Raw genomic sequence first — 576,716 nt, 5'->3', positions numbered from 1 at the left:
CCGGATAATCCGGATTTCAATAATATCTAATTGACCTTCGTTCATAATAAATTCTGCTTTTCCATTGAAAAAAATTAGCGAAAGGAAAAGGCGAGAAAGTGTAGAGAGGATAAAGGTTGTTGGTTTCGTATATGTTACGAAAGTCACGGATCAAACGTATGCTGGCTAAAAAATTGACTCGCGCAGTTACTTCGAGAAAGAATTAAACGCCGAGGTAGGCGCTGGAGAATAATGGATAAAAGATTAATTTTTAATATTTGCAATATAATAATCGGTGGGAGTGAATATAAAGAAATTTTTAGAATGGATGTAATGTCGAGAAATAATTTTTCTTTAAAATAAATCTATATCTCCTACCTTATCACGTGTTCGTGATTATATGTCATCGCAGATTATTTGTTGTACGGGCAATTTGAATAAATATATTATATCACTGCACCATTAGATTCCTATTTCGTTACGTTATACGATCTATAAAATGATAAAAATCTCGCGTGCAATGTTTTTTGTATCGATCGATAAAAAAATCCTTGAAAAAGGTGGCATATCGAGTGAGAAACAATAATCGCGTTTGTTGCAACACTCGCGTGAATATCGTTGAAAAAGGAACTGAGCTACTTGTTACAAAAAAGAACAATGAAGAAAAAATCGGTGACAAAAACACTCGAAACGACATTGGAAAAAAGCGAATATTTCTGCGAGAATGAAATACTGCCGGATCTTCGAGCACGCCAAAGAATTACATCGAGGGAAGAGAAGTCGGCGTATCCAACTATGATTGGCCTGCCATCTATCAATCCAAAATCCGTAATAGGAAAATACTTTGTGGAATACGCGAGTTCCGGAACGTTACACGGTTTGAATCATTTTGTCGCGCCAAATAAACATCCTATTGAGAGGTAAGTAGACATGGACGATATATATATTAACGATCATAATGATTTTTAACAAATGAAATATTCGTTCACAAGATTCTTAATATTGTTGTGCGTTGTTGGAGCTCTGGTGTGCTTGATCGTTTTGTCGAATATTTTCTGGGATCGTTATCAGAATAACGCCACGGTTATCGTAATGGATAATAATCAAGATTCGTTTAAAATTCCACGATGGTCTCTATTCATTTGCATGACTCAGACTATAGATCCAATGAAAATGACGGAAGTGTTTAAAAAGTAAGATCTGTCCTCGTGTATAAGATAAAATCTTTTTTAACATGTTGAATACGTTAGATACGATATTAAAGACACACCAGAGGCAAGAGAGTTCTTCACCTTTCTCGGTACCGTCACTTACGAAAATATGATGGAAACGCCTATTTTCGACAAAGTTCCAGCGAACAAGTGGTTAGAGATCCTTTACGATTTAAAGCAAGATATAGGCTCGAACCTGTTGTCAGAGAAACCTTTTGATCCTTACGAGACTTGGATGGTGACAGAAAAAGGATTGTGTCTCGTGTCAAGAAACGTGTTTGCAGTTTATGCTACGTTGAAGTTGGTATTCCTTTTTTTTTCTTACTAGTAGTAACAACAAATAATTGTTCGATCAAATGATTATGTATAATCTTTTATGCAAGCTATTGGAAAAACGATAATTGGACCGCGATTCCTGTACCAGATAATCTCCTGTATTACAATACGTCCATGGACAGTTTAACAGAAAATTTTAATACACCTTACAATGCTACGGTGGGAATACAAATGAATGTTTCTATTCCATCTTGAAAATTATAATATAATTAATAATAATTAATAATTAATAATTATTTATATAATAGAAAAATTTAATAAATTAATTTTTTTCTCTTCTCAGTTCACTGTGTCCGATCCTTTCGAATTGATAACGTACGACATTTCTATGATAAAGACACAACCGAAGAAAATTTACAGAAATACAATATTGGCGTCACAGATTCAGACGAAACCTAATGTCCAAGAACTTTCTATTCATCAAAGAAAATGTAAATTTTTCAGCGATGGCGGTTTAAAAACGTGGCCAGTTTATACAAAAAATATGTGCATCATAGAATGCAGAATGAAAGTGATACAAGATAATTGCAATTGCCGTCCCCATTTTGCCAGGCCCATTGGTAAGCCACGTTAAAATCGGCATGACGTTATTAAATATAAATGAAAAATTTTTTAATTTTTGCAGATGGTGTAAACACGTGCAATGCAACGCAACTTCGTTGCATCGGTAATATAAGAAAGAAGCTTTTTCTATACGAATATCCTTTTTTTTGCAAGTGTTTCCCAAACTGTAATGTCGTTTCCTATCAAATCAGAAATATCGGAGAGACTAACATGTATTTATTAAATTTAATTTATATTAGGGTAAAAAGAAAAAAATAAGAAATAAAATAAATAAAATTTGTCAAAATTAAAATTATTTCAGAGATCAAATGGATATAAAAATGAACGCAATAATTATGATTATTGAACTTCCACGAATCATTTATTACCGGTCATTGTTATATGGCTTTACTGATTTACTAAGTATGTATGGAAATATCTTTATTTATTTATTTGTATTTTTTATTTCCTGAAAATATAATAATTCAAAGAAATAAATACAAAATAGGTATGTCAAATTCTATAATTAAAATTAAGTAAAATAATAAAAAAATGATTCCAAATTATAATTCAATCTTATACCAGAAATATAAGGATATATATGTGTGTATATATTAAATTAAAAAGTAAAAAAAGAAAAAATGGTTAATATAAAAAAATCTTTTAAGTCTTTTTCAAAACTTACTTAAATTTACTAATTATTAAACTAATAAAAGTTTTTATTAATGTGTATCTTACATTACAGCTAGTATTGGAGGAGCAGCAGGATTATTTCTGGGAGCTAGTGTATTATCCTTTGTTGAAGTATTCTATTATGGTACCATTCATTTGTGCTTCTATATGAAACGAAATAGAAAATCCAAAAAGACAACCAAAATGTCTAAATTAATATAGAGAGCTTATTTCATTTTTTTCTACTTTATAAGGAAAGGTATCATTGAAAACACACAGGCATGAAATATTTAAAAAATATTGTTTATCATAAACATGTTATCTCTTTTCAATAGGACACGATGTAAAATAAATATCATCACATACATATATAACTGTACACGCGATAAGTCTATGTCGCGTAATGATTGTACATCAATTTACAAAGAGAATTAAGAACAGAATTACAACTTCTGAATGAAAACTTCTTGTTTTGATTGATTTTAACTTTCTTATATCAATCAATGATAAAACAATCAATAATAAGACTAGCTAAAAAGACGCTAAAATATCACTAAACGGAGTTCCAGGTTCTTTTGCTGCTGCTTCAAAAGTTTCCACGAAAGCCTTCTTTTGAGTTTCCTTAGATAACTATTGAAAAGAATATCATTGTTATTAATATCGTAGAATTTATTTATATTTTTATTATAGAATTATATGCACCTTGCGATAAAAATCAGAAGCAGCAATGCATAATATCTTTTTATCCTCGTATTCGTGTTTTCCTATTCTGGATTGAATATAAGGAAATCTGAATAAAAATGCTAAGGAAATTTACGACAAATGAACGGGTTAATGAAAAATTATAAAAAATACGGAAGGATACAATGCTCTTAACCAATGATTCGTAGATGCACTAATAAAAAAACAAGATAAGCACCACGTCGACATTGTAATTGGCAAACTCTGAATAAAGTTTGGTAAGCTAAATACAACCCAGTCTTGGAGAAGTTCCATTTGCGCGCAAGTGCATGCTCTTTCGCAAACCTGTAAAGAATTATTTTATTATTTTAAATTGTTCACAATTATAAACTTATGTTTTCATGATTATTAATTTATTTTATTACGTCGATACGTATTATTGATCATTAATGATACAAACCTTAAATACAACAGCGGAAAGTAATCGTGGATGAGGTTGTTGCGGCGATAAAAATTCCCCTATAACTTTAGTTAAAATTTCTAAAGGTGGAAAGAAATCAGCAAGCACGCCGGATAAGACTGTACATAAAAGTTCCACTTCCATAGAATGTCCCCTTCTAATTTTATCGAAAATTGCGGAAGTACGTTCTATAGATCGAACTAGTGTTTCCGGTTCAATATCTGGTAATGGTTCCTCTGTTTTTAATTGATTCAATCTATCGGATGATTCCGTATACATGCAAGTCAATAATAATTGCAAGGCGGGTAACGATAACATAGGACTAGGCTGTTTTAAACGATCGATCGCAACTTTTACTATTTGCTCGGCAACCTTTCCAATCACACTTTTCGTTGCTACGAGTCGTTCGAGTCCCTATATCGATTATGTGAAAACAAAATTATATAAAAAATTAACGTATAAGCGATACATGCGTTTTAAAAAATTAGTATTTACACGAGCACACATTAATATACCTGCAAAAGGGTTTGATGCAAACTATAAGAAATATTTTGCGATGTAAGTAAAGTGAGAACTAATTCTAACACGGCTGGTGCTTCCGTATCTGGTGGAGTATCTTCTGCGTGCTCTAATAAAAAGAACACCAGAGCCCACATCACACCTTGATGCTCTTCGCTTTGACTCAACACACTGAATTAAATAAGCAATTAATTTCGGCAAAAAAAAAAAGGAAAAAAAAATACATATAAATCAGAATAGAAAGGGATAAAAATTATTTGTCTTACCCGCTCAAATCTTGCGCGTCAAGATGTTTCTGTATATATTCTATCGCTAACGGATGTATAATATTCATCGTCTCCTCGCAATTTGCAAGCACAGCGCTTTGTAACAGGTACAACGAGCCATGAAGGGCGGATACTTTTGCAGGTAAGAAGTTCGATTTGAGATTTGCATCTACTAAACGCTTCACTTTATCCAACGTTTCAAAATCCTTAAAAGCATATAATACATACAACAAATGAAAAAGAAATAAAATAGTGAAAAATTATTATCGTATCAGTAATTATATTATGGCCAAAAAAAAAAAATAAAGAAATTTGGAATACATACCAATGGTGTTAATACTGCAGCAGCTTTACAAACGGAAATTACTAAGTATTGATGTAAAATATCATTCTCTGCAGGATGGATTCTAGAGATTTCCAAACACATGTCCAACATCCATTGATACTGAGCTCTTTCGACGAACAACTCCGAAATTGCTAGAATAGACTTGACAGTCTCCGTAAGCAATTGTATAGGTGTATTAGCTTGCGGAGACATCCAAGATGTATAAAGTTCTATTAAGAAACGAAGACAGGAATCTAAATCGAGCGACGCTGACATTAACGCATCGTTCCTCCTATTCTTTAAGTTAAGAACAGAGGCGTTCAATTTGTCTTCATACAAGTTACATAAGGACCACAAGTAAGAAACGGAAAGTTGACTGTACGTATACTTGCTCAAATTCGCAACCCTTTCCACGTTTCCCCGATGGAAGATGTGGTCCATGTTTAAGCCATAGTTAACCTCCAAATCGTTCATACACTCGTATTTCCACGTGAGTAAATCTTGAATCGCGTACAACTTTTGTGAGCTAATTTTATGAACCGAAAGCTGAGGATCCCTCGGATGATGAATCACGGAACTGGCCTTTGGATTGCCTGGATAAGGAAGAAGCAAAGTATGCAACAGCAATTTCGTTATCGCTTGTACGGCCAAGGTACTCGCTTGAATTAACGTAGGAATTTCTTCTCTTGATACATTTTCATTTTGTGACAGATTGAGCACACCCAGCAGAGCCATCCATATTTCCTCGAATTGTAATCGGGAAATCCAGCCCAACAGATTTATCCTGTAAATAAATTGCTCCAAGATTTCCACCTCCTGGAGAAGATTCGACTCCGAGGGTAATAACGGGAAGTGACATTTAGTTGGACCGGAACCGACAACGTTCCAATTTTGCTTCCAAACCAATGGCGGAGTTAGAATATAAGAATTTACCAGCGGTTGGCGGCTAATGCTTACGATTAAATCTTGTATCGTGTCGAACATATAACGTGGAATATTTGTCGATGATTGCTCGTTTTGGCATCGTTCCAACCAAGCGATGAGATTAGCCATCCGTGTGCAAGCATGGGCGAAATCTTTAGTATCCTCATCTTCCAGCGCTGGATCTAAAGCACGTGTATCTATAACTGGTAAGGCGTCGAGTGTCGTTAGCAAATATTCTACTATCCTTGTTAATGAAGCAGCACCGCTACAAACCCACGAATACCTTGTGTTTTCCCCAAAAACTTTATTAGGGCCAGGATGTTTTAAAATCTCAGATGCGCAACTCAACGCGAGCTCCATATTCCTTGGTTTCAATTTTTTCACCTTTTTCTCGTCACAATGTACCATCCAGTACGTTAATTCTAGGCAGAGAACTGCAAATTTGGCTAAATCTTCTTCAGATTTTTTATCGATTTTCGCTAAATTATATTTGGCTAATTTTGACAACGTTTTCATATATATCTTTACAGCTGGTATTAACATAAAAAGTACATCCCAATATACCGACTCGTTTAGAAGTTCGTTCAATCGAATCGCATACTTCAACTCCCTTGAATTGTTATTCGATTGTGTTGGATTGTAAATATAATGCGGTTTAGGCATTAAATCGATGACGTAATGAATATGTTCCAATAAGCATTGTTTGGCGGCACTATACAATGGACTAGTTTCAAAATTAAAATCTTTCTCGTTTTGTGCTACACCAAATTCTAATTTTTGGCACTTCTCTACGCTCGTTCGTACGCCTAATATTATGCATGGCTTCAATATCGCGATATTGAACTCTTTGGAAGACAAAATACCAAGACAATCTTCAAAATCCAAAACTTTTAATAATTGCGCTGCTTCTGACAGGTTATAATTAATATTTGAATTGCAACATCGTAATTTTACCTGTGACAAAAACCAATTACGATCCAATTGAATACTTTTCACGGTGGATGGATTAAACGGTCTACATTGATCAAGTTCTAGAGGGGACAAATCGTAGTATTGTACTCCTAATTTGTTTAATAAACTAACTAGTCCGCCATGTTTCTTCGCAAGCTTGGTCATTTGAAGTGTCTCCATAATTTTGGTAAAATCATCTTTCGACAATTGTTTCATCACATCCGCTGCAGGCATAGTCAATAAAATTTCTACTCTTCGACTAGCTATTTTCGCTGCCATCCTTGACAATGCAAGATATTTAGTCGATAATAATCTCGGTATCAATGTCATTAAAACAGCTCCGCTCTGCGAATGATGAGCACCTTCTATACATTGTAAAAGTCGTTTGACGAAACTAGGTGGTGACAAATCTGTGCATTTGGTTGCAATTGCTTGTACTAATAATCCACTAGCTGCAGGATTTCTATGTATAGCTGTTGTCAACAGATCTCTGACAGGTGATTCAATAGCGTTATTTACTGTCTCCTCTGTATGATTAACTAATAACCATGTCAGAGGTTCTGCATCGCACAAAGTTTCGCACACGTAATCGCAAAACAATATAATACCACCTTTTCTAATGATTTGAATATTAATGCTACTGTCATAGTTTATATTTTTCTCTTCACTCGGAGGGCAGTGTACGACAGTGTATTCCGCTCTGCGGGTGCCCAATATCTTTGACCAAAAGGTCATTTCATTATAGCCTAATAAAGTCATTAAATAAGCCCATTGGCAAGTTAATGTTGGACACTTGTTTCCAATGTTTAACATCAAGAAATTTAGATCAGTAATTGGTAGCTTTTCTTCTTCAAGAACGTTTCGACCTTGAATCATTTGTATTACAGCATTTGCAACTTTACAATGACTTCCAGACTCGAACATATGAATACATAATTGCAGGAAGAATGCGAATTGATGGATTAAATAGTAATCATTTTCTATTGATTCCGAAAATGCAACGTATGGATCACTAAGATTAGGATTTAATAATCCAAGAAGATTATAAACTTTACAACCTACTAAGTTAATAACGTTAAAAATAAATCTAGCTAATATCCTTTCAGGTGGTACTTTGACAAGTTGGCTGTCTAAAACATTTAGAGGATCTGTAGTTCGAGAAGTTTTTGTGTGAAGAAAGGATTGTGATAACTCTGAAAAATTTATACTCAAATCGGAAAGCCGCGCAAGCATTGCTTCTTCCTTTGAGCATGCTATCAAAGATAATAAAACAACGTTTACTACCCCTAACCATCGTTTTAATCTCAAACTTGAAGTATCTAAAGAATCGGGTCTAGCAAAAAGTACTTTTAAAAGAGGATCAACTGGTCTAAAAACCGTGGGAGAAATAGCTGCAAACAATTTAACCATAGCTACATGTGCTTTCTCCGATTCTATTCGAATTTTTCCGGCTGCTAACATAGGAAGAACAGAATCCATTGTCAATCTAGACCATCTTCTCCATTTTTCTTCTCCATTACCATCTCCACTGAATCTAGATTCCGTTAAACATAATGCTAAAAGTTCGATAATTTGGTAATACTCCACAAGACGTAAAAGCATTGAAATTAAAACTTCTCTTGTGGTCTCAAGCTCTCTTTGCTCTACTGGATTCAAACTTGCATTTCTAATTAAAAACACATCTTCTACAACCGGAGCGAGAGCCGGTATACAATATGTAAGAGCTGGTTGTCCACTTGCCATAAGTCCATCGCATAATTGAATTATCTTTGGAATTCCTATTATGGCTTTTGAATGATTTTTCTCATACGATAAATGAACTAAGAAATTGAAAATCTTTGGTAATAGATCCTCCGTTTGTTTCACATGACCTTCTTCGATGAATTCAAACTGTTTTAATACAAATCCAATGAATATTCTCTCAGAATCCAGCAAACAATAATTAACTCTTAATTGCACTAACTGACTAAGTAACATTAATACTTGACACTGTAACGACACGTTACTTGTTACAGTATATTGTTTCAAGGATTTTATAACCATTGGCTCAAAGAGACGAATAAACGAAGCTACCGAGGTTTTTTGATCAGATGATCTCGATAAATTTTTAAAAATAGAAGAAAATTTTCTATCGCCTTTTCTATGTAACAAACCTATCCACCTGAAATAAATTATGAAATAATTTATATAAAAAAAATATATTTATATACGTATATATTACTACAATATAATAATATAAACTCACCCGGTATCTGGTTCGTTTTCACCCCTGCAATTGTTTCCTATGGATTTTATAGTATCTGCCATTTGTCTTGCAGGACTTTGAAAACAATAATTATAAAATCCCTTAATATCATCCCATAACATAGTTATTCTGTCTGAATTTTTCTGAATATCGAATTCATTCCACTGTGCACACACATTAGTACTAAATAAACACTTCAATAGTTGTTGAACACATTGAACGGTTGCGGTTGGAGATAACACAACAGTATTTTGTAAATAATATAGAATTTCTTCCGCAATTTGAGCTGCTTCATTAACAGATATAATTTCAAGAATTTGTGATAGAACATCTAAAATCGCATTTAGCAGAGACAAATACATTTCACTAGCATATGGTTCAAGTGTGGCTAAGTAATTCAAATGTGCTGCTTTAAGAATTTCATACATTTTCATGTAATGCGATGTAGAAACAAACGCACCCATTTGTTCTTTTCCAAATTTTGAGCTTCCAATTTTTTCTCCTTTTTCTTTCATCTTCGGTTCAGACATTATTTTTTTCTTTGGAGATAACGTTTGCGTAGATGATAAAGATGGTAACGTTGTTTTTGTACTAGTTTGTGTCAATTGTACATCATCAATTATATGAACAAATATATTTAACACTCTCATAATATGTATTAATAACAATTCTATTTGTTTATCTTTAAATGTACCCCACCAAGTTTTGGTTGGATCATTAGGTTTAAAATTACAAAAAGCTAAACCTGATGCAAGATTGCCAGCAAGAAGTACCAAATGTTTATGTGTTAATAGATCTAAGCTTATAGGAGATGATGATAATAAAGGTAGAGCTAAAGATAAAAGACCATTGCTCACGGACGATGGCATCATATCGTTTGTAAAATTTGAATCACTAATATCTAATCGACTACCGCTTTTTTTATGGGATTTTTTCAACAATGTTTTCGGTGAAATACAATCCCATCCTCTAATATATACTGTAGTGCTGTATACTTCGCTTAAACGAAAAAGAGCTTCACAACAGCCATATACTAAATATTTTGATGACTGTACTCCAAGAATTTCTGCCAACATATTAATTATAATTGACAATGAATATTCTATATTTGGACGATAGTTCATGGCATCATGAAAATTTAAAGCTGTAAATGGCTGTATAGAGGTATTTATAAAGAACTTCTGTTTCTGTTGACAAGAAGATAATTCTACAGAACTTCTGGTTACTGCACTTAAAAATTTTTCTGTGTATTGCACAGCTTTTCGCGTAATAACATCATCGTGTGGCTGTTGATAATGTAACAAAGGAATACTTCTAAAAAAAAATATATATTATATTAATAAAAAAATTTTAAACTATTAATGTAATAATATAAATACACAAATAAACAATATAAATTTAAGAAATAAATAATATAAATTTCGACAATTACTTTACAATAGCATCAGATGCTGCATGTCTAATTCTTTGATCTTGATCACCTAATAGCGTTACAATAACATCGATAAAATGTTTTTGGAACATTGATCCACCACTTATATGTTCTATAGTAACATACGATATCTCACTCAATAATTCCACTAATTTAATTTTCACCAGAAAATATGGATTCTTTACTAGTTGAGGTAATGCAGTTAATATAGTAATTCCATGTTTATTGTCAACAGACTCTAACAATTCTGGTAGACATAAACTAAGTGCTGTTAATGTTTGTCGACATGTAGTAGCAGAATCATCTTCTAAACCCTATTTTAAACATGTCATAGATCAAAAATTTCGAACATTCATTAATATTAAAATTAATAAGTTTTAATATAAGAATTTACCTTTAAAAGTAATTTAATCAAATTTTCTAAAGATATAATGCCACGAATTTTATTTGCGATTTCTTCTTCAAATTTTTTAAAAGATCCTCCATATTGAATATATATAGATTTTAAAAATGTACCAATAATAATTGATACATTACCCCTAATTTGAGGATCTGGATGATTTGCAAATAATAAAATATCTGTTATCATTTGTTCATTTTCATTAGAATTTGATTCTTTTGCAACAGGAATTAAAAATAAATTCGGGCAAAGTCTTAAAATATAAGCCACGCAAGTTAAAGCAAGAGATTTTACACTAACACGAAAATATTTGTCTGGTATCACATAACCAACATTGCCAGTTAAGAGGAAAGATGATACTAAATAACGACAACAAAATTTTAAAGATATATCAGAATCTGTAAAAGTTCCAATGTCTATTTCCCGTAATGAAAAATCTAGAGAAAGTTTTTTAGGAGAAGCGATAGATGATGCAATTTCCTCAGTACCGTCTATATCTCTTGCTTCGTTTTGTATATTTGAATAAAATTTTTCCGATTTTTCTATTTCATTTCCAATGTCACTACCTTCTTCAACTGTTTCATCTAGAATAAAATAATTTAAATGATCATTTAAACATAATTATTTTTTAATTAATACAAATCACATTTATATTATAGATTTGATCTTACTATCAGTTACTCCAAATTTCAAACTACTATAATTTTCTAAAATCTTTCCTTTCATTTCTATAATATTATTTGTACATTCCTTGGAAATTTGTAAATTTTGTACCAAAGGAGTTTCAGAATCTAATATCCACTTTTCTACCTTTGGATTTATTTCAGGTAAATCAGAATCAAGTAAATTTAGAGTATAATCTTCACAAGCAGTTGCAGTACTAGAAGTACTTGCTTGACTTAATGATAATGTCATTTCATTTTGATTTAATACTATTCTGCTATGTGTTATACCTTGATTTGATAATAATAATGATACTAAAACTTTTGAAGGTGACTTTAAAAATTGTGTCAATGTTTCCAAAATAGCATTTATAACATTATGATCAGAATGCCATTTTGTATAATGTAAACATAGTTCATAAATTTGTAATAAAGTATCTGTCTGAACTATGTCATCATCTTGAATTTCTGAAGAGTTGCATATATGTGGTAAAATTATTCTTATACAACCAAATATACCAATAATGGTTGCTATACGACTTTCATCTTCATTTATAGGCACTACAATAGCTGAAAAATGTTTAATTTATAAAAAAATATATTATTTAAATATAATATTTATAAATTTACCTAAAAGATATTTCAATACATAATTTAAAAAAAATTGTGGTTTTCGACAATTTAAACATGTTGCTAAAATCATATTTGCTGCAGCTCTACGAAATGCTGCTTGTACAGAAGATATATTTTCAAAGAATGCTTTCAATAATGTCTAGAAAAAGAAATCATAGACATATATTTATTAATATCATGCATATTGAATTATATGGTAAACATAAGAAATTACCTTGACATCATTGTCTGTCATAAAAGGCCCTAATGCTTTCATAATTAATGGTAATGATTGTGACAGTGTTTCAATTACAGATTCCTCAGATCGATGTGCAATAGTTACTATGCATGGTATCAAATTAAATACATATGCTTTTCCTCTTGTAGGGCGAATCATATGACTGAGGAGTCCAAATCTCCAAAGAGCAGCTCTTAATGTTCTAGCAGGTCCATTTCTTTTTATTTCATTATAAAGTTCTATTTGAACTTTAACAATATTACTGTCAGCCATTGCCTTTCAAATAAAATAGTTATTAAAAAATATATAGCTCTATTACAATTATTATTAAAGGTTATAAAACTTAAATATTACCCTTATAATTTTATTTAATGTTTCATCTGCTACCATTCTGACATCAGATTCATCATCATTACACAATATCAATAATGTTTCAATTGAAAGACTAAGTACCTGAGGAAACTTGGGTGCTACTTTAACAGTTGGTGAACATATTCCTTCTGTTATTATCATGCAACATGTTAATTTATCTTTCCTTTTTGTAAAATAAAACCATATATATATATATATATATGTATATATTTAAAATATAAAGTATGTTAAATATTTTTATTAAGTTATATAATTTTTACTAATTTTTTTTATAGTAATAATTTATTATAACAATTTTATAAATATATTGAATTAAGTGTACAATGTTTTATCATAAGTATTTAAATATAAATTAAATATAAATAAAAATAATCTATTTAATTTATTAATTTTTTTTGTTATTGTATTCATAAAATCATTTTCATTATTAAATGACAAAAATTTATTCTTGTACCTTGCATTCGAATCTGACAGAAGAGTGTTTGACTCTTGAGCTGATTTTAAAGCTTCTATAGCTTTTAATACGTTATTTAATGTTGTCATTTTGCCAAATATAATTTAAAAAATTATTTTCCACTTTTTACAAATCAATGAGTTTTAATAAATTACATTTTGATAATGTAGGCCGAATTTATGACAGACACATCGTACACATATATAAAACTACATGCTGCTCAGTACCATATTTATTTGTGATTCAAACGTCAGACTAAAAACAATTCTCCACAGTCTTTAATTATACAATAGAACGAGGCATAAGAAAATTGGTGAATTCGACGTTTAATGCGTATTTGCCGTTATTCGTAAGAGTAAGAGCCACCGTTTAAATACTAACCCTATTGTATACAGGATAAAATGAATACAATGTACGTATAATCTTTATTTTTATTTAAAAACTTGGTAATAATCTAGATTATATTGATATAAAACAAGATAAAAAATATTAATGTTATTTAAGTAATGAAAAAAAAATGAAAAGATAGATATAATACATCATGTATAATGAATATAAAAATATGTGTTTGTAAATAATTCATCTGATTAATTTTTGAAAAATGTAATATAATTAATAATTTATATATTGTATAAGTTATTATAGAATTTATATATTTTTAGATTTTTTAATAAAGATAATATATGTGAGTGAGTTAAAAATAATATTTAAGAGGCATATACAATAAGATTAATTAATATAGATGTTATTATTAATAATGTAGATAGAGGTATATTTAATTTATTTCGATAATAGAAGATAATAATTAACCTATTTATTATTCAATTCTTTGGGTAGCCATATTACGTTGGAACATTTCGATTGCGTAGCGAGCTCGAAATTTATCTCAAAATGAATTTACTATTGTCAGTGCAATATAAATTCATGGTTTGAGGATTTAGTTCTTAAATTTTTTTTTTAATTTATATTTATTGAATAAAATATATAAATTTTTATTAATATCAGTCTTTCATAATTTGTAACTAATATATTAGTAAATTTATAAATTGTAAGTTATAACTTGTAACAATGAACTGCGAATAGAGTTGGTGAATAAGGAGAACAAGTTTCGCCTTCTTTTCCATCGTATATTACCGGCAAAAGAATTATAGTGTGCAAAAAAATATTTATTTCCATTTAATTAACTAAATATAACTATTTTCGAGATATTTCGAGATAATTTAACAAAAGCTACATAATAATATATATAAATATAAATATATATATATATATATATATATATTAGTAATTTTTAAACATATTTCTTAATAAAACGTAATGTAACGCATTGTTAAATAGAATATTTACAATGTTTTGTATACGATCCATTACACTCTTTCAAATATTATTTGACATAAAAACGCTAGTTACGACTCAAGAACAAAGGTTTGATTTACATAAAGGAGTATTTCTAATTACATTTTCGTTGTTTTTTTATCCAAAAATTAAATTATAAATATTTTTAGCATCTGTTATATATTTTTATCTTCAAAGTTTTCTTTAATGCAATATAAAATTATTTATTAAATTATTAATACATATTGTTTATAAAAATAAATATTAATTTTAATTATTTTAATTATTTTCATATATAAAATGTATATTCTGAATTAGGTTAGATTGATGAAAATGAATTATTCAATTTACTCTTATATTATAAATTCATTGTTTATAATTTACAGAATCTTTAACAATTTTTGGATGTCTAAATATGCCAGGATGTGCAGCAGTTGGCTGCAACAATCGTAGTGAAAAAGGTTATATTATGAAATGTTTTCCACGTGATCCAAAATTAAGGAAAGTTTGGCAAGAACGTGTTGCTAGAGCTGATTGGGAACCATCAAATAACTCATTTCTTTGCCACGTACACTTTGAACCTCAAGAGTGGTCTATAACACAAAGTGGAAGAATTAGATTGAAAAAAAATGCAGTTCCTTCCATATTTACTGTGACATCTACTAGGAAATCTCCTAAAAAAAGAACTAAATTTGATAATATAGGTAAAAACATATTACAAGGTGAATATAATATAGAATACATGGAAAACGATATTGAACATTCGTCTATTGAACATTTAGAAGAGAAAGAATTGGATTTTCAGGAAACTGCTGAACCATCTATAGAACAATCTATTAAAAGTAATTTTAAATCTACCTATAAATCTATAGGAACTAAAAAAGAAGAGAATATTAATGTTGATCATCAAAAACAAAATATTGTAATGATTGCTGAAGATAATCTTACTGATATTAATAGTTTAATGGAGCAATATAATTTTGAAGTACAATCAAATGATAATAAAAAAGAAGTTGGATTGTCCTTAATTATGGAAAATTCAGAAACTACCCAGATACCAGCCATTACTGTGAAAAATGAAATTAAAATAGAAGTTATGGATCATAATACATTTGAAGATAGCTATGATGAAATTGAAGAAAAATTAAAACAGATTTGTGATGGTGGAATTACTGAAGATGATAATTATAAAAATGAAAATGAGAAAAAATTAAAGATTAAAAATCAAAAGGAAGATGAAATTGAAGAAAAAATGGATACAAATAGTGAATATACTAATGATAATCATAAAGTTGTTTCATCAAAAAAAAATGAAGTTGGACATATACTTACAGAGAAAGAAGAAAATGTAGAAATAATTTTTGGTACTGAAAGTGGGGATGAAAAATCATCTATGTCTCAAAATATACCAAAAATAAATAAAATGGATAATAATACTTTGAAACATGATGAAATAAGTATTAAAGATGAAAAAAAGATTTTTAATGAGGATATAGAAGAAAATTTCACTAAAGATGAAGTACATGTTATACCAAATATAAGAGCAGCTATGAAACGTAAAAGAAGAACTAGGGAAGAAATAATGAAATCAATAAAAAAATCAATTAGAAGTACTTCAGATCAAGATGTTAATTCTTCAAGCAATAGTGAATTATCTGAGCAAGACACAGAAATCAGAAATGAATTATCATTACTTTCACAGGATATAAATGATGTTTCTAAAAATGATATAGAAGTAGAAACTGCTAAATTTGTTATCAAAGTAACTGGTGACCCTGATGATGTGACTGAAATTATTGAAGAATTATCATCTAATACAATAGGAACACAAATATCAAAAGAATTTAATTCAGTTTCTAAAAATGAAGATGATGATACAGTTATCACATCTGTTATAACAGTATTATCACCTAAAAATCTTCAAGGAATTATTAATGGAGATTTTAATAATCCATTATTAAAGGATGATTATATAACTTCTAAAAAAGCATCAATAATATATATGAATCAATCTCCCTGTGAAGAAGTTATAAATTTAAATTCAATCCATAGTTCTAAAACATATTCTTCCTGTTTTAAACATATATATTCTGATGAAGAAGAAAGACATAAGATGAGGATTAATTCACCATTACAAAATTGTAATGTACAAACTTCCATGGAAAATAATACTGGTTGTGTTTCTTCAGATTATGAAGATCTCTTAGAAAGAATACAAATTCAAGAAGATGTGATTACAAAATTAACTGATCAATTAATTATTTATAAAGAATTAGAAAACAATATGAGAAATAAAAATAATGAACATGAAATGTTAACCAGAGAAATGGAATCTTCTAGAATTAATACAAGATCAAGTAATACACAATCTTTAATTATTAATAAGAAAAATTTGGAATCTAAACAAAGATTGATAGAAGATTTATCAAATAGAGTGAATTATTTTGAAGAAATGAATAAGAAATTAATGAAAACTGTAACATTGGAATCTCAACAAAAAAGAAAGCTTGAAGGACAAATTAAGCAAAAAGATAATCGAATAAAGGAACTTAATTGGAAATTAGAGAAAGCCTCAAAATATCTTGAAAGAGCAGAGAAAAATACAAATACTTATAGAAGAAAAATGTTAAACATGCAAACTATTATGAGAAGAAGAAAACTTTTAGATGAGAAGATGAGCAAATTTAATGAAATGTTAATAGAAACTTCTAAACAAGAATTTTCAGAAAAGGTTTTATCTATGGCAACAGAAATTAGAAAAGTTTGTGGAAGAAGTGGATATGATAAATTGCTTTCTTATGGATTTCCATTACCACCACTATCAGTTTTGAGGAAAGGAATTCTTAATGAAGATTTCACAGATCTCAACAAAAGTGATATAGATGAAGCACAAAATTCTATAAATATAAATGTTAAAACAGAAAAAACACATGATATAAATAATGAATCTGAAATAGATGAAAAAGACACAGAACTTTTAGATTCTGTTAATAAAGTGACTGAATATGAAAGTGCAGAAACTGTAACAGGAACTGTGCAAGATATTTTTGACGAAAACAACGATGGTGATGATTTTAGTACAAATGAACTAAGAGAACATTTCATTTTACAACTAAATGCAGTTATGTAGCCATAATTTTGTATTTTAAATCATCTTTCTTTTTATATCTTAAGAACTGTAATATTAAGTCATACTTAGATAAAAATTCTTCTATCATTGTACTATATGTACCATTGTGCTCTTAATAATTATATTTATTGTACAGTATCATCTGATGTTCTTACTTCAAATGTAAATATATATAAAAATATTATTATACATGTATAATATAAAAGACCATTTTAATTAATGAATTGCAGTATTAAATCATTGCTCATGATTAATTTTTGGCATAATGGTCTATCTTAAAGTTATATATATTTTACTTATTGAAATTAAGATTTATATTTTAACCTTTTCACAGTGAATTCTACAGAAATACAGATAAATTGTTAAAAATAATTATATAATTATATTTCATATTTTAAATTTAATTTTATTATGCACAATGAAATTATTAAAATTTATTGGTTTTGAATAATTAAAATTATGCTTTCTGTAATATTAGAATTAATAAAAGAATAATTATTTTTAAATTTATATATTTTGAATTCCTTGTAATTTTTTTATACTGTTAAAAGGTTAATAGTAAAATAGAAACAAATCTATTACAAACTCTCTCTTTTCATATTTATCATTGTCAATAAGATATCACAATATTTATACATCAATAAAGTATTAAAAATGTAGACAAATTATATTATTAAAAAACAATAAGAATAGAAAAATTGAAATAACTATCTCATATGATCATTATAAATAATAGTTTTACATAATTAAGTTTTATGCTTATTTTATGCTAATTACTTAATATGTGATCATTGAAACTATTTATATTATATAAGATATGTAACGTATAAGTAAATAGTAATATTACTAATGTATTTAAAGTATAACTATAAATTGTAAAAAAAAATATATTTGCCTCATTTGGATACATATAGAAAAAAATGTATAATAATAAATACACTTGATTACATGTGTGATTATATATATATATATATATTTTCTTTTTTTTTTTTTTTAATACAAGTTTTATCAGAATAATTATAATCCAGTAGCAGATTTATTACTTATAACTTTCTTTTTTTCCTTTGATTTTCCATCCTTGGATCCAGCTACTTTATCACATTCACACCAAGGTGTAATCATTTTATCACACATTAGGGAAATATTAAGAACAGTTAATGGAGTATTCTCAATAGTCATTGTAATTGTACCTAATATTTTATAAGAAACGTTATTTAAACCAGTTTGACGATCTCGTTTTCTAGTAACTTCGCGTTGATTATAACATTTTATCATATCTCGTTTCCTATGATTTCTATCATGTATATGTCTAAAATAAATAATAATTATATAATAGTTAATTTAAATATTCATATTAATATTTAATGCATATATAAATTGTATATAGATATGCATCTTACTTGAATGTATTATGTGTTCCAGTAGATATATTTTGTGGTCTTATAACACTTAGACCAGCTTCTTTTAATCTAACATAGAATTCATCATCTTCAAGACCCCATCCCCAGTATTTATTAGACATTCCATTTACTTGTATAAAATGCTCTCTGTAAAAATATTTTTCTTGTTTACAGTAATTTATATATATATTTTAGTATTTTATAAAAATAATTGTTATAATAAGTACCTTTTAATAAGTAATATTCCACCAACAAAAGTTGAATAATGATATCTAGGATGTAATTCTGGAGATGATACATGGAAAGGACCCTTATTTGGGAAAGAGTATAATAATTCATCATTTATTGGCAACAAATCTACATCATGTATAGCTATGTAATCAAATTCCTTATTAATTTCAAGAAAACCTACATTTATAAGAGAGGCTCGATTAAATCTAAATCTATCAATCTATAAAATTAAAAAGAATGTTATTATTATATTTAAATAATAATTAAATTTATCAATAATTATATCAAAATATACCTGATTAAGTACAAATATATGATAATCTATATTTTGTTTATCTAAAAATTGTTTTATATGAGGAGCAAATATTAATAATTCTTCAAAGCGATCTCGAAATGGCACAAGTATAGCTAAACGATGTAATGATTTTTTATAAACTTTCACAGCATTATTATGCTGTTTATGATTATATTGATTTGATTGAGTAACTATTTCACATTTGCATTCATCTAAAATTATAAAATTTTAAAATATTATTTTATATTAAAATATTGTTAAATATTTCATAATTCATTTTTAAAATTATAAACTTACCAATACTCATAGGTGCAATACTTATCAGACATGAAATAATGAATGTGATTAAAATACAAGCAAATATATATTTAAATTTTATATTCTTCCAAACTATTTCCATACCGAATAATAAATTAAGTAAAATATCTTAAATTTCAAAACACATAAGATATTCATTGAACAGTCTTAAAAAAGATTTATTATTATAGTAATTAATAAAATATTAATTTTTTTATTCTTTATCTTATTTACAATAGAGTATAAATAAAATTAATATAAATTGAATTGCAATTTACATATTTGAAAATTATCGTTGCATCGATTTATTAAATGTGATTTTTGATATCACACTCAGTTATTGAACAATTGTAACTTATAAAAGTTTGTTCTTACATACTTTTTTATAGATTATTAAATAAATTTGACAGTCAATCTTTATTTAATACCATTTTTCTTTGTTTGCAGTAGATTCATTAGTTATTAAATCGAAGAGATATTTTTTATATAAAATATATATATTTTTTATTTGATCACATTCATAATTATGACACGTATTTAAATTTGTTTCGTACATCATTGTATATTCAATGTTGCTCTATTGAATGAACAAATAAGATTTATGCTGACACTAATAATAATTACGTATATTATAAAACAAATTATATCATTTATATAGATACACACAAGACACGATATCGTTGCGAGTTTGCAACGACATGACAGTCGGAACGATCGTGTGCATTGTATCATTAGAAATATAAATCTCTCGAATCACAATAGCAGGATCGTAATATTACATCATTAATTTTATGTATCAGATTTAACTTTTAATTATGTAGTGTTTAGTACATACTTTGATATATATGTTTAATATTTAATATTTAAAATGAAAAAAAAAAAATATTATCTATTACATGGTTTAGAAAAAAAATGAAAAGTTTTATTATTGAAAATCTTAAATAACAGATTTATTTTTGTTTTTGAATTCTTTTGAATTTCAAACAAATAATCTTTTTAAACTTGTAATAACTTAATTTATTTAAAAATAATTAAAATAATGATAATTATTATTATTATTTAAAATTAATTTATAACTTTAAGAAATATTATAATAAATTAAATTATGATTTATACAACATATAAACAACCAAATTTATTAAATTTTAGTAAACTTTTTAATATGTTATATTTATTCTATTGTTTTGAAGAATTAATATATATAAAAAAAATATTTTTACATTAAATATTAGTTAATTAACATTTTATTTCTAAATCATCAAATAACAATATTTTAATATTGTTTTTAATTAATAAATAAAATGTTTTATAAAAAACGAATAAATTACAAGTAAAATTTAAAATATTCAAAAAATTTATGATAAATTTATTATTAGTTTTATGACATTATATTACATACATTACAATGATATATATTAAAATAAATATAGAAATATAAATATATTAATTTCTATAATCAATATATTTTTCTAATTATATTAATATAATTATATTATCATTAATAATTGTTTTTTAAACAATATAAATAAATATATGAAGAATGAGAATAAAAATAAAGAAAGAAAATATAAAAATTTATATATATGAATCATTGATTTTTAACTTAATTTAAAATGAATGATAGTTACAATTACATATTTTACAATATATTTATTTAGCGGTATCAATGAATAATATATATATAGGATAGTATGATACTATAGTATGTTTTTAAAGTGCAGAGTGATGTTGATGGGTGATGGGAGTGGTCTTTGTAACAATTAATTTTTAGATGAAAAAATAATTAAAATGCTATCCAAAAATTGTATAAATCTAACTTTAATATTTTTCAGTTTATTTTATCGATTTATATATGGTATAAAAGTTATTTTTGTTTTTAAATACTTTAATTGTGTTAAACTAACTATTATTTTCTTTATTAACCTTTTATATTCGAGTGTGTTTTAAAATTATATATATATTCTAATAACTAATATAATTAAAGAAAATTGATTGTAACTGAATAATAATCTAGTTTAAATCTACTTATAGGACAGAATCTTAACAATACTATTACATGGTGTACAATATCCCAAGCTGAACAAGATAAGTGCAATGCATTTTCAAAGGCTGTTGATCGTGAAAAAATATATTTTCATTATAATTATAGAAACATTTCTGTGCAATGCAAACAAGCATCAAATAAAGAAGAATGCATGACTATATTGGATCAAGAAAAAGCACAAATAACAACTTTAGATCCTGGTGAAACTTTTATAGCAGGACGCTATCATAGTTTAATCCCATTTATGCAAGAAATATATGAAAATGGTCTGAATTATCATTATGCAGTAGCAGTTATTAAAAAAGGATCTTTATCAGATGTTCAGAGTTTACATGACTTAAGGGGTAAAAAAGCTTGTTTTGCTGGTCTTGGAATGCTTGCTGGTTGGGTTATTCCAATTTATACTGTAAATATAACTTGTTTTATTATATTTTTATATAATATATATTTGATTAAATAAATAATTCTTTTTATATAGCTTATGAAACAAGGTGGATTAGAAGTTGTTGATTGTAATAATCATGTTAAATCTGCAATTAAATACTTTGGACCCAGTTGTGCTGTAAATTCATTAATAGATAAATATAATCCATTAGGTATGATAAAAAGTAATATAATAATTATTTAGATATAAGAAAAAATAGATTTTGAGTTTGAATTATATTTTTAAAATTAATATTTTAACAACTTTTTATAAATAATTGCATTTGGCCTTAGTTTCCAAGATATTCATAATATTATTTCATTAAATTCTATCTATATGTGTGCATTCAAATATGTAACTGTTTCTTATTTTATTTTATTGCATTGTAGATTCTTTATTGTTTATACAATATACAAAAGATGAGGCTGAAATTTTTAATATTTAAAAATAAAATTTGCATGTATTTATATGAAACATAATAAAATACATATGTGTAGAAGAAATTTTTTTTAAACAAATTTTTAAGGAAATAAAATCAATCCTTAAAATTTCAATATTTTTTTATGTTTTGAATATGATTTTACCTGAAAATTTGTTATAATTAAATTCTGAATATTTTATAATTTAAAATTTTTATCCAATTTTATTAATATTATTTTAAAGTTATCATATTTAAGAAAATAAAAACATATTTTTCTTAAAATATATAATATTTTATCAGAAGAAGAATTACTTTACATATAATTTATTACTATATATTCTCTATATTTTCAATATTCACTAAAATTTTTATTAAATTTAGGAAATTATTCAAAATTTTGATGATATACTTTAAATTTATTAAAATTGGTAAAGTGTATTTTAATTAAGATTATTATTAATAATATATTGTGTTATTAATATTATTTTATAAACCTTCTATATATGTATTTTATTATAGCAGTTCTAAATTTTAGGTGATAATTCGGATCAGTTATGTAAATTATGTATTGGAAAAATACCTGGAGGAAGATGTACAATGTTGGATCCTTATGCAGGATATGAAGGAGCATTTAGATGTTTAGTAGAAGTAGGAGAAATTGCATTTTTACAACATACAACTGTAGATGAAATGACATCAACATCATTTGATTTTAGTATGTCTTTAATTAAAATAATTTATTCTATTATCATCATTAAAATAAATTAGAATATTAAAAAATAATGTTAATTTTTTTTAAGATTCTGTAAAGAAAGAACAGTTTGAATTGCTTTGTCGAGATGGTACTCGTAAAGCAATTGATGAATATGAATATTGTAATTGGGGTATAGTTCCATCGCGTGCTATAGTTACATCATCTGCTACAAAAGTTCAAACCCGTCGATTATATCAAAAGTTTTTAGAAGAAGCAGTCAAAGTATTGGGGAAAAATAATACAAATACAATTGATTTTTATAATAATCATTTCGAAAACCGATCTAATTTTAATAATAGATTTGGTGAAAAAAATTTTAACAGAAGTGAATATGTTAATACAAATGAATATACTACAGAGAATTTTGAAAATCGTAATGGATATGAAAAAAGTTATGATGAAAATAACTTGTATGCATGGGAAAGAACAGAACCAACAAACATACAGCCAATAGAAACTTTCAATTTATTTGAATCAGCACCTACATTTGGAATGCATCATAATTTAATGTTTTCTGTAAATATATTTTTTAAATATTATTATTTTTTTTTAATTTTTCATTTTATATAAATTGTGTAATTTTAGGATGTAGCACGGGATTTTGTTTCATTACCTGAAAAAGATCAAATGTATACTGGTTACTTAGGCAAATCTTTAGATCCAATATTAGAAATGCGCCGTTGTTCTGTTAACAAAATGACATTATGTATTACATCTGATCAAGAAATGGAGAAATGTATAAAAATGAAGGTAATTTAATAAATAATATATATATATATATATATATATTATTTATTTACAACATATTAATGTATTTGTGTATCTTTGATCGATTTTATAAGTTAAAATAAATATAGAAATATAAAAAATTGATATATAAAAATATCAATTAAGACTTATTTATTATATATAACTTATAAACAATTTAAATTTCTGTTAGATGAAATAAAATAGAAATAAAACGAGCCACTTTATTTTTGTTATATTATCGCACTTTGTTATCTCATTTTATTTAACGCAATTTTTAATTGCTTATAACTTAATAAATTAATAATGCTTGAAAACTTAATAAGCTTTAATTGATATTTTCATTTTACATTATCTTTTTTATTTGTTTATTTATTATCTATATATTATATATTATAAATTATATATATAATATAATTATTAATATATAATATAATATAATTATTTTTATATTAGATAGCATTAAAAGCACAATTATTGAAGCCAGAATTAAATTGTCATAAAGGTCATAGTCAAATTCATTGTATGCAGGCTATTCAAAGTGGGTATGTATATATATTTCAAACATTGAAAAAAAATTTATCAAAAATATTCAACATTAATCGATTATTTTATAAAAAAGAAATTTATTTTATTATAAATTATTTTTCTTTTCTAGAATCGCCGATGTAGCAGTATTAGATACTAGTGACGTATATACTGCTGGTTTACGCTTTGATTTAATTCCGTTTATATCTGAAGTTTACAATTTACCTACCCCAGAATATTATGTAGTTGCAGTGGCAAAAGAAGAGGACGATAATACGGATTTAACTTATCTTAAAAATAAATATACTTGTCATACAGGAATAAATACAGCAGCAGGTTGGGTATATCCATTAGCATATCTTATTTCTAATACTTGGATCAGAGGCTACGGATGTGATTCAGTTCGTGCTGCTGCAGAATATTTTAGTAAATCTTGTGTTCCGGGTGCACTTAGTACTGAATACAATACAGGTAATTATAATTTTTAAATTATTTTTTTTAATTAGTTTTGATTACAAATTCATCGAAATTATATGTTACAGGAGTACCATATGATAATATGTGTGACTTGTGCCATGGTGCAAGTTTCCGCTACTGTCGCAGAGATGCGTCTGAAGATTATTTTGGATATACCGGTGCCTTTAGATGTTTAGTTGAAGGCGGTGGAGATGTAGCGTTTGTAAAACATACGACAGTTGCGGAAAATACTGATGGAAAACGACGAGAAATGTGGGCACGTAATACTTTTACAAAAGATTTTGAACTACTTTGTCCAGATGGTACTCGTCGACCGACAACCGATTATAAACATTGCAATTTAGGGAAAGTCGCAGCCAATGCAATAGTTACTCGTGGTGGATATTATGGTTATAATGAAACACAAATAAATGCTTATATAAATTTATTTATTTATGCCCAACAATTTTATGGTAGAAAAGAACAAGACGAATTTAGTTTTAGTATGTTTTACAGTCCGCCACCTTACAGTGATTTGATTTTCCAAGATGCTACGCAGCAATTGGTGGTAATACCACCAGAAAAAAGAGAATTTAGTGCGTATTTAGGTCCAGATTTTATGAGAGCTAGAAGAATCGTAGATTGTAGAGCTGGTGCATCAGCTATAAGACATTCAATATTATTTACGATAGTTATGATTATACTTACTTATATATTTAGTAGATAAAAGATTCGATAATTTTTTTTGAACAAATGAATCTTTGTTGAATATAATATAAATATGTGCATTTGATGAAAAAGAAAAAATTTTAGAAGATTTAGCTATATTTAGTGCCTTAATCTTTGTATGAAATACGTTCACAAATTAATTATATTTTTTGTACTTTATATACAGATACATTGTTAACTAAGTAAATATAGTAATGTAGTAAATAGTTTTCCATAATATTTATATTATCATTTTGCGAATTCAAGACTAAGATATAATATTCCGTCCTTTTTCGATATTTTATAAGATAAGATTTTACTGCATGTAATAAATGTCGTTCATTAATGTTATCGTCATTATGCCGTCCATTAATATTTTTATACTTATTGAAGAATAAAGTAAATTTATAATGTCTTACTTATCTTACTTACTATCTTTTCATTTTATCCAAAATTATATGAATTTTATATTTCGTAATTCTTTATACAGATGTGTAATTTTTAATCCTTCATTTTCGATATGTTTTTTCTTATTTCATATTTTTGCAATTTGTCAGTTCTCTAAGTCTCTTTTTTACTATTATAATTAATAAATATTATAATTAATCTGAAACTTACTAGTTAATAAAAGTAATATATAAAAGTTAAAAATAAGGACCTAAAGAAAATAATCGAACACCTATTTTCTTCGGTAATATAATTGGAGATGAATCTTTTAATGTTAAATTTATCATAGAATTTCCTGATTTGTGTGCTCCTTTAAATTTCTTCGTTTTTAAAGTTTTATGTGGATAAGTGATAATTTTCTGATTTGATGAAATAGATTTTTTTATAGCATTATATTTCCTGATAGAACAGTTTGCCTTAATGTTGCCAAACAATTAAATTAATAAATTGTAGAATAGTTTTTAAAACTAAAAGTAATAAAAACGAAAAATAATAAAGCTTACATTGGAGAGATGTCTCTTATGTTGCAGTTCATGTTTCATGGATTTAGGTTGTGCTAAGATATCGATACGTCTCATATTTCTTACAGATTTCCGTTTTTTTTTATGTCTCTAAAAATAAATATAATATCTTATGTATTATTAATTTTCAAGTTTTTCTTACTTTAGGAAAGATAAATATTTTAGAAAAATACTTTAAGAAAATAAAAGAAGATTTATTGATTAAAATAATACGAGTAATAAAAATAAAGCGTTTCATTTTACTTTTTTTATCTTTTTGTCTTGTAAGGAATTGTCGATATTTTCTAGAATATTTGTACTTTTTACTTTTCTAGGAGCACACCAATAAGTTTTTCGTTTATTACGAGGCTTTTTGATGACAGATTTTTCCGTTATTTTATCTCTATTATATAAAGAAATTTTATCAATAAAAATGACAAAAATAGAAAAATAGAAAAAATGAAAAATATATTTACTCCGTTTTGAACATCTTACAACAATAATTTAAAAGATTAATTTCACAATAAAATAGATTTTGTTCACAGTTACTGATCTATTACCGAAAAGAATTGAAGTTTGCAATTATCTTATTTTACGATCACTTCACTGTCACATATCATATTTAAAATAAAGTTTTCAAAATCTTCTGTCTTATCATTAATCTAATTTACTTTAAAATTTTCTATTGTCATATTTCAAGCATTGCAAATCTTGAATTAAATAATAATTTAACGATCAAATGAACGATATGAACACGGATGCCTGTCAAGACAATGTACCAAGATATGAAAAATTAGCAAAGCCTAAAAAAAGAATAGATAAAGTCAATAATTACAACGCTTTCAATGTAAGTAATTAAAAATTATACTATCTAAAGGGATTTAGATAGAGCGCAAGTCTTTTAATTCGATCAATATTTTAGGTAAAACGTGGTGCTTTGTCGTATCAAATTACAGATTCGTTAAACAAATTAGCTCAACCTAAACGAAAACCAAATGTGTCCAATACGTCTAATTTCAGCGCGAAAAGTTCTCCAACTACAGGTAATGTAACGGGGAGAGCTCTCCAAGCTATCACTTTCACTTTTTATGGAATTTTTATATAAGAATTATCGCGTAAGAAAGATTTGTTAAAAAAAAAAAGTGAGCGTAATTTTTGGAGAGCTGGTCCGTAAGCATGAAACCATTTCAATATATCGGGTGGAAAATAACGAACGTCAACATCTTTCGTTATGCAATCATTCAATTATGGAATTATTCGTAGTGAAGCAAGGACATCACAAATTGATAAATAGCAGCGAACAATCGAAGGATGCACAAGAGTCAAAGAAGAAAAAATTTTTATTAGACACTTATGCCCGTATTACCGCAGCCAGAAATAAAGGATGCTCGAAACGTTTGCACGAACTTGCAAAACCAAAAAATTATATAAATATAAATCACAATGGGACTTACGAAGATTTTGAAAATTACTTTCAAACGATTAACAAATATAACACGAAATTGCCATTTTTAAAGAAAAAATAAATAGAATTATAAATTTGATCATGTAATGTAAAATAAATAAATATCAATAAACACTTTGACACTTCTAATTTCTAGTTTTTATTCAACATGAATATTTACATCGATGGAAAACAAACGAACGCTTATTTCTTTTTTTTTTAAATCTTGTAAACTTAATTCACATACAACACAAATATAAATAAATAAATAAATAAATAAATAAATAAAAAAATGAACAAAATGAAATAGTGATATTGAAAATGGATAATTTAACATAACAGTGAATACAATAAAAAATACAATAAAAAATGTTACCGTAACATATCTTGATTAATATTCATAATCTTCATCCGATAAATCGAAAAAACTATTTAACCTGCAATCAAATAACAATAGAAATATTTGTTAGCAGTAGAAATGTTTGTCTCTTATCCTCTTTTTGAATTTAATCTTGTGAAGATAATTAATCAAATTTACTATTTATATATATATATATTTATATACATATATACAGATCGGAAAATAACTCTGAAAAATGCCTCCAAGAATGAAACCTCCAAAACCTGCAAGAGAAGCAGCACCCCCAAAAAGACCAAGGGAAACGGCTCCTAGACCAGTTAGTAGAGCTAGAAAAGTAAATAAAACAAAACATAAAGTAAAGTAAGGAAATTTCTTCTATATCAATGTTTATTAAAAATTATTTTAATTAGATATACAAATGAATATATAATAGGATGTTCAATATATTATTACAAGCTACATCTTTATCTTTTCAATATATATTTTACGGAAAATAAATATAAAAAATTGTCACAAATAATTTAATATGCTTCGATAGATCTTTCTTGAATTTTTTCGTTTTGGTCTCTAGAATTGAAGCAAAAGTATTATATCAACATCCTATATACGATTTAAAAAATATATATATATATATATATATATATATAAATCCTGTATATATAAATGATTTTTAGAAAAGTTAGGACTAAATTAAAATTGAAAGGATGGCTAGCGACACCGGCTGATTGGACACGTTTCGATGCCTGGGCAAAGATCAAAGCGAAACCGAAGAAGTTGCCGGAACTCGAACCTATAGTTTAGTACACTTGAACTGTATTATTTTAACTGTATTATTACACTTCCAACATTATTTTCATGCACTTCAAACGTGAAACCGTTAAAAACCGTTTTTCAGGTTAGAGTGTCGAAACCGTTATCCCAGTTGAAAAAACGGATCAAAACGTTGGCCAAACCTCGCGAGACGGTCGATATGAGCGTTCACTGTAAATTGGATCTTACCATCTCGAAAGCTGCGTTGCAAGCCGTTCCATCTAAGAGGACGATATTATTGGCGCTGCCCAATATAAAATTATGCGATTTCGGTCGGATTTATTATCAAGTTTCGCCGGCAGCGTTAAAATACGAGGCGACCGAGAGAATCCTTCAGCTCAGTAAACCTCGTCTCTATCTACCCGAGGAGTGTAAGCCTTCGAAATTGTCGTTGTGCGAGAAACGAGTACTCGACGAGGAAAGATTGAGGAAGTTGGCTTTGGCGAAAAAATTGATCGATTGTCCCCAACAGTTGACCAAAGAGGAGATGGAAGAGCTTTTCACACCTCATGGTATAATGAGAAGCGCGCTCACTTATAAAGTTTGTTTTTCCTCCGATTAAAATTCCTTTTTTCTCCCCCCTCCCTCCAATTCGAACGAGGAACCATGAATTTTGTTTTGATTTCTTTCGAATACGTATAGATCACACCTTGGATGAGCTTTCTAGCTTTGCCGTCGTACAAGATGATAAAGGGGAGGAAGGACCCGTTGGCGAAAACTTGGAAGAAATTGTTGATCAACAAGAAAGAGGAGAGAGGTAAAGAGGCCTTGGCCGAGTACAAAAAGAAGAAGCAGGAGGAAAGGAGGAAAGAGAGGAAACGGAAGCCCGAGGAACCCGAGGAGATAAAGAAGCCACCGGATGTCAAAAAGAGGAAGAGAGAGGATAAGATTGAGCCGAAGAAAGTAGAGAAGGAGAAAGTAGAGGAGAAAGAGGTTAGAGAAAAAAAGAAGAGAGAGAAGATTAAGGCGAAAGAGGAGAGGAAAGACATTAAAAAGAGGAAGAAAGAAGAAAAGGCTAAGATGAAGAGGGAAAAGAAGGAAAAGAAGGAAAAAGAAAAGAAGGAAAAGGAAAAGAAGGAAAAGGAAAAGAAGGAAAAGGAAAAGAAGGAAAAGGAAAAGAAGAAAAAGGAAGAGAAGAAAGATAAAAGGGAAAAAAAGAAAAAAGAAAAGGAAAAAGAAAAAGAGGAAACCGAGGAAGAGAAGGCTAAAAGAAGAAAAATCGAGAAAAATGCTTGGAGATATTCGCCTCATCCGTGCAAAGATGATCCATTTCGTATCAAGAAAACAGCTTTGAAAGGCAAATGTATGCTATAAAATTATATAACGTAAACTGTAACATATATATATATATATATATATACTTTTTAATTCGTTTCAGCATCTCCACGTACGGATACTTTGTCGAAGCCAAGAATTCGTAAATGTACGTCTCTTAAAGCTAAACCTTTCGCTGTAAAAAAGGCTGCTTTATCCGCCACACCTTCTGGAAGAGTCGAATCTTTGGCTAAACCAAGGGAACCCTTAAGTCCTGTCGAGAAAAAACCACCGCGAGAGAAAGACAAATATGGAAGACCAATATTTGAAATGCCTGTACGATAATTTATGATACAAACTCGAATCTAAATTTTTCTTTTAACTTGTTAAATGCATTTGTCGACTTTTGTTTGCAGGTTTACGGAAAAGTGTTACCGAAAACGAAACCGTACAAGATGGGCGAATGTCCAGACGACAAAGAAAAGAAGAAACCCGTTATCAAAAAACGTCCGATTGATCCAATTGCTTACGCATCAAGCATCGATCCTTGTATCGAGCCGGAATTGGCGAAAAAGCAAAAGATTGAAAGGAAAAGAGCCGAGAAAATAGCGAAAAAGAAGAAGATAATAAGAAAGGAAAAACCGAAGAAAAAATTAAAAAAGCCTCCCGAAAAGGTAGAAGATAAAAAAGATAAAAAGGACGAACCAAAAGTAAAAGAAATAGAGCCGATAAAGGAGGAGGAGAAAGAGACGGTGGAAAAGGAGGAAGAGGAGGAGGAGAAAGAGACGGTGGAAAAGGAGGAAGAGAAGGAGGAGGAGGAATAAGAAATGAAAATAAGAAATTTAAATAATTTAGAATATAAATCATTCGAATCCATGTCCAATCATTGATATGAAAAAAAGAAATTATAAGTATTTATAATAGAAAAAGAAAAAAAAAAAAGAAAAAAAGAAATAAAAAGAAAATAAAGAAGAAAAGCATTTAATGGTATATAAAATTTTTGCAGTTTCTTTTTGCATATATATTTGTTTTACAAATGCAATGATGTGTGATTTCAAATTGTAAATACAACAAAAATATGTTTATCATAGAATTCTTAAAAATATTGACGTTACTATTCTTACATATCTTCTTCTGATATATATACGAATGTACGTAACTTTATAACAACACGATATGTATATATAGAAAAATAAAGTTTACAATAAATAAGGAAAATTGGTTTGTAACTATAGTTATTATCGTACTAATTAGAAATATTTAACGATTACACATTGTTGCAATTTGCAATATTTTTTTTTCTTTTGTTACATTACAATTTGTTAACATTATCTATCTAAAAATTTTACTTGTATCGATTTAATTACGAAATATACATAAATGAATTCGTTATTTCGAATATTGCCATTGTTTAGTTTATTGTGAAAGCATCAAATATATTAACATAATTATGTATGTATATACTTATTTATTTTTCAATTTTTTTCGGTTTTGAAAAAACATTCTATTTTACATTTTTATCACCTTCATTTTTCCATTATATACTTATATTTATACTGATGATGAATTACCGAGTAGAATTTTACACGAAAAAATAAATCGAAAATAGAGTAAAATTCTTTCTCGAGTTTTCGAGTAAATTAAGTTTGAAGTACAAGTAAAAAATGTAGAATAAAGTTTTATTCTTCTTTTTTTTTTAAATTAATGAATTTAGTTCTTTCTCTATGTATAGCTAAATAAATTTTTCTTTTTCTATCATTTTTTATTCCTTATTCTTTTTCTCATTATTTGATTTTTCTACTACTCTTTTTATCTCATATTCTGTCTGTTTCTATGCAATCTTCCAATAAGTGCTTCAAGATATCCTATTTTCATCCAATATTATTATTATTTTCTTTCATATTATTGAATAAGATGATTAATGTATCGTTTTTTTTTTCCTCGAATCAATATAATATTTCTTTCCTCATTACGATATTCAGTGTTTGTTGAACATTTGCTACGTAAACAACTTAGCTTATTGATTTAAAAAAAAAAGATAAAAAAAATTAATTTTTATCGATGAATCGATGAATAAATACTCGTGAAAAAGAAAACAATTGTCGCGTGACGAAATGAGGATATCGTGCGTAATCGCGTTTTATATCATTAGCATCGGTAACATTCTATATTGTTCTATATCCGCATATCCGGAAGCGACACCGCCAATTGGAAAAATCCGCGGCTCCATTTTGACTTCAAGGCTTGGAAAAAAGATTTATTCCTTCCGCGGTGTGAGATATGCCGAACCTCCCACAGAACGACGTCGTTTTCAGGTGAATTTTTCTCATTTTTCCTCCTCGATTATAATTCTATTAATTCTGGAAAGATACTCGGCGCATGGACATTTGTCAAACTTATCGTCAACCTTCAACCATGGGAACTTCTTATGTTTCCTTTTATTACACGAATATTTATGGGTGGAAGATTCATTTGGTTGGGAATAATTCTAGCAATTTTCCCACAGATTGCTACGCCACTGGCAGATTGGAACGATGTTTACGATGCTTCGAACGAAGGTCCAGGATGTCCAAATTTGGATCGAACGAATTTCAAATTCGAGGATTGTTTGCGTTTAAATGTGTATACTGGAAAAGTTATGTTTTTGTTATCTTCATATCTAAATTATTACATATTAATTAAGCAAGATATATATACGCGCAATTATAAGCTTTTATTTTTCAACATTATCGTCTTCATTATTAGTATTTGAATTATGTAAATTTTATACACGTGTTCTATTTTTTTGAAACATTAATTATAATAATAGAACATCATAGTCTGAATAACAAGATATTCAAAACAAAATAACACGTATGCTAAATAATTTTCCATGTGATACTATACTATTTACTCTATACAGATTATATTTAATTCTTTAATTAAATATAATTCGAAAAAAAAATTGTAGATGTCGCCATCTGTCACGTTTCTAAAATATATGATCGTTACAGCTTCCATCAAAAGACGAGAATGTGACAAGGCCGGTATTAGTATTTTTTCATCCGGGCGGATTTTATTTCTTCTCCGGTCAAAGTTACCTGTTTGGTCCTCAATATTTATTAGATCATGATATCGTTTTGGTCACCGTGAATTTTCGTCTCGGTTCATTAGGTATAATCTCAACATCTAGAAAATACAAATGGAAAATTAAACTTTAAACTTTAAACTTACTCGTTTCAAATATAATATTCACTCAGGTTTCATAAGTACGGGGGACTCACACGCTCCAGGGAATCTAGGTTTGAAAGATCAGGTGTTGGCGTTACGTTGGGTTCGAAGGAACATCGCTGCTTTCGGAGGGAATCCAAACTCCGTCACCATTAGCGGTTGCAGCGTTGGAGGTTTGAGCGTCTGGCTGCACATGGTGTCGCCCATGTCGAAGGATCTGTTCCACAGAGCCATTGTGATGAGTGGATCGCTTTTAAACGCGGAACCTTTCCCGACTCAGCAAATCGATCTCGCGAGGAAACAAGCGAAACTTTTAAATTGTCCCAGCGACAATTCCGAAGATATGTTGACGTGTCTGAGATCGAGACCAGTTGCCAACTTTACCGACACCATGAGCGAATTTTTCGTTGGTTTACGAACGAACTTTTTTTTGTCTCTTTATTCAGCTTTGATTCAAATTTGGAAATAGAAAATTCTGTTCGTCCTTCTAGGAATGGAACAAAGATCCAATTCTGATCTGGAAACCTGTCGTGGAACCGAATATTCCCGGGGTAGAAAGATTTCTACCGGCTCAACCGGTCGAGCTTATAAGGCGAGGAAAGTTCCACAAAGTTCCAGCCATATTTGGAATAACGAGGGACGAATTCGGGGGAGTGGTTGTCGGTAGATCGAGCGATTTTTTAATATAATTTGATAAAAAAGATTTATTTACATTGTGATATTGTCTTGCATCGTTCTTTCCAGCGTTTGAGAATAACACAAGGGCGGGGAACGATATGTATCGCGATATGAACGAGAATTGGTATCGAATTGCACCGATTAGTTTTATGTACGAGCGTAATACGTCACGATCGCAACGAATCAGCGAGGAACTGCGAAAATTTTACTTCGAAGAGGAGGCAATCGATTCTGCTCGCAGAGATGGTCTTGCGCGTGTAAATGAATTAATTAAAAATAATAATAATAATAATAATAATCTATTCATCACATCATCTATTGATCATCGATAACCGATTATTGATTTGTAGATCTACGAGGACAGTATAATCAAATTTCCTCAATATCGTGGGGCAAAATTGATAGCTGAAAACTCTCCAGCTCCCGTGTATTTCTACATGTTTACTTATCAAGGACGTTTCAGCTTCTCCATGTGGAATTCTACGACGCCGTATGGTAAGCTCGCTTAGACCAGTTTTCTGATCGTCTTTCTATCTATTGTTTCTAATTCTAGGTGTCGAGCATCAAGACGATTTGCAATATCTGTTTTACATGGAAAAGATCTTTCCATATTTCCACGAATTCACGCCTGAAAAGCGGATGGTGGAATTGTACACGTCTATGTGGGCGAGCTTCATGGAAAATGGTGAACCTGTTCCAAATAATAACGAGGCGTTTAAAGGCGTAACGTGGGACAGGTTCGTGCAGAACAATTATCTGGAGATCAACTTGAATTCTAGTATGAAAACTGGTTTATACTCCGATAGAATGAAGAAATGGGAAAACCTATTCCCATTATCTTTAATGTCAGAGGTTTCGAGGAAATAAATCCGTATTCGCGGATTTTTTTTCTTTTTGCATCTTATACTGTTAATACTATTCTGTTAGCATTGAACATTGAAAGATATACAGAATATCATATCGAAATCATGGTACAAGGAATAAGAACGATCATTTGTTCGTTTAAAGTTTCGTTTTCGAGTAAATCAAGTTTGAAAATAAATTGAATCAGTGAAAATTAATTTTTAAACGAAAAAAAAATTATTCTATGAATCTTGTTCATTTTCAAACTTGAACTTTTATTTTAAACTTATTTTAAACTTTGGAAGCTTTTAATGAAAAAAAAACTTTTTCTTTTCTTCCCAATCAAAATCTATTGCTAACTTTACCAAGTTAATGAGTTTTTTTATAAATTTATGATTAAATAAAATTATTCCTTTTCATCGATTCGAAAGATTGAAATGTTCATCATTATTTAGCTACGTTTGATCCTTGCAACTGGATATTTCTCTGTATATTTTTGTTTTATAATTTTTTATACGTTTCCAAGTATGTAAAGATATCCAAAGAATGGACGTATAAATTGAAAAATGAGAAATAGATGAAAGTAGTTGATCGATTGTTTGCATAACGATTAATAAACATTACAATTCTTTCATAGCACGGTATTTTAAATACACGATACAAAAATTAACGATAATCTATAACACGATATTTTTGTTTAATAAACATCGTTGATAAATTTGGAGAATCTTCGCATGGAATGGATATTTCCATTAAATTTTTGTCGATATATCCGATTTTTGATTATATTCACATTAATTTGTATTAATTATAAATTTCGATACTAGTTAATCGTGTTTTAGAAGAGTTGACTATACAAATATTTATCAGTATACTTCAAAATATTTTCTTTTGTTTAAAAATGTTAAAGATTTGAATCACAAAAGAAAAAAAAATACTTTAATATGATAATTTCACGTGTATATCAACAATTTTTTATCGGAATATGTTTATAGATATTAATATATTTATAGATTTTCTTAATATTTTTTATACCACTTAAATTATCATTATTATATTTGTAATACGCTGATAAAATGAAATAACAAACGAGTGTTTATGTTATTCTTACATAAATTAATCAATATATACATTAATCGATCGACTTTTATTTCCCAATGAAAAATATATGTATCTTTATGATTTTGAACGTGATCTTCTTTAAACGGCAAATAAAGAACGTTCTTGTGCAAGAATATAAGAGATAATATTCCTTCCTTAAAGGTAATTGGATTTCCCCACTTATTTTCCTCGTAGCGCTCTTATAAATTCCTCGATTTTGCCATTACGTCCGCTATTATTCGCGTGAACACGGTTTATACCGGTTCATCAGATCGACTCAAACTACATATCAAGGTTCTCTTCACTTGAAAAGAAGAGATATAACAGGATCAGGCCTCCTTTCTTTCAAAATGAGCAATAACATTCTGATATTATTTCTTTGCATCGTTGGCGCTGTTATCGCGTGCGAATGTTCGACGGATATTGAACAGCCATTGGTCACAGCCCCGATCGGGAAAATTCGCGGTTCAGTTTTCACCTCGAGGCATGGAAGGAAGATTTATTCGTTCCGTGGAGTGAGATATGGCGAACCACCTGTTGGAAAGCAACGTTTTCAAGTACGTATTTTGAATTCTAAACAACATTTTCTTCTTTTTTTTTTTTTTTACGTATCGTTAATTTGTGCGCGAAATATGTATAACGAAAACGTGTAAACATACTTAGAGATACAATATTTACAATATTTTACGACAGAATAATACAAAAGAATACAGATCGAAGAATATAAAAATAGAATAAAAACGTTGAAGATATTTTTATCCGGATAATATTATGAGCTTATAAATATTATTTTAAATATTAAAAACGTACAATTTTTTCAAAATACCAAAAAAGTTTGAGCTTCTTAAAAGAAAGTTTCGTTTAATCTTAAAAATCCTTGCTTATTTTTCCTTTCTAATTTTTTGGTTTCGCATTAAAGCCTCCAATCCCAGCGGCGGATTGGCAAAACGTGTTCGATGCCACCGAGGAAGGACCTAGTTGCCCTCATTCCGATGGCGTGTTGCAAGCGGAGGATTGCCTACGTTTAAACGTGTACACCACCAAGGTAAACATCACTATAACGATCGATATCTAAACAAAATTTCAAATTTGCGATCAATCTTTCGTTAAATTTCATTATTATTCTTTTTTCTAGCTACCATGCGAGAACAAAAATACAAAGAGACCGGTTATGATATTCATACATCCCGGTGGCTTTACCAGTTTTTCGGGCCAAAGTTCAATTTTCGGGCCGCAATATCTGCTCGACAAAGACATCGTGTTGGTTACGATCAACTATCGTCTCGGTGCATTGGGTGAATAATCATCGTTTTACAATCATTGCACGAGCGAAATTAATTAAATTTAACCCTTTGCATTCGTATGTTTTAGTCGCCCATCCTTCACTAATGTAAATATACGTATGATGAGATTCTAGGGACTTTTGTCGCTCGATCGGTAACTTCTTAGAAACTTTTCGCTTCTACGGCGGCTATAGTCTATATAACTATAGTTATATGACTATAACTATAACTAGGAGACTATAGCTCTGCATAAGATGCCGCGTATCATCGATATTTTCATCATCAATTTTTATTTTTCAATAAACACTGTCAAAGCAATTCGAAAGGATTAAATATAAATACGAGCTCAAAGAGTTAAATTATTATTACTTAAACTACCACCGTTTATTAAAATTTGTTCGAAATTTCGTTTCAGGTTTCTTGAACACCGGGGACAGTTGGGCGCCGGGCAACATGGGGTTGAAGGATCAGGTGGAGGCGTTCAGATGGGTCCGACGGAACATCGCCGCGTTCGGCGGCGATCCGAATTCCGTCACGCTGTGCGGTTACAGCGCGGGAAGCTACAGCATAATGTTGCACATGGTCTCTCCCATGTCGAAGAATTTGTTCCACAGAGCCATCTCGATGAGCGCCTCGGCCATCAAACCGGAAGTTTACACGGGTGTCGCGCAGCACGGGCAGAAGGAGCTGGTGCAGAGGCAGGCCCGGCTGTTGAATTGTCCCACCGATTCCACGCCCTCCATGTTGAACTGTTTGCTCGAGAAGCCCGTGGAAAACTTCACGAACACGTTGGCCAACTTGACGGTACGTTTCGTTTCACAAACGAAAAAAAAAATAAAAAGCACTTAGAGCTATCTCCTTTTTTCCTTTTCATGGATAGGATTGGTACGGAAATCCGATTCTACTTTGGACGCCGGCCGTGGAGCCCGAGGTCGCAGGCGTCGAAAGATTCCTGGCCGAGCAACCGTACGACTCGATCGTGCAGGGGAAATTCCACCAAGTTCCTTACATCCTTGGAGTCACGGAGCACGAGTTTGCCGGTGTAGCCGCGCGTAAGTGATACTCTCGCCTATTTGTTGCGTCAGGCACGCGTTTTATCGGATGATGTTACAGTGTACGAGAGGAACGACAAGGTGGACAACGGATCTTTGTATCGAGAGGTGAACAGCAATTGGAGCACCGTCGCCCCCATATTTTGCATGTACGAACGCGACACGCCACGATCGAATTACATAAGCAGGCAATTGCGACAATTTTATTTCAAAGACGAGGCGATCGGCCAGCAGACTCTCCTCCAACTTGGCAAAGTTCGTATCCTTTTTTTTTTCATTTTATTAAATTATTAATCCTTTCGCTACGAGCCAAAAATGTGCTCGAGAAAGATCGTGAGCCGATGTTATGTTTACGCCTCGCAATTCGAGTTGCTTTGACGGTGTTTATTGGAAAAAGGAAAATTGATGATGAAAACAAAGATAGAGCGACTATAGTACCTGGCATCTTATGCAGACTATATCGACCATAGTATCTTGGTGACATCTTATGCAGAGCGACTATATTAAGCAGAGCGTAGTACCTCAGTGGCATCTTATGCAGAGCAATTATAATTGCCTATAGTATCTCATTAGTATTTTATGTGAGCGACTATATTAAACAGAGTGACTATATCGACCATAGTATCTTGGTGGCATCTTATGCAGAGTGACTATAGTCGCTCATAGTGTCCCAGTGGCATTTTGTGCAGAACGATTATAGTCGCTCAGTGGCTTCTTATGTAGAGTGACTATAGTTGCCAATAGTACCTCAGTGGCTTCTTATGTACGACTATAGGTGCCCATAGTACCTCAGTGGTACCTTATGTAGAGCGACTATAATCGTCCATAGTAGTTCAATGACTGACATCTTATGCAGAGTGACTATAGTCACCCATAGTACCTCAATAGTATTTTATGTAAGCGATTATATTAAGCAGAGCGACTATAATCGCTCATAGTACCTCAATGAGTGGCATCTTATGCAGAACTATTATAGTCGCCCATAGTACCTCAGTGGTACCTTATGTAGAGCGACTATAATATAGTAACTCAATGGCTGACATCTTATGCAGAGTGACTATAGTCACCCATAGTACCTCAATAGTATTTTATGTAAGCGATTATATTAAGCAGAGCGACTATAATCGCTCATAGTACCTCAATGAGTGGCATCTTATGCAGAACTATTATAGTCGCCCATAGTACCTCAGTGGTACCTTATGCAGAGCGATTATAGTCGCCTATAATATCTGAGTGGCTGGCATCTTATGCAGAGCGACGTAGTGGCGAAAGGAGAAGACAGGTTAAGGAAAAATATATATATATATATATATAAAATATTTGGCAGGTATACGGCGATTGCATAACCATATTCCCCATGTATCGAGCGGTTAAACTGTTCGCCTCGAACTCGAGAGAGCCGGTTTACTTTTATAAATTCACGTACGAGGGACGATTCGGTTTCTACAGATGGAGCAACGAAACTGCATACAGTAAGTTTTCATCTGAAAGGCTAAAATTTTATTCACGTTGGAAATTTTTAAAATTGTTTTCATCTCCTTTCAGATCCGTCGCATCACGACGATTTGCAGTACCTGTTTCACGCGAAACAATTCCCGTTCCTCCCGTATCTGGGGGACGACGCGCCGGAATCTCCTATGGTGGAGCTTTACACGAGCATGTGGTCCAATTTCGTGATAAACGGCGAGCCGATCCCGAGGAACGATAACAGATTCAGCAACGTGTCGTGGGACACGTTCGTCCCCTCGAAAACGAATTACCTGCAGATCGATCTTCGCCCGAGCATGAAGACCGAATTCTTCCCTGAAAGGATGCGGGTGTGGGAAAGATTATTCCCACTGCCATCCCGAACCACGAAAGGAGCGAAGCATTGAACGCACTCTTTTTCCTTCTTTTTTGTATTTACATATCAACCTCGAATTCGACAAGATTTATTATTATTAATTATCATATTAATTCGTTGGAAAAATTATTGAACGATAAACGATTATAACATGATGAAACATCTTTATTGTTACAAACAAACACTTTTTCTTCGTCCGATTGATTAATTTCTCTACCAAATGATTATTAGATAGTCGTCGAATCACAAGGAGTTCTTTCTCGCATGAGTACGTGTATTGCGTGTATAAAAAGAAAAAAAAAAAAAAAAAAAAAAAATTGCTCGCGGTCGATCTAAATTTTCGGATCCGTCGATTGGAGTTTCACCATGGCCTCGTTCAGCTCCCAAAATTTCTTAGCCTGTGCCGGATCCTTGACGCCGCAATACAGTTCGCGCTCCTGAAGGGTTCATCAAGGGTTTTTTTAATGGAAGATCGAAAGACAAGAGAAGAACTTTTCCTTACTTTGCAATCCATAAAGTATTTGCCCGATATCCCGTCAACCTCGTCCGAGACGGCAAGGTGTATGGTCGTTTGAGCCCCTTGCTCGACCGTTTTCGACAAAACGTTGAGCAGATTGTTCAGCATCCACGAAAACGGAGGCGGAACCGCTTTCCATATACCTGTGCTTATCAAACCGGGATGGAGGCAATTGACAGTGACCCCGGAACCTTCGAGCCGTCTTGCCAACTCCAAACTGAACACGATGTTGGCGTATTTGGAAACGTAGTACAAGTAGCCGGGCATGGTCGTGGTTGGATTCACGTTGTCCAGGTTCAATCTTGCGAAAACGTACAGCTCGGACGCGACGATGATTATTCGACTTGGCTTCGATCGTTTCAACAAATCTGCAATCGTTGCAAATCGAATCGTGCTGGGTTACATTGTCGAAGATGCGCCACAAATTGAGAGAAAGAAAGGGATTCACCGATCAAAAGATGCGTGAGCAAAAACGGGCCGTATTGATTGGTCGCCATGGTCATCTCCACTCCGTCCTCGGTGACCATCTTCTTGAACAGTTGCGCGGTACCAGCGTTGTGGATCAGCACGTCCAATCTGTTCTCCTCGTGATTTATCTGCCGGGCGAACTCCCTCACCGAGGAGAACGAGGACAGGTCGAGTTTTCGAGCGACGATATTCTCGTTTCCGGACTCTTTTGTTAGCTCCTCTGTGGATTAAGAGAAACGTTTATTTAGAAGAGTATTAGGAAATGTGGGAAATTGATTGGTGATTGTGGGAACGACTTAAGGATTTTATTTTGTCGGTGAAAGGAAATGCAATTATCTTGTGCAAATTTTCTATTGAATTCATGCAAATTTGTAAAATTAATAAATGCGAGCGAATAATCCCGCTTGTTGCAGTCTCGATGATTGTATAATTTGCTTTAATTTGATTTCGATTGATGGGATGCATCGATTGTGTTGATGAACTCGAAATAAATAAATCTACAACTTTAAATTTAGAGTTAAAAATTGCTCTTCCACCATACTCATTTCATTTCTAATTCTCTAATTTTAATTCTTCTATATAATTAAAAAATTATTCGACTCGAAGGAAAATAAGATTTTTTCGAAACGGGGATAGAGATAAAATCGTGTTCGTATTTAAAAACCACTTGATAAAAAATTTTTATTATAAAAAATTATGAATTCTATTACGTATAGAGTAGAATGGAATTCTTGTTGAAGTTCTCAAATTTGCATCAACTCGTGTATTACATTACTCGACTTACAAACGGACGATGTCTCATATATTTTTTTTAAGACCTATTTCAAAATTAATATCACGCGTTACGCGTATAACGCAATTCTTGCTTGGAGAAACAATGATATATATATATATATATATGCATAGTTTTACCCTACTTTCTCTACTTCATTATTAATGAATCGTAACAGTTTTTTTTTCTCTCCAAACAATTCGATCGAAACGATATGTAAATATGTGGTGATTCATTATGAGAGTGAAATTTTCATAAGGACGAAACCTTTCAATTTGTCCGCCATTTCCAAATTTCGGCACGCCATGATTAGTCTCGCGCCTCTTTTCGCTATATCTCTCGCAGTCTCCCTTCCAATACCAGACGTGCATCCAGTAATTATTACAGTCTTCCCGTCCATTCTTTTCTTGCTTTTGCAGATTCCCATCGTGTGTCGGGCGTAAAGGTACACCGCCAGTAAAACCAGAAGCACGACGAGTGATCCAGCTGCGGCTAGGTAACACAACGTTGGGCAGGACACGATCTTGAGTAACATGATCTAAACGAAAGGTGTACGTTATATACGTTAAATTACAATAGAAAATTTTTTTCCTTTTCAAAAGAATCAACAAAAGGGGATTAATTGATAAAAGGAACGGAAACATATTCGAAATACACGCAGTGAATCGAGAATAAATAAATTTAGAAATTTTTTCGAAAATTATTGAGTAATTAGTTTTATGTACCATCTATGTATACATGTGGATAATATTATCTTGTATAGTACGTAAAATAATAAATTTTAATATATCCCAAAAATTTTGTCTGATATATGTAGTTTTTTTTTCTTGCAGATTTTTTTGTAGAAAAATGTGTATATCAAGAGTATATTTTATTGTTATCAAATAGGATATGGAAATGAGAAGAATGTGTAACAGGGAAAAAATTTTATGCTTGGAACAAATGTATGAATCATCCAAATAGCGATATAAAAAAATGTGTTCGACTGTAGATGTTATGTAAGGAAATGTAATAAAAATCTTTAATTTTATTTGGGAAAAATCTTTTGTCCTAACTCGTATTTTATTTTTAACAATGAGAAGAAAATTTGTACCATTTTTTTTTTTTTTTTTCCTAGAATGAATTTAATAAATGTACGATAAGATATGTGTACGCGCATTTCATCTTCTTGAAAAATTCAAAATTTTATTGCGATACAGGCATTGAAATCTCTCGTTCGAAGAAATGTTACGCAGCAAAGGTCGATGACCGAGAACATGGATCGTTTGAGATATCGGACACTGACGTTCCACCTAACTCGTCGTAGAAATGACATATAGACTCGAAATAACGAATACAAAATACTATACTTACGTTTAACATTTATAGTTCTTTTTTTTTTTTTTATCAAAAATATACATTTCATTCCTACGATATAATACAAATTTTCTATAAAATTTATATTAGATTAATTTTGTTATTTCATATATACATGAATTTTTCTCTGTTCATAACAAGTGTACGTATAATGATAAAAAGATATTTATGATATTTTTCTTATCCCATATTTTTATATAATGATCACAAATAACGTAAAAAGTGAATATAAGAACGAGTATTTTAAAATAATATATAAGTAATATCTACTTGTCGTATTATATGTCCAATACTTATTATAATTAATATTTCTCCAACATTCTACGAAATCTATCATTTTCAAATAAGAAGAAATAAGTTTTAATGACATTCAATTAATATTAACGAACGTAGAAAATTTTCCATTAATCTAATATTTATTATAATTGATACTTCTCATTCTACGAAATCTATTATTTTCCGAATAAGAAGAAATAAATTTTAACGACGTTTAATTTATAATACAACGAAAATTTTCCACTATTTTATTTATAACCTATAAGTATAATAATTCATAGAATAACGAATATATTAATTCCATTGTAATCTATCCATAAGGATCTATGGATAGATCAAATTTGAAAGAGTAAAAAGGGAGGCAAGTAGTAAGCAGTGGGAAACTTAGGTAAGAAAAAAATATTAATTTAATGTTGAATTATACTCACACCACGGTTAAATTTTCATTCAAACCGGCTTAAGAGTCCAGGCGCTAGGCGTCCTTTCTGTTTGAGTGTTGCCTCTATACTAACATTGCAATCCGTGACGCGTGACCCTGCAGTAAGTATAGTCCCACTCTCTTCGTGGAGAACAGTGATGAGAGAGTGGCTTTTATAAAACCTTAATGTCAAGTTCTCCGTAGCCTCATCCTGAAAAAGAACTCGTTATATTTTTCAATCCCAGATATCTCGAATATACGAATTGACATAGTGAACGTCGAGTGTGTTTCTTTTTTTTTTTTCTCTCTCTGTTTACAAGAGTTGAGTGTAGTCGTATATTTTTATTATCTTTTTTTTTTTTTCTTCTTCTTCTTCTTAATCATTATGGTAATATCTGAAAAATAAAAATTTTTAACGCGGATAGTTAAGAGTGGAGGATTAGCATAAAGCGTTTTTAATTTTTATTTTAATATCAATGTGTGTGTATGTTTGTTTAACACATAATTACTTGTGTGACACAACAATTTTTCTTGATTATTAATTTTTCAATGTTGATGAACGTTTAGACGTGCATCCATTCAATTATCGCGGCAATATCTAAAAAGGATCTGTTAAAACTCTTAAAACATAACACGATGAATTTTAATTAACGAGCATTCATTAGAATCGAATTAAAATTATGATAAAAGAGATAAAAATTTGCATAAATTTACGTTAGCGTTATATTCATTGCTTGAATTTATGTATTTTTAAAGATTCTCGTGTTTTTAAAATGTTATAAATAGCTCTGTATTAAGTAAATGTAAAGAATTTATTTATAAAAATTCAAATAAGTATAATTAAAACTAGATAGATAAGTATTGTGTTTAGTTCTATGATATTTATTTACTATGGGATTTATTGGACATTATTTTTCTATTTTTACTTTCTCCTCGATATTTTGCACTCGAATTTTAGATGACGTTTCGTTCGTTTCAACTTTTGTAAATTGTGGCTTAGATTCTTCATTGTGCAGCAAGATCTGCGATGTTAGATTTGATATTCTCATGTCTTTCAGCTTCATCGTACTCTCTAGATATGCAACCTTGTGATTTAACGTGTAGATAATGTCGTCAATCTCTTGAAGTTTTTGTCTTAATTGCATGCAGACGTGACGTGGAACACCATCTTCCCCGTTGATATCCTCTGACGTTCTTTGCGTCTCGGCATCTTCTTTCACTTCAACAGACACGAAGAAAATATTTGTCGAAATTTGTTCCTTAAAAGAATTCATCATACTTGACATATTTTAAAAATTAAAATTTTAATTTTATTTTTTAATGTGTTCCATTCATTTTATAATTGTACACATTTTTTAAAAGATATTTTCTTAAATATATGTTCAACTTACACGAACTTTGGAAAGGATTCTTTAATCGGAATATAATATTTTGAAGATAATTCCAAAAGCATAACCAATTTATAAACCATTTCAAGATAAAATAGGATTTTTCTTTTATTTGATAAAATATCGATGTTTTACGATCAATACGTTCCAAGGTTAATTGATCAACATTTGGCAATGATTTGTTTGATATCGTTTTTATTCCATCTGTGTCCACTTTTTCTAAATAAAGTATCACGCTTTGAAAATATTATGATGGAATTCTTATCAATCGCCTTGTTCTTTCTTATTTCATTTAATTTTTACCTTCTTCGATAAAATCATTTTCTTTGAACGACAGATTCTCAAAATCTTTTAGAACTTTCTTTTTCAATTCCAATAAGACATATTCAGCGGTTCCAGGATGACAATTTGCTAATTGATTGATAATATTTTTATTTAATTTCATATGAATTTTACTTAGTACTTTTCGATTTAATATTTTCCAATTTTCTTTCTTCATTGTTATACTATTGGCAGGCACATAATTATGAAGATCAACATAACGGGGATAATATATTTTAAGGATTTCCGCTATTATTACTAAGGGATATTTTTCTTAGTTATTTTTTAAATTATAAGAAATTGAAAAAATAGAAGTCTAAATAGAAAGAATCAAGAGTTTTTAACAAAATCGTTTTGTAACTACCAGCATCGGAAAGGTCTCTAGATAAATTCTTTGTTGGTTTTGAAAGTGGAATCGTAGAGATCCACGCATACAATTCTTCTATTTGATTTTTATCATTTTTCTTATCTTCATCAGCCATTTCTCTATATTTGTATTATTTGTATTGGTTCTGAAATTAATTTAATGGATACTACGAAAGAAGTATGTGTTTGTATTGAACATATTTCTCTTTTATATCGTATAAAATTTTGCATCACACATTTAATAAATTATAAAAAAAAAATCTATTAAATAGATCGATTAACAATAGATCTTTTTTAAATGTTTGTTCGAAATATTTGGTTGCAAAAATAAAATTGACATCCTCCTTCCTTGAAGTTAGATCTTACATTTTTATAAGATATCAAGGGATCAATTTTTAATTTTGTAATATCGTTTATTTAATGAAACGTACTTCGTATCACTGAAATAATGTATTGCGATTCTTGATGCAAATTCTTAATTTTATTTAATAATATATAATAATAATAATAATAATAATAATAATTTATCTATAACTTAAATTTTTAAAGATATAGATGTAGATTTCATAGATAAAAATATATAAAAACCACTATTTAATAATTTAAAAATATAACCATAGTTTCATATAGTAACAGAAAATATCCCTAGCGTAAAAATCCCTGTTTTCTTTCAATCGTACAAGTTGTCAAACCTTGTACCGAAAGTTCACTCTATTTAGTAACTGATATTATTGCAAAGTAATTGTCATGGCTTCGGAACGTTATAGTTTTTCATTAACAACTTTCAGGTAAATTTAATTATTTCTCGTAAGAATTCAAATTTAAAAATTTTAATTTTAACGTAATATTACTCTAACTAATTAATAGAAGTTTTCATGAACATAACCTGTAAGTAAATTACAGGTTACATCGATTTATAAAATTTATCGATTTATTAAATTTACATTAACAAGAAAGTGAAAATTATCTTTAAATAATCTCTTTTTTTATTATTTATAAAAATCAGTTGAAAAAATTAATGTTATAAATTTTTCTTTTATCATAAATGAATTGATTTCAATTGTGTGTACAATGACTCGTCAAATACCTGAACGTCATAAAATATAAAAGTTAATTTATTTTTTTACACAGTCCATCTGGAAAATTGGTTCAGATAGAATATGCTTTAGCTGCTGTCGCTGCTGGAGCAGCAAGTGTTGGCATTAAAGCTTCGAATGGAGTTGTTCTTGCCACAGAAAACAAACACAAATCTATATTGTACGATGAACACAGTGTAAAGAAAGTAGAAATAATTACAAAACATATTGGTATGGTATATAGTGGCATGGGTCCAGATTATAGATTATTAGTAAAGCAAGCACGTAAAATTGCACAACAATATCAGCTTATTTATCAAGAACCAATACCTACTGCACAATTGGTACAAAGAGTTGCAATGCTTATGCAAGAATATACACAGTCTGGGTATTTATCTTTCAAATAATTTTTCAATTTATCAAAGATTTGATTAATACAATTATAATGTATTTTGAAATTAAAATTATAGAGGAGTCAGACCTTTTGGAGTCTCTTTGTTAATTTGTGGCTGGGATAATGGAAAGCCATGTTTATATCAATGCGATCCTTCTGGTGCATATTTTGCATGGAAGGCCACGGCAATGGGTAAAAATTTTGTCAATGGAAAAGTATTTCTTGAGAAAAGATATAGCGAAGATTTGGAATTGGACGATGCTGTTCATACTGCCATTTTAACTTTAAAGGAAGGATTCGAGGGACAGATGACAGCTGATAATATAGAAATTGGTATTTGTGATGCAAATGGTTTTAGAAGATTGGAACCTTCCAATGTAAAAGATTATCTTGCTAATATTCCTTAAATTTTTATTATTTTTATATTACATTATTACAGTAATCTTTACACAATCAAGAATAAACTAGATTCTTATAATAAAATGTTTTGTTGAAAGTAACATTATTATTCCTTTACTTGCAATATATAATATAATAAGAAAGTTTATCTTTAAAATACGGATTTATCTTTATTCAAACTTTATTTATAAAAATTTATTCAGACTTTAATGGAAGATTATTATGAAATAATGAAATAATATTAAAAATATTACAAAAATTATATTTATCTTTAAATTAATGTTTTTCATCGTGATACATAAATTTTTCACTTTAAACTTGATTTTTCAATAAATGTATAGGAGATACTATTTTTTCCCGATAGAGTGCGTTATAAGCATTCATGTTGGTTGGGCGCGATCGTGCGCGAATGCGAACGAGTTTTCGTAGTTGGTGCGCGGCCGGTCGGTTGGTTTGTCTCGTGTGTTGCGTTGTCCTGTCAGTTCTCGGTGATACTGTTGACAAAAAATCGGCCAGAACACGTGTTGAATACGTCAAGTTATTTCTCAACGGATGTGCGTAGGTAAGCTTACAATTGTTAGATATTAAGGTGTGTTTGCTTTTGCGATACTTACCTTGTCCTTTACAATTGCTATTCATCATGATATCGATGTGTCGTTTGTAATTGTTTTTGATGTCGAACATATCTATATTGCGATCAAAATTTTATGTTTTCATGTGTTAATCTAAGTATTGTTACATTTTGAATATATAACGAAGCATATTTTTAATAACGGTCGCATATTTGTCGCGTTGCCGGTTGTTTGTTTATGTCAGCCATTAGTCACGACCGGTCGCGAAACTATTTATTTACCAAGTATGTGTGCTCATATTTTCTCAAGGTCGCATTATTTTATAAAAAGTTTGAAATTATTTACTTCTAATATTTTCATATGAAATATCAATGATATCGCGAATTTACAAATAGTTTATTTGGGAAAGAAATCGTTGTAAATTTTCTTTAATACTTCTATTCAATTAAATGTTATTATATATTGATGAAAGTAAATAATTAGAAAAATAGACGTAACTGAAATTATATTCGATACACGTTGTTTCTTTTTTCTATAATTAATTTCAATTGTTATGCAAACCTAAAAGAAAATAAAAGGTATAGAAATAAAGAAATATACGGTTATTTTTATTTAGTTTTTTCGCGATTATAGAAGACACTATGATAAAACAAGAGATTAAATTAACAATGAGTTTTCGATACGTTTACTCGAAGTTGTTTTTTATTTTTTATTTATAATTTAATCGTAATTATCATCGATTTATAGAATATGTGATATGTGATGAATTATGAACGTATAAATCACAATTCGCCGTATGTAAGGGCACATTGCGCGTCTATAATAATTTGAAATCGTGAATCCCGGCTAATCCCCGATTATCCCTTGCTTTCTCTCTATTCTTGTTTCCCGACAATCGTGCATTTTCTCTCTTTTTCTTACTAACTCATTTTCCCGGCATCGTCTGCATTGGAGACGAACAATGCCAGACTTTAATATGACGCATCCGCAGACGCGTTTCCATGACAAACGGCGGCTTTCATTTACTACTGCTCGAACAGTGTTTCCACGTTGGTACTTGAAGATTTCCGCGGACAATCATACTCGACCAGGGAGAGAAAGAGAGATAGCACGAAGAAAGAAGAAACAGGAGAGAAGGAAAGACGAAGAGAGATAGAGAGTCTCGCGAAGACGAAGGCATCGGTTGTGCTGGTTGCACGGTTTGCAATTTTAATGTCGATATTACAAGAGGCCAGTCAGTTCTTCTCTTCCGGCTGGCGAAAGCGCTGAATTTACATTTCCGCTTTTGCGGGGAATCGCAAGCGTGCCGATGTCGCTTATTAAAAATTCTAAAAAGCCATCGAGTTCCCCTCTGGTATTTTATATTCTTTGGCTTTATCTCGGTCTATTGGTCTCTCAATGTCGACACTTCTTGTCTTTTTGTTTCTTCTCTTCGATCGAGTGTCTTCAAGATTTGACACTTTTGAGACCAATTCGTATTCATTTACGTTTCTGATTTTAATCGAAAGAAGAATTTTATCTAAGATTAGATAAAAATGAAAAGATAAATTCTGTTTTTGACGATTTCAATTATATTATATAATAATGGTAATTAACGACCGCCAATATAATACCGCGTAATGCAGCAAAAAGTAATGAGAATAAAAAAAATATATATATAAAAAATAATTAATAGAATGCAAATTTTTTATTTTATTCCAAAGTAATTTTTCTAGAATTCAATATAATTTATATCATTTAATTTAAAACAATTTAAAATTATTGAATATCTTAGGATTAGAACGGTTTATCTTTCAATTTTAATTATTAAATCTTTTAATGTTAAATCAGGAAAGCAAAGAGGATGATTAAATACAATAATTATCATTTCAAATTTGTAAATAACTCTAATAATAGTTTTTAGTTAAAAAAGAATTCCTATATTTCTATCTTCATTACTTTTTTCATTTAGTAAACTTTCTTTGATTTCATAGTTAACTTTTGACAATAAAATTTTACACAATATATTACAAAAATTATTGTATATTGTATACATACATTGTTTCTTGTGTATTATTCGTGACATAGATAAAATCAAGAATCTTTGACACAAAGACATAATAGAATAATATATAAATTATATTTCTTTATAGTTTTTTTATATAATTTATATCAAAACTTATATTTAATAATTTCTAATTAGAATGTTTAATATTTCTTATTATAATCTTTATTCCTTTCAAGAATTCTTTGAAAAAATTGCATCGTCGGGAAAAATTTTGTCCGTGTGTGAATAAACTTGGTAAACAGTTTTAGTGAATGTGGACGTATTATAATATTTTCTTGACGTACACAATTCTATAATTGCCTGTGAACATTTCTGTGAACATCAATGTGGACGCGGCATAACCATTTCCCAACCTCTCTACTTCCGAAACTTGGGATACATCTGTCGCGTCACTTTGGGTTCTACAACGGTCTAATTATGGGCATTTTCTTAGCCATTTTGCTCCCTTCATTCCATTCCTCCTTTATCAGTGTCGAGCTGGGTGGACACGAAACAACATAATACGAGAGTGAAATTACACTCGGGTTAATTGCGCATTAGGTATGCAAGATGCTATCCTCTTGCTCGAAAAAACGCGACGATCGTTGACAATTTTGCACACGTTAGCATAATATAAATATAATTCAATCGTGTCTGCGCTTGTAACATTTAGAATATTTGTCATATGGGCAATTAGTAGTATTAGGTAATTTTCATGGTTACATTTTATGTTTTCGAAGAGTGTATATAACTAGTTTGTCCCTATTTGTCCCTTTTTTGTCATTAATCTTATTTTTCGATTTATGTTTATCTTACTTAGGCTAGGTTGAAATCAAGTGTATATATTCTTGGTTAAAAATTTTATTCCGCATTTTCAATTTGTTTCATTCTTTCTAGGACGCTTGTATACGTTGAAAATTTCATCGATATTATTTTCCTGTAGAATTATAATTAAATTGTCTGAAATTATAATAAATTAAATATCTATCCGAACGATCTACAAACGGTTGAAAATTTCGTTTTCAATTCAACAAATCTATCAATTAATTTTATTGATATTGTTGATATAATTATTATGTTAATATTAACAACGTAATTAATATCAATAATCCTTCACGAGTTATTGCTCTCTTCTCCTTATTTCGAACATTATTCCTTGATCACTTCGTCACTATTATTTATGTTATAGTTTAGAAAGTATTCACAAGTTTTTGCTCTTTATTGTTTGTATTTATAGGATATTACTATGTGCCAACCGTGTGTCTAAAATGACTTGTAATGTATATAGAGAAATATAATAAATGTATGTATATACACAGAGTGTTAATACATTCTTGAGGTCAAAACAAATGCAAGTGTTGGTGTGGAAAAATACCGGTTAGATGAAGCGAGACAACAACAATGTAACAAAGATAATTTTCCATCTTGCTTTGTTTAAAATTTCAATTCTATCAGGCTTCTAGAATCGATTCTCCAAAGATGTCCCACGAATATATTAACACACCTTGTACATACATATAATGTGAACGCAGAAACGTAACGCTGGTCGTTGCCCCGAGATTTTAAACGATTTAGTTACATGTTCTGAAATTTTATCCCGCTTCAAATTATATGTTTCTCCAGGCAACATCTTTTCTTATGCACAAGAAAATCATCGGATTTCATATGGACATTATAATTACATTAATCACATTTGTCGTACACATCATCCTAGTCTATTTCGTTCTAAACATTCTTCTATTTTCAGGCTTATATCAATAATAATTTTGCACGTTATTCTCTACTACGCACAATTTCTTAATTAAAATAAAATGAAATATTAAATTTATTCAAGCAACTCATTCATCTTTCTTTCATTAGACTTTTAAGTAAGGATTCAGCGAGAGCCAGAGCCAAAAAAGAATCGTTCTTTCAAACGAATACGAACGTTCGATATTCCCCCTCCCTTCTCTCGGTTGATGTTACTGTTCGAAGTTCGTGAGGGCGCGCAAACTTGCCGAGACTTATCCGCATCTCGGCAGTTGAGCAAGTTCTTGAATTACGTCAGCGTGGTTCGTGTCTGAGAAGCCCCGGTTTAAATAAATCGTTCGGTTACCTCGATAACGATCCCTTTCGAACTCCTCTCGTTACGGTTATATATATATATATATATATATATGTAACTCGTGATATTAGGTATTCGCTGTTTATTTGACACGCGGCCTCCGTCGCGGCTGCCATCGATATCGAATAAACGTACAAATAGGCGGTTGTTATCCACACGTGTATGACACGTATCGAATACTCATAACGTTTCACGCCGCGAAGTGGAATATTAGGCCACGTTAAATAGGGGATTCGTCGTTTGCTCGTTCGAGCGGTCGTTGAAAATCGATGGCCATATCATGATGGTAATTGAATATTTGAATATTTTTGCCAATATTTTTGTGAGTTTGGAAGCGGGGGAAGGGCGATTCGTCTTTGCTCGATCTTCTCTCTCTCTTCGCCCTCTCAATAATCGTTTGTCCCTGCGGCAAAAAAGAGTTGCGAAGTCACGGCCAACCATCTGTCGCGTCTCGTAGGTTTTTCACCGGGGAAAAGGAGGGGGGACGCGAAACGAAGCAATTTACTTGGACATTTTCGTCCTTGCGTCGTCCTGTTGGGCATCGGGCCTGTTATCTTTCCTCTTCTCTCGAAGACACGGTGAAGATGGATGGTGAATTGCGCACAGGGAAAATGATAGAAGAAACCCTTGTTCAGGCCGTATTTTTTCGGCCAGGAAAATAGCGTTTCATTCGATCGATTTGCTGTTCGGATTTCTTCGTCTATATTATTACGTTATTTTGTATGTGTCTTCTGTATGTAACTTTATATCTTGACTTTGTACAATGATTTACATTAGTACATATGAAATATGTCGTTTCTTTTTTTAGTAAATAGTAATAAAAATAAATCTTGAGTTATGTGGAACTTTTTTGCAGGTGAATAATAAGGATGAAGTGTGTTTTCTTGGATGGAATAATATCATTTTTAATGTATGTTGATTTAAGAGATACTTTAATTTGAATTTCATAAAAGTGATCGTGTGGAAATCAAGAAAGACGTAAGATGATTTCTTTGCTTATACCTTTCTTGCAATAAAATTCAAATTAAAGTAAACTTTAAAACAATTCTATCTTCATATATCATATTTTATATGCTTATCTGCGAAAAGAATCATTAACACAGAATTATCCAAAATATTTATTCCTATTTTTTTTTCCATTATCGAAATTACATATTCATCAATTAGTTTTTCTTGCACATCTAAATGCTTTTTGAATTTAGGATAAAATAGAGGATACGAAATTTGAATTTAATTCGTTATACGAGTTATAAGAATCAAGGTATATACGATTCAGATGCAAAATTCTTTGAGGTAATGATTAAAAGTTGAGGAAACAATTTTATTTTAAACGTTAATGATAACATTTTCATGATATAAAATAATTCACAAATGAGTTAATCTTTTATATAATAATATATCAGATTTATGAATATTCTAATATTTAAAACTGTGCCTGGATGATGATTCTACATGCAAAAAATAAATCGGGATAACATTTTTCTCGTTTCATTTTCAAACGAAATTAATTTTGAAAAATTTTCAAATATAATCGATTAATTTCCAATTAGATATCCTCGATATCCAGGAAATAATTCTACACGTGAAAATAAGAAAAAAAAAATATATATATAGAATAAATTTTTTTCATCTAAAAAAAAAAGTGTTTTCGAGAAAATTGAGTTTGAAAATTTGCTCGATGTCGTGCGTAAAACGCAATTCAATCTCAATTTTCTGGAAAATTGAAGAGCATAAGCTTTTATTCTACATTTTTTCTTTTATACGGAACTAAACTGTCCTGATAAACTAAAATTTTCCCATCGTCAATTTTCGAATCATCATCCAACATCATTTGCATCGTCGTTTCGAGGACACCCCGTATAACAGCACGCTGATCGCTTAAGAAATTAATCGAAAGGGATTGTCGGTGGTGGCCGACAAGAGATCGTTTGGCATCCAGCAGCAAACAGGCCAAACGATTCCTGAAACGTTTCATTAGGTCGCCGGTAAACCGATGGTCCATATATTTTCGACGTAGCTTGTGCGAGCAAAATATAATGGGCAGGGACGTGTGTGTCCTTCTCCGTTGCAAGCGTGACCCGCAGCCGGTGTCTTTGTCTCTTGTTTGACGAGAAACGGCATTCGGCCGAGCGATCAAAGCTTCCAAGAGCTGACAAGCCCCGGATGACGTCGATCGCCTCGGTTTCCCGTCGTCGCAAGCTCCGATGAGCAGCTTTTTTCATCCCGGCACAAGCACAAGCCGCCCTGCAAAAGCTCGTTTTCCCTTTTCACTGTGTGGGAGCGCCGCGTGCCCTCCCTCTCTCACGGCCCACAGGATAAAATTAGATCGTTGCCTGATCTATCTTCTCGCGCCATTTTTCTAGCTCTAGCGCCTCTGCGCCTCCCACCACTCGCATTCCCCCTCCACTGGCTTTCTGCTGGCCGCAGAATCATCAACCGTTTCGCGGACGCACGATTGGATTTGTCATATGGGCGAAACTCTCGGTTCGATCGACAACGTTTAAGCAATCCTCCAAGGGACTCCAAAGAGTTCTAATCAAAACGAACTTCTCTCCGTTTGTTTGCTGCAAACAACACGTTTATATGTATATATGTACGTATATATGTACATACATATATATATACGCGCGAAGCGAAAACGAGGTAATTTCCGGCGAATGAGCACATCTCGATGCAGATCGCTCGGTCGGCCGCTCGGTTGCCAGGAAATTCCTTTTAACGTTCAAGAAACGTGTCTTTGTCTTTGTCTTCGGTGAACATCATGACTTGGTCCAAGAATACAATGAACGGGGAACATCGTGGAATGTAATTAAGCCTGAGTTACCGACGGAGCACGGCTGATGTCAAATTATGGGGTTGCTCCCCCTCCTCTCTCGCCCATAGTTCGTCATACTGATTTATATCCTGCCAACCAATAGTTTCTGACGTTTTGCGGCCTGCGTTCCATCCTTTCGTTCCTAATATTCTACGGGGAAATATCTACGGGGAGATCTGTTCAAGATCTTTTCCTTTGATTGAAAGATGTTTTTTTTTAACTTTTTTTTTCTTTTTTTTTTTTTTGTGTTCTTTGGACAAACAAACGGTATTAAAAGTATTCGAAGCGAGCGAGAGGGAACGAGAAGGCGAACTTTTTATACAGGTTGGAGAGTTGAATTTCTCTGCTCGAGTTTAGACGAGTTTGTTAGCGCAGGAGAATGACTAATACTGAAACCATACCGTAACCGACGTGCAATCAATACTATCGTCGCTCGAACGTTATTCCATACCACCTCAATAATCACTGTGGTACCCGAGTCGAGTTATTCTCGAGAATATGCTGTTTTAATCGAGATACAAGAATTTGGAAAATTTTCCACCAAGCTTTCATTTTGATTTTTTTCAAATTACGAACCTATGCTTGACGTGAGAATTCGAGAAGATTCTTTTTTAACGTCGAATGATTGAAATTATAGAAAGATGATAAAAATCACTGGCCATGATTTCACTTCGATATAATTCGATTTAAATTAAATTCAGAATTTTTGTTTTTTTTTTTTTCTTTTTTTCCTAATTAGAGAATTTATGGTAGAAATTACTTTTGTAAATCTGTTTTTCCTTTCCTTTAGAGAAAAATATTCTAACATTTTTATTTCACGTTTTATTTCATTTTTTACGTAGAATTTTCTCGAATAAAATACTCACGGTATATTCTTACACAGTTGTCATTATATTTCGAAAGAATTTCAAAATCAAATCATATTTGCAAGGCAAATGTGTTGTTATAAATTCCTCTTTTAGTTACAAAAAAAATATGTGCTTTTTATAAAGTTAATATTGTCTTTTTTTCATATTTTAAACAAAATTAACATTTTCAAGATATTAAAATAAAAATTTTTTACTTATACGTATGATACAGTCACATTATTACATTATCACATTACATAAATATGTTTTGAAACGGGAATTTAGTGAAATAGGGGAAAGTTGCTAATATTGCGCCATTTAAGGTATTTCGAGTTCTTGGAACTTTCTGATAATGTTTTTTAAATGAAAATTAATAAAATAACAGAGCAAGTATGTATTTTCATAATTTTATACAATTAACTTTTTTATAATTCAATTTTAAAAACGTTAAAAGAGTAGGATTTTAAAAAATCAATATCTTAAATCGTACTTTATTGTATTTCAAGATTTTACTTTCATAATTAATATTTCGATTGAAAATAACGAGAGATATGTATTTTAGAAACGAAATTATTTACTGCTATTTATTTACTTATTTTTTAATTACATTTAAGGTATATATATAAATTTTTTTTGATACACAAACTTTACGAATCTATAATTTATGTGAAACACTTGTTACATAACCTCAACGCGAATATTAACGAACAATATTATGTGCATAAATAATAGTATGAAATATACAAATTTAATTTTTACAATGTTATATTAATCGTTATACAATAAAAACTTCGTCATCAATCTTACCTTTTTTTTTTTATTAATATATCAATTATATAATAAACATTATACTGGTTTAGCAATTATAATTCCTTGTTACACATAGCATTCAAAGTAAATATATATATATATATATATATTCTTCTCCACTTCTAATAAAAAAATGTTTTTAATTTTAATTTTGTCATTTTAAAAAATGAAAATTGCTTCAAATTCTTATGCGTACAAATCTAGTTTTAATATCGAATTAATCGTAACATTTTCTTCGTAACAAATTTATCATTTCTCATTTGATATTTCTCCGTATTGGAAAACGTATTAACATTCGAGGAAAACAATTTTTCTTAGAAGCAGAAAAAATTGCATATTTTTTAACATTCGCGACTCCCATATATTATTGTAATTATTCCCTCTTCTCCGCGTCGTGAATCACGTAATAATGAATCAACACTCGGTATCAAAAAAATATTTTTACAACCGTCATTCTTCCACGCCATCTTGCACTTGGGATATCGATTCGTCTTCCAATTCGAACGGCTTCTACGGGGTTTTCGTCTACGGGGGAAATTTTCAATTATATTTATATTTTTAAACCGTGGCCGATTATTCGGCCCACGTTGGATATAAATGGCGTGCAAAAAGTCATGCTTTTAACTGCACGCCATCGGCCCCTGAATTATAGCAGTTTCGCTGGAAAGTTCTCAAACAACACATTCGCCCGTTCGAGTATGCGTTCATATATGAACGAATAGGCAGGAACAACTGCGGATTTCGGTGTGGGGGGGGGCGAGTAGGAGGAGGGAGGGGCGATTTAACCGACACTGGGAGAGGACTATTGTCGAAGTTTTGAGATATAGGAATACTTGTTTTTGCAAAAGCGAGCCAAATCTCCGCTTAAACCCACGCCTAAGGCCTACGATTTCTCAGGGGAAAATCGCGAGCAACGAATCGGTAATTGGTTTGTGAATAACAGAGATTTTCCCTCCCCGAACTTGGACAATTGGATCGTGAAAAGTACGAGTTTCTTGTTTTTTTTAGGGGCGGAGACGCGCGTGTTGTTGTTCCATTTAAGTTGCTCGATTTATTTACAGCGAAATGTAAAATTTGGTATGAAATTTTTTTCGACAATAAAAGTAGATAATAATACACGCGTATTTAAGAGATAAAACCAGGCTTTCCAGATTTATATTCCTTCTTAAAATCTAGCTCCCGATTTGAATTAAATTTTTCCCTTAAAGTTCTAAAGTTCTTTCTTGTTTGTTTGGTTAAACTAATAGGTTGAATGTATACAAAAATTTACAGCGTGTAAAAAAAAAACGTTCCATTTAAACTCCAAACTTTTATTTAAATTGTATTTATAGAAAATTGATCTTGCACGAAATGATAAAAGAATTACGAAATATGAGAAATGCGAGAAAGAAAAGAAATCCTTTAACAATATTTTTATTATTTATAAAAAAATAACATACAATCTTTTTCATTCTAACAATGTAATATCTATAAATTTAATCCCATTTCACCAATTCAGAATAATCATATAACAAGGCACATTTCATCAGCGTATCCAGAAGAATCTCTTTAAGCAATCTCCATGTCTGAAAATATGTTTTTAATCGTTTCATAGAATTTCCTTTTATTATATCATAATTTCACCAACAACGGTTGAATGAAACGGTTTAATTAGGGAGCGTTTACATGATCGATACAACCTAAAACCGGATTCAATTGTGTTGGCCACGAATTACGAGAGTGACGCGATGAACATAGTTGTTGCGCGAATTATGCGAGCGTTCGCCAATTAGCAATACTTATCTACACAGGAACAACCTAATTCGTGATCCAACTCGGATGCAGCGCCGCTTTTTAAAACGAGTAACCGCAATTTAACCAGAAATCGGTAACTATGCTTCGATGAAATTCGTCGAGAGAGAATTTTTTTACTTTATTTTCATTACATTGATACCAAGAGAGGATTACTTACGAGCGTTGCGTTTCGAAAAAAATAATACAAATATCGAAACGTCAATTTTGTTATACGAAATATTGATGATCGCACGAAAAAGTTTTCTCGAAACGATTCTCTCTTCGGTCAAGAATCCGCGTTACATTTGCCCCACGCAATATGCTCCACAAGTTAGATACATCGTGGATACAAGTGAGTTACGACACTTGGTTTGTGTGCATCGAAAAAGTTTCAGGGGTTGATAAATTTATTAAAAGGCGGTTGGTCACGGTTATTACTTTTTCATGTAAATATTGTGGCAACCGCAATTTGTTAAAAAAAAAAAAAAAAAAAAAAGGAGGAAAGTTGATAAATATTTTTTTTTTAATTGCTCCGTGTAAATAGAATGCACACACGTGTCGCGCGGACATTTTGATACATACGCGCGAAAAGTTTACTTTTCTCGGCTTTTAACGAACGTTTCGCGTGAAATACGAAGTATTTTGCAAGGATGGAAAGAATAGTTCGTCTGTTTGGTTAAGATAAGAGCGATTAATGACCAGTAATAAAAAAGGATCCTTTGTTACTTTTTATATTCTGCAGAAAGAAAACAAAATTTACTTTAAGTGCAATACTTAAATTTTGTTCAACGAAGTATCGCATTCACTTGTAAGTAACATTGTTAAAATCATGAATTTCAAAACGATTTTTACTATTTGTAATTATTAAAATAAAATTATAGCAATATTTAATATTTGATTCAATTAAGGATAATTTTCATCGTGATTCCTTCTAGCTATTCCAACTCGTTCTTTCCCATTGTCGAATCTGTGAGAATCTGGAAAGAAAAGCGATACAAGTTATTAATACACCTGTAAAATAGGATAATTCACGAGATTGATTTTATCGGTAGATGTCGGTGACAGACGAGTTTGTCTGGGGTTGTACACGGGATGCTAGGTTGCGGTTAGCCTCGTGCATCCTGTGGTATCGGTCCATTATCTCCTATCCGCACGTATCGCGGCACAGTCGCGTAGCAACGATTAGTTTGCCACTTTATCGTTTAAACCCGAGTTCATTGCGAGAGGCTCCCTTCGGGTGAAAGGTTGACTACGGTAAGGCGAGCCCTTCAGTAACTTGAGATGTCATTCGAGCCACCGGTTACCGCTCGTCAACCTTGCTCCATCTACCGCGAGATCACTCTTTGAACGCTTTCGAGCCTTTAATGCGGCCCGGATCATCGTTCGTATGAAGAGCACGCTCGTATATGGGCTCTTGGATGGCCCACGTGACCCACGCAGCGTTCTCTCGTCCAACGAATTAATTGTATCGGCAGAGAAGTGGTTCCTCTCGATCGATAATGCAGTTTCGAAGTATATTTTATTCGATTCGTCTCGTCTCTACGTTTCGTGCGAGCGATCCATTTTTCGTGTAAAGGAAAATTCATTTCACGTAAGAACGATCTTACGCTTTCGACGCGGCAAACACACGATGGTTAGACTGTTGCTAGACAACGGATATCTCAATTCAGACTTGCGTCTGAAGGGGCTTCAAGCTTGGATAAAACAATGGAGATTTGAGACGAAGACAATGCGGGCTGCTTCGTTGTTACACTGAGAAGGTGCTCGGCCTGAATTCTGTTCATACACGCGTGTGTACCTAAACTAACTGTAGCCTCTTCTAACTAAGCCTCTCTGCATTTTCATCTTGTCACTGGTGTGTCATAGTGCGGAAATTCATTTCAAAAACGAAACATTTATTAGTGAATCCGATTACAGCTCTTGGAATTAGGATTTAAAATTTCCACATTTTTTTAAAAATAAAATTGACTAAGGAATCTATTTCTTTTTTTTATATTTGATGAAAATTTTGCAAATTTGATATACATCTGTAAAGAATGGAAAAATATTCTGCATATATGGATAAAATATTTCATTTTTATTCTATTTATTATTAAATATCGTAAAATAATATTATTTAATAAAATTGTTAAGAAGAATTGAAAACGAATGGTTCAATTCCAATTTGGATGAGATTTTGCAAATTTGAAGAATCAAAAATGATATAAATTTTTTCTTAATGTGTTTGATAATTTAATTTCTTTTTTTATCCTTTCTTCACAAAAATAATACATCAACGATATTTTTTTCGATTCGTCTTTCTCTATTAATTGGCTTAATAATACTTATCGACGGATATTAGGAATTCAGTGGGTAAAAAGGATCGTTTTAAAGACAATTCTTCCAATTTTGGTATCGATCACTGGTGCGAAATTGGGAATGTTTTCCAGACGGGTGCAAAGGATGGCGAAGAAAGAGATTCAATCGGGAGGAAACAATTTGCAGGCGGGCCCGATCGACATCCACTGTTCGATCATCCCTTATGGGGCTGCTCAGCCACGACCCTCGTAATTGTCCAAAGTTCCTATTTCCCCTCCACACCATGTGTATCACCACAAGATTAATTCTTCTAGATCTTTCAAGGTCTTTCTCCATATTGGTAGACATTTTTAATTAAGTTTATCGCATCTTATTTTACTCGAGGATCTTTATTCAACGAACGAAAAATATATTTATTTTTGCTGCTAGGGATTTATGATTTTGGAACTAAAAATATACGCGTGATAAATATATTTACGATTCAACTTTGTTATTTTTTAATACATAGATATACATATAGATATTGAAATAAATATTATAGATTGGTACATATTATCGTAAAATATTCATGTTTTATTTTCTCTAATAATTAATGTGTACAAAAATATTTGAATATTTTGAATATATCGATGGAAACAATTAACAATGAAAAATATAACTTATATTTTCTTCGCAGTATGCATAGTATCATTGAAAAAATAGATACAATTTGTTTATTCACATCGAAACAGGCGATTGTTTAAATAATTTTTATTAATTAATTCGTTTCTTATAATTACTTACAATCTAGAATCCTACAAACTATTATAAACTAGAGAAGTTTCTATTGAAAATTATTTAATATATTTTGCATTATATTCTGACAATACGTCATCAATTTCAGATTTACTATTTGATTTAATTTTTTTATTTACCAATTTTTGTTTTTTTTTTTTTGGCTGTTGTTCTAAATTTGAAATAGATACTGATATTAATACAAATATCTTGGTTTTATAAGTTTATATGGTTGTACCTTAGAACATGAATATTTTTTTATTTAACTAAATGTGAAGATGAAAATGAATGGTAAAAATTTTCAAAGTATAATATCAATAAATATTGCTATACAATTGATCAAAATATTGATACAATTTCAAAAAATACCCGAATATAAGATTAAATAATTCTTTAGAATGCTTGTTTTGTTATAATAAAATATTTTTGAAAGCACTTCATTAGGATTTTTTAATATTACGAAAGTAAGTATAGTACGGTTTTTACCTAGATATACACGGTTTTGTACAGGTTTCCCTATAATAAGATAATAATAGATATGTATTCACTAGTATAACATACAGTTAGATTTCTATTGTAAATGTTGTTATTATATAACTCTATGAATTTCTCTTTTTTTTATTTAGTGTAACTAATTACTATTTTTTAATATAATTACTAGTTATTAATATCTATTTTATTATTTCATTTGATAAAATTATGAAATTATGAAATTTTAAATTGAGAAGATTTCACGTAAGATAAATGAGAAGTCTATAATAATAATAATAATAATCCAGTTAACATCCATATAACATCCATAATCCATAACAAGTTGCTGACAATTAATTAACGATCTAGTAACAACTAATCTAATGAAAATACATAACACGATTAGTAACTTTTCAATAGTAACTTTTCAATTCAACAAATATTAATATAGTAACATTATTAATTGATAAATTATCCGTAAGAGGGTTCTGCTAATCGGTTTAAGATTTCTTTAAATATAAATATAAATATAAATAATACATTTAATTCGATCAATAAATCAATCTGAAAAAACAAATTGAAAATATCTATGACGATATATATAATCGTAGTTTTTTCAGGTGAAAAATGATCGTAGTAAAAAGTAAGAGCGAAAATTTAGCATTAATAGAAAGAAATGGTTTCGAAATAAATCAACGAGGTGGAGCGAGAAATTCTTCTTCGGTTTTGCGCATGCTCCCCATTTCTCGCGTTCGTATTTTCATTTTTGCATCGGATTCTCGAGGCTGCCGTGAAAGGATCTACCAGGATCGATAACCTGATCCCCGTGGAATCGTGAGTTACGATCGGCGGCCTTCCCGGTCTTGGATATTTCGTCGTTATTTTGCTCTTCCAAATGGAAACATTCGTGGACATTCGGTAAGGCGGTTTCTCGGCGAGTTTACAACTTCGATGAATAGAAATCGTGAATAGGAAAGGTTAATTCGTTCGAGTGGGTTTTTAATTAAAGTCTACCGTAATTGCTCGGCACTCGAGGATATTCTGAAGCAGCTTCTTGGCGGTCTTGGAACCGCTTAAAAAGTCAAGATCGAAATGGGAATGAAATTTTAATGGGTTCTTACCGCGTTTTCTCTATAAATCCAAATTAGCTAATTTGAAATACATACATATACATACATATATATATTTTTAACAAGTTTCTTTTTTCCTAATTTAACGAAATTTTCAACATGTTTTATATTTTTTTAATAAAATACGAGTTGCAGCAAAGTTTATTGGAAAGTAGTAAAATTTTATATACTATATATGATAAATAAAAATGTTCTGATACATTTAATACTGAAATAATCACTTAATCATTTAGAGAAAACGAAAAAGTATTTATAATCAAAATTTAATCAAAATTTGCGCAACTTGCAATTATCTTTGCAATTCAAAAGCAAGCATAAATTTATAGTATCTCGATTAAAAAGTTGAAATTTTTGTACGTTTTGAATTCGATTTAAAGTGCCTGTTATACATGCAATCTTCTTTTTTTTTAACGCACACCAGGCCAGTTAATCACGATTCCAAAAAGTTCACCACTCTGTAATTCCATGGACACTTTTCGTACACTTACTTGCGGGAAATTATGCTGCTCGATTATTTCTCGAGAAAGTGAAACGAAGTTTCCAACGCGGGTACCCAGGTGTCTCCTTCAACCAACTTCCACACAGTCCCTTCAAGCTTCGTAAATTACAAATTGCCAAGTTTTTTTACCTATACTATTTACTCACTACTCTACCCCAGTCTGGTCTCCATTTTTAATCCCGAGAAATGTTTATGCTTGAAAAGCATATCTAACGTAACCTAACCTAACTTTTCACATACAGCTTTCTTGAACGAAACTGATGCAATTTCATAATTGTTGGAAACTTGATGCCTCGAACCCTTTCTCGAGTAAATTTATTAAATTTATCCTTTCGTAAAAATACAGAAATTGACGTAAAATTGCACTCGTATTTTAATCGACTCCTTTCAAAGATCCTTGCCTCGAGAATTTCGCATCAATTTCGGCTTCAGTTTCGTTATCGGCATTGGTGCGCTATCAATGCTCTCGAACAACAACGCTGGGGGAACACACCTTTCCCGCGTTTCGAAAATTTGTTGCACGAGTAACGACAGTTTGGACAAACACGTCCCCGCTCATAACGTAGTTAGTTAACCTAGTTGTCCCCGTAATTGTTTGTACGTAAGCGATACGTACGCGCATGCGCGTACGCAAATACAGAGGGCGTTTGTCAAGGGAGAAATTATTATTGTATCATCGTTAACAAGTCTTGACACGCGATGGCAAGTAATCAGATTATTTTCTATACAATCACTTAACTCGATTATTTTAACGCGATACAACCCGAGGTATTGTATTATAGCCACTGCTAACGACGGTATCCGATCCCCGAAAATATTCGGACGTTAACGTTAACTTTAACCTTGTGTATCTTTTTTTTAATTATGGAGAGAAGCGAGTTTAAATCTGTTTCTGTTTCGTTGTGTTGTCGCGTTTTGTGCATAATTATTTAATTGATTAAAAATTGAGACTGAAATTAGAGAAGATTGTTAAAAATATTTTAAGAGTTTATAGTAAAATAGTTAAAACGGCAACTTAAAGAAAATATTTATTTTCTTTTTTCAATTGCGCGAAGAATCGGACGATTTATTTATTTATTGAAAATAAGTTAGAAATAGGATTTTTGTATCAAAAAATAATTATTATAGAATCAAGAAGATGTCGATATTTAAAGTTTTATATGAAAAAATTGCTATTTTATTTTATTATCAATTTTTCATCGACGTGTCCATTATATTTTTTTTTTACGATGCGACGAGAAACAATTAGTTAAACAAATTAGTTTGGAGTTTGTTTCTTTCATAATTAAAAAAATACACGTATCGTTAAAATTGTATTAACGTTGGAACATTTTTGGCAGTCGTTGTCACATCGAAATACGAAAAAAAGTCGTCGAAAGAATTAAAATAACGCGAATTCAAAATGGAAATGTAACGTTTCGATGCTTTTATTTTATTATCACCGTCATTTATTAAATTTATTATGTTGCATCAAATGTTCGAATGAAGTTAATTACAATGAATTCAAAAAAAAAGAAAAAAAAAAAAACCATATATTATATCGAATTCCTTTCATCGAAGGGTAAAGAATCGCCGATATTTAGATATTTTTCATTAAATTTACTTTAAATGACGTGACGCCGTTAAAATTCATTATCCTCGTGTTTGAAACACCTTTAAAGAGCCTTTAAAACCTTTAAACGGGGAAGCAAAAGCGTATGGTGAAGGGCGGATATTTTATAATTAACGTAATAATTTATCTCTCTCTCTCTCTCTCTCTCTATCTCGAGTGGCCGAGTACAAGAGATACGACTTACTTTCATAAAAATTCCGGGGCCAATGGAAAAATAAATAAAAAAGGGGAGAACGGGTGGGCTGTGCGGGGAAACCGTGGAAAATGATGTTATTAAAAGTAGCGCGATGGCACGCGCGCGCACTCGCATTTTTTTTATACTTCTACTTCTACGTGCGAATTCCTTTCATAAATCGTGTGTGTCTGCGTTTCGAGAAGACACTCGTGAAGAAAAAGAGCAAATATCGCGCAATTAGAATTCTATACGAATTAATAATAAAATTGATACACGTTAAACGTCGTGTGAAATTACGAAAGGTTGCAAGTGATAATATCGTCAGTCGGTAACAAGTATTTTCATTCATTTAACTTAAGAGGAATAATGCATATCCCTCGCGCAAATATCTCGAAAGCGAAAAGAGGTATTTAAGAAAATCAAGACGAAAAGAAACGAAGTTTATTAGGTTTTAGAATTTTATGTCTTTTAAAATAATGTAAAATGTAAAGAAGTGTAAGGAAGCACAGTTCGCGTTGATACGTTCTTTCAAATATTCCAGTGATTTTAAATTCGAAATTATTCGAAACAATGAATATTAAAAAATACGGATAGAACTGATTCAATTTTAATTTCTTTAGAGCATACAATGGGTGATAATGAATGACATATATTTGTTTACCAATGTGAAACGAGTAACAAATAAATAATGTTATATTTATAAAAGAAGCTAGCTAGGAAGGTAGCTACGTGTTTGATTGAAATTTTGTGAGCACGTGACATTTGTCCATCGAAAATATGCAAATATACGCAATACGTGGAAAATTTTTTTAATATGCAATATAAAATTAAACATATTAATTTACATATTGTATTAATGTATATATTAAGTATTAACAATATCAAATGTTAATTGCATATCATATTAATCCTCAATCTAAGTCCATTTTATATCCACAATAAATTTTATTCTTTTTGATAAAACTTTTAAACATTTCACTTTTTTAAATTCAACGATATTGATTAATTAGTTTATCGACAAAAAATGCGTACTAAATTCTTCACGATATACTTATATTATTGGCGCACTACTTTAATTTTCCTTCGAATTTTATTTTTATTTTTACGTTGGAAATTTTAGAATTAAATGTTCCCTTCGTTGCTCATTATTTAATTCTTAAAATTTTTTTCGTGTTTTTTCAAAATTATAACTTTATACATAATACGAGATGGTGTAAATTTTCGATGCATGAAAAAAAAAAAGAGAGAAAAAAAATTCCATTCAAAATATGAAAAAATATCGAAGTTTTAAGGATTGATCTCCTCCTCGAAAAAGATTTTCCATTGATAAAAAAATTGTTTTAAATATAATTCATGCTCCATTCTGCTCTGTATATACAACTAAACTTTCATTAAAATGAGAATTTTCGAATTGTATATCAAGAAGAAACAGCGTATGAAAACTTAACCATATTAATTATATATATATCTTCGTTATATTATACGAATGTTCAATAACTTATATTTAATAATTGCAATACGATATAAAAAGGACAATTATTCACTTCAATTTGACTAATTTTAAAACGTTGTTTCATCATTGTGGAACTAAAGTTAAGTATAAAAAAAAAAAAACACTCAAAATTTACACATTTGCTTCTAAACACAATATATCCTCGTATTATTCCATTAGAATGCTCGTTAACATCCCTTTTACGAATTTTCGTATCTCGATTCAATTTTTAATCTGGAATTTCAATCATTCCGCAATTTTACCTCCTTTCAAGAGTTAAGAGAGGGGGGGTAAAGCCGCGATATGGTCGATTTTAATCTCGATAGCTTAATCGAGGGGGAGGGGAAGAGAGAGAGAGAGAGAGAGAGGAAAAAAAAGAGGGTCAGGTCGTGGTAAATCGAAAAACAATATTGATCGCGTTCAAACTTATTTAACTCAGGCTCGGCCAAGATGGTGGGCATTTGTTTATGTAACGCCCCCTTTACGATCCTCGTTGATGACAACGATAATGGATGGAATCGCCGGTGGAACTTTACGACGTTCGCGGCAGCCGCATTCTGAATAGATATTTATTACACGAACGAGGCAGCTAAAGAACCTTTTTCGCGAGTATCGTCGCATTTTTAAGGTCAATCGATCGTGTTAACTCGATACGAAACGATAGTTTTTATCGAATTTGCGAGACACAGACATTCGAGTTGAGGGAAGACTTCGTTTTGCTGGGATGATTACGAATGAATTTTCGTATTCGTAATTCAGAAATTGAATCGTTTATATTAATTTGTGGTTTTGTTTGAAATGTTCGAGTTCGAAAAAAATTCGAAGAAATAAATACGTGAATTTTGTTTGAAATGTTTGTATGATGTCGATATTTTTAATCAAATGCGAAAAACGAATTTATCAAAGTATTGATAAAAGAACATAATTTATTGTTGCTCGTTATGTGTCTATCTGATGATTTATTTTTTAAACTCGACGAGAATTCTCGAGATCCAGAAAAGGAGATTTAAGGAATCGAGGAATGATTTCAATAATTCCGAACTTCTTGAAGATAATCGATTTTGCCATGCATGAAAATTGAACTCGTAATAAAATAATCGAATCGACCAAAATATAAATTCGTGTATACCACGATCAATTCTCGTAAAATGTCATTCATCGTTTGAAAAAGATAGCATTCCATTTTGCAAGTTTCAGAGTTAACTTAGGAAGATTGGCAGAATAATCGTGAGAGAATTTCAAGGGCAGGCGAAGAAAATTAGCGAAGAAGGTTGCTTAGGAAGGAAAATGCAAAGGAATGGGGCGCGTTAATAATTCCAACGTTATAACGCGCCCATCTGAGATATATGACGAGCGATTTCTGCGTGCGACCTGCACGTGAAGTTTATCGCTGCCCCTTCCGTGTCGGACGCCCCTCGATGACAGAAAAACTGGTAGAAAGAGAATTTATACGATCCGTTTCGTCCACCCTCTCTCCATACCCAAGCATTTGCCCTGCACACCAAACTCCTCGTTCTTCGTCGTGATTTATCTTGACCGAGGCTTTCGATCGCGTCGAAAAAGAAATAAGATTAAATAATACAATCTGCCCACTCATAATTGCACCAAGTGATGAGATTTCTGGAATTTTACGTTATTTTGCGAAAGAATAAAACCGCGTTTAATAAATTGTCAAAATATTCAAACGGTTTGAAATTTGTATCTCTTCGTCATATCGAAAAGTAATTTTCCAAAAGAAAATCAGATGATTGTAATCTAAAATGTAATTAGAATCGAAAACGTTGCAAGTTGCTCGCAATGGAATGTTGGGTTAGAAACATTTATATTTAATAATAATGTATTTCTGCTATAATTTGAATAGCAAAAGGGAGGGGAAAAAGACGAGGAATGTGATTTTTAATTTAACGAAATTCAACGAATCGATGTATCGATTAATTTAAACTATTTTATAATATCCCACCTTTTTTCCCTTCCTACCCTTCATTTATATTTTTTCGATCAAATTCCAACGCATACGTAACCTGAATACAAGGTTTATCAAACAAATTCTCTGCATTCATGATCGATGCCCATTTTCACTCTCACTGTATATATATATTTATCACGGATGATTAGAATTACGTATATAAATAAAGAAAATAAAAGTTGATCTTTCAAGTTAAACATCTCTTCCTGAACGCAAAATTTGGATTATATACCACAAAAATTTTAAATCGATCGAAAATCTCGATAATGTTGATGAAAAAAACAATGGAATTTTCTTTCGACGTTTGATCGAGCGAATTTTCGCTTTACGAAACTTTTGGTTATCCGAAGTTTAGCAACAATAGGCCGTGCAGCTTAATCCAACTCAATGACTAATCCAAACTTGCTCCTCCCTCCCTCCTCCAAAACTTCATCTCCTCGGTCGAAAAGAAGGTAGCCATCCGTGTTCAAACTTGCGAGCCGTTTCTTCCGCTCGAGACGTCATCACTCCTTTCGAGTCGAGGTTTGTTTCAATTCGAAAAAAGGGGGAGATGTTTCTTGGAAATGCAAATTTCCAATCCTCGAACGCGTGGAGGGGAGGGAAGGAAGAGGAGGAGCGCGTTGGACTTAATCGCGTCTGTTATGTGGCGCCATTTTCTCCTGGCGGAATTTTTTCATCCGCCAACGCATCCCAGCAATTTGAGCAATTAGGTAATTGGCACTTCTGGTAATTGTGCCTCGAAGGGAGCATAACTAAAATTGCGACTGGCCGCGTTTCGAAACTATTTGTGTACCAGCGAAAATCGCATAGTTCAAGTCTCTCCATATCGATTAAGCTCAAAGCCGTTTTATTTTATCTCGCCTTGATAAAATTAATTATGGTGGTGGTGTATGTTGGAACAGGGTTAGGAATTTTAGAATTGGAGAACGAGTGGGTTTTTATTTTTAACAGAGGATGAGTTAATGTTGAGTTAAGTAGTATTAGATTATTTTCAATTCTAGAGTGGAAAAAGTAAATGAAAAAGTTGAACGTACGAATAATCGTCGATTAAGTTTGAAACGAATTCAATCGAGCCTGGAATAACTGTTAATCTGATATTTTTGTATACAAACTTTTTTTTTTAACTTTAGAATTGATTGAACAAAGTAAATTAAATTTCTCCATGTATTAATATTTTCTTTGCTCGAGATTAGACCTTTTAAACAATTTTCATAAACGACTAGTCGGGAAACGAATAATTATTTTCTAAGTTACATCCTCTCGTTTTAATTATATTATATTATATATTGTCAAATGCGAAGTAGATTAATAACACTGATATTTGAGTGAAAATTAAATTCTTTACAGAGTTATAGTTTGACGTCAATTGACGTTATGTTACATTGATTAAATTAACTTAATAAAGTTGATTCAACTTCCACAACGATTTGCGTTGAATTAACATATTCAACGATATTGTTGTATAATATAAGAAATAAATGCTCAAGTTACATTTTTATAATTCTAATTGTTGATCGTTAGATTCTCCATTGTATACATTCAACTCGGAGAAATCTTTGTACATTATTTTATAAGAAAAATCAATTTCTATTTTACAGAGAATTTTCAATCAAACTTCAAGACGTTTTATCAAATTTTCTCCTAAATTTTATGATTTTTAATGAAAATTTGCACGTATTTGAAACAAAACGAAGCGATTAATTTCGACGAAAAATCGTTTATCTAATGCTATTCCAAAAAAAAAAAACATTGCCCTTCGTACAAAGTTTCATTAAAAATAAAATTTTCCCTAGTTTCGGTAATACAATATTTACGTAGGTCGAGCTTATGCGAGATTTACTTTCTTACAGCTTATGGCATCGCTTATATCGAGTTGCGTTCTGAAAGATATAATCCCGGTACCTTGCAAGAAGATTGTCGCGTGAATAATAAATGAAAAAATACGTTTTAAATAAGGGGCGGGAGGGGCGATGCTAAAACGATGGCAAAATCACGGCGCAGTAACTTCATGGTTAAGCTGACGCGCACACATCCTTCCTCCATCCTTAACGCTCAAGAGCCCTCTACCTCCCGTGAAAATAACGCGATAGTGGCAGAAATGCTGAGCCCTAGTTCCTTTGAGTGCCGAGCGCATTTTAGGGGGGCGTGAGGGGGGAGGAGTGTCTAAAGTGCTCGAGCATCCCGAAGGGTTCTTTCACACCCTTGTTCCCTTCCATACCACGCGAAGAATGGAATCGTCGCGAAGAACAGATTGCGAAAAACTCTGGATAATGAAATCTTCCACGGTTCGTGACCGTGTCCAGATAACGTTTCGAATAATTTCTCTCGTTTCGATCATCGCGTTCGTGCACGAATCAGAAACGAAAAGAAAGAAGAAGAGAATCGGGGAGAGAGAGAGAGAGAGAGAGAGAGAGACTTATCTAGAAATAGTTCGAGAACGTTTATTGGTTAGGAGGAAGAGGTGACTATGGAACGATGACAGCGCCCTCTCGGACACTCGGTTCTAGTTTTTTTTTGTTACGGTCACCGGCTCGTCAGCTTTTTCCACGCAGCTCGAACGAATTTTACGGTTTCGTTATTATCGAGAGCGCCTCACATTGTTGGCTTCTGCTTTCAGCGACATACAACGTAACGATCGAACGTTCCTAATCATCGAGCACTTTGGAAAGCTCTCGTTCCGCTGAGTGCAAGCACTAGACGATGCACTAGGCAAACCTTTGCATAGAGGAGAGAAAGATAGAAGAGGATGGAAAGGCGAGAAAGAGAGAGAGAGAAGGAAAGGGAGGAGGATAAAAGGAGAGAGAGAGAGAGAGAGAGAAGGGTCGGAACTAAATGCGCCAGTATGTGCAAACTACCATTCAATCAAACAATTCTGCACAATGGACGCAGACACTTGTCCTACGTATCTGGTGGGATACTACAACTCGGCCGCAATTCCTTTGGTAGTCGCCCCTATTTGCTGACTTTGTTAGACGGCCCTCGAGCTGACTGAAGTCTTTTTGATCCATGAAATTCGTTAATTCTTGTGTCGTCGTGAATCTTGTTCGTCCGCTCCGCGGATTTTAAAAAATTTTTCACGATTCGTGAAAAAAAAATTGTATCCGTTTCGCGCACCAACGAACCTTATCGAATCTGTCCTCCTCTGATTGTATCTGGAAATATTTCTCGGTTAGTTGGATCTATTCACCGGTTGATTAAGGAGCGGAAAGGCGGGGATAAAGTTTCAATTAAAGTTAAGATATGCCGTAATTCCCCAACAACTTTACGACCAATTTCAGTCACGGAATCTTGACATCTGAAATTTTAATGGATTCCGTGTTTCCCTGGAAAATTTAAGGCGATTTCTCATGTTACAATGTTCCTCGGCAAGTCTCTGAAGACTCTTGTATAAAGCTTCTTGTGTCATGTAAAACTCGTGCACAATAGGCACGAATGAAATTTCCACGATATTGTTGAACTATTTCATTTGATATATTATGAAAAGGCTTTTTGTTTTAAACGATCGTGTTCGTTAATCTTGGATTTGAATTTTAATTCGAAACGATTATATTATTTTAGAATCTTTGTAAATAGAAATTGAAAAATTTTATACGATTTCTTAAAATTATTCTAATTGAGGATAATTTTATTGAGTTAAATCTTTTTGGATAAATTTTCTAGTTTTTTTTTAATACGTGAAAATTAAACAATTTTCAAATATTTTCAAATAAATTTGATTTATTATGCAAAAGAAAACATATTTCTATTTTTTGTTTTTTTACTGTATTTTTACATAAGATATAATTATTTCTCTATAATATATATAATCATTTTTAGATATTACCATAGGATTTCTCTACAATGTAACTTTTTTTTTTTTTTTTAGATATGTTAATTTAAATATATATGTAAGTATATATTTAATTTTTCACACATATTTATTTTTTCAAATTTATTCATATTTGTTCGGTTTTATTCATATTTTACTTTCATTTACATGATTTTTTTCATTCACGTTTTATTTATATTCATAATCGTAAAATAAATGAATAAAATATGAATTTTTTTAAAATATTTTTTTTTTATTTTCTTCAATATATTAACTTTGTTTTTTTATATCTATATTTTATCTATATTATATCTATATTTTAGATTTCTTCAGTCTTTAACTCAAATTTTGTATTTTATTGCAAATTAATTGCTATATGATTTTTTACAGTGTGTATATATCATATAAAAAGATGTTTTTTTATGCCAAATTATAGAATACATTTATATATATTTGTTTGTAATAAAATATACCATTGTATAAAAAAAAAATCATTCAAAATTTAATAATTAAATTCAACGTAGTTGAATAAATATTTGTTGCATGTTAATTTAAAATTGCTGAATGCAATATTGTTCTATCATAAAAAAATAAACACTATAATAATTTTGTATTGTAGCAAAGTGTGCTTCAACATGTACTTTTAAGTTTAAAATTTAATATAATTACTAAGAAATGTAGTGGTAAGAGGATAAAAAATAAATCAAACGGTTATTTATTTAATTTTACTCTTCAATGAACAAGATATATTGAATTAGTTGAATCAAACATTAATTAATACACATTATTTTCAATAAAATTGTAATAAAAATTTTACAAAGAATTCCATTTTCAATAATCCATTTCTAATATTAATTCCCTATTAAAACCGCTCCCCTTTAATACAAAATAATATTAAGAATTAAGAATATCCTTAATATTTTTCTAAAAGAATAAATAAATAAATATATAATAAGCAAATATGAATTATTTATAAAATTTCATGGAACATTCTCACCATCCAATCCAACAGTTCCCAACCCGATTTCCCCGTTAATTCTCGAATTAATCCACAGATGGCTGCATCCACCATCGGTCCCGATTATTTATCAATGATGGCGAAACGGCGGCCCATAAATTCGAATATAATGCCGATGGGCGCAAAAGAAAACGGCACCGCGTTATCTTTCCGCGTGGACGAGTCGAAGGAGAAGGCTGTATCCGAGGAGAAGGGAGTTGCCACTTAGGCTAACGAGTATATAATCGATGATATACTGCCGCGTGGCTTAATCACGCGCGAAGATAAAACCGTTCTCTTTATCTCCGCGCCGAGTTAAATCTAACCCCTCGTGTCATCTGCCCACCCCCGAGCTTTCTTCCCGGGCGCTCATTATACGCCGTTGGACAGAGGAAGATTTTATTACGACGACGTGGAAGACTGTTTTTTACTGCTCGCAGGAAAGATATTTCGCGCGCAGAATTTCCCAACGATCCTTGAGCAACTTGATTCTTCGGGTTAATGTTGAAGCTTCTTATTTCTTTCTCGACGTTCATCGCCTGTTTTTTTTTCTTTTGCATCCGGTTCTAAGGATAGAAAAGCTTAGAGTATTATTATTATTATTTTTTTTTTTCTTTTACCTTTGTATTGCGCGCGGATCAACCAATAAACTTTCTCGAGTCGTAAAAACACACTGCGCTCGAAGTGTAAATTTTGTAAACGATTTTTACGACTGATTTTACGAACCATTCCCGATGCGAGGATAGTCTCGCGATCCTTTTCCCTTTTTTCTCGTTTCCTTTCATCCTCTTCGTTGTCTCGTGAGGTAATACTTGCAACAGAGCTTGTTTGCAGTTCGTGAGCTTCAACCAATGTAGTTTCTTGGCTTGTGCACCTTGGCGAAAGATTAGGCACGATCGCTACGTCTCACCTTTCGAGTAACGAGGATCGAGTTTTTAGCCGGGGAGCCAAGGTTCTCTTTACGCGTTCCTTCGAATCTCGATCCAATTAACGATTAGCCACACACTTGGTTTTCCACTTTTGAACCGTTGGTAACAGGATGTTTAAAATTGTTTGGTTAATCTTTCGGTCGTGGGCAGAGTGTTATCAGAGTAATTTTTTTCTAGAGATTCGTGAGAGATTTGAAGCAGCTGTTTCTGAAAAAGGAAGTTAATAAGAAATAGAAGGAGGAAGAGAAAGGAATTGAAAGAGAAAATAGATGATAGAGGGAAAATTGATATGATATCCACAATTTAAAAAAAATAAATATGAAACTTTGATATAAAAGTATTTCAATTATTGATGTCGTTTTAACTTTGGTTATAAATAATAAAATTTATCATATCTTCTATTTTTTTGAATTTTAAATTTTGAATTTGAAAAATTTAAAATAATTAATAAAATAAATATCCTTTGATAAAAAAAATTGTCTTCAGAAAAATTTGAAAGAAATTAAAAAGAAAAAAAATGATAACAAAAAAATAAAAAATCTCATTAGAAAAAAAAGATTTGATAAAAAAACAGTTTCTACAGTTTCTCTTCTTTAATTCTGACGCCTTCTGAAACATTTGAAATATCAATAAAAACTCGACACGATTATCCTTAAATTTTTAGCAACACGTAGACTCCGAAGGTTATATACAGTTTATTTCCATCAGGTGAATCTGACTCGAAGATTGCCGGATAGTTCCACTTGATTCCTAGTTTTACCCGACGAAACACACGGGTGACGTGCACATGTCTCCACATACTCATTCTGCCGGTAATTCACAGCCTATCTACTTCGAGCGGGATCTATTAGGTATTAGGTAGCCAAGTGGATATAGGCATTGCCTGATTATGGATTACCTTCCTGTCGGATGACATTCACTGGCATAGATAACTGCAAGTAGATACGTGCACATGTAATATCTATGGGGAAGTGAAGTGTATTCGGCGCTCTGTGCACTCTGATAGGTTGATAGTAACAGCTTTGAACTACTCCTGTTATTATTTCTCTTGGAAAGCCAAACTCTTCTCCTATCTTTTTCTTAATTACGAGATTATAGCTTAATCCTGGAACTGAAATGATTATTAATCGATAAAAGATGTAAGGGGACTTTTGATTAGGAATAATTTCATTTTTTTTTTTATTACATCACGTTAATTTATCGCGTAATCGATACGAGTGAAATTGATTAACAAGGAACCGAGTTGCACGCACAATAGAGGTTCACACAGGTTATCACATCAGATTTTGGTTGTTAAGGTTTATCTGATCGAGTCGCAATGAAAAGCGGCACATATATTTCCCTGGTCGGCATTATGCTCGACAGATTGGCTTTGATTTTGTACATGACGCGCTAGTGATTGTTTTATGTGATAATAATATTGATGCATTAGCCCAGTTCGTGTATCGATTATTTTAGAACAATGATTATACGTATGTATACATACATAAATCGCAAACTTCGGTATTCAATTCGAAATATTATTATTTTTATTTATCTTGGATAACAGGTATGAATGATTCGTTTTCCTTCACAATATTTAATTATTAACTTATTTCCTATATCAAAAACCGCGATAACGATTATCGTTTATTCGGCGTGATCGAATATTTATCGTTTGAAAGAAATTCTGATTTTAATGGCGCACCGTGACATATTTTTTTATTCGAGTAATTTTTCTACCGCGTCGCGATAAAAGGTTCGGTTTTAAAAGCCGACCGAAAACTGCATAAAAAACGGTCCAGACGAATTTAAAACGCTCCTCTCGTGTACAAATCTCGCATACGTTCTTAATTAAACTGTGCAAGTGAAATCGATACGAGTTTAAAAGGACTTTCGTACATATATTTTTTCCGCGTTGAATAATCGGCGGTATTCTTTTTCGATTCAATTACTTACTGGCTCGTGCGCGCGATAACGAACTGTATTAAAAAACAGGGGAAAAAGTAATGAAGCAAAATATATACCGCAAATTATTCAGAAGCTACAGTGCAAGTCTTTTAATATCGTCACGTTGAAATTGCTAGGAGAATTTTATCGATTATTCGAGTTCGTCTTTTGCTCGAGATATCGTATTTTTTCTCGCCTTACGCGAGAAAATCGATCATATTGTCGATACGAACGAGCGCATCCGATTCTCCTTCGGTAAAATTTGTAATGTGGATTTTTCCCAAGAATGCATCAGATGGTTAATAATAATATTTTATTACCAATGGACGCGAATTCGATACACAACACAAATGTTAAATCAAATTAATTCGATCGAATTTATACGCGATGAATGAATACATGGATAAAAAACATGTTCTTAAAATATTTTTACTAAAATATTTACTTTAGAATGAAAAATTTTCATCTTAGATTCTTTTCAAGTTTTTCATAATTTGTAAATTTTGTTTGCACATCTTTCTATTATCAAAATCGTTATGCAGAACACATTTATTCATATTTATATTTGCAACTTTTCATTTTTAAAATTTTCTTATCCATTGCTATTAAAATTTCACATCTTAAATATTATAGTCACAATATCCAAGTTTATAATAATTTATTCTCAAAATTCTATTTCTAATTTTAATTCCACGTGTATAGTTATTTTAAACAACATGAGATTTGTCGAGCAAAATTTAATGATGTATAAAATAATCGAATAAAATATTTTTCGTACAATGGAAATTGAAATTTGTCTTCACAAGTAACGATTTATTCATTTGTATATTAAACACACAGAACACAGATATTTCAATCTTTCTTACAACAACAAAAATGATTATTTTAACGAAAACTCTGAAAGAAATATTGAAAGGCACAAAACGACAAATACTCTAGATAATGTCACGTTATAATAATATGAATCAACAATAAAATGCACGAAATCATACATAATAATATAAATATCGATTGCACAATCAGAGGAAAAAAAACACGAATTCTTAAACACATCACGACATATCACGCAATGCATACTTCTTTGCACAAAGATATAAGGAAACAAAAGGATAAAAGAAAGGAAACTCATTAGCCTAATTTCTATATAATTCGATCGCCACGCCATCAGTTGTTAATTTGACGGAACTATTCCTCTTAATAAGTAACGAATAAAAAAGAAATTAAACGAAAGTGTATTCGAATCATGTCTGATATCAGTTTAAACAAAGGAATTCAAGCATATCCTGTATCTATTTTTTCATTTTCAAATTTTCCGAGGCTGAATCAACTAGTTAGCCGATAAACGTTCTCTTAGGGTTTAGTGACACGTAAAGAGGCTAGTATTTCGTGGATCGACAACGATTTTCATGTTACGGATTCGATACTCGTTCGGATATCGAGTTAATCAGCCATGCGAGACTGGCCGTCCCGAGCAGTCGCGCTTTTTTTCGAGATTATCGAGCGACCTGTGTGGCTGAGAAGAAAACCGCTGCCAAGAAATTCTAGTATCGACGAAAGGAAAGCTGTTCTGCCGTTGACTTCGCGAATAGGAATACGGGTCAACGGGTATCCCGAACAGAAATAATGCTTCGGTCATTTCTATCGGTCAGCACAAGTTGAAAACTCGTCTCTAGCAGAATTTTTTATCGCGTTTTTCCTTTTCGTTAGTTTTTTTTTTCAGCTTGTTTCACGATACTTTCGTGAAAATGTGTTGTTTTGTTTCTTACGATCTATAAGTCTTTGAACAGTTGATAGATGAGAACACTTTTGTCTATTTCTATTTTCCATAGAAAAAATGGTTATGTGTTTAATGTGGAATGTGGAATTTTTTTCGAAAACTAGTGCATAAAGTGATTTTAATTCTTGATCCTACATTTTTCTTCTATATCTAATAATTTCAAATGAAAAAGAAAATTTAATTTAATTAGAAAATTTTATCTTTATTTGAAAAATCATAGAATAGTTGAAGAAACAAAAAAAAAGAAAAAAGGAAAATGAAAGTTAAAAAAAACTTCTTGATTTCGTGGAAATGTTCAAACTATGATAAAAGAAAAAAAGAATAAAAGGTTACGTTTGAAATTTTGTTCATCTATATTCTCATGTCATTTTTTCGTTCTGCTGCAAACATGTTCCATTGTAAAATCATAGGTATGACTTTAATATTGATTGCATTGAGAGATTTTACATTTATCTCAATTTTACATTATTATCTTTTCTTCTATAATTAATATAAATTTATAAAATTTATCGTTTAACTTTTCATTACAGATAAAAAATTGTAAAAAAATCTTTTGTTATTTACTATTTTCTTTATGATTCCAACTAATTGCAATTTTTTAAAAATTGTTTTTACACATCATCTAATAAATTAATCCTTTTTTTCAGAAAAACTCAAGTTGTTTGGTCTATTTTTAAAAAAATTATCCTATTGTAAAGAATGATCGAACTTTTTGCGAGAGATTGTACTTGTAAGAAAGTTTTAAAAGAGTTTCATCGTGAATTCTGTTGTGGTACGAAATATACAATTTATGATAAAAAAAATTTTGAATGCGTCTTTCATTTCATTTCGAAATTGTTTTCATGGAAAATATGTTTAATTGATATTCTATGGGAGCCGCAGGTGGCTCTTCCCTACGAAATGGACCGCAGTTCACGACTTACATTAACTTATGGAAACATACTATTCTCAAACTGCTGGATCTTTTCCCTAGATTAATTTCAGACACTAGTCAATATGCATATTGTAAGCATATTCTTATTCATATTACAATTTATTATTATTCAGCAAAATGAAAAATCTAAATCTAAATTTATCTAGCATTATATTGTTTCTCAATCTTAGATTATATTTTATTTCAATACTTCAAAGATTTTTTTAATATAATAATAAAGTAAATTTCTAAAAATATATAAAATAAATAAAAGTTTTACTTCTTTAAATATAATATATTAAATATAGAATTTATATTAAATTTTGTATACTTAAATGTAATATATGTAAAATATAATTTTAAAAGATTAAGATATTAAACATATTTGTATGAATTTTAGGGACATTAAAGATTGATATAATTATTATTTTTTAAAAAGAAAAAATTTAGAAAATAAATACATATTTTCAAACAATACTTAATAGTTGTCTACTTATATAAATATTTTTGACATAATCAACATTTATTTTACAGCATTTATGATGTAAAATCTTTTTTTAATTATCTATTTTCTATTTGTTGCCAATTAAATGTTTCAATCAAAGGCCTTGTAACGAGGAGAGCAACTTTATTGTAAAGTTTTAAATTACTTTGTATAATATTATGTAAAATATAAATGTATATATATATATTTTTGCATTGTTTTGATGCAAATTTTATAAAGATCAGAGGAATACAGAATAACAGAATAGATAATTAATATCTATCTACATGTATTTTCTTTTTATTTTTCATTCAACAAAAGATGCCAATCATTTTCTGCACACATTTTTTTATAAATCTTCAAAATTCATCAAAAATTTAAATATTGACTTACCAATTAAATAAATAGTATCTAAAAAAAGAAAAAAAATATTTCTTTAATTAATATTTTCCTCTCAAGTCTAAGTAATAATTTTAAAAGGTTTTTTTTAATTTTCTTAAAATACAACTGTCCTTCCCTTAACTGCAACATAGTCTTGCAACATAATTTTCTAATGTCTTTCGAAACATTCTTTCGAATGTTCTGTCTCGCTTCATACTCTGGTAAGCTACCTACCATGTTACAGGATCGCATTTCCGCGAGCATCGATACGTAGACCTTTTTATGACTCCGTGAAACAACGAAAATAGAATCCCCGGGAAACGAAACTTTTCCCTCTTGTTCCTTCGTTTTTCCGGGCCGGGGGAGCCACGACATTTTTTCCACCGAGATGATTTTTCGAGGTAGGCGAATTACACGGTTGTCGGACGCAGCGTCGACTCGCCACCGACTTGTCGCTTAATACAGAAACGGCGAAATCGAGCGTGATAATCCGTTTCTATCGTTCCGTAATAATTGAACCAGAGCCACCCTTTTCCCTGACATTCATTCCATTTTGCACAGCCATGAACCTACCTACGGGAAAATTAACTCTCAGGTTTTCAGTCGATGATTCTTCTTGGTAATGGCAATTCTGCCGACAAACTTTATCCAAAGAGAGAGATGGCTTTTTCTACGGTTTGTTTCGACATTTGTTGGCTATCGAGTTTTACCTTCTTTTTTTTTTATTTTTGTCTTCTGTGATATTGATATCGAATCTGTGAATGATTCCTCGGATATTCAACCGTGGAGGGCAAGGCATTTGGAAAGAAAAAGTATAAATTATTTGTTTAAATATCTTTGTTCTTGTACGAAGATACTAAAAATATTTTTTGGTTATGTTCATGAATAATGAAAATTTTGCTATTATTGTTGCTATTATTATTACTGATACTGACTGTTGATGATTTAGACAGAACATAATGAAGTAGTATAAATGTAAATTTATTTTTATACAAGAATTGAGGTATTTTATAAATAAAAGTAAATAATTGTCACGTACCATATATTGCTGATGTGAATGAAATTAAATCTTGATTTTTCCTTGTTGCAATTGTGAAAATTAATAAAATAAAATTGTGATAATGGTATATTTGTAATATTTATAAAGAATACATATACATATTCTAAAAAATAAAAAATAAAGTGAAAAAAATTAATACTTAATACTATCATTAATTTAATTTCTAAACAAAAGTATTTCGTTCATTTATCTTATATTTCAAGTTATATTCGCAGATCCGGTTTAAATAAATTTAATCTCAAGCGTGTCTCTCTGATTTAACACCAAACAAGACGAACGTCTTCCTCCATGTTTCGAACACAGCATATCACACAGATTAAAGACGTCTGGAGACGTCTGGTGGTAGTCTTTTAAAATAATCGCGCGTAATTCATGTATAAATACAGAGAAGAGAGGCCATGTATTCTGGCTCGCGCATCGCTTTAAGATTGAAACGGCAACAATGCTTTGGTCCAAGCGAGATCCTCCTCGAGCATAGAAAGAAAAGAACCAGACGGCGAATAAATATGGAGTTTGGAGCTTTGTCCATTGCCATCAATGAAATGCGACGCAGAGATGTTTCGGAATTGCAATTTTCTCGTCGCTCCGCGGGAATACTACTTTATTTTCGCTTTTATTTTAATATTGAAACATTGGAACGTTTCGAAAGTGATCAAACGAGAAAAAGATGCGGGAAAATATTAAAAGAAGAAAAAGTATACCAAGACTTATTGGAAACTCGAGTTCGATTGAAATGTGTATACGCAGTGCGTGTGTTAATATATTTGTGGCTTTGTAGAAGAGTTTATAGTGCAGAATAATATCGCAAGTGTGATGCTATAATATAAGTGTTCTGATAAATAGAGTATATGGAAATATGCAATAGCTGAACGTAGAAGATAGAAAGAGAATGTTCATTATTTTAGAGAACATGTTTATATATGAATAAACAATTTTGATTGATTGACAAGCGATTGATATATCCAATTATTAATATATTCGAAATTCAAATTTTAGAGGTTATGATTTAGAATCCGTATGATAGAAATTATTCCTTTCGTGTGACAGATAAATTATTCAAATTTTTTCAATTTTCAATATCGTATCGTGATCAGAAAATTTTATTTAGAATATGGTTTATAAATTTGTTTATAATATTCAATTATTATAAATTGTAAAAAGGTAAATTAATCAAAAGAAAAATGTGTATAAAAATTTATAATCTACGATTAAATTTTCAAAAATGTTTCACGAATATATTAATATCTTGTATATAATTTTTCTCGATACATTGGTGGTTTGGATATCGAATTGGGGTATCGAGAGATAGCTTTGACTTTTGTTGAGATTGAAATTCAATGTTGGATAGGAAAACAAGAAGACGCGGTGCTCAAACGATCTGCTGATTATTACTTATTTCTGACGTTGCAGAATTTTTTCGATAATGAAAAATTTAATCGCTCGTTATAATCAACCGTTCCTCGTTCGATTCTTTTGTTCCAAAAAAAGCTGAAAACCCATCATCGACGGGATAATACTTCGAAACTTCGGTGAAGAGTGTCTCGAGATCACTGTTGATATTGGAATAAGCATTTATTCATTGGCTTGAAAATGTTTCACCTCCTTTTCTCCCGTTCGAAAAATTTGTATCTTTGTTTGCAATGGCGTATAGAGTCTTCTAGAGATTAAATGAAATTACGTAAGAAATGAAATTAAATTAGAAAGTTAAAAACTTTTGAGAAGAGTACTTTTCGTAATAATTCTAGAATTTTATAATACGCGTGTACATTTGTTTTAATTTGAATTTTAAGAGATGAAATTATGAAGTATGTATGTGTGAATTTTAATACAAATATTTAAAATAAAAAGTATTCTATTAAATATATTTATTAAATATATTTATCGAGTTTAAATCATTTTTACACGAATTCTTTTTTTTTTTGGAATTAATCTACCATGTAAATAAACAATTAAGCGTATTTCATAAAATTGATCGTTTTTAAAAATAAAATAACTTTTTTAAAATCGCAATTAAAGAAAAAAAAATTGAAAAAGATCCAAAATTATAAAATCTAATGAATAAAAATCCAAAATTTTTTCGTCTCCAAATAATCCTGAAATATTAAATCTAAAGAGTTGAAGGATTTGAACAATCGACAAGTTAATTAGAAAATCTTAAAAAAGTAAAGTTTCTCGAAAATTTAATTCGAAATTCTATTTTATCTACGAATAAAATATCCGTCGAAGACGCAACGAGGCGAAGATCGGAGGAGAAAAGGAAAGAGACGAAGGAAAGCGAGATGCGCGTTTGTTAAAGCCTTAAAAAAAAATTCGAAATTAAAAAAAATATATATATATATATCCAAGGTTCAAAAAATTCCCGCGGCAGAGTAGCAGCAACAGTAGTAAAATATTTCAAAACAGGCCCTTCACGGCGCAACCTATTTTTTCTCCCCCAGCGACGTTATGTCTTTTCTCTCCTTTTGTTGAGCGGCTGGCTATTCAAAAAATCGAAATGGGAGCGAGGAGTAATTAACTTCCTTTCCGTATTGTGCGCCACGTACGCGTGCTACCAGTCGGAATAAAAATACTGTCGGGTAACTTATTTTCGTTATTACTACAAAAATAGAGTGTCTTTTAATGAATGAACCGGGAATCTATTATACTCAATGACCTAAATAAGAGTAGCATCGTTCATTGGGGGTGTTGTATTAACGTTTCTATTTTATATATATATAAAAACATCAAGTTTCACGATTAAAGGAGCATCTCGATTTTTTAAAAATCTCTATCGGTTATATTAGATTAGTTAGTTAACAAGAAATAACTCTCGATGGTAATTCCTAAGGATTTTATCAAATATTTGCACATTGAGGATACAGTAGCAAGTAATTTGATATGAGAAATTATCTCGTGGGAGTATTTGAGGTTATGATGGGTGAATCGTTATTGTTGCAGACAGTTGGAGAAAAATAATAATCTAGCGTATAAATAAACATTTATTCTCTTTTAAACAATGAACTTGTGAACGAACAGAGCACAAAATATTTGTTGAGAGTTAAGTAAGAGAGTCATCACATTTTTTTTTTTTTTTTTTAAGTTTACAATGCGATTTTAAGAGCCTTCTTTTCATTTATATCGATTTATTTTTAATGTTTTTTTTTTAAATTTGTCAAATTATCGAATCGCGAAAACTTTTATAAATATCGAATTCTCGCATTTCTTTAATATCCAGTTTTTTGTCTGTTTCTTTTTCTTTTTTAAAATAAGTGATTATGCTATATGTAACTTGATCTAACCTGATGACTTTACACCAATGATTTTTATTCTGCAATGTTAGTTTTTTTTTTTTCTATTAAATTTCTCTCCACCACTTTTTGAAATTGATAATTATTAGGATTATTATAATGATTATAGCTGATATAATTTTTAAAAATGAATTGTAAAGAAAGTGCTATTTCTAATTATTTCTTTCTGGAACTCGATTATCTAATGGGTCTTGATTTATCCAAGCCATATTTTAAATCGATTAATCAACATTCTATTTTACTATGTTTTTTTATAAATCGATTTGATTCGTTGTTTACTTTGTATTCTTATTCATTGATCAGCAAATACGAATCTCTAATCTCGTATATATGTTTCCATCTTTTTTGGAGACAGGATAAAATTAAAATTTTAATTAAACAAAATAAATTAATTAATTGAATGATAATATTTTCATAAGATAAGTTTTGTGAGCGTAAATTTGTGATTAGTTTTATATGTTTTATTTTTAAATAAATCGGTGAATTGATTTTATTAATATTTTTGTTTTATTAATTCAAATTTTCCGAGATTAATATTATATGATTATACAAGCTTTATGATTCGGAAATAATATCCGTCGACGTAGATTGTATTTCCATTTTTCTCATTTAAATTTTCGAAATGTTTATCTCTTCGATACATCGATTTATTCGGACCAACGAGTTGCGTTATCTCGCAATACGCGATTTCTACGTGAAATATGAGACGTACTTTTTAATAAGATTTCAAAATTCCCGCCAATAAAAATAGGAAAATCAAACTAATATAGTAATTTTTCTATAACTAACTAATTCCTTAGTTGATCGATTATTTAATCTTAGATAAATTCGTTTATTGTCAATAACGTAATAAATTTTGTATAAAATAATGTCTGTAAAAAACGCAATTATTTATTTTTAGTAAAAAAAAAAAAGTTAGGTTAAGAATAGATTAAGAGATAAATTTTGTGTTGTGAAAATGCAATTATTTACCTTTGGTGAAAAGTTAGGTTATGTTAGATCAAACTATTGCAGAAATTTTTAGACAATTTGTGGCGATAGTAAAATAAGACAATGGTTTCGACAAGCGCGAACAAATATTCATAAAGAAGAACAAAATAATGATTGGTAAAGATGATATTTATGAATAGTGAAATTTAATGAAGAGAGTTGATGCGATATCATCTATCGAACGTTCTAATATCGCATGTATTATCTCTGAATTAAAGTTACTAAAGAATAATTCACAATATGCATAGTTTTGACAGATTTCTCTGATATTAGAATGAAAAAAATAGTGATACGATATCAAGATTCTTGTAGAAAGATCATTTGATCATGTCTTATCTGACTCTAAAGCAATTAGATTTTGTACAAAATTATTGAAATGTTACTCTGACTCATGATAAACTCACTTATATCGTATATTTGTATTTTATAATTCAAAAATTTTTGTTTTACGTGTAAAAATTCGTAAATAATTCCTAATTGTTAAAAAATATAATTTATCAATTATTATAACAAATATGCGATAATAATTCCACTTTATAAAATAACATTATAAAACAACATTATTTATTTACATCGATAGATCGAAATTATTAGGTTTCAAGTTCTTGTAAAACAAATTAAATTTCCTTTATTGTTGTTTTACAAACAAAATTTTAAGCAATATTCACATGCGAATAATACTTCATAAAACTTTTCCGAAAGAAAAGTTTCGAACGTTGCTATTTCTCTTGAGACAATTTATTGATTAAAAATATTATCGAAGTTACGACTATCAATTCATATATTTCCAACTTTCGTAAAACTCATTCTCTTCCTTCTTTCGTTTCACCTGTTCAAAAATATAGATCAACGTAGCGCTGGTGTATGTAATCCGACGAAGAATTTTAAATAACTCGCTTATTCCTGTCTAAATAATTGTATTACAAACTTCGACTATATTTACATTTCAACTTTTGAAAAAGTTTCGCCTCCACTTCTTCCTCTTCCTCCTTCACGTTGACGCGTATTATTCTTCTTGTTCTCTCTCGTCTGGCGCGATTCCGCTTCGAATAGATGCATGTTTATTGCTGCATTAGCGCGGCACCGTTCCAGGATAAAGCGAGCAGCCGGTAGGATTCCTTTGGTTTAGGAGGATCTCGTACTTTTCCGCAAAATATCCTGGCCCTGGAAGATCTCCGCTCATCCGCGCAACAGAAGAAATTTCCAATCTGGTAAACCTGGATGATTTATCGTGATTATTGAATTTAATCTCATAGGCGGATAATGGAAAATCAAGTAGAAATAATTCTGATCCACGATAATTATTTATATTTATATTTTCGAAAAAGAGTAAAAGTTTCGACTTTAGAGGATCGAAGCATTCGTTTTTATAATTAACGTATTACATCAATTTTATTCGATAATGGAGGAAGAAAGTGACAAATTATATAACCTTACTTTCAACTCTATTAATCTCGTGTTTCTCGTGCCTATGCTTCTCAATCTAAATTACAGAATAACGATGGCTACAAAAGTGCTAACAAATATATAACAATTATAAAAGAATAAAGCTTTCTGAATATCGTATAATTCGCGGTCGAAATCGCGCAAAACAAACTGGCAAGTCTGGTGTAACGTCTGAACTATAGAAACACAGAAGCAAAACGAGACTCTCGACTGCCATAGGTATATTATTCCACAATGGCGGAACGATTAGTCAGACTCCCCACGCACCGCTGACACTCGCACGCGCAACCTGCACATGATTAATAATCATAGCTGACCGTCGTTATTGGCGTGGACGTTATCGTTATCTTCCGCCTATTTGCTCGCACTTTTCAGCGACGATGAATCGCGACGTTGCTGTCAGAAATTAATCCGTCCATCACGAGGAGGCGCGATCGAGTATCTTACGTGTAAATATACGATCAAATTTAAAAAGAAAGATTTTATTTGGTTCGAATTGAGCGGCAAGCTAGGGGAAAGTAGCGGGGAAATTTGTCAATTGTTAAGTTTTATGAAAGTTTTTGAAGGAATTTTATTGGAAGAGACGGTTATTGGAAAATGTCTATCGTGAATTTAACACGATTGGTGGAAATTGGTGGAGCTAGGGGAAAAGATGGTATTACGGTTGAGATTCCTTGCTGGTAAATTGGCGCCCTAGAGATTTTCATATTTTATAACTAGACCGTGGATGTTTACGCATTTATGGAAAGTTTCAATGTACGATTTATATCGTGCGCGTGAGTGACACGAAATATTCAAGATAAAATAAATGTAAATAACTTAAGTTGCAACGAAACGAAAGTTTTCGTTCTTGACAAAAGAAATAAGTATAAGCTAAAAGTTTTTAGAATTATTAATGGATTGACTGTCCATTCATTAAAGAATTACATGAGAAAATTAGAAGATTGTAAGTAATTATAATTTCTTTTTTGTGATATCATAATATTAATTAACTCTTAATTAAATACGATTTTCTTATATTATAGTTTTTGTTATTTTATTAATTAAACGTAAAAAAAAAATCTTTATCAACTGTATCAAAATAATTAACACCGTTTTAACCTGTATTAATTTGATGCATATAAATTGATAATTTAATCCAATGAATAAATTAAATATTCATTACGTTAAATAATAAACAGGGAATTAAACAAAATTGCAACGATTAAATTGAATTATCTATTTCTAACAAGACTAACCGTTTCTTTATCAACAAAACAAGGTAAGAAGCTAATTTCAATAATCAAACGACGAATCCTAACCTTGAATACCTAATGAAACTGAAATGAATCGCTACGTTAATTTTTTCACGCGCTTAAAAATTTATAAATTCGTTCATAACATCGCTCATTTGTGAAACGTTTCAAATCCGTCCAGGCAACTGGCTCCCCCCAGTGATTCGACTCGAAAATAAGGTCTCGCGCGACGACGTTGAACGAGTTGACCACGCAACACGAAAGATTATATTTCGCGAGGCGGGTGCAACGCACAAAGCGTGATGCTCGGGCGACGACATGTGCGGCGCATCTCTGCACAGAGGGATGAATTATTCGTTGTCTCCTGCACTCTGCATCCCGGACACTGACATCACGTTGCCCTGTCCGCCGCGTCGACCTTCTGTCGGTGACACTGTCATCTATAACGTTCCACCGACACACGCGCCTCCCTCTCTTCTTTCTCTCCTTTTTTTTTTTCTTTCTCTCGCCAAGAAACATTCGACGTTCTTACCCTCCTAAAGGCAAAGTCGAATATTCGAGGGATTACAGAGAAAGATCGTGGGGATTTGCAAAACAAATTTTATATATATATATATATCGTTTGCGATTTAATATGGGAAATTAATCGTGTAAGAGTTTAAAATTATTTTTTCATTTGAGATTTCACGCTCTCGTACAAAAATTTGACAGAAACTTTGTTATATAATTTATAAATAAATTTAATTTAAAGCGCTCTAATTTTTTGTACAATTACGTTTCGTGGTTGGGTGATGATGCTTATTTGTTTAGCATAAATAAATAAAACAGAATGATTGTATAGAATGAAATCTTGATTATTTTGTTCTTCCAGTTCGACAATTATTTTTCTCGAATTATTTTTTTCGTAGAAATATCAAATTCAATTGCGAAGAGAGTCAGTTATGAAACGCTATTGAATAACACGCAATAAAGAGAGAGAGAGGCTCTAACTTAGCAACTTAGAAGGATCGTAATACCATTTTCTTCTTCTTTGTTTTTCAATTCAAAAAACTTCAAAAACTTCGATGAACAGGAATATAGAATAATTTCGAGGAGACCACAACCCGCGAGAATAAGAAGTGAATTTGTCCACGAGCATCGAAGGAGAGCAAACGTTCGAAGCTGATAACAACGTGTAGCCTGAGGAGGAATCAGAAAAGGAGGGAGGGCAATTCGAGCGGCGGGGAGCCAGGAATATCTGAGCTCCGTGGCGCTAATTAATTGGTCCGTAAATTAGCAGGCAACAATGCCATCGCGCGACCAACGAATTGCCGGCACGCGTGCGAACGTAAGAATACGCGTGATCTATGCGGTATTCGACCCCTAGCGTCTCGTCGTTGAATTTCCTCCCCTCAAACTGGGGAGCAGCATCCCCTTTCGATCGTCCCTTTCCTCGAATCGAGAACAATCACGTTTCGATAAATTAATATCGCGTGTAAAAACGAAAATTTTCGACCTTCTACGCGAATCTTATTGTATCGATCAATTAATTTTCAGAAAATGTGAAAAAGTGAATCTTACAACATTGCTCAATAAAGTAGTTTTCTGGTAGTTTTCTTTAAGTAATAAACACATCGACAATGATTTCGACGCGAAGTCTTTCTTTCGTATAAATTTTATTGTTTATAATTTTTTTTTATCGATCAATTAATTTTCAGAAAACGTGAAAAGTGAATCTTACAAGATTGTTCAATAAAGTAGTTTTCGATAAATTAATATCGCGTATAAGCGATGTTGGGAAAAGTATTCTGGAAGTTTTTCGTATGAATTTTATTGTTTATAGTTTTTTTTTATCGATCAATTAATTTTCGAACAATGGACAAAAAGTCGAAGGAAATGTTTTGAGCGGTGAATCCACCAGTGAATCTTGTATAACATTGTTCGATAAAGTAGTTTTCTGGTATGTCTTTAAGTAGCAACGCTGTTCCGTTCGATCTGTTATTTACAGACACGCTCTTGGTTGTTTGCCGAGGGCAAAACTACGGACAGTGGAACTAGCTGAGTGGGGACTTGAGATTTTAGGCCCTATTGGGCTTAAGTACTAAGTACTTACACTGTCCGCCACTCTTCCCCTGCACGGGCTGAACTGCTGAACGCCGCTGTTTTGTAAGCTCTTTAGCGAAAAAGCTATTCATAAATCGAGTACTTGCTAAGTAAAATCGGGGCATGATATTATTTTTTGCAAAATGGTTTTGGTGCGATGAAAAGTTTAAAACAATTAATCTCGATTATATATTTAAATAGATTGAGAAATTAAATTTTTATCGCCGATAAAAATATTTTACGACGATTATGTATCAATTACTTTTGATTCTAAGGAGTGCGTTGGTACAAAATTTGGTACACGAAAATGTATGGTTTATTTATTGATTATTAAAAAGAACTGAAGTACTCTTTTTATCTTTTTATCTTTAGTAATGGCGCGGATACTAAGCGATCTTTGTACAGTGTTGCCATTGCAAGAGTTTCAATTCAACTTTAAGAAAGTCCAGAATTTTCGATAGGCTTCGTAAATATTTCTTGATACGAGAGAATATTTATTTTATTAAATTGTAGACTGATTTGAAAGCAATAAATAAATAGTAAAATGAATAATAATAATGGCAATAACGAAGATATTTGTGTGCCAATAAATCTTTTAATACATTTGTTCTAAATCGATTCACAAAGACTGTGTTGGAATCTAAGAAATTGAATTTATTTAACGGATAAAATATTACGAAACATATCAAATTATTATCTTTTTTTTTTTCCCCTATTGCTCAACGAAGAAGAGTTTTCTCCAACAAAAAACAATTTTAATTTTCCTTTGTTCCAGACGAGTCGAAAGCGTCTCAAGTATTAGTCTCTGCTTCCAATTCGATCGTCGATGTGATTTTCCCCGGTAAGTTTCCCCCTCTTTAATTTTGATAAATAATCCTTAGAGTAATAATACACGATGAAACACAATTTTTATAATCCGATCGATCACCCGATCGAAACTTATCCTAAACCAAAACTCGCGAAGATCCAACAAAAACGATCCGCCAACCGAACGAGAAAAACCGTTTCATTCGGAGGAGGATGAAAAAAAAAAAAAGAAATTCACGGACCACCGGGAATCGTGCTTTTCGAAAGTTGAGCGATCCAGAAAATCGCAACGTTGAAAAATTAAATGAAAGGGGAGAAGCGGAACAAAACGTGCCACCGTAAATGAATCGTAGCGACTTTCCATTTCGCTTAGTTAGAAAGAGAGAGAGAGAGAGAGAGAGAGAGAGAGAGAGAGAGAGAGAGAGAGAGAGAGAGAGAATACAGCGAGCACAACGATAGGAAAAAAAAAAGAAATAAAGATAAAAATCGTGGAAAGGACAGGCTTGGAAAGAGGACGCTCGTAGGCACGCGCATCAACCGACGGTCAGAGAGAGAGAGAGAGAGAGAGAGAGAGAGAAATAGAGAGATAGAGAAAGAGAGAAGAAAAACACCCATGTGCCTTTTACGAGATCTTCCATAGTAGTTTTCGGTTCTTTCCAGCAACCGTCCTTTGTGTATACCTGCGGTAGCAGTCAGGTCGTAAAGGTCGTCGCGAATTGAGTGCACCTGTTGCGGAGACTCGTTGCAACTTATACATCCGCCGTGTACAATGCGAGACACGGTTGCAAAGTCGTTTAGAATCATAATCTCGTTTCTTCTTTTCTTTTTTTTTTTTAATGCTACAATCAGATTGTATGGATTTTGATCAAAATAAGATGTTCGTGTTACGTATACAAGAAATTCACGAGCATTTTGCGACTTTAATAACAACGAAATATTAATCAAGATATACATAAAGTAAAGAAATGTGAAATATCTCGCTTTATTTTTAAATGTAACGACTTGTTTGACATTTGGACGAGTCTTATATAAACAAAAGTCACACGATCCAGTGATTAAACGCGATCACAACTGCGTTACGCGACTCTCGCGTTTTTCTGATCGTATCACGTTCGATAAATAATTGGAAATTTATGCGTAGGAGAAACCTGTGTTCAAAAGCGTGTGTTTAAGCGTATTTTTGGAAGTTTGTGAACAACGAAATATAATCTTAATATTTATTGAATTTATTTTCACAGAAGAAGCAAAAAGAAACAGTATTAAAAAAAATTATATAACATCTGAATACAGAATAATCGCCCCGATTTTCAATTGTTTTCGACGTATATTTATTTTTAATCAAAAGATCAAGTAACTTTTTACTAATTCATTTTCTAATGTTTCCTCTGTTATTTACATCCACGTGCGCATTTTTGAAGAAGAATTATCCTAAAAAAAACTCAACAACGACGATCGAATTAATTGGCAGGAGGGTGATAAACTAAGAATCGAATCCCTGTGTGGCGCGAACGAAAAAGCATTCCGTCCAAAACGAGGGGACGACATATAAAATTCTCATACAGCTTTTTTCATAGAGTTTTATAAGTGCGTTTAGCCGTCGGGCGTTTAGCAGATAAGCCGTGTGCAGGCGAACGTTTCGAGCGCAACCAGTAGAAACGTTTTGTTGGGGAATCGAACGCGGCGTTATTGGCTGGAAGGTTGATAAGAGAGGTGTCCTTCTCCCTTCCGCCCTCCTATCCATCGTTGATAAAAAGTTAATCGCAAATGATCGTAAATTCAATTTCAACGGCGGAAGGGGAGGAATGCTCGGTGCAAATTGTTTGATCGAGCTTGCGCACGCTCCACTCGAACGAACTTTTATTCGTTTTAAACGAACGGGCTAATCTTGTTTTCCATTTTCACATTTACACATATTTACGATTCCTTCTTTTTTCCTCTCCCCTCCCTTCTATGAAGAATTAGAAAGTTTTATTATCTCGCGTGTATATCGTATATCGATCGAGAATTATATCATTCTTGAGATCATCGTTGTGCAATGTTACGATCGTTCGTTCGATATATTGAAGCTTCCAGTTTGTAAATTCCATTCTATTCTTCCAGTGCAATAAAGAGCTGTATTTTCAATGTTACAATTATTACGACAAAATGGACACCTGTTACTAAATTTGAAAATGTTATATTGTCTCGATCTCTGAATGGCGCGCGTATTTTTCACAGATGTCAAAAATGGGTCGGAACGGGGAGGAGGGGGGGAGCGATATCGATATACGAGAGAGGAAATTGCGGAATCTCCGTTCCTTGACTCGATTTTGTGTACAAGCACGGCTCGTTGTCGAGCCATTAGCGGGCTACTCCGCTTTTCCCCCCTTTTTTTCTCGTCGCTTCTGTTTTCACGCCGACACCGCCAGCCACCACGGAAGCTCATAAGGTTTCTTGTTCGCGTCTGTCGACATTTCATGTCGGCCAGGTAACGATTTCTCCCTGGATGAAAATCGACGATCCTCTAAAAACGAGTACAAAGCAATCAGAGCTTTTTTTCCCCCTCCCCCGAATCGACCCACTTTTTTGCAACCATTTTGCATCAGAGATGGAAGGTCGCCCCATCTATAATCGTTATTTCCTTTCGACAAAGTGTTCCTGCTCGATCAATCGAAACAATCAAACACTGGATACTCGATTCTTTTTATGTAATTACATAATTACATACTGCTCATTTTTATTTTCAGCCGAGTATGCAATGGTTGATATTTGGGAAGTGAAAATCTATTCTTTGGTTAATTTCGAGAAAATTAAAGGTTAACTAGATTATTCAAAAATATAAATTAATCGTGATGTTTCCAATTATAAATCTCTTTTGGACGAGTTTAATTAAAATAATATGTATTTTACACCATTTTTCATAATTCATAAAAATAATTTCAATTACGAAAGATATTAAATATTATAATTTAAAGTATATATTTGTTTATAAATAATAGCAAGAAACAAAATTGTATTAACGTAAGATATTGCTCTTTATATGATCATGGCCCATATCCTTATATTTTTCGTACGTAATAGATGTGGCCAGGGCGATTCTTTCAAATTTTATCGCCCGACACGTAGGCGATAAATCTAAATCTGTCTTAAATTCTGTGCCCGCCATCCAATATCTATATGAAAAATTCGACTTACCCAATCAATCGCAATAAATTCTTTTATTTGGCCCTATTTTTTAAATCGAACAAACCGTTGCAAGCATTTTTTAAGATGTTAAATATCGATATTAGTTACAAATAAAAAGCTTGATCTCTCTCTTTTTTTTTTTTTTTTTTACCAAAATGGCCCATTTAATTTCCTATTTCCTTGCTCGATTTTTTCTATATTTTCAAAAAAAGAAAAGTGGATCGACGACAGATCGATGGATGGCTCTACAAACATGTGTGTACACTATCACACACCGTGTGAAAGAGGAGGTGTGATGATCCACTGTGCCTACAACATTGTCACCGCTTGTCGTCCACCCCTTTGTACAGCCGAGTAGATGCGGGCAACAATGTCGTGTTGCAAGCTTAGCAGACCTCTTTTTTTTTCTCTCTCTCTCTCTCTCTCTCTCCTCCCAGCGAAAATCCACGCTTCAGATACACCGTCTCAGGATGGATGAGAGACTTCCATCCAGCTGAGATACATAAGTCTTTCGCGTGGAAATCGGTCAAAGGATCTTCGAACCGCAGATATCAAAACGTGGGTCATCACTCGATTCGAGGCATGGCCATGCTCTTCTTCGGTTCTTAACCCTTTCCACTCGTATGTCGCCATTTTATTATACATTAATAAATATATGTATGATATTAATTATTTACATTAGTAAACACATATATGATATTAATTATTTATATTATTTACATTAGTAAAGTTACTTGATTGGTGATCTTTTTAAATATGAGCGCAAGGATGTTCCCTTCAACAGGAATTTCGAATGTCAACTTGGAAAAAAAAAAAAAAATCAACACCTTCATTCTGCAACCAATCCTTTCGATTTTTATTCTTTCGTTAATTACACGTTTCTTCCATTCGTTGGCGATGGCTGATTACTTATTAAAAGATCTAGGGATTTTATGGCAACGATAGTTGTCGCTATTATTATCACCCGGTTGTGCGTGCAACAATGGGATCAAAATCATTTTGCGGTTTAGAGTCAGGGAGGACATGGTGTCTGATGATACTCGATGACCTCAACGAAATTTGGCACGTTAATTCAGGTGTTGTAACGATTGTAATTACAATTATTCAAATGATAGGATATTTGCAAAGATTGGAAGAAAGTGTTTGTACGTATTTTTTAAAATATAGTTTCTTCGTATATATAAATTATTGATGTGAATTTCGTTCGTTTTTAATTTTACCAAAACCGAGAAAAAAGAGAAAAAAAAAAAAAATGTTGAAAATTGTGAGTGCTTCTAATTTTTTTGGGTTGTTTTCGAAGCCAGGTTTTCCTTGAATTTTTTGCTCGAGTTTGTTGAAACTTCAGTAAATTTCATGATCCATTATTTCTCGATCAATTTGCAATAATAATAATAATAATAATAATATCGAGAATGAATATACGTTTTCATTTTTCGTTCGTCAGATATATTATATTATGTACAATGCTATAATTTCTATTTTCTATTCCAGTAGAGTAATCATTTCCAAATAGCAATAGTTTTCACGAAATTGCTATCAAAATATAATATTTGAAGTATTATTCCTTCGACAAGATCGAACACATATTTTTCTTCGATCTTATAAATTTAACATCCACGTATATTCGAAACAACGTCTTAAACAACGATATATTCATTCCGTAAAATATCAATTCAAGTAAATTCCTTTCTACTCTTTCGATCCAATTTTCAAATAAGCCCAATAGATTTTAAAAAAGACTTATCGTTCTCTTTTATACTTGTTGTTACCTCGATATATACAAAATCGAAATCGAATCTTATTTTTATAAACTTTTTAAATAAAAGGGAAGTGCAAAGAAAGGAAGAATAATATAGTATTATATCCGTTTGTACTGACATTCGAAATCATTCACAGAATCTCTAAACTGTAAAACCGACGTGTAATGAAATTAGATTAAAGGCGTGACCGCGAAATCGAATTCGAGCCGTGACAAATTATTTTCCGTCGGTGTTGGAAGAACTTTTGGTTGATCGATGGGAACAAGCGTGCACACCACGCCTGCGATGTCGATTTAGCTACACGTTCATACATAATAATTTATTTATCTTGCTTTATTTCTTCTGTCCTCCTGTTCTTCCTGTTGTAGAATTTCTAATTTATTTATTTTTAGAGATTTATTTTTATAGGCGTAATAAGCAGAGGATAATAATACTTATTATTACTTTCTATTATTTCTCTCTCTCTCTCTCTCTCTCTAAAATCTAATTCATAATTTAAATTGTATGTAAAATGCAAACACTAATTGGCAAGAATTACGCGCGACGAAAGGTGAAAGCAAAAGAGAAACAATTGAATTGAATTTTATGATAATGATTTACAAAAGGTAATATAATCTTTTTTTAAACAATAATAATTGTAAGAGATGATTCTTGGATAAACTTTTTTTTATTTCTCATTATAAAAATCACACGTTTTATTACGTTTATTATTATCCCACTTTTTCTCACTCATTCTGTATAATTCTTTAATTCATAAATTGGATTTATTAATCCAGCCACAATTTTAATGTTAAAATTGTATCGTGATAAATATGAAATAATTTATACTAAATAATTCGTTTTAGAAAAAAAAAAAAGAATATATACGTTTCTATCCATCGAAACATATTCTCTTTTTTATTATTAACGTTTAATTATTGTACGTCTGATAAATTCACATATAAATTATTCGTCTATTATTTATTGCGATAAATGTTAAACAGATTTGTCAGTCTTAGATTCTTCTAACTCTCATCGAAGCTTTTAAAATTATCTAAAAAAAAAAAAAAGAATATAAAAAATCGAATTTAAAAGAGATATTTATTTCTCAGTAAGACGAAAAAAGTTTTGTTTTATAGATCAAGTTATTTATTAAATATATAATTAGCGACATTTCATCTAAAATAAATTATTTCTTTGTTTAAATTATTAACGTATCTCGAAATTAATTCTTTAAGAATTTCGTTATTATATTTTCAATTCGTGGATTATTAAATTTATAGATCATATTTTAGATTATATTTTGTGAAATAAGATTCGTTTCGCACGATTATCTCCACTAATTTTATTTTCATTTTCATTTTACAGAATATCGCCTACATGATAAGAATTTTTTAACAAATTGAAGCCGAACGATAGCAATATAATTATTTTCAAAATTAAAATTCGCCAAGAAATATAATTTTTTAATTTCTATTTAAATTATTTAAATAATGATCCTCCATTTGAACACTTTATACACAAATATATTTATCTATTTTGATTATTTTAATAATTTCTTTCAATTTCCTTTAATTACGAAACATCTATCGAATATCTTTCGATAGATTGCTTGGTTATTATTTAACCCTTTACTTTCAAACCGACTTCACTTATCGATATTTAATTGTCTGTTCTTGTTTGTATTACGCGCGCAGGTATGCGAAATATCTTTTAACCGGTGCGTTTATTCCGTTCCTAGGCACCCGTTTGCGTAACTGCTTTATCGATCTGTTTTACCGAATGTCAATAAGTAGAGTGATTTATACACGTGTATCACACAACATTTGCAATTGGGACGGCAATCATCAATAGGACGAAAATAGGGGAAGCATTATCTGCCAATTTCATTAATGCGGCCGATCAAGTAATTACTATTTGTCGTAGCCGACCTATTTTTTATTTAATTTCGTACAAAAGTTTATAGTCGAATAAATGCACAAAGAAAGCCGATACACCATTCTCCTCCTCCTCCTCCTCCTCCTCCTTCTCCTCCTTCGTTTCACGGATGAGGAGGATCCTTTTGAAACGACAGGCCGGGTACAACATTGTACTTGTACGCTTTTATGGTCGATAATAATTTTCCAACGGAACGTATCGTTACCTCGTACATTTTCCATACTAGTTTCCTAGTTTCCCGAGATGTTCTGGAATCATAGCGAATCAATACCAACGGAATGTTCCACCCACGTTCAGGCAGCGCGCGTTGGAATGCAATATCTCACTATTGCGTTATATTAAATAAGTTAGATTACACCGGTTAACGAGCCTATTCCCCGCAAATTTAACGTCACTGCTTCGTCCAATTTTTGCCCCCTCCCCTTGAAATTAAAGATTAAAAATCCTTTTCACCACACCTTCGTTCGATATCTCTCCTTTTAAACATGGATTTATAAATCTACGATTATATATCTACACTTTTTCACTCTCAAATATATAATAAGTATATCCTCTTCCATTCGACCAGCCGGTTCAATTAAAAAAAACCGTAAAGATCGCTCACGTACACGGAACGATCTCTAATTTTTCACAACGATATTCCATATATATATATATATCGATTGATTTATCGATCGCGGAGCACTGAAAAAAAGACTCGTGAGAGCACGAGCCGCAGTCAGCTCATTACTCGACGAGCAAAGACTGGGTGCGCTGTTGCCGCTGTGTATCGGCTCGCGGTTCGATTAACGTGACGATGCATCCTTCCCATAAATACACACCGACACCGGGTATAGTTAAGCGTAGACGGCGATGCGGTCGCCTTAAATTTGCGGGCTAACGTTACCTTAAATTTTCCCCGCTCTCTCGGGAGCTTAGAGTGCTGTTCTACATCGTGTTTCTTGTTTATCGAATGGCCCGTTTGCTACGACGATTAATTCGTTGGCTCGTGTCGCGGTTTTGTACCTCGGGACGTGCCGATATACGTGTGCCCGTCCTTTTCCCTGAGCTTTGGCGCGAGCTTTTCTCCACCAGCGGTTAGCAGACTCTCTAGATTTTCTTAAAGTGATCTTTTAAAACGGGGGAGGGGGGATGGGTTGTGAAATGTTGGTTGGATAGGGGAGAAAGGGGGATAGGAAAAGAGTGCAATTATGTATAAAAGGTGAGATTTCTTCTCAAAATTTGGAAATTTTGAAGATTTGTGGATTTTACGCGCATCTTTGAAGAATATAAGAATATAAAAATTGGACAGTTAAGTTAGATGGAAAGAAAGTGGGACTGTTTTCGTTGTATCATTGTTTCTTAAATAAATTGCTTGTAAATTTAATAAAATAAGCCTCAATTGATAATTTTGTACATCAGTAGTTGTATTTGTTGTATTTGAGCCTTAAATATATTAACACCGTGTATATGCCTGGTACGTGACATTGTTTTTGAGTTATTTTATATTGCAATAATTTATTTCATGTATAGATAAATGCTGGCTTTTTATTGTATAATTTGAGAAGATGAAATAAATAAATGAATTTATGAAAACTATTGTTTATGGAGCTGTTATTACAGTATCTAAGCTATATGTAATGAAGCAAGATTATTATACGAGTATAGTTATATGATAGTCGTAAAAATGAATTGTTTCAACAGCGAAGTGACTTAATCTTGCGGAATATGACTGGACTTTGTGAGTTAAACTCTTAAGAATAATTTCAGAATTATTATATTGATGTGAAATAAATAACTATTATAATATAATAGAGAAAATTTATTAGACAATGTTTATACGGTTCATTTTCGAATTTCAATCTATTAAATCTCTTGTTGTACATTGTACATATTATGTGTATAAGATTCGAATTATATTTTTAAAATAAGAAGAGTGTTATAAGAATGTTAAGACAATTCAAAATTAATTGGTTTAAAAGATTATTATAATTTAAATTTTGCTAAAGTACAAGAAAAACATAGATATAAACTGTATTGTTTTATATTCTTCATACTAAAAATTCAAATTAAGTTTTGAAACGTTATAGCTATTTCTAAAAGTTTCTAAAAGTTTCACAGCGATAGGATTTTTTCGTCGTTATTATTATGTTATATCACTATTATACTCGAATAATTATAAATATTCATGTATTCAATTAAAATATTATTATATTCAATTTATACTTTTATTATATTATAAAATATTATCCTGATATTATACACTGTACACATTCAAGCATATATTAATATTTTACCTGTGTTATGTTATTATATTAATATTTTATTCTTATCTCTTATATTTTATTCAGAATCAAAATTATTCAAAATTTTATTCAGATTCGTATATTAAATATAATTTTTATAACGATTGAAATATCTTATAAACAGTTATAATATATTAAGCAGTCCTATAAATATATATCTTTAAGAAGAATAATGATGATCTTGGTTTATATTTTATTTTATAAAAATAATTTCTATTCTTAGTCGTTTTAAAATACGAAAAATAGTGTATAATTTTAATTCTTTTTTTCTTTTTTTCAATATGTATATTTTTTTAATATAATATAACAAAAATGCCAATGAATAAAAATAATCAAAAAATCTGACAATTATAAATATATAATTATGAATACGTAAGCAAATAAATTCCATTTTATTATAATGCTCGATTCGTTACGAGCACTAAATGATTCCAAGTTTAACACAATTAAATTTTATTTCGATCGCGTTATCCAAATACTACCTTAGTCGTTATCTTCTTAATGATACAAAAAAAAATATTATAAATATTAATGCGCGACTCATAAAGCATCATACGTAAAAAAAAAGAAAAGAAAAATTTCTAAAAAATTCATTTTATCAAAAGAAGAAATCTTATTTAATCCAAACGTAAGAAAATATATACGTACTTGATATCGTTTCGAACGAAACGAAGCCCAGTCGGTAAAGTGTGAATCGATTTATGAAATGAACGGTAGAGAAGAAGAAGAAAAGAGAACAAAAAAGGAATATATACCGAAGCACGATGAAGAATGGAGCGTCGGTCGTTAACGAGGGGGGTTGCTCGTCCTCGAGGATGATGCGGCGTGGTGTGTGCAAGTGGTTCGTTCCCGGCCGGTCCGATCAGCGTGTGACACGGTGCGTCGTCAACGTAAATAGACGTGGAGGTGGCCGGTGGCACCGGTGCCACCGGTTGCCACTTTGCGGGTAAAGCGTGCACACGATCATTGGACGCATGCGCACTACCGTTATGTCAGTTTATAGAGAGGCCGAGTACACCCCCTCTTTCACCCGTGCACCCTTCGCCTGTCCATCGATGCGTTCTCCTAACCAACCCGAGTGGGGGTAGAGCTCTCCTCTCCGCGGGCTATCCTCTAGGAGGATATCAAACTCAGTCGCAAAGCGTACGTTCGCGCGTGTGTTCGTTTGCTCGTTTCCCTTATTCAAAGACAAAACTTGCTCGCTTGCTTGCTCGTCGCGTGACTTTCGACATACTTCAACGCGCTCTTCGCCGGATTCGATTTGTGCTTTCGTTTCCAGTTGGAACGGTTCGTTTATCCATGTGAGTGGTGAAACATCGAACAATCTCCCTAGATAGTGACTTGTTGAACTTATTGCTACGAAATGAGGTGATTATTCGTGATGGAGTCAGACGTGTGAAGGGCGAAATGAATTATTGAAAGATATTTTAAGAGTTTTTTTTGGGAGGGGGGAACGTTTCTTGAGAAGATAAGATCGGTTTATTCGTGATAGATTTGAAGGTTAGGTTACTCGATGATATAGTTCATTTCAAATTTGAGACTGCTCGATATATTTGTCATGTGTCACATTTGTCAATATCGTTGGAAATTTTCTTACCGATATGGTTCCATTCTTCCTAGCGAAACGTTGAAATGTTGTGAATTTTCATTTATCATCTCGAGATTGAAATAAAGAAATATCGACTTCGCATAGACGTCACCGTGTCTACTTATGCCTGCCAATGGATCTCTAAGTTTCGTCCTTCACCCGGAAAAGGAAATTGAAGACCATCGAGGTTCGGTTTAGTGCCAGAATCAATAATTCCAACGGCAGGCGAAGGCGGGACACGCGAAATATTCTGGCAAAGGAGACGATTACGCGGATAATACCGGTCCATTACTCTGTTGATCAGAAGAATTACGAATCAATCGATAGGCGGCGACCTAAATCGACGTAAATTAGTCTTTTTCTGTTGCTCTCTCGAAAGTCGCAAATAAACGTCGAGTCGAATCGATAATCCAAAACGAGAGTCGAGGAAAAACTTTTCCCGCGGTCGAGGAAAACCGATACTACTTTGCTTCTTATTCTCACACAAAGTATTTCGAAAGTTTTTTTTTTCTTTTTTTTCCTTGTTTTGTTGCTACCGCAAGCAAAATCGTCGACTTTTAAATTGATCGAGCAGATTCGTATATTCGATAATGGATTTCGAACCAACGATCGATTATACTGTTCCATTTTCCTTTATTATATTTTCCCGAATGAAGAGAGCTATTATAAAAACTTGGATGCACATTTGTGTGGTTTGATCGATAATTTGCGTTATACGATTTTCTTGAAAATGAATAATTGCCTTAAAACGAGATACTCTATTAAAATTCATTCGATAAGAAATCGTTTTTTTTTAATCGCGAGTGTCACAATACTCCTCCACAGATTTCTACGTAATGCGTCTCGTTGGTCTTCGATTTTTTTTCTTGTTTTTGCTTATTTATCTGCTCGTTCTCTATTCTCCGCTCTTCCTGTCTCTCGTCCGTGAGAGGGAAATAAAAAGCCAACAGGGAGAAACGCAAAACAAGATAGGATTTCCGAACAATAGGCAAATTTTATCTCTAAATCGTTACGAAAAGTTGGCGGATTTTGCTCCTCTATTTTTCCAACCTACATTATCCGATCGGTTAATTTGCGAATAATTTGTCGATTTTCGTCAATATTTGAAAGCATTTAGAAACATGGAACGAGTTATCGAGAGATAGTTTTATCCGAGCAAATTGGGTCACTGGTATCGTGTTGCCGAAAATTGATCGACAAGCGATTGATCGAATCCTCCTTCCGTTCAGTGTTTCTTTTTCCCCTTCCCTGAATATGATGTTTTCCCAACGATAATTCATCATATCGTTTTAAATCCATAACGGTTTTTCTCTCTCTCTCTCTCTCTCTCTCTCTTTCTCGAAAGAGCATCGAGGTTAATTCATCGTTAGATAAGAGTGATCGATTATTCGTATTGACACGATCGATTGTTAAAAAGCAAGAAGAGCGGAGAGAATTAAATCTGAATCAAGTGTATAACATGGGGAAGTATGCCTGTAATTTCCCAGAAACACGTGGATTTCCGGTGACATAGCCGAGGATCACGATGAGTGTACTGCACGAGAGAAACCTTGAACTTGAATCGCTGAAGATCGTCGAGGCCTCGCTGTCTTAACGACTTGTTCTCATGTAAGCTGAAAATGAAATTGCATTAATTGTCAAATTAATTTAATTTAATTTAATTTATTTGTATGTATAGAATGATTCATTATAACGTGAAATATTGGTTTGGAAATATATATATATAGCAAATAATTTTTTTTAAAATTAATTAAAATTTACACATAATTCTTTAAATTCAATATAACATAAGTGGTTGAAAATATGAATTATCTTACATCTAATTATCATAGTGCTGAATAAAATGATAGGATACTTGTTGCACTTGAATATATTTCGTATTATAATTAAAAGAAGGAATTATACATTCTACATTTCCATATTTATCGCATACTTGATATATCTTCTGGAATAAGACTAATAATAAATTGTGCACAAAATAAACGTATACATCTTATACGTTCGTGTATTTATTTATATCTTTATGATATTAAAGATATTAAAAAAAAAAAAAAATATAAGATTTTGATTCAGACAAAAAAATTGCTTTAGAAAAATATTTTATCGAATAAAATAGATATTAATATTTGAAATTATTTTATATCGCGTTTCATTCATTTCCATTTTATTAATAGAAATCAATTTTTAATAACCTTTATTTTTTTAAAAATAAAAAAATCATCGAATCGATTTTATTGTGTACAACATTATTCACACTGAAAAATATTTATTTATTTATTTATTAATAATATTTTTATTTCTCTACAAATTTCTGTACAACTTGTCAAATCGTGTTTCTATTAATTCGATATATCCGCGGTTATTTTTCATATAATTTTCATTTTAATTTTCATTCAATACCGTTACAATATCGTCTAAATTTTTCTCTCTTTTTCTCGCGTCGTAGAAATAATAATTCTACTTACCCATCTTCATCGTTGAAAATTATATTTCTTCAGGAAACATAATCATGTGCAAACTTTGAGCAGGTTTCCCTCCAGCTTTTCTTTTTTTTTTTTTATATAAGACATCGTTTAATATTATTGTTAAATATATATCTATCATTCTATACATACTTTTTTCAATAAAATAATAATAGCAAACTCTTGTTGTCCAATGTTTAATCCAATTATAAAGCTTTTCCATAAATTTTCAACGATTTTTTAAACGATCATAATTATTTTTTAAAAAATGTAATATATTTTTTTAGAAGATTTTACGAAGGTTGTACACTAAGCTTCTAAATTAATAATAATTTTAATAATTCTCTCTAATTTTTTAATTGCAATGATAAGAATCGAATTTGGTTTTTCTTTCAATTATTGGCAGAAAATGGAAGGATCAAAAATATGACAATCTTCAAAACTTCAAAACTCAAAATTCATTGTATTTATAGTAGAATCTTTATTCAATGTGCAGGATATGTTCTGTTACTCGTCGTTTAATCAGAATAATGAAAAAAATAAAATTTGTTCATTTGAATACTAATTTCAAATCCAATTTTGAAAGATTTTCAAATATGAAAGGTATTTTTCTCTTCCTCACTGAATTGGAAATCGATTAAGTTCATCTTAATGCATTTTTCGAACGCGCCTCTTTAATTCTGTCTATAAATTGTATTATCGACATCCTCTAAACTCTTCCTTTCCAACTTTGATTTGTTTGGTTTGGATATTCCCTGTAATATCCATGATGAAATATTAAGAAAAATAATTCCGCGGGGAGAATAATAATTTTAACAATAAATCGAAAATATAGAGTAAAATTTTGAGACTTCATCCTCGAATAAATTAAAAAATTTTAAAAAAAAAAAATTATCAAGTACACGAGCGAAAGTAAGTAAGCCCTGATTAAACACGAATGAATTATCGGTAAAATTCTATGAAAATATAAAATAAATTTTTTTCAAAAGAAATTGCTATTATTTGTATTTAATTCTAATCAAGAATTACTTATAAATTTTGTATTTGAAAATTTTTTAAATTCAATTTAAAAACAAAAATTTAAATAATAAAATTCTGTTCTTCCCCTTTTTCGATTTAATTTCCCACGAAGAATTGTACTCTTTTCCCTTATAAAACAATTTTCTTTTAACAATGCGAAATATTCGAATATATCAAGTTCATTTTATCGTTCATATTTAACAGTTTGATCTAAAATAATATTCTCATAAAATGAATTTATGTATGGTTCACGAGGCTCACTTGAAATTATTTATATTCCAAGATCAAAAACTTCCCAGTTATTAATTTTTGTTATTGCTAAACCGATAGAAAATTTTCTTGTTGTAGATAATAAGATTTTAAAGAGGATTAAAGTGATGATATTTTTTTTCCTAAAATAAATCCTCTTCTTTAACAAGTTTTATATGATCTTGCAATTTTTAAAAATTATTCAGAAATCAAATAGTGAACTAGCATTGATAAAAAACCGAAGTTTCGATAATCCCATTTATTATTTTAAGTTAGATACAAATAAGTTATTCTAACCACTTACGATATTAAAATCAATGAATAATAAATATACAGGATCATAAGAGTTTATACTTTACACTAAATTTACAACGAGCACTTCGTTTATTTCTCAAGTTACAAACAATTTATTTAACTTTATACCAGATAAAAATGGCAATTATTTCCATTTCGTTTTATCCAAACGCAAACTTCATAACTTAATAATTCGCTTATACCACAATTTTTATGTCCATTTTGAGAAATTGATTCTTCAAATTGATCCACGAACATATTAACATCCTCTGAAAACACTTTATAAAATTAAAGGATACCAGTTTTTACTTCCATCAAATATTGACAGCTTTCTTTTAATATATAACGCAGAATAACACGTTGTATTCATTCGTTATTAATACGCAACGAGAAAAGTTGGCCGATATTAAACTCGTCGACTTAACCGGACGACAAAAAAAAGTCGTGAAAAGTTATGACCATTTTGCTCGTCGCGTTATGATTCCATTAAAATTTACACCGGTTTTAACTTAAGCCACATAATAGCCGAAACCGTTGAGGCAATTTCCTACGGTAAATTCACGTTGCTCGAGCATATGCTTTCATTCCCCTTCGCGTTTGTATCACTGTTTTCACGTCGCGTGGATTATTCCCAATTCAAACAATTTCTCAAATTCTAATCCGCTCGATTAGCGGAAGGCGCAGTGATGGAACACTCGGATGTGCTTAGATATATTTCCAAAACGGAGTGCATTTCACACGTTCTGCGTTTTCGATTAAATTTGATATGAGAGAGAGAGGAATGAAATTGGAAAATAAAATTTGAGACACGAGTTGATTGACGAGCGCCATATTCTTTCTATTTCCGCGCCACAATAATTGTTCAGGGAATTGATGTAAAAGTAAACGTGACAATTCTTCAGTCGTTTACAAAACTTTTGCAGATATAATATAATTGGACGGAGGAAGTCGAAAACAAACAAGTCACTCGATTCTTGTTATTGCTATTTAAAAATTGTGAATCCCATGAAAATCGTAATGTAAGATCATTTGAAAAAAGAAAAAATTTAGGAGGGAAAGAGAAGAAGAAGTGGAAAGCCTGAGAAAACGTGACAAACGAGTTATAATAAATATCGTTAATTCAATAACTGCTAATGAATAATAATTTTATTTATTATATTATTACTCGATACAAATATAATATACAAAAATTAATATACAATTAATAAAAATCTTTATTATTAAATTAAAATTTGGATTTACATAATTGCATGTGCCCAATATTTATAAATTGTAATATCAAAAAGTAAAAGTTGGCATTTTTGAATGTCAAAAATTTGAATGAAGAACAACAGTTGATATCTTCTATTATAAAGAATTGTTAAAATGTACGAGAATAATCTTAAAATTCTCAATCGATAAAATAAATGACACTTAATAAATTAAGTTCATTTGGATTCAAATTTATTTTCTATTTCATTTACATTTAATTCAAAATTCCAAAAGATATCCAAATTATTTCAAATTATTTATATATAATTTATTTCATAACATCAAACATATTAAACTCGTCTATAAATTTTCTACAATTTGAAATCCATGATTGTCAATTTATTCGAGCCAATAATCGATTGCCAATAATCTAACCTCTAATTTAATACAATTTCTACTTTGGCAGGAATGAGAAGAATATCGCGATTTATTGTTAAGAGAGCCTATTTAGAATTTCATTTTGATCGTTTAATATTGCACGCTATGCGCAGTGTGTCGCCACTGTTTGCGTCATCGTTGTGCGCCACGGGCTGTTTCCCGCCCAATCTCGCCATTTTGGCCTAACCTCATCCTTCGACTTCGCAAAACTTTCATTGCCAACCGTGCGTGGTTTCTCTCGTTCCTTCGTTTGGCGTTCGCATGTGACACACAATGGCGGAGATATTTCGTTACTCTTTCCTTAATTCTTTTTTTTCATCTTAATTTATTTACAAAAAAGAGGATCTTGTTAAAATGTTAATATATATTCGACCAATTTATTTACAATTTTTCAATGTATCGATATATTTTAAAACATTGATGAAGAATAGACGAATGTCGTTTCTTTTCTTCTTCCTTTGACCTTGTGTTCTTTTACGAGCAAAAAATAAAATGAGTCTTCCATCCAAGTCTATCTCACCAATAATTTTTCTCTAAATTTTGTACACCCTTCGAATATTTTCCTTCGTGGCATGTTCATTGAATAAAACGAACGAGTTCGCAATGGAAGTATTTCCGGGAAAATAAATTTCTCCACCATTTCTCATATTAATTTTAATTAATAATTAATTGATATAATAACTTAACCAACAAGAGTTTAAAATTGTGTAAAATGGCGAAATACAACGAATTCGATCTTTACTCATTATGTATTAAAAAAAGTATTTGAAAGGAAAAGGAAATTAGATTTAAACGTTTTTCTAAATTATTTTTTTAAAAATTACAATGTATAACGTCGACATAGGAGTCTTGAGCGTTCGATCTGCTAAGTGAAAATTACGACACGCGTCACGGTTTCAACAGCGTTTTGAGGAATAATTCGTTTTTCGCTCGAGCGAACGGTCAACCGTTTCTTCAAGCGATGAAAGTTTCGTTCGCTTGGCTGGAATTAAGTTTTTCTTCTCTTTTGCATTCGATCGAGTCTTACAGAAGGAAAAAGATAAATCTAATTTTGATATTCCATGATCGATTTTTCACGTCGACGGGGGAAAAATAATGCTGTGAATAATTTCATATATATATATATATATATATCATTTCATTTATTTTTCGTATTTTACACAAGGAAAATGAGGAAACAAGAGATAGAAAATTTCTTCCGAAAGGAAATCCGAAGAAAATTAAATTTTCCGTCAAAATTGCAATTTAATAAGTAAATGTAAATATAAAATCGATAAATGTGGCGATTTATATTGGTTTCCTTTCATTTGATGGATATTTATAATAGACTTTTTCTTTTTATTTTTTTTTTATTATTCTCGAAGAATTTAAGTTTTTGTAAAATTTTTGCTTATTATTTTCTACGAATTTTTGAAACGGATTTTAATTACAAATTTCGTTCTAAATTGCTCAGCAAAATTATTAATTTTCCAGTTCTCGATTATAAATGTTTACATCGTGATTTTTCTCTTTTTTTTTTTTTTTTTTTAAGTAATGTTAATAATTATTATCACATCTGTGCTGATTAAATTTTTTCCTCGTTTCCTCTTTTTTTTTCAACATTTTCCTCCTACAAATTTTAATCTCGTTAATTATTCCTGATATTTAAACTTTTCAGAGGATGTTCAACTTTCTCACAAAGTTGCGAGATTGCATTTTACTTGTCGAATCGACTCGATGATCGTTAAACAACTGTTTGTTGCCATTTCTTAAGATTGAAAATAATAAGGGTATTTTATAACAGAATCTATGCAACATCCTCGATAAAAAAAAGAAAAGAAGTGGTTTAGAACGAATTTAAAATCGATTTATTGTATTAGTATTAATAATAAGTTTCGACCTCGATCCTTGTTAAAGATTCTTACAGCATATTCTGGCTAGAAAAATTTATCAAGATCAAGACAAGTTGAAAATTAATAGTGTTGCCGAAAGAATGAATAAAATCTTCTTAGGTGGAGATTTTAAATAAAATAAAAAATGATTATTTAATTGATAGTGTTTTTAAATATTCGTTATAAGTCAATAAAAAAATAAAAGAAAGTATTCACCAAGTATTCTTCTTGAGTGAAAAGATAGTGAAATTATATATGCAAATAGATTCAATTTATCGTTGCAATTGCGTTCGATTTGAAATTATTTTCCCTTTCTCTCGTTTCCTCACTTGTTTGCCACGTATCGTATTTTAATTTTTTTCAATTCTTATTCATCATTACCTTGAAAATTGTTGAAATATGGATGAGATCAATATAGGTCAAGTGTACAAATATTCTAGCATTATATATCTATCTATATCCATATGTATATTATAATAATTTCTGTGTTATTTTGAATATATTATTATAATTAATCATTGTTTCCACTCTCAATGACGCAAAACCATTTTTCCTATACAAAAATAATCGATCTATAATAATATAAACTCGCACAAAAAATATTCATTATATTTTATTATTTGAGAGAAAAACAATTTACTCTTTCAATGGCTCATTCACATCGATATTACGATTAACGTGTTAAATATTAAATATTTAAAACTAATGATAAAAATTATTGTTATTTATAACAGAAGTTCATCTTCCCTCCTTTTAATTAACGAAAATTTTCCAGAACAGAATTTGATTTGCACGAAGAGAAGACAACCACTTACTTTCTCTCTCAATAACACCAAGTTCTCCAATGTTTCCACAATTTTTATTTATCAATTATTATTTATTCACTTATCTCGTATTAAACATATTCTCGATAACAAATTCAAATTCGACTCACTTTCGCGCCTATGTTTCGGCCGACCGAGGCGAGATGTCGCCCTCGCAGAGGAGTCACGTGGTGTCATCCTTCCATTAATTTCACGCGGATCATCGAGCGCCTGTGAGATTTGCAGGAAACGGTTTTGCCGATCATTCCTTAAGACGCGTCGCAATGATTCAATCAAGCCGCCGGGGCTTAACAACGCGCCGATCCGACAGTTTTATTGTTTCGAGGGCGGAGGAGGAGGCGAGGCTGTGAAACTCGAGCGTTGCGATTCCCTTTCCGCCAAGATTCGCGTTGATTAATGATCGAACGCCGTCGTAAACGTTCCGACTGATCTCGCTCGAGAAAAAGGGAAGGAGAATTTCGTTCTTTTTCGAGCAATCTTCTCCTGTAATATTTCAGAAATCGTAGAGTCGATCTTCGCGATTACGGTTGTTGCTCTTTCTGTTTTTTTTTGGAAATAATTCATATGTTATGTAACTTGGTTTTAATATATTTAATATATATTTCTTTTTAATAGCATTTTTGATAAATTAATGATAAGAGATAGAATTCTAAATTCGAAATTAGAGGGTAAGATAGTAATTGGTTGCATGTGTCTTTTTATATTTCGTTCGTATTTTGCAACAGTTTTAGAACAGAATAAATTTTGTTCACAATTTTCGTCACTGAACGAAACACAGTATTTGAACACGTGGCAATCCGAGGAGCGATAGCGTTGTGAAAATATATATTATTATCCTCATCGAAATAGTTCCTTTTGAGAAACTTTTACAATCGTTCCCATTTCTGGTGAAAAAGCTTTCACTGAAATTTCAGTCGGTCGATGTTGTATCATCAGTGTTGTCAAAATACAAACAGCTAGTCGAGCCACGTGGATTATTAAATAAATCATCAATGTTCAATACACGTGATGCTTGTTGCCAAATCGTTTGTGTTATTGGAGATAGCGGTGTACAGTATTGCCAAATCTTTCTTAAACACGCCTCGTGTGAATTGTGAAAAATGCAACAGTTAACACAACATTCTTATAGCTTATGATTTATTTAATCGCACTTTAGAAAATTATATTGGAATAGTTTCAATGGCAAACGTGTAAACAATGACACGTGAATTTCGATGATAATGCAAAGAAAGTTTATACGCATCTATAATCTTTATATAATACGATTTAATACACGTGGATAGATAATTTTCTTCTATTAATTCTGAATCTCGATCAATATGATTTAAATACAATAATGGAATGAACGAACCATGTCGTACGAGAAATATCGTAATATTCAATCGTTGTATGTAGTTATATGTTGGAATTTGAAATAAATTAAAAAATAAACTCGTAAAAATACTGAATCAGTGTTATTGTGTTATATCATTGCACGATTATTAACATACAAGCATTCATTTTATTTATTTTTGCTTCGATTTTTCTTCGTGTAAAAATCTTTTTTCTTCGAACTTTATCTATACAGTTGGCGTCTTATATTGCCTGTATGATTTTTGTGACACTGTTTCATATAAATATAAAACAACCGTTTCTTTTTAGCCGTAATAAAAAATTATTGATTATTGATTCACATTCGAAAAATTTTTTTTTAAACGGTTGAAAAATTAAGAGATTGTTTTCACAACAAACAGTGTTCCAAACTTCTTAAGTCTCGCGATTTAACGGCGTGAAAGCACTTTGGAAAAAATTCGAAATGTTTGTATATTCGCAGCTATACAAATTGATGATTTATAGGCATTAACTGTTTATACTTTAACGTTTATACGACGCTGCAACAATGAAATCTTTTTAACGCTTTTAAAGCTTTGTGCCGTGATATTTACACGTTCCTCTTTCCACAATTCTGTTTAACTGTTTCCTTGCTTGTTTGTTTCGACTATTATTCCGTTTGCTTCCGCGTCATTTTTACAATTGATTCCTTTTTAGATTTTTTTCCAACTCGTGCCAATGGCTATAAAAAGAGCACGTTCGAATGTTATATTGTTTACGACAGCGTGTAAATTAATTACCTACAGGCGTAGAAGCCTTCGTTTACACTTTACATTCAATTAATAAGTTGTCAATCAACTTGTCGTTTGTTTATCAAGACCGACGATAATTCCGTCCCCTATGAGACACCGTGAAATTATGGATTATGCGTGGAACAATTTTTTTTTTTTTTTTTTTTTTCTCCATTAATGGAATATCATTTCGTAGAAGTGAAATCGATCTTTTGAACTTTTGAACGTTTTTTCATTTTCAGATTAACAAAAATAGATTTCAGATTTCCTCCTCGTGTTAATAATAAAAATTGTTATAGAAAAAAATTTTTTCCATAATCATAGGTAGCAGGTGTTAAATTTGTAACAGCGTGTGAAAACATCTTCGAGTATAATTGTATAAATGCAAAAAATTTGAACGTGTGACTCCGTTCAAAAAAATAAGAGGATAACACTGTGTTCGGTATTCAGATTGAATTCGTACTTCACCTTGTAAAAAAATTTTGCCCATCATCTTTCCATCGAGAAATCCCCAAATTATTTTCATGCTTCGAGCATGCTCGTTGATTTTTTCAATAGAACATTAAAACACTCGTCAAATGCTACATACCGAATCATTTCAATCGTTCATTAAATAATTCGAAGAACACGTAAGGAATTCAGAGGGTCTCCCGTCTTCAATGTGTTGAAAAACGATAGATAGAATAAAAAGAAATAAATATATAACCTGCTTTTAACGAATTTCTGCGAATATTTTCGCGAAGAGGATCAAACATAGGCCACGTGAAATTTGTATTTTTTCTTATCTGCGCGGGACACTTTACAGAGACGATGCTGTTCAGAGCAGCCGAGCGTTCAAACGAGTGTTCCTGACGTTTGAAGAAGCGGCGATAACTTGGATCTATCCATCTATATATATATATATACGAGTGCAACTTTTTCGTTACTTTTTCATAAACTGGCGAGTTGGAGGAGAAGGTATCGATTTTTCGCGGAAAGAAGAGAAATTTTCCTTAAAGAAACGAGAATCCCCTCCCCCTCCACGCTATGTTTAGTTGTTATATAGAAACGGGCATACCAGACGAAACGGACCTGTGTCTCCTTGCTAAAACCGCGCGTCATGTGGCTAAACTTGGAAGCTTAGGCTATCGTCTGGCTTCCGTTGAGCGCCGCTCAATGTATTCCACCATCTTTCTTTGAAACTGTTTTATATAATCCTTGCCGCGCGAAAACTCGCTGCCCATACCGTATTATATTTAGATCGTCGCTCTTATTTTAACCCTTTAGCGCCTCGTTGATCCTTTCATTTTTCATTTTCTTTTTCTTTTCGATCTACTCGAAAAGAAGAAAATTCGCCCGAGCGATCTTTGTAATTCCGTACTTCGGAATTAATTTCGCAAAGGTACAAATGTAAATGTTACCTGTCAATATGAACGAAGAATATTGTGTTGAAATATTAAAATTATCTCGAATATTAAGTTGTATTTATACATGTTTTTTGGAAATGAATTATATTCCGATGAGAGAAAAATCTTTTTTACCTTCTTCTTCATCTTATTTTGATTAGTTTCGTTTTAAAACGGTCAGTAAAATTTTGCACGTAAATCAAATAAAGGGAAAAGATGATTTAATGCGTGTATCAATTTTCTCACTCGAGAGTATCTTTTGTTAAGTTAAACATTCTTCGGCCATCCAAATTGTATGCTAATTGTATTTGCGATGCCTTAATGTAAATGCAGATACCTTTTATTACCGATAAAATAATAGAAATAAATTTGAAAGTATTCGCTGAATATATTCAATATACAGCATGTATGTTGAAACATGCATGCATTTATTAAAACGAAATCGAAAATAATTAAGAAATTAGAAAGCGGTTAGAGTGCTACAAAATGAGCAAAAATATCTGTAATTACATTGGCAATTCCACAATATGATAATAAAAAAAAAAAAAATAGAGAAATTGCGAGAATTGAAATTGAAAATTAATTTTTTAATTACAAATTGCACATTCGTTCGTAATAATTTTAACAATCAGAAAAGTAATATAGGATTCTTAATTTTCATAAATAAAAATCATTTTATCCGTTCGTTTTAAAAAAAATTATTTGAATTATATGAGGAGCTTAGCCTGACATATTTTTTTCTATCAGAGTAACAAATTATACATTCCTTTATCCAAAGGAATTTTTTCTTTTTCCATTATTCGTTCGAATAAATTCAATTTTTCCTTAGACTTTCTCTTATCCACCATTAGATCAACGAGTAATCAACGTTTCACCGCATTTAATTCTTTTAATTCTATTTTTCAAGTTTTTAGAACATGCTATATTCGCTCTTGCAATCGATTCCCGAAGCAAAATTCCGAACGAAATTATTTCAACATCGAGTTGGAATAACTCGAACGAAACATTATGTATACGTGATGTACGTACAGGTTTTGCGTGTTGTTGTTGACTTTTCAAACATGTGGTACCTATAAGGGAGTGACGGAGCAGTAACTTGGCCAAGTCGTCTATTATTTGACCAAGATTCGCTCTACAGTGTGCTGCATCTTGAAATATTCTATACTCGCTGTCCTTGCCCACCTTCATATATTTCAAAATGTCTGACATTGTCGCTATGGAAGAGTAATGGAACGACAAATAATGTGAAATAATTACTTTTCCAGAGATGAAAATTGAACGAATTTTATACGATCGTATATATAATGTGAGCAATAAAAATTCTTGATCATTGATAAAATAATCTGCCGCAGGCACAAAGGGATCAAAATTATATCAAAAATTATTAATATTTTTACGATTTCGAACGAATGCATTATACAAAAATATATTAAATTCTTAGAAATTAAATATTAATAATTTATATTAATGCGTAATAAGATTGATAAAAATTTTAATTAACATAATACGTAAGATTTCAAATTTTTTTTTTTTAAAAAGTGTATTATAAAAATTGTGAAAAAAATTTTGAATTGTATCCAGTTGTCATAGTGGAATATTGACTCGAATTAGAATTTTTTTTTTTTTAGAATCTTTCAATTTCAATTTTAAGATCAAAGAAAGTTTGCTGGTGCAAATCAAGAGGATGGAAAACGCAGGAATTTTACTTTCGTTTACTTAAATACTATTATTACCATTATTATTATGTGTTTACAGATTCGAAATGGCGACTGTTGCATCGACAATTGTTAATGACGCTTCTAGATAAAAAAGAAATTTCTCTGTTTAACCACTTTCTCTACTCTTCTGATTTAACGTTAGAAGGCTTTCTTTAATCCTTAAAATAAAAACTGAAATTGAAAAATAAACCAAGATTCTAATCCAAATCTTAATGATAATGATTTTATTGGATTACTTTGATAAAGTAAAGATATTAAAAATTCGCAGTCTTCTGTTTTTATTAATTTTTGCTGCATCATATTATCAAACTTGATATCAAGATTTTTTTTTTTATAAATTAACTTATCGCCAGAACAAATTGTAATTCTAATAGTACGAAATAAATCAATAAATTTGTAAAAAAAAAAAAAAAAAAAAAAAAAAGAATTAAAGAAAAATTAGACGATTTAATTATTCAAAATTCATTCAAATGAATCACATTACACATACTTAATATCATCGTATTCTTTTAATAAACATCCACAATTGAAAATTTTCACTCGCTTCGCGTTTCTCGTTCTTTCCGATCGATTATTATCATCCAATGACTCTCTCTGCATGCACGCCATGATCGAAAAGAATTTGGACGAATTCGAAGAATTCACAATCCACACACCACGTTCTCCACATTTTCGTCGAAAAAGAACGAAAGAAAAATCATCACGTTCGATCGACGAGGGAGGAAAGTCTCTTTCAAGCCCCGTTCGATTTTTCGAGTATAAAGTAAATCGGTGCCAAAGTCGACGACGATGAAAATCACAGGCCAAGAAGACAAAAGGAAGCCCAGCAATTCCGTGGGGGGAGGGGGTGAGAGGTTGGAGGATATGAAGAACGAAAAAAATGCGGAGGGAGGCTGTTACACAGCGAAAAGAGAGAGAGAGAGAGAGAGAGAAAAGAGCGAAACTCTTCGGCTGCGTAGCTTTCTCATTATCGCGATTGTTCCACGATGGGTTCCACCGGTCGACAATGGACGACACAGTTTTTTCGTCGTGGAAGAAAGAACCTTATATACCGTCCTGTCCCCTCCTTTTCTTTCTTCTCTTGCCGCTCTGTCTCTATTTCCCTCCCCCCTCCCCCCCTCCTTCCCCCTCCCGTGTCTTTTTTTTTCTTTCTTTCTTTTTTCTTACCTCCTTTCAGCCAAGTCTTGAGTTGCTATACTTTCCATTGTGCAGGGACATAGGCTTGAAAACAGAGCCCACAAAGCGTCAATAGTAGGTCATCGGCTGGTACACGCGCTTATTTGCTTCCCCTCTCTCTCGCTCTTTCCTTATCTCTCGCCTCTCCGTTTTCTCGCATTTTCTCCTCGAGGCTTGAGAAAGGCGACGAACCGTCGATCGTGGATAGAAGAAGAGGGAAAAAGGCCGCGAGTCCGTTGATCGGTTAAAAAGACGGTTTTGGATTTCGAGAAATATTTGGAATTTCGCGAGTCTTCGATCGATTTTTCTGGACAATTCTTCGTAGAATTTTTATTTATATTTTAGAATGGATAATAATAATAATGCGTATCGAGCTCGACGTATCATCAATTTTTGAACAACAAGGTTCTTGAAATTGTTGCGCTTGTAAGTTGTGGCGTTTATTCGCTCGTATATTTTGGATATTAGCGATGCGTTTGTAGAAATGCATAGTAGATAAATCATAGTGAGATGTATATGCTGATATTTTGCCAGGTCGAAATCGTGGTTTCTATCTCAACGTATTTGAAATGTCAAGGAAATCAAAGGATTTTCTGCGATTTCGTTTGAAAATTTTAATTTCAAAAATCTTAATTTCTTTTGCGGTTTTTTAATTTCGTTATTATTATTCGAAACATCGCGTATACGTAATGCAGATACGTGAGAAACTTCTTACATACTCTTTTCCTTTGGTGCACAATTTTTAATTTAAGATTTCATTAAGTGAACTTTTCTCTTTAAAATGAAAATTATTCGATGCATTATTTCGAGCTATAAAATTATTTCAGTTAACAAAGTAATATTTAATTTTTCTATTCATTGTGAAATTATATTGTAACATATTCTATAGAGAAAAATATAGAAATCAGATTTAATTTTTATAAAAGGGAAGTATATCGCCAATTCTGATTTCTGACTTCGTTATAACGAATTAAATCGAACGAGGCAATCTTAAATTGCAGATCCTTTACTCTCGAAATTTCGAATCTTTTCCCCTCAGTTAAAATCGATCTCCACCGGGATTCCCACAGTCGCGCACACCCGACTCTGTTTCCTCGACTCTTGTTACCGAAATAATTCGCAATTAAGTCACTTGGTGCGTGGCGGCGCAATCAACTTTCCTCGTTTCTCACGAAACGAAAACTCCTTTTCACGCTCTCTTTCCCTGCCTCCGGATTAACCTTCACATTTGGCCAGGGAATTCCAGAAGGATTCCAGAACAAAAAGAGGAAGAGGGCGTATAATTTCATCCCGGTGATAAAACTATCACGCTCTTGCAATTGGATAAAAGCGGCCGTCGGGTTTCGCCACGTCTCTCGTTCCACCTTTTATTCCCGTTGGCGCGACCGGCAACAGCGCAGGCGCGTGAAGAGCGTAATAGGCGGCCGCGAATTTCGGATTGAACGATTATTGTTCAACGAAAAAAAGTTTGGGATTCGAGCCGCGAGCAAGCAAATTATTTCTGTGGTTTTTATGCGAGTAACAGAGAGGGAAAATACTTATTCCTTATCGACAAAAGGTGTATCTCTCTATTTTATTTTCAGTCATGGCGTATAAGAACGTGCTAAAATGCTCGGTGTGTCTAAATTCGGTGAGAAACCAAGTTGCAAAGAAAGAATCAGATTTTTTTTGTGCGAAATGTAACGTTCGTTTATCGTTTATCGTCTTCAAAAGTTCAATAACATTACTTTTGTAATGTGCACTTATAATATATTTTGGCGAAATAAAATCTTTTTGAATAGTTTGAATTTTCAACTTATGCTACACCTTCGGGGATTTAATTCATAAAGAAATGCTTGGCAAAGCCATGATTTTTTGTTCCTAGGATTACAACAATTCGTAACCGAAAGGGTTGCTATAATTCGTCTCAGAAGGTGAGAAATATTAGGTGTGCAAACAAGTTCGTTCAAGAACTTTTATTACATAAATCAGACACGAGATTATCCGATTTTTCTGCCGATTCTTCTGGATCGAGCGATTCCTCTAACTGTCATCAAACTTTCTACACTTCATCTTCCAGATTAAAATTTCTGGCTATGAATCTTTAGTATCACTTTTTGCACGTTCCATAAGACACAGCGCATTTCGGTACCTTCGACGGCCGATCTTCTACGCAAAAAATGAGCGAATGATGCACGTTTGAAATTGTTGTACAAGAAACTCTTTTTTAAAAACGCTCTTTTAGATGGTGCCACGAACAATAAAATAATTCGAATTCAGCCAAAAATTATGAATCGTAGGAAAAAAGGGGAAGGAACTTATTTGCTGCACACTTAATACAAATATATTCTTAATATAAACGATCGATTCGTTTTAACTTCTTAACGCAGTTAACTCGTGAAATAATTTTGGTTTTCTATATAAATATAATCAAATATACTCGTTAACTTTTTTTTGATGAACAATTGATACAAGGTGCAACATTTTTTTTTCCAAGATTTGTTCTTTTGTATTTTAAGAAAATAGAAAATAAAAAAATTGGTGGAAAACCGCTTTTGAATTTTTAATCAAAGGTGCGTTAAGGAGTTAACATTGATTTGATATACGTTTCGATGAATATATCGAGAAAAATTCTTAGGAATTTTAGACAAAGTGGCAAATTTGTCGCGTATTCTTCGAGAGTTAAAAATAAAATGTGGATCGTCGATGGATGGATAAAAAAGGATATTTCATTAAGCAAGGAATACGAGAAAAGCGATGCCGTTATCCGCAATTTTTATCCTCGATTATTTTTATTTAGAATAAAAATTTGGAGACAAAAATACAAGAGATAAAAAAAAAAGAAAGAAAGAAAAATTGATGTTGTTATAAGTATAATGGATATATATACATATATATAATAAAAGTAAGGAAGAAATTTATTGGAAATAATTCGTTCGAGGAAAGGAAAACTCGATGAAGAAATACTTTCTTATTTTTAAAGCAGGATAAAATAATTATAATTTGCGATTTCTGAAATATCGATGCATTTTTTTTTCCTTTTTTATTTACTAAGCAAATGACGTAAAATATAAAAATAGAATAAAAGTAGAATTAAGTTTTGCTCCTATGATCTTTATTTTTACGTCAATAGACAAAGGAAAATGATAGTACTTAATATTTTAATTCTTCTATTATTAGTATATACACTTAATGCGTATTCCTTGTTGGATCTATTTCTATATCACGTGTATCTTATACTGGGAATAAAAATAAAATCTTTTAAACTTCTTCTTATAACAAATGTATTCAATTAATTTTATTTGTACACAAAATGATTCGTACAATTAATTGTATTAATTATAATCGAAAATAGATTTATATAAAAAGCAAAAATAACGTGATTTTTTATTTTCGAATTTGTAACTATTAAAATATCGATACAATCTCGAGATAATGCAATCTGAAAAAATGCGAAACTGAAACTGAAACGACGGGATTGAATATTCGAATAAACGTTTACCTTTTTTTTTTTTTTTTATTAATGTCTGGCACTGTCCATTCGTCTTTTCGAATTGAAAAAAAAAAAAAAAAATGTCAAATCGTATCGCTTGTCCTTTGCACCATTTTCGAATAATAGATTTGTCGAACGACAACGCTATCAATTGACGTGTGCAACAGGCCGAAAAGCCGACCGACCTACATGCGGATTAAAAATATCGAGAAAGAAAGAAAGAAAAAAAAAAAGGAAAAAAAATGAAGAGACTGTTATGGTGGAAGAGAAATACGCGGCGCGGATGTAAGGTGTGTATGGAAGGGAAAATTATGCCGCGGAAATGTCGAGAATCTGTCGTGCTTAGTTCCCGCCTGTGAACCTGAAAAACCAGCTGTCGAGGAGGCCGAGAGAAGACTCGTCCAGACACAACGACGTCAACGAACGTAGAGTCAAGATGAAAGGGACGAAATGGTTCTCGTGACGCAATCAGTGGCGTAACCGAACGAGAAAAGAGCTCTTTCACCCCGTGAAAAACCCATTCTCCCTTCTTCGTAAAAATTCTTCGTTGAGAAACGTATCGCGTTCATGATACACGTGTTCGTTCGATACACGACCATTTCTCCAGCACTTTATATCCTTTTTGCGTTTAGAAAACTTTATTTCGAACCACACTCGCTCGTCGTGACGTTCGTAGTTTAGGTTAGCTTTTCACGAAATTTTCCTTCCCAGATTTCTCGGACAGACGCAATATTTTAAAAACGAAGACACTTCTTCCGTAAAAAAAAAAGAATACTTTTTTTAACTAACTTTACAAACACACTCAACGTAAACGTTTCGTAATAATAAAAATCCGTCGTAACGAACGACACGATCGAGGCACACAAGCGATCGCGGTGATCAGAGGGCGCCACTGATGTATCCTCCAATGATGGAGGACAACGTGAAACAACGCTTTGTTTTGGATTAAAGAGAAAAGAATAGAACAGTGATTCTCATCCTTCTCTTCGTCACGTTACACTTTTGATAATTTAAAAATTTAACGGCACACCAACAATAAGATAAATTAAAGAATTTTATTTGGTTTATTGATCTATGTGTCCATAATATATTTTGTAAATTAACATATATATATATATATATAGGTATTCGCAGTAGCCAGGGCCGTAGCTATTCTTTTCTTCGATTCAAATGATCAAATAAATATTTGGACCGAATGTAGCGCCGATTGATAAAGTAATGTAAAAGAAATATATAATTTTGATCGATGTGCCCATAATATATTTTATAAAATTAGCATATATAGATATTCGGGCTAATTTCTGCATCCTTCAAACGATCACATAAATATTTGGACTGAATGTAGTGTCGATTGATGAAAAGAAACGTAAAAGAAATGAATAATTTTCATTTCGAAAGGGGCCACTGTCCGGCAGTGAGAATCTGAAATGAAAGGATACAGTTTTTTCAAGAATTTCAACAAGATATCATCGATACTGGCGACATCGGCGACCACAGCATTAAAAACATATTCCAGATATATCAAGAAGACTCGCGTTTTCCACCATTTTCGATCCCCTTGAAGGCTGGGAAGGGCTCGCGGCTCGTGCAACACGATCCCTTTGTCGGGGAAGAATGAAAAAGTCTGGCGTGTATTGCTTCGCTGAGCGGTTCGCGACTACACAAGATGCATTAAAAGATTTTCATCGGGGATTTCTGTGTTGCCGTGCGGCGACGACGAACAAAAAAGAGATTTCTCTGAAATTCCTGCGTGCTCGTCTGCGGCGAAGTAAATTGCGTCTCGTTTCCTTTCCTCGCGCGACTATGATCGATCGAAACTCGCGGAACGAGATCGTTCCTCGAAACGAAAGGAAGGCTTTTTTTTTTTTTTTTTTTTTTTTTTTACTTTCCATCGATTAATTAATATTTGGCCGAGGTTCAAATTGCCGAGAATTGTAATTTTGGCCGAGACTTTCTTCCGGACATTCCTTACAAACATTTTCGACATTTTCGATAAATTGCTCAAGGAATGTTGGCTTTCAAGAGGCGCTGTGCCCGAGTGGTACGCATTGCGGAAGATTACAAAAATCCAGAAGTATCGCATTTTCTCGATTGTACTGATTTTATGGATCAAAATTGCACGTTAATTATATAAAAATTGGGATATTGCATCGAAGGGAAAAGAAGATGGTGTAACTTGATAAATGAGCGTCAAACAACAAGTTTTGGCGTTCTCGACGTTTTACAAAGCATTTTAACACTAAACCTACCAGAACGATCAAATTGATTTCAAACTTTTTTTTTTTATGTATTTAAACATATTTAAAGTTATCATATCGTTATCAAACTTTACGATTTTTCCTAAAATATGCGTCAACAATATATTTTTCAGTATTTTAGTTTTAGTATACAAGAAGTGTCGGTACCAATGCAATTCGTGCATATCATCATTTTCGCCTTGCGAACATCTTTGACATCTCGTCTTCTTTTTCCTCGTCGAAGTGAAACGAAACTAAGCGGGAATTATAATTAAAAATAATAAAGTACAATAAGATAGCATTTAATGAGACACGTGTCTCGCAAAAATCACGTAGCTTTTACATTTTGTTTAAAATTTTTTTCAAAACGAAGAAATTGTTCGGATAAATAAGAATAATTCGAAAACGTTTTAAGCAAAAAACTGTACAAATGTTGTGTTACAAATTGAAAGAAAGTTTTAAAAAGGAATAACTAATTGAAAATAATCAAAGACTGATATGATATGTGACGAAAATTTATCATTCGTTTGAAACTAGCCTTTACGACTTTTTAATTCAAGTGTTTTAAAACCTGTATTTTCGATAACTTTTTAATGGAACTCGTGTTGAAGACTTGTGCCTTTCACTCGCCCAAGTCAAGAAGATCGTCCAACTAAGAAAGAAAGAAAGAAAGAAAGAAAGAAAGAAAGAAAGTAAGGAATATCTCTTTGACTCGAAGTAAGAGAAGATATCTGCTTTGACCTTTCTTCCCTTTTTTTTTTTTTCATTTCCTCCCCAAAAAGGAGGGGGAGGACTCATTGACACAATTCAAAGTCTCGGCGTGTACGAAATTAAGTGGCACGTGAAAGCATTCCAACGCTAGTTGGATGTCGGGGTCAAGAGGTTAAAGCTCTGAGTACTTGCCGCGTATGGTAGAATTAAGCTCTCGGCCACGTTGAAGCATTTACGAACCTGTTCGAACATCCTCCCTCTTTTTCGGTTTTATCTCTATCAACGAATATTATCCAGAATTTAATTAGGTATCAAATGTTTTCGAGAGAATATACATGAGAGAGAGAGAGAGAGAGAGAGAGAGAGAGAGAGAGAGAGAGAGAGAGAGAGAGAGAGAGAGAGAAAGTTCTTCAGATGTTTCACACAGGAATTAGCAACGCTTCATTCTCCGAGAGATAATTATCCTAGTTTTCGAACAAATCTGACTCCAATGTTTTTCTGTCAGTCACTCGTTCCTCGATTATAAATAACAATTGAATTTCTCGATTTCGAATCTGCGTTATGGACGAGAATTATGATGTTAAAAAAAGTGATGTTAAATATCGATATGATATAAATTCGTGAGAATGATAAGACAATATTTAAAACGAGTTCAAATACACGCTTATAAAATATTTATTGATACATATTTTAAGAAGGTAAGAAAGTTGATGCACAAGTTGATATGCCGTTGTATATTCAATTCTCATCTCGCTCCATTTAACGTGAATTTAAATTGTTTGTAACTTAATAAGTCTTAACTTGTTAACTTGTAGTTTAAAGCCAGAAGTAAACAACTCGTAAATAAGCTTTAGCTCAAACGTCACGTCAAACTTTACTCGACCGCGATGAAATTTACATATCAGTTACAACGAAAATTTCGAATATCACGTTGCAAATATATTAAATTCCGAATTTACGCAAAATTTAAATGTGTAGAAGAGAAGTCTGTAGAAGTTATCCAATTCCACTTTTCTTAAATTATTTTCTTCCCGAACGAACAATTTCCCTTGCGCCGCCATTTCTTCCGAATCGAGTGTACAGTTCCCTATCGTATCGACCGATAAGCGTCACCGTTTATTTATCCCCGCCAAAACCGAACACGTTAAAAGCGCCACGGCTGTGTAATTATTAACCAAACTCGTGGCGAGGCGAATTGTCGGAGGTGAAAACGTGGCAACACGTTGGAGGAAGGAAAAATCGACACGTTCGATCCGGGTGAATCGTCGATAATGTTCTTAGCCTCGACGTAAACGCCATGCCAATTACCGGCGGGCTCGAACGGGATAATAGATCCGACGAAAGTCGGCCGGGATGTTATTCCGTTCCCCAACGTTTATCCGACATCCGCGTAACGATCCCGCACTTTACCCGCTCACCTTTAATACGCCTCTACCTGAAACTTCGGGATGGAGATTTTCCTTTTACAAAAAGAATCCTTTCTCTCCTTATTATCCCAACCTTTTCCCTCCCTCTCTCTCTCTCTCTCTCTCTCTTTCTCGTCAAGATGGTACTTCTTCTTCCTCGAAAGATCAGAGAGATTCTTTCCAATTATCATTTATTATCGAGGTAATAATTCAGGAAGAGAGTTATTATCTTTTTTGAAATTTCTTTTAATTTATGATGCGTCGAATGGATTTACAAAAAGTTGTAAAAATTTTAATTCTTATTAATATTATACGCGAAAAATGTAACATTTTAATTGATTCGTATATTATCACGTGTAAGATAGATAGTGTAAGAAAATGATCGAAGAGTTTGTCACTCGAAGTAGTAATTTTGCTTGTTCTTGAAATTGAATGATTTTAGAAGGAGACGATTGTAATTGTTCCAATTGAATTTAATTTAGTTTTTTTTTTTTTTAATTCATTGTAGCAAAAAACTATCTTTTGCATATTTAAATTTCTGAACGATTGGGAAGAGTTTCTTATTATTTATTAAGTGCGACGAATAGTTCAATTTTTTTTTTTCAATCGTTCTAAAATTATGAATATGGCTGATTCATGAATGGTGAATGTGTATATATATATATATTACATAATGACAAATAAAACAGATTTACATAATGTTTCTATGCCTTAGAACTGTAATTACACTATTGGAGCAGAATTTCCATTAATTGTATTGATATTGACCGTAGGTGGGGATAACATGGCGCTCCAATACTACAATAATCGAGATTGTACCATGCTGCTCTAATGATTTCTATCGATTGATGTTTGTTAGGTTACAACACAGCAATTAATAAACTTTCATCAACGTTGTGTTAAAGAACTCGAATTTTAAGAGTTGTTACAGAGAGTGGGAATTTTTGTACTTGAGAATTCGATGCACAAAAGTATTATTTGAGAGAAAAGAAACACGTCGTTGAAAACGTCGACTCTTTTTCCTGGAGAAGAATTCGAGATAGTTGTTAACACAAAGTTATTTGTACAAACACCAAGAATAAAGATTATTCTCTAATTCGAGTTGTAAATGGAATATTGGTAAACAGGTGGAGAATATTTGCTACAATATATCGATAAACTGGCGAATTAAATTGTACGTATATCTTTCGAAAAGTAATTTTTAAATGAAAATTTATCCTATATTCCTTGCTTATTTTATAAAAAAAATCATTTATAATTCTATATTTGATATTTGAATAAATTACTTTCGCTATGTAATTTTTTAAACTCGATTTATTCGAAATTGAAGTTTCAAAAAAAAAAAAAATGAAAAAATTTTACGTTTTCGATTTATTATCTCACGAAGAAATTCCACCCGCAATTCCACAATTTCGTGAGACGTTCTGTACGATATTTCACGTCTTCGAATATTTCAATAAACCTACGTCAAAGAAACAAAGAAAAGAGAAGATGAATTCGATCGATTTCGAGGGTTGAGAAAAACATATTCACATTCATTCTTACGAACGATACGCCACTCACGGCCAACGAGAGAACCGTGCCCATTCTGGTTTGCCCACGTGCTCGATTGTCGCGATAATGATGGATCGTTCTTTTTTTTTTTTTTTTTATCAGAATCGAACGACCTACGATTTTCATTATACGATGTATCTATTAAACTCCGTATGACGCGACAAAACGTTTGGCTATAAAGGAAAAACAGTATTAATTTTAATCAATTTTCAATTTTTTACTTTATAACCAGCCATTTGGAAATCATGTACCCTTATACTTTTTATATTTTATTATGATTTGGAATCGTGTATTGGATCGTATGTAAGGATTCGTTTCTTTAATATTTTGTTCTGTTGGGGGGAATAAAGAATGAGCAAGAGACTAAATTAAAATTCTATCTGATTTTATTATACGAACAGAAGCAAGGATAAAAAGTAATTGAACTGGGAAAAAAGGAAAAATCTTATTTCAACTTCTTGTTGTAGAATGTATTAATGAGGAGAAAGAAAATAAAAGAATTGGAGAGTGTAAGAAAAAGATTGAATTCGATATTTGATATTTTGCAAATAATATTACTTTTAATAATTTTTACTGTGTTCAATACAGATTCATCTTTCAAAATTATATAAAACAAAATTCTATTAATTTAAGATAATTATTACAATTATATTAATATTATATATTTAATTTGCGAATAAAAGAATAATTTTTTTTTAAAAGTAAAAATGGAAATTATAATAATTATATTAATTTTAATTTTAAATTTATTAAATTATAATTATAATTGAATTGAGTGAATTATATATTTTTTGAATATATTGTTTGTTTATTAATTTTTGTATCAATAATTTCATTGATATTGATAATTTTTATATCAATAAATTTATTAATATTTTATTTATTTTATGAATTAGGATTATTATTGATTTTTTTATATAGTAGAAATGAAGGTAGGAATAAAAGAAATTTGTGAATAGAAAGGATAAAACATTGTATTTTTTCATCTAAGAGAAACTCTTAAAATATTTCAAAATTATTAAAACGTATTATTAAAACATATTTCTTTATTTTTCTATATTTCTATCTAACTCGTTAAATCCAGAAAAACAAAAATTGTATTATATTCGAACTTACGAATTATATTTCTCATTTTATTCACTTTAATTTCCTTATTCATCAATTATAACGACTCTCAATTGGACAATTCTGTATTTTCATTAAAAAGTCGCGTGGCTTGGAAAACTCCCTTTTCACTCTTTGTGCGTACACAAATCCATCTTCGATTCAACTCGTATTCGATTGATACAAAATGAAATTTGATCAACCAATTATCCCCAACAATGAGTTTCACAATTCACAATTTTTTTCTTACAATACGATTATGAACCAGCTCAACGCCCACTTTCGAAAATAGAATAAAATTAAAAATCGCGAAATCCTGCGATTTGGGATTCGTTACGTCGGGAGAACGGTTCACTTCACGCGCATGCGCGTTGCGTAAAACGTGCCACACGGTTGCTTCGTTTCGAGCCAGATATATTGATGCAAATAGTAAAGGGGGATTTACAACTTCCTATTCGATAGAGAAAGTGAACGTGATTCGCGACCCGGCCATTTATGGCCACCACCGCTCTCGATTCGTCTTAATGATCGCGTGTAATACCGTATTTGCTCATCTCGTAAATCGATATTAAAAACTCGATTTTACTGCGATTAAGCAAATTGATGATAGATTCGGTGAGAGTTATTTGCTTGTTGCGTTGAGTCGAATCGAATTTTCGATCATATATGCAATAAAATTCGTATTCAAGAAGATTACTCGCAATTTTTTTTCACGTATTTTCACGTCAAAATGAAAATATTTCGCCGGGGATGTATTACGAGTTTTTTCCTTCCGAGTTTTAGTAAAAAAGAATACGAAAGATACGGAAATTACATCGTTAGGCAACTCGAACTGTTGAAAATAATTTCAAAGAAGATTTTTTTATAAACAAAATCAATCAGCTTTTCTTAACAAGAGGGGAAAAAGATCTTTTATTAACTTTTATTTATTTATTTATTTTTTTTATACATGCACACATATTTAAGCCAAAAGAAAATATTGTAACAAGAGTAATAAGAGAATGTAAATATATATATATATATATACAATAAAATGCAGGATAACGAGTGCAAAGGGTTAATACATATATTTTTGTACAATATACAAAATGAATTAAATCTTTAACGCGAGAAGAAAACATACAAAAGATCTTTCGATAATGTAAAATCAATTATACATCCAATTATATAGTAACGAGATTGATAAGATGCTCTTACAATTTGTACTTGTATATCGTTCCTGTCCAAATAAATTGTATAAAATTAGATCTAATTTATATCACGCTCAACGAAATCAGAAATAATCAACTCCTTCTTCTTCATCTTTTTTCGAAGTTTTGATCATCAATTTCATTTTGTGACAACAGTGTCAGTGATTAAGTCGAGCTTACCAATGTGATATAATTAGATAAAATGATAGAAAAAATGAATAAAAAAAATTAATTCGTTAAGCAACAATTATTATTATTATTAAAATTCTCTTTAAATTCATGATGTATGAGTGGAAACGTTGTGTTCATTAGTCGAAAAAAAATCGCAGCTTGTGGAAGAATTGAACGGACTCTTGTTACAGCGAAACCCCATTTATTCGAATATGTCGCGAGGACAAGCATAACGTAACGACCGATGATGCTTCTAATCTAATTAATAGGAATTCGTGTTTATGTAAAAAAAAGGATTTGAAGGAAGCATTTTCTCTAAAGTGCACGTCAAATATAAATATAATAAATTTACAAAACACAGCACAGCAACTGTTTAATAAATTAATTTTTTACAGGCACGTATTGCAATAATTCTCACAAATTCAAATAATAGAAAGGGCTCGGTTAATGTTCAATCAGACGTGTGATAAAATTTCATACAGACGGAGTCTCCATTTGTACGTGAACAACGTGATATGAATTGTTGTGCATATTATTGAGCACTGCTCGTCATACTTTTCGATCGTCTTCAGACGAGAATCGGATGAAATTATTAGAGGTGACCTTGATCGTTGGATTTGGTTCGCTTTCGATTTTCAACTTCAATAGATTCGAGAAGGATTGTCCAGAAAATTTTCAACGAGCCAAAAATTAATTAAATTGCATCAATAAATTAATATGATACACGAGTTATTAAACTGAATTCAATATTTCGTGGTTACACGCATAAATGCTAATAAAAATTTATATAACTCCGTTTCACCGAATATTTTCCCTGATTTCAGCTTTCGCTTTATTATCCGATTTCGCACGAACCTATCTATGCCTGCGTTGAGCAATGAACAAAATTTATTAACCGTACAGCGCGTACAATTTTTCTGCGTTAAAAATAATTCACAATAATTTCTCGACTGTTGATAACAGCGATTTCGTGATTAATCCGGTAAATTAACAAACTCGAAACGATTAAATCCGAGCGAAACTCTAATTTCTCGGGATGGAGAGGGTTCTAGTTTCTTTCTATTATGAGCCGTTCAATTTATTCCCTCGTGTGGTTTCGTCGAGCGATGAAACACCGTCACAGACACGCGAGCCCTCTACTTTCCGTCACGTCTGCGATTAGATCGATTTGAATTAAAAAAAAAGCGAGGAAAATATTATGTTTCCATGTTAATATATTTGTGAGAAAGAATTTTGGGAATAGGATTCGTTGAAAAAAAAAAAAAAAAAAAGGATCGAATCAATGAATTATACAAATTGCTCGATTCCATTTATTTTTGCAAATCGTTTTCGATGTTGTTGTTTTTTTTTTTTTTTAAGTTCATATATTCTTGGATAAACATTTCATTTTTTCAATTATTCAAGCGTTGGATTGCATACGGAGCTGCATACGTTACAACTGAACGGCTTCTGTCCACATATTTTTCTTTCGTTTCTTGTTTTCGCTTTGCCTCGATTCATCAATCATTCGTCGTATTTTTCGCTGGTAAACAGTGTAATAAAATGGTTTCGCGCTAATTGTTTGTTTGCTTTTCTGCAAATTAAGTAAGAAGAAAAATCTGAGTTGATCGAATTGAGTAAATCTGAATTAAAATTTGATTATCTTTGCGAAACGCTTCCAATGTTTCTTTATAAATATACAAAAAGATATTAGCAAGGTGACGAGACAGTATCACTTTTTCTCAAATCCCTCGTGATATTTCATATCACGAGTGCATCAAGAAGATGGCGGTTTGAATATTAAATGCTAAACAACGAGTATGATTTAATTAAATCCATCGATCACTTTCTCATATCGATCGAACCATTCCAGACTTTTGAGATCGAGTTGCAGTAGTGGCAATTTATAATGGACAAACTCTCAAATATTATGCCTGTTACACTACTTTCCAATTTCCTAAATATAATAAAATTCTTTTATCTTCTTATTTTTCCCAAAATTTACGAGAAAATCATGTGCCATGATGAATTATAAAAAATGGATCCACTCTATACGTTCAAGCATAAAAATTGATGTGTTCTTCTAACAAACTCGAATCAATCAAATAAACAAATAATGGACAATCTTCCAAATACGAATGTATTATTATAACAATGTGATAAATCGAGTCAGGTAACTCAATTTCCATCACTGAATTTTCAATAAACTCGATATCATCGAGGAAAATGAAATAGATAAAGGCTCGACAGGATTGATTTAGCCGAAGAAGAAGAAGAAGAGAAACAAGCCACTCGACGGTGCAGCCTAGATTTAGAGCGCGGCATACGAACCGGAAGACAAGCACTCGCGAGATCACCCCGCGTGGATACGATCCTTTCCGCCTTTTCCGGCCCGCTTTTGACCTTTTTCGTTAGCGCACGCTTCAACTTCTGCTTCGAAATTGCGGGACCCACGAAATTATGAGATCGAATTCGAAAAATCGCGTCGAAACTATTCCAATTGATTCCCTTCGCCTGGATTTTCTTCGTTTAAATTTGATTACTGTTAAAAGGGGGGGGGAATTTTTTAAAAATCTCGATTTCGCAGAAATGCGAGGGACGATTTTTTCTTGGTTTTCTTCAATGGAATTGGGCATGTGTTAATTTTTATTCTGTAACAAATTTTTTCCTGTAAGATACAATAAAATATCATGTCAAGTGTTCAATATTCTCCGAATAAATTTTCTATGCAGAAAGTAGTTTGATTGTCAACTTTTTCGAACACGTTAAAAAATATTAAAGCGGAGTTTAAAGTCAGTGAATAATGAAAATACACGTTTAAAGAAAATAAATATTCGATTTAATTTCAAGTCTCTTTCCAATTAATATAATTTATATAATAAAAAGAAAGGGATGAAAATCGTAACAGCACTCTATGGACTTTGCTAATTCTCACTCCTAATTGGTGTTGCCAAATCGTCGATGAAACGAAACTCGTCCCTCGTTTAAACCCGTTTCTTCCCGTCCATTCTTATAAATGGAAGCTTCGTCCTGATTCCTTTTTTACACGAACAATTAACTTGAACTTTTTTTATACGAAACACGAAAGTTATAAACTATAGTGAAAAAAAATAAATTAATTATAATCCGACATCAAATAATTCCTTTTGTCGTAATTAAACGTACGTATTCGGTCAAAGAATTTATTTGCATCTAGAAGAAAATTTTATCGAAATCATCGATAATCTTGCGATTATTCTTGTTATACGAAGTTAGAAAGAAGAACGAAAGAGTGACCACAATCGCCGATTTCATTTTTACAACGCGTTGTTATTAGAGATAAGAAAAAAATTGTTGCAAAAATAAAGGAAGGGTTTAACAACTTTTTCTACTGTGCACACATAAGCGTGTATTAGATAAGAGATTAAATATATCGCGTTACAATGTAAATTTACATTTTTAGAAAATGTTCCACGTACATTTCTCTCTTCCTTTTCTCTTTTCCTCTTCCATTTTCCATTCCCTTTATTATCTAGCTCGAAAGATGAATACACACATATACTTCGAGTCCAATCGAGATTGAATAATGTGCGTGGGTAATAGAGCAGAGAAACTGTATTTCAAATTTATTCTCGAAATTTATAAAGAGAGGAGAATAGAACGTTGCAATCGACAATAGAAGATACTAGTTGGAATCCATTACCAACCATTCCAACATGGGATGGACAAAGCGAGACAGTGTTTGGTTTTGCCATTAGAGGCTAACGTCAATTCCAATGTATACACGTAAGAAGTGGTGGTAATAGCACGGATCAATTTGCAAGGCAAATTTTCAGTAATCATTAGCGCCTTTTCTAGTGTTGTCATCAAATCATTTTTTTTATCTCTTATAAGATTTAACTTCGATACATTTTCGATTACAATTTATATGGACAAACGGCCGGAAGAGGAAAATTCGAATTTTAATCGCTCGATCTTTTTTATCGATCGAGTCGAGGAAAAAATGGCGGCTGGTTATCGTCACCGCTAAATTTCTATTAAACGGAGAGAGAGAGAGAGAGAGGAAAAAATGGCGAAATTGCTCTTTACTTATCTCTTATTGTCGAAAAATCTCCACCCCAGCAAAGAGGAGACACGTAACTTGAATTTTGGCCAAGGGGCCGGAAGTTCGGTTGGAAGATTACCAAGAAGATAGCGCGGGCGGGTTGCAGGGAGAGGAGGCGGTCGTCCTGGCGCCGTCGTCGTGACGATGACGAGGGAGTAAAAACAAAGAGGAGGCGAGTCGACAAGATTTTCCTCCAAACTACTTTCCCCCGAATCACGCGAAAAGGAATTGGAATATTTAATATTAAATATTAATTGCGATATATCGTGCGATATAAGCGAAAAATCGACGAGAGGCTTGTTTGTTGAGAATTCAAATTTCGACGAGGCAAAGAGAACGGAATGGAATAACGATGTTAAACAGAGAAACAAATATTTGATAACATTTTTCGCTTTACCAACTTTTTAACATTTTTTTTTTTCTTTCTCTCGATTCCGTAAGAGACTGGATTAATAACTCGTGTTCAATTATATATAAATACGTAATCTCTCTTCTCAAAGTTTCTTTCCTCTCCTTTCGATTTAATTATATCCCGCGGTTGTAGAAGAAAAATTGCATCGAAACAAAAGGAACGTTCCAATTTTTCCTTGGGGGAAAGACGATGTTCGAATACTTCGATGAATTATTCCCGTTGTTCCATCTTTCTCGCCCGACGAATATCCACGTTTCAACCTTAACTCGCCTCGTAAACGAATGTTCAACTGCATCGGGAAGCGGCTTTTCGGGGCCGTCGATAAATTAATATGGCGCGCCATAATAAGGAAGTTAATCGTAATTAACGGTTGGTTTTATTCGTTCGTGCCTCGAACTTGTACATCACGCGTCGAATTTTCTGAAATTTTCCTCTCCTCCCCCTCCTCCCTGGCGGAATCACTTAGGATATTATACGTAAGGATAGCGCGAGTTAATCGCGAACGTTCCAGAGAGAGGTTGCCGTATATGCGTTTATATGCGACGATAACCGGTCTGTAAACTTACACTTGGAAAAGAATACGTTGGAAAAATCCTACTATTGGTGAAAGGTTGCTGAACCAGCGGTGGAAGTACCGGTTCAATTCCTCTCCTCCAAGTCGTGCATAGCTCTTGATATTCCCCCCTTTCGTCGAATCAATTGTCTTATCCCTCGAATATTCTGGCTTGTTATTATTACATTTATATAAATATAAAAAGTGCAAGTTTTTATTAATTTGGTGTAGGTAGTTTGCTTTTACATTTTGATTTATAAATTTAAACAATCGTATCCTTATTCATTATATATTTTTATATTTGATTTTGAGTTTTAGAGAGAAATCGAGGAAGTGAGAAATCAACGTGCGAAAGACGTTGATAAAATTATTTATTTGCATTTTCCATTTTTATTCAAAGTATCGTAGAATTTTTTTTTTTTTTTTTTTTTTTTAAGTAAGATTAACGAGCGAATGAAAAATAAGAAAAATTAATGTCAAAATTATCGTATTATAGTGTCTCTTGTTAACAGTTTCTTTTTTGTCTTTTCAACCGTGGAAAATTTTGCACAAAGGATCGTGCAAAACAATTGAAAGAAGAAAAAATAAATATGTCATAATTTACAACAATGCAACGAGCAATATAATCTTGCAACAATATATGATAACAGTATGGTAAAATGGCGATATAAAACGCTTTGCCATAAATTTCACGATAAAATATTGTCGAGAGATATTTAAACAATTGTATTTTGTAGTTTTCAGATATGCATATATGCATTGATTTCTTTACATTGATACAATCTGATTAAAAAATAGCAAAGCGTTATTTAGTTTGTTATTTATTATCAAGTACGCATATATGTTTGTTATTCAACTTGTCCTTGTTCTCTCGAAGAAATGAACGGAAAACAGGTAGAGCCAACTAGGAGCTCAAGATGGCGGCAAATTACAAGTTGCTCGCTCGAGGAAACAAAGTTGTTCCTTCGAAGAAAAGAATGGAATGGCACGTCGTGTTTTTAAGCGGCTTATAAATGTTGAAACGCATGCGTGCACAAGATGACGGGTTTAAATCAATGGAAACGCATCATTTCCAACATTATGAGCCATTTACTTAAAAACCCATTTACTTCGAATCGATATGTAACACGCTTGAACGTGTGCACAGGCTTTTGTCCCGTCACCAACGATTCATCTGTCAAACGATTCTGGACGGATGTATAAATATTTATGGCTTCTCGCTCGTTCTCGCGATCTCCCATTTCGCGATTTCAAACAAAGAATATGGATATAATAATGCGCCTATTTTAAGCCAGCCTGTTGCTTATTTCGAAATAATCTATGTGAGTAGCAATCATCTCTAATCGAATCTTAGTTATATTAAATTCATTCAGAATTCTTTTCTCTTAAAATTCTGCAACGATCGTATATGTCGAAAGTTTGAAAATAAATTTTTTCGATTCCTTCTCTCGAATGCTCTCCCTTTGACAAACGGTTTTATCCCATAAAAATCCCTATAACGGTCGACTAATAGCTATAAAAGTTCCTTTAAATTTGCTAATTCGAGTCCACTCAAAACTCGATCAAAATTGTCGAAAGGATATAAGTGTCTCTACGTTTCTACAAGTGATGTAAAAAAGAAGAAACTCGGAGTATCCAATACGTATAATTCGCTTGTTAATCGATTTTTCTCTCTCTCTTTCTCCACGAAAATATAAAACAATGTAAAATATCGACGATTCCTCATCACGAGCGTAACTTCACTCGCGCTTTTCGATGCACGCGTCCGCGTATCGCGTGGATAAAATTTAACTGGTGATTGGTTGGGCGCAGTCACGTGGCCAAGGTTTGTTCGAAGTCGCGTGACGAGGGTAAGTAGACGGGGAACGCGATGGTCAGACATCGCGGCGCTGATGGGAACGAAAATTTTCGTTCGCTTTAATTCGACGATCTGTGATCGAGCGAATCGTCGTTTCGTCAAGTTTTTTTTTTTTTTTTTTTTTTTTTTCCTCTCATATATTGCCGCGAATCGAGCAATTTAGAAATTCGAACACTTTCGTTCGGCTATTTTCACCAGCCTGGTAGGATCGTCTATTTCGAACTGGGCCGATCAGACGTTTCATTTGGACAGTTGCCAGTTTCGCTACGCCACTATGTCTATAATAAGAATAGAATTATCAAGATGTTACGATACATTAATTCCCAGATATATATATAACGGAATATTAGTGGGAATCGATCTTCGTTGTTCTCGCGTTGTTTGGCCAATTTTTATATTGCGCAAAGGACACTCTGTTTCTCGAGTTATATATTCTATAATTATTTATCTTATAATAGTTTTTACCGCTTCATGCCACCAATTGTATTTTTTTTAACGGCTCGAGGATGTGCTTAGACGATGTGTTTTTAGAAAGCGATGTAAATCACCGGATGGGATTTATTATTAGAATTCATTGTGTTTACCATTCGCATTTCATCTCGTTGTTACGTTTTTCTTTTTAATCTAATGCGGAAGAAATTTTTTGTAAGTAGTGAATAAATGTAGGTGTAGAGAACATTCATTAGCTTGCTGAATTATTGATGTATACTATAACTAAATTATATGATTTAAAGTGGATAGATTAATCATTTAACTATACAGTAATAGCGTTTTGCTTTTCGTGCAGGTTCACAATTCCGCTTGTTAAAGGAATTTACAAATTTTCGAATGAATTATCCAAATTGATTTTATTCAAACGAGTATTTCAATATTGACGTTTTTGTTTAGTTAAAGTTATTGATTTTATTTTTAGAACAAGAAGAAGATCTTTTCCGTTCTTTTGACGGATTACGGATCCGTTTGTATCGATTTTGCCCGTCTCTCCTCCGACAGACAGACAGTTCGATTTACGTGTTTGTACGCGTGCATGTCGCTCGATCAAAGTTCGTTTCGAAAGTTGTGGTTGTGGCCCGGCGAGGATTCGAGCAAATGAGTTTCGAACCAAGTTATGAAGAATTTGAATTATCGCCCCCTGATCGAGGCGAATCGGTGTGAATCCATCACGAATAGACCTCCGTCGAAAAACTTTCCCCCGCTTTCTTACCGACTTTCTCTCTTGTTGTAAGTTACTCAAACTTATGCTCTCTTTTATTTGTGCGAAAAGAAAGAAAGAAAAAAAAAGAGGAAGAGGAAGAAACGCGACGAGAAAAGATTCGAGGAAAAATTCACCAATTTACCAATCTCTACCGATTTATTTAATTATTCGAATTATTCATGAAACTTATCGAATAGAAAAAAATTCGTAAAATTCTTGTTACGATCTTCTCGATTTTCGTTTATTTGTACGAATTTTTCATAATTCGACGGGTGAAACTTATCGAGTCGAAAAAAAATTGATGAAGAATTGTTGGACAGATGATAAGACTTATTGAATCCAAAAGAAATATTCAAAGAAGAATTCGTAATCTTGTTTAAATCTTCTCACTTTCTATATTTCAATGGATGAAACTTATCTAAAAAAATATTCGCAATTTTGTTACAATCTCTTCAATTTTCTATAATTCACACGGATAAAACTTCGAATCCGAAAAATATTCATTGAGGAAGAACAATTTATAATTGGACAGATGATAAAACAAACTTATCGAATCCAAAGAAATTCTTGTGTAATCTTGTTACAATCTCTTCAATTTTCATTTATTTGTACGAATTTTTTTTATAATTCAACGAACGAAACTTATCGAACCCAAAAAATTCCCAATTTTCATTTCTGAATTTATTTCCACGAATTTTCCATGATTTTCCAACGGATGAAACTTACCTTAATTCCAAAAAAAAAAAAAATATTCATCCAGAATGAATTACCCATAATTGATGACAAAATGACTAATCGAATGCAAAAAATTTATTCGACGAAGAAAAATTCGGGAAAGAAAATATAAAAATTCTTCGATTCGATAAATATCCGCGCAAATCGAGTCAAATCGAAGAAACCACGTCCTCCAATTAACATCGTCTCTCTCTCTCTCTCTCTCTCTCTCTCTGACAGAATAAACGCGCGCGTTTCGAAACGAACGATCGATGAACCGTGACGAAAACAAAGAATCCATCCCCCCCCTCCTCTCCCATGCACCCCCGTTTTGCCGACTATCCTTCAAAGATAATGCCGTGAAACGCGAATCGCAACCCTTATCAACGACGCGCGAGCCGACAAACAATGGCGGCGGACAATGGCGGCGATCGATGCCGAATTTCGCGGCTGTCGCTTTTCTACATCCCCGTTTCTCGCATTTCCGCGATGCTCCCGCTAATTAGCCCCCTCCCCCAACCCTCGATCGATCGGGTTTTTGAGATTTTCGAATTTCGTCGAAGCATTCCATCCGTGTGTTTCGTAATCCAGAGAGATAGAAAAATACGAGGGGAAAATTGTCTCGAAAGGATGGAATCTCGCTTTCGAGCATATATATCGCGCTTCCTAATTTTTTAATCCATGTCTTTCTACGTTTTTTTTTTTAAAATGATTTAAGAGCGAACAGGAAATTGGGAGTTTTGATTTCTCAGTCGAGTGGAAGAGTCGGTTCGAAAAATTAGGAACACTAACGATAATTTTTACCGATTATCGTCGTTTATCTATTATCTTTTCTTGTCAGAATTTGTCCAGAATTCGTTTCGTTCGTTTGAATCGACGCGCGTTTTTAACAAATTAAAAAGATATTGCGTGTCCTAGATACATTTTTATTAAAATCTCTCTCTGGTTATACATGAAATTTTTAAGCGTGAAGAAGGAACAGGGAATTTTAGACTTCATCGAAATATATAGTTTCGAGATCTAATCCGTTTCGAAGGATGGATTCACTCCGTTCAAAGTGTCCAACTTTAACACGCCAACTTTAAAGCGCATCCCTTACGTTTTATTTTAATCTCGCGAAAATGAGCAGAAATTCGAAAGGATGAGGAGCTCAAAAGGATGAAGAAAACTCATCCTCGGTCAGTTACACTTGTTCCACGGTGATCCCGCGGATGGATTAATCCTATTTCTGAGGAGAGACGGGGAGAGACGGGGAGAGACGGGGAGAGACAATCCGGAGGCAAAACCAGAAACGAAATCCTCAGGATGAAATTCAGAGAGAGAGAGAGAGAGAGAGATGATCCATTTATTATGACGTGGAATAGAGCAGTCTGTCAAATAATTCCTCCATTAAATAGTTAATTCGGAAGCACACCGGCTTCCAGGAATTTGCATGCTGCGCTATCAAATCTCTCGAATTACGTCGAAATCGATGTGATGCTAGAAATACGCGATGCGTGTAACGAACAGTTCAACAACAGTTTAACCCTTCGACCATGGAGTGCTTTTTAACTCTAAACGCAAAAAAAAAATATTTTATCAAAGTCGAATCGTGATATCAGACGATATTTTTTTTTCTTTGCAAAAAGTATGCGTATAAAAGTTGTTATTAAAAAAACTCTAAAAATTTATACCAATATTCGTCAACGTTTTCGTTCAACGTGCCTTTTTCTCGAGGAACTGGAATAAGTAGTAGAAGGCTTATCCACATTAAGGGAAGTTCACAGAGATATACTTTGAAAGAGAATAGCGGTGAAAATGAAACTAAACTTTTATCTCGTACCAGGACAAAGATAGGATAGGAAATAAAAGCATGTCGACCGACAAAGTATGCATTTTATAATCAACGATAAGAAAAATAAAATGAAAATACGTTTTAATTTCAGATTATATTAGTGATTTTAAATGATTTTTATTTTATTTTAAGAATCTAATCGTGTGTTGTAATCGTTGCGATTTCTTTCTTATTTTTGCATTCTCTTTGTATTTTCAATTCCTCGTTCTTTACTCACTTCGTGCTGTTCCTCCGAGTTTCGAGGAATTGATCATCCAAATAACAGAAGAATAAAATTTTTCTAATATCACAATGTTTTCAAGTTTAACGTGCGTGATTCGAAAGCTGTAAAACGTAGAAAATAACTCGAGATAAATTTCATCGAGGATCGCTTTAAAATAAACTTGGAGAGACTCGTATCTTTTATTTTTAACAATGTTCGAATTATTGTTAAATTTAAAATCAATTTATTTTCTTCATCCGACGCAAATAATATTACAGCCTTCCAAACTTCCCGTTCAAATTAACGTCTTACCGATAAATAATACAATTTGTCTCGTTCGTATTTCGTCGAAAACACGAAATCCAAAAAAAAAAAGAAAAGATAAAAGATCGTACGCACGACTACCACGAGCAGAAGTGGCGCGTGGCGCCACGCGCAAACCGCTATTGGACGGCGGAATCGAGTTTATTCAAAGATAGACATCGATTCGAGTCGTTCGAAAATGGAATCTCGTTACAATTTTAACGCGGTATCGATTCCCCGGCTCGGGGAAACAATGGACGAGAACGCGCGCGAGAAGCAGCCCCAAGCATTGCCTAGATGCACGGTTCCTCTTGGTAACAATCTCCTCCTCCTCCCCCTCCATCATCATCATCATCATCATCGCTTTTTCTACCTACGTTCGTTCCATTTTTCCACATCAATCTTTCCTCTCCTTCTCGCCTTCCTTCCTTCCTCCTCGATACCTCAACAACCTCCTGACCAATTCTTCCCCGCCATTTTCCATCCGTGTCATACGTAATTCCTCTCCACGATGGACCCGGTAACCGAGCACAATAAAACGATCCACCCAACCTCCTCCTCGTATTTATTTTATTCCTCGTTTTATTTCTCCTTACCACGTGTATTGCGCGGAGACATGTAGAGAGATAATGAACAACCGAGAAACAACCGGGGTGCGACGGTGCAACAACAACAATAACAACAACAACAACTTAGCCGGTAGGCTGGTTTGGCTGGTTAAAAGCCAGCAGCTTCTCTGCAGAGAAGAAGAGGGAGGGGAAGGAGGAGGAGAAACAAGAAGCGGGTTTGTAAAGCGAGAAAAAGCGGGGTGGCAGGAGGGGGGGGGAGGGGACGCGTACGGCTGAGATAAAAACGACGGTTGTTGGGGAGGAGGGAAAAAAAAATAAAGGAGGGAAGGAAGAAAGAAAGAAAGAGCGAGAGAGAGAGAGGAGGAGGAGGAGGGAAAAAAATGAAAGTAGGTGAGAGAGAACGAAAAGAAAGAGGGAGGGAAGGAGGGAGGGTGGGTGAGAGGAACAACCGATACGGAGGGAAAGGGAGAGAAACGGGTGAAAGAGTCTGGTAGGAATCCATTAACGAGTGCCGTTTTCATACCTCTTCTATGCCGTCCGTCCCCCTCTCTCACTCTCTTTCTCTCTCTCTCTTTCTCGTTCTCCGGTTGCACACACCCCTCCCCCGTCCCCTTACCTCGCCTCTTTTGCCGTCTGAAAGAGCACCTACCGGCACAATAGATCGTTCATTACCGATACCGGTGCGCGACGCGGACCCAGCCCGAAAGTAGAGAGATAATAATGCGAGAAAGGAAGAGAGCGTGGAAGAGGTGAGAGAAGGTTCTACCTCGGTTGTGGTGGATAGTGGGATACGCGTCTAAACGTTAACGACGCGCTTCGAGTGTTAAAATGGGGAAAATGTGTATGTGTACGCTGCTGACAACCCCATCCCAACCGTGTATCCGTCAATTTTCTTCTCGCCTTCTCGTAACGAGCAGCTCCTCTTATTTACCGAGATCGGTCGGTAAATTCGGGAAACTGTTTTATCATAACAGTTCTTCTCGATCTTCGCGAAGCGTGATAATTTTTACGAGTGTAAAATTACGTCAAATTACGTTTTTTTTTTTTTAGGTCGTTTTAGTTAGTTCTAGTTTTGGTTAGGACCGATCTTTTTGCTTGAGCTAAACCTCGAATTTCTATCTTCCTTTCGAATCTGTATTGTAATCTATATATCGGATCGAGTTAGGTTAAGTTAAATAAAAAGTTTTATCCTTCTATTTTTTTTTTTCCATAATTTATTAATATATTCCGTGCTATTATCGTTTTACATCAGTTTAATTTACTTTTGAATATTGCTCATCTCATATATGAAATTTATATATTGGATTAAGTTAGGTTAGGTTTGTTTCCCATTACATTCGCCATTTCTTGAATACGGATAATTTTTATAATTTAAAACATTTATAAATACTTTTATAAACCCAAAATTTTAAATAAGCGTTATTATCTTATAAATACATGGATCTTTTTTATATAATTAAATTCAAACTGGTAGATAATTAATTACGAACGAGATAAGATAGAAATAGAAAAAAAAGTATTTAACTGTATTTAATTATCTCAATCTTGAAGAAAAGATTGGCCTTGTCTCTTCCCAATCGTTTGGAATTAAATATATTATATGCTGAAAAAGGGAGAGAGAAAGAGAGAGCTTTCTGCCTCTTTGAATGCTAAATTTTTCTCAGGAGGATTTTTTTTTTTTTTTTTTTTCAATTACGTTCTTAAGGATCACTCAAGAAGCTGAAAAGAGATTCTTGGAAGACTAATGAGCCGATCTTCTCTCGTTCCAGCGGCGTGTCAAAATCGTGAACAGCCCCGGAAGTGACAGGACAGAGAGGGTATAGCCGCGACCACCGATGGCGGCCGCGAGCTTTCCGCCAAACTTCTCGAACGTCGGCATATTGGAGAACTGGTAAGTGATTGTGCCACAGCTTGTCACGCTTACGAATTATTACTAGAAGCCTCTTAAGAGTCTCGAAAGCTTCGTTAAGGCTAGAGGTTGCCAAGAGACTAGAGCGTAACGGATGCACAGACGCCTCGGTTTCCACCATTTTTCATTCCTCACCTTTTCCCTAGAAATTTACGATACAAACAAATTTCCCTAGTAAAAATTTATGATGTTCACAGACTTAGTAAGATTCAATTTCCATTTCCAATAGATATTCCACAATTGTTTATCAATTCGATTTGATAGAAAAGAAATTTCAATCGCGATTATTTATTTATAGCGATGCAATTTTCTGAAAAAGAGATTGTAGATATCTACAGAAGAAAGGCTCTCGAGTGTTTCTGATGGCCGACACATGGCCCCCGTCGCGATAATAAAATTCGACCGCGCTGTTACGATAATCGCAACACCAGTGTTGGCAAGCAAAAATATATAAAGATTTCTGTCGCACCGAGGCGGCTGTGCGTCAGTCAGCAAGGAACAAGCGAACCCAGTAGTGTCCCGTTGGAAGCTTCGTTGGAGCATTGAATCTATCCGTAGTGCATGCTGTTTGTGCGTGTGTGTGTGCGCGTGACACGAGTGTCGATTAAAAAAATAATCTCTACGAGATCTTGGACGATCTTGGAAAATCTATTGGTATTTTCTTATTCCTCCACGCTGATGTGGGGAGTCGAGTCCCGATGAAAGAAGAAAATAAAAACGAAATTTCGAAAATTTCCCTGATACACATATATTTATTTATTTGTTTAACTTGGGGAAACGACGCGTTGTTGCCAGTTCGAGCAAATCGGGTCTCTGAAAAACGATCGAGTTTTTTAACGTAACGATTCGAGGAAGGGAAGCGATTCTCATTTTCCACGTATCTTTTCTGTATCGAAGAAGAACCTCTTAAAAAGTTGTCTCGTACGTAGTTGGAAAGGACGAGAGAGACGTGAAAAGATGGGCGTATAATGGGGCGAATGGGCCATTGTGTAACCACGCTGAAATACACTTCGAGCGTATAACATTTGGAGCACGGTTATTGGCGCGCGTGAATCTCCCAATTTTCCCTTCGAAATATTATATCCAATCTGTCTTCAATTTCTATTAATCTCGATTTAATCGATTTAATCGAACAGATAGGAATTCGTTTTGAAATTATTTCACCGCGAAACTTCTTGATCGCTTATTTTTTTAATCTCGAACCGATTTTTGGAGCGAATATTTGAAAAATATTCATCATCGGCGGTTATTTTTATGAACGAATTTTATTTCGAAAAACTTTAACCGAATTCTTTTATCACTTAACCCCTTTCCTCGTGTAAGGACGTGCTAAATAAACGCTTGTGTTGCATGTAAATTCGGATTAGATTTTGGAGATGGTCCTGTTCGATCATCACACGTCTTCGAAAGTTAACCAAACCTTTTACAACGCACGTGCTTTGGTGGAATAAAATCTCTCCTAAAATGCCTCGTTTGGGGAACATCCTCCTCCTTAAGCATACTTTACACAACCGAAAAATCATAATTTAATTCGCAAAGAAATGCATGAAATAATCGTGCATAAATCTTCGACAAATCTTACAATTCCTTTCAACCATTGCTTCTCTCGTCCATTGCCAATTTCCATTTACCCGATCTTATCCAAACACTGCGACGAGCACAACGCCTCGAGATAGATCTTTACAACTCGGCCGTTGTTATTCGAGCCCTTTCTCCTGAAAAAGCGTGTCGATGTTTCTCCGTTTCAAGTCTCGCGATTCAAAGGCAATTTCATCACGGGACAGGCAGCAGCGAATCTCTCCACAAAGAGATTTCTCGGCTGTTATTAACGACCCCCCAGAATGGGCAGAATTGCTCGCGTTCGCGCCCCCTTCGTTTTAATATCAACAAAATGGCGGAGGGGGCGACAATGGGCGATTGTCGGCAGACAGGTCGGGCTGGAGAACGGTCAGGCAAGACGTGGCGCAACTTTGGCCTAGGTTGGCCTAGGTGAAAACTAGGTCTCTCGAGGAGGCTCTGATTAAAAATCTTTTCAGGGGGATTGCGCGTCGCAGTTTTTGCACGTCGTTCCTTTTTTTTTTTTTTCTTTTCTTTTCTTTCTTTCTTCCTTTCTCTCCCCCCACCGACAGATCCCTCGTCGACGACAGTCGCGATTAACTGTTTCTTTCTGTTGCTCTTTGTTTCGTACGAGGAAAAGCGTCGATCGAGTTTTGTTTATCCGATTTTTGCAGAGGAAAATTTTAATCGTTGATTAAAATCGTTTGCGTCGATAATGTTATATTATATATTTTAAATTATTATTTTCAAGTGTTCTGATTGTATAGTTTGTTTTTTTTTTTTTTTTTTTCTCAGCGATAGATATTGTCGATAGGCAGAAAGTCGAGTAGTCTCTTCCTTTTTTTCCAATTTTTGCAGAGGAAAATTAATTAATTTACATTTTATATAGTTTTAATTTGGTGAAATATTTGCTTCGATAATGTTATATATATAATAATTATTTAGAGTTTATTTTCAAATGTTTTGAAAATATTATATACTTTTTTTTTTTTTCCACTGACAGATCTCATCGATGGCCAGCGATGGCAACTCTTTCTTGTTGCTTTATTCCAAGGAAGAGTGTCGATCGAGTTTTATTGTGCTTCCAAATTTCCCAATTTTTGAAATGTTGTTTAAAATAATATTCTATTATATATTCCGAATAATTATCATTTATTTTCGAGTAAGTTCTGATATAATTTGTTTCTTTTTTCAAGCATATTATTCAATTATCAATAGTAAATCTGAAAAAGTTATACAGTTAGAAGAATATAAGCGTGACCCGGTTGCAAGAAATATGATGTTATCGTTGTTAATTCAGATTGGAGATAGCATCACACTCGCTTCTCCTTCGTTTAAAACCAAAAGAGATAGAGATTTCCCTTTTATTGCTACTTCAAAGTGGTAAAATAGAATTTTTTAAATTTTATATCCAATGAATGAACAGTTTACACTGGAAGAAGAATAAAGCTGTAAATTCAACGCTTGCTTTCGTGCCTTGTAAAAAATTTCAAATTTCTCTTTTAATTCGTCCGCCCAAAACGAAGCACCTTGCTCGATCGTTTCCTTTTGTGCATAAGCCACAACAGAGCCCGATCACTTGGTAAAATTCCACGCGAGCCTCTCTACGTTCCACGTCTCATCAATCATTCGCGAGGAGATTAATGGCGTTCGTTTCGAGAAAAGGGATGATGCACTCTCTATCTATCTTATTCGGGTCGATAATTCGGACCGAGTCCGAATTCGCTGTCATAATTTACCATTTATCGATACAATAACGCTCTTCAATTATCGACAATTAGAGGCGGCTGTGTAACGCCTCGTCTCATCGTATTATAAATTAATCCGACTGTGACTATTTTCGGAGGGAAGGTTCATTGAGAATCGAGAAGAGGAGACGGCTCTGTTGGTTGACTGTGGTGTGTATGTGTGTGTGCTGCTAATTTATTTCATGAGAGGGGCATACGCGCAGTGTCAGGTGCACGGACGCCCACGCGGTGTAAATTCGGCGACTGGAATAGCGTGGGTGGCGCTCTGAATTAGCTAATGTCAAGCGGAGACGCAACCGGCTGTTATTCATCGCGTGTATATCGTTCTCTTTCCTCTCTTTTCTTCCTTTGTGCGTCGGTTAAGGTTACGACGCTCTCCTTAAATGTCCATAATTTTGTTAATTGCGATATCGTATCTAGCTAAAGATATAAGGAATTTTCGTGAGAATAAGGAAGATCTTATTATGATTATTATGAATTAACTATAAGCTATTTTTATGATAATTTTTGGGAAGATTTTTTTTTTCATTCGAAATCGATCGATGAAAATTTTACGAGCAACAGGTACGTTAAATTTAAAATCTTTGGATTTTCTATAAAAAAATTCGTAAACGAACTTTAAAATTTTTTAAAATTTCATCAAAGTCAGAAAAAAGTTAGAAAAAGTGACTGACTTTCTTCCGACTAATGATAACTTTTTTAAAAAAATTGTTATCTAGTAAACAAACAAAAAAGAAATTCATCTTGTTTTCCGCCAACTTCAACTGTTTGAAACCATAGTAATTCACAATGAGATCATTGGAAACTGTTGGAATCGAGCGATCGTATATATATATATTCCTTCTTTGTCTTTCGAATTGGGAAACAAACGAATACGATGCAACGGCAGAGGTCGCCGTCGTCGCCAGACCATCGTAGAAAAGTCAGTTTGTGTCCGATCTAAAATTTGTACCGGGGCCAATCAAAATTAACGGAACAGTAAGGAAACGTACCGTTCCCTTAACGTTTATTTGGCTTTAATAATAACTTTCGAGGAGGATGGAGCAACGATTTCGAGTATTATATTAATCGAAGTAACACGTGGCCAGACAGCTGAGGAAGGTTAAATATATAAGGTGTTTAAAATAAAGCGATGAATATTCGATATTACTGTTTCGGTACGTAGTATATTTTTTTTTTTTATTCTATTTTATATAATACACTCGATTTGCGCCGATATAGATGTGGATATAGAACGGTGAATATCGGCAACGTTTCAACGTGACGCGGCCATTATCGTGAATATTGGAGGATACGCGGATACGTAATCCTTCAAAATCGGCTCAGCCTTCGCAAATCTAACGATATCCTGAAACGATAGCATTTTTATGACAACTATAAGCGATCGAAGCTTGCTTGAAAAATTTTGACGCAATTTTCGACGGGGGAGGAGAGATCTGTAATTTTATAATGTTTCCTGCGATTGAAATTTTTATATTTTTCTATTAAATTTAGATATAAATTTAAATATAAGCTAATTTTAATTTTTTCTGGATAATGTAAACTGGTAACTTAAAAATTATCTGATAGATTTTTCCAAACTCATTTGATTCAGTTTCTTCATTGATTAATTTTTGTTTTTAATTGTTATGCTATTTTGAACAAAAGTTTAGCAAAATATTTTCGAATTTAAGGCTTAAGTATATTTATTGTATTCGTTAAAAATTGTTATATCAATTTGATCGATATTTTGATCAAAATTCGTCATTTATTTAAAGTAGTAACACAATTTGATTGATTTGTTTTGATGTATCATTTATTTAACAGAGAAAAAAATATTTTAATGATATCGATAAATATAATAAAAATATAATAATTATTCACAAGTATTAATAAATATCATGATAACGTAAACTGTAATGGTATAATGTTTAATTTTACTATAAAAATATAAACTTAAAATTTATTTTAAATAATAAACTGATTCGCAGATCGAGATTATGTATTATGTAAGTAAACGAAAATAAATTAAAATATTACTTTTATGGATAAAATTTATTTATTCGTTTCGATGCAAAGAAAAAAAAAATTAATGTATAAATTTATATTTTTCGATGGAACAAGCGACATTACGAATTTTCTACATTATTTAAATTTCTACGCTTTCTGATCTTAATTACGAAATTAATAACAAAAATCTAATAATTCTCCAGAACGGAAAGCATGCAATTTAAAAAAAAAAAAAATTAAAAATCCAATATCAATCGATCACCTCAAATTTAAATGAAATTTAACGACATTTAGTTAATTTTCGCAGTTTAGTTCAGCTAATCGTACGTTCTATCGTAAAATTACCAATGCATTTAATTACTCGTATAAGAATATACTATACGATATATATATATATATACACACACATGTTTTCTCACGCATTTTAACGCATTTTACTTGTTAGTAAAATACCGAACGATACCGGGTCGAAAAACATCACATCGATCGCGGTGAATATTTTTATATGGAACGACGAGGAGAAATGAATGGGAAAAATTTCCGATAGTTGGACTCCTCTCTGACGGCCTGATCCGCGCGCCACCCCGCGGTTTTAATTACACTTCGCGCGAATTTCGACGAAATAACCGAGGATCCGTCTCGCAATTTTGCCCGCCTAACGGTAAGGAAATAAAATAGCGAAGAGATTGAACGTTGCAGATACGTGTCGAGCTGAAATATGCGGCGATACAACACGGCAAATAATGCCGAGAAGATTTCCTCGATAAACCTGTAAACCTCTATCGAGCCACGTGTTTGTGTAACTATGTACAGGATGTCTCGCTAAGTTGAAGCAATTGCTGGATCTCGAGCTTTAGAGAGAGAGAGAGAGAGAGAGTGAGAGAATATCAAATTACATCAACAAGGTTGACCTTGTACGTGTACGTATGTTTCTTAGAGAAAAGTAAAATATTTACGTCTTTTGTCTTTTGAAATATTTTTACGTATCGTTCGAAAACTATTCGAGTGGGATATTTATTTATACAGGGTGTCTGTATTTCCCAATACGAATAAATTATCGATAACGGATAATTTTATTATGCGAAAATAAAATCAAAAATATGTGGAATAATTATTTTTCTTTTTTTTCGTTTAAAAAATTAATTTCGAGGAAACTCGACTTTGTATTATTTTAGTAAAATAAAGTAGTTATAGAAAAGAAAAAATAATAACAATAATAACATTTTTTTCGTTTCATTTTCAAGCGAAACTATCTATTTCCCAATTATATACACGAATATATATATTACACGACAAGAGAGTTTTCTTTTTTTCGTTTAAAAATTAATTTTCGAAAATTGTTTATTACTTTACGAAGTAAGTAAGTAAGTAAAGTAATCGATAGATTGCTCTACTCTCATTTGTCTCATCCTATCGGAAAAGTAACCAACTAATTTCAAACTTTGAGCAAACACGAAGCGAAAAGGAAAAAAGGTTATTCTTTCACTTCGATTTGTTTTTAGTAGAATCACCACGATTTCAAGAGAGAGAAAGAGACCACGTGTATATATATATATATATATTTTTTGCTACTAGTGTATCGTAACAAATACGGCTCGTTCGAAGCATTGCCCGCAAAATGTGAAAAATCCGGGCCGAATATTTCGTATCGTGTATCCACGAGAGGCGGACACCGGCCCCTGATACGCGACTATTAATACGAGTATTAATCGACGCGTGTGCCAACTGCGCCGTGAATCTCCAGCTTTTATTTTAGACCTCCACCACGTTCTCTCGTAACCAGGATGCGTCGCTGCAATTTCATCGCGTTCCACTGCTAGACTCTGATCCCAAAGTTAGATCGCGATTAATCCTTCGCCCGTGGCTGTCGTTGATAAACAACGATTTTAAGATACGCCGTTTCATCGAGTTTATTTGTTGTTTGTTGTATTATTGCGAATATATATATGATCGTAGTGTTGGATTAAAATCGTGTATGGTGAAGGTGTTGTTGTTTTCTTTCTTTCTTTCTTTCTTTCTTTGGAGGACGAAGCCATTACGAATTATAATTATAAGTGTTTTTAGGAAGATGTGTTTTTTAAACATGTGTTACACGATATATTTTTATATAGAAAGTTTATGATTCCAAACTTGTGAAAAAGCGAGAACGTATATCTTTTCTTGATGTAATAAATTTTTCAAAGAGACCAAAATCAAAGAAACGAATGGAAATTCGATATTTGATGAATATGGGACGTTTTTAAATGTATAAATTTGATTTTGTGTTTCACGATTATTGAAAATGTTTTTGGCAAAATTAATATTCTATCTTATTGAGATGGATATGTAATTGCACGTATATTTTTGTTTTCATAATTTTCATAATATCACTTCAATCATAATTAAGATATTTAGACCAGTAGTTCTAAAAGATTAAAAAACTATAGATTTACTTTTTACTTGGAATAGAATCTCGTGAATAAATTAAAAGCTAAAAACGTAAGGAGTACGAGAATAATTAAAAACGCTTGAGTCAAAAAAAGACAAATAAACGGAATTAAAATAGAGGGAAAAGAAGGAAAAAATTATCGTAGCGATATAATATTTCACAGCTTCTTCGCTGTTTCTTTTTATAAGATGCAATAACGAATAAAATAATAACAAACTCTGTATAACCAGATGTTTTAGATAGAAAACGTCGAATACTTGTCGAATATTCGCTTAATCATAGATAAATGAATCGGCACAATAAGTAACTTTGCGTATTTTGTACAAAAGAAATATCACCGAATCGAGAGAAAAAAAGGAAAAGAATTCCATCGTGTGTGAAACCACGTCAATCTAGATCACGATACTCTTAATTATAATTATCGCGTGCAGAGGGCCACTTGAACGAAAGGGAATTCTTCTTTCGTTTCAATTATCCCGCTCGAGATAACAAGGTTGATGCTTGACGCGGATCAATTGCGTTATAACGAAATTAATTACATTGTAATTAATACGAAACGGGGTTGTGGGCCCTGCTATAATGATAAACTGTGTGTCGATCGATCGAAATCGGCTTGTTGCGTCTCTCCAATTCATCATAAAGTCGAGGAGCGAGAAAATACGAGGGATCGATAGAATTCAGAATATAAGCGCGTTTAATCCGATACAAAATGTGGTGAAATGGGCCGCACTGTTTACGAAACCATGATTCTTTCCCAAGCCCCAAGAGAGTTGTAAAAGCAACCTCGTAACAACTCGGCTCTCCTCCTCGGTTGAAAGCAGGTTCCTTGCTAACATTGCACCGATTTCACTCGAGAAAATGGCCGATACTGAATTGTAAAAGTTTTGCTTTTCTCTCTCTCTCTCTCTCTGCTGTGATAACGTTTAGTAGCATTCGTGGAATTTCTGGCGAAAGAGGTGAATAACTTTTTTTTCGAGGAAATACTTAATAATAAACAGGGGGAAAGAGAAACGATCGAAAAGAATGCTTATTCATATTCTTTCCCTTTCCCAATTTAAGTAACGAATTTACTTATAAAACGGGCTAATAAAAAATTACCCTGTTGACGTCTACGAAGATAGAATCTTATATCGAGGAGTGTAAATCTTGTTTTTCGAATTATTTCAAATTAAACGAGTTGCATAAATCTTGGCGGGGAAGGAAGAGGAGTTTTTTCGCCTCAGAAAAAGATTGCGTTTCGATAAATAATTTCGTTCCAGTTTCCAGACGTACAGCCAGCCAAGAAAGTTCTTGGCTACGCAACATCTTGCGCGGGGATTTCGAAGGATGAATATATGATCCATTATAATTTATCTTGTATTCGTTTATACGAAAAAACAACAACATTTGTCGATAAGATAAAAATTTTTGCCTCGAGCCGATCGATTCGTGAAAATCGAGAAAATTCGCGACGACAAATTACGTAATACGTCGTGGAACATCATTCAAATAACGAAGGATGGTCTAAAAATTGTCCAAATAAAATTGTCGCGTGTGTAACGTCATTTGACTAGAAACAACGTTACCTCGATTCGCAATTTTCCTATCTATAGGGGAGGGGGGGGGGAGATAAGCAAATACAACGATGCAAAAGTTAACGAATTTACCTTTTCGCGGAAGCCCCCGGTGATTATTCCCAGAATTCAATTTCATCGATTCTCTTCTCTTCCCCTCCCCAATGAAGTGCATAAGTGAACAAGAACTAAAAAAAAAAAAAAAAAAAAGATCGATTTTTAAAAAAGAAAAAAAAAAAATTAGAATCCTTTAGAAAAATAAACTGAGCGCGAAATAACGGGAATAAGTTGAAAGTTGACGAAACTCGATGTCGGTGAACGCCGAGGTCTTGAGACTCGGCGTTACGCTCGAATTAACGCCTCTACACGGATGGCTTCCCTTCCCTGCGTGATCCTCGTTCCTCTCCGTTTACCGCGGAAATGCGAATTTAAAGAGCGCATTCGTCCCATCAACTTGGCTATAAATAAAAAAAAAAGCCTCCTTTCAACGTCTCTTTCTTTCGCGCGACGTTCGCCATTCACGTGAGTAATAAATCGCGAGGAAAAATAAAGGAAGGAAGAAAGGAAAGAAAGAAAGAAAGAAAAAAAGGAGGGGAGAGGCGAGAGAATATCTTCGAATCGATTATTCAATGCATCGTCGCGAGAAAACAAGCCTTCTAACAACTTTATATCCTCCTTTCTCTTCCTCTCTCCCTCTCTTTTTCCCCTATTTTCTTCTATTTTCCATCCAAGAACGAGCGAATGCAACTTCTGCTCGATCTTCGTTCCTCGACCATAAGTCGAACCTTCACCCGGCCACCATTCCCTAATTCCGATTTTTCTTGGAACGTACTCGAGGCCACGACTCCGCGATTCTTCGATCGGAATGACCCCAGGCCTGTCGATACTGGTTCCGGTGTCCGATAAGGGTAACGAAGGCCCGTACTTACTTTTGTCGTGCGAGGAGAATACTACTACTACTTTCTCGCTCTTCTCCCCTCCCTCCGCTCATTTTCCTTTTCCTTCCTCGGCTAGCTCGCCCCATTCTTTCCTCTCTGCCTATTTCCTTTTCCTCCGCCTATCCTTCCCCCCCTCACTCTGCCTACTCCGTCCCTCCCCCTCCCCATCGCTCATCGGCTCACCGCCGCCTCGCTCGCTCGCTTCCCCCTTCCCCCTCCTCCCTTTTTCTCTGTTCCACCGTCTCTATGCCTCCTCGAATCGATACGGCATCAAGGCTCGAAACAGGGCCGGTGTATACGAGTCGATGGGTATACGACAAGGTTTTGGTAACGATCCTCTCCGAACTCTGATATATACCCGACAGAGGATATCCCCGAATCGACACGGACTCGAAACGTTCAAACGTTTCCGCCTTCTGACGTCCTCCGATCTGTCTGTCTGTTTGTCTGTCTATCTCTCTTTCTCGTTCCTTGCTCGTGACTCGATCTCACGTAAGGAGTAAGAAGCAATACACAGGTTTATCGCGTGAAGGTCTTCACAAGGTCTGATAGTAGGATAATAATAAAGCGAGAAGGAGGATGTAGAATTTCGATCTGTTTTCGAAACCTGTGTTCGAGCCTTCGAATTTTCTTATTCGAGGAAAGGTGTAGAGTAGGTAAGGAGGTAGGGCGTGGTGGATGCAAGCGGCGAATGGTAAACAGTGAATCGCGAAATGGCGAATGGCGGGGATAGAAATCGTTCTCGCGGAGCACGCATTCTCGTCACGACGTTGCACCGGGTGGCACGGCTCGGCAGACACAAGCCGTACTTTACTACTTACAACCCTACCATCCCGCTCCATCCGTTTCCTTCATCCCCCTTTACGAACGCATACTTAACCTATTTATGCGCGGAATGCCGAGAAATTCGAGATTTCCTTCCTTACCGACCTCGTCTTTCGTTCTAATCGTTCGAGAATTAATTTTTTCTCTCTCTCTTTCTCTCTCTCTCTCTCTCTCTCTCTCTCTGCACGCATTGCACATTTTCCACGCCTCTTTTTAATTCTCTCTCGAGCTTTACCTCTCTCTTCGCGCCCTCTTTTTCTTCCCTATTCATCGAAATAATATTATTGTCATATATTTTTACGAGTCGTGAGAAGAGAGGGTGGTGGAATATTGTAAGGTAAAATTTAGTCACGTGATAAGATAAAAATGGTGTTTTTAAACGTAAATAAACGAACGAGAGGAGGATAGAAGGGAGTGAATCTCAAGGATATTTGACTTCTTTTTCACCGCGTTTTCAAATATTTGCGTCGAATAAGAAGTTTTCTTTAAATTTTTTTCGAACAGACATCAGTAAGCTTCGTTTAATTATCTCCAAACGGTTTTCGTCGTGTATTCGAGATAATTTTTCGTTGAAGAGTTTTAACGCTTCGAAGGTACATTTATATATATAACGTTTGTATCAAAAGTTTATAAATAAAACATTATCCTCTTTGATTTTTTGAAGTAAGTGGGATAATTAAAAGATTTTAAAGATTGAATAAACATAAAAATTTAAAATATATATAAATTTTCTAGGATATTCTATTTCCATTTTTCATTCAAAATTGAATTTCTTATAACTTTAAGGATATTTATTTATATTTGTTATATATATATATATATATATATATATATATAATATGAAATTTTTTATGCAAGAAAAACAGAATTTCATATTATCTATGTTAAATCTACATTAGATTTCTCGAATAAAAAAGTGTATTTTTCAAAATAAAAATAAAATTTCCTAATTAAATATTAGGAAGAAATATATCGACCAAATTTAAATTAATCAATGCACTATTTTTAAAAAGATCATCTGAAAGCAAACTCTATAATTCTAGCATTAATGCATCTTCTTATGAACTTAGTAATGAGACGAAATTAGTATTCAAGTAAATTTATAATTTAATTTTATAAGTTTTATAATTTCTCTTTTAATAAATTTGCCATTAATTAGATATGAAATTATAAAATTACAAAAGAGATATGTAAAATCTATAACTCAACAACATTAATGCTATTAATGCAAAAATAATGCTATAAATATCATTATTGTGTAAAAAGACATAGGTCCTTGATATTATTTTGAGAGAAATTAAACTTCTCAAAAAAAAAAAAAAAAAAACTTTAGATTATTGCTATTCGTTTCATATTTACAGACCGTTTTAGAGTATAATTTACCAACTCGACTAATTGTTTCTTTAATTGTTCTTCATTTTAAGCTCCAGTTGTACAACAATTTAGAAGCAAACCGACAAAAATACGTTCCTCATTCCTTCTAAATGCTAACTTAATCTCGTTCTCCAAGAAACAATGTCCATTTGAGCCATTAGAGTAAAATACTTGTAATAATAAGATTTTAGTATGTCGATTGTTATCTTTAAAGCATTTCTGTCTGAATTTTGCAAAACATCTATTAACATGAAAATCAAGACAAGAAAATTAATTTCTCCTATATTATAAATCCATACAAATGATAATAATATCATTGCTTATGTGAAATTAAGAGATTACCTGGAATATAATTGTAAAAAATCTTGTGATCATTTTTATTATTGTAACTTCCAGATTCCAATTTTGTAATCTGACAGATTTTAAAAATATTAAAGATATTAAAATAAATTATTTAAAAATACGAATTATATTTATAATAATTGTTTACTTTTCCAGTTTACATCATTTAATGTGTTCGAATATATCAAAAAGTATTTTCATGTTCATTTTCATGTTGGAGATAAAGTTAAAAAACATTTCCTTTATTATGTTGGATGCAGTGAAACGTAACAATCGTTGTCTGTGCTTGCAATAACACGTTTTTGCGTGACTTTTACATACATAATTTTTGAAACTCAAAAAATTTTAAATTTATCTCAACCCTCCAAAAAGTTGTATTCTCTCATTAAAAATAATAGGAATGAAATTAGAAACACTTTCTACGGATTTTTTTCATATTTTTTATTCAATTTCTATTAACTCTGTACGAAAAATTGATCGACTTCAGATTTCAAATTCGTTATATCTATTCAAGATTCATTTGTACAAATTTCTCCACACTGTAATACTATCGAATTATTTTCAAATAAATATTCAGAAACTCTCGAAGGAAGGAATATTTGGTTCCATTCTCTCTTAGACTCTATTTCATATCAATCGTCCCTTTTTTCGCTTCGTTCGTAAAGGAAACGTATTCCGCATCTTGTCGCGCTTAAAACTTGCACGAGACACGTTGCTCTCTCTTTCATTCTCTTTCTGCCTCAATCTCGAGGTTCACGCAGAACAATGTAATCCTATATCGCGTTTCTCGAACGAATAACGCACGTGGCGCGCATCACGGCCAGTTCTCTTACTTAGAAAATCGAAGCGCTCTTACGATCCTTTGAGCCTTTGTCCTCTCCCCTCCTTTTTCGCCCAAGAATATTTCGAGTCGCAGCAATCGCCACTAGCGCCCTCCAACCATTTATTCAGCATTATTTCCTCTTTTCTCAACAGATTCGTTCCATACTTTTCTCTCGTCGGAGACGACGTTGTTGGGCAAGTTTACGCGCCGTAAGCCGCGAAATTTATGGGAACAAGGAAATTTATAGATTCAATTTCCGCGATATTTAATCGAGGCCGTGTCCGAGCCCGCTTAGAATTCGCGAGCAGAGCCCTCTCCGGTTAATCGTTTCGAGACGAAACTCTTTCGAGCGAAATTCGTGCCAGCAAATTTTTCTTCCTCCTCTTGCATCGTCGATCTTTGAGTCAATTCTCGTCACAATTTTTTCAATTTGACCGACCAAGAAGACGGTTCTATAAATAATAATCGCAAGTTGTTTCAATTTGGTTGGTATTATAACGGATATTTCAATGTAGTTAATCTCTGTGATTTATGATTTATGATTCATGATCCCATTAAATTCCCAAAAGACTTGGCAGAAATTTGCTAAGTTTACGAAGATACGAAACTTTTTCGACTTCCTCTTTCTTTAATTTTCCATTAATACTTTGTTTATTCTTTAATGGATATTCTTTACGCATTTGAGTTGGCTCTTTTTGCAATAGTAAGTTGCATCGATTCTTTTTCTTGAAAAATTTTGCAGTCGTGCGAGTCGTGAACACGACAAGTTATACATTTCAATGTGCAATTGTTTTCTTAAATTCATTAAGTATACACGTAAGTAAGATATATTTTCTTCTTTTTGCTTAATCACTTTGATCTTTCTAATTTTTACATCTATTTTGTTGTATAAATATTATTGTATAACGATAGATTTATACAACTTCTTCTCATGTTGTTTTCAGAATCTGTATACATTTTTAGAAATTGTAAACCTATTTTATATAAACTATTCTAATGATGATATTTTTAATTAGAAATTTTAGAAATGTTTATCAAGGTTATACCCATTAAAATATATCAATTTTTATCTTTCATTATATTTTTATATTTATTAATTTTATTAACTGAAAAACAAACGTTATTTTTATTTTAGGTTAGTAAGTTTTAATAATATACGTTAGAATAAACATACTTTTAATAAATTGAAATTTTTCTTTGAATTGGACTGAATACATAATTATAATCACTAAAAATATGTTGATCTTTTGACATTATGAAATTATTCGTTTCTATTTTAATAAACATTGTTATCACTTCCATGAAACAATAATAAACATCATAAACAATTAAGATTATTGTTAATGAATTAAATTATCTATTGTGATATCAAAATCAATATAATATTTACAATATAGTGGTAAAAGTTGCAAAAGTTGTATTATTTATGAAAAATACTTTATATATTTTACAAATATAAATTAAAATAAAATTAAAATATCTGTAAAATATATATATATAAATATATATCATAAATGTTAACAAAAATATATGAAATATAAAGTTATATACAATAATACAATATAAATATTATTATTTTTAATTCAATAAGAGATAAGATAATGTATGTATGTTTATGTTCTCTGTAATAATGTTCATATAATATAAGTTGATACAAGTTCTTCGTTGAATAATTATAATATATTCAAAAGTTTAATGAAATCAAACTTGTAGGATTTGTATCAGAGAGATGGATATTTCATTTTATTTATTTCATCAGTTTCTATTCCTTATTTTAATTATAATTATTCTAAGTACGTGTGTTACTTTTACAATAACAATTTATATTGTAATAATATATTAATAAATATTACATCAAATATTATAAATAAATATTACATAATATCCTAATAACATCTTTCCAATATAAATATAATAAACTGTGCTAATATAATTCAATGCAGATTAAAAAAATTAATCAAAGCTAGTTAGAATCATTTAAAATTAAAACTGGTATATGATGTAGAAAAAAGTTCATAAACAATTCATTAAAAAGATATGAATTATGAAAGGTAAAGAATACATAAATAATCTTATTTCTCTTATTCTATTTCATTAAGAAGCAAGATGAGATATAATATTTATAATTTTCTATGTATAATGATATGTATAATTTTCTGTCGAATAAATTTAATAGTTCAGAGATGTCAGGCTTGTATTCATAAAAGCAGTTACATTTTAAAATTGATATAGATATTTATAGATATACCATTTATATCATTTTTCATATTTTTATTCTAGTTTTTTTTTTAATAAAATATTTATGGACTTTTTGTTACATGATATTTTAATTTTACTTTTATCTGTAGAATATATTGCATTGGCAGAATCATGAATGAACACTTAAATAAAATAATATAAAAAATAATATGAAAAGTAATTTGCATGTATCTTTATTTTCCAATAAAATACCTTTTTGTCAAGCTTCGTATTTCATTTTTATAATATCAAATTTTTCTAATCTTCTAAATATGAAAATTAAATAACATAGATTAAATAATAAAAAATTTAAAAATATAAGAAATATTCTTTTTTTTTTTTTATATATATTTAGAAAGTCCCAAAATAATCAGATAAATAATTTTATGAAACTTCATATGAAATATACTGTATAAATATGATTATTTCAAGGCTTAAGAAATTTGCAAATTTTTTACGTTTTCTAAATCAAAAGAAAAAAAGTAGATATTCAAGTCAATCAATTATAATAATGCAATAAAAATTTATTTTGATTCTGAATAATCAGATTGCGGATATTTATACAGAATTAAATTTTTATGAATGCGATTAAAAAAAAATGGAGATCGAATTAAACAGATATCACGAATCTGTACTACACTTTCTATATTTTCTTATCCATTCTATAGATATTTGCATTCAAATTTTATACAAATATAAAACATTCACGGTCCGAATAATCGTGTAAATTTTATTCTATACAATGGATTCATAATATGTGATATTGAATCTAAAGTTTCTAATTTCTCTAATTTCTTTTTTTCATTATTCAAGTTTATATTTTAGCATAAATAAATAAATAACAATCCATTTAATCATGCATGAATAAATTTCAAATGTTTATATTCGTTATTTTACTTCGATATATTTAAAATAATTATTCTAAGATTATGATTATAATAAATTATCTTTTTTAAAAATTATAAAAAAAATCGGAATAAATCTGAAATAAATTTCATTAATACACGTTTAAAGAATGATCATGAAACAAAAAAAAGTTAACGACTATTGTGAAAAATTATTACAATTTCACAATTTCATATTTTAAATAACTTTTAATTATTGTTAAAAACTTCTCATTTATTATATTATATTTGCATAAAAATTTTATTATCTCATATTTTTATCTTACCTCCTGTGTCATCAATATCATTTTCTCTATCAATATTAAAAATAAAAAAACTTGAAGAACATCGAGATTTTTTTATTTCATTTTAAAACTTATTATAATAATTCACGTCAGAATATTTCAAATGTCTACTATTAAATCCTCATAGAATTAAAGTTAAGTTAAATATGAAATTTACAAGTCTCTTTGTTAATTACATAAGCTTTCATAGAAAAGAATCCCAATATTTGAAACAATTTTTTAAAGTCCTCCTTCAGAATTCAAATCGTTATAAATTTTGCATTTTTTTTTTTTTTTTTACAAATGCTTATACTTCAATTAAACGAATAAAATATAAGCTGTACATACATAAAGTATTCTAACTTGCATTGTAAAATTCTACGATGAATAATTAATGCAATTAATTTTAATTTCGATCAACTTATTTTAATTTTAAAGTTTTAAACTTCGAAGTTTTAATTGTTCGTAATTGTCATTTCGTGGGATAAAAAAATTTTCAAACGTGAAAATTGAAAGATTATCCTCCATATCACGTTTGTCCAACAATTTCACTCGCGTGATAATTCCTACGATATCAACAAAAAATAGATTTGTAATATATTGAAATTCTTGCTACGGTTGACACATCGCAGACACGTTTCCTTTTGTTCCATCTATTTTTAACATTATTTATACCGTTACGGATAAAGCAAGCTTACTTAATTAAACACGATTTGTTTTATGCATGATATCGAGATAAATATCGAACACTGGATAACGATTATTACGTGCCCATTACAGCGATATAAATATAATGAAGAAATAAAGAAAAACGTTAATTGCCGGGAATCATGAGCATCGCGGTAATACAATTTCAAGTTGTGATATTCACAATTTTGTTTGTTTTTCGCATTTCACGGATATGCAATTGCCAATTAATTTTTCAAGGAATATTATCGGCATTGATTAATAAAATTAAATACTTTTTTTTTGACACTCCATTAGAAGATACGGCTAGCTTATTAATATTTACTTGAATTAATATTAACTAAATTATAAACCTGTTATTTCTTGTGCAAACAGGAGTGAGAGAATGAATATAGATATGTCTATGAATGATTTAAAAAATACAAAATGTACACGAATATATGATATTAGATCTTTGATTAAATATCTAAAATCTTTTGCACATTCTTTATCTTGGAATATTTATTTAAATATCTATAGTATTAATAACTGTAGTAAGAATGATATTTTACAAATAAAATAGCTATGATTTTTTTATATGATTTTTGTCAAACTGTATATGTAGCTACATATTGCATAATCGAAGAAATAAATGATAGTTGAAAAATAATAATTAGAAGACGGGTTGAAAATGAATTTGCTATTTACATGCTATTTTAACATGTGATTGAGCATTATCCTGTCACAAAATGACTATTTTGATCGACTAAAATAAACAATATATTGTAAATATAACTTTTGAAAAATAAACAAACATGAAATTTAGAATCATTATGCATAAGCATTCTTCTCTTCTCATTTACCAATAAATGAGTCAAAGTTGACCAAACAACCAGTTTTAAACTGACTGTTTTTAATGATCTTTTGTTATTCATGCGGCAAAAATAGGAATATAGAAAATATACACGTTTAAATACTTGAATTAATATAGTCAAATTGTAAAGTAAAAATTGTATTAATGAAATAAAATAAAAGTGAAGAAGTAAAAGTGATTATTAAAAAAAAAAAAAAAAAAACACAAAACTTGATCGTAAAAATTAAGAAAAAGCATTCTACACGCAATAAATTTTTTGAACTAAACTCGAATTCGAACCGACTACAATTCTGGATACCCAAAATAGCAAGTAATTTTACAAACTTTCGAAATCCTGATCCGACCAGATCTCCAGAAGATTTATGACATTTTGAATACACATCTAGTGTTAATATATTCGTGGAAGGACGATTCTAAAGATTGAAATGCAAAACTTGTATATAAAAATGCCAGTTAAAGATTATTTATTAGGTTATAAACAATTGAAATATGTGTTGGGTGAAGCAAAATGAAAATAGAGTCTGTCTCTGTCGCATTCTCTGTTCCTCGCTTTATCTAACGCGAATTAAATTGTTTAAAACTTAATAAATAAGGCTCGATCGACATTTCTATATTTATATTTATATTTATATTTTATATTTATTATTATTTATTATTCGAATCCCATTTTTTTTAAGAAATTCACCTTATTCGAAAAATTCTGATTGTATTAAAAGTTTATATGTATGTAGAGTGAGATGAATTTTTCATGAAGCAATTTTTTTCTGATAAAATATCAGTTTAAGGAGATGATATCAAAAGTTTTAATACTTTTTCGTTCGTTTGAATATAATCCCGTGGTGATGCGAAATAAAGTAAAATTAAAAAAAAATGTTTCGTTTTCAGTGCTGTGTCGATCTGTCGTTGAAAAATATTGAAATTGAAATCGTATCCAAAATTGAAAAGATAAATTTTGGAGATTGATTTTGCTCACTTCAAATTAATATTCTATATATTGTATTCAACAAGTGAATTTCAAATAATTCTAAATATAAAATTCGAATACTTGTTGAACTGAGCATTGACATTCAAGCTTGAATTATTAAAACATTCTAGCACTTCGAAGTATCTGAGAAAATCTGAAATTTCACGTCACTTTCTTTGTATCGCCATTGTGAAGACGAATAAATTAGAGTGCTTTTGAGATCTCTGAAAAAGATCTCAGAGATTTTTCATTTTAACTTAAGACAAAGAAGTTTAAAAACTAAATATTAGATTGTTGAAAATTATTTGACCGAATTTTTAATTAATTTTTAATTTATTTTAACGTTTGCAGCTTTATTGAAATTAATATTAATTAAAGATTGGTAAAACAATTTCAACCTTATTCACGAGAAGAAAGCAAAATTAAAATTATTAAATTGATTTTCATTAATTACATTTCTCGATTTAAATTTTTAATTATTTATTTTTTTTGTTATCTTTTTGAAAACTCTGTTCATGTTAGCAATAATTTTTCTTATATTAGATATTTGAACAAAATTAAGGAATACTAAAACAAATGAATAAAAATTTATACGTTTTTTTTTTTTCAAATTATAAGAATTTCCTATCTTAAATACGCACAAGAATTAAATATACATTAGATGTTGAATCGAAGCACAATTATAACCCCGTTTTATAATTTAGAACAATCAATCAAGACAACTGTTTAAACTGCATTCAAATGTTGTTTAAAGTTTCGACTCGATATGTATATTAATTTAGATGATATCATATTAACAATGCAAATATTTAACGATACCCGTATCATACCGATTGAATTCCAAACAATGAAACATTGATCAACAAAGTGATATTGAAAAATAAAACGTTGGATAAAATATTTCAAGAAAAATAATCGCAAGATTCATTTAACGATACAACATTTGAGATTGCTTATCAATACAAATAAATTCATATTTCTACTACATATATACACACACACATTCACACACTTTGACTCTCACTTAGATCCTATCTTGTTATCGCAAGAAAATTGCGATAACAATGTTTTCACCCCTTCCTATTATTGTAATTAATCCTTCGCCCAAAATCGATCTAACTTCCTTATCGCGCATTCATCAAAATCGGAACATTCCCAAGGAGAATAGCTCGCATCGGATACACCATGATTCGAAGCTTTTAACGTCCTCCGGGTATCCATTCGATAGAAATCAATTACGGCATACTTCGTTAGCTCGATTCGCCAAGTTATCTCCCCGAAGGATGGCGAATCGATCGCGCGCAAGTCGTGTCGTGTCGTATCGTGTAAATTCAATTTACGTAATAAAATCGCGCGTCCGCGGTGTCTCGAAGTCAGGAAACGAAACGGGGGAGTACTTACAGGTTTCAACCGGCGACGTCAGAAGCACTACGACTGTGTCACTCACCCGAGCCGCCTCCTCACCCTCGACGAGCTTCATGTTACCCGGATGAGGAAGTCCGAGAGTACTTCCTGCGTTTTGTCCATGTCGAATCTAGAAATCGTATTTTTCTTCTTTTCTTCTTCTTCTTCAAACCTCGTACATCTAGAGTTTTTATTTTCTCTCCAATTCCAAAATTCTTACGAATCATAATACGAATCAATGTCAATGTGATACTTCGTCCCTCGAGAAAAAGTGTTTCTTTAAGTAATTACACGATCGGAAATAAACGAGTTTATACGGAAATACGATGTGTACTTCGCGAGATTAAAGCCGTGATATTGTACATTTGCACCATTTAGATATTGGTTAGAGCGCGTGTCCGTGTTATTTGAATATCGTATCGATATTCGTAATATCGACGGACCACCGGATCGATATCCGCGAGTTGAATGAAAAATATCGACAATGGGAACAATACGATTTGTTCGATCCTCATTCACGGATTTTCGAAATAAAATCTAGAATCTGTGCTTTTTAAACGAAATATAAAGATTATTTTTCATTCATATTCGATCGGATATGCTCGACCCGTTCATCGCCTTGATTCCGCGTCAGATATAGATGATTATAATTTGCGATGTAAAAATTTTTTTTTATGCCCCATAAGTTTACCGACGCACGGTCGTCAAATAACGCCGACACATTTACCTTGGGTCGAGACACGCACGTCCAGAATCTGGATAGCGATTTGGAGACCGGCCAGCTAGTCTCGATCCTGACCTGCCCTCTTGACATTCCACCGTACGTTTCTCTAGCAAAGAGACGGCGACCGGTACGAGCGAGTGGTACAAGGGATTAGGCCTGAGAAAAAATACAACCGCAATTACAGTGACAAGTTGGGTATACGCCGGTACATAGACAAATGTAGCCTCCTTTTGTTGAAGGCAGTATCCCAAGAAAATCGAAAAAGGCAGTATAACTGTATTGTCGAAAAAAAGTAGAATCTGAGAAATGTATCTATAGTGATAAATAGGCGTTATTTTCCCACTCATTCCCCTCTGTTTAGTCTCTCTCTTTTGTATGTCTGTGAACCATGTGTATTATACAGTTGCATAAGTTATGGCGTTGGGTCATAATGTTCCTCGTCTGATGTCGATTTCCCCATCAAACCCACGTCCCTTTGTGTCAAGGCGCACGTGTCGGGAGAACAGCGAGGCGTTCTCGATCGCAAAAATGTTTTTCCTCGCGATCATGGAAAACGAACGAACAAACGTTTCCGGAAAAGCGTAATATTCGTTCCAATAACTGTATTGTTTTCGGAGAAAATAAGTATACGAACTATTGGCATATTATTTACACGTTGATACAGCATTGAATATTTTAACCGAATGTGAATTTAGTATTATATTTAACTTGTTGGTAAATCAGTTTTCATAACGAAACAATTCGAGTTTGAAATAGTATTGAAATAATATCAAATTTCTCTATTTTTATTGAAAATTGACATAAGAAAAAATTTATAGAAAAAGTTAACCTAAAAATCCATTTGCACATATTTCGTTCGATTCGCGATCTCGAAATCTCGAATATGTCGGTAATAGAAGCGAGCTAGCAGAAATGCGTGACACATACATTCGAACGAGCGTAAAGCGTGTCATCAATTAGAATTCTTAATTCTTTTCGTCTCCAGTAATGTAATTCGTTGCACGAACACGAGAGCTCTCGGCAGATGAAGTGTCCTCGTAAAAGGGCTTGAAAGCAAGAGAAACACACAGTTCTCTACACATATATGTGTGCGATAGACGTACATAACTATCTTGGTCATCTACTATCGTGCCATCAAAATAAACGCAAGTTTATATAGTTTCGAAATAGCGAAACTACTAACGCTTCGACATACATCGGATAATATATATATTTATCGTTCAATTTTTATATATTTTTCCCGATTTAAAATCTATTAAAATTTTATTCGATATAGAGAAACAAATCACATTATGATACATACATGCATGATGAATTTCGTTAACACTCATTTGTTTATTTGCTGAAATGATGAATAAATCAATAGACAATGCCAATAATAATAGATGTTATTAACGGGATAGGAAAAGTTTCGTCACTTGTGAACCGTATAGAATTGGAAAACCGATATTCAGCAGCATCGTTAAAGCAAACGGTTAGTCGAAGTCGAGAAGTATTTAGTGAGCACCACTGCAAAGACTGGACTCGACCGCGTCGAACAGCACGAAGCGTGGAGTCTCTTAGCGAAGGGCAGAGGAATTGGCGAACCGGCGTACATTCTCCGTGTGCGTGCGCCTGTTTCGTAGTACGCGCCACGGCCGCGTTCGCATAGGGGTGCGCTCGCTTCTCCCTCCAGGTGTCCCAACCTAACCTACCCCTACTTCGCAGTGTATCCCTTGGTTCGGCCAATCCCCCCTCCCTCCCCCGACATTATACTCGTCGTCGGTCCGTGCGGTCGGTTCTCCATGCTAGAAATCCCTTCGCCTATCCCCTCCACCTTCGACGATTCCCCCACCAACAAATCGAGGAGGCGAGCGCACAGCTGCCACACTGTGAAGTGCGAGGACTGGAGAGACGCGCAGCGACGCCGTTATCGTCTGGCCGGTCGTTTGGACTAACCTACAAAACTGTCGAGGAAAGAAGAAAGGGGGAGAAACAGTGAGAGAGAAAGAAGGAGAGTGCATGAGAGAGGGAGACAGAGTAGCCGGCGTGCGTTTCTCGTGTTTTCCGGTCTCGCGGTGACTCGCGTCCTATCAATCGTGGGTGCTGTTACCGCGTCAAAGCCGGTCTTGACTGGCAACTCGTCGTTGCTGTCATCACGGCGTTCCTTTCTTTCGTCCCTCCGTTTGCGGAGGCAACGCTAGTCGAATACCGACATAACAGTCCCTTTGTCTCGAACGCTTGGCAGTTGGCTGGTGTGCGGTTTCGCGAAGATTAGCCGGTCGTGGTTGTTTTGGCGGTACCGAGTGGGAACTCGTACGATCGTGTATAGTCGTGGTTATATTATATTTGTATCGTCACGACCTTGAACTTGTGTGCCTACATCAAATCGTGTGCTTGTGTGTGTTTCGTTTAACTTGTGACATCGAAACATAGTGCAAAAAAGAAGGTAGAAGAAAAGGAACTAAGGAGATACTGGTTGAGAACCAAACGACGAGGATCCTGGAAGTGACCGCGTCCAAGAATGTTTCCTTACACGACTTTTCCGGCAGTAGGGTAAGCAAGTGACTAGTTTTTATTTTTTCTCGCGGTTCAAGTCGTTCGACAGCGATTCCCTGTCCTTTTTTTTGTATGTCGCTCATCATACGAAAGACTGGCTTTTCTCTAGCAGCGAATATGCAGTTCGTTCTCCTGCATCTCACACGCTTCGATCATCGTGTTTTCGTATTCATATTCATGCTCATGTTCTCTCCTGTCCTCGCGTTAACCCTTTCATCCTGGACTGTTTGTTTTCGTCGTGCTCGACTGTCATGCTCGCTTCGAATCGCTTGATAATGAGCTTCGCGTACATACACGTTGCCTGCGTATTTGATCTTGTGCCCATGCTTTATTTCGCGTAGAAAACCGGCCAGAGGAAAAAACGCGTGCAACTGGCATCGCGATACGCGCGCGTGTGTGTATTGTGTGTGTGTGTGTGTGTGTCGATGTTGCACGTATTCTGAAATGAGAGAAAGAGACGGGACGTACGTTGTGAGCATCGGAGACAGAAAACGCCGGACCGAGAAACAGAAAGAGAAAGAGGAATGTATGCACGTTTCTACGGGATAGGAGGTACGCCCGAACTTCGAGCGCGTCGACGCTTTGTCCTTTCCCCCTTTGCTTCTTCTCTCCCTTTCTCTATCGCACTTTTGCCCTCGCGTATCTCTCCCTCTCTGTCGCTCTTATTGCCTCAATATATGTACTGCGTGCAAACGTGTAGATATGCGCGTGTATACCTACGAGGATTGTGCGGAGCCCTTGCTGGCTGGTTTCAGGAAATCAATCGTGTGCAAACGAGAATGGCTACGAGTAGACTGATTCGAAAGTTGACAGAAAAGTTCACGTGACGAACGACGATACCGGGATCGTTCCGCCATACTGTCTTTTCGCTCAACAGACAGCCAGAGAGAATAGGAGGGGGGGAATGAGAAGAGAGGTTAAATATTGCGAGAAAAGTAAGAAACGTTACAAGATCCATTGAATCGCGATTTGAATCTCGTGAATTGCGTTTCGTTTAATCAAGGGTCTTCTCTGTTGTCCTAGCAATGCAATACACCAATTCGACATGGTTCGCGAGGGGAAGAAAACAGGGAAAGGGAAGTAGCGTGACACAAGAGCCGTTATGCTTGCAGTTAGGTTAGATCCTCGTGATTCCGATATTCTTTAACCTGGTTGTCATGACGATGAAAAAGCAACCGACTATTGGTACTATTAACTAATTGGTAAAGTTAGGTTTCCTTTAAACACAAATTTATATTTATTTTAATGAATTTCCGTTTCATAAGTTAGAATGTTAATAATTATGTATAATTGCTGATTATTATAAGTAATTATATATGTATAATTATAAATAATTATATATTATCTAATTTCAGTTCTTAAAAAAATTATTTCAAATAATTATGATATAGCTGTTATAAATAATTACATAATAATAAAATAATTGATTATTTATTTTACTTTTATATACGTATACGACGATAGATGTGTATTATAGAATTTATCGATATTTTATAATATACATAGATATTGGCGCAAATGAGATAAACGATTATATATTATTTTTGGCATTTTTATCGGAAAAATGAGAATAATTTGCAAATGCCTCAAGTTATATTCGACAATTAAATCTCGATACAAATGACTATGACTTATATCGCACAATCATACGCGATACAAACATATAAATTTACCCTCATTTTCAAATTTTAAATTACGTTAAAGCCATCTTAAAATTCCTGACAATTTTCCAATATTAATATTATATAAAACAAAATTCTCTAATTTAGTAATTCCTTTAAATTTAAAGACAAAGATTTTCGAATCATAAATTAAACGAATGATAATTTGTGCTGCTCTTTTACATTTTATTATTAATAAAAATTGTTTTAAATAATTAGATTTCGATTGTTTCCTCTAAAAATTTATTTTGAATAGGCCATTCTTTCTGTTTTTACTTTGTGAATTGAAAAAAATTTATGTTCAAGGATTGTTTTGTACCGAGTGGGACGGCAGAAAACAAAACTTTTTAGTTTACAGGCGGAGGAAGCTGAACATGGTTGCTCTGACGTACAAGGCTAAAGTTTTAATTGAAACGTAAGCCTCGCTGTTTTCTCCTATTGTTTCAATGAGTCATAATCAGTTGTACCATGAAAAAATGCGTATCTGTGTATCCATCTGATGCGGTATGCATGGACATTAATTATTAGAATTTTTTTTATTAATTCAATAATTCAAATAAACGTGAATAATATCGTAATAAATAAATTAAATGATTTTATTATCTATACACTATGCAAGAGGGTAAAACACGGACGCATAATTGAATAATACGAATGATGCAAATCTCTTCGGTGAGGCTTCCTTGGGAACTGCAACCTCGTCATTGCATTAGTCGAATATTTATCGCGTATTTGTATCATTGATTCGATAAATCATGGAATTGTCGATGTCTGGAATTCACATTTTTGCATAAATATTTCATAATTAATTAACGCGTTGCTCTCTCGTTTATATCCGTAGTCATAAAATATATAATTATCGGTTATAATGAATAATAAATTCATACGCAAAAATTGTTTGAAAAAAAATTAAAATTGCGTTTCTATTTTCGATATTAATTTTATTTTCAAATTTCGATAAGTTAAAATTAGAATGATATTAACTATTACTAGAATAATATTGAAAATACCTATAATAAAATATAATCAAAAATATTATAATTTCTTATATCAATAAAAATCAATATAAATTACAAAAAAAGACAATTTATAAATGTAATAATTTTAGCATCAAAAATTTATAATTTTATTTTACGAAAGAACGTCGTACTGGATTCTTACCAGAAAGTTGACAACCTGTGAACGAAGATTGTCGAAGAGTCCCGAAGGTATCGAAGAAGCACGTCGAAGATTGACCGTGCAATTTTTCGCTTTCGTTTCTTTCCTATAATTCCTGGACACGATTCTTTGGCAAAAAACCCATGATAAACGGAGATCAGAGAGCAGCGAGTGAACGTTTGTTTCTCAATGGAAAACGTAGTTTGTAATTAGTTTGGACGATAGGTCGGCCAGTTATATCGAGGAGCGTGCAATTGGTTTTGCTAGAATGGAGAAAGAGAGAGTCTGGTTGCGCGGCGCAGCCGGATGGATGCCGTGTGTGCGGGACAAAGAGAATGAATAAAAGGGATTGAGTCACGTGTTTTCTTCGACCAGTGGATATCCGTCATTGTGCAGTCGATAACCATTGCGGGCAGCTACGATCCACGAATGTTGTGTCAATAAATGTCCATCACTGACATCGTCAGATGCTTTTAAAGCGAGTCTGGCCATCGCCACAACTGCTCGATTATTTGCTCGGTGGAGAATCGCGCTCGAGGTGCTTTCGATGTCATCGCTGTTCACTTCTGTTGTGACTTCAACATCAGTCCGATAAATATCGGGAAATTTTTCTTTGCCTCGCCTTCTTTAAAGACATTATTCCTCCTCTCTGACTTGTTTTGCTTTTTTAATCCTTTGCGCACAGTTGACCGATTTCTCTTTGTAATTTTATTCATTCTTATTTATAATATATATGCGCAAGAGATCAATCAAAATAGTGAATTTTTTTAATCGAAAGGAGAGATTTTATTCGTTCTCGCGACTAATTATCGATTCTGGCAAATTTTATTTTTGATATCTCGATCACATAGCATCGCTCGATACGCGAGATAAGATTGGTTGGCCGTCGGTTCCCGGGACATTGTGTGCAAAAAGTAGCTTAGCAAAGGGAGAGAAATCGACCGACTACCGGTGGTATCCAGTGACAAAGACCTCGGTCGATGCACGTGGTAGCGTACGGTGGCGCACTATCAGGCTTCTCTCTCTCTGGCTTCGCTCCTGTTCCTGTCCTTCTCCTTTTTCCTTACTCCTCTCTTACTCCCATTCCTCTCTTACATTCTGTGTCTCTTACGCTCTGTTCGTAATTCTCTTCTGATCTACAAATGCGAATGAGCTCGACTTCTCTTCTCGATATATATATATGTATACCGGGTGCATCCACAATTTGGCTAATCGAAAGGAAATAAATCAATGTCACGAGTTCGGTGGAGAAATTTTATAAGACTGATTTATTGATCTCAAGAATGGAAGCTATTTAATTAGAGACGTTTACGCGAGTTTGCCCTAACACAAATTTCGTTTATGATCAAATGATTTCTCAGAATCGATTCGAAATTTATGACAATATTCTTTTGTATATTCATCATTAAAAATTTGTTATCTTTTATATTGAATATATAATTAATAAAATTAGAAACAATATGAAAATTTTGATATTTAAAATTGATATTTGAAATTAGAAACGTTAATTTATGCTCTCTTTAATTAAATTTTCATTTTGTTCGTTTTGTTTTGACATGGGCGAAATTTAATATAAAATTTCATTTTTTTCAGTGTCATTCGTAAACGAGAGATACAAATTCCATTATATATATAAATACGTAGGAGTTATATAATTATAATTGGCTGCATAATTCGTAGAACTAATGCTTATTTATTGATTAAAAAATACAATCCCCTCTCACGTAACAAATTTTAGATATTAACATGGGACAGAATTCTGTTTGTAAAGAATTAAACACGATGATAACAAACAAAAAGAAGAAAGCAAAGTAAGCACGGTTCAAATCGACTCATCAAAATAGGGATTTTATATTTTTGCAATTATCAAAAATGTGCAAAATTAATTTGAAACTTTATTGAAACAGAAACATTATATTCGATAAAATACATTTATATGAATATTATAGCTCGAGTGTTTTATCTTTTATTTTTCTACTTTTTGAAGTTCAAATTCGTTATTACATCTCTTTAACCAATTTTCTCACTATTCATTCTCCTCGTACTCGCTTCACAATCGGCTTTTCGGTAAATATATCCGTTTATTCTCATTCACACGTGCAGAATAAAATTGAAAAAAATTCCTTTAAAAACTAAATAAAACTCGGTCAACGTATTCGAACTTTTTCAGAAAAGCTCGCGCAAATTGGAAAATGTTTAAATTGTCGCTAGCATCGCGTCAAAATTATTTTTACTCGAGCAGGATATTAAATGAAAACAGTATACACAAACAGCGTTCAAGATAAAGATCAAGGATGTTGAAAGCAAATTATGGTAGACGGGACACGCACTCGTCGCCATATGCTCGTTGGACCGAGACGGTTGACTTTTCTATTTTATTGGCGAAGCACCGCTCTTTCGGTTCGACTAGCAATCGATAATCGATACCGAATTGAAGCGGCATTCGATCGAATTCGAAAGATTTATTCGTCACGATAGCAGCGTAGGTTTCCGTTTGTTCGAATTACTCGCCTGGAAAAACGTGATTTCTATATTACCGATGGATATCAACGGGTACAAGTTTGTCTAAAACTCGTTGTTGAAAATTCGCACGCGCGGGAAATTCAAATCGATATCGAAAAAGAGGTTTTTGTTTCGTGCCTCGCAAGATTCATTCGCGAGGAGTTGCTTTCACGCCAAAGTTCGAGTCAGAAATAAAACAGTCTTGGGCGAGCATTAATTTTACGGCTTAAATTAACACGCGATGTACGACAAATAACCAGAGAGCTGTAAATTTATACTTCGATGCTCCATTAATGATTTTGTCACAGTATTTTTTGGCATCGTTGGAATCGGTTCATGGCATTCTCCTTGGCAAGAAAACCTTCTCTCAGATTAGATAAGATTAGAAATTATGGCGAAAAATTTGTTTTCTTCTTCTTCTTTTTCATATTCTTTAAATAAAGTGTTAATTTGTTCGAGATAATCTAATCTCGCTTATTCATCAAAGACGAACGACGACTTTATCGAGTAAAAAGTTCAGTTCCTGACGAAGGATTTAAAAATTTTTCCCCCGATAGGAGTTCAATTTGAAGTGAAGTAATCAAGGATTTTCATTTACGAAGTACGTTTCTTGAAATCGAATCGAACGGGCGGCCTTCACCGTGTTCGCCCATATCGCGTGTATCGATTTAAATCGTTACAGCAACTTGCGTAACCTGGTAACGTGACACGATCAAAATGCTTTTCGAGAATCGACCTATTCGTTTCACCTTCTCACATACAAACAACGTTGTTGACTCGTCAAAGTCAACTTTTCCTCCTCTCTTTCTTCCTTTTTTTTTTTTTTTTCTAGGTCTTAAAAGAATTATATACTAGTTGAGAAACTTGTGAATGCATTTGAGTCACGCTCGAGCCATTCGACAACCGCGCCTCTCCGGAGGAGGATCGTTCGAAAAGTTGTCTTGATTGCCGCCACGCAACTCGTTATTTTCTTTTCTTTGCTGTTTCTTTCATCTCGTTCCAAATCACAGCCTCTCGCGGAAAACGGCGGCGTTTGATACTTGAAAGCCATCGAAAAAAAAAAAAAAAAGAAAAAGGGAGGGAAAAAGGCCGTCTCAGTGCAACACTCGGCGATAAAAATCGTGTGCCTGATGGATTTCGATGAACATCCCTCGAAAGCTCAAAGTAATGCTTTTTAGAATTTCCTTTCTTTTCTTTCCTATATACACATATATATATCTTCCTCTTTTTTCCTCTCTTTTCTCTCCATTTAAACCGTGTCACGATGCATTTGTGCACCGCTACCTGCAATCGAGCGTCGAAACCCAGGAGTGCAAGATGCGACGCGTCGTGGCCGCAGAGCCACGTTTCAAGAAATGCTTCCCCCTCTACGGAAGCGAGGATAAGTGTTAGGAACACTCGATTTGTGCAGCGAAGGGTTTGGCCATCGATCGATCGGCCTGTCTTGAAAAATTCAAGTCTTGGAAGTTATTGTTATTGTCGAATTCGTTCGGCCTGATGAAAAATTATATCGGAAGGAGCGATAGAGTAAGGTATATGAAACAAAAATTATTCGTTCGATAATGGTTGGTATGGCTGGCTAACGAAGGACAGGTAAACGAATTAATAATCCAATGTTGCGATAAGAAGAAGATTATAATGGCGCGTGCAAAATGATCGGAATAAAGTTTTATCTCGGATGTAAAGTTTTCTTCTTTTTTTTTTTTTTTTTTTTTTAATTACTTTAGTAGCGAGGGTATCCAGCTATTCGCTTATACCGCCTCTGCTCTTGTAAATCGGGCCGGTAGATGGTAATTGCTTTAATACAATCTTGCCTAATTAACGATCGTCGAGAAGCTTAAAATCATTTATCGTAAATCTGATTTTTACATCGGGAGAACATCGGCTGTTTTCTTTGGTTAAATGGTTCTGTATTACGGTTGGCTGCGTATTATTATACAGGGATAACTGTTGTGTACGAACAAATATTATATCGATTCACCGTTAATCCGATTTCGTAGTGTTGTTTCCTCCGTTTCGATTATTTTTGTTATTGCTAGATCGAGTTGTTGTAATCATTGAAAATAAAGAATAATTGATTTCTATTCACTTTCGTGTAATGATGTAAATCACTGATCTTCTAGTCGTCGAAAACATCGATTAAAGTTAAATTTTCAACAGTTTTTGCGATCTACTTTACATTTCATTTCTCGATTATTCATTCAAGAAGTGATGAAATGTATTATGAAGAAAATTCTTTTTGATAATCCGTTCGTTTTTCAAAGAATTTGTAAAAAAATCCAGAATCAAAGAATCATAATATCTCGTAGTTATCTGTTTTTAATCTCTTAAAAAAAAAAAATCAACGATCGAAGAATTATTATCAAAATATTAAAAATGATAATCTTTGCTCGAACAAGAAATGAGAATATGGAAGGAAATTTCGTAACATTCGTACATATTCGATGCTACATCACGAAATTCAATTATCCAATTGCGCGTTTGAAGAATGGATTTTTATATTTCCATAAGTTTCGTAAGCTGTTTTCCTGCCCTCGTTCGCGTATCGTCGCATTGTTTTCCCAACAGGACGCATAAAAATGGAAACGATATTTCTCTCGTATTTCCGATTTTTCGTCACAGCGAATGGTAAGAAAGAAAGATGTATGGGTAAATAGTTTCCCACAGTTGCGGTTCACGATACCGTTTTCGATTTATAAAAGAATCGTTGATGCGTGGCAATACAAAAAGATTACTATTCCCTGGTTTATTTAGTGGTATATACTTGGCGGCAAATTCAAACGATTGAAAAAGTTACTAGTCGCGCATTCCTTTTAATCGAAATGAACGCTTGGAAAGCGCGCCATTTTCAAAATGCCGTGTTTTCGACACATAACCCTGGTGCACTCAATTTCATCGGTGCACTCGTTATTAAACCTGTCGGCATAAATTTCGGCTGAATTGGCGATGGGATCTAATAAACGTCAGATGGCTCGATAAAATATCAAATCAAATTCGGTGATGATTATCGTTGCATTCGCGGCTAATGAACATTAAAAATAATGTAAAGAATGAGAAGAATTTTTATACATTTTTATCTCTTAGATAAACTTGTATATAAATAGATTAGGAGAACTGTTTGTGTAAAATGGACGATGCTCGATCTTTATTTCATTTCACGTATATAAGTGTCGAATATATATATATATATATATGTTCGAAAAATCAATAAGACGTGATTTACAATCGAATAATACGATCGAGACGACTTATCACACGCGTTACCACGAAAATACACCAATTCTATAAATACATTTTGTTACTGCAACCGGCGCATCTGTTAGCAATTCGATAACACGTATACGTACTTACTCTCTATACCTTTGGCTTCTTGTCAGCTAAGCATCTATCTCCGGTACTTCTTTGGACAACCGCACTGGCTCGAATGTGGTTCACCGAAACGAAAAAGAGCAGTTGTTTAGTATTCCACGGAAAGCGTTAGAAGCTAGGCCGGTGTGGCATCTCGTGTTGTGAAATTCGTTTCAACGTTTCAATTTATCAGAATTTGAAATAACTTGAATTTTATTAAGTAACATTCTAAGAATAATATTAATGACACATCTTTAAGAACATTCTTAAAAATTCTTTTTTTAATCCGTACATTCAATTTTCCCTATATTAAAAAAAAAAAAAAAAAATTGTAGTACAAAGGAAAAGTAACACATTCCAAAAATATCTACTGCATATTTCGAATAAATAATTCGTCGAATTATTTACGAAACTCGATTAAAAAAAAATATATATTTCGAGAAATGCGAACAAAATTTAAAATTTTGCTTAAATTATGCACATATTTTTTACACAGCATTTTTAATTTATCCCAGTACGCCTGAAAATCCTCCGCTATATTTGTTCCATTCCTTTTATCTTTTATCCCGATAAAAATAACACTGAAATTTCTGGACAAAAAGAAAAAAAAAGAAAGGAAACGAAATCCGCTTGTAACCAACGTCTTTCGTAGTGCAATTCGAAGAAAGTATTTGAACGATCGTACCGTATAATCCCGTGTCCTTTTCATTGTCCGCCAATTTCATTGTCACGACCGGCTGTCCCACAGTGGATACTCCCACACGAGCAGGAATGGAAGGCGGCCGGCCCGTTCTCCACGCTGCACGATGCGGCGACTTCTATCCTTAGCCTTCTCATTCGGATGGACAGAAGTTGCAAAGCCTCCAAGCAGGCGCCAAGGCCGAGCATTCCTTCACCTCGCTCGATTTTTGCTCCTTTATTTATTTCTTCTCCTTCCTTCTCCTGCGCAGCGATCCTCCGTCGATAATCTCCTTCTCCTTCTCTCCCTCCCTCCTCCCCCCTCATCCCCTCATTCCTCGGCTGCCCAATATCTCGCCCCCCCCCTCTCCCTCCTCCTCCTCTTTTTTTCGCGCGTTCTCTCTTTTTCATCGTTTCGTTTCTTTCCACTTCTCCTACCTGCTGTTTTCTCATTTGTTTAACGTCTCACGCCGTACACCCGCCCGCCTTTCTCGCTTTTTCTGTCCGCGCGTGTTCTACCAGCGCCTCGAACAATAGAACTGTGCATCGTCCGTGAAAGACAGTACGCATATTTGTGACGGTTCTCGTCTTCTCCTTCTTTCCTTTTTTTTTTTTTTTTTTTTTTTGTGAAGACTTTTATTCGCGCGATTTTGCGAACGAGACGAGGAGGACAAGTTGCTACCTGCCCGTGAAAACGCGTCGAAGATGTATACTACTTGGCACTTTACTTAGGTGCGCGTACAGCTGTTTTTTTTCACGAGGTTTTGCGACTATATTGTACAGTCGAGTCGAGTGTGTGTGTAACACATATCGGCTCACTCAAAAGTTGGCTGTAAATAAAAAAATTGTTGTTAAAAAAGAAAAAAAAAGGAAAAAAATACGCGTGTTAAAATTAAATTTAAAAAAAAAAAAAAATACCGATGTAATTATTATAGAAAAATTTTTATAGTGGCGTGTATGTATTATTTTGAGATGAGTTTTTCGATGCTTTTTTTTTTTTTTTTTTTTTTTTTTTTTTTTTTTTTTTTAATATAACGTCATACGAGATAAAGCAAAAGTTTATATAATATTAAATTTTCGAATTTTCGAATATTGTAGAATAAAATATTTCCAACAAAAATTGTGTTGAAAGTATGAAAGAAATATAAAATTTTAAAACGTAATGGTAATGATTGGCGATTCACAATACGTTTCATATCGATTGAATTCATCTGATTTTTTTCAAACATGCATAGTCCCGTCAGTGAAACCGATTTTATCGATCGATTTTATAGATCGAGCGAATTCAAATCGCTTCGTTTTTACGATTTAGTTTGACAGATGTCAAGTCTCTTTTCTGGCGAAATGCATTTTTGGAAATTTGATTGCTTTTCAATATCATTAAGAATCTAATATTAGATTCTATTATTTAGTAAAAAATTGTTCAATTATTCATAACGAATCATCTTATTTTTAATAATGAAGATATCAGATCAATTCATTTTCACTAGTCTGAGATATCGCGATTAATCTATCAGAAAATATTATCCATTTAAAGAGATTTTAAAGAAAATTGCCTCGTGTAGAACCCATTATGTTCTATAAACTTTCGTTGAAATTAAGATTTTTCGAATTAGATAAATTTCTCTAGAAGTAAGAGAAATGTGTTTCGTGAGTATGTGTTTTATATTATTTCTATTTAAATTTGAAATATAAATCGATAATAAATGTGTATCCAATTCGATTTGGAAATGGTTTTGATTGGAATGGGACAGGTTTAAAATTTTATCTCAAGTGGAGGGATAGGCGAATATTGACATAAGATAACAACGGTATGCAGCTTTGGAAGTAGAGATTTTTGATGAGGATTTCGATAGTTACGGTCACCGATTCGTATGAAATTTAACTCGATTCTCATGACAATAATAAGTTCGTGTGTGCAGGTAATTAATTATCTTGTTATCTGATTGTTCGGTAATGAAAGGTATATATACTTAAAAATGAAATATCGTTAATTATCGTAAACGTTTAAATAAATTGTATTGAACGTTAAATAGCGATATTTATATCTTGTCTTTGAAATTAACGTTTCGAATCGTTGAAATCAAATCAGATTCGGTATAAAATTGTGGAAATATGGATTATAAAAATATGTGATGAAGATAATAAAAGAAGCGTGATAATAATAGTTTAACGCTTCGTTAAAGTTGGTGAATGTTTCATTTCGCGATAAAATTTGAATAATTAAGTAGTTTCGAATAGAATAAGTAATTTCACTCTATGTATATAATAATATCAGTATTATCGTGTACTGGTATCGAATCCACAAAATTAGAAGTCGAAACATTGATTCGTTGATTTGATTTCATTAGACTTTCTTTTTCGCGGTTTTATACTTTTTTTCCACGAAATATTTTACACACACTGACCACATTTTCACCGAATTCTTTTGAAAAATTGTAAATTACCATATATATATATATTATGGTTAATAAAAGAAATTTTGTATAAATAATTTATAATTCTTTAAAAGGATTAAACGTAATTATTAATTCTATATGATTCGAAAGATATATATTTTTATTTAAAGTTTGTAAAAATATATTTGAACAAAACAGTATATCTATATACTTAATGTAATAAAATTAATAAATTGTAAAGTGTGTTTTTACACGTACAATATTCTACATTATTTTATAACAATTACTTCTATACAAAATTTGTACATGTACAAAATGTTAATATATTCGTGGAACATGTTTCTAGAGATTAAAACAAAAGTTGAGTATACAAAAATAACACTTTAACATTCCGTATATACTATATATTTTGATAAGAATGAAGTAAAATGTCGAATCCAGGCATAAGATCATAAAAGAGGAGAAAGCATTAATATAGAGTCGTCAATTGATTTAGCAGACAAGATACTATATCCTATACATGCAAATAGCTATTGAGGTCGCTGTAATTTCGATCGTCCAAGGGTTGTTTTATATTTTACTTTTGCATTCCATGGATCCGAAGGAATGACCAAGCTTATAATAACTTCAGTCTTGGAATACTTAAGCTCAACACGATACGTTGACCAGCAGAGATCAATACTGAAATAAAATTTTTAAAGACATTTCCTATAGCTATGCAAGACTTTGATGGAATTTTGTGTATTTAAATTCATGAAACATGATGCAGAAATAAAGAGATCAAAGCTGATGAATGTAAACAGACTGTGAAGAAATAAAGTGTTATGCTTAAGTTACGAAAATTATATATATTGTTTAAAATATTGATTTTGGTTTGAAAAAAAATGATTTTTAAAAAATCATTGAAATTGAGAGTATGTCTGTTTTTTTAAATAATAAAATTTATTGGGCAGTAATTCTATTGTAATAAGATGTTGCATTTATATGATTTATAAGCTTTTGTTATATATTGTTATGTTTCTGATATTGCTATAGAACTTCTTTTACTTTGTTATAAAAAGTATCAAATATAAGGGGTTATGCAATTTTTCAAAATAGTTTGCATAAATGAAAACGTATCATGATATTATATGAAAAATTTAATATTATGGAAAATAAATAAGAAAAGCAAGAGTATTTCTATAATATAATGAAATTTGTTTTACGTGATATTGTAAATGATTCAAATTTTTAGAATTTAATAACGTTTATTAATATTAATTGAAAGAAGAAACATGGAATGGAAAAAAAAATATTAAGCATATTGGAATTGGAATTACAATATTAAACAATATGGTTGATGAATTTATGTATATTGACCGAAGAAAAATTACAAATGATGTTGTGTTAATATTGATTCTTAATGAGTTAAATACATACTATAAAGCTAAAATTAATTCTACATTGTAAGGTGAATACATAAACATCGTACGCGTATATAGTTATTGAACAAGATTCAACTTCCTTACTTTCCATATTACGGCCAATTTACTTGTTTCGCTCTTGAAAACATGTAAACTTTAACTCTTGACCGATTTCACAATATCTCTTCTACTATATACGTAGACTTATCCTGGTGGAACACGAGAAAGCACACCACGCCCTTTTTAAGTAGTATGCCTCTCTTTTACCAGATGCACAGAGATAGTATAGGTATAACAGATCCGTGATCTAAACTGTTTTCGAGTGCTCCCTTCCCACGGCAGCATGAGAGAGGGGCAAGAATTTTATTATTACCTATATACTCCAGCGAAAGTTTTCTTCGAGCAGTAGCGAGGTGAATATAAAATGACCGCCAATTACGACCGAGAAACGCGTTAACTATATGTTACATTGACAGTCTTTTCATTGTTTACATTTGAATGATTATTCGATTACGATAAACAATACGAAATCACCGATCTTCTTCCAAGGGCAACATTGTATCACTATATTTACGTTTCTATAGTAAGCTCGACACGTTTGTTATGTTTCTTCGCGTGATGATAAACACGCAACGATTAAAGCGTATTTCAACAAGTATTAATTTGTTTAGAAATAGAATATCAAAGTTGTCTCTGTTTCTGAACGCGATTTTAAGCTCGTACGCAATCTATTTTTAATAGATATTTATACGAGATTCTTACGAAAATAGTATTTATGACACGTGCAAATTCAGTTTATGAAATTTTGTGAACATTTGCGCTTTTCTATCGTCATAGATAATTATAGTTATTTAACAAATTGAAAATTTTAACAAATTAAAACTGTTAGATTTTAGCGATACATCATAATTTATGGATATTAATAAATGTTTTTATGTTTTTATGTAGTAACATTTTAAGTCTTCATAGTATATTTACGTAGCATTGGAAAATAGTGGTTTAATGTACACTAATGATATATGATTTTCGGTCAAAATTACAGCATTAATTATCTTAATATATTTCGACTTAATGATTTTTTTATTTATTTTTTATGTTGTACCAACACAAGAAAACTTTGCCATTGATTGTTAAATTTCAATATTCACAATAACATTGTTGCCAACTTAGGCAACCGTTGAAACGCGTCAGTGTTGTAATTGCAATCGAGCCTGGTACAGTTTGCCTCGAGAGGAAAAGAAAGAGAAAAAGAAAGAATATAAACAAGGAGACATGTTCGGTCGCGGGTAAGCTACATATGTTGATTCACTTTCTCGCTTCGACGAGCAACTTCTTTCGCTTTCCTTTTCGCGCTCGCTTTCGCGCACCGTCATTTACCGCATAACAGAACCGAGCCAGCCCGCAAATTGTCCGCTAAAAGGCCTTTCGAAATGGACGGAAAAAGGGAATGCGAACGTTCCTTTTTTTTTCCTCCCCTTTCTTTCTCTCTTTCTTTCTGCTTTTCTCCGCGATCCCTGACCGTTTTTCTCGATTTCGTTTTTCAACTTGTCGGTTTTCAATTCGTCATCTCCGCCGTTGTCGTCCTTATTTTGATGAAGTTGACCGCAATTCATAAATTACGTATAATTTTTGCTGCTCTGGTAATCGTAATCGCTCAGATATATTTTCAATCAAATTGAAAAAGTTTAAGTTTAAGTAGGAAAAAAACAAATGAAGATAAATATTGATAGGAATAGAATTAGATAGGTAAAGGATTGTTATTTTTATTGATTCTATATATTTTTGTTTAATAATTTACAAATATAATTTTTATTTTCTGTAAAAATAATTTTAAATGAAAAAATTAGATATGATATAGAATAAATTATCATGTATATCATTTTTAATTCTTGCCTATCGTTCTAAAATACCCGATAAATGTATAATATAATATTATTAATTAATAATTGATAGTATAATAAAGATAAAAATTAAAAATAAAAAATATATTTAAAATTATAGGTAAAACTTTTAAAACAGTTTGAATATTAAATTTACAGAAACTAAATCTGGAATATAAAGACATATTCCTAACCTCTAAATTCATCAGCGAAACAATTGAAAATCTTTCACGTTTATTCGATTGTTTTATTACTTGAGATTGAAATTCGAGGAAAGAGTGAAATTAATATAGATTTCTTCTAATCATTTAATATAGTTTTCGCCGAGAAATCATAGTTATAAAGCACGTTATAAATCTTCGATACGCATCATTGTTCAACCGTAATAAATCGATTCGTTGCAAGATAGTTGTCGGTGTTAATTGAAAAGTTAATAGAAAAGTTAGTAGAAAAGTAATGGAAGTACATTTTTCTTCAAAATTGAAACAAGTAAGTGATACGATTATTTTCTAATATTAATAACAAAATCAAATTTACTAAATTTCCATATAAATATATGGAATATATACAATCCGATTTACTTACCTAAGTAAGTTGATATAGATATTATTTAGTATATAATATATTCAGAAATCCCTAAATTCGGGATTTCGATACATTCGTACGAAATCGAATATTATCGAGATCCCAATAAGACTTATACATTCGGCATCTCGATGTATTATATACTTTCCCGAGCCTGCCCGATCTCGTCCGATTTTTCCCGACTAGACCCGAGTTCGAAACGTTGGCAACTCTCGTATCTCGTTCGATCGTTTAATGTTTCAAAGTTAGAAATAAAAGAGGATCGATTAAAACTTAATATTGCCCGCAATTTTTTACAGTTTAAGATATTATCCCTCGTACATTTCCTTTAATAATTACGATTTAATAATCGAGGACTAATTGCTCTTTACATTTGACTCGTTGGAAAAATGGTTTTGTGAAAACACGATTGCTGGCCATGTGCGAGAGAAGACATCGACATAGATAGGCTTGTTGCAGCGGTCTCTCCAGCCAGGGCCATTGTCCGTGGCTGAATGAGCTCTTTGTCCAGGCACATGCTGCTCCCGACGAGGTTGTCGGAGGTAGCGCAATCCTGGTCCAGGTTCGACCGGCTAAGCTGCGACCTCGTGGAAGGGTCCACTGGTGAACCACGTTGAACGACCTGAACACGATGTCTAATGTATAGCTCTGATGTATGGCCTCGTGCCGAGACGAGTAACAGCTGTCGCTAACCTACCTACCTTCCACTGCATTAAGGGACCCTCTCTCCATTGCTTTGCGTGGGCTATCACCTGGTCGGATATACCTCCGCGTCTAGCCGTGTTATACTAGTTATTTCAGAAATAAACCACGCTAGTTGTTGATCAGTAAAGTTTCGCAATCCGAGTGTTTGAGAGTCAGTTGATTCACAAAGAAAAATTTTTTTGGATTATAATATTAGATTAGATTAAATTGTACTATTTTTTTTTTTATTTTTTTTATGTAATGTTTCTAATTTTCTAATTCTACAACATAGTAATATTTAATAAAAATTATTATAACATCGTAAATTGTTGCCACTTCTCCTTTTTACAATTCTTAGAATTCTTCGAAAATTTACGTGAAAATTTAAATGTTACAAGTTTTCTTTCCCAAAATCTAACGTTACGAACTAAAAATATTAAAAATTTTATTAAAATGAAAAAAGAAATTATTTAAAAATTAAAAAATAATTATAAAAAAAGCGAAAGTATAGTATATACTATCAAATATTTATTTTTGGAATCCAAAGATTTATCCTAATTATTGAAATTTTTCGGAATTAAATTTACATTTCATTTATATCTAAAACACGAATCTTAATTTTAACGGGAAGACGTGCACATTAGGTCCGAGCATAAATTTATCATTTCCCTAATTCATATGGAGCATAAAAAAAAGAAGAGCTGGTATCGTGCACTGCGTCACTTAACCGCGAGCTTATAATCGAAATATGATTACGTTCTTATTTGGAATAAAATCGTGTGTCGGTCGGAATCGCGTTTGGAGTTTATCCAAATTGCACGCGACGACGAGTATTTCACTCGTGTAAAATACACGATCGTTTGTTAGTATGCTAGTTACAAAGTGCTGGAAATTATCCAAAACTAATTCGAAGCAGCACGTTATCCCGACGAACGGGGGATCATAGATCGGGGCCTGGATCGTATTATCGTTGCGAAATTATCTAGTTATTACGAACCGTCTGTGTCCAGACGATTTAGCCTGTCTATGGGGCATCAATATCGGGAATAGACGGGCCACGGATTCCGGTCAATGTTCGTTCGTGGACGTATTTCACTTCACGTGTTACGTAATTTTCGCGTGAGACAGAACTTGATTTCGGCCGATATATCTTATTGTTAGTCACGGTCAATCGCGCAAGAGCGCTCGTTTGGAAATTAATCGAAATGATAAGGCGCATTTGTTATCCATTATCTGGGAGCGGATATTCAATCCTGCAATGGCACGCCACGATCCTGTTGCAAATTGATCGCAAGTCTAAAAAGTCAATCGTATGTATATTTCAATTATTCCGTTTGAAAATTGTTGCGGAATAAAATTTTCAGAATTTTTAATTTATTTTGAACAGTTGGAGAAATGTGCGTCATTTAAAATGTTAATCGATAATTTCAAAATGTATCTAAATATAAACTTTTACCATTCGACTTCCACACGGACGGATGTTATTTTGCATACACTTCAACTTTTATTCCTAGAATTTTATTTTTGTGTAAATGCGAGAATTGTTGAAATGAGGCAAGGTAAAATTAATATTTTTTTTTTATGGCGAATGAGATGTTGGAACATTTAAGCGGCGACCAAACCAAATTTTCGACCAAGTCGAACAAAATGGAGGAAAACTGTGGATAACTCGTGTAAACGGGATACCGAAATGATATTATTTGCTTTGTACAGAGAACGGTTAGAAATGCGGAGAATTTTCATTGAATCATCGTCTCATGGTGTATAAGCTTTATTATATATCGTGGCGGAACGTGCAGCAGCTGCTAAACTTTACGCTAGGTAGACACTATCGGACATCAAAAGAGAGGAGGGTTGTTGTTCGCTTTCTACAAACTATTACACCTGGCGCGTAACAGCAACGCGTCTTTCGCGTGGCCACAATGCGTAGATTAATACACCCTTTTTTTCATTCGAAAAAGCTGGCCTACATTTCGATCTCCGCGTTTCTTTTTTCTACTTCCATAGATGGATTGCAAAAAACGAAATTGGATTTTCGAAAAAAGAAAAAGAACAACTTTTGCCAAGAAAAATCATCGTATATTATTATACTATCATATATACCACCTTGTTGTAAAATAGTTCACGAATAATTTAATTTCGTACAACAAAATTCCACGTTAGATATTTAGAAGCTTGTCTGGTGAAAAGTAATCCCACCCCTTCTTCTCCATTATAGCGTATCCCTCGGCCAGGGTAGGAGGAGCAGTCTCGTCCGGCCCGAGTTCATTAGTTTCATTTCCATCGGCGTCAAGCAATGGCTCTTTTCTCATCAATCGATAACGATTATCCAATTGAATGGCGGGTTTCAATTTGCGCAGCTTCCATATCTGAAAACAAAGGAAAGATGTTGTTGAGAGCGCATATTAAACGCAGAAGCTAAGGAATAATAATTAGAGACGACCGGTTGCCCAAACATTTCTGGCAATAAAGTGTCAGAAACGAGTTGGCCGAGCTTGGTTCCCAAACGTGGCTCTCGAAGCGAGTGAATAGAAGAATGCTTCGTTCACCCACGGCGAGATGTCTCCACTCGAGATGGCTATTGGATAGAAGTTAACTGCGACGTTGCTGAAAATCGCAATAAGCTGCTTACACTCCACGCCCCCTTCTCTGCAAACTCCTCCTCCCTAGACACGCCGGAACTTTCGTCGTTTTCAATATTAAAGACAGAGGCCTTTGCTGCACACCTCGATTAATCGTCGTTCGGCTCGAATGATTATTTCACGAATTCTGAAGCGAAAACTTGTCATCGAAGGGGCGTGGAATTCGTTTCGCCCGGGTGCATCGAGCCTAAAAAGCTTCACTTATTTATCCACGGATGATTCTAATGATGGTTGGATATCCCGGCGGCGACCACGCTTGCGTGCTGGTAATTATAATTACAAGTGGTGCACGTCACAGCCACCGAGACTTAATTAATTCCAGTCTCATTCCTATTCCCTTGAAACCTACATTCTCGTCGCGCGACCATCTCCTCCTTCGACCGGGAACCGTGAAAATTCGAAAGCTTGGCGGCCAATTCTAATTCTGTTTTCGAGTTTGAGGGGGGAAAAAACGTCGTTGCGGAGCTCTCGAAGATTTGGAGGATCGAAGGAGGATGGTCCCACTCGTTTCGCCTTACGCGTTCTTTATATACCTCACCTGGCTGCTTTTGTTCGCGATAGAGGATGAATGCGATAGGGGATAAAGAGATCAAATGATGATGGCGGTGCCATCGTTTGAATTCGTGGTGAAAGAGGAGTTGAATTATAATCCGGCTTTATTTCTTCCTGTTGCAATCGATTTCCAACAAATTTATCGATCCTGTTTCCGATTTTTATCGATCAATTAACGTTGTAATATTATCGAAACGAATCTTCTACTGCTTTCATTTCCTTTCTAAATGTTGTATTTGAAGTATATTTATTTAAAGATAAATAAATAATTAAAGTTTTATAAGACTCTTTTCTTTTGTCGAAAAATTTTTAAATTATCTCTGTAATTAAAAAGGACTCGTATGAATTCTTTTATAATTATAATAAACACGTGTTTGTACGTGTTCTATGTGTTAAAGGTTTGAGCTTCAATTAAGTTTAATTATATAATATTGAACCGAATTTTTATCGGTATGTTCAAGTCGTGTGTACGCATTATTTTATCAATTGTCGTAACAATGAAATGTTGTCTTATTACTGTGCTTATTAATGTATTTCAATTGTTGTAAAATGTCTTGTAATAATTTCATTTCTATATCGTGTTAAAATTTTTCGAATTTATCGTTATAATACGTCAAATATTTTAAAAAAAAATAATTGCGTAATTTTTGTTTAATGAGAAGACGCGAAAAAATGTATGTAATTTATGGACAAATGTTTCATTGATAATTTCGTCAAAATTAAATGGTTGCTAAATTAGTTATAATGATCGTCGATATAAGTAAAAAACATAAATCGTAAAATAATAAATCTCTTATTCGTTCATTTTTTTTTTTTATTATAGAAAGAATCCATTCGTGTTGAGACGGAATATGGAATTCTTAAGATAACAGTAGCGCAATAATGCACCTGCACAAATATTAATTTTTTTTGAGAATAAATTTTTTAAAACCATTCTTATCCGTTAATTCGGAAAAAAATTCAAAAAATAAATCTTTCAACAGATGTGTCGTGCGGTATTAATAATCTTTTTCATACAAATGGATTAAGAGATTATATAAAGATCGATTTTATTTTGTTATAATATAATTTTCGATGTAACTTGTTCTATTTTCTAAAAGAAAAAAAGCTATTTGTTTCGGAAAATCGTTTAGGAAATATTTTAAGCTTGTAAAATTATAGAATAATAAGGAAATTGTTTTTCATACAACAAACTCTACGAAAATTACATCGATTAGAACGTTAAAAATTATACGATTCCATTTACCAATTAACCAATTCCATGATATACATACTCTACACATCCAAGATATTCCACGTCAAATACTTCTTAAAGAACATTTTTTTTTTATAACCCCAATCCGGAATATTCCACACTCGTTTCAATTAAACGAAGCTTCCCCTAATTGGTTTAATTACCCGGATAATCAACCAACGTGATCCAACCAACCAAGATTTGCAAATCACAAATTGAACAATGCTGATTGATTCAATTGAACAAATGATACGGAATTTCAACAAAAAAATTTCTCTTAAAAAAAAAAAAAAATGATAAAAATTACCGACAGAATCGGCTGACGAGACGATAACTTTAACCATGCATATTGCACGATATATGGAATATATATATAGAACGATTCGTTCGCAACGCTCGTGCGAAAAAGTATTTTAACGAAGGGCTGATCGATTGTTAACACGCTACACACGAATCGCATATCCGAAACGCATTTTGAATATTGCAAAGCAGGGAACAATGTCTGGTTTGCCCGATATTTAATCCACGCAATTTCGCGTGAGACGCGTGTGTGTGTGTGTGTGTGTGTATCGTTGTGTGTTTTTCAAACTATCATCCTCCCCTCCCCTCCTCATAATTTCTCCCCCGTTATCGAGAAACCGTAATTCGTTTAAAATCTACGCCCGATACTATAGAAAATCTATAGTAATCTAATGAAACGTTTTACGGGACACAATGGCGGGAGGATCGATCGATCGATCGATCGGTGGATGCCACGTGCTGATGACTTTGCACACGATTAACTCGTGGAAAAAAAGAAAGAGAGAGAGAGAGAGAGAGAGAGAGAGAGAGAGAGAGAGAGAGAGAGAGAGAGAGAGAGGGAAAAAAAAAGTTTACACGGAGACACACACAAGAGATCACGGAATGTTAAGGGGGAAGAGTGCTAGATGGTGCTCTGTGCAACCTGAAAATCAAATTATCTCGTTAGAAGCCACAAAGCGGAGATTCCAAAGAGAGAGGAAACCTTTGGAAACTACCCTCGTAAGCCAAATGCCTGACCCGAATTCACGGGTCTTCTTTGCTCGTTTTACGATGGACTTTTTCTCTCTTTCTCTCTCTCTCTCTCTGTTTAGCTAGGCTATCTATCTATCTATCTTTCTCTCTCTCTCTCTCTCTCTCTCTCTCGTTTTCCTTCTATGGTTTCCAAAGCGCGTGATATTCTAAATCGTTTGCACTTCTGTTTCGTAAATTCGTCCGTAAACAAAGAAACCTTCTCCGGCGCTGTTGTAATAGATCACTCGATAACAAGATTTAAAGCATTCGTATCTACATTAGGAAGAGGAGAGTACTGTGGTAGATCGTAATAATATACGATGTTGATCCGTTATTGCGTAAAGGATATTGTAAAATATAATTTTCTCAAACAGCCGTCGTTAAAACAGCCTTTCTTCAAGTGTAAAATTCGTATTTTGATATTTTTATGCGGTACGTAGTTTCGTGACGAATTCTTTTTCCTGAATATAATTTATCGTTGTAGCAATTGAAAACAGGTGAAACTGGTGAATGGACGATTATTATTTAATTCGTTAAGCTGGAAATTTTAAAAAAAGCGACACTTTGCGTGCATCGGTTTAATAAAATCACAATTTCCTTTTCAGTGGGAAGGAAAACGCTACTTAACACGCTCGTGTTTCAACTAATTATTTCATTTAACGGCATACGTGCACTTTAGAAGCGCACACCTATAATCTGAGTTATCGAGGGAAGTTGAGAAAATTAAAAGCGCTCTAACCTCCTGGGGCATTTCTCTCGTAGACTTACTGTCTACCCGTACTGGTGTATTGATCTTAGGGGCTGATTTTTAAGACGAGTTTCCCGACAACCGGCACAGATGGCGCCACCTTACGGGCGGAATCTCCTCCTCGCAAAGACCATTCCCGTCCTCGAAAAATTCTTTTATCGATCCGATCGCCCTCACGCCTTATTATTTTTATTCATCCAGCTCCATTTCCAATAGAATTTTTCATACCATTTATCCAACGTAATTTTTCCCACTTTATACCCTGCTTCGTCGTTCGATCAAACGAACGTTATAAATTTTCGTTACTATTGCCGATTTTAAATACTCACGTTCGTTTTTTTTTTAATTTTAGAAGAATTTTAAATCGATAAAACGATTATTGCCATCGTTACGAAAGTAATATTCGAAATGCAATTTCTTTTTTTCCTCTTTTTTTTTCTTTTCGAGGAAGTTTACTGTAACTGGCAAAGGATAGGATCAATAGCTCGGATGATGGCGAGGGAAAATTCAGTTCTTCAGAGAAAGAGAGACGTGCAGTGTGATTTAATCGTCTTCGAAGAAACACGAGCGAGCGTGTTCAACTTCCATATATCGGAGGATGATATTTGTCTTCGTAGTTGGAAAAAGAATTCTGAATCGTGTTAAAATTTACATTTGAAACGGCGGATGTAAACGGAACACGAACAAACAAAGGTTCGCCGCGTTAACGATACTCGATAAAGCGACCAAACGATGATACCTTTTCTTTCCTTTTTCTCGCCTCGCCTCTTGCAAAATCAATCCAAATCACGTTCACTCGCAATTTCTTTCCCAAGTTAAGATTTGTCAACAAGATACATATGAACGTGCAATTTTCCATCTATCTGTATCCTTTCGTCCAAACGTGTCTCTATGTGTTCACAAAGAACGAATTTGAAATTGGTTGATCCACAACCGTAATCGAAAATTAGGCTCGAAGCGTGTGCGTCCCCTCCCCTCCCCCAAACAAGAAGAACGTTGATCGGAGACGCGATAGCGGCCGATTATGTCGCGGCACACCGAGGTTATTGACCAGGGAAGATAGGTTCGTCGGGGGTTGGCTAGCGGAGGGAGAGGGTGTCGGCTGTGGCGGAGACGGTGGAAAAGGCGCCTCGAGGGGGGAGGCAGAGAGTGGAGGAGCGGAGTTTGCCGGCTGGTCTCTCAAGAGCCAACGTCGAGGGGTGGGATTTTGCGAGCTGCGCGTGGGAGAGGAGGGGAGAGGAGGGTTTGCAACAGATCTGCAATACTGCGCTCGTTCGCGCAGTCCTTTTGCATGCCGTTTCCACGCACGTGGAAGAACCGCTCCACGACTTCTTGGTGGAGGGCGAGGGATGATGAGAGGATGCTGAGGATGAAATTCTACTCCTACTCCCTTTTCGTAAAACGCGATTAAGAGGGGATGTTATTTTTTTTTTTTTTTTTTATATCTTTCGAAGGCAAGAGGAGAGTGTGGAGTTATTGGCTTTTGGAATATTATTGTATTATTGATATTTCTAACTAATCTGATTGGTAGAGAAGAGATTGAAGATTAATTTAATTAAGAAGAGACAATGTATCGTGAACTTTGCGGCGCGATCCTTTCGTAAAGAAGAATTATTCGATTTTAATTAACTTTTTAAGAAATTTTGTAATCGAAACGTGTAATTAGCACGTTTTATACTTTATACTTTGACGTTGAGTGATTTAAATCGATGTTTTCCGCTTTTTCAAACATTGCCGGACGATATTTTTTTTTTTTTTTTATTTTTTCAAGCGTCGCGAGTCGACGTTTTTTGACTTTGGATAATAATAGGAAAATTTTATATATATCCTTCCGAAGTAAAAAATTTTTTTTATTAATTCTATTTATTACAGAAAGAGAAAAAAAATATCACCATTTCTTAAACATTACATTTTCGAAACGATATTAAAGTAACACTCTTTCGAACATACTTGTGCATCTTTTATCTATGAAATGTTTATTGTTACAACTATTTGTTACTGCTTCTTGAATAAACTATCAAATTCGACACAAACCCGAATGCATGAAGATCAATATACAACTCGATACAACAAAAGGAATCTGATGTAACGCTGCAGGAAATCGGCATTGGGATGAAAGGTTGCTCGTTAATTCGTTGCACGTGCGGAAACTCGTTAAGAACGAATGCAACGAAACGCACGCTCGTTAATTCACGACGAGAGAGGGAATACGTTTTCTTAGTCAAATCACGAGGAAGACGTGATTGTGATTGAATTTTCTTCCATCGATCGAGGAGTAATTGGTAAACGTATTTTGTTACGTTTACATTGCCATCCATTGTATTGGAAATTTTTTTTCGCCATTTCTAATATTTCACGTTGGTTCTAACACATAAAGGTTGGACCTTTATAACATACCTTCGAAACTAATGATTTCTAGTAATTGGCTCGCTCAAACGATCGAATTTACGCTACGTGAACAATTGATTAATTAATTATCCATTTCAATTGATTAATTAATTAATTATGCAACACGGTATAACATTACATTAATATCGTCCTGATAATTATTGTTACAAATTTTGGAATCTCTCTCTCTCTCTCTCTCTCTCTCTCTCTCTCTCTCTCTCTCTCTCTCGTTTGAGAACAACTGTATATAACAAAAGATTACTCGATAATTTTCAAGATAAAAATTAAAAGGATTTCAAAATAATTTAACATAATCGTTTTGACAGATGTGATGAAGATGTATAAAAGTTTTTCTTTAAATAGAATCACGCATTATTTATTATTCATTACGCTAATGAAACTAATTCTCAATTATTAACAGAAAAAAAAAAGAAAATTTATTAACACGTGTAATTTTTACACGTGTAAATAAAATGTAATAAAAATCGAATGTTTTATGAAACTTTGTTGTTTCATAAAATTCGAATAAAAATTCGAATTTATAAACTCATGGATTTTTCTTGTCATAAAAAATTACATTAATTAATGTAACATAAAATTTCAATACTTAAAAAAATTAAATTAATTTTCACCCGTTCTTTTATATTTCATTTATTATTAAAAAAGAGAACTGTTCCAATTATCCCTCCCTCCAAATCACCCAATATCTTCTCGTCGAGATCATTACTTATCATTTCCTTGCCGACTCCATTGAAATAAAACAAAATAACCAAACCGAATAATATTAACTTATTCATTACGTTTCACTTAGAATTGGTTTCACTTCAGAAAAGTTGTCATTTATTTCCAAAGATTCATTCGTTTCATTCCAATTTCCCCACAAATCATTATCGACGATATTAGCGTCCCCCAAACACAGCCAAACCGAGGAGATCCTCTTCTTCTCTCCTGTTATTCGACTGTGTTTAATGGAGCTGCATCTACTACGCCCACGAGATCAACGTGGGCCGAGGAGAGCGTAGGTTTCCACGCGCATTGTTCTCGATATCCTCTCGATTCATCGAGAGAAAAGGCCGGAAGAGGAGAAGGCGCAGAAAGGGGTTGGTTGATGATTCGACCGGCCTTGATTCTCGCAGGAAGCGATTTTATAGCTCGCTTATCTAACCTCCTCTTTCAAAATAATCATCAGCTTTTCCGCGAGAAGCTAGGCAACATCTCTGCATCTTCGAGAATCGTGAATAATAATCCTTCTTGCTTAATCTGACTTAACGTCACTTCTTTCTTTTCTTTCTTTTTTTTTTTTTTTTTTCTCTTGAATCTGTCTCTCTCTCTCTCTCTTTTTCTCTCTGTTTAGTCGCCAGTGTACACAAGGTGGTCTGTTTTCAAGAGAGATCACCGAGCTCTCTTGTGCCTTTCTCGAGGCACTCCTCTCAACCTTGAAGCAACAGGGTCATCCAGAAGCAGCCTCTTGGGTCCCTCGTTTTTCCCCCCCTTTTTCTTTGCTTTTTTTTTTTTTTTTTCACTTCGTTCGCGCACCAACTCGCCAACGTTGGACGAAAATATGGATGATTTTGGAATCTCGTGTCAATCCATTTCCACGCGAATTTTCTGTTGTTTCTACGTTCTAATATTCTAATGATTTTACCAGCTATGATAGTAGACATGGAAGAAGATACTTCGATATGTAAAATTTGATGAGTTTTTTAGAGTGTGATGATGATTCAATCCTATTGTATCTATCAATTTTTTTTTTTTTTTTTTGAATCAGTATATAATTTTAATAATTGATAAATGATATATCGATGAAAAAGAATCATTGTCCGTTTGGTATTTTAGTTTCGCGTTTTATGCTATGCGATTCATAAAAAGTGAACGAATGAATGAATGAGATTGAAAACATAAAAATTCGAAATATCGATTATTAGTTCAAAAAAATTATATAAACGTTTTTTTCTAGTAGATTTTATTATTGAAATATTTATTTACGAAACGAGTTTGATCTTCGAGTTTTTTTTCGAATTTTTTTTTTTTATATTTGTCTATTTATTAATAAAAACGCGAAGTATTTATAACTCCGCGGTTAAATATTTGCAAAAATTGTACACTCAAATTTAGTTATTTATCTAGGCATGTGGAAGAGAATATCGATATTGTTTAAACATTGTATTAAACACACGTTCTGGTATAAAATGTGATTTTTTTTTTTTTTTTTGTGAACTTTTTTACAAGAAATCTTTGCAAGCAAAATTGAATTGAAATAAGCGTGCACATGTTTGAATAAAAATGATTTCATTCCTAAAACATTCAAAATAATTAATTATTTAATAATACAAGAAAATATCAAACGACAATTTATTCTTTTTTAAAAAGATTTACATTTTTAAAATTAACCCTTGTGCCAACAATAAACAAAAACTACATTTTAGATTCGAGTAATTTTCTGTAAAATTGATTAACAATGTGAATAAAAAAAAAAAGGAATTCGAAGTATTGGCAAAAGGGTTAATTTAATGCAACGAAATGATTTGATGATCGTACAACAAACAACACATGTGTATCGTTTTTTAAAATCTACTTGTGGGCTTGTGTTTAGAAAAAAAAAAAAAAATGACTAATTGATCTCGATAGTGTGTGTACCCTCTTTCCTCATAGGTTAGAAAATAGGTTAGTTTGTAATGGGGGTTGCTGGCGTTGCAAATTAATCATAGCGATCGACATAGATGCAAAAATGCGTTTATTTGTGCATAGTAACAGCCATCTAACGATCACAAGCTTCGGTTTACAATCACTGTTTGTAGATCGTATATACGTAAATATATATATATATATAAAATACATGTTTTTACATATATATGTATATATATATATAAATATCGCTTGTAGTTGAAATATTCGTTTTAACCTGCGAGAATCCTTTATTCGTAATTTAGTGCGACGACATATTATTTATACATATCTGGTAATGCGGCAGATTTGTCATAGAAAACATTTTGTCGCTTCTATATATATATATATCCATAAAATACATATGTATTAGATATTAATATATTCGTGGGATAGAGGATTAATTTTAAAGATAAAAAAGAAACGGAAAAATTGGTATATAAAAATGTTGGTTGAGACTTAAGTGAAGTTAAATGAAGCGAGAGAGAGAGGATATCTCGCTTTATCTAATGGAAACTTCAGTCGCTCGTATCTCGATATAAATAAACTTAATAACTTAACCAATATTTTTATATTGTATCAACTTTCGTTTTGTAATTTTTAATCTCTTAGAATTAGATCCAATAAAAATGTTTCACGAATGTATTAACACTTTGTGTACATATATATATATATATTGTATATAAATTAGAGCAATTGTTTATTTATTTTTTTCTTCCTCACTTTTTCTTTTCTTCTTTCTTTCGATTTCATTAATTCAATGTCATATAAATATATATATATATACACATATATATATACATATATATAAATCGAGTAGTGTCTTAGTATTATCTATCTATATATCGATGTACATTAATATTATTGTTATTTATTACTCGTTGTTAGATTTTATCACTCATCCCTATTTTTTCTAACACCGCTCTCCAAACGCCAAAGGAATGTTTGTCTTATAAATTGTATATTGTCGTGCCACCGATAATCATAGATTAACCACCATTGTTATTAAGATCTCTAAGATCGAGCAATACATTTCCCGTTCCCCTGGTTTTAGAAGGCATAATAATTATTAGTTTTTACACGAGCAGTCGAACGATCTTGCTGTATTCTCAAACGGTTCGAGAGATCGCGTAATAAGTCAGAACGAGTTTAAAATGACGAAATACCCTTCTCTCGACCGATATTTGTCTCCTTTAAGCCCGATCACGTGTACCTTTGACCCCCTCCCTCCCTTCCCCCCCTCTCTCCTCATATTCCTCCTCCCTGTCCTCAATCACCATTTTTCTTCCAATCCATTCCTAATTTCTCGAGTCTGTTGTATCACTTTCTTTCGGAACGAAAACAAGCATCGACGATTTTCGCAGGCTTTCCACGACTCTTCTCGGAGAAGAGGATCAGAGGAAAGAGGGGAAAATGAGTTAGAGAGACAAAGGCGCAGAGCAACAACGAGCCGGGCTACACACGAGACCGAGCACGAGCCTTTTCACCCGAGAACCCCTGTTCCGTCTCTCTTTTTTTCAAGGATGCAGGTACGAATCCTGGTCGCCGGTCCTGGTGAACCGACGTTGGACCACCAGGTGCGAGCACGAACAACGGAGCGACGGTGACCGGGACCCGGTATATTGTCTCTCGTGAGTCCCTAATTACCGAAACTCTCTGATCAATGCTGCTCAGGTAAAGAGAGAAAGGCAATCGGAAAGGGCTGCGGACCGTCGATAGCTATTTTTGTACTTTATCAGGATTCTTGTTTTAAATATGAACATGTCCAAATGGTAAAAAGTAAAAAGTATTGGAAGAAATAAAAGTTACGTATATTCGTAATACGTAGTCTCAATGCGAAAGGCGATAGTCTTTCGGTTATTTTCGGCTAGCTTCGGTAAATTCCGTCTTTCGGTAACTTTCGGCTGATTTACCGACGTTAGCCGAAAATAACCGAAAGACGATCAATCAATCGAAATCTTCGAAGATGATGTCTCAGTGAAATATCCGGACGATTTTTGTTTATCTGGACGTTTTTTTTTTTTAAATATTCCGATATTTCGCAATCAACGATTTTAATATCTCGAATTATTTCGTTCATCTAGCTATGCAGTTTCAGCTCTTCCATTCGATCCCGTTCGTAACAAACATCGCGTATTTACTCGATATGCAAACATTTCACGAGAAGATCAGTTTTCTGGCAGTCCTACTTTTCCACTCTCTCTCTCTCTCTCTCTCTCTTTTTCTCATACACCCTTTCTATGCCTTTCTTCTCTCCTCTTTTACGATTCTCTTTCTCCATTGCTCGCAAATTCATAGGCAAACTTTTTTTGCTTCTTCGCTTTTTCGCCTTTCTCTCATTCTCCATTATCTTAATTCTTCGTTCCAAAGTAGGATAATCGTTTAGCGAAGCAGCTCGAAGCATGCGTTGAAATACAAGACGAGAAAAACATAACCTCGTCCTGGACGAATCTAGATCGCTAGACAACCGTTAGATATAACCAGTATCGGAAGTAGATGATGACTTACATCGCGTCTCTCACCTTTCATTTCGCGATAGGTAGCAAAATTTATGCGTATATATATATATATGTCCGGTTGAATATAAACTAAATTTGAACGTAATTAATTTTTCTTTATGCAAACTTTATAAATAATAATGCGCTTTAATCAAAATTTCTTTCGTATTAATTTGAAGGTTATACGATTAGTAGTCGTATATAAATTCATAATATCAATGTGAATATAATCGTTTGAATTGTGCTTAGTCATGAAAAATAAGTCACAAAAATTCGATCAGTTATCGTGACACGAGTGATGGAAGCACGAGAAGATCGATAAGAACGGTTATAAATCGATGTGGTTGACCAACTTTGGTAACCGATGAAACCGGTTCCCCTTTGCCTATTCTGGATCAGCGGATTTTATTCGGTTTGTCAACCGGCAGCGAATGTTGGATTGGTATCGCTTTAATTTCTCCTAATTAAAGCCAACGGTTGGTTGTGTGGTTACGATCAGAAAATAATTGACTCTTATCCAATCTGTTTGTATGGAACTCGTTACAGGGTTAAATTACACGTTAAGACAAGCTTTAATACATATCGATCATTTTCTTTAAATTAATTTCTCTCTCCCTCCTCTCTCTCTCTCTCTCTGATTCTCCTTCTCAATTGTTTTTTTATCGATAAAAAAAGTCACGAATGAATCATCTTGCAATCAATAACTCGTGAATGAAAATATTACAGAGAGAGAATTTAATCTAATCTAACCTAACCTAACAACAAATTTCAAGTTTATTAAAATTCATTAGACAAACTGTATAATATAATATTTCGTTAGAATTTACTTACAGTATAAAAAATTTAAGCAATATTGTCTTCTAAATTAGAAAAAATAAAAAAATATTTTAATCTTATTTCGGGTAATCGTTGACTCTTACTTTCGAAACGCGTTTGAATAATATTTTTTTGCACGTGTTGTTGAATAACCGATTTAATCCAACGAAAAATTGTCGACTTTATTCCCCGAACCGTATTGTTCTCGCGTAATTGAAAGGTATGTACACCAATGTTTTTTCAACGGAGTTTGTCATCGATACGCAACAAATTTCCGTATCGATTGCCACGAGGAGAATAGCCTCGCGCGTTTTATTGCGCGAATCGAACCTCTTCGACGCTGTGAAAAATCTCATAACGGTGGGGACGATTAAACTGACGTGAATGAAACGAGCATACGCACTTCTATATTCGCAATGATAATAAAAAATCGATTAGCACATTCCCTGTCACGACGACGATCATTTGTGATCGACCGCCATTTGCGGTCTCTCTCTCTCTCGAGAGAGAGAGAGAAAAAAATATTACGCGCGTGAAAAAAGATCTCTGATATTCATAGATATTTTACTGAAATCCGACGCGATTTAATAAAGTGTTATAACGTTATTATTGTAGTTTGTTAGACAACTTTGTTAGCCAGTTATTTTTATATATTAAAACTTGTTTGAATAAAAGTATATACTTTTAATAAAAGTATATAATAGTATAAATTGTGAAGAGTTTAATTAGTAGAAGAGATAACGAAGAGAAACACGAGAGACGTTAATTTAGATATAGAAATAAATAGATAACGTAATTTCTAGACAATAATGAAATCGTTAACACAGTGATTAAAATTTAATACTGCACAAGATTTTTTTTTTTTTTTTTATTCAAATTTATTCTTTTATCATTGAAATGTGAATATATATTTCTCAAAATACATAAGTATGAAAGAATGATAATTATTGGTATATTTATTTTCATTTACGTTTAATCTTAATTTTATACTGTGGTTTTATGGTTTTTTCCTATTTAAAATGTCTTCGTTTGTTAAAATAAAAAAAAGAATTCAAGACAAAATAAAATGAATGTTACGACGACCTTTCGCATTATTCAGTCGCTCTTGTTTATTAATGTTTCCTTTTCGTTTCTTCATGTAAGAAGATTTTGTATATATTAAAGAAGTTTATTTTGGTTTGTCATTTCAAAAGAAATGAAAGAAACTTGTTCTAGGATTATTTTTATCAATTTAGACGAGAATATGAAATATATATTGCGTTTTTTAGATTATAGTATGTGTAAAAATTAATAACGGACTTGATGGATTGAAATTTTATGAATAAATAAGAAGTTAGATTTTGAAGGCTTGAAGAACTAAAATGAATTGCGAATTCAATTACTTAATGTTTTCTCGAATAAAAAATTTACAGTTTTCTTAAGTTATTTACAACACTTATATGCCATATTTTATATAAAATTTTCTCACTCGTTTGTTTGATTTTTCATTCAGTTGTCTCTCTTTTTGATTTTTTTAAATCAAAATACAAAAGAAAAAAGTACCTCATATTTTTACTTTTTCTTCTATATATTTTTTTAATAAAATTTCGAACACATTAATAATCTCGTAACAAATCAATTTTTTCAAATTTTCAAATAAATACTCCAAGACTCTCGAACAAAGAATATCTTAACAAAATACACACATTTCTTAAAATCTAACATCCCAATCCATAGCTTTATCGAATTAAATTGTGACGAAGCACCTCGTAACGAAATGTGTCGAGCAAACTAGAAACGCCAAGCAATTCAGTTCGATAATTGATGTCGAGTACGTTCTTTCTTTCTTTCTTTTTTTTTTTTGACGATGATTCTCTCAGAATCGACTGCGCGCCAAGAAAAATCTCCTCTAGTGTTTCAAAAGGGGTTGACGATCGTGAGAGGGAGGGAGCGTTGGATAGGAAGATCGGCGCGATAACGCGCGCCTCCGTGATTGAGAGGAGTGCTGGTTTCGAGATTGGCGATTAAGCGGAGAGCCACCTCTGATCTTGTCACGTTGCATCGTGTCGAAGGGAAATCCTTTTCGATTTTACGCGAGATAAAGAGGAAACGAGATCATGCGTGGGGAAGAACAGGCGTGACGATCTTGTACTCCTCGTCTCTTCGTGTAGATCGAGCGAGATTCGTGATTAGCGACGTTTCTCGAATGAAGAAGAAGAGAAATCTGGTTGTAAACGCCGCGAATCGTGTAACGCATAGAGGATGCAAATGCGATTCTCGTGTATATGCAACAACAGTGTTCAATCAAACGTTTCCTCGATGTGAATGCGATATATAACGATTGGGGAGGTGTAATAATTTAATCGGTCGAACATTGGTGTAGAAATTGTTTTTATCATTTTTCGTGTACGATAAAAATTTTAAATTATACGCTGAATTAAAAATCGAATCATTATTATGAATTTCGATCTTGAAAAACGATCGTAAGTTGATTGTTGCGTAAATCGAATTTGCATTTGTGGGTATTTTTTATCGAAGACTTTAGGTTTTCGAGAAAATTTTCATGGAAAAGAGTTTTATCGAGCAGGGAATACTTCTATGGAAAAATCAGATTGGAAATATATAAACAATATTTGTATAAGAGAAAAAAAAAATAAAAAAAAGAGGAATTAGAGTGATGGTGGTCTTCGTCGTGGCAAACATGTTCTTCTCTCTTAGAATAATTATAAGTAACAAGATGGCTTAATGCGTTACTGTTCGTGTTCTGTAATCTTAAAATGAAACGATGCGATAGAATCTTTTTCATAGGATATTAGTATTCAAGCGAGCAAGTTCATATTCTTTGAAACGATCAAAGTATCTTGGAATCGTGTTTCTTGGATCAAACAATCGATCAAACACACACGGATTACAGATACAGTTTGATCACCGTAAAATTTTCAGCAAATTTGTCAATCAATTATATTATTTGAATTTCCTATTTATTTTGAAACAAGTTGTGGATAAAGTTAGAATTATTCGCGATACGAACCTTGCTTCTTGCATGGTAAATCGAGCAAGTCGGTAAGGCAGTATATTCTCGGTATTACAGAATTTTCTGTTACCAACTATCGACAAACTTATTTCACTGGTTTTCTGCTCTATCTTTTGATAAGTTAATGATAAACTAATCTGTAAAATAATCAAAACTTTTCACGATCTTTTATTCAATTTGTTTTTCTTTCTTTCTTTTCTTTTCTAGAATGTTTATGTATTACTTTATTTTAAAAAATATCTTCCACCCTTTCTGGATAGAATAAGTGAATTATTTTTTTCTAAATAATTTTGCAACCTTAAATAGTTTAATCATCAATATAGATTTATTTAATAACGAGCATAGCTCTTTAACCACTTGTATGTACATTTTTATCGATCAATTATCGATAAACATCAAATAAGACGAATACTTGTAGTACTTGTGCTCACTTCTGATAAATAGAAGAATTAATTCATATAATTTAATTTGATTCTCATATAATCGGATAATCAATGATTGCCAGCTTTTACATTTGTATCCATGGTTTGTTTGATTGATCAACGAAGAAAAAATTTGTCCCCATGAAATTGTGCCGCGGAAAGGCGATTAATTAAGTGCAAATACAGCCACGTCTCAAATAGACAAAATACAATAACCGCATGAAATTACGGGGCTCTCTGTGTTAAACGTTATTCAACGATAAGCACACATTCCATTTCCCTTTTACACCATATTTTATCACAATTGAATTGCCGTGCTTTGATGACAAAAGTTCTTTGATAATTATGTTAATTGAATGCAACTTAACAACCACCAAGTGACAATCCAATTTCACACATACATAACTTGGACACAGAGATAATTGCACGATTTAATTCAGTTATAACATGCAAGTTATAAATTAAAAAAAAAAAAAATTGTTCGAAAAACAATCGAACCAACTCTTAATTTCACTAACACACTTTTTACAATAAATATACCAAATATATCAATGATAATTCTTTCATACGAAAATTTTATAACAACATATATCTTATATTTTAAACAAATAACAGTATGCATCTGGACGAATACTTATAGATAGAATTTCAAGAAATATTCGAATTCAGTTTTTTTAATCAATGAAATACTTCTCTCGTCAAAAACTAACTCTTCCTTCTTAATCCTGTAAAGGAAGGATCTTGTTACAACGAACATTGTACAATCTTAATCTCGGATAATTGCGATCCAAACCAAAATCCAACTCGAAAAAGAAGATCTTCGAGATTTTTCTCTCCTCGGTCGCCACGACGAGGAACGTTCGTAGAGCACGATGAAACTCGAACTCCATGTAGGTCTGCTCGTTAGTCTTCGAAACCGATGGAGTTGATGAGTTTCTCGAGTAACAAGGGTTGGCCTAGATAGAAGAGTTTGCCATCGATGCCACGAAGAGGAGCTCCTCTCCTATTCGAGCAACACGCGATCAACTTTGCTCTCTCGTCGTCGTGTCGTTACCGATCATATCCCAGACTTTGGATAACCGTTGGAAAGGGTTGACGGTGGGGTCGAAGTGAAATGAAAATCGGGAGGAATCGAGGAGGTGGAGGAGGGGAAAGGAAATTGCCAACGAGAGTTCTCCAACATCCCTTACGATTTTGATCGTTTCTTCTTCGTTTCGAATATTGTAAAATTTTTAATTAATTTATTTTGCAAGGACAAGGTGTTTTTTAATTCATCATTCTCAATTTTTTAATCGAAAATTTGCAATTTTTAATAATGTAATAATTTTAATAACGATTTGATTATTATATAATAGGAGGTAAATGATAATTAAGAATTTTATTCGCGTTTGCATCATTAATCTTTTCAAGAAATTCTAACCTAACTTTTGCAAGGTATTAACTTTTTAGTCAATAGTGTACGTAACAACACAATCTCAAGAAGTTGAAAAGCACTTCTTCTAACAAAAAAGAAAACGACTCTTGACAACTTTCGTCTTCTATTCTTCTTCAACAAGAACACTTTGATCAAACTTTGTAATTTTCGTTTTTTATTAATTTTCGACCACATCGTGTAGCAATTATATCCGATTAAATCGTGAAATTGATTTATTTCACATAATCAAAAGCACACGTTCCTTTTTAAAGCTAAAAAATTTCGAAAACTTTTTCGAATTATGAAATTCCAATCTTCCAAAAGCACTTCGAGAATTCTTCTAACAAAAAAAAAAAAAAAAAAATTCTTCTTCGTGTAACAATTATATCCGATTGAATCACGAGATTGGCTTAATAATCAAAATTTCACGGCTAAAAAATTTCGAAAACTTTTTTTTCGACCGACGTAGATGTCAGAATTACTGTCGATACACACAGTGTTTGCGGGTTTAGGTTTAACGTAGGAAGAGGGTACGGTGTTTTCCATAGGCCGTCTGTCGAGGGCACCCCCTGCGGATTAATTGGAACCTAACCCTGCGCGTATTGATCCAATAACATGGGTGCTGGATACACAAACCGAGGGAGAGAAAACTCTGAGTGAGAGAGAGAGAGAGAGAGAGGAGGGGTGGGGAGGGAGAGGGTATCCCGAGAGAGGTAAAAGGAAAAAAGTATCATATTCGATATTCAATCAAATTAGAAATTCTACACCCTTTTTTCTTCTCCTCTATTTTTACTCCACAAATTATTATATACTCTCTTTCTCTACGTTCTTCTTCGATCTAATTATCCAACGTTTAAAACATCGCAAATATCCACTTTCGAACGGTCGTCCACGCGTTGCAATACCGCTACACTTGACCCGTAGACGATGATACATGTATATACGTGTGAACGTGACAACCGCGGGTAGAAAAGAGAGGGAGCGAGGGTTAGGCCCCAACCATGCATCCTCCCCCTGTTGAAGAACTTGGCATGAAAGTCTTTAAAGCGAGAGGTTATTTTCATCTCCTGCGACGACGTGTTAATTGCGCACCTTAATTAAAATTAATACCGTCCAAATTAAAATAAATTGAGCCGCCCTCCCTCCCTCTCTCTCTCTCTCTCTCTCTCGTTCGAAAGAGGGAGAGGGAAAGAGGGAGCGCCGCGAATTGAAACGAGCAAAGGGTTGTTTCGTGACGCGCGACACTTAATCCTTTCGATCACGGCACGTTGCAATTATTTTAATGGACGTTTATGCGTGTTACTTGCAAATGAGTCATTCGCCCTCCCCCCCCCCTCCTCGCCTCCCCCCTCACTCCCCTCGTTTGATCGCGCTTCTTTTGAGAAAAGAAGGCTCCTTCGATACGTTCTCGCGTGCGTTTATCTGGGTATCTGGGTATAACGAGAAGAAAAATCGGAGATCGAACAATTTCGTGATTCCAAGCAATTTCGATCATTTATTCTCAAACGACTCCCTTCTAACTGTCTTTCTTACATGTATGTTGTTATTATTATTATTATTATATATCAGCCTTGCAGGCAGGGTGATAAATTTTCCTTTCTCGCGTGTGTATTTATATATCTAATAATACAAAATGTATTCTTCTACGTGTGCATCTATACGATACGATAAGAGGCAGTGATATGATATACTTTTGTATAACGTACAAAGTTTACGATGATGCGTTCGCAATGCATGCAAATTGCTCTCTCGAATCTGCTATCTCTATTCTCGTTCTATTCTCTCGTAAATTGTTGTCGTAAATCGTCGAGAAAATTGGATTCGATTTGGAAGAAAAAAAAAAAAAAAATAAAAAAATGTAAACACGTACAATATAAATAAAGATGAAGAGAGAGAGAGAGAGAGAAAAGACGTGTATCGACGCGCGCGCTTCGTACATATCGATATAACAAGCGAAGAATAAGAAAATAATTTCTCGTTAAATTTTTATATATACGTGTATGTATAAACACAAATGTATATATATATATCTAAAACGGATATCGTAAATGATCTAATCTATGTAACAATGTCTACACAACAACGACATCTGCGCGTAAACGGTGCGTAAACTCTAGGCTCTACACATCTATGGGGATTTCTCTTGCGTCTAAGGTGTCTCTCACGGGGGATGAATATGGCGGAGCGTATTCTGTTATCTTCTGGTAGCCTTCTCGTTTTTCTTTTTTTTCCACGGATTCCTTCGATCGATCGTGCTCGAAGGATTCTCGAACGGAAATGTTGGTCCGCCGATTCAGGTAGGAAGCAGCCACGGCCCTCCTGGACACAACCTCCTCGTGAAAACGAGCCAAGGGGTATACCTGCCTCCTGTGCCTCATTTTCCTCACGATCAAACGTGTCGCCGCCTGGCGGCTGTGCCCTCTACTAACCGGGGAGGAAGGTTAAATGACAACCCACCCCATTCACCCGGCATACTACCACACCATCACTAGCCACCACCAGCACTAGTAATCACCATCGCTCTCCCGTCTCCACGTGCATCTACGTGGAGAGCACGACCACCAATACTGTCACTACCACTACCACAACCACCACCACCACCACCACCACCACAACCACCACCACAACCACCACCACCGTTGAAATCCGACTCCGACGACCACCAAGTCTCTCTCATTCTCGCTCACGCTCGCTCACGCTCGCTCTCTCTCTCTCTCGAATCGTGCAAACGTGCCGCGCCCGTTAATTCAACGGCTGCTAATCAATTCTCATCGCGATCTCTGCATGCCCCAACTATAGACTCGATCGAGACCCTCTTCCATTGTTTCCTACGGACGATCCAGGTGTCTTTCGAAATAGTAGCGCCAGGCTCTCGAAATAGATGGAATGGTTTCGAGGGGTCGATGGTTAATCGAGTATCGAAGATGTTACGAAAGGAGGCGTTGGACGGCGATTCCCGCCCTTTCTCCCTAGAATTCCTCTCGGATTCGTAATGATTAACGACTCTTCTCCAATCAACGGCAGGCACGAGTGGATGGTTCATCGTTAGAATCTTGTGCCATTGCTACTTTGTTTGTTTACAGCGTCTGATGAATCGAAGTAACGAAACGAGGAGACGGAAAGAAGAGGAGAGAATTGCCAAGTGTGCGTGCGTGTGCACGTATACGTGTGTATACGTCATTCGAACACCGATCGAACGTCGCCGCTCTGTAGAGGCTCTGATCGAAACTAGGGAAACCAGCCAACCTAGGGGGGAGTCGGTTAGAGGGTGGGAGGGAAAGAGAGAAGGCCGGCGGTGTACGATCGACCTAAACCCGACGTTAACCTTTTCATCGACCCCGTTCTTCGAGTTCTTCGCTGCTGTGGCGCCGCTTTAATTCGCGTGCACCACGGAAACAAGCCTGATCCATTTGTTCGCCGATGAATTTCGCGGATATTGCGGATATTTCGGGGACCGCGTCGGACACGCGGGGACCGATGATCCACCTCCCTCTTTTCTCTCCCACCCCTTTCCCCTCCCCTCCTCCCATCTCTCCCCTCCCTCCCTCCCTTCCCCTCCCCTCCTCCATGGGAACTAGGCCAAGCAAGGCGATTATTCTCCCTAGTCTCTCGCAGAAACGGAGGAATTATATTGTTATATCACTTCTTTCGACGACGAGACGAGACGAGACGAGACGAGACGAGTTTGTCGAGTTAAATAATAATTATTCACTCATTTTTCTTTCACGTGTATATATTCCTGAAAATTATATATATATATATAGATAATCCCTCTTCGAAATCGAGGGCCTTGAAAGGGGGGAGGGGGGGGGAGAGAGGGTTGAAACGAATATATCGAATCGGCGACGAACGTTGACACGACGTCGGGGTGAAAAACACAACTTGGACGCTAAAACTATATCACGGCTCGAACGTGTTATTACTGTGGCATCGCCATCTTGCCAATACAGGCATCACGATACGAACTCCGTTCAAAATTTCTCCGTTTCACTTGTAATCGCCAAATCGCCCTTTCGTGCCTCGACGAATCTCCTCCATATCTTCTTCTTATTCTTGTTCCTTGTTTTTTTTGGGGGGGAGGGGGGGGGAGAGGGGGGCGAACAAGAAGATATATTTGGACGGAAATACTTCTTTTTTCATTCTTCCCCTCCCCTCCCCTCCGCCCTCCCTTTTTTTTTTACGTAACATCGATCCTAAACGCGATACACGTCTCTTCCTCCTCTCGTTCGTCTCTCTCTCTCTCTCTCTCTCTCTCTCTCTCTCTCTCTCTCTCTCTCTTTTTTCCGCGAACCAAACCATTCGTTCGATCAACCATTCGTAGCCGCACCTCCCGCAAGCTGCCTTATCGACCGGAAACGCCGTGGTGGCATCCACGCTGGCAAGAATTAAGAGACACCTTAGCCAAGCAAGCAGTCTTAGCTTCCATCTTTCGACGTATCGGTGGTAACCTGGTCCTACGATTAGACAACGCCTGCTCGCGTTCGACACAAAATCTTCTCTTCTTCTTCTTCTTCTTTTTCCTCCTCTTCTTTCTTCTTCGTCCTCTTACCATCCGGCTTAATAATCACGAATGCGTAATCACGAAGCACAAATACGTGGGGATACGAAGACAGAAACACTCTTTTCCCCCTTCTTCCACTTTTTATAGATCTATCCAAAAAAAGAAAAAAAAAAAAAAGAAAAAAAAATAGAAAAGAAAAGAAAAGAAAAGCACAGAAGAAGCGACGAAGGGCCACGGGACGAGGACAATGTCCCATCACACCAGTAACTCTTTAAAGGCGTACTGCTGTGACAAGACAATATCCCCGGCGACGTGGCGGCTTCCTCCTCCAGGAAGCTTCCTCTTCCAAATCCAACGAACGAATCCTCCATTTCTCCTCGTCCTCCTCCTCCCTGTTTTTTCTTAAAGAAAAACAGAGGAGCGAAACGGTATTATTATATTCGACGCGAAAAATTGCCGCGACCGTGCCACCCGCCGCCCCTCCCTCCCTCCCTCTCTCTCTCTCTCTCTCTCTCCCCCTGCTGGATCGGTTCGCGCGGCAAGCGATGCATGACCGGCGAGCCTCCTCTCGTGTTCCAGGCTATACAGGAAAACGGAGGGTAGCAGTGGTGGTGGTGGCGGCGGCGGCGGCGGCGTCTGCGACCGTTCGCGACCGAGGGTGATATCGCTCGGTCGAGCGTCCCGACGGCACTGCGTCGCTCGCTGGCGACGGCTCCTCCGCACCCTGTCCCTCCCCTCACGCGAGCACACTCTCTCTCTCTCCTCCCGCGGCTCGAGCCCCCTCCCTCCTCCCCCCCCCTTCCCTCGAAGGGTGGCCGTGCGCATATTCCGTGGCTCGAGGGAGGGGGGCGCCTCGGCCCCAGGCCGAACAAGGGCGGCGGAGCAAAGGGAGGAAGGAAAGTAACCCTCGACGTTGCCGAGGGCCGTCGGGGAGGGGGGGGGGGCTGCTGCTCGCACTCGCACCCTGCGGGTGTTGCGTGTATTTTCCATTCTCTCCTCCTCCTCCTCCCGCGAGAAGACGAATTGATGAATTTCGGGGTCATGGCTGGCCCCGATTCTCTGCCTTCGACCACCAGTTGTACCCAGATCCTCCTCCTCCCGATGAACGGAGGACGTCGTCGAGTTTTGAATTTCCAGGAGAAGAGAATTTCGATCTCGAACGATTTGACAATGACGATCTCGTCGTGTCGTTGGGGAGGGGGGACGAGGACGAGGTCACGGTTAATTATCGCGGGATATCGCGAATAATCGGGGAAAGAAGCTTTTCCAGGGGAAGAGAGAGAGAGAAAGGGGGGGAGGGGAGAGGGAGGGAGGGTGGGAGGGAGGGAGGGAGGGAGAGTTGCTTTGACCGGCGAGAGTGCCAATGAACCTGGTTACACGTGGAAACGTGTGTAGATAGTTTCATTGAGATACGTAACGCGAGCCGGGATTGCGACGCGAATAATAAAAGGGTGGAAAATAAAAATTGCACGGAATAACGGGGGAGGGGGGGAGGAGGAGGAGGAGGAGACGCCTTTGTTCTCGGATCTCTTCTCGTAACTTTTTAAAAATAGGGGGGGAGAGGGGGTTTGAAAAAGTTGAAATCGAGCCTCTCTGATTAAAGATCTCTCGAGTCGAACGAGAAAAATAGGGGAGAAAAGAAATATCGTTCGAAATTTTTCCCACGAGAACGAGTGGAAGAAGAGAAAAATCGAAATTCGGATCGGGTAAGAAGGCGGCAAGGCTTGGAAGGAAGGAAGGAAGGAAGGAAGGAAGGAAAGGAAGGGAAAGCCGGCTAATGCGGAGGCTAAAGAGAAAAAGCAGCGTCGCATCTCGATAGACGTTCCGCAGGGGTGGAACATTGCGAAAGGGGGAGAGAGAGAGAGAGAGAGAAGTACGAAGGGGAGTATTGATCCACCAGCTGCGCGTTCTCTCACCCTCCACCCCCGCTCTCTGCCCATCCTGTCGTCCCCCACTGGCCGACTCCCTCGCCCCGAATGGCTCGCCCCGTTTCACTTTGCTTCCACTCCTCTTTCTCCTTCCATCCTTCGCTCCTCGACCGCCATCGACCTATCGTTCCAGCCAATTCCCCCCTCCTCTTTTCCATCCTCCTCCTCCTCCTCTTAAAATTCTACAATTACAACCCGCGAAAAATATCCTTGTTCCTTTTTATCGTATCATGTTTAAACCTTCGTCGAGTCGAAGCCATTCCTCTGGACAGATGCATCGCGAAGAATCTGCTCGTCTCCGACCCTCTTCTTTCTCCCCTCGCAGGTGTACGCACCAACGTCTCTTCTTCTTCTTCTTCTTCTTCTTCTTCTTCTCTTCCTTCCACGAGCCTCTCCACCCCCCGGGGACCGCTTCTACTCTTAGACCGCGTCCCCCTCGCGGCGATAGAACCGAATCGGAGCAACGTACGTGCGCGCACCCCTCTCGTCTCTTTTCGTCCGAGCAAATTCTGATGGAAGAGAGGATCGTGGATCGGGCGATCGATCGAATTTATTATATTAGGATAGGATTTTGTATTTCGAGGTTTTTCGAGGATGGTGAAAAGGAGCGTTAAATATTCAATAATGGAATATATATATATATATGACGATTTATATAATTTTATAAATGTTGTAGTAATATAAGGATGCGTATATTGGAATGCAAAGATATCAATTGCACGCGTGGTAGAAAGAAGAAGGGAGGAACAAGGGAGTAGAGGAGGGGTGAGCGATAGCTTTCGGTCCAAAGTTGGAAAAAGATCTTCAATCCCTTGTCAAAATTATAAAATATTGGAAATGTAGATGTGTATATGTAGATATTCAATACGCGTTTTTGTTTGTTGATATTGAAATTTATTATAAAATGTGGTGAAATTGGATCTTCGAATCAGGGGTTGTCTACCGGTTTTTGTAAAAAGTTTATATAAAAGTATAAGGAGATGAAATAAATTGATACGTAAACTATAAATGTTTTATTTCTCTTCTCCTTCAAATTGAATCTGAAGAATTCAAGTGTATAAAAATATTTTCTTGAATATCGAGCTAGGAATAGTTTATCTTTCATTTTGAATTTTAATTAATTGAATTGGAAAAAAAAAATCTGTTAAATTATAAAATATTGTAAAATGATTAAACTCTGAGATTCTTTTTTAATCTAAAAATATTGTTACTGATGAATATTCGGGTCCTGCGATAATACATGATATATATCAATTTAGAAAGTAATTACGATTTTCAATTAGAAAAGAAATTTTTATATATTTGTCTTTGTTACTCTTGTAATCTATCTATCACTCTTTTTTGGTTTCAATCGAATTTGATATTTCACAAATTAAACGATCAATGTAGATGTATAGAATTCATCGATTACTTTGAAAAAAAAATTATTATTATCTTTATTTATAATATTATTTAATCGCTTGAACAATTGATTTTGATAGTTTTATAAATTAAAAAATAAAATAAAAAAACAACTAATTAATATAATTGTTTTCATAATTTATTCTTCGTTCATTCACTTTCAATGAAATTGAACAATATTCAATTCTTAAAGTGAATTTAATAAAATAGTAAAAAAAAAAAAAAAAAAAAATTACATATTATATAAGATATGTCGATATACGAACATCTTTGAAAGATCAATTCTAAAGACTAAGATAAACACAGAGAAGTATATAAAAATATCGATCGAGGCTTAATTTTCATTAGAGAACATGATATCATGAAGATAGAACTGTTTCAATCTATCTTTTTTTTATCGTCTTGTCTAATGCAAGCTCAAATTGTTTAAGAAATAACTTAATAACTTGAATATATAAATTTCAATATTTTTGCGTTTATTTTGACCTCTAAAATCGACCTTCCAAAAGTCTCATACGAATTTTTTTAACATTCTGTATATACATACTTTATATGATCCCAAAGTTTCAAGTTAATTTTTCGAATTTACAGGTTAATGGATTTTCCTTATTATTTGGATGCATTATTTCTTTGATAAGAGAATCACAATGACACGAGTCATTTATCTTTTTATATTCTCAGTTTTTCAATATTATCTAAAACTACATATTTTAATTTGTAACTAGTATGTTGAGATAATTTATACCAAATAATTTAAAACAATGTGAGATTATAGCACAGTTCCATTTTCTATCGATTACACCATTATAACTTTTATAACCATATTGATATATAGTTAACAACGTTTATCGCTTATACTGATATATACGACAATAATGATATGGTATAGAGATGCATAACAAGTGTAGACGCAAATTAAAGCTTGTAATTCAATAAAAATTATGAATTAATGATAATTATATAATGAAGAGCAATGACATTATCCAATTCATCCTTTTTACACTTTAAAACCAATCGCATTTTCAAACAATTTTTATCTTTCCCACGTGAAAACTACGTTATCTATTCGAAATGTTTATCGATCGTTGGTAAAACAAACATGTCGCGCACTTTCTTATCGATCGAATTTAAACCTTTCAGGCGTGAAATAAAAGCCGCGTTTGTTGAAAGTTGTTTTTCTCCTCGAAGCAATTTTCGTTCCACAAATCGACACTCGATTTTCCGGTATTTATAATCAAACAAAAGAGATCGATCAAAGAAGATTTCACTTACCTTGAGGACTCGAGGATTTCGTAGATCGTAAAATCCTGGAGGAGACGTTATCTCGTAACGACTATGGCCGCGTATCCTGCGTAAATAAAATTCACGATTACTCGATCTCGATGATTCGAATGTAATTAATTTACAACGTGTTGATTAAACTTACTGTATTTCAATTTTGGTGAAAAAAAATCTGTGAAAGCTTATGGTAGGAATGGCTAAGAGCACGCATGCTTTCAGTACTAACAATGGTATTATCTGAAACGAAGAAAGAAAATATGATACTTGCAATCATTTGATTTTTAATGAGGATAAATTTTTTAAATATATCATGATACAATGTTCTTTTTTTTTTTTTAAATAATATAACGCTATATATTTTTATAAAATATTCCCATCTACAACGCTCTTCCATTTTACATTAATTCTTTTAAATCAATATTTTTCGATCCTACTGCAATTACTTTTTCCTATAATTCAAATAACATAACAATTCATACATTTCCCTCTCTAAATAAGCTAAGAAAAATTGATCAAGTCAATGTTTTTGGTTTTATCAAAACGATTATTCGTTCATAGATCCCTCGCAGTAATATCATATTATGTTAAAATAAATATTGAATTAATTGAAAGTGGCTAATGACTCGAGTAATTACTATTTTCAATACCTTCTTCCATCGAAATAATTACTAATGAAATTTCACAGACAAGAGATGCTAGCGCGTGCCAAACAAAAATGTGTGCGAGGAGTCTGATTTGAAACATTGCAACGCGTTTGAAGTATGTTGAAACGTAAATTCACGTAATGCCGCGCGATGCATAGCACAAGCGTGGTGAAAAGGAAACGCGAAAGCGCTCGGTCAGAGCAAGTTCGCTCGCGGATACAATGAAAATCCACTTGCACTGGAAAGCGTTTTTCCACCCGCTCTCTCTCTACCCTAATAATTAAAATCTCACTTGTTTTTAATTACACACAGTGATATCGAGTTTCGTTTACGATTTCCATTCGTTTCACGCTATTGTAACAAAATTTAATCGTCTGCGAGATCAAATGAGCTTCGTGAAAATTTCGCTTTTGCCTAAAAATTATAATTAATAATTGAACGTATCCTTCTTTATCTTTTTACATAAAAGTATAGCGAGTCATTGGTTATTCGTACTCTCGAGCATCAACGAATCAATCTCCCCTAAGATAATTCATAATTCATTTTTACTTTAAACAAAAGATTAATAATTTTTTTTTTCTTTTCGATTAATTTAATAAAAATAATGTGATTCCATTTTAATAGATAAACTCGATCTCCGTGTACAACTTGGAAAAAGAAAAAAAATGTATTATCATATTATATCGATATTTTTCTCATAAAACGAATAATTTATTCGAATTATTTAAAGTAGTCGTATTACGAGGTTCTTATATATAATACAAATAAGAATTATCCAGTTTTCAAACAATGAGAGCAAAAGAGGAAAATTTTGACGATAAATCCTCTTTCTTCTCTCTCTCTCTCTCTCTCTCTCTCTCTCCCCCTCCCCCCCTCTCCCCTTTTTCGTCGAAATAAACAAATTATGGATATGAAATTATGGACGTATCCAAGAAAAAGTAATTTAGATTGTAAAGACAAGTGAATAACGAACCTCTGTCTATCCCAACAAATTATTATTTAATCATATTTAATCACCTAGGAAGAATGCCTAATCAATGGACAAATCGATGTATGTTTCAGCGCCGGCATGGAGGCGGCGAACGGTGCGATCGAGCACGACTTTCACAATGCTCTGGTGCCTATAAACGGTAGCCATTCCGGCAGCTCCGGGAGGAGTACACCGAATGGCGGCGACCCAGCACCCGGCAAACTGTTCGTGGGTGGCTTGTCCTGGCAGACCAGTAGCGAGAAACTCAGGGAGTACTTCGGCATGTTCGGTACCGTCACCGATGTCCTGATCATGAAGGATCCGGTTACACAGGTCGGTTTACTCGATGGAAGCTCTCCGTCGGCTTGTCCATCTCGATCGGTGGCCCGTTTCGCCGGTTCTTAACTCGAACGATGATTATAAAAGTTCTTTTTCACTTCTGGGGAAAGCGTTCGTATCCTTTCTCAAAAAATATAAAGGGAGATGTGCTCGCGGACAGGCCACCGAAAATCGTTGAAATTTTTTTGTCCATTTCCTCCTCGATAGGTCAAATCGTTCGCATCGGCGTTATCGGCCGAGCCGAAGGGAAAAATTCGGGATCGGGGATGGGATGGGAGGGCGTAAGAAAAAAGGAAAAAAAAAAAAAAAAAGAAAGAAAGAAAAGAGAAAAAAGAAAAGAAAAAAAAAAAGAAAAAAGAGAAAAAGAAAAGAAAGATCGAAACGCAATTCGCCTCGAGGAGATTCGATGCACCAGTTTCTTCCTTCCACTTTTGCACGAGACTTCACACAGTAGATCGTAGAGAGAAAGTTGTACTAATCGATGTAACTAATTGCTGAGACAGTGTAAAGGAAGTAGAAGCGTATTTTTGGTATTTTATTGTATTAAAACATGTATTTAAAACGTAAAAGGTGGAAAAGAGGCAGAGGCTCGTTTCTAAAAAAAAAAAAAAAAGAAAAAAAAAAAAGAAAAGAAAAAAAAAAAGAAATACGTTCGCATATTCGGGATTCGAAAGAGATCACGAACGAGGACTGTGGGCATAATAGATTATTATCGTATTCGGTAGCGATGCAATTAACTCGACCGTAACTTCAGTTGAATCTTATATTTATTCGAAGTCCTTGTCTCACGTAATCCTAGAATGTTTGTCTTACATTGGCTTGGACAGTCTTGCATGTAAACGGTAGTTTGGTAGTATTTAGTTAACTGTACATAAAAGGAGATTTTATATGGTACCTATATTTTACATACAGAGTACGATATCGAGATAAACGAGACAGGATACGTTTTTTTTTTTTAATTTTTTTTTTTTTTTTATAATATATATATTTATTCACATATATATATATATACATATAAAGAGAACGCGACGGTAAATGAAAAATGCTCGTTCGGAGAGCAAAGCTGCAGAAAAAAAACGCAAAACAAAAAGATGATCGCGTGCGTTTTAAACCGATTAACCTGCTCGCTACGTCCTTCGAGTCACCGTTGATCGATGTCAATAACTTTCGAAGCAGCGAACAGGTTAATAATTGTCAAATCACCGGATACCACGATGATGATCAATTATTAGACAGGTTATCGGAAAGCTTAAAAAAAAAAAAAAAAAAAAGGAACAATCGTTATATAAGGAAACGGCGTAAGCGTGCGAAAACGAGACTGCACGAGGCGAACTGGCGAAAAGCAAAAAAGGAAAGGAAGAGAGAGAGAGAGAGAGAAAGGAAGCAAGATTGAGAAGGAACGATTAAAAGAGAACGAGAAAGACTGGAAGAGCGAACGAACGAACGAATGAACGATAAAGAACGAGAGAGAGAAAAAGAAAGAATGTATGTAAGAGAGAGAGAGAGAGAGAGAGAGAGAGAGAGAGAGAGAGAGAGACGAGGAAGTTGGAAGAGCCGTTGTGCATCGTGGCCGTTCTGGCTTGTTCGGTTACAGCGTAGTCGCGGCTTCGGTTTCATCACATTCGCCGAGCCCGGTAGCGTGGACAAGGTGCTGAAGTGTCCAATCCATACGTTGGACGGGAAGAAGATCGACCCGAAGCACGCGACGCCAAAGAATCGCGCGAAACAGGCGAATCGGACGAAGAAAATCTTCGTAGGTGGCGTGAGCCAGGACACGAGCAGCGACGAAGTGAAGGCCTACTTCAACCAGTTCGGCAAGGTGGAGGAGACGGTGATGCTGATGGACCAACAGACGAAGCGGCACCGCGGCTTCGGATTCGTCACGTTCGAGAACGAGGACGTGGTGGACCGCGTGTGCGAGATCCACTTCCACACCATCAAAAACAAGAAGGTCGAGTGCAAAAAGGCCCAGCCGAAGGAGGCCGTCCAACCGGGCGCGTTGACCCTCGGCAAGAGGGTGGTGTTGGGTGCGCTTGGGGTCAGGCTGGCGCCACAGCCCCCCCTACCGGTCGCCGCGGCCTCGCAGATCGTCGCGGCCCAGGCCCAGGCCCAAGTGCAGGCGGCCGCGGCCGCGGCCGCGGCCGCCCAAGTCCAGAACGCCGTGGCCGGATACGGGAAACTGTTCGCCAGCAGTTACCCGGCCCTCTCCGCGTACCGATACGCGCCCTATCCGATCCCGGCGGCGGCGGTCGCCGCGGCCGCGGCCGCGGCAGCACCGGCCCCCGCTCCGGCCCCGCCTGCGGCCGCCGCCGCCGCCGCCGCCGCGGCAGCCGCCACCCCCGCGGCAGCGGCCGCGGCCGCTGCGGCGCCCGCCAACCCCTACCAAGGCTACTCGCTCACCAACGTCGACATGTCCAGCTTCCAGGGCGTCGACTGGGGTTCCATGTACGGGATGGGCATGTACGTTTAAACGATACGCGCCGGTTGTTTCGCGGTGTTGCCTCGACGGTCGGCTTTTCTTACCTCGAGACTAATATTTTGCCACGCGACTTCGACAGGAATGTGTATTATATATGTTGCGCGACCCTTTCGATCTTGTTGGCGCCGACCAAGTGTCCGCTGTCTCTTCCTCGTTCATCTCGTCTCGATGGACGATTCTCGGTTCCCTTCTCCTTCTCCTTTTCCTTCTCCTCCCTTCCCTCCTCGCGAGGAGAGTCTTCCTGTGCACGTTTGTACAAACGGGCGGATTGTCTTGATGATCATGATGCGCACGATCGATTTTTTTTTTTGTGTTTTCTTCTTTTTTTTTCGCGTTTTTCGTTTTTTTCCATTCTCCCCGCCTACACCCCTCCCCCCCCTACCCTACCTCTACCTCGCCTCCTCGTTTTTTTCCCCGCTTTGGACGCGAGTAGACGGCATCTGACTTCTCGAGTTACGTGTTGTTTGGTGTCGAAGAAGGATGAGACGTCGAAAGCGGTGGGGTGTAAAGGAAAGGAGAAGAGAGCGGTCACACAATTTGAGAGGGAACTCGGAAGCGTGTCAGAGTCTGAACATCAGGGCATGGAAGGGGAGTTTTCCATGCCCTGAAATCGAAGTCATTCTTCTTACGTTTGCCACTTGTCATTATATCGCTTGTCGATTAATTTATTATTAGCCTGAGTGCGAGAAGAAAGTTGGGAGAATATTATTATACGCATGTGTGCATGTGTGAAAGAGAGAAAGTCGCGCGTAATAATGATCGCATAGCATATTTTTATTGCGATACACATCTTCGTTCACTCTTCGTTTACGAATTTTCTTTCCCCCTTTTTTTTTCGTTTCCTTCTTACTTTTATTCCTTTTATATATATATATATATATATATATATATATATATAGATATATATATATATCTTTTTTATTTCGTCCATTTCTATCGTTTCACGCGCTTCGCGTTTTTCACCGCATTCGGTTCCTAGTTAGATTAGCACACCCTCCACCAACACGATACGCGTGGCGTTTGTTCGACCGCGCCCACCTCGTACAGTAATTAATTACTTAATCAATTAAGCGATTATCGACGGTCGATTCGTGACCGTCGTCTCACTCTCAAGGATCTCGATCACGAAGCAATAAAACAGGGGAGGATAGAATGAGAAACAGAGATGAGATAGAGGGCAAAGAAATTGGATGTGTTACGCCGTGAACGACCTCGCAAATCGATTAAACGAGGATCCGTTCGCTCTTGCTTTTTCCTTTTTCTAACCAGAGTTTCTTTCGAGAATCATCCTATATATATATATATACATATATATATCTCATTCTTCGACTTCCATTTCGAGCCATTCTTGGCAAACTCCCAAAAAAAAAACGCAAGCACGCGGGAACGTAACGCGATTCGCGGCATACACACACACACACACACACAGCCATCCTCCTTCCGCTCCTCCAAGAACGTGAGGCAGTTCTCCTGTTTATGTCTCGCGACATACTTCTCCTTCGCCTCGGTCAACAAAGTGCCAAAAAAACGAAGCTTGTTCGTCTCTCTATTTTCCTTTTCTTTCTCTCTCTCTTTCTCCCTCCTCTCATATTTTCTCGGTTTTAAATTTTTTTTTCCCCTCCTTCTCCTTCCACCCGATCGTTGATGCGTTCTCGCGCGCTTTCGTTCGAAACAAACGGCTGTCGCGTTCGGTCACACGGTCGTAAACACGCACGGTCAACCACGCGACTCACGTAGGGAGAAGCAGATATAACGGCGTGCAAGCATATATTGACACAGATATAACCACGTAACACACATAGACGGGACGCGTCTAAATAAGAATAGCGCATAGGTATACATATATTTTTCTTCGAGTAACGGAAGACAATATTTCTCCAATTGCGCGCGAATAACACGAGCAAAACACGATCGCGACGTAGAAAGTGAGAAAGAGAAAGAATGTGTGTGTGTGAATGTGTGTGTACATGTTGTGAGAGAGAATGAAAATGAGAAAAAGAGAGAGAGAGAGAGAGAGAGAGAGAGAGAGACAAATACATTTCTAAGGGATACTCGTTTCTAGGTTATATTAGAGGTCGCGAATAATAACGCGACGATGCGGTAAACAGGAACCCAAGATTGAGATTAGCTCAGCGTGTTACATTAAGCGATTTTAGTTTGTAAGTTTGAAACAGATTTAAGATAGACTTTTAAGGCGTTCGTAACAAAAACGAGTCGATACTTAATTTATACGTATCCGTGGACACCGTGTTCTCCGGGTTTTTCGAGACGCCGAATATCGATCGAGATGCCGATCTACCTCCGCGGTTCGATCTTCCGCCTCTTTCGATCGATTCGCGTGCTTCCAACATTTTGTCAGGAATGTACAAATGTCTTCGCCATCGATCCTCCGCTCTCCCCTTCAATATCTCTCGTGGACACTTTTTCCTCTCCTTTCCTATATTACTTTCACCAGAATTCCAATTTCTTCTTTCGCTTTTCTTTTCTTCCCGATAAGGGAAATAACATTGGTTGGATCTCGAACGACGGGAACGCAAAGAATCGATCGCGATAGGCGTGAAAAAATTTCAGATCTAAAAAAAAAGCGCAAATCGATGACTCTCTTTTATTTATTTATGAAACGTACGATCGACGAGAATTTCGAACGGTCGAGAGGAAGATCGACGGCCTTGTGCGTTGCAAACACAGCGATTCGATACAATAAAGAAGAAAGAAAGAGGGAGAGTCGTCATTGACGAGAGGAACACGGTGTCCCGAAACAAATGTGAGAAACGTCGAGCAATAAGCGATTTACTGAAACTTTAAGCTGTGTACTGTTTAAGTTTAAGGAGATACGGTAAGCGCGATTATGCGAGAAAAGAGTTAAAAAGAAAAAAAAGACAAAAAAAAAGAGAAAAAAAACGAGAAAAAGAGACGATAATCTGTATGCGTAAAGAAAATAATTAAGGGGAAGAGAATTCCGCTCCAAACGAGGATAGAGAACAAGAACCGGTTGTGTAGAAAGGAAAGCGTGAAAATGGAGCGGAAGAAATTCGAGGTGTTTATCCTCTTGCAAACGACAAGTAATATTCTTTAGTGATATAACTTTAAACATATACTTAATATGTACCGTAATAATTAATGACGACGACAAAGCTCGCGAGTGATATTTATGACTTATAAGAAGGTACTTAGATGATTAAGAAGAAAAAAAAAAAGAAATTTGAGAGAGCGAGAGAGAAAGAGCGAAAGAGCGTGAGAGAAAGAGAGAGAAAGAGGATGCAAAAGAGCAAGCGAGTGTGTGTAAAAGAGAGTGTGAGAAAAACGAAGCACGCCTTAAAAGAGATAAACCGCGAAATAAGCACGCGCACGCATGCGCGCGCGCGTGCGCGCGCATATACTCTAGCGAAACCAAGCAAGAGACAATGATTTGATTAGAGACCACGGTGCAACCGAATTCTATTTTCCACGGTCTGCGTATTACGGGACGGTACGCAGTATCGAGATAGAACATGGGTGCGTACTTAATGCTGACCTCGAAGACAACCCGATATCGGTGTACCCTGTAACCCGCAGCTTCCATTTTTTCTTTTCCTCTTCTTTTTCCACCTTCTTTCTCTCTTCTATCCTCCATTTCCCTTTGCGGTTGATCATATATTGCAAAACATCGATCCATCATTTTTTTTTGTTTCTTCCTTCACCCATTTCTCTTTCATATCCAATTCTTCTTCGTCTTTCGCTTTTCCTTTTTTTTTCCATCTCCCCCCTTCCCCATCTCTCAGTAAAGTCGATCAAAACATTCTGAAAATATCGATCCATTTTTATTTCGTTTTTTCCCCTCCCCTATTTTTCCCTCTCGTGTAATTTTTCTTCTTCTTATTTCACTTTTCTTTTCCTTTCCTTTCATTTGAAATATGTTCACAAAAATGTCGATAGAAAGGAAGGTAGGATTCCGCTCTCGCGCGATCTCGCGTGAAAAATGTAGATCGTTTTGCTCGAGAACGCGACGACGTTGGATCTCTTCCTACTCTACTCTACCGATACGAGACCACGATCTTTTTTTTGTTCCTACTCTACGAACGTATCCTTATTTTTCCTGAATTTTTCCCATTCTCTATCCCCTCTCCTCCCCTTTTCATCTGCCGGTGATTATGTATTTTATATACGCTACACGCACACGCTCATACATAAACACACGTACACACGTAAAAAGTACTTATTGCGAATGTCGAGAGTAATTCTTAGCGTAGTTAGTATTTTAATGATCGCTAACCATCCATTAGTTGCGAATGATCAGTAGGTGAGAAGCATGCTGGTTGAAATTTATCTTTAGAATCCGAATCCCGTTGTTCCTTCACCGCCCTCGTCGTTTCATTGTACATGTTTTAAGAATAATATTTCTCGCTGCTCTGCCTTCTTGCAGACAATTAAATCGCGACCGTGTCTCATCGAAATCAATATTCGATCGGACATTTCTTTATCCACATTTTTTTTCCTTTTACCGTTCGTTCTTTAAATTTCTTTCAACTTTTTTTTTCTATTGCATTTTTGCGCGCGTGCGCGCGCAGTATATTGTTTCACTGCTTTTTTTTTTCTCCCTCCCAAATGTAATATTATCGATTTAAATGTATATTTGCGTAAGATACAACGATTGAATGTATAATTATTACTGGTAATTTTATATTGTCCTTATATTATTTCCTTTTTTAATCCAGTTGTTATTATTTTTTTTTTCCTTTTTTTTTTCCGTATATCATGGCTGATCTCTACATCGAATTCACGACGAGATTAATTTATTTTCGGTCGACAGAGCAGCATTAAATGGATTAAAGATGAATTTTTCAGAGGATCGGTTGATTTTAACGCGAAATTTAATCGCGAATTTTTTTTTTTAATGAACTCATTCCTATTAATATTAATATTAGTGTCTTTTTCTTTCAAAGCGACTGTTCCTCGAAAAATAAAAGATAAAGCCTCGTACTGCCGTTTTGGTCACGGAACAAACGGTTTTCGCCACTTTTTTTCGACTAAAGCGACGAAAATGAAGCGATAATTGAAAGATAAAACGAAAAGAGACGAAGACATGTTCCTTTTCCAAATTCACCTTCATCCGATACATACACCTCTTCCCTTTTACAGAAAAATTATATTCCGCATTACCTTATTGTTATTATTATTATTATTATTATTATTATTATTATTATTATTATTATTATTATTATTATTATTATTATTATTACTATTATTATTATTACTACTATTATTATTATTATCATCATCATCATCATCATCATCATCATCATCATTATTATTATCATTATCATTATCATTATTATTATTATCACCATTATTATTATTATTACTATTATTACTATTATTATTACTATTACTACTACTACTACTACTACTATTACTACTACTACTACTACTACTACTACTACTACTACTACTACTACTACCACTACTACTACTATTACTACTATTATTACTATTACTACTATTATTACTATTACTACTATTACTACTTTTATTACTATTACTACTATTACTACTACTACTACTATTACTACTACTACTACTACTACTACCACTACCACTACTACTACTACTATTACTACTACTACTACTGCTATTATTATTATTATTATTATTATAATTGTTATTATTATTATCATCATCATCATCATCATCATCATCATCATCATTATCATCATCATTATTATTATTATTATTGACTTATCATTAACTAGTTATTATGAATATTAATATTGTCATCATCATTGTTATTATTATTACCGCCATTATCGCTATTTCATCATTGTTATCATTATTTTTTACCCACCGGCATCGTCATCCCTTCAAGTACGATTGCGATCACTATTGCTATATTGCGTATCATCATGTTATTAATCGTCATTTGACCTTTTTCTCTGCGAACTTACAGTGTAATCGTAATTACCAATGAATAGTTCGCTCGCAGGGATTATTTCCATCGCATTATGAGATTTAAAAGGAACTGAAGATTCATTGGTAATCGCTTAAGAAATCTCATTGCCAATCTTCGTCTCCTTTCTTTTTCCTATCCTCAGTTTTACTTTTCATCCCCCGTTTTCGTCTTATTATTGTCCTTGCAATAAAGATCGTCTTTCTTTTAACAACACAATGTACTGAAACAGCATCGGCATAATCATAATTATCGATTATTTATTACTTTTGATAAAAAGTTTTCGCTCGAATGAAGTAACACGAAATTCTTTTAAAAAAAAAAAAATATTAAGTTTTTATAAATAATAGTGAAATAAAATTCACGAAAATGTTAAGTCGATATGGTATTAAGCATATACGAAGAAAATAAATTGAATAATAAATTAGTTTTATGTTTAATTATGAAAAAGCAAAATAGGAGTTGTATATAAAATAATTATATATATGAGAAAATGGAAATATTAGATAATTATAAATATTTAAAAAAAGATGTTTATTTCTTTATGAAAGTAACAATTTTTTTTTTTTTTAGGAGAATATCTGCCTATTAAATTACTTATTTCCAACTACTATTTTATTTTATTTTATTTTTTTCTTCTTTTCGTATTTACTTTATATCACATTGATTTAACAGCGACATGTGCTTTATATGTATACATGTATTACATATTTTAAAGATTATTACAGTCAAGTATTTTCAATGAATTTCGTATTCACGTACGGAACTTTTTGCTAGAAATAGTAACAGCACGAGACAGCATAGCAACTAATATGATATCAAAATATCATATATATATATATATATATTATTTCGTAGTACAATAGAATTTCTATAATTCGACAAATGGTAGACAATGCTTGATTATTCGATTGTATCTTTAATAAGGTAGAACAAGAAAAATAACATGAAAAAAACCATCATGGTTAATAACACAATTTATTAATAAAAATATATATATATATAAATATATAATATATAGAATATGAGAAATTAATATAAATATATCCATAGGATGTAGAAGCAATGATGATTACGAACAATATTCGTAAGATCATGATTGTAAGATGTAATAACTGAATATTGGAATTATGTAGAATAAAAATAATCTTTATCACGATGCGAGCAATCATTTTTTTATAATCGATAAAACGATACTATTGTTTAGATCGAAACAATACGGAATAATGGTGTCGATGCTGTTGTCGTTAAGTGGACAGTTAACTTCTATTAAAAATGTATGTAATAACGATGATGATATGCCGATGCTTGTTCAAAGCCAAAGCTGTTGGACGGACGACGATCTTTTACACTTATATTGTCATCATTATTTTATTTGATTTTCGTTTGATTTTATTGTGCCATAAACGCGGAACCGACCGTTCAATGAGACTCGAGCGTTCCCCGCAGTGATAAAAGGACGAGACACAAAATATATACAATATATATATATATATACACACACACACGTGCGATTATAATAGATCGACGATTCCAAACCGTGAAGGGATCGAGACACGGCACGATACAGCAAGAGTACGCAGGGCGGCGAACGCGAAGAACGCCAAGAACGACGGATTAATTAGTTTAGTTCGATGCCTAGATGAGTTGCCAATAAAGTAGTTCGTTTCAAACTTGTAGCTAACCTGTATTGTGTGTACGATACCCTTTTCCTCCTTCGTTGTTTCTCCTCTCCCTCCTCTTTTTTTTTTCTTTTTTTTTCCCCCCCTCTCTCTCCGTAATAGAAACCTTTCGATCGTAATCTGTATTAATCGCGGCTAATTATATATCGTTTTATTTCATTTCGCCATAAAAATGGGAATACATGTGGGAATAAAATTCTCTCGAGAGCGTCCACAGAGAGAGAGAGAGAGAGAGAGAGAGAGAGAGAGAGAGAGAGAGAAAGAGAGTGAAATTGATCGATTGATTTTACTCGCACATGTATTCGCATCCTGAGTAACCTTACTTATTTATTTATTTTTTTTCTTTCTTTTGTTTTGAGAGCTGTATAATTTTTTTTTTTTACTTACTCACTCACGTATGTATTATTGTTTACGTCTCTCTCTCTGTATAACTCATTTGAATCTCAAGTTTAGAGTATCTAATCAGAGTATTTATTTAATTGCCATCCGATTCTGATGGTTTTTGTTTTTTTTTTTTTTTTTTTTTTTTCGTATTTTCTATTGTTTTTCTCTTCTTTTTCGTAGACGATTTATTTTTAATATTTGTATTTATATTTATTTATTTATTTATTTTATTTTATTTTACTTTTTTTTTTTTTTTTTTTTTTTTCTTATTGAATTCCCCATTCGGTCGGTAGCGTCGAAGGTTGGCGCAATCATCGGTGCCGGAGGCACAGTACCGCGGGCGCATCGCTAATTGGCTAATTAATATTAAGCCGTAATTAGCCTCGTTAACCCCGGTAGGCACTCGTTTCACGCTGCTCTCTGGTTGGCCGGAACACGAGCGTTGCGTGCCTTTTACTCGTTACCGTAGTTCTTCCTAGCTTCCTACCTTGTATCGCGTATCGAGGCCTTCCCTCGCTAACGCTATTTCTCGACCGTTTCACAATTTGCCAACGGCCATCAACGGCGAGGTAAAGCCTCGCTCGCATCTCTAACGCAAATTCAATCGATGCTCGTCACTCGAACGACCGAGTTAATGGAACGATCGCGAGGAAACGATCGCGGCATTATTATATATAATTAATAATAAGTAAAAAAGGTTATTTTATCGAACAATTTCGTTCGATGATCAAATTTCGTCTTCTCTCAAACGAGGAAAGAAAGAAGTTTCCCGTCGTGCCGGAGAGCGGCGTGCCATCCTCCTCCGGTATGCGTTTGCGCGTGCGCGTCACGCGCGTAGACGATAGAAACTTTTAACCGTTACTTTCCTTTTTCTGTCGCTCTATGTTGCTTCTTAAGCGGTTCAAGATAGCCAGCGGATGTGTTGTAGCGCATGCATACTTAGTTAGACCATTCCTGGCGCACTCTAACCAGCAAGTAAGAGTAAGAGTTTAATAAATTCGATATGTACACAGTTTTTTTTTTTAATTTTTTTTTTTTTTTTTTTTTTTTCTCTCGTCAAATATGTAATCCAGCGGGCCCATCTTGCTCCAGACGATCCCTAAGCGATGCCCTTGCGCGACAAGGGGATCGTCCACCTCTCTCGTTCCTTCTTTTCCCCCTCCCCAAGTGATTTCTCATCTTGCAAACGAGAACACAGAGGCGCGCCGACTTTTTCCTTTTCGCGTCAACTTTTTCCCTTCTTTTTTTTAAACCCTTTGCAGTTGATGAGAGGGATCTCGATCGGGAGCCTCCCAAACTATCAAAGTTTATCTTTGACCAAGAATATCCGAAGCTTGTTAATTGTCGATAAATCGGAGAAAGTTGGGCCGTGCGCAAAGGGTTAATCTCGCGAGCAAGTTGGTTTCGTTTCGGCGCCGATTTCGGATAAATGTTACCGTCTTCCATCCTGTCCCTTTCGATTCGTATGCCCGGGTAAACGAACATCTTAATTTCTTAATTTGTGAAATCTCGGTTTATCATAAATATAAAGAAAAAAAAAAAAGAATATTCGCCGATGATGGTTAAAGAAAAATGGATCGCTGTTCGCTCGAGCATACGGAAGCAACCGAGCACGGAGAAAGGATCTTTCCGACTTTTCGATCGGAAAAAAACCCGAAATTAAACCGCGTGAAAAGACGCGTGAAATATATATCTTGCCTTCGAATCGACCTTAGATTAAAAAAAAAAAAAAAAAGAAAAGAAAAAAAAAAGAAAGAAAAAAAAAATTCAACGATCCTTTTTTTCGAAAGTGGGATCGATGTGTACATATCGTCGTCGTCGAGTGTTAGTTTAACGCGAACCTTAGAAACGTAGTTCGTTTTATACCTATACGTCGCGCTGTGATTTCTCACGTGTGATAACTCGTGCCCTGAAAAGGGGGCAAAGAAAGAGAGAGAGAGAGAGTGTGTGTGTGTTTCGAGCAGCGGAAAGCCAAAGTAACGCGAATTTTCCCCTCGTCATAACGTAACGGACCAATTCGGTAGACATTTGTGCGTTTTCCTCGGGCGTCTGGATGCTCGCTTTCGATTCTTCAGCTGCGTCGGGCACGGATTAAATACATATCGACTCGCGCAACATATCATTTCGTGATTTGGACCGGGATCGTGCGAGTGTCGGGGAAAATAAGAGGATTATCGAATGGGATCGAATGGAAAATTTTGAAACTATGAATTTTAATTCGTGAATTTGAAAGATTAAATATTCTGATACGAATCGTCATTTTTCGTAATAATATCTGTTTCTTACACGTTTTCATTGGCATCTATTAAAAGAAACTTATTGTAAAAAATATTGATTTAACAAAAATAACTATATTGGCTGGATAATTAATGCAAGGTAAGTTTAAAAACGACCTAATAATCGCCTAATACGTACGAATATCCGTTAAATTCATTTCGAATCGTCGATACCATTCGAATCGATACAGCCTTGCATCGAGACATCGCAATGAGCAATGAGCGACGAAACTTCTTCCCAAATACTCGCATGACCCCGGAGAGGAGCTTCCGCCAGATATTCGATCCGGCTGCCCGCGAGTGTCGATCACAACTCGATCGTGTCAAGGAATATCCGGTTTTTTTATCCCAGAATCTCAGTGCTCTCGATTTAATAAACGTAATGCATTGAAAGGAAAGAAAGAAGACAAAGGAAAATGACGGAGAGAAGACGGGCGCGAATTTTCGGCGCAACAGATTGCACTTTCTCCGTGCAATCGGCTAATATCCTTTCCCCTCGTTTCGCCCGATTCATCGATTATTCAACAGAGACCCGAGTGCCTTAATCCGATCTCTATCTGAAACCTCCCTCCCGCCCCTCCACCTCCTCCACCATCTCCACCTCCCTTCACGATTCGAAACGTTTTTTGAAAAGAACAGAGACGAAGACGAAGATGATGGAAAGGAAATACAGAGAGATAGAGATAAAGAGATATGGAACGAGCGAGCGAGAGAAAGCGAGAGAGAGTGAGAGAGAGAGAGAGAGAGAGAGAGAAATTTTGCATTTCACAAACAAAAGAAAAGAAAAAAAGAGAGTCGAAGAGAAGAGAAGCAGAAAGAGACGATTTAGACGCATATTAATTCCCATAGGCAGAGTAGAGTTGATGAGTGTCGATCGATAGAGAGAGAACGCGAGAGAGAAACCGCTTCCACTGATTCAGATCCACGGTTTTGGCGAGCACCACTCGGCTGAGAATCAGGTAAGACCATTTTCTTTTTTTTTTTTCTTCTTCTTCTTCTCTCTCACCCCCCCCCCTTCCCCCCTTTTTACCCCCATCATACTTCACCATACTATTACTATTTTTCATGTATATATGTATACAGACTGACTCGAGAATCGTAGTACACTGAGAAACAAAAGAAACGACAATATACGCTTCTCTTTCTAAAGGAAAATTTAATTTCCATAATATATATATATATATATATATTATATATATATACATACACATATATATACATACGATAATATATATATTCCATATACATATTCTTCTTATTCCTTCAAAAAAAAAAAAAAAAAAAAAAAAAGAAAAGGAAAAAAAAAAGAAGAAACGAAAACGAGAAGAGGTGTGCTTATAGTTGCTAACTCTCGGTCGTATCAAGATTTTCGATTCAGCAAGCGCAAGATTGGACGCAATATTACACGATACTATTACAAAATTTCGCATTGTTTCACTTATTATCTTACAGTAAGTAGATATGTCGCATAGAAAGCGGTAGATATTTGCGAGGTTTAGCGTATTAGTTGCGAGCATTATTTATTGTCGATAACAAATCTCTTCGTGGCCCGGTCATCATCCCAGCCACGGATTATCACTTTCTATCTACACGCATTGTAATATATAATAAATGTTGGTAGTTATATCAGTAGATCTGAATATCGTCGATGACGTAGAAGTAGACGAGATGTGCACAATTGAAGCGGTTTTTTTTTTTTTTTTTTTTTTTGTTTCTTTTCCTTCTTCTCTAACAAAATCAATCTTAATCAGTAATTCTAGAGCCAGTCCGAGTTGAGAACGGTTGATTTTCTTTTTTTCGTTTATTTTTCTTTTTTTTTTCTCTCTCTCTCTCCTTCTAATTTGAATAAAACAGAAAAACGATCAGCTTTCTTTCTTTCGTTCGTTTCTTCTCCCCCTCCCCCTCCCTCTTTTTTTTCTTTATCAGCCACTTAATATAAGCGAAAAAAAAAAAAGAAAAAAAAAAGACTTAACCGTGCTCGAGCAACAGTGGTTCTAGATATTACACACGTCGAGAAATTTTCCACGCGGCAACGGATCACGTTCGAATCTGACTCGCCGGAAGTTTTCTTGTTAACGAAACTCGCGACGAAGCAAAGCGTCGTCGTCGACTTCCTTAACTTTCTCTAACCGTCGAATCGAGAATTAATCGTTATAAACCGCGTGGTTCGCGTTCATTCGCATTCATTTGTTTCCGCGTGGACGATTCCATGACAAGAAAGTACTAATACCAGTGTCAAAGCTATTCATCGATGGCCAGTGTAGATGGCGCTACCAGTAAGAGTGTGTCGTGCATGTGTAATGACTTTGTACATACATACTAACACGTGTCTGAACGATTATCTCGTATTCACGCATGATTTTTTTTTTTTTTTTTTTTTTTTTATCACTCCGATAACACCTTAGAAGAAGAGACCTTAATACACAATCTCGATCAATTTAAAGGGGTTTGGTGGTTAAAAACAGTTTTTGGTGATACGAGACAGTCGTGCCGGATCGAGGCAAAGCGAGGCCTTAATTTAAAAAAAGAAAAAAAAGTCGAGAAAAAGCAAAGAAACAGAGGAACAAAGATATATATATATATATACGTATATATATATATATACGTAATCTTTGCAATCGTTGATCTCGCTAAATGATCCACCATTACTGCCACCATTATCACCCACTATCGCTTCTGTCATCAAGTTGTCTCCATCAACCAAAGAGCGAGAGAGAGAAAATGAGAGAAAGAGAGGGAATGAGCGAGAGAGAGAGAGAAAAAGAGAAATGAATCGCTTTAATAAAGGTATGGTGCACTTTTAAATGTCCGCTTTTATGTGGTCAAGCTTTCCAACGTGTGTAACGGATGGAATCTATCGAAATATGACGGATTTCAGATTTTGTTTTTAAAAACAAACATTGGATAATTTTCTGACAAGATCAATTCAAAGTTTTGAAGATTGAGATATGAAACGTAAGCCAATCAGAAACTAAAAATTGATCAATTCCATTAAAAAAAATTTTAATTTTTAAAATTTAATGATTCTAGTCATTGATCTTTTGTCATCATATATTATGATATATTTAAATTTGCATTATAGAATTATAGCAGTTCTAATGTCGATCTAAGCGTTAAGAAAAAAAAAAAAGGATAACTCGTAAAATAATGAATTGATTAAATGATTAATTGTGGAAAGATTTTAGTTTCAATTTTTTAAATACGTATAGAACGTGCGTTAAATATGCGGGACATTAACCGAAGATTACTGAGATAATTTCAAGCCACCTTTTTCTTTGCGAAAAGTATATATATACATATTAAATGTAACGAAAATAAGAGGTGACGATTAGAGAAATACGTTATATATTTACGTAATAATTCTCAGAGACGATTAAAAAAAGGCTTAGGTAAATAAAGATCCTAAATTTTCTTTTTACGTGTGAACGTAAAGCGTTTGGAGAGCTTGGCTCTAGTAAAAGTTCAAAATAAAAGGAAGTTCAGCCAATCTAACTCGTGTTTCGCAAAGGATTCATTCACGCGAAAACATGAATTATGGTTGAACTTTTCTTTTACGTTTTACAAGACACTTTTTCGAAATGGGACCCACTCGCGTTTTACGTAGCACTTTTCTCGTGCCGGCGAATTTGTTCGGCGTCTTGTTCTTCCAGTGTACACATGTGTATATATATATATATTAGACACACATTCATACGTACACATACGCATACACGATTATAAATTAACAAAAAATAAAAAATAAAAAAAAAAAATATATATATATATGCAGAAATATGCGTATATGGTAACGAAATGTATGAGTTAAACGAAAATCAGCGATCAAGCCGACTCTCGACATAACACTCGACAGGAGGAGATCTTCGAATCGATATCGAGAAACAACGAAATATCGATCGTCGCGTTGTTTAGAAACAAATTTCTCATGTAATGTGAAGGTCATACAGATTGGTTATCGAACGGAGATAAATTTCAATAATTTTATATTTCAAAAGTATTATTGATAAATTAGAATTCGTTTGTAAATAATTCACTTTAAATCGATCGTATAGTAATCGATCAGTGATCGAGCGTGTATAATGTTCAATTTCATATTAAATTTGAGTCTTGATCTTTATTTCTATTATCGTGATATCAATCGATAATGTTTTATTTGATTGATTAATATTTATATAATTAAAAGAAATTAATAGTATAATAATTTCGATTTTAGATTTAATCGATGTACATTTTTTATTTTTTATATTTTTTCATGTTAGTTTTATTCACTCGCGAATAAAAATTTTATACAGCTTATTATATTCTTCTATTAAATATATTACAAATCAACTTGGATGTAAAGTTTCAAATTTTTACAAATGTTACAAAGTAGAATCTAACCTAAATGAAATTTTTTTTGAATTATTTATAAATATTTTGAGAAATGTATATAAATATATGTTGTATTTGATGATACAATGATAATTTTAATGTTAAACAAGTAGATATGAATCTTTTATACAATAACAAATATATAATTTGTATTGTATACCAACAAAGCAAAACATAACCTTTTATGTAATAATGAAAATTCAAAACAATTCTTGGCACGAATATATATTAACTTGATAATAATGAATTTAATTAAATGTTATCAAGTATTTAATATTATTGAATAATACTTGATTCCACTAATTATATTTTTCTTACGAATTTGTGAATTTGATTCTTATCTATATATACGATAAATATATGTTTTAAGAGACAAATGAAACATGAAGCTAAAAGTCAAAGAATCGTTCATTGATCGCATTGTAGTTACGATCGATGTTTTTGTATGGAGTTTTGATAAATTATTGATAAAAAGGTTTAAAATGAGAGTTAAATTTAAACTGGTGAAGGAAGCCAATGATTTCTAATAAATTTTAATAAATGAAGTATATGGTGTAGTGCAGAATAAAGTACAATATTATTCATAACCTTTAAAGGTGAGTTAACCTTTAACAGTAAGTTATTCTTTATAATATTTATACTATTAAAATTTAAATTTGATAAAAAAATTTGTTAAAATATCATTAACTATTCAAAGATTATAACTGTTATTGATTTTGTTTTATGAAAAATTCTTGGAATCCTAATGAAATTAAAATATACTTTTCGTGAAGAATGAAAATAACCTATTTTAAAATTTTAGAAATTAACTTTTATAATATTTTATTATACGATTTTGATTTTTATTTTTCACTCTAATTTAATGATATATTACTCATTCAAAAAGATAAAAATTTTTAATAAAAAAACTCATTTGTTTCCTTCAGCCAATGCTATCATTGCCTAAAGTTTGCTACTTGTATTTTATTAACGTTCGATATTGATAATTAGTATACAATATCCTATTTTTTTTTATTCAATTTTATTGAAATATATCTCGTATCGGATATTATTATAAATATTATAATAAAAAATGAAAGAGAAAAAACGAGAAAAGTAAATGTTAACTAATTCGATCAAGCTTTTTCAATTGTTCATTTTTCGAGTATTTAATCAAATTCTCTTTGGAAATTTAAATTTCTATTTTTTTCCATTCCTTTAACAATATCGACAAAGTTAAACTGAAAATCAGTTGCAATAAATAAATTTTTAACGACACATATAAATTGGCTCAAATTTATACGATCGCTTCAGCACGCACGGTTAAGTCTTTTTTTTGTTTAATGAGCATATTTCATATCGTTTATAATCAGACGCTTTGACGCATCGATCCAACGTTACATGTAAAAATGGCAAAAAACTGAATCGTTGATATAAGGCAATGTACGATCCGAATTTCAAAGGCAAAAATATTAAAGAACGAAGAATTTTCTCGATCTCGCCGATTTAAGCGATCGTTTGAGCGTATGTTCGATCAATGATACATGACAATTATGAGTGAGAATACTTTGTAGTCTCAACAATATTGAAAAAGTACAAACCGGGTTGACTAGTTATGATAGACGGATAGAGAAGATAAAGTCCCATTTTCGTGATCCTTTTTCCAATTCCGAAACAGAAAATCAAGAAAGAGAATTTTCTTGGAGAATTTATTTCTGTTGACCAGGCTCTTTGATCACGGGACTTTTTTTCTCTCATTTTTAGCGTCTAGTCACAAATGTAGCGACATATCTCGCGTGACAATTGCAGGTGATTAATGTCGATAATATCGTTACCTATACACAAGTATTATCATCACCATTATCATCATCATCATCATTATCATCGTCATCGTCATTATTATGATTATGCGTCAAGTAGCATCGTGAACATGCCATTAGACGTAATCGTCGCGATTAGTATTCTTATTTTTTTTTTTTTTTTTTTTTTTAATCAATATAAATTTGTTACTGCGTGAGTTGTACACTGAACAGTTTTCTTCCTTTCATTTGACTCGTAAGATTCAAAGTTAACGTTTTGACAAAAAAGATTACTATCACATACAATTGGAATTGATGTTTCTTCTGTAAATTTCAAAAAAGCTTCGACACAGCGCACCTTTTCATCTCAAGCATTCCCGCGGGCGACGATCCACTGACTTTCCAATAAAAATCTCCATATTTGTTACCTTCGAAGCTTTTTTCGTTCGTTGATACGTGCTTCCCCAGTTGTCCGTACGCGGCGCCCTTCGACGTAACAACGTGATTGTCAATTTTCATGAAACATCGTGTTTTTATGGAAAACCGAGATAGATTATGCGGATAAAAAGATCTCTATAGAAACGATCGCGTACAATAGGTTAGATATACGTTTATTGGAAAGATCACGAAATCGTAGCCAGTAGGTTAACCCAACTCCACAACGCAATTAGTATAGTCTGAGCTAGCTAGACAGCCGAATAGTGAACACAATGTGTAGTAAACTTGTGTAATTCCTTACTCAATTTAATGGGTAAGAACGAAAAGACAGTAATAAGTGAGGTTTAATTAAGTAGTAGTTGAACGCGAAACATAGCAGCAGCGAAGTAGCGAAAAAAAGAAAACTTTGTGCGTGTGTGTGTGTGTTTGTGTGTTTGGTGTGTGTGTGAATTTATTGAATGCGAGGGAGAGAAAGAATCGAGTGAAAGAAAAATAAATACGGAAATAAAAAAAAGGAATACCGAAGGAATAATTATCAACGTATTTACTGCAGGTAAACTGGTTACTGTACCTGTTGTTGTTGAAAACATTAAAAACACTCTTATTCCATGCTAATACCGCTTAATAATATATCTATTATTTTACCTTCCTTCCATAAACTTTCCAAAACTTTCGATTGATTATTGTAGATCCTTATCGCACTGATTATAGCCAATTATAAAATCGTTCTAAATCGATAGAAGAGATATAAATGAGATGATATCAAATCTTAATAATGTTAAGAAAGATTTTTAATTTTCTTTTCCTTAATAATTAGAAAATCAATCATTGATTTTCGTATAATAATAATAATATTAATACGAAAAACTTATCAAAAATTGCCTCGATTCAAAATATTTTAAACAGTCTTAATTTTAATTTAAATATTTTTCTTTCTGTATAAATGTTTTGATTAAATATGCTTTTAATATTGCATATATATGCATTTATAATGATCAAGATAAGAAAAAGTGATCTTACAGAAATAAGTGTTGGACCAGTTAATTAAAAACTTTTTGTATAATTAATAAAAATAAATAAATAAATAACGATTAATTTAATCAATTAATTATTTATTAATTATTTATATGATATATATATAAATGTATATTATTTGTTTAAAACGAATTTATTATTTTAGATAATTATTTTTTATTTTTATAAAAAAAGATAATGTATTTGTAAATTATATACAATTTGGATTTTAAAATGATTTTATACATTTAAAAATATTTATTTATATTATATCTTTTGAAATAAAAAAAAAGAACATTTGAATAAATATATACATATCTACTTACATGGCAAGAAGTTAAATAAATACTTTTAATAAATAATCTGATTAATATTAAATTTCAAAACAAATTCAAACATTTTATAAAAAAAGTTTTAACATTTAATCATTATGCCAATTTATGATTAAATAAATAATTCAATCGTTAATCACAATTAATTACCAAATATTTATTAAATTTTAATCCAAATTTAATATAATTAATTATATATTGTCCAACACTGATAGAAAATCAATCAAGATTTTACAAAAACATATACATATGTAAGTAAAAAGTAATAAATTCTGTAATAAAAAATAGTAACATTAAAAAACAATGGAAAATTGAAATCGGTATCCATTGTTTTCCTACATTTCTTTACTTTGTCAAATCGTTTTTCTTTCATGATATAAAATATATACTGTTATATAATAGCATGAATAAAGTGTGACGATTATTACGCGATTATCGATTTCTTGATACATCATATGCGCGCGTTGTACATACATATATACACATACTATAAATATCAGTATCTCTTTGTAGTAGTTAATTGGACTCCTATTTGCGCCGCTGGTCGTGCTTCGAAACATTGTTCCCAAAGTTTAAAACGAGTTCCTCTTTCGAACTTCTTTACGACATTTCATAAAAAAATAATCAAAAAAAAAAAAAAATACAAAAAACAATATTTTCGCTTTTTAAATTTCCCTCATTTTTCGACGAATCAACGGCCAGTAGCGTACATCGTAGGAATATTGTTTTTCTTTCCCTATTCCTTGAAAACTTCAGAGTGAAGCTATCGCAACCTGAACCGTAATTAAACAGAGCATGAGAACTGCGTGTAAATTGACTTTCGATTCACATGTGGGTAAACAGTAGTACGAGTAAATAAATAGATATAATGGCTGCTAATGAAACAGTAGTAAAAAATCGAATGATATTCGAGCCGTTGTTGCCATTTAACCAACGAGAGGATTAAACAATTGAAGGTGAGTGACAATAAAAGGGGATTATTTTTACACGGATAATTTAATGACAATGACTTTTATTTTTTTGACATTTCGAGTAAAATAGAATTAGCAAAAGAAGAGGAAAAAAAGAGAAAAAAAGAAAAAAAGAATATCGAAATATATATTATATTCGTTAGACATGCCGAATAAACAAATATTTCTGTAGCGGTGAATATCTTTTCGACTCTTCGAAGGTTAAGTATGATTTATACCGCGACGAGTGTGTAACATAACCTTACTAATTATTATTTGAATGAAAGCGTAGGATGATGTGATTATACAAATATCTATCTTATCCTTCTTGTTTCTGTATCGAAATATCTTAAATATAAATGAGTAGTTTGTTCAAGTATGCGAGAAAATTAGGTTTTACTTGAATCGACGACAAGCAAAACGTGTAAATTTTATTTAAGTGGCTTGTTTGATGATTGGTGCAAGAGTAGTAAGACTTTTTATTGTAAAATATCAAACATTGAATTTAGAAGAATTCTCTTTTTTTATTCGATCAATGAATCTAATTTAATTATTGCATATTAATCAATGATTGAATGGGATCGATAGAATCTTCCATAAATATTTCATTATAACAAAATATACTGATCGAATAAAATTAGATACATTCGAATCTTTATTATCGATTAGACAAATTTTTATTATCTGTATATTGAACCGGTTTAGAAAAAATTTTAAGAGAAAACACACGTGTACATGGAGCCTTAGACTTGATTGATTACAATAATCAATTTTAAATCTGATCAATGAAATCTATATTATAAATTAAATTTTTATGAATTATACAAAGTCTGAATTTTTATAATATATTAAGAAGTCTATATATTTATTAATATTATAATATTATTTAAATCAAAAGTTGTAAAGTGTATTGAACATATTATAACAAAGTGTATTGAAAAAAATTATATTGCAATAATTAATATTTTAATATATTTAAATGATTTTGGTCATAAATTATAAGTAATTAAAATTTTGATTTGACAATCATTACATAAATTGATAACAAGTGATTTTAATAAGAAATAATCTAAATGTTCATTTATCTGTGCATTTTAGACTTCTTAAGAGATACACGTGCAATATATTCATTGATATTCAGATTTAAAATTAGTTAATTTTTTTATCGTTCCTTAAAAATAAAATTCCTTTTCAAATATTCTATTAAAAACGAAATATCATTTACAATATCCACTATTTTGAAAACTGCTCCATGAACACAACGATAAAAATTATTTATTACTCGTTTTAATCTCCACGGTAAATCCTTAAACAATGAATTTTTCTTACAGCATCGTAGAAAAGTAGCACCCTTTAATAATTGAAACAACTTATTATATATTGTTAGATATAGTTGCAGTTGACGTAATGGATAATGTTTAGATATTTAGGTAGAAAAACGTATGTTTTTTCTTCGAAAATATGGACGGTGATAAACCTGTAGGAACAAAACGAGGAAGGCGTTTGATCCCGTTTTTGCAACGAATTTCCAAGAACGAGCGTATCGCGTGCTATCAATTTGACATGAAAGTTTGCGAGATGCAATAGAAATTGGGTATATCCTTCCATGTGAATTTCTCGCGATAAAGTAATCAAAGGAATTTTTCTTTGCTAAAAAAAAAATTCTTGAATATTTCCATCTTTTTGTTCATATACGAGATTGAATTTGGAAATACACCCAATTTCTCTTCGTAGCCTGAAGTTCAACAACGATGTGGCCTAATTCGAACGAGGGCTGGCCTAATTTAATTACTGAAAATAATTTTGTTTAATTCAGTGGTACAAAGTTGACGAAGAGTGAGCCCGTTGAAACTATAATTAGCGGATGATAAAAAAAAAAAAAGAAGAAATAAATTTTTATAAACAGAGATTTAAATTTATACATATATACTTAGAAAAAAATAACGATATACAAAAAATAATCACAATATTGGTATTTTGCATTTCAGTTAAAGTGTTTGGAAAATACACAAATAATTATAGGAGAGAGTCATATATATTCGGTTCTACGCGAATATCCTTCGCTTTAATATGCATTTACAATAGTTGCATTTACAAACATTTACAATAATCCTGGCAACGATTGCATAGCGTTAATTTGAAACATAGACAAAATAAACTGTTGAGTAAAATTTTGTATCGATTGTCAATCAACGAGGATAGAAACAACGAATTAACACGCAATGCTTTTGTGTCTAGACATTCCAAAAACGACATTGCTCGTATTAATATATATGTGATGTGAGCGAAACCGCTTTGGTAAATTTTGTAATTATACGTTGCCAGACTTGCGACTTGAAATTCTCCTAGAAAAGAACAAAAAAAAAAACGAAATTTTTCAGGAGAAGAGAAATGGGAGACGGAAACGATATGCAAGAAGGAAAAATAAAATATTTTGATCTTGATCAATTTTTCACAATATGAAATGTGAGGAGTCTCTTATAGATGTCGCCCGCAATCGAAAAAACAATGGCGCAGAGATAACCTCGCGATTCATTTCACGACCAATCGTCGTAAGACTTATTTTGTTACGATAGCATTAGCGATTTATCAAATTACCTCAAACATAGTTAAAAAGATAAAGATCTCGATTTGACGAGTGTAGAAAAGTTATCGATCGGTAAGAAATTATCGATCGGACAATTGTCGACGATTATCAATGTATATACAAATCTTGCTACTGTTTGCGTTATCGTCCTGTCGAATATTGTTCTGTCTGTTCGATAAAAAGCCCACAATTGTGGAGACTCTAAACATAAAAGTGCTTTTGTATGTTTAATCAAGTACAAAAACTGTACATACCATGACTGTATAATCATACGTACGTATGTGTAAAAAGAATGCTATCGAATTAGATATGTACTCGTAGGAAATTGTTGCTCGAGCGACGATATCGGCGAGAACGTGAGAATTTGAGAAAATTTTGCCACTCTAGATAGTATTCTGTGATCATAATCGTATTGAATTTGCATGTAAAATTTGTTTTAGGAACAGGAAAAAAAATCATGTTCTCACCAATATCGTGGATCGTTCGAACGAATAGATTTCGAATCCTAGTCCTTCTAGTCATATTAGGAAGTTAGAATTTCGTAATAAATCGTGACTAGTGTATAATTTCGAAACTTACAAACTGAAGAGAGAAATTTTTCGGAGGGCAACACGGGATAAAGCCTTTTCGAAAAGAAGAGGAAGACAAAAAGGATGAGGAAGATAAAACCGAGAAAGTGAGAGGAAAAAGGCGGAATATTCGTCGTGCCTGTCCATCTCCTGCGGAAGGAACACACAACTGGAAAGAAGAAGCAGTAGGGTGAAATAAAAAACATTATCATTTATTTGTAAACTGTAGAGATTATTTGTATAGTTAGATATTTATTTTCGTCATTCCATTGTTATTATGTTATTATATTATATCGTCATCATTTTTATCATCATCGTTATCATTATTATTATTATTATAATTATTATTATTGCCATGATTATCATCATTATTATCTTAATTATATATATATATATGAAACACATATATTTAACTAATGTGTAATTTATATTTAAAGTAGAATCCATTATTGTTTTCATTAATTTTCCTATTAATTAAGACTGTAATCAAAGATATTTCAAACATAGACAAAGATTTTTTTTTTTGTCAAATATTTTGTCAAATTATTCGATAAGATTTTTAAGAAAAGCAAGAAGAAAATAACAAATGGCAGGGAAAAAGATTTCATTCAAGCTCGCCATTACTTTATCGAAGGTCCGAAGAAGGCTGAGGAAACGGGGAAAAAAGGAAATCGATATTTGGACCCCCCAAGAGTACGTGTTATGTACGCTCCTGTCGGCTAAATTGCGATCGCTCTGGGAAAAAGGCAGCCCGGAAATTTCGCCATGCCCTCGTCGTTGATTCCATCGAAAGAAATATTGAGAAATATCCTGTGATGCTTGATCAACGCATTTTTCGAGAAAAATTGTTTTATTTGATTGAAAATACGTGTGCAATTTTAATTGATCCTTTGCAAAAACTAATTCATTTTAACCAATCGATATATTGCATGAAAAATCATGCAATATATGAAAGTCTATTAAATATATTACAGCTGCCATCTTTTAGTGATCAATACACTTCCATCTATCTCCTAATGACTTACAAGAGGCTAAAATTAAAAAACGGTTTTTACGTTGTAAAAAAAAAAAAAAAATTATATTGATTTTCATTTATATTTCACGTTACATCAACAGCGTTACATCGTTTAAAATAATTTTGCTAAATATAATAAAAAATTAGATAATTTTCGCAAAAAAATTTAACATGCAATATTTTTATCGAATTTTTTCTTTCTTCCAAAAATTCTTTTTTCGAAAACAAATATTACGTAATCGAAAATTATAAATTCTGTGAATAAATTCCGATATACGTATCCGATCGGAGAAACTGTCGTTATCCGATGGCATAAATGTAAGTTCGTCCCGTATGCTTATATCCTTTCCCTTTTATATCCTATTCCATCGCGTGATATCGCAACAAAACGGAGCGAGGCGATACGAAGAGACAACCGGGCATATTTTCACCCCAAAGATGCGAGTCGAGGGAGCAGAAGACATTTATACGCATCCTTCGTGCCGCATTTCGAATGTACCCTTCCTAATCTATCGATATATCGTGTCTTCCACCTCTTTCCCTTTAGCGTAAACAAAAAAAAATAGATCTATCGAAAGAAACAATTCCTTATTATTTTATTCTTCGTAATTGGCACGCAGAATAATCGATATTAAGATGCGGCAAAAAATATATATATATATATAACATATTCGAGTAAAACAAGATAAAAATAATAAGAAAAATTGGTGATGAAGATAAGCGTAAAACCTCTTATTTAAAAAATAAAAATGAAATAAAATCGTCGAATCCACTGATTCATGATGTTTCCATTCTTATTCTTCCGCAAGAAAAAGGGAGTCACGTCACGAAACGCGGTCACGCGATCTCCACGATCTTGAGTAATGATTTTTATTTATTTATCTTCCGCCCGGTAGAATATATGGGCAGCTGCCTCGAGGACCACGAAGAAAACTCGATATTGCGGTTGCGTAAATTACATCTACGGAGGTAAGTGAGAAAATTCTATTACGTTAACACGCGTCCCGTGACGAAAAGTCAGGTACAGAAATTGCATGGCAAAAGATTTATCCGCGACGAGATAATAGCAACGATATTACCGATCGATCGATCGCTATTTTTATCCCAGTTTATCGGTACTTTAGCTAGGCATAAAATTGCATTACTTAAACGGATCAGTGGCCGTAAGTAGTCTCCATTTGCGGAACGATATTAGCTTAAGGGAGAAGTAGAGCAATTCTTAAGGATGGTTAACTACTCTCCCTATTTCTTTCCTTGCATAGTCACGTTGCACGATTTATCGTTTGTTGCCAGATAATAGACTAATCAGATCGCAGATTCCTCGTCACAACATTCTCTCTAGCCCATGTACAATGGAAAAAGTGAAATGTTCGATGAAATTTCGATACACGTTCTTTCTCAATTTTTTCGTATTCGATAAGATTCAGCTACGTTTGACACGTTTATTGTACGATATAAATAAATTAGAATTACGTGAAATGTAATTAATTGATTCTGATTTTTCAAACAAAAGCATGAAAATATAACAATACTTGTCTTTTTAAAATATTTACACGTAACTTCGTTAATTTTATAAGTGTTCGAACGAGTCTTCTACAGATAGAGTCTCGCAATGTTAAAGAAAAATATATATATATGTATAAAAAAAAAAAAAAGAAACTGATTTTTTAAAAATTTTAAAGACCACAACCAGACATTTTACGTTTTTCTTCGGCAGCTCGGTAGCGGTTCGATATTTTTTTAAACATTTATAGGAAAACGTGATATCCAAACGCGTCCCTACTACTCCTTCGAAATACACATTCGCAGTAACTTGTTTCAGACTGCTGATAAATAGTTCACTCGTTCGGTAAAGTCGAGACAGGGATGTGAGAAGAGAAGAGTAGGCAAGAGACACTCTACACAAGTACGAATGACGGGGTAAAGAGATGTGGAGCTTAAATCTTTGATGCCTTTAGGTTGCTCTGTTCTTTCTCGGTTATTCTTCTTCTATTCCAGCGCGCAAAAACTAACATATGGAACTGAGTGTTGAGAAACGTCGACGTCGAACGGTAAAACTTTTTCTAGTCAATAACTGAGAAGAACTTTCTAGTTTTTCTAGGAGAGTTTCTTTTAAAGAAATTTTTCTACAGGAATTCGATAGTCGAAAATGACGAAACGAAAGCAATTGAGAAACGCACTAAAAAGAAAATTATAACCTCTACAGATTTCTATAATAATCTATAGTCCATGGTTCATTGAGAGTCCATAAAGTTTTCATCACACACAAATAACACACACACAAAAAATGATTGACGACGAAGAGCATAAAGTTTATAAAGTTTTTAAAATTATTTGTAAATCTCTTCCTTTTAAATGTGAATGTTATTGATAAGTATTTTAGAGACTTTATACGCATGAATATTACATGTTTAAATTTTAAATTAGGTTAGGTTTTAAATTTTAAATTAAGGTTACAGCAAAAAATTATTTAAAATGGATTAGTAAACAAAAGAACCGCTACTCTAATCTATGCGTTAGTCATCTCTCTCGGATATACGGGACATCTGACCCGACAGAAATTTTTAAAGCAGACGAAAAAAGAGCAAAGAAACGGCTCGTATCTTCGGTTTAGTGCCGCCGGTATATACACCACTACCGTCACCGATCTTTTAAAAATACATAGGTTGGAATATCACTCCAGTCGGGCGTATCTCGTCTTCTGAATTGCGCTTTTACCTCGATTAACACTTACACCCGCTTAATTAAAAATCGAAGGTCGTCATATTTAGGATAAAACTTTCTACGTGAGATACTTGATTGCATCGTCGATAAAGATTTTTCTAAATTGTACGACAACTTTATGAAAAAAATTTGATTTACATTATTTGAGATTGGAGAAATAGTTGAATCCTGTAATCGGAATTTTATTCGGTTAAAAAATGAAAATTATAATTGAATTGAAATTTTACACGTTAATTTGAAAATTAAGATATACAATGATATGGAAAAAACGTATTATAAATAAATTTAAAATAATGTAAATGTACATATATATACGTAATTTCTAAGTTAATTGAAATTTTGTGTGTACAAAAAAAATTATTTTTGTACTATATTCACTATTTACAAAAGTTAAACAATTAAAAATAATAGATTAACAATAATGTATAGCAATCTCTTAATTCAACATTTTCAAATTTAAATATATTTTTTTTCTAAACTGAAAAATTTTATTAAAACTAATATTACTTTTGAAACTTTGTTCACAAATTGCTTTATATAAAGACTAAGAGAAACATCAATCTTGTTTTTCGTATAAGATAATTCTTTTAAAGATAATCACATAAATACCTCTGATTATAATGATAAAAAAAAAATATTTTGTATATTATTTGTATGATATGAAAAGTTAAATATACTATAAAAGATATTTTTATGCCAACATAATTTCTTTTTTTTTTTCATATAAATATATTACTTGTTTTTTTTTTTTATAATAACATTAAAATACATTCAACGATGTGTAATATGATATGACATGTTTTTGAAGTGACTTTTAACTCTAAAAAGTTAAAATTAGCGTGAAATCTATTTTCATTAAAATACACAAACTTTAAATGAGATAAAAAGTAAGAATTTGCAAGGGAAATAAACATATATATTAATAATAAATGTTGTTTATTCTATCATCATTTTAAAAAAAGATAGAGATCGTTGCCAAAAAAAAATCTGATCTTTTCTTGTTATTCATCCATGACCTTGAAATTTCAGTATCGATTACATATCCTGTAAATTGTTTGATCCTTCAGCAACATCTGTAACGAGGATCTGCCATTCAACAACATGCATCAGTTCTACAAACTGATACAAATCGAACTGATTTAAAGTTTCCTGTTTATTCGTTTCTCTATTTCCTTGCTGTCTATGTATTTAGCATATTCCATTTTAGAAAATTACCATTAATCCATTTAACAACCAAAGTTTTTCTTGTCAATGATATTATCTCTATTAATGTCATAGTAAAATCGAATTTTTTTTTTCATTCTCGATATTTGATATTTTTTATTCAGACGATTACAAAATTAAATAAATATTTTTCAGACGTTTTCGCAAAAATAACTCTTGATATATTCATTACTTTCATATATATTCATTATATTTTTAAAATGTATGTCTAAAAAGTTTATTTGAAAAATATTATTTTAAAAAATTGCATAAATTTGTTATAATTTTAATTAAGTAGATAAGTACAGCGTACTGTTACAAAATTATCCAACTTTCCTATTCTCTAGCTAAATGTGCTCATCAAAATTACATGGTCGAGTTTTACGTTATTTCCCAACGATATCTTGCTTAATATTCGAATCGATACATTCCATATTTACGTGAGCTTTTAGCGGTTCTCCTAAACCCTAGCGGTTCTTCCGTAAGTCGAGAAACAGCCACATGTTTGTAAGTGTGAGCAAAACGAAAGAAATATACTATCCCAACAAACTTATTGGACGTTAACGATATATATATATATATATATATATACATGTGCGTAAACCTGAAAGAAATTTGATCCAACTACACTGTTTTCGTTTGACTTTTTAGAAATTGAAGTAAATAAAGAGAACCAAGCGATTTCATATTTATCAGTTTCCAAAGTGATAAGTTGCGGACGTAAATGTAAAAAAATATTTTTGGAAATAATGATAATAGATATGTGCACATGAGTTGATGCAATGTAATTAATATAACATGCAAATATGATAAGACCATGATTTTATATATATTCTTTTTTCTATGATTAAATTTCGTTACATGAAAAATAATTATAACTATGACACATGCAATTTATTAAATATCTTTTGGGAGACAAATATATCTCTGAATATATCATCATATATAATACATTTCAAAATCAAATGAGTTAAATATCTTTCTTTTACGGAAAAAAAAAAGAACAATTTACGATAAGTATGCATTATGTTAGATAAATAATTATATAATGTAAATATATATTATCAAAGACGTAATCTAATTAATGATGCTGATTAATCTTGAATATTTCAAGATAAATTCTTATTCAATTATTCGCATAAATTTGTATAAAGTATTCATCAAGCTAATGATGAATCAGAAAAAACTAATAATTTTAATTTCAGTATTTCTTTTAAATAAAAAATAATTGAAACATTTATCAGATTTACCGTTTAAAAACATTTCATTAAAAATTATACGGTTTTTTTTAATATAATATATAATCGTATTTGTAATGATACGAAACAATTAAATACTCTTACCGAATAATTTTTCTTGATCTTTTCACAAGTAAATAAGTCAAACTTTGGGGCGGTATCCCAGCTGTATGGGCGGCGCGTTAAAAAACAGAGTGGTACCCTTAAATTGCCTACCATTCTTTCATTTCTGTAATCAATTAAAATTAAACATACGATTATTTCGAATAAATTTACGATAAAAATTTAATACATTATAAAATATGATTATTAATAACCTGTTATAAAATTTCAATGACAAAAATATGTCAATTTGGATGTTATATGAACATACACAATGATTGTTTATTTTTCATTTGTCATCGTATATCTTTTGAATGTGCTCTCATTGCATATGTGTTTGAAATTCTTATAAATTCTTATACAAATGGCTGTAGGATAGTTAAGTAATATACTAAGAAATATGATTAAATTTTTTTCCAATGTTTCAAACATTGGATAGAAACATATGTAACATATGTAAAAAAAAAAAAAAAAAAATCATTCAGATAAGTATAAAATATAAAAAATTTAGAAGAAGAAGAAAAAAGATAAACACGCTAAATAATTTAAAAATTATATCATTTGGTGATTTGAAAATATAATGTGCCATTGAAGGATTAATATCAAAATGTTTATGATCGCCAGAATTGTAATTCAAATGTCAAGAAACGAAGAGAGTTGAATGAAAGTTGTAAAAATATAAGGAAAATAAACATTAGTTATTTTCCTTGTCTTACATTCATATATTTATATACGTACATATATATATATATGTGTATATATATATATATATGTATATATATATATAAATAATCAAAGTTGTATAACTTTGATTATCTTTTACGCAAATAAAAACTAGAAAGTTAATGATATATGTACATGCATAACAACATTTTTTACAATACTATCTTATTAAAATTTTTAAATTCAATCTTAAATAATATGCATATGGAAAATAACAAACATAACAAAATCATTCTTGTCTCTTACTTTTATGTATATAAGTTAATAAAGAAATATTTATTGGATGGATAAACAAACAAATATAAAAATATAAAATAAAATATAAAAATATAAAAACTATATATATATTCCCATTAAAACCAATTTCAACGTTTCTAATTGATTTTGATAACGAAAAATGTGAAATCAAAAAATCCGCATATCTGTTGTGATTGAAAGTGAAGAAAGAAGAATGATATTTTTTCTAAAGATGAAACAAAAGATTAATGAAGAAAGAAAAATTTAAGAAAAAAAATAGATTGGTTTTATTTATTTATTTTTACAATTACTTTTTGTCAAGGTAAAATGAACATAAATTAATCGAAAGAAAGATTAATCAAAATAGAAAGAGAATTCGTTATCTTAATACTCGTACTCATAACACATGTAAATTCACGTGTCGTACATGCTAATGAATAATCTAGATACTTCTGACGATTGCCAATAGGAAGAATTGTCACATCAATTTGTGGGAAGTGGCTGAAAATTGTTGGCAACCGTTTTAATATAGATTGAGACTTGCGCTAACGAATTCGCAAAATTATTGTCGTGGATTGTCGAGAGAAGGGAGAGACCGTGTTTGGGGAGAAGGTGAAAGTGAAAACCGTTCACGAACATAACCTAAGAATAAACTGTATGTGCAGTTATCACAGATTTCATGGAATTTACAGAGATGCGATACAGTTTTTGAAAAATTCTTTGACATGATCTTTTCAATGTGTTGTCTTCTTGATGAATAACCTATTAAAAACGAAGGTAAGAACGAGAAAATATGGAGGCTTGCAACGAAGTAGGCGACCGGACTCCAACTGACATCGCGGTAATGCAAAGAAGTTGGTCAGAATTGAGAGGTGTTGTCAGTGATTTACGTAGAAAATTGTCTGGAGTATCAGTAGGCTCTGTTCCTGGATCTATAACATTTCGATCTTTACCAGATGGACGGTAAGAAATACTTCTAAAATAGTAACATAACCTTTACAATTAAAAATCTATTATTTTTACAATTTTTTCCTTTTTTAGGACTAGAATATATTTTCTTAGTAGTCCAAGTAATGGATGGGAAACTACATTACTATTTGTGGATATTGCACATTCAGATCATGCAAATGGTTATCGTCTTCATTGGCAACCAATTATAGAAGCAAATTTTCAAACGTAATACAACTTTTTCCAGAAGAAAATAAACCACTTATTTTTTAAAGATAATAGGATAACAATGCAAAGATTTATTTGTAGTGTATCAAGTACCAAAAGATTATCAAGAGAAGAACAGTTATTATGGGAAAGAAAAAGATTAGCCACATGGGGTATTACTAGTTATGAGATTCATCTAGATAGTGGAAAATTGGTTTTTCCAGCTGCAAGCAGCCTTTATCAATGTATAGATACAGGATTTATGGTATTTTTCTTTTTTATTATTATTATTCTTTTTATATATAATTAAGATATTGAAATAATAAATATATTTATACATTAGGCTGGACCTCTATTTCCATCTGAAATTCGTATGTCAACATCAGGTGCTAAATTATGTCCACAAATTTGCCCTTGGAATAATGCATTGATTGCTCATACATGTTCGGGTGATTTGTATTTGTCTCATAGTATCACAGGTTCTTCTGTAAGATTAACACATGCAAGAAAAGGTGGTAAGAGTTTAGTAAATGACCCTCTTACTGCAGGAACTCCTTCTTATGTAATGCAAGAAGAATTTACTAGGTTTGTAATATAATAATAACATATATATTTACATATATAATTCTTATAATATAATATTTTTATTCAGATATATTGGATATTGGTGGCAACCAAAATCTAATGATAGTATCTATAGAATAGTGTATGAAGAAATTGATGAAAGCGATGTGAAGATATTTTGTTTTCCATCAACATCAAATTCTGAAGATATAGATGAATTCAGGTTTCCAAGAGCTGGTACTCCTAATGCAAAAAGTAATCTTAAGATGGTGCAATTTCGTTTAACAGAAACATTACAAATTGTTGACATTGAAATATTAGAACTTCAATATCCATTGCATATTATGTTCCCATGGATGGAATACATGGTAAGAGTGGGATGGACTCCTGATGCACAATAGTAAGTCAGAAATGTTCTGAATTAGCTATGCATGTTTCAATGTTTACTTCTATAATATAGTTTTATATGAATATAGCATTTGGGTCCAGCTGTTGGATAGAAAGCAACAAAGACTCGAGTTAGTTTTATTATCGATAGATAATTTTTGTGAACCACCGCCTAACGTATACAATTCAGAAAATCATTTTACACCGTCATCGGCGAGTGTTCAAGTAATATATTCTGAACAAAGTTCGATTTGGATCAATGTTAATGATCTCCTTTATTTTTTACCGTCCGACGATCCAACAGAAGTCAAATTTCTTTGGGGCAGTGAAGAATCTGATTTTAGACATTTGTATCTCATCACATCTAGTATAGCTGGTAAAATAACAAATAATCTTAGTGATTTTTAATTATATGTTAACAAAATTAAATAGTAATTTTTATTTTTCTATCCTTTTTCATAGGTTTAAATAATGAAGTAGAAGAACCATTGGATAAAATGGATAGTATTTTTTTGCAACCTCGAGTTACTTCTAAAATCGCTTTGACTCAAGGAGATTGGGAAGTCTTGGGTAAAAAACTGTGGGTAGATGAACTTAATTCTATTGTTTATTTTTGTGGTTTACGTGAGGGTCCACTAGAACAGCATGTTTATGCTGTGTCACTTCGTCGCCCGCTAGAAATAAGATTGCTCACTAGACCAGGTTACAGTCACAATAGTATATATTTTAATAAGGAATGTACAATGCTAGTGACTGTTTATAGTTCCATCAAAACATTACCAACGTGTCAAGTACGATTCTTTTATAAGAATAAATATTAAAAAATTTTTATGGTAATCAATATTTTTTTTAGGTTTTTAAAATATCACAATCAGATTGGACAGTGGAAAGTATTTCTTTAACTCCTGTAGGTTATTTATTAGAACCATCTCCTCTTGAATCCGAATTATTTGCTCCGGAAATTTATACTTATAAAATATCATCTAATGAGACTCTTTATTCAATGATTTTTAAACCACATAATTTTCAAGTTGGAATAAAATATCCTACGATATTGAATGTGTATGGTGGTCCTGAAGTACAATTAGTGTCGAATACATTTAAAGTAAGTATTTTAAAAAAAATAAATATACGAAATATAAAATTTTGGTCGCTTATCAATTTAAATTTATTATATATTTTAGGGAATGAGACATTTAAGAATGCACATGTTAGCTGCTCAAGGTTATTGTGTAGTATTAATCGATTCTCGAGGTTCACATCATAGAGGTTTAGTATTTGAGAGTCATTTACAACATCGAATGGGAACTGTTGAATTAGACGATCAAGTTCAAGTGCTAAAATGGTTAGCAGAAACTACTGGCTATATTGATTTAAGTCGTGTAGCTATTCATGGTTGGTCTTATGGAGGATATTTAAGTCTTATGGGTTTAATACAGTATCCAGAAATATTTAAGGTATTTCTTCTTTTTTAAAAATTTGAATATTTGTATCTAAATATATTTTTATATAAATTTAAATGGCTTATTTAATAATAAATTTCAATCGATATTTTTTTATATCAATTTTTATGTTTGTTTTGATCTTTAAAATCAATCATTTAAAAATAACATGATATATTAACGTTCTATTATAAACAAAAATCGAAATATATAATTTTCAGTTAGCCATTGCTGGTGCACCAGTTACTTCTTGGAATTTTTATGATACTGGGTATACCGAACGTTATATGGATTTACCACAAAATAATCCTCATGGATATATGTCTGGTTCAGTTTTGACATATGTGGATAAGTTTCCCGATGAAGAAAATAGATTATTGATTATTCATGGGCTTATAGACGAAAACGTACATTTTTTTCACACAAGTCAATTGATCAATGCTCTTGTAAAATCTGGGAAACCATATCAACTACAAGTTTACCCCAATGAAAGACACAGTCTCAGAAGTCTAGATGCTAGTAAACATTATGAAACTACATTGCTGTCATTCTTACAAAATCATTTATAAATTATTTTTATTCAAGTAAATAATTCCAGTAATAAGTGCTGGTTAAAATATTTTAACAATTTAAGTGACTGCCATTATTTTTATGTACATAGATTAAACAAATTAAAAATTAATTTCAATATCCTTATATTCGCGATGGTATTGCCTTATATAAATTTTACGTTCGTAGACTCCATTAAACAGTATTATAATTTTACTACGAGAAAGTTATAATAAAAAATAATTAAAAATTTTACGCATCTATAAAAAATAGTATTTTTTTCTGTTTATAAAAATGCAAAAAAAAAAAGTTTGTAAAAATTAATATCTATAATATTCGGATATACAGCCATCGCGAAATTTTTTTGCAACCTCTTTAATAGTGATTATAGAATTTTAAAAATGATTAAAATTGTAAAATTTATTTTTACTTTTTCAAGAAAATGGACAATACTCGTAATTCTCTGTACATATATACATAAGGATCGTTAGATTTCTATTAATTTTTCTAGAATTTTCTTCTAATTGTACTTACATGATATTCGTAGTTATCGTCAGAAATATGTCTATCTCGTGACTATCATCATTTTATGCTTAATTGTATATATATAAACAAGCACTCTCTCCCAGATTTTTATGATAAGCATTGCAAGAATTTGAGCGAGAAGAGTAATTATTCCGTATTTGCAAATAAATCATATATAACATAAATTGTTTGTCAATAAATAAATTCGTTATTTTATATTTTGTTACAATGTGTATCATTATTATCCAAGGATTTTAATGTTACTAAATAAATAAGAATAGAATATTTGTTTTATTACAATTATATTTTCTTATAAGTCATTTACATATACATTATTGTGAACTACTATAAGTTTTAGTTTTTCTATTTAAGAATTTATATAAATATTTTAGTCTTTTTCTTAAATCTTTCCATTTAGTTGGTCTTGCTATTGGGTATATACCATGTTTTAACATTTTGTGTTTTCTAATTAATATTTGATATTCATTCCCACTTACACCTCTTAGCCAAGAAGGTACATTATATAAAATTTTAGCTGGATGGAGATTATTAGAACCCAAAATATCTATATAATCATTTTGACCGAACAATGCTCTTTTTTCGGACCAAGCATTCTTTGGTCTATATATTGGCATAGGTAATTTTTTATTATCAGCGCGAGGTAACAATCCTTTCATATCTATAGGATCTTTATAATCATAACGTCTTAAATAAGGACCCTTAGCTACTTTGTCTGCATAATACCGAAATCTTCTAGGTGTTACTTGAGGTACCCATGCATTCATAGTTGTATGTATGGCTTTCAAAACCCATGACATGCTAAATTTGTATAATTAATTTTGTTAGTATATGATAAATGTGTCTTTTTTTCAAAATATTATTTCACACGTATATGTATAATTTGTAATAATTAAATTTTTTATATTGAAATTTATGTTATTTAAATTACAAAAATAAATGTAATATTAAATTCTTTCAATAAATATTTTTCTTATGAATAAAACTAAATTTTCAAATTATTTATATTATATATTATAAATAGCTAACATAACCTTACTTTCTACATGTTAAATGTAATTTTATAAATTCCATTCTTCATATAATAAAATTTACCTTCAACAACATATAAATCGTACAGATATAAAGTAATTATTTCAATTTGTTATATAAAATCTTTATCATATAATAAATTACAGTTTACGATATTATTTTGTTTTCTATAACCTCAGCAAACTTATGATGAAAATTGAACTTAGATATATAATATTTACTTATATAGTATTATATATATCTAGACTATATCTAAGAATGTTATAAAAATATATTTAGTTAATGATTTATTGCAATTTTAAATACAATTTTAAATTACAGTTAAATAAAAATAAAATATCTAATATTTATGATAAATTGTTAATATTAATAATTAATAATTATGTTAATAATTACGTTAATATTTATGATAAATTATACGCTAAAAAATAAAAGAGAAAGCTATATTATTGTATTATCCTTATTTGTTTAATTAATCATTTTGAATTTAAAAATTGAAATATAAAATATATTAATATTAATTTTTAATTATTTTATTATTATTTAATTATTACATTATTTAATTATTATTTAATATTAAATCATAACTGAAATAATAACGAATAAAAAACAAATTAAAGCAAAGAAAAATTAATTGTATTCTAAAATTTATGGAACCGTAAAAAAAATATTTCGATTATTTAATCGAACGATTAGTAATTTTATAAAATTTTATAAATATGTAAAAATAATTAGAAATAAATTTGTTGGAAAACAAATAAAAGATTAAAATTGAATAAATCATAAATTCTATCACATTATGTGTATAAATTATATATAAATTTGTATTATGCAACATGTATCATGATAAATTAATTGAATTATATATATTCATAATATTTATTTACATAATATTCATTTATAAATTTTTATATATATTTATACGCGTATAAACTAAATATTTTCACGCTTTAATAATTTATATTTTATCGTTTTATACTATGTGTAAAAATTATTGAAAATTATTTTTTTTATAGAAATAAAAATTGTTTATTTCAATACAATATTTAATTTTAAATTTAAAATTTTTAATTTTAAACTTCATATAAAATTGTTAATATTAAAAAAAATATGCAACGATTTGTTAAATTTCGAAAAATTTTAATTAAAAAATTAATAAGATTTATTGAAAAAAATAAAATTTATTTGATAATTTATATTAATTAACGTGTAAAAGTAGTATAGGTATTACAAGAATTCCAAGAACAGTGACGATAGAACCTAAAAAAAAGAAAAAAGAAGTTACCGAAGAAATTCATTGATTTATATTGCAATATACAATTAATTCTTATTAACCTTTGCTACAAGTCCCTTCTTTGCAAACGCATTCATTGTTTTTACATTCAAGAATAGTAAAAGTATCATATCCTTTACATTCGTAATTATTTGCACATGTATGATATAAATCTAAAAAAACATAAAACAATTTGTTGTGAGTTTTTAATATATTTTTATATAGATTATTCGAAATTGAAAACTGTATTTATCCTTACATCGTGTTTGAATGCATTTCCCAGTTTCATTCACAAAATGGTATGATGAAATGCATTCGCAACGTTCGTTAATGCACATGGCACGACCAAACATATCTTGACATTCATCAGTCCTTTGACAGCGATCACCCACCACCAATGGCCCTAAATATTCATATAAATAACCAATACTTATACATATACATACATATCCTTAACAAACATGTATATATATCCTTAACAAGAAATGTAAGATATTTTCAACCATATTGATTACTTACTATTGACACAATTTGAAGAATTATTTATATCTAAGATATATGAATCTTTGCATGCACATACTCCTTGTCTACATGCTGCATTTGCCATCGTACTACATGCAAAATCATTTGTACAACCCAATCCAGCACCTATCATTCCAAATCAAAAAATAAATTTGATTATTGAAATAATATATATATATATATATATACACATTATTTGTATATATTAATTTATCAACCAATAATAATTTATATTAATAAAAAACTATTGCAAAGAAAATGAATCAATGAACAAATTATACACAATAAGCACAGTATGTATAAACAATGTTTTCTCTGTATAATAATAAAATAATGTTTATTATTATTTCATAATAAACATTAATTAAATGAGAATAATAAAAAAAATATTATATTAGTAAATTGTAAGTTATAAATTATAAATTTATCTTAATTTTATGATTTATTTATAAAGCTTCACTTTTTTCATTAACAATGTTTTTATTGTTATATATATTGTTATAATATAAGAAAACTCATTGTAATTTATGATATATAAAATTTTTTTGACTTAGCAAAATAATATTCAATTATGTAAGGATTCTGATTAAAAATGCTTAAATTAATCAGTAACCACTTACGAAATAGTACTCACTAGCAATACACATCGAGTTATCTAAAGTTGGGGAGAAATATTGTTCGCACAGGCATGTCTTTTGCGCACGGCAATACGAGTTTGGAATGCAATTACGATCTCGCTCGCATTTCTCACCGATCTTCGCACTTCCGTATTCTAACGTGTCCTCTAAAAATAAAGAAAAAAATAAAACAAAAGACGATTCAATTCAATTATACCTCTTATTGGCTGATTCTGAATCTATCTATCTAACACTCCGAGAAATATTGATGATACTTGCGATACTCACGTTCACTCAAGCCCAAAAATAATTGGAAACTCATGAAGAGTAAGAGAAATGTGAAAATTTGATTCTTCATTTCTATTATACTGAATAAGAAACTGTTATGTTTCGTTAAAAAGCTCGCAATAAACGCCCTTCTTATGGTGATAATCGTTATCTTTTCACTTATCTACGATATATCTAACCGAATGAATCAGAGATAGGAACGAACTTGATGTTCTTACATTTCTTTATATTTCAATTTTTTCATTAAAACGAAAGATAGGAAAAATAGAAAAAAATCGCTTACCGATTCAACTAGTGAAGTTATGAGTTATGCGATCGGAGCGGTGTCGGTAGTAACTGGAAAGAAAATCAGGTTGGTGGGAGAATATGGTTAATTGCAGTTCTACACGGCTTCGCGTTCGTCAGTCGTGTGCTATTGATGCTCGATCGCGAACCGATACTTTAGTTTGCAAGTGAATCTCTATTATACCAGAATTTCAACGATGTTTTATCTCGAGTATATAAAGAAATGTATGTTGCTTCTTGTGGTCGTTTCTATGATTCATCGATCGGTAACTGACCAATTGGGTAAGCTTTGATTTTACACTTAAAAATTTCATTGAATTGAATTTCAAATTCAAATAATTATAGTTAATGAAATATTTTATGAGTGCAAAAATTTATAACATAAATAATCAAATGTTTACTTTGATTATTATAACATTATTTTATTATTTCATATGTATGAATATGTATAAAGTTATTATCCTTTTTTTTTAAATATATTTTTTAATTGCCAATATTATTTTAATATAATCAGAATAACATTGATAAAGCATGTAAACAATATAAAATTATAATAAGTTTTATCTTGGAATTAAATTAGCCCTTAAATTTTTTTCCTTTATTACATTCAATGTATTATTTTCATTTTTATTTATTTATTTTGAAATCATTAATTTATTTTTAAATTATTTAATCAATGTTACAATAGCATATTAGAATCTTTCATTATTTATATAAAATTGTTATAAATATAATTTATATAACTTTTATATATTTATAAATATATATAAAAATAAATATTTAAAAATAAATTTTTTAGAATATTTTTTATAATGTAGATGTGTGAAAGACTCGCCAAATTAAAAAATCGAAAGAATAATATATCATTGTATAATTAAAAACATGAAATGATTAATTTTTATGACCTAAATATATATTTCATTTACTTATTTACATCTCATTTAAAAATAACATTTTAACTGAAATCTATTTGCTAATTCATAACTGTCAATATAAATTTAATCTATGTTAATGTTATTCAGCATTGTAATATTCTTCCATCGAACAATATACCTCGTAATTAATTTGCAATTAGTTCGTACATATTAAAAGTTCGTAAATTATATTATTACCAGTATTGTATAAAGTGCGTTATTCTTGAATTCTTCTGTGATTACGCGCATTATTTTATACATGTGTAATGCTTACTTTTGCAGTGAATCAAGTTAATCATGAACATTATGAAAGATACGCGAGACACAATGCTCTTGAAATGTAATTAAACAAGCATCGAGTGATGAAAATTAATTTAAGCAAGATCCTCCTATTTGGCATGATTCTTGCAAAGCACATGCAACATTTTAAATTATTTATTTCAAAAGATTTTATTTTGTATAATATATTTTTATCCGTATTGGTTATTTTTAAAACATTGAAAAAACTTCGAGAAATTAAAAGTCCAGTAAAGTTTAATAAATTGATTTAACGTCACTTCGTTTGAAGTAACCGACATGTCGATATTGCTTTGGAAGAAATGGTATATACATTTCTGTTCTCATTGCTTGTATATAAACGTTGGTAGACTACGCTTCAAAATAAAATCGACCTCTTCACGATATTGAAGTAGTGTCAATCGAATGACAGATAATTCCTAAAAATATTCATTGTAAAAGCGAATTTTATTATATAATCTCAATCTCTTAATATTCATTAAGAATATTTTTTTTTTGTATTTTAGCTTTATTATATTTTCTTATTATTTCAATTTTTTTTTATAAATAAAAAGTTTTTAATTGATGTATAATGATATATTAATTATAATTGTTTAATGTTATTCTCAATAGAAAGTCATAATGTATGTGTTGACTTAAATGTAACAGGATTAGAAAATACAAAAGAATAAAATTAAACATTGTTTAATATTTCATTTGAATTTCTATATGTAATTTTATATATAATTATTTGTTAAGATAAATAGTTTAATAATATTTTATTCATTTAATCGATATGGGAAATATCGCTAAAAAATCTTCTAATTATATCGATTTAACTTTTATCATAATGAATATTTATGTCGATCATTATATATATTTCTTACTAAATTCGAATTTACAATGAAATTTTATGTAATTGATTTTATTATTTAATATTTATAAAGTAATTATTAAATAGTTATATTTTCGTCAATAATAAGATACAACAGAGATAAATTTAATTTATACTTAATGTATTATATTTGAATGAAATGTATTATATAATTAAATAATATATTTCAAGAAATCAATGTTGTGCTTTGAGATAATTTGATATACTTTAGATAAACTTAACAATACAGCATGTTATATTTATAACCATTCGTGAGAATGAATCGCATGATGATGGTCACACGATATAGGAATTCAAAACTAAAATCGATAATAAGATTACTCCATGTAGCTCTCAAAGATTTGCGAAGAGTTTTTTTTGAACATATGAATAACCGATGATTGATTTTGTAAAAAAAAGAGATTTTTAAAGTTGCGAGTTTGTTAAAAGTTTTCAAATTTTCATCCTTATTTTAATAATATTTAATATAATATATAATTTTAAGCGAAGAAATAATTATCAGAAAATAATAATTTATTTTTTATAACTGTACGGGATTATATTATATAATTAATGATAAATATTAAATTGTATAATTGAAATAAACTTATTATAGATATGACAAAAATTAAACAATATTTTATAAATTAATATTATCGAAGTTCAAAGAGGCTAGAAACAATTTTTTTCTTACAGATCCACCAATCCCTTGTAAAGAAGATCATAATTGCATCGAATTCTCAAATAGCTTAAAAAACGCATTTTGTCATAATGGACATTGCGTATGTAAGACGGATAAGGAAATTAAAAATTGTTCCAGTGCGGATATCTTACATAATAGAAATAGAAGCGCAGGTACAATTATATTTCCTTTTTTTCCTTTTTTCCTTTTAATATGTATTAAATTCATATGATTGCATGAGATGTAAGAGAAATCTCAATGCTAAAATTAATAAGAAAAAAAAAGTATTTAAATATTAATTTCAAATAAATATTTAATTTCAAATAAATAAATTTTTTTTAATATTTAACATAATTTTTTAATATTTTTCTGTTATACTTATTTTATTTTATTTTTATATAAAAGATTATATAAAAGATTTAGAGGAAAATATGTAAATCATTTATAAAGAAAAAAATGATAAAATTTTCTAAAAAAATTGAAAAATTGAAATAAAAATAGTAATTTATCATATTTTAACAAATTTTTATTTTGGTATAAAGAAACAAATAATAAAATAAATTTTGTACATGTTTAATATAGTTTCAAGTATTAATAATATTTATATTAAATTAAAAGTTTCTTCAATATTTCAATAATATTTATATTAAATTAAAAATTTTTTCAATAACGAATTTTGTTATATATTTGAAGAACTTAAAAAGTATATTTGCAATTATTATAACAATAATTTTCATAAAGTTTTTAATTATTTATGGATATGAATAATAAAAATATATTATCCTGCTTTAATGTATATGTGAAAATAATATGAAATTATATCATTTCATTTTGTGATCTATTATTTCACAAAAATAATCATAAATTTAATATATTATATGTAAATTTTTAACGAATTGGTATTCATTCTTGATTATTGAAAATATTATATTTATGTCTTTGTTTTATATATATAATACAAAATAATTATATACGAATAATATATGATATAATATATTTCAATCTAATATATATATTTCAATTTAATAACTAAATATTTCTCTTAAAATTTTTCTTAAAATTTATCAAAATTTTAATATATAGCAATACAATTTCAACAGTAATCTGAGATCATCCTTGTATTCAATGTATAATTTACATTAGATGAATTTTCAAGAATATTAATACATTTTTTTTAGGAATTCCGATTTTTCAGACTTGCAAGATCGATAAAGATTGTACAATTAATAACTCTTTTTGCAACACGACGATAATGCAATGCGAATGCCAAAAAAATTATATTTTATCAAGTAACAAAAAAGTATGCCTTAAAAGTAAGAATAAATTTCATTAATATGATTTTAATTTTGATTGAATCTTGAATCATTGATTCTTTATTTTTTCATTTTAGAAGCCGAAAGATTGGATTTTCCTTGTATAGAAGATAGACAATGTTTAACATTCTTACCAAATACGACATGTCAAAGTAACCAATGTAGTTGTATATCTGGATATCATTATGTGCAAAATGCTTGCTATGAAATGATTGGTAAGACAAAACTCTTTTTTCGATTCGAGAAAATATTGATTAAAAATTGGATTAAAAATAATTATATAATCTGCGTAATTCAAAATATTCACAGATATTGGAAAACCATGTCGCCAATCGGAAGAATGTATTCACATCAACGGTGCTGCATGTACCAATAGAGGAGTATGCGATTGTATAAAAGAAACTGTGATCAATAAAAATCGACAAAAATGTTTACCGGTTGCGAGGGATATCTTGGATATTTGCGTGGAAGATATACAATGCACTACAACTTTTCCTGATGCACTATGCATTGATGAATTGTGTCAATGTCAAAATCAATATCACTTTGAACCCGAAATAAAGCAATGTTATTTCAATAAAAGTAAGTACATCTTGTATTCAATTTTTCGAACTTTACTTTTTCCTTCGTTATATATATACTTCATAGATGGCGTTGTTTTACAGAACTTGGTGAAATTTGCGCGAATACGTATGAATGTTACCAAAATGAAGAAAATGAAAATTTGACACGTAAAGCAGTGAAGTGCATGGAAAATGTGTGTGTATGTATTGAAGATTACGTGAGAGAAGACGATAAATGTGTAAACGAAGGTAAATGGAAACAAATATATTTGTTTTATTTATCATTCTATATTTTTACTATATTTTTTACTATATTCATATTTTCTAGGATCACGGTTTGATATTCTGCCTATTTTGCTCATAATAATCGTATCTATCGTATTATTTACACAAAACTAGATGAAACGTTGAATCTTGATTGGCAAAGTACATATGTGCGAACAGTTTTGATCTACAACCTTCTCGATAACATAATTGAAACACGATGCGAGATTCAGCACAGAAAGTGAAAAAAGTAGGAGAACAGTGTGGCATTGGATGACACTACGACTACATAGAATTGTGCACCGAGTGCATCGAGAGAATAGGTTGGGTGCACCGAACCGTTTAAAGACTTCCTGCGCTGTGCATGCAATTAACACGCTCAGACTGCGCTATTGCGCGATTCACTCCCGCGACCGCTTCTATACTTATCTTGTAAACTGTGCCAAAGAAACAGATATGTTTGTTAACGAATACCAATCGAATAATCATTTCATATTTCATCATTTGCGTTGAAATCTCGATGATTATAAAAAAAATGATGTTTGAGTTACATAGAAGCTAAATCTAATTAATTAATTTATAAAAAATTAAACATTAAATGTATATTTTCGCAAAATTTGAAATTAATTAGTTTAGCTTCTAAGTGGTTCGTTTGTGTTTTTATGTGATGTGAAGTGAAATGTTGTTTAATATTTGTATAAATGCATGTGTCAACAATATATTGTGATCTCATGATATTTGGAATCTCATTACAGTCAACTTGAATTTTTTATAGGATAAAGCAACAGTATTTTATTTTTTTTTATACGACTAGTATTTATAAATATTTCTTGATAGATGAATATCTAGAAATTAAACGTTTAATTTTATTTAAATTAAAGACAGCATTTTCTGAACCTATAGTCTTTTATTTTATTTTATGGGAAATAGCTAAAAAATATTTTATTTTTTTAGAAATAAGCGAATATATAAGTATTTAATAGTTGATATATATTCAGTTCATTTTGTATTTTCTATTTTCGATATTATTGTATTTAAAATAAGAAATTACATTATTTTAGAGTTATTTTTATTATCGTTAGTAATTTTTTTTAATGAATTAAATATATATTAATTTAAGTAAGAATTATATTTTGTTATTTGTTAACGAGCAAGTATAATAAGTAAAATAATAAATTTTATTTAATTTGCATTTTTAAATAAAAATTTTGATATAATTAAATTACAATAAAATTATAAAATAAAGTCAATAAATCTTTTTAATAATGAGATCAAAATTGATTAGATATTTTTTTTTTTACGTAATATAATTAGATAAATTTTGTAAATTAGAAATTTTAGGTTAGTTACCTAATAATATTTAAAACAAAAAAAAATGAAGAAAAAAAAATTTAATCTTAATATACACTAGTATAAAAAATCATATTAATAATTAATATAATGTCAAAAAATTATGGCTTCGATTAATATTATACAATATATATTTTATTTTAAAAAAATTTATATTTAATGAATAAAAATTAATGAATAAAAAATGTTAAAAAATTTTTTTCAAAAAAAACAAAAATTGATAAAATTTTCGTTTATTATAAATTGTGAAAAAATATTTATTATTATAAATTCATTGATTACATTAAATTATGTTATCGCATTGTTCAGTCAGTCTATATATTTAAAAGTTTCAGACACTGAATCATCGATGATCATTTTCGTCGTCGTTGTATTAATCAGGAATGTAAAGTTTCTGATGACACATGTTTATACGCTGTAGTGTATTACTATCGTGTTGCGATTTCAGTGCCGATGAGCGATTAGAAGATGACTCGTTCTCGTGCGCTGCATTCACAGGAAACTTATCAACACGTACCGATTAGATAAAGCCAGCCGTGGAACATAAGAGAACAATTTTTGTTAGACTGCATGAGACAATATTGAGAATCATCTTTGTGAGTTTCGAGGAAGCAAGTTGAAAAAAGAACGAAAGAAAAGAAGGAAGAACGTGCGAAAAAGCGACGAACTCGTGTTGAACGAGGAAGATGGCGGGCTTAGTAAATCGTCTCACGATGGGAGGTCTTGCGCTGTTGATCGCTTTCTGCTTCGTCGTACGAAGTGCAGTCGTCATCGCGCACGGACAGCATGAACATCTATTGCATAGACGTGAGTGTTTACTGGCAGTTTCTTCGTTATTTTGTGAAAAATTGTGATATTTTTGATTTCAATTACACTACAATGTGATTGATTATTATTTTTAAACATGTGATGAATTTTCTAAAATATTATTTGTAAAAAAATTGTTTACACTTTATATTTCAAGTTCGAAAACAATTTGAATTTGAAATTTAAATTTAAAATTTATTATTATATTTCAAGTGTTTAAAGAAAATGTGATGACGATTCTTCTAGATTCTTCAATGATTTATATCAATAAAAGTTTCAGGTATAATTTGATATTGTAATTATAAATAACAATTTTGATTTTTTATTGAATCACATTGGCGTCAATGATTGATATTAGTAACTTATGTGTCGATGTGTCACAGCTTACGAATTAACGATCGTTTTAAACGTTTTTCGGTTTTAAACGAAAACTGAAAAAAAAATCTGTTAGTGCTTGATCTCCTTTTTCCGATAAGATCTTCCAGTACGAGTGAATTTATGATTCTCGTGTGGTTTCGTTCCTTCATGATCGAGTGATCCTTTCTTCGGTTTCGTGAGGAAATACGGAGAGGCCGGATTTACGCTGTTGGTTCTCACAGTTAAGCGAATGTCGGCTTGGAATCATACATAATTAAAGAACAAGGGAAATCCCTTCCAACGTCTGATATTTCGATCTAACACTGTTCTTTAAGCTGGATTGCGTCTTAAGTAAAGCTTGTCAGTGCCTGAAACCTTATTATGAAATCATACCAAACGTGTCATACCAAACAATGTCAACTTAATCCTCTAAAACATATGATAAAATGTGCAATTCTCTATACAGAAATGATTAATTTTATTTAAAATTTCTTAAATCCTGTGCTTTTGTCAACATATAAATTTTAACTATTTCTTCGATTTTTTTTTTAATCTTATAACAAATGTATTTTATACAATTATATATATAACTAATTATCATTTATCCTAAATAACATTTAATTTTTTATGATATATATAGATTGACATATATGTATACATTTAATTATTCTTTAATTCGAATATAATTTTAAAAAAAAATATATATATATATATACATATTGGATATTTATACATTTATACAAAATTTAAATGTATAAAAATCTGCACGTAATATATAATATTAAAAAGCATAAAATATTTTAGTTTAGTATTTTAATATATACTATTATAAAATTATTTTGCTTAAACATGTTCAATCTATTTATAACAAATCATTCACATTAATTAACTTAATTTAATGTTAATTTATTTAAGAATAAACAATTAAAAATAGACTACATATTATGGAATAGAAAAAGCTTGTATTCAAAAATTGAAAGATAATTATTCTTAATTAATAGAAAATGATAAATTTTATGATCATTTGTGTTAAACTAGTTGAGATTAAATGATATTTATTCAAGAATTAAATTAGATCAATATTTTTACATAATTTCATAATTTTCTAATAAAATTATTTAAAATACATTGTTTAAAATATACGTGTGACAATGAGCGAATCGACAATTACGATAAAGTGTACAAGTTGTGTAAACATTCTGACAACAGATGATAAATCATTCGCGCAAGAAAAAATAAATAAAATTCTTCGAACTAAATATGCACTATATGACAATGTCGAAAACAATGAAAACGAATTAAACGCGATATTTAATAATGGCATTTGTTTATAAAACTAGTATCGTTGCGTAATAGACCGAAACTATGGTAGCAAAATATGCTAACCTCGTTCATCGATCGGCAAGCTTCGAAAGATGTCACCGGTAATTACTTAGAAAATATTATATACTTAAAAATATTGACTATCTTGTTTTTCCTTTAACATCAAATATCAAAATTGAAAAGATTTCTAAATACTAATACAATATTTCTGAAACTAAATTACTTATATTAATGTAAAGAGAAGGTTAGGTAGTTCTATGATTTATTTTAATGTTGCTAATTACATATGCTATTATGAAAATATTATGTAATTAAAATTAATTAAAGTTAATTACAGTAACAAAGATTCGTAATTGAGTCGATTTAGTGCAAAATTTTTATTGGTAACATAATATCACGTCATAATATGTGCGTAAGAAGCTACTTAAATAGAATAATAACATAACCTATCGGAAATCATATAGATTATTGTAATGATCACAAATATACGTAATGAGTGATATGGGTAAGTGATGACTTAAATTGAAATCGATATTCAAATTGGAAAGGAACTTAATTGCGATTAATTTTGTTTAATTACGGTTGATAGATACGGTTTAAATGATATCATCTATATTATCCAAGCACGTTTAACCTGATTTAAGTTACGATCGTTAGAACATGCCCTACTTTGATCAATGCCTGTAACAATGGCAACGGATTGTTTTCAGAAATGGAATATAATAAGATTTTTGCATTAAAAAAATTAAATGAAAATCGATTTTAATCATATTTTATAAAAATTATGCATATTTTTACAATATGGAAGCTTTTCAGATATCCATATTTATCAGATAAATAATGTATTCTCAGACAGTTTTTAATCTTATATTTATTTTCTTTATAATTTAGAGTATTTGTAAATAATTAATAATTTAGTAATTTTTTTATAACTATAATTGTGCAATAATTATAATTCATTTATAATTTTGTTATCTTTGATAATATTACAATGACAAATAGCTTTTTTGTAGCATTATAATTAAAAAAAGCATGTAAATTACAAAAAAAAAAAAAATGCTAAAATCATTTATTTAAAAAAAATTGGAATTTTGTAGTTATGATATTAATATGTAAAATAAGTCATGCAACATAATCATTTAAAAAATTTAAATTATGAAAAATTTATTTATATTATTTAAAAATTTCATATAGAAGAAGATATAAGAAGTTATAGAAGAAAATATAATTTGATTATATATAATTTTTTGTAAATATATCAATAGAGAAGGAAATATATAAAAATTAATTTTGTTTTTTTAAATGGAATCATATATTTTTTAATACATTAATCATTGCAAATTGTGATTCCCTATAACAAAATTATTAAATCATAAATAATAAAATATTATTGGTAACTTGAATTAAAATTTTATGTTATATGAAAAATAAAGCATAAATAAAAGAGTATCATTTCGCGTGTTTTGTTTTTCATAAGGTAAGTTTTACAAAATTAGTTGATTTATCTTTTAAAAGTAATAATATTTTATTATAAATATATTAATATATATATATATATTTCTTTTATAGGAAAATTTGCTGCATCGATTAATTTATTGAAAAATATACGATTCTATTTAAAAAAGAATGAAGTTGACCCTCATATATTTAATATATATTCACTTACAAGAAAATTAATAAAAATATCAAATTATAATACCAACTTTTTCAAAAAATCTTTTTTACAAAAAATAATTTACGAGTTAATAAGAATGATCATGGTATGTGACTTACTTTCAGTATTATCATTAATTAGTTATTCAAATTATCATTAATTGTAATATATACATGCAAAAATAATTTTTTTCAACTTTTTAGTACAAAGTTCCAGTGTGCATCACGTATTGATTAGCAAACTTGAATTAAATAACTTTCTAAACGTTGTTTTAGAAAAACCAGATTATTATTTATCAAAGATAAATTCAATTAAACTCAAAAATTTAAATTATCGTATAAAAAATTATGGTTATTGGTAAATGCATCGTGATAAAGAATCATTATTGATTAATTATTGCATTGGTGGGAGAGTTATATCGATTTTTGATTTTGAAAAGATAAAAAAATTTCAAATAGTTCTTATATCATATGTACTTGTGATAAAATCATTTTATAATAGTACAGTACAGTATTCTGTGTTCACAAAATATTCTATTGTTGCCTGAGTTTAAAAATAAATGTAAATTAAACATTTAAACGTAATATAAAAGAATCTCTGTATATTTTCTTCCTTATATTACATTTAGATGAATGAAATGAAAAGAATGAAAAACATTTGCCATATTTTTTTAAAATAAACATTGAATATGATAATAATAGGATCAGTATCAGTAAAAAAATTGAAATCTATTTACAATCGAATTTTGAACTACAACATAATAATGAAGTTTATAACAAATTTTACAAAGATTTTTATAAATATTTAAAGATTCATTCATCAAATTAAATGAAGCAACATTATCTTCTAAAATAACTTTCTCACCAACTCAATAGAATTTGGTGATAATCACGCTAGATGAAGAGGACACGTGAACAAGCGCTGTGAAACGATGCCGTCATCTAATCTAACGTGAGCCGCGCCATTAGAGCGGATCTTCTTGTCGAGTTGCGTAACACGCAACGATAGTGAGAACGTACACAAGAGACGGTGAAACATAACGAATGAAGCATTGGTCTGGCTAGATCAAGATCAAACGGCCTGGCGGGAGATCCTTCTCGAGATCATCGGGAATGACGGCCATTCGATTTGGGCCGATGAAACGACGCCGAGAGGAAGACGTTTCAACGGCGGTACGAGAATGACAACGACCAGGACGGTGGTCGGGATCTCGAGGATCCTGGTCCTCGTTCCTGTCACCGTCTGCGCGACCATTTCTTACGTCAGTGAACAACCGCCGCGATGCAGCAACCGAACACCGCCACTTCGTATGTATATGCGACCAGAGTTGGGCATTAATACGTGCTGAAAAATTAATTGGTTAAAAATTTCGAATAAAATTGCTTTAAAGTAATAATAATAATAATAATAATTTATTCGTAGTACTTTTGTAGTTTCTCGTATAATCATGTTATGAAAGTTGATTATAGTCGATAATTTGGATGATTAAATTATTTATCGAAGTAATTTTATTCTCGATTTCAACACCGTTAAAATTTTGCCCATCTCTATCACGTAGACTCTCACTGTGTTCGACCCACGATCCCCTTCAGAATCCTATTCTTTAGAAACCTGATCGATCTTTGTGCACAATTAGATAATCGGTTCTGTTCACGCTGAATGAAACACACGCTGGAAGCACGTAGCATGTGGCAATGAATATTTAAGACGATGCATTATTATTACGTTTTTTTTTTTTTTAATCGTTTTTCGGATTTAAAAATCATTGCGTGCAAAATGTTTGAATGTTTGCATGAATTTTTTCAGAGACATTGGCGAAATGTAAATACGACGTTGATTGTATGAAGAATGCTTATTGCTGGAACCAGGAAGCCTGTTTGTGCAAGGAAAATTACATTGTCTATAAAAATCGCACGCACGTGGAATGCCTCAAAGGTAAAAGTTTTCTACGAATCTTTCGTATTGTTCCCATTGTCAGTGTTTGAAACGATTATGTGATCCCTATACGTTGTCACGTATGTTTATTAATAATTTTTTTTCTTCATGATTTATATTCTTCTTATCAAATTATCGATTTCAACTTTGCTCTAATTTTTTCCATACATTTATTGAAACGAGTAAAAATGATAATGATAAAAGATAATATAAGATAATTTCTACGAGCTTTAAAATTCAGTAAAAGTAATAAGATAAATTATAAAAAAAATATTTTATTTATAACTAGATATACAATAAGTATATCTTATATGAATTCACGTATTATAAAAATCAATAATAATTTTAACATTGTAGATAGATCATACATGGAACAATTTTTTTGTGTAATGGAATATAATAATTTCAAGATCGATTTTCAATATTATTATTTTTGTTTTTAGCAAAATTATTAAATTATAAAATACAAAAAAATAAAAATAAAAATTTAAGAATTGATCTATTTATCTGAAATACAATCCAATAATGCTCTACGTAGACAAAAATTATTATTAAAATCAAATTTCTCAAAATACATATAAATACATATATATTTTTGCGAACGAACGATCAGATTCATCAACTTTTTTCTCGTCGCCCTTTGTTTGTCGATCTTACGCAACGAATAAATTGATACTTAGATATTCCACTGGAACTCGGTATTCATTTTTCCACGTTGAAAACATTGAAAATCGATTATACCTATTTGAATAGAAAAACAAAAAAAGGAAAAAAATTCGATTAATCATCGTTCTCGACGGTGATAAGCTAGAAACGTAGTGTCACCGACCTCGAAAAACGTGATTCTACGAACATCATCGTTCCAAGTCGTCCCTTTCTCACGGTCTTTCCGTCTTCTAGAGCGTGTCGTTCATCGTGCTCACAGGCGCGACAAAAATCAGCTATATTTCCTCGATTTTCCCACGGACACGCAAGCTTAACCTCTAACGAAATGAAGGAGCGAAAAAAAAAAAAAAAAGAATACTTGAAAATTGGTAGATCGAAATTTGAGATCGAGATTTTATTTCCAGTCGCGAATTCTATCGGAGATCCTTGCGAGGCGGACATTCAGTGTCGCGTGACCTTCGCTCCTTACTCGGAGTGCCGGCAAAATATCTGCCAATGCTCCGATGGTTCTCACTACGTGGAGGGAAGGTGTTACGAGTCTGTAGGTGAGTGCACTTCACTTCCTTCGCGTTTCCTGAATCTCATCGAAAGGGCCGCTATAATTATTTCACCGCGGTGAAACGATTCATAAAATATATTTCCTAATATTTTTAATAATTATTTTTGAAGCGAGAATTTGACGGGATTGTTTCATTGAATCGGGAGTATCTAATATAAATATCCTTGAAATATTATTTGAACATGTTCGAATTCTATTTTTAAATTCACGTGTTAACAACGACTAATTTAATTTAATATGTTTTTAAGAAGTTGAGGTGGAATGTTTTTCAATCCTTTTTATTTCGTGGTAACTCGTAAATTAATTCTTTGGCATATAAAATTTACTTATATCTATTTGACTTGTTGAAATATATTTTTTTAACAATTGATTTGGAAGAAATATATCTTTTTCCGTTTTTTGCTTTAATGTGAAAATGAGCAAAAAGAGTTTTGCTCAATTTTCTTTTTGAAAAATTTTTGAAGAAATTTTTCTTTTATTTGTAGTAATTTTCAAGTGAGAAAAAATAATATAATACATAGGATGAATTTAATAATTTTGTTCGATAAATTTATTTTTCCATATATAATGGCTCTATTATAGAAAAATACTTATAATATAATATTTATAATATTTGAGTCAATAATGATATAATATATTTGAAATTATCAGTCAAAGAAATACAAATATTTCCATTTATCAATTTCAAAAATTTTTTTCTCCAGTTGTGTTCATTAAACCTTATCTTAGAACAGGTCGTTGAATTCTTAGCTATCGTAAAATAAAAGATATGAGTATCAATTTAAACAAACAATTAGACAAATATTTTTTTTTCTAAAATATATTATTTGCGTGAAATCATTATGTAGTTATTCTCTAATTTACATACAAAAATTTGTCAACTTCTCATGGCACATTAATTTGATTAATACAATTTGATTAAAAATCAAATTGAATCACGAATTTTCCATCATTATTATTACATTATTCCATATAATTATTATATCCATATATTATTTTAATTTTTACTTTTATCTACTATATTATTATCTTTATTAAATAATATCATATTTTATTATATTGATTTCACATGTCATGAAAACTATTCATATACGACACGATCGTTTAAGAGAGATTACAGCTCTTTTTTTTACAACGATATCGTAATTTCAAATTTTTCGTTTACAAGCTCTGAATCAAAATATATCGTTGTTCAGGTCTAGGAGAGCCTTGTCAAACGCACCGGAACTGCTACATCAGAGACAGTTACTGCGTGACAGGATATTGCGCGTGTACTTTGAAGTATCATCCTAATCCTCGCAATGATGGTTGCATACCAAGTATCGGTAAGTATTTCCAATCAATTTATTTTAGATGGATAAAATTTCGATGGTTTTTTTCCTTGGGTCGCAAATATAAAAATTTTAATTTAATTTCAATTTAAACTATTATATTTGATTCTATGTAAATGTGATTAATGCAACAATTGTGCAAGTCAAACGTGTAACAGATAGACTTTGATGCATAGACTTTGTCTCATCCTATAAATATATTGTATATTGTAAAAGTTTCAATTGTTTCCATGAAAATTGCAAATATTAATTTTTAAATTATAATCTAATCCAATATTCAACTAATTAAACATGGTAAAAAAAATAGCAATTACCACATGCACATCAAATATATTTATTTGCAAATTATCTAACCCAATATTGAACTAATTAAACATAGTAAAAAAAAAAAATAGCAATTTTCAATGCATAGTGCTGAAAAATTTTCATTAATATCTCAAAAACTAATAAATACTGGAAGTTAAAATTTTAAATTTATCTCTTAAAATTTTTTGGAATTGTAGCTTTTCATGTAATTTAATTAACAAGAACAAAGAATAAAATCAAAATATTTGCATGTTTTGGCAGAATTAGGGGAAAAGTGTTTCAAGGATTACGAATGCGTGGCGGAGAATTCGAGATGCATCGATATTTGTTCTTGTAAAGTGGATCATGTACTATCGAAAGATGGGAAACAATGCCTGAAAATTCGCAATTCTGTGGGGGAACCGTGCCAAGAGGATTCTCAATGCCAATTAGGCATCAAAGATTCTGAATGTGGACCCGATGGTAAATGCAGTTGCATCGAGAATTTCCATCAACGAGGCTCCATATGTTTCAGAGATATGAGTGAGTACCACTGGGATAGACCGTCTCTCGATAAGATAAACTCAAAAAAAAAAAAAAAGAATTCAACTGACGTAGAATTATTATTTTAGTGTTGAACGATCGATGCCAAAGTCATAGAGATTGTGTCACCGTCACTTATAGGCATTCCAACATCACCACAGTGATGAACGTCGATTGTATAGACAGTATGGATTCACTTTTTCGCCCGAAAATTATATATATATTTTTCCTGAGAACATTGTACTTTTTTCAGATACATGCGTTTGCGCCAAGGATTACATTATGTCAAAGGAATTATACGATTGCATCCGATATAGCGACAACGGTAATTATTCTTTTCAAAGTGAGTCATTTTTACACCTTTGTGTATCGAATTATAAATAAATTCTATTTATTTTCAGGCGCTGAAAGTACAGTAGTTTCTTGGCAACAGATTTCTCGAATTCTTCCTTTTATATTTTTCACGAGTTTTTCGATACTTTGAGCATCGTTTGAGCTTTATAGAAAAAAGTCTAAAAAAAAATAATACAGTTGTTCACAATTTTATCAACGTATATAATAATGTTACAATTGTACAATCATATTTATTCGAATATTTTTTTGTTTTATTGTAAATACGTTATATTTATATTTAGATAGAAAGAAACATATCGCTACCAAAGATAAGTCCATTTCCTCTGTGTTATTAACTATCAGTCGATTCATATTTATTCACATCACAGAGCAATAACGAAGAGAATTTTCTCTCTTTTAAATGCGGATTAATAAATACTATCGCATAACGACAATGACCGGTCGTTAATTATTTTCACAGTAACTATATACTAGAATGGACAGCGACGAAAGATAAGTTATATGAAAATACACGCATATCGATATGATATTACTATTGTTAACTATTGTTTGATTTGTTTTTTTCTTTCTCTCCTAAATTTTCCAACTCGTTTAATCGAATTCAGAATTCAATACTTTCCAATCTTCTTTTATCATATCCGCAGCCTTTTCAGCGATCATATAAGCAACCGCATTCGTATGGCCTGTTACTATGGTAGGGATTATACTGGCATCCACAACTCTGAGACCATTGATCCCGTGCACTCGTAACCTGTGATCCACTACGCCAGAGTCCCTCCTTGGGCCCATCTTGCACGTTCCTACGAAATGACCTAGGGTCGTGGTCACTTGGCGAGCAACACAAGCCCAATACGGATCTGTACCGAACGGGACATGCTTGCATCCTGGAAATGCAACCGGCAATAACGTCGCATTGAAACGTTTAAACGCTTTGCTCGATGCTACTTCTATGGCCTGAAAAATCGATGAAAAATTAACTTTAAATAATTTTGTGAAATCGATAAATTTTCTGAGAGGAAGAGAGAGTAACTCGAAAAATTCAATAAATTGAATAGATTGCAATGTTTTTAGAAGTTTAGACATGTGACGATTGATTAAAAATAATTTAAACATGACTATCATAAGTGATGATGTAAAGTAAAAAGAGGAACGATAGTCGTAACAATAAGGCATGAAATAAAAGTTAAAAGAATCGTTGCATAAATATGTACTGAAGAATCGTGATTGCGAAGTACAAGGTAAACGGCTACCGAGATAAATGTTGCATAGAAAGTAACAACCTTTTTAATGCCTCGAACCATAGTTCTGAGATCGTCTTCGTGATCGTAGTAATTTGTCTCGAAAATAGGTCGATCAAATGGATCAGAGGTTTTCAAGGTGACTCTTCCCCTACTTTTCGGCTGCAAGAGGACCGGAACAATGGAGAAGGCGTCGTAACCTTCGTAACCAGTGAAGACTTCTTTGTAAAATTCGTTTGTCAAGCCCAGAAGCCCTCTGTAACTACCCGATATATCTCCGGTTAGGGCGCTTATACCTAAAACCAGTTCAATGTCGGGAACATTTGTTTCTTTCGTTTCATTTGAACGTCGATGAGCTTTCAAATAATCGGAATCTACTGTGATGGTGGTTATATTTGGAAGAAGAGAAGCTGGAAAATAAGAAATGTATACGTTATATGTCATTTAATTATGCAAAGCATATGATGAAATACAAAAATACGGATGCGATATCTCTTTAAGAAAATTAATTCTTTTTGTAAAATAGTTTTAAAGTTAGTTAGAGGATATATCTAGAAATTAAAAATATATCTAAGTACACTTTTGCTTGATAGCGATTATTGTTTGACATTTTATTTAAATTTTAAGCAATTTTATATCAAAATATTCATTTTATTATGAAATACAAGATTGTTATGTATGAATATGAGAGATATCTTTCTCAGATCTCAGTGAAAAAAGTTGTCGAAATCAATGATTTAAATAATTTTTTCTTATATATATCTTTAATTGATTGATATTCGATATATTAATAAATATTTTTATTACTGCATACAGATAATTATGCAATTTAAAAAACTTAAACTCGAATGACGTTAACCTTGACATATTGATGCTTACGCCACTACCGATTTCAAACGTTAGAAATTGTTCATTTCAATTGGAAATTATATCTATTAATAACATATACTCACAGATAACATAGAATTATGCTTGAATATATTTTCTTACCAATTATAATTATCTTTTCTACTTATTATCCAAACCTATCTTATTAATCTAACTCAAATTGAGGTTAACCAATCAAAATTAACCTATCTCAAATTCACTGTGCAACTACACAAACAACTCAAAAATTATGATAATTCTATAAGAATATATATATAACTCATAACGATTATTTCAATAAAAGGTGGGAAACTGGAAATTTTGAGTCACATTGTTGTCAATCTATTAGCTCCTCAAATAAACTTTCAATCCGTGTGAAATTTTTTGCAAAAAGAATCAACTTTTGAAGAGATACATCACGCTGATTACAACTCTAAGAGATTTATACCATACTTTCTTTGTCGTTGAATCTTTCCAAGCGATTCGTATCACGAAAATTCGTGTTATTAACTTGAAACTTTTTCATTCGACGGCTGGATCGATCTTCCTTCGTATCGATAAACGCAAGACACTCCGCTGCTCCGGGCACTGTCAAGGGGCCGGTTCCTTTGACAAAATAATCCAAAACATTGGCTAGATTCGAAGCAAGCCGAGGTTCGACGATAGTCACGCTCTCATTCACGAGAAACGTCAACACGGACATGCTGACGTGATCTTGGAAATTGTATCCGACCGGAAGATCCTCGATCGAATCGATGTTCAACGATTCGAGGTGACTTTTCGGTCCTATTCCAGATAGCATTAACAATTGTGGCGAGTTCAAGGTACCTAAATTATAGAAAGAACGTAAGAGAATTTCTTTCAAAACCATTTGTCATTCGTGACGAAACACGATAAGAAGATAAGATCCACCTGCTGAAACAATTATCTCCTTGCTGGCAGCGACGAATCGTTTCTTGCCATTTTTAACGAACTCGACGCCCACGGCCGCTTTTTTCTTCGGATCGACCACGATCCTCGTCACCCTGGACAATTTGGACAGATGGAAATTCCTTCTGCCACGGATGGGCCTGAGAAACGCTTTGCTCGCGCTAACTCTACGCCCGTTTCTCAGGTGAACCTGCGCCGTCGAAAAACCGATTACACTGCCTGCATTGTAATCGATCACATCGTATCCCAGTTCCTCGCCAGCACGGAGGAATAATTCTCTCAAAGGCGAGACGTAAGGGGAATGGATCACGTCCAAATATCCTCCGTGGCCATGAAATCTGGAAGATCCGTGTCGAATATGTATTAGTCTCGAAATTCTTCATTCTTAATTGTCAGAAATATTCTATTTGGCCGGCATTATCTGTTACCATCCTCTTGTTAAAGATTTGTTAAGCAAACATTGGCACGGTGCCGCTTTCTAATATTTCACAGTTCGGCCACGTATTCGCAATTAGTACGTTTTACAACTTTGTTGTCTTTAATACCTGCACTGCCAAAAGTCGTATCCTATTTATATTTTCAATCGAATTGAAATAAGTATGATTTTTCTTAATTTTATTATTGTTAAAATTAATTTAATTAAACAAAATTATTTAATCAATGATATATCTTCAAAGAATTCTCCTAACAAAAGAGATGATAATTTTTTGGACTAAGTTGAAAGAACATGATAAATATTGGTTTATTAACGTCATTTAAATTATTATTATACATTATAAATTGCATTAAAAATTCGTAATAAATTTTTTTCTAAGGATAATTTTTGTAATGGATGGAAAATATTACATGTCTAATCTATATATTTATTCTTTGAAAATCGCAGTTGTGAATCACAGATTATTTTTAATTTCTAATATAATATTGAACTAATAATATCTACCTTACATCCTGATCCAGCAGTTTGCAATTTTCCGATTTGATAAAATAGGGGAGCACGTCTTGATAGCTCCACCCTGGGTTGCCTTGCGCGGCCCAGTCATCGTAATCGTTTGGCGATCCTCTGGAATATATCATGAAATTCACCACAGAGCTGCCCCCGACCGCTCTACCTCCTGGCAAATTGCAACGACCGTGTTTCATGGACAAGCAGTAACCACCTGTCCCATCCACATTTCGGGGCCTCGGTTCACTTCTGTGCAGGCGGACGTAGTCAGTGACGTGCAAAGTCGAAGCAAACAATGGCACGTCCGTGAGGAAAATCTCGTCTTTGCCCTCCTCGAGCAGCAACACGTTCCACTGCGGGTTTTCCGTCAGTCGATTCGTCAAAAGAGAGCCCGCTGAACCAGCCCCGATCACGACGAAATCGTACTCCTCGAAGAAATACGTTTCATCGGGGACCAAGTCGTCTTGTCCTTTCAGAATTCCGACAAAAAATAAATAAATAGCTTTCAGAATCGTGGGAGGAATGATGCATTGTACGCTTGACACAAGCAAGGCAACTGTCAACAATTTTAACATTATAGAAATTGATTTGGTACAAAAAAGAATAAATGTAAAAGCGAGAAACACTTGTTTGCCACTTTGACCACTTGTCACAGCTAGTCGATTTTGTTACGTGTGAACAGATTTTGTTACTTCAATCGACGTTCAAAGATTTGAAAAGCACCTCCGAAACCTGCCATCGTCATCGACTCCCGCGATCTTTGTGCTTCGTTCGAAACGAAATTGCTCGACACTATCTTGCATGAGAGACACCTAGAATTCTTGATGGTGTTTGTATTGTTAATATGGTCAAGGTATAATGACGCGAGTCGCATGACAGATGTGTATAAGATGAAATAAAGAAATAAAGAAGTCACTGAAGTGATGAGTGATTTCTCAAATCTTTCTCGAATAAATTGTAAAATTAGGGAAAATTTATCGATTACAAAAAATACTGTTGTTGAATTCTCAATGGTTTTATTGTTTCAGGTGAAAAATTATACAAGAATATCACATTGCGAGAGACGAAAGATTAATTAGAATTTATTAAGAATCGAAACGCGTTCTTATGTAAATGTGAAACGAGCCGTACATTTTAATTTCGCGTTGTACATTCTTTTTTTCTTATATTTAGTTTTACATTAAACGTCGATATTAATATATAATTCGAAAATTGAGAATTTTTTAGGTAATGAGATTTTAAGGTAATAACAAAATTAGGACGTTGTAGATATGCAATATTCGAAAATTAAGTTGTAAATTAAAATCAGGTAATTATTGTTAATCTTGAATAAAATATAAATGTGTCACGTAATTATAAAAATATTTTGCTTTTTATATTTAAATATTTATGTACAAACTTATATACGATTTATATTTGTAACAGTCAAATCAATATTTAAAATGTAATATTTTTAAAATTTTATTAATCCAAAAAAATACGTAAATAGAATCTGTAGACAATGGAAACAGAATCTTGTCTGTCTTTAAATGATTACATTATGTTTTCATATATTTCGTACATATTTTCTGTTGCTAAAAATAATTTCTTTACTTTCAAATAATGATAAAGTAGGAATCCTTTTATTTGATGTAAGTACATGATGTAATAGAAATTTTAGAATATTAAAATTACAGGTATATATATATATATATCATAAATTAAATATAAAATAAATATAGAAATATATAATGTTTTTTTTATCAATGGAATTTAAGAATAATAATATAGATAAGAATATCTAACCATTTTCATCTTATGTGTTACCGATTCAGTACAGAACAAGATTGCAACATGGATAGTGACTGAATTTAAAACTAAATTTTATTAAATATTGTAAATAAAGATTCAATAATAGAAATAGAATAAACTTACAATAATCTCATAAATGATTGAATATCGATTGATTAATTAATAATTGATAAATAAATTACGAAAATCAATTAATCAAAAATGTTTATTGAATGATTATATTATAAATATTCGTACAAATACAAATTTTATTAAAAATATTCTCAATATTTTAATTTTTTTAAAAAATTAAATTATTGAAAATAAGAAATAAATGATCAAAATTTTTCAAATTTTTCATATAGATTTTTCATCAATTGTTAATTTTTAATATGAATTATATTAATTAATTGCTAATTTTAAATAACATTATTTATATATAAATGATATAATATATGATAATAATGGAAATTAATATTTAAAAATTTTATCATTACATTTGCCGTTTCAATGGTTAAGAATATAAGATTTTCAGTGGCTCTATCTAACATGTTTAAAGCAAATTACAGTCGAACGAATTTCAAAAACGCGGTAACAATGAAGGAATTTCGTGCACGTTTATTTACGAAATTACGTATCTGATAACATTCTTTTGTGTTAAATATGTGAATCAAAGTGTTGTTTGTGTTATTTGGTTTGTAGTCAACTCATAATGAATGTAAAATTTTTACATAGAAACACATTTAATTAGTGATTTTGTTAATATCGAAATATAACCTCGCTGTACAAACATGGATAATCTTAACAATACGATCGTTTGTCTTTTGAAGTGCAATATATGTTTATTCGAAGAATAGATTATATTAATTCTGATCAAAAATGAACAAAGTGAACTGTGAATATAAATAATTTGTTTGAAAGATATATTATATATCTTTCATTTAGAAGATAGGAAAGAGTATCGTACAGATATCTTTTCATATGGTAAAGTAAATATTGGAAATCGAGCCAATCAAGAGTGGAGCAATTTAAGAATTCGATCGTTGATTTGAGAGTTTCGAGGGAATCTCGTTCGAACTCGATTTGCAAGGCGGATAGTAATTTTCAAAGTGTTCTGGAAAGCAGTTCCCAAGTCTTTCCCCAAAGGATCGAGTCAACGAAGAAGAATCGGGAGTGAAATAAAGTGGAAAGCCTTTTTTAACGGAAAATGTTGGCATGCGGGGTCACAGGGCAGATACGATCGAGCTTCTTTCCAGTGACTGGTTGGTGAGGTATTTTTCACGGGGCGTGGAAATAAGGAATGAGAATTGGTTCCTATGTAGCGATGACTACGAGACGTTTACGAACCATGATTAGAGACTGTGTAACTTGAGCAATCTACTTTAGACAATCTAGATAATGTAGGTGCTTTGGATAATCGAATTTAATCACACATTATATTAGATTATCATCGAAGAACAAAGGAGCGTGAATGTGAGACTCAGTGTATCGTATTAATCAAAGCATGGAAGATGGAGGTTAAATTTAAAGGAGATTCTCGAGATTCGCGAGTCCTCGTAGAAGCAAGTTGCTCGAAAATTTGCAATGGGGAGAATATCGAAGGGCCATCGCTAACCAGTGGTGGGAGAAGTAGAACGCATCGGCACCAGGGTGAGAGGCAGCGGGTTCAGGAGAACGCGCAGCCGCAAAAGGGCAGGGTGGGAAGGCTGTTAGTTCGGAGGTCTTTCAAGGGGTGGTCTGTCAGTTTACCGGATGACCGCGTGAGCGCGCTGCCGCGCAAGACCAACCCTCTATTCGCGCTACATCCGGCGAACGTGACTGATCGTTTCGTTCGATTCTCGAACCGTTGCAAAACATTCGGTTTTTCGCTCGATCAATTTCGCGATTTCTTTCGTATTCCTTCTTTCTCTCGCTTAAACCTTCTTCGATTCTTTTTCAATCGGTTATTCGTGATTTTATCCGCTAATGTGCTATAATCCACGTTGGGTTGGAAAGTCACCACCACCTATCGACCGCCGTCACTGACCGGTCCGTTTTTCGCACTTTTGCCCTTTTTTCACACCGACCGTCTTCACTTTGGATCCTGTATCGTTCTCGATCCGATCTCGAAGCCTCTTCTCATCTTGCGCGGCTCTACACGACTCTTGCCCAGTTTTCGTGGCCGTAAACCAACTTCGAAGCAAAAAAGGACATTACAGTGTACCTCTGTGTCAATCGAATGGTAAATTAATCGGGAGGAAGAGAAAGAAAGAAGAGGAGGGCAAAAGAGAAAAAAAAGGAAGAAAGGGAGGAAGAGCAGGGGACGGAAGGAGCAAGAGTTACAGTTACAAAGGAGGGAAGAGAATGAGAAGGAGGGAGAAGTGATTCCTTTCCTCGCGTAGAATAGTGTGTAGTGTATTCTTGGTGGATGGTATCGCAAGGATCGGTAGCTGGTTCGTGATGGGGGTGGGAAACAGTTTATCAGACGTGGTCGCTACAAGTAGTCCACCAGAAAGATAATGCAGATAAATGTTTCCGGAGGGAAGAGCGGACAAGTAACAGAGGATTACATATTGTCAGGTATGTGTATTTTTCCCCCTCCCTTCCTTGCCTTGCTGTGCGACCGTATATCTGTGTGGTTGTTCGAATATCGTGTTATTGTTCGTGCACATTCTTTTTTACGTGCATCGTTGAATAAGTAATAAAAGTGTACGAACGTATGTGCACGGCTACGTGTACGTACAGTTATACGAGGCAGGACATGAAACTTTTACGAAATCTATCTGAAATCTTTATTATATATCGAGGTAACTTTCAACACGCTAACCAGGTTGGTGAAGGGGGAGAGAGAAAGAGACTATTGTTTCATATGCAAATTTACAATTCAGATTGTCCAATAGAATATAATATCCATAGGATGTAACTACCTTTGACCGCTATATTTTCCACTTTTATTTGGGAATGGGATCCTCTTTTGTTTATCTTCCGTTCTATCTACGATATCGTGTATTCCGTCACGTAATATCTCGATAAATTCGTGGTCGTGTAATTTCAAAGGTAACGAGCTATAACGTTCATTATCACCGGAGGTCACCTTATCCTTGTTCAACCGTGAAGGGAAACGCACGGTTCGTTTCGTGACGAAATCGAACGCGAGAGAGGACGATAAACGAGGTAACGTGACCGATGACATTAGCTCCGGCGACTAAGTAACTGAAAAATCGCAAACATACGGTGCAAGAGTATCATTAATCGACCGATCTCTCGACCTCGACTCTAACCTCGATTCAAGGTTTCACATACACGTTCAGTCAATGCTCGGCCGTATTTACCTTAGCGATGCCTCTTTACATAGGAAAAGTATGTAACGACGTGGATCTATAGCACAGTGTAAAGCACCAATTGTATTATTCACTACTCGGTGGATATATGATCGTTAACTATACCTTCTTCTATCATGGATTGGCTTCGTCCAACCATTTTACCATCGCGACGAGATTCGAAATACACGCGAATGGATTCAACAACGAATTAAACGAATCGGGGAAAGATGTTTTTTTGCAGATGTCTGTTTGTGAAGATAAGCTAAGGGGAATCTTTCTCGATTTGCATACGTACCGTAAAAATCGGGTAGTTTCCTCTCTTAAAGGAAATGATCGTTGAGATATTATATTGATCTTTTCCCCCTCGAACAGAGACCGTCTATTCACGATTGGCATTTTATCCAACCTGGTATATGATATTAATCTTTTGATACATAACCGTTTGAAATGTAATAGAACATTTTTGCCAGTTTCCATATTATATAGAATCGTAGAAAAATCGTTTATTATCGAATAGATTATGTGTGTATATATAGGTTATGTATGTGTATATGTATATAAATATAATATAATTTCAGCAATTTGATATAATCGGGTTAGAATTAAATAGTTTCATAAATTCATTTTCACTGATATTTTATTACGTGGTAATTTCGACAAACGTACAGTGCAATTCATTTTAAATATAATTATTTTAAAAAATATTCGAACATTATATTTTTACAAGATCGAGGAAAAAATTCAATTTTATAAATTGAAGAAAAATGCAATTTATGTTATCAAAATATTATAAATTTTTTAATACAATATGATTGGTAGAAGATTTATTATTCGGACAGACTTTTCTTGGATGAATTATTTTACATTTTGAAGAAAATAATAAATGATTTTTATTATAAAATTTTCAATCCTGTATTTTTTTAACTGTCGAGTTATACAAATTTTTTAATACATAAATGCGTAAAATTTTACTCATTTTACTCTTTTATCAATAATTTGTAGATTTTCCAATATCATATATTTATCATCGTTTTTTAATTTTTCAAATATTTTTGATTTTCTTTCAATAATTAACACATTGTATACATATTTTATGCGTTCAAACGTGTTAATTTCAAATTAAATGTTATTTTCATCGTTATAGTATGGAATGATGTACGCTTGTATTATTGTATTTGGATAATAGGATATTTAATGAAATGATATTAGGGTATTCGAATAATGGAGCTTCTATTATACATCTCTATAACTTGAAATTGACAGTGATAAACAATTAAAAAAAAAGAAACCGTTTAAAAATAAAAAATAATTCCACTCGATTAATAAAAATTTTTAATATAAATCAAAAATGGGATTATTTTACTTTTCGAAATCGAATAAACATTTATATAAAAAATTTTTACGATTTTATATATCTGAACAATGATTTTTGTCGAGTAAATTTCATTCCCGTATACGCAATAAAAGACAATCGTGGATGACAAAACAATATTTACGTGAACTACATCCATCCATTCCTCATATCGACTTACAACAACAACAACAACGAATGTTACGGATATTAAAAGACATAACATCTCTTGATTTTCCACTCATACGATGACCTCGGCTTAAAGCGTGGTGTAGTATTAAACAATCACTCATCACACAGTATACATTGGTTACAAAGTTGTAAGTGAGAGCGCCGCGGCGAGTCTGGCACAAAAGATAGTGGAAGGACAAAATTACAAAGCACAGCTCGTAGACTGACGGTGTGGTATGTGCGGATATGTGGAACATGAGATTCCGAGAACCCAGGATTCTGAATTCCTTGCGGCATATGTAAGATATCCTACGTGGAAGAATTAATACCGGTTGTCTTATAGTAGCCGGAAATTCAAACGTGCAATTTTAAATTTCCAGAAAAGTCTCTGTATTTCCTTCGTTCAATTCCCATTTTATCGGGAATCTTATCTCTTCTTTTTCATTTCCGTTATAAAAGGGATATTTCGTAAAAAAATTAAAGGAAAATAAAGTTAACAGGAACTTTTGTCGGAATATAATTTCGATACAATCGGTTTAATAAATATGCTTCTTATATAAGGGTTTTCAATAATAACTAATCTACGTACACGTGAACTTTGTCAATAATAAAAAAAGTCTCGACAACTCCCCTTTCAAGAGATTATAAAACGAGGTAAATTTCATAATAAATTTTCTTACAATACGTGTATAAATTCCGTTTCCGGTTAATAAGACTTTAAAATTTCGTATAATTTGTGCAAAAAAAAAAAATAAATAAATAAATTATACGATTTTATTTTAACTCATTAAACAACGTTTCGATATCTACAAAATTGCTCGATGCCTTTAATTCATTCAATTAGCGATTGACGAGAAGCAAATCAATTATTTTGCTTCCGTTTCCCTCCCACAGCCTGTTTTATCGTAAACGTTCATTGCTATTGAATATAGAAAAAAAAAAAAAAAATAAAATAATTCGTTCCCAAACGACAAACATTTCTTACATTTTCATCCTCCGACACGAAACTTGATGTTATTTTGACATAACTTCTCTCTTCAGTGGAAAGAAATATTAAACGTATATCTTCGGTTAATTGGTGGTGGAAGACGTGTACGTGTACGCGTTTATGAGATTGGCACGTGTAGTAGTAGTATTGGGAGAGTCAGACACGCGAGGGGGGAAGAGAAGAGCAGCGGGAGAGAGTGGGGGAAGCGAGGCTCGAAAAAGGAAACGAGTGTATTCGAAAATGGTGGAAAGCTCTGTGTAGAACAACGTAATAGAAAATTTATTCAGAGCTTAATCACATCGCGACAAAGACAGCATTGTTCGGGCGTGAACAATAGGGCGGTTCTGTGGGTTCACGTAGCGGCGGCGGCTGCGAGCATTCGGCCCCCTGATTTGCAACGACTCTTTGCTTTTTTGATTTCCCTTTTCTCGTGGGAATTCAGGTCGCCATATCGACGCCACTTGGCCTTTTCTCTTCCCTTCCCCCCCTCGCGTCCCCCTACCTCGCCCCTCCCCAGCTCAGAAATTTACGCGAATACGCGTAACGATTTCGCTCCTCGAAACCGTTTCTCACAAACGGTTTTTGCGAGGAGGAGGAGGAGATTTATCTGTCCCCGTTCCACCGAGTTCGTCGCTACATGGAAAATAGATTTTCCTTTTCGAATCTGGGCGAAAAATTTGACAAAAAAATTTTTGAAAAGTTTCGATCGGTTTCCATTCGATTCGATTCGATTCGATCGGCCACTCGTTCCATCCAGAAAGTGACTCGCTATATCTGATGCGAAATGTCACCTGTCATTGTGGCTGAATAGAAACCGCGGGCAAACAGTTTGGCCAGAGATTTTTATTTGTAAATCATCATCTCGATGTCGAGTTGACGGCACGTAACGTCCAATTCTCCACGTTGGGAGATATGCGCGCTTCTCGAATTTCACCCATCCCATCATCATTATCTTGTACATATGTATGTGTGTGTGTGTGTGTGCGCGCGCGCGCGTGTGTATATATATATATATATAATTAGCTACGATGGATGTGTTACCCGCATCCATGTTTTTAAGCGAGATATGTTTAATTTCCATGCGAATGTAATAGAGGAAAGAGCATAGTTTCGTACGGGGATCGTTGGAAGTTGGGTGAAACTATCAGTTTCTCTAAAGCTGCATTTACATTAGACAACTTTTGGCCGGAATCGTCTACGCGAAATTCTAATTTAACGATTAAAAGTTGTCTCAACTTCATTGTCGTCGTGTTTATATATTCATAACTTTGATCTAGTTGATTCAGAGCCGGGGGAAATTTGAAATAGTTTCAGACGAGGTACTAAAAATTGAAATATTTCCGCGAGCGGGTTTTGTTCGAGAATATTTCATTTAATGCTTAAATCACGAGTGAATTTTAATTATTATTTATTTATTTACTTATTTTGAAGATAAAGTTGGAGATAAATTTCGAAATAAAAAATTGAAAATTATATATGCATTAAGCTTCTTTATACGCTTCTTCCGTTTCAATTATTTTTTTTTAAACAAAATTTATTTGCAATACTCGTGTCACACATGGATGAAATACAAATATTTATTCGTTTGTTCTATTTTTAAATTGATACGATATGAAAAGAAATCGTAAAAACAATCCACTTTTTTTTTTTTTTTTTTGCCTCAAAAATCCTCTATTTTCTCGTATTGAATTTCTTTAACGGTGTCTCCCCCCTCCTCCATTAAAATTCAAACGGATTTTAAAAAATTTTACGACGAATCTGTAGAGAAAAATTTTATCTTTCTAACGGTTCTTTAAAAAATTGATTTACGATCATTATTATCGATTGTTTTATCGCATTTTTTGTAAAAAATAAATCATATATAAAATATCTACATCTCAATGCAGGTTGCTTGCATGGTTGGATCTGTGTACTCAGTGTATTTAAAAATATTACCAATCGAGATAATACTTCTTTCTAGCCATACTACTAATCATTCTAACGAGACAGAGAAGCGAATTCAATCATACAACCTTCTCGTGGATAATTCTAACATCGATTTCAATCAATTTTTAATTCTTGTAAGAAATTTAATAAAAATCAGCCAAAGAATTTAACGATCCTTTCTCGTGCAAATTAAGAGTGTAAATATTACATCATTTATCCTCACCACCTAACAATATTTTTATCTCGCTGAGAACCGATCCGATTGAAAATCGCGCAATGTAAATTTCATTCATTCCGCTCTCTCGATACAACCATGTTCGTCCATCGATTTTCACAAATAGAAATTATCCCCAATCAGGTTTGCATTAACTGGAGTCGCGACATAACGATATACACGCGTGTACGAAACTCGTGTATCGGCCAATTCGAAAATGACGCTTTAAAAAGAAAAAAAAAAAGGAATTAAAAGAGAATTAAAACGTCGTTTCGGCGATATCCCTTTCCGGGATTTCCTCACAGATCCTCTCCCCTCGGATATTTTTCTTTTTTCCTCCCTCTCGAACGAAAAGTTCGGGCGGCCGAAATCTATAACCGTCGACCCAATTGAAATTCCTATAAATTTCATCGGCCGTTTTACTCGCGATGGGGGTAATGGAGGAGGGGGAGGAATATATAGGCGCTCCTGACAAAGGGCGTTAATGGCGAAGTTGGTGTCGGTGCTCTCGAGCGTTTCCATTCCCCTCCGCGTGTTGATATTGGCGTTGTCGGACAGGATGCGAGGGGGCCAACCGTGTACATCGTGTCTTTAAATGTTGCTTGGATGGGACTCGAACTTATTCGATATTTCATCCCGCCAATTAATTGTGAAAGAAGAAGAACGAGTTTCGTCGTTACATTTTGCACGATATTTCCAGCAACGGTAATAATAATAATAAATTAAGTATCGTTGTTTGTTTTTAAAAATTTTAATACAAACACATCCGTGCTGTTAGCCTTGAATTCGTGACGGATGTGTCGTGGAAATTTAGTAACGTTCTTTCAATGAAAATGACATCATACTTGAACGAATATACATTTCGAATAACTATTTATCTCGCGATAATTATATCGCCAAGTCGAAGCTTCGACGTTTATAGGATCGACGTTAATGTAATTATCCGAATTGATAAATGAAATAACGTTACACGCATCGAATAATAATCGTTCTCCTCCGATGCCAATTTCGGTTACAGTTATTCATCCACCGATTTGTTGATTTTCCCTCAAAATATTACATCTTCGTCATTTCAACTCGGACTTTCTTCCACTACTTTTCGCCCTACCACGAAAATTTCAAAGCAATTTTATACCTGACGCGTCGTTAATTAAATCCTTTCAATACCGATCGATTTTTCTTCTTTTCCAAACGAATTCACCGCCCTCATTTTTAACCAACAGCGTGTAACACGAATCGAAATAAGTATCACTCTTCGGCCAGTTTTCAATTTATCACTCAAACATTTACCGTTCCCAATGTATTATTCACTTAAATTATCCCAATTTCTAATCAACGCTCCACGGACGGATATCGATCGATATCGATCGGGTGAGATGTTCTTTAACGCGTTCATATAATTCCTTTCCCCCCTCCCCCCCTCCCCAAGTGGAAATATATGTATTTAATAAAACGTATTGCTCTTTCTGAAAAAATTCTCGAAATTCTATCCAGAAAATAATCTTTCTTTCCAACAATTTATCCAATCGACACGATATTTCGATCTTATTTCGAAGAGAAATATTCGTTTCCTTTTTTATCGATGCAAAGAACACGCCCGTGATCATATATCCGGATAAAGAAGTATTTACGGTGATGCAACGGGAAAATAACAAAAAGCGCGTGGAGTATCATTGTCTGGCTTACGTAAAGTCACATATACACACATAAACTTGGGATATATAGATAGTCCGCGCATCAAAACGATACTGAACGATGTATCCGATGCGTGCTCGATTGTAATCGATTTATGAGAAAACCGATAAAAATAATCCCGGGAACAACGCAATTTTTCAATATCGGATGCCGATGTACAGTGTGTCCGTTTTGTGTCTGCGAACGATGAAACAACGCTTGAGATAAACGATTTATAATTAACGAAAGTACGTATCGAGTTGTTACATTTCAAACTTGATGCTTGCCGCTTAAATCGTTCCTTCTTCCTTTTTAGACTCGTTCTATATTGATGTGTAATAATAATTCTGGTGAACGTTAGCGATAAATTTGAGATTTATTATTTCGTATTATCCAGGTGGTTTATAAATACAAATGAATAGTAGTATAGAGTTAGAAAATTTATTTTAAACTTCGTTTTGTTCACAGCGTTGGAGATGTATATTCAACGTGTTTCTAAATAAAATGAACACATTGTATGTACATATATATACGAGCGAGAAAAAATGACATAAATGCATGGCATATTTTTAAAATTCAACGCGTAGATGGAATGGAATCTCGAGTCGAAGCGAGTTTGAAGTTGGAAATTTTTGGAATCTAGGGAATTTTTTTGCCGCCCGATTATCGAGTGGCAAAATGGCTGGTCACAAATATACGGGGCTGTGAAATGTTGTTTAGCCAGTATAGAAGGGTTTGACCTGGCAACTTTTATTATGTCGATACGTTGGTTTCCTGTATTTTCCCTCTTGTTGTAAAATTAAAGCTCGCTGCTAAATCAACGAATCACTGATTCATTGTGAGGAACAAACGGTTTCTCCGAATAAAGCCCACGATGCCAGTTACGATAATTCAATATAGATCCGAAACTCGTTACGAATAATTGTGCAACCCGTGTCGAACGAAAATTCAATACGAGATCGAAATGGGGTTACCTCGTTAAACTTATCGAATGCGTCGAGCTTTGTATCATTTTACGTTTAATTAATTTAATTTGAACGTGTATGTTTTATATAACCCCGGTGTGTCTGAATTATGTATATAATTTCTTCTTTTTTTTTTTTTTTTTCTTTTCTAATGGTACTTTTTTTTATCATATATCGTATATATGTGCGTGTTATAGCAATATCTTTCTTTCGTAAATGTTGGACGAATGTTGTTCGAGAGCATTTGTTTATAATATCTTTTTTCGAAAAATGAACGTGAACTTCGATTTTTCACATGAATTTTTATGTCACGCGACAACATCAAGACGAATTTGTTCGTGTTTTACATAGTGATTACTCGAAGATTAGAAATGAAAGAAATTTTTCGTACCGTTGTATCTATGAGCCGTATTGATATTGTTGTATCAATCGTTGTCAGAATTATTTCACAAATATATACGATATTTTAAGATAATGTATCATTAATCAATAAAAAATATAATATGTATTCATTTCAAAGAATGATGAAAATAAGAAACAGAAAAATTGAAGCATCAAAATGTATATTCAAATAACTAAATGAAAATCAATTTGTTTTGCTTGCAAAACGTTTATGAAATCTTTAAAAAATGTTAAAAAAAAAAGAGTATTAACGAGATTTTTACAAAATAAATAACATGAAAAATCCAGAATATTTTTTTGATCTCTGATCTTGTATGAAGATTATATATATATATATATATGCATGGTATAGAAGTGGATGAATTTGTCTTGACGCACATTTTCATGTGGCAAAAAATATGGTAAAAAAAATATGCAACATTTTATTTAAAAAATTGAAGATCATCTTTATTCTTCCGAAAATACCGTGAATATAAAAATTGATATAATGTCATGTTGATCGTAGAAAACTATAAAACTTGTTCCTCTTTCATTTTTTTCTACCACTTTTATTTACGAGAAAAATATTTTACAGCATAAATATCCCGCACATCTGTGTTAGTCTAATTTATATGGAATGAAATGTGGAAATATGTTGAAAAGGTATAATAAAAAAAATGCTTTAAAATTTTATAGTCTTTAACGTTGTGTGTTTATTAACATAGTGTCAGACGTATATAATTATCAGAAATAAATCAAAACTAAACAAAAATAAACCTAATTTAAACGTAAAAAAATAATGAATATAAAAAATAATTATGGATATAAGGATGATGCTTCATCTTATTCAATTCATAGACTAAAAAGTAAAAAAAGTAGAAATTACACCGTCACTCTCTTCCTTTGAAGATTTTCTTTTCTTTTTCCTTTACTGTCCATCTGTTTGAACTAGCAAGTCTTAAGACTTTGTTAAAATGTACCTATTCAACTATTCAAACTGTTTATAGATACACTTTACGCTTATTTCAAATGCAACATCGAAATAAATTGAACGAAATTAAACGAAATAATACTTTCGTTTATTTTCTTTTACAGATAGAAAAATAAATATTTTATTCGATAATATTTATTTAAAAAGAAATTGATAAATTTGAAATTACAGTCTATATCCTTTAATTAAAAAAAAAAAAAAAAAAAAAAAAACGGAGAGATATAGAAAGATAAGATCATAATGATGAGAGACAGAAAAATGGGCACGTAAAGATTCCGCAAAGGTTAAAATCTTATTTAAGATTTCATAGGTTTCAGAAATGGGATAGCGCCTCTATACAGAAATACTCGCCAACCCATCTTGCCTCGTGACCTCATCTTTCTACCTCTCCTCGTTCCCCTGCACTTCGTTCCAACATTCCCTGTACTATATTAATTGAGTTTATACGAGCGTGCGTTAATTAAGCGTTGGTCCGCCTATTTGGAGGAAAATTTGTAGCTACGAGTAAGGTGATTAAGCGATAGATACGGATGATAGATACCAGATCGAAAATATATTATCATATGGCATGGTAACGTCGTTTTTAGGTTAGGTTACATTAACCAAATTACGAACGCACGTTGTTCCAACCAAGAATGGATTTAAAAAACGGTTTACACAGACCTTCCTTGCTTTCCTTCCCCTCCATAACTTTCGTTTACGTTTGTCGCAAAATATATTTCCCTCGTATTTCATCTTTTTAAAACTCGTATATCACGTTGAATTCTCCGGGAATGAAACGTATCGCATTAATGTATCACCCACTTATCGTTCATTCGTATTTAAATACGTGTTCGTCTTGATTTCACTTCGATAAATTAACGTCGCTTTTGCAAAGTATTTCGTTACAAAAGACGTCGTCGTAGTCGGATAAAAGATGTTCGAGCGAAGTTACGAACTTTCGGAATATTTGATCTCGACGATTCGTTGATTTCGCTCGGCGAGAGCTTGATCTGCGCATGCGCGAGCTCGAAACGAGATCGAAGAGTAAGCAGAATCAGAGCCGGTTTTCAATTGGACGAAAATTCACCGAGTAAAAAGTAATCGCGTATCATTGGGCTGTTTGATGGATTCCCGAACGAATCGAGCACACGGATCAGGTGTGGATCTCTGTGTCTCTGTTTTCTTCTTTCTTCGTGAACGCAGTTCATGAAGTTCGATTTCAACCAACCGTGACGAATCCGGGCAAGAAACGGATACATTTTCTTTGCTCGATAGCTCGGATACGGTTATATGATGGGAAACGAAACACGGAGAGATAGAAAGATGGGGGGAAAGGAGGCGGGAAAATTGCCGAGGGAAGGTAACGACACGATCGTGAAAAGAAGAAAAAAGAAGAAAAAAAAAAAAAAAGACGGAGAAAAGATTGCAACGAATCTCGAGGCGGACAAACTAGGGTGAAACTTGCAACGAGTTTATTCCTTTTATCGCGGAGGAGGAAAAGGAAGACACGAAGATGTTTCCTTCTCCTCTTCTCGAAATACAAGGAGCACGACCGTTCAACATGAACATGAACCTACCCAGAAATTCTCATCTGTCTAATTCTAGACGAAATTTCCAATGTTATAACAGTGATCCAGGTGCATGTCTCATTTTTATCCGTTGTAGTTCTCTGATTATATTCTCTCTCTCTCTCTCTCTCTCTCTCTCTCTGATTGTACTCATCAAAATTATAGCCCGGCTCCTCGTCTCCCGTCCATAGCAAGAACTTAACCGGAATTTGAACCATCTTGGAAAACTCTTGCGCGAGAATCAACTGTACTCGGCGTCCCCCGAAAACAAGGGGCGTAACAATGTCCCCGTTTGTATGCTATGAGGTGTATTGTGGATCGAGCACTTTGGCGGAAAGTGGGTTTTCGAAAAAGCAAATGTAACTGCTGCTGATGCGCCGCGAGGGGGTCGCGAGAGGAGGAGCTTTAGAGACGCGAAGGAAGCGGGAAGCCACTCGAAAAACGGCACAAGTAGCGAAAACACTTAAGAGAGGAGTACGGGAAGCGTTTCTGGCTAACAAAATAGGATGCGTGCGGAATAATGAAAATTATTGAAAGGAATGCATGACGAAAAGAGGATATTTTCACGTATTTATTTTTATCTTTTCGATAATTTATTAGAAATTTTCACAAAATTCTTCGATTCTTTGTCCTGAAAATCTTTGTTAATTATTTCGACATATCGATCATTTTTATTTCGACGAAATCTTCTGTTTTTTTTTTTTTTTTTTTTGAATCTTATTATAAGGGATAAGAAGGTACAGTCGATCGTAAAATTTTTTTTGCACGGTTATTTTATTAAGGAAATTCGTTTAATTTGAAAGATGTAATTTTATTAGTGAAAATATCGGATCGTAATAGGTTATATACGGTGGAACGTAGTTTATTTCTCGCCTGAAAAGATTTTTTACAACTCCGGGTAATGGAGCATTTAAAGCTTATTTTTTTTTATAGTTTTTGCTCTTTCTTTATCTCGTATGAAGTTGTATCTAAGAAACGAAAATAATAATTGATATTTTAAGGGATTTTACATCCTCGAAGTAATAAAAAAATTGCCCCATAAACATCATAGATCTTTACAATCCATTATGATCTAAGATGTTCTTAATGTTTCGTATAAAGCAGAATTATTGGTTTTAATAATACGATAATATTAATCGAACTTTTATAAATATAATCAATATCGATATTTCATAGAAAAATGTAGAAAGCTAAACATTTTATAATTTTAAAATTTTACTTTATTTCGTACCATAAATTGCCTCATCTATAATCCTCCACATATTATATAAAGTTTTATAAAAACTTTGTTAAATACAAATACGATCTATACTATATTTTATTTTATTTTATATTTCAATATGAACATTAAATTGCCCTAAGAATTAAAATATAATAATTTTGATATTCAATTCGCAGTAAAAAAATTCTTCTTTTCTCCAAATCGTTATTTTTCAAATTAACACATACGTTTAAAAACTACAAAACACAGTCTTTTGTTGTTGTATAAATTTTTATAATTGTTTTAAAATTATATTGCTTGCGTTATAAATTTCGACGTAATTTTATTTTATTTTTTTCTTTTGTTTTTTCAATCATCGAAAAATATATATATACGTTTCCCTTTTAAAATTTTCCTTTAAAAATAGAACACGTTACTTTACATTATTTATAATTGACCCAATTCCGCTAACTTCTGTTTCACGATACAAAAGCGTATAATCTTGTTTCAAACGTAATCAAATTCAATTAGCCTTTTCTCGCTGTGAACCTCAAATGTTCTCGTATATATATATATATATAACACGAGTTGGTCTGTTATCTATTTCGAGAAAAGTCTCGTGACACGTAACTAACTTTACACGCGCATACTTCTTCCAGTTCTCGAAATTTCATTTTTGAGCCGAGCCGAATAAAATTGAACGAATTTCTCGAAAGAATTTCGATTAGGAGATCGGCGACAAAAGAATGTTATTTATTAAATTCATTTTAAAATCAGCCCCCCTCCCCCCCCTAAAAAAAAGTAAAATGAAGGATCGATTCGGTTTTTCCACGTTCTCGATTATGCTTCAAGCTCGTGTGAACATCCATGCAAATGTAACAATTGAGTTTGAGTGTCCATCGATGTAGTTAAACCGAAACTGGAAAATACGACCAGCGTACAACCGAAATCCCTCAGTTTCATCTGCGTTTGACATTATTCCCTGGATTTCTTCCTTCTCCAATGATCCGTTTAATGAATTTTCCGTTTGCCCAGAAATTCATATCGCACATCTGGTACGAAATTTCGTCGCTTCGAGTCGCTGCGTTACATCACGTGGTTCCACCTGTCACTGTGCTCGCCTTTCCAGAACATTTTATCCGTTTAACCGACGCGGAAAGAGAGAGAGAGAGAGAAACAAGAGACTGTTCTACACCGTTCAAACTGATCGATCCATTATCTCGCGGTTTGTGCACGAAACGTAAGAAAAACGAGACGTTGGATATCGATATTCTTTGATTGTGCTTTCGAGAATGAAACGTCGGGAACGACGCGTTTTCGGGCAATTTAATGCTATTGTAAAAAAAGAGAAAGAAAGGAAACCTTTCTTTTCCACACGATTTCTATAGAAACGAAACAGACTCATACGCTCAGATGTTTGTCGAGACAAGTAACAAGAATTGACTCGTTGAAAACGCACAATTCATCTCGGCTTACCGCTATTTTTCCAGTTGTCGATGAACAACAGGATCTCGTATATATATAGAAGCTCAACTGTGCCTTGTTCCCTTGTTCGAACTCTTATTTGACGATATCGTATTGAGACTTTAATCTTGTGGGGAGGGGGAGATCTATATATAAACCTAGTTTTAACCTGGAAGAACCCGATTATTCGTCTCGGTGTTGGACCCGGCAAAACCTGGATAATCGAATCTCCGCTTCCGTCTTTGAGATTGCAAAGCCTTTCGGCCAGTACTTCGGTTTCATAACTCGGCGAAGCCTCGTTCCAGCCTCTGTCGATCCTTTTATCAATAATCAAGTCCAAGGTGGATCGATTAAAACTGGAAATTAACTGGTCGATAATTGTGATATTTGGGATCGTTTCAGAACGGACGAATTGATTTAGATCGCGTGTTTTCCATCGTGGGATAATTATTGGAGAAAGAATTGTGAAGATTTTACTTGGCGATCGTTGATAAAAAGAATTTATTAACAAAAGATAAATTGTTTTCTCGCATAAATAATTTAGGATTAAGACAATCGTCGCCAAACCTAAGCTAATTAAATCGATTGATAATTTTTATTTTGATTCGAGGTGAAACAAAAATTTATTTAATATTTTATTCAACGAGTTAATAAACAAATGTCAAGTAACCCTTGATACATTAAAAAGTCATTGAAATTGGAGGATGATTTTTTTAAAACTTTAAATTGCTTTTTTATTTTTTGTAATCAAGACAGTAATTATATTGGAATAGTTTTCTGTCTGGTTATCTTATTCTATTTGTCACGATTGTTATTCTACTTGCTTCTTCCGTCGCTGTTTTAATCCACTCTTTTAATCTACTTATTGTTACTTGGCCATGATTGTTTTATGTCATCTAACAACTGACTGTCTTATCTCATTTACTACGATTGTCTTGTTCCATTAGCCCGAATATGATTGAATACGATGTTCTTCTATTTGTAGGAAACAGAACAAAGCTTTTTGTTTGCACAGTCGAATACGTTTAATCCTTGCACCATTTTATATCAATCAAGAAAGCATAAATCTTAGCATATTAAGACAGGATAATTGATGATCTTTTTTTAAACAGCGACCTGCTCGACTGGATCCTAATCCTATTCAGTTAAATATGTGTTCAAAATTGCCGATATTTCAGTACTAATGAAAACTCTTGATAAATTCTATTGAGTAAACACTTTATTAATTGGTGGGGCAACATCGGAGTACAAAAGGAATCGAAAATATATAAGACGGATCAACCTGATTGATAACCGATTCGCAACGTTACCCATCGAGTACAGTTATTTACAGTTATCCACGCTAGAGTACACGGTGACAAGCGCTAACTGCATCTGTCACCAAGTTCTTTCGATTGCTCGAACGTGATTCGCGTGCAACATTCCCTTTTGAATATGAAAAACCAATCGTATTGTCGGCCGATTCGATAGAAATCAACGAGCCTCGATGAGATACCCGAAACGGGGTATCGTTAATCATGTCGAAGCAAACCCATTTCCGGCCTGTTCTCAACTGTTCAGTGTAACGATACACGGATGGTAATATTTTAGCAGTGTCTCCCCTCCCTTTTTTTGCGTATGTATCGTTTTCTCGCGCGAAAAGAAGCAAAATATTTATGAAGCGTTATGAACGGAAAACGTTCACGCGTTTTTACCGATCGAGTTGACGGAAAAAGTCAAAGATGGCGAGAGCGATGTTTAAAACGAATGGAGCATTATGAGTGAATAAGTGTTTGGTAAAAAGTATCGTAGATGATTTTTTTTTAATATATTGAACAGTATACCCGAAGATTTTTACTATTGAATTAAATTTAATCCAATATATAAATTAAATAAATTTTTGTTTGGCGTTGATTAATATATGGTAATTTTAAATTTCGTCCCATTTTAAATCAAAATTGAATAAAAAAAACTCATTTAACCGTCAGCCGATTTAATGCTTTGCATTATTCTTTTTAATCTGGCCTCGCCGCCTCGTGGCCATCACCTCTCACAATAAATCTGATTAAAACTAATCTCTCTGATCTTATCCAACCTAAACTGTTTCGAAAGAACAATCTGCTTTTTTTTTTTTTTTTTGTTTAAAATAACTTTTTAATGAGTAACTTTTGATAAGTGACGAAAAATTAAATCGTCCCCCAAAAATCATCCAGTCACACTCTCGAACGTTAAAAATACCGAATTTATCCCTTCTTCAAATCTTGTTCACAAATGCAATACGAAGAAAAATTTCGTTTTCTCCCTCGTTAAACCTTTTTCGTCATCAGCCTTAACCGAACCATTCCAAATGTTTCGAAAAAATTATTTCCCGAAATTCCCGAAAGATTTTTCTCTTCCCTCCAATTATTTTACGAATCGAAACGAATTTCAATGCTTTTTCAATTCAATTAAATTCTCTGCTCAAATTGTCAGATACACTTGATTGCGTTGTTTTATATATATATAAAACAACACATGCGTCATGTTTGTTTGGCATCGACACGAATCAACTTACTATTACTCCTGTTGACAAACGAGCGATCTTTTGTTTGCCTCGAGCGTTATTTATCCACGTTGTAGGAGACAGCTTTACTTACGAGCGAAAAGGATTAGCGGAATAAATGAGAGTGTGATCCGCGGAACTTGCAAACAGCTTTCACATTATCCGAACGTGTCCAAGCTGTGTAAGACGAATATGTGGAATGCGTGCCAAATGAGAATCATAAAACAGAACGGGAGAAGAAGAAGAAGAAGAAGAAGAAGAAAAAAAGTATTCTTTCTGAAGATGAATTCTTTCCTCGAACTTGCTCCCAAATTCGATCGTTTTAAGAACTTTTAAGAATTGCCAAGTGAATAATATCGCGTTTTTCCAGAGAGAGATTGTTATAAAATTGTATTATATAAATGATTTTATTAATTTGAAAGAAGTAATTAAGTAATATAATAATCGAATTTCAGAAGAAAAATTTGCAGATTTTGTGGTCTGCATTTTCAAAAATCTTGTCGTTTGACAACAATTTTGCGTTAAAAAGAATTTAAAAAATATATCGTTATTTAGCTTTTTTCGTTATTGCATATACAAAGATATTGTCGCAATGAAGAATTTCTTTATTCTTTATTTTCGAACAGTAATCGTTATTCACGTATATTTCGTTATATTAATTAGATAATGATGAACTTTGCTTCAAAATCCTACGATGAATTGATTCCTTCATTACATTATTTTTTTATTTCTACGAGAAGATGAAAGTGTGCGGTGCGAATAGAAAACGATTACATGTGCAACAATGGTATGGGCGAAAGAATGGTATAGAAAGTGGTTTAAGAAATTGCCTGATAGAGAATTCAGTCTGATTCGCGAGTCGAATATCGAAATCCAATTTATTTTTAAAATTTCGACGATTAATAATTCGAAATTTGCAAAAAAGATTATTATTCCTTCTCCAATCTCGTGACTTCTTTAACCAATTCTAAAAAATAAATTCAGATTGGATTAAGCGGAATTTATTTGTGAATGTGAATTATCGACTCCTTTCTCCCCCGACAGTTTGTTTTTCAACTTTGAAAAGTGTAACGTCAAATATTTGCATCTCGAAACTTCGCAAGGAGTGATTAATTTTCTTTGAGTAAAAGTTGAGTTGAAGTCTCGAAATCGATTTCTCGCAAGGAGAGATTGGTGAAATTTCGATTAGGTTGTTTTCCCAATGAAGGAACAACGAGAACGAATGAAATAATCAGACAATCGCTGTTTTTACGCGCCAACATTTTTTTGAGAACCGTGTATAACACGGTTACATTAATCCACGGTGTCATCCTTGAATTAAATTAGAACGAAACGAAAGCTTTATTTAATTAAGTCCATGAAGTTAATTAATTCACGTCGAAAAAAAAAAGAAAGAAAGAAATTCAGATTAACTCTCTGATGGTGTTTACGTGACGTCATTACCAAAAATTCCGTGCTCTGATGAAACTTTCATCATTCAGCTGATTAATAGAATGATGATCGTTTGCTCGCCGAAAGGAATTTTGACGCAGCGAAGAGGTATATTTTTCACGATAAATTTAATTTATCAGTAAATAAATCTCGTTGAGCTAATTGGTAGAAAAGAATCCTTGTTTTTACAGGATATTTTTTTCAGAATGTTGATCGAAACAAGTTATTCAATTTTATATATTATAAACACACGAGTAAGATAAGTTTTAAATATAATTTGTTAAAAATTTATGGAAATTCGTACTCATTTACACTTTTTTATCTTTTATTCAAGAAAATTTATTAATTCATTAATTTCTCCAAGAAATAAAGAATAACATCTTTAAAAAGAATTTCAATATTCGCCAATAAAATCATCTTCAAATTGTACAATATATTCTAACGTATTATCGATTTTATCGATAGAAGTGCAATGATGGAAGTAATTATCGAATAAGAACTGTATAAACTTATTGGGAGAATACGCGAATTATTCTCGTATCAGAGATATGAATATGAATAACTTCCTTTTTATGCACGGATGTGAAATCTTTTTTTTCTTGATTTTAGCATACAACGATAAATCTACTAGTTTTACTACTGAAATTAAATTCTGAAATAAATACTCTCGATTTTGTGTTGTTCTCGATAAATTTGCGTATTCGTACTTTTAGCAAATAAAACATTTATAATTTCATTGGAAATGATTAATCAAATCGTTCGTTTCAACAAATACAATACAATCTCATTCGCTGAAAGGGATTTTTGTATTTTTATATGTATAATCTTTTTCTTATTAAATTTATTATTATTTTATGTGTGTGTTTTTGAATCTGTATCTAAAAATAAATTCGATATTAAAGCTGAGTTCATTTATTGTTTTGTAGTAAATAAGTTACGTTCAATTAATAAATCTTAAATCAATCAAAAAATATTAATCGATTTAGTTAGAAAATTCTGACAAGTTTTCGATATTTTACGATCTAATAATAGAAGTTCACCTAATTCTCTTCGTTAGCCATGATTTTTAATTAGTAATTAGTGGAAATTTATACGAGAATATTTATATGCTAATGTATCAATTTACAATAATGTGTGAAATATTGCAAATGTCGAAACAATTTTGCACTCGTAATAATTAACGAGGGTGATCAAAGTAATTATGATCAAACGCTAATAAAATTTCGTTTACACGTATTAGATTCATACAAATGGAGTTCCGTTATATTTTAACGAGAGAAATGTATTATTAAATTATAAATTTTGATTTTGTAGATTTTAGACTTTTGTGTGGATCAATTCTGTGTGTAATAGATGATACATCATCAGATTAAAAAACTTTAATAGAATAAAATGAAACTCACTTTTGAAAATTATCATTTTTACGTGCTTCGTTTGTGATTTTAAGGAAAAGTATTACATTTTATTTTCTCGAAATTCTTACTAAATACACTTAATTAATTAGAATGGTATAAATATATATTTAAAACATCTTTGGAAGATGAAAACAGATATAAAAGTTAATTAAATTTAAAAGCCTCGACCATTTCATCACCGCCATTTTATTCACAAATTAAAATTTTACTTATAACTCGATGAATTTCTCAAATTTTTCTATTCGTTTCCAAAGATATCGACATCCTGTATATTTAACCTTTATCTGACAATAATGAGACATTGATAATTTACTATTCAATTATTTGTGACTTAATAAATAAAGCCTCCTCTTTATATATAAATTTTTATCGAATTGATCCTTCAAACATATCTATCTTAACACCATCCATAAATTTCAATTAATCAAATATCTAATGAAATGCGCAATGATCTTTACACAACGGTTGATGCAAATTTCTAATATCTAATTTCGATTCCTTTCTTCAAAATTCTCAACATTGAATCCCAATGGTATTTTTCAGGGACAGGCGTTAAATTAATCGAGGCCGGGCACGATTTCATCCGTTTCAATCCCATTGAATTAGGATCCTATTGTCTTTTCTTTATTTGTTACATATATCCCCTGTATATATCATTACTTTCACATTATTCGTGACAAGATGAGCTTATTCGTCCCGCGTGGCCTCCTCGAATAAGCCCACCTCCGGTGCCATAAAATTCGATACTTTCGTCTCGTGTTCACGACAGTGTTGCTCGTTTCGTCGCCATTCTTCCATTCTTCCATTTTCCAAATCTTGGAGAGGAGGCGGCGGCAATGGTCACGTTTGACGAGTTTTATTATATAATTATTATATTATTCGATCGAGCGGAAATATAGATTGCTTCGAAGTAAAGAAAAAGTTGAAATTGCAACGCTTGCAATTAAGTGGGCAGCAAGGAGATTTCGCTAGATATCTAGTTTTACTTTTCACGGCAATTTATCGCAATTTTACGCGAGCTAACGAGGAGGTGGCAATGGAAGCGGAGATAAAAAAGGATTTCTTTGATTAGAAATCCGGCGTGCACCTCGTTATGCCGCGTCCACATTAACGTGCGATGAGCAAGTACGATGAGAGGAAATATGACAACGCTGTGTACAGCGGTCGACAAAAGTGGTCGAGAAACGATGCGTTAGATTTAAATTTTAGAAATAGAAGAGTGTTTAAGCGATTCCAATGTTTCTTTCTTTTTTTTTTTTTTTTTTTCCAAATATAAATTTAATTGCAAAATGATTTGAAATAATTATACACGTTTCATTGAGTTACTTTGATGTTGTTCGTTCATCATTTCACATAAATTTCTCATCTTTCCAAGGTAATTTATTTCATAATTAATGGTATTATTATAATATTCTGAGTTGTCCATTACAATGCCACGAAATTTTATTACATTAAAATGTCGAACAGATAAGTTTGGTCACAGAATTTTTTTTTTTTTTTTTTTTTTTTCGATACGAAGATCTAATTCTGCAGGATGTGATGAATTATATATCCTCCTTTAAAAGGATTAAAAGGAATATCGAAGAATTGGATCATTCAGATGTGAGATTGAAACACGTGTGAAAACATTTATGAAATTAGTTCTAATTGATCAGAAATTAACGTACTGTATAAAAAAAAAAAAAAAAAAAAAAAAAGAATGAAGAAAAAAAACGAAACTTTGAAAGTAATTTCATCTCTTGAAAAAGATTTTCCGTTGAAAAGAAATTTCTTCGTGCATATATCATACTCATTATGCTCCATGTATGCAAACCTGCATTAAAATCAAAATTTTAAGGTTAGGTGGGTAAGGTTCCCGGCTCTACGTTTTCAGCTTTAAAAAAATCCTTGAAATTTTTTTCGAGACTGACAGTAATCAAAACAATTCTAAATAAAGATTATTTTTTTTTTTTTTTTTTTTGGTGAAAGATCTGTTAGAATTTCACTAGAAATAAAATTACATATTCCATTTCGAAATCTTAATCTCAAATAGGTTATAAAAATAAGGGATATATGCAGGATGTCTCAATTTTTAAATTTAATTGATATTATTGTGCGAGTCTGAAAAGAATTTTATGCATAAATCATAAATCGTTTGATGTTTTTTTTTTTTTTTTTTTTTTTCAAAGAATTAAAGTTATGCGATATTCACGATCTATCATCAAATATGAGATTGACGACGATTAAGAATGGAATTTTAATAAACGAATTATTCGATTCTTTTTATTTACCTTTTTTCTAATTAGCTGAATTTAATATTCATATCTCATATAAAAAGATTAAATATAAATATTATCGATTTATTCTTGCATTAATTACAAGCCTGCCATTAACTCTTTTGTATTTCCTGTTCTCATTGTACTTTGCTTTTTAATAAAGAATTAAATTGATGTATTTCACATTCAAAATTTTTTCCCCATTTAGATCCATAAAATATATTGATAAAAATTAAAAAGAAAAAAAATTGTATATTTTCTACCTTTCTTCACATAAATATATAAATTTCTAAATTACGAACTGTTTTCAATTATTTCGTCAAAGTAAAAGTGTTGATAAATAATAATTGCTCATGAACCACTTAACGGTCGTAATAATTATATAATTAATTAAGAGAAAGAAATTCTCGTTTCGACGAGCATGATAATACTTACGTTAAAAATAACTGTATTAAGGTAAAAATAAAAACGTAGCGCAGCTATATCGGTTTTTAAAGGATAAAATTTATATGGATACAGAATGCATAATAATTAAATTTAACTATGAACCATTTCCTTTTCTTTTTTTTTTTTTTTTACCCACGGTCGCTTTCTATTTTTCCACTTGAGGCGGGGTAAACACTTTGTTTTCTGATAAACGTGACCTTCTCTGTAAATATCGTCGCAGACGTATGCATTATGTATATTCGTCCAGTACACATATTCGTGCACTTGATTATCGATCATCCGTTCTTCGCGTGTGTCTGCACAATACATTACCACGCTCTGTCAACATTTACGTAGCAGGACGTTCGAATTTAGCACGCGAACGACTACCGAATGGTTGCCATTGCTTTGAAATACTTTAACTCTCAACTGTCTGCTAATCGAAATTGACGTGGCCACGCTTCGAGAAAAAAGAAAAATCTCTGAAATATCGTTTGTTTTAAAAAGATGGTATTATTAGTTGATACTATTTCGATAAAAGTAAATAAAGTTCTCTCGTTGTCCAAAACTGTTTTTATACACATCGTTTTAATCTCGTAACGGTGATATATCGACAAGTTCGAATATTTTTCAATTATCCACGCGTCGAGTTGAGTTAGGTTAGGTTAGGTTCACAATTAAAAAAGAAAAGGAAAATCTCCTCGCTTTGAAAAAGTAAATGGAAGGATGTTCAACACAATATAACTAATAATATTTAATTTGATTACTTTTTTTTTTAACTTTATAATTCTTTAATCTTTGCACTATTTTTTTTATGTTACATTTTTATTGACTAGAATAAACCAATTACTAGGTCACTGTTATTTATGGAGCAGCTATTCTTCTAGCAAGAAAATTTAATTTTCTACCTCTTGCACGATAAATTAGCTTATATATTTAAAAAATGCGAAACTTAATCTTACAATAAATCGTTCTTATTCCAATTTTCAGTCAATTTTTTTGTCGTTGAATTTATGATCGGATATTTTATAGTACACTTTATCCATCAGTCTTTACTTTATAATACAATTCGATATCATATTGTATATTCATTTTTTGGCTTGTAATAAAAAATCCAATGTTGTTGAATTTACACAAAATTGGATATAAATATCGTTAACGAATTAATACATATTAATACGTTATTTTCTTATGTCGTTTTCGTAAACAAATATTTATAGGGAAAGAAATGAATACTGAATAAAAATTTTTAAAAGGAAAATGAAAAAGTATAGAAAAATGTTAGATTTTCTTTTATTTCTTTAATCGATTCAATTCGGTTATCAAATATCGATGAATAATCATTTTTAAAGTTTTTCAATTGAATTTTGCTTGAAATTCAACATTGAAATTTACAATTTGGAAAGATTCGTCTTAAATTTCTCATGCGAAATTAAACTATATTTCAGTTGGACGTTGTGTTTAAGTAATTCGTTTTATGTTTTTTTTTTTTTCTATTGTTATTTTAACAATAAGCAAAGCTAGTCGTGATCACAAAAGGAAAAGACACGTTTGCAAACTGAGCGCTTTAGCTTTAGTTTAAATAAAGTTGGAGTTATATTATTTTATAATATACGAGTATAAAAAATTCCTTTAGAATTTTCATCTTTGTGATTATCCTTTGATCATTTGTTTATTTTAATTAAGCATTAAAATGGAGGCATTAAGATATAAAATAATAGGTAACAAGCATTTTTATTCAAATGAAAAATGTACGAGAAGATCATTGATATAATTGCGTAAGAATAAAAAAAAAAAAAATATTTTTTTTCTTTCAGGTTTCGTTCTCGAGAAAATTGAATTTTGAAAATTTGCCAAACGCGGGAAAATTCAACTAATTGTTTTAAACACCAGTGAATTATTTTAATACGAAAATATGAGAATGAATAAAATATTTGTATTTGCATTCAACAATTTTGAAATTCTCTTTTCTCAAAAACGTAGAATAAAATTTTCTCAGGTAAAAAAAAAAAAAAAAAAAAAAAAAAAGAAGAAAACAAAAATATTTTTTTTTATAAAGACACATACATCTGCTACTCCATCCGTTGTATCAGCCAACATTTATGTTCACCTTGCATATGCAATGTAATAAAATAATCAGTCATAGGTACCTACCTATCCTACAAGGCGTTTCAACCACAAACGACCTAGTTCTCGTTGTTCACGATCCACTGTCCAAGAGTTAAAATATGAATTGGAGACTCTAAATATAAAGGAGGCTCTAAGTGTCGCAATAATAAACTGTGATCGAAAACTTTCTTTTTCTCTTCTTTCGTTTATAAATAAATTTTTTTTAATCGAAAAAAATCTTAAATTGTTTGAACTAAAAATATCAATCAAAGAATAATACACAGGAAAAAAAAAATATGCTTAAATTCTAATACAATATTTAATAAAATATTGTATTAAAGCAAAAAATTATTTTTTCAATAATCTTAATTCTAATTTACAATTCTAAAACAATTCATTTTACGTGCGATAAAAGAATAATGTTATTTTTTGACGTTCAAAAAATGTCATCATACTTTTCCATTTATTATTCTCGATTTATAATCGTTGGAATAAATCGTTTCATCGTCAAAACGTAAAATAACTATTTTTTTTATATTTTCTATACGAGAAATTACAGAAAAATTCTTGCTCCTCTCGATCCCCCCACCATTTGTCAAAAATATCAATCGAAAGGGAAGCGAACAAACACCAACTTATAATCTACAACGATAAAATTTCAAAAATAAAATTTTAAAGCGTTCCTCCACTCGAGAGAGTAACGAATCCTTCGCCTACATGTTGCGTCACGGCGGTCGATGCGGTGATCGATGAGCTCCACTGAACGAACCGTTTGAATTTCCGCATTATAAACATATCGAGTTGGCGCTGTCTATAGCGATTAAGCGAGTTTCTCAACGATGATGGAAGCTAAAAGTTGGCTGTAGTTGTGCCAGGGAATTGTACGAAATTATTCTACAGAGGGATGAGGATGACTCAATGGCACTCGATAAAACTTTGCAATGTAACGCGGTCGAAATATATCCTCGAGCTATTCCTCGGAATCGTAAAAATACAGATGGCGGATTAAAGAACGGTAATTAACGATGTTATTCAACGTCACGTGATGTGAAATATAATTTATTTAATCATCGTTTAGATTGTAGGTATTTATTTTGTTCATATTAAATGTCCCGTATTATAAACTTTCTTTTGTTCCTGCGAAATAATCCGGATAATCGCGATTTAGATAATAATGGCTTCGTTATCGGTATGTTAAAAAGATGGTATTGAATTGAGAGCAAAATTAATATTCGAATAAAGAAATCTGGATTGTTATCGGAACGAAAACGCGACGCAATCGTTTCGGATAATCTAATAATTCTGTTTTTAATTGTGCAAGATTATTTGTCGTGAAATATATTGTGTAAACGAATACAATACGAAAACTTTTGAATCGAAATTCAACAATTTTCTCCATTATTTGTTTAATCTCTCAATTTTACACATAATCAAAGAAAGAAAGAAATGTTGTTGCAATTACATCTAATATTATTGTATATATATTATTATGTTTGTGTAATTACGTAGCAATAAGATAACGTACGTTTATTTCGATACTTCGACGTACGAGATATTGGTGCAATTGGAATGATTTTACACGAAAAAAAAAAAAAAAAAAGAAAAAAATAAATCGAAAATATAAAATAAAATTTTTTCGTTTGAGGGTTCGTTTTCGAGGAAAAATCAAATTTTTCCTTTTTCCCGATTGGATACTGGAGGGAAACAGGAGAATATTCTACGTATGAAAACAAAGAAGAAAATATAGAATAACATTTTATCGTTCGAATTCTCATTTTCTCGAAAATTGAACGTATATATAATTTAAGAATCGTATAATCGGCAAATTTTCAAATTCAACTTCTTTGAAAGCGAATTTTTACACGAGAAAAAAATTTATTCCGCATATCTTGTTTATTTTCACATATATGGAATTATCGATAATTCATTTATCTGATCGAAAAACAATCAATCTCGTTTATTCTTGACAATTTTTTAAACTTGATTTGTTTAAAAACGAAAAAATGTTATTCTATATTTTCAATTCATTTTTTAAAATCACACACGCGTGTATTATTCATTTATGAAATATAATTTATAAATTCTAAAATAATAATCCAAAAATATAGGCATAGATGATGAACAGTTAGATTAGAAGAAAGAAAGGAAGGAAAAAGGGAAAAGAAAGGGATAATCAAAAATGATTATCCTAAGATGAAATTTACCTCGCTTCTTACAATCAGACGAATAATTCAATCGAATCGATAATCAAAGCTCCGATAATCAAATTTTCCGTTAATCGATATTCCAATGATTAATAATCGTCCCATCGAAAGGTTCCAATAATCTATCATAATAAAAATTATTTGAAACAGCGATCGAATTGTGCCGAAATTTTCAAGATGGCTTCTACGCTCCTTCTTGCAATACTTTTCTCTCTCTTACCGAAGAGATAAAAATAATAGAATCAATTTTTAACCTTTCCATTCCACCACGCTTCGTTGCGATTGTTTCAACGCGTAGTTATATCGGGAAAAACGTAAAAAAAAAGAAAAAAAAAAAAAAAGTAGGAAACAATGAACACGAAGTTTCCATTAAAGAATGTTTTCCAGCAACACGGTTCGCGTGGCGTTAATGCGACTAAATCTGTACATCTGTTCGCATCTCAGCCGTTCGAGTCGAGGAAATCACGAACTACACGTAACATTGCGGTTTTTGGGGAGGGGAGGAATGATCGTTGCTGGAAAACGGAGAAAAATACAAAAAAAAAGAAAAAAAAAGGAATGGAAGGAAATTACCGTCGAAACACAAAGATGGGAAAAACGAACAGGCGAAGAGAGTAGCGAAGAAAAGGTACAGTGCGTTCGCCAGAAGATGGCAGGATATCTGCGCTCCTATTCAACTCTCATTTTCTCTCTTCCCATTATTATGGTTATTGGTTGAAGTAGCGACAAACGTCGACGACGAGCATGTAGAGAAAAAAATGAATAACGATTTTGACGTAGTCTGTCGATCGAGAGAATTGGCTATTTTATTATTCATAAGAATTTTTTTGACGCTTTTTAATTAGAAGATCAATGTTGTGAAATTATTTTATTCCATTCTATCTTTATATATATGACCATCATCGATCTTTGTCATTTGTGTTTAATTTATTAACATAGTAAGAACGCGTGTGACGGCAAGAAGTGATGGAACAGAGTGAGATAATGTGATATTTTGTCTAGCCATCTTCCGACGAATGCACGAGTATCGTTGCTGAGCACCGACAAATTGAACGACACGGTGAAGGGATTAGACTTCCTGCTCAACGTAATCTCCTTCACAGAGATTCATCTAAAAGTGAAATTTTCACATCATGTGCAGGTTAAATTTTTCGTATAGATTTTTTTTTTTTTTTTTTTTTTATCATTGCGATTCCTCTCTCGATAATACAAAACTCTTTATCGAATCAAATCGCGCAATGAAAAAGTTCGAAATAGTTTTAAAAGTTCAAGCAACTCTTTCTATAATGTACAGACGAGAGAACGGATTCTCATCCTTAACCTCTTCATAGTCGATATTACATAGGATATCAAAAGGTTCGTTATAATAATACTTTCAAAGCAGCGATTATCAAGTGAAATAAAATATTATCCTTCGAGCTTTCTTTATTATCAAAAAAGATTCTTTATCGAAGAATACTTCAACGGATTATATATATATATTTTTTTTTTCTTTTATTCTTACTTGGAATAATTTCAATTGACAAAAGATACGCCCTTGAAAAAGTTAATGGCAAAAGTAAATTATATCTCTATATGTTCACGCCAATGCCAATGAGTTCGAGTTCGTCGTTCCATTTCCTGCGTGCTTCTTTTCATTTCGTACACCTATTGGATTCGACCAATAATGGGAATACGCGCCGTGTGAACCGTAACGTAACTAATCCGATTCCTGGCGACTTGGTTATAAAGCGTGCTAATTAAGCTGGCCGGGGATGGAAGGAGTTCACTTTTCGTGAAAACCTGTTTTCAACAAGGTTGAGTAGTGTTAACGGTAAACGCTTAAACGTTTTCGATGTTTCGCTTGAATGTCACAATTCAGCTTCTCTCTCGTGTGGAGACAATGCGACTGAGAGGAGCGGTGGTCGCATTTTTAACGGAGAACAACTACAGCTTTCCTCCTCTTCCTCCTTCCCCCCCCCCCCTCTTCCTCGTTTCTTGCATCATCGTTGCACCGCACTCGAAAAGTAGAACGCCCTAACTCCCGAGAGCAGGCTGATCCAGTTTCTCACGGCTCGTCGTTCATAATGTCGATCAACCGAACCGATACGAGGAGGCGTGTGTCAACATCTAAGAGATTAGCAAAGATTGGCCGGCATATTGGCTCGTTCGAGAAGACTTGGTTAATTACACGTGGCTCTCGTTAAGAGAGATTTGTAATAATAATATATTTTTATTAATAATTGTTCGTGTTAATATGAATAGTTAGTAGTATTACTTGATTCAAGTATTTTGAATCCGTACATTTTCAATCTCTTAACGGTTATGCAGGATCGTGTACAAGGGTTATATATGTTTAAAGGAACAATGGAATGTTTCACAAAGAATTGAAGTTATAGAGAGAAGTATACGATCTTACGAAAATGAAATCTTGTAGAAAGAGATACGTTACGTGATGTATGTATAATAATCTTTCTGTGGATGATTGTGGAAAAGTCATCTGAAGGTGAAGTATGTTTTTCTCGTACATTTTAACCAAGATAAAATATTTCTAAATATGAAAAGGAATATCTCCTGGCAAAAAATATTCGATCATCTTTATGATGCAATAATTATTTCAAAATTGAGAACATTTCTTGAGGAAGGTTTAATTTGCAATAAAAAAAATTGGTGAAGATCATCATTTACAACTTGTTTTACATCAGATCCCCTGTAATAAAAAGCGACAGACATCGAAACGTGTAAAAACCTAAACCTAAATCATCATCAACATTCGTTCAAATAATCATTCCTCACCTTTAATTATCGAATCCTGTCTCACAGTTATATGAAAATAAGTATCGACCTTACCTTACCCGGTCAATGTTAACTGTCCAAGTTAAATTATACTCTCAATATACATATATATATATATATATTACATATATACGTGTATCTCATTAGCATGCGTCCAGATTGCACGCTTCCACGACGTTGAAGGTGAGGCGGCTGCGTTTTCGAGCGTTGGGGTGCACGCGAGCCGAAACTTGCATTCCGCTTTTACCACTTTCAATGTTTCTTCGTGTCTCGGGGCAGTTTGAGGCGCGAGGTGAAAGCGAACGACCTTCCATCATCGATCAAGCGACGAATCGAAGGGAGAGCACGCTAGTCGCTCGCTCGCTCGCCAACACAACTATCAACACCGACCGCCATTGCTGCGACGGTTGAGCAGAACAACCGATTATTCCACAACGGAGAGGAGGAGGCTCACGGTCACCGGCACGGTGGTCGCTCGCTCGGTCGGTCGGTCGGTCGGTCGGTAGGTGGGCTAGCGTGTTACTAGCTAGTAGCGACGATACAAACCGTGCGGGGAATTATGTCACTATGCCAAGGCCCAACCTTGCCGCGACATGGCCACCGATGAATACTGTATGAGAGTACTTTATTACACTGTTAGAAATATGTGGAGGGGAGGGCAAGTTCAACTCGTTTCATTTTTCCCCCCCTCCTCTCTCCACCCTCGAAACAGCCTCGATATCGATCCGATTCTTCTTCTATTATCGTCCCCCCCCCCTCCCACGGTCTGTGATTCGATGAAGAAAGGAGGAGGGGAGGGGGGAGGAAGAGGGGGATCGCGTTATCGCGTTTCTTCTTGACGCATTCTCTTCTTTGGCGCGCGCGTGACTTATCCACACGACGAGTTACGAGGCGAGATAATGGGGGAGGGCGCATGATGTAAATTTACGCTCATTGAAGTTCATGCAAATGACCCGGCGACGAGCGTTTCTCGTGTTTGCCTTCGCGATCACGATTCTTTCTATTTTTCTCGGGTTAATAATTTATTTCACGTCGCGTAAATCGTATTTCGAGCCTCTCGTTTAATTGACCTTTCTTCAAGCTGTTGTTCTCTTCTCGAGCGAAAATTCTGGGTGAATCTTTTTCTTTCTTTCTTTTTTTTTTTTTTTTTTTTTGATGAATTTTCACAGCGACTAGAGCGCTATATCTATGAATTATTTTCATTTCGCGTGAATAACGTAAACACGATTGTTCTCTTTGTTGAATGTATATGTATATATATATTTTTTTTTTTTTCTTAATTACTTCAATTTTCCAATTAATCTTTTGAACTTATTTTCTGTATGATACTCGTTGTGTTCTAGATATTATAGAATGAGTGTTAATACATTCATTAATATATCTTTGGATCGATTTTAAAAATCGAAATGAATTAAACGAGATACAAATAGAGTGAAATAAATTATCGTCTTATTAATAAATAAAATACTCTCAAACACATTTTTGTGTAACAATATTTGTGTTTATTTTAAACTTTGGATTCAAATATTGAAAATTCGTATACTTGGCTACGTCTAAATCACTTTTTGTTACTTGATTTTTATCATAGCTTCTTATCATTCAAAATCATTCAAAATTTCAATTTCTTTCTCGTTCTCGTCGAAATGGCGATACATAATATAATAATAGTAGATATGATTTTCGTATTGCATGTGCTGATACAACATGGCTGCTAATTATTATACGAAGATCGTTGTGCAAATAATCTCCGTTGAGATCCGGAGATTAGAAGAGTGATTCAAATAGATGAGCTTGCGAAATGTGGATCTTTCGAAGTGCTCTTGAACTGTTGAACGACAAGGTCTGAAAGTTTGATCCGAAAGTAATAAAGCCAAAGATTGGAAATTGATAAAATTCATGAACTCTTGCTCGAAACAATTTTTTTTTTTTCAAATTATTACGAAGAAAATGCTTTAAAAAATCGCTACGACTGTTATGTAGGACACTATTACGTTGTATATAAAAATATACAGTATATAATATATTCCTAATTCGTGTGTAAAATAAAGCTTTGATCAGAAAATTCATTTAACCCTAGAATTGCTTACATGCATTTAAAAAAATTATCGTGCATATTTGTAATGTGTTGTAGTTGAATATGAAGTTGAATATCAATTTTGTGAAAAATATATATGCATCTTATATTCATCATTATAATCTAATGTATGATATGTGACTGATGAGGAAAGAGAGAAATATTTCCTTCCTTGGCTCATTTGTACATATTATTATGATCTTGTAAATGAGATTTTCAATCAATACGCATATGCATATATTTGATCATTGTCGAAATCAATCAACAAGTTGGATCCTCGTTTTTTCCCCAGAAGACTTGTTATTCATAAAAAAAGATTACTTATTTTTCACAGGAAAATAGTTATTGGGCAAAAAATTCGTTATAAATATTAATTGTAATTTCTAATATAGGATTGAATAATAAAATAAAATATGAATTATCCTTTTAATAATATTTAAACGTAATTCAGATGGAAAGGACTTAATGATAAAATTTATTATTAATTTATCAATCCTTCCTAGTAATATTTAAACGCGACTCGAACAGACAGGACTTATACTGAAATTTGTATTGCACATAATCTAATTTTCCACTCTATTGGTAACTTGTTCGTAAGTTTTCAATAGCTCTGATTATTCGGTCAATGAATTCTCTATTATGGTCATAAATATTCAAGATTATTAAGTAAATTAATATTTATAATATCTATCTATTACGTAATTGACGATAATTTTTTCCTTGTAAAATATTTAAAGTTGTATTTGTAGCGAGATTTAAAGTTATTATATGAGTTTAGAGATATTCTGCATTTGAAACAATCAGTATCGATAAAGTTTCGTCCCTTCATTATTTCTAATATGATTGTTATAATTAGACAATAGATGTTTATTCGAATAGATGTATTTTAATAGAAGATAGATAAGAAAATGGATACATCATAGATTTTTTTTTAAAGATTTTAAAAAAATATATTTTAATCTGCATTATATTAAATATTATTTAACGCATATATTTCCTCCTCCACATTTGATGTATTAAACTATTAATTATTTATCAAATTTGGAATTAGATCATAAAATAATAATTATTACATAACAAATTATTATTATTATTATTATCTTTGTGTATCATACATATTTATTATCATTGTACAAATATGTACAGAAATGATTCCCAAAATAAATACGCATTGCAATATATTAATATATTTATGAGAATAAAGGGTCCAAATTTTAATGCAAAGCTTGGTGTATAAAAATTCATTAAAATTTGTTTATTTACTAATTGTAAGTTATAAGCATTATAATGTAAGTATCATCATTTAAATAAAATGAGATAAAGATATTTTCTCCAGCTATTTCTATCTTTCAAAAATGTATCAACGCATATTTTGTAAGTGAAACAATTGCTTTCATTTCTTTATTTCACTTTTAATTCAAACGAAGTATTGATAAATTCCTTTCACCATGTTGCTTGTTCAAAACAATTGAAAAATCATGAAAGATGAAAAAGAGAGACGTAATAAATATATAGATTACTCAAAATATGTTAATAATAATAATAATAACAATAAGAGAATAAAAGAATAAAAGTATATTGTATTTGTATAAAGATTAATTGTCTTTTTAAAACAAACAATTATATTCATGTACAAAATAATAAAATTTATAGTTTTATGAAAATTATATCAAATTAATATTTCAAACACTTTGCATGATGTTTCTTACATTTTTGCATTCTTTGATTTTAAAAAATTTTTTACCATATCGAAACGAAGATTATATGATCAATTCTTAAATAATTATTGATATATAAATATTAACAAATAAATATCCGTGTCAAAATTTATAAATTATGAATTTGAAATATAACGTCCTTTTATCTTCTCAATTTTATTATATCCTCTCTTTCTCTGATTCTCTTCCGTTCTTGAAACGTGTTCTGTATAAATTATAATCCGTTAACTCGCGGACAGAAGCTCGGCCTCGAATGTACGATCAAAAGCCTGAAACCAGTCTCAGTTTAGAAAAATTTTATTAACCAATCTAAATTTAATCCTCGTTCCCGTCAAAGCACATTCTTTTTTTTTTTTTTTTTTTTTGTTTTCGCTCGCCCATCTTTATCAATTCCATCTTTTAAAATTCTTTTCTATATTTCATTGAACGCCCTCCCGAAGAGTCTTTCTCTTCCTCTGACTTGAATTCGCAGAAACTTATAATAGCATTTTTATTATCATTTTTTTCTTCTTGACAAACGGAATAACTGTAACAATCATAATAAATTTACTTACTCCCTACTACTTAACTGCAGCTACATATTACGAATTCCTTCTAGATCGAAAAATTGAATCGAAGCTCGAGAAGAGACCATTTCGATGCAAAAGAAATTTAATGCGATTGAATATTTGCAGGACAAGATTAAAATGTAAATATTTGAAATCATTGCGCAAGAAGATTAAATATTTCGAAGAAGATAGAGGCCAAATTTACTTCACTTCTTCAAAAGATCCTCTTTCTTTTTTAACGAATCCAATGCAATTTCTTCAATATCCTCGAAATCGCAACAACTGTAAAAGAGATCGATTCTCGATTCTTCGAAAACAAAATTAACATTCTTTTTTTTTTTAGATCTCCAATTGACGAATTCTTCAACTTATAACACGTCGTGAACACGCAAATACATTTCGAAAATTTTCAAAGTCTCTGTAAAATCGATTCTTCAAAAACAAAATTAAACTTCTTTTTTTCTAAATTGATCTCGAATTGACGAATCCAGTGCAATCTCTTCATCCACAATTCTTCAAAGTTAAGATTCTTTTTTCTTTTTTGATAAATCGGCGGTTTTCCTGGAGCCAGTCGAGCGACGCCGGTATTATTGATCGGCTATTCTCCAATCGACCCCTTCGCAGTCTACCGATTTTCATCCCTGAATTCCGATCACCGATCGCCTCTCTTCGTGCCAGCCGAGCGAGCCTCCTCGCGTCAATCAACGGTATCTCGTGAAACCGCGACTCCTATTGGACGATTACCACGCGTCCTCCTCCTCCTCCTCCTCTTCCAAACTTCGACGAGTTGTTCAAATCGTCCTCCAAGCAAAAGTAAAAATGATAAGTTCACGAATTTCACGAGGAGAGCTCCTTTGAGGAAGCTGCGATGCTCGGTCTCGAGAGAGAAATGGTTTACAGATTTTTCTTAGAGGATTGAATATTTCGTTCTACGACACGAGTTTCGGCCGCACGATGAAAGGAATTGATTTTGGGGAGAGGTGACGTAAGGAAACCTAGCGATATCGATCGGTGTGTAATTTATTTTGTGCGAACAGGAACGTTTCAACAATCGTTCAATTTCGTTCGAGCAATTATTTAAATGCAGCGAAAAGTTTGTGACGGACAATGGAGAGATTGGCTGCGGGCGATTTGTCCTGTTAATATTTATAAAATAGTTGGATAGGATTATATTCTATAGTGATAATTATAATTTTGATGAATGCGATGATGTGAAAATGAAAAAAGAGAATTTTGAAGAATAAGATAATCTCGTAGTAGTAGAGATTTCGATTTTTTCTTCAACTTGTGTTCTCGAGGCTTTATAAATTAAGAGATAAAATATGGGTATTTCGTATCTCGAGAGTCCTCCTTATCTATTTTGTTCGTCATAAAGCTTTCTTGGCTAACTTATTTAAATAACGTCGTTGTGCTTTGTTTTTAAGCGATTCTGATGTTTTCGCTCAGAGAAAAGGTATCGTTAATTAAAAAATCGCATAGCAAAAGCTCCGCGACAAAGCTTTCTTCAAATTAGCGTAGATCCCCAAATCCTTAAAATCCTATGAAATTCCTCTGTCTTGTAAATTTCTTTTTCAGATTTCTTTTTTTTTAATACGAAATACCCATCTTTAATTGAAATTAATTTTTATAAAAATTTCGTTTCGAAAAAGTTTGCAATATATACTTCTACTAATTTTTAATTTTTATTACATTACATCACCACTTCGTTATTCATTATATTTATCATAAATGAGGGTTCACGATTTCAAAGTAAATTGAAAAGTATTGTTATAATTGTAAAGAAAAAAGGATTATCCTCCTATTGTTGATTATGAAAGTGTCCAACATCAAAAGATATATTCAAAGATGGAGGAAAGAATTATCGATAAGAATATTCACTTGAAAACGAAGCTTTGAAATATTATTCTTCCTTTTCTTCACTTATTTTAAGAAACAGAATTAATCGTTTGTACTTGCGATTTTTTATATCTAGTATAAAATATAAACAACGTGGTTTCGTGTATACATATATACATATACTATATATGTATATATTATACATATACGTAGTAATGATGGGAAGAGCCGCTTGGTGGCTGAACGCACGTGGTGAAGGCGAGAGAAGGAAGGGAGGGGAGGCTTCGTGCCTCGACGAACGAATGTAATGTGCGATGCGTGCCGGAGAGCGTTTGATATGCGACCACGTTTTTGTATTTCCCGTATTATCGAATCCATTGATCCATTGATATTAGCCCTTTGCAATTTCAGGCATCACTTGGATCGACGCGGCAATTCGAACGGCGACAGTATTTATTTATGTTTGATTTTTTTTAAAATATCGCTGAAGGAATGGATTCCTAACCTCTTTACGCATAATCTTATAAAGTGTAGAATAATTTTCGGCGTTAGTAGTTCGAGTTTGAGCATCGAGTCGTGGCAATAGAAGTATTATTTTCAAAGAAGCATGTGCAATGAAATTAATTCAAGTGAAGATGAGTTTTTCGTTATTGAATAACGAAATTATTTCTATTAAGAAATTGGTGATAGAGAGAAGGAAAATAGTGATGTGGTAAGATGAAAAATAAGAATAACAGTGAATGTGAGAGCACGTTATTGGGATCGTAAGGTTTGCTCTCAATAAAATAAGGAAGGCATCAAACGACATTTTATTGCGATACTTGCCCTGACAAACCGAGGATGCATCTTTGGTAATTACTTTAACAACAATATTTAACAAATATTCTTTCTTTATATGTAAAAATACGGTAAAATATTAAAATATAAAAATCGTAATTCGTTAATTCGTGTGTGAAATCATTTTAAGTTAGCTAAGAATTCTAATATTTTGTACAAAAGAACAAAGAAACACTTACTAACTCTGCTCTCTGTTTCAATCCTACACACACACACATATATATATATATATATATGTAACGTATGAATAAATAATACATTCGAGATCAAAAACTCTGAGTGCAACGTTTAATAATATTTAGAGTCTCGTGGAGCTGTTTGCAAAGCGGTAAACTGAAAAGAGCGTCCACATGCCAGGAATGTAAATGAAAACGAAGGAAAAAGGAAAAGTGAAAGCGATTCTCTCTCTCTCTCTCTCTCTCTCTCTCGTGAGGCGTGGGAAACGAGAAGTCAAGAGAGAGAGTAAACTCGAGCGGAATGGTCAATTTCGCGGGAGAAAGAGGGGGACAGAGACAGGAGACTCGAGTGGAGGCGGTAAGGAATTAAGGGAAAGCTTTTAAAGAAAGTAATTGAGGAATAAGGCTGTAAAACGAGCCACGAAGGAACAAGATAAAAGAGGGCTAAAGGAGGAGCGAGGCGAATAATTAACGAAGCTATTAAAAAAAAATACAGTTGCCGGGCAAGGAAGAGCGTGGAATTTTTTTTTTTTTTTTTTTTTGGAACGGATAAGATTAACCGAGAAATGAAACGGACGAGAAGAATTGTGAATGGACGACGAAAAGGTGAAAAGGTGAAAAATAGCTCGTGCTCGATAATAGAGTTCCATATTAGGAGGATAATTCTCTGTTTGTTTGTTAATTATCTTCCACTTGCCTAATTAACCTGTAATCCAATAAGCTCGATTTAATTAATATCGTGACCGCAAAAATTTGCATATATATATATTGTTTTTCCATGTTTCTTCTTCTCATAACGTTTTCTCAACACTGGAATCTTGAACGGTGGTTAAATTGGTTTCGGTTCCTAATATTAATTTTCAATGGTGATATAAATTTGTCGATGAATACGAATTTTGATTTATATACATAGTTAGGATACACATTCGTGTTCCTTTGGATTGAAAAAAAAAAATGTAACTTTTATGAAAATAATAAAATTTAAAATTATTCGTGAGAACAAATGATATTAATTTATGCTTCGTAATGCATTTCTTTTATTAATTATATATGTATCCATGTTTAAAAAATATTTCACGAACAACCATTTTTATTTCACGCGAATAATCAACTGTTTTACTGTATCATATTAATTTATCTATTTCAAAATAATTCACCTATACATGTATACATATATATTTAGATACGATATTTATTATACGTATCATAGATCGATCGAATTGCGTAATTACATTACATCGTTACTCTAATAACGATCAATTAACGCGCAATACGTGGAACAATGGGAAGTGCACGTTGTTTAACATTGTGAATTGCGAAACAAGTGTCTCTCGGAACGGATGATGTCGCCCGATGTAAGAGAATGTTATCGACAGCTACTGCTATTGTAATTGGGTGCTTAAGGTTTAGAGGTTCCGGACACTTAACTTTACGATCATCCGAACCAAGTTCATCGACTCGAGTGTTCCGGTCAAGGAGGAGCTTCGAGAAACCTCGTCTCGAAGTTTTCTTCGGTACCATCCTCCCCTTTCCTGTTTAGCTCGCGAATTTTTACGTTCGATATAAAAATATCGTAAATATCGTGTACGTACGACACATCATTCGTAAAAGCATCGATCGATTTTTCTTTTTTTTTTTTTTCAATATCGATTTCGTATTATTTATTCCTCACGAAAATTATAATTACATCGTTTTTTTTTTATCGAATGGGGAGGAACGTGTTGATTAATCGCAAGCGATGAATAGATTTTTTTTTTTAAAGAGAAATGTTTTATCTGCTTTATCTAAAGATCGAAGAAAAGTGTTTTGACAAAAGCTGTTCGATGCAAGGTACGCGATGCAGTATTAATAGTTTTTTTTTTTTTTTTTTAATAAATGAATCTATAGAAATGGAGTCATGTAATTTTTAGTGCTTGATATCTAATCTCCTTGTTGATGATCCATTCGTATATCTATAAATATATTTAATTATCAAAGCATATTAATTTTCATACGAATAATAATTTATAAATTATTTTTCTCAACGATTATTTCATATTTGAGTAGTTCAAAATAATATTATAATTGTGTAATTGTAATTTTTGTGAAATATTTTTAAATCAATATAATGTTATTAATTATTTTATATAAACATTTAATGAATAATGAATAAAGTCGATGAATAAGTTGTTTTCGTCTAAAATTTCTTTTAAAACAAGATATATTGATTTTAAAGAATTATCTCTAACCTTCTCCAAATACAGTGAAATCGGAAGATCGAATATTTTGCTACTCGAAAGCCCTATCCAAACATTCTACAACTCAGAATATTTTCCTATCTCTATACTTTCAAAACAAATAATGCATAAGTATATAACCTCCTCATTTGCATCTTATCTATTGGCTCGGTATGAAATTGAACATGCCAATTTCTCGTATATAATAACACTGAGAAGAAAAAGTGTGCTAACAAGTGTGTTAAAATAAGAAAATTCATATATTATAATAGATATTGAAGCAAATATTAATTATAGAAATAATAAAAATTTTACGAAAATTTATAGTATTAAAAGTTGCTAATAATAAATAAATAAATGCAATTGAAAATTATTCAATTATTATCTTTAACGTTGAAATTGCGCGATTCAGAAAAATAGAAACGAAGATTTAGAATTAAAATGACTCGGTTCAAAAAACAAATAGAATGTAATTAGAATGAGATTGAAAATCGATATATTCGTTGATGACGAAAAGAATAGTGAAATTCATAAATAATTAATAAAATTACATTGCTAGTTTTATTACAAGCTTTTTTCGATCGCTTTTGCTCGAATTTTAGATTTGGAAACGATGATCGTATTATTCCAACAAAGTTACACGAACAACGATCGATTCTGCTGAGTAATCGCTGGTGAAATCGAATAGTGAAGCTGAATTTGAGTCATAACTCGGGAAGAAAAAGATTAAGTGTTAAGCTGAAAGTAGTCGCATTCGTATAATTAAATTTTATCGAAAATATATATCGAACAATTATTTTTTATTGACAAAAACTTCCAAGGTTAATTTTTATTTTTTTAAAGTGATTGTCGCACATATTACGTTACGTTTATTGGAATTAAAAAAATTTTTGTAATAAATATCGTTTTATATCATTTTGAAAATAATAATCGGGAAGAAAATATGAAAATCTTCTCTTCTCTTTCTCAATTAATTCAAATACTGGAGATTTCGCTGTACACTGCTCAGTATTTTTTACTGCATTAAAAAGCTTAAATTCGTACGAGTGTATTCACAACTGCCCATTAAGATGAGGTTATGAATAACCTCTTTTTTTTTTTTTTTTTAAATTAAAAATTATTCACTATTTCTAATTAACAATACCGAGTATTTAAACTGTTGGAATAAATTTTAGACGTCGACACGAAATAAAATAATCTCGTTTAATGAAAGTTAAGGCTCGAGTGATAAACAGGGATGGACAGTGAGCAGAGATGGCCATACAACATCGGTATTTCATCGTGGTAAGTAGTATCGCTGTATGGCTGGTCAGACGCAGGCGTTCGCGGTGTTCCGAATATTACCACTTAGCTTTGATGAAAGAACTTCATTAGAGAGTGGATTTCTTTACACGGACGAAACGCGGGTTTTGATAATAATAATCTTTTCTTGCATTATCGATTTTATTTATTTCTCTCGCCGCGAATTTCACGAATTTCAAAAATTCGGCGTGCCAATTATGCTAATATAATTTCGATTCGGCAGTTCGAATTAAACATTTCCATGCTGATTAAACGTTTCCTTTGAACGCGATGGAACGCGTTTTTACTCGCTTTGAAATCAAACGGGATTCGTAACATTTGTTGTCAAGGACACCCTCCTCAATAATTTTCACCAGCAATTTTTTTAATCGTCGCCAGTGTTTTTTCGTTAAAAATGATCACGGTATTATATAAGAGATTATAGATGACGAATGATCATTGCTTGAAAGAAATTATAAATCAAACTATTTAATAGAAATTTCGTAATTTCTATTAAATAAAAATTCTGTCGATTGTGAATTGATAGATACGAATAATCCTAGTACTCCTTTTATGCATATTATAAATAAATATTTAATTAATTAATATTTAAAAATAGTAAATGATAAATCAATATTTTTGTTATTTTTGCATGGACATCAATTTCGAGATCTACACAATTAGAATGATTTATTTTTTAACTATTCAGAGCAGTTGGACTGCCTTCCTCCTAATTTTGAATCTATCTTTTATTTGTAAATGTAAAAAAAAAATTAATTTCAATTGTAGAAAAATCATGTGTATCTTCTTTCTTCTTTCAAATTCCTGCTTATCTTTGTTGATTAAAAGAGATAGAAAAGAGAGAGAGAGAGAGAGGATGTCTTTATGTTGTACAAATCTGATATTTGAAATAAATTTACATGAATGACGAGTGGAAAATGTTTGGCTTACAGTCTCAATGTTAACTTTACCACTATTCCATCTGGCATGATTGCAATCTGGAAACCAGTTGTTTCATATTGGAATTAGTACGGCAACTTCCATCGAGTATTCTCTCGAGAGGCAAAATATGGATAGATCTGAAAATACAGAGAGCGTGATAAACGTTCAAACGGATTCTCTCCGTCTCGATATCTAAGTTTCATTAGTAATTAACGATCTCCGTTCGATGATCAGGATTTGTAGGAAATCGGGGGAATTGTAAGATATTTAAATTTTTTTAAATTCAAGAAAAGAAAAAGAAAGAAACAAAGATCGAAAATCGAATTGGAATATTATTTTTTGTTCTTGTAACTTTCAATACAAATTTTAGTTTATCTTCATTCATTATGAAGAGTTTTAAATTTTTAAGACACAAAAATATTGCAAAAAGTTTATACATTATGTTGGTTATGAGAAGCAGTTAAACATTTTTCTCTAATATTTGAAAGAAAAAGACTGGCTAAGCGTGTGGCTTACATCTTGTGAATGGATTAAGATAAAAAGGAATTTTTAAAGTTCCATAGCGATCATTTCTTCTTGAAACTGAGAAATGGCGAAACGTCATTCAATTGTATAATATTTGCCAATATTTTTGAATATATAAGGATTACATTGGATTTAATAATAATTGAGAATCCTTGGAGTTTGGTATTCACTTCGTGGATGCTGAAAACTAGACTGGAAATGAATGGGAATGGAAGGAATGGTACGTTTCAGTTATAATAGAATCATTTTCCTCGTCAAATACTTGTTGTAACGTTAATAGATATTGGTAACATCATATTGAAATAAAGAAAATGTAGGAGAGAAAAATAGAAAAATGGAACATCAGTTTATATTTCTTTTGAACAAGTTACGAATAATAAAACATATATCTAAATGCTAGAAAAATTGCATTTATTATACATCTTCTAAAGTGTAAATATTAAATATTTTCTAGATTATCTGGGAAATATTATAAAATAAGATATTTATAGGATGGAAATAAAAGATAAATATTTTAAATTTAATGATGTTAAAATGTCAAGCAACTTTAAGTTTCAATTCAATATGCCAACTTTTTTCTTTGCTTAAAGTTAATCTTTCTACGAATATATTAACATTTTATGTATATATTATGATCAGAGATATTGTAATGAGATATATACGTACAATTACAAAAATTCTTATATTATTTTATTCAATAGTATATAACAATATAATAAAAGAATATAAAATTAACACTTTCGAATGTTTTTGCGAATAAAATTCTGTTATTGAAAGCATTTTAAGAAAATAAGATATAATTGTATCACGTAGGACTAATAGCCAATTGGCGTGCTCGGTCGACAAAGTGTTAGTACAGTAATATGATATAATAAAGATGAAAGCTTGATAGAATAATGTTTGAATAATATAATAATAACGACGAAAAATTAAAAAAACATTGTGGATTCTACTTTCAATGATGAATCATAATGTTTAAAAAAAATTGAAGAATATATGTATGTACAGAAAAATTGTTTCTTGGCAAATGAATATTTTGTAATAAATTCTATATTTATTCCACGTCGAATGCCAATGGACTCGTGTATACTGAAAAAAAAAAAATAATATTTGTAAAATAACAAATTTTTCATATAATTTATAATTATATACAAATATTTAATGCATAAAAATTACTTTTAAAAAATGTTCGAGAAAAAAGTAATTTAATAGAAAAAATTTTTTTATAAATCGTAAACGATAAATTTTATCAAATTTAAATTAAATTAAATATTCACTGATATAATTTTTTTACTGCATTTTGATCTGCATCCTTTGATGAACAGCTGATCATTTCTAGAAAAAAATTGTAGATACATTTAGAGGAATAAGATAGAAATTAATATAATTTATTAATCTTTAACAATAATAATCCACTTACATCCTCATCATCACTTCTTATTTAATTTGGATAATGGCCAATTGCGTCTCTGTTCAATTCTTGCTTCTTATTTCGTTATTTGGCACATAGAAAGCACATTCTGTATAACTGAGACCACGCTCGACTTCGACTGGTAATGGAGACTTATCTGGTTGTTGAACGTGAAGTTTATACATGTTTGAGTTTGTTTTTTAAAATTATCTACGACTTTTGAAGCCTCGTTGTCTTTCATAATTCAAATTTTGCAAGGAATTAAAAAAATTGAAATATTTTCTAAATTAATAACTTTTTTTTTTAATAGAAAATGATCAAAATATTTTATGATCCCATTAATAATCTTCAATTCAAATTTTATAATTTTCCAACATTTACTTACCTTCCTTCCTTTATTTTTCTTCTAAAATAAAAATTTTTCATTTTCTTTGTCAAGAATTCTTCTAATTTTTCGTTACACACTCCATTTTACTCAAAATTTATACATACATCTTAACTTTTAACTTTTAAAAACGTTATAAATAAATTTCTGTTACAGATCCGGTACGCGATTTCCTGACAAGCAGCGTTTCACTCAACAATGGATTCAACGATGACGGACGATGACAATTACCCCAATTACGCGAAAGAGAAAATCGACAAATCACTTTCGTAATTTTTGACGAGATCGATTAAAACGAACGAGTCTGCCGCGACTCGTCTATTTAATTCCCTAATAATAGCCAGCGACGAGTTACTTTATTTTTCTCTCTCGCCACCAAGAAGCCTACTAAGCCTACCAAGACTCGGTTAACACGCTTAACGCGGTCACCCTTCTTGCCTCGGTAAGGATTTCACGTCGAGCGAAAACGAAAAAGATGGAGCCAGAAGCGCGGAAGCAACGATCATGGCGGCACCGCCACCAGCGCCACCACCGGTATCGCGAGCAGCAACCACGGCGCGAGCAACAACAGTTGACGAGAAAACGGAAATGCGTGGAACGTTCGAACAACGTTAAAGGAACGTCCCTCGAATGGTAACCGGGAGGGATGGATGCTCAGTTCGCGTCGATGAGCTCGTTATTCGTTTCCCTGCTCTCTTGTGTCCGGATAATAACCGAGAATGAGATCGCCCGATCACAACACCTTCCTATCCGCGCGAAGGTTCTCGATCAACTCGGTCTCGACGTTGCGTACGCATAAGAAGGAACGATTGGAGGATGGGGCAGCGCGGGGGGCGAAGTGAAGCGTGTACCTCGCGTCGACTCGATACAGTCAATTAACTTGCCTCTCGATTCGCAATTAAATTTAAGGGGGAGGAGGAGTCAAACGCTTTCAAATGCGCGCAATGAGATAGTCACCGTTCGGGGCGAGAGATTAGCCCGAGCTCGAGGCCGGGTTTAATAATAAAGCCATAATTAAAAAGTGACGAAGAGAAAGAAGAAGAACAGTCGAGAAAGTGTTTCGGATAGAGGCCGCCAGGATGGTTGTTGGAGGGGAGACGTTCGTCCAACGGCGATACTTGCCCGGCATTTTGACGGTCGCTTACTTCTGCGCCTTCGTTTTCTGGATCGATGGGATGAGGGATTGTGCCGGTCAAAGGCCGATAAATCTGGGCGGAGCGAGGAAAAGGGACGTATACATCGCTGGATTTTTCCCTTTCGGACCCCACGTGCCCGAGAGCCACATCGGCCGCGGCGTAATGCCCTCGGTCAAGCTCGCCGTCGATCATATCAACGAGGATCGGATCGTCCTCAGGAATTATCGGCTGCACATGTGGTGGAACGACACGGAGGTAAGATTAATAAGTAGTTTCGAAAGGTTTTATTTTTACGTACGTAATTTTTCGGAATGTTAGAGATAGCATACTTTAGTGCTCGTTTTCAATATAACGGTATTATATTATGTTTAATGTCGAGGTTAGTTCATATATAAATATGGATTCTTAAAGTTTTGATACTTTTTTAGAAGGTTTAGTAATATTTGTTTAGATTTTGATATTCCGGTATTAGCTTATTGTAAAAGATACTTCCAAGATTAGAATTGTGAAAGAATGTTGAAACTTTGAGAGTGAATTTCGTCGTTTCACGATTAACAATCGATCGATATATTCGGAATACGAATATTTGTATTTTATATTGTAATTTTATTACATAACTTTAAAAGCAAATAGATTGTATTATTTTGTAGAAGAAATAATTAATATCATCATTATCATCGTCACTGTGAAAATTATTTTTGATCGAAGTTTGTTACTTTCCTACGATTTTCTTAAAACTTTGAAAAAACGAATTTTCTTTCCGTTTGAAACGATCTATAATGATCATTTCGATGAAAATGAAAGTATAATCCAGAAAAGTAATGTCAAACTGCACACTTTCGTTGAAATACAAACTTTGTAAAATGAATTGGAATACTTTAATGCATTCCTTTATATTCAACTGTCAAGTTGTCATAACTCTATTTCGTTCTCTCGCAAAACAATTTAAACGGAAAGAAATTGCAGTTCTTTGACAAGCAGCATGGCTGTTATATATCGATGATGAATAAAATACTTTTTATATGATTACGTGATAAATTAAACAAATTATTTTTTATATGAAAACTTTTACGATTACACTGTTAATGCAGTAAATTATTCTTTTTTATATTATATAACAATCAATTTGGTGTCAATAATTGCTGACGAAAGAATTAAAATTTCGAACGATAGATTTTTTTTTTTTTTTTTTTAGATGAACGAGATGAAATATTTCGTAATTTATAATTAGTTTATACAATTATTCTTATTCAAAAAATTGTTTTAATTGTTAAAATGAAAATCTACGTATTTTCTTTTACCACAAATTCTGATATAGAAATATTATTAAAGTTGATGTCAATATTGTTATTGCATATAAAAGCAACATCAACAAAAGAATGAAAAGAAATTAAAATCAACTTTCGTTAAAAATAGATACAACGTAACGTAACAAATAGCATTAAATTAATTTAACAAATATATTTTTCTCGAATTTCTTCGTGTATATATTTATATTGTATACACGAATAATCGAGCTTCGATAATTCAAACAGAAAAAATTAAAATTTAAATGATTTTGTGATGTATTATTGTCAAAATTATATTGATTCTAACGAAAAAATTCATTTCCAATCTGCCTACTTTTTCAAATATTACATTTTTGAGAATTGTCACGTATTTTGCAATACGAAATTCTTTAAAAATATCATAAATTTGTATATGTAAAATATTAAAATATATAAATTTATAATAAAATTCGTAAGAATGTTAAATCAATTTCATATGACGTAAATGCAAAAAAAAAAAAAAAAAAAAGAATAATAATTCAAGCTTATGAATAGCTTATGAAAGAAAATAAAATTGTAATTGAAAGAAATTAATCAAATTAAAATGGAAAAAGAATATAACATATAATCATAATTGTCAATTCAACAAGAAATAAATATTATTTTTTAAAATAATATTCTTCTTGTATCATTCTATATTTTTCTATGCGTTAATATTAAAAGTTATCGAATGTACGTCCAATTAAATATATTACTTTTTCATTAATTTCTCGTCAATAAAAAAAAAATTTTAATTATGCATTTTTTATTTACTTCACACCAGATTGATTGACCAAAAACTCTTTAACAATTGTATGTTGCATTCGATATTTATGTAACATCGTAACATGCAGATTTTATTTTTAATGAATTTCGTATTATTTGCTATTTTTGCTAACAATTTCTGCCCCTGCAAATAATATATATATTCGATACATATATGCATCCATAAATATGGCAAACAATACGAGTTCAACGTAAGATTTGTATACGAAATCGAGATTGTATCATGTTGAATTACACCCTCGAGATTCGATCGATAATTCGACTTGAAACAGTGAAATAGAACAATAACGAATGAAAACTCGAATGAAAGGAAAATTCTGGCGAATGTAGATATTCGATTGAACGTTTTATTTACGGAATCATTAGGCTTTACGGAATATTTTCGTGTGAACAATTTCATCGCACGATTCATGCATCCCGTTCAAATTAACCCCTGAATCTTACTCGTTTAATTTATTTCCATTGTACGCATATTTATTACATTCAGCACGGTTTAAATATTAACGAAAAACCTATCTGTGCACAGAATGTAAAATCAATTTATCCGTGTATATATACGAGTTGGTGGAAAAATATCGAGGATCGATCTAATATCGTCGCGTTGCTTTCGGTCTTCTCGCATTGACAGTGAAACGTGTCAACAGCGAATGGACGAGGGAGGAAGTTAAAATTACGACAATCGTGGTTTAAATCGTGGTTTTTGAATACGCTCTTGAAGAGATGGGAGGAGAAAGGTTTTTTTTTTAAAAACCTTAAGGTAGAGAGATTTATAGAAGGAATTAGGAACAAAGGATTATTCATAGCTTCGTGATTAGGTTACAATTATATCGTATCGTATCGATGACGATGATTAAATTTACAAGGCGCGACGAATGTTTTAATGTTTAAGAATAAAAATACTAATGTATTTTTCTATTCTTTCTCTCTGTTGAAGGCAAATTAATTGTTGTGTGAATTTTTCAACGTGACAGCCTGCATGCATTTATGTAGTTTTTGCAAAAGATTTAAAAAAAAAAAAGAAAGTGACAGAATTTCGTGCTTAAACGAAGATAGGAAAAGGATAAAATAAATATAAGCATGCAATAACGTAAGATTTTATTTTTAAATTTTAACAAATTGGTTGATCCATAAATACCTTAAATTCTTAAAAAAAAAAATTAAGAAGAAAATAGTGTTTTTTTAAACATTCTCTTTAATCTAATATATTCGTTTGGTTTAATTTCAAAGATTATTAATATATTTGAAAAATTCTTTTCCCTTTGAGATACAATTAGAGATATAAGATATTTCAAAAATTAATTCGATTAATTAATTTTGGGACTTAATCTTGAAAGTATGGAGACACTTTTGTGTCGAATAATAATGTATAATAATTTCGTTTTACATTTATGTAATAGAAAATATACACCGATACATTATATAACGTAATGAATTTATATAGAATTCTATAGGAAACGTGATACAATAATGTTATGATGTTAAAATGTGAAATAAATGAAAAAATAAATTTTTTTCAATTTAAAGTCTCGCTTTTAAGGAAAATCGAGTTTAAAAATTGAATCTCGACTGAATAATGATAAAATAATTGTGTATGGAGATTGTTCTAAGAGCAAGGATAAATCGAAAATATTGAGTGCAATTTCGATTGAAAAACGGATACAGGAAAAAATTTTAATCTTTACGACTTTTAATATGATTTCTCTTACCGTCAATCTTCTTCTCGCGAAACGTTTGAAAATATAAGTTATTTGCGAGCATGGAAAAACATAAAGAACATTTGATACGCTCCATCGATCGGTTCCCTTTTTAATACTCTCCAAATATCTGGATCTAATTTTATAATTATTCGATTCTGATCGATATAAGAAGAATTTTTATATGAACGTCACACTTGTCTTTTTAAGTATATAGGTTAATAGGTTTCTAAAAATTCCGCACCTCATAAAGTTTTTAACAATCTTCCATACGTGACGAAATCTAATTATTATAAAAGCATAAATTGAATAACTCGAAATGTTACTTTCTTACCGGAAATATTTTGTCAAGAATATCATTATAAAACTATTTTTCACGTTATGTATTATTATTATATGTATATATGTTCTCTGGATTCTGGCATAGACAGCCACATTTTTGTTTAACCTAACCTATACCAATTAATCGAAAAATTGCAACTTATATCTTGGATAATTATATTTCAATAAATTGCTCTATTGCTCTATTTATCTCTATTAGTTGACCCAGACAAGAATGTGGCTGCCTATAACAGATTCTCGTAAAATCAGATTTCAATTTAGGAATGTGCGGATTTGTGAAATTATGGGATTCCCGAACTATAGGTCGGCAGAAGTCGGGCAAGATCGGGCGAGCTTCTATCTTATTGCATGTAAACATATCGAGATGCCGAAAATACCCGACTGCGCACGAACATATCTAGATCGCAAAAGTATATACATATAATTGGACAACAGGAACAAAACAAAATAAAAAGAAAGACAAATTTCTTTTATATTTTCCAATAACTTTTTAACAGATTAGGTTTAAATTATAATATTTCTTGCTGTGAAAAACAATTCGTTCGTCGAGTGGCGAGAAAATTTTTTATTATTTCTTTTATTGAACAGAATTACATGAGATGACATTTTTATCAATTTTCAATTATTTCGTAAATATATATGTATTTTTTTAATACTATCTTTTAATACTATCCGAACTTTTTAATTTTTTGTTGAGAAGTAAAGTTAATTTAATAAAAAATTTTTCAAATATATCTAATGTCAAGCTTATAGGAACTGCTATGCAATTTTTAAAAATCTACAATTGGTGATGTACATTTTATTCGACATCGATTCAATTTTTTTATAGCTTAAAATCTTGTGAAAAAAGATGATCTTTGTGTAATGGAATAATTTTTGGAGTGCAGAAAGAATATAATAACAAATTATACAAATTGCATGTAAAATTATACATAAACGCTGTATTGTAAAAATATAAAACATCCGTGCAATCGAATCGTTTTCGAGATCTCGATATATGTACAATCGGATATCTTTGCTGGGATCCTGAAAAGATACGTATATTCGAGAACTTTCCGATCTTGCCCGATGTTTTCCGATCCGACCCGAGTCCAAAATATCTCTGGTTTCGTATAAATATTAAAATGATAAAAGAGAATGATCGAAAAGAAATAATTGAAAGAAAATATAAAATATATTCTTCTGAAAAAAGAAAATTAATATAATTCTTTTTCAATTTATTTCAATAAATTTATTTCACATTCGTTCGAATTTATTTATTTTAATATAAATTCCGTGAAAAACTTCATGACCGAGCGCTAATGAATATTCACACGCAATTGTGTACAGTAGCGCATCGTTCAATGTGGTACTTTCACGAACTAAAAATTGCGCTACTGCCTTCGTATAATACGGTTAAAGAAAATTTGAAAAATAAGTATAAAAGTAAAAATGAAAATAATACAGGAAGATATATTTTGAAATTATTTTTTTTTTAAAGTGATAAAGAAACTAAATCAATATCTAAAAAAAAAAAAAAAAAAACGATTAAACTTAATTTTAAACGATTTTAACGATAATTAGTGAACAAATTTTAATTTTTTACTCTTTTTAGTCGTCAAATCAATGACCAATTTTTCTCTTGGCTTCGTGTGGCATTATGCAATTCCACACTTTCTTCTACTGTATTTCATAAATGTTAACGAACAATTGTTACGCATTGCAATCTGTCTTAGCTATACACGAGATTATTGTTGTGTGCAAAATGTAATACATGTATCAAACTTGGACACGTTTTAAATATCACAAATATTTATGAGAAAATACAATCTTTGATTAAAAAATATTCGATCATTCTTTAAAATAGAACAAGAATTTTTGAAATTGGACCAAAAAGAATTTTTGAAATCTTTTCAAAAAATTATAATTCCTGGTAGAAAATAAATAATAAAGCTTTTTATAATTCTTTACGCGAAAATTTAAATAACTTTTTATAAAATTGTTATACATATATGCTTAACAGAAAAAAAAGCTATAAAAAAATAATGTTCTCAACAACTTAATTATTCGAGATTGATTGAAACCGTGGGGGAGGTAAATTTTTTAGAAGTTCATCGAAAGATATTTAAAAGATGTTTAAACGCGGGAATCTAGAAAACAAATATCACGAAATACACGAAAAGCAGAAACGCGTTAAACGAGAGGAGGGAGAGATCTGATAAACGTGTCTCTGAAATTCCTCATTTCTGTAGACACGTTCTTTCAAAGCGTTCGACCCTTTTTGAGCGTAAAATAAGAAACTGTTTGTACATATTTCAAGAAATTCTTCGCCTCTGAATCGCGAATACTTTTTCTAAAGTATAAACGTTAAAAAAAATACTCGTTCCTATTTCGTATATAATTTTCATTTCCTGGAATGTATCGTATAAAAAATACGTATTCGTTATTCTTTATTAGATCACTAGAAACGGAGTGTGATAAATGGAAAAAAAAAAAAAAAGAAATCCGTGAAATCTGAAACTTATTATTCGATTCGCAAGAGAATGAAAGATCAAAATAGATCGTTTCTTTGAAAAACGTTGTTGTTTCAATCGTGAAAAGTGTCAATAGACAATTACCAAGCTTTCGTCTTTGAAAATAACCAACGCTTACCGCTAACGATGTTAATCGATATAAAAAGAGAGCACTTAATGCTCTTAGCCTTCGTTGAAAGTTTATCGTGTCGTTTAACGCTGTCGACACCGTTTCCCGGCGACATTAATTCATTAATTCCACGGCTCTCAAAATGTTTCCACCCGTTCCAAGACTCATGCTTCGAAGAAATTCGATGTTTTTGCTATTCTTGCAAATTCGAATCGTTCGATCCATTCGTTAATATGATTTTTAAGTGTAAAAAATATAACTTTGAATTTTATGAATAAATATACACGATTGGACAAAAAGTATAAAAAAGATTTAAATATATTTAAGTAAAAAACGTTAGAGCGTATAGAAAATAAGAAATTTTTGCCTTAATACAAATTGTTGCTTAAATATAAAAACGAATAGAAGAAATTTGTTTGGATTTAAAAAATTTAAGATAAAGTAATAAAGTATTTTGCAAAGTGGCAATTTTTTATGAAAATTAAATACAAAGTTCGATATCTTTTTAATTCTGTGAAAATTATTTTATTATTTGGTTAATAAAACCAAAGAATATATGTTTTATATATGATGAATTTATTTTATTTGTAATATTATTGTTTTTTTATCCATTTAAAAATCCAATTTTTCTTCCATAAAAAAGAATCGTTCAAGTGTAAAATTTTTGAATAAACTTACATTACATTTTCTCGAAAAATAATATATGATATAATTATCTAAAGTCTTTTGTACTCTAACGCGTTCATATATTCGTATATAGGATGATTTGAAGTGATGATTCTAGAAGCACAAAAATATTAGTTGAGGCTTACTTATCAAGTTATAATAGAATTGAAGTGAGGTTTTTTTGCATTTTGTTTCTACTTTACATTAAACTTGCAAACTTGAATTATATTTCTAGTTTATAATAATAAATAAACTTCAATCAATATTTTTACATACCATTTTTTCTATTTATTTTGACTCAGAAACGATTGACTCATTTAAAGATGTGAATACATTAATATTCACTTACACTTCAATAGAAATCCAAATTATATCAATGTCATATATTTCTGATACGGGCACAAATGACAAAACCAAAAAATCATAATGGATAGAAAATATTTTCGATTATAAATTATTTCAATGCATTAATTACGAAATTATAAAACTATAAATTCTTAAATATTAATTCGTAAATACGAATTATTTCTCCAAATAATTTCCACTGTGATCCTTGTATCATCTTTACATACAAAATGGAACGAAATGAAATAATAGATAAATCTTCAAACGTACGCCTCAAAGGTTAAATATATATACGAGCATTGGTAAATTGGTATGCCAATTAACCGGATATTTTTCAAGGATGCGAACGATTTCTCGGCTAAAGAGCCGATGAGACCCTTTCCCTTAGAGTTTGCTTTCATTCACGAGAGCTTCATAAATCTGGACTTCGTACCTCGTTTATGGCAGTTTACAAACAGTTGGGTAAAAGCAATCCCCCTTGAAAATTCCCGGATCGTTTTATCCGGTTTTTCGCCAATTTTTCCTCCAGTCGTCGATGGGGGGAGAAGGGGAGGGGGGAGGGGGGAGGGTGGTGGTGAAAGTCGGATATTCGGTGTCATCATTTTGCCCGCAGTTTCATTTACCTCGATCTCGTTTTCCCTTTGTAACGGTTCCTCGACTTCCGGCAAACTGACTTGACAGCAAAAGAAAACGCAATCACTCGCGAGAGATTTATGAAGAACGAACCTCGGCGTTTAAAGCGGCGTTTTATGGAATTATGACGTGCTGCAACATTTTTTTCCAATATTCTAAAACAACGAACAGCGACTCGATATTTTTCGTTAATGTTTTGATTAGGATATCTGTTGGTTCTGTACAAAATGTGATGGTTGAGGGAAGAAATTTGCATATTTCGAAACAAGTTTTTTTTTTTATGTATTTTGAAATAAAGAATAGGTAATAAAAATTGTTTAAAAAGGATTAGAAAAAAATGTAAAAGAATTAAATTTTTATTATTAACAATAAGAATTCTTTTTTTTTTTTTTGAACAAATTTGGATTGGAAATTAGATAGAAAACTCTGTACGAAAATACGAATTGTAAATTGTAAAGATATGAAGATATTTGAAGGTTTATGAATTTAGTTTATAAAATTATTTGCATAAAAAAAGAATAATTTATCGTTTCATAATAATCAAGAATGAAAAATGTTAATAGAGAATAGATAAAAGAAGATAATGAATAATTGTAAAGGAGATTTTTCAAAAAGTCGCGTGTTTAAAAAAATATTGATTTTAATTAAACAAGTAATTGACGATAATTGACTGAACATTTTTTGTCGTCGATAATCGTTATTGTTATTTGGTTTATAATAATTGTCGATAAGGGAAATTTGTGTCGAAGAGTATTAAAAAGAGTTCGTTACACGCTTCGTTAAATAAATAAATTCCATTTTGTTAATCTTATATACTCTATTTTAATAAAAAATACACGCTCGTATTTATATGAATAAATAATTAAGAATAAAAATTATTTTTTTAACCGCATTTTTACAGCTTCGAAGCGATTAATTTAAAGATTAATCGATTAAATTGAGTCAATTTTTCGAGTTTAACTTAATCAATCAATTTTACGATGATTAATTTTTTTAATTAAAAATTCACGATTGATTTCGATCATATCAATTTTTCTACAATTATTAATTATTTCTTCAATCGTAAGTTTTTTAATTAATCGATTACTAAATTACAGATTTAATTATATTTTTTTTTATAATTACAATAAATCAATCTTTGTTATCTAAATGCAAACTTGACACGAATAAATTTGTGAAACAGTTTATGGATATCAATATTAAACGGATAGCAAAATTTAACAGTGTGTTTTAACAGTTCAATATTAATTCTCATTCTCATTTCTTATTCTCCATTATTATTATTTCACTCATGCTTCCTCAGCATGCAATAAAATTGCTACTGAATCCTTTTTTTTCCCTCCCTTTCTTTTACATTATTTTTATTCTTATTAAATTAATTCCATTCATTTACTTGTTCCACAATCCAATATCCAATATCCAATATCATTATCAATTATGCAACACACCTCATCATTATTTATTCAATTTCTGATATTTTATTTCTTCGGTCTTTTCTTTTATTTTTCATTTTTATAAGCATTTCATCAACTTGTCTCAAATTTATTCGCACAATCGATCCTTTCAGATTCTTCGCATCAAATTCTTTAATTAATTTTCGATTACTCCAAATAAAATTATTTTTATTTCGAAAAGAAAGGATTTATTATAACTTATAGATAAATATTCCTATTAAATATTTTTTATTCCAATAAAACAATAATAATTAAACTTACATAAGAATAAACTATCACTCGAGGCCACTTGATATCATTCAATTTCACCTTCACTCCTTCTATCTTATTTTTCTTTTCTATTTTTCATTTTTATAAGCATTTCATCAACTTGTCTCAAATTTATTCGCACAATCGATCCTTTCAGATTCTTCGTGTAAAGACGTATCAAATTATTCTTTAATTAATTACTCCAAATAAAATTATTTTTAACCAAAATTTTATTATAACCAGATAAATATTAAATATTTTTTATTCCGATAAAACAATAATAATTAAACTTACATAAGAATCAAAACTATCACTCGATATCACATTAAGAATTATTTATAAATACTTAATATATTTCCTTACTTTCATCATATCGGATAACACCATCAGGGTAATCGAGTAATTCAGTCAATCGAAGTTTCGACAATTAATCCATTAAAACGGAAATCGCTCAAATACACGCATCTGCTCGATTAACTGGATCGACCTTCGCATTGAACGTGTAATAGGAGTTCCGATAATCATAGTTAAACTTCATTATGCGTATTAATACCGAGGACTTGCCGGTTCAGCAAGGAATTTTATCCCAATGTTTCGCCGTTATTGTAATTATTATAGTTTCAATACGGCATCCGAGTGAAGTTATAATTGCAATTGCGGCCGAGATAAAATTTCCATCGGATTTCCACACCTCTGACCGATAATGATCTCACTGAAAACATTGGAAAGCCTCGAATTACTTTTATCCTCTTTGCGCCCATACTTAATTATAAACTGCTTTATAGCACTATGCTATTATTTGGATAAATGGATAAACAGAGTTGAGTGAAATAAAAAGGTCAAATTTATCTGATATGTCGTCCATTGGGCTTTCTGGGATAATTAAGGAGAGGCGAGGTAAAGTAAAACGGGCGGATAAAACGAAATGTCATCGTTGCTTTCGCTCGATGACACTTCGTTAATTTTATCAGTTTCGGACTCGGTTTCTCTTCTTTCAACACAAACGAAATATCGATCGATTTACAATTTTTTTATAATTTCGGTCTAAAATTCATTCTTTTTCGCTTCGGTTTTTAAAAATACGAACTTCGCCCCATCTATTGGACGAAACGAGGAATTATTCTCATTGGTGTTCTCTCTTCTCCTTCTACTTTTTTTTTAACCAAGAAGTTTCATAAAAGTTTTCTAATAATCCAAGCTTCGCTTAAAAAACTTTTAGCGGCGTTTAAATTTTTTTTTTTTTTTTTGCCTTCTGATCTTCCGCAGAAAGCAGAAAAAATATCCTTTTATTTTATCCTATTCTACCTCTTCCCCTTTTTTAACGCGTTACAGGGAGAACACGTTACCTGCATATGCCTGGATATATATTCATTGTACAGGAGGAAGGGGTTAGTTATAAATAAACTTGGTCAAAACTTGCACTTTATTTGTTATTATTCAAGTTGTATATTTATCTGCTAATGATTATTTGTATAAATATACGCATATTATTATTGGAATTGGAATAGAATGTATTCCCTGGACAGGAATAAATCGATATCCTCGTTATCCGTTATTCGTTATAGAATCATTTACCTGTGTAATTCCATTCCAAAGTGATATTCACGGAATTGAATCGTTGAACGAGATAAATTATCGGTGAGGGTGAGTCGGCGATTTTGAGAAAGAAAGGAAAAGGAAAAGGATCAGGTTGGATAAGAAGGATAAGAGGGAGGAAAATTATTTGGAAAATTAAGACGATCGAATGATATTTTTGGGTTTTTGCAAGAAAATTTTAACAATCATGATTTTTCTCTCCTTCGTTTTTTCCCTCACATTTTCATAATCATGGTTTGAAGCAGCGTAATTAAAGAAAGATGAGAAAAAAAAATTGCTGCCCTTCAAACAAAAAGCTTGCAGTTTTTTAAATCGCGTTGACGGATAATGTTCTCCAAAAACTTGCGTCTCTACAATTCTTCAAGAAGGTTGTATTTTTAAAGTCGTATGGGATGCAAGGATAAAATAAAAAATTTTCATCAAATATTATATTTTTACATATTCTTATTGCTTAATACTTTACTAACTCTCTTCTTAATTAATTTTAGATTATTGAATTCTCGATTTAAGAGTGTTAAGTTAAGAACTAATTAAATTTTAACAATCGTAAAAAATTACGATTAACAGATAATATAACAATTTCGCTTACGTGATAAAACAATCGAACAATTCTTAAATTTTAATTCAAAGATATTTCTGTTATTTATTCGATTTATGGCAATTTCCCTCGTTTCGTTTCTCTAGTATTTGAACTGATCCATTGTTAAACATTTGCAACAATTGTCATAAAATATTCATTTTAGTAAATTAGAGAAAAGAAAAATTTCCAAGATCGGTATTATTGAAAATGTCGAAGCGTGCGATAATAAAAATGGCGGCTCGAGAGATACTGCAGCGCCCTCCATCCAAAATAAAAGAGAAGAAATCAAACGTTCCAGGTTTAAAAACTAAAAATTAGACTACTAATTATGGATTAAGGAATTTTATAAAATTAAAAAAGGATTAAACAAATCCATTGTGATTTATAACGCAGTCACATTCTCGGTCGATATTTGTTTGCATTTGTTAGAATATCTCTTTTGCGGATGAAGGTGGCGCTGCTCTCACTGAGTGGCCACATCTGCAATAAAACACGGAGAATCGAAAAATGACCTACGTGTTTTAAAATCTGTTTAAATTTTCTTGATCGAGTTCATTGATTTGTCGATTGAAATTTCTACTTTTCGATCCTCCGACGTTTTTGATTTCTACCAATATCTATCAGATTCGTCTTTGTGAATTCACTTTAATGAAAGGAAAAGTTAACTGGAACGATTTTGCAACAGCCACTTGCTGGAAATATCAATTCGTGGGGCGAATCACTTCGATAAAAGGAAAGTTTCGAAAAACCGACAAATATCGAAAGTTTGAAAGTCTGATGCTATAAACGTATCAGCCGTATCGCGTGTGTGGTAATGGTAAATATAGTGTTCGCAATTCGATGTTTCAGAATATTGAATTTAATATTTTAAAGTTAGGCGAAACAGCATTCGAGTAAAAATTTCCCGTTGTTAACGCTGAAAAATGCATTTCCGTTATCGAACACGGATCGCAATTGTTTCTCGAACGCGTTTCACAACATCGTGCCAATCCCTGCAGTGGATAAATTTGTAATTAGTTTAGAATACGTTGAAACGAGACGTCTACTGTATTTTCTTTTTCACGACAAAATTCTGATATAGAAATGTTATTATCAATGTTGATAGGAATTAATTTTAAAATTGATTTCAAAATCATCTTTTAATCAATTATAATTATAACTGTGTAAAATTTATATTATGAGAATACGTATCTCGTATAAAGAAAAGAATGAAGAGAAATCAACTTTCGTTAAAAAATAGATATGCAGTTTAACAAACATATTTTCCTCGCATTTTTTCGTATATATTTCTGTTATCGGACATGAATTGTTCAGACCGTTCCTCTCCAATGGATAAATTACGAGACATGTTCAAAATGAGCAAGTTTTCAGCCAAGTGAATTTAAGGATGATTTAAAAATACGCGGCAAATTTTGTGCTTGCATTGCGTAACGACGAATTCTCGTGGGATCGTTGATAATGGGACAATTCAAAATTTAAATTTTGGAGGAGAGGTATTTTTAAAAAAATTTCTGAAATTACAAATTATTGATTATTCTAGTTTTCATGTAAATGGGAATTTATATAAAAATAAGTAGAAATATAATGTATTCGTTAAAAGGAGATTTGTAATGTAATTGTTACATTGTAAATAAATTTCGCGATATTTATCGATGCGTAACTCTAAATCTAAATTATTAATAATCGTGGAATTTCTAAATTATTAATAATTTACATATGAGATGTGGAAATAATTTAAATTTCCTATTAAATGATTAATAATGAAATGAAGACGGAAGAAATAAGGAACAGAAAATTGGAAAACTATACCTAATACTTGGAAAATATTGGAGATTTAATCGTCATAGTTATATCGCCTACTATTTCCATCGTATTTAAGAATACAAATAAAATCAATCAATATTGAATGGAATAGATAAACGAATCGCGGTTCATTCACTTATGAATTATATGAAATAATAATAATACTTAATTTTTTAATCAAAAAATCGATCGAGAAGAGTTCAATCTGTTTTATCACACGATAACTTTTTCGAAAATATTGAAATAAAAATTGAGATGAAAATTGATTTCGAAGAAAGCTGAAAGTTTCATCTAAATAAAAATCATAATTGAAAATCTGTGTTCCAGGTCCAATGTTGTATTTCGAATGGAATATAAGTAAGGATAATGCAGTATATAATTTTTATTTTCATCACGTTTTTTTTCTTTGAAATAATAAATAAGTAATTATAATTAATTATAATTAATAAAAAATATTAATTATTTTATATGTAGTTATAAAATTTGAAGAAAAATTTATTCTGACAGAATGTTTTTTTTATCAATATTATTAATTACTTGCATTTTTGGATAAATTTTATAATAAATTTTATATAATAGATTTCAAGTTTTGAATCTCTGATTGAATAAACAATAGATTCAAGTCACAAATCTATCATATTTTAAGTAAAGTAGAATATAATGTATTATTTTTATGGGATGGAAATCTACTGAAATATAAATTCCATTACACATATCATCTCTTTAAAATTTTAATTTTCTCACTCACTTAATAAATAAATAAATAAAAAAAAAAATTAAAATGATATCTGCATATCTCTATTAACGTAAATATCCTATTTAATTATTAATACTTACAACTATGATTAATTTAAGTTTCTTCAAAAGTGAATTTCATTGCACTTGCTGTATTAAAAAAAAAACACATTTTATAATAATTTGACTAATCCATATTTCATTACTTTCCCATTTATTCGACAAATAATCTCTAAGAGTAAAAATTTTATCATTAAAATGAAATTGAAGTTATTTCATATATATATATCCATTATACGCGAAAGATGTTCAATAATTCCACAACCGATAGTTCTATCGAAAGAAAGTATTGCGGATGTTAAAACTTTAATATGTTTCGTTTAAAAATTCATTTTTACTCGAATGCGAATCTACAATGAATAAAAAATATATATCCTTACATCTAGCTTTTTCGTAATAAACAAGTGATATAAAAACTACTTCGATCGATAGTTTAACACATTCGTATCAAAAAGTTTCAATTTCGAACTTTGCAAAAAAACATATGAGGAAAATTCAATCCAGATATATGAAAATAAAGATTTGGTCCTTTAGAATGAGTTCAGATTGATTGTTATAACATATTAAAAATTTAGTAATCTTTTCTAGATTTTGAAAATTTAAAAGTACATAACTTTTATGGAAAACACAAACAATAACTATTTTATTCTTTAATAACAAAATAGAAATTTCACGTTTAATCATCCTGTAATCATTTCCTTCTTACTCACTATTAAAAATATCTGTAAATAATTTTTATTTGTTTGCATAAAATTATCGCGAGAAAGAATATTTCTTTTCTTCTCTCTGCTTCCCACAGCTGATGCAATGGAGATAAAAATCAGGGAACTCGCTCGAGTTTCGTCGTATCTCCACTAAACGCGGAGATCAAGCAGTCACGGATTTATTTAACGCGTACAAACAATTTTTGCCTTACTTTACTCGGAGCAAAAATTCTTCCCCCTCAAGTATCATAAGGAAAATTAAACTTGATCGGAATTAATCCCCCTCAACATCTCGAGGACCGAAATAATAATCGCTTTTATCGCGTCTATTCCCCGCCCCGTGTCAAAACAAATTTGCCCCCGAATCAAACAATCCTTTCTTCAAAGTCGCCCCTCCACGCGGCAACCTCTCCAAAGATCGAAGATAAACAATTTGCTATAGTGGTAAATTGCAAAGCGTGCCTCGAGATAACATCAATTTCGCTCGACGGAGGAACAATTCATGCCTTTCAAAAGCATAACTGGCAGTGAGCTGAGTTGTTGGTACGTGTAAGTTGGTCGGTCGCGAAGTTGGAAGATGTATCGCGTGGGGAGGGGCCTCGACAAAGGCTGTCGTATCGGATACACGGAGGAGGAAAGGATGGAAAGCGGCGTCGCATCGGCGCCGGTGTCGCCCTCCAGAAAGAGCGTGGCGTGTGCGCGATCCGAGAATGATGTTACGAGAAGGAAGGATGATCGATCGATTCGTGCGATCATCCACCGATTCGGGGAGAAATAATCGATTACATCGATGAACAGTGCGAACGTACTCGATTGTATGAGATACAAATTTATACATAACCTTGTACGAGTTGGAAATTAATCCGAGTGAAAAATTTTGAAGGTTAGGTTAAGTGATTATCGAAATGCTTGGAATATATGTTTATTCGTGGCTATTATAGTTGATACGTATATCCTCCTAGTGCAACCTCGACTGTTTATCATAGTTATTTGCGGTTCTTCCATTGTTTCGAAACAATAATTTAATCGAAACAAGAATTTATCGATCTACGCTCGCAAGGTAATATCATCCACGTTCGAACGTGATATCTTCGGATTTTCTGTTTTTCAGTGTTCGTGAGTTTCGACGTTGTATGCGTGACGATGATTTAATAAAAATCGCGTTAATGAAGATATATTTGCCTCGCCTTTTGATAGATGCGAGATATTTGAGATGTCATCTTGTGTAAGAAATTATATATATATATATATATATATAAGAGTCTACTTCACTTCTCTTAATCGGACGGGCGAAAATTCGAAATTTATGGAACAAATGAGGTCGAGAATAACGAAATTGCGCGGGTGTTTTCGATTTAAATGAATTAAGAAGTTTGAAAATTTGAAAGTATAATCTGAAAATTACTTTTGTATACACGGCTATACAGGTCAAATAATGTGTACAAACGAGCACAGCATGATTTCTTATGAAGAAAGGAAAAAAAAAAAAAAAAAAAGAAAGAAAGAAAATTAAATTCGAGAAAGTTTTATAGTGAAACTTTTAAATAGAAGTGAAATTGGCTAATTTTTCATTAGATAAAGAATAAAGTATCGTTAAGAGGTTATTCTATAACCTTTATAGAATGAAATTTTATTCAATGTTGTTTCTTTGAGAAAATCGAGATTGAATATGTATATAATCAAGAAGTTGATTATGATTTTTAAAATTTGCATTTTCGAAAATTAAACGAGATAAAATTAATTCCATTTTTTTCGCTTATTTTCATTATATAAAATAACCGATATCGATAATTCATTCGTATTCGATTGGGAATTAACCAATTTCACTTGTGATCGGAAAATTTTCAAAAATAAAATTTTTCCCGATAAAAAAAATTTTATTCAATCTTTCTCTCTTACTTTTTCATTAAAAAAAAATTACTCCGTGCCTGCTTGAATCCTGTATAATCTTTATCTTTCTCGAGACGTTTATCGTATCATGGTAACAAGTTTTCTATTACATCGTTGAAAAAAATTGCTATCCAACTTACAATAATCATTTTCGCGACAGTCAGTTACAAAAGTTCTCATACACTATTTTATATGGAAATTCACTCGCTAGAAAAGAATGAAAGGCGATTTTGATGAAAAATTTGCGAGTGAAAATCTCAAATTGTAATCTCATCAATGAAAATATTCTTGACAACAAGTGATAAAATTTCAATATTTTTAAAATTTTGCTCCATGACTTACAATTACAAAGTTATATTTAGAAAACAATACTGAAAATTGAAGATTGATTTCATCCTTTCAAAGTGATGTTCCATTAATAAAAAAAATCATTCTATGTATAATTTATTATAATTTACATACTCAATAATATTTCATTTAAACAGAATTATTATTGTTTGATTTATCAATTGAACTTTGTAAAAATATATAAAAATTTCTGTAACTGACTTTGGTTTGAAAAGTTTTTCTTCATTGTACCGGAAACGATGTAAATCACAACGGGAAAAGTTTGGACTGTTGTCACATTTTTCATTTTGCTCGAAAAAACGAATCACAATTTGGATTTTTTCCAATTTGACTATTGATAAAATTTCCAACAGACGAATATTTCACGATTGAAAAATATTTCAAGTTTTGTTATATCTTAATACACAAAGTTCTAAATCCAACTTACTTTTCGACTGATTCTCACACGAACGAACCACGAACATACAACATTACAGTTGATAAATTATACATCGTTGTAAGGAGAGAGAGAAGAAAGAAGAGGAAGCGTTTCGCTCTGTTACTAGACTCATCAATAACCACCAAGTTTGCATCTTATCCTAAAGATAGCGGAAGTCAGGTCAGAGGATGTACTTACAAATTTGTAAGAAACGATAGAAGCGAAAAGAATGCATTTTAAAAGAATTCTTGTGAAAGTGCAAAGTATTATCACGGTGCAGAAAGAAGGAGAGAGAGAGAGATCTCAGTTTACAGGATGTTATTATATTCGTGAAACGCAAAACATTTTAGAGACAAATATGAAAATTGTTACAAAAAAAATATCAATCTTATTTATCAAATAATAAGTATACATAAGCAAATGTTCATGCAAAATAATATTTGTATGAATACGATTAAAGAAATAATATCATATCAAATATCATACTACATTTTGAATATTTTTAATTTTTTCTATATCATATTTTTCTTAGATTTTTGTACATTTAAATTTTGCAAAAATACATAAATATCTGCAAGTAAGAAGCAACTAAAGTTTGCATTACATCAATAAATAATCGAGAATTTTGACTCCTAGAATTCATTCTCCAAAAGTGTTGGAATGTATTAACTCTATACGTAGTCAAAGCATTTATTTGTAAGAAAGATTAGTTGAAAGAGAATTGCATTACAGCATAAATTCCTGTAATAATAAGTAGCAGAGGTAGAGGTTAACACAAATAGCATTATGGTGTTTATTAGAAAAGAGAAAGAGAGAGAATTTCTGCAAGTGGATTCACCACTAATAGTACACAACAAATCCGAGACTTACAATTAGAGACAGTGGCCAGAAATTGGATTAAAGAATGTATTCGTGCACATGGAGTTAAGAGAATTTTTCTGCTGGCAATCGTGGAAGAGAACAGAGTATTCGACCCTCATCATTCGACGTCCAACAACCGTCATTCACTACGCGTGGTCGCTATCTTATATCTGCTACTCGAACTTCGTTTTCTTCCCCACCAACTGACACTTCCTCTTCCTTTCTTCGCTTTCATTCGTCCGTCTTCTCTATTGCAGTAGTGTCTTGTTAACCGAGAGATAAAATCGGGTCTATGACGTGTCAGCTATTGTCAGCAGGTAGATGACCCAGGAATATTATTTTCTCGGTTTCAGCCTTCTCTTGAATTTAACGAAGGCGAGAGTGAGCGAAACAGAAAGGAAATTTTCTTTTCTTTTAATCTTGCGCCAAGCAGCACGATTGATTGATGTATTCATTCAAGCGTGATCATATTTTTTTCTTTCAAGAACTTCAGCAATTTAATTGCAATGATTAATTATAATTAATCATCAAATTAAAAAATGTAAGAATCGTTTGTTTATTTTTAAACTTAATTTCATTTTTAATTAAGATTACGACAGAGGACGTGGTCGTTCACAGTTGTCGAAGCTATTTCTTCTGAGAAATAGGTAACCGTAACACTATAATAATTAGCGAAGCGGAAAATGCGACGGTTAGCGAGGCACACACTGTTGTAGCTGGTTGGGGCGAGAAGCAGTAGTTAGAAGACCGCAGTAGTTGAAAGAGCTCGATAGAAACGAGAGAGAAAAGAAGAAGGACGGCGGGCTGAAAGGAGGAAGGGGAAGAAAGACAGGAAAAAAGAGAAAGGAGTATGATCGAGCGATCGAGCAAGAGAGAGAGAGAGAGAGTGAGAGGGAAGGAAGGGAGAAGGAAGAGTGTAGAGGAAGCTCACCTTGACTCAGTGACTGTGCAGTATCGATCCACTGGGTAAACTCGCTAATATAATTGTCTCTCCACCGCAAAAAAACTAACAGCCATCCGTGTTGTTGGCGCTGGGTAACGTTGTTTCTATTAATCCACATACATCGAAATCCTTTACCAAAACAAAAAAAAAAAAAAATCTTCCGTCATTTATACGAGCCGAATAAATCGACTGATTTCCGGTTCGACTGATTTTAAAATTCTCCAACGAACGATTCGCGAGCTCGTTTCGCGAAAGCTCGTCATCGCGTGCTCGGCCAAATTGAACGTTCACGCAACTTTGCCCGTCGTCAGGCGTGAATGATTTTTTCCACCGAATAGGTATTGAATTTTTTTTTTTTTTTTTTTTTTTAAACACCGACGAGGAGGGAGAGAAACTCTTTTTTAGTTCAGGCTTCGAAATAAGAACAAAAAGGGAATTCTGTTTAACGTGTTGTGCATACAGCCGAAAGGTTATGAAGCAACCGGATTAAAGTTAAAATTGGCCGAGAATGAAAACAAGTGTAAACAGCGAGCACAAACGATTCGACGCGTCGTAGGAGAGGAGAGCACGTGCTAGGTCGATTCGTTCGAAAAGGCCGGAATAAATTACATAGTGCGCGATTCCAAGGAAAGAAAAACTGGCTGGCTCAAAGGTGTATCTTTTACCGTTGTAAGTTTAAATAAATGGCGGTGTACACGAATCGTTTAATCCATCTGGCTAGATCCAGAAACGGCTGGATGCTATGCTTTACGCGCATGCAAATTCTGTTATCTGTTAAAGAGTCGAAAACAAATGGTGGACTCTTCATACCTTACAAGTGCATACATAAATTCAAAACCTGTCTATGAATCGCGTGTTTTATTTAAAACACGCCGAACGTGTGAATTTGTTTGTGCCGTTCGTTTATTTGCATTCGTGTTCAATTCGAAACCATCGGGGGAAAATAGGATAAAATTGGGACGCTTGATTTTGTATTGACGAGAGAGAAGAAAAAAAAAAAAAAGGAAGAAAGGGAAGGCAAAAATAACATTTATTTTGCAGTTTTTATTTAGATATTTGACTATATCAATCAGAAAATTAAATTTAATTTTTGAAAGAAAGTGAGACTTTCTTTTCTGCAAGTATCGAAATATCGCTGTTGTTAAAAAGAGAGAGTGACGCTCACTTGAAAAAGCGAAAATTATTATAATTATTAATTTATATTAATTATAGTATATAACTAAAATTTTGATATGGAAAATATTAAGGTTAAAAGAAATCTTAGAGATAATTTTTTTGCATAAAAAAAAAATAAATAAATATAAGCAAACGAATATATATATATTTTTTTTTTTCTATATTAATGTAATCTTCGTAGGCCAATATATTTTAACGATCAATGTATTATCATTCGATCTAAATATTTTAAGAAAGGATAAATACATATGTATTAAAGAAAAAAAAAAAAAAAAAAGAAAAAAAACACACTTCCATTTTTCTCTGTATATTAGTACCCTGCTCTATGACTCTACACTAAAGTGTTCCACTTTACTCCACACATGAGGTATTTTAGAAAAGTTTAATATTTACGCTTCAGCTTGAGATAGAGGGTCGGTTAAATTGGCAAAATACAGTTTTGGAGAGCTATAAAATGGATATATTTTAATAGTTCGTTAAATGCTCGAGTTAAAAGAATAATTCTTGCACTAAGAAAACTCTATTGAAATTTTTCATCATTTTAAATTTTCCACGAGAAAATGTCTTCATGGAACTGTGATTAATTACAAAATACTTCGACGACCATCTGGATCCACGATATCTTTTCACTCATATTTAAGAAAAACATTAATGTTCTATTTATAGTATCTTGTACTCCCTCGAAGAAGAAAATCTGTATAATTGATTTTCTGATCGCAAAGTTTGTATTTTCAATGGAAAATTTTTTCGACCGAACATGAAATCAATCCTCAAAGTTTCGACATTTTTTTTGCCTTTGGAAATAATTAAAATCCGACTGGTTTATAATGTATTTAAACTTTTACTTTATCTGTTACGAAATTATATATAAAAAAAAAAATTGAAACTTCAAGGATTAATTAATTAACAATTTTTGAAAGTGATATTTCGATAAAAAAAAATTGCTTCATACATAAATTCTGCTTTACATCGTGAAGTTTCATTGAAAATAGAATTTTTGTCGATTTTTCATAATATAATTAATTAATTAATTTGAAAATTTTTATTTCAAATTTTTCCCTCTTAAAATTATAATTTCTGAATCATGCGATATGCTTCTGCATTTTGTTATTCCGTGTGTATATCTGCATCATACAAGCGTTGGAACATAAGGTTATAGGAGCGTGCATAGGAAACTTTATCAATCGATCTGATCTGTCACGCACTTTATAACACTTTCTCTTCGATGACTCAAAGGAAAAGGGAGAAAAGCTTCCTTCCACTTAATCCGGGAACGTTTCTGCATATTGAGAATCGCGCCTATTCTCTGCTCTTCTTGAAATGTCGTATTCATTTTTTTTTTTTTTTTTTTAATTTTTCGAGATACATTGAAATATTTGAAGTTGTACGTGTCTTCAATAGGGAAAAGAGAGTTCACTTTTCAATAGGGAAAGGAGAGACAGAAAAAGAGTTTCAATAGAGAGCCCTGTGTATTTTATAATGGTCTAGAATCAAGTCTAATTCATTTTTCCTATAATATAGACAGCACAAAGAGAGTATAATAAAATGTTCGATTTTATTAAATCTTAGAATAATGTATTCTAAGTATTGATACGTCACAAAATATTGTAAGAGGGGGATAGTTTGTTAAAATTATTTTTCGACAATTTATCTGGAAATGTATAATTTTATTCTTTCAGATAAGATCAAATGATATTTTACAATTTGTTTGGGAAAAATTATTAAATGAAAATTAATATTGTATAATATTAATACAATTACAATTCAATTACATTTCGAATGAAATATTATTTTTTCTTCTCCATCGGCTGGAATGTGATTCGATTGTAAAAAAACTTCTTAACTCAATCTCTTTTCTCATTTGCAGTACAAATCATTGTGCACAACATATCCTTTCTAGAATTAACATAATCTCACGCGTGTATCTCTTCATTTTATTTCGATGTTATGTTATCACATAATCAACACAGTTATATCCTGGCAGCCTTTTTCTCTAATTCGAAAAAATTTATTACTCGCCGGGTTGGCCCGAAAAGAACGAATGAAATATTTCCTTTTTTTTTTCCCCCTCGAATAATAATGATAAAGTTATGAAAATGCGATATATCCGAAAAGAATATATATGAAAAAAAGAGGAAGTTGTTCATCGTAGATAAGAAAAAAAAAAGAAGGTTGGAAGAATTGGACAAAGAGAGAAAAACCACGTATAACGAAATTCCATTTATATGATGCCTGATTACCCAAATACGTATATCTGAATTATGTTATTATTATTATCTGAACAATATAATGCGATTAAAAATATGATTAGACTATTATTATCTTTGCAAATTTGTTTTCAAATTTGTAATATTTGTACATTTTTGAGAAAATATTTTGTAAGATCCTGTTATAAAATTTTCTTATTTTTTAATATTGAATATGAACTATTAATTCGGACGGAATATCATAGAGATGCAGGAATTAAAGAGACTGCTATTATATAAACAGAGGCTGGTTATGCGAACGTGTTTATTTCTCGATAAATTTGAAGTTATTACATACAATTCCACCAATTAGTGATCCAAATCGTGATCCCTCACGCATCGAATTTCGTGGCCTAAATTCGTTAGAAACAATTTTATTTTTTCATATTCTTTCTAACCTCGTATTCTCTTTTAATTGATTGACACGTGGAGCAATTTTTGGTCTAGAAGATCTTTTTGAAAAGATGCAATCCCTAATCTTAGAATATTTTTTTGAATAGAATTTTGCATGGGGACTGTTTTTTTATAATAGATTAATTTCTAAAAATTTGATAATTTGAAATTTTACCTTGTATCATTACACAATTGGAAAAAACGCATTGAAACATTGAATTTTGAATTTCGCTTTTAAAGTTTTATTATAAAATGAGATGATAAACGATTGTTTATTAATTTTTTTATTATACAAATAAAGAGATATTGAAACGCTTCTCGTTAGTTATAGAAAATATACATATATTACATATTTTATAATTAATGTATATTGTTGATGAATATTAATTAAGTGATATATTATTATTAATAACAATTGATCATTGTTGAATGCAACTAGAAAATAATTTCAGAATTAATTAGCAATAATCAAAATAGAATTTCCATCATTGATAATAGTCAATGATATAATTTAATCATTTGCAGTGATTATTCATAATCAAAACTATTTAGAGAAGGTTATTATTTTTTTTTTATTATTACCTACTTTTCTAAAATCTAAATTATAACGCTTATTTTTGTTCAACAAAGTTTTTTTGCATAAATGTTTATGATAATTGTTTTTTCGAAAATATTTTACACAATTATTAAATGATGATTAATTAAATTTTCGCTTATAAATGATTATATTATTTCTATTTCTATAATACTGATTCATTCTGACTTACTTTATTGACGCAAGTCGATCGAGAAATTCAAGGTATAGCACCATTTGTACAACACGAAGAACAACAAAAGTCTAAAGAAAAATCTTGAATCTCAAATTGAATTTCGTTCGAGAAAATAATAAAGATGGCTTTTCACAATTTTTTTTTTTTTTATCTTTATCTTTAATGAAAATTCAAATTTGTAGATTGGTGTCACTCGTATAAAATGTCATCGATCGATACCGGAAACCAGCGACATTTTATCAAAAAAGACTAAAAACTGTAAATTTTAAAAAGTGATGGAATACTTTCTCAAATATAATCTCGAATATAATCGATCGAAAAAAGGCATTTTCATTTGTGAAGTTGTTCACATTATTGTTACCCGCAAAAAATCAAGACAATTTTGATCGAAAGGGATTTCCTTGCCTGCGAGAATTAGAAGAGGAAGGCGGAAGTTATTCTTTTCACCCCAAATACACACGTCCACTCTTTTATGAAGAAACTTGAAGTTTCGCCTCTTTGCTAAATTAAACCTCGTAGAATTAACAGCAGACACTATGAGAATAGTCTCGCGGTATAACCATCTCACGGTCTGAAATTGCACGTTCCTTGCTAATTAACAATAACCAGACTTCTGCTGGATTCTTTCGACGTAACGTATTTTAAGAGATGGAGGAAAAAGTTCTAACAAGGCTATCAGTTTTATATTTTTTTCTTTTCCCCCTAAAATTTGATTCAATTGACTTTGACCGTTTTTTTTTTTTTCATAAAATTTCATATAATGAACTTTATTATATAATAATAATAATAATTATTATTATCTGTAACGAAAGATGAATGTAAAATTTAATACGTATCATAAAAGTATAATAATATAAAAATAATAAAATCTTGCTCTTCTCTTGTCATATCTGATACCATTTGTATCATATCTTTCTTCATCCATCATTCATTTGGATTATTAATTAGAAATTATATTTATCCTAGTATGCCTGCATTTTAATTTGAATCTTGGGGATATATATTTATCCTATCTTATCCTGTCTATCCTACAAAGATCAAGAACAAAATTGTTGAATCTTTAATTTCATTTAATCCCTTTTGCCTCCATCTGTTTTATACTTACTTTACTTTAATTGTAAATGTAAGACAGAGAGTATGCTAGCATTTCATCGAAGAAGACAAAAGCTCGAAAGAAAAAAGGGATCAGGAAAAAAAATGATAGAACAAACATAGAAAGTAGCATTAATCAATATCGATTCAATTATTGTCAACAACAGGAACATAACATTAATAAAGGAGAACGTGCTATATTACCTTCCATTAATAAAACTTGGAAAACATTTTTTTAATTTTGTATTGTAATAATTAATAGTAATAAATAACTTTTTACTTATAAATATCGATTCTATATATCTTTTTATCTTTCAATACTTGAATTCATTCGCAAGAAATATTTCTCCTTCGAGATGAAACTTTACAAAACTTTCGTTTTTGAGGTTATGTCAATTCCTCAAACTTGCTTTTTATTGGCGAAAACAATACACAAACAAAATCTATATAAATTTAATAAATGCAATTAAATATCTTAACACGTAATACGAAAAATAACGAGAGAAAAATATTATCTTTTCTAACCTTTCCTCTATTTTATTTCTTAAGAATTTCTTCCAAGACTTTCGAGGTTTCGTTTCGAGATATCAATGACATGGTGGCATGGTGGTAAAGTAACGTAAAACTGAGAGATGGTTGAGAGAAGATAAGGATGACTTAAAAGAAAAAAAAAAAAAAAAAAAAAACAACAACAAAAGATCAAGAAAATTAATCAGGGAAGAGGAAGCTTCGAAATGGAGTAAAATTACAGTGGAAAAAAATTGCGAAATTTTCTCAACGTTAATAATTCAAATTGTAAATTAACGTAAATATTTTTCTGTTTAATCTTTTCATGCAGATAATATCAAGGAAGATGAAAAGCGAAAATTCTATTATTTCGTTTGAATTCAGACTAATTTAAATCGTTGTATTCAGATTTTATTAATCACTGTGTTTAAACTATATTTTATGCAAAAACAACCTGAGGTATTTGTAATCGTTTCACAACATTTTCGTGTTTTACTATGAAAATGTTACGAAAATGTAAAGAGGAAATATTGAATTTTTAAAACCAAACCGTTCCAATCCAAAAAATTTAAAAACCACGCTAAAATTAGAAGAACATGCGAGAAAAGAAGAAACTGTTCTTTTTTCAAAATATTCCTTTCTCCTTTTTCAATGGACAAAACTCTTCATCATTTTACGTACAACATAATTTGATCTCGTGCAACAAGCCAACTATAATTAACTTTGCTTCACGTGGAGAAGATAACCCAACTTTTTCTCACGAGTTTTATACGTAATTTCGCGAACAGTTTATAAGTCGAAAACATCGATACATTTTTCGCATATCGTAGTTAGTCTGTTTGCAAAATTTTTCTCACAGATGTAATACAATACAAATAATTACTCCTCTTATACTCGTCTACCAAAAAACATCGACGAGTAATACAATTAATCGCGATATTATTCGATCACATTTCAATCCTCTCCACTATTTATTTACGCGAATTCATTTCGCTCGACAATAACGACTATTATTCGTTACCTTCGACCGTAGGAATCGTTTATTGTGATTTCGTTTCGATGGATTTATCGCCCATAATTAATTAGACGTTTCTTTCTTTTTTTCTCTCGTATCGTCGATCGAGGCTCTAATGGATCGAGCCTGCCATTTCGCTCCATTTATCGTTACTTCACGATACGCGTTTCACTCCCCTAAAGTTTCTCATATAATTTTTTTTATTAACCCCGCTCACATCGAGGGATTCGTTTCTCTACTTTGTTATCTCGCTTTAAATCTTCGCTCAGTTGAGAGCTGGATCGATGTGCAGGCAAGCAAGTGCAGGGATGAGGAGGAGGAGGAGGGAGGAGGAATAACGTTTTTCTGTTTGAGAAATTTGAAAAGTTGCCAAATACGGAAGAAGAATTTGCCTCGTGTTCGACCGAATATTTTGTAACGTGTGGTTGTTACGTAATTATTTACGTAATTAAACTAAACCATTTTTACTGATCTTGGCGATTTTTTTTTTTTTTTCTTATGTAACTTGTTGTCGAGATCAGTGTGTCGTGATGATTTTATTTTGGATGGTCGTTGCAAAATGTTATTTAGCAATAATATTTCTTGGAAATAATTTAGGCTAGGTTGAATGCTGTGAAACGTTCTTCATAGCATCGTTTAACGTGACGATTTTGACAGTTTTGGTTTTTTTATTTAAAAAAAAAAAAAAAACATCGAGATCGGTTCTTTTTTTGTAAATATCTAGTAGAGAAGTGAAAAGTTTGAGATAAAATTTTATATCCTTCTTTTCAAAAATTGTTCGATCAAGGATAATCGTTTTCGTATATTCGACGAATTTTTAAATTTTATCCTCTCGAATAGTTGAAATAGAAAATTTTCGTTCCACGTATATTTTTAATTGTAGAATAAATTATTATCGATAATTCGTTTATACTCGGCCAAGAAATTAACCAAATTATATTACTCTCGAGAACGAAATTTCAAACAGTTATTCTCCCTTTTCAATTTATTTTTACACGCGAAATTTTTTTCTCCCAGCATATATCGCTTGTTCGATTTCATTCTGTGTGTGTGTACATATATATATATATGTTAACTCATGCCAAAAAAGTGGATCGCGTTAAGGCTTTGAAGAAACAGCCAGTTTCAATGGCACATTCTATACGCTATTAAAGAGAGCCATAACAATATTGCGATGTGTCGAAAACTGGCACGTTGCAAAACTCGCATCGTGGTTGTTAAAGAAAGTAACTGCGATAAGTTTGAAGCATGATGGAAATACCATCGTAAATATCGTAATCTTGCGATAGATCATTCCAAATGTAAATAGTCAATGTTCGTAAGAAAAATTATACGTGACACAGTTTGGGAAAAAATATTTGACACGTAATATTTTTTTTCTACGCGTCGTAATTCACATTGAAAATGTGAGCAAAGAGTCGAGACAATATGGAATGTTTCAGGAAAAAGTTGAATTGCTAAAGAAAAGAAATAAATAAATAACAATTTCTCCGATTTTATTAAACGATATATGCAAAAAAAAAGGACAAAAATTTTTCGGTCAAACGCGGAATTAGATTAAAAATTGTGATAATTTTTGAGAATGTAGAATGTTGAAATACAAAGTTTAAAGATATGATGTGAAGCGAATAGGGAAAAAAAAAAAAAAAAATAATGATCTAAACTTTTGGCAGTTTGTAAAGGAAGATACAGTGAAAAAGAAGTGTTTGATCGGCAGAAATCTGAAAAAAAAAGTATTCGTTATTTCGTAAATTCGCAAATATTATTTTTTTTTTTAAAATATTTCTTATCAAATATTTTACGTTTCCATACGTGTAATTGTTTCTATTGTTACGTGCATTGCCATTGAAGATTTTTCTTTTTTCACTTTTTCCTTTTGATAAAAAAAAATTTTTCTAATCATTCTCCTTGCATGTACTCCTTTTCATTTTACCCTGCATTTGATATTATTTATTTCAAATCAAAGTTATTTTTTTGAATGAATTCCATGTATCAAAAACTTTTTGTCAAGGATGACTTATTGTTTTGTTACTATATTATTATATCTTCAATGGAAGTAATACAGAAGGTGTCCTGGATTTTTCGATGCAAATTTTAAAGGAAAAATAAGACTAAAATGTGATCTTAAAAATCTTTATTGATCAATTATAAAAATTATTAAATTTATTGTTAATTTAATTTCGTTCCTTGTCTAATTTTTTTCACATACAACATTCTAATTCAATTAATATCAATAAATAAACATTATTATCTTGCATTCTACGTTGCATTGAAAGAAATTTTATTATTCCTTTTCTTGCTCAAACACAATGCGATTAATTAAATAACACGACCAAGATAACTCATTCTATCTCGAAACAACGATTGTACAAAAGACTTATTAATAAATTTTTTAATAGTTTAATCTCGAGAGCAGAATTGTGCGATTAGTTATACATCTTTTCTTCACCTTTCGAAATTTTTTATTCTCAAATTCGCTCAAAGCTTGCTATCTGATGAAAAGTGTGTCCATTTGAAATAGATTTTTGTCCCTTTCAAGCTACCAACGTATTTGTCTCTTCGTCGATGGACTCTTGCAACGATTACTCTCAAAATACAAAAGTATTCCGAAATTTCAAGCTTGCTATTCAACAGTTATATCCGTTTGAGAGCAATCTGGAAAATTTTCGCTCTCAGATAGTCGAGCGATGCTCCCGGATAATCGCTCTCGATGCGGTGTCCACTCGTTATAAATACTTGAGAACAACTTGGGACAGTTTTAGCGAATACGTACAGCCAGTCGCAAAAGTATTCATATTAATTGATATCGTTTCGAAATCGATCCTTAAAATTTCAATTATTTTTTTTTTTAAAAAAAATAACAAGACACTAAATTAAAAAATTATTTTCAATCGAAATTTGTACGCTTATGAAGACGGGCGAGTGGACTTCTCAAAGAGATTTTCTATCGAAAAATAAATCGCATACAATCGCTGTTATACTCTGAAAAAATTTTTCATTAAAATCAGATTTTTTTTTTTTAAATATTTCTTTGTGAGGTATGAACACTTTTATGTGCTGCATATTCTTGTAGAAAAGAAGAAAATAACCAGTCGAATTAACGATTAAGTCTGTCTGCATTCGAAGATTTCAATTTTTTTTCAACAATTTTCAAGAAATATTTTGTCCAAACCGTTTATCTCTGTTGCTCCCATTCTTCTCTTTCGAGTCGAGTCGAAATTGAATTCTCATCGCGAACAAACAACGCGACAACTAATTGATTTGATCGAATATTGCACAATTTCGATCGTTTAATTCGAAAAGTTATATAGCGTTTGTTGTATGCATAAGAGATTGTTGGAAAGTGATCGGTGGGATCTCGATCTTAGATTCAATTATCGAGACTTTTGTTCCTCTAAAGAAATAGAACAAAAGTAAAAAGTTGAAATTGGTAAAATTGATATCTTGTTGAACAGAAATGTCGAGTCGCAGAAAATGGAAATTGTGTAAATTATCTGAATTTGTACGAAACTATATATCATGTTTATTCTAAATAATGAAATTTTCAACGAAGATAAATGCGTATATTGAAAAGATTAATTAAATTTGTTTAATTAATTACAGTTAAGGAAAGAACGTTTGAAAGATTGCAGCCATCATTTAATAATTGCTTATAATAAATATAATTTATTATAAAATATGTTTTAATACATTATCAATTTTATCTCGTTCTTAAAATTATAAATTTATATTATAACGATTTGAAAAGAGTGTTAAGAAAAGACTTTAAGATCTTGGGGTATTCATTAAGATGAGCAAGAAGATGTCCAATTGACATAGATCCTACAATCAGTTTGCCTCTGCATGCATCGAATTATTTTATTATTTATGAATATTCAATGCCATGAATGAATTTCTTCTCCAAACACATTGAATGTAAACAGAGGGATTTATTCAGGGGTATAAGAATAACTTATTACTAATATTAACCAGATATTATTTCATGAACGAGTAAAAAAATGTTCAATGTTCATTTAACATTGAATAAAGAAAACGTGGCAAATATGCGTTTTGAAATCGTTATTGATATTAATGATAAGCCATTATTAACGATTTCTTAATAATAGCAAATTAACAACGTTTTACCGATTAAATTAAATAATTGTCGAGTTCCAGGAAAAAAATTTTCATCCTCATTTTTTTAATCACGAAAAACTTTAATTTGGTTAAAGTATCATCATCTGTATCATAATAAATTACGAATTGTGATAAATACTTATTTCCAAGCTTTTTTTTTTTTTTAGAAATCAAAAACAATAAAAAATCAGGCCAGAGAAAGAAAGATTCATTGAACGCTAGTGAAAAAGCGTATGATGGACGCGACGGGTAATTTTGTATCGACAATCTTAAGCCGACGTACTTGAATCGTATGAATCCCTTTGTTTAATTGAAAAATCTCACTCACGATATCGAATTTTAATGAACATATAATAAAAATCGATTTTATTAATCGATCGAAGAATTTATATTGGCGAGTATTATAAGGCTTTCAAAGTCTTGGATTACTATTTTTTTTTTTTTTTTTTTTTAACAATTAATACAAAGTTATAGTGTAGCTTTTTATTTTTATAACAGTATCTATTTACACAATGCAAATTTCACGTGCTAAAAATTGCTGCTTGCTCTCCTTACATCCTCGTATCGACATGCGTTGATACACTCCACTTATTTTTCTACGATATGCAGAACGCATTTGTTTCTTCTTTCGCACCGGGCAAAGGAAAAGCGTGTTTATACAATTTGTTGTGAAGCGAGGTGTATGCATACGTTGTCATCTTTTGTCGCGAAAACTAATAAAATGTTGCGACGATTTTCAACAAAAAAAAAAAAAAAAGTATGTTTAGATGTAAAAAGGAATACGTTTGAGGGGTTGCTTACGGAACATATCAATATATTTTACCTACGGCGGGTAAAGTCAACATATTTTCCTAGCAAACGTCCAAATATGATTTTCTTTTTTTTTTTTTTCTTTTGTGGCAAAACGGTTCGATAGAATATATATTTCTCGTCGCAACGTCAAAATATACTGCTATTCGTGAGAATGGAAGAAATGTATTTCTTTCTGTTGGATAGTCAAAATAGACTATTTCCATGCAAAATGAACGAGAAAGTTAAGTTGAATGATAAACAATATATAGGTTGTGTCCATATGTCATCCTCGAAAGGATCTGTCATCCATTTCGAGTTCGTTTTAATTTTTGTCTAAGGTTCGAGGACTTTAAGGATTTTATATTTCCATAGATTTTATCAAGAATTTGTAAGATTATTTTATTCGTTGATTGAATTTTTTTTATTTTGATTTTATTTTTTCGGTTGCAAAAGTGGGAAACACTTTGACAAAATTAGGAAACGAGTTAATCATTCGTGAATTTCTTTATGTTTTTTGTTTTTTTTTTTTCTGAGATTAAGAGATAACGATCCATATATCATTTATCAATCGGTTCTTCTTTTTTTTTAATGAACACGCTTGGATGAAGATTAATTAAAGATAAAAAAGGTATAAAGAAATTTGCAACAATTAATTTGTTTTTTAATTTTTTGTAATTTTGAGATAATATCTTGGACTTTGGAATAATCGATTAAGCAGGAATTACTACATTGATAGCAAAAATTATTTATTCGTCTGATATTGACAGTTTCACCCTCATCTCAAATAAGATCCAGTTTATTAATAAAATATGGAGAACACAATTTTAATATTAAGAGGTTTAAAGTATTTATAAAATCAAATTATAATAAATGAAATTAAAGTGAATGAGTAGAGATTAATTTTATTCGTAAAAATGTAATCGAGAGAATTAATTTATCATTTCTTGATTTTTATTTTAAACTTCTTGCTCTCTTCTTGCATGAACAAGGATAACAAGCGAAAACAAGACGACGATGATATTCTCCATCGAATTTTCTTTATTGATTATAACATTACAACCGATATTGAATATTATATAATCACCACCCCAACCACGCTTTTGAACTTCAATCATAAATTTTGACTAACGAGATGCTCGAAACTGGTAAGTAACGATCGGTATTACTTTTAAAAAGGATCTTAAAAGGATATTAAAGAAGGAAAGAAAAATCAATTACTTGCAAACGGAACATTTATATCGTAATTTTAAATCAGATAAGATAAAATTTTATTCATAATGTTTATTTATAATGACTGAATGGATGAGTATTTTAAATCCCATTTTTCATCATCAAAATTATATCATATTTTTATATTATATCATCGTTCTCCGTTGAACACCTTCTGATCTCTATTCCATTATATCCTTTTTATGCCACAGAGACGAATATGTGTAAATTCTCTGTTTGAATAAGGAGATATAGAAGATGTAAAATGAACATTTTTTTTTTATATATATATATATTTAATTTAAGTTTAAATACTGGTATCTCAAAAATTGATCTCGTTAATTGTCCTCTTATATTTTCAAGTATAAATTTACATAAATTATCGAACGTTGCAATATTCTGGAGAGAATGATGTAAAAAATTAGAGGCAAAATCAACGATTAAACAATATTCCATAGTTGTTACAAATTAAAAGATCTCATTATCTCAGAAAGAATTGACGATCGTGTTCGAAAGTTCAGAAAAACATGTTGACTAAATTATAAATAATAGATTTTTATGCAATAAAACGACAAATACGATATCATATGAATATTGTAATATATTTTTCTATCTGTAATGTACAACAATGAAATGAAGTTTTTATTTTCTATTTATACACTTTATTTTTTAATTGTAATTGCAGTCTATATAATTCATTGTTTGATTATAACTTTTGTCTTTTGAACATGGTATTTAATTTAAGAAATTATTTTCCAAATTTGTAAATGGAAACGTTCAAAGAGATTTTAATATTGTCTTGCAATTAGAAATTTTGACAATTCTAGAACATAAAGATAGATTATTTTTAAAATAAATTTCAATCTTTGTTTGAAGATATGAAACAAAAGTGAACGTACGATTATAAATAAAAAAATTATTGAACAACGTTGGAATTAGAGAAATCATTTTTCAAATCAGAAACAATTTCATACAATTTTACTGAAATGGAAAAAGAGATTTATTGTTAATTTAATTAAATTTGAATTTTTCAATTTCAATAAGTTTAATAAGTTTTGATGATTTCACAAATTAAAAATGATAGAAAATTTGTATTTAGTATACTAGTAAATAAAACAATACTAAGCATAATAATAATATTAAAACCGAAGAATATAAAAATATACTAGAAAGGAAGTTATTCTATAAAAGTGAAGTTTTGAAATATTAATTTATAAATATGAGTTTCTCAAAATATATTTTATATGCGATTTACTATGATTCTTAAGCTGGCAATAATGTAAGGGAATAGTATGAGGGAATTTGAGATAAATGGAGGATTTATACGTTTTGAATTAAATCATTTATCATACAGAATTACCAGATATCATTGGACAATTCATCAGATATTGCTCCAAGATTCGACATAGATCTTTAATATATGCATATGTTATTTGAACACACTTTAATTAAGCTATATTTCACCCTGTGTTATCTTCCCTTAATGTTACTTCAGCTCTCACCCAAAGTTCTCTTGTGTTCTATCAGACCAAATTTTGACAAAACCATTCCTCCTCTCTTACCAATAACATTAAATATATTTGTTACAAGTAAAAGTTTTACTTAACACTTCTGTTTAAATTAACATTCTCTCTGTTGTGAAGTAATTTGAAGTCAAGCATCTTTCTTATTGTGGACTATGATATAACATACATAGGATGTTTCATGTGAATATAATTGAATATTTCAGAAAGGATTAAAGACACGTATAAAAAAAATTTTTGAGACAAAATTTGTTTGATGCAAGAAGATATAATATAAATACTTTTTTCAGTGTATGAGAGATTTTAAAATATATTTCTTATTAACACATCATTTTCAATTATATGTTCTAAAGATCAGGAATTGTTTAGAAATTTAAGACAATGATTATTATTATTATTATTATTATTTTTAGAAATCCCCTTTTGATAATGCAATTCTCTCTTTCTTTTTCAAAGCTTGCATAAAACTGGAACTTTATAGAAAATATATGCAATATAATTATTCATTTAAAAAGAGAGCTAACTTGCTTGAAATCTTCTCGCTCTTTTATCAATATAAAAAAATATTTATACCAGTCTTGTCTGAACGTTTTGTACATAAAACATTCAACCGTGTAAAACAAATATATACATCATAAAAGCAATAAAATTCTTACGCTTACTTTAAAATTGCAAAAATTCATTATGGAGAGAAATGAGTGAAACTTCAAAGTATCTTCTTCTTCTTTCTTAGCACACGCATCGACTCGAAAAAACAGTCATCTGTTATAAAAAAAAAGAAAAGCCTTTCATTTCATGAAAATGTATTCATTAACGATTCCTTGGAGAAGAGACAGCTCGTCCAAGAATTCCGTAGTCGAGTTTCCGGTCAAAAAGCTGTAATTCTTAAAGCTCTGTCGTCGTTAAGATTCGAGCAAATAACACTTGTGCAAAGGTAGATAGGAAAAACGAAAGCGGGGATTGGGAGAGAGAGAGAGAGATTGCGAGAGGAAAAATCCAATTCGTCCCTAGGAGGTAACAGTGACTAACTAGTGATGGATTGAAGACGACTGGCAATACGTACCTCGAAACGTTTCGGACGTTTCTTCTTATTCGTTACTCGAGAACTCTTGTGACGCTCGTACAATTTTGAGTGACTCGGCCGACTTAAAGCGTCTCGAAAATCTTGAAAGTTTCGAGAGCCCTCGAGAGGGAAGAAGAAATTCTTTGACTAGCTGCGCAGGGAATGCGTCTACGGCTTAGAATGGGAATTAGAAAATCGCGATTTATCGTCGACACGTGTAATAATTTATTAATTTATCATCCTTGGAAAGGATTAAAAACACTTTCATGATTGTGGATAGGATTGATTCGTTGTTAGAGTTTCCAGTGTTTTGGAAATTAATGAATTATAAATCAATAAATAAGAATGTGTTTATTGAAATTTTTTACGTGAATAAATATCATTGGACGAGTAAATTATAAAAACTAAATATTTTGTAATTTTTAAATCTGGATGAAAAATTGATCGCCGCTCAAAGAGAAGAAAATTATTCCACGTTATACGATAAAATTTCAATAAAATTTTCAATAAAATAAGATGAATTTTTTTAAGTAATGTAAAAACTTTACTTTCGATTCATGGAGAACATGGAGAAATCATTGGACGCAGTGATAAACGAAATGTATAATATATTTTTAATTACAAAAGAAAATTTATCGTTTATGAATAAGTGCATTTAAAACGTGTTAAAAAAAAAAAAAAAAAAGAAATCTGTACATGAAGATAATCTTTTGAATAAATTTGATAATTTTTAATCGTAAATAACCATGATCGTCAAATCGATGAACCGATTAACAAATATTTCAAATCGATCCTCTTTTTTTCAAAAAAAAAAAAAAAATACCGAAGCTCTCCAAAATCGGATGAAACGAGTTTTTTTTTTTGAAACATTAACCTCTTCGGGGATACCCGTCGAAAGCAGAGGATTGTCAAATAAAATAAAATATTACATCGAATCGTTTCAAATTTTTTATTTTTATCGATAAAAGATTCTGTAATGAACAATTCGACAGATTTTAATTAAAAAGGGAGGGGGGGAAAAAACACATATCGATCTCTGGAAGAGGTTAAAATCCAACTCGATTCAAATTCGTGTGTACGTATGAGAAATATCGCGGGGATCGAGGCGATATTAACACCATTTGTATGAAGGAAAATTGTTTGAAAATCAAGCAGGAAATGCGACCATCGCTAACCGAGAAGGTCGTCTCTCCTATTCGAGTCTATAATGATCGTTCATTCCCGCGGCTGGTTCCGTTCATCGGGGGTGAGATGTTTGCGATGGAATTTGAAAGTTCAACCCCGTCGAGAGCTTCAGTCCTTCCGAAGCTCTCATCCACTTCACCCTTCGCTGTTATGTGCCGCTTTACCTCCACTCGTCCGTCTGGCCCCCTCTATCCGGTGGCTGGATTTAAAGGCACACTCGAAAAGAAATCCGCTCGTCCCCCCACCGTTATTCACTCCCTTCCCTTCGATTTCCCCTGTTTCCACGTGCTACGCTACTCGTTGACGATTGCATCGCCTCGCCGATATTCTGTTTCAGATAACTCGAATTTCATGAGCCTGTATCCTCGAGAAAAGTTTATTTATCGCCCGATCCGCGTTATCGACCGACGGTAACGACGCGAGCGTGACAGGCGTTGCACCGATTTGGAAATGACTCGACGAGAAATTGGCGGGCGGATCGTGCGGTGAACCGTCGATAAAAAAGGAAGAAAGCGTGAAGAGAGGGGGAAGAACAAAAGCCACTGACACGACGAACGTTTAACGTTATCGAAAAACGTTATCCTCGCGTGCAACCCGTCAATCGGTCGTCCAACGCCTGTATACGAGGAAGGAGGTTAGAAGAACGATTTTATCAACGTGATCCGTAAGAAGTGAATGGAAATGTTCGAAAAATATTCCTTTTCTCGATTCTTCGGCTATCGTTCAGAATATTACGAAAATACCGAAACGCAATATCACGGCCTACTACTATGTTCTCGGTATTAAGCGTGGCTGGATCTATGACGTTCTAATTATTACGTAGATAATACAAATCCCAGGTTTCTCGTCGGAAGCCAGGTTTCGTGCTGCATAATAGTGGACATTTTAATTAACGAGGAAATTCAATTATGCCGGTTACAATTACAATACTGGCGAACGATCGAACCTGATAAAGCAAATAAAACGTATTAGAAGGATAAATACTTACGAATTCTTAATTATTGTAAATCAATCAATATTGATCCATCGTGCAAAAAATTATATACTCGAGAATTAAAGCAACAAGCATCTCGATCACCGTTACACGTGGTCTTTGGAAATTATTTTTATCGTAGAAACTTCTCTCTCCAAGTGTTTCGCTCTCATCTTTTAACGAATTTACGAATGAAACAGAGAGAGAGGATAATAGCGGGAAATTGCTAAAACACTTACTTTCCTGTCTCTGTAACCACCGCTCCGCGATAATATCATCGAGTTATCTTCAATTTCTTGGATCACTTCGACAAACTTAATATCCCTCGTCACAATTTTATTGTCAATTAATCAACGAGTTACCAAAAGGAACGGAACGTTTTTTTTTTTTACTTTATTTAATTAAAAAAATGATCACAATCGAGTTCCGATGAAATTTTTTTCTCAAAAATTCGAAAAAAATGACAAAAGCAATTAACAACAAGATGAGATGGCAATTAACATTTGCTTGTGGTGTCGTTTCACGCATCGATGCGTGCTCCATTCTTCGGAACGAGACCTCGTAGAAAAATGCAGTTGAAAGATATGCGAAACTCATTTCGACAGAATAGGGAACATTATCTCGCAGCGCTACAGTGATGTACAACCCTTTTATCGTGCTAACGTTACTCTCGAGCCACCGCTTCATTGTCTTGATCGAGTCACACTCGACTTTCTGCCTCGACCTTCTTTTTCTCGCATCCCTCTTCTTTTTTTTATCCGTGCATCTCGTGATTTCCCCGTTTGTCGTAGTTGATCTGTAATAAAAATATCTGGAATAAAAGTAGTAGCGAAATTAATCCAAAAATCCTGATTTTGAATGAAATAGTGGGAAGTAATTTTTTTTTATAAAAAAAAAAAAAAATTTTTTTTCGAGGAGATGAAATAATCCATCCTCGAAATGTTTTACCATTTTTTTCGTGTTTTGGATATATATTTTTTTTTTTAGAAAGTGATAAAGCGCAAAAATCTGAATCTGAATTTTATTAAATTATGTTTGAAATTTTTGCTTCGTCATTGCAAGATTGTTCTGAAAAAAAAAAAAAACATTGAAAACTCTTCTATCAATTGTAGAACGAAAATGGCTCGATTGAGGCTTATTTACTAATAATTGAAGTATGTGTTGTAAAAAATTTCAATTCTGTTCAATTTCGATAGAAATTTATTCAAATAAATAAATTTGATTAAGTAACAAATTAATTGTTTCAATGTTATCTCTATTTCAGTGTATATATTATATGTGTATATTTATCGTTATATCTTATTTTGAAAATAATTAATTCTCAAAACTTGTAACACTTTTTCAATTTCAAAAATTATAATTTTATTTAGAAATATTTTTCATACTCGAGCATTAGAAATTAAATATTCTATAATTTAAAATTTTGCTCTATACTTCATATTCTCCTTATACAGATTTATATTTAAAAAAATTAAAGCGTACCGAAACTTTGAACTTTGATTTCATCTCGTTGAAGCGATGTTTCAGCTAAAAAAAATTGGAGCATGTGTAATCCGTATATGCTTCACGTACTCATCAAAGAAGAAGAAGAATTTCTTACTCAAAGTATAAAGTAAAGAAAAGTAAACTTAATATGTAAGAATATAAAAATTAAAAAAAAATAAATAAATAAATAAAAATTAAACTTGAATTGTAAAATATATATTAAAATATTTCTGTGCGATTAATTTTATTTTTTGTTGATTCGACAAAAAAAATAATGCATCGAATAAAAAATGGAAACGAATTTTAATGGGCGTAAATAAGGAGAAAAATGAGGAAGAGTAAAAAAAAAAATCGTGATTTGAAACGATTGACAAGTCTTATATAAATAGTTTTAAAAGTCGAATCCTTCTAAATCGTCGACTATTTTTTCGATTTTAAAGAGTAGTATTAAGTCTCAAAAAATGAGAAAAGGTGATGGAGATGGCGAGCGCATTGGGAATAAGCCAACACGTATAAAATATGAAGAAGCGCAATAGCCACCTTTATATTCCACAGTATCCTCAAGATTTTTTGGTTCTTGTCCAAAAATTAATCGATATTATAACGTTTCAAAAAAATTTGAAACAATTACTGAAACAAATCTTAAAAAGTTGAAAAGATTACGTGCTATCATTTTCATTTTCATTGTAAATAATTGTAGATAAAATATTTTTTTTATTGTATAAATTTTTAATTGTATAATTTCATTTTTATAATTATATATATATATTTCATTTTATTATACAAACAAACAACAGAGATCGCACGTTGAATCGCTGTGAAAACATGATTATTTAAGATGTACCATCTGGCGTATTTCACCCACTTTTCTCTTGACATAATCATGAAACTTTGCCGAGCACGAAATTAAGGTCTATAGAGAGGGATGGAATTATATATAAGCGTAAAGTTTCGATTTAATATAATTGCGAATTCTAATCAACAAATGACGGAACGTAATTACGGAATATGAAAATAGAGACACGATAAATCACTTATTCCAGATTCTAAAGCGTGATTTTACGAGTCGTAAAACATCGATGAATAAATTATCAGGTGTAAGCCATGCTGAAATTAGCAGATGCTTCTCTCCACCCGGCCAGCTTATTAAAACTGTATTTAACGTAACTTCATTTTGAGTCAATTGCAGACTGCACCATTTCGTGCTACAAATATATATCGTGGAACGAATTTCGGCCCTCTTATCCAACTTTACCAAACTACAAACATCTTTTCCCTCAAACAAAATAGCAATCTCTCTCTCTCTCTCTTTGAAAAGTCTGTACGTATACAGTTACACGTATAGCACAATTGTCGACCCTGCCAAGTCTGGCCAAGTCGTTTGCTGAAAATTTTCAGGGAAAAAATAGTTCTCCGCTATAATAAGATGTTCTACGTTTCTACGATTGACACATTTTCTCTCAACGTTCATATTTGTTCGAGATTGTGCTTTTATCACTGTTTTAATTTTTTTTTTTTGTTATTACTCTCGATTCTTTTGAATTATACTTTTCTTAAGCAGATTCTTGTATATAAATTGATAACGAACGATACATAAATTTTTTGGTTATTATTATTTCTTCTCAAGTGAATAAAATAATATATGAACACTTATGGAAGACACAACATAGTTTTGAATAATTTGGATGAGATAGTAAGTTGAAGTAGCTATTTATACTGCTCTCGAATTAATTTTTGAAATAAATTTTAATCGTTGATTTATTTATTCCAATCAAATTGTGTGTTTTATTTCGAAAAGATGAATTTTGATGCGATTGTTCGTGGTGGAAAGCTTTTTGATAGAGCATAAACTTGCATTATATGATATGTAAATAGCAGGATGTCCAGGATAATACAGTATTCAGTAAGCATAGTAATAATTTAAAATCTGCAACTCGTTTCTTTTTCATTTTCAATATTATTTTTTTCTTAACATTTTAAACATTTGCAAACAAATTTTTTAATGATATTAAATTATATTTTGAATAAACACAATGTTTATTTTTTAATTTTGAAAGTGACGATACTAAAATATGGTACAAATATTTTAAAACAATATTTTTATTATTGTAAAACTTTTAATAATAATTAACCAAGTTCTGAAAGTTTAGAAATTTAAATATTCTCTACAGTCGAACTATTAATTTTGGTGAAATTTTGTTTTAAAAATAATTATTCGTATTATTATTAATTGAAAAGACTGATTGAATATTATATTTTTATATTATGCAAAATTAATATGATCAAAGTATTTCTCTTTAAATGTTAAAGTATTCGAAGCTCTGTGCATTCTTTGAAATAAAATAAAGAAGACTCCACGAGCTTTAGAAATCTTAAAATTAGTTCTTTATTTTTATTAATGTGGATAAGATAAGATATAATACTTAATGAATACGAAGCTCATTTTGGATCGTGAGTATAATCAAAATTTTCGACATTGTGTCAATTCTGATTTAATGTTTCGATAATAAAATTTAAATTAATTGAAATTTTTTTAATCTTATATTATTTAAGAAAACACATATTAACATTAAGGATTAATTTCCTCTAAATGAAACATTGCATTTTGCACACACGGAGAAACGCTGTTCTCCAGAATGTTTGACAGAAAGTGTTCACCCTAAAATTTATAGACTTTCATATTTTTCAAGCGTGTCACTTTCAAAATTCGATTTCGATGAAATTTTCAGCATGCATACAGTTGACAGACATCTAAAACATATTGTTTAATTTTTCACTATTCAGATAAAAAAAAAAAAAATTGTAAAAAGCAAACTTTTTCGATTCTGACCAATTTTGCAATTTTTCCAAAAACTTCTTTTTTTTTTTTCACGCGTCATCCAGTTACCAGATTAATAACTTCTAACTTTCTGAAAAAGAGAAAAACTCAAATTTTGAAAAAATTATTCTATTTCGATTCTGAAAGGAAAAGAATTTTACAAAGCTCGATCGAAATTATAAAGTTTCGTCTATCATAATTTCCTTCTATATTTAATCGAATGTATTCGAAATGAAAAACAGGCAAGGATTTTTGTGTTGAAAATCGAGGAAAGGGGAGGGAAGCAGAAAGGAACTGACTAACTAGTTCAAAATCATAAAACGTACATTTCCGGGATCGATACGAGCGCCAAACTGGACCAAGAGAATCGAAGATGTCTCTATAATAGACGGCTGTTCAAAACTTTCCAACTGGCAACCCTGGCCGCCACTCTCGAAAACTTATATTCCAACGCGTATCCCTCGGTTGCCCCTGTTTTTCCTTTAGATCGATAGCAGCGTAGTAGGACAGTTTCCAAGAGTTAATTTTTATCCTTGTGTCGCGAGAGAGAGAGAGATGTCTTGAGGGAACAGATATTAAACATTGTTAAGAAACTTTTCGATGTTACGATTTCGCTTGTCTTCGCTGTCTAAACCCTGTCTCGATTAAAGTTGTTTGCTGATCTCTGAACGACACACGTTTCTGGATGGGATCCAGAAATGAAACTGAAGAAACGAGGAGATAATATAAAATTTCGCGCGTCGATGTAATAAGCCTAAGTGGTTCAAATATTCGATCGTATACAGCGTTTTTCCATTTTAACTAATCGAAATATGTATTTTTTAATTTTACCAATAAATATAGAAAAACCTGTTTGATCGACAGAAATCGAATGCTTAATATTAAAGGTTGATGTTATTAATTTATAAAATAATTATTGAAATTAACTCGAAATTTAAAGATGAAATGGAATGTTATGGAAAAATTGTGGATTAGTTTGTATAGAATGTCTCCACTTGATTTTTCCATTTTAACTAATCGAAATATGTATTTTTTAATTTTACCAATAAATATAGAAAAACCTGTTTGATCGACAGAAATCGAATGCTTAATATTAAAGGTTGATGTTATTAATTTAATAAAATAATTATTGAAATTAACTCGAAATTTAAAGATGAAATGGAATGTTATGGAAAAATTGTGGATTAGTTTGTATAGAATGTCTCCACTTGATTTTTCCATTTTAACTAATCGAAATATGTATTTTTTAATTTTACCAATAAATATAGAAAAACCTGTTTGATCGACAGAAATCGAATGCTTAATATTAAAGGTTGATGTTATTAATTTATAAAATAATTATTGAAATTAACTCGAAATTTAAAGATGAAATGGAATGTTATGGAAAAATTGTGGATTAGTTTGTATAGAATGTCTCCACTTGATTTTTCCATTTTAACTAATCGAAATATGTATTTTTTAATTTTACCAATAAATATAGAAAAACCTGTTTGATCGACAGAAATCGAATGCTTAATATTAAAGGTTGATGTTATTAATTTATAAAATAATTATTGAAATTAACTCGAAATTTAAAGATGAAATGGAATGTTATGGAAAAATTGTGGATTAGTTTGTATAGAATGTCTCCACTTGATTTTTCCATTTTAACTAATCGAAATATATATTTTTTAATTTTACCAATAAATATAGAAAAACCTGTTTGATCGACAGAAATCGAATGCTTAATATTAAAGGTTGATGTTATTAATTTATAAAATAATTATTGAAATTAACTCGAAATTTAAAGATGAAATGGAATGTTATGGAAAATTGTAAACGTGGATGTCTCGAGAGTTGATTTTGATATCTTGAAAAGATGTTTTTTGAAAAAAGTTGAATACTCTACGAGATAATAAAAATCGTATGAAATTTAATTTTGTTTTTTTAAATGGAGTTGCATATTTTTTACAGTACATCAATCGATGCAAATTCAATATTAATCTATAAAATTAAAATTTAAAATATTATTAATTTTTAAGATATTTTAATTTGTGTAAAATTTCAAATCAAAAGAGACACACAAAGTAATTCAAATTGAAATATCTCTTGAATTATATTGTCCATAATATGTTCCTTTTGAAAGATTTCAACTTTAAGCTTCTAAAACATTTTTCACAGTAATACTTGAACAAGAGAAATGTCAAAATTAAATGAGAAACATTCTGTGTTATCAAACAGTGTCACAACAAAACTTGAAACTCATTATAATTTCAGAAAGAACTGACAATTTTCCAATGAAGAATACAACCATCGTTTAAAAAAATAATTGAAATAACAAATACGTGTATGAATACTTCTTTGTGATGCTGTATAACGTATCTCAAAACTACTGCTGAACATCTTTATAGATTGCACAAGAAGGAAACAAAATGATTCGATTTTTTTTGAGCTATCTTTTCAAAATTTTCGCCAATCCATAATTTGTATAAAACTATGAAATTCACATTATGTCTTCTTTCACTGATACAACCCCTGACAGACAGTGTCATTCTTTATAAATTCTTCATCTTTTGAATTGATAATAAATCCATAATATATATGTATATATATTTCTTTTTAATTTTTCCTTACACGTCATCCAATCAAGAACAACTCAAGCTCGATTTCAATTTCAATTTTGAAATAATTATTGTAAAGGAATATTCTTCACATTCGCCTTCTCGATGCAAGTAAATTTCTACTCAAACGTTTATTCAACCAAGGTTGAGAAGACAAGAACAATTATCGAAAGTTGATATCGTAACAAATATAGAAAATTTTTCGTAAATTGATAATAATTTCGTTCAAGAAGAGAGAGAGAGGAACCCTTCCCTCGATCGGTCTGATTTTAGACGAAAAACCCGTATCGATAGGTTTGGCATTTACGTACCAAGGGAAATAAAACAGCGACAAAGGATAAAGTGCATTCGATGAATACGAAAGTAACGATGGAGCTAGTGGATCTTCCTTTGTCCTCGAATAATTCACCCTCAAAGGGGCGAACTAATGGCGAGCTTTGTCGATGCAAGGGGGAAGCATTTAACGGATGCCGACGACACATCTACAGCCCTGCTGTTTCTACCTCTGCGCACCTTTGTTTCTTCAATTAGGGATGGAGAGAGAGACGTGATCTTTGATTACTCTCGCTGCGTTGGATGAAAATTGCAACCAACAAACCTGTTAGAAAATAATGAAGCGCGAGTCCTGGTTGAAATTCAGAAAAGTTGGAATGTGGATCGACCAGTTCTATCTACAATTTGTTTATGATTTCGATTGATTTCTTCGTGTTGGCACAATTTTGTTAATTTTATTAAAATTCTCGTGTTTTTACAAATATTGAATTTTCGAAAGAATTTTTTAAATCTAATTTAAATGATTCAAAAATTGTTGGAAATTTTTATTTTAAAATTTTAGGGAAAATAAGTCGAAAATGGAGGGAAATTATAGAAAATAATTCTTTATTTATATAATTAATACTATATTTTTGCTGTATTGCATATTGCATTCATTGCCATAATTTCCATGAAGAATGTTGTCAAAGCCTGAAATATAATTAATAATATTCTTTAAAATTATTCCTTCCATGTATGATCTTATTACCCTCCATTATGGAAAATCAATATATCAACGTATCTTGAACTTTTAATTTATAAAAGTATCACGTTATTAACCAAATATATTCTCTTTTCAAACTTTTTAAACTTTTTTCTTGGAAAAGACACTTTCGTGTTGCAGTTATTAACAACTAAATATGTAAATATGTTTCAGCTCGTCTATATTTTTGTTTAAATAATTCAATACAATACCATTTTTTGTTGATTAAACAAATTAATAATCTAAATATTATTAATGAAAAATGCTTTTAAAATACGTTTTCCAAAAAAGTTATTCGTAATTATCGTTAATTCGTTAAAGGGAAATTTCTTCTAATTAAAACCTTTCAATTCAATTTTCAAATACATTCATCAGAACTTCATCTGATATGAACGAAATTTCACGTGGCGCCTGATTATGCGAACTTTAGCCGAGTTTCTATTATCTGAACTTGTATCCGCTTATATAAACAATCTTTATAATATAATGCGATTAACAGGCTGCAGACGTTCGAAATTTAACTATGGATTCTCTAATCTTCAAATTCACCACAATTCATACTGTACTTCGAACACTTTATATTTGTTCACCTGTACAAATTTTTCTACAATTTAAATTTTGCTTAAAAAGAAAAAAAGCGTTACGAAGTAATAAATAAAAAAAGATCTTCTTAACTCGTTTCTAAATTTAATGTAATAATAAAATTCGATACATTATTACACGAATAAATTTCTACAAACAGTCTGAACAATCGAGTATATATCATAAATTTTTATTATTTTTTTTTCACTTATCCAACTTTGTAACAATGTAGCCGCCTTTTAATTTCCAACTCGATGTGCAAATTCCATAAAATCGTATCGAATTTCCACCGATATTCGACATTTTTCGGCCTCCACTTCTTCTCTCTCGATAAAGAATGGAATCCCCCATCTATCCATCCGCGTTTTGATCCGTTCGGCAAACAACAAACTCGCATCGAGTAGACGTGTCCGACCAATCCCACCGGACGGCTGGAGAAAGGCGGGCGACTTTCGCAAGAAGAAAATTCGATAAAGCTGAACGCGGCATAGCTGGCCGCATACTTTGCATGCGTCAAAACGCGACCAGCTATGCGATACATTGATAAAATATCGGTTCCTCGCTCCATCGATCTTTCTTCCTTGAATCGATTATTCCACAACTCGAGATTCGTTTTTTTTTTTTTTATTTGATATTAATTCGTTGAATTTTTATCAATTTCGTGTAAGAAGAGATATTTCAATTGGAAATATTTTTTTAAATTAATCGTACTTTTCGTAATTTTATCGTGGTTTTTAGGTTATGTTTTTAAAAGAAGATAATGCTTTGAAACTCTTAGGGTTGGTTTCCAGGTAATATTCAAATTAATAAAGAAATTTTGTATACAGTCCATTGTAGAATTTTATTTAACTTTTTTAACAATATTTCTTGTTTATTTAGAAAATATCGCTCCATCGATTTTTCTTCCTTGAATCGATTATTTTCCACAACTCGAGATTCGTTTTTTTTTTCTTTTTTATTTGATATTAATTCGTCGAATTTTTATTTTAATTCGTGTAAGAAGAGATATTTCAATTGGAAATATTTTTTTAAATTAATCGTACTTTTCGTAATTTTATCGTGGTTTTTAGGTTATGTTTTTAAAAGAAGATAATGCTTTGAAACTCTTAGGGTTGGTTTCCAGGTAATATTCAAATTAATAAAGAAATTTTGTATACAGTCCATTGAAGAATTTTATTTAACTTTTTTAACAATATTTCTTGTTTATTTAGAAAATATCGCTCCATCGATCTTTCTTCCTTGAATCGATTATTTTCCATAACTCGAGATTCGTTTTTTTTTTCTTTTTTATTTGATATTAATTCGTTGAATTTTTATCAATTTCGTGTAAGAAGAGATATTTCAATTGGAAATATTTTTTTAAATTAATCGTACTTTTCGTAATTTTATCGTGGTTTTTAGGTTATGTTTTTAAAAGAAGATAATGCTTTGAAACTCTTAGGGTTGGTTTCCAGGTAATATTCAAATTAATAAAGAAATTTTGTATACAGTCCATTGTAGAATTTTATTTAACTTTTTGATTGTAGAGGATTAAACAATTTATTTTTTTAAATAATACTTCTTGTTTATTTAAACCTGTAAAACACATTGACAAACTTTAAAATCAGATTGAATCTATATAAAGAATTATTATTGGTTTTAACATGAATTCGCTGTACTTGTGTTTTTAGTTTATTGTTTTTTTCTTTTTTTAAATTAAAATTACATTAGATTCGAGTATTTTCGCGTGCAAGTTTGTGTTCATTTATACTTTCAGTTTAAAAATTTAGAATGATTCGAATCGAGAGAAGTCGTATCGGCAATTTTTGGCTGTACAAGAGTGTTGCTCGCTCTCTTCGCCCTGCTAAAACTAGATTAAAGCCTAAAGGAAAGCACGAGTTTAAGAAAAGGAAAAATTAAAAACTTCAAAGCCCTGTTAAAAATTCATAAAAATAACTTTTACGTGTGTTAATCCCTTTCCTCTGGATAATTAGAAAGAGTTACATCGTTCTAATTTCCTCCTTTCGCTTGACGAACAGAAAAATGAGAGAGAAGAAAGGAAGCCACACACGAAGCAAAGAAAAGTCACGATTTTCTTGTTGCAATTTCGTTAGTCCGTTCTCTTTGCCTTCCAAAAAGTATTATCCACCTGTTTCGGGGCAAAAACATTGGGAGGAGGTCAAAGAGAAGTCAATTCGACATTTCTTCGCTCCTTGATTTAATTATCGTCGTGTATCGTTTGCCAAAAGAATTCGTGTATCGGAAAAAAAAGTATCGCGACATCGCGTTGCAAATTCATAAATCGTTCGCCAAGTGGAGATGAAAAATCGCTGTGGAATGCTATCGGCTTCAAACGCGTGTATTATTAAATATTTCGTTGAACCTCGCCTCGTTCCACGGTTAAACGTTAACAGAGTAAAGCCATCGCGTGTATGTACAGTCGAAAAAGATACGGAAAAATTACTTTCCACCAGCTCGTATTTAGAAAATAACTCTCGATTTTTAATTTCTTTAATTCGTAACTATTTTGTTCGTACATTTTATTGCGATCCTTTCTTTGATGCTTTTCAATGTTTGTCTAAAAACTAATGCAACGTATTTATAAATATTTACAGTCGAAAAAGGTACAGAAAAATTATTTTCGAGCTTTAATTAATAAAACTATTATTTTACTCGTGTATTTTATGCGATCCTTTCTTTGATGCTTTTCAATGTTTGTCTAAAAACTAACGCAACGTATCGAAAAATTTATTCGATTCGGTTTTTATTTTTGAAAATCTTCTCGACGGTTTCATTAACAGTGTCGTTTGAGCTATTTTGACATTTTGAATTTTTTAGAAAATTTGAAATATAATTCTAAAGTGAATGCTTTTATTGAAATCAAACCGTGCGATTTAATAATATTCATGTTGATCTCTAATAATAGTTATTTATGACAGATGTACAAAGTAGCAAAGATTTCATGAAAATTTACACTGACTTGGCTTTTAAATATCATAAACAAAAAGTCTTAATCGACAATTGTTTGAGAAATTTTTGATGAGATTAAAATTGACATCTACATTATTTCTTTTTTTTTTTAACACAGAAATAGAAAGAATTTTTAAACTTGAATCGTATCCAGAAGATCCAGAATTGTTATAAAGATGTTATTATAATAATGATATTAGTAAAACTACATATAGAAAAGAACAGTGTTCAAATTTAATGATAATTCTAAGAGGGATGGAGGAAGAATATTATCTAAATAGATTTGAGATGGATTTGCTTTGCTGTATAAAACAAGCATGAAGCTTTATCTTAATGGAAAGAAAATTTTATTTAGATCATTTGATGATCTTGTTTAGTAATCTATTTATTTATCAAGCGTTTAATAAAATCATACAAGAGTATTGATGCATCTGACTGTCCTATCTCCTCTTATTATTATTATTTTGAGAATTTTGTTTCGAATAGTGTTTTGAATCCTTTTTCTGAATAATATATATAAATCGAATAAATATTTCGTGTTACCTAAGTTTGAATAAAATCTTCGATTTCATTGCAAGGATAAATAACAGTCTGAGCTTCGAGAACTTTCGTTCGTTAGAAAATTTTTCATCTTCATTTTATGATCCTTAAATATTTGGTCAAAGCAACGGATTTTGTGTAACCCAATTTCGAGTTTTCGATTATCTTCGATTTTATGCAAACAAGTTTTCGTGGTAAATAAGATTGCCCAAGTCTTCGTGACATTTAACCTTCGATGAAATCGATAATGCTATTTAGATAATCTTGCAAAGCGAGGTTTATCAGCTATCAAGAGTATTGCATCATTGGAAAACAAAAAGCTGAGATCCAAGGATTAATTCTTGCGGACGATCTGAAACGAGTGTGAGACGAGTAAAAGTTTATTCGAAGAATAAACGAGAATGCAGGAAACCAGTAATCCAGTATTAAATCTAAATGTGTGCAATCTCCATGGATCTTTGAGCAATTGAATCGAAATTGCAACGAATCTCGATCGATATATTCTCATTCTATTTATATGTTATTTGATGAATTGTGGAATGCATTTTGTGAAAATCAATTTGATCAATTTTTCCACACATCTTCTATTTTCTATCAAATATATCTTCAAATACGTCTAAAATATCCGATATTACACAATTTCTGATTTCAATCATTTTTAGAGAGTGGATTCTTATTAATTTGGAATTAAGATAATGTGATAATCCATCATCGATCGATTGATTTGAAAAATTTTTTGGAAATAGAAAAAAATTGGAGAGATATACTGTTCCATCCATCTTAAACAAAAAGCTGTTGATACAAAGGTTATTTCAAATCAAAGTTTATTTGCTGATCGTCTCATTATTTCATTATTGCAAGTATATTTTCAGTTTATTTTACTTTGATTGAAAAATGAAATCTGAACAATCCTCAAATCAATTTCTAATGCTTCAAAAAAATTGTTTTAAATTTTTTTTCTTTCGTATTTTGATACAGTATATGTATACAATTTCTTCTTTTGTTTTTGTCATACAATTCCAGCCGGTATACACTTCGTATTTTTCGTTTGAAATTCAAATCAAATTTTTTTTATACTTTCCATCTCTACACAAGCTTTTTCTGCTTCGACTCCATGACTTGTCACGAATTAAAATTACTTTCTTCCAATCAATGCGCATATTTCTTTCAAATCTTTCCTCTTATACTCTTTAAAAAAATAAAAAATTCAATTTTTTTCTCGCAAAATAAACAAAAATTCATTTCAATCGATTACCCTGTTGTTCCTATTTGTCTTTTAATTTTATCCTCAGAGGTTGTTATCTGTCTCATTTTTTTTCCTTTCTTTCTTTTTTTTTTTTTTTTTTCATCATATTGCACGTAATTGCCTGTCCACTTTGATCCATCTTATATTTGTCGTGTACAAAGACACGATCTTTTACAATTTTTCCAATACTTCTGGTCTCTGATAAATTTCTTCCTTGTACAACGTTGCAATATCAAGTACTTTGATTACATTTCAAAATTTCGACCCCCTTTCGAGTACTTTTCTTGTTTACAAGCTCAACAAGCCCCCATCTTTAACCCAAAACATTTTACAAATAATAAAATGTTTATGTGCAATACTCACTTTTTAATAATAATTGCTACGATATGTTGATTACTGTTGATGATTATTACTTCTCGTTCTCAATCATTGAATTATGATTATTCTCTCTGTCTCTGCTCTATGATGAACAATAATTCCTGACAATATATGTCATAGTTACTCTTTCCCCATTACTTTCAACGATGTACAGTGTGTATGATATTTATCTACACAAATAGGTTTCTGTTTAAAGATATAAACGTGATCACTTCGAATTGCAAACTCGAATAAATATCTTTTCCAACATTTACAACTTTTCCAGAAAAAAGAAACACACACATATATATATGTATAATAATACTTATACCTTTTATCGTTTAGCCTGACTTTCTTAAGGATTGTTTCCAACGACAGATTGTATAGTTTGTAAGTATACATAGCTGACTGTAATAATCTATCCATCAACTTCTTCCACAACTTTCGCCAGGGAAGAAGAAGCTTTAAAAATTGTAGAATAACAAGAGACTTTCTCTTCTTTTCATTTTTTAACGTCTCTCCGTTGTGATATCGTCGTTGAACCCAGGGGCTTTTCTTTTATTAGTATTTTTGACCACAGTGTGGCCAATGAAAATTGAGAGTCGAAATCTTTGCTCCATTTAATTCCCACTCCCCTCGTTCGAATGCTATTAATAGGATAATCCGATTGCTTGGGAGAGATTCTACCGTTTAAGATTTCTTTATAGACCCAAAAAAAAAAAAAAAAATAGTTTCTGCCAACACCTTAATTTTGCCAAAATTTCAGGGAAGGTCAATGGAGTTCTCCATTTCTCGAGAGTTGAATGTATTAGATTTTCTTCTCAACGCGTTTCAAAAATTCTCTTTCCGACAATTTTCAAAAGAGTATTAGTTTGTCGAATCAATCATTATTTATTTATTTTTAATCAGATAAATATAACGTTAAGATTAGATTTTGTATCAATTTGATAAAATTTAACTTTTTAATTTTTAATTCAATTAATAATTTTTTTTACGCAAGAAATATTTCCTCTACGATTATTATTTATAGAATCAGATTATATGGATTCGAGAAATCGATTTTTTCATTTAACAATATTTTATTCTTAATTAATTCTTAGACCAATTATGTTATCTATCAATTATTTTAAGATGAGGTAGGTTTTAAATCTTATTATATCCTTAATAATTTATTATATAAAAATAAAATCTTTTGGAACAGTGACTATTATTTTAAATCGAATTGGTGATTTTATTAATAATAATATATTTTGTGACTTGTTTTGTGAAATTCGATTTAATTATAATATAGATAAAGGCGTCTTCTCGACGTGTTTCAGAAATAGTTTCTCCGACAATTCTATTCAAAATAATTTTATCGAGATCATTCCTTTATCTCGTTTTTCTAACCCTTTATAATAATGGACAGTGAAAATCGCCTAAAAGGTCGATAACGTAGATTTCTTCTCCCCCTAACCGCAAGAATTTATTAAATATAATTGTTATATCGTAAGATTTGAGACTTTTTGATTTTCAATCGATTTCGAGACGACATTCCAATTGGTTGTTACGGGTTTTATTTTATTTTATTGAATAGAATAATTGGATGGCTGGGAGGACACAGTTTATGAAGCGTGTCGAAGTCATTTGTCGGTTCCAGTTAAGGGAGCGATCATAGTTGGAGATAAACACGTCGATGGTTAATGGATTACAACCAAGTTTATAGTGCGTGGATTTTTAGAGGATAAATATCTTGATTTTTTGGATTTATTGGCAGAAAAGTTTCTCCCTCTCGATGATAAAAAGTTAGCCATTCAGACGATCGAAACTTGAATTGTAAATAACACGAATAAATAGCCCGAGAATAACGAGTCATTGAATGTATTCTTTCTTCCTTTATCATCTCTTCAAATTTCGATCGACCAACCGAAGTTTTTTTGAAATTATCCTCTTGAAAAAAAAAAAAAAAAAACAGAAAAAGGAAAGGAAAAAGGAATTTTCATCAGCTTGGCTATTTGATTTTAAGTAATATCCCTATATACTATGAAGTTGAGAAACACTGTAAGCCAAGACAAGTTATTTATTTTGAAAATCCAGAAACTTTTTCTTGTTTAAATCTAATAATAATAATGATTGTGAAGAAAGATGAGGACTCAAAGCCCTTTGATCTTGTTGATTCTTTTTAATCTTTCTTCGAGTAAATCGAAGTTGATTCAACGTTTCGTCGATACAGAAGAATTGAAAGAAGAGTAAGGTGGAATTAATTCTTCTTCTACTTCTTCGATCGAAATCTTCTTGAGATATTCTGTCTTCTTCTATTCTGAAAATGAAACCACCACGATATGAGAACGAACGATCGATTATAAATTTGTTAAATTTCTTCCCTTCGAAGTAATCATTGTGATATCAGTCTCGATCGTGCATTTACCTAGTGCCGCAACGCAATGTATTAGAGGATGTATCGATCGGTTTCGGTGATTACACGAGTAAACGTGCAAGCAATACGAACGCAGAGGGTACGCTCTTAATGTTAAACCAATAATTTGATGGAAACGCTTGCCTATTTTACAGATTGTGCACGCACGATTTCAAAATATGGCTCGTTCTGTAGAACGAAATTCTTCGAATTCGAGACCGATTACGAAGGATAAACGTCGATTAACCTCTTTGCGAGATATCTCGCGACCCAATTTCCTTCGTGCGATGCTGTAGATGAGATATCTGGCGATCGATGTCGTCCTCCGTGTGACGTCTTCGACGAGATATCTCGCCTGTTCAATTCTTGCAAAGTGTTTTGTCCTTGGATTTCTCATCCATTTTTTTTTTCCAACGAATTTTATCCGCTGAGAATTTTCATTTCCGTCGAGTACAATTCCAAAACTGAGGACTGATTCTCACCCTGCAATTCGATGTTCTTTTATGGGGAAAAGAAAAAAGAAGGGATTCATTTTACAATTTAATGATTTAACGATAGATTTACTTGACATTTTGCACGAATTATTTTACTAGCTAGTTTGCAAGAATTTGCAAGATTTAGAACTTTGAACGCATGCACGATTCGAGGTGGTTAAACTCATGAAAGGGTATATAAGGGTTTGATATTAGAATTATATTAATAGCATAGTTCGACAGACATATATGAATAATTGTGATCAAATTAATAAAACTGAATTATTTAAAGGATTAGGTATTTCTTATTATAAATTATAAATCTTCAAGATTTAATTTTTCTTTTTTTTTGAAAATTTTTGGAATTTTTCATCATCGATTAATTTATTCGTATGAAATGATAAAATGAAGTCAAATTTTTTTTTTAATACCAACTTTAATTAAATTTATTGCCAATCTATTAACAAGAAACTGTGAATCGAAAGTATAGAGCCATATTTTTCATTATTTAGCTTCGACGTTTCAACGATTTCAACGATCTGAACGACGATCTTCGTAAGTAATTAGCGATTATACTAGATGCGACACGTGCATCTAATGCGAGAATCATGTCGCTATATTTTTTAATTACTATTCACAGAACTATGAGGACTGAGAATTTGATTTGAATATAATAACAATGTTCGGTTCAATTTTCTTGATAATCATCATCTTATGCTCAGAATAATTTTTATAAAATTTTTCTCATTGCAATTCGATGAATTGAAACTAATTATCCTTCCTCTTTAAATTAAATTTCCGTATATTCGAGTTAGAAATTGAAGCTTAAGAATTTTGATTAATAAATTGAGACCAATTATTATTTTTTTTTTTGTTTATTATTAATTCAAAATTCTAAAAAAAAAAAAAATATCATACATTTTTGATTCAGTTTTACTAATTCTAATAAAATTTTGTACATTATAAGAAACATAGATTTTATCTCAGACAAAGATGTGCGAAAATAAAAAAAAAAAAATAGAGAAAAATATTTTAAATTAGTTTTTTTCTATATGATATTCTATTAATTACAATTTATTTTCTTTTGTAGCAACGAGGTTCAATGCGTTCAGACTCGTTTCCAAATCTGTTTATTGTTAAGCCTCGTCTAATTGAGAAACATTGTCTAACAGACAATGTCTGCATACAATGTCTGGCGTCATTGTCCAACTGTTTGCAGACAATGTATGCAGACTGTTTACGGACAATGCCGTGTGTTCGCCGTTCTAACGGTGTCTTTATCTTTGAGTGAGATTGTTATCGCGATTTAAAGCGTATCCATTTTTCAATTATTGCGGAAGAAATGGAAGAAAAGTGGGGGTGTAGATTTTAAGCAAATCTTGAAATTGATTCTAAAAAAAGATGATGATTGACTTTTGTAATATTAAAAATAAGATATCTAGCTAATTGTTTAACTATATTATTTATTTAATATTTCGTTCACACGTTTTCCCATTCATTTAATTCGAATGGAAGACAAAATACTTGGATTGTTCACGGACTATTTTGTCCTTCGTTATTATTTGCGGATCATGCATATTGGACACATGTCTCTCAGATAATTGTCTCTCAGTTTATTTGCACCCATAAGTCTTACACTGTTACTTAATCCCGTTTCAAATGACAATCGAGACGAGATTATGTTTTGTGTTGAAGATATGATACACAGGTTTGCCAGACAAGCCTCTAAATTTTCACTACATGACATCGCATTCTCATTTGGGAGCAATAGTGGAGGGGGAAAAGCTACTGAAGACGGAATAACACGATACGACTGCCACACCATCTACCGGCAGACTTGTGTTAAGGCATGTTTTCACGCGACACCGAGTATCATGATTTTCTTCGTCGAAGTGTTTTGTGATCGTGATTGTTACATTTCTTCTCGTATTCTTCGATAATAAAAACTAAATTTTTATTTTTATTTATTCGTAACAATATTCTGGTAACTTTATAGTAAATTATAAACAGAATTCGTTTTAAGAAAACTTAAAAAAACTTTTTCTTCCTCCTTTATTTTTAAACTTAATTTACACTTTTTCACATAATCGTCATTTGCTCTACATTTCCACTGCTTGTTTTTGTAATTTGTTCATACAGTTCAAACTTAGTACCTAGTGATTTTCACTAAGTAAAATTGAAGGAACTAGAAAGTTGTGAAGATATAGTTTCAAAATTATGAATACATAACCTTAAATATTTTTCATTCTATACGTTACTGTATCATTGCCAAGTGATGTGTCGCATAGTCAAACGTACGTGTGGGAATATTTATCGCTTGTAGCTCGTCGTCCTCTTTAACCGTGTTTACGTTTAAAAATCTCTCGAGTTTCGTTGGAAATTGAAACTCGATATTTTCTCGAACGCATTATCGACGTATCCAAAACGTGATGAAATACATTAAGGTTATCCCCCGCGCAACAGCTGTAAGGGATTCCGTTACCGTTCGAGAAATTTCATTTCCGCAAACGGCTCGCGCGACGACGTGTCGGGAATGGAAGTTTCGAGACGATTGAAAACGGGCGAAACGGTCAATCGTGTCCTGCAAGCTCGGACGATTTACATGATCCAAGATCGTGCATGAATCAAGGGTGGACGCGTCGCCTCCCTCGTGTTATGAATATTTACGAGTCGAGTGCCGATTTCACGTGCGAAATTTCTCAACGAGAATTTGTCAAGAAACAAACAGCCACCGTTTCGAATCGACTCGAGGGGGAGCTACTTGCGCACAGCTATGCATGATCCAGCTTAATCCCTCAACAGTTTCGATCTCACCTCTGGAATCCACCATTTACGATTCTCACCAAATTCTCGATGCAATATTTAGGGAAGTTTAGGGTTAAGGCGGGGTGTTCATAATTGCTGAAATTGAAGCTGTACGACCTCAATTATTGAGCTGTTGGCAGAGTAATGGATGTGTTCTTTAATATCCCTATTTTACCTTAAAGTCCCTCATGCCAAAGGATAATGGAATTTGTGATAGGGTTAACGGTATATATATATATATATAGATATATATAGAGAGAGAGAGAGGAATATATCTACAATGTTGGACAGTTTTGGGCAAAGGTTGTATATAATTCAATTCGAAAATCATCATAATTTTTTTCGTTTTCCTTTAAAAATAATAAAACTGTTGGAGAAAGATGTAGGATTTTTTTTTTTATCGTGAAATTTAACACTATTGTAATTAATGATGGACATGTATTTTTAATTGGCGTATTTGGAAATTGATCAATTTCTTTAACATTAGGATCTTCGTGTGGCATCTCTATGAATATTTTAATTATCACTATTTAAGAAATTTATTTTATCCAAGATCAGATACAGACTGGATTGTTCATTCCTTCGTTAACTTCTATATCATTTATCTTCTTGTTGATTATAATGGTTATTATATATTCACAACTATTTTTACCACTTTTTTTATCATAGAGATTCAAGATTAATTATCACACCGTTAATATTCGTCGGATTAATAACCAGCTGATTTCTTCTTTTCTTTACTTTTAAAACGTTGAGGAAGTCTCATCTCAAGATGAGAAAGTAATGATAAAATTGGGAAAGGTGTTGAAAATGGGTTGTAAAAATGCATTCGCAAGTTGAGAAAACACTTTGACAAAGAACAAGATTTAAATTTTTTTATGAAACAATTTGTGACAAGAGATTTCAAAAATTTTTTAAACTTGTATTTATGTCCTACAGTTATTCTAGTGGAACTTTAACGATTCAATTATATGATATTTTGCCATCATTGGAAAAGATTGTGAAAAAAATTCCACGAAATAAATATCAATAAACAATGTGTACTACTATTGTACAAAACATAATCAATATTTTAGACGTGTATTAATCGGAAGATGTATACATAATACTTTTCTATATAATTCCACTTCAATTCCATTTCAAAATGGACCAATATTTTTATTCCCTAATAAAACAAGATCAAAGCAAACGTCAAAGAGTTTTGAAATTCAATCCTCTATATCCCCTGCCAAATTTATATTGATAAGAATTTTGAGATACAGTTGTAGAAAAATATATTTTATTTTATCATCATGACTTTTTATAGCAATGCCATATATTTAAAAAACACATATTAAAAACCCAACATATTTTAACATTTTTCCCTTCATGAAGAATCGATGATTTCTTATATTATGAGACAGTCTTAATCATTAACGTCGTACACTTGGTTAAATTCGCACGGCAGTGTAAAGGAATCAGACTCGGAGGCCTCAGGTCAATGAGGGTAAAATGAATGGTCCAACTTACTAATTGAAAGTGAAGTTATTGAAATTTCAAGTTGCCGCGCCACGTGAAAAAGGGGGATGAATGCGCCCTCTTTCTAATTACTTCGGCCGGGATTTCGTTGAACAAACGATCAAACCGGCAAACGGGCGAAATAACGAAATTCCATCTGCTCGGGCTCTTTCATTGGACAACGACATTTCATGGGCGCGATTCTCCACCGGCTGGCAACTTTCTTTCGCGAATGAAAAGGGAGAATCCCGTGAAAGAGGGCGGGCGCGACGCGAACAATGCCCTGAGTCAAGATAGAGGAAACTAGCCACGTGTTTGTGGAAGAAAGAAATCTCTTTTGAAAAGGAGCAATTGAGCGTCCTCCCCCTTCTTCTTAGCCAAGATAAAGCGGCTCGCAACCGTCCTGCTAATTTTTTAACAAGTTATCCGATTTGGAGATCGATTTGACGATACTTATCACATTCAGATTCGACGAGTTTTATCGATTTATTTTTTACTTAAGGCAGAAGCATCAACATCTTTCGATTTCTTGCGAACAGGAGGCTCTTCTGATCCGTTCTCGTTGCTTGCTTGTGTCGTTGCACGATTTATTATTGTTGTGGAAAGTTAGTGATTAATAGTGAAAAGTAATAATTTTTCTTACTTACGCAATATTTTATTATCATATCATCGATTTATAATAGATATATTTTTATTCTTAAATAGCTAAGATATAGCTAAGATCATTGAGTTTTTTGTAATTTTTTTATTCTTTGCATTGTTCCAAAATAAGTTTAAAATAATATTTTAAACAAATTTTTCTTACTTGCACAATATTTTTTATCATACTCGACTTACAATAGATACATTTTTATTCTTAAATTATTCTTAATTAGAGAAATAATAGTTTTTTTGTAATTGTTTATTCCTTGTTCCAAAATAAGTTTATAATATCTGATACTTTAAATAAATTTTTCTTACTTACACAATATTTTTTATCATATTTGACTAATAATAAATATAATACATATATATTTTTATTCTTAAATTATTCTTAATTAGAGAAATAATAGTTTTTTTGTAATTGTTTATTCCTTGTTCCAAAATAAGTTTATAATATCTGATACTTTAAATAAATTTTTCTTACTTACACAATATTTTTTATCATACTCGACTTACAATAGATATAGTGACAGACGTATTTTTATTCTTAATTAGAGAAATAGCTAAGATCATTGAGTTTTTTCAATTCTTGTAATTGTTTATTCAATTCTTGCATTGTTTCAAAATGAGTTTATAATATCTGATATTTTAAATAAATTTCTTTTGTGTTTAAATTGTAATCAATTTAACGAAATACAATTATAGAAATATTTATTATTGTATTTTATATATTCATGGTTTGTATAATCAATGATCAAACTTCTTCTTTTATTCTTTCTAAAAATTCCATAGAATGTATGTAACATTTTATTACAAAGAACTGGTCAATAAACGTTTTAAATATTTACATTGTAGAACAATGTAAGTATTTTTAAGTAGATCAACAAGTATGTATGTCGAAATGTCCACGCCATTGTTTCACCTTCCATTAACGCCATAAGTGGCCACTTGCGAAAAATAGCCTGAGAGAGTCTTTAAGAAGAATAGCAAACTCTCTAGATACGTTTCAGTTCGAGGATTAAAGGATTATTGGTTGTCTTGGCGATCATTTTGTTCTTCGCTAGAATTCAACATGATTCGTTGAAACAGTTTTAAACTGTCGTGCGAAATTTGTGCAGTTTGTTCCGTTTGCATTTATTTGTATTTCTCAACTAGGACTTCTCAACTATAAGAAGTTTCCTTTAAATGAAATCTCTTTCATAAGGAATCGAAGCTGTCAAAAGAATATTTTAATAAATAATTGTTTGATTCAAAGGATATTATGTAATGCAAATTATTTTTTTTGCAGATTAAGTAATCAGGAAGATTTTAACTTCATTCTTTTTTTTTTTTTCTTTTAATACAGAACCATTTTGAACGCAGCAATTGATTTATTTGAGCATTCTGTAAATCTTGCATGAAAAAACTATAGAAGATATTGTAGCTTAAAGTTTATGAATTTTTTATAGAAAAAAAAACAATAAAATTCTTATAAAAATTGTATATAAAAGTCGTTTGGTATTAAGATACTGTAAATTACAGGATGCTGTAATTTTATTTTGTTTTTTTAAATGGAATCGTGTAATTTTTAATACAGTAATTGTTTATAAAAAATCGTCAAGTTATTATATGTTCAAAAAGTTATTAGTTTGAAAGATATATTCCTAAGCTGATAATTTTTCTACATAAATAAATATGTAGAATGCTCAATGAATTGCATTGAATATTCTATTAAAAATCTAAAAAATAAATTTAATTTATATCATATATTTCCTTATTCAAAATCAACCAATTTTTTATTAAAGATCTTTCCTTTTGATGATTTTATCCCTTGCGAGATATTCCATTTATTTAAAGGAAATCCTCGTGTATAAGTGTCATTTCCTATTTGCCCTCATTATTGAATATATCCGTTTCCTTGATACTGTTGCCCTTTGCACTGTTGTCCTTTTCTTTCTACTATTCTTGCCTCGTTCATCCTCCCACTACAAACATAAAGAGTAACATTATGAGCAATTAACTCTGTAATGCACATGCGAGTACTCATGGATGGACCACAAATAAACAGCGAGAGGAATAGTTATTAGAGACATAAATATTTTATAGACCTTATAACTTTATATTTGAAAGTTTATTACAGGTAATATCTTCTCATGGTTATGTTTCATCATGTTTAATTATAGACTAATTTTAAATGGCACATCCTAGTTTCTAATTTTTGAAATAAAAATCAGATATAAGAGATATAAGAGATTTAGGTATTCTTTTTTTGTCATTTATTTCTTACTTTCATACAATGTATTAAAGATTTATATTAAAATATATTAAGAATACAATTACTTAAAATATAAATAATAAAATGAAAGAAAGCAATATAAGATTAATAAAAATACAAAATATCAATATAAGACAAGATTTTTTTTAGTTTTCTCTTCAAAGTAAAAATTTTAAGTCATTTTATTTATGTTTAATTGCCTCGCGTCATTTTGTTTGATTATCAAATAAGAATCGAATTCACCTTTCAATTTCAATTTTGTGACAATAAAAAAACATTTTTGCTAGCGTTAAATCAAGAAAGTAAAGAGAGTGATTAATGTACCGATATTGGTATTTTTATTGGTCTCATTACTTTTTTTGTTGCATCGTGTATCTGTAAATCGATTTTACAATTAATTACACTTACACGTCTGAAATCTCTGGACTTTTGTACCGATTTGCTTTCTCTTTTTAAATTATAATGGCTTACAGAACTCCAGAAGCTAATAAACATTTCTTTTTTTTTTTTTTTCAAGATCGTTCAGATTTGTATGTAAATTTTCCTCTTTTATATAAATACATGCATTGGTTAATTATTAAGAATAATTAGAAGGAATAAGAGGTACTTCATATTTCAATGATATTGAACAATTATATTATTGCTAGAGATAATATGCTGAATAATTTTTCCACGCATATATTTAATACATATTCTTTTTAAAAATTTAATTCACTTTTGGATTAGATTTGGATCAGGTTTAGATTAAGTTTGGATTAAACTAGCTTTACAATACCTGAGGAATATTCTAGTTTTATTCATTCTATCCCTCGAGTGTTTCGTGATGTATTAATTGCTTCGTGAAGCACCCAAGAGGAAAATTTAGATCAACATCGGAGTATGTTTAATTTAAGTTAGATTTTGTTCGCGATGGGGGTAAAATTTTCGAAAATTATCATCAATTATTCTTTTTTCTCCTTTTTTTTTTTTTTTTTTTTTAAATTTTTTACACAGGAGATATCAATTACATATACGTAAAATATTAGCACAAGTTTTATATTAAAATTTCGTTCCTGTGCTCGATAATAATATTTGATTAATATTCCGTTGGTATTTTTAAAAAATTTATTTTTTCAAATATTGTAATAATCGATAATAAATCTGTTTATCCATATTATTAATCCATGTAATAAATACATAAATTAATTACAAAAATAACGTGAAAATTAAAATTTCTTAGAAATTAAGAGGGGTTCGATATTATTGTTGCAAAAAATATGAAAAGATGACAAGACTGTTTACGCAAGCAAACAAGTCCACATCCACAAGCAGATCCTTTCTCGTGCAGGTTAACATATTCCTCTGACGTTAAACGTCAAACGTTGTTTCGAAAATTTCTAACTGCAAATATAAATTTTCTACATCATTTTAAAGTAAATAATTAGCCAGAGAGAGAGAGAGAGAGAGAGAGAGAGAGAGAGAGAGAGAGAGAGATTTTCTGTATCGTGCACAAATTTCTCGTTACATTTATCCTTCGATGAGAAGCCGTTACCGTTATTCACTTGCTGCATTTTTCCTCCCCTTTGTTGTTTGTTCTCCTTAATTACAGAATAAAAGAATAATAAAAAAAAAAAAAAAAAAAAAAAAAAAGAGATGAAAACTCCTTTGAAGACGAAGGGCTTAAAACGTAAATGAAATTTCGGGTAAATCGTTTCATCGATGCGCCGACACTATCAAAGATGGCACACATCAATTCCAGACGTCGTCTCAGGTAAAGGTTTAAGAGATGGGTGGTCCGTCTTTCAACCGACTGTTTACGAGCCACCGCCCCCAGCTGGAATCTAGCCATATGCTTCAATTCAACTTGCTCATTTTACTTCTCCTGTCCCTCACTGTTGCTTGCTTGTGTGTCTGAAACGAGAGTATTCAGTTTTCTGGCATCTTTCCTCAAAGAGCGAATCTCCTTCGGGCGATGTTGCCCGGCCACCACCACTCGTCAAAGCAGAAACCGTCGAAATTTCTCGTTAATCCATAAGGTAGGAAGGGGAGAGAGAAAAGAAAAAAAAAAGAAAGAAAGAAAATCTGACAGGACTCGTCCGGGAATTGGTACTTGTTCGAACGAGTCGGAAATTTGGAAAATATGTCCATACGGGCAAAAAGGAACGAGAATATCGTGGATAAGAATCTCGAGGAGAAATGAAGGGCTGGCAATAACATGGATGTAAGTAGATTCTTCCGAGTTTATATCTTTCCTGCATTGAGATATATGGATCGATCGTGAATTATCGTGTCAATCCGATGATACGATTGACGTCGTGATGAAATTTTTTTTTTTTTTTACGTCCCTGAAATTGTTCAATAAAAGAGAAGATATTCGGTTTTTCGCTACACTAATTTTACGATCTCGCTGCGATCTTCGATTTGAATTTATTTCTGTGAGTTGAAATAGATTGAGTTAAGAGATTTTGAAATTGGTTCGCGATTGGAAGAGATTTTGATCGAAAATAAAAATGAGAATTTATACAGAGGAGTCGATAATTTATAAAAAAATATATATATATATTTTTATTTAGAGTAATTTTCAAGTGAATTAAATTTGAGGATTTTTCAAATATAAGTGAAATTAGCTGATTCTCGATTGGGTAAAAATGAATTATTGAAAATATTCACGATCAAGAAATTATATAATTGGCGAATTTCCAAATTTTCTCGAAAACTAATTTTTAAATAAAAAAAAAATTATTCTATATTTTTTGCTTATTTTCATGTGTAAAGTTATCTTCGATCGATAGTTCATTTCCCTTGCAATTAAATATTTTTCAAGCTTCATTTACTTCAAAACGAAGCCTTAAAAACGTATTATTCTTATTTTTCGATTTATAACATCATCTAACCATGATTTCGAAGGCATATTACCAATTAAAATTTTAGAATCACTTTAACGTCTTCATCGAATCTTCCGGCAATTTTGATATTGATTAAAACCCGGAGCTATAGATACCAATAGCAATTTCACTCGTGTACATTATTTACAATTTGTTGTCGAATTTTCTCTCGAAAAAATTTTATTACGAAATTTCAATTTTTGGTTCATCGGAGCACGGAGCATTAGAACACGTAGACGAAAATTTTCGGCCATTGATACACGTGCCTGGCGAAAATCAAGTTTACTTCGGTCATGAAGCATGGAAAAGAAGAAAAAAAAGAAGAGCGCGCCCCTATCGGGCAGGCAATCAACCTACATATAGCGAGTTACTACCGGCCGAGGCAGGAGCAGAAGCGGACAAGTGGCCGACCCATAGCTGGCGACCTACTAGGAGACAAGCAGCGTAGTTACGTATCGAATTCTCGGTTCGATATCCAATAGTCGATTGCCTATCGTTCATTTCCTACGGGCACGAGTTATTGCTTTTCTATAGAGGTCCTGCCAGCTGCCAGCTAGTTGGTCGGCCAGTCGACCGTTCCCGTTCTGTCGTCATTCCATAATCGGATACGAAATGATGTTCCAAAAATGTTTCGTGAATTCTTGGCCGAACAACGTGGCCAGACTCCTATTCGACGATCCTCTCCCCACTCCTTACTCCCCACTCCTCGATTCTGACTGTTCATCCTTTGCTAGCGTGTCGTCCTTCTTGATACTGGCACTCTGAGCGGATTTCGTGCTTCTTCGAACGATCTAATTTCAAGGCGAAGCTTCGTTACGCGTGTCCCCCATTAATTCAAAGTTTAATCGCCTTATATCTTAAGAGCAACCGCTTCATGCAGCTTACACGATAATGTAATTGCGTATCGATTACGTCCCGCGTATCCCCTAAACATTTACCTCGCATGTGTTATCCTTCTTCTCTCTCGTTGCCCTTTTTTGTTGCAAGCCATATTCGTTTCGAGGAAGCACATCATTTTAATCGACTATTTAATGGCGAAGAGGGTATGCATGAAGCCGGTTAAAAATATCAAGACCACTTGTTATTCTCTGCGAACTTTTCAATATTTTATATATTTTTAATATAGAAATTTAACACATTCGCTATTGTTATTGAAATATTTTAATTACGTTAATTTTGCATAATACGAGGAAGTAGAAAAATGAGTAAATGTAGTTGATTATTCTTTTTCAAATATGCATAATTGCTTTCATTGAATATAACAATATTTCACGAAAATTAATAATTAATATTCATGAAAGACATATTATTGTATTAAATTTCGCAAAAATTCTATATGCCTGATTTATGAATCTACGATAAAAATTTATAATAAGAAAATATTAATTAATGTGGTTGAATAAAATTATATTTCAACAATCAATAATTTCATATCATTATTCTACATTATTATCACGACTTTAAGAATTTCGTTATTCTTGATGATATTTCTTTTTTTAAATATCGAGCAAAAATAATATCGCGATATCTATGGATTATATAAATCTCTAAAAATAGCGTAATAAATTACATTTCGTTTATTTTAATCAATATATTTTTCTTACTAGAAAAAAAATTGAAATATGATACTAAAAAAAATATTGCAGATATAATTTTGAAATGCAAAGTGCAAAAAATTACAGAAAAAAGCAACGATATATCGTAAAGTTTATAAAATTTAATTTCATTTCTGTTTGAAATGTTTTAATATTTTTACATATTAAATTATAAATAATATATAATTTTGTAAAATTTCTAATAAAAATATTTAATTATTGAATAGCATATTTCACGCTATTAATTAATTATTTTAAAAATCATATTGATAATTATTACATTTAAAATGATTGTTTTCTTTAATATTACATGAAAGAAAAATAATAAAAATAATTCTTATCTTATATATTTAAGCAAATTATATTGAAAAATTCTTTCCTTTAAAACATGTAAAAAAAATAATTAAAAAAAATTATTCTTTTCATGCTTTTGTCTTTTATTTATGTAATATTTATAAATATTTTTACAGATGAATAACTATCTCATAGAGAATATATATTATTTTTTTTAGCATTTTAATAATCAAATATTTATTTGAAATTGATTGATAAATATAATAATATGACAAAATTGTAATATCTTTGGATATTATATATAAATAATTTAATTATTTAAATATAAAAAATTGTAAAGTATTTATATATTTTCATTACGTTTCCTTTAATATTTTCAGAAATTTTTTAAAATCAAGCATCAGAATACTTTTTATTAGAATGAATAATGTAAAAATATATTCACTAAGTTTAATAATCATTGGAATAGTATAAACGATGATTATAGATCGATATAGATTTTAATATAATTCCAAGTTTTATCTGATTTTAAATGAAAGAAAAGCTGGATATTTCATCATTTTCAAAAGATTGTTTTTCCTTCGCAGCTAAATAATTTTTCGAATAAAAAGACTTTCATTTTACGATTGTACTTCCATTCTTAGTCTTCTACCACTTCAAACTTCTAGTGCTATTCAGAGTTCTTTTTGTTTTTTTATTTTTATTATTTTTTTTTTTGTTTTGTTTTTGTTAGCATGAAAAATGTTTAGGATTTCAGTTTTATCTTACTTTTCCTTATACGATAAACTTATATACAAGATAATTTTATTACCAACAATAACAATTGATCGTCTCTCAGAATTATCGAGATTGTTAAAGTTTTATATATCCAAGTTACCAAAGTTTTTACGTGATACACGTTCGCAATTACAATCGAGTTGTAGAAATGGTACGTTTTCAAGGAATCATCCTGCAATCTAGCAGGAACCGTAGCAAAGGTACAATTTAAAAGTGTTCTCAGAAGTTGAATTATTTTTCTCAAGTTTCATTTCCACAGTGAAAACCTTTTAACAATTTCTTACTTTTAACATGGAGACAAGATGCTTCGATTAAAGTAGACAGAAAATCGAGGAAAATGGAAAAAGTTTTCATATCTCATCATTCTAATGTTTATTCGTGTAATTAACGTAATTAATCTTCAAAATGATAAACGAGTGCATATAGCATATAAAATATTACTAGATACACATTGAAAAAATACAATCTATGCAATATACAATGTATAATATATAATAATAATATACATCATATTTAAGATTAAATATGTGTATTAATATTCATCAAATAAATATAATTTTTTGTAACATATAATATAATACGTATTTTCTATTCTCAATATATTTCAAAATATATCTGCGAAATATTTTTGAAAAGATTGCGCAGGTTCTGAACATTAATGAATATTAATAACGATTATATCGAATCTGATATTTGAATTGCCAGCGCGTGATATACGGGATATGTAGTTTTACTTAATAATGCAGCTATAGCCGTTATACTATCTACTTAATACCAAAGTTCTATCCATAATCTTTCCTATATTCGCCACCAGAGGGATTCACGCCCAAAACACAACTCTCGCAAGCAATAACCTGACTATCCACAAATGCATTCTCACACTTGACCTATATTACAATGAATAAGATACGAGCACATTATATGATGAGTTTACTATACTGGTCATAACGAAAAAATACATTCTCTTTCCTTCTTTTTCTTTCCTCCTTTCTCATATTTCAAAGTTGTGTCACACAATGTGCATAAATTCGGTTTAACCTCAACGTGATCATTTCGAATATTTCATCTATTCTAATTCGATAGACTGGTCAAACGTGCCGCATGAAGAGAGAATTCGATTGAAATGCATGAAAGTTATCCGCAACATCAATTCAAGAGTAAACGGCTATGCGTGGGTTGGATACAGATACGAGAAAAAAGAGAGAAGGAAAGAGAGAGAGAGAAAGTAGCACTAACCGATTGAACGTAGCCGAAAGTCATTGGCAAAGTTCGCGAGATAGAGCAGACTATAACTAGAGAACGTGACTTCGCCATGATGCAACATTCACGCCATCTAATGAGATTGTTTCCTCGCTTCAGTTTCGAAAAACGCAGTCCAATTTACTCGCCAAGTGAAAAACAAGGTCGTAGCTCATAGCAGAGGCGAGACGATGTCGCATCGTTACATACCTCGGCATCGACATCCACTCGACGATATTACGACGCCACGATGCCCGCGTTGCTACAATGCCACGACGCCATGACGCCGTTTAAAGGTTATGTTATAATTGAATCAGAGAACGCGGCCCATACACGTTAGAATTGGCGTAGCCAGGTCAACCTGTCTAACCTATTTAGTGTTTAGGAAAAGTTATCGGGAGTTGTTACGTTGAAAGCACACCGAGCATGGCCCAGCCTTTGGTAACGCATTTGGAAATGGCTGAATTGACTCTTTGAACGTTGTGGTTCATTAATGAAAGTGCACTATTCCAGTGAAACGAATTTTTCACCGTTATTATTATGTTAGAATGAAAGTGAATCTGAGAAAAAACAACTTCAAAGATCGTTATTAAGTTGAAAGATAGTAAATATTTTTTGATAACGATTCTTGTCCGATGTTTTAAACAATATTGGTATTCGAATTACATTTCAAATTTTGAAAGTATTAGTTAGAAAATATCTGTTTCTTATTAATCTATAGGTTTTATAAAAAAAATTGTAATGACTGACAAGTTTTTACAAATTTACGTTTTACATTATTATTTTACACGTATAACATTTTATATAAAATATCTCGTACTATATATTTTTGATATAATGATTTAATCCTGTATTAAAAACGAACTTCAAAACAACATGCATCGTTTCAAAATATGATAACGAAATATTTTGAAAAAGATGCATGCTTTGTTTTGCAACAAAAAAAATATTCAAAAATACAAACATCTGTTAATTGAAAATTCCTGAAATGATTTCAAGCAATATTTTCAAGAACTTTCGTTACAATTTTGTTAACAAAAAATATTAGTCATAATAAGGAAAAGCGTAGCTTCGAGTTACGATGATAGTGTAGGCTACGTGCCGTCGACTGAACACGAACAAATTCAAACAATATATATATAAAAAAAAAACTGTTGAATATAACAAATTCTTTATATCGACAAAAAATTATATCGAATTATACATAAATAATTATATAACAATAGATATATAACTATAATATTCAACTTTCTTCGACATATATTACTTGGATTTGTTCAATGTGTTCAATCGGCGACACATAACCAACGCTATTGTCGCAGCTCGATTAGGCTACGCGTTGATTGGCCAATGTTTTTCGTTAATAACTCGTTAACAAAATCCTAACGAAAATTTTTGCAAAGGGAATCATTTTCAATTCATTTTTTTTGACACCCTGTATATATCCAATTTCTGATTCTAAACAAATCTTTACTCAATTTATTCGATTATATTCCTCTTAAAATTTAATACAATTCATAAATCTCTAAATCCGTTACTTCGTTGTTAATGTTTTATCGATATGACACACGAGTATGAACAAAGTAATCGACTTAATTCAATTATTAATCATGACCGATTCCACGAAGTAAGATATTGATTTTATCTTGAAACTCGTATACGAAATTTTATTCCTCGCTCGGTTGATGTTTTATTCCTTAAGAGACTATACAAGACGTTCGACATTAAATATGTAAACTTTGCGTACGTGTGCGCATGTGCCACACGTGTTTCGATACACGCGTAGCACAGGCTGTGCAAGCATTGATGTGAACGCTTGAGGTGTCAGCTGATCGTGTTTCTTTTTGTTCTGTAGAATTGATATCTATTTGGAAGGCAAACGCGAAGGGTAAACGCGACGAGCAGACATCGAATGTCGAATTTGTAACATGATTATGCGTCACTTATCTTCGCGGAACACACGTTTCACAGCGAGATAAAGCGGACGGATCTGCACGTTTAAAAAAGACGCTTAATATTAAATATACAGAGTGAGGCGTCTGAATGTCCTCGGCTGTTATTGATGATAGAAAAAAATGTGTCGGAGCAAGCTTGCATTGTGTCGATTGTTGATTGATGATCATCGTGTGAAAATCATGTTTTTTTTTTTTTTTGGAATCACAAGGGAAAATAATTTATTTTATATGAACGAATGTACTCTGTTTGCTCTTGAAAATTTTTTATAACGTTTGTAAATACAGATTGTAAATATCTAGCACAGTTCGAAGAATTGACGCTGCTGCTTTTCACAGTTTGATATAACATTCGATAATAAATAAACCGTAATTACTTTCTTTATTTTTTTTTTAATAACATATTTTGGAAATTACAAATTGCACGTAAATGGATAAAATGTTACAAGCCAACGATAATATTTACAGAGTAAATAATGAAACGTACAACGTAATTGACTATTTATTTTCATTTGATGATTCGTTTTATCGTGATGTTGTTAACAACCAATTTCGAAAAAGTTTTATCGTTCGTACAAAATAAATTACTTTTCTTTCCAATAACCTTTCGATCAATAACCTTGAATGAGAAATCATCTTAAAATGCTCTGAAACGCTTAAATGAAAAATAAAAAAATGAAATTCATATTATTTTTACATATCCATCTATCAAAAGACTACTACTCATATTATATGTGCTCTTCAATACCATGCATGTTTGATCTGATACATTTTTTTCTAATGCTATAATAATATTTGGATGGTTAATAATATTCTTTCAGGTCTCAATTTGTATAATAATTTTTTAAATATTTATTTCTTTTTCTTAAATTTATAAGAATCAAATTAAAAAAAAATGAATGGAGTTATTATCAACAATAATTCTAAAAAGCGAGCAACGAATATTTTATAAAAAAAAAAAAATTCTTTTATTGATTAACTCGCGACATTTTTGAACGATGCATTAAAAATTAATATTCTCGTCGCTATATATGATAGAACATGCATCATCGAATGAATCTCTGTTAAATAGGATGATCGATTATCGCCGAATTATTAACGTCGTTTTCGATTTATTATTACGTGAGGGAAATCTTACTTGATTGTCGTGGGAAAAAAGAATAAAAAAGAATCTAAAGAAGAGAAGGAGAGGATTGGTCGAGAACGGACAAAGAATCAGGTTAAGTGGACATCAACTTTACGCGCAATGAAGACTCTTGCGCTTCCGCGTCTTCCGAGTACTAACAAACCACTCTGAGATACGTGTAGAATACGGTTTTGCGCAATAATTTGTATTAATTTGAAAGTATTTCGCATATATTTCATACATTATCTTCCGTAATTTCAATAATTGTAAGAATTTATACGATAAGATAAAGATCTGTTTTTAATTTAAGAAACATCGAATTTTATGATTTACAATTTTATTTTAAATTATTGAAAATGTTTCTCTTATAAAATTAATTTTGACAATTTTTATTCAGAAAATAATATAACATATAACGTTATTTCAAATTTTCTTATTAACGTAATTATGTATCATATTATTTCCCACCGTTATTTATTTTTGCACTCGTGTATTCTTCCCCCCCCCCCTCCCCTCCCTTTATTTCCACTATGCATTGTTGAAAAGTCCTTCAAGATGCCACAGGGGCAAAGAGAGTACTCCACTCCCCCACTCTCAACGTGGTATGGCACTACATAATCTTCTCTGTAGATGTGAGACTTTTCCGGAAATATGTGCCTACTACTGCGATTGTATTGAATCCATTCAGAATTCTTGGAATTAACTTTGTTACATTTAAATTCTTAAATTGCTCGATCCGATCATTTTTCGGTCACATTCTTTTAAAGATTCTCAATTTAATCGTCATCTCGATACACGTGTTAATAAATTTTTAAATTATTTCTGAAATCTTTAAACAAACAGGTGCTTCAATCCGTTTAAAATTCTATGTGTAAGAAACATTCACCTACAATTCGTATCCTCAGTCACCAGAATTAATATTTGCGTTAGCAGAGCTGATATTGTAAGAGAACTTCCGACTCTTTTCATCGAACAAATATATTTTTCGGTTACGACATTATCGATTGACCTCGATCTTGTGTCGAACGCTTAAATCATAATAAAAGATACGCTTTTCCCACCAACTTTCCATTCCACCACTTTTCGCGAACTCGAATATTTTTCGTGATCGTTAAACAATTTCAAATTATTATGATTTATTTATCTCATCTCCTCAATCAGGAGAAAATCCTTCTCGATATTGAACGAACGAACGTCGGTTCGAAATTAAAATCGATTTCTTCTTTACCGAATCATGATAAATCAACACATAGCAAATGCACAGCTCGCAAAAAGTGAATTAAGCGTGTGATTTTTATTTATTTAAATATATATATATATATATATATATATATACAGATTGTTTCTAACGATAGTTAAAAATATTACCAAAAAAAATTATTTCTTATCTTCGTATCATTGATTCGATTAATTTTCCAGCCAAATGATATCCAAATATTATCGTCCATACGTTTGTCGATATTCGTCTCATTGATCATTGAACGATAATAGAGTTATATTTACTTAGCATAAATTATTATTAAATATGTAGACAGAATTGCTGGCGCATCACATTGGCAAGGACTAATGTTCTTTGATTCGGAGAATGAAAACCGATAGCAAGGGAAGAGGTGGCAACGTTGGCACACACATATGGGCCAATACTGATAAACTACGTGTTCACACATTGGCATTGGCGTACGTTCAAGCGGACGTCAAGCGAACACGTGTACGTATTACGATTTTTGTTGGAAATTATTATTCATTCTATGGTCGACGTTTAAAATGAATTATATTCGTTTTATCTATTATATATCTAATAAAATTTAATTCAATCGTTTCTCTTTTGTTTGCATAAACTTTGAACAAAAATTTGGAAGAAATACAGAGTATTTGTATATACACGTTTTGCAAATTCAATTAATAAAATACGTTATCAATATTAACAATAATTCTGTTTTACGTGAAACATTATTACGAATATGTTGATCGTAATGTCTTGTATATATGAAGTAATTTCTTTATCAAAAAATCTTTATAATATTATTTGTAGGATAAAATATCAACCTCTAATTCATTCATTTTCAATATTTTTAATTTCAACTTTGCAATGATAGATCAAAATATTCAAGTTTTAACGGTGTATTATAAAAAAAAAAAAATACGTCCAAATGATACGTAAGGTGATAAAAATTTGCAGATGAATTTCACACACTCAAGACTTTCCATTATACTCTGCACACACAAAAATGATTTTTTTTTTATTAAAATCAGATCTTTCAAAGTACATAAATTTTGCGATTCTGACTGATATACGATTATCGCTCCCTTCCTTATAATTTCTTTGAATTGTTTGATTTTGCAAAAGTGCAAAAATGATGGATCGTGTATGGATTGTGTTACAAGCCATAACGGTGATGCTATCTTGTCATGCGACATCCAATTAAGCTTTATTGATGTTGCACGTGGGAGGAAGGAAAGAATTCAACTATTACAAGGAGGAATTCGTTAGTAGGAGGATGTAAAACGCATAAATACAATGGACGGGGAGAACAATAAGCTTACAACGGGGAACGCTTGTAAAAGGTGTGACATATTGTAGAATAAGCATTCCGCAGTGATGAATTTACATTGCAAATGCATCATTAATTTATTCATAACGTATGCACCCTATTAGTTACCTGATTTACTTTTTCCTCTCTTAATATAATACTCTTCCCCTCTTTTAATTTCCCGATCTGAATTTTTCGTTCTAATATTCTATTCTTCCTAGACCTAGTAGAGATCTCCAATTTATTTATATTTAAAAATGATATATTAAAGTTATCGTTCGTTGAAAAGTTATCAATGAAAACGTTTCTTTGAAATAGTTTAGGTTAGGATTTGTCGTCCAAAAACTAATTCACACGTAATGCAAAAATATTGAATCAATATTAATATTAATTATTTTTGATTTAAACTGGTATTAAATTTAGAATTGAACAAATATTTATTTTGATTTTTGCTCTCATGATTTATATCGTGTTAAGATTAAATTTTTTAGTAAGCAACGATCGCCAAGTAAAACTTTCACGATATTATTTAATGTAATAACAAGATATTAAAAAATCATTGAGATCGGAGATTTTATTATGATATTTTTAATCAATAATTCAATAATTTTGAGACTGTACACGATTATGATGATATTAGTAATATTTTTTCTCAATGTTATGATATTTTTAATTCGTTTTGATGTTTTTAAGATCGTATATATTAATAATCTATTGTTAATACTTATGAATAATATCATTAATAATTATTGATCGAATGTAAAATTTTAAATATATCCGTGTTATAATTCAGAAATATTTGTATTACAAGTATATTGCAAAAATTTAATCTTTTTGGTTTTTTATCTTTTTAACAAATTTTCTTTATTTTTATGAAAATTTATGAATACGTAGAGCATAATGAATTATATATGTGACAACTTTTTTTAATGGAACATCACTTTAAGAAGATAAAATCAACGCTTTTTATTGAATATAACTTTGAGGTGGTACAAGATAAAGCAAAATTTTTAATTATAAAGTATTTAATTTTTGATCCTCTATTATCCTGTGCTGTGAAGAATACAATATCGAATATACAAATAAAATTGTTTCCAGAATTGAAAAAATATTAAATCTTTTAAGGTTAAATTTAATCCGTTAAAGAGATTTCCTTTCTTTTTGTGTAATTTTTAATGTATAACAAATAATACCTGTAATAATATATATTTTACACAATTTACTTTTACAAATAATTTACCTCACAAATATAAAATACAGGATTAAAAATAACAATGGTAAACAAACGTGATTTCAGTTAAGTAATAACGTGCTTTGATATAAAAAAAAAACTAATATATCGATACTTTGACTTTTTGGACATGCCAATATTTATCGAGATAAAGAGATAAAATAATCTATAATATATGCTGTGAAAGAAATGAAATTTTATGACAGTAAAAACAGAATATTATTCGTCGTTATTATTCATAATGAATTATACGTTTATTTCGAAAATTATTTTCAATAATTATTGTCAATAAGTAGAGATAATCTTCATAACTGGAGACGTTTTAATAAATTTTCAAATTATATTATTTTAAAATTATTTATCTTTGAATGAAATGTCGCAAACATTTTATAAAATATTTCACACGAGAAGTATATATTTTATAAAATAAATATACTTGCAATTAAATTATTTATTTTATATTTTACAAAATAAACTGTTTATTGTTTGCTATTTGGCTTTGGCGAAAACAAATAGTTCGTTAATATATAGTATCAAATATTTATATTATTATTGATTCTGTTTCACACTATTATACGCTTACTAGAATTATTATATTTATTTTTCGACGATGTATTCTAAAAATTACTTCAGGAACGAATTTTCCTCAATTGGAAAATAAATATTAAATTTCCTCAATTAATCATTATTTTTTTTTTCATTATTTTTCAAAATATTCGCTTTACTTCGAATTAACTAAATAAAGAATGCGATCTAAATTGAAATATATTTCTTATCAAGTGATAAATAGCTTTAAATTAAAAATTATAATTTTTAATTATTAATCGCCAAGCACTTTGTATAACACGAGAGTTAATCCATTATTTATTAATATTAATATAAAAATTACCTACACAAGAATTACTTCCAAAAAATTTTTTAATAAAATATAAATTTTCGCGCACAAAAGAAAAAAATTTTATTTAATTTTGAAAATTCCATTCAATATTACAAAGTAAAAAAGGTTAAACACAAAAACACTAATTTATGAAATTTTTTTACGTGCAAAATCGTAGAACAATCAAACAAGAAATAATCCTACATGTAGAAATAAATCAAATTTGAAAATTTTTCAAATAATTTCAAACACAATTGATTAATTCTTGATTGAATACGAATGAATTATCGATAAGAGGTTATACATTATATATATATATTCTGTATAAGATTTTGTTTTCTGTGTAAGATTTATTCTGTATAATTTTTATTTAAAAATTCATCGATTAATTAAACTAGATTTTAAATGAAGAAATTTTATTCTACGTTTTCATATGAAATAACTTAATAATTTATTACAATTATTAATTACCCAATCATGAGAATTAATTGTGCTTGAAAAATTTTATTAAACTTTAAAAAAATTCTATTCTTTTTTCGTGATTTATTTCTACGTTTAAAATCATTTCATTTGCACGATTTCTGGCATACATTTTCCATATAAATTGCAGATTGTACCATTTATCAGATTAAGTGTTACTTAACCTAGCCTAATCTAATTTATCTTTTTAACTTACGCGTATAATAATTTTGTAAATAATAAATTTAAAATAAACATTCAAGTATTCTGTTTATACAAATAAAATACAAATATATTTATATACGTGAACTCCTATGTCTCGACACACTGTGGTGTTACAATTGAAAACACCGATATTAATCGTACACCTTAAATACACTTTCGAAATTATGATTTTTGAAAACAGTGTTGAATGAAATGTCATCGCGATTGAAAGGACACGCAAAATTTCCCAATTTTCTCCACGTTTCCACTCCCTTCGATCGTCCAAACTTTTTCCAACCGTTTTATTGCGCGAATGTGAAAGCGGATGTTCCAATGATGTTCCCCGTGGACGCGGCAAAATCAATCTACATATGCATACGTGCACATATCCGCGTATCTGTGGACACGTTAACGCCTCGAAGCTGGTTTTATTTACACCTCGAAACAAAATGTTTATCGTGGCTAATTCGATAGACAAAGAGAAATGATTTGACTCTTTACAGTTTTACATTTTCTTCTTGAAATTTAATTTCTAATTTAAATTTGTAGTTTTAAATTAATAAAATATACACGCAATATATTTCAAACGAGTATTGTATTTTATGAATTTTTTATATCAAAATCGAACAAATTTCGAACAAACAATTATTCGAAAATTATAAAAGTGAAATTTTTACTTTGCTTTCTTTGCTGGAAGAGAATCGGGAATTTCTTCAATTCTTTGAAGAAAACAGGAAATTTGTTTATTTATCTCAAGCAATTATGTATTTTGAAAGATGAATTATAATACAAATTGAATATTTTTTTTATTCTATTTATTTCCATCAGAAAAATGGTGGAATATCATGTATCTTTATATTTTCAAAGTTTTTTTTTTTTTTTTTTAATGTATCTAAATGCAATGAATACACGCGGCAGGGTATCTGAATTATTCAAACAGTTTTATTATTTAAACAATAATTTGTGATTTTGAAACTGTATGGTTTCGAAACGTTCGTAATTTCAATAGGGGGAATTGGTTTGGTGATCACATTGCATCATTAGGGTGCGTGTTCATTTGGGAGGACAACTATCACGAGTTGTTCCCGAGAGTCCAATTTACTTGTGTACGTGGTATTGAAACTGCTGACGGAGTATTGGCCATAAAAATCTCTGGAAATGAGTAACGCATTGAAAATCAATGAATACGTTTTAATTTTTTTTTTCTCTTTTATCGATAATTGCATCGAATTACATCCAATTTTTTCCATATTCAATAAAGCTGTTCGCAAGAAGATAAATATCGAAGATTGTTACGTGAATCAGATACGTGGTTCAAATGTTATTACAACATTTTATTACTTGATCCACCATTTCCTTCTTTTGAAACACTTACTTTTTTTTTTTACATTATATATATTTTATATAAACAATCGGTTTTACATAAACAAGTATGCATATATAAATGATTTTGAAATTGAAATTACGTTTGTAGAAAATTAAAAATTAACTTGTAAATAAACTTATTATTATTATTATTATTCAATTATTAAATTAACACATTAATTTAATAAATGCAGTGCAACATACAAAGAAACTAATCTTTCTAGATTTTTATTTTCAAGATTTTTAAACAGCTAAAATTTAAAAAGAGATTTGAAAACTTGTTTAAACACATAAATTACACAGAAACATATAAATATTCTAAATACATGTATAAAATGATTCACCAAATGTTAGCACTTTACATCACTGTTGTTATCGATAACAAAGTATTTTTCAGTTTAAGTTGTAATAGTAAAGAATATTTTACATTGTATCAAAAAACATTTGATTTCATTAAAATATTAATGACCTATATATATATATATATTTCTTTATTTACTTTTAAATAAACTTTTGAAAGCTCATTTAATGGCATTGCGCCGTTGTTACGAAATTTCAAATGTTATTCTTCTATGTATCGATCCTTACACATAGATGAGTTCAAAAACTTAACACTGATCACCATAGAGGAGTGGTTCACAATTTCGATACTCAACGATACAAGTATAGTTTCGTGTTCGAAATTTAGAATCTGTACGATACAAAGTCGATCGAAGTTTCTTTATTTAGAAAAGGTTAAAAGTGAGATTATAATATGTTAAGGCCATATATGGCTCGCCTGATGTGACAGGGTTTGGAGGTTATGTACGACACGCCTAAAGATGTGGATAAAACATTTGTGTAAAAATACACGTGTATATATTTAAAATATTTACATATCGTACGAATTTTCAAGTAAATAATTTTTTTTTTTTAAATTTCGATGAATGTTAAATGTAAAAAAAAAAACATTACTAAATCGATCGAACTGACCTCTATCATTTATGTGATCAGAAATATGGATGAAAAATAATATGGCTGAACAAGCGTTAAATATATTAACGAATGATTCATTTTTTTTTTTTATCTAATTATTTTATATACCATTCTTTAACAATAATTTTTTGAACAAAGTTCGATCTTTAACGAAATGAATTCAATTCGATCCAATCTCTGACCTCGTTCGTCTCATGTCTTCGAGTCGAGGAAAGCGTTTTGCACGGAGCGAAACAATTGAAAATTGTAAAGGTTTTAAATTCTATGAATATGCCAGTGCTAAATCACAATTAATATTGCAACGAAACAATTTTAACTAGTTGATTTCCTTTGCCTTTGTAAACGATCTCTTTTGCTCTAGTTTCCCTGCTCAAGCAGAATAATTAAACTGTCTATTGACTCATTCGTAATTGCTCTGTAAGTTCTTTTGCGTTCGAAGAGAATATTTGTTCAACAACATTTTCAATTCTTCATTGTCACCCTTTCGAGAAACATAATTGTTAAGATTGAACAAAGTTTTGTTCAACAGGAATTTTTCTACTGCAATTCAACAAGTTTCTTTTTCCGGTTATAGATAAATACAAATAATTGCAAAACATCAGATTGAAACTAACTTAAAAGAAAAATGTAATTATTTACATGAAAAGGATATCAAAATCCTCTCTCGATGATTTTTTTAAATATATTTAGTCATCGTGAATTGCATTGTCAAATTTTTACTTCGAAACAATTAGATTAAATTAGATCGGCCACAAATAATCGATATCTCGTAACGAAATTAATCCAAACCCAATGCAAATCCTAACCAGGCGAATCAGGTAAATGATTTTCTATTTAATTTTGATTGGAAATAAATTAATTGGTGTCGAACAAAAATTTATTTAATCTCTCTGGTTTATATTTCATAATTCAACATTATTAAAAAATTATCGATCGAAGAATAGCTTTTTGCAAACGTTTAACAGGAAAACTGCAATGAAATACTCGTTTCTCAATTTCCTAGGACAAAGTGGTTAACAAGATTTCAAGCTCGTTGGTATGAATGCAGGGCTAAAAGCAATTCAATCGTGTTTCCAGGTCGGGAAGGTAGTTGCGGCGGATTTGGTCAACTGCAAAAGTCCGTCCAACTCCTTTCCGTCTTGGTGGCGCGAATTCCTCCTCGATCGTCTCTCCAACTTCTCAGATATATCAATTTGCGTGCTCCTTTCCTATTGTCAAGAAATGGACATTGGGCGTTTCCATTCCTACCACATTTCTACCTTTTGCTTTCAAACCGTATTGGTATTTGAGTGAAAAGATTCTCGAACGAGAATCGACAGTGAAAGGAGCTAATCTGTCAGAAAGGAGAATGTTACCGCTTTTTGGGATTTAACTCCCTGTAAAATTGGAACGATTGCTCGTTTTATGCAGTGTAAACAATTTCTACTCGATAACATTCCACTATTAAAAATTAAAATCATAGAAATGTACTTTGTCATTTAATTACAAACATTATTCATCTTAAACGAAAATTTTAATTTTATCTAGGGATATTTTTTTGGAAATTAAATTTTCCTCTGTCTCAATCAATAAAATATCCTGAAACTTTGAGCATTGATGATCTGCTAGGAAAAATTGTCACGTATGTATGTATTTAAAGGCAAGAAACCAAGAAAATTGAATTTTTTAAACAATACTTTTATAACTGTACAAATACTATTAATACATTCATGAGAGACATTTTCGAAAGGATTAAAGATTAAGACAAATGCAAAAGTTATTACTATTACAAATACAATATCAATTTTGTAGTGAAAGTCAGATTTATTTTCACTCTAAGACCAAAAAGCATTCGATTATAATATTTTTTGAAACTGTATATATTCAGCTCGTATGAGACACGAGTGATTTGCAAAAGAACCATTTAGTTTTCCAATCACAATAGTTTAAATCTAAAGATTTCAGGCGTGAACGAAAGTTCGAGGAAGTAAACTTAACCCTTAGAGTTTATTACGTGTATTAACGCTTCGAAATTCGAGATCTGTTCAACACTAATTAATATTATCTGCATCGTTATTGAACATTCGCAACTGTTCCCACGAGATAATGTTCACGACATTGTTCTCCTCAACTCTTCCTAAATTAACTCCTCCCCGCGCGCAGCCCTTCCGACACCATCTCAACCCTTCCACGTTTCGCCCTCTTTTCATCTTCTTAATGACACTTTTATCGAGTGCACCGACAGACAACTGTGGCTGTCGTCGAAAGTCAATTCCAGCCGCCCCAAATTACTTCTCCCTTATTTAATCCCGCGTGTCGCCATCGCTGACATCGAAAAGATTCGACTTGATCGAATCGTTGATAATGGTTAACGCGATAGCTATTAGACACGTGTGTCTAAGAAGAATATTTTGTTGCTAAGATCCATTGCGTTATATATAGAAAGAAATTCATATAAAATGATTATCTGTTTTTGTAAATATAAATAATGTTATTCGAAATAACGATGATTCAAATCTGCAGAAAATAAAATTTTTGATCAATTGAAATTGAGTAAGTTTCAAAGAATCTGTGATATTAGTTCACATATTATACATTTTAAGCGATACGTTTAAATATAAACAGTTAATAAGTCGTGCACAACTATTATAACAAAGATGCTTATGAGAGTTGAATGGAATCCTTGTAATAATCCTTCTGTTCTATTGAAAGAACAATTGCAATTTGATTATATATTGGAAACTAACCTCAATTCACAAGATAGATTTTACAGTGAATTTCGTGTTGAGAATAAAATAACACTGTTGTCGCATTTATTTTTATTTAGGTTATATGGGTTTGTCAGAGTAATAAGCGATGAGATAGCTATGGCTTGCAAGGAAAAATTTCCGTTCAGAATCACTATTACTATTCCCTCTGTGGGAAGAATAGAAGAGATAGAAGAAGTGGAAGAATAAATAACGGCTATTCCATTGCATTTTATTGTTTGCTCTCCTCCTTACTTTTACAGTACGATACAATAGAACACCCGTTATTTGTTCCCTCACCTCCGTTTCTGCCACTGCTTTCCTTTTTTCCAGAGGAAATTTTTTTTCTGGTTAACCCTGATTAAAATTTAAGAAGGAAAGAACACGATAGGAAAAATCGTAACTGTGATCCGTCTATACTTGCGAAACTTCTCTTCTATCGACCTTTTAACCGTGAGCGTGGCATATAAACAACACGTTCATTTCGATGTAAACAGAGAGTCTGAAGGTTACCAGAGTACTTTTCTAAATATTTTGATGAACAACTTGTGGCAATTATTGCCTCGGAAGCCGATAAATATTTCGAATGAACGACCATATTCTACGAATATTATAATTTAATTTTAGTAAAATATATATTTTTTTAACCATAGTTAAAAATCCATCTCGAAATATTAATGTTAAACATATATATTCTACTCGTTGACAATTTTTGACAATTTTAATTAATCTTAATTTTTCTTAAATCCATTGATAAAAAAACAATCAAACCCTTTCAAACCGCTTCTTCTTATTCACGAATTCTTCTCTTTACAACAACATGGATAAACACAGCTCGACGATTCAAAAAACACGAATCAAAAAATTAGATCGCGTCGCGTGTTAAATTAACACGTTCCAACGTGGATAAACAATCCACTTATCCCGATGGAATTTAATAATATCTCGCAAGACAACGGACTTGGACTCGAGAACAATCGGCGAGAAACGATGCTTTTCACGCTGCTGGAAAGCGCGCGATTCAAAGAGAGAAAGAGAGACGATGAGATACGAATTCGAAGCGGCGGATAAAGGAAAATTTCACGGAATTAAGATTTGAATCGCGTTGTCTCAAACAAGAGAGATCGGTGTGTTGCACGGAATCCAAAAGATGAAAGGTGGGAGGGGAGGGGAGGGGAGGTCGTTGAAATCAACTCTTCCGGAAATGTTTACATTCCGGAAATGAACACGGTTTCCGGGTTACTTAATTCGGATAAAATATATATATATATATATACGTTGCAAAAAGAGAATAAATGCAAATATCGTTCTCGTTTTTTCGACAATTCAAATACAATTCGTTTATCGATTTTTTTTCAATTTGTATTTTTTTTTCTTTTTTTTTTTTTACTTAAAATATGTTCTTGAAAATATCTTTGTTCATTAAAGAGCTTCGAATCGAAAGATCAATTTGGATGATTTTTGAACTAAGGATTATTTTATATTTTATTTTCGCGAGTTCAAAGAACGTGTAAAATGTCCAAAGTCGGGATTAAGATGTTTCGAGTCCATTAAAAAGTGCATGAAAAATTAGAAAAATGGCGGATATGATGCATAAGTAGGAAGCAATAGTGATAATGGAACTGAAAGAAGGAACGGAGATAGGGGCTGTTCTGTTTACAAGTTTGTTCAAATAATATAGTATAACGGAACACTCATTATTTCCACAGTACCTTCATTTCTTAGTTCCACTAAGTACTTTTTTCCACTCTCTACCCTGCTTGTAATTTTAAATTCATTTCTTTTTCTTCGCTTTTTCATTACATCTAGGTAGGAAAGGTATTCTCTTTTTCAACAAAAATTTCTCCTCGTTGAAAAATCAATCTAAAGTTTTAACATTTCAAACGTTTAATTGGATTTTTGGAAAATTTTATCTCCCCGTATTTATTAATTTTTGAGATGTTGAGATAAACATTCTTCGGTGGTGTTATGAGATACATTGAATGCTATCCATTCAGATTAGCACAATAATCCTCACTGTAGTACCCCTCCTCGTCGAGTAGCCAATGACATTTAACTGTATCAGCTTCGATATCTACAGGATACAATCCCATCTATAATCCCAGAAATCTGAACGCTCGTTTCACAAAAACTCATCAATTTGCAATTGTAAAAGCATTTTGCAGATTTGTGCTTTTAATGTTTCAAGCACACTTTTGTCGAACAGAAGCAATTCAATACTTTTTTCAAAATTTTAAACGAAATAGCCTATAGATATCAAATATTAGTCGACTATTATAACATAAATTTGTACAGAATTCAATGTAATATAACGGTGAAAATTTTAATATTCAGAAATTAATAAATACAAAAGTTTCATTTCTAGATATCTTCTTGAATGGAAACTTTAAATTCTAAAATTGACGATCGAAGAACATCGAATCGAAACTAGAACCCCAACAAGCGTGATAAATAAATTTTATCAGCCGATAAACTAGGAAACGCACACAAGTGAAACGCATGAAATAATGGTATCAACAAGAGAGTAACATTATCAGTACAACAACGTGGCCAACCCCAAGCTAACACAATGATCTCAAGAAGTCTCGACGTCTAGAAAGTTGCTCGCCCGCAAACTTTCCCTATAAATAAATCCGCTAGCGCCCTCCTCTTTTCGTCTTTCCCCCCTCTCTCTCTCTCTCGAAGAAGCGCGTAAGAAAAAAAGTCAAAGAAAGAAGAAAGACGAATGATTTCTTCTTTCACGCGCGATCTCTCGATGCAGAAGAGAAAAGAAAGATTCGAGCTAGGAAGGAATCCCCCCGCAGGGGAAAAAATGAAATCAAAACCGTCTCAGGTAAAGCAATTTTCCCCGCACGGGTTTCGCGGATCGAAGAGAGTTTTCATCTCGTCGTGATTTCGCCCAAGTGCAACGACCGGCTAACTGACCGTGAAACGCGGAAACTCGACTCGAAATTATCGCTAAACGAAGTGGAAAGTTGTCCCGCGACCAGCTATCCCGCTTTGCCAATTTGCCAGCCAACCGCCAGGCTCCCTCTAACCGTCTCAGACGCCAACTAATCGTACGAACGACCTACTTCTTTCCCTCCCCACTCCTGCTCGCGGTGTTGAAAAATTCTGCAATGCTCGAATACCTCGCGCCACGGTTCGTAAATACTCGATAAATATCTAGATATTCTAAAGAATAATCTGAAAGATGAAGAAGACGAAGCGATAAGTTGAAAGACTTGTACGAAAGAACAGAAAGGATGGATCGAGCGCAGATGTAAATAATCGTGGAAAATTTATGGGCTGAAATTGGCGAGAAAATTAAACAAATTTTAAAAGGGAAGAAGAAATTATAGGAATATGAAATGTTAAATTATTCCGCATATATTGAAGCGTTCAGATAGTTTTGTAATTTATTAACTATTACGTAACCGATATAATCTTTCTTTCTACTATACATCTCTCGTTGTGTTGAACAAGTTTGTTTAACGTACAGTCAACTACATGTTAGGAAATTCATTGTTCAGATACATTGGTAAATAAATATGAATTTTTCAATATATTTTTAAAACTATAAAATCAATTCCTATAACTTTAGACTGTGGACAAAATTAAGTGGACGTAAAGAATTTCGCGTTAAAAAGCGATGTTCAAAACAAACATTGAGATTACTTCCCAAATATACTGATAAAAACTTTCGTATTAGAAATTTTAATATTATTAAATAAACTAATAGAAAACAAGAAGTTTGTCTAATTTTCTGATTGGAAAAATAATTGAAGTTAACGTTATATTGCCCAAAAATAAAAGAGTACTGTTCATAAAATTTGAATAAAAAATATTTAGAACACGGTATGTTGATAATTACACGAGAATGAAAACGTAGCGCAAGCGCGTACGAAAATAGAAGAATTGTAACGATAACATCACGAAATATCGTTGAACAGCTACAATTAATCCTTTGCACTCGTGTGTCACCGTCATTTTATTATTATACATATATTTACATTATTACATTAGTAATTACATTAATAAATATATGTATAATATAATTACATTCCACATATCATATATATATCGTTCATCAAAAATTGCAAATGTAAGCGTTCGAATACTTTCGTTACCCGCTGTCGGTAGTGTCGGGTAATATCGCTGGAAACTAGTTAATCTCGCGTGTAAATAAATAATCGTTGGACGTGTGGAACGTTCGAGGAAGAAACGGCGCGATGAAAGGAGGCGCGTGACGTCGATTGGCCGGGTTTTCTCGTGCGGAAATCACCTCCCCGAATAATAACATTTGCCCGGCCTCGCGCGAGCGATCCGTAATTGGCGCTCGGCAAACGGTGTAATTGCGATGCGTTGCTTTGAATCGCGTAATTGCGTGAATCAACTGTCGATTATCGCCACTTCCGATCGATAAGTGTCGAACAGTGGTCGTCTCAAAGGAATGCGCGGTACGTGATCGTGTTATCTCGATGGAATATCGAGTTTGCTCGATGATTATTCGACGCGAAAGATGAAAGGAAACGTCCAAATTAAAATGAAACGAGCGTCATTTCCTTTTTTTCTATTTTAATTTGCTTTCTTTACAGTTTGCGTTTAATATAATCGAGTTAAGGAATTAATTCTTCGATAAAATTTGATAATTGATAAACCGTGACTAAGTGAGATACATGTATAAAAATGAAAGGTAAAGAAAATGATTTTATATATTACAATCACAATTGTGCGATAATACAACGTGTTCCATTTCACGATAACGCGAATTTATCATACGTGTTATTGGATATGCAAATAAATTCTTTTCCCTTTTTTCCCCAAATTCAAGATTTTATTACATAAATCAAGTACAAGATTACCTAATTGTTTCAGTCGAGACCGCTTGTCCAATGACTCCCAATCTTTTTGTCGATTCTTCTCGCGTCTGGGTTGGATTTTCGTCGAGCGATTCCTCTAACTCAATCGTCATCGAATTTTCTCGGTGCACGACGACCAACGATCGTCGTCTTCCAAATTAAAATTTCCGGCTTTAAATCTTTTTGCACATTCCGTAAGATACAACATTTCAGTGGCGCACAAACCATTTCACTAGCTTCAACAACCGATTTCCTAAGCTGGAACGCAAAAAGTAAACAGTGACGCGAATGACGCTTCTCGCACGCCATATCGCTTGAAATTATCGCACAGGACTGGAAACTCTTATAGCGCTCGTCGCGACACTTCTTAAAAACAAAACGCTCTTTCAGATGGCGCCACGAACGGTAAAGCAATTCGAATTCGATGCAAAGTTACGATCATAGAAAAAAAGGAAAAGGGGAAGGAACTTATTTGCACACTTAATATATTATTATGTTAACATTTTATCATTACTATTAACTTCGTGTTATACGTATTATTATATCTCGTATTATTATCATATTATACACCGATACTACGTTTGAATTCAATTTGAACGACAGAGCAAAACAAGTACGATAAAGGATCGAATTTCGTTCACAAGTCTTATTCGACTCAGAGTTTCCTGTTCAAGAATTGCTGGGGATGACAGTAAAGCAGACATTATTGAACTGTACTAATATGGAATAATATATATATACTGCATATAATGATTCTACATATACTAAATATAATATTATATAATTTTACATACATAATCATTCTCATTATTATGCAATGATTCGAATCAAAACATATTCTATTTCCGATAAGGGGATAAAAGGATATTATTCTATTTATAAAAATGAATTGGAGAAGAATAAAAATTTCGACGATCTCGAAATAATGACATAGAAATTATCACTTTGTTTCTTATATACATATACGATCGGCTTTTTAATTTTCGAAATATTTGTAAAAAAAAAAGAAAAAATTGTCACTTTTACATACAATTTCGTTCACGTGTGAAAACTATCCACGTATTTTTTGTTAATATAAATACGACAACGAGGCAATTAATATGTAAAACGAAAAAAGCCATTTCCTCATGAAATATGGTAAACTTGAAATATTTCGACTCATAGTTTGGATAAAAATCGTCGTTTTCTGTTGCTATTATCTGTCCATCCAGAGATATTTAAAATTGTGCAGAATGGAAAAAAATAAAATATGAAATAACGCTTGATCGAAATTAGAACGATATCATAACTCGCCTGTATTAAATGATCATTATAATCAGTTTGTAAAAGATTAATAGAGGATAAATTATACCGAATAAAATACGATATAATCTAATTATCATATTGAACGAAAATTTTGAGAGAGTGGTGGTATATTCGAGATATATCCTAATTTAAAATTTTAATTGCGGTTATTTATTACAGTTACAGAGATATTAATAAAAAATTTTTCGACACTGTGCAAAGCGTTAGAAATATTAGGATTTCAAGAGTTTACAATATTCATTGAGAAGAGCAAAAATATATCTGCGATCAATCTTTAAACGTAAAATCGATCGTTCACATTCGATATCGTCAACATTAATATTAATATTAATTAATATTGACGAAGATCACTTGTTGTACGCAAACGTATTGCAAATTTTGGATTTCTAATCCAAATTTACGAAATAAATGAAAATACTGAAAACGTATTTTTTATACGGCCTTGCCAACTTTTTGTTCTACGTATTTGAATTGTTATCAGCAATATTGATAACAGTGAAATTTTGAATTAATATCGTCGTTTCTATGAATACGAAAATAAAATAGAAATCCCACCTGATACATATTTTAAATGTCATCTACTATTTATAGAAACAGTAAATAAGTTAAAGTCGCGTGCGTACACGTACACACATAAAGTAGAAGTTAATTACACGAAATGAAACCACAAAAATTAAATCATACGATCTCTCTTCCACACACTTTTTCATTCCATATTTTTCAATTGCGTAAATTGAACTGGAATAACATAATGAAGATCGTCAAAGTGCAACAAACTATCGTGCTCAAAATTACTATCGTTAATGTCATATTTATTGTTGTCGTATAATATTATTGTAACATCGATCGTAATAATTTTGATCGTTTTGCGATCGTTTCGTATATTTATTTCTCTACAAATAATAAGTGACGATATTTAACTCGCTTGTTGCGTATTTTGATGCGTTTAATAATAAATAATCGAAATTTGCTTGTATTTATTATATAAAAATTGTTCAAAATCTTGTTGCATATTTAAAAATCGTGAAAATCGCGGCGAGCATGTAGGTTTTCTGCAGCTTCGCCAAAGTTTTTCAATTAGAGTTTCGTTTTTTTTGGGGGGGAGGAGGGAGGAAAAATTGTGTTCGAAAGCTTTTCAAGTGAGAGGCTAGTGAAATTAACCGATTGGCCGCGATTATAGGTTGAAGGTTATTCTTCTGCTACGGCGAGTAAGCAGAAAAGGGTAGAATAAAATTTTTCTCATTTAAAAACTAGTTTTTCCGGAAATTAAGTTATAGAATTCGTTGATTACGTGATTACCTTTCGACCGTATACTTTCAATCTGGATTTTTCTCCCGAGAACAAAGGGGTTTAAACGATTTCATCGAAATTTTATTTCATACCTTTCATTTTCATTCCCATCCCGTGAATGTGAAATAACCTTTTATCGATTCTTCGACTCACTTGCGCTCAATCATCGGGAATAAGCTAAATTTCGTTAGAAAAAAATTTTTATCCTCTTACATCGAATTGTTAATAATTTGTTAATATTATCGATCGATATCACAACGTCTGAACGAATTCAATATAATACATTATTTCACGCACTTGAGATATTATTTAAAGTTTATTTGTAGCGGAGAAAAGAATATTACAAGATGAAAAATTTCTTAAATGTATAGAAACAAAAATTTTGGAAAAATGGTCCACGATTATTAATGCAATGATTGAAAATAATAAAAAGAGAACGATACTCGCAAGATCGCGCCAGTTTATGGCACGTAGTTTGCAGATCTTGTTTGAAAGTCATAATTCCAGAATAATCTCGTAAAACTAAAGTAAAGTATTCGCTCGATTTTTATAGGAAGAAACAAGATCCAGAAAGAGGGGGGAAAGAAAAAACGAGATATTTAAAATGTACTTTTTGTTTACATCTGCCAAAGAAGAAGAAACTTCTTATAATATAAACAACAACATCGTTGTTGCTTAATTCCCTTCGTCAATGTGTGAGGTTTTAATTTATGGAATATATTTCACGTGCAAATATCTATATACGTATACATTTTTTCGTGACGGTATAGAATAGTAAGTAGTGAAAATTGTTAAAAAAAATTTCAACGCCTCGACGTTTAAACGCGGGGAAAAGGAGAAATTCTTGGCCCATTGGATCGCGCTCGGTTAAACAAACACACACGCTTCGACTCGGCCCGTTCAACGCGTTCAATTTGAAACGTTGAACGCGTCGAAACGCGTTTTAATGAAATTGAAACGGTATCGGAGCGGGTAGCTGGGATCGAAATTCGCGGAAGCAATTTGTCCAGGGATTCTCGTCGGCCTCGATGAAATTACCGTCGAGGTATCGGGTTTCCACGGTGAACTTGGAACGTTCACGCTCGATCTACGCGCAGCCAGCCCTTCGTCTCTTTATTTCCTTCCTCGTTTCGTGTAGTGTTTCTTCCTTGTTTATTGCGCGATAAGACGGATCGTTGAATTTATTTTTTGCCAATCCTTATCGTTGAATTGTGAAAAGGGAGAGTTAAACAACAAAAATTTGAAACGTTTGCTCTTTATTATGCATCCTGTATATATACGGAGTCCATTTTTTTTATAACTTGTGATTAATTTAATGTAAACTTTTTATTTGTAGTTAAAAAATACTTGCAATGATTTGTTCAATTTAAAATTGGCCAATAAAAGAAATTGTGAAAAGGGAGATTATACAATAAAAATTTGAAACGTTCTTATTTATTATGCATCCTGTATAATAAATATACACAGTGTGTCAATATATACAGAGCGTTTATTTTGTCCATTTTTTATAATTATAACTTGTGATTAATTTAATGTAAACTTTTTATTTGTAAAAAATGATTTGTTCAATTTAAAATTGGCCGATAAAAGAAATTGCGTAGCGATTGATGGTGAAAGTGGTGTAAGTTTTTTAGACATAGATGGCGGGCACAGAATTTAAGACTTATCATCTACAATGGCGAAAATTTGAAAGAACCGCCCTTTGTGCAACGATGCCAGATCTATTACGTACGAAAAATGTAAGGATATGGAGGCAGTTATTACTTTATATATGCTGTGCCACGTAAAGAGCGTAAACAAATAATATCTCATGTTTAGTTTAATAAATATAATTAACAATTCAAAATAAAAAGTACTAATACTATTTTATTTCTTGTTATCATTTATGAACAAAATTGAATTGATACGAGATATATTTTAAGCGATATTTTAATTTTTCATAATTGAAATTGATTTGATTTTTACAATTGATTAATTATAAAAATGATGCAAGTCAATTTACAACCCGTAAATGTATATTATTTTAATTAAATTGGCATAATTAATTTTCTCGAAAAACAATAAAAAATGGGCTTGCATCACTTTCAAAATAAAATTCATATATATCTTTGTAAAGTTGAGTTCGAAACATAAAACTATCGATCGAGGCTTATTTATCAAGTTATAATTTAAAATGGAAATTGGTTTTCGTTATACGTTTAAATTGCGTCAACAACTTAATGAGCCTCGACCAACCTTTTCTTATTTGTTTCCACATGTATCGATTTTTCATAATCGATATAATATGTCAACGTTCTGCGAGCTGTACGAAATAAAAAATAGACGTGCGATTTCGATTTTCGAAATGCTTTTCGTAGTTGCCTTTAGTTTTCGAATTATTTGCAAGAAAGTTTCGGTGCTGTGCATCGAATGCCGCATATGCGTTCATATACGGCGTGTGCAACTGCATGCGACCATCATTTCTCAACTGTCACCGAGATGTATTCATAGAGAGAGAGAGAGAGAGAGAATTCAATAGCAAAATGTCGAAAGTTTTTTTTTTTTTTTTTTTGCAAACAACTCGAAAACTATAAGCAACCTCCCTGTCACGTAGTTTTATATTTATATTATAAAGAAGAATTCAAAAGGTTTTCACAATATTTTTTTTAAGCTTGCTAATTTTAAAGTTCGTTTTGAATGATAATAATCTAGAGTTTTTATTATGCAAACATTTTTTTTTCTTTTTTTTCGTGAGAAAAGATTGAACAAGTCATGGAAATAAAACAATCTAAAATAAGCCACATTATAATTTTTTTATTGCATGATCTAACGTCTGTTTTATTAAATTAAAATAAATACAGTATAATATTTAGTCGTGAATTTGCTCAAAAGGAAAGAATCAATCGTCATATTTTTATACAAAAAGATTACATAATCTCTTACCAATTTATATCAAGAAAACAATTCTCGGCACACTGCTGATTAAAACGCAACTTCCCATTGGAATTCCTTTTTCCTTTTAACTTTCTACAAATAAGAAAACAAATATGGAAAATCTGGCAGGCAGATAAACGAGGGAAACAGAAAAACTTGTTCTCTCGCCTGACTCACGTCCTCCCTTATTACGAGGAGAATTGGAACAGGGTTAAGAATGCACGATTAGGAGATTATTGAAGCTCGTTCGAGATAAGATAAAGTTCACGATCGATGGAAATCAGAAGAAGAAGAAAGATAGGTGTTACGAGGGGGTGTATAATCACCGGCTCCGTTTCAACGAGGGGGATAACAGGATGGAAAACAGAAGTTGAAAAGCAAGAAGTTGATGCTCGAGCGCTGATCAGTCGACTGGCAAAGGCAGCTCAGAATGAGGAAGATAACGAGAAAGAGGGGAGGGGATTAGGAATGGAAAGAAGCGGAAGTCGAAGCTGGTCTCTCTCTCTCTCTTCTCGCGTTTAATGCTTCCATTATTAGAGGATCCATAATTTCACCTGTACGTGAATTACTTATTTTTTTCCAACGTTTGAATCATTGAATAATGGAAGATTGGACGGAAGAGCCGAGCTCGATTTTTATTTAATTTGAAAAATTAATCGCAGACACATTGATCGCAGCTTAATAAATTAGCACTTTATAGCAAGATTTTCAATTTTTTCCAATTCTTGCGACTTAATACACTCGATCAAAATTAATCGCGATGAACAACTTATCTAAAGATTTTGCAACGAGCTTATTTGTATACATTTCGAGGAGAAATAGAAGCATCCTTCGTTTATTCATAGCTGAATTCCCCTCCTTTCTCATTTTCCCTCTTTTCTTTCTAGTTGGTGTAATTGGTGTAATAAAACAGGGAGAGTCGAAGACGACAAACAGAATGATTCGATGTAGAAAGATATCGGTTTATCTGCCTCGTCTTTGCTAATGCGATAATCTTCGATCCGGTGGTGGAAATTACGGAGAAAACAGATCGGCTAATGCATTTTTCCCCGCCATTGTCTCAAGTATCGGCAACACTTCTCAACGTTTTCGCCTCGATGCAACGAGGAGGCAACCTCGCAATCAAGCCTCGAGATAATTCGATCGAGAGGATAGCGTTTTAACCGAATCCCAAGCTGGAATTGAGCGATATTTAATTGGAATTAAATTCAAAGTTGAGGCATTTTTTTCTGAATATATTTTTTTCTCGTCGAATTTAAAACAGGGGCGAGATTCAATTGGAAATTTTATCGATTTTGTGGAACGTTTGTCTATGTATAGTATGATAGAATCGTATTATTTAAAGAATTCTGAATGTTTGATTATACAAAGATAAAAGAAAAATATGAAACGACTGTTGCATAAGGGATTTAATTGAAATATTATTAATATGCGTTTTAATAGCTAAATAAAAAAGTAAGTAAATATTAATGAGAATAACGATATTGTTAGTATAATTCTTGATTTTTCAAAAATTCAAAGTTAAATAAATTCGTAATTCGAGGAGTAATAATAAAATCAATTTGGTATAAAGCAAGTGATAAGAAGATCGAAATGCTACGATCAATCATTCTCCATATGATATATTAAATACGAGGAAAAACCTGAAAATCGAACTCCAATTGATTATTTCGTTGACAGATACGTACAAATAATAATTGGCTAGAAAATAATAATCAAAATATCTTAATAAATAATTTGTGCATCAAAGAAAAGGACACTTTGTTTCCTTTGTTTTTAATAAAAAGCTATCTATCTTCACGTATATAAGAAGAATCCAATGATATTTTAATTCAAAATCTTAGAGTTTAGGTTAGGTAAGATCAAGTTATTTTAAAGATACTTGATTGAGGTCGAGTGGAGAAATGTTAAATAGAAATTTAAAAGTACGAACATAAAGAATGAAGAAATATTAACGATCCAAATGACGCAGTTGAATAATTTTTTAGAGCGTAATTAAAAGTATTTCGCGTGATTTTGTTACATTTTTTGCTACCAATTATTTAAAAATTATTATTCTTACTCTCTACTCTTCTTGCTTTACGTTCTTCTCCGTTTTAGAATTTTAGAATTTCGAGAAGCATTCATTTTCATAAAGAGTTATTTCTAGAAAAAAAAAAAAAAAAAAAAAAAGAAATAGATTCTTTTTACAACGAAACATTCTAGAAAATTAATGTTCAGACGTGTCCTTAATTTGCATCGCGTTCTATCTTTCAGTTCAGGCAAATCTTTCGGCAATAATTAAATTCCTCACGGCGCATTTATTCAACGAGAACGCGGCTTAAACCGTCATCTTGCAAGGAGTCCAGTAACCCCTATTTTCTTTGGGTGCCATATTTTTCCATTATTTTTTGAAAAATCGTGTTTTCATTTCAAACCCATTTTTCTTCTTCTAATATGCATCACTGTAATCCACTATTATTTATTAGAATCTCATCAATATTCGTAATCAATAATAAATAAATTGTTTGAAATCAATATCAATACATTTCCAGTATGCTGTCGAGTGCACATAACCTCACTTTTCGCACAATATCGCAACAATTATAATATAAAGTGTTTCGATACGACTAATTTAATATACAATTTGACACAATATTTTAAAAGTTTAAGTGCTAATTATATTATTTCTTTCGCAACATTTCCAGTATGCTGTCCAGTGCACATAACCTCACTTTTCGCACAATATCGCAACAATTATAATATAAAGTGTTTCGATACGACTAATTTAATATACAATTTGACACAATATTTTAAAAGTTTAAGTGCTAATTATATTATTTCTTTCGCAACATTTCCAGTATGCTGTCCAGTGCACATAACCTCACTTTTCGCACAATATCGCAACAATTATAATACAAAGTGTTTCGATACGACTAATTTAATATACAATTTGACACAATATTTTAAATGTTTAAGTGCTAATTATATTATTTCTTTCGCGACATTAAAATATTTTATTAAAAAGTTTTAATATTCGTCAAAATCGAAATTAAATCAAATAATAGAAACGACTTCCGATATCGCTTTTTGATTATAATCCTTATTATCCACTTGTCTGTAGACTCGTCTCGATCTACTTGTCCGTCCATAACCAGTCTATTTCTCGCCTGACCACACGGTTGTCTTAATCCACTTGTCCAACCACGATAATCTTAATACACTTGTCAAGCGATGGTCGTCTTAATCTATTTGTCCAGCCATGACAGCTTATTCTACCTACCTTTGACCGTTCTAACCACCTTATTCCATTTATCTGACGATCCTCACTTATTCCGTTTGATTGGTTACGTAATCACAATCAGTATCAGCTTGCCAACTGGTCCAAAGATTAACGAGAAGAAAACGAGAATCTTCAAAATCGAACTTGAATTGAATCACAATATGTGATTGTGATATATCTGTAAAAAAAGAAGAAACTCTCTTCCACTCTTAATCTATCGAGAGATCCCTTCTATCGACGACCATTCACTTTGTGATCTCCGACGAAACCCAGAAAAATATCCATCGATTGTAAGAAAACCCTGCCCGTCCACCTTGAATTCGATGGAGAAGATAACGTGGAAATTTGTGCAGAGGGGGGAATGCGATGGCATCCCGAAAGATCTCGAAAGGAAGGAAGTAAAAGGAGGAGGAGCGAAAGAGTCGAAGAAACGAAGAGAGTCGGTTCGAAGCAAAGCGATAAACTGGTGGAAGTAACAAAGTGGATAATAAAATAGGTGTATCCCAACCGACAACTACTTAGAAACGGTGATGACATTATGTGCAAAGAAGAGATAAAAGAAAGAGACTAACCGATACAGCGTGTAATCGTCCAATTACAATAAAATAAACCAATTCCTTTTAAAAAAAACGAAGAAACTTAATCGTGAGACCACGTATTTGTACCCCTTTTAGCGACCACCATGCTCGATCCTCTACATCATACGACTTGATAGCCGCGATATAAACGAGAATTAAGGCGCATTGTGTTTCGAGCGTGTTAATACTCCGTAATGCGGGATGAAAGAAAAAAATGAGAGAAAAAGAAGAAAAAGAACAAGAACGAGAAGAAGAAGAAGAAGAAGAAAAACAAGAAGAAAAAGAACAAGAACGAGAAGAAGAAGAAGAAGAAGAAGAAAAACAAGAAGAAAAAGAAAAGAAGAAAAGAAGAAGAAAATAATAACGGGAGGATTTTTAATCGGTTGTGGGAAAGGAGGAAGCAGAAATGGAGTTTGACGTATCGGTTCCTCGCTAGGAGATGAGAAATTTCGCGCGAAATCTCGAGCGTAATCTCGAGCGTATGCAGATGGAAGTATAACACGAGAGGAGGGTTGCTTTCAACCTCTTTTTCAGCCACCGCACGCGGTTGTACGCGCGCTTTCCCTCTGAAACTTGTTTTTTCCCCTTTGCGTCAATTTAAATAACTTTTAAAATACACTAACCGTAATGACATTCCGCCTGTTCAATTTTGAACGCGCTACCATTTTTCTTTTTTCCCTCTTTTCTTCTTCTTCTTCTTCTTTTTTTTTTTTTTTTTATCATTGTCAGGTGTAGAAAAACCCCGTAAAAGTAAATACACGCGTGATGCATGCATCTATCTGGATAAATCGAGAAAAATGTTTTTTTGCGGTATATAAAATTGTTAAACATTCAGAACAAGGCAAAAATTGCAATATCTGTATGGTAGTTGGTAATTGATAATGTGAATGGTATGAAAAAGTATAAAAAAAATGTTGTCTTAATAAAATGTTCGAGTTGTTGATCTTTCGATATTTTTTTTTTTTAAATATTTACACAATACTGTTATAAGTAGTTATACTTAACTGTTTGGAATAAGAATTTGTAGTAAATTTCTTTTAGCATCCATATTTACTTCAAATGTAAACGTGTTTGCTTGTAAGGAAAGAACTTTGATACTTCTTTTCACATTTTTATAGAGCATTTTAAAGAGGCGAATCAACAACTTTGATAACCAATAACGAGTCAATTCAAATATTTAATTGCAAAATATTTACATTAATATTTCTTAATATCGTCGAGAGTTGCTTCATGAATTTTTAACTCAAATATTTATTTTACGATACGCATAATTGAGAATCAAGCGAAAGTCGATCGATTAAAATGCATATTGCTGCATTTGGAAAATCTATTATAATTTGAAATTAATTAGTAATTTAAATATTCTGCGTTCGAGTTGATTCAAACTTTTCACATCACGTTTCAAAACGTCTATTTCATTACATTATTTTCTTCGTAATATAAATATATTATAATATAATAGTAGAATATTTATTGCTCATGAAAAACAATATTTATGATTGAAATAAATTAATTTACTATAATTTATCCATATATCTAGTTTTCAAATTATTTCATGAAATATCATTGTATTAATTTTCCAAATATTATACAGTTGTAAAGCATTGCAACAATGCATTTAATAATACACTACAAGATCTGAAGGCTCTTCACGATAATACCAAAAGATATATCGATAGTTTTTCCTCTTCACTGATGAACAAAAGAACCCTCGCCACTCCTGGCAAATATTGACTGTGAATAAAACTTTGTCTTTGTTTTCGCATAATCGCTTTATTTCTCCATCCAATTCAATCCAAATTTCTTACATAATTTACTACTAATTCTGTTTTATATCTTATATTAACTTTATTCTTAAATTATATATTTTATAATTCAAAATTCAATCGAATTTTCTTACATACATTTTTATTCATATATATATATTCATTATATAAATTTATACTAATATTGAATAATTTAATTTTAAAAATAATTGAATAATAAAGTATTATCCAACCTTAAAAACTTTAATCATATAATAAAACTAAAAAACCATGTATAATATATGTAATATATGTATCAAAATTTATTTAAAAAATATATGATAGAAACCACAACCTATCTTGTCTGTTATCTTGTGTCTAACTGTTTAATTTACATTTTGATTTTTATACTCGAATAAAAAAAATATTTCGTGAAATTTTATAGAATTTTATTCATATTAATTTTATTACAAACCACGATGTACGAAAAAATTGTTTATTTTTTAAGCATCGAAAAACAATTAACCATTCTTACCAACAAAGGATAACATAGTTATTTCAGTGTTCTCAATTAATCAATATCTTTTTTCACAAATCCATTCTGTGATATAGTAATAGAAAAAGTGAACACTATAAATACAATATATCTCCTTTAAATCAGTTTATCTTGGAACCTAATGATATTGAAGAGTATTTTATATTTAAAAACTATCTGAAGAAGCATATCATTTGATAAAATTATATCTTCTCAAATAAATCAACACTAGTCATTCCTTATAAGAAAACTGCTAAAACACTTATGCTAGAAAATTATCACCTTTACAGAATTATGAAGAAGAAACAATTTTCTTTCATAAATCTTTTGTTCCTTGTCCATTTTGATATATTAATGGAAAAAGTGAACACTATAATATAACAAGATATCTCCTTTAAATCAGTTTAAACAAATATCTTGGAACCTAATGATATTGAAGAGTATTTTATATTTAAAAACTATCTGAAGAAGCATATCATTTGATAAAATTATATCTTCTCAAATAAATCAACACTGGTCATTCCTTATAAGAAAACTATTGAAACACTTATGCTAGAAAATTATCACCTTTACAGAATTATGAAGAAGAAACAATTTTCTTTCATAAATCTTTTGTTCCCTGTCCATTTTGATATATTAATAGAAAAAGTGAACACTATAATATAACAAGATATCTCCTTTAAATCAGTTTAAAAATCAAATATCTTGAAACCTAATGATATTGAAGAGTATTTTATATTTAAAAACTATCTGAAGAAGCATATCATTTGATAAAATTATATCTTCTCAAATAAATCAACACTATTTCATTCCTTATAAGAAAACTGCTAAAACACTTATGCTAGAAAATTATCACCTTTACAGAATTATGAAGAAGAAACAATTTTCTTTCATAAATCTTTTGTTCCTTGTCCATTTTGATATATTAATGGAAAAAGTGAACACTATAATATAACAAGATATCTCCTTTAAATCAGTTTATCTTGGAACCTAATGATATTGAAGAGTATTTTATATTTAAAAACTATCTGAAGAAGCATATCATTTGATAAAATTATATCTTCTCAAATAAATCAACACTGATCATTCCTTATAAGAAAACTATGAATTATGAAGAAGAAACAATTTTCTTTCATAAATCTTTTGTTTCTTGTCCATTTTGATATATTAATGGAAAAAGTGAACACTATAATATAACAAGATATCTCTTTTAAATCAATTTAACCAAATATCTTGGAACCTAATGATATTGAAAAATACTTTATATTTAAAAACTATCTGAAGAAGCATATCATTTGATAAAATTATATCTTCTCAAATAAATCAACACTATTTCATTCCTTATAAGAAAACTGCTAAAACACTTATGCTAGAAAATTATCAACAATCTTTTTGTATTTACATTTCCCCTGTCTTCACATTATGCATTACAAATTCTACAATAATTCTTTTAATACAAACCACTTACCAATTTCTTTTAATTACAAAACTCCTCTATCACGCTTCTCAAAGAAAAAAAAAGAATTCTTAAATCCAAATAATAACCTTTCACTTTTCGTTTTCAAAACATTTGCAAGATAATCGAATGGATCGATCGATTTAAACGAGGCGGCCCAATGTCCGCTCGAATATTAATCCGATTCATCGTTGTCGCGTCTTGAAACTTCTCGCTTCCGGTTGTTATCGTTCACGGTCGAGCAGTTAATCGGTTAATAAATCGAGGAACCTGGCCGGTTTCTTGTGTCGGCGGCGATCGATCGAGTTATCGGTTTACTTTGGCATCGAGCACAAAGCACGCCCGCTCCACCGATCTCTTTGAAAGAGAAATTTTCTGATTGGTTCATTTACCGAAGGAGGTGGCGATCAGCCTTTCGAAACGATGCACTTGTTTTCCATCGCGTTTGAATCGATTCGAAATAAACGAGATTTTTTCCCCATCGCCTTTTCGACGATCGAGAAAAATTCCGTTCGTTCTTTTCCATGAGTTCGAGTCTCGTTCGATTCGATTCGATCGTAAGATGGATACGACGAATGTGTTAAACTGCACGGTTAAACATTTCTGCGTTTAATAATGTAATGCCATATGAAATAATCGAAATACGAACGAAGGAAGGAGATTTTTTTTTTTTTTTTTCCATCGAGAAAAATTCTGCTCGTTCTTTTCTTTTCGATGAGTTCGAATAATAAGAGAAGAGAGCTTAACCTGCACGGTTAAACATTTCTATGTCGAATAATGTAACGTGATATGAAATTTCTGGCAAACTGGGTGGAGAGTGTGATTTTATTGTGGAGAAAGTTTGATGGAACGTTTAGATTGATTGCTTCTAGCGGACGATGAGATATTACCAAGTTATTATAAAAATTGTGCGAAATACATTGCTTACGATCCACGGTAAAGAATAAATTTTGAGAGAAAGTTGGAGCATTTTTTATTTTTCGAAAATCTCGTGCAACGGGTGGAATCAACTCAACTGGATCGATGCGTGAGAATTATTTGTGCAACGGGGGTAAATAGAGGGCGTTAAAAATTTAATGAATACTTTATAAGTCAGAATTTTTGTAGTATTGTAGAGTTATAATATTTTGGAGAAATGAAAAAAAAAAAAATGAAAGATTGATTTCAGTTCAAGGTGTGGTGTTCCCCTAAGAAATATTCGTGTATGCATAATTCATTATCGATTACGTATTCACAATGTTTCAAATAAAAACTATTGGGTTCGTTTCGAGAACGTGAATTATTGATTGAATTTATTATAAGATTTATGATTTACGATCGAAAAAAAAAAAATTCGTACACTAATTGTAACGAAAATTTTGTTGTAATTTATTGAACGATATATATATATGTAATAAATATTATGCAAATATGTACATATGTGTATTATGTATATTATATTTTGTAAAATAAAAGAATTGAAAAATATTAAATAAATATATTAGGTATTTGAAAGAAGAATATTATATATATAATTTAATATGATATTTTGTAAGATTTCGTTAAATTTACAATATGAATTAATTTGAACGAAAGGGAAAAATTAATTTTGGAATATCACGTGTTATAAAAAGACAGAAATTACGAAAATTGAATAGCAAAAAGTTAATTAGGCTAATTAAATTATGATTTTACGATTATTTCTCCATTAATTGCAAATAATTTAAGAATGTTTACAAAAGAAATATCATGTAAGTAAAAAGAACGAAAGAATACTATATTTTAAAAATTATTAGAATTATGATTTTAATTATTTCTCCATTAATTACAAATTAAATTTAAGAATATTTATGATAGAAATTGTTTAAAAATTTACAAACAAGACAAATTTTGGATATAATCTGATATAGTTTTAAACATAACATCTAATTCGAATTTCAAAAAGAAGTAAAATCTTATGAGTTTATTTCGTTGAAATTTTTAATTACGAAAGGCCTTCCTTTTTTTTTTTATAAAGGGATATTAATATCTTTCCGATTATCTATAAATTGTCCAAAAAGGAAAAATAATTCATAAAATAGCATCCTTTCAAACGTTTGAGACGACTTAACAACTAGGTTTCTAGTAAAAGCTACGATGATCCACATAGATCATACATAGATCTATTTTTCATAGTGAGTCTAATTCATAAAAGTTCAAAAGAAAGGGGCCAAAAACCAAAAAAATGATGAGTTCTTTTTCAATCGTTATCCTAATAAATTTCGTTTATTCGACCTAATTCAATCTCAAAATAAAATATCCGAAACATTTTAACGAAACATTTTCAAAAATGCATGCAACGACGAATCATTTCGCGAAATGGAAAAACGCCCAGAATTTAATTGCCCGGCTCGTTTCCCGAATTACAGAATATCTCGATAGAGGAAACAATATCGGTAAGAAGTCGTCGACTAAAAATACAACGTCGGTCAGAAATTTTTCCCCTTCTTCTTTTGAGCCGCAGCATTCAAAATTTAAAATTGACCCAATTTTTTTCTTCCTTTCTTAATTGCCTCTTTAAAACTGAATGCGGATCCCTTGGCGGGCAGAATCGCCTCGTGAAATTGAACGTGCCACATCTTCCCCCCCTTTCGATCCTCGAAAGATACACGCTCGAGAAAAAGCTTCTTCTCGAGAAAGGGTGGAACAAAACTTTCCACAAAACAAATTTTTAATCGCCTTTGCCCGTAACTTTCACTCTCTCTCTCTCTCTTCTTCGTGTGATCGTACGTAATTCTGAATATAATGAATTCAGAAATTTCACTCGGTCGATGGCAATATGCCCTTTTCGTTCGGTTAATAGGATCACGAAATGATCAGATTATTTGCCCGAACATTGACTCGGCAATAATTATTTTGCAATAACCGCCTCCGAATCGGTGTTGAAATCGAAAATAATTAATATCGAATCGATCTCTCGGCTCGCTTCTTATGACTTTCTTATTCATCGAAGGTTGATTTCGAATGAATCGTTAGTAGATTAAAACGAGGAGGTTAATTTTCAGAAAGAATGTCGCAATATTGTTGTAATAAAATTATCCTGGGATTCGATTAATTATTCTAATCTAAAATGATTTTTTCGTTGTTGTTTAATTACATTTTATTTCGACGAACGAAACATCTTGAAGGGTATCTTAAGGAAAAGTTGTTCAAGATGGTATAATTGGTATTAACTCTGTCTTTGTTTTTGTTGTAATTGATTTTAATCTATGATAATTGACAATAAATGTTTGTTTTTCTCTGCTCTTATCGATTTTTGGAATGGGAAAGATATCAACTTGATTAAGGAAAACTCTTTGGTATAAATACAGAGGTAAAAATTTATTGTATTATCGTAGAATTAACATTTTTCACGAGGAACAATGGGAAACTTGTCGTTGTGAAACAATTTATCTGAGGTTTACAATTAAAAACTTGACGATCGCCTAGAAAAAACTTTAAACGGACGATATTTTAGTAACAATTTTACGTATCAAATGTTTGGTGAAACGAGAAGAAAAAGATCAAATATTTATCTTTTACCTCGTCGTAAAACTAGCAATTTGAAAAAAGGTGGAAATGTAAATACAGACTCGTACGTCGTAGATAAGATAAAATCAACATCATTTTTCTTCCAAATTGGTATTTCTTCCAATAAACTTCTTCTAATTCCCGTGATATTTTTTTTTTTTTGCCTCCCCATGCATACATCAATAATAATAAACCAGAGAATAATTTTATAATTGTGTGCAATAAAATTCCATCCACCTCTCTTGATTGGCTTCCTTTCATACCTTACGTTTCTACTAAATAATTTCTTCTGCTAAATAAATAAATAAATGGTATGAGAACGTGTGCGTTCCCAACAAATGGATAATCGCCGATAGATGTATTTGCAAGATGGATTTGCAGATGGGATGCGGACGAGTAGATAAATAGGCGGATAGATTTGAGGTACGAGATACGAGGAGACAAAGGCCGATTGTGCAAGAGTGTGCCCCACTGATAACGAGAGTGGAACAATTTGGAAAACTCGAATCATCCTCTCATTTCGAGTGTGAGCCACTTTTCGAACGAGTCATATACGCGTCATATGTGTACACCTATCGAATTGAATTTTTCGCACAATTTTTAAATCGAAATAAAACTATTTGAGATATTTTCGAAGGCTTTGTTGGAACAACGAATCGAAGATGGTTACGATAATTATAAATTCGTATTCCTCGAGATGTTAACAAAAATTGTTGTTGCCGATATAATTATTTGGAAGGTCAGAGATTAGGATTTTATATATATTTTTCAATATGTGAATATTTGTAGAATAATAATATATATATAAATGTTTTAGATAAACATCAGGCATTAAATATTGTAAAAATAAATATATATATATATATTGTTAGTGTATGCGTGTTAAATATATTAATAATTAATAAAGTTTTATCTGGCCTTTAAATTTTTTACTTTGAAAACGTGGAAAATATTGAAAATTGTCGAATAATCTTAATTAGTAATAGTATCGGGAGGTAAATATGATAAATTTTATCTTTTGATTGATAAAATATTTTTATAACGACGTATATACGAGCTTCTTAACCTAATTAACGGACTTATTACATTAATCATTACTAATGTACACACAATTAATATGGTATGAAAAATTTTATCGAAGCTGATAACTGGAAAATTAAAACCGATTGCAAGGAAAAATTGTATTAATAGATATGATGATCTTAACGATTTTCCAAAGTTATTAGTTCAAGTTTGCTTTATATCATCAATTGTAGAACGTAATTTATATATATTATTCAAATGACTCCTTCTTTTCCTTCTATGAATTTTATTCGTTTTATTTTTTAACTTTCGATGATTATGGTTGATTTTGTTCTTCGACTCGTCATTTTTTGAAATATCTCAAATATATCTATAAAAATTCATATTGTGATTAGATTAATTCTATTATGTATTAAAATCTATTTTTCTTTAAAATTATAACGTATCTTTGTTTTGTTAAATTTTTATTATATGGAATTTAAAGAAGTGAATGTGAATATAATTTATTTAAAATGTCGCGTGTTATAAAAAAAATAATTAAATTATGAATGAATGAATGTGAGGAAAAATTCACAAAAAAATTAGTGAATGCATATGTCATTGTGACATTGTTATTTTATGAATGATTATGAACAATAAGTTTCTTTTCAATCCAAGCGTATCACCATAAAATAACATGTAAAGAAAGTTATGGAGAATTGAAAGAAAAAGAATTTGAAATTTATAAGAAAATTATTATCTATTTCATAGATATACATCAATATACTTTGAAATGGTATAATTTGCATTAGATGCAGTAGAGAGATAAATTTCAACGCTCGTTCAAAAATCGATTTTCTCTCGTTTCAAAACCTCTAATTTTATTTCTTCTTTCAATTCTTTTACATCTACATTGTTAAGAGCAAATTCAGAAAAATAAAAAAAACTGTATTATTTCATTATTAATAATCCACTTGGCTTGAATTATACACAGTCTTGTTATATTCATTAAAATTTCTGAAAGTCAAAGATTACATTAACGGCAATTATAGCGATGACAATTGGAATTACGTGATAATTTCCAAACTCATTAAACTGCGGTCCCCGCATAATGGCTGCCCTCGTCAATCGTATCGCGAGAACCTTTTAAAAGTCGAAGGATTACAAACAGTAATTTAAAAGTAATTAATCGAATAGCTTTTTTCAAAGGGAGAAAAAAAAATCGAACTTCAATCTGGCAATAATCTAGAAGAAAAAAAAAAGAAGAAGAAACAATTTTCTCCATTTTCACATCGACACTATTTTCGTTTGTCTCGAACGATTAACACTGCATGCATGCATACATGCATATATATATTTATGCGAGAAATCAATATAAGAACAACTTTGATGATATCTCCATAAAAACATAAACGCATCCTGTGCATTCCACTTCATCGAGATCGAGCTTTTATTGAAAAATTGAAACCTTTCACGGAAGGAATTTATTGGCTGGAATATCGAGCTGTTCTAACGCTGTTAATTCATTCCTTATTATATAGAGTGTTCGTGGGTTATTATTATAACCCAGCATTTTCCTCGTAAAGTGTTAGAAAAAGGAATAATGGGTTTGCGATCTCTTAAATTGAAAAAATCAAATTTTATCAAGTTAATTTCCCAGTAATAAGTCTGTCTAATATTAATTTTTATATTTGCAATATTTTTGACGAAGAAGGCGACGACCTTTTATATAGAAAAATTGATTCGAAATATTGCATATTTCTTTGTATCATATAAAAGTGTTATTCACCGTGCGAATATAGAATAATTTTGCCTGTATTATATAAAATAATGCGTGAAATGTTTTGATGTTTTAATATTGAATAGTGTAATAAGATAATTATTGAGAACAAGATTTTGGAGATGTTAATTCGAAGCTTAACGTCCTCACTGTGAAACATTTCGTCGTTTTAATACGAAGTTAAAAATAAAAGAAAAATTCGTTCCACGTTATTACTCAAAAGAAAAAATTTGCACAAAATTTGCATAGCATTCGTGCCACTGTCACATACAGAAGACGGGATATTTTGAATATTTACCAACGCATTTATAAGTAATCGTGAATAAATGTAAAATTACATTGAATGTGTCGAATTAAAAGGAAAAATTATATTAATATAAAAATAATACTTTTATCGTTATTTTCACTGTATGTACGATTTTATTTTCAAGATCATTGTACATAAAACAAATTCACCATGAAAAATTACAACGATAATACAACGATATTCTATTTAAAAAAAATTTTTACTGTAAACGGAAGGAAACATAATTTTTCTCTTCTTTCACTTTTTTCTAATATCAACTAGTTACTTTTAAAGAAACGCTATTGTCTATTAATAACACTTGATAAATGAAATATCGTATAATCGCGTAGATCTGCGTTGATTCGTGCGAAACATCGTATCGAGGACAGATAGAAATTATACAAATGAGGTTTCTCATCGTCATAGTTAACCATCGAATCGAATATTTAATATCGATCGATCGATCGTTCAACCGCAATTTTCGAGAACTGACGTTCATGGATTGATTTGAACTCGAGAAATTATTTTTAAAGATTTTTTAACTCGAATTTCGCAAAACTTATTCTATCAAAGAGACAGGGAAGACGTCTATCTTAACAAGAAAATTTGTCTATTTCGAAAAATCTGATTTTGCAATAAAAATTTGTTTTAACATTGTTTAGAGCAATTTTTATGTTTTGACATCAAAATTTGTATTTCTCCTGGAAATATTTTTCACAGTAATATAATAGAAAAGTAAAACATAAATATTTTGGAATTTAAAATCTTGTTTTATTAATACCATTAACCATTATTTTTCTTTTTTACTTGTATTTAAAAAAACTTTAAGAATTTAATTTCATTTCACTGGTGAAGTGATATTCCATTAATAAAAAAATATTGTTTCATATATATATATAAATTTTATATAAAATTCGAGACAGAAATATTTTCTAAATTAATAAAACTATCTATTCAAGATAGAATAATAATTTTTCGACACAATGGATTAATATTTTTTTATAGGAAAATGAAAAAATCGCATTGAATAACATCATTGACCAAGATACAACAGAATAGGAGGAAAGACTATATATATATATATATATAAACCTGGGACATATTATTTTTAGAACGATTCTAAATTTTCTAATGTCGTGCAGTTATATAGATCTTTCAATAAAAGATCGCGATACACGTGTCCTTAATCCACGAATTTATTGATAACGACACAGGTTATTGATCGTGTTGGGTGATTTCTGATTCTGTGTTAACTGTTTCAGAAACAGTATTTAGTACAAGTAAAATTTTTGATATGAAAAATTACATTAAAACAAAATACTTGAAAACGAGAAAACGAATGATTGATTAATTCTATAACGAACTCGTAATGGATTCAAAAAATTAAAGTTATGATAGGCCTTTAACGATAATCTAAGATAATTTAATGATCTAATCTTCGTTCATTATGATAGTAAAATAATTTTCATAATCACCATTCATCGTTAATTTAAAATATTTTAATCACATCTCTACACGTAAATTAACATTTTTAATTAAATAAATATACGGCGAATAGATAAAAAAAAAAGAAAAAAAGAATGCACAAATCAAAGTTTCAAACGATCATCACCATGTGTTATGATATACAATTTCTAATCCCTGTAGTAAAGTAATAAATTCGGTCGGTACAGATGCCAGAGACAATATTGGAAATGGTTTTACTCAAGCTATGGCCAGTATCGTAAATACGTATGTACGCTGGTAGTTATTTTTCTTTTCTAATTTCCTTTTGCCCGAAAAGAAAAGAGAAGAAAAGAGATGCACGATGTCATTACGGAGTAAAGACACCTATCTAACAATTTTCAAGTTTCATTCTATCCATTCGTGCAAGAATTGTACATAGTAACAGTAATCCTTAACGCTAACTTACCGACAGTTCTCGTATACCTACCGCGCTCGGTCAAAATGATTAAAAAAACTTATCGCTTTTATGATTTAACGTAGACAATGGTTAATTTATTACCGAACGTACATAAAATGAAGAACTTTCATCAAATTTCGTCCAAATTTATCTTTAACAATAATATTCGATGAACAAACTCGAGAAACCGAAACTTCATTTTTCCCTTGGTATACAACATAACCTTAAAAGATTAGTTTCCAATCGATAAACCAGGCTTTACACCATGCATAACTAAAATTATTTATGGAAAAAAAAAAAAATAAAATTAAACTTTCATTCGTACAGTAATTTTAACTTTTCCAATTTCGAGCACTACTTATTGATCACTGGTAACCGATGAATCAACATCAAGAAGTAATCAAATCTGTCCAAATTAATCCCATCTGTTGCGCGTGCGTTCGATCGATGGCCACCACGCTTATCCCTCCTCAACACCTCGATTGATCCTGGAACGCGGCCGAAAGCGAGCGGCCGCGCGACGAAACGAAAATACACTACTCCTTCGCTTAAGTGGATTCTACTCCACGCCTCGAAAGACAAATACGGACGCACGAAAGTTCAAAGCGGCGGCCAGTCGAATAACTTTGCGCTAAGCAAAGGAGGGGAGGACAAAAAGGGTTTAAAGTTTGCATTCCATCCGTACACCATCGTTCAACAGTTTCGACGACCGCGTTTATGACAACTTCGGTCTACTCTCACCGGTCGAAAGGGTAAATTTCTCGGAGCAATCCACTCGAGTTTATCGAAGCGATCGAACGAAGGAGCGTGTATGATAAAGTATTTGTGAGGAAACAATGGAAGGAAAAATATATGTATAGACTAATAAAGGATCCAAAGCGGTTAATGCGATTCGGCCGGATTTTCTTCATGAAATCTTTCCAAGTAGATTTAACGTTTAAGGAGATTACGTTAAAATTGATGAACTCGATCGATTTTTTTCTCGATCGATTTCGAAGGAAGGCGGCGAAATTTCGAATTAAAGGTTCGTTTTTTTTTTAATCTGCAACGCGTTCAGAACTGGTTTCACAGCGATAAGCCCTTATCCACGTTTCCGTGGCACTAATTATATTAGAATTATGATAGTTGAACGCACTTAGTGGATAATGGAGGATGCTCGCGAATTCGACGTCGATTAACCGGAAACCAGCGTTGTTTCAACGAGCATGATTCGTTGGAAAAGGATGATAGTGTCAGGCTGCAGGCGATGTTCAACGATTGGCAAAATATCCACTTGGATATTTTTATTTCTCATTATGCAAACGTATTCGAAAAACACTTGTCGTTTATTGATGTGAATTGTGATTTTATTATTATTGTTATTAATTTACAATCTATTCATCTCGAGGAGGAGATGTAAATGAATTTTCAAACGATTAATTTGTTTTGTCAGTAATAATATATTTTTTTTTTTTTTTTTTTGATCGATTGATGAGAAATTGAGAACGTTATTTAATTTAAATCGACGAATTGATTTATTTCTTTGCTTCTTTTATTGCAATTGATGAACTTTATTCGAATAATTCTTTTTTTTTTTTTTTATCAACGATTTTCAACAGTAAGATTCAATTGATTATAAATCATAATCAGTGAATAATTTTAAATTCGTATAAATGAGATTTTTCAAGAGGGAATGTTGGACAACATTTTTTATCATATTTCGTGTCAAACGTTTTTATGATTAAATCTCAAACGTGTTTTCCTAATAAAGTTACAAAGTTTGTTCAGTTGTGAAGTTAAAAACGTAAGATAATAATGTTCTTCAAATATATAAATATCTGTTCTTTTCCTTTTTTTAAATTACGTAATAAACACGTCTTAGACAAACTCACAGATTTCACTTAGGTATATAAAGAAGTATATTTATTGATTAATTTTAACGAAGAAATAATATATTTAATTTCTTCTTTTTAAAAAAAAAAAAAAAAAAAAACTATTTCATTTCCACAGATTTTAATAAATAGTTTGATAAAAGTAGATTGACAATCACTGGATTACATTAAATTATTTGCTGGAAAAAAGCCGAATTTATGTCAACAAATGTAATTAACAAATTTATTTATATACACGAATAAAATACAAGAGACAGAATTTGATTGTGATTAAATTTAAAAAAAAAAACTGCCTTTTCCTTTCTAATTAAATAAAAAAGATAATTCCATCAGTTACGTATATTTATACAAAATTTTGTTGAAAAGTGATCAGCCAGATTATATTATTTTCAAAAAAATTTTGTTCAAATTTACATATTTCATTTAAGGAAATATGTACTCTTGTAGAATTATTTATTGAAAGAAAATATTATAGTTGAAAAAGTATTTCGCATGAAACAAATATTTCAGTATTTGTATAAAAATTAGAAATCGTATGAAAACTTTATCTACGATTAATTCGATATGTACATAACGTGAAATATATTTTTCATGCTATGAATTATTTATGAATTAATTACGATTATACAATTAAGTATTATTCAATTTTCAAGGAAGATATTTCTAATTGTTATTCTATAGTTACAGGTTACAATCGTGAACACCATCTCTAATTATAATTTTGAATAAAAATAAAAATAGAAATTTTAATCCGTTTCATTTGTTATCGAATCACCGACAATGTTAATATTATCGATATTGAATTCTGTCACAATTCTGATAAATTGAGCGAATCGAATTGTTTTATCGATTAATTTTATAATGTAAAAATGTAAATAACGTAAAATAATATTAAACTTGATATTTATTATTTTTTTATATTTCCATTCGCGAATTAATAATAAAATTCAATTTGGAATAAGATTTGTATAAGATAATTCTAATTTATGAGAATTACGTAAAGAGTTTATCTTTATATAAATGTATAAATAATAGATGGATTATGCCCTGTTCCAACACTTGATCAATTCGAAGAAAAAATATTGAATAAGATTTGTGGGATTTTTTTTTTTAAATTAATCGATTAATAATTATTGTAATTAATAAATTAATTCTTTATGCAATATTGACTATTAATTAACTGGCTGATTCATCTAGTTGTATTCTTTATTTTCTTAACATTTAATTTAAAACTTTGAAATGTGATAAGTAAATATATGATAATGACAAGAGCTGATGAAATTTATGGTGTACAATTCATTTCAATCAGGGTTTGAATTTTCAAAAATGTTTTTTAAAACTAAGGGAGCCAAGTTCTCTCATTGTGTAGAAAGTGCTTTTTCACAATATCACAATTGTGTGACTCCATCTCATTGTAGAATTCTTTTTGTAAAAACTTTTTTTTTTTCTTTTTCCTTGACTTTTAGTTCTTCTTTGTAAATGTAAAAAATCTTTGCCGAGGTGGATTCTATTTCGGATCTTTATCACTTAACTTTTTCAACTTTATCCTTTTCTATTATCTATACAGTGTCGTTGTACTTATCGTGAAAAGCCTTTTGATCTCAACAATGCAACTCTCCTGACTAGAATTTGCTAAAATATTATCATTTTCCATTTATCGATATTTATGTAATTTTTGTAATGCCTGGCTAAGTGCTCTTTTATCTTGAACAGGAATGAAAAATGATTTCTTCATTAGAAAGACAAATTCTCTCATGCAGATGGATCGACATAAATGTTGTCATAATCGACGTTAATATTATGTAAATTGATTCAATGATTAAGTTCTAGTAATAAGATGTGAGATCACACCAATTAAATATTTTCATACATCTCAATATGTCTAATAATTAATTTCATTGATTGTACATTCGCATATATAATAAATTCCCTTGTATTTTTCATTTTTCATTTTGATCTTTATCCGAGCATATTCAACAAAAAATCTTATTGCTTATTAATACATAAAGAAGATATTCTTTCCGTGTTATTTTTCAAGTTAAGTTAATCATCTCAGAGGATGAGGTTTTCAAAATGTACATAATATATATATATATATATATTTTGTAGTAAATACCCATTTCTTTCTTAATACTCCGGATTATCTGGAATAAAATGAAACTTGATTCAAGAAAATGTTAAAAGTTATCAGCCAAAAAAAGGAATCCAAGATTAACGATTTAACAATTGACAGAAGTCTCCTTTTGACACTCGAAAGATTAGATATGTTATGATTGCACTATCGAAAATTATCAAGAAGCTCCTCCACTCCAAATAACATTGTATAGATCGATGAAGACAAGTGAAACGATTTATGATACAATCGATAATAATTCGTCTTCTTCTGCAACGTACACACATATATGTGTGTAGTTAAGATTACCTTATCTATTCGAAGTTTGCGATATACCATCAATCTCTATCACGCGAGAGGACGACAGAAACCCCTCCTCTTGTATAACGGATCCTCGGTTTGCTTTCGTTGGTAAAGATGGAGGTAAAAAAGAAATCAGATTTCCTACGACTCTACCGACGAAATAGAAATGTCCGTCAATGTCGAGATGTTCAAATTACATTTGAATTTATCATTCAGAGGTTCATATCATACGGGGAGGAGGGAGGGAGGGGATGATTGGATGAAATAGAAAACAGTTGTTAATCAAGGAAAATAGCGTTTTTTCCTCGAACTTAAATGTATTTTTTTGGGAAAATTTCTTATGGGAAGGAGAAGGATGAACTTTCTTCTGTTTTTTTTTTTTTTTGGAATAATTGTATGACAATCAATTTAGCGATCAAGTCTTCGACTCTGAAGTACTAAAAATTAAAATTTTAAAATCGATTATTGATAACAATTACGTATTCTTAAAAAGATTTTTGTTTCGACGAGATGATCAAAAGGTTAACAGAACTTTTTACTTGTTTTTTAAAATTAAAATCGAGAAATTCGAGAATATTTTGTTATATTTCAAAACTGAGTTGAAATTCTGCAAAATCACAATGGAATGATAATTAATGATAGCCACATTTTCAAATTTTTTTTCAGATTTATTCGACCTGCCGTTTGTTATTATTCTATTTCATTTACTTTTAATTGTTATTTGTTAATCAAGAAGACAATACATTTCGAGCAAAACTTCATAAATAATTTGGAAATGTTGGATTTATCATAAAATAGCTTACGATCTTTGGAAATCTTCTTTGAAAATAGATTTAAATGTGTATACAAATTTTCTCTCATGGCGAATGAAATATTGAACGAATGAACGTCAACGGTTGTCGTGAAAGTCGTCATTGTAAACTTCATTTTCCTGAGGTTTTAATAAAATTAAAAATTTTCATAGGACGGAATATAGATGGAAACTTTAATATTCCATTCGATAAACGATATAATACTCGACGAAAAAATTTATTTCGACATTATTTTTTAAACTGTATAATAATAAACTTTCTAAAAAAATCCACTTTAAAGAGTGAAACTTTTATTTGTATTACTAAACGCAACAAATAGAAAAGTTACGTTCCTTCTGAAAAATTTGAAAAAGTTTAATCTACGACTCGAGATTGGAAAAAATCTTTTCTCTTCTGATCGAAGATTTATATCTTCCCTTCATGAGCCCGCAATTTGTTTTTTTTTTTTTTTTTACCAAATCGTTGAATCGTTGAAAATTTAACATTTTTGAATTTTCGTCGTTTAATTCAAAATTCGATAAAAAAAAAAAAACTAATAGGAAACGATTGTAAAGAAGAACCATTGGAAATTTCAATTTCAAGTCAAAATTGTGTATTCGCGAAAAAGGATTGAATTTTAAAAATTTTTGACAGAAGTAAAGGGAGAAACCATTACTTTTCTTTATTGATATAAAAACATTTTAGAATGAATTTTAAAAATACAGTATAAAATATAATTTGACTGATTATCGTCTTCCCTGTTAAATGAACCTGAATTTTGAATTGCATGCATCTCTGATTTATACATTGCGAAACATCGTACAAAATCGTGTACGTTTCCCAATTCTAACATTTATTATGCAAACAATCAGATACAGTTTCATTTTGCTCGATTTCAAAGTTAAACGCAGTTAAAGTTGGATCTTCCTTGCAAAGTTTCCTCATTTATGAAAAAAGCGAATTCTCGTAGCAGATCAGTTTGCCCTCTTAATGGCTCATATTACAACTCTTGTTTAACGTTCGAAATACTTGGAGAAGTTTAAAAATCGGACGGTAACCGGCTTGGTTATGAAGGGAAAGTTTGTTCGGAGAGGAAGAGCGATAACGAAAACAGAAGATTTCTCTTCTTTATTTCTGTCCAAGAAAAGAAGAATTTTGATAACTTCTTTTCGAATTACGGCACTCGACGGTCGAGCCGCGAATTTGAAATCGCTTCGCCGTGTTCGTTGTTGAAGGCTCACGCGTGTTTTAGACGACGGAGTGCATTTGACATAATTCCCCAAGTTTGACGGGCGGCGAGAATTCACGCGCCCCTAAAATTAATCCCGCCGCTTATTTTCCACGCCACGCGTAACAACAACAAGATTTGTTTCAACCCCGCGTTCGAACAGAAATGGGAAAAAGTAACGAATTGAATATGGATCTCTTGGATCTTTTTCATTCTTGAAATAAATATGGGATAAATATTTTTATTTTATTATTATTTTGAAATTAAATTTAGTTGTAATTTAATTTAGTTTTTCACCGCTTCTATAACCTGTTCGCTCGTTTCCAATCTCAATTTTAAGTATTTTTGTCCGAACGTAAGCCTTCGATTCACTGTCCATCCTATGTTATCGTATAATTTTAGATTTAAAATTTAAGATTTAAAAACGAAGAGCGATTGGCTTTTCTGTTTCTATTGTTCTTAAAAATTTCTTTAAATTCTCTGATTCCAATGTATATTTCTATTTTCAATGCTTGTTCCATTAAGTTTCTTTTAAAAATTCGCCATATGATCCTACATTTTATTATTATTTGCATTGGTAATTATATGCATTGAATATAATATAATATTCTAGAGGGGTCTCTTCTTATTGATTGATAACCTTTTTATAATATAAATACAAATGTAAAGGGTTAAAATCTTGTTTTTCTTGTACAAGAAAACGTCACTCATATATATATATATATGGATGACGAACGTGTTAAGAATACGATTCGAAATATAAAGGAAATAAATTTGCTTGACAAGAGATACGTCTCTTTCGCTTATATATATTATAAATCGATTATTTTTTCATAAATGACAAATAGCAATACTTTAATAGAAGTGTTCTGAGCGTCTTCAAGCGGCTATTATAAACAAAAAATTTAATTACAAGAAATATAATTAAAAAATACTTAAAAATTAATAGCCTTCTTCTATTGATACAAACATTATCACTGGATTCCATGTAAATGTTTCGTATCTTGTAAACGTTCGTTCAAAAAGTAAAATAATTAAATCTTACTTCAAAAGCTAAAGCACAAAATCACTAGCAGCACTAGTTTGCTTTGCTAGATTATAAGAATCGTGATCTTCTCGTAAGAATTAAATCACACAATTGGAATTGGACAAAAATTCATTCTACGAGTCGTGGTGTTCGTGTTTGGGCCGAAATCTTCATCACGAGTCAGACTCGTTTTAGGAGAAGAGGATATTCTGTGGTTAAATATAATTGAAAATCTGATCCGATATGAATAATTATGAAATATTTTAACGTTCATTTAGCGATCAATCGATTAAAAAAAAATACGAATTTAAGGATTTAAATTTTTCGAAAACTTAGATATAAAAAATATATAAATTTAAAAATTAAATAAGTTAAACAAACTTATTGATATTTAATTTTTTTTAGAAATAAATTTAATTTAGATATAGAATTTTTTAATAAATTAAATTTTTCTGATCCGAATAGCGACAATTGAAATATTTTAACGTTCATTTTGCTAATTGTTGCGATCAATCGATTAAAAAAGAATGAGGATTTAAATTTTGAGTATGAAAAATATGTAATACACTTAATGATCTCAAGTATTTTATTGTATCAGGGTTAATTAGAAATTATTTAAAAATTTAATAAATCTCGAAAATAAGAGAGCTAAATTTAATTCAGAATTTTTTAATATAAATAATATTTTAATCTAATCAATCTAATTTTATTAAAAAATTTAATTAATTTCTTTATAAAGATTTAAATTTGAAGTTTTATTTAGATTATAAAAATAGAAGAATAAATATTTATTTTAAATTTTTATCTTAACAATATAATTCGTATAATTTAAAGGAATTCGCCTGTTTATCAAGAACAGCTGCCTTATAGATGATTATAATTTTAAATCGATCCGCTCGACGAATTTTGTATAGTAAAGATAAAAAAAAATTGTTGCGGTAATTAAATATAATGTCGTATAATGAATAAACTAAAGCTTCTAAACCAACTTCTTCAAATTCAAATTCAGCGATCAGCAAGTGCATAGTCGCTTTAATAGATTCATACGAGACATCGTTCCTTTTAACACGTTATACTTACACTTATATAAGAAAATAAATAAAAAAAAAAAAAAAAAAAGAATTCACATCAATGAAAAGATAAAAAGCCTTCGAGAAAAAATATTTACTTACCGGTTCTTCTTTTTCTTTTTAAAAATGCCAATTGCCCTCCAATTATGGCAAATTATGTAACAAATCAATCTTCTTTCTATCTGCTTCCTGTTATCCAACATTATCCAAATAATTATCCAAACTTGAAATATACATTGTATTCGAATATCTCACGATCGTTCACAACGTTATATTTCGTATATTTCGCAAACTTCCATTAAACGAGCGCAATCTGTCCCCTGACACAGGTTCATAAATGGGCTTCTGTTGTACATATATATCGTATACGTTTCCACTAAATATACGCTCATCCCGTACAGCACACGCGCGGATGTTTTATTAATAATTATCTCGATCTATCCTTACAGCAACTACTGTGTTCCTTCTATCCACGTCCACAATTTTCGCTGAAACGGCGCGAAATTACACGTAGAATATACACGTGTGCATAATCGTTTCCATTTTTAGAAACGACTCGTCTGTTTTTTTTTTTTTTTTTTTTTTTTTCCGAAAAATATTTAGAGGTACGCTTGTAGAGGTTCTCAAGGGTAGCAGAATTTTCATCGAGGGAGGAGGAGGAGGTTGAGCGAAAGAAATCGGTTTAAACTCGCCGTTTTGCGTGAATGGGAAGTGAAATCCTGTTTCGACAATTCTCTTTGTCTCTGTTTCGATAATTGAAATTAGAAAAAAGGGGGGGAGGAAAGAGGAACGCGTGCTTAATCCGTTGACACGGATTTTCCCCTTCTAACAATGGATAATAAACGAAATATGGATTTGAATTAATACTTCAAAAGGGGATACGTAGTTTCTCGTGCAATTTTCTTTCTAACAGGTTTGTCGATTAAAAAAAGAAAAATTATAAGAATTCTGATATCCTTGCTTAGACTTTCTTTTGAAATTAAAATTTTTCGCATCCCAATTATTACTTTTTCCCTCCCACCTTATTCAGCATGAAAATAACTGTGTAGCTTTCAAAATGGCTGTATCCTTAGGATTTCTCATTCTTAACTGAGAGAATAATTTAAAATATACATAGATATTTTGTAATTTTATTTTCAGAAATTAACAGTTTCATTGTTACAATTTTACAATACAATATTAAAAAATATATAATTCGCTATAACAGAAATTAATATAACAAAAAAAAAAAATATACCCGAGATACCCATCTTCCAAAAGTTTCGAATTGGATCTGCGCGAATTTGATCTGTTTCCAATTTAGTATTGTCAATATTTAAAAGAAAAAAAAAAGAGTAAAAAAACAGGAAAAGATTAAGACAAAAAAAAAAAGGGGAATGTATATATGTAACAAATTGAGATGACTTATTTCATTACTTTCAACGAATTTAATAACAATTTCCATTATTCGCATTGTTCATTCTGAGAGTTAAATCGGTTAAAAAATTACAGATATACAAAAGAAGAAATATCTTTCTTTCTATACCGTTTCATCCTGACACATATTATAAAGTGTTGCATTTATTCTCAAGAGTTATCCTGTATATTTGGTTTAAACTCAACAACAAATATACACTGATGTGACAAATATTTCCCTCAAGATCATTTTTTTAGCATTGGAATTATACAAATCGACTCATTGTTTTATTACACTATCACATCTCGCACGTATGAAAACTGAGATTTCTTGTTTCACGATCTTTATAATTTTCTTCAAGATGTCTAAAGAGTCCAAAATAATTTTTATTGTATTTTAAATTTCTGTCGAAGAAACGTAAATTAATCGTGTCGAGTAAAAAATTATCACTTTTCTTTTCTAAACACGTTCAAAAAATATCCAACCGGAGAAGAAATTTTTTTTAAACTTTATCCAGTTGAAACGGCGAAACGTTTCAATGTTCGATAATAAGAAAATTTCATTTTTTCGACCCGACGAGACCTTTCCACTCTCGCGACGAGTCACGTATGAAAAATTTCCTTCCCTTCGAACTCCAGCGCCAATTTTTCACCGAGAGATGTTGCAATTCGAGCATTAATCGGCGAGAAAGATTCCACGTCTTCCACGAGGGGAGCGAATGAGAAAGATGTGAAAAAATGGGGTTAAAGTAGAAACGCGAGCCGCTTTAACCTACCATTTTTTCCTCCCCCCTTTTTTTCGTCTCTCTCTTTTTTTTTTTTTTCGCGCGCCGGCTTTTCTTTCGCGGCCTCGCACTCTGAACCGGAGCCCGCCACGATGGCAGCTTGATTCTTCATCGGGCCGATGTTTGAAAAAAAAAAAAAAAGAAATGGACGGATTTTTCAGAAGCAAACGAAAGGGGCGTGAAAGGGAGGAAGACATTCGTTGAAAAAAAAAAAAGAAGGGGAAAAAAGTCGATTTTATCGTGCTCGTTAGAACGATCTAGGTCGTCACATCTCCTCCTAATCGCGTTACCAGACGTTCCTTTTCTTCTTCTTTCAAGGTTTCGTTTCGAGCGAACAAATCTTCGGTTTACAAGCGGATGAGCGAGGGAGGGAATGGAAAAAGAAGAGGAAGGAAGGAAGGAAGGAAGGAAAGATAGATCGAAATTTAATGGAATTTGAAATATTTCTTCTTCGGTTTCGATATCGTATCGAGTTCTGTCGCGCGGTATTAAATTGAAATTCCACAGGGAGAGGGAGTGGAAAGGGATTTTCAGGATCGATCCGTGTTCTATTTATCCGTAGGCTTGATTAACGCGTTCACTGTCATATCCATAATGAACACAGTTGGGGGCTAATATTTCACGATTGGTATCAACGTTTGATTGTATAAGTTGTAAACACGTAATAATAGGATATTTTTTTTTTTTTTTTGGAAGCTTTTCGAAACTTCGTTCGAACAAAATTTACCAAGTATCTTCTTGTTTTTAAGATTCGAGCAGTTTTTCACTGATCGATGAATAATAAGAGCGAAATGCACAAAAATATTGGGTGTATTCGAATTATTCTTCGTGTCGCGAAGATATCGTTTTAAAAATTTGCTATAAAATAAGCATATTTTGTTAAAAAATTAGGTAATAATCGATTTTACCAATAACGTGTGTTTTATTCCTTATTTTAGAATTTATTTACTTTTCTCTAATATATATTTTTTTATCAACTCGAATATTTCTATAAAATTCGTTGCTCAAATTTTAACTCTATAAATAACTCGGTTTAATATTGTTATCTAAGTAAGTTCTTACGAATCAAATAAATAAATGATAAATCAAAAACTCTTCTCTATTTTTAATTGCCTATATATTTTCTTCTTCGACCCAATGTTATACGCCATACGACATTTTAACAAGATCAGAGGGAATCTTGTGGAAAAGGGGGAGGGGAGGGGGGAGGGGGGAAATATAAAATTACGTAATACAATTTAATTTTAACGTTATCATTATTTACCGATATAACGATACAATTCGAAACAAAATCCTCGGCTTGTTGGAACCGAAGTAAAATAAAAGTCGAGACTTGTTCAGAATTTATACCAGGACGAACGTAGAAGAGCTCTGGAGATATGTAGCTCTTGGCTATTTAGCCCGACTAAACTCGTGTATATATATATATATATATATATTTCGCTTTTCCATCGTCCCTTCTTCTTTCTTCCTCCTTTCGTTCTCATCCGTGTGTCCATTTCGTGCGACGTAACACCTTCTCGCAAGTTGACGTCTCGTTAAAGTTCGCTTTTTTTCCTCCACCCCCCTCTCGTCGTCCTTCCTTTTCTCGTGTCCTCTCCCCTCTCGCTATCCTCCTTTATATATATATATATATATATACGAGCAAGAGAGAAAAGTTGGCGATTATCTTCAGTTATAAATGAAATTTCTCTCGGTGAGGATCTATATATGTATAGATAGATAGATAGATAGAATAAACTTTGATCCGTTTCTCCTCTCTCTCGCTTTGATATTTTTCTTGCATAAAAGCGAATGTTAGTATAAAAGCATCGAAGCGTGGATGAATACGTTTTCGATTGGGATTGGCATTATTATTTCAATCGTTGCTGGATCAGCTTTATATATATATCGAGAAAGGAAAGGAACTACAATAAGCACGCTCCTCGATATTTTTACGAAGTATCTCGAGATGAGAAACGTTAGTTTTTCTCGTTTTCTTTCTTACGCCGTTCAAATTTCGCGGGTCGGCGAGCGTGAAACTTCAGCGTGTAACTTTCGTGTAAATTATTATTATATCGCGAGGTGTATGGTAAATAGCAGAGATGCTTATTTATCCGCGCTGCGCTTGATGTAACGAGAGGATAATTTTCACGGATGGCCCGTTGATTTTTATCGACCCTTACCGACGGTCGATTACTTCCCTTCCGCTCGAAATCGATCGATCGAGAAAAACATGGCGGACAATCATTCGCAAGATTAACCTTCGTCCAATCGAAGCCGATTTTACTCGATGTAAAAATTTCTTTGCTTTGGAAAGATCGAATTGTATCGTGATTCGTTGGTCATCGAATTTTTTTTATATACACAGTTAAAAAATTGTTAATTTCGTTCGTGCGTGAAAAATCGTGATCTTTATTTTTTTCCTTCGCAATTCTGACTATTTCTGAAACTTATTTAAAAAGAAAAAATTTTTACATCAATCCGTAAACGTTTCTATAAAAATTCCAATTTTTAAAAAGTTATTTCGTTTAAAATGTTGAAAATTTATAATGTTCACGTAAAAGGAAAAAGTAGAATTTTTCTAGAATCCAGAAAATACTTTCGATTCTCTTAACTCGACGTCGTGGAATCTGAAAAACTTTCATACATTTGACTTTTTTACAACAATTTTTATGATCCATGCAAATTCACATATTCCTTTCCAGAAATGAGTATAACTTAATTTGCATATAGGTGATAATCTTAAATAAATTAAATACACAAGTTTGAAGAATAAATAAAAGAGAGACATTCTCGATGCTTAATCTCTAAAATTCCACGGCAATCCAAAACAAAACGATTTTTATATCGTTGAAAAATAATTCTTTCAATTTTAATCTCCATTGTTATTTAATTAATATTCCATCCTCCCCGTTTCACTTTTCGTTACAAAGAAAATCGTTATTACAATTCGACTTCATTAACAATTATCCTGTATCTTGTTGTTTCCGATACATTTGTTTACCGATCTTGTGTATACGTGTTCAATGCATGCAATGTATACAGATGGGCACGCTTTCCAAGATCGAATGGTATTATCAGCGTCGATAAATTACAAGCAAATCCGTAACTGGAAATTTATTCACGGTCCATCATTTAAATATGCACGGTAATCACACGCGCGCACACCTTGGCTAACCTTTGACCTATCGTTAGATGTGAACGGAACAGCCTCAAACACCCACGCGAAATGCATTGATCCACCGTTCCGTTTCCAAGTTTCGGGGATGCTAATGAACAGACGAATCTCGATGAAATCGGCATTTCTTCCATCGTTAAAAAAAGAATATATAAATCTAGAATTATAGACTAAGCATAAAAATGCAAAATTTGTGAGATCTCTAAGATTTTGTCCAAAAAGAAAAAAAAATGTATTATCAATAATTTTTCTTCTTTATTGAAAATTGTGAATTAATACAATTTTCGTATTCCCATATCGAATGATATATATATCTTTATATTACGTTATGTTAGTGAATCATAGGTCTAACTATAGATAAAAAGGTAGAACAATAAATCAATAATAATAACAAGTTACTTCACACTAAATTTAAGTTGACACAATATGTAAATTAATATTAACGTTTTTCACAAGTTATATAACAATCGTCTTAGAATCGTAAATAGAAATTGTCGTGTTAAAGAAAAATGATAAGATAAAACGCGGATTGCTTGAAATGAGTCACGCAAAAAAAAAAAAAAAAGAAAAAAAAAATTGTTTACAAAAATAAAATATAAATTTGTTAAGTGATTGAATATTTTTAAAATGTGAAGAATGATAAAGATTTTTTAAAAAAAAATATTATTTGCTGTATAAATAATTAATAAAATTTAAATAAATAAAATTTGCATCCTCGTTAAAATATTTTATCGTAACAAAGAACAAAAAATTTATCAGTTTATTTACAGTTAAATGTACGAAGTAAGTAATAATGGATGTAATATTATTATAATATACGAAAAAAATATTCTTTTTTTAAATAAAAGTTAAATTTAGTAAAATATGATTTAACTAAATATATATCATCATCATCATCATCATCATCATCCACACTGAAATCCAATTCTTGTAAGCACTCATCTATCGTTTCTTTTGCTTTAAACGCAAGCTTCGTTATTCCGGTTTTTAATCAGGAATATTTAAATGGGGAGAAACGTTTCTCAAACAATGAAATAAATCAAAAGTAAATTATTATCATAATGCGTTTAATTAATGCATCTTCGTTTCAGAAAAATTTGAATTTTTATAAAATTATGCATAATGTCAATAATATCTGTGTTATAAGAGGCATAATATTTATTACACTAATATAACAATATTTCACGCAGTAAAATTCAACGAGTTCAATATTTTACTCGGAAGAGAGAATTAATTGATGAGAATTTTCTATTCTCTATACAAAAATGTACTAATGCGTTCGTGTTGAAAATCGATTAGTTTAAAATATATTTTGGTAATTATTTTAAACTACTTTAACATTTTTTTTATTAATAAAAATTTTTCCGTGTCCATGAAATGCGAAAATAAAATATAAACCAATCCTTAGACGATGTTGTAACAATATATTCTAATATGATATTATTATGTTATTATTGTAATTTTGTATTAAATTTGAATCTCATAATTTCAATCGTAATTGCTTTAAGTTTTATGATTATTTTCTGCGTTCCACGAATCCAAAAAATAATAAAAAATTTACAAAAATCTATATTAACAAGAGATAATGCTTGCGCATACATTATATATGAAGGCGTGTATATAAACGAAATTTATTTTCATTTTTAAAATGAGAAAAAATACATTGCTTCTTCTTCAATTGATTTTTACTGAAGATATTAAAAAAAAAAAAAACAATTGAAAAAAATGATAAAAATAAGAAAGATAAAGATAATAAAAATTGAGAAATGAATTACTGATAAACTAACATAATTATCGATATTTTAATTTTAAATTTTGCAAGATTTAACTTAACAAAAGACGAAATCTCATGTTTTTCGTATAGAATAGATAATTAAAATTAAAATATCCTTCAATCCGATTGATTTCTCACCTGAGATCTTAATTTTCTTAATTTTCTATTCATTAAAAACCACGATTAAATCTAACGAAATCATCTGTATAATATTATATTAATTTATTTTAATTTATTTAAAATTAATTATTATAGAAACATCTATACTAATACGTTTTAATTGCATATATCAGTTCTATCGCCTTCTTTGATCCTTCAATCTTTCTTGTACTGATCGTATGATAAGACATCATACATTTTTCAATGTTTTCTTGATTTAATTGATTTAAATTTGCATAGTAAAAAAAAAAAAAAAAAAAAAAAGAAAAAAAGATCAACCACGATTAAAATTCATTAAAAATTTTTCTCCCGTACATTTCATTCATGTTTATGAGGAGGAAAAAAATGATGCGACAAAAATAAATAGTACACGCATGACAAAATAGAGATTTTTTGTTTTTTGAAAATCCAATAGTTTTTTTTATATATATATATATATATATTATCCCGTGCTGAATCTGAATCCGGCCGTAAAAATGGTTTATCATGTTCGATTTAAGAGATAAAAAATATTCGAATTTTATTATATTTACGAGAATATTTCGAAGGAATCAATTTTTTTTTTTGAATTTTATTATCAAATCAAATTTAATTTTTCTCGATGTGTATATCGCATACAAGTAAAATATTATCGAAAAGTATTTTGATGTTCGAAGAGGCGTAAGCGCATATAATATTCTATCAATCTTCTAAAAAAAAGAAAAATAAAAAATGGACTGTCTTTTCGCGATCGATAAGTTTGAATGGATTAACAGCTTAAACAACGATAAACTCGACGATAATATCTTGATGAAAAGAATATAAATGCAGTAAGAATCGATATCTTTTACGCATTTATAACTCAATCTAATGCGAATTTTTCAAAAAGTCAATCTTTTCAAATTTTCAAATTTTCTTTCGTGTGTTTTTCCTTTTTTTCTTTTTTTTTTTTTCTTTCATTTTATCCAGATAGCATGGAAAAAACTTGTGCAACACTTGTATCAATAGAAATATCATCAGGTTAAATATAAATTATTTGTGGTGGGGTAACGCTGCATTGAACAGGTGCGCTATCTTACGTTAATGCAATGCAATAGATGCTGCATTGTGTGCCGACACCGATATCCGGCCATGCAATCTAGTCACGCAATCTAGTCATGCAATCTGGCTATGCTGCTTGACCAACTCGATGGTGTCAATCGCAAATACATACGTACAAACATCACAGAGATAATCTGTGAAACAATACAGATTGAAATCTTTCATCCACGTTTCGATTTTAATTTTATGAAAAATTATTCATTCAATCGATCTCCCTTCTTTTATTAAATAATTTACCTGTGTGTACTTCCGTCTAGGCTCAATTTATTTTGAGAACGCACAAGGAAAACAATCTCAAGATTTATCATTAATTCAACATATCATTGAATAGTCACGATTATGTTTGATCGTATAATAAGTAATAATAAATATACTTACTGAGAAAAGTTAAGACTAATAATCGTTTGCAAATTTATTTCAAATAGATTTCATCGGATTAAAACTAAAGCTGGCATAGAAAAATCAGTTATATATGGATAAATTTTCTCGAATATGCTTGTATAAAGTTAAAGAGATAAAAAAAAAAAAAAAATGTAAAACGAAAAATATTGTTGTTCTTCCTATTTGATAAAATTAGAGCTGTCTGATTTAAAATTTAAAAATTCAAATTTTTTTGCGAGAAAAATATAATAAGATGAGATTGAGAGGGAATTAAGAATACTTGTATTGAAGTGGGTATAGGTATTGAAAAGTGAACCAACACTCGATTATATACCATTTAGAGATAAAATGAAAAGACATGTAAGAGATGAAAATAGAGAAAAAGAGAGAAAAGAAATATTTATTACCAAAGAAAGTGAGAATATGAGAATTCGCGTGGAAAGTTTGAATTTAACAATATAAATTGACAATATAAATAATGAAATCTAATATACTTTATTAGTTATTTTATGTATTAATTTTCCAATATAAAAATTTACATTTGCTTCAAATATTAACTTTTATTGGATAACTAATATTAACTGATGTTAAATTATGCATAAAATTATTCTTCTCTTTTTTTTTAATACATGTTATTAATTATTATTAATTGTATATGACATGTAAGATTTAACTATAATCATAAACGTTGTATTAATTTAAACATGTAATAAACATAATTAGTTCATTTTTAAATTAATTATCGATGTAATTAAAAACACAATTGCTCACAATGTTACTATTAAGTAACATTTTATGTATCTCTTTACATCTTAAAGATCTAATTGCTGATCCAATTCCCCATCTTCCAAAACGTACCTAAAATAATTAAAATATTTCCAATATTCCATATGATATATAAAACATTGAAAGACAAATACATTCTATTAGTTTCTCATTCTTTTTCTCTTTCGTCTCCTTTAAACCTCCATGAATTGTAACAAATGAATTTTCCACCATTTTCCTGTTTCCCCGGACTCATTCAATTTTTTCACCGATAATGAATATTGAAAAAAATAATATTGAAACATTATAAGAGAAATATATATCGAGCGTATCAAATAATATCGAATTAATTAAACTTCTTCGACTAAATGATAATGGAAGAAAAGAAAATCGCAGAACCGGTCGAATCGAAGCATGAATTAAAGCATGATTTTTTACGAGAAAAAGAAATTTTCCAATTATCCTCGATATATTTGTGCAAGGCAGCCCGTTTCAGACGAATTCTGTGGACAATTCTCGTTCAAATATCCATCTGAATTTGACGACAGTACGCGCGATTTCTCAATAAAAACATAGAGCGTCGAAGACACCAACACCCGAGGCGTCGAATCTCATTGGTCAACCTTCCATTTCGCTAATTGGCTGCCTCCCTGAATTCATATTCACGCGAAATTCTCTGGAAAAGAAAAAAGAAGAAGAAGAAGAAGAAGAAAAAAACTCTTCCATATAAAAAAAAAAACATAAACTTTTCACTCAATTTCGGCTCGATCGGCTTTACGGTTCTGCCCTCTACTCATCCGGTGCATCCGGTGTAACTAAAACGTGTATCGTTCGAACGGAACTGGCCTCGAAAATCCGCCGTTCGAGTTTCACGTTGTTTCGAACATTGGCCAAATCGACCGATCTTTTCATCCTGAAAGAAAGCTCGTGGCTAAAAAACGACGAGTTTATCGTGTAATAATTTTTACGATTCATTCTTTTTACGTGGGAAAAAGTATATATACCCATGTTTTTTCCATTCGCATTTGCATCGTTTACGACACACGAAATGTTTTAAGGTCGTTTAATTTAACGAGCTTAACCGTTTCGCACGACACAAAAATGGCGAGCATCGAGTGTGTTCATATAACGCTATAGTCATCCGCTCAACAACGCAACATCAGAGCAATAACGTTCAGCACCGGTTGCGTAAAAGTCTGAAATTGATTAACGTTATTAAATGGCGGTGATCTTTACCTCGAGTCTCGTAACAGGCGGTTGAAAGAAGAAAATCGTACTTGGTTATCGCACTCCTCGAAATAATGCCACGCTGTAAAATATCATCGGTATTTTCATTTGTAATTGTCGTTCCTAATGTTTTGAAAAATTCATTTTCACCTCTTCTCCAACAATCCACGCTCTCTAAAGTCTAAAATTACACTCCTTTGTTCGTGTCGCCACCAAACGGTCGTTTATACATTTAATGTATTGTTAATGATAGTTCTCCCAAGTATAGTGATATTGCTTGATCATTTTTGTATGTGTTTATATATTTTATATATAACTGATTATTTTTCAAAAACATTTCTGTGAATAAAAATTATTGAAAAAGTAGAAAATGATTATATATCATTTTCAAAAAAGTGTTTTCCAGGAGTAAAAACTGCATTTGAATTAAAAAACTTTGGAAACTCGTTAGAAATTTGAACGAATATTTTCGGACACGGTTTCGATTCTCTATTTCCATTTCCAGTTGAATCCCAATTTCAAAATTATCATACGATATATCATGCAATTGCTAGTGCTAATGCTGCTGCATTATATATTTCAATTTATTCTCTAAATTTGTAAGAATATTATTTGAAGCCTTATCAAAAAATAAAAACATTAATTATCGGACTTGAAATTGCATTATTAATCATACACACTTATCTTGTTTTGTTATACAAAACAAGTTCAAGCTACCATCTCTTCTCGCGAAATTGTCAATGAAATTTCTTCTTTTTTAAATAATGAAATTGCTAAATTTAAATTGCACTCAAATTTTGTTGATCACGAAAAATATAGAAGAGATATCTATGATATAAAATTATATAAAAATAAATATTATGCGCCTTTTGATTTTTTTTTTTCTAAATAAAAACAAATCAACATTATTATAAAAATACTTAAAAATTATTTTTAATTAAGCGAGATACATAAAGATTTTATAATAAAGTTGTGACTCTTTATTTGTGCATTAAACGAAAAATTTTTTGTTCACAGCTTTTTGCTGGAATAAATCGTATGTATGTAAATTACATATCCTATGAGAATAATAAACACATTATCACGTCAGATGGACGAACGAAAAAACGAATTGAAATACGAAGTTTCGAAACTTCTATTAATAAGTGGAGAGACCAGAGCGAATTCAGTTATTCCCTTATCATTCCGATCGGACGTTTAAGAGACAAGCGGGCAATAACAACTAACTATCTTGATTATCGAAAAGTTGCGATATGCAGACACGCAACGGCACACTGATTTAATTAAATTTCACGCTTTATCCAATTTCGGCTTGTGCGATGATTGACGTTGATGGATTTGTATAAATGCTTGTTTGAAAAATGATAAAATTATTCGTACTGTATAATTGGAAATTTCATGAAAGAAAAGTATTTTGGAATTTGTAAGAAAGATTCTATGGAACTGTTTTTTTTTTTTTTTTTTATGCAATTTTGTAATAAAAACTTTTTGGCACAGATATAAATTTACAGTATTTTAAGTGATGAATGATAATTATTTTTCATATTTAAATTAATTAATATTAATTAAATATAAACTCTCAACAAGTTAATACATGATTTATTAAATTCATTTCCATAACGAATCATTTGTTTAACAAGTAGAATTATATATATATATATATATATTATTTATTTTAATTTTTTAATTTTCGAAGAAGTATCAAATTATGATTAAAAAAAAAAATTGCTTTAAAGTTAAACTATTAAAAAATATACTGAGAATATACTATAAATTGGATTATAAAAATAGACGTCACATTGCGCTAGAACTGACATTGTTCTTTTCAAAAATCCAATTTTACAATCTGTGAACATGATGATATTATTACAATTATATTAATTATTATTAATTTTTTTAACTCACGTTAAAAAAAAGAAACGTAATGATAATGAATTGATATGTAAATGCTTATATAAAAGATTTAAAAAAAAATCATTATCATCAAAATAATCAGAGAAAAATAAAATTTAATTCTACATTTCTTTTCGTTTGAACTTTCTTCTTTATCTTTATATAATTAAAATAAACATTATTATTATTATTATTCAAGTTGTAACAACTCGTTATTATCGAGTGGTTAACTGAAAAAAAAAAAAACATATCAAATTTTATACGTGGTGATAATTCACAAAAATATACTTATTCGTGTAACTCTTTTATTTAAAATTTACAAATATACAAATAAATCATTATTATCAAGAAATTCTATATTTATTGCGTAGATTATTTGTGGTATACACATCGCAATGAATGATTCATGTCTCAAAGATCAAACAAGCAAGCAAGATATTCAAATTATCCTCTTGTGCCAAATGTAAGAAATTCAAATGAAAGATACTGCCTGAATAATAATGTGCGTGTACACTTAAATGAATAATATAAAAGTTAAGTCATGGAAAACTTCTGTTTTCCACGGCTCGTTAATTTATCGTCCTTAAGAACTCGTAGCGTTGCACAACGTTTTTATATACTCGGTGATTTGGAAATTGTGTTCGTATTTACAAATCATCGTGCAAATATCGGGAAAAATGGAATATATTATTAATAAACGATGATTCGCGATTTGTTTAACACGTGAATACGAAACCGAGTTAATCCTTCGATTTCGATTAAAACAGCAAACTTTCTGAACGATACAATTGTCATTTTATAATTAATTTTGGCCTCGATAATGATCGTGTAATGACAAATGTTCCGATCATTATCGAAAAATTGCATCGAATAAACAAAGATATCAGACTTTAAAAGGAAATATTCTGATCTTTATCGAACGTTTGTGCAGCAAGGAAAATAAAAAAGAAAATCTTTTTGAAGGAGCGAAATCAATCTCTGAAAGTCTTATCACTTTTTTCAATTTCATCTGGGAATATTTTTCGGAATAGCTAGTGATGGAGTATTAAAAATTGGACATTTTTATAATTTAAAATTTTGCTTTATCGGCAAAAGTTGTATTTTAAACGAAGGAAAAACTTGATTGAAACTTTGAACGTTGATTTGAAATGTGATGAAAATGATATTGCTTTGACAAGGAATTATCACATGCTTATTTAAAAAATAAAAAAAAAAAGGTTTTAAATAAAGATTAAATTTTTGTAATTCGACGAATATTTCTTCGTGAATAATTCTGCCCAATTTTTTTCAAAGTAAAAATTTCTCAAATTATCATAATAAATAACTTATTATGCGAAAGAAATGCATAATCGATGGCTCGTTCATAATAAAATATATCGTCGGAAGAGAGAGAGAAAAAAAAAATTGCTAAATCCTGACAGATATGAAATTTAAATCAATCCATTTTATTTCCACGAGTAGGAATTTTCCTTCCACAGAAGATACAGATATTGGTATTGTGCGATTCTGAAAGTAGAGATAAACTAAGGATCAGCTAAAGATGAACCATATCTTCAAAATCGTCTTAAGATAAAAATGTTTTGAAACTAGTAGTAAAAGATTGTTATCGTTAATAAATAAAATGAATAAAAAATTTTGAACAAATCATATTACTTTGTAACATCGAGATGTTTTTTTTTAAATAATCCCTTCTTTTATAATTATAATTATCATATTATATTTAAAAAAATTTATTATTATCTTTAGAATATTCTAAACTCTTAACTCTTGCACAAAAGAAACATTTTTCATTAGAAAAAACTGCTAATTTGAAACTGCTTTCTACATAAAGAATATGTAGAATACATGCTATACAAAAATTTATTTTTGAAATTATAACAAGGAATGACCGGTATATCTTATTTTCCCTGCAGACAAAATTAATCGTATTCCTTTGATCTCACAATGATCTTCGTAACCTGTGGAAAGATTAAGATTCTTTGATGGAAATATAATTAACACATTGAAATGTTCACTGTATAATACGTTCTCTATACATTTCTTCCTATTCTCAAAGAAGATCACGAATGGAAAAAGAGATGAAAAATATTTCACGATACTTTATTGATCCTAGCCAAATTCTTGAATCGATAAAACTATTATTATACGTTTCTCACGTGTGTCGAGGACGCAAGGATCGTGGACCCGCTTTTGTGTGCCTTCCTTTTTTTTTTCTTGTTTTTTTTTTTTTTTTTTTTTCGTTTCCTCGGCCACGAGAAATCGGGCCTCCATTGTTCGTTCTCCGGTGATCCCGTTTTTCGGTAATGCTGGTTTTGCGACGCAGTCGTCATGGCCCGAAGCCAACGCGTAAACAGACGAGGCATTGCGTTTTGTGCTGTTCCACAGAGAGGATCGATCCACCGTTCGGATCTATCCAACGATGAAACTTCGATCCCTGTTGTCATCGTAGATCCATCGTCGATCCCAAGCAGTCGAAATTCGAATACCATTTTCTTCGATGCGTGAATTGTGGGCGGATGTACGATTGAAGTTAGATAAGATAAATATATATATATATATATGATATTAGAATAGTTTTTTTCTTTAATTTTGAAAGTTAGAGGGAAAAATTTTCGAGTACAATTGGCTATTTTCGTAGGATTGGATAAAAATAAATTATCGATGGAAAGAATAATTCTGGAAATGTATAAAAAATAGAGTTTCTTTTGTTCAAAAGTTCGTTTTCGAGAAATTTCAAGAAAAATTGAATTTGAAAATTCGATAGTCAAGTGTTGTAATTCTTGAGTTGTGAGTATTTAATTTCTCGAAAAAAGGAAAGGAGTAAAATTTCTGCTCGTTTTCACATTTGAAAGATTTTTAACTGGATTTTCTTGAAAACGAAGCGTCGAATGAGAAAGAAATGTTATTTTTTTTTCTTTTAACTTCATCTAATCGAATAGATAAAGCATTTATAAATTGCTGATATAACTTTCCTCTTCTACTACGTTTATTTCTATTTCTTCGTGACTTACACAAGTCAGAAACAACTTAATCTCCTCGACTTAATACCAGAATTAATGACTTAACTTTCCAGTCAAAAAAAATTGTCAAGCCGATTTATTATAATAATTCAAGATCGTTTGCAATACGTACGCAATATGTTTTAACAGAAATTTTACGTCAATGATGTAGAGTCGAATTATTATAACTATAAATCAAATCCACATTTTAGCATAACAATTTGTAATTAATGATGAGGATCGAGTCGAATGTCATGTAACTAATATATACAAGTTTTAACGAGAATTGAACGACAAATGATACTAGGCAAACAAAGAACAGCTAATAAAAACTGATAAAGTTAAAAATTTTCTTTTTAAATTTACAAAATTTCGAATCCTAGTTTTCTTAAAAATCCTTGGTTTAATCTGTAATCTGTCAGAAAGAGATGCTCGACACGTTTAATTAATCGTAACGAAAGCCGAGACATCTTGAAACAAGTTCAACTGGGCCAACCGTTAATACATGTCGATCCGCAAGGAATCGCTAATATCGACCTACGGCTCCGGTATGCCATTTGCGGTATCCAAATGCAATATACCAGAGAGCATCTGTCGCGTGCACGTGTCGTATCTCTCGCTCTCTTGTGTATCTATTGGCCAGTTTGCGGTTGGAAGAGATCGAAACTATCGTAATTACTCGCGTCTGTCATTCTTCGTTACCTTCATTATTTTTACAAGTATTTGCACACTAGAGAATTTTATTGCAGTCGTGCATACGAATGTATCCAATGTATCGTGTGCACTCATTTTAAAACAAAATATCAATCTTATATCTCCTTTCTAGAATACACAGGACATATTCTAAGCGAAGAAGTTAAGTAGATTTTTGAAATTTCTTCTGGGATTATGAAAAGAAAGAGATTGGAAAAATTGTTATCCCTTTCTCACGCTTTTGTGCAATATAAATTCGTTTAAAATTATATTTCTTACAGCAGATTAATAGAATATTGAATTTGTAATTGTACAATTTAAAATTCTGCTTTATGTCGCGCCATTACCACCGAACTTATATTTTAAAAAAGCGTATTTTCCATACACGTCAAACAAGAGCTTTCAGCTTAAAGTAGTAACCTCTCCCTAGTAACTTACGAAGTTACTATGAAACACCAAGGAAAACGGTGGTGAAAGTCTTGGGCAAGATACGAAAGTCTTTAAATATAATATATGTTGAAAGATTAATTTAAAATATTTACACGAATATATTTGTCGAATAAATTTAGGAAACATTTCTCGAGAAAATTAATTTTTATTTCCTTCCTAACATGGATAAGATTTCGTACATGGAAAATTTGCCATCGAGTGTTATATCTTGTGATATGAATTCAACGCTTTTGTAAAGCAAAAAAAGAACTTTTGTTCCAACGAAGCAGGATTTTACATTCAACAGCATACATCAGGCGTGGTTTTTAGCGATCGATCGGGTCAATAATCACCGATTCGATGATAACTTCATAACCTCCACTCACTCGCAGTATTCATTTCGAATGAATAAATTCGATTTGTTTGCCCTTACGCGACAAATAAGAATTTATTTATTCATCGTTCGTGAATAAATCGATGTAATTTCTTTTCGATAAAAAAAGTACGTACGTATTTATTACATTTTACTTTCTTCGATCCATGTGGATTTGTTTGTTCGAGCTTGCCGGTATCCAATATTGTTATCTCGACGAGTCTGATACACGCTCTGTAATTGGCCAGTTTTTCGTTAATGAATCGTTACACAAAACTCGAAACGAAAATTTTTGCAAAAAATTTTGGTAAAAACGATATTTCCACTTTTCTCGAAGGATATGTATATAACCGTATACATATTTCCATACAAGTTCTTTCAAATTTCTCTACGTTTTGCATTTGAATTTTATTTTTTATCCCATAATACAGAGCGAGTCTTTGTTCCATTCCACGTTAACAATACTCTGAGATAAAATATGTATTATAGCGAATCGTTGTAGTGAAAATTTTGAGAGGAGAAAAGGACTTGAAATATAAAATTTTACGTATTAATAAAAATTTCTCGTTATTATACGTTAAACGTCATCCACATATGTGTGTGTAACCCTTTCTTTACGTTACAAGAATAAAGATACAACTTTCTGATCAATGATAAATCGATCGCAATCCTTAAGTAGCTCTCTATATTTTCTTTAACAAAGAAATTATGCTATGTACATTCCTAAATATAAATATTTCAAAATGGCAGAACGTGAAGTGAAATTCTTTTCAAAAAAAAAAAAAAAAGATTTTACGATATTTTGTCAAGAACATAAAAATGCATCAAAAGTATTAGAGTAAAATAGTAGAAAGATAAAAGAAATTCTGCTCTCAATTGTAGCAAGAGAAATTCAAAATATAAACCAATATTAAGTGTACATTTGTCATCTTTTTTATTAATATAATTTCCCATATTTGATAAAAAAGATACATTGCAAAGATAAAAGAAATTCTGCTTTCGATTATAGCAAGAGAAATTCAAAATTAATGTCTTATCGTTAAAATATCACTTTTCTTATTGATATAATTTGATATATTGGAATAATATACCTGTATCTAGTTGTATTTCCATAACTCGTAGACGAAACGTTAAAAGAGGAAGTTATGACCGGAATTTAATCACAAGATTCTATTTGTACCGAATAATTGGATGGAATTACATAGTTCAACTACTTCCCTTTATCGAAAGAATTATTGCAACATCAAAATCGCTATAAAGTGGTCTATACACTCTGAACTATTAGCATCGGACATTACTCGCTGAAACAGATATACGGATTCCCATATCGATGCACAGCATCTGAAATCGATATCCCGCAACTCGCATAATGAGGCGTGCATCACGGCAAACGTACATCCGTTTGATTAAAATTTTATCTGCTTAATTTAACTCGAGTGAAAAATATGATACGATATATTTACTATCTAATTCTTTTTCCGCGTAGTAAAATCATCCTTGAAACGATTCTTACGATTCTTATTTACATACGAGTCATTTCTCTCGTTATTAATTAGAAGATGAATCGACTTGTTTTAAGAACGAACAAAATTTATATTTGTCTGTACAATAATTTTCTCTCGCCACTGTGCTAAATCTTGAAATATTATAAAATCAACCTCCCCTCGTCGATTCAGAAAATAATCATAATTTTGTTTCCTCCTTTTTTCCTTTTTCTCCACCCTATTCAACGCCCTTACATTCTTCTCTTTGAAGAGAAAGTCTACCACCAGCCGGATACCACGTTTGTTCCTCTCCGTGTCCTCGTCCTCGGCCTCGGCCTCAAACCTCACACTCTCTTCCGCGTAAGTAGCTTGTCTTCGAGCATCCTCGATGCAGGAACGAACGAAGGAAAGTTCACTTTGACACACGAGATTTGTTACCTAGGCTGCTCCTGACGTTTTCGTGGTAAAATATACGCGGGCACGTTCGTACTATGCAAATGCGGCTATCCGCGAAAATAAAAATAGCGCGGAGAGCGGAGCGAGGCATGGAGGGAATAGGGCCTAGGTGTGTATCGAAGGCGAAGGTGTCCCCATCTATGCGACTCGGGCTCTGACGTACACGCGCTTAGAAGCATGCATTGCGCGTTGACCGCTCGAAAGAAAGAAAGAAAGAAAGAAAGAAAAAAAAAACTGGACGAGGTCGTCCTTTTGTTCCACGAGGCGTAACTCGTGCAAGCGCAACTTGATTCGCGATCAAAGCCCTGTACCAGATTTTTATTCGTTTATTTTGTTCCAGTGCAACGCCGCTGTTGGCGTGAAGGCATTCTTCGATATGATGCACAGTGGGCCGCACAAAGTGATGCTATTCGGCGCAGCTTGCACGCACGTCACTGATCCCATCGCCAAAGCATCGAAGCATTGGCGTCTCACACAGGTGAGTTATGAAATATAACGGGACAATTTGCGGGGAACCAAAGCGGGAATCTATGCATTCTGATCTCGGCTCGAGAGAAAGGCGATTCGTTGATTGTCCCTGACGTCGTGTCGAAATCCTAACCCCGCGGAGATATCTCGTTCGAGATATATAAAATGCCTATGTTATGTATTAAAACGCGAGATATCTTATCGAACTAGCGAATTATTTCTTTTAAATAATTTTATTTTCAAGTAATACGTTTATTAGAGTTAGATTATTTTGCAACTTTCACGAATAAGTTGCGATATTCTTTTTTTTATTTTACATTTTTTAAATCCTGCATCTTGGAATAATGAAACGCAGAGTTTTTTCGTCCTATTGTATATTTCCTTCGTGTATGTTCTGAAAAAAATTATATAAAAAAGAAACGTACAAAAATAGTAATATTCTTTATTTATCATCGTGAACTCGTATTTGCGAGTGAAATATGATACGAGCCTTTTTTTTTTTTTTTTTTTTTTTAGCTTTTTTGAATAAAATACGTTACGTTCAACGTATGATATTAAGAAAAAAAAATGCGAGATTACAGTTATCTCGTTTAATTATTAACAGAGTATACCATCGAATACGTTAGAAATTATGAATAATATTCATAAAAATATTCATAAAAATATCTCGCACGAAAATTAAACAGTTGCACAATTCAATGTAATCATCGTCTTCTTAGATGAAAAAATATTACATTGCATATTACATTACGCAAGACATATTACATTTTACATGAACGTTTACACGAATTAATCAAAATTATTGAAATGGAACAGGCGTGTCCTTTTTTATTCTCACGATTACAATGAGAATATAACGAACATAGACACGTCGCTTCCTCGACACGTTTTTCGAAAATATTGAATCGACCTTTGTTGCAGCTTAGCTACGCGGACACACACCCGATGTTTACAAGCGATAGCTTCCCAAATTTCTTTAGGGTGGTGCCTTCTGAGAACGCGTTCAACGCTCCCCGTGTGGCGCTTTTATTGCACTTCAATTGGACTCGCGTCGGAACCATTTATCAAAACGAGCCGCGATACGCTCTGGTGAGTATTTGAAATTTTATCGAAATGTAATGGAATGACGCACGCACACGTCAAATGAACCAACAACTCGACGCTTTGAATTATATCGTGTAATGCTATATGCACGTAAAAAAAAAAAAAAACGAAAGATGTTTATTTTATTTAGGAAAAGCGATACAATAAAAAGTTTTTGTTTTTTTAATAATCTTCAATCGAATGTTTTAATTTTTGAAAAATTACAGATTAAATGAAATACAGGTTGTTTCGATAAAATATTTTATAACCAATTTAAAAACTGTTTATAATTCTATGTATGGATATGGATGTTTATTCGTATTATATTGTATTTAGAATGCCCGTGATTATATACGTTTTGTCACAGGTTGGCTTATCTCTGGTTAAACTCCATTATTTTTTTCCAACTTACCAGCTACGCACAGCTACGTGGTATTTTATATGTTAAAATTGAAAAAAATGTTTTTTTTTTTTTTTCTTTTAACGAATTAATAATTTCATTCCGCCAATCTTATTCTAAGTGTCTCGTATGCAAAAGTTTATGCAATTTATTCATATTTTATAAACGTAAAGGAAATAGAATTTAAATGAAGATTAATTTTACTCGTTAAATACGAGTATTACTTTGAACATATTTTTATTTATACATTATTTTGCATACCATGCGCGTTCTATGTTACGCAGAATGCTCGTTTAAATTAGTTTCTCTTCAAAATTATGTTTTAAAAAAATTTTTCAAAATTTTTATTTTTGATCGGAATAAAAATTTGAAAATTTACAATCGTCAAGATCATAAAATGTCGATGTTACGAGTTTTTTTTAAATATTTTTCCTCCTCCTTTATTCTCACCGTATTAATAAACCATTGAATTTATTTCAACTAGTCGCTATCATAACAAATTGCTAAAGATAAATTGTAATTTAAGAAAGAAGCACGGCATTGTACAAAATTTCTTTTTTTTTTTTCCTTTTCTTGAAACGAATAAGAACATCTCTCCTGTTTATATTTTTAAACGAATAAATCGATTACATATATTTAATCTTACCGATAATTTTCACAATTTTTACAATTGACGTGTGCAGGCACACAATCGATTGGTCGCCGATCTCGACAGCAATAGCATGGAAGTGGTGGAGACGCAAAGCTTCGCCACCGAGGTGACCACAGCGCTGGAAAAATTGAAGGAGAAGGACGTTAGAATAATTTTGGGCAACTTCAACGAAACATGGGCCAGGCGAATATTCTGCGAGGCGCACAAGTACAAAACCTTGAATTTTTGATTAAAAATTCTTTCGTTCTTCCCCACCAGGATTTCACTTCCTTCCGTTTATTACGTTTCCAGATTCGATATGTTCGGGAGAAAATATCAATGGGTGATCATGGGTACTTACACGGAGGAATGGTGGCTCCATCCTGACGAGGAATGCAATTCCTCCGATTTGGTGGAGGCATTGCACGGCGCTATATTGACAGACTTGTTGCCAATCACAACGGAGAAGAGGAAGACTATAGCTGGAATAGTGAGTTGGAACGGCTTCTTCGAAATTTAGTCGTGTCTCTATCTCCCCTCCCTCCATCATACATCTCTCGTCGCTTTTCAGACAACCGAACAATACCGGGTCGAGTATGACTCGAGACGAGGCAAAGAGTATTCGAGATTTCACGGATATTCGTACGACGGTATATGGGCAGTAGCTTTAGCTATACAACGGGTCGCAAGCAGGATAACACACTACCGTCGCAATCAGACCATGTCAGATTTCAGATACAGGGACGAGCTTTGGGAGAAGCTTTTTCTGGAAGCTCTGAGAAACACCAGCTTCGAGGGCGTCACGGTAGGTATTTTCTGGACAGCAAAGGAAAGTTACAGAATAGGATCTCTTGTAATTTAATATAATTACAATTAACATGTATATTTATGTTCCACCAAGTATTTCGATAATGCTTTTGAAAATTCTTTTTCTATTTCAAATATCATTCTCGAGCTTAATTTTATCGTAAATTCCATCAAATGTAAATATTTCTATTATTTGTAATCTGTATTAGATACGTGTGTGTACAGTTTGTGAGATACGAGTTTGTCGGAAGTTTAAAGTCGGTAAGATAGAGTATTAAGTACGTTGTTTATTCTAACACTTCTCCTAGATAGCAATAATAAACAAGATATTGTCAAAATTACGCAATAAACGAATGATATTGTATTTATAATATCGCTCTATGTATATCATATCTGTTACAAATAAAACTTGTATTTTCGATACAAATGTATTTTTTTCGTAATAGCCTGTTAAGAGTATGAAGAAATTCCATCGAGATACATAACATAACATAATCGTCGAGAAGTAAAAATTAATCGCTTAATATAAGAAATACGCGTGAATCGAAGCGAATGATACAAATGTGACATACAATTTTCCAGGGGCCGGTGCGTTTCTACGATAACGAAAGGAAAGCGTATATTCTTTTGAAACAGTTTCAAGGTGAGTATTGGGACGCGACGATCTAATTCTCTCGAGGCTTGTGTACCTTTTCTTCTTCCATTGCAGGCGACAGAGAGGTAAAAGTCGGCGAGTACGACGGCGTGACAGATATTTTAGATTTGAACAAGGGCGAGCCTTTGATCTGGAAGGGGAAATCACCGCCCAAAGATCGAACTCTTCACATCATCGAGCATTCGACCGTAAATATTACGATCTACGCTGTGCTCACTTCCGCGGCGAGCGTGGGCATCACCATGGCGGCTATTTTTCTCGTCATCAATATCAAATACCGAAATCAAAGGTGATTAATCGCAGGGATGATCCTCTCGTTTCTCTCCTTTTTTCTTCTTCGTCAATTTCATCGCGGGCTCGTTCTACTCGATGCGATTCGTCGGATTTTAACGGGACGCGGGAACAAATCGTGTCAAAACGAGACGAAGAGAGCGTAATATTAATAGATGCACGGTTAAAAAAGAAAGAGTGCGTTCGTTTGGACGAGACTTTAGAGGCTTTAGATAAGCTTTTTTTGCAACCCGTGCAAATCGGGATATTCTATTTCCCTTCTCATGGCCGACGTTCGATCATCTTCGACGTTTCAGATACATAAAAATGTCATCGCCGCATTTAAACAACCTCATTATCGTCGGATGCATGCTGACCTACAGCAGTGTAATTTTCCTTGGGTTAGATTCGCAGCTGTCCAGTGAAACGGCATTTCCCTACATTTGCACCGCCAGAGCATGGCTATTGATGGCTGGTTTCTCCTTGGCGTTTGGTTCCATGTTCTCGAAAACATGGCGAGTACACTCGATATTTACCGACGTTAAATTGAACAAGAAGGTAAGCCTGATCGTTTTGCCTGCCCGTCGTTTTTACGTTGGTACGCCGTCGCTAACCGTTGCGGCATCCGTTTCGTTTGTTTAGGTGATAAAAGATTACCAATTGTTCATGGTGGTCGGTGTATTATTGTTTATTGATCTGGGTATTATGACGACCTGGCAGGTTGCGGATCCATTTTACCGAGAAACGAAACAAATGGAACCTTATGTAAGCGCACCGATATCGATCAAGCACGAGTAATTACGCGATATAGTATAAAAAAAAAAAAAAAGAAAAAATGCGAAACGCGCGAATCAAGTCGTGTCAATTCTCTTCTTTCGTTTCAGCCTCATCCTTCCAGCGAAGATATTATCATAATACCGGAAAACGAGTACTGTCAAAGTAATCGAATGACCATTTATTTAGGATGTATATACGCTTATAAAGGTCTTTTAATGGTAGGTAATGTCGATCGATTCGAGAGACAACGACGACACCGATAACTTTTTCAAGCGACGAGAATAAAAGGTCGTAGCGATCTAAACGATTTTTCAAGCCGTGATTTTCTTCATCTTCCAGATATTCGGCGCCTTTTTGGCATGGGAAACAAGGCATGTTAGTATTCCGGCGTTAAACGATAGCAAATACGTCGGAATGAGCGTATACAACGTTGTGATCATGTGTGTCACTGGAGCGGCTATAAGCTTCGTGTTGGCTGACAAACAAGATGCCATGTTTATTATGTTGGCGATATTTATTATATTCTGCAGCACCGCCACCTTGTGCTTGGTTTTTGTACCAAAGGTATCCTTCTAAAATGAAAATTCCAGAATGCCCCGCTTTCTGCCGTTTTGTTGTCGTTTTATCGCCGCTTTGGCTTCCGTCCGCGAAAATAAAATTAACGAATCGTTTTCCCATGTTAGCTAATAGAATTGCGAAGAAATCCCCAAGGTACGATAGACAAACGAATTAGAGCAACGCTTAGGCCAGTGTCGAAAACGCGAAGGGACTCGAGCGTTAGCGAATTGGAGGAACGTCTGAAGGAAGCGACGTTAGCGAATCAAAAATTTCGTAAACAATTGTTGGAAAAAGATTCAGAACTTCAGGTAAATGATTGAGAAACGTGTATGACGAACGAATCATATCGAACAAACGAAACAATTGCAGATGTTTCTACGGAGGCTTGATGATCAAACCACATCGAATACACAGGAAGCAATGGATAGGTTAACAGTTCCGAGGCAGGAAGCAACAATGGTGAAAAAAGAAGGTAAGCACAGAATAATCTCGTTTATAAGATTGTAATGCTAGTATTTAATATTGTTCTCTTCATTTACACATTCTATTATACTTGAATCTCGTATAGTATTTATTATATAATACTTTAAGTCACAATATTCTGATAAACAAAAGTGTGACTTTTATATAAATATTATAAGCTATACTATCTAAATATTTTCTTTGTTTTTTATAATATTTCTAAAAAAAATTGATGGCACAATTTTAGTTCAAAAGAGAAATAATTTGGAAAAAGAATTCTTTTATCAAATCATTTTTTCTTGATTTTTTTAAGGTTATTGATATTTTTTTATATGAAAAACGTGTATTTTTTTTTTTTACTATCTTGGATAAAAAAAATATATTGTGTCTGAATCATGACTTAGCCATTAAATAATTTTCACGAACAACGTAAATAAAATAATATTTAGATTTACTATGTATGTTATTAAGAGTTCAAAGTCCATCGTTTTAGCGATACATTTTTCGGTATGAATAATTACACATTGTGTAATTTTTTCAATTACTTCAAGTGAAATTATACAAGCATTAATTATGCGATTTATCATGTTTTCTGAAATAATAAATTTTTGTTGGTATACTTCTTTCAATTTTCTTTAAAGAAAAAATCAAATAGACTCAAATTTAATTATCATATAGGTAATTAATTATATAATTATTATTATTATAAATAAATAATATTGTAATATAAAAATTTTTTATTTATATATTTTTGCAAATATAAATTTTATATTAGGATCATATAGAAGGGATAACAGAATTAATTTTATTTTAAAATTTAACAAAAAAATCCTCAATCTCTTAATTCTCTTCATTTCTATCCATATTTTCAATATTCTAAGTTATCTTATCAGTAAATATTAAAAGAAGATTTTACATACATATCAAAGCTTGTATTTCTAATAAAAAAAAATATTTGTTTCTTTATGCTGTTATAATCATTAAAATTATCAATTATCAAGAATCAATCAATAAATTTTTAATTAAACAATTCTCACATAGTCGAAAAATAACCAAATTTTCATTTGAGTCAATTTTGCTCTCTTAGAGTGAATTTGAATAGCAAACAAAAAATTGTTGCAAATTATGCATATTCTCAACGTATTATTCTATCCTCATACTTTTATCTCATCTCAGGTTTGTCCCTTGCGACAGAGACAACGGACATTTCTATATCAATGTGCAGTCTGAATTCAACCACCATCTCTCAACCAGAAGGCGTCGATTATGCGAGCACAATCGCGACCGAACAACCGATCAGCAAGTACGTATAGCGTATACAATATTAAGATTTATATTCGATTAAAACGATCGAAATGATGCATTTCTAGGAAAAAGACATCGTTCTCGAAGTTACCGGCGATCGCAATCGACAGCGAACGAACACCTCTGGTCCCACAATCCCAAGAAACCACGAAAGGAACCGCGGATTTTTCGTCCTCCCCTCTACCTTCGGTTTTGAAGCATACAACAGACGATTCCGGCCATAGAAGAAGTCGTGCCTCCATACTTGGAAAAGAGAGTGAACCTCTTCTTGCGGAGAGAAGTCCGGACTCGCGATCGGATACCGGTAAAACGAACGTCGAATTCGTACCGGAGATCGTCGAGGAGGGTGACGCCATTATCCTCGAAGAGACCGAAATTCCCAGGCATGGAAAGTTGATCAGAAGCAAAGAGGATCGTAGATCCAGGCTGCCGACACCTCCGCCGACAAAGAACGTCTCGTTCGGTGAACTTCACGAGCAGAACTACCTCGAGCAAGCGATTCTACCACCTCCCTCGCAATTCGTGCCCAAGCATCGACATTCCGGTGAAATAATATACACTATAACTCTCCTCTATCCAATTAATTATTCTACAAATTCTTCCATTATATTTATTGTTTTTATGGTTTCACTCTAGTTTCGGCGACAAATGCATCCGCTCATCAATCATTAAAGAGAAGATCGTCGGTGAAGAGCAACGGAATGGCTCATTCCCATCACGAGTTGTTTCAAACTCGGAGAACCAGCGTACCAGTCAATTGCATCAGTTATATTTCGACTGAGAACGTCTCCAAGTCAGAGGCCGCCGAGTTCTCGCTCAACTCCGGTTTTGATAAGTCTTATATAATTGGTGAATGCGGTCATCGACGAGCATTATTCTCAGGTACTGGATATCGTTGCGAGAAACACGGAGGACGAGGACATCGCGCTATATTGAATGGTTCGGCGGAAACGCCGCCTCCTCCACGGAGACATAAAAAACACTACGATTCTCAAAATGCGAGTTCTCCGAGTGTGCCTGCGATGGTTAATGCAAGTTACTCTGATACCGGTAAGCCGGTAATTTTCTCTTTCTTTTAGGGAAGATCGAGGTTTTTCAGTTTTGATTTTTAGTGGAAATTACGTGGATAAAATGTGATTATAAGTCTTATCTTGTCTAGTAAAATACAGGATAGAGACAGGTTACCTGAATATTTTGGTTTGTTTATTGATGTTAAAAAAATGTATATTAGATCATATTTTTAATGGATAGTCGCCTAGAGATCATAAGAAAGTCAATTTTGTTTTTTTAAATGTAATGATTACATTAAAGTTCTTTTATATTATTTAGTAAAACATATTATAATTCAAGCTCACTTAATATAATATTATTTTTCATTATAATGTTATGATTCAAAATCACTGATTAATTGATTAATATAAAAAGTATTAAAAAAATTGTTAAAATAGTTTCAGTTGTTATATTGAGTTATCTTTAATTATTTATTATATTTAGAATATTATATTATTTAATAGACGATTTTATGATTTTAAAACAAGTCAATATATATTTTATGAGAATGATAAAATTGTGTTTATTAATAATATTATCAATGAAAATAATATCATCGAATATAAATAAATAATCGATATATAAATATCGTTATATACTTCACTGTTTATTTATCTTTGATATAAATTGAGTATAATAAATCATTACATAAATAAAATATTCAAGGTATAAAGTTTAAATTATTAAAACATATAGAAATTTATAAATCAATCAATTCAAAACGCACATTTTATTTTCAATTCTTTCAATTAAATTACTTATAAAAAATATATATTATTGCAATAGATAATTTAATAAATTGACATAGCTAATTTTTCGATAAATTAATAACTTTTAGTATCAAAAAGAAATAACTAGACACAGTAGAAGTCATTTCTTTGTATTGTACTACATGTTTCCATGCAATTTTCTCGGTCTTCCCTGTTATGTTACTCAATTTAATCACATATACTGACATATTTCTATTATGTTCACAGAGAAATACGAGGAATCCATGTCGACGATTATTCAACGATCAGTGTCCGAAAGATCGCGAGAAAAGTGTCCTCGGCTTCGAAGTGAGGGACACGCGATGATCGAATGCCCTCATCGTGCCACACGTCGGATACGAGAGTGTAGACATACCGAGTCTAAACTCCGACAACAGGCTCGTTTGGAATACGTGCAAAGCACACCGAATGTTGCCACAATACACAATAATAAATTCGCAAGCGCGAATCCACGTGGAGGTGGTAGCACTGGGCCAGGTGGCGGTAGTGTGGCAGGAAGTGCGAATGGCCCGGGAACAGCCAGCTCAGTGACCGCCAGTAGTTCAGACGTTGTTGGTGGTTCCGCGGCAAATGTTTCTAAAATGTATAGCGCCGTATCAGACGGCGAATTACTCGATCTAGCGATATTGCCGATCTTTCAAAAGCTGCTCACCGAGAGGCACAAAAGTTCCTCGAGGGCCGGCTACGGCGCCAGCGTAGCCAGCTGTCCGAATATATCTATCAAATGTGACATCGTTGAATACCTTTAACGATCTTCCATCTATTAACTTCAATTTTCATTCCGGCGATCTCGTTCTGTTTTCTCTCTTTCTTTGAACACTCCTCTCCCTTATTTTTCCCCTTACATTTCTCATCTCCTCTCTTTCTCTCTTTTTCTCTCTCTTTCTCCCTCCTGACGGCCTTCAGACGCGACATCTATCGTAAAACGTGTTCGCCAATGTATCGGCCGAGACAATGATATTTTATGAGAGCAATCACCGTTTCTTTCTCGAGCCTGCCTATCTTTGCGATACTCTCGCGAAAAAACATTGGAAGAAGCAGCAACGCTGCTCTTTCGATATGTGTAAATGTATGTACATTTCCATGTCCATAAGTCACCGAATACTTACAATTAGTACGATTTAGGATAGGAATGAAATGAACGTTGTAATTGCAGAATGAAGTTGACATTTATTAATCGTTTATTATAAGAGAAAAGTAAAATTATAATTATTACATTTGAAAGATGTTATAAATCTATATTTTAATAAACGTTATGTTTAGATTAGCAAGTGTCCGCTGGACTTATGGACGAGAAGGAGACGTTATCAACAAGATTAAACGAAAGAATACCGGCCTTTGTTCGACGCTCGAGAATCTTTTATCTCCTCGGTTAATTAATTTGACAAAAATAGCCGCTCGCGGCATATTGTGAAAACGTTCTTCAGCAGAATTCTACAGCGTCTGCATTTCAACACACATTTCTCTTTCCATCTTTGTGATTTTTCGTTCCCCCATCTCGATTCTCGTCTCGATGATGAAAGGCCATATAAACATTAACAAACATACGACGCTTTCGCGTCCATGAGAAAATGATTGACAAAGTCACGGTGACTCATCATTCTGAAACGCGGAATCTCGGTTTTTATAATAAATTAATCGAAAAACAAGTTTGTTATACATGTTTGTCATAACAAAAAAAAAAAAAAAAAAATATCGTTGCATCGATCGGATAAAAAAAGAAGATAGCCAGTATTGAAACGAACGTAGGAAAGAATGTTAGCGTATGCGTCTAATCTAATTCTAATCATTGTAAGCGTGCGTAATCGTTTTAAATAATTTTATAGCGTGCGAAATTCGTACAAATTCGCTGTTTAGCAATTCAAAAGATAGATATACGAGTCAAAAGATTCGAACATTTTATAGAATTTTCTCTCGCATTCGAGGGGGACAACTTTTTTTTACGTTATATTCGAGTCTCTTCTTAAGAAGGAAACGAAGAAAAAAGGATTTAAAAAAAAGACAAAAAAAAAAAAATAACAAAAAAGGAATAAAAGAAAATAAAATGAAAAAAACGTTGATACATGTTCATTTCTATCGCAAGTAACGTGTTTACATCATACTGAATCATATTTAACAAACTTCTCTAATACTGTACCGAAATTAATTCTAAACTGATTGTTATCGATTATTCCAAAGCAGCTCAAGACACATTAACGAAAACGATTAAGTAAGAAGCATACGGTAAGTGTTCTCACGATAAGCGGCTTTAAAATAATTTCCTTCCTTATGTATTCGCTTTTTCACGATGAACAGTCGGCGTCTTTTTATTATTTATAACGGAATATATCTCGATGAGAAACTGAATAGGCGAGTTTTAGATGCGATTCGCATGCCTAGTAAAAGAGAATCGATGAAATATAATATTTTCTTTTCGTTTCGCATGTTTTTTTTTTCTCTCACTTTTCCTCTCGCCCGCCCCTTTCCGCTCGCTCTAACTTTTCTTGCCTCTCTTTCTATTTCTGTTTCTTTATCTTCCCTTCTCGTTGCATTATTTTGTTTCTTTATTTGAAAATCTCGAACAGCCTACAATAAACAAAAAAAAAAAAGTCAAAAAGCGTCCGGATATTTGAAAAAGCGTATTCTCTGAGAGCCTAATGCTCGTCACAAGATTTTCATTGTGTGGTTACGCGAGTCTTGTATATAACTATCAAAATAAATGTCATGTTTACAGGTAAAAATAGCCATTTGTATTATGTAATACGAATTATACCCGCTTCATACGTTCTAAAAACTAATTTACAAACACTCGTACACCTCTTTCTTTTTTTTTTTTAAATACGAGAAAATATATATCATTCTTGTTATATATGATGTAAATATACGCGTCAACAATTTTCAATCGTTTATTAAATTTGTTTCAATCACACAAACATCGAAACTATGACGTATAAATATTTCGATAACTTAAAATAATAAGTGCGAGTCGATAATAACAAGTCAATTATATTAAATTTTATCAATAAAGTTGATTCACTTGTTCTACCATTTGACATTTGACATTCAAGTTACATTCCTTAAAAAATCATTTTTTTTTTTTCATTCTAATTATTCCATTAAACAAAATTATAAAATTATCATTTTATCTTAAATAAAGATATAATAATTGCAGTATGTTTATATTATGTTTCATATTTCATAATATTTTAAAAATTTTTTAAAAATATATATAAATACATACGCTGCTTTTTTATTTAAAGTGCAAAAAATTATATTATGTACATTAAAAATAATAATCTGTCAAACAGAATGCGAGATATAGACGAATTAATTTCCATTAGAACATAAATCATTCGATAAAATATAAGTAAGAAGCATGAATTCAACGAATAATATCAAAGTTACCTTGCACTATTCACAATATAGTAACTAATAAAAGTTGTTAATAGAAAATAAATTCAATTTAAATAAACCAATTATTTGATACTTGAATTATTCAATTAACGACATGATTCAATTGCACTCAATTGCTTTCATCATGCTAAGATTTGTATATATATATATATACTCTCAAATGCAAAATGATAGCGTATACTATAGTTTTCAGTGTTTCTCGAGATTAACGCAATTTATTTTGTATAAATATCAATATAAAATATTCTTTGTTTAATAAATAGTATAGAAGGAGATCAACGATGATTAATATTTTCTTTTATAAATTTGATTTGTTTATAAGGAAAATCGGTATAATAGAATGATGTATATATGAAGAAACAGATTAACGAATTTTTGAGAATTGATAATGATTTTTTACGTATTTTTTACGTACTGAATCTGAATAAAATTGCATTTGATTATCACATTCGATTTAGGAAATAAATGGATAAAAAAAATATTGATTTTTATCCATCTGAATTCAAATTCAGACAAACATTATGAAAAATCGATTTTTATTTTCGAACCAAAAAACCTCATTGACCTTTTTTTACATGTTATATATTACTCATTTTTTCATATAATTATATCAAATTCTGTAGAAAAAAATATTAACTGCGATTGATCTTTTTCTACATTATTAAATAAGGCATATTTTAAATTAATTATAAAATTTAAATAATAAATATTATTATGTTAGTCTCGAGAATTGAAAATAGTAATTCTATCATTTTGTTTGGGAATGTACATACATCCATGGTATATATACATATATATATATATATATATAATTGTGGTCGAAATTATGATTTAATATTTAATATTTACTTAGATTATTCAGCTACATCATATGTATTCCTTTTACATATTTTCAGTCGCAATTTTTATATGAAAATCTATTCAACAAATTGAATTATCAGTTTCAAAAAAACATATGAGGCGATTAAAAGGTGAGAAAAAGAGATATCTTTGAGCAAAATTTATAAATGACTTATAATCAATATAAAAATTTTATTATAAAAGTTATATTTCTATTTTTATTGCCACGCTTTTTGCAACTTAACAAGATTATTTGTAGTGAATACGAATATGATATGAATATAGCAATAAATATGAATACAAATAAAAATATAAAAATTAAGGAATAAATGCTCAATGGATTTCATGAAATAATACAAATTGATTAATGTCTCATAAATATATGTCGTTGTAATCTATAAATCGTGATATTGCAGTAAGAATGATATTTTATGATACACATATCCGAATGTAAAAGCAATATTCTGGATCGTATAAATCGATTGCAATCAAGCATAGAATTATTTATCTCTATAATCTTTGCAGAAATAATTAATAATAACTAATCTAGGAAAAAAGATAAGATTTTATTCTTTTTAAAATACCATCATTGCATTAACAATTAAGAAATGAAACGAAAAAATGAACATATTCAAATATAATAAAAATAGAGTATATAAAAATGTAATTTATTATAATTCAAACGATTTCGATGATTGTTTTAATTTGTCTAATTTAACCTCGAAAAGTCATCGGCGATACATATTATTATTATAATGCAACAAAAAAAAGAGCTGTTTCAAGTCATTTCTGGGATTATCAATTAAACTTCATCGATCGATTTCTAGAATACTTTGTACATATGTAGATACTTATACGTGCATATGTATGTATGTATTATACACTTACAATTGTTACATGAACTTCAGTCATGTCATAGAAGTTAAATTGATCAATTTCATCAAGATGAGTTATTCTAAAATTATTCTAAAATTTTCTAAAATTAAAATCAAAAGATTTTCAAAAAATAATAATATATAAATATATTAACTATTATTGCATACTTTGATTATATACATTATTTGTTAAAAAATATTAACGTTATTGATTCATCAAAAATATTTATTAATAATTTATACGAAACATTTGCATTTATATCAAACGTGTAAAAATATCATTTTTTAATTAGTTTATATGCATATATATATATATATATATATACACACACAATAGATCATAGACGATAAGAGCTATTGCGCATGTGCACATAACTAACCTCAACATAACTATATGCACCCATGATGACTAAAGCCAGTAGTGTTCGAAGTAACGCAGTTATTACATTCGATGAAATATTCAAGAACGAAAAAAGAAAATAATAATTATGTTACGATTATTAAAAAGAATTCAATTATTACGAAATTTTTCTACAGCTGTTAGACCGGAGCCAGAAAGAAATCCAGCAATTCTTTATACAGGAGTAAGTAATATTATTAATAAAACTATTTATATAGAATCGAATTCAGAGGAAATAGATCGAAAAGAAATGATGTTGAAACAAAATACAGAAGTGAATTAAAGCTTGTTTTTTAAATTATAATTTAAACAATTTAATTTAGATAACAATATAATTAAATAATTAATTTAAACACTATATATAAAGTGAAATGATATAGGGTGAATGAGATAGCTTCGTTTTGCATAATTTTTGTTTTAATATTAATTTATTGTAATGTATTATCTAATTACTATCAATATAATCTAAACTGGAATGAATTTTTTTTAAATATTTATTAATTTAAAATAAATAAAATATGAAGAATGAAAATTGAAAAATAATAATATTTTTAAGATACATTTTAAGAGGATGATTTGGATGAATTGATAGAAAATAAGAAATAATTCTAGAGATTAAAGCTAAAAATTAATGTTTAATTAAGATTTTTCTTTAATTAATTAAACTTAATTTAAATTTTGTTAAATTTCTTTTAAAAATTATGCAAAAATTATTTTGCCTTTTATAAAATATTTCATTTAATTTATTTCGAAATATTCAAGAAATGTAAAATTTTATCATTTTCTTTTTGTATGTCCTTTTTAAAATAAATAAATTAGATTTCCTAAATCTTTATAGAAATTATAAATTTTTTAATTTTATTTTAAGAAAATATTAAATATTACAACATTTTGAAAAATAAAAAACTAAAAAATTGGATCAGATATTTTAATTAAAGAAAATGTTATATATAACAATATAACAATAACAAAACTGATTGATCAAAAATCGTCAATATTATAATAATAAGTCAATATTATAATATATTATAATATTATAATAATAATAAAGACTATCGAATAGAATAAATATTGATGAGAATATATAATAAAATATATAATAAATCATAATTATAAAATGTTATAATAATTATAAAATATTAAAAAAAAAATAAAAAGAGAATACTGAGTAAATACTAGAGACAGAGCATCATTTATTTTATTATTAAAATTATATAGAAAAGAGCATATGATCTTGAAATATATTAAATATTAAGATCAACATTATAAATAATTTTTTTTATTTATGTCCTCAATATTAATGAAGAAACTTTTAGTACTATAAATTAAATTCTGTTTATATATATTATGTATATACAGGGAGAATATACACTGTAATATATATTTTTAATAATTTATGATAATAATCGATAATAGTAAGATGAAAATTGAGTAAATAGTAGATGATAATAATGATAGTGATAAAATGTTAATGATAAGATAATAGTAATACGTAACACTATGTAAAAAATTTTTGCATACTACTATTATATTGAATTTGCTTACTATTACTATTAAATTTCGTATATACTTATATATCTATGATGGCTACTATTTCTATAAATATATCGTGACGACTTAAATTATAATGATTAAAGTTATAATGATAATGATATAAGTCTCTTATGTTTAATATCTATAATATCATTATAATTAATAAGCCCAGTTATTATAATTTCAATGATTGAAAACTTATTTTATATTTTATTCATATCTGATATTATATAATGTCTGTTATTGTAATATTGTGATTTTGATCGCCGTTTATGAAAGCAATAGATAAACGATTCCATGTATATGTACAGATTAAATTCAATGCAATAATAGGAACAATTTTTTTACAATTGTCTGGAAGATTAAATTATCAAAAAGAATTGTTGTTTATTAAATTTTTTAAAAATATTATAATAATAGATGTTATATCAAATTTTCAAAATTCTATTTTTTAAATAAATATTTTAAAGTTTACTTTATTATAATCAGAAACACTTAATCTTCAATCGTGTAAATGATTAAATTTGATTTAATTTATCAGTTTATATGTTCTATTTTGTTAATAAAATGCAAATAATTGTTTTTTTTTTCACTTTCATTTTTAAGTTTAAAGATCGTTACATAAAATTAACAAACACATGAATTTTATTAGACTAATATTCATATTCATGTATATTTATATTCTTAAACTAAGTCGCAAAAATTCGTAAAATTTGAGAGTTAAATTTTCGAGTTGCAATTGTTTATTTTGAATAATTCTCAATATAGTCGTCACTAAATGAAATTTAAATAAATATTATTTTATCAACGAACGGAACCTCAAAATGTTAATTCAAAAATGAATATATTCATGTATATTATAATGACATGAACCATAAAAAAGATAATAAATAATTCCGAAATCTAATCTATAATCATTAATATATTTATATATTTTTACATATTTTTTGAGATACAAGATACAATCTTACTTACATACTAATAAAGCAATAAAGTTAAGAAAACGAAAAATTTAGTAATTTTATTAAGAATACGTGATACATCACATTTTTTTCATTTACAATTACTTATTGCGTTATGCTAATGTTGCAATATTAATATTTCAAGTAGAAGTTCTGTTTTAATAAACTTTCATAAAATTACTAAAAAGTTTGTAAGATTCTCAATTCTTATAAACAAATCTAATAATTTTATAAATCAGAGTTTTACTTGATTATATTAAATTCGATTATTCTTTTACATTTTTTTACCATTTTTCACTTAACTTTTTTGTAGTTTTCTTTACTATGTACATAAAGCTTCGAATAATTTACTTAAAATTCGTATATTTATTATAAATAGATAATTGTTATAATTATAGAATAAAATTTACATTTGTTAACAGTTTTTATTAAAAAAGAAAATAAAAATGAACATTATAAATCTACATCTTTTCTTGTGTTCTAAACTTAGAAAATATTCAACGATTTATAGATATCTTATATAATACTTAATATATAATATTATTATATTATATTATATAAAACTATGCTTAAAATTTTCGATTACTTTGTTTTAATGGTTTTTAATTAATTTTAACATTGCAACATTATAGATTTTTATTGACAACGAATGGCATCGAGCACAATCAGGAAAAACATTTCCCACGATAAATCCTACAACCGGTGAAATAATTGCGGAAATACAAGAAGGGGATGCTGCGGATATTGATTTAGCAGTAAATGCAGCCAATAGAGCTTTTAAATTAGGATCACCATGGAGAACTATGGATGCTTCTCAACGAGGTGTGCTATTGAACAATTTGGCTTCCTTAATGGAACGTGATCGTGCCTATCTTGCGGTAAAAATCTCCATTCATTACATATAGCATTATTATTCTATTTCGTGCATGTATAAATATAGATAAAAAATTGAAAATTTATATTCTAGGCTTTGGAAACATTGGACAATGGAAAACCTTATTCAGCGGCATATGAATTCGACATACCTAGCAGTATAGCCACATTGCGATATTATGCAGGATGGGCTGATAAAAATCACGGACAAGTTATTCCTATCGATGGAAAATATTTAGCTTATACTCGTCATGAACCAGTTGGTGTTTGTGGACAAATTATTCCGTGGAATTTTCCTATCTTAATGATGGCTTGGAAATTAGCACCTGCTTTAGCTACTGGTATATTTATTATCTTTTAACCTAATCGCATCAAATGACGAGTTGTAATCGCGTTGTTATGGCATTTAAATCGAATGCGATTAACATTCAACTCGCAAATGTGCGCTGCACTATATGAATGCATTCAATAGCTTATAGATAGCTCTTAAATGTATTCTAAAATAAAGTAGATATTTTTTCCTTATATGTCACATGATTTTTTCAGTGGAAAAAATAATTCTTTGTCTGATATAAAGCAGTATAAAAAGTATGGTGTTGCTCTACATTTAGAGGACTATTTTGAGATCTACTACTATTTATACTAGCTGATATGTATTTGTGAATTCAATCTTTTAGTATTATTCATGCAAAATTTTGGAATTTTGTCTTTACTGATTGATTTTATATGATTTTTTAAAAACTACTATGCTCTCATCCTCACTGGTATTTAAATCTGATTTCACAGCAACCAGTAGGATATTTAAATATGATGTCATTGGGTTAAAAAAGAATTTTCTAATTTTTTTGATTTTGAAATATGTTATAAAGGATAAGACTTTGAACAACTTTATTTATACAAACGCTATTTTATTTCAATTTTCAAGATGTTTGTAAAAAATTGTTGTTACTTGTACATATATATGCATTCATCAATACATTGCCGGTTATTTATTGTTTCTATAAATCATATATCATGGCAATAACATCCAAAATATATAATGGATAAACTAATTAAAAAACTTTCCATCTGAATTTCAATTGGCTGGTTGAAATATCTTATTCTCATCAACATTGAGTTATTCTATAGATTTGCAGAATGTAAAAATAAAATTTAAAATATAAAATTAGATCAGAATTATATAAAAATAATATAAGCATAATACTTGATAAAAATAAAAAAATAAAATTTCCAATTTCAATGATTTGTAGGAAATGTCATAGTATTGAAACCTGCAGAGCAAACACCTTTAACAGCTTTATATATAGCTCAATTATGTAAAGATGCTGGTTTTCCTCCTGGAGTAGTTAATGTTGTTCCTGGTTTTGGTAAAACTGGTGCAGCACTAGTCGCTCATAATTTAGTTGACAAAATAGCATTTACTGGTTCGACTGAAGTTGGAAAATTGATAAAACAAGGTGCTGCAATGAGTAATTTGAAAAGAACTACATTAGAACTTGGTGGAAAATCTCCGAACATAATTTTGTCAGATGTTGATCTTGATCATGCTGTAGAAACAGCTCATTTCGGATTATTTTACAATATGGTAATACTATATTTTTTTATCTTTAAATAAATATATTTATATATTTATTATTATATTATATTTTCTATTATTATAAATATTTTTTAGGGTCAGTGTTGCTGCGCCGGTTCAAGAACTTTCGTTGAAGATAGTATTTATGATGAATTTGTGGAGCGAAGTGCAGCACGTGCTAAATCTAGGGTCGTCGGCAATCCGTTTGATTCAAATGTAGAACAAGGTCCACAGGTATTTAATTATTAATTTCTATAAAATTTGATTTTCCTTATATCCTTTCTCATTTTATCTATTATTGACAGATCGATGAACAACAAGTAAATAAAATTATGTCCATGATTGAATCAGGCAAGACTCAAGGAGCAAAATTAGTTTCTGGTGGTACAAGGATTGGTGATAAAGGCTATTTTATTTCGCCTACAGTATTTGCCAATGTTAAAGATCATATGACAATTGCTAAGGAAGAAGTACATATTAATACAAAAATTATTTCCACATATTCTTCTTAAAGATGCAACAAGCGCAATAGCTATAATATAATATATTTGTTGTAGATTTTTGGACCAGTTCAACAAATTCTAAAATTTAGCAGTTTAAATGAAGTTATTACGCGTGCTAATAATACTGATTACGGATTAGCAGCAGCAGTATTTACGAAAGATATCGATAAAGCAAATTATATTATACAAAGACTTCGAGCTGGCGTTGTATGGTATGTTATGTTATACAAGAATAATGCTTTAAAATAAAATATTTGACTTGATTTGATTCAAAATCGTTTAGCAATTTTAATATGCATTAAATCAATAATTGATTGAATAGTATATCTGGTCTGCATTTTAAATATGTACTATAAATATTCTGATATTCATGAACATAATTTTTTCATGAGTATAATGATGATACATACATATATATATTATATTATTAAATCAAGCAATAAAATATAATTCCTATTAGATACATTTAAGCAGAAAGTTAAATTAAAAATATTATGATAAGAATCTTAAAAGATATATTAAACAATTATTTTTCTATTTTTTATTATATTATTATTACAATATTACAGGGTAAATGCGTACAATGTCCTTTCACCCCAAGTACCATTTGGTGGTTTTAAAATGTCGGGACATGGAAGGGAACAAGGGCAATACGGTCTCGAAGCATATACCGAAGTCAAAAGCGTTATAATTAAGATTAATGAAAAAAATAGTTAAAATTCGATTAAAATTTATTTTCATTTTTTCTGACTATTTACGAAAATTTTATTTTATAAGTACTTATAATTATTTTTGTACCATTGTATTATTTTCTTTAAAATATATTATGAAATACTTAAAATATAATAAAATAATAAATTTACATCTTTGTATATTAAAAAATATAAATGTTTAAAAGTAAAACTAATGAAAATACAAACCAAATATTTGAAATACTAATATATTTTTATATAATTTAAATTAGTAAGAAAATGTAATTATTCTAAATTTAAAGGAACAAAATTCATGCGCGTAAGCGCATATATTTTTTACTGTAAAACTTATAAATATAATCTTATTGTATAACTTATAAAAATATAATTAATAAATAATTTAATCTTTTTACATTTGGTTTTTGATAAAATTTTTACACTTCTTCAACAATTATGGAATTCATGAAATTTAAACATTTGTTGAAAATTTAAATAATTATAATACTATTATAATCAAAATGTTTTTATGTGTATTCACATATATGACCACAGCCTGTAGGACATTGTCGATTACGACTGAACCATTCGTTCATGTGAATAACATGACCACCATGTGTACATCCTTGGCACCACGCGTAAATTCCTCGAACGACCTAGAAAATAACAATCAGAGAAAAATAAAGATATTAATATAAGAATATTATATAAAACAATTATATTATAATAATTTTTTTTTTTTACCTGATGGCAAATTGAGCAAAGTGCATGATGAGATGAATGACATCGATCACAAAACCATGCTGCTCGTTGTAATGGTTTTGTACAAGCTAAACAACTTGCATGTATTACAGTTGATTGTTGATTTAATTGAGATACAGATGGAATCCAAACCGATTGAATAATCTATCAATATATAATAATATTATTGCTTTTTTCATTTAAGTGATATTAAGAAATTTTGATGAATTTATCAATAACCTGTGTTGCTACATTCCAAAGTTTAAATCTTGCAAGCATATCTAAATATTCCAATATCCAATGTTCCTGAACAGCAGTTTCAATATTCAAATTTTTCCGCTTTTCTCCTAGCGCAATAAGAATTGATGCGGAAGTTTGTATGTCTCTGAGAGCAGCATGATGTTTCAAAGCTTCTTCGATTAAATTTGTAGGATCCCAAAATTGTGGTTTAGGTATATTTGAAACTATTAATTGACTTGGTTGATCTTCGATCATTAACGAAGCACAATCCTCGTTAATATCCGGTGGATGATTTGGAAATTGTTCCGGTGGTGGAGACCTATCTTTTATTTCGTGTCGCAAAGGAAATGCTTCTTTGGATAATGTCCAATCATTATCATTATTTATCATATTATGTATGTAATTAGAAGTATATTCCATTGTCATTGGTTCAAATTCACTTTCTCCAAATAAAAAATCTCCTTTAGATGGTCCTTTATGATCAATAAATGCACGTCTATAACTAAATACTTTCATATGAAAAAATTATATCAATATATTAATTGTGATTAATACCACATAATATTTGTAAACATTACCTAGGTAAAATAGATCCTATAGAATGTTGGTTTTCTGGTGTTTCATCTGTCTCTGTTTCATCATCACCTCCACTAGTTGCACCTGTTACTTCTCCTTGTAAAGATTTTACATCATTTTCATGTACTTAAAAAAGATATTGCAAACATCGTTAAAAGTCTGTAAAACTTTAATTACTCATGACAATTATACCCAATATCTTATTATTAATGATATTATATTAATAGATTATGCTGATATTTTTACCTGTATTTGATTGTTCTATACTAGGTCCCATTGTAATCTGTGCTAAATTTAATGTATTCACGATATCTTCTTTAGAAGCAGTTGGCGGTGTTTTCAAAATAGTTCCCATAGGATTTGTATATAAAGTTTTTATAATATTCCATACTGTACTAATCTAATTCAAATTAATTTTTATATATTATTTTTTAATAGTTTGATATAACTTAAAGTACAATACTTTCATATGAAAGTATTGAAAATGAAATACTACATACATCATTTCTACCGGCATTCCTAGCAATAGTTGCATTATGATCGCAAATTTCATTTAATCTTCCAGAAAGCAAATAGCCTTCTGCACAAGCTCTAAACCATTTTGGTTCCCGTGGCATATTTATAGCAAATCTATGCATAACGCTAGATGCCATGCAAAATGTATCATTTGTTGCTGGTGTTTTCCTGTACATAAATGTTAAATAATATTTAATATTTCAGTTTAATTCAGGAACTCGGAGACGATAAAATTGAATTTTATTAAAGTTGTTATTCATATTAATTCATAGGAATTTTATTAACCTCATTATATTAGTCAATTGTTTCATTGTAGTTGTAACATGAACATTTACTTTACAAGCATATGCAATATCTCCTTTTGGATTCAATGCAATACCTTGTGGATTTGCTTTACTCGCGGGTCTGGTAGCATCCTTGAATATATGATGATATAATGTACAATCCTGCATTAAAAATATATTTTATTAATACTTTTCAATGTAAATAATGTTTTATATATTATAATGCTACTGTTACCCTGCTAGTTGACAAAAAAGATTGTGGATTGCCTCTCCATGCAACACCAGTAGGAACATCTTTATGTTCATTAAAACTTGCAAATGGTATGTAAGGTCTACGAATATCCCATACATTTATACTACAATCTACTACAAGAGCACAACTGGATATATGATATTTTCTTTGAGGTCTCCATTTTATACGACCTACTGATGCAATTGTATGTATAATATAATCACAAGTAGGTTTACCTAATAAGTCCCAAACCTATATATAATTTTATATATATTAATTTTAAGCTAAAAATAATATTTAATAAATAATTTCTTGATTTGTAATAATATAAATAATTATAATATTACCTTTATGGTTTTATCTCTAGAAGCAGTTGCAAGCCAAATTGTTTCAGGATGCCAATCACAAGCAAATATGGGACCACTATGTGCAGTAAAATGTTGAAAATAACGATCTGGTTTTCGTAAATCCCATTGTTGTACATGTCCATTTTCAGAGACAGCAGCAAAAGTATGAGGTGAATGGGGACAAAATTGTACATCTCTCACTGATTCAGTATTACTAAAATTAATAATATTTTTTAATACTTTTCAATAAAAATTGAATTTCAAGAAATATATATTGAAATATTTTTTTTAAATATTACCTATAAAAGGTTCTAGTAGCTTCTTTTATTCTCAAATCAAAACATTTCATAGTACCATCTTGAGAACCTGATATTAGCCACATAGGTTCTGTCATATGGAAACTTACTTTATTTACAGTTCTTTTATGATCAATAAAAACATGTTCTTGTTTAGATCTGGATGATTTATTTAAATTCCAAACTACCACTGCTCCGTTTGTAGCTGCAGTTGCTAATATATGATCTAAAAATATAAATATTAAATATTTTTTTATTTTTTATTTGGTTTTATTTAAAGATAAATTATAAAAGTAATTATCCAAGAAATTGAAAAGAATTACAATCATAAAAAGAAAACAAAAGCATAAAGTTTACCATCAATGAGATTCCAAGCAACATCATTACAAGAAAAATTTAAATTTAAGTTTTTTCCGACACGTAAATTACAAGCTTCTTCAAATCTGTCTTCTAATAAAGTAAATATTTTGAAAACTGTAATATAAAATAAATGATCAGCTATTAATGATATATATCATTTTTCTTTATATAATCATTTCTTTTTCAATTAATTTTTCATTGAATAACTTACCATTACGTCCTGCTATGACAACTTGACTATTATCTTTATTAAGTGCTAATGCATTTGCTGGACCTTCTTGTGTGATGCATACAGTTTTAGAAATCATGATGAAATTTTTTTACTTTTTAAATAATCACAATATATCAATTTTCATTTAAAAATTATATCTTAATTTCATATTTCATAAAGAAAAAATTTTAATTAATAATATTAATAAACATTAAATAACTTATTTGTAATTTGCATTATTAATAAATTTAGCATATAATAACAGTAATATCAATATAAAACACAATATTAAAACTTTCTAAAGATTTTATTCAATTCAAATTAATTCAAATCAAATATTATAAAATACTTTTCTTCTTTCATTATAAATATACAAACATGAAATATTTTGTGTATACAATTCACATCTTTATTCATAATGAAAAAAGAGAGGCAATCTCAATATAAAAATATATCAAACATTAAGAATGATAAATATTTTATTGCATTAGCAAATTTTTCTTTTTAATATAATAAAAATAAAATTAATATGCAATATAAAATTTAATAATGTTACAAACAAGAATATTCATAAAGATATGAAATTCGTGTTTTTCATACTGAATTGTAAGAGAGCGCTGATGGATACAAAATAAACTTACATCATTTCTTGTTCATGTTTCTAATCTATATTATTTTATTTATTAATGCTACATCATATATATGTATATAACATCATATGCGCACGAAAATCGATTTCCTTAAAAGTATAGTTAAAAATTGTATGAATCACTGCAACAAGTTGCTATTAGTAATAATGCGAATGACTTTAATCGAATGACTTTAAAATGATTGCTGTTATTCTTGTTGTATTCTTGTTGTTAAATTAGTATTGCAAAATATATATTATAAATGATTATTTTATAAAAAATCAGAAACAATAAAAAATACATCATACTTCAATGTTGTCATACTGTAATGTTTAAATTAAATTTAATATATTATTGAATAATATTTTATTTACAATATTGTTTAATTAATATATTAAGAATCATTGCCAATCTATTATAATTTATTATATAATATTAAAAAAGTTTCAAAATAATTTTATCGATATAATTCTTTGAAATTGTGATGTATTCAATAAATAAATGATATTTTTTTATAATCTATAATCTATTCTATGAATAAGTGAAAGTTTATTGAAAACATTTTGCTACATGCAGTTCGAGGTCAATCGTTATAGTTGAAATCTTTAACTATGTAAGTACAAATAATTGTAGAAATCGAAGTAATCTGATGATTAATAGATATCACAATACATAGCAGTTATCATTCGTGAGTGATATTAATTTAATATAAAATGGGTGGAAAAAATTGTAAAGGACTTCTACCAATAAATTCTAATAATTTGCCAGGTAAATCAACAAAAACAGATGCGAATTAAATTTTTTTCTTTTTTTTTAAACTTATCTATTCATGATTACATATGTCAGTTATTTATTGATATATTATTCTATATCAAAATTCTATACATATTAAAAGATAAGATATTATAAGAAAAAATTTTTTATTTAAATTTTTTATTTATATTTAATTTAAAAATTTTGAATGTGAAAAAAATTATATATAAAATTTTAATAATCATAATTTTTACGAATGTACATATACAAAATATACATATCAAGTAAATGTGTACATATAACTACATTACGTAAAAATAATTTATACTATTTTTTCTTTTATTTTCATTAGATTGTATTACTGATAAATTTTTATATTTAATAATAAATAATTATGACATCAAATGAATGCAAATCTTATTCCGTCTTATATTATTAAATCTTGATATAATTTTTATTTTTTTAAATAATTAAAAAAATACGCGAACAATTATTAGAATATTTTTTGAAAATGTAGATCGTTCTCTTTAAATGTTACATTCTTGCAACAGAATATCTTTATATGCAAATACAAAATCTATATATTTAGAGTTTTATTATTTTTGTTATGCTATGAAATCAATATCAGAATTATAATCTATGTATAAAATAAATATTTTATAAAAGTTTAAACAAGAAATATTACGAAATAAACCATCTTGAAGATATGTGTTTATATATTATGAAACGATGTATGAAATTAGCGAATAATGCAATTTTAAATGTTCGTTTAAAAGTAAATAATAATAGGTTACACGAAATGCAGCTTGAAAGAAAAACTCGTACTTGTAATGTGTGTAATAAACAAGTGGCCGAAATTAGGCAATTATATAATAATGCACATTGTTGTTGCACTTGTGAGTTAATGAATTTTTATTTACATGTTAATAATACAATTTAATATATATTTTTCTGAACTAAATTATATAAATACGTTAAATAATTTAAAAAAAAATTAACTTATATAATAAAGAAAATATAATTTCAAATATTCCAAATATAAGTTCCAAATATAATTTTAAATATGAAATATTTATATTTATTTAGGTAAACCAGAAAAATATGACTATATTGAAGATGTGGTATGCATGGAAACAGATATTAGAGAAAATGAAATGAAACTCTTGCCCCTTGGACAAAATGGAGGAAAAATCTTATTAATTAAACAAAAAGGACAAATACATGCCATTGGTACAAAATGTACACACTATGGAGCTTTACTTCATACAGGAGCACTAGGAGATGGAAGAATAAGATGTCCATGGCATGGTGCATGTTTTAATATTAAAACAGGAGATATAGAAGACTATCCAGGATTAGATTCATTACCTTGTTTCCAGGTATTTTAATGAGTAAACATAAAATAAGCAATAAAATAAAATGTAAAATTTAATGAAATAGGTAAACGTAGATACATCTGGTTATGTACGTGTGAAAGCAAATCGCAAAGATTTAGAATTCAGTAGAAGGATAAAATATATGTGTGAACGAGATCCCAATAACACTAATACTGTTATAATAGTTGGAGGTGGACCAGCAGCTGCAACATGTGCAGAAAGTTTGCGACAAGAAAATTTTACAGGAAATATTATTATGATTTGTAAGGAAAATATACTACCATATGACAGAGTAAAAGTATCAAAAGCTTTTGACATAGATGTTGAAAAAATAATTTTAAGACCAAACTCATTTTACAAAGAGCACAAGATTGAAACTAAATTGGATGTAGAAGCCATAAGTAAATAAATTAATGTGAAATATTTTTTTTTATAATTTCAAATTTTATAATATCAATATATTATTAATTTTATAGGATTAGATACAAATAATAATATTCTACATTTAAGTAATAAAGAAAAATTAATATACAATTATTTATTTATTTGTACTGGAAGTATGGCCAAAATACCTAAAATACCTGGTGTTGATTTATCTAATATCCATGTATTAAGAAATTATACAGATGCTCAAATTATAAATTCAAAATTATCACTTGAAAAACATATTGTAATACTAGGATTAGGTTTTATTGCTATGGAAGCTGCTGCTTTTTGTGCAAAAAAATGTGCATCTATTACTATCATTGGAAGAGGTAAAACTCCTTTACAATCAGTATTTGGAACAGATATTGGTAATAGAATCAAGCAGCAATTTGAAAATGAAGGTAATAAAAATTAATCCCATACATTGAAGTATACTTAAGTATTAAATTATTATACTTAAATATCAAATTAAAATGTTGAGATAAATCAGTATTTAAATATTATACTTTCAAGGTATTAAATTTATATTTGAACATGATATTACACAATTTGTTGCAAAAAAAGATGACAGTACTGCTGTAGGTACAGTTGTACTTAATGATGATCAAGTTCTTCTTGCTGATATAGTAATTATTGGAATTGGAGCAAAAGTATATACCGAATGGATAAAGCAGTCTCCTATTGAAATGCTACCAGATGAAACCATTAAAGTGGATAAGGTAAAATAACATATATGATAATAAATATATTTTAAACATTAATTTTAAGATAAATTGAATAATAATATAATATTTTATATGTATAATTTTAGTATTTGAAAACAAATGTAGAAAATATATATGCTGGTGGAGATGTAGCTTATGCACCTTTATTTGGCTCTGATGAAATTTCAGCTGCAATAGGTCACTATCCATTAGCACATTATCATGGTAAAATAGCAGCATTAAATATATGTGGTAAAACTACTGCTTTAAATGCTATACCATTTTTTTGGACAACACTGTTTGGAAAAAGTTATAGATATGTGGGTACGTAATATTTTTATATTTAATAATGAGAAATAAAATATCATATTTATATTTTAATTACATTATAATTATTTTAAATTATATAGGATATGGAACACCAGAGAAAATTAGAATTTATGGTTCTTTAGAGAAATTGGAATTTTTTGCATATTATATTAAAAATAATGAAGTTATTGCTATGAGTAGTGTTTCAGCAGATCCTATTGTGTCAGATTTTGCAAATTTTCTATATGAAGGAAAAATATTGACAGAAACAGAGATTAATAGAGATCCATTTAGTTGGATAAGAAACAAACCAAAGGATTTACATAATAGATTCCGAAATGAAATTATTGTAAATCCATGAATCAAACATAAGAGAGAAAATTATTCAAGTGGAAAATTGAATGAAATTGCTATGCTTAATACTGTATTCCATAATATATTTCTATTTTTAGTTTTATAATCTCCTTTTTTCAATTTGTTTTACTAACAAAAATGAAATCAAATAATACTACATAATATATTTAGCTTTTATATTATTCATATTGTATATATGGAAATTTTATTTAATACAATTCTTTATTTATTAAAGCAAATAATTATATATTTATACAATAAAAATTAATCCCATGCATTAGCTATTTTTAAGTGATTTAATCGATCTGAAATAGTTATTTTTTTGTTAAATTTCTCATTTGTTTCTTGTCGCCATTTATTCAACTGAGTAAGATAATTTTGTTTTCTAACTTCTTTCATATGACCTTTTGATTGTTCGATAGTAAGATAAGGATGTCTCAGTATTAACATGTTTTCTTCTTCTCTTTCAAGATCATTTTTAAAATCCATTATATCCTTGAAAGTAGGCTTTTTAATTTTACCATATTTCCTATATTTGATGTAATATTTATATTATTATTACTAATAATATTTAAATATATAAATATGTAATAAGCATAATTTTAGTTTGTAACATTACAATGAGAAACTAGAAATAAATTTTTTTAAATAATATTTTTTATAAATAATTAGTAATAACAAATATATTATGAATCATTATTTCATCATTATTTATGTTTTTGCATCAATTGCAATATCACAATATAAAAAAATGATCGCATAATTAAAACATAACCTTAAAATTTTATTAGAATGGATATTTATACATACCCACGATATCTATATGGGATATTATGAACTTTATACAAAAATATATTTGTAATACGCATCTTTATTATAATTTCTTTTTTTTAAATTAAATGTACAAATTTTTATTAAATTTAATCACACAAAGTACACATTAACACGTAATACTTTTTCGAATGATTTCCAATCCATATTGGATAATATCAAGTAAAAAAATTAATTAAAATTTCAGATAAAATTATTTTATTAGCATTGAATAATTGATAGTTAATAATATAGTGCGAAATGGCAATTAATTATTGTTTTGAATTAATTATAATTTTAAATTTCGAATAAAAGATGATGACTACAGCTTTAACTTAATTCAAAGATTTCAAATATTTTAAAAATAAATAAATTTTTAATTATATAATAAATAATAAATAAAACTAATATTTTAATTGTAAACAATAATTACTTTTTTATTTACATAAATATCATTTAAATAATTCCAAAAATAATTTATTTTTTATTTTTTACATACAAATAAAATATTATTTTTTATTTCTATTTAGATAGATTTAGATGATGTTAGATAAAAAAATATATTTTTAAATTATATTAGATAAAAATATGTATTATGACATTGAGAGAAATCAGTAATTATACAGATAAGGTGTATATCATCTATAGAGATAATAAAAAATAGATACGCTGATTTGATTTGGTGAGTGATACGATAATTTCATTGGCGGAAAAAGAAATATATAAAAATATAAAAAAACTATAGAAAATGCATGAATATATATATTCCAATTAATTTTAATTATTGAAGTTAAATTTGATTTATATTGAATTTATAATGATGATTATTTTAATTTTATTATCTAATTCTGAATATAGAAATTTTTACATAATAATCATAACTTTTTTAAGAAAATAATTTAAAAAAAAATCGCAGTCATTAATATGAATTAATAGATCATTGAACTTTATTTTTTTTAAAATTTGACAAGGAAATGCCACTTATATTTTTTTCGCAATAAATTTTCAATATTATTACAAATGATCTCAAATAATCTTCAACATATAATTTTCTAAGATGAATGCCACCTCATAACAAGATATTAATTAAGCATAAAATTTGAAGAAACATTCGTTGGACATTCATAAAATTATTCTTTGATTATGATCTTCTAACTTGAATTCATTAGATTTTCTTTATAGAGTTTATTTCAGTCGAAGTTGTGTTAATTGAAAACATCATTATTTAAAAAAATAAATTCTCAGCATATCATCAGTGTTATAATAATAACAAATATAAATTAGTTTCATTGATTACAATTCTGGATTATAGTTTGAACATTTATTATAATTCTAGGCATAAAGATATCGCGACATTAAATAATTGAACAATTTATTTTATTTATTTTATTTTATTATACATGAATATAATATTTTGAATATTTTGAATAATTTCATTGAAGTGAAATAATTTTTTACGATAAGAGTTTCTTTGATTTCTTCATTCATTTGAAAGATATATCATTAAGTTCGTTTTAACATCAGTTACAACTATGAAAAAAGAAAAGTTAAGATGATTTTAATTTATTGGAAAAAAACATTTTTTTGAAATTTTTTTTATTGCAATTTATAGTCGATTAAAAATTGATTAAATTTTATTCAAAATATTTTTTTGTTAGAAAAGTTAAAAAAAATTGTGACATACATAAATATATAGAATTAAAAATTAGCTCGAATAGATTCTGATTAATTGATTTTTGATCAATAAAGTTAATCAAATGTCGGAGTGATTATATCTCGAGTATATTTTTAAAGAACAAATACAAAAATAATAGGACAAGAACAGAAATAAGATAAAAATTTGACAAAAATTAACATCATTTCTTAAATGATAAATATAACAAAAAATAAACAAATATAAACAAATATAAATAATAGAAAAAGAATTAATTTAAAGTAGAATAAAAATGTAGGATAAAGTGGACTAAAAATTGAAGATCATCTCTTAACTAATGAAAATATTTTTCAAGAGATAACGCTGATTCTTAATTATTTCATCTTACTTTGATTTAAATGAGATGTTTTTAAGAGATGGCACTGATGGTCAATTTGTATTTATTTTTATCTTATTTTCAAATTGATTTTTAGCAATTTTTTTCACAAAAATTGGCGCTGATGATCAATTCCAATTCTATTTTTGTCCTTTTCTTTGCTCTTCTTGTTTATGTTTCATAATTCTGATTCCACAATTTTCTAATTTTTTAATGATTTAAGTAATTTGAAGAACAAAGATTCGAAACAATAAGAAAAACAGTATCTATACCATGTATCCACTTATCAATTTATTTTTTTATCACTTCAATACTCTACTATGTAAAAATGCTATCGAAACTCTCAAAATTCCTATAATTATTAAAATTTTCACGTTTTGCTTTATCAAGACTTTCGAAAGTTCTAAACTTTAAATTATATTCGAAATCGATTCAAATCTTTATAATCTTCGAATAAGACTTCGAGTCGTTATATATAAACATGTTTTCACGTGATAGAAAAAATTATGATACAATTAGATTGCACAATTAGATTGATTGAACAACTTTTTTTTAAATTATTTTTTGAATTATAATTTAAAATTAATATAAATTTATCAAAATTTTTTCCTCGCTTAATTATCTCAAAATATTCTATCATCATTGATATATTTCGAATATAAAATAATTTAATTTACATTTTTAAAATGTTAAAATGAAAAAGTTGAAATTATTCGTGCATTACAACAACGGGTATAAGATTAATTTAGGAGAGAAGGATAATTAGGAGGGAGGGAAGAGAAAATAGAAGAAATCGTGACTCCATGAAAGAATTGATCTATTTTGATAGCATTTCAAATTTAAGACAAAAAGAAAAGGTGATATTCTTATAATTAATAACAAACACGTTTTCAAATTACGAAGGAGGTTCACACATTCGATTTTCCGCGTTTACACGCGAGGTTTTTGGTTTTCTTGATCACCTTTATTTATTTTTCTCGTAAATGTCGTCTGCCTGTCTTTCTCTCTCCCCCTCTCCACCTCCCGCCCACCATTCTCTCCTCTTTGTCTATTTCTTTCTAAATTATGTTATTCGCATTTGTAAATCACCTGTTGCACTATATCATTCTCTGTTATTACATAGGATTTAAAATAGGATATCATTATCACGATATGTAATTAATAAATGATTTTTGCAACTATTTTATATCTTTTATATCCTTACTTTCAATATTCGTTAATACAATATGGTATAAAAAAGAAAAAGAGAAACAGATAGATTCAGACGGACATAGTTATATATATAGACAGAATGACAGACAGGCAGACTGACTAACTGATTGACTGACTGACTGGCTAACTGATTGATCGACCGATCGACCGACCGACTGACTGCCCGGCTGCCAGATTTGCAAACACATTGTTAAATAGACAGAAAGACAGACAGACAGATAGACAGACAAACAGATGGTCAGCCAGTCAGTCAAATAGACGGACAGACAGATAGACAGACAGACAGACAGACAGACAGACAGACAGATAGATAGGCGAGCAGATAAACTACACGGACAAATGGTGGACTACGCTATTCAATAACTGTGGCTTTCCTTTGAAATGATCTACGCGCATTAAATCCCTCTTGGTTGGTTTCGCTTGTTTTTCTATATAAATTGGGTTTGAAATCCTCTCTATCTTCCGACACCCTTATTCAACCCCAAAATACGCTCTTGCGCGCTCGCGTAACTCGCTTACATACATATATAATTGCGTAACATTTTTGTGTGTGTGTGTATGTCGTATCAATTCTCCTCTTTCTTTCTTTCTTTTTTTTTTTTTTTTTTTTTTTATTCTTTTACACGAATAATAACCGTTTCTTCCTTCTTCACCGTTTGAACACTTTTATTTTCTATTAGGGGAAACTGGGTGCCAGACACGCCACTCTTTCCGCTAAGGATTATCATACAAAATAATTAGAAAAATGTACAAAAATTCATAAAAATAGTAATAGTTACACAGTACAAATTACATCTGGGTAATTAGAGTAGTGTGATCGAGAAACGAGCATGAAAAATTACGGTTCCCTACTAATATTACATTTTGTTCTTCGTGTGTATGTGTATGTGTGTTTCCCATTCTTTTTTTCGTCGTCGTCAACGTTGCTTTTTTCAACGCTTTCTTTCCTCTTTTTTTTTTTCTTTTAACCATTTTCTTTATTACTCCTTTCCTTTTTTCTTTTTTTTTTTTTGTATTGTTTGTTTGTATTCTTAATCGTCGCCGTCCCAACGAGTATCATCCGTCATTCTCCGTAATAAAGGAGGAACCGTCTCGTGGAATGATTTAGGCTAAATTATTCGCAACTAGTTTACGTTGTTGCACGCGTACATACACGTTTGATCCTTGCATATTTTTTTTTTTTTTTCTTAAATTTTTCTTTTTGTCCACTCTATGTTTCTCTTGTTACATATCGATTATCGTTAGATTTCCCCCCCCCCCCCTCCCCCCTCCCTCCCTTCGCAAAAGATCACATCGCATACATGTACACGTATATCAGCGCAAAGTAACACTTGCTGTACTTCCATTATCGCCATTTGTTCACATCGATGCATCAACCGGATATGTGACAGGAGAGAGAAGAATTATAACTCTACTTTCAACTGTTGAACAGTGGAAGAAAGAAGATTTTTAAAAACTTGGATCGATCAAAACGAATTTTATATTATACTCTTTCTTTATATATATTATAAATATGCTTTTTATTACTAACAAGATTAGTAAATAGTTTCATTAGAAATATACTTTTATATTTTCTGTTCATATGAATAACCGACACGTATAATATCGTATCTGAAAAATGGAGAATGAATCTAAGCGAGCGAATGTAGGAATCGTTCGTTAACTATAACCCATATAGAAAACGTTCGGGTTGGGGACACAGCGATCGAATAAACGAACGATGAAAATGCGAGTACAGCAAATCGAATATATATATATAATATATATATATTTGATATATATATATGTATCACCTACGTGGCACGACACGTGTATCGATTTCATTCCCTAAACGTGATCTTAATTTTACTAATGCCACAAGTACAAGTAGTGCGACCACATCGTTCTCCGCCGATGTGGACGTAAAATACAAACCAGTCCCGATCCTTCTGAACCAAATAATACTTTGAGGAAGCTTACGGAGAGCCAGCCGAAATCCTCTCTAAACACTAGTCTAGATTCATTTCGATTCGGTCGGGATATACAATATGATGAATACGTAATATATTTTATTAGAGAAGAGGAAAGGAAGGATTGCCCCTCGTTCCACGCGGTCCCTCGGTATTTCAAGATGTATATATCTTCGCGCGTATTTTATTTTTTTCGCTCGTTTCGTTAAAAATTTCTAAAAACTTGGCCTATAAACTTCTTCTTTAAAAGAACATAGTGCCGCGTATCTCGTGGAAGGGATTATCGATCGTGTTCGCGAAATATAGAAAGTTTAAAGTTTCGACGCGGTAACAAGGGGATCGCGCGAGACGAAGGCGAAGCAGTGCCGGTGACACCGAGAATTTCGAATTTAGATCGATCGCGAGAGCGTCGCAACGATTCATCGTTCATTCGTCGAAGAACGATCGCGAGCTCGGTGCGACCAGCACTGACCAACCAACCACTGACGCGCGTTCCTCCTCTTCGATCGCGAACACCGACGCTAGAATGCTCGTCGTGAAGGAATATTTTCGCTTCGAGTTTATCGTCGCGCGATCGAATTACATCGTATGCGAGCGCACACACAAACACATATACACGCACGTTCACACGTACACACGTATAGACGTATACACGCATACACGCACAGTTCGAGCACTCCCGACACACGAGCTTTTCTTTCTTCGTTTTGTTTTTTTTCTATCTTCTTCTTTCTCTCATTCTTCGATTCTGTTTGCCCTTAACGTGACGCGACTCGAGGCGACGATATATATAACACATAGTACGTACGTCTCCTCTAAAGAAAAAAACTTTCTTTCGTCCCGCTTCCGGCTTTGCTCCCCTTCGTTCGCTCGCAACAACATCTGTATCCCTCTTTTCGTCGTTCGCACGCGACGCGCACTAAAACGTGTTATTATTTTATACTTACGCATCTAGAACGCTACTCTGTGTGACCAAAAAAATAAATTCTATCGTGTACGTGCGTTATATTGGCTATAGTTTAATAAGCTACGGTTACGTCGCGATCGTGAAAATGGCGGATCGCGGTTTTCTCCTTTTTTTTTTCTTTTTTTTTCTTTTTTATAACGCGATTATCACTCGTGTCTCGCCTCACCGCCGGTTAATCAATCCGTCATCCAAAAACGAGAGCAACCGAACGATTCGAAGAAAATAATATCTCGAATCTTCTGTCGATTTCATTTTCGTTCTGATATGATCGCGTACAACCTTCTAATATATATATATATATATATAATATCGATTTATACACACGGAGCTGATCACAGCGTGAACTCAAAATATAATTACGATTACAAGGGGGGAACGCAAATATCCGTTTATTATAGTTTAGCACCTTCGTGATCGTGATCCTTGTCATTTTGCGAATGGACGATTGAAAGAGATTTTGAAAACTTCGCTTCGATTCGAGACATCCTGCATCATTTAAAATCGGCATTGAATCGAAATGAAAACGGCGATAAAAAGAGGAAATTTTCGTAAATTGACGCGTCGTGATCGATTATATACTCGCATTATCTATTTAATATTGTACGAATTTGTGTCTGCGAATCACGAAGCTTCGTCACGTTATGAAATCAAGGATAAAATCATAACACTAGAACCGTTTAAAAGTCATTTGATTGAGAAGCGTTTAAAAACGTACGATCGAAGTTGCGAACGAGAGTGAGGTAAAAAGTATATATACGACGATATAAAAATAATTTCTCGATCGATTGTAAATTAATTACGTTACGCGATTACTCTTGTCGCACTTTTATAAAATCATTTATCCCCTTACTTTTGTAAAAATCGACGCGTATTCCTTACGTTTCTCTATCGAAATCAATTTTCCCTCGGATTCGATCGAAAGTATTAGAATTATTATTAAGTATTGTAGTATTAATACGAATGCCCTGTTGCGAATACATTGTAATGGAAGAAGAAGAAAAAAAGAAAAAAATAAAAGAAAATACATCCGTTCTTTTGGTACGAGAAAAAAATAAACAACATCAATATTTAGAACGTCGTGTCCTCTTCCTCGCTTTCTTTTCAAATCCCTCTTTTTTTCTCTCTCTCTCTCTCTCTTTTCATCGATTTCGCGGGATCAAATAATCGCACTATTTTCGAAAAACTACGCGACTGGAACCTCGAATTCTCTTAAGTTAAAGCAAGTATCCTAGCTGGCTCTTCGTTCGAATAACTTCGATCTCGTGCACTTTCGATAATAACGAGCATAAAGTCGAAAATCTAAAAATTCTCTCGACGTAAGAAATATGGCATACATATTTTAGTATTGCTTCGACTTATATACGTATACTTAAATGCTAATCTATCGCACAAATGCGCCGTTTAAAAGTAGTTTAAATTGTTCTTATAGGATAAGATTATTCGAGAGTAAGAAGAATTTCTTTAAAAATGGTATTTGAACTTGGTGTGTGGAGACGGTGTCGGTATACGAACGCACAAAAGGATAACATTAAGTTTCCTATTTTGTTTGTTTGTTTTTTTTTTCTTTTTGTCCTTTTTTTCCTCTCTTCCCTCTCATCGAAATTTATAAAAGAGATTTCGACTTTTACGCAAATAAATTCAATATATTCGATTGCCATCGATCGTTTCACAAGTAACGAGTTAATTCGTTAATAAAAATCCGAGAAAAGATCCAATACGCGAATACGTGTATTATATCGTATTTACGATACGAATACTTTAATCGAATATTAATTATATAATTTCTCTCTCTATTCCATACAATTTTTTTTTCTTTTTTCTTTTTTTCTTTTTTTTTTCCCTTTATCCTAACGAAACATTCGAGATTCTCGAAATAATATATCCGAAGCGAAGTTCTAAATCACGCTAGCGTTCAAAATGCACTGAAGATTCGGGGAACTGAACCGAATCAAGTCCAGGAATCGAATCTGCAATATCCGTGAACGCCAATTCGTTCTAGAAAACGATATTCGTTTACGTCTATGTTGCGTAAAAAAAAAAAAAAAAAAAAGAAATTGTTGACCGTGATTGCATAAAGTGTTGGTTTTTATTAAAAATTCTCAATGGAAAAAGTATTTATAGAAAGGTAAAGGAGATACATTTTTTTCTTTTCATCTGTAAAATTTTCCTATTAATTGTTTTTTTTTTTTTTTTTTTTTTTTTTTTAACTACGATATAAATCTACGTGACGAGGAGAAAAAAGACGAATCAGCGCAATCATCAAATTATTGACAAATGTTTTTTTTTTTTCTCTTTTTTTTTCTTCCTTTCTTTCTTTCTTTCATTTTTTTTTTTCCCTTTTCTTTTCACTTAAGCGTAGTTACTTACTTAAAGTTACGTTAAGCGTAATGTGTGCAATATCCTAAGATTTTGCAGCGCAATAATTCTTTTTTCAGACGCTGTTTCCCTGGATCGTCGTTTAATTTCAGTCGGACACATCGATCTTGTATCAACGATCGATCGATCGGACCTTCGAATGGACTTACGATCGATCGATCGTCTTTCTTTTAACGTTAACTTTAATACTGTAACAAATCAAAACGATAAAACTATTATCTTTCTCTACTCGTTCTTTTTCCCTTCCTTACTTTCTTACTTTCTCTCTTTTGTCCTTTCCCTCCTTCCTTCCATTCTTCCCCCTCCCCTCCCCTATCTATCCCTTCTCTTTCTTCCGTTCCAGTATCGTGGAAATATTTAAAAAATCTATACATGATTTCATCAAAAGTGAATCAAGTCCACCTCGTTTATTCATTTATTTATTTATTTTTTTCCCTCGAAGGACAACACGGTAATTTTGTAAAATGCAAAATGCTAATTCATAAATTTCGATCGAAATTATCGTTGAAAGATTATCCCGGGCGAATAAAAATTCGTAGAAAATTCGAACGTGGATTTGATTCGTGTCAGTTCCGAACTACTAAAAAACTACTATTTTTATATATATATATGTAGATATATGTAAAAAATTACGTGATACAAGGAAAAATGTAAATTTTACCGGATATATAACACCGGATATTAAGAACGTTCTATTAATCTTATTTATGAACAAGAATACCAAATAAAGTCCTTTTGTCGTACACTCGATCGAGGTCCTTCGTTTCTTTCGATCTTCGAATCGTTCGTCGAGTTTATAGGAAGTAAGGGAGAAGGATGTGCTACGTCTGTGTACGTGTCAAGTGTGTATAACCATGTATGTATGTGTGTGTGTGTGTGTGTGTGTGTGTATGTAGAGTGTGTGGTAAGCGTATGCAAATGTATGTGTGAAAAAAAATAGACACGAAACGAAATCGTTCAAATATGCATAATTTGCATTTAACTGTACGAATAGAAATTCATTAACAAAACAGAAAAATACGAAATAAAGGAAACCAAGTCAACATTGCTATATCCAAATACAATAATAAAGTACTTGAAACTTTTCTCGGTTACAGGCGAGCTAAAGTACCCTTAACGTTACCAACGATAATAAAAATGTGTTTAAAAATAAAGATCACCATACAACGATATACGCTATTCGCTACAATAACGTGGACAATGTTAAATTACAGGTGAACGTAGAAATAACGTACAAAAAGGATTTCTCGAATCGTGTAAATAGTCTCTAAATCAGTAGGACATTTAAATCGCGTTAATAATACCTATTGGTTTTTATCAAAAATTCAAGGATCGAGATATACAAACAAAGTCTTTTTTTTTTTCTCTCTTTTTTACGAATCGAAAATAAAAAACGTTTTCTCGTTCGTTTCGTAATTTCCGTGCAACTTTCCGTGGATCGAGGATTGACTAGTAATATTCTTCCTTTCGCTTCTTTTCTTTTTTATCGTCTTTTTCCTTCTTCTCTTTTTTTCTTTTTTTTTTCTTTTTTTTTTTCACCTTTTTTTTTCACTTTTTTTTTTTCTGTAATTCTTTTCTTCGATTTTTTTTTTTTTTTTTTCTTTTTTTCATTTTTTCCTAAGAAAACCTCCGTCGATATGCAAGACGCGACCCTCGAGGGATTTATTTACAAAACGCGACAAAGATTTATTATTATTGCACGACGCTCATGTCGTATTCGATGCAGCGAAATATGAAAGAGCATACATTATTAAAAATAGAAATGCAGTGTAAGAAGGGGTAAAATCGCGTCTTGCATCACGATAGATGGTCACTTTCGTTCGTATGCCGGTTTTTTTTTTTTTTTTTCTTTTTTTTCTTTTTACCCAGAGGTGGGCAGAATACTACCACTGGTATAAAAAAATAAAGATGATCGTTAAACGAGCTTCCGCAAAAAATTGCTTTAATAAAAAATTATATCTTTCGAGAGTATGAAATCTCGCAGCTTGGTAACTTTAAGTTAAAGACTTAAGTTGCACTTGTAAGTTTCCTCTAATTTCATTAATCGTCGCCATCGATTATTTATATTATAAAATTATAGAAATTTGCGTTATCATTATACGCTAGGAAAAAAGGGTATCTATCTTAAGTAAACAATATAGTATTAGTAACAGGAGTCTCCTATGATAACTTACGAATACAAACGGTGAAATTTTTACGATAAAAACAAACGTCGATGTATATAAATGTACATAAAAAGATACGTACAAACGACATTTAAAAAATTCAATTTCGTCTCCGCTATTATAAATTTCATTCATCCCATCATGATCATTTCATCATCTCTATTTCTTTTTTTTTTTCTTTTTCTTATTTTTTTTTTTTTCCTTTCCCTCTTTCGTCTTTTTTTTTTTTTCGAACGATTTTTAACATCTAAGAAGAGACGTTAACTATTTCCCGTAAAAATTTCCACAAATCAAAAGCAGTCAGACTTTCTATTTCTACGTAAAAAACGCATGCAATGTGCCCGCCTCTGGGATGCACTTAGCTCTGTATTTCTACTTTCCGCGCTCTGTTTCGCATTCTCTCTCTCTCTCTCTTTCGTTCTCTCTCCCTTGCTCACTTTCAATATGCTCATATATACTCATACACGAAGAAAACACCCGCTCACACACGCGATTTCTCCCTTAATTTTCATTTCCTGCCTATCTGTCTTTTTGTTATTTCTTTCTTGCGTGTAAAGTTTATCTTTCGTCTCCAAGAGATCTCGTTAAAAAAATAAAAAAATATCTTCTTTCCTCTGTTTTTTCGCGATAACTTTCGATCTTGTGAATTCTCGTTTCGTTTATTATTTTTTCTCTATCTCCCTCCCTTTCGTTGTTTCTCTCTCTCTCTCTCTCACTCTCACTCTCGCACTCTTTCTTACTCTCTTTCCTTCTCTCACTTTCACTCGACGCCATTCTCACTCTTTCACTTTCTTTCGTTCGATAAGAACATTGCACGGCTCCCAGCTCCAGCTTATACTGTTTTTATAGCCTTATCACGTTTTACGCTCTAAGTGTCTCCGTTAAACATATACACGTGCATACATTGAACTTATTATTGTACCGCATTTTTCATTGAACGCATCCAGACTGTTCATAGCTGCGGGTTTGTGATGTGTGTCGAACGATGCAGATCGAACGAATTACACAGTGTGTTTACTTCGTATGGTGTACAGATAGCGCTACGATCAGCGATTAAACTGCGTAAGATCAGAATAGCGAAAATCACTTTGACAGGCGAATGAAACGACAGGCTCTAAAATGAGGCATGATACAAGTTCGATGTTTGTGTTTCTTTTTTTTTTTTTTTTTATCATCAAAAGAAACATGTTTCTCGCCTTTTTTTTTTTTTTTTTTTTACTTTTAACGTCAAACACTCTGGTGCTTCTTGATTTTTTTTCGATCTCAGGTCAGACACGCTCTCCGTTACCGATAGAGGGAAGTTGTGTTGCGAAGATATCTCGAAAATCTCGACCAAAGATAGATCGATCGCGATGGAAATCGATTCGGATATATATCGTTTTCTGACATTTTTGAATGATTCGCGATTACGTTTCTGACTCGAGATCGTGATACAATAACACGATATCGAAGCCAACTCGTAACGAGAGTCTAAGCTTATTTCAACAATCTTACTGTGCTTCTCATTACGATCGTGGCTCCGCCTTTCAGCGCCAAAAGTACATTCAAGATCTATTACGCTTTTTAAACATGCACGTGTCCATGTAAATATCAGATGTACAAATATGTTCAACTGTTCTTTGGTACATGTGGATATATGCGTACATCTACAGTAGACACTCTAATAGTAATAGTGGTAGAAGAAATAGTAGTGATAGTAGTAATAATAGACGTAGCAATAGAAATAGTAATAGTAATCGTAGCAATAGCAATAGTAATAGTAATAGTAGTAGTGATAGTGATAGTAATAGTAATAGTGGTAGTGGTAGTAGTAATAGTAATAATAATAATCATTATCATCGTCGTAATCATAATAATAGTAATAGTAGTAGCAGCATTAGCAGCAATATTAATAATAATAGTAGTAGTAGTAGTAGTAGTAGTAGTAGTAGTAGTAGATAATAATAATAATAAAAGTAATGATAATAATCGAATAATAGTAATGACAATAATGATAATTGCAAAAATAACAGCGTCTATATTGATTACGTTTTAAAATATTATCAACTAATAGTAATGATCGTAGTGAACATATGTAACAAAAATATAGAAATTTGGAGAACGATGAAATATGGATCACGATCGAGCCCCTTTTTTTTTTAGGACTTCGAAGAACAGGAAAAAAACGAGAAAAAAAAAAATAAAAATAAAAATAAAAAAAGAAAGAAAAAAAAAATACAAAGATACGAAAAAATGATGTTTCGCTCGAAGCAAAATAGCCGAGCAACGGATAACGGAAGTATACTCGTTCGTCCACGAAATTGTTAGAAATTTCAAAAGTAGAAAGACGTTCGTGAATTCTATACGTTTTCCGTTCTCCATTGCTGTGTTGATCCAATCCATTTTACCTGCGAGGTATCGATCGAGCTATAAAAAAAAAAAAAAAAAAAAAAAAGACGCGAGTAAAAAAAAAACGCGATGAACAGAAGGGCGCAGGGAACAGAAGCCTGCAAGAACAGACTAAATGAGAAGAATAGATTTGCAAACATGTCTTTACGAACGCTACTCGTTCGGACGCGGTGTATAGTATACATACATGAGGATAAAGATCTCGTAATGTTTAAAAAAATAAAAATCGATTGATAAAATTGTACGTGGAAAACGGTAAATAGAGATAGGATCGCTCTAGCAGGAGCTAACTAGAGGTAGGATCGACTTGGTCGATCGTGTTACGCGCCTCGTGTCTGGTGTCTCGCGTACGTTTCACAACAACTTCCTTTTCTTCCCGCGTTAATCGTCGCTGGTTCGCTCGTGTTCTCGGGGGTTTCTTTTTTTTTTTTCCACAGAGCGAGCTTCGAAAGCGTGGGCATTCAAAAAAAAAAAAAAAAAAAGAAAAAAAAAACGATCACTCGCAAGGGATCATCGAAATTTCATTCTCTTTCGCGAATTTCTACTTTTATCATACACGTAACGATAAAAAATAATTCTCACCGCTCGATTTTTGTTTTTTTTTTTCTTTTTTTTTTTTTTTTGCGTTTGAAATTGCGATTAACTAGCAAGGTAGACGCGTGTTTCACCTCGCGGGAATGATAACAAAAGTCATTGCACCGACCTTATTATTCCAGATTTGCACCGTATCACGACGCGATCGATATATCGTTCAGATAGAGCGCCTTGAAAATAAAATTTCGAAAAGCTCGATCGAGAATCGAACATTTCCGATAAGAATTCCTCGACGCGCGAGATCCTTCATCATCGATCCCTTTCGAGCAAATCGTCCCTCCCTTTTGGAGCTTACGCTATACGCAGTATATATCCGTGCTTTCCCGATTGCTCGTCCAACTTTCACTCTTCTCTCTCTCTCTCTCTCTCTCTCTCTCTCTCTCTTTATCTTCCTCTCTTCCTCTCTTTTTCTCATTCATTCTCTTCTTCCACTTATCCCCACCGAATCAATCAAGTTTTAATCTCACTCACTCGATTTCTTTCATCCCTTTCTTCTGTAACGCTCTCTCTCTCTCTCTCTCTCTCTCTCTCTCTCTCTCTCTCTCTCTCTCACTCTCTTTCACGCATTCGGCGCTTTCGAATGCACCTATATAGTTTCATGCAAGCTAAGACGCAATCACCGTCTCTCGCATTTTTTCTGAACTAAGATATTTAGACAAGAATATAACAGCGGTATAAAAAACTTTTCAACACTGAAAAATACAAATCTATCGTAAGTGACTACCATTATTACTCGTTCCCCCAAAATTTTCTCATTCGCTTTTACATTCGTTTTCGATTCGTCACCGTATTATTATTATTTTTTTTTCCTTTTTTTTTTTTCTTTTTTTTAATCATTCGTACGGATTACTCGAACGACAGTGTATACATACACGTAGTTTATATATCACGCGTGAGCCCGTGCAAGCATCGTTCAGTCAGCATCGCGATTATTTTCATCCATCTTCGAGTTGGAGTTTTTTTTTTTCCCCCTATTTTCCGACAAGATCCCACGTTTCATATCTTTCTCTCTCTCTCTCTCTCTCTCTCTCTCTCTCTCTCTCTCTCTCTCTGTTTTTCTCTTTTTCCTATGATTTTTTCCCTACTGTCGTATCGCGCAATCGACATCTAATTTCCAGTTTCATTCATTATTCTTTCTCTTCAAGTCCGTCAGAATATATTAAATATTTCGATCGTGTTATTATTAATTATATATTAGTATTTTATATCTATGTATTCTATATACCTATGTATATATACATATACATACATGTGTATATATATATATATATATATATATATATACACACACATATATGTACACATATATGTATATATATAATTGTCATTATATTATATATTATGCTTTATCACACATATTACAAAGGAGGTGAAGAATCATACCTAACATATTATTTGTTATTTTGTTGTTGTTGTTGTTGTTGTTGTTGTTGTTCTTGTAGTCGTTTTTACTTTTTCTTATAAGGGCGATTTCAAACAATAACTTTTACTGCGAATGTAGCTTATCATTATTATTATTATCATCAATCGTCATCGTTATTTATTATTATTTTCCTTTTCTTTTTTTTCTTTTTCTTTTTTTCCCCTTTAAATTCTTAGCGCGCCATTATCGGCAGATGCGTTTTCATCGTGTGTACGCGTGCACGTTCGTACGTATAAAATTTCGCTATGGGCGACTACAATCGCGGTTTCCTTTATCCATACTTTCTCGCGGTTTCATCCCACCCCCGCCCTCCCATTAATAACGCGGCTTCGTGTATCTCGAACGAGTCACGTGCTTCGTCTGCGGACAGTTCGTTCGCTCTTCGTTTATAATTATTTCGAGAAATAAAAAATTTCGAAATTTCACGCGTCAATATCCATCCCCGTCGGTAACGGGGAGCGATATGTTCGTTCGTGGCGATTGTTCAATCGCCGCGCGTGAAATATCTCGATACGTATATATATATATATATATATATACGAATAAAATCCGCGAAATAATTTTCCTAAATTTTCCCACGTTTCGAATCGTTGAGAAATACACTTTCGAGAACAACAGGTATCTCCCGGGCAACACTTTCGCGATGTGAAATTAAAAAAAAAAAAAAGAGAGAGAGATAAAAAATTGCACGTCTAAAAATGTTCAAATTAAAATTTCCTAATTGGCCTAAATTACTATCTACCGCGTTAAAAACAAACTGTCCAAACTTTCGTCGAAAACGATGGAATAAATCGTTCCGATTCGATCGTATCGGCGGACACGGAAATATTTCGATAATTACGTCTTGAATTGTCTAATAAGGTTCTCGTCTCACTGCACCGTGGTATCGAAACCACCGTGGTATATGTTATCCAAAACCACGCAGGTATTTCGTGTTTCGCGAACCTAGATCGATGCCTAGAAAGACATTTTTTGGTTAATGTTCTCGAAGAAAAGCGACTATACTTCCGCGGTACGAAAAACATGCATGCACGTTTTCATATATGCGTTTATACCATATATATATATATTGAAGAATCGTGTATATTCACGTGTACGCGTATACGCATGCGCGCAGGAATCGATACGATCCGTGCCAGAACATAAGACACCGCTCTGGGGGAAAAATTCGTTTAGTGAAAAGTGGCGCGATATAATTATATTTAATAATTCTGACACGGATTACCGTCTCGTTTCGAGCGTTTTTTTGTTTGCCGCTCGGCGTTTGCCGTGCCGCGTAAACGGTTTAAAGAATTTTCTACGGATGCGTTACGCGAGTAATGTATCGATAGAAGGAGATTGTTTCCACGATTTGGATGCGTGGAAGAACACCGCGCGATTCGTCAACGATTAGAAAAATTTGTCTAGAAAAATCTCGATCTCGATTCTTGCCCAAATACTCGGTTCGCGATCGAGTATCGGAACAATACTACTTTCTATATAATATATATTAATATATATATTATATGTATATCAATATATATATATATATGTATGTATATATATATATATATACACATATACATATATATATACTTTTTTTTTAATTATCAATTGATTTAGGTGAATTGGTACCTAGATAAGTTTCACTACGATTATATCGATCGATTAGTGGGGAGAACGTGTCCGTGCACGAACGAGATCGTGTGTCTAATAAGTGTTGGTCTCGTTTACGTGTGTCGGTGTGGTTACGAGCCTGTGGCCGCGCGCGAAAGCGTTTCGAACGCGTATCGTTTCGTGCTCGTTTACGGGATGCAAATTTTCACCTAGTATATATATGAGCCGCGGTAACTTCGTATCGCACTAATCGCGACAAACGGATTTTTCCGATCCCTTCGAAGCCGTTGCTAGCCGACCGCTCGACTTTCTTTCTTTCTCCCTCTCTTTCTCTCTCTCTTTCGCCGACCCTCGATTCCCTCCATCGTCCATCGTCCGCGTCGATTGACAGAAAAAAAAAAAAAAACGAGTCGTCACCGTTTTTCCAACCCATGCCTCTTCCAAGGGATCTCTTTCGTGGAAATTCGATATTGGTGGCGAGAAACGAAAGGCAGCGTCGCGATGTCCATGTAACCAATCAGAGTAAACGAATTCCACGCGTTTATTCCTTTTCTCGGTTCGAACGAGCGGGGAGGACAAGCGGCGTTCTCGTTCTCTTTCCAACGAGACGCTTATCGGGGATCGAGGATCGAGCGAATTGTCGAGCGTAAACGCGTCTCATCCCTCGAAGCAACCATGGAAAAACCATCTCGACGCACCGCGCCATATATATATATATGCACACATATACGTTGCGTTGGGTATATGCGTTTAATAAATTTATCCGTGAGATAGCGACGCTGCCGAGACGCGTGAATCGTGGCGCTATCTCGCGCTAATCCTAGCCGCGCCGCGTTTCATCGCTTCTCGTCCACGCGAGAACGGTGCCGAGCGTCGAAAAATTACTCTAACTAAAATGCTCTTCCCTTCCTTTGTCCTCTTGTTTCGCCAACTGTTGCTTTCTCCGTTTTCCCTCCCCCCTTTCTCTTATCTCATTCGCGTCTTTTCGTTCACAGAATTTCTCTCCTTGTTCGGCTCTCTTCGAGATTGGAAAGGACCGGATGTCCTTTCTTCTTCCATCTTTCCTCCTTCGCGTGTTCGGGATGTGACTTTCTTCCTCATTCTTGTTTCTCTCTCCTTGTCTTTCTCTGTTTCGATCGATGGTGCGTTTCGTTTTTATCAACTGACGATACCCGGTTTGTATCAAACGAGATGGATGAATCGATCGGTATTTTCGTTTAAGTTCGATCGTGGAAATTTTGTGTGAACGAAAGGACGGAAAGTTAATCGTTAATGCGATTAATCATCTCCTCCCTCCCTCTCTTTCTCTCTCTTTCTCTCTTAACCTTTCTCACACCTGCACACATTCATCACACGTATCGATTTTTCAGTTCTCTTTCTCATTTTTCTTACTCTTTCTTACTCTCACTCTCCCTCATTTTTTCTTCTCTTCTCGTTCCTTGGTTTTTGCTCTCTGTTCTCTCACGCGGATATCTCGTATCTCGTGCGGATCCTAGATCGTCACCTAATCTATGGCGACACGTATATACAAAAAGAGTACCAAAAAAATAAATATATATGTAAATATATATATGTATATATATAGATGTGGAAATTATTTTTGTTTATTCATTCCTCGTTACTAAGCGTACGCAAGGTACGTATCGATTAATCCACGATCATCTTTTTTTCACCGATTCATTTTCGGATGACTAAATTTATGATGTCGTAGGTATGCGTGTATATATTATGTATGTATGTATGTGTGTTGTGTGTGTGTGTGTGTGTGTCTGTGTGTACATGTGTGTGTATGTGTATACGTGTATATCGCGTGTATTTTATTTTGCATAACACGCGAAAGCGTGTCGTTAAAGATACTCGTCGTGCGAGGTTAATCTACGAGCTTATGGTTTCAACTTACGGTGCTGCTACGTATAAAACGTCCATCTATTAAGCGGAACACATAACGTTGCATACTGATTATTCACCCGTGCCGTTTCCACCGTTAACATCGTCTACTTTGACCGAGATCGATGATCGAAATAAGACAATTTCTCTTTTTTTTTCGCTTCCTTCTTCTCTCTTTCTCTTTCTTCTTCTTCTTCTCTCCTCGAATCTCTTCCTCGATACGTGACATTTTTCGTTTATAAAGGGGATAAGGTAGAGGGGACAAAGTAAAGATTGTTCCGATAGGTAGAAGTTCAAGAAGACGAGTAAAGTTTATAACAGGGACGAATCACTGTTGGAAACGGCACATCGGGAATTTTTTTTTTTTTTCCACCGAGAAAAACCCTCTGTTCCTCCTTCGAAGAATAAGAACCTAATTAATAAACGTGTGTCTCCGTCGAGATGAGATTTCATTTGAACTACGTCGATTGCATCATTTGAGTTTGATTATATACATCGAGCGAAGAAATTCGTTAGGATTAAGAAAAACGTGCATCGCGACAGCCGTTTAACGCGGATCGTATCGGTACAAGAAGGATCGGTGTCTACACAGGAGGAACCCATGCAGTATTATTATTAATATTATTATTATTATTATTAATATTAATATTATTATTATTATTAATATTATTATTATTATTATTATTATTAATATTATTATTATTATTATTAATATTATTATTATTAATATTATTATTATTATTATTATTATTTTTCTTTTCTTTCTTTATTCTATTGATTTCTCACGCGAAAAGAATGTTTCAATCCTTGCACGCGTTTCCCTCGAATCTCTTATATCGGACGTATGAAGAGTAATTTGCTAGGAGCTCGGTCGCCAAGTCTCTTCTCTGTCAAGAAAATGTCCGCTCTGGGGAAGAGCGTTTTTTTTTTTCCTTTTTCCGTTCGCGGTACGCGAGGTTGACTCATTTCAAGTAGTAGTAGTTAGTAGTAGTAGTAATAGTAGTAGTAGTAGTAGTAGTAATAGTAGTAGTAGCGTTTTAGATCCACTGGAGAGACGTTATTCACCGCTCGTTATTCGAAAAAAAAGAAACGCGGAGGCCCAGGTACGTAGAATCATTTACGTTTCAACCAGGTTTTTTTTTTCTTTTTTTTTTTCCTCTTAATGATTTTTCCAGATTCACGGCCGAAATTAGTCCCCTTTGACTCGTTTTTTTCCTCTCTCTCTCTCTCTCTCTCTCTTTTTCTTCGCTCTCACTTCTTCGGTGCTTCTTCCTTGACTTTCAAGTTTCGACGCGACCGTTCATTTTTGTACTCTCTCTTGAAAACGAGTAACAGTCTGCACGAGGTTTTTATTTTCCCTCCTTTTTCCCTCCTTCTTCCTTCTTCCCCTTTTCTTTCTTTCTTTTTTTTTTCTTTTTCATTTATCTTTCGTTTATCTTATCTCTTTTTTTTGGAAAGGTCGCTCGGTAAAGATGATATTGGCTGAGGATCTGGTACGGTTAAACGAACTTAACGCGTGATGGCGCGTTAAGCGTATTAGACTATCGTCGTATTTCAACGTCCGTTTGAATTCCATTTCCCTACTTCGCTTCTCTAAGTTTATTCTTCCTCTTCTTTCTTATTCTCTTTCTCTCTCTCTCTCTCTCTTTCGCTTCCCCACACACGCATATCAAACGCTCGACATTCACGTGTCTCACTACGCTCTCTTAACCTTTCACGCCATCTATCCGCTCATTCGCAACCTTCGTCTTCTCTTCCTTTCATCCACTCTTCACTATTTTATCCCATGATAACTTTTCTTTTTTACTATTATGCCCCGCACTCGAACAAGTTAATCGGTAAAAAATCGTTCGTTTCGCTCAAATATTTTGCCTACGAGCGCGAGCCGCGATAAACGCGTGTATATATGTGTGTTTTATATATATGTATGTATGTATGTATGTATGTATGTATGTATGTATGTATGTATGTATGTATGTATGTATGTATGTATATATAACGCACCTATCCGACATATCCAATAATTTCTTAATAGCTAAAGATTGTGTGATACAGATAATCGTCTAATATAAACAGCGGTTCGAAGCGTGGATGTTTTCCATTATCTACGATTTCATCTTCCAACTCTTTCCTTATAATTATTAATACCACTTTTATTCACCAGCCACCATTTCCCTTTTCCCCAATATTCTGTCTTTCCCATCTTTTCCTTTTTCTTCTATTCTCCATTCATTCACGCATACACAAAGTTCTGTTCCATCTTTCTCATCGGTCATTCGCTCATTCTCTCTTTCTCTCTCTCTCTCCCTTTCTTTCTCTCTCTCTTTCTCTCTCCTTTCATGCTCCACCAATCTTAAACCTCGCAGTTTCGCGTCAAATCAGGTACTCGCTATCACCTCTTATCCATATCGAATCACGTTCACACTTTAATCGTACACGTTTTAATCGTACACGTACCGGCCCCGAATTATCCGAAAACGACGGCCGCATCCTTTCATCGAGGAGAGGGCAAGCTTGGTGTTACCCGATCCCGCTTCGATCCCTCCTCCGATCCCTGTCTCAATCGGTTCTCTCGAGATGGCGCCAAACGATCGACGAAAGGAAGGGACAAACTGCCCTGGCGCTCCGTTCCCCCCGTTCTCCGATTTTCCTTCTTTGCCCTCGGCCCTTGCCGTCTCGTAGTGCGAAAGAAGGGACGAGAAGTGATCACAGGAGAAGGAGGAGGAGGAGGAGGAGGAAGATGGAAAAAGAAGAGTACACATCTCGGCGGAGAGGGACAGGAGAGCGGAGAACGATCGTTCCTCGCGGTGGCTCGCGCTCGATTCAGCGCTACGAGAAAAGGGACGAGCGAACGGGCAAGGAGAGAGGAGGAACTCCTGGAACGTGTCTTCCCGCTTTACAGTCAACGTTTTTTCGGAAGAGACGATCCGCGAGCGCGGGCCGCGACTCGCAGGGAGAGGCCGCGAATCGTGGCCACTTTATATATATATATATATATATACGAATTTATAACCTATGCAGATATATAGATAAATACGTACACGCGTGTACACGCGCACGCGCATGCGTGGCCTGTGTACACGCGTGCATCGATATCGGTATCGGTAACTAACGCATGCTCCATCTCGGTCGGACGAAAAGGGGTTCACGGCGATGGTCCGTTTTCTTCCTTCTTGTCCCCTTGACGTGGACTCCCTTTCTCTTCTCTCCTCTTCATCGCTTCTCGACCACGTCCCATTTTGTTTTCCATCGCGTGTTCAGCTCGCTCGCGCCGTTGCCCCATCGTCGGTCTCATCGACGAGCTTTATCTGCCGATGAGCGCGTCGTCCCTCCCTCCTTCTCCCTTCTTTTTCTTCTTCCCCTCTTCTGGCCGGTTTGTCCTTGGTGTCCGTGCGCGCGCACCGCGCAAACTCGGGAGAGACGAAAAGTAGTTGCCGGTGAAAGTTGTGCTCGGTGCGGAAAGATGATGCGATGTACGACGTATTTGGCCGGTGGTGGAGGAGGCGGCGGCTGCGATGGCTGTGGCGGCACGACGATGGATCGATGGTCTCGGCCGTGGCGATGGCGAAGGCGGCTGGTTTAGTGCACGACCGGTAAACACGTCCAAGTAGCAATGGATAGCAGAGTAAAAATAACTCACAGTGGAATAATAATCGTGATGGTTGCGTTTATAGAGCGGTAATAGAATGGTAATAGAGCGATAATAGCGATAGTAATAGAATAGCGATAGTACCGACGATCAGTGGATAGTGGCTGTAATAACGGTATTTTCGGGCTGTGTTTCCCGAGGCAGGTAGGTATGCGAGCAAGGGTGAGACGAAGTGTCGGACGGGCCGGGGATCTCGAATGAATGGCAGGGTGGGTGACAGCGGTCGGTAGGAGGTTCTCGTAGGGGGAGGAGGAGTTGGTACGTAGAAGTGGTAGTTAATTAGCTAGGGTTGCGAGATAATTAGGGACAACGCAGCTGGGGTTAACACCAGCGGTACGGCACGGTTCGGGGTCGATCTGCACCCTCTTTCACCAACGGCTTATGAAATTCTCGACCTGGCCGTGAATGAATCGTCGCCCAACAGTGCTCGCAATAGTACTGCAAGAAAAAAAACACGATCGATCTTTCACTATTTTTTCCCTCCGATTTTTTTCATCGGATCGAAATAATATTCGTTTACCTGTAGGCAGGTGACATTCGCGCAAAAGAACGGCGCGAACTTGCCTCCGCAACGTTGTCCCTGACACTCGTCGCACATTTGATCGTCCAGAACGTACGGTTTGACTTCGACCTGAGAAAAACAGGAGAGAAAAGAAGAAGATGCAATCGAATTATATAATATGATGGAAAGTCCTAGCGCGTACTTACTCTTTTGTCTATGTCGCCGTGCTGTAACTGGACGAATCTGGCCGATATGGCAGCTATATAGCTCTGTTGATTGCTGAAAGCGACCCTGCCGGCGCCCTTCGGATATTTCAACTCGGGATCGGTGTCGATGCCGGCGTAACACACGCCCCCGTAAAGCCGGTCCATGATCATCGCCAGCTCGACAGCTTTCAACGGTCTGGGAACACCACCGACGAACACCGTTTTCCGCGGATCCAAAGGCATCGAAGCGTCCAATACGAAATCCGCGTCGCTCAGTCGCCACGGTCGAATTTGTACCGGTTTGTCTTTCGTCGTTGGCGAACTGACGCACAGATACAGTTTCTCTTCGTCTTGGATGCACGCGTCGATCAACTGTTGCACGGACGCCTCGTCCTATCCCGTTCGAGGGAAAAATATCGAGACGATATGATAAGATTTCCAATTTTTAACTTAATCGAATCGAAACGAAACCATCCGAAATTTTACCTGGAAAAGCAAGAAAGCGTAGCCCTTCGGTGGAAAGTAAGATTTACTCTCAGCTTTGTGGGGCCAATCGACGACCAACGACCCGAAACGGCGAAAGCTCGCTTTGATCTCCTCTGAAACGAGAGAAAGAGACAATAAAGATAAACGGATAAGAGAAGAGGAAGAAGCGGGGGAAAAACGGACTCACCCTCGTCGATGTCCGGTGGCAGGCCACCGACAAACACTTTCCTAGAGAAGCGTTCCCCGGTTTCACTGCCTTGACTGTGAGGACTGCTCCGACTCGGGGAGGAAAGCGGTGCCGTCTGAGATCCGGTTATCCCGCTACCGACGCCGACCCCAACACCGACGCCCACGCCGACACCCACGCCCACACCGACCCCGACCCCAACACCGACACCGACCCCGACCCCGACTCCACCGACGCCGTCCAATTGGCTGGGCGCGTTAGGATCCTCCAGCAGCGTGCCGCTCTGATCCTCCAAACTCGGGAAGAACGGTGATTTGCCTGCAACCACACGCATCCTACAGTTATTACTATATCAACTCGAGTATCTATCTCCTTTCCTCTCGCCTCTATTCCTTTTCCACGCCGTCACTAAACGAGTTTCCATATATTCGAGAGCGAATTTTTTTTTTTCTCGAGGATAATCAAAGGATCGCTTCGAAGAAAAAGAAAAAAGAAAAAAAGGAAGAGAAGAGGTCTTTCGACTCGTCGAATAACACGGTCGTGTTCGTGGTAACCTAGTCGCGTATGCACACGGCCGAGTGTCAACGATTCGAGTGGGTATTGTGGACGCGTGGACGACAAGATGGTTAGGTGAAATCGAAGGAATTTTGAAACGGGTTAAAATGAATAAAACTCACTGTATCTTCTTCTCACGGGGAATCTCGCTCTTCTAATGAACGTCGCCATTCTTGGCGGCGGGCTCGTGTACGAAACGTGTAATGGAAAAGGGGATTGCGAAATCGGTTAAACGTAACCGCTTTTTTTTCTTCTGCCGTCGCGAAAAGAGAAAACAGAAAACGGACAAAGCGTACACGCAACCAGGCGGAACAATCGAGTTTTATTGTTCAACCTTCATCTTTTTTTTTTTTTTTTCCTCCTCTCGTTCGCCGCCGAAAGATGGATAGTTTCGTCGCACGCGAAGCCGTCTGCTTTTCCACAAATTCGAGAGATCAAGCCTCGATCGTCTTTCGTCCGTCCTACGAGTCGAATCGGAAACAACGGAATCGTAACGATCCCCCTCCTCTCCTCCGCTCGGTGTGTGTGTGTGTGTGTGCGCGCCACCGATAACACGGGATGGACGCGTAGTGTCCATCGTGCCGTGGTCGCCCGCCCACCCCTTTCACCCGTTTCCCGGTTTGGTGCAGTATCGATTACTCGAGCCACCAGCTCGCCAAGGGCCTCGAACGGCTCCCGGTTCGAGGCGATCTTCTATTAATCGACGCGGCGCGTGGACTCGTTTCGTCTTTCTTTCTCCGTTCGCGAGATGAACTTCGAGGAGCGATATTTTTATCAGAAAGGAGAGGAGAAAAAATAGTCGTCTGCCGAGGATTAAGGCATTTAAGTTTTATTATAATTGGGATTTTTGTAAACGATTTTAATTTTAAATTTTAAAAGTCGAAGTTTTTGTTAAACGATGATCATTAAATGAGAAACGCTTTTGGAAATATATCGTTTTGATGAAATTTTCTTTCAATTCAACATGTTACAACATGATTCTTCTTATATTGGAGGAAGAAGGAAATTTTATTTCAAGATACAGAGAGTTTCTAAAACTAAATAATTTCTTGTTAAAAATAAGTTATTTTTTAAACAATTCTAATTCGTAAATGATAAAGTTAATTTTCATGCGACTCGTATATGACGTTCAAAAAGAAGAAAATTAACCTTTCATTTTTAATTTTTCCCAACGAGATATTTTATTTATCTGTTGGATAACATCGTGTTAAAATTATCCAGACGAATTAATTGAAAATGTGAATTCCTACTTGCAAAAACTTTTATCTATTGCAGATTTATGGGATCACATGGTATAAGAGCACGCTGCTGATTACCACTCCACGGCATCCCTTTCATTGATTATTAATTTTCATTCATTCATTTCGTTGTTGAACGAAAATGATTGTGCATTTATTAAAAGAGTAATCTTCTCGTTTTAAATTTTTACAATAAAAATATATAATTTATATTAATCGAATTAATTGTACGAAAATTGATAGTCACTTTGCTTATATAATATATATATAAGCAATTTTAATCTTTAAAGTTTCTTTTTCCTCCACTCCCCGATCTCCTCTTAATTATCCCACTAATTTTTGAAAGTAGGCTCGGCCACAGAGGGTAAGACCTTTCGTTCTCAAAAACAGTTTGAAAACGCGATGCGATAGCTGCTGGCCTGCCATGCAAATTGCGGAACGATGTCACGCGAGCATTAAGGGAGCGCTGGGGACGTGGCCCCTTTCTTTTTCGCCATTCTTTCGAACGATGTGTAATGCATTAACGATAATATGTCCGTATGTGTGTCTTGATATCGACTTTATCGACCAAGTTCGAGCAAATATCAATTTTTGAGAACAACGAGAAGGAGTGGAATTGAGTTTTCGTTTCAAGCGTTTTAATCTTTTTCAGAGCTTTGATTTGTTTGAGATGAGATTCGTTTTTCTCTGAAACTGGATCATTTCCTCCGTTTAAAAAAATCTCGAGTGTTTTGCTCGAAAGAAAACGAAGGGAAAGCAAATCTATTGTACGTATTAATTAAAAGCTTTGAATGAAAATTATCTGTATAAAGTGGATGCATTTAAGAAAATCTCTAAAAAGACTATCAGAATAAATAATTCTATATTCCTGAACTTGTTGTTGGATTCGAATAAGATGAGTGGAAAATTTCCTAGGATCCAAATTTTTTCACAAATTATTGATTTAATTAATAATTCTCTAGTTACATTCTAACCTAACCTCAATTTTTCTGCATTTTCATATATAATTCCATAGAATTTGTTTGTTATTTAATTTTTTATTTTAGAATCTGATATAGATTTCTTTCTTCTGATCTTTTTGTTTCAAAACCAGAGTATTTAAGTGTATTGAGTCAGGTGTATTTTATATTTCACATTTGAACATCTGTACGAGAACAGTGTTTCACCCAATGTTTGGCATGAATAAATAAGTGGTTAAAAAAGGTTATAATTGTTACATCTGTTGTTTTTTTTTTTTTTTCGATCAAAGTTATTTGAAATATTTTTCATTCAGCAATCATGTATAATTCCGTCTCTTTTTGTAATTATGTGTCAGAGTTTTCGTTTAATTTTTTAATATCGATCAAATTAATAAAATATTTGGAATCGTACAATTCGAATGTTTCATTCGTTTATTTATATCATAAGTTAAAAATTAATTTGTTGCATACGAAATAACTAATTAAATTAAATGTGAAAAGGAACCATTTAAAAATTGTGACTAAATGTACTATTAAATGTTTGTTGCGTTGTTCAAAGCTTGAAATTAAGTTTAAGGGGAATATAGAGGTAGCATAAACGAAACATTTGAATAGGACATTGCAATTACTTATCTCAAAAATAGCAGAAATTTTTTTCCTCGCGAAATTAAATTCTTTTTATCGCAACATTATGACATATTCAAACGATATAATAATTAATTTGAAGTCGTTCAATTAAATTTTTCCTGTTTTCTCGAAATGTTTAATAAAGTATCTTTTGTTGTGTCGTTGTTGTGTTTTAATTTGATCAGAATAATAATAAAATGATATATATTTTTTCTTTAACAAATTAATTTTTCAATATTTCAGTTTTCAATATATGAACATGGAATATATGTAGAAAATTTATGATATTAAAAAGTAAAAAGCAATTTTTAATTTTATTATTGATTTTTTAAGATTATAAATCGTTTTCTTATTAAATGAATTATCTTTTGTTTTTTGAATTTTATAATTTTTTTTTTCTAACATATAAATTTATGTAAAACTTAGCACGATAAAATAATAATTATAAAATTTTAATGTTAATATTATCTTATTCTTCGTTCATAGATACACATATCCCATTCAATACAATTTATGAAAAAATAAAAAGGAAGGTTAATACTACATTTTTATGATAAAATAACTGATCTTTCAAGTAGTAAACAATGATGGAGTAATGATTGTTTAATTTTTTTTTGTTAATGCCTGTAGAATAAAGTATGTTTATATTATCTTTTCTCGACATCTCGATTTCAATAATATTTTATTATAATTAAATTATTGATAATTAATACAGACTTCAAGAAACTTATAAAATTTTAGCAACAAATTATTTACCATCAATGTAACAAATTAAAAAATGTAAACGATAAGATAGAAAACCAAGATTAATTATTAATGATAATTAATTAGAAATTTCAATTGTAACATTTTTAACCTGATTTTCCTCATTCAACGAACAAGCTGTATCGAATACATTGAACGTTATTTTCCATGAATTTGTAAATGTAAATTGAAATCCTTATTAAAAATTCATTTTTCTTCCGTAACAACTTAACGTGCAAGATTTATTTCACAGTTTTATTTAAATTGCACATTTTTTTTAAAATATCATACATGTCTGAGTGTTAAAGGTAAATTAGCAAAATTTGTAACTTTATATAAGTATATATAGTAGAATCCGCTCAGTTTCTTTCAAACTTCAGCAATTAGAGAGTCTTGGACAAACTTGTGTCGAGAAATCGAAATTTCCATGGCTAAGCAGAATTAAACACGTAATTTCCGTTTCGATGCATAATATTACGAAACGTGTTAAAAATCGAATGATAATTTTAATAATCTGTGACGATTTATTAAAACATAATAAAAAGTGTCGTGAATCGTCAGTATTTGCCATCCACGACAAATATATCAAATATTTATCGAAATGAATATAGACGATTTATTACTTTCAACGTAGTTCAGTAAATATCTATGAGTCGCAAACTCATGATTTTACTATTTGGCTGACATCTTGTTGCGTTCAAAGCAAAGGTTAAAAGTCCATTATCCTTATTTATTTTCTCTAAACAAAAATAAAATAGAAAATCAGCCTAATTTATTACCGGCAAATAAGACTAGCAAATAAAACGTCGATATAAAAGATATATCGTATAAACACATAAAAATATCACACCGGTAAAATCCAGCTTCCCATTATTCTCCACGAAACAAGTCACTTTTAAAACTTGTTATATTTCAGAATTATTTTTCATTAATCATTCCTTCAATTGTGAAACATCTATTTTTTTAAACGAGAACGAATCAACAAAATTAACTCATAACGTAATAACGATAACAAAGATCCTTATAATTCCCTTCGTTCGAGAACAAATTGTATTCAGCGATCTCGTTTCGACCAACAGATATAACCTAATACTGGAAAAGACGAATTTTTTTCCTTCTCTTTCTCTCTCTCTCTCTCTCTCTCCCTCGTACAATGCAATGGTAATTGGGAACATCATTCTAACGCGGCGACGACGCTGCGAGGTTCTACGGATCAATATTACAGGTAGCGCTGCCCTCGGCCACCCTACCATTTCTTCCCCCTACCATTCGTCACCCTTTAGATACACCGTGCCGATATCTTAGCCGTGCGTGCGTGCATGCATGCATGCATGCATGCATACGCCAGGGGGCAATATTCGCGAAAAAATTTCGTATCTCCTTGAATCGGGGCTAAATTATCCAAATTTCGCCCCGATTAAACCGAGAGCTGGTTTTTCCTTTTTTATCTCGAAAATCGAGAAAATCGCTGCTTTCACCGATCGATACGGTAAAAAAAAAAAAAAAAAAAATCGAAGGAAATGGCGTTTTGTTTTTTCCCTTCGTGATTCAACGACCCGCATTCGCGGAAACGCGGTGAAAAAGCGGTGGATGCGCGGTGGCCGGGGTGAACGACCTTTTCTAGCCACCGCCTCTCCGCTCCACCCCCATCGCCGGCAGGCAGCAGCTCCCCGTACGCTCGTCTTGCGCTTCCCTGGTGTCCCAACGTTGCTGATGCCAACGTCATGTGTCACAGCGTCTTTCTCTTCCTTTCTCTCTCTCTCTCTCTCTCTCTCTTTTTCCTATTTCGTTTCTCTTTTCCTTTCCTTTTTTCCTATTTATTTCTTTCGCTATAACGACGACACGTAACAATTGAAACGAGCCGTAAGGCGGGACACGTGGGACACACCCACGTGTGGTAATCGTCCACCCACATTGTGCAATCTGCGGCTCGAATAACGGGACGATATGGCGGTGCACGTAGCTGATAAAATTGTGAACACCATGGCGCGAGTTGAATTAACTCTGTAAAAAGGAGGGAAAAGAATGGGGCAGATAGGAGAAGAATTATTCGCTCGTTAATCTCGTGTCGATAAAAAAAATCTTGTTTGTCGTTCTCGCTTTTACGAATTGCATTTCGTTCTCGTAAGAGGGAACGTGATGTATTTAAAAAAAAAAAAAAATGAAATATAAGTAAAAGAAAGAAGAAGAGTCGGTGGTTTTTCTTCTTTTCGATGGGAAGGAGATGAAAGAATTATTAAGAGAAACGAAAAGCGTCTTAGCGAAACGAAGACAGAGAGACGCGGCATCTAATTCAATTTCGAGAGAGTAAAAGAGGAAAAGCTGACTATGAGGTAGGAAGAGGAGGATTTATCGTAATAATCGGCCATTGTTGAGAGAAGATAATGAATGTTGTCTCATGGACGATGCTGGGCTATTCTTCCCTCATCACGTTCTTCCTGCCCCACAGTTCTCCTATATAGCTGAATTCTTCCCAAAGCCTTATTTCGAGAGTCGATTTAATTTCAGATAAACACGAAAGGATTTGACTCTTCTAACTCGACAATTCGAATCAATTTATCCGCATCGCTCGTACTCTCCATTGTCTCGAAGGAAAATAAACTAGAATCCACATAACTCATATATCTTTAACCAAGCATCGAACGAAAATGATTGATAAATTTTTCTTTGCACAAGTGGATACAGTTTTTAAATACCATATTTCTTTTATTCTCTCGACGAGGTCGACGACCGTTTTTTTCAAACGACGCCTTCCTCGACGAAACGATAAACGAAAAGAAAAACGTTAATTGGGAAGGAGAAGTAGCGTTACTATCGATCGATATTAACCTCGCTTTGAACGATCGAAACGAGTCGGAAAAAGACCACTGCCGCGTGGAAGTAGCAACTGAAATCACCGCATCGAGTGCAACGCCAAGGAATAACGGTAATCGGGGAGAAAGCAGCAATTAAAACGTTACTAGAGGGCGCCACGTTTTCGCGCCTCTCCTCCTTTTTCTCGCCATCTCTCGGCTGTCTAGCCCACTCCACGATCTTACTCCTCCCGCCCATCCCCTCCTCGCCCCGCTTCCCCCGACTTTTCCCCCGCCTTTTTTTCGAGGTTTCCATTTGCGTGCGCGACTTATAAAAATTTGTAATTATGGGCTTATTAACGACTTAAAAAAATCCTGCGAATTAACGAGCGCGTGTCTCAAGAGGCCACGTAGCTTTACGACAGCCCTCTTGCATTCCAACCTCGGCGACGAGTCGTCGTCGTCGTCCGTCTGTCTCTCCGCTACCCCACCGCTTCTTCTCTTCCTCGTCTTGCTTGGTCTCTCCGTTCGTCAACCTCCCTCTCCCTTAGGCCGTCATCTAGAGACATCTAGCTCAGGTGGAGGAGGAAAGATAGAAACGTACGACGTGTGGTCGGTCGATGAAAACGTTCATCGTAAGTGCGACGAGTATTAAGATTTTTGTTCGAAACAAAAACATTTTGATCCATTCTCGATATTTCAATAGGTCTGGCAATTTTTAGTTTTCGTATTTCAAATCGGAATTAAAAGGTTAGTTTCTTTTTTTTTTCCTGAGAATATAAGATGATCTGAAACAGTTTGTTTACTAATGTCGATAATCTGAAAATTAACAACAATATAATAATTAGAAATAAGTGGATACATTAAAAAAAATCTTATAATATTTATTATTATCTAATATTTTATTCTTTCACTATATTCTCTTTCCTTGTGTGTCTAGTTTACAGGTATATCAGATCGATTTAACATTTCCATGAATTTCGTATATAAACTATGAGATACTAAACTTCAAAAATTACAATGTTCTATTGTTAGCTTTATCGTCGAAAATTTTTTGCCAGGGGCAATGAAGTAAAATTTAATGGGTTTTCTACTTGTAAAAATCCTTTTTGCAGATGAAACGTTAAAAAGAACTTTGAATAATAACGAAAATAAAAGAAAGTTGGTATCAGTCAGTGTGGCTTTCGAAAGAATCAATTATTATGCTTCAATCTACTGTGTCTCCTTGTTGAATACTCTATGCTCTAGATATTATGCATCATATCGGTTAAGTGAGTACTATATACTTTATCAGATATTGTATTTTATATTTATCATAAAATAAGATTGTGTTTCGCTAAAAGACTTTTCGTGAGGAGTACAATACTTACATAATACTTATATAATTGACGCATCATAAAAAACTTGACTATTCAGATATTATATTGTATAGAGGCAAAGCTAAAATTTTAATTATTGAATATTTTAAAAAAGAAAAAAAAAAAATAAAAGCATTAAATTTATTTCGAAATTAATTATTTTCCAATAATTTAAACGTATTTTATGAATATTTTATGAATATTAGAATCTATCTATCTTTTTATTCGATGGAAAGCATATTATTAAAAATATATTATTTTTTTAAGCTCGTTCTCTAAACTTATCATAATTAACTAGTAAAAGTTCATAGTTAATTAAGAAAAAACGAAATTTTTTTAAGAGAGATAATTTTTAAAACAATAATTTCTTTTTTAAAAATAATTTTATAATAAAAAATACAAAAATGCATTGTATTTATGTGAAAAAATATGTATTTAATTTCAATTAAAAAAAAAAAAAATTAAGACGAATAATTTTGATCGTAATAAGTTTTTTTATAATGTTTATAATAGTTAAATATATAATATTTATAACTTTTTTATAAATTGTTACATAACAAATAACAAATTATCCCAATTTTTCATATAAAAGATAATTATTTTTTTTAAAACTATCTTTCACATTGAAATCAATGTGTGCATGTTATAAATATTCTTTTATAAATAAATATATCTAGGCCTTCTTTTATTATACATTATTTTTTCACGTGATTTACAATGTTTTCTAAGACGATCTTTGTATCATTTTTCAACACATTTCGCTTACTTTCATATATTTTTTTCAATACGTTTTTATTTACTTTACATTGTTGCAAGATCATTTATTAATTTGCAGAAAATCTCATGAAAATAATGCACAAGCACAGTTCAATTATATATTTTTTGTATTTGTAATCTGATTTCATGAAAAAAAGAAAATAAATAAAATCTCTGAACTAAGTTATGAACCAAAAGCATAAATAATTAATTATTTTTATTTTCATCCAAATATTATTCAAAGATACATAAGAATAAAAAGAGAATTCATTAAACATAAAAAGAAATAAATCTAAATATTAATGTAATCACAGATTAATATAATTTTAATTGTTATTCTGATTGTGAAATAACATTATATTATAATATATTAAAAAATACATAACAATGTTATATATTTTTATACTTGTAGTAGCGACAAAAAAAATTAACGATAAAAAAATAGATTACTGAAAAAAGTAATTGTGTATTTTAATTTTTATAAATATAGCAAAATATTATGAATAGCTAGCTCACGTTACACAATTTATTTTCTTAATAAATTTTTATTGAACGAGACGTAATAATTTACGATTGCATATTTAATTGTAGGTAGAATCTCAATTTACAAAAGAGTTAAAGTAATTCTACGAAATGTAATATACATTCCTGAACGATTATATTAATAAATGCCCATTCTCAATAATTCATGAATATACTGTCATTGAAACACTCACAATATATTTGTCAAACACCATTGGTGACCGAGCGTAAAACTTGATATATAATTATAATCGAGACTTATTTATTAAGTTGTAAATAATTTAAATTCGTATTAAATGAAATGAGACGATTGTTTCGCTCTATTTCTATATCTTTTCATTTTATTTACAATAATCTTTATATATCAATTTCTCCATTTGTTTTAATCTCTAAAATCGATCATTCCACGAATAATATTAATTGATATATTGTATTGTATTACAATATTAATATATTAACATACGATTTATTAATATAATATAAATTTTTCAATTTCAAAGTGAATAGTTATTAATAATTTTTTTCATAAAAAAAAGTAAATTGTAGATATATTACTTGAAAGGAAAAAATGTTAAAAGTCTAAAGATCACGAGTAGTGAATGTATTTCCGTAAAATTTTTATTCGTTTTATTTCTTTAAATGAAAATTTTCTCGAATATCAAATTAAAACAATAAATTATCATATCTGAATCCACTTTTATATATCAATTTAAATATATACTACATAAATCAGAATAACATATTTTTTTGTATAATATTATTATTCTATTGTATTAATCAGCGAAGATAATATAATTTTGTTTATAAAATTTGTTTAAATGTACTCTTTCTATCTATTGTGACAAATATTACATTTAAAAGTATATGAAATATTCTCCAATTTAGCAAAAATATGCATCAAAATATTAGAGATTAAAATTCTTCGATTTATATTCGTAAAAGATCGAAAATTCAAAGAACACGTATGCCATCCAAAAATAGCGGCCAATCCTATTTAAACTGACCCAATTTTACATTCGACTCAACATTTTCCTTTTCTTCCATTCTTTCTGTTCTTCGAAAAATTTACTCGAAACAACGAATGCTTGTCGAATGCGCGAAACTTTCGATCGGTTCAGCTCAATATTCAAAAAGCAAAACGAAATCATCTCGAAGATTTTCCTTTTTTCAAACGCGGTTCACAATCAACACGCGCGAACGAAACAAAGAAGGGGAACGCGTGGAACGCCTGCTGCACTCTTGACCTTTTCCAAGTCTTGTGCAAGCGAAACTGCAGACAACCTCTTGCCATATTTTCAAGAGGCTGCGTATCGAGTCGAATTGGAAGAAAGCGAAATGCAATTGTATTCTCATCGGTTATCGTCGCGAATTACTTTGTTTCATCGTGCTTTATTCGTGTCGAGGAAATATACGGCAACAAAACGGGACAAGAAAATTTAAAAATTTCGAATTTCCAATCTCGTGATCTCGTTCAACTTTGCTTCCGGTCACCTCCTCGATACCGGGCTCTCAAAAATGCTCTTGATATGCCTACGAGGCGCGTTAAGGCAGGTCTTGAAAACAGGTCTCCCTCTGTCCTCCTCTCTCCACCTTCCCCCCATCTTCCTCTCTGTAATTCGCGACACGCTTAACTCGGATCGAGAGGCTCGAGCCTTTATGAAATAAAATAATCGTCTGGATGCAGAATTGAGGATAAAAGGATGGAAGCATCGATAAAAACTTCGTGTTTCCAAATGATTTTCAACGAATAAATTCGTCTTCTTTTCACGTCTAATTTCTTTTTTCAAAAGCAAGCTTTTTTGATCTACTTTCGAAAGCTTGTTCTTATTATCAATCTTTTCTTGTTTGGTATCAACAAGCAATGCAAATGATGGGCAATTAATCCGGAGAAAATCTCGTTTACGCCGCGTCAAGCGGAAAACGCAACGTAACAACGGCTGTTTACGCTGTATCAGTTTCTACTCGTGTTGTTGTAAAAGAGAGAGAGAAAAAAATAGAAAAGGTGAAAGTTTCAGAGTTTTTTTTACACGTGTTACGAAGAATTTTTTAAACGATAATGTCATGATTTTTTTCCCCCCCCTTTTAAACGCGACACCTATATTTCTATATATCTTATCATAATCCGGTTGTCAAGATAAATTCTACGTGTTATATAACAATGAATTTAATTTATATATACATATATATATGTACAAAAATTTAAAAATTTCTTTTTAATCAACTTCATGGAAGTGCACTCTTCGAGATGAATCAAGATTCGTAAAAATTTCGAACGAAAACATTTTCACAACAACTCCGTTCGAAATGAATGGAGTTGCGAAACGCTTGCCCTCTCTTTCGTTATCGCGTATTCGTTCGACTTTATCGTATATAATAATAAGTCGTTGATGTATCTACGCTACCTTATCGTCATAAATTAGAAAGATATACGTGTGATCATACGTGTGAAAAAAAGAAAATTATTCGTCCATTCCGTTGCAAATTTGAATCGTTAAATCTATCATCCAGCGAGAAAAAACGAATTACACGTTTGAGAAATTGATTAAAAAACGGATAATATCGATTGAATTTTCTTCTGTCTTCGTCTTGTTTCAAAATTCAAACAAAAGTGATCTTCCAACGAATAATCTTATACGGAATGTTACGATTGAGACGAGCTTCGTCCAAGATGGAGAGAAAAATTGAATCGAAGGATCGTTTTCTTTTTACCGTGCAACGATGCGCCGAGACAATGCACTCTCGCCGTAACAACAAGAAGGCGTTCAAACGTATCGTATGCATTACACTTCTCACGTCACGTTTTTTCCATCCACAGTGTCAAGTTGGTCGCATTAGAGCGTAGTAAAAATCTCCATGAATCGCGTATCACTGATGACAAAACTGAGATTGTATTATATAAACTTCGTGTATTACCTTTTTTTTAACAGGAGTTTAATTTTTCATCATTCGATTTTTTCCTTCGTCTTCGTGCGTTCAGAAGTTCGATGAATTATACATTATCATTTATCAAAAAACATAAAACAATTGATTTCTAACTTATAGATATAGATATCCAAATGTACTATATATTTATAATTGTTGTAAATATTTATATTATATTTAGTTAACTATAATAATAGGCATACGTATAATTAAAATGATATGATTATAATGTCAATTAATTTTATTTTGTTCCGACAAAATCACTTGTGTCGAATTTTCGATTGTGAATCTTCGAGAAATTTCCAGCAATCCTCGTAATGCTGAGCATAAACTTCTTGCTCTTGGCTAAACTTATATATATATATATAAAATTATTATCGAACATTTCCAATGAAACAAGATAAGTGAAACTTCAAATCGAAGTTTTCCTCTTGCGATTTGATGAAAATGTAAAATGATAACGAACAGATTCGTAGAAATAAATTAAAGAAATGGGAAAAGTTGCGTAGGGGAAAGTTGGTCGAAGTGAAATAAAGCGAGATATCTTTTTGAACGGAAAGATATAATGGAAAAAAAAAAAAAAAAAAATCATATATAATATAAATCTAGATGATCATCGAAGCATTTTATGATTGATTATGGCGAAGAAGATGTTTTCTGTGTGTGTATCAGAGCGTGATGAATGAATACAGAATATAGAAATTTCGATGTAACGATGCTACAATAACTATTTCTTTAACTTTCTTCTAACTTGTTGAGCAAAGCATTTCTATTAACTGTCTACGTTGTATTCTTGATATTTGATATCGACAGTTTGTTTCAAGCTTAAATTAAACATGGAAAATCTTCCAGACTATGGTCCATGATAGAAAGAAATATTTATTTTGAATTATATTATACATAGAGAAACGTTTCTTTTATATTTATTTTTCTGTTAAAATCTTGGTTAATAATTGTTGGATTGAACAATAACGCGTCGATTGTTGGAAACTCTGCACGGCTGCAGAAAAGAAGAAGAAGAAGAAGAAGAAGAAGACAATTTATGTATTTGCGATTATTGCTCGTAAAAAATTCACCTATGCATCTCTGGATCTCTTTATAACAACCATATTACATTTTTAATTATATGCACTATTCTAAACCATTAATAGTTTTTATTTGTAAAAAAATAAAGATTTTGTAATTTTAAACAATTAAGTGAATGTGAATGTCTCATCTTACGCTGCCATTTTGACGAGAACGGAATATCTTTCAAAATTTTCTCTCGCGGTTGAATATCTTTTTTAATGTTTAAACCTTTCCTTTTTTTCTCTCTTTTTTTCATAGTCAAAGGTTCATTTAAAATTTCTGCGTAGAATAGAATAAATTCTGGTTGTTTTTCGATTTTTTTATCGATGTAGATTTTAGATTTTATTTTTTTTAGATTTTAAAAATAGTGAAATTGTTCAAGATGTTAAACAAATATCGAATAATCTTTAGAATGTCGAATTGAAAAATTCGATTTACGTAAATGATATCTAATATAATTTAGAAAAGTATAAATTATATGTTTACAAAAGATATGTAAATATTATAGAAGAAAATTTATGTGAATTCAAAACATAATAGATTACATTGAAAATCTTTTTGAAAAGATTAAATTCCCAATGTTTTAATTTTTTTTTTTTTCTAAATGCAACTTGCTTATTTAATGATGTAATACTAATTTAAATATTTACAACATTACGATTTATCTCCTACTATTGTAAAGAAAATATTTAAAAGAAAGGAAGCATTGAAATTTTACAAAATTGATTGTCCCCATAAAATATATATTTCACAAAAAATTGTCTCATGTAACTCATTGTTCTTTATATAATCATCATTGATATTTTTAATAATAGAATTTATTAGTTGAACGATTGATAAAATGTGTTTCGATATATTTTGGATCGATGAAAATGTAATTAAATATTTCGACAAAAAAATAAAACTATTACAATGATTTCACCGATCAATAAAATTGAACGTTAAAATTTCTCGTTAAAACCAATTGTGTACAAGTTTTAATATCATTATTAATATCAGAAAAATAAACTGCGCTCGACTCGACTCGAAATAAAAAAAAAAAAAAAAAATTATTCTCAAACGCTTACTTTCCACCCGAGGCATTTTCAAATAAACACGCCCCTTCCATTATTGTGACTCTTTTTATTTCTCTCTTTGCATGCAATTTTTGCCGCGCTTTTCAAATGCTATATTTCTTGCACAAAGACAAGCATTGAACGGTAATAAAATTTATAGAAAAAGAAATCGCATAAAAGAAGTGTCGTGGTCGAGCATGCAAACATGTAGACAAACAGGCAGAGGTTTGTCCTGCAAACGAACAACGTCACCGACGCGAAACTTTGCCAAGGATGCTAGGAATGTGGGACAAGGAAAATCTTACGCCTTGGCTTCGATGCGTTTTATTATCACAACTAGCATTTCGCTAGTGAAAAATATCAAGTGTCGAATACATATTGTTCCGTTCAACAACAACGATCGATATCGATATTATGTTAATTTTATAATTTAAATTCGTCATTTTCCCCAGAAAACAAACAAAAAATATTTCGGGAAAATATATTTCCATTCTCGACGAACGATAACGCTTCCCCGCCATAAATTCACGAAACACACGAAGGCCGATCGTACGATACGGGAAATGTATTTTTCCGGTTACACGGTAGACTTACCAGGTAACGACCGACCAACTTGTTCCGTTTCATTATGCAAGCAAAAGGACTAGAAAAGAAAAAAAAAAAAAAAAAAAGGAAGAAAATAACAAAACAGTGATGGTATAATTTTATCGAGATTCGTTAAAATTCGTTCGAGATATTCGATGAAATATTTTACGATAATTTGTAAAATATTAAAATAAAATGTTAATATTTAACGTACCATTTATATGAGTGAATTTATCATTTCCAGTTTTATATATATCTTCTTTTCTATTGAAAATGTTTTCGGTAGTTACGTTCTGTGTAGTTCTGTGCATTGTTTAATATGTAACGCGGTCACCTTGACCTTCTATCCATATTTATCGTTTTCCCGTAGCTCGTAAAAATTAGAGACTCGAATGTATATCGTTGAAAAACATCTCGTTCGTTGGCGAGAGATAAGCACGAGATCTAGCTCTTCGTTCGTGTTGTTCGGATTTTAGAAGCGCCACGAGGCGTTCGATTCTCATCGTTCGAAAATGAACCGTTACAAATTGGTTCTCGCGTGCGCGTCTCGCGCTTCGCGCATCGAGATTTCACGTTGGAAAATCGTCCCATCAGCGGAGGATTCGATGCGTGTCTGTCACGCGGCCGATTCTGTGCATGCTCGCGTAACTTCGTTGGCTTGGTAAATCAACGTACGGGAAGAGTACAACAACGGTATAAAAATCTGCTTTTTTCCTGCTCGAGTTTTGGTGAATCAGAGCACAACTCTCTTTGAATTGTTTTTTTCAAATGAAAGATTCTATTGAGAATTCTTCGTTTCTTCGCAATAGAATTAATTGTAAGATATGTGTTAATTCTTTTTTATTCTTGTTGAATCTTGAAAAAAAGAAATTCTAGAACAAATTGATTCTAAATACTTGCAATGAAATATATATAGTTTTAAAATCAGATGAGATAGCGGTGAAGCAAAGTTCGAGTGGGCAATATTGTAATCAATTTTATTATTAGATTGGATGTTAAGGACAATATTGAAAAATTTGATTTTGAGATATTCGATTTTATCTAGAATGTAAAACGGAAATCCATTTATTTATTTAGGATTAAAATTTTTTTCCATTTTACTTTTAAATCATAAATTAAATTAGATAAAAAAAAAAGGATAGAAATATTGAAATGGCTTTTGATTCGATCATAAAAATATTCGATTATTTTTTAAAATACAATAACTATTTCAAAATTGAATCAAAGTTTTCTTGAAAAGTTTAATTTTAGAAAGATTAATTTATCAAATTAATTAATTAAATTTATTAGATGACGCATAAAAAATTCAAAAAAAAAATTCAATCGATCGAAATCATGAAGAAAATAGTAAAGATTTTTTATATTCTTATTTCTTTATCTAAGTCTGTAAAAAATTAAACAATTTACAACATTTTATAAATTTGTATCATATGCATATACTAAAAATTTGACATTGAAAAAAGATAAATGTTCGATTATGAAATATGAAAATAAATATTCGATATAAATTAAAGGATAATCGATATACCTTTTTTCATTTGTATAAATAAATAAATCGAGTAAATAATTTTAGAAAATTTGAAAAAAATTTCATATAAATATAAGTATTGCAAATAAAAGATTTGTGAATTTTTTACTTCTTCTAGATTATGACAAATTTGAAATAATATGAGATTTTTAAAATAAATAAGTTATAATACTGAAAATGAAAATGTAAATTAAGTATAAACAAATTGCAATAACATGTAAGTGTCAAATATAATCAGAATTTATTTTATTTATTTAATAATCACAGTAAACCTGTAATAAGTATGAGAAGCATTGGATAATCCACAATTTCAAATTTCAAATTCGTTAGGCTTTTTTTTCAGTTTATTCTTCACGTCAAATAATTTCATTTTTCATTATTTGTTATAATTAATTGTTATATAAATATCAAGTATTCCATGTTATTACTATGCCTTTCTATTATTCCATCATAATCAAAAACACAATATATTTTATATTAATATTTTAAAATTGAGGTTATTATACGATAACTTTTTTTATTTCTTCAAATTACGAAATAAATTAGAATACGTCTCATTGAAATATGCATATTCTGTTACATATTCTGTTGCGATGAAAACAAGAAATGTCCATCGAACAAAAAGATATTAATGAAAAACAATAATTAATAAAAGATTATTATCTCATTTAAATTTAATAATATTAAAATTTTTACCATTATACTATAATATAATATAATTTATGGAACATCTTTGAAAGATTCTAAAAATTCATTCTAAAAATTCAAACAAACGTACAAAATTAACAAAAATGTTACTTATTTATTAAGTTATAAACGAAGATAGAACAACTCTATCTGTAGTTACACTACACTTAACTTTATCTAATGCAAACTTAAGTTTTTTATAACTCAATAAATATGCTTCGACCGACATTTTTATACATCAACTTTCATGTTTCTTTTAGTTTCTAGAATCTTCTGTCCCAAAAATATTTTACAAATTAAAATCTCATATTTCATATTCCTATATCTTCACTTCAATTATATTATATTATATTACTTTTTTATGTTATATTATATTACTATACTCAATTATATTACTTTTTCCTCTTACAATTTAGTAACAAGATCTTCCAATTCCACTATATTTAATTCAAGCTCCTAATTCTCCTATCCTAGTTTGCCTTAAAATAAACCCAGTGAAGCCAGCCGGGGAAATGAGGCGGGGAAAGGAAGAAAAAGCAGAACAAGATGATGCGCGTATATCTCTGAGGAGGAGGCGAACGGATCAAAGTTTCAGGTTTTGATCTAGTCCTTTTCCAGCAATTGCGACGAAGAAAGAGGAAACGAGTGTCGCGGGGGAAGGGCGCGTTTCCTTGATTGCCGTCAGAAAAAGTGTAGAACGAGCCTGTAGCAAAGACGTTGCGCAAGCGCAAATTTTAATTGAGCGTGCCACGGCTCTAGTCTCTCTCCGTCTCTCTCTCTCTCTCTCTCTCTCTCTCTCTCCCTTGAGGAATCTTCCTGTGCGATGCGGCGTGCCATCTCGCGTCATGCCACGCCACACTCTAAGTACCATCGTGTCGCGAAACATTCGAGAAACTGCCAAACGACGGAAAGAACAAAAGAACGAGACAAGAGGGAAGAAAAAGGAACGAACTGACAGTTTTCACTCACCGTGCAGTTGCGTGAGCGATTGCAGCGTGCTGGCATTGCAGTTCATGTATCCTGAAACAGAGAAAAGGTTGGTGTCCCGATTAAAATCCGTATTTACGCTCTAATCTCAATTTTCGATCTGTCAATTGTTATACATTCCGCCATGGCAATCTTTTGTCCCGGCGATCTTGATAAACGAGTCTAGTTTCGATAACAAAAGTTCACCAGCTATCTCTGTTTTATCTAACTTCGAGCTAACGCATAAATTAATTCCGAATGTGTATATTTATATATGTATGTAAATCATATTGTATAAGAACGAGAAAGAAATGACACTGAATTCTCGAATTGGAATTTATTTAATAATTTTTGTACAAAGTCATAATCACAATCAAGGCATCCTCTTGATTTCTTCGTGTTATTGTTTCTTTTCTTTCACAAGCATCTCGCAATATATTTGTCATAACAATTTGAATAATAGTGATTCAGCTACACAACTCGTTCACTTCAAGCTCAACATTAAATTATTTGCGCGAATAGCAAGATTTCATAATGTTTATAAATTCTATAATAATATTCCTCGTTAGAAATCTAGTAAAACATTACATTGATCATTATAGTGACATTATCAATATATTATCGAAGATGCTAATTAATAACAATCAGTAAAAAGAAAAATCTCGAAAAAAGAAAAAATATCGACTGATATCTTAATGTTTCAATGATAATGCTTCAATTACGAATACACTCAACATTAAATTTTTGTTCGCGTACAAGAACATTTTGTAACATTTCTAAATTTTATAATATCTAAAAAATCTGATGCATAAAACGCTATATCGATCGTTTGTAATTAACAATCAAACAATGGTAATTAATAATAATAATCATCGTTATTTAACAGAGAAAAAGTGTGGAAGAATATCGACACATCGGTCGATAACCAAAGTTTTAGACGGTCGCATAAAAAGGTTGGGCCATGTGAAATCATGGTGGTCGAAGGATCGATCGAATGATCCGTGGTATCTTTCGCGTATGAGCGTGTATGGGCGTGCATCCACGCGCGGTAACGCTAGACGCGCGCGTGAAGTTACGAGCCGGGAGGATATTATATCGCAAAGCTGAAGGAAAAGAAAACGAACCGCTCGCGTGCGGTTCTCGGAGATCACGTTGCACAGTGTCGTAAGTAGCGACACGAAAGCCCGTTTCTGGACACGTGGATCAAACGCGGTTTCACCATTTGATAAAAGTGTGCGTGTCACCTAGCTTATCGAGAACGCGACACTGGCGCATAACCGTTAATCGCGAACGAAATAAACTGAACAAGGAAACGTTGGCAACTCGAACCTATGGATTATCCCTCTATACAGTTTTGCGGCTTCCGAGACTAGTAGTAGACGAAGAGATAACGAGCAGACACGAGCATAGCTCGCTGAACAAAATATTCAAAATGTTGTTTTTCGATTGATTCGTTCAAATTTATGAGGTGATGTATTTTCATGATTTAATTATTGTTATGAATCAAGAAGCAATCGCATAAGCAGAAGATGCGAACTTGTACGCTTTGATAAATATTTTTTGATCAATTTAGGGGGGTTAAAAGGAAAGAAAAATCAGAAATTTTTAAAAAGTTGCTAATTTTCAGATTCGATATAATAAGATACATTGCTTCGATTTATTATTTATTTATTCAATCTTGTTCTATTTTTTTAATAAATTTGAATATTTTCTTTTCTAGGTAAGGAGATTATTATACAATTATTTGATAGTTATATAAATGCCAGTATAAAATTTGACAATATAAAAATGAATCAGAAGAGAAAGTATTTATAAAAGAATTAAGCAAACATGAAGATTATCTTTTATACTTATTTTTTTTTAGAAGTTTATATTACAAAGAATGGATTTAAAACAGATATTAATTATAAAACTTTTATTAATTATGTATAACAAAATTAAATATACTTTTCAAATGTTTTAATATACTTTTAAACGAATTTTTAAAATTCACATTAGATTTTGTATTTCTTATTATTTATCCATAAGTGCATATTATATGATATGATTCAATAAATTAAATTCAGATTTTATTTATTAGATTCTATCTAATTTATCATATATTTTCTCAATGGATTATAAGTCAATAGATCGTAAAAATTAACGTATAATTGTTAATTAATTATTTTCACTATTTCTAGGCAATTATCACAAATAATCGTTTAAAATTATTTATAAAAACTTATTATAAATTAAGTCCAGTATGATAAATGATTATTTTTAAATCATTTCAAAGAATTTTATTTTTAAACGTCTTCTAAACTCTGTATTTTGTATATGCAGTATACATATTGCATATTTTAAAATATTATATCTCTATATTTATATCATCTATTATGATCATTCTCCAGTAATTCATGTCAATAATTACATTTCATACGAGATCAGTCGATGTCTTAATACTTATGAGCCTTTATGGTATACTTAACAAATAAGATAAAAATTGATCACATTGCTCAATTCTTCGCAACCGTTTCGAGACCGCGTTCGACCGTTTTCTTTAACCGCATCGTTGCGCGCGCATAAACTTGGCGAAATCTCTACGAATTGACAGTGGCGCTGCGCTGCGCGTACCTCTTTCGACAGTTTCCGCTTATATCAATCTCGTTTCCGTCGGTAATCGCGACTCAGCCTTGATACGATGATGCACACGTGTACCACACGTAATATACCTGGCAACTTCGCTTCTATCGAGCAGACCTTTCGATTCAAGGTTGTTCAAACGAGTCGTAATTTATAGTTGACGGTAATTTAAACACGTGAAGCCGACGATTAAAGACAGAGACGTTAATTACGACGCAGAAACAAGACGAGTCAAAGCACGTATACTTACGTCGTCGTTGAATAACCGCTGTACGCAGAGAAGCATGCGCGTGCTAACCAAGCAGAGAGAGTTGTGCAATCGGCTCGAATCGAAAATATCCACTACAAGTATATTCAGGACGCCCGACCGACACTTCCCTATTGCCACAGTCGATGCGGCGATAATCTCTTTCCTACGTTGCTGCCATTACGCTCTCTCTCTCTCTCTCTCTCTCTCTCTCTCTCTCTCTCTCTCTCTCTCTCTCTCTCTCTCTTTCCTCGAGTATTCTATCTTTGCAAGTCGAACCATGCAAACTTTAAATTAGGTACTAAGTATATATCAAATAAATTTTAAAGAAATTTGCACATTTAATCATTCAATTTGCAATTTAATCTTCACGCGAGGGTTGTGTGAGAGATTATTATATATAGATATTATATATAAATAATTTTCATGGATTAAGCCCGTTACGGTCTAATTTTTGTGCCCTCTTTTTCGATTTAACAAATAAAAAGATTTTAGCGTAAAATATTAATAACGACTTTTTTTTATATTTTCTGTTCAAATTCGAGGAATTTTTATTATTATGAGAAAATACAATTAGATCGAAAATGACTTGAAAAATATAGCGGGTTAACCAATATTTCGCTGTACCCCGCGAAAATTAGCATGTACTGCTCATTCGTTTATCGTATCGAAGCGGAAGTAGAAACAGAACGTGTAGTGAGCAACAGTAGTGAAAGAACAAAATCGTACCACTGTAGAAATAATCAAGTAGTTAAAAAGTATCTAGTTGATCAAATAAAAATCTATCACAAAACATCTTCTTTGCGTTTTCTTCTCTGGAAGAAAAGAAAGAAAATTGCAATTCATTTTCTTACCGATCGACGATATAAATTCGTACGGTTCTAAAATATAATACTGGCGTTTCGAGCGAACGGCTTGCCTTCTCTTCCCGCGGAAAGCAGCGTCACGAAACCACGACGGCTTGACTTTTTGCCAAACAACTCTATCTTGCGACACGTCGATCCGATAAAATTTCTCAACGCTTTCTCTTTCGCGGTTCCTGAACTGAAAAATTTTCTTCGTCCAAGTTTCATTAAACCTTAAACGCGAACGATTGCGCCAATCTTAGACTTAAAAGATGTTTCAATTCGAATTTTTCAACCGTACACGTTGCATCGATCGACGATTTTCACTCTGTCGGTCTTATCGTACATACATGTTTGTAACATGTCTGGAAAAAGTATACTGGAGAGAGGGAAGAAAAAAAAAAAAAAAAAAAAACATAAACCACGTTCGAGCCAAAAGCACGGTAGTTAATGCTACCGGATGCCAACTCGTAGAACAAACCGGTTCCGGCCAGCGCGCTGCGCCGCAACGCTCTGCAACCCATCGCGACTGCGCGTTGCGTGATGGAATCACGCGCGCGAAATCAAACGGGAAGATCAGGATATAGACTGGAATGCAATTGGTAAAACATAATATCTCGATTGTAAAACGATTAACGTAAAAATACAATCGTTTACAAGTTTTAGAAATTATAGATCCATATCAGGGAATAGAATTAGTTACAATAAGAATATACTGCTATTTATCTTCGTTGTCATGTCGATGAGATAACAGTCGGTCGATTTGCTGGGATACGATGTTTTCAGCGGTTCTATCTCCACAGTTTGTACGTAACTAGACAGTTCATAGAATTGAATGACATAATGTAACGACGCTCTTTTCATACCAGATATTTTTGCCGGTTACTAATTTAACTGACACCCAAGATAACCAATTTTAAATCAAGTCTAACGTCTCGGTTCTTTTTTTTTTTTTTTTTTTTTAATAAATATTGCGTTTTAGAAGTGCTTACATGGGATGATTATATGGATCATTGATAATCGAGAAGGAAAACTTTGTACGAGATTAAATTTTTTTCAAACGTTTGTTAATTGATAAATGTTTAATATTTTAATTATTATTGAACGATTGATTCTATTCATGATGAATTTTTTATATCGTGAATTTTGATGAAGATAATACAGATATAATCTAAATAATTGGTTACATATACAGCAATTTTTTTATTTAATAAATAGTATCATCTGAAAGAAATGAAATTAATTCAAAGTTTTTCATTTTCAACAGAAAGATATTTAATTTTTAATGCTTTGTCACACTAAAAATTAAAAGAATATTAAAACTTTGAAAATTGCTTTCAATAATAATTTATATATTTATCCATTATGTTTTACATATGCACGAATTTTCATTAAAAATCTTAATTTTTAATTTAGATAAGTTTAAAATAATATACGAAGACTTTTTTGACTCTCTATACATTGCACTGATTGAAGATAGAATTGTTTTAGATTGATGATGAATATATGTAGTGTTCTGACATCATTCTTCTGACTGACATGAATGATAAAATACACGCGCTATCTTCTGTTCCCATATTTTTTTTTTTTTTATTATACCATAGCTAATGGTTTACATTTTTGAATTGTTAGCAATAGCAATTTTATGTGTTATTTGTTATGTTTTGCCTTATGTCTCATACATTGTGCGCTAATGTTTTGTCAATATGCATGCTTGAATCTTGGTAAAGTTTGTATTCCCGGTTTATTAAGAATGTATGGTATATTATCTCTTGTTACAACACGATGATGTCCACGTGCTGTTTCTTTATGGATGATTTTAGCTGCAATGTTATCGCTATCTGAATATTTCATTTTGTATTTTATTTTATTATATATAGTTTATTGTTTCACATCATTTTGTATTTTCAACATTCGTTGTTTTCTGTTATCATATAAATTGAGAATACATCTTTTACAATTACTTCAGTCTTATAACTTCTGCATCGAGAAATAAGTATCTATTCTCTAACTATATTTTGTATATTATTGTTGTTATATTATTATTTATAAACGGCTCACTTTATTCATTGAATCATATATATATATATATATATAGGAAAAGTAAAGAAAATAATGTACTATCTTATGATTGCATAACAGACGCATGAAAATATACGTGGATCTGATCTATCTCGCACGCAAAAATATGATGTAATTATGATGATTGCGAAAATGTACAATATTAGTGTAAAAGATAATAATCGTTACAATTAAAATAATCAGGATCAAGATACGTATTTATAAAATTTCGAAATAAAGTGAAATAAAATGGCAACGAGCGTTGTATAATCTTTCATGAATGAATGTAATTCGTGTAGAAAGATATATCGCATCTAGTACGCATTACAGCGTTGAAACGACGAAATATATCGTGGTAAACAAACGTTCAATTTGAAGATGGGATATTAACAATATTTAAATTACCGTGCATACATCTATTGGCAATTAAAATTTGAGCACGTATCAGTTTCGCAAAAGATGTGTTATTCATTTTAGTTCATTATCTAGCCAAGTTCTTTAGTAAATGTTAAAAACATATATTTGAAAAGAGACACGAGTTGATAATGTATAATTTCGTTGAAAATCGTTCAATTTCGTAGATATTCTTTTCGTATTTAGATAAAAAATAGATTTTCTTGTTAATTTTTTTTACTTACTTACTTTCGATACGTATTTTTCTAACATGTATAAATGTAATTTGAACAAATAATTTTACAAACATTATTCATATTCTAATTCAATGTCATTGTTATTTCAATGTGGCTTTTAAATCGTTAAGATAAACAATCTTAGTAAAGTCTAATTTATTTTATTTTATTTTTTCCGAATCGAAATTGTCGCACACTTAAATGTAATGCGTGAAATAGCAAAATTTATTGGGATTCGTTCAATCTCGAAAATCTCAATTCTTTTTCAAAATATCGATAAATTTGATTTTACTCGTAGCAAGATCAGTTTACATCGAAATTATCTTATTTATATTATATTCCTCTCATTATTTTCAATTCAAAGCTGATTCTTTAGTGATGTTTGATAAAATCGATCAAAAAAATTATTCAAGAGTTTCGAAGACTCAAAAAAAGACTCAAATTTTTAAGCTTCAAAAATTTACTATCTTTCATCTCGGTTGATTAAAAGGATGTTTATCATTTGAGCATTAATGGCGCGGAAAAGTTATCATTACGATCTAAAGAAAATAAAATTACGATCTAGAATAATTTATCTATGTCATGAATATTCTGTTCGATCTAGATAAGAATTACTAAAACGAGTCATTATGTTACAAGTGATACGTATAACTAGTTTGAAACTCTTGCAAATTGTTTCTTACTAGATAACACGGCCATGTAAATAGCTGCAAATATGTATATCAATTTGTTAGGTTGATAACCACTTAATATTGTATGACGCACGTAAGTATAAACATACAACACACAAATGCTCGAGCGTACAGAAAGACAACAATGGAATCAATACCAATAGCAAAACAAAATCGACTCACTGGAAAGGAGTGGGGGTGAAAAACAGCAATAGCAAGATAACAATTCACACATCATTGACAGAATCATTGACTCAAAGAGTGATGATCAATCTGTAATTGTTAATAAAAATTCAATGCAAATTCGATAAGGGACACGGAACGAATTGAAATTGCACATATAAATTGTCAAAGATTTTGAAACCAATCATTTTCAAACATTCGAATTAAATTAAAATCTATTATTGCAAATATATACAAGATGCAAAGATAAAATATGTTCAGTTAATAAAAATGCAGCATTAATTTTAATTTTCACACCTGTACAATTTCCTGTGAATTTTTTTTTAACAACGCTAAAAACTATTTTTCATTCATTTTTTCCTCATCGTTCCCACCTAACATTTTTGCTCGTATAACGCAACAAAAAATAGTTTCAAGTGCTAATATTAAGATGTTCAACATCCTTTTGCAAATCAATTCAAGTGTTTCTTTTTTCGTCGTATTGAAATAAATTTTTACCGTTCATCATATTGCTACAAATTAGATACTCGTGTAAAACAATACTTTCAAATATATAATAGATAGTACAAAATTACAACCGAGATATATTAATTCGAAAAACAATTCGAAATGGCGGAGGAAACGCTCAACGCACAATTTTATATACGTAGAATGATACTATGGAATATACATAGTACATGCTATACGGTACTACTGTAGAGTGTTCGCGACTGTCCTGCAACTTGGATCGAATAGCGGTATATCCGTACCGTGTCAGGGAAGCAAAAGTTTAAACGTGCATCGACCTTTCGCGTTTCCTTTGGCTTATCCATCCTGAAACTAGGCCTGCGTTCAAGCAACGTTGGATGTTTGCCTGAAGACAGTTTATTTCTGACCCTGATTTCGTTTTAAATATCTTCGAATATTTACACTTTCGTTTAAAAAAAGGAAGATCAAATATATATATATATATATATTCTCGTTCAAGATATATAGGTTGACAACAACGAGTCGACAAAAGTTTCATCAAATGTGAATGGAATTGGTCAATCATTGTTTGGAAATCGAGCGAAGGAAGGCTAATAAAAATGCAACAAGACCATTATCAATGGGCAAATTAATAAAACTATTTAAATGATGCACGTGAGTTGCACATTAGTCACGAGGATAAATCAAACGAATCAAAAAAAAAAAAAAAAAGAAAGAAAGAAAAAATTTATCGACGTTATCGCCAATTTCTCTTGTTCTCGAGTAAATTAACATCCAACGTATGTAGATGCAAGAGAGAGTCGCGCAATATCAAGCAAAGCTTGTTTTCACTTTCCTTGTAAATTAATACTTTTATTTGTAATAACGACGAGTGCGTACAATAATTTTATGCAATATATTTCGGGATCACTGTTTCTTTGGGGTATTAAATATCGCGTTAAAATTAATAAGTTATATTTATTTTAAAGTTTGTTTCTCAGTTAATTTGATTTTATTCTAAACGATTCGTTACGTTTGGTGAAAAATAAGTAATAAAAAATGCTTTTTTGGTATGATTTAAAATATTTCTAAAACATATGTTTGTGTCGTGCAATTTGCATTGAAATGAAATTAGAAAATGTTCATTTAGTCCTTTTTCACAAGGAAGTTGGAAACAAAATTGAATATAATGCGAATATAAAGATGTATGGATATATTTTGACTCTATATGCATAGAAATCAAGATATTATTAACTATTTTATTTTATTTTATTTGAAATGTTTGCAATAATAAAGTTTTAAAAAACAATTAAATTTCTTCTTAATTAAATTTCCTTTTATTACCATTACTAATCACTTGCTAATTGAATGATTGATCAATAAATTTGTACAATAATTAGAATTTAATAAAACTTAATACTTTTATTTCTCTTAAATATTTATTTAACATTTTTATTTTTACTTTAGACTTTAATCTTATAGATAATGCATAATACCGTTTCCTTTTTTATATCTTAAATTCTCAAACAAAAATTTTAAATGCAATTATTTAATAATTCCATGTAATGTTTTAATCATTAAAATGTAAAATGTTATAGCGTAAATATAAAATGTATGAAATAAATAAAAAAAAATAATTTAAATATTTGTTTATTATAAATGAGAATATTGAATGAAAAAATAAAATAATTGAAGATAGAAATATAGATGGAAAATCTGTAAAAAATATTTATTATTATAAATTCACATAAAGTAAATATTTCATCTTATTTTTCATTTATAAATAAAATATAACTATTTTTATATCGATATTGAAATTATTTTAACTGTATCACGTTGTTTCTTCATTATTTTTTTTTTTTCGATAATAAAGAAAAATTAAAATTTGTTTTCTGCCTATTTCATATCAGATTGATTCAATATTTTCATGTTATGAAATCAACAATCGATGATGAAAATTTTTCTTTCCTTTCTATTATTTGCTCGATATTGAAATGCTAATAATAATTACATCATTAATTTAGAACTATCCTTTACACGTGCAAATGTAATTATTATTTGATATATATATCACTTTAAAAAATTGCCACGTAACGTCGACTCAGCGATATTCCTTTCCTTTTTTTCAATGCACGTCCATTTTCTATTCGAGTTCGTGCCATTCGTGACGTCTACAACGCAACGCATCACATCACAAAACATAGAATGCGATTGTTCGAGATTTTTCGAATCGCACGTTAAAATCGATATAAGTCGAAGATGAAAAGGCACCAGTTTCTGGGGAGAATCGAAATCTCGCGAATCGATCGATGAACGATGCGACGCCCTCTACTTAATGCGAAATCATTTTGCCACTCGTCAAATTTATATTACGAATATTTTTCGATTATTCTTCTTCTTTTTTTTCATTTAATTTTCATTTATACAATATACCAAAAGAACTATTCGCAAGTGAATAAAAAATTGTCGGTGAAATCCTTAACGAGAATTCTCGATTCAAACTATTCGATTATCTTGAAATTCAGATAAGTGTTACATCGAACACGAAGGATATAATGAGAGATGAAAGTCTTCATGCACGAACTCAACTAACGAGTTGTGTTGTCAAAATTAATGAAAATCCTGTTTTTAATGAAATTTTATGCGTTTGTAAGACGCATAATGGTTTAGTATATAGAATAATTTTCTTTTAGTAATATATTACTTAGAGGAGAAATTAATTTTTACAATAGTACAATACATATGCCTTCTTTAGCTTTCTAAATATAACTTTGTAATGATGCGAGTTATAATATAAAACTTTAAATTAAAAAATATTCAGATTTCAATCATTTTGCTGTAAAAATATTTTAACACAAAATTGTATTTTTTTCATATTAAAAATGCTGAAAATTTAATATAAGAAATATATAATCCATTAAACTGTAAATGTATACAAATTTTCATAAGATTGTTTTAATTAATTTTGATTATAATCAGAAAAAGTAAAAAATTCTGTTTTTTACTGGATAAATTTAAATTTATCAACAAAATAAAACCATAGAAACATTTTAATCTTATTATTAGATTGATATTAAAAAAAAACGAACATTTTCCTCAATATTATTTTTCAAAATAAAAATTATATTTGCCACGATCGACGATAAAATACGAATATCTTGTTATTTCTCATCGTTGACCAAATTGACATGTTAGCAAACAGAATCTTTTTTATACGAAAATCCCTATCCCCCTACATATCTTCCCGCCCACGTCTATCTCGATGCAAATCTGCCAAGTTCAAACGTATACCGTCACAATACACGTCGATTGTTACATTCACTATACACACCACACGATATTTCGATCGATTATACGCTCAACGAAGGTCGGCCACGTGTTACATCTATCACCTCTATCCCCACCTCTATCCAACTTTATACGTATATGAATTTTACGAGATACTCATTTCACCGTGAGAAATAATAACATTTCCGTGATGACGATTGGGATTCGACCGAATTCATTTAACACGCCTCGTGAATCGTGTTCTTCGAAACATTGATATTCAAGGTTCGGTGAAAGTGTTAAATAACGATTTTCTTTGGACTACGTATACCACGTTGGTGGATAGCTTTGGCCTCGTATCGCATGGACGGTTAGAAAACGAGTTTATTTCCTTCCATTGTTTCTCTAGAACGAACTTGATCGTATAATTATTTTTTTTATCGCGTTTTCGTTTTTTAACGTGCAAGTAGCCAGTTAATACGCGAAAAAAAAAAAATAAATTATCGTTCGAAGATAAAAGAGGAAAAAAATTACAGAAAGAAAAGAGATACTTCTCGATTTGTCTCGAATCACCGGGTAGAACTTCTCGACCTATTGAATTAGACTGGCATCGGTGACATAACACGAGTCACGATACGGATGTGCATATTAACCCATTTAGCTCCGTTACACGCGGATAATGCATGATCCGCATGTACGACTTCGGTCCGTTGAAATGGACGCGGAAGTGAGGTTAGGTTGAACACGACGATCTCTCGTCAAAGATTGCAGAAAAGAAAGAAAAAAAGTCACTCGCGTCATTGAGGAGAATACATATTGGATCATTCGATCGGTACGTTTGAATCAATTATAAAATTAGCATTAAGATGTGTTTATAATATTTTTTTATACGTACAAATTGTGCAAAAATGTTATTATAATATTATGAATGTTGCGTGTGTGTATATAGTGGTCTCAGAAAATATAAAGGTTAAGTGAATTAACTCGATTTTCATATGACAAGGGAATAAGAAACATTTTATTCAATTTTTTGATTCAACAAAGAAACGATTTGTTGGCACAGCTTTCGATTGCATTTGCAAACAATTATATCCGCTTTTATTCCGAACTAAATTGTTTTCGCCTGCGAATTTGCATACGAATCGAATCTTTCTCGATTCTGCCTCTTCTCCGTTTATAATATAATTTTAAGTTCGCGCGTGTTTTGTATATTATTTATATTTAGTATTTTACACGTCAAATATAAATATTTAATCAATCATTGCCTTTCGAGCATCGCCTTTCACTTACTTATAGAAAACAACAACGACAAACAAAATGGTTGTTTACCAAAATAATCTAAATATATTAATTTTTTTTTTCTTATAAATAGAAAATTAATTACATAAAAAGTAGAAAATACACGTACAAATAAAGCACGAGCACGATTATATTAAAAATTGCATGGATAAGAGTTTATCTTTGATAATAAACATTTATACGATCGTAAATAAATACACGTTTATAATCTTGATTTTTATTACGATCATGTGCGTAAACACATTTTATACGTTGGATGTATCGAAACGTTTTGTACAATCTATTGATGCAAATGCAATTAAGATCCCATTGTGATCGTTTAAAACGTTTTGCACAGAACAATTACACATTTTACGTGTAATTTTTGACACTGTATCCCAAACGAGAAAGAAACGTTGGAAAGAAATATTTATCCTCATTATATTTCTCGTTACGTTCCCATTCTCTTCTTTCTTGAATAATAAACAATCGTCACTTGAATTACACATCGATTCGTGCATCGATTGGTGCGCGAGTGAAAAGATATGAAGATCCAAAACGAAATTCTCTTCTCATTTATCGAATTGATTGAAGTGAGGTTATGTTCGGTTCGGTGGGACAGATTGGCGGGATAGAAAATAAACGATCGCGGACAGATTTGTTTTTCGTGCAAACTGTTTTTACGACCTAAATTTGGATAAAATCTGGCGGTCCGAAGCTAGTTAGGCGATCGTTCGTAAAAGAGAAAAAGGATTCGCTATCTATGGAATGCAAGCGCCCGTGCATCCACCCGATTCTATTCCCGTCCTCGAGAGCCAAACGGTGAACTACTAGAGCAGGCTTGATTCTATTACACCTCCACCAACGTTCGGTATTCCTCGATATTAGAAACAAATGATTTTATTTACAATCAGTACGATCGAAGTGAGTGAAACTATATCATTTGAAAAAAAATAATTTACAAAGATACTTTGGATATTTTTATTCCAATTCGATTTTTAAAAAGTATCGACATTACTTCTCAATTACTTTTTGCGCGTATACATTTTAAATATACAATAATAAATAGTAGCTTATCGAAATTATCCCAAACTTAAATTAAAATGTTTTTTTTTTTTTTTCAATAAAATTAAAAACTCAATTCGAGAGAAATTTAATTAATGGAATTTCTCCTCGGCGGTCCGTCCAGGTAGTCTAGGGAAAGTTAAAATAAACACCGATCTTTGAAAGGCGTTTCCATCTTAAATAACCGAATTGAAACAAAACCAGAAACCACCTCTTCAAATCTCCATCCTCGAGGCCCTATATCTCCTAAATTAATTCCAATTAATTAACCTCGTTTGAAACAGCAAGCGAACAATTAACGCGTCTACAATTACAAATTATCAAACACTGTCAATTTGACAATTAACAATTCGTTTTCCAAATTCCTCCATATCGGAGGAATCGATCGACAATCGGATGGCAACGACCCACGAGAAATGGCGTAGCCGAGAGGGATGCGGGCCGAGCGATAGTTGGGGAAGATTCGGGGTGGGCAAGGAGGAGAGGAGGCAGGCTAAATTTAAATGGCCCGGTACTCGTGCGCCGTTAACGAAACGCACTTGGCAGCCACGTACGCACACACGTACACGCGCCACTCCACACGTACGCGTCGTTGTGCACGTGCGTCGATCAGCTGGCCCGCATATAAGGGTTTCCACGACCCTCTCTCTCTCTCTCTCTCTCTCCATCAGAGTTGGCTTTCTCCTTCCGCCTGCTTCGCCCGTTCACGCGAGTGGAACTCGTTCATATTCTGTTCGCGAGAATAATTTCACAAAGCCACCGTTTCAAACGCAGAGTGGAGAAGTATCAATCGAAAGGGGAGAGGTGGGATGGGATATCAGGGAATAAGAGATGAAAATTAACGAATCGACCTGGAATTTTCGAACTTGCGTAAATGAATGTATAAATTGTTGAAAAAATAAATTGCTCAGATTTAAATATGATCTTATGTAATTATAACTTGTCACGATTTCTCTCTCCAAGCAGAGAATATTTACAATGGTTTGATAAATTATGTATGTATATATATATATTTTTTAAATTTGTGTTAAATGCAGTGAAGTGGAGATCTATACACTTTGACACGTTGAAATAGATTTGTATTAAGATTGATAGAATATTAGTAGTATTTTCTTGCAATGGTATTTCGCTTACACGCAGTATCGTGTTACAACCATAGCATTCGTTTGTCTATATTTTGAATCATTGAAAACGTATGAAATGTTTGCTGGCTCGTAACGATGAGACGGAATGGTTTGCGTCATAGAAAAATTCATGGAGAAAATCTGAAGTAAAAGAGGAAGCAGAAGCGTGGAATTAAAAATAGAAAATCCATCCATCCAGCCAGCCATTTGTACCGAATTAGAATTCTTAGATACACAGATTATTAATAATACGCGAGACACATTCACAGAGGATTGATTTTATAAATAAACGTAGAAGTTGGTATGCAGAAATGTCAATTGAAGCTTATTTATTAAGTTATAAGTAGACCGTGCGGATGTTTGTGCAAAATTTAAATATACAGAAAAGTGCGATGAAAAGCACATTCGAGGTATAATATTACATTACGATATATTTGAAGGATAAAGAAAGAAATATCTTTCATAAAAATTTCATTTTTATGCACAATATTTTTATGCAAAAATATTCACTTATTTAAGCAATTTAAATATATCCTTAGACGAGAAGCGAAGAGGAGGCACAGCGAAAATAGAGCCGTCTTGTTCTATTTCCGTCTCATTTTATGTAACGAAAATTGCTCACTTACTTTTAACAAATAAATCCCAACGCGACATTTTCGTGTAACAAAAATCGATCGAAAATATCCCACGAATGCATCAAAGCTGTTTGTATAACTCTATGTTCCAAGATCATAATAATGCATTGTAGTAGCTATGTATCCATTGTTACATGCCTTGTCAACATTCTGTTGCGATAAGACGGCGAGGAGAAATTAACCTGCGGATACAATGTGAATGACGGGAGGCCGGATGGGAGATAACTAATGTTTAGATTAAGCGCTAGTGTGTTTCTCAACCGAACATGTCACGAGAAGCGAGTGGTCTCGAAAAATATTTCGACATTTCGAGAAAATTTGATTAATATTTTGATAAAATAAATGGATATTTAATATCCATTTTTAATTAATTATAAACGATACGGGGACTCCTGGGATAAATAATTGATCACTGGAAATGTTGTTATTTTGTTAATTACATTGTATTTTTTTTTTTTTTGGTTTATATTCGATGATACATCTTTATGAACAATATCTTTTCCTTTTCACATAAATAATAACAAAGTGTAACGAACGTATTATCACGATTTACACGAAAAGAAAAAAAAAATTTTTATCTTAAATGATGCGAACGAAATTGACTACTTTTGAAATATATATATATATATAGGATTGAATAATATTGAAAATATATATTGCGAATAATACTCGTAAATATGGAAACATTATCGTACGTAAGAAAAAAATATATAAAAATACATTTCGATTCCTCTTTTTTTCTTTTTTATGTACTTCTTTATCTCATCAGTGTACATTTAAATGCCAATTGAACATTTTTATTGAACATTTATAATCGACTTATTATTAGATATGTCATTTTATATTATATTATTTATTCCCTCGTGTGTTAAGCTATATCCTCGTTGAATGAACGTTTTATTGCCTCTTATTGCCACATGCAAAGTGTCACAAACTTACATACTGAAGAATTATTTATCTTTTCATACTAATACTCGTACAACAGTTAATGGATTAAAGATCTAAAAATTTTAATTCCCTTATTTTCTTTCTTTCTCAATTTATACATACATAAATCAGAAAGTTTATATATTTTATATTTGTTTGTCGCCTAAAAACTTTCACACGATAAATTCATGGATCGTGAAACATGTTTTTTTTTTTTTTTTTTTTTTTTTCAATTCTCGTTATTAGCCTGGCTAATACGAACGTGAATCTGAATTTTTTTCGATAAGTTCTTTTCTATTCGAATTAAATGAGTTAAATCGTTGTTACATCAGGAATTGAGAACGTGACAATTTTTCGAGCGAAATCGATCGTTAGAAAATCTGCACGCGTATGTTTTTTTTTTTATTTCCAAGCGAAAACGAATAGAAAAGCTGTTAATTTCGTCGTTCGATTGAAAATGAATATCGATTAATTACCAATAAAAAAAAAAATTATTTTTTTGCAATATTTAAAAATGACTTATAAACTTTTTCGCTCTGAACACAAAACTGAATTTTCAGTTTTCAAAAAACGAACGAATTTTTGTAAAAAAATTGCACGACGTTTTTGACAAAAATAATGTCCATTGTAATTATTTGTAAATCAAAGTTTTAAAAAAATTGCTGATGCGTGTAGTTTTTACATATTTTTACGAAAGATTAACATTGATTATCAATTTTTGGAGAAAAAATGATCCAAGAAAAGTATCAAAGTAATTTTTATCTTGAGCATGAAAGTATCGAGAAAATAGGTAAAATGTTTCGCATAATAAACAATAGAATCATGTTTTTAATTAGAGCATCCACTTTCTATTATTTAATTTTTCAAACGAATTTTTAAATAATTCTCGATTAATTCTTTTCAATTTTGTTATTAAATTATAAGAAAGAAAATGGAATGTTATAAAAAAAAAATAGATAAAATGCTTGAAATTATAAAATGTTAAAATGTTTTAATTTTGTGAATGAATTATGGATCGAATTTTTCATTGAACATATTCCATTGAAAAATGTAAATAATCATAGTCTCATTTAAGAAACGTTTAATCAAACTTATAAAATAGAGACAACAGAACAACAATGTCTATGATTTTTCGTCGATTAATTCTGAATATATTTCATCACATTATTTTTTCAGATTTTATATTAAATTTAACTGTGAAATTTTAATTGCGCAAATTTGCTGAAAAGGAAAGCAATGAAAATCGTTGGGACGTTTATTTTTTTTTTACTAGCCTGTAATAAATGCTAAATATATAGTTTATATTACATAAACCGATTGTGCAATTTTTCAAACATTTTTATTCGAGTGAAATTTTCAATAATTTTCAATCATTTAAACACGAAACTCTGTGCTTTATTATACAATTATCCATGCATTCTTTCGTCGTAAAAAAAAAAAAAAAAACATTAGATTAAGAAATTGAGATTCGTGAAAAAGTTATAATTTTTGAACGTCCACACATTTCATACGACTCTTCGATTTTGTTCGGCGACAACCGACAATTTTTTCGAAATATAATACACCGACGAAAACGTGGTTTCTCTGCGTTGATTTGATAAAAAGTGCGCAGGCTCAAACGTTCGAACCGCTTAAACTTTCTCACTTCTTTCTGAGAAAACGTGATCGAGCGAATATGGAAAGAGGAGAAAATGGGAAAAACAGTAGTGGCGCACGGAGAGGAATAGTTAGGAAAGCGAGGGAGAGAGAGAGAGAGAGAAGGTCGGATCCGGCTTAGGGAAGGGTGGCTGAAACTATGCGATCGATAGTTGAATGCCCTCCAGTTGACATGCGTGGCCCGTACCTGCACCCCCTCGATAACTTTTCCTCTCTTTTCCTTATCTTAACTGATACCAACATTTTTCTCTTTCTTTCTTTCTTTTTCTTTTTTCTATCAAAGCGAGACGGAAAGAGAAAACTCGGTCGATAACGCGAAGTCGTAGAAGGACTACGCTTGGAGAGTCGACATTATCAACGGTGAAACCGCCGATATATAATGTAAATGCCGGATCTCATCGCTTGGAAATTTCCACCCGAGCTGTTCCACTCCACGGTTTGCTGTTCCGTGTCCCACGCACTTCCCCTTCTTATTTTTTTCGTTCTTTTCTTTTTTTTTCTTTCGTCACTCGATCGATGTCAATGACATCGGGCGAAAGCTGCCGAAAAATTCGTGGAAAGTTGGCGCGCCACCGCTTTTTAACCGAACTGCATCCGACGAGCAGTCGGATCCGATCTGTCGAAACTGTTCGAAAACGTCGCTTAATTGGCGACGCTGAATTTTAATCATCTTCGCGCGATGATTAAACTTGTCCCAACGATCAATACATAAAAATATTGAATTTTGTTCTTTCTTGTTGAACCAATGTTAACAAAATGTACAAGATGCTTGGACGAAGTAGAAAATTTGGGAAATGATTCTAAATCATCTAGATACAAGATTAAACTGTTTGCAGCTTGATAAATAACAATTTCAATGCTGGACTTAAAAGAAATAGAGTTTGAAATTTTCTTCATAGATTTTTTATATATGTAAAAACAAATTTTACATTTTTCTGATCAATATTAAATTATAATATATGTATATATTATATGTAAAATGTTCTTCGTTATTTGAGGAATGATTGAAGTTTGCGTTAAATGAAATAACGACGTGGTGGTGAGATAACTTTATCTCTGTTACACCATCGTCTCGCTTCGTTAACACGAAATTAAATTGCTTATAACTTAATAAATAAATTTCAACCAGCTTAACTATTGTTCTAAAATCGATACACAAATATATTGACACCTTGTGTCAAATTGTTTATTTCGATTCTTGAGAAAATTTTTTCGAAATCGATTGTACACCGAGAATATTTTTTGTACTCGACAAATTATTTTAAAACGAATAACAAACGAGCTGCAATGAAAGATACGAATCCTGGATGGAATTTTTATTAAGAGATATCGTGTAAAAATTATTTCAATTAAATATTAAACATTTTTGAAATTTGATTCGTTTATTGACAAGTCTCGAAAGATTTATTTTGATGAATAAGCTTTTTGAAACGATCTGAACATAATAAGTTTAACAGATAGAACTGATACTAGCTTAAAAAATCCGCGTTATTATTCGAATTCGTTAGGGGAAAAAAAACAGTGGAAATTCCGTAACCACTTTTTCGTAACAGTTTTTACATTTCAATAATATAATAAATAAAACGTTGCAAACGTGTGCAACAATGTTGTAACGACATATCGCAATCAGATAAATTATGTGAAAAATACAATATTCGAAGGACGTTTTGCTCGTACGATTGGCCGGATCCTGTTATCAAGGTGTCGAAACAGGAATGTAGACGTTATTAGGAGGAGGAATGAAATCGATATCTTATCGGAGTTTCGCGATAACGTTAAGTATCCTCTTCGAAATATACGTTATACTTATGCGTGTACGCTTTATTGGCAACTACGCGATAATTATCGTTCCTTCTTGAAACATTGTCGTGGTAAATTTCTTATACTCAAATATAATCTAAGGCAAGACGAATACTTTAATGATTCGATAAATGGGACAATAAATAAACATTTAATATCCATTTTCTTTATCTCTCTATTACTTCACTTTAGGTATTAACGTGAGTTAAAAATGCAGCGTTCGTTCAATAACTGCGACGTTGAATTGTTAGCCTCGTTTCAGTTTCTCGTAACAAAAATATAGATTCAATTCTTTCGTGTTTCCTAAAAATTTATTGGGAATCCACTCTTTCTCCATTTATTTATTTTTGCGAAATTTACATATTATTATCTTCGAAGATTCTTTTTTTGTCGTTAGAAGAAATAAATTAGATTCTATAAGGTGCTGTAATTTGGAATTTCTTTTAACGTCGAATTTAAGAACGTACGATGAAACTTCAAATATCTCGATATATTTGGAAAAATAAAGAAAAATGGAACGAGAAAGATAGATAGAATGCTTAAGTTATACGCTCTTCAAAATTTATAGTTAATTATCATGTTAAAAAAGAGTAAAGAAACCTTGAACCTCTAGTAAGATGGAGCATTATTTAGAAAAGATTGGAAAACAATCGAAGTCGGAGTAAATATTAGCTGTAATAAAATTTACTTACAATGATACTCGTAGAAAGTTTAGCATTGTGATTTCATTCGTGTAAAATTATTGTGTATAAAAGTGAGAATTTTGTTTTATTTAATATATTATCCATGCCGCGAAGTGAAGTAACGATATTTCACGAAAAATGGAAAAATACACAGAATTTATCGCGAGTAAATCTTCTTTAAATTTATGGCCGAAAGTTAGTCGATAACGACAATCATGGAGGATATGAAAAACGAAGAGAGAGAGAGAGAGAGAGAGATTGAGAGCACAGTCGAAAAAATATAAATCTCAAATTCAATGAGATTATTCGCTTTCCAACAGGATTCTCTTTCTCTTTTTTTTTTTCTTCTAATAGCGAGAGTAAATACAATATTTCGAGTTTAAATACAGTAAAATTCTAATAATCTGTCATGCTAAGACCTCTGACATTATCAAACACTGGATTAATGGATTACTACTATTTCTTTCATTAAGCAAGAAAAATAATGGGATAAAAAATGATAGTTAAATCCTAATGTGTTAACATGGATCTTTTTCAAGACAGTTTGATTTTCACCTTGGATTTTTCGCAAGAAACTAGCAAGATTATTAGATTATTTTTATCGTTATACAAAGAATAGCAATCGTAATGATTAATCTGTAATCATTTATACAATTTCATTTATAAAAAATAATCAAATTTAAATATTTTCGATCAATATTCATTCAACAATAACAAACGCATCAAATAAATATATATTCTTTATCAAAAATTACTTAAATAATAAATTAAAACTTTTAAAAAATATAGTATTATAATTTCAAATAAATTCTTGATTGATAAATTCTTTATTAAATGAATTATAATTAATTTCAAATAGTGATTATTAATATGGTGTTTTACATTAATCTTTAATAATTTAATAATTAAATAGGATAAGCTTGTTAGATAAATAAACTTAACTAATTCAATAATTGTATAAAATTATATTTATCGATAAAAGTTTTGCTTCTCTAAATATACGAAAATAAATTAATTCTTGAAGAACGAACTTGAATGATTTTCGAAAAATGTAAAATAATCCATCGAGCCGGGGAATTTGAATGAAATTCGCGTATATTACTTAGCAAGTTTTCAAACATAAACTTCATCGCCTCCAAATCGTTTTATTTTTTCCCCCGATTTCACTTTTACCGCAAATTTTAGCTCAACCGTGTGTTCAACTGATCGACGGATTAATCGAAACTTTTTCCTCGTCCATCAACCAATGGAAATCCAATCCGAGGTGACCAACTTTCCTAAAGAACGGCAGCTGGCGTTAATAATGATGGAAAGATTTCGTATAATGGCGCTTATTACGTCCTTCCCCGCAATTACCTCGCGAAAGACAGAACAGTTTTCGATATTATCCGATTAAGAGTACAAGTGAAATCAATGCCAGCCTACACAATCGATAAAATCGCCGAAACTCTTGCCACTCACTCTTTTCCCTCTCTTTATGCATAACAAAGTAATTTTCGTTAAAACATGTCTGTTATATAATTACTCATTATCATTTACGTAACATCGTAATCATCGAACTAAAAAAAAAAAAAAAAAAAATAAAGGAGATGCGATGAATATTCAACGATGACGAGACAGCGTCAGATAAAAAGTACAATCTTCAGGAAAAGGAAATTAATCCCCAATGATTGAATGATTTAAAGATTCGATAGATATTAAAAACTAGGCCTAGTCGAAAGATCCGAGTCGAACAAAGATTCGTCGACGCTTGACTTACAATAGAATTTCGTCCCGTTCAAACGAAATCGATTCGATTCGAGCTAACCAAAACCGTTGCACAGAACGATTGTCCGTGTCATTTTCGAAAGTCGGTCGAGGCTATTGCGACAAGGGACAAACGTCGTTGGGAAACAACGGGATGGAGAAAGGGGCATTTTATTCAACGTGGAAGAATCAACTACGAATTGTCAAACGAATAGTTCGAACCTAACGTTGTAGAATTAATTCGAGAGGTTATATCACGCGCCTTTGCATTCCCCATTTACATTCCGCTAACTCATTGATACACGTACGAATCACTTTCAGTCACGCTCGATACGATCGTGTTTCTAATTAAATTAATTCACCGATAGATCGATTATTATTCGGAACGAAAAATTTTCCATTACCGTTCTTTCTTCGATCTTGTCGAACATGTTGTGTCATCTCATACGCGCCGAATTATCAAATTATCCGCGAAATTTTTCTATAAATATTAAATTTTTTCTTTAAGAATTCTCGAACAATTTTCTGGTTTTTTCGTAACGTTAGCGGAAAACATAGAAGATAAAAAGAAAAGGAAATATGTTTGATAAGAAAGGCTAACAGTGTAGTTAACGATTCGATACGAATGTTGCAACATAGTGTATCATTCCACTTTTTTCTATTATTTCTATCCGTCTTCTATTTCTATATCCACATATATCTTTTTTTTCATTAAGATTTATTTCTTACGATAAACTCGACGAATCTATCTTTTTCTTTGCTCTTTTTTTGCTAAAAATATATTCACGAAAAAACATTGATAGTACGATGGGGAAAAAAAACAGAGGAAAAGAAAACAAATAAAACAGTTAGAAATGTAGAATGTACGAAAAAAGAAGAAGAGGAAGAAACGAAAAGTATCCATAATATTTGATGAGGCGTTACCAAAGAGGAAAGAGGCGAAGGAAGGAGTGGAGGGGTAAGCAACCTGGAACAAACCGTGCACGAACAGAGAGAGGAGGTTTTCCCGTGGGGTAGAGTGTAAAGTTGCGCAGGTCAAGTCAGGTCAAGACACTCCATAAGCGAACGAAATAAAGGATAAGAGAAAAACGGCGATATATCACCGTAACAATGGACAAATAGTCATGAAAAATTTGTAAAGAGCATAAAACAACAATTTAGATAGACAATTCTAACGTAACGTATTAATATAATAAGTTATACGATACGAATGTCAATCATGCAAACAAGATAAAAAAAAGTAATCATAAATGTTTATATTTTGATTGTGTAAAAAATATATTTCATAAAGTCTGAAATAATGGCGCGTGTAAGCGCATACTTTATTTCGATTGCAGCATGAAACAAGTGCAGGGCATCTAAGTGGACGAATCTTTTAAACTTTATAAGATTACTCTTTTTCACGAGAATCTACAATGGGGATCGTTCAAGCGTTTCGACACGACACGACAGGACACGATGATTCGACACGATGCAATACTAGAGACGCGCGCGTGACATGCGTCCTTGCCACGTGCACAAACAAATACGCATTCACGTGATCGTGTTATAGGTTTACATTTCATTTTAAGTTATAGATCATTAAATAAGCTCGTATATTTATACATTCTACTATCGAGTTATTCGATTCAATGTTTCGATTCAAAGATAACAACAGATCTCTTTTTAAATTGTATCATTGAAAATATTTTTACACGCGAAATTTGCTAGTTTCATTTACTCGAACGAAATAAAAGATATTATGATATGAAAGTTGTAAATACATTAAATTTTATTCAAAAATCCATCCAGTTTTAATGAATTATAGTTGAGACGTGTATATATTTCGCGTTGTTTATCGACAACTTTCCCCTTCCAATACTCTACCCTCATTCCGCTACTTTTTAGTACCGCCTACTATACCGCCTCCTCATCATCGACGTATGGAAATTGACGTAAATTTGTTGCAAGAATAAAAATTTAAAACAATATAAATTCATTGAGATTTGAGTAAATTGATTTTTTTTCTGTCTCGATCGAGACAGGAATAGCAGAGGAAAAGAAGTAGCGCGTTCGCTGAAGACGCGAGGCGGGATGTGCGAATGCGCGAGGTGCGAGATGCGAAATGCGATCACGTGGCGGGACACGCGTCGACGAACTCTCGGCTCGAGCCGAAAACGGCCAGGCTGCACGGAGAGTGGTTGCGTCATCGTGCCCCGGACCCGTGACCGCCCCGCGCGTTCGCTTCGCGATATTCGAGAGGACCTTCGAATGCCACACGAGTCTAGTCGCTCCTGGAATGAGCAGCTAAGCGAATGAACGATCGTCCGCGATTAACCTATGACAATGTTTGATAATAAGCACCTTTATTGAGGAACGTGGTGGTCCATGGATAAATGTCGGTGGTTGAAGGTGTCTCAGCCGGCGCAGCGCCGTACGCGCGAAACATCTTCTTCCGCTATGTGAGTTCGTATGATCCGATTACGGTCGCACAATCGATTCGTTGAATTTCGACGCGATGTTTCACCGACCGTTTACTGCTTACTCCAAAAATCTTTTTGATCCTCTCGTGTGCTCTTGTCCCTAAACTTTTTTCCCGATCCGTCCACTCGATCCGGCTACGGTAGTCACCGCGCACTTTGAACTTCACCTCGGTAAACAATCTCGGAAACAACCTCGGTAATTCTCGATTCTTGATAAGTTCGACACTACACGGACAACACGGAGTAAATGCACGCAACGGGACGTGATCAAAGCATCGGAAGTTTCGAGTTTATGCACAACACACATACGGACAGGAACGGCACACTAACGGGCGCGACAGTCAGACCGGAGCATGGGAGCACCGGAGTACCGGGGTACCGTTTGCCGATGAACCCTAGATAAAGTTTCCTCCTCCACTATCGAGTCACCGAGCACACACAGACGATCTTCGATCTTCCACACTGCTATTCCGTCGCGCACTTCTGTTTCTATTTCTATTTCTATTCTCTTCCTTTCTAATCCTTCTTTCTGTCTCTCCCTTTTTTCTTTTTTCTTATTATATTTCTTTTCGGTTCCACTATATTTTTTCGTGTTTCATCGATCACCAACTAAAACACGAAGTTATACAAGTTATATCGCAACTTTTACTGTATATTGAACCACAGACGGTTAAGCGATGTATCTGCATTAGCACGAAGATAATCACGTCTCACGGCCAACAAGGTGAGAGTAGTAGTTGCTACGTCAAGAGTTTACGCGATAGCAGCGAAACGAACGGAAAAGTCGTCGCGCGCACTTTGCTCCGATTCTGCCTCTGCTTCGAAAACAGATCGTCGACCTTTTTCTCCACACTTTGCCGCTTCTTTCTTGAGTACTTGATTCGTTAACTTTCGATCAACGTACGCGACACTAATCAACTATTTGTTTTTGGAAAAAGGCGTGGTTACGATTATGGTCACTGTTACGGTTCCAACTGCGATTGCGCGACGCGTGCGGACACAAGATACTGCGATACGCGCTGTTCGAAGTTCGCTGAAGGAATGGCCGCTCCGCGATGGTCCCCGGCCCCCAGGCGTGGGAGGAAGCTGGTAGTGCGCGGTGGTGCGGCGCGGTGAGGCAAGCTATTGCGAGACGAGGCGAAACGAACGTGGTGAGACGAAGCGAAGCGAGACCAACCGAAGAGAGGCGAAGAGCGGTGAGACGAGACGAAGTCCATGGCGGACATGCATGTACGCGATGTGCGCACCGACGACCGCTCTGCCAACGCGTTTGTCGTGTAGCGCGCGCACGCGCGGGCACCCGCGTTCATGCTCGTGTCCGCTCGTCCACGAGCGCGACAGAGTTAGAGCACGCGCGCAAAAGGGATCGATGGCGCCGTGGTGAAGCCTCCCAAACCACTACTCGCCAGTGTCACATCGAGCGAAAAAGTGCTATATGACTGACGAAGATAGTTACAAGAGTCGTCCACGAGTACACACTGGCAGAGTTTCACATATGTGCACATATACGAGAGAGAGAAAGAGAAGGAGAAAGGGTTTACGCCAAAGACAAACGAACGAAGCGAGTTCGAACGATGTATACGAGATACGACTCGATGACGTACTACGGGCAAGGGGGCGGGGAGGGTAAGAGAGGGAACGCACACCGCAGGGACGTAAACAGAGTCTCGTACGCCCTCGACATAAATATTACGTATGTTTTTACTTTGCAATTCGTCCCATCTTTTACTTGCAATTCATAAATATGAGAGACGATATTAAATATTATCGGATCTATTATTACACAACTGGCAATCGAATTGAATTATTTCGAATACGCAATCAAATGATTCTTTCAACACACGATCTTAAATGATCAAAATTCGTGATTATTATAGGATTAATGTAAAATTTATATTCAAAAGAATTAAGAAAAAATAATTTGATGAAAGATAAAAAAAAAAAAAAAAGAGACGCGAAATGTATATATATGCATGGAAATATACGAGCGTAACAAATAAGTTTTATATGAATATACTAGGGATAAAAATGGAACATATATGTATTAATGTATATAAGTATACGAATAGATTTAGAGATATTCTTCTATATACATGCATATGTATATGCATACATATGAAACGCGTGCGACCCCTTGGTAGCATGGCCACATTGCTCCCGTTCACTGCTTCAGCATTGAAACGCGATGACTCAAAAACAACCGTGTGCGGTACATCAGCATATTTATGTAGCGCATCTATTGTCTTCGATATCATTGCTATCTATATATATCATAGATCATTTCTCTATTTATCCATTCATATTGTATTAACATTTTTTGTCTCTTTCCCTGCTATTTGATGGTTCTCAATCGCAATTCGATCGACTCATCGATGACTATGAATCACTGACTTTACTCATCATGAATCAGCTACGCTAAGCTCCTAATTTTTCTTCTATGTTGGAACTTTGCCGAAATAGATCGAAGTTCGTCGATTGATTTCAAACGAAATAGATAGATATTTTGGATAGTGGATACGAAAGGTCTTAAAATTTTTTACTTACTGATAATCGTAAAGAATTATGAAGAATGCTTAATGATAAATTTATACATGTTATTATATTATCCAATAAATTTATCACAATATTATTTAATTCCGTTAATCATATCATAAATTATATAATATTTGTAAGTAAAAAAACTAAACCACGATTCAAGAAATAGCAAAAATATTCTAACGTTTTGTCCAGACCTGTAGAACCACGATGTGGAGGAACTCGATAATACGCTCAAGGTTGTCTGCTTGCGAATGCTTATATGTGCGATTCTCTATACACGTGATATCGCGAATATGAAATCCGCGAACGTTGTTCCGGTGCACCGATTTCTTTGGTCACGTGTCAAATTCAAACTCGAAACTATTATACTATTATTCGTCAGTCATTAACCTCTGTTCTCCATCACAATCTTATACAATTGTGTCTTTACTAGCAATTGTCTTGCATTTTTCCAATTCGAAGCGCTCCTTCTGATTGCTATTTCTGTGAACTGAATCGCTCGAATGATAATACTTAGTACTACCTACAAGTTACACGTGTACTACATGCATCTATATATATATATATATATATATATATATCGGTGGGACTTAGTAAAGATAACACACTTCGTCATCGTCACACATCTCCATTACCAGTTTTGCAACACAAACATAATATTGTATCTGTATATTATCTGTACTATATACTATTAATTATAATTTTGTCATTTAAAAGTTCGATATGCACTAATATTTCAATTTAACGTGGAAAATATAACCTGCTATTTATTTAACATATACCTGTTATAGATTTAACTTGTATAGTATACGATAGTCAATCGCATGCGCGCATTTCATTTATGTGAGGTTATGTTAGTAGTCTTAAAAAAAAAAAAAAAAAAACGAAAGATATCTTTGAACACAATACGCAGTGTTACAAAAAGCTATAAAGCTACTGCAGTGTTAAGCATTTATCTTCGATTAATTGCAAATGTACAAATGAATATCCCTGTTTTGTCACATCATTTGTAAACGATTATGCACGGTGAACGGTGCACGTGCGGTAATATCTATATATATGTAACGTTTCTACGGCAACAAGAGGCATACCGATACGAAGGATGCTTTAATCGATGTTCAAGGTTAAACGACGGAATTATTAGCGCTCGCACTTGTTGCGACACAACTCGCGGTCGTTTCGCGGTTCGACCAACGTCGCACTGATACGTAGACGTCGGCATTTTATGACGCACACCCGTTACATAATTGTTCAACATCGAAGTGAGCATACCTATATAGATCCTCACCCTCGTTTATCGTTTGCCCGATTGAAAAAGTTCGTTGCTCGTCAAATATTCCCATCACGAGCGACATCTGGATGTAATTTTTATGCGATTACCAATAATTTGGCAAAATTTTAAGTATGAGAAAAATGATAAATGTGCACTGAAAATATTATCAAAAAATAATTTGAATTATGAAATATCAGAAATTAGGAAAATAACTCGTTCTTCCGTTTTTTTTTTTTTCTTTTTTTTTTTCGAATAACACCAATGATCCATATTTCGTAACCAATAATAATGCGAACAGATTGATGATTCTCATCGATAACGTTGATGAAAATTGTAAACATCAGAGGGAATTTGCGTACGTAGCTTTATCGTGAAAATTAGTGCATACATAAATGAGGTTGTATATGAGCGCGTGCGCAGTACTCAATTCGATCGAACTGCGCAACAGCGTGGTATTTCACAAAGCAGAAACGCGAGTTGCACAATTTTGAAACACGTTCTAAATTAGTGTATTCGTTCTTTATCGATTATACGTCTTATTACATTTATTTAATCATCTCGCCTAGGACAATGTGGGGATGGATCCTCATCCAAAAGAAATGCACTCTGATAATTTCCAACGGGAAGTTCAAACAAAGAAGTATCGAAGGAAAGAGAAAATGGCGAAATCGAAAGGAAGAAACGAAACGTTGCTTGGTCGAAACGGTTGGCCCCTAAGCTAAAATAAGCGGAAGTAAGCAGCACGAGCGTGTCTAAATTTAGACTTCGATGTGTGCTCATCGTTCGGCCTTTCGGCCTTTCAGCCATTACGTTACCGGCTTAGTCGTTGCATATCTGTCTCGCACACTGCCGAGTTGCTCTGATTAACGTGGAACGTTTCGATTTCAACTTCAATTTCGACAGTCAGCTACCATTAAGCGTTTCGATGCTTCGAAAAAATAATGGTGAAGGAAAAGAAAGTTCGTGCGTTTGAAGATAATTTATCGATAATTTCCACATTGCTGCGTTGTTGATCGATGTCGACAGTTTATGATAAAACGTCCGCCAATATTTATATGGATTGTGTCAGCAATGGAGAGAGAAAAAGAAAGAAAACACTCGTTTCACTCGCAGAAACGATTCAATATGCACGAAGTCTTATCGTATAGGTTCGACACGAAGGATGACCGACACGAAAGCGTGCAAGAGATACGAGCACGAATAGGCCGGACCAGCTGACTGCCAAAACAGCTGTGGCGATACACGTGATGATGGATCACGGCTTGCCCTGGTTCACTGGTCTCTGCTTCTCCTTTAGACTCGACCTCTCGACTCGATCGCGCGATTCGATGTTGCGCGTTTCCAATTAAATCGATCTTCTTCTGTTTTTTTTATTATTATTTTTATTATTTAACGCGTATATATATATATATAAACACGTGGATATTTATATATGGAACGAATAACCATGCAATAAAGCTACAGCAGTAATGTAACGTAATTTGGCACGTAACTCAGGCGCCTTATCCCCAATCCGTGATCCCAAATCCCAAAGTAATTATGCCAAATGAATAGCGTAATATGTTTATAAAAAAATATAAAAAATAATTCTCGTTAATTTTCATCACTTTTCCTAGTAAATAGAATAGGGCAATATTAATTCTAAGATGTATAATTTTTTCTACGTTATTATGGCAATATATTTACAAGAATCGTTCTGTTATGCTTGTTCTTTCAACTGTAATTGCCAATTGATTGGAAAAAAAAGATATGAAAATATTATAATTTATTAGGAAAAATTTGAATCATTTCGAACCGATTCACGTTATTTTATTTTTGGATTTCTTACGTAACAATGTGTTAGTCGATGATCGAGGTAACGAACCGCATTAATCGTTGTGTAGAATTGTGAGTCTCGGATCATATTACGATTTCGAGATACATTCATCAAATGGAATATTCACTAGATAGTTGTTTCTCAAGAGACACAATTTATTTATCCACGTTGCAGAATAACGTTAAAAAGAAATTCCCTATATATATATATATATAACGCTTGTTATTTCAAAGTGAAAGTTGATGTTATCTAATTTTAATCAAGAAAATTTGAAGGTTTCTGTAATTCCTTTTTCTTGTGATTAATTGTCGCGTGCACACCGTCGCGTGTGTATCGTCGCGTGCACGTTGAGATACAAATCTGTTGATGATATTTAATGAAGAAATTAATACGAGGAACATGGACTAAGCGAAAAAGTAAAAAGAAAAAGCATCGCATCACGGTAGTAGATAGAATGAATCAATGCTGATAAACGAATATCGAGAAGCAGTGATAAAAAGACAAATTAAAATCGTTCATTCGCTCTTTAATATTCGATTCCAATAACCTAACAAATTAAAAAAGTACAACAAATTATTACCACCATAATTCTTCAGTAGAAATTTGAAGTTTTAATTTCTTTTAAAATTTTCATTAATTGCACGGTATTATAAACTTATTAACATTCCGAAATGAATATGCTCGTTCGTAATATAAATGAATTTCATTTTTCGAGAAAAACTCAACAACGAAAATAATACTTTTTTGGGCCAGTTACAGCGACACAATTGTGAATATCGATCCAATACATACCTCGTTTCACATTAACATAATAGCGAAATCATAAATTTATAACATAATTTATAGCGATATTTTGTCGATAGGTTCGATTTAGATCGCTTTATACTCTTCAAGTTATCGCGATCTTCGATAACGATTAAGCGCCATATAATGCAAGTCGTCGACGAATTGCGAATTACATCACTCGCTACAATACCTTCAATGAAATATCGTAACTTAACGAATATGATATACGATACTGTGTACAGTATCCTTGAATTTTATATAATGGTTTTCCTTTCGTTTATTCGTCAGCCTTCTTTCCTTTCCCTCTGTCTGTGCAATTTTTTTTTTTTCTTCACCTGATTCTCCTTTCCTCTTCATAATAAATCTATCTCCTTATCTATCTATCTATCTATCTGTCTACTTATCTATTTATCCACCTCGTCCCTTCTCTCGCTTATACTCTTTCCGATATGATCGATTACATAAGAATTTTTATCTGCATTTTCGCTTATTGCGAAAATTAATAATCGAATGATGCGAATTTCTTCCACGCAACTTTCGCATTGGAGAAAAGTTATAACTAAAAAAGAAGAAAAGAAAAACGTTGACGTTTATGTATCTCATTGTATAACTTTTGAAAATATATTTCAAAATATAAAATTGTTGTTTATAAAATTATCATTCAAATATCATCGTAGATCGTAGATTCATCGAAAGAAACAAAAATAACAGTCAGATATAATGAATTCAATGAATTTTTAATAGTAGAACAGTTTGGATGAAATATTTCAGCATAAATGATGCACGAGTGTTTTCTTCTTTTTTTTTTTTAAATATCGATTTTGCAATTCTGCTGCTGTTTTAGATAAATTCGATATAAAAAACAATTTTTGAAATATTTTCGATCGAATTGAAAATTCTCGACGAATAATAATACGGGATAAAAAGTTTTCTTTTTCATTTTTTTTTTTTTTTCCTCTTCTCTTCGATTCTTCTTGGCTTACTAAATTTTCAAAAAATTTTCCGATGTCCAAGAATAAAATAATATCTCAAAATGTCTCGAATCGATATTTGTTCATATGAATATTGAAACGAATAATTTGAATACGAATTGCAAGAATGAGACGAGATTGAAAACGCGTAACCTTGATAGGTTACAAGTGCAAGGGCAAGGAAAGGATCTCCCTGATGTCCCGAAGCGAGTGGCACATCGTATGCTGTCCGCTCGTTCGTCCGTCCGCCAACCGCTTTCATCCACTCTTACTCTTGCACCCTTTTATCCTTTTTTATTCTTTGACGTAAGCCTTTTGTCCCTCAGGATATTTGCGGAGCTTTGTTTCGTCGACAGCATGTACAGCGGCTTAAATATACGTCGCTAATGGCACGGAACCAAAGATACAAAGGGTTGCTTAGTACTAGCTCTGTTACTTGGGCTGTTACTGCTGTTGTCACTGGTGTTGCTGTTGCCAAATGCTGACATGCTTATTTATTATTTCGTTGAATCGGTCGAATTTAAAAATTGTCTTCCAACAGGACAAAAATCGATAAAATTTTGTCGAAAAAAAAAAACGTGCTACTTTGCCAACGAAGAAGAATATGCAATGTGTAATGCGCGTGAAGTGTTGAGAGAATAACAGTTGGAAGATAAACGTCGACCGAAACACTGCTTTTACCGAATACAATGTAAGAAGCGCAACATTGCAGGTCACTGCAATGCGGCTGATGGTGGCAGTTGGTCAATAGGCAAGTAGCCAATTTCGATCGAATTTAAATAAGCCCTTGTGCCATTTTCCACTGTCAGTTTCGAATATAAAGTTCTCTTCTTTTGCTGCATCCACGATACGAAGAATCGATCCTCAAAATAAATCGCGCAAATGATCGAATACTGGATTCAAATTGCGCTAATTGAAGATCAAAGATCGGGGATATATATTTTATTACCGTTCAACCGTTGATATTTAACAGATCGATCGTGCGAGAATAAAATAATTTCAACCGATGTGAGAGCCGTAAGCCGTATTTCAATCGTACAAGTTTAAAATCGAGTTTTTGAATAGATTTTGAAATATAACGAGCGGTTACGCGATGTAAGGTGCTTGTGGTTCCTTTTACAAACTACCTAGAGATGGCGGTACATATCTTTTCCAGTTTATACATTATTCAAAGAACGCGTTACGCGTGTACTCGGTCGGTATTAACCATTATACTGTACAGAATTTCTAAATTTCGTGTAATCAAACATCACGTAACATTTCGACGATTCTAAAATTAAATTATCCATCAATTTGACGATTCTGCTTAAGAAACACGTGTAAATTATTTATTTATAGAAGTATTCATATTTCATTTATTTAAATAAAGAAAACTTATTACACGTGTTTCGTATATTTTTTATTAAATTTTATTTTCGTTTCAACTGTTGTTTTTGATAATGTTTCCGGGGTATCATTTCTATCGAAGATCATTACAAATCGAAATATAAAAAAGGAAGGAAAAATGGTTGGATTTATTCATTCGTTGAATTGATTTTCGACTATACGATTCGAATACTATTTTTAGTCCAATCACACCTTATCGCTTTATACACTTATTGTTTGCACCGTTACCGTCTTATCGGACGTCAGCTTTATTTTTTCGATTATTATCTCTAATTCACGCCCAACTACTTTATCAAACTTTACCACATACAAGAAGATACGTTATTTCGGAAATTGTTTGCCGTTTCTGCTACTTTAAGGACACTTGGTAAATATATATATATTTTGTCCATGCTTTTTACCGATCGATTTCGATCCAAGGAAATGATGAAAAGAAAGCAGCAAACGATCGAAGAATGTTTACCACGCGATTGAATTCAACCCCTTCCATTACAATTTATTTACAGGCAATGAAGCATAAAATTTAATTCTTTTTAGTTTTATTTATATAATATAGTAGTAATATAGTAGTTAATATTAGAACTCGTTTCCCCTCCCCCCTCCCCCCCTCAAATTAAATCAACTGATCATTACTCAACACAATGATATTTATTTCATATCATACAGTTCATATCATTATAAATATATACATAAGAAACAAATAAATTGCGTCAAACAAATTTCTCATAATTTCTTCGTTTCAACAAAAATTCTTCACTTTCTTTGAAAGGTATTATTTCATTATTATCGGCTCTTACGATTCTCATGTGGAAGAAATATATATTTGAACACGTGTGACTTGTCATTTTCTACTTGGACATAGAAAGTTTGTGACAAGTTGAGCTCTTCATTTCGATGCAAAGGATTAATGTTTTTTAAAACAAGTCGGTCGACGGTTTCATCTTCGTCGTGGTTTCCTGGCAACTTTTTCACGATCGATAGTTCGGGTTGCATTCTCGAGGAGACATTGTCGCATATCCCTGGTCAATACCGCATCTACATGGCGCCATCTCATAACCGAGAAACGCTTCGTCATCAACATGACCAAAGGATTTATCGCAGCCCATGACATTCCTTCTTTTTTTTTTTTTTTTTTTTCGTCCAGGACGAACGAAGAAAAATCAACGATCGTAACGCCAACTGAAGATCATTTTTTTTTCTCCTTCTCTTTTCTTTTCTGGTTGGATTAAGGTCGAGAGCCGCAGAAAGACAGCCGTGGCGATTCACCGGGATCGATACGAGAATGTCGCGTCGACAGCGAAATGCATAGCGCGGTACATATAGCATCTATACGAAAAAAAAAAAAAAAACTGAGCTATTCATTTTTTCCTCGCGAAAAATTGACCCATTTTCTCGAAGGGGAAGAATGCACGAAACATTCTATAATTTTTGAGAATTCGTCACTAGTTAATCGCTAATACAATTTTCTTCATTTCGAATTTAATCGGCTAATTATTATCGGGATTATAATTAATTAGGATAATTATTTAAAAATTAAGTTAATTCTATAATTAATTGCGCGTTATTATATTGCAATAACTTATAAATATCCTTACTATTAACACTATTACACGATTGATCTTAATCTACACTTAAACGAAAGTGATAAATTCATTAAACACAGATAATTCAATATCGAGTGGAGTGCAAATCTAATCGCGCGTTATCTCGTATGGAAAATGAATCTCTCCTTTCGAAAATTTTCGAAAACTGCTTAAATTGGTCTAAAACTGTCAACTGAACCGAAACCGGTTGCGCAAGTGTTAACCCTCCCCCTTTCTTTCCTCTCCTTTCGAAATCGAATCTCAGCCGCACGCGTATTTACCTATTTACGTATTCACGCGGTGCTCTCTTTATCCATTCACCTTTTCAATTACACGTATGCCGCCGGTTACGTACGGCGCATAGCGGGGCGAGGCGTGGGGGGAGGCAGAAAGCGGGAGATGGAAGGGTGGAAAGAAAGCGCGATCCAATGAAACCCTAGATGGCGGCGTAAAACCACCCTCTATGAATCCCGTCGACGTTACCAACTGATTACACGTACGCGCGATATATAGGTCAGAGAATGCGATCGTAAAGCCCGTGTCGTTCAAGGACGGAAAGTTGGCCGCTAGTTGGCCACTTCTCAGCTAGCTGCTCGCCGTGAAATATCTGGATGAATGATTCCATCGGTCGGCGCGAATAAAATACCGTTTTTCTCTTTCTCTTTAACTATTGGAATCGAATTAAATGGAATAATTGGAACACGATTTCGAGTTTTGTATAAAATATATATGTATGTGTATATGGAAGAGGATTCTTAATTAATTCGAGTTTGCCACGATGCGACACGATGCGGCATATAAAAACGCAGTCGTAACGTAAAATCGATTTGCTTATTTTTAACAGGATCTTATCGACGCGAGCGAGGCACGCGATTGTTACGAGGCTTACACGTTGTATAGCGTGATCATTTGCCCGATATCGATCTAAGCTTCTGCGTCCCCCCCGATCCGTTTGTTCCTAAAAGGGAACGAATCTCGCTTTATCGAAATTCGGGAGGAATTGATCGTGCGGGCAGCTAACGTTCAGAAGAGATGATTGTGGACGAGGATGACGGTAGAACACGCGGCACTGTTGCCGTTGTCTCGAGGTTGCACCCGGATTTTCCGAGACTTGACCTACTGGTGCAGTTTAAAGTGCCGCGCTGACACTTTTAAAGATGGCGTCGTGGCAAGCACGCCCACTCAGCGGAGCCTTACAATGCCTTAGGAGAGGGTTTTTGTTCTAGAATAAAGACTCGTTCGCGATTTCCTATCCCACCCCTCAACCCTATTATTCATTTTTCACCGGGGGAGAGTAGTCTTCGACCAGACACCGTTTCGCAAAAGGGTTACGTCCTCTCTCTTCCTCTCTGTCTTTCACTTTATCGAGCCGTGAATTTCTGAACGGAAATTGTCGCCATGATCCGTTCGTTATTGTTGCGGTGGGACGATCGTTATCTCCGATATATTTCGATCAGAATTTTAATTGCGGCGTGGATGAAGATAAGGAGGAAAGATAATTTCAATGGTTTTTCGATTTATAAAGGAATCGATAATTGAGCGAGGATGATCTTTGCTTTCTTTTTTTTTTTTTTTTAATAATTTTTTTATGTATAAATATTTTGGAGGAGAATAATAGGTTTCGAAGAATAAAGAAGGGAAAATTAATGCGGATTAATTAACGAAATTATTTTTCCTCGGAGGAAAAGATTCCAAGAAAAAACTTTGAAGATAAGAAACGGTTTTTATTGGCAAAGATAATTGAATTTGTAAAACGTCGAAGGAGATAATATACAGTAGTAACAATCTTGAATGAAATGGAAAATATAAGGACAACATTTACGTCGTTACGACAGGGTTGCCATTCGTTAATATTTTTTTGATTACTTGGCATCTTTTTATTTTCAACACAAAATTCTTGTGCACGGCGCAAGAATACCGATTACCATATAAAGATCAATTATTACTGATCTGATTTTTATTTTTATATATCAATGAAATTGTATTAAATTGAAAATATATTTTTTTCTATTAAAATTAAATGCTTAAATTACATCTCTGAATTGAAAATATTTTATATTTGTTTACTTTTCAAAATATTGAAAAAATATTTTAATCTAATGATGTTGTCGGAAAGCTGTCAGAATTACCGAAAAAAAAAAAAAAAAAAAAAAAATTAAAAAGTAAAAATAAAGAAATTCTGAATATTTCACATACGAAACTCTATAAGTTAATAAGTGCAGTTTTAAATTGCAAATATATAATTATTTAAATTGATGTGTTATGTGTTTACATTTAATGTACCTTGTGCAGCTAATTGTGTAACATAATTTGTTTGCACAAACGGATAAAACAGGTGTTCGAAATTTTCAATAAGTTTTTTCATTGATATTCAATGCTGTAAATGTCTTAAGTCTTAAGTCCAATACATATATATATATTATTTATTTAGAAGAATAAATAAATAAAATAATTTAGAACACAGTATATTCTTATAGTATTTATAGAACATAATTTTATGTATTTTAGACAGAGATGAAAAGTAATGAGCTGAAAAGTTAATTGTTAAAATAATAAGATTATTTAAAATACTCGAATATTATTCGTAGCTGCTATACGTTTTTTTATACAACAATCAATTCAATGCTTTGAATAATAAATTATTATATGTTATCTATTGAAGTAATTTTATTCTTAAATTCAATGATTAATTTAAAATTTTGCCGATCATTGATTATAAAGATGTGATCTACTAGAATGTGATTTTCAATCTTACAGTAACTGGCTCACAGATTTTTTTTGTTATTTTGATATTTGGAATTTCTTAAACATTTTATATATGTAAAAAAATATTTATTAATGGAAAAAATGTAATAAATAATGATAAAGATAAACAAATAAAATTAATAAAATGTAATAAATACAAATCTTAAGAAGTGAGGAAGAAACAAAAGAATACTGATTTAATAAATACTTGAAATTTTAATGGATACAATAATTGATATCTTATTTCCCTTATCTTATTTCAAAGCAAATAATTTTGAATTAATTCAGAAGGGAAGAATATAAGTAATAATTATAATTATTATAATTATTTCAGTTATATCAATAGAGGTTTGAAATTATATTATGTTTTTGATTAGGATATGATAATGATAAAAAATAAAATGTCGAGTTAATAATAATAATAATAACATCCATATTTTTTATAATAAATAATGAAATGAAAAACTTCAAATTGACCCATTTAAATACCAAGCATAAAATTAAAGAAAGAAAATTTAAAAAAACTAAAACTTGAAACTAATCTAATTGTTCGATAATTGCATTCATTGTAATACAATACGAAATTGATATATCCGATTATAAAATAAATTTCGATTATTGACATTTTTATACGATTAAAATTTTTTCATTAACAATTTAATAATTTATCTGTCTGAAAAATTACATTATCCCATGTTACATTTCAATTTTGTCTTAATTTAGAAAAATAAATTCACAAGTTTACAACATTTATATTTATACATCTCATATGATCTCGTATGATATTTCTTAATATTATTCGTTCGATTTTTTTGTTTATAACTATTTTAATATTTTTTAAATTAAAAAAGATATCTCATCTGTTCTTATCCTTTTTCCCATTATATATATATATATATTTTTTTTTATTTATTAATTTCTTCACAAAGAATTAAGTTGACAATTTAATTTAACTCGCTCAATTTTTTTCCAATAATCGAATTTTCATACGAATTTTCACAGTGGTGGACAAAATAATAGGGATTTGAATATAATTAAATTATCATAATTTAATTACGTTAATTCGATTGCCATTTGCATATAATTAAATTATCATATAATTAAAAGAAGAAAATACATATTTCACGCATCCTATGCATTAATTCCTTTAAAGTAAATACTTTCTTCAAGATAAGTAAATCATATCGTATAGCATTCGATGAATTGATCTTGATCGATCGAACAAAGCGGATTAAAAGTATATAAGACATATAAGTCTTTCATTCTATCCACACAATTGATATTGATTTCGTGATTCAAGTCACGAAACATAAAAAATCAAGGAGAATGAATATCAAAATCGTTCGATTCTTATATTTTAGTAGCAAGAAATTATTAGAAGGATGTAACATTGTGTTGTATAATTTTCTAAAAAAAAAAAAAAAGAATTGAAAAATCCCATATTACTTCTTATTATAAGGAAATCGCTAAAAATATCATTGAAGAAACAAGAATTTTAATCAACGTGTAAAGAATCTACGTTGTATTCTACGTAGATTCAGAGCAAATATATTAAATGTAAAAAATTATAAATACTATTGACTTCTAATATATGAGAAATATACAAGATATGTTTGTTCTTATATTATATTTCCTGGAAAAATAAATATAATTTTCCAATGTTGAAAATGAATCGAATTATTATTAATACGTTTAGCGAATTGAGAAAAAAGTTTAAGAAACACGTGATATCGTAACAAAATTGAAACGAATTTTTACAAGAATGTATGTAAATTAATAAAAAAAATGATTAGACAAATACGCGGTTCGTATCGAAGAGAATAAATGACGAAAAATCGGTTCAACGATTTTTTATTTCTAAAAATGCGACAATTTTGGAATAATCTTGACCGATTATTGTAAAGGTGTATGAGTTGATCTTTTAAAAAGCATAATTTTGAAAAATGAAAAGATCTTGTTGTCAAAAATTTGATTTATTGAAAACGAGATATAAAATGACATAATGCAATTTCAAAATGTTTATTAATAAAATATCATTCTAAACTAATTCTAATTCGTTATCAATATCCCACAAATCCGCTCATATCCACATTTTTCCTTTTTGTATAAATTGCATAAGATTTAGTACAAGCAATATAAAATACAAAGTTTAAAGGATATGATAATATATTCACACAATTTTAGATATCAAGACGAACAAAACTTATGCAAAAATAAAAAGAACTTATGGAAAGTACAAGATGGAACGAAATTTTACTTCCTCTGAAACGAATTTAAATCGTTATAAATAAATAAATGTTTCTATTCTGTCAAATTTCGTATTTTCCTTTCCACAATTAAAAAAAATCTTCCAAAAACAAAGAAAAATATCCAACGAATATATCCAACACCCTTTATCAAATATATATATATCCTTTCTTCAATTACACACGAAATATTCAAATATATCGAAACTTCTCCTTTTCACGTAACTCACGTGATTTATACGAAAAATTTTTATACGCTGCCAATTTCCTTCTGGTTGTCGATGTCGTACGGTTTCGGTGTGTAGACGACCTAAGAAAGAAGAGGTCTCGCGGTACCACCCTTGCCCTTGACTGTAGGCGCGAGACCGCTTGTCTGAGGGTTGTGTCGGAGCTCGCAGACAGGGTGAGTAGAGAAAGAAAGCGAGGCAACTCAGGGGAAAGAGAGAGAGAGAGAGAGAGGAGATTGCGAGACGCAAAGCGTTTGCGAGTTTCCTTCCTACTTCTTTAGCCTCGGTCTCGAGTTAGATGTGTAGATACACGTATACACACAGTGGCGTAGAGCGAACGGGATAGAGCGGGCAAAGTGTGTAGAGTCGCGTCGAGTGGAGGGTGCTAAGAAGGGCTGGTCTACGTTAAGTGGTCGGTTGGGTGGCTGTTTCGTCGGTTTCGTTGGTCTCTTTGGATAGCCTGGTTGACTTATTCAATGATCCTACTTTATTATGCGCATTCGAAAGCGACGCGTTGTTCCCCGATTTATCTTGATCGTCCTTAAAGTATACATTTTCCCGATCCTCTTATTTTTTGCCTCCAATCGAACTTGTGTTTAATTTAAGAAAAAAAAAAAAATAGATAGAATTTATTTATTTCTAATTTTCTTTTTCTTTTCTTTCGAACTTGTATTTATACACCTCGTTGGATCGAAGATTGATGGAATTATAAGAGGAAGAAGAAGAAGAAGAAGAAATTGTGTTTTTAAGGTGTTTCTGTTCGTGGCTTCAATTTTTAGAGAAGTGAAGAAATGCAAATTTTGTTTGTCGATATACAATGATTAATGAGCAGGCAAGTTGACTTACCTTTCACGTGTTCCGGGGTATCTGCTGTACCAGCCCGCATAATGTCGCTCAAATAATGCTCCAACGTTCTCATATTGTCCAGTGGTGAGTTTCCATTAGCTGTCATGCGATCCTGAAAACATATCATTTAAATCTAATTACTATTTATCAGTGGCCGGGGAAAATGATAAACAATTTACGATGTATTTCTATACGTCACGATGTCACGATCACGCGCCAATTTCTACTCGTTCGAATAATTTTTCTCGCGTCAACGCGTGAGACAGATTCGTAAAAACTACTAAAGAATAAAAATTCGAAAACGAGAATCGATCACGATATTTCCCTTTTATTCGTACATATTTCCCTTCGTATTCGTAGAACGTCGACGAATTTTAATTTTTCATCGGCTCTCGTTATCGCGTTTCATCGAAACGAGCCTCTCTCGTCGAGAAAGGGCTTTTGAGGAAGAACGAGTGCCTCGATAGAAAACTTACCCCGCAGCAATGTCGCCCGGGTGGATGAATAGAGTAACCAAAGACAAGACGAAAAGGAGATATAAGGGAGAGAAGAAGCAAAGTTCAAGTGTATTTTTCCTGAGAGAATATCATCGCGATGAAACAAACGATGTTTTTGCTTTTACGAAAAATTCCTTCTGTAATTCTATAATTTTAATCGTGTAAGATTAATAACATATGATAATTAAAAAACTTCCAATCGTTGAGAATCGTAGATACGGACGAACGTGTGTCCTTGAATCATTTAAAAGAAATAACTGATCGATCGCCGAGCGTCCGACCACGCGTTGTCCTTTACTACTGAACTCCTTTCACGGCCAACCCGGCAAACGGGACACGAAATTTATTCGGCCAAAATTTCAGCTAAACAAACATCATATATATCCAACCGCAATCCAGTCGAATGTAACGTGTATTCCAATCGTCGCAATGATCGATCGATTCCACGTATTTACATGAATACGAAGAAGAATATATAATAAACATAAATCGAAGAAAACGGAGAAAGAGAGAGAGAGAGAGAGAAAGTGAAACTTAAAGGAGGCTTAAAGCGGCGGAAAAGAAAAGAAGGCGAGAGAGACGAGCCGAAAAAGTGAGAGAGCGTGAAAGCTCGCAAGCTCGACGCCAGAGATAATCTTTCTCGTATTATACGCACGCTCCTCCATCGTTCTCTCCGGGCGACACGAGCGGAGGTGCAAAAATAGCCCCACTTTCTTCCCATCTTCTTCGTACTACCACCTGCAATCCCTGAGATGTAGGTATTCTTTCCACCCTCCTACGTGGGGCACGGATATGCCTCCAACACATCTGTATCCCAACCTATTTCCCCTTCTTTGGTTTTACAGGCGCTCACACATTGCCGTAAACATGACCGGGGTGCACGTGCGCGGGTGGACACATGCGCACACCTACACAAGTCGGCCAAGCACAAATCACGAATGAGCGCACTAGCACTTTGCTAGCCGATTTCCGTGCACGCGCACGTATCAAGCGCATGCGCAGAGTAATCTTCTCTCTCTCTCTCTCTCTCTCTTTTTCTCTCTCGGTGTGGTGCTCCATTTCCGTCTAGCAGAAGGTACACTAGAAAATCAATATAGGGAAACCAGGAAGCGACGGCAGGGCGTCGACAGCAACCTCTCTCTCTATCTGTGCAGTATCCATCGCAGTATCATCCTTATTCCAACTCTTTTTGCTATCATTCTTTTAACTTTATTAACCTTATTCATTTATCCACGCAATCCTCCTTTTTCTCGCGACTCTGCGTATCCACTTTTCGGTTATTATGCGCTTTCGTTTGATCGTTTCGAAAGTGTTCGCGGTGTAAAGATACGTTTAAAAAGATACGTCGCTTTATATTTGCAGATGGTAAAATAATAATGTAAGGGAAAGGAGCATCGTGTTGGAAAAGTTAACGATGAAAACTTGTACGGCTACTTTATACTCTCTCTCTTTCTCTGTTCTATTATCGAAAACAAGATCAAATATTATTTTTCGAATTATCGACGGTTCATTCTTATTAAACCAGAAATATAATAGGATAAGAAGAATAGCCAGGGAATCGGAATGTTGGATCGGAATGAAAAAAGAAAAAAAGGAACTAGGATTCTGCCCCTATATTATGGCAACCGCTCGTCAACCAACGATGACCTACTTTCTACTACGATTCCGACTTGCTGAAAACTACGTCATTCCCTCGTTATTATACAAACTTTTACTCTTCCGATTGGATTCAATTATTCGTTGATGAAACCGCGAATTCGATAACTTGACCGAACAAGATTTTTTCTTTTTTCTTTTTCTTTTTGAAAGCAAGGACGAGACGACAACAAAGCCGTTGTGTTGTCGCATCGAGCAAGGACATCACGCAACGATGATTACCACGACGACGAGGCGTCTCTTGCGCTGGGAATTTTCGGTTCGTCCGGAAGGAGAGGAGAGAAAGAGTTTACGCGGGGGCCGAGGAGAAAGACGCAGTAGGAGGGGGGCGTGAAAGGGATTGTTAGCGAGTGCTTATACACGCGTGCAACGTATTCAAACGCGTATCCATCTTCGGCTCCGCCATTTCCGCGCAACCCGCGCGTCTAGACACGACCGTGCTCCTCGGCCGTTGTTCTACGCGTGTTTTGTACTCATCCTTTTTCTTTCAACGGACCAACCAGACGCGTGATTCGCCTCAACGCCTCCTCTTCTCTAAAATGCGTTCGTTCTTGTTTCTCCCCGAATAAGCGACGCCGGCTACATCCCACGTGTGCCATCTTTCTTCCGCATACTCATATTCGGCATATTCATTGAACAAACAATTATCGTTTTCGTCGCATTGGAAAAAGAGACAAAGAGACAAAGAGAGAAAGAGAGAGAGAGAGAGAGAACAAGATCGTATCGAATGAACAAAAGGTGATGTCGAAATAGAGAGAGAGAGAGAGAGAGAGAGAGAGATATCGATACGCTGGTAAGCAAGATGTTGTGTGTAGCAAGGTGGAAAGAGGGGGAGGGCACGAGAGCCGGGCGCAGAGGCACCTCGGTGTAACCTGGATCCCGAGGCGTGTGCGGAAGAAACGATTCCAGCCGCGAACTGGGTCACCGTTGGTGGAAACAGGCTAAACCGAGAGAGGTGCGGCACACGGTCGCGTGGCACAACGCGGCACGATACGGCAGAGGCAGGCCAGGGTATGCCAAGGAACAGAGCGTTTCGAGAAGAGAGAGAGAGAGAGAGAGGAGGGAGGGAGGGATGACAGAAGTGGAGGTGGGAAAATGGAGAAGAAAAATGGGAGGGAGGGGATGGAAGTAGTCGATGGTAAGGGGGGAATTGATGACGACGGAAGGGCGGAAAAAGGTCCATCGTACCCTTGTTGGTCAGTTCCTATTTAATTGCATTGTTGCCACATATCGATCAGATTATTCTCGAGTAACGAACGATCTCGTTATATACTCGTTATTTGCACACAGCGAATTTAAATACAGTTAAAACTGTCGCAATCAAGAAGATTAAAAAAAAAGAGATCTTTGGGAAAAATGAGAATAAATAATAATATCTAATAGTAATAAATAGTAATATCGTTCTTGCCAGCTACAACACCAAACGAACGGGCGTTGCGTTCGATACCGGATGGTCTCTCGCGCAACACCCTCTCTGCTGGCAGTCGCGCTGCAGGCTCGCCCGCCCGTTGCAGTTTGCCGTATTTTATTACATAAGTTGCGAGCTTGTGTAACGCAACCGGTCTCCACGAGCTTAATAACTTTTTATCGATTTTCTGCGTTGCTCGACGCACGACACGACGCTCTCGATTATTGTTATTATTTTTTTTTTCTTCTTATTACTTTAAACAACAGCAGTAAGAATAGAGGATATTTGAATTTCTTTCTATCTACGCTCGAGGAAATCGGCTCGATCGATCCCCGATTCGGCGAGTGGACGAAGAGGAATCGATCGATGGTGCACGCGTGGATTCCGAGGAGGTCGGTCGGTCGCGCGGGTGGGGGGACACCGGTGGAGCTCTGGCTCGCGAAAAATCTATATCACGCGAAACACCGGAGTGACCTATAAACCTCGTACCGGGTCGGGTCACTCTGCACCGGCGCAGTCCCGAATTCAAATAGGAGGGACCTTAAATTGGGTTAACGTCCGGATATATCGCGTCACCGGAATTAGTCGAAAAAGTTACTCGCCGCATCTTGGTTGAGCAGAGGCCAGGCTGCTACAACGGCCTGTTACACGAGGTATTCGTATCGCACCCTTCTCTATCTTCGTCCTCGCCACGCATAATGTTTTTGTTTCTTCGTATCTATTTCAAGGACGAATTAGCTCGAACTCGTCGCGATTAACACCTTCGAACGTTCCTATTCGCGAAACCTCGTTATATGTGTGTGTGTATATATATATATACAAATTCCCATAAGAAAAATTAATCCTGCAATCTCTATACCGTTGACCGATTAGTCGATCGAAACGATCGTTTTTTTTTTTTTTTTATTCATTTTCCCGCCCTTATCTTCGCTTCGACTAACCAGATGTCAACGTCTACGCCTACATTCCGATATTTAGCTATACTCTCGATAATTATTAAAACAGTAAAACACAAATGATTTTCAATCGTTTTCATCTGAACGAAACGTGACCGTTTTCGAAATAATCTACGAATCGACGAATTTTCGGCTCGACAGGCCAATGTTGGTCATATATTTTCGTTTCCAAAGTACATATATATATATTTATATGTATATCATATATCATACGTGTTTCGTAACGATATACTGTCGTATAACAGCATCGCGTGAAGGTAAAGTCAATAAAAATCTTTATCATCGCGTTTGTTCGATGTTTTCCGAATCTACGCCGTCTTCGATCGTTTCCATTCGTCGCTCGAACTTATCACTAGAACTTGGCCCAGTTTTTCCTCGCAGCGCAACGTGGATCGTTCGACGCTCTCTCTGTGTTAAAAGAGCGCGAAAATTTAGGGGGGAAACGCACGCGTGAGCCGAGCGCACGCGTAAATAGAGAGGCGCAAGGCGTAATCGGTGCTCGTCTTCGATTGGTTTGCCCTGGCTCTGGCTCTGGCTGGCTGGCTGGCCAGCCGGCCTACAAGCACGTGCCCCGATTCGCTTCCAAGGTGAATGACGACCGACCAGTTATCGGACTTCGAGCCCAAGCATTTTTTCGCTTCGTTGCGTTCGCTCTATCAGCTAATGCCACAGTATTGGCAATGCGGGTATACGAGCCACTGTCGATCGAACTATCTACGCATACGTA

At 31.8% G+C, this 576,716-nt stretch overlaps 29 protein-coding genes and 11 long non-coding RNA genes across 96 annotated transcripts in view; 19 read left to right on the top strand and 21 right to left on the bottom strand.

The window, feature by feature from the left end:
- LOC100872817 (uncharacterized) overlaps positions 1–756 on the bottom strand; it is a 2,798-nt gene extending 2,042 nt beyond the window's left edge. For 2 of the 5 annotated variants that reach the window (XM_086903082.1, XM_086903084.1), the window contains exons 1-2: positions 358–756; positions 1–26 (exon numbers count right to left, since the gene is read on the bottom strand). The exon at positions 1–26 is cut by the window's left edge and continues 81 nt beyond it. The gene's annotated coding sequence lies outside the window, so the exon portion shown is untranslated. Of the gene's footprint in view, positions 222–357 lie in introns of those variants that run through there. The other 3 variants (XM_086903083.1, XM_086903081.1, XM_086903080.1) reach the window with 3 other exon arrangements.
- On the top strand, positions 637–3,715 carry LOC100872937 (pickpocket protein 19). Its single transcript, XM_003695256.4, has 9 exons — positions 637–899; positions 972–1,172; positions 1,230–1,490; positions 1,574–1,685; positions 1,810–2,086; positions 2,152–2,302; positions 2,392–2,492; positions 2,815–3,000; positions 3,077–3,715. Exons 1-8 carry the CDS (start codon positions 637–639, stop codon positions 2,961–2,963), a joined length of 1,515 nt encoding a protein of 504 aa, XP_003695304.1. The 3' UTR covers positions 2,964–3,000; positions 3,077–3,715.
- Positions 3,029–13,527, bottom strand: htt (huntingtin). 2 transcript variants are annotated; one of them, XM_086903064.1, is made up of 15 exons: positions 13,283–13,527; positions 12,811–12,991; positions 12,454–12,732; positions 12,237–12,378; positions 11,616–12,176; positions 10,939–11,528; positions 10,545–10,858; positions 9,113–10,426; positions 4,993–9,028; positions 4,668–4,873; positions 4,398–4,572; positions 3,883–4,296; positions 3,607–3,767; positions 3,444–3,531; positions 3,029–3,371 (listed from the first exon to the last, which is right to left on the bottom strand). In XM_086903064.1, exons 1-15 carry the CDS (start codon positions 13,369–13,371, stop codon positions 3,273–3,275), a joined length of 8,649 nt encoding a protein of 2,882 aa, XP_086759190.1. In that variant the 5' UTR covers positions 13,372–13,527; the 3' UTR covers positions 3,029–3,272. The 2 variants fall into 2 exon arrangements, 1 of the variants encoding a protein (XP_086759190.1); XR_015290681.1 differs by lacking the exon at positions 4,398–4,572.
- An 88-nt stretch (positions 13,528–13,615) lies between these two features.
- Positions 13,616–17,885, top strand: LOC100865031 (uncharacterized). 6 transcript variants are annotated; one of them, XM_031917555.2, is made up of 3 exons: positions 14,729–14,935; positions 15,004–15,339; positions 15,423–17,885. In XM_031917555.2, exon 3 carries the CDS (start codon positions 15,543–15,545, stop codon positions 17,745–17,747), a length of 2,205 nt encoding a protein of 734 aa, XP_031773415.1. In that variant the 5' UTR covers positions 14,729–14,935; positions 15,004–15,339; positions 15,423–15,542; the 3' UTR covers positions 17,748–17,885. The 6 variants fall into 6 exon arrangements, with proteins under 6 accessions (XP_003695321.2, XP_086759203.1, XP_012344217.2 ...); XM_003695273.4 differs by lacking the exon at positions 14,729–14,935 and adding an exon at positions 13,616–13,694 and having other exon boundaries at positions 15,004–17,885; XM_086903077.1 differs by lacking the exon at positions 14,729–14,935 and adding an exon at positions 14,192–14,209 and having other exon boundaries at positions 15,004–17,885.
- A 731-nt stretch (positions 17,886–18,616) lies between these two features.
- On the bottom strand, positions 18,617–20,897 carry beta4GalT7 (beta-1,4-galactosyltransferase 7). Its single transcript, XM_003695280.4, has 5 exons — positions 19,971–20,897; positions 19,674–19,885; positions 19,375–19,598; positions 19,148–19,294; positions 18,617–19,056 (listed from the first exon to the last, which is right to left on the bottom strand). The coding sequence occupies exons 1-5, from the start codon at positions 20,071–20,073 to the stop codon at positions 18,765–18,767; spliced, it is 978 nt and encodes a 325-aa protein (XP_003695328.1). The 5' UTR covers positions 20,074–20,897; the 3' UTR covers positions 18,617–18,764.
- Positions 20,898–21,669: 772 nt separating this feature from the next.
- On the top strand, positions 21,670–26,479 carry Tsf2 (transferrin 2). Its single transcript, XM_003695279.4, has 9 exons — positions 21,670–21,825; positions 22,002–22,420; positions 22,493–22,610; positions 23,395–23,574; positions 23,660–24,129; positions 24,199–24,363; positions 24,817–24,905; positions 25,019–25,359; positions 25,431–26,479. The coding sequence occupies exons 1-9, from the start codon at positions 21,759–21,761 to the stop codon at positions 26,069–26,071; spliced, it is 2,490 nt and encodes an 829-aa protein (XP_003695327.2). The 5' UTR covers positions 21,670–21,758; the 3' UTR covers positions 26,072–26,479.
- On the bottom strand, positions 25,777–27,802 carry LOC105735961 (uncharacterized). 2 transcript variants are annotated; one of them, XM_086903060.1, is made up of 7 exons: positions 27,476–27,802; positions 27,264–27,402; positions 27,003–27,110; positions 26,711–26,915; positions 26,481–26,629; positions 26,053–26,371; positions 25,777–25,970 (listed from the first exon to the last, which is right to left on the bottom strand). In XM_086903060.1, the coding sequence occupies exons 1-5, from the start codon at positions 27,487–27,489 to the stop codon at positions 26,583–26,585; spliced, it is 513 nt and encodes a 170-aa protein (XP_086759186.1). In that variant the 5' UTR covers positions 27,490–27,802; the 3' UTR covers positions 25,777–25,970; positions 26,053–26,371; positions 26,481–26,582. The 2 variants fall into 2 exon arrangements, with proteins under 2 accessions (XP_086759186.1, XP_086759185.1); XM_086903059.1 differs by having other exon boundaries at positions 26,485–26,629.
- On the top strand, positions 27,565–28,593 carry LOC100866162 (uncharacterized). The gene is made up of 3 exons (XM_003695282.3): positions 27,565–27,846; positions 27,922–28,042; positions 28,263–28,593. The coding sequence occupies exons 1-3, from the start codon at positions 27,739–27,741 to the stop codon at positions 28,523–28,525; spliced, it is 492 nt and encodes a 163-aa protein (XP_003695330.1). The 5' UTR covers positions 27,565–27,738; the 3' UTR covers positions 28,526–28,593.
- Positions 28,594–28,622: 29 nt separating this feature from the next.
- LOC105735950 (uncharacterized) lies at positions 28,623–32,086 on the top strand. The gene is made up of 7 exons (XM_086903055.1): positions 28,623–28,923; positions 29,019–29,164; positions 29,479–29,599; positions 29,700–30,155; positions 30,257–30,917; positions 30,993–31,204; positions 31,285–32,086. Exons 2-7 carry the CDS (start codon positions 29,040–29,042, stop codon positions 31,690–31,692), a joined length of 1,983 nt encoding a protein of 660 aa, XP_086759181.1. The 5' UTR covers positions 28,623–28,923; positions 29,019–29,039; the 3' UTR covers positions 31,693–32,086.
- Positions 32,087–32,939: 853 nt separating this feature from the next.
- Positions 32,940–36,735, top strand: LOC100873051 (esterase E4-like). The gene is made up of 8 exons (XM_012488730.3): positions 32,940–33,183; positions 33,375–33,503; positions 33,862–34,021; positions 34,108–34,484; positions 34,570–34,741; positions 34,823–35,013; positions 35,107–35,251; positions 35,310–36,735. Exons 1-8 carry the CDS (start codon positions 32,983–32,985, stop codon positions 35,621–35,623), a joined length of 1,689 nt encoding a protein of 562 aa, XP_012344184.2. The 5' UTR covers positions 32,940–32,982; the 3' UTR covers positions 35,624–36,735.
- Positions 36,736–36,930: 195 nt separating this feature from the next.
- Positions 36,931–41,033, top strand: LOC100863027 (esterase E4). Its single transcript, XM_003695258.4, has 8 exons — positions 36,931–37,257; positions 37,620–37,745; positions 37,836–37,995; positions 38,399–38,787; positions 38,864–39,035; positions 39,097–39,290; positions 40,363–40,507; positions 40,581–41,033. The coding sequence occupies exons 1-8, from the start codon at positions 37,051–37,053 to the stop codon at positions 40,907–40,909; spliced, it is 1,722 nt and encodes a 573-aa protein (XP_003695306.2). The 5' UTR covers positions 36,931–37,050; the 3' UTR covers positions 40,910–41,033.
- On the bottom strand, positions 41,023–44,958 carry LOC100866045 (retinol dehydrogenase 14). Of its 2 annotated transcripts, XM_031917559.2 has the most exons (5): positions 44,696–44,958; positions 42,903–43,173; positions 41,844–42,083; positions 41,381–41,763; positions 41,023–41,315 (listed from the first exon to the last, which is right to left on the bottom strand). In XM_031917559.2, exons 2-5 carry the CDS (start codon positions 43,168–43,170, stop codon positions 41,211–41,213), a joined length of 996 nt encoding a protein of 331 aa, XP_031773419.1. In that variant the 5' UTR covers positions 43,171–43,173; positions 44,696–44,958; the 3' UTR covers positions 41,023–41,210. The 2 variants fall into 2 exon arrangements, with proteins under 2 accessions (XP_031773419.1, XP_086759183.1); XM_086903057.1 differs by having other exon boundaries at positions 41,023–41,763; positions 44,696–44,945.
- LOC147658352 (uncharacterized) lies at positions 42,977–43,665 on the top strand. The gene is made up of 2 exons (XR_015290679.1): positions 42,977–43,397; positions 43,469–43,665. It is a non-coding gene; the product is annotated as an uncharacterized LOC147658352 (long non-coding RNA).
- A 520-nt stretch (positions 44,959–45,478) lies between the features above and the next one.
- On the bottom strand, positions 45,479–47,372 carry LOC100863146 (uncharacterized). Its single transcript, XM_086903058.1, has 4 exons — positions 46,759–47,372; positions 46,377–46,652; positions 46,077–46,292; positions 45,479–45,904 (listed from the first exon to the last, which is right to left on the bottom strand). Exons 1-4 carry the CDS (start codon positions 46,874–46,876, stop codon positions 45,594–45,596), a joined length of 921 nt encoding a protein of 306 aa, XP_086759184.1. The 5' UTR covers positions 46,877–47,372; the 3' UTR covers positions 45,479–45,593.
- Positions 47,214–48,713, top strand: Prosalpha2 (proteasome alpha2 subunit). The gene is made up of 3 exons (XM_003695283.4): positions 47,214–47,548; positions 47,892–48,224; positions 48,307–48,713. The coding sequence occupies exons 1-3, from the start codon at positions 47,508–47,510 to the stop codon at positions 48,635–48,637; spliced, it is 705 nt and encodes a 234-aa protein (XP_003695331.1). The 5' UTR covers positions 47,214–47,507; the 3' UTR covers positions 48,638–48,713.
- A 25,803-nt stretch (positions 48,714–74,516) lies between these two features.
- Positions 74,517–78,760, bottom strand: LOC147658351 (uncharacterized). The gene is made up of 4 exons (XR_015290678.1): positions 78,103–78,760; positions 76,627–76,839; positions 75,420–75,935; positions 74,517–75,365 (listed from the first exon to the last, which is right to left on the bottom strand). It is a non-coding gene; the product is annotated as an uncharacterized LOC147658351 (long non-coding RNA).
- A 116-nt stretch (positions 78,761–78,876) lies between these two features.
- LOC147658350 (uncharacterized) lies at positions 78,877–80,505 on the top strand. The gene is made up of 2 exons (XR_015290680.1): positions 78,877–79,844; positions 80,082–80,505. It is a non-coding gene; the product is annotated as an uncharacterized LOC147658350 (long non-coding RNA).
- Positions 80,506–87,151: 6,646 nt separating this feature from the next.
- Positions 87,152–88,423, bottom strand: LOC116414680 (uncharacterized). The gene is made up of 3 exons (XR_004225231.2): positions 87,987–88,423; positions 87,493–87,766; positions 87,152–87,378 (listed from the first exon to the last, which is right to left on the bottom strand). It is a non-coding gene; the product is annotated as an uncharacterized LOC116414680 (long non-coding RNA).
- Positions 88,424–102,376: 13,953 nt separating this feature from the next.
- On the top strand, positions 102,377–216,567 carry msi (RNA-binding protein musashi). Its single transcript, XM_086903062.1, has 5 exons — positions 102,377–102,614; positions 104,322–104,442; positions 142,882–143,003; positions 213,713–213,953; positions 215,554–216,567. The coding sequence occupies exons 3-5, from the start codon at positions 142,948–142,950 to the stop codon at positions 216,427–216,429; spliced, it is 1,173 nt and encodes a 390-aa protein (XP_086759188.1). The 5' UTR covers positions 102,377–102,614; positions 104,322–104,442; positions 142,882–142,947; the 3' UTR covers positions 216,430–216,567.
- Positions 185,530–245,470, bottom strand: LOC105735962 (uncharacterized). Its single transcript, XM_086903061.1, has 5 exons — positions 245,237–245,470; positions 245,025–245,148; positions 212,152–212,243; positions 211,998–212,073; positions 185,530–185,841 (listed from the first exon to the last, which is right to left on the bottom strand). Exons 2-5 carry the CDS (start codon positions 245,136–245,138, stop codon positions 185,632–185,634), a joined length of 492 nt encoding a protein of 163 aa, XP_086759187.1. The 5' UTR covers positions 245,139–245,148; positions 245,237–245,470; the 3' UTR covers positions 185,530–185,631.
- Positions 235,459–235,815, top strand: LOC116414681 (uncharacterized). The gene is made up of 2 exons (XR_004225232.2): positions 235,459–235,589; positions 235,675–235,815. It is a non-coding gene; the product is annotated as an uncharacterized LOC116414681 (long non-coding RNA).
- A 758-nt stretch (positions 245,471–246,228) lies between the features above and the next one.
- LOC100867056 (dipeptidyl peptidase 9) lies at positions 246,229–250,903 on the top strand. 2 transcript variants are annotated; one of them, XM_086903018.1, is made up of 11 exons: positions 246,229–246,593; positions 246,674–246,944; positions 247,023–247,157; positions 247,239–247,401; positions 247,480–247,721; positions 247,789–248,100; positions 248,177–248,463; positions 248,550–248,878; positions 248,941–249,192; positions 249,272–249,544; positions 249,751–250,903. In XM_086903018.1, exons 2-11 carry the CDS (start codon positions 246,775–246,777, stop codon positions 250,096–250,098), a joined length of 2,511 nt encoding a protein of 836 aa, XP_086759144.1. In that variant the 5' UTR covers positions 246,229–246,593; positions 246,674–246,774; the 3' UTR covers positions 250,099–250,903. The 2 variants fall into 2 exon arrangements, with proteins under 2 accessions (XP_086759144.1, XP_003695335.3); XM_003695287.4 differs by having other exon boundaries at positions 246,417–246,944.
- Positions 250,889–252,061, bottom strand: mRpL51 (mitochondrial ribosomal protein L51). Its single transcript, XM_003695289.4, has 2 exons — positions 251,717–252,061; positions 250,889–251,422 (listed from the first exon to the last, which is right to left on the bottom strand). Exon 2 carries the CDS (start codon positions 251,419–251,421, stop codon positions 250,936–250,938), a length of 486 nt encoding a protein of 161 aa, XP_003695337.1. The 5' UTR covers position 251,422; positions 251,717–252,061; the 3' UTR covers positions 250,889–250,935.
- A 753-nt stretch (positions 252,062–252,814) lies between these two features.
- On the bottom strand, positions 252,815–254,899 carry LOC100863261 (uncharacterized). Of its 2 annotated transcripts, none has more exons than XM_086903054.1 (6): positions 254,637–254,899; positions 254,083–254,232; positions 253,446–253,574; positions 253,186–253,329; positions 252,989–253,099; positions 252,815–252,913 (listed from the first exon to the last, which is right to left on the bottom strand). In XM_086903054.1, the coding sequence occupies exons 2-6, from the start codon at positions 254,093–254,095 to the stop codon at positions 252,852–252,854; spliced, it is 459 nt and encodes a 152-aa protein (XP_086759180.1). In that variant the 5' UTR covers positions 254,096–254,232; positions 254,637–254,899; the 3' UTR covers positions 252,815–252,851. The 2 variants fall into 2 exon arrangements, with proteins under 2 accessions (XP_086759180.1, XP_003695308.1); XM_003695260.4 differs by having other exon boundaries at positions 254,354–254,691.
- LOC100863375 (uncharacterized) lies at positions 254,754–260,650 on the top strand. 2 transcript variants are annotated; one of them, XM_003695261.4, is made up of 7 exons: positions 254,754–254,920; positions 257,399–257,557; positions 258,563–258,697; positions 258,775–258,912; positions 259,007–259,279; positions 259,363–259,509; positions 259,589–260,650. In XM_003695261.4, the coding sequence occupies exons 1-7, from the start codon at positions 254,836–254,838 to the stop codon at positions 259,657–259,659; spliced, it is 1,008 nt and encodes a 335-aa protein (XP_003695309.1). In that variant the 5' UTR covers positions 254,754–254,835; the 3' UTR covers positions 259,660–260,650. The 2 variants fall into 2 exon arrangements, with proteins under 2 accessions (XP_003695309.1, XP_031773399.1); XM_031917539.2 differs by having other exon boundaries at positions 254,781–254,920; positions 258,580–258,697.
- Positions 260,651–260,906: 256 nt separating this feature from the next.
- LOC100867171 (prion-like-(Q/N-rich) domain-bearing protein 25) lies at positions 260,907–271,230 on the top strand. 31 transcript variants are annotated; one of them, XM_086903032.1, is made up of 10 exons: positions 261,636–261,681; positions 261,928–261,961; positions 265,891–266,322; positions 266,822–266,950; positions 268,021–268,161; positions 269,372–269,500; positions 270,074–270,334; positions 270,424–270,519; positions 270,588–270,659; positions 270,736–271,230. In XM_086903032.1, exons 3-10 carry the CDS (start codon positions 266,196–266,198, stop codon positions 270,816–270,818), a joined length of 1,038 nt encoding a protein of 345 aa, XP_086759158.1. In that variant the 5' UTR covers positions 261,636–261,681; positions 261,928–261,961; positions 265,891–266,195; the 3' UTR covers positions 270,819–271,230. The 31 variants fall into 31 exon arrangements, with proteins under 31 accessions (XP_086759167.1, XP_086759155.1, XP_086759174.1 ...); XM_086903024.1 differs by having other exon boundaries at positions 261,638–261,681; positions 270,588–270,677; XM_086903040.1 differs by having other exon boundaries at positions 261,640–261,681; positions 265,913–266,322.
- LOC147658349 (uncharacterized) lies at positions 267,474–268,157 on the bottom strand. The gene is made up of 2 exons (XR_015290677.1): positions 267,780–268,157; positions 267,474–267,691 (listed from the first exon to the last, which is right to left on the bottom strand). It is a non-coding gene; the product is annotated as an uncharacterized LOC147658349 (long non-coding RNA).
- On the bottom strand, positions 270,869–275,450 carry LOC100863495 (glucose dehydrogenase [FAD, quinone]). Its single transcript, XM_012488766.3, has 5 exons — positions 274,664–275,450; positions 273,706–274,061; positions 273,247–273,621; positions 271,969–272,336; positions 270,869–271,642 (listed from the first exon to the last, which is right to left on the bottom strand). Exons 1-5 carry the CDS (start codon positions 275,239–275,241, stop codon positions 271,280–271,282), a joined length of 2,040 nt encoding a protein of 679 aa, XP_012344220.3. The 5' UTR covers positions 275,242–275,450; the 3' UTR covers positions 270,869–271,279.
- A 2,731-nt stretch (positions 275,451–278,181) lies between these two features.
- GABA-B-R2 (gamma-aminobutyric acid type B receptor subunit 2) lies at positions 278,182–470,738 on the top strand. Its single transcript, XM_012488744.3, has 19 exons — positions 278,182–278,995; positions 321,856–323,090; positions 459,025–459,162; positions 460,074–460,241; positions 461,319–461,494; positions 461,579–461,756; positions 461,838–462,071; positions 462,656–462,716; positions 462,783–463,017; positions 463,316–463,556; positions 463,641–463,763; positions 463,883–463,993; positions 464,115–464,339; positions 464,459–464,641; positions 464,703–464,805; positions 465,972–466,098; positions 466,166–466,644; positions 466,737–467,150; positions 468,128–470,738. The coding sequence occupies exons 2-19, from the start codon at positions 322,779–322,781 to the stop codon at positions 468,667–468,669; spliced, it is 4,050 nt and encodes a 1,349-aa protein (XP_012344198.3). The 5' UTR covers positions 278,182–278,995; positions 321,856–322,778; the 3' UTR covers positions 468,670–470,738.
- LOC147658348 (uncharacterized) lies at positions 320,567–321,488 on the bottom strand. Its single transcript, XR_015290676.1, has 3 exons — positions 321,324–321,488; positions 321,181–321,238; positions 320,567–320,992 (listed from the first exon to the last, which is right to left on the bottom strand). It is a non-coding gene; the product is annotated as an uncharacterized LOC147658348 (long non-coding RNA).
- Positions 382,327–409,990, bottom strand: LOC147658347 (uncharacterized). 3 transcript variants are annotated; one of them, XR_015290672.1, is made up of 2 exons: positions 409,649–409,989; positions 382,327–384,299 (listed from the first exon to the last, which is right to left on the bottom strand). It is a non-coding gene; the product is annotated as an uncharacterized LOC147658347 (long non-coding RNA). The 3 variants fall into 3 exon arrangements; XR_015290673.1 differs by lacking the exon at positions 382,327–384,299 and adding an exon at positions 384,554–386,479 and having other exon boundaries at positions 409,649–409,990; XR_015290671.1 differs by lacking the exon at positions 382,327–384,299 and adding an exon at positions 400,663–400,890 and having other exon boundaries at positions 409,649–409,990.
- LOC116414685 (uncharacterized) lies at positions 448,842–453,904 on the bottom strand. 2 transcript variants are annotated; one of them, XR_015290675.1, is made up of 3 exons: positions 450,408–453,904; positions 450,135–450,326; positions 448,842–450,061 (listed from the first exon to the last, which is right to left on the bottom strand). It is a non-coding gene; the product is annotated as an uncharacterized LOC116414685 (long non-coding RNA). The 2 variants fall into 2 exon arrangements; XR_004225236.2 differs by having other exon boundaries at positions 448,842–450,043.
- On the bottom strand, positions 459,384–461,968 carry LOC147658346 (uncharacterized). Its single transcript, XR_015290674.1, has 2 exons — positions 461,628–461,968; positions 459,384–461,405 (listed from the first exon to the last, which is right to left on the bottom strand). It is a non-coding gene; the product is annotated as an uncharacterized LOC147658346 (long non-coding RNA).
- Positions 470,739–473,368: 2,630 nt separating the features above from the next.
- Positions 473,369–479,979, top strand: Aldh (Aldehyde dehydrogenase). Its single transcript, XM_003695294.3, has 8 exons — positions 473,369–473,612; positions 476,556–476,801; positions 476,891–477,137; positions 478,047–478,381; positions 478,469–478,606; positions 478,678–478,842; positions 478,930–479,087; positions 479,445–479,979. Exons 1-8 carry the CDS (start codon positions 473,517–473,519, stop codon positions 479,590–479,592), a joined length of 1,533 nt encoding a protein of 510 aa, XP_003695342.1. The 5' UTR covers positions 473,369–473,516; the 3' UTR covers positions 479,593–479,979.
- On the bottom strand, positions 479,444–483,765 carry Wdr24 (WD repeat domain 24). 3 transcript variants are annotated; one of them, XM_012488745.3, is made up of 12 exons: positions 483,368–483,747; positions 483,154–483,270; positions 482,800–483,022; positions 482,501–482,714; positions 482,157–482,405; positions 481,923–482,083; positions 481,622–481,805; positions 481,368–481,521; positions 481,124–481,247; positions 480,546–481,047; positions 480,309–480,470; positions 479,444–480,220 (listed from the first exon to the last, which is right to left on the bottom strand). In XM_012488745.3, the coding sequence occupies exons 1-12, from the start codon at positions 483,462–483,464 to the stop codon at positions 480,092–480,094; spliced, it is 2,316 nt and encodes a 771-aa protein (XP_012344199.1). In that variant the 5' UTR covers positions 483,465–483,747; the 3' UTR covers positions 479,444–480,091. The 3 variants fall into 3 exon arrangements, with proteins under 3 accessions (XP_012344199.1, XP_086759125.1, XP_086759128.1); XM_086902999.1 differs by having other exon boundaries at positions 480,546–481,041; XM_086903002.1 differs by lacking the exon at positions 483,154–483,270 and having other exon boundaries at positions 483,368–483,765.
- Positions 483,766–484,109: 344 nt separating this feature from the next.
- Positions 484,110–488,195, top strand: LOC100863616 (apoptosis-inducing factor 3). Of its 4 annotated transcripts, XM_086903006.1 has the most exons (8): positions 484,514–484,609; positions 484,673–484,764; positions 485,836–486,128; positions 486,190–486,526; positions 486,602–486,952; positions 487,065–487,270; positions 487,363–487,579; positions 487,666–488,195. In XM_086903006.1, the coding sequence occupies exons 2-8, from the start codon at positions 484,710–484,712 to the stop codon at positions 487,923–487,925; spliced, it is 1,719 nt and encodes a 572-aa protein (XP_086759132.1). In that variant the 5' UTR covers positions 484,514–484,609; positions 484,673–484,709; the 3' UTR covers positions 487,926–488,195. The 4 variants fall into 4 exon arrangements, with proteins under 4 accessions (XP_031773449.2, XP_086759133.1, XP_086759132.1 ...); XM_031917589.2 differs by having other exon boundaries at positions 484,110–484,764; XM_086903007.1 differs by lacking the exon at positions 484,673–484,764 and having other exon boundaries at positions 484,157–484,609.
- Positions 488,081–490,683, bottom strand: LOC100868093 (large ribosomal subunit protein mL63). The gene is made up of 2 exons (XM_003695295.4): positions 488,729–490,683; positions 488,081–488,447 (listed from the first exon to the last, which is right to left on the bottom strand). Exons 1-2 carry the CDS (start codon positions 488,785–488,787, stop codon positions 488,183–488,185), a joined length of 324 nt encoding a protein of 107 aa, XP_003695343.2. The 5' UTR covers positions 488,788–490,683; the 3' UTR covers positions 488,081–488,182.
- Positions 490,684–509,714: 19,031 nt separating this feature from the next.
- orb2 (cytoplasmic polyadenylation element-binding protein orb2) overlaps positions 509,715–576,716 on the bottom strand; it is a 72,350-nt gene continuing 5,348 nt past the window's right edge. For 2 of the 3 annotated variants that reach the window (XM_086903003.1, XM_086903004.1), the window contains exons 3-9: positions 571,473–571,584; positions 530,711–530,761; positions 512,346–512,663; positions 512,159–512,271; positions 511,673–512,065; positions 511,485–511,595; positions 509,715–511,402 (exon numbers count right to left, since the gene is read on the bottom strand). In XM_086903003.1, the coding sequence (XP_086759129.1) occupies positions 511,286–511,402; positions 511,485–511,595; positions 511,673–512,065; positions 512,159–512,271; positions 512,346–512,663; positions 530,711–530,761; positions 571,473–571,584 (1,215 nt within the window). In that variant the 3' untranslated portion in view covers positions 509,715–511,285. The remainder of the gene's footprint in view (positions 511,403–511,484; positions 511,596–511,672; positions 512,066–512,158; positions 512,272–512,345; positions 512,664–530,710; positions 530,762–571,472; positions 571,585–576,716) is intronic. The other variant, XM_086903005.1, reaches the window with a different exon arrangement.
- LOC147658345 (uncharacterized) lies at positions 516,679–517,645 on the bottom strand. Its single transcript, XR_015290689.1, has 2 exons — positions 517,319–517,645; positions 516,679–517,207 (listed from the first exon to the last, which is right to left on the bottom strand). It is a non-coding gene; the product is annotated as an uncharacterized LOC147658345 (long non-coding RNA).
- The window catches only part of Vps60 (vacuolar protein sorting 60), a 53,829-nt gene continuing 7,704 nt past the window's right edge, over positions 530,592–576,716 (top strand). The window contains exon 1 of one of the 2 annotated variants that reach the window (XM_086903015.1): positions 530,592–530,777. The gene's annotated coding sequence lies outside the window, so the exon portion shown is untranslated. Of the gene's footprint in view, positions 530,778–575,616; positions 575,687–576,716 lie in introns of those variants that run through there. The other variant, XM_086903014.1, reaches the window with a different exon arrangement.

This window comes from Apis florea, unplaced genomic scaffold (assembly GCF_048593485.1).
Source record: "Apis florea isolate Af1SG1 unplaced genomic scaffold, ASM4859348v1 contig_2274_pilon, whole genome shotgun sequence".
NCBI lineage: Eukaryota > Metazoa > Arthropoda > Insecta > Hymenoptera > Apidae > Apis > Apis florea.
The sequence above is the reverse complement of the archived record's forward strand: the minus strand, read 5'-3'. Positions and strand labels throughout refer to the sequence as shown.

Excerpts from the sequence above, each read along its gene's own strand:
- LOC100872937 (XM_003695256.4), top strand. The coding sequence starts at position 637 with ATGAAGAAAAAATCGGTGACAAAAACACTCGAAACGACATTGGAAAAA. Across the intron at positions 1,491-1,573 it reads GCAGTTTATGCTACGTTGAA|CTATTGGAAAAACGATAATT; the intron begins GTTGGTATTCCT and ends CTTTTATGCAAG. Across the intron at positions 2,087-2,151 it reads CCATTTTGCCAGGCCCATTG|ATGGTGTAAACACGTGCAAT; the intron begins GTAAGCCACGTT and ends TAATTTTTGCAG.
- htt (XM_086903064.1), bottom strand. The coding sequence starts at position 13,371 with ATGACAACATTAAATAACGTATTAAAAGCTATAGAAGCTTTAAAATCA. Across the intron at positions 12,177-12,236 it reads TGTATTGAAATATCTTTTAG|CTATTGTAGTGCCTATAAAT; the intron begins GTAAATTTATAA and ends AACATTTTTCAG. Across the intron at positions 4,573-4,667 it reads GACGCGCAAGATTTGAGCGG|TGTGTTGAGTCAAAGCGAAG; the intron begins GTAAGACAAATA and ends TATTTAATTCAG.
- LOC100865031 (XM_003695273.4), top strand. The coding sequence starts at position 15,033 with ATGCCAGGATGTGCAGCAGTTGGCTGCAACAATCGTAGTGAAAAAGGT.
- beta4GalT7 (XM_003695280.4), bottom strand. The coding sequence starts at position 20,073 with ATGGAAATAGTTTGGAAGAATATAAAATTTAAATATATATTTGCTTGT. Across the intron at positions 19,886-19,970 it reads TATTGCACCTATGAGTATTG|ATGAATGCAAATGTGAAATA; the intron begins GTAAGTTTATAA and ends TTATAATTTTAG. Across the intron at positions 19,057-19,147 it reads GGAACACATAATACATTCAA|ACATATACATGATAGAAATC; the intron begins GTAAGATGCATA and ends TATTTATTTTAG.
- Tsf2 (XM_003695279.4), top strand. The coding sequence starts at position 21,759 with ATGCTATCCAAAAATTGTATAAATCTAACTTTAATATTTTTCAGTTTA. Across the intron at positions 22,421-22,492 it reads GGGTTATTCCAATTTATACT|CTTATGAAACAAGGTGGATT; the intron begins GTAAATATAACT and ends CTTTTTATATAG. Across the intron at positions 23,575-23,659 it reads ATCAACATCATTTGATTTTA|ATTCTGTAAAGAAAGAACAG; the intron begins GTATGTCTTTAA and ends ATTTTTTTTAAG.
- LOC105735961 (XM_086903060.1), bottom strand. Across the intron at positions 26,916-27,002 it reads ATAAGAGACATCTCTCCAAT|GCAAACTGTTCTATCAGGAA; the intron begins GTAAGCTTTATT and ends GGCAACATTAAG. Across the intron at positions 26,630-26,710 it reads TGTTCGATTATTTTCTTTAG|TAAAAAAGAGACTTAGAGAA; the intron begins GTCCTTATTTTT and ends TAATTATAATAG.
- LOC100866162 (XM_003695282.3), top strand. The coding sequence starts at position 27,739 with ATGAACGATATGAACACGGATGCCTGTCAAGACAATGTACCAAGATAT. Across the intron at positions 27,847-27,921 it reads ATAATTACAACGCTTTCAAT|GTAAAACGTGGTGCTTTGTC; the intron begins GTAAGTAATTAA and ends TCAATATTTTAG. Across the intron at positions 28,043-28,262 it reads GAAAAGTTCTCCAACTACAG|TGAAGCAAGGACATCACAAA; the intron begins GTAATGTAACGG and ends AATTATTCGTAG.
- LOC105735950 (XM_086903055.1), top strand. The coding sequence starts at position 29,040 with ATGCCTCCAAGAATGAAACCTCCAAAACCTGCAAGAGAAGCAGCACCC. Across the intron at positions 29,600-29,699 it reads TGCCGGAACTCGAACCTATA|GTTAGAGTGTCGAAACCGTT; the intron begins GTTTAGTACACT and ends ACCGTTTTTCAG. Across the intron at positions 30,918-30,992 it reads AACAGCTTTGAAAGGCAAAT|CATCTCCACGTACGGATACT; the intron begins GTATGCTATAAA and ends AATTCGTTTCAG.
- LOC100873051 (XM_012488730.3), top strand. The coding sequence starts at position 32,983 with ATGAGGATATCGTGCGTAATCGCGTTTTATATCATTAGCATCGGTAAC. Across the intron at positions 34,485-34,569 it reads ACACCATGAGCGAATTTTTC|GAATGGAACAAAGATCCAAT; the intron begins GTTGGTTTACGA and ends TCGTCCTTCTAG. Across the intron at positions 35,014-35,106 it reads GCAGAGATGGTCTTGCGCGT|ATCTACGAGGACAGTATAAT; the intron begins GTAAATGAATTA and ends ATTGATTTGTAG.
- LOC100863027 (XM_003695258.4), top strand. The coding sequence starts at position 37,051 with ATGAGCAATAACATTCTGATATTATTTCTTTGCATCGTTGGCGCTGTT. Across the intron at positions 37,746-37,835 it reads TAAACGTGTACACCACCAAG|CTACCATGCGAGAACAAAAA; the intron begins GTAAACATCACT and ends TCTTTTTTCTAG. Across the intron at positions 39,036-39,096 it reads GTTTGCCGGTGTAGCCGCGC|TGTACGAGAGGAACGACAAG; the intron begins GTAAGTGATACT and ends ATGATGTTACAG.
- LOC100866045 (XM_086903057.1), bottom strand. The coding sequence starts at position 43,170 with ATGTTACTCAAGATCGTGTCCTGCCCAACGTTGTGTTACCTAGCCGCA. Across the intron at positions 42,084-42,902 it reads AATGGCGGACAAATTGAAAG|AGGAGCTAACAAAAGAGTCC; the intron begins GTTTCGTCCTTA and ends CTTAATCCACAG. Across the intron at positions 41,764-41,843 it reads GCTCACGCATCTTTTGATCG|ATTTGTTGAAACGATCGAAG; the intron begins GTGAATCCCTTT and ends CAACGATTGCAG.
- LOC100863146 (XM_086903058.1), bottom strand. The coding sequence starts at position 46,876 with ATGGCTGATGAAGATAAGAAAAATGATAAAAATCAAATAGAAGAATTG. Across the intron at positions 46,293-46,376 it reads AAATGATTTTATCGAAGAAG|AAAAAGTGGACACAGATGGA; the intron begins GTAAAAATTAAA and ends TACTTTATTTAG. Across the intron at positions 45,905-46,076 it reads GAATCCTTTCCAAAGTTCGT|TGAAAGAAGATGCCGAGACG; the intron begins GTAAGTTGAACA and ends TGTCTGTTGAAG.
- Prosalpha2 (XM_003695283.4), top strand. The coding sequence starts at position 47,508 with ATGGCTTCGGAACGTTATAGTTTTTCATTAACAACTTTCAG. Across the intron at positions 47,549-47,891 it reads TTTTCATTAACAACTTTCAG|TCCATCTGGAAAATTGGTTC; the intron begins GTAAATTTAATT and ends TTTTTTACACAG. Across the intron at positions 48,225-48,306 it reads CAAGAATATACACAGTCTGG|AGGAGTCAGACCTTTTGGAG; the intron begins GTATTTATCTTT and ends TTAAAATTATAG.
- msi (XM_086903062.1), top strand. The coding sequence starts at position 142,948 with ATGGCGGCCGCGAGCTTTCCGCCAAACTTCTCGAACGTCGGCATATTG. Across the intron at positions 143,004-213,712 it reads GTCGGCATATTGGAGAACTG|CGCCGGCATGGAGGCGGCGA; the intron begins GTAAGTGATTGT and ends TGTATGTTTCAG. Across the intron at positions 213,954-215,553 it reads TGAAGGATCCGGTTACACAG|CGTAGTCGCGGCTTCGGTTT; the intron begins GTCGGTTTACTC and ends GTTCGGTTACAG.
- LOC105735962 (XM_086903061.1), bottom strand. The coding sequence starts at position 245,138 with ATGGTAGGCAATTTAAGGGTACCACTCTGTTTTTTAACGCGCCGCCCA. Across the intron at positions 212,074-212,151 it reads TTCACCAAAATTGAAATACA|GATACGCGGCCATAGTCGTT; the intron begins GTAAGTTTAATC and ends TTATTTACGCAG. Across the intron at positions 185,842-211,997 it reads GAAATCCTCGAGTCCTCAAG|ATATGGAAGCTGCGCAAATT; the intron begins GTAAGTGAAATC and ends CTTTGTTTTCAG.
- LOC100867056 (XM_086903018.1), top strand. The coding sequence starts at position 246,775 with ATGGAGGCTTGCAACGAAGTAGGCGACCGGACTCCAACTGACATCGCG. Across the intron at positions 248,101-248,176 it reads TGGACTCCTGATGCACAATA|CATTTGGGTCCAGCTGTTGG; the intron begins GTAAGTCAGAAA and ends ATATGAATATAG. Across the intron at positions 249,193-249,271 it reads TAGTGTCGAATACATTTAAA|GGAATGAGACATTTAAGAAT; the intron begins GTAAGTATTTTA and ends TATATATTTTAG.
- mRpL51 (XM_003695289.4), bottom strand. The coding sequence starts at position 251,421 with ATGTCATGGGTTTTGAAAGCCATACATACAACTATGAATGCATGGGTA.
- LOC100863261 (XM_003695260.4), bottom strand. The coding sequence starts at position 254,423 with ATGAAGAATCAAATTTTCACATTTCTCTTACTCTTCATGAGTTTCCAA. Across the intron at positions 254,233-254,353 it reads ATTTTTGGGCTTGAGTGAAC|AGGACACGTTAGAATACGGA; the intron begins GTGAGTATCGCA and ends CTTTATTTTTAG. Across the intron at positions 253,330-253,445 it reads TTCTTCAAATTGTGTCAATA|GGCCATTGGTGGTGGGTGAT; the intron begins GTAAGTAATCAA and ends ATGAATATTTAG.
- LOC100863375 (XM_003695261.4), top strand. The coding sequence starts at position 254,836 with ATGTTTTATCTCGAGTATATAAAGAAATGTATGTTGCTTCTTGTGGTC. Across the intron at positions 257,558-258,562 it reads TAATAGAAATAGAAGCGCAG|GAATTCCGATTTTTCAGACT; the intron begins GTACAATTATAT and ends CATTTTTTTTAG. Across the intron at positions 259,280-259,362 it reads GCAATGTTATTTCAATAAAA|AACTTGGTGAAATTTGCGCG; the intron begins GTAAGTACATCT and ends GTTGTTTTACAG.
- LOC100867171 (XM_086903020.1), top strand. The coding sequence starts at position 266,196 with ATGACAACGACCAGGACGGTGGTCGGGATCTCGAGGATCCTGGTCCTC. Across the intron at positions 270,335-270,423 it reads CATATGTTTCAGAGATATGA|TGTTGAACGATCGATGCCAA; the intron begins GTGAGTACCACT and ends TTATTATTTTAG. Across the intron at positions 270,678-270,735 it reads CGGTAATTATTCTTTTCAAA|GCGCTGAAAGTACAGTAGTT; the intron begins GTGAGTCATTTT and ends ATTTATTTTCAG.
- LOC100863495 (XM_012488766.3), bottom strand. The coding sequence starts at position 275,241 with ATGTTAAAATTGTTGACAGTTGCCTTGCTTGTGTCAAGCGTACAATGC. Across the intron at positions 274,062-274,663 it reads CTGCTGGATCAGGATGTAAG|ATTTCATGGCCACGGAGGAT; the intron begins GTAGATATTATT and ends CGGATCTTCCAG. Across the intron at positions 271,643-271,968 it reads TGGTTCGAGGCATTAAAAAG|GCCATAGAAGTAGCATCGAG; the intron begins GTTGTTACTTTC and ends TCGATTTTTCAG.
- GABA-B-R2 (XM_012488744.3), top strand. The coding sequence starts at position 322,779 with ATGGTTGTTGGAGGGGAGACGTTCGTCCAACGGCGATACTTGCCCGGC. Across the intron at positions 462,072-462,655 it reads CCAGCTTCGAGGGCGTCACG|GGGCCGGTGCGTTTCTACGA; the intron begins GTAGGTATTTTC and ends ACAATTTTCCAG. Across the intron at positions 466,099-466,165 it reads ACCGAACAACCGATCAGCAA|GAAAAAGACATCGTTCTCGA; the intron begins GTACGTATAGCG and ends ATGCATTTCTAG.
- Aldh (XM_003695294.3), top strand. The coding sequence starts at position 473,517 with ATGTTACGATTATTAAAAAGAATTCAATTATTACGAAATTTTTCTACA. Across the intron at positions 476,802-476,890 it reads GTGATCGTGCCTATCTTGCG|GCTTTGGAAACATTGGACAA; the intron begins GTAAAAATCTCC and ends TTTATATTCTAG. Across the intron at positions 477,138-478,046 it reads AGCACCTGCTTTAGCTACTG|GAAATGTCATAGTATTGAAA; the intron begins GTATATTTATTA and ends AATGATTTGTAG.
- Wdr24 (XM_012488745.3), bottom strand. The coding sequence starts at position 483,464 with ATGATTTCTAAAACTGTATGCATCACACAAGAAGGTCCAGCAAATGCA. Across the intron at positions 482,406-482,500 it reads CTAGAGATAAAACCATAAAG|GTTTGGGACTTATTAGGTAA; the intron begins GTAATATTATAA and ends AATTATATATAG. Across the intron at positions 480,221-480,308 it reads TTTGCTCAATTTGCCATCAG|GTCGTTCGAGGAATTTACGC; the intron begins GTAAAAAAAAAA and ends GTTATTTTCTAG.
- LOC100863616 (XM_003695262.4), top strand. The coding sequence starts at position 485,549 with ATGCAGCTTGAAAGAAAAACTCGTACTTGTAATGTGTGTAATAAACAA. Across the intron at positions 485,646-485,835 it reads TGCACATTGTTGTTGCACTT|GTAAACCAGAAAAATATGAC; the intron begins GTGAGTTAATGA and ends ATATTTATTTAG. Across the intron at positions 487,271-487,362 it reads AAACCATTAAAGTGGATAAG|TATTTGAAAACAAATGTAGA; the intron begins GTAAAATAACAT and ends GTATAATTTTAG.
- LOC100868093 (XM_003695295.4), bottom strand. The coding sequence starts at position 488,787 with ATGCGTATTACAAATATATTTTTGTATAAAGTTCATAATATCCCATAT. Across the intron at positions 488,448-488,728 it reads ATCCCATATAGATATCGTGG|GAAATATGGTAAAATTAAAA; the intron begins GTATGTATAAAT and ends CATCAAATATAG.